Here is a 576716-nt window from a genome sequence, read left to right on the forward strand (position 1 = left end):
CGGGCAGCGCGAGGGCCGGGCCGGGGAGCGGTCGCGGCGGGAGGCGGCGGCGCCCTCCCCAGAGCGGCGGCAGCAGCAGCAGGAGGACGGGAGGGAAGGACGCACTGACAGGTCGGCCGCTGGCGTTCGCTTCATCCTCTTCTCCCCCCGCCGCGCCGCCCCGGGCTGCTGCATGGCGCTGGGCGCCGCCGCATCCAGCGGCGCCCCGTTTCCCGGCGCGGGGGGCTCCCCATCGGGGCGGGGGGGTGGCGGTGGGGGATGCACCGGGAGGGCATAACATGGCGCAACGGTGCCATAATCTCCCACCGGGGAGGCGGCGGGGCGGGCGCTGCGGCGGGGCCGGGGCGCGGCGGCGGCGGCTCCCCCGCGGGCCGGCTTGGGGGCGGGCGCTGCCGGGGCAGGTGTGTGTGAGGGTCCCTTTCCCCCCTCCCGGGGGCTCGTGCGTGATTTGTGTGCAGCCTCCTTTTGCTGCCGTCATTATTTCCCCTTCACCCTCTCCCTGCAGCGTCTAAAACACCCTTCATTTTTGCCCCAGACGGCTTCTAGTGAGGCAAAGGCTTACACAACGGGGCGGGGGGGCTACGCCTCGGGAGGGGCCGGGCTGCCTGAAGGACCATTGTGCGTGTGGCGTGACTCTGTGTGTCCCCGTGTGCCTGTGTCCGTGCGTGTCCCTGCCGTGCTCCCTCCCCCCCCCGCGTCCCCTCGGCCATAAACCCGGAATCTCCCCTTCCCCTCCCGTGTTTTCCGCCTCTGCAGAGCAGGCAGCAGCAGGCACGCCAGTGGAAGATGTCGGGTCAGACGCTGACAGATCGCATCGCAGCTGCTCAGTACAGCGTTACGGGATCAGCCGTAGCCAGAGCCGTCTGCAAAGCCACCACGCATGAAGTGATGGGGCCCAAGAAAAAGCACCTGGACTGTGAGCATCCCTTTTCGTATCCCCAGCGAAGACCGGGGGCTGAGGAGGCAGCCCGCGGGGCTCTTTAGCCTGCCTTTGAGCCATCTGGCTGTCGCGCTTGCTGTAATCCAGTTTGCAAACCGTAAAGGTTATGAGGAATCTCCAGGAGAGGATGAGTTATTATTGCATTTCTTCTCTTACTGCGTAATACTGCTCTTTCGGCCATTTTTTTTCCTCATGACCTCTTGCCTTTTATCCAGGAAGGCAGTGCAAAGCGGGTCTTGCGGAGTAGTAGGGGCTTGGAAAGAGGGGAGGGAACTGGACACAGGGTAAAATGGACACGTGCTTGTCACTACCTGCTTTGGTCAGGATTAAGCTAGGCAGAGACATAAATGCTGCACCAGGAGCTGGCCAAGCACCGGTAGGAGTGTGGCTGTCTCCACAGCAGACTTCTGAAGAGGTTTAGATGGTGGTGTGCTTAAACGGCAAGGCACTTGGATAACACTATGCTGGAGATTGGGACAGCCTTTGGAGAGTTGAAGGGCTGTTGCTGAGGTCCCAAATATCAGAGAGCAACTTCATGAGCTGACTGATGGTTTGCATCATGTTTCATTGAAGATGGCTGGTGGCTTTGTCTCATAGATCTATGATCTATTCTGGACTGGCATTAGCTAGTTAATGCATGAAACAAGGTCGAAGTCAAAACAGTTCTTAAAAAACAATGAGCTAGTGATGTTTCGTCTTGACAATTTTCTTTTTCAACCCACTCAACTGTCAGTCCCTGCTTGGAGACACCAAGGAGTAGAATTGTGAAATAATTTAATTGCATAATGTTAATTGGCCTTGTTTACCAATAGTAACTCAGTCCAGCATTGAACTCAGTAGATTAACAGCAGGTTTTAATGTCTAAAATCCAGTGTTCTGCCCATTTTTATTTTTTTGGACATGGTAAGCAACGCTTTCAAGTAAAGATCAGCAGGTTTTATACCAAGCAGTCTCTTGGCTGCTGGCCATTACTAAGTAATGCTGGTGCAGGTGCATGTAAGTACAATTCTGATGATGCTGTATTTCTTAAAAGGAGGTAGTATTACTTCTGGAAAATAATTCCAGATTTCAGTGCTAATGACTTGATAGCTAATGCTTAAAGTGGCAAACAGCATGTTTGTCTTCCAGTATATCAAAATGCTCTTGTATATATCTCTAGGAGATGCTGACATAAGCAGCATTGATTGAAGACTGACTTGAGTCTAAACCGTTGTTTAAATAGATTGGCTGTCTTGATATCATGTATTCTCTCTTGTTGTCTTGCATGTTTTAAAAAATCATCTTGGTTATTGATGTCTCCTCTCTTGCTTTTTGGTAGCTGTCGACACTTCTTAATCTGTAGGCTGTGTCTGGACAGTCCTACTAATTCTGTTACTAGAAGCCTTAGCTTAAAAAAAAGCCTAGTTCATGTGTTTAAAAGCATCCTATGTCTCTGTGTGTGTATTTTAATATATATACACACACATATATTTATGTGTGTGTATATATAATACATATAAATAAAAGTACTATCTGGAATAGGCAGGATTAAAGTGAGGTAGAAATAATTTACTAGTGCTATATTAAGGTCTGGAAAGGGATTGTGTTTGGATATTGGTGCTAATATTACTACTTCAGAAAATGAGAGTGGGAGAGACTGAAGCTGGTAGCATTCCATGCAATTTCATGCCCACCTGCATGTAAGACACAAAGAAGAAGATAAATGATCGTTTCCTGGGAAGATACATCCCTGATGATTTTTCCTTTGATTTTCCAAGCTGTATGTAACAGCTGAGAGTTTAACTATCTGGTATCATTAAAGACAGAATCTTGTCAGTGGGAGATATGCGCATTCAAAATTGTGGACTATAAATGAAAATCAAGTTCATGTTTTAGAAGAAAAAATATTCTCAGGCTCTTAAACCTGAGGCATCTCCTCAGAACTATGAATTGTTAGGCAATTCCTTGAACTCTGATGTATATCTTGTGAACAACTGTTAAAATCGGCCTTATGTATTGTAATGAGAGAGTAAATTAAAAGTTCATCCTCTGAAAGAGCAATACCCCCATGCATGCAGGAGGTACTGCTAGGTGGAGGTAGATCTGAGCCTTGTGGCTGACTGCATTTCAAGTTGGATAAGTAGCATTTTGAAGACGTGGAGAAGGGAATGAAAGGTAAAACTTGCCAATGCCTTAAGATAAGTTTTGAGTCAAGGTGCGAAGGATTTAGATGATTAAAACTTAATGTACTAGAGAGCGATGGTTGGAATGATGCTTTATGAAGAGCTGTAATTTTTAGTATTGCTGTGGGGGTTCTGTGTCCTTAGGGAACTCCATAATTTTTAGTGTCTTAGTGGCCAGGTGTCATGTCACAGAAGCTATCTTCCACTGCCCTGCTTAGCAGATGGGCTTTGTAAATTAAATGGAGAGATCAACTATTTAACATGAGTTAAGTAGTCCTGTGAGGATGGGACACAATGATGCCTGTCCTCATATGTTTTCTCACAGAAGATATTAGTTCCGGAGGGTTATAGAAAGATGATAGGTGACAAGGTGTGGGGTTTTTTTAGGTTAGGTTTTTTTAGTGAGTACTACTTAGAAGGAATTTGCTCTGAGGAATAAAAAGCATGATTTAGGTATGAGTGCATGTGCGTGAGGAAGGGAGGAGAGAACAGAATTAATGTCTTCTGTGAACAAAAGCTGAGATGCTAAGTGTTTACCCTTGTGTGGTTTTCTGTACTTGCGTAGCTTACAAGTGCAGGCTTTAACATGGATGCTGTGTAGTGGCTGTCCTTGGCATGGATGCTGGGTGCTGCACAGGCTTGTCCTGTAAAGAAGTGCTGAGGTATGATTAGGTTGCTATCATATAATCATTAGTAAGGTTTACCATTTTCTTGAATTCCAGCTGTCATAGTAGTGAATTTCCAGCAACTGTGGGAAGTAGTGCCAGATGGTGTTAAACGCATTTCCCAAGTCCCTGTGGGGAGAAAAGGAATGTAAGTCTAGGATGCTCTGATGGTTTGGGACAAGCCGTTGCAGTTGGCAGGTTAAGAGCCCTGCCCCTTTTGGACTTAACAAACTTGTCGTCTTGAAGCCATAGCATTGTGGTGACTTTATCTCCCTCAGCTAACCATGTTATGTTAAATAAATTACAACTAGATACAGCAAGTGAGGAAAGCATTCCCATGCAGAAGTGGGGATTAGCAACTTGATTTTGCTGCAGTGAGAAGGGCCATTGCAGAGTGGGTGAATGAGATATATGGAGTATGTTAAGGATGTATGAGCTGTGGTAATTCAACTGGGAGGGCAATCCTAGTGCACAGCATAGAAGTTTCATTATCAGAATTGTTCTGAAAGATATGTTAAGGCTTCATTAAGGGTTTAGTTGTGTGGGGCAAGTAAAAACCAGCGTCCAGCCTTGAACAGCGTTGATCCTGACGGTTATCAACAGGCAGAAGCTTTCAGAGAAGGGAAATAATGTTTGAAATGTTAAAACACACAATAGATGAGGGAAAAATAGGTAGATCTGAACTCAGCTCCTTTTATAAAGGATCTTGCTCGGAAACAGACCATCAAGCTTTCATTTAGGGAAGTGAACTGGAAACCAGTGAGATTGTTGAGTCTGCAGTTGGTCATAACAAGTTCCTGTTTCTGAAAATGATCAAAATGGCTGGGATTTTCCTTGACTTATTTTGTTGAGTGAATTGCTTTGCAGCAGGAGGAAGTTCTGGAGTGTGTTGTCTAAAAAGACAATTTGGTGCCTCCTTACTTCTTCAAAATAATTCTTATAGGGTAGAAGGCCCTTCCGGAGGCCTGATCAAGAGCTGGGAAATTTTCATGAAATGTGGAAACAAGGCAGATGAAGATCAGGACTTGATTTTCTGTGGCTGTGGAGATAACATGTAGTAACATCTTTCCATCCCAAGTCTAATTTTGCATATTTGTATGTGGGTGGCAAACAAAGGCTTTTAAAGGAAATTTATAGTTTAATTCATACTGGTAACTGAACTGCAGGGCTGGTGTCAGTATTTTGCTTATACAGACACTTTTGTTCCTGCAGTGTTTTGCCTTTCTTCTGCAAGCTGTGGGGATGACCTAACAAGTTTGCATCACTGGTCTCTAGTGGTGAAACAGGAGTGGCTGTTGACCAAAAGCAATGGGTTAAACTTTTTTCCTGGGCTGAGTAAAGATAAAGGTGCTAGATCCCACAGGTTAGTCTTAGAAACCTCTATCTCATTGCTGAGGAATATGTCTGTCTTTGTTTTTTGGGAGAGGTGGGGGTCAGTGGAGCTATCTTGAGTCACTAGACTTCAGTGACTGTTAACTTGGATGTGTATTTCAGAAGTTGTTTTCTGTTGAAGTGATTTGGGGAGTGTTCCAAGTCTGTTGGCACTTGGGGCCCTTTCCTAGTGGGAGTAGCGCAGATGTACAAGTACTGCATTGCTCTGCAGTCCAGGTGACACTTCGTCTTTATGGCCATGGAAGTACCTTCAGGAAAACTGCCAAGAACAGAGTCCCTGTACAGACAGGGCTTCATCCTTCACACTTTACTAATGAAACTACTTTTGTATGTCTCGCTGTATCTTGTATTGCAGTAATTTGTTACAATTTTCACATACGAGAGAACTGACTTTGTTTAAAAGTTAGCATTGAAGAATAGCTGTTATAGTGTCTTGGTTTTTGTTGTCACAGCTGGGGTGTATTCTAAATTGTGAACTCCTCCTTGTCACCCCAATAAATCTCTTTCACACCCGAAAAGAAAAAAAATCCAAGCAAGCAATTCTTTTCTTTAATTCATTAATGAATATTGGATTAGCACATTTGGGTTTTTTGTGTGTGAACAGCTCTCTCTTCCTGTGGGTTTCTCGCATGTCCTTTCCCAAAACAGTATTGAAGACTCACTTCATTTGGAGGTGTGTGGATCTCTGAATAGGAGTAGAAATGTCTGTCTTGGTTAAGAGGAGCTAATAAGAAGGCTTTTTAGATTAGTTGATCTTGAGTATTTCAATGGCATTAACTTTTAATTCCCCCCCAGCCCCATGCTGTTTTTAAGGCATGTGTAGTACCAAGAGAAGGCTGCACTTTTAATTAAGCTAAGACTCAGTTAACTAATAATTTTTCAAAATATGTTTGAAGCTGGATAGTAGTTTGAATTCATGTTAAGAGACAAAGGTTGAAACATGGGCAGCATCACTTGATCTTGTGCATCTGAACTGCTGTATTTGTGTTCTTATGGTACCATGCCTAAGGAAAGGGAGGATAAGGAAACAGAAGAGTGGGTAGACAGTGTAATATTAAACTTCCTTTCATCCAAACAGTGTAACTTGATAAAGCTAGATTGACTAGTCCTACTCTCCCTCCCCTTGGCTTTTCCTCAGCTGAAGGCATGCATTCTTAGTCTATTTTCAATAGTCATCAAGATTCTTCTGTTAAACATGCTCTGTCAAGGTCATGGATGACAAATTGTGGGACAAGTCAGGTCTTTCTGCTGTACTGACTTCCATTAGTAGACCTTGATAATGAAATAATCATATCTATCTTTGAGGCCACTTGTTCATGAGATGGTCAGTATGACAGTGACCAGTCCATAGTTTTAATCACTTCTATTTAGTAGTTGAATATGTTTCATAATAGTTTCATAGTGTTACTCCCTTAGATCCTGGGTGGCAGCAATTTAACATCTTTTAAACACACACAAAAAAATATCTGCAGTTTGATTTCTTGTGGTTTGATTTGATCTGTGCCTCTGATTTTCCAGCCTGGATCTTAAACCCTCCATCTTCTGGGCGTGCCTTATCTGGTCTTATGCCACTAGTGAGGAATTCTGTGAAGTCTACAAGAAAGTGCTCTGTTGGTGTGCTCAGTCCATGCTTCTGTGTGTCTGCCCTGTGAAGGATCCTCTGAAGTGCTTAAAAGTAGATGGCAGTCAGGATAACTCTGAAGGGCATACAGCATTTTGGACGCTATTCGTCTTCCCTGCTTCTTGCTGGATGGAGAAATTGGTAGCCAAAGACGAGGATTTGCTGACCTCTTAGTCCCCACTTCTGAAGAAATGGTAATATAGCAGAGGCACACCTGCCTCTAGTATTTTCCTGCCTATGTTCAAGATACTTGAAACTACTTCACTCTTCCTACTCTACTTACCTTCTCCCCACGGTGTCCATGGCAAGGTGTTGGCTGCAGGAATGGCCTCTGTATGAAGAGACCAGAGCCTTCTCCATGCCTGACACAGCCGGCTCCAAAATGGACCCACTGCAGGACACAGCTGAACCCATCCACCAAGCTTGTGGCACCTCCAGGAAAATGTATTTAAGAAAAAGCTGAAAACAGTGAACAGGCGGAGGAGGAGGAGGCCGTAAGTGAGAAATGGCAGAGGGACCACCAAGGTCAGAGGTGGAACAGAAGGTACTTCATGGTACTGGAGCAGATATCTCTTGCAGCCTGTGGAAGAGACCCCTATTCTCAGAGATCACAGCTGCAGCATCCTCCCCTGCTACCAAAACCTTGCCACGTGCACCCTATATACCCCCTGGCCCCGAAGTAAAGAAAGGGGGAGACCTTCCTCAGTCAGCCTTGGATGTATGGTATTGCTGAAGGAGCTGGCTCCAGTGTTTCTGGGGGTGGGGAAAAATTGGAGGTGGGGGGCATGACATTATATCCCTTCCCATAGTCTTACTGTAGTCTAAAGATGAATTAGCAGTACCAAAATACGTTGTTAACATGCCTTTTTCCTTTTTGGAGCTTCTTTTCAAGGCACAGGTCAGGATGCAGGTTAAGGGTGGAAAAGCACAAGTTCTGGTGCGTGCCTAGGGGAAATATAGTAGTCTTGCCAACGAGTGTCTCAGAAAACTTGAATCTCCAAACTTCAACACATGGCATGCAGATTAGAAACTATATTCTGCCTGGCTTGGAGAGAGGGATTTCAAATACTGTGAAAACTAAAAAGCAAGGAATAAAGCAAACCAGGAAATTAGGGTCTGAATCTCAGCACAGAACGTCAGGTGTGCTGAAAGAATGGGTCATCTGGCACGGGGCTGAACCCTGTGCTCAAACTAAATGGTATGATAGAAGAAGCCTTCCTAGTAGGTTTGCAGGCAGTGATCTGTAGCACAGGGTTTGCAGCAGTACTTTTGTTCCCCTGAGTCAGCAGTCCCAGTGAGATTGCAGTGTGAAGCTTCATCGGTAAGTTGATATTAGAGTATCCCACCCCATCAGACTTGGCATGGTTGCTTGATTTTCCTACTGGCCAAAAATTTTGCTAGGATGCGTGCTTCGTGGCTTAAATAAAACCTGAATAAACCAGATGTTGGCAATTGCTAGAAGGCAATCGGAATACTTGGCAGAGCCTACCTTGTCACTTTGCAGAGTATGGTTAAGTCTGCTTTTCCTGGAATTTAGCAAACCTCATGCTAGACCCTTAAAACTGTTTTTAATACTTTTAAACTTGCTATTTTGTTTATGTTTACTTCTGCAGAGCTGCTTGAAAACACTGAAAATCAGTACAAAGCAAGGTTTGCAAGGGTGGGCTTAGAGGTATAGTCATAGTTGGTAGCCAGTAATCTGCTTGTGCTCATAAAAAATTCTCCTCTTTTGGTTGTGAAACACATCTGCTGAAGCAGTTGAGAGTTGTAGTCCACTAGGAGAGGAAATATGGAAATATACCAGCAATCTGGACCAGTGCTGCAAATGATATTGGACATCAGCCTTGAAATACCACCGTTGAATGTAGGTGGAATACTAGGACAGTGTTTTCTAGGCTGCTGGAAAATGGTAGCATCCACTGGGCATCTGAGGTTTGCAGCTTAGTCGTAGGCACAGTATGGGAAATGGCAGCGCACTGTATTACCACCGACTTCCGGATGAACCAAGTCTAAATACCCTTCTGTTCCTCCTCCCTGCCCAGGATAATGTGATCTCATGCTTTGTTCTAGATTATATCTGTATCTTAACTTAGTTTAATGAAAGGGATTGGATGCTGAAAAGTCCTGGTATCATGCTGATGTGGTGTATTTATGTAATCTGTACTCTGGCCATTTGAGCTGAGGTAGTATGTCAGTCGGGTGCCTTTCCTAGAGTCTGGTTTTTCTAGCTATTGATAAAACTCAGATGTGTTATGATATTTCTTGTAGAGGAGATTTTGTGAGTACACAGTCATGATCATGCTTGATGGCCACCAAGAAAGCACACCCTGCCTCTCATACGTACTGAGAACTGCAAGTTGCTGACAGGACGTGTCAGCAGCTTGGGTCTGACTCGTGGCAGTCAACTCTTTTCTTGGTCGTAAACCAGTAGGCGAAATTAGCACAGGTAGAATGCAAGTTGGCAGGAACTCCTGTGTTGTAGTTGGGCCACAGAGCTCTAACAAAACAGTTGAGCCATGTGCTTTGCCAAGGTGACTTTATTTTCTCAAAGGAATGAAAAAGAAAGCAATGTTCTTTGCTAGTTGTTTCTAGATATTTAGGAGGCTGGGTTATGGCTGAGATGTGAAACACCGGTAACGGTGGATTGGCGAGTTTGGTGTCCACTTGAGCTAAGGTTGTTCTACCAATATATTTAAAGGACCAAAGAACATGTCTTTTCAAGAAAGTGTCTTAAACTTTGCTGTCCTAAAGAGGTGGGAGTGTTGATCTGCTTGAGGGTAGGAAGGCTCTGCAGAGGGATCTGGACAGGCTGGATCGATGGGCCAAGGCCAACTGTATGAGGTTCAACAAGGCCAAGTGCCGGGTCCTGCAGTTGGGTCACAACAACCCCATGCAACGCTACAGGCTGGGGGACGAGTGGCTGGAAAGCTCCCCTGCAGAAAAGGACCTGGGGGTGTTGATTGACAGCCGGCTGAAGATGAGCCAGCAGTGTGCCCAGGTGGCCAAGAAGGCCAACGACATCCTGGCCTGTATCAGAAATGGTGTGGCCAGCAGGAGTAGGGAGGTGATCATGCCCCTGTACTCGGCTCTGGTGAGGCCGCACCTCGAATACTGTATTCAGTTTTGGGCCCCTCACTACAAGAAGGACATTGAGGTGCTGGAGCGTGTCCAGAGAAGGGCGACGAAGCTGGTGAGGGGTCTGGAGCACAAGTCTTATGAGGAGCGGCTGAGGGAGCTGGGGTTGTTCAGCCTGGAGAAGAGGAGGCTGAGGGGAGACCTCATCGCTCTCTACAACTACCTGAAAGGGGGTTGCAGAGAGGTGGGTGTTGGTCTCTTCTCCCAAGTGACTAGTGATAGGACAAGAGGAAATGGCCTCAAGTTGCGCCAGGGGAGGTTCAGGCTAGATATTAGGAAAAAGTTCTTTACTGAAAGAGTAGTGAAACATTGGAATAGGCTGCCCAGGGAAGTGGTAGAGTCACCCTCCCTGGAGGTATTCAAGGAGCGTGTGGATGTGGCATTGTGGGATGTGGCTTGATGGGCACGGTGCTGTGTGGTGTTGGGTGGGTTGGTTTCTGGTTTTTTTTTTAGGTTGGACTTGATGATCTTACAGGTCTTTTCCAACCTTAGTGATTCTGTGATTCTGTGGGACAAGACTGAAGCTTGACTGCTGACAGAATAGTCGATCACTTCAAACTGACTCTTGACTTGGCACGAGCGCGGATGACACAATGGCAGCGGGTGCTTCCACAGCAGATGGTCAGCAGTTAGCCTGCAGAGCCTGGCAGGCTCCTAGTCCCTCTGGCATAGTTTTGTTATCTCTTAAGTCTTTCTGATAGTTTACAGAATGTTCTAAAATGGTCCTTCGTAGAAGTGAGAGGAAGACATGACTGCTCAAAGCATGAATAAAACATGCTGACTTGTCGCCCACATTCTTAAAATGTATGCAAGTTTACAAGTTTAGAGGAAGGTCCTCAAAAGAAGGCAGTGATTGGTTATCTTGCCACAGTGCAGGACTGCACTAGCTAGAGCATACATCTTTACACATAATTGAAGAGCCCACATAGATGCACTTAAGTGGGAGTTCAAACTGTTTTTAAAAGGACTCTTCCTTTCACTTCTTGTTTCAGAGAGTGTAGGACTTGTATGACAGGGGGAAGCCAGCTGGCCTGTTGCCTGGCTCTGAAGGCTGCTGTTTCTCATTATTTAGAGATCGACTGTAGACGAAAGCTTTAACATACTATTACATCACTTCTTTAGCAACCATGGTTAGGGTCTAGCGACCTAACCTTTTCAAATGGAGACTTGTGTTTGGATCTTGCTGCATGACTCTGGAATTCCAAGTATGCTTATTGTGCCTGTAGTTCTTAATCTAAGTTTTATAGCTTCATTTAAACCTATTTATAGGAGAACGTACATTCTGCTAAGGGGCAGCAAGCCAGAGGAAGTCGGCATATCTAGTGTGCCAGTTTTTTGAAAACGTGTGCATTTTATCATGAGTGATGTTTTGTTACTGGCATCTGAGAATGCTATTTTCATATGTGAGTCTTGCCTGTGACTTTCTGATCTGATCTTTCATTCTAAGCCACGTAGAGTCTTTCTAGTTTTGCTAAGCTTGATTTAAACTTCAAATTGCTCTGTTATTTGTGAATGGCAAGGATGTTAACAGGCAAAGTTTGCTATGTTTGGAAGAGGTGAGTTTAAAGAACTTCCTCTTGTTTATCAGGAATCTGGAAATTGCTTAGGCAGTATTATGACAAGCTACCTTTCAAAACTCATCTCCATATTGTGCTTAGGAGTTTAATTGACATTTCTGGGTGTTCCAGTCTAGAGATTTGACTCTGCGTGAAGCTTTGCTGCTTGGACGTGAGCCTGCAGGATTCCAACTTTCCCACTCATCAATAGCTTGATAGGAGACTTCCACTCCCAGTGGGAAACACATCTTCCAGAGGCATTGTGACTTTGAACTGTTAAATAGCAACTTGCTACTGTCAGGTTTCTTTTAAATGTTAGTAGTCCTAACTGCATCTTCCATCTCTCAGGTTGATGTTCCATTGAATTTAACAGATTTTTTTTTTTGAAACATCAAGAAGTCTGCAGTAAAGGCTACTGGTAGTTGATGTTAGTATTTTTCAAAATTTCTGAGACTTAAACTCACCTGTCTGTGTGGCAGAAGCAAAGGATTCTTGTTTAACTGGTGTAATACAGGGGAATGAACATAAAGGAATTGCATGTTTAGTTTCATATTTTATTTTTTTAGCAAGGAGAGACTAAAGCCCTGTTTCAAGGCACAGCATTCACATATGATGCAGCTGTCTGGTTTTAGGAACTATTACGGTCTTTCTGTTGCTTTATAGATACATAGATGGTGCGGTACTGGAACAGGTTGCCCAGAGAAGTTGTGGATGCCCTATCCCTGGAAGTGTTCAAAGCCAGGTTGGATGGGTCTTTGAGCAACCTCATATAGTGGAAGGTGTCCCTGCCCATAGCAGGGGATTGGAACTAGATGATCTTTAAGGTCCCTTCCAACCCAAACCATTCTATGATTCTATGAAATGGTTGCACCCATGGTATAATGTACTTCCTGTTTAGTTGCAGCTGCTTCAGTATGCCTCTAGGAGGTCATACTGTTGCACCGACTGTATGGCCATTACACTTGGTTTCTTTTTCCTACAGATATGTCCATGTTTTCAACAGGACTGTCTGCATAGTTGTGGGCATTTCATTCCCAATTAAGGATTTCAACCCATGCTAAGCTTCTGGTGGCTTGTTGGCTCAACAGAGTGCATGGGCTCTCTGGCCTTTTTTGGTTATTTTTCAGGCTGACGCTACTGAAGGTTGCATTGTCATGTGGCATCCACTGACAAAATAGCTGGACTCTCAGAAGAATCCTGCTGAGAAGGTGGGAAAAACATGGACTGTGGTCTGGATTTTTAAAGTTAGTGTGTCAGCTGCTCAGCCTGCCTACTCAGCTAGCTCTTCCTAGCATACAGGCTGTAGTTAATTAACATGTCAGTGAAGTCGCTTGCACATTGTCTCATCCCCACCTGCTTTTTTTATGTATTCCCAATGTGTAACAGCTAAGTAGTGCAGCTGAAACATCAGACTGCTTCCAATATATTTGCAATCTCATTCAGATTTGTAGTGGATTACAAATTGCTGTTCTGGGCAGAGTTGATAAGCTAGTGACAGTTTCACTTCTGCAAGTTTTCTTTCATTTCTTTTTTTCATTTTTCATTTCTTCCATTTCTTACAAATGGTTTTCTGAAGAAAGTAGATCATTTTGGGGGTGGAAGCACTAACCAGGGTTCACTCTTTTCAGAATAAAAATGACAGCAGCATGGCAACTCAAATAGCTCGTGTACCATGCCTCGGTTGATTAACACTTTCTGCCAGATGTGATTGGAGTGTAAGATCAGCCCAACATGTAAAGGCTGATTAGAAAAGGCTCTAGTGCAGAGGTTACAGTAAATGACCCCATGCTGCTGTAGCAAACATGAAATCCTTTTCTAGTGTAGCTGTGCTGTTTTGGATAAAAGCTGCAGTTGATCCTGTTACTGATATTCCAGTAAACAGTCAAGTGATAAGAGTTACAAATTGATATAACTATCAGGTAATGTTAGAGGTTGTTCACCTCATGGAAGGATAATTACAGGCCACAGCTGGAATCCTGGTATCCAGTTACATAGTCAATTAACTAGATCTTACTGACTTTTATCCTTTTAAGCAATAATCTTGCAACAATGTACCCCTTTTAAACTTGTTCTGTTGTTTGCAGCAAGAGTTAGGATGCAACAGGACTGTTGTTTTAATGCTTGCATGGATGGAGAGAACAATTCTATCCCTTAGAGGAAATTGAATAAATGCTTTGAACGCTTGGCAGAGGATTGGCTGGTGACAGCAGTCACATATTTCTTCTCTAAATAATGTGTATTTTGCTTAAGGCTTCCAGGTTTGAACTGCTGAAGGAAATGGTTTGTAGAATGAAGTCTGAGATTTGCCATGCAGGATAAAAGTTCCTTTTTGTGCAAAGTTATTGGTCAAATGATTAACACAAATTGTATTTGTAATGTTAATAGGGTTTTTTCCATGTCCCTTCCTCCCCTAGAGTTTGGCATCTAAGATGCCATATTACAATAGGATGGGGAATAGCATTTCTCCAAGACAACTGCTTTTGTATTTTAACCTTATAACCATCAGTTGGTGTCAACCAAATGCAAATGGCTTTTTGTATATCTTAAACTACTGAGAGCTGTGCAAAAAAGGTAGTGCATGATCATTTGTCTCAGCTGCTATTTGCAGTAAATCACTAAAATAGACAAGTGGCACATCTAGCTCCAGAATTACTTGATGTTTCATATCGACATAAGCAGAACTGCTCAATTCTTGTCTTTGACCAGAAAAACAGACGTTTCTGGGCTAGTTGTGGAGCAGGATTTGGGTGGAGAAGGGGTGTGGAATGGGGTCTCTGTGTGAGAGGAAGGGGTCATTAGAGCAGTGATTTCTCCTCTTTCCTCTGCTTTGCTGAAATTGTATTCCTGCCTGAGACACATTCTTTGGTATTCAAAGTGAGTGAATTCTGTACAAATGAGGCTCAAGGCTGAGCTTCTTACTCCTTTGGACGGGGGAAAGAGTCCATGTTTAGGCTAAGGCTAGACTAAGTCTTTTCCTACAGTGAAGCTGCTTGAAAAAGCTGTGGTGGCTGTGGTTAGGAAGAAACCAGGCAGGATTCTTTGACCATGGGGCCTTTTCCGCTTTCCTTAGTGTTCTGGCTTCACGCACATGAGGCTAAAAACCTGCTTTCCTTAGTGTGTTTGTACTAGGGAGTTTGTATAGCCCATCTTTTGGGTGACAGCTCTATTGTTCCAGATATTTAATTCCTGAGTAAAATTGAAGCTTTTATTCTTCTGAATAGTTGGATCATGGGTGTCAGTAAGGTCTCACACTTTGTCCATAAAGCATATTCATCACTAAATTAGTTAGCAGTCTTAAAGACCATACTTAAAACCCCGATGACTGTTGCTTAAACTTGAGCTTCTGCAGCTGGCCTGAATGTCATCTTTCAGTTGTACTACTCTCAATGAGAGAACTCCAATGTAAACATTAAAGGTAACGTGCATTATTCTCCCCCAGAGGCAGTGGAGCTAAAGGTTCTGGGAACTTTTCTTCTAAGTAAAAAGTTAATGGAACTTGAAGGACTTCCTTATGGCAAGAATTTTTTTTTAACATGGTATGATCATACTTTTTCCCTATTATTTGTACTTAGGGAGGCAGCTGTCTTGGTCACACCCTTTCAGATCCAGTAGAAGACCGCCTGACAGTTGGCTTATATTTTTCCCTTTCCAAGACAGCTATACCTGAACCTCTCAGGAGGAAAAGCCATATATAAAAATCATTAAGGACCAAAAGGGACACAAATCCAACATAACTGGTTTAATACTGCTAATGAGCTGGGGTGATTTTTTGCTGATGACTTAAAGCCAAATATCTTGCCTTGATATGATGGGGGTTTCTCTTCTGCAAAACACTTATTACTATGGGTATATGAGTATGCCTATGACTAGGCAGGTGGGAAGAAATGGTGTATAAAAGGTTGTCTTGGTGTGGGATGCAGTTGTGTGGTTCAAAGACTGACTGCCATGACCTCTCAAACTTCAGTATCTGCAGCAAATATTTGTCCTCACAAGAGTCTGAGATATGTTTGGGAAGAAGATAGTCTGTGAAGTAAGGCTGGAGAGAGGAGGTAGCAGTCCCCCTAGTAATTTGTAGTCACAAGGACTATAGCTGCATTACTGGGAAAGGCTTTATAGTACCTGGAGGGCATGCACTCTGTGGAAGTTAGTGTTTAGGTTTGTAGAGTTGGCATAGGCATGAAAGTGCATAGGCAATATCTGGAAGATGCTGGACTTTGATCAAAGATAGGCTTGCTGGGGTCAAGGTGAGATGTAGTAACTCTTGAAGTAGACTTTTGGGGAGGAAGGAGGAGATGGCATGAATTGCTGTTCTGCTTGGGGGAGATTATTGCAAGACAGATTATGATGCATGTTTGTGGAGACACGGCAAGCTGGCGGTGAAAAGAGTAGATGGTAAACTCTAACCCCAGAGATAAATTCCCAACTCTTGTTTGTGGAATTGCTTGGTAGTCAAAGCCGACAGCATTAAAATCATCTAATGTTCTCATGAGCAATTATCATAGAAGCAGAAACCAATAACTTTGTTCTGCTTTCCAGTACTGTTTTGTGGTCAGTCTTCTGTAGACCTGGAAATTCAGCTCTTGCATTGGTTGGCACAACTATGTAGTAGCTTCCTGATACAGTTCTGTGTCTTGCGAGGGAGAACTTGTATTGTTACTTGCCTATTTAACTTTTTTGGTAGAGGCTTGTAAACTCTTACTTTAAGCTACTTTGTTCTTTTCTTGACTAGCCTGAATTTGGAACAATCCTGCATTTCCCTTTCTATAGGTTCAAGGCATTATAAACAATAAAAAACTTGTGAAGACTACTGTACTGTTCAGTGTAATAGTGAGGAAGGTCTGTAAGGGGGTTACTGTCAGAGAGATTTGGCAAAGTTTAGGAACTGAATGTATGACACAACTCAGATGCTGAGGTAGCTTGTGTGTTAATTCAACCTGGAATAACAGCTGCTCTTAAGTTGACACCAATATCCCTCTGAACAGAGGCGTCTTGTGCTCTGCTGCTGTTTCTCTGCATACTGAAATGTGAATTGTGAATAATTAACTTTGAACTGGGGAATCCCATGTTTGTTTATTAAAGAATTGAGTTAAAAAAAAAAGAAAACAAAACAGGAGAAACCCTGCCCAGGTTCAGAATACAATCTGAAAAGGTAAAGGAATAAGAGAGATTCTTTATTGTATAATCTCTCTTATTAAAAAAAATAAAAATCTCAAAACCAGGAAGTAGTTTTTAATGAGACTGAAGATGTCTGAAATTCTGAAGACTTTGAAACTTCCTTGCAGTTCTCTTTTTTTGCCTTATGAGTTTAACAAACACCAAAACTAGTCACAAAACTAGTCTTTTCTTAAAGAAATAGGTCATGAAGAGCTAAGGTGTCTTAACTTAATTCAGTGTTTCTCGCTGAACCCTCTACTGATCTTCCTCAATTTGGCAGGTTTGTCTTTTTATTAATGAAGGTGTTAATCATACTGTAGCTTGCTTCTCTTCTCTAATTAAGTTGCAGATGTCTTAAGACTGGGTCAAAAAGTTGGCTAGTCAAAGAGTTTAAAGACTGGTGCTTAGATTTAAGTTATGGTGTCAAATAATTGACAACCATTTATTTCTTCTATATGCATTGGTTTTGCATCTCAAAACTTAACTAGAAAAAGTATACTGAAGTCCAAATTATAATTTAAACAAGGATCTCTAGACTGAATAAGTGTTCAAAATAGCAGCTACCAAAATGTGGAGAGGAAATAGGAGAAATCATGTACTGTGATTTGGCAATTATAATTTAGTCCCACAGTAAAAAAAGGGATTCAAATGAAAGGTATATAGGTCTTCATTCTCCAAATACTTCATTTCTGTGAAAGTCTTGATGAAAGCACTTGCTGTACAATTCCTGATTTCTTACTCTGCTTGGAATTTGTACTTGAGCTCAGTTTCTGGGTTTGGCAATTAGCTGTCAGTGTACTTGACATGGATGCCTGCAGTAGCAAAACTTCATCAGGACCTTTAATCCTTGTTTGTCCTGCTTGTGTGTACCCCAAACAGAATCAACTTTGTAAGATTGCTTCATATGGCTTCTGATGGGCTGTTCTTCATCTGGTACTTCTTAATATTATCTGTTTGGTATTAACAAGTCCACTTATGACTTGCTTGGAAGACTGAACTTCATGGTCTCTTTTGAAAACTACGTTTCTGTCCCACTAGTAAATGTCTGAACCTGTATCTTTTGAAAACGTGTTTTCTAGATTTTGTTTTCTTGTATGTGTTTTCTTTTTCCTTGTACCTATTCTTCCCTGCCACACTGAAGTCAAACTAATTTTGCCGAGTCTTATTTTTAAAATTTAGTTTTGCCACCAAACTCTGCTGCTCAGAGTTTGTTCAAGTTAGCTATGCTTGTGAGTTGCTCTAGACGCTGATGATTGCTGGTGAAGCTGAGACTCTATGGTATTGGGGAAAAAAACCCAGGAAGCTTGAATTCCTTAACTTTGTGGTGTGATTTAATGGGAAACAGCTCTGCAAGAATTAACCCCCCATCTCCTTCCCGCGCCCCCCCCCCCGATGATGAGTAAAATCTTCATGCATGAATTAATAGTTTTCTGTGCACTGAAAGTAGTAGGCTTAAATTTAATCATACCTCTCTACTCAGCACACTATTACTCATGTCCTAAAATATTCAGAGCTGCAGACTGAGATGCCATACCCTCCAGCAGTTCAGAGAGGAGGCAGAAATGACTGAGTGACATTAGGAGCAGTGCTACAGTAGCGTATAGGAATAGTGCCTTGTAGCCTCCGTTGCCAGCATTGCTGTGGGTGGTCTTCTCTGAGGTTTCATTATCTAACATCCGTTGATTGAATACACAATTTATAGCACCCCTCTTCCATAGTGAGCTACACACTGAAACTTAGGACTGAAAGCTTGCAAATTTGATGCATGTTTCCTTATACTAAGGACAAATGCTGTTGTCTGCAGTAAAACCTCTGAATGGGTTAAACAGTGAACAAGCCACTTGTGACTTGCTTCTAGGCTTTTACAAACCACTGTCTTCTATAATGCATTAATCAGCAGTACAGAATAAAAGATTACTGGCCTGTTTGTACAACAAGATCAAAGAGAATTGTTGGAGCTGTGTGAGTTTGAACTACTGTCATTCAATAGCATGGCTTTACTGCTGTAATACTTTGTCTGCAGAACTGCCTCCTTCAAGGGAAGTATTACTGAGGTTATAGAAGTTAACTTTACATTTCAGAAGGTGTTCTGCAAAAACAACCACCACCCACAACCAAAACAAAAAACACCCTGACAACAAACATTTTAAAATCAAACTTGGCAAACAGATCACATAATTTTTGTCTTCTGTCTCATTACAGAAAATCATTCCACTGACCTGAAACTGAAGTCAACTTGCAGCTTTTATGCCCATACAAAAGACAATTTTAAACACAAGCACTGCAGTTCTCACAGGTTTCTGACTCTGAGCTATAGATTTCTCATACCTTAAATGAGTCTGTTCAATAGAAGTAAAAAAACACATAAAAATCACTTGCCATGAATTAAAAAAAAAATTGCTGGACTTCTGAATGCTTCTGGTACAGCACTGTGGGTTTCTGAACACACCAGGTGGTTCTCAGTAACTGATGTGACTCATTGGTCTGTTTAGACAGACCTGTCCTCTGGACTTTTCCTGCCCTGCAGAGGCAGAATCAGTAGCTCACAGCAGTCTGAACCTTGGCTTTCAGCTCTTAGCAGCATTAATGCCCACCATTATATGGGGTTGTGCTGTGGAGGGAAAGCAAGTCTGTGAAGTGGTGACCCTGCTGCCCAGGCGAACTGAACTCCTGTAGAATGTTTACAGCAGACTCATATAGTTTAGGTGTGCAAGGATCAGTCACACAATAGCCTGTCTGCTTCTAGGGTAGAATATCTGTCATTGTTGAAGAGCTTGAATAGTTGGATGAACGTTTCAGGAGGGGGGGAGGGGGCGGCAGGGAAGAAATATGTGGAAAATAATTAACAATGGTTACTGTCCTCTCAGGGAAAATAAAAGATGAGTATTTTCATTAGTAACACAGATAATGCTTAGTGTAGTAGTTAAACTTTTTAATTTTTAACTTTTTCTACTTATGTCTTCAAACTTTAAGCCTCAACCCTACAATTAGGTCTGTATTCTGTACTCTTTGTGTTGCATGAAGTCTTCTCCTGAAGTCTTGCCAGGGCTGTGTGTGGCATCACATGGGTTTTGGTCATGCAGTTGCAGTATGCAGTTCCCAACTGAGTCTCAAAAACTAGGTGATAGCTTGTAGAAGGTTGTTGTTGGCTGCCTAGCAAGAGTCTGTAGGTAATAGCTGATGTAGTAAATCAAAGATCCTATCAGTAGATGTGGCATAGAGATGCTAGTGGAAAGCTTGCTGCCCTACTGTTTATGATTTAAGTACTTCTCTTAATTTCACGTACTCTCCTGTGCAAGTCCACACCTTCCTAATGTACAGGACACAAAGCTGTATTTTGTTCTTCTTCCCTAAGACAGTCTAATGTCTTATTTCTGCTATGATGTAAGGTGCAGTTGCTTGCAGAAGACTATTATTCTTCAGTGTAAACTAATGTCTATCCTTGCCTTCTTTCCTACTGTTGAAGAGGTCTTAATGCACGCCTGAATGCACTCTTCTGCTGTCTAGGTCTGTAGAGGCTCCAGGAGGTGTGGTGTAGCATGCTGATGAAACTCTAACCTCCGAGATGACTAGAGTATCTGTTTCTGGTGATACCCCTTTTTGCTGATGTGACTGGGTTCAGTGTGCTTGATGTATTACCAGTAAGTGAAGAATTCAATAATACTTACTCATCTAACCCAGAGGTAGTGAACTGTCACCATTAACTTGAAAACCCACAAGCAGCAAAGTCATGTGATGTTGTGCACCCCAAGTTCATCTGGGATAAAGATGGAGAAAGGTTGGTGCATAGCTCAGGACAGAATTGTTGGAAGGCTGGTACTGTTGGACGAAAGAGACATACTAGTATTGTTGTCAGCATGTACTAATATAATCTCAGGTTTTGGATGTTTTTTTGGTTTAAGTGTGGAATGTAAGCACTGAACTTGCTGTTTGTCACAATCATGGCCTGCAGTCTGGTGGGCTGAGAGCTTGGCCATGCTGCAAACTTTTTTGTCTTATTTGTAGCACCTAACACCTTCCTTTTCTCTCTTTTACAGACTTGATCCAAGCAACTAATGAAACAAATGTGAATATTCCTCAGATGGCTGATACGCTTTTTGAGCGAGCAACAAATAGTAGCTGGGTGGTCGTATTCAAAGCCTTAGTTACCACACATCATCTGATGGTTCATGGCAATGAGGTAAGTGTAATCAGCTTTCTGTCGAGTCCACATTGCCACTGAGCAGACTCCAAGCCAAAAACATTAGTAGTGCAAAGGCATCTCTCCTGAACCAGTAAGGACCTGAAGACAAAGGACAAGAATGATTCTTGATGAGGAGCAATCTTACCTTTAGCAACATAGTTGGAGGCATGTCGATTATCTGTCTCTTCATTTGCAAAACCGTAGCGTAAGAACAAGCAGCAGCTTGTTCCGGGATGTTGACAAATTATGTGCTATCTGAAAACAGAGCTATGCAGGATTAAAGACTACCTGGGACTTTCTGACTAGAGTCAAAGTTGATGTTCTGGCACATGTGTACTGCCATCCAAATAGCTGCCTTCTCTACACATGAGCATTAAAATCTTCCTAGAGCTGTAAATTCAACTTGATAGCCTTTTGGATTGTGTCTTCCTTGCCCTTGCTTTTTATTGACCTGTATAGACTGGTATGTCTATATAAAAACAAAAAACATACTTAAATATCTTTAGTATGACTATGAAACAATTTCTCCCTGGCTGTATATAAAGTGTTTTCATGCAATGAAGTTCTCCAATGTCACAGCGTAAATTTTTACTTGTGTCCTATTTTTCTGTTCCAAGTTTTGGCCAATATTCTGATTTGCTTTCTGTGACTGTTTTGGTCTGTTAGTCCCTGTACTTGATGTGGGGGCTGCCTGTTATGAAAACAGGCCCTCGGCTTGGCTGAAACTGGGGACTGCTGGATTGAAAAGTCTGGGACTAGCCTGGATGTGTTGCTTTGTAAGCAGATAAATCTTGTGCTTCCCCAAATCTCTTTGAGAATTAAACATGTTTATTGCTCCTTCCACAATCTGATTTGTATTTTACACAGAATCTATTTTTATGTATACAGTAGGATATTTAATTACATTTAGCCTGAATGTATACTAATCTGAATGGATGAAAAAGGTTTTGAGAAAGGTATTGCAGACTAAGACAAAAAATCTGGGTTTTCATGTGTGCATGCTGGAACTAGACTGGTAATCTTCCTGCTAGGAGGTACAAAGCCTTCAGATACAGCCTGTGATAAGAAAATAACTTTGTGTTGCAGAGATTTATTCAGTACCTGGCATCTAGAAACACATTGTTCAATCTCAGCAATTTTCTGGACAAAAGTGGATCTCATGGTAAGCCTACTCATGTCTATAATCTTAACAAGATTCTAAATAAGATACTATTGTTAATTTGTTCCTTCATTCATAAGATGCAAATAAAATAAAAATGTGCTACTGAAGCCTTTTTTTAAGTACTTAATGAATACAGGAGCTCAAGTGAACTGCTGGATGACTTCAAAACAGGGATTCTCAGTTCGTGCAAAACTTTTACTCAAAACGTGCAAATGTACAATTCCCTTAGAGCTGGTTGAAATCAGGACAGGGTCAGCAATCTCCTTAACTGTTATGGAAGTTAAGGATGAAATGGATAGCTTTGCATTTAGGTTTTTTGGTTTTTTACTCAGTCTTAAATGGTAATTTCGTTGCTTGGGGACACTGCACTTTTTTTCTATAAGTGTTTATTTGGGGGGGAGGCACCAAAAGAACTAGCTGGCTTTGGTTTGAGTGTTGAATTTAGAAAGGTCTAGGCAGAAATTAAGGAGTTTTCTAAAGCTTACAAAGTCTGCTTTTCTACTTTGATTCTGGAATTATTAGTGAATTTTTCTGTTCCTTCACTTAACAGAGGAAAAGCTTGTTTTATGGTAGGTCTGCTGGAGAAGACAGAAAACTAATAATTCTGCAGCTGTCAGAATATTTGTTGACTGTATGCACAATGCAGGAATACTACAATAATGGGCAACATCAAAGCAATGCCATGTTACTCCATCTCTGGATGGAGACGTGACACCGAGACTTGAGCATCTTTTAGAAATGGTAACACAGGGCAGGAACATAGCCAAACAAATATGTGTTTGTCTAAACAAAACATGCTATGCATTGTTCAAAGATACTGGTATTTGGCAACAATGAATTCTGTTAAATGCATGCTTTTGTGTTCTTTGCCACTTTCTTTAAACTTAAATTGCCATTTCATAGATAATACAACAATGTGTCATAGATAATGAGGCATCGGAGTTGGTAGCATTAAGCCTGCGTTGGCAGAGATACTTAATGTTGAGAGATATTAAGGAAAAATAGTCAGTGACAAAGTTGAGGGGTGTGGATTTTAACAAAGGTAGCAAAAAGGGGCTTGTACTGAAAAGGAGGATGAGTTGCCTTTTGCACACATTTCTGTAACTTAGAGGAAGAAACTTTGAAAGAAATACCTGAAGGATAGACTATAATGCTAACTGTTCAGAAGTGTTATAGGCTTGAAGGTCACTGAAGTTTGAGGCTGCTTGTACAGTATCATCTGCCTTGAAGATCTCTGGTGTAAGAGTTCAAAGAAGACACTAATCTCTGAATGCCATCATGATATCTTTGATCTGATAAACCTAGTCAGGGGAATTTTGAAGGTCGATGTAAGAGTTGGAGGGACGGAGGTAGGTAAAATAGTGGGAATGTTTAAGCTGAAATAGATCTTTATCCTGGAAGTCATGTACCAGTTAAGTATTCATAATTAAAAGTTAACTTTTTGTCAAATTGACATTTTTCCCCATTAATAGCAGGGTCACTAATTTTGCCATCAAATAATGTTACCACATAACTGTGTAGGAGCCACTAGCAGGTTTCCCCGGGACCCACACCACTGGTGCACTGGATGAATCTGTTGGAAGCAGAGGACAGTGGTAGATTTTTTTTTTGGTGCAGCACTACTGCTTTTTCTTCAGAAGCTGGAAGATGTCTTGTGATGGCTGTTCTGTATGTGGAGTTGTATAATACAACAGAGATCATATAACCTTAGGGTCTATTGACTGTATATTACATTTACTAAAGAACCTCCAAACAAGCATGAAAATTAAATGTAAAACATGTAACTGTTTTTTGCAGGTTATGACATGTCCACCTTTATAAGGCGTTATAGTAGATACTTGAATGAAAAAGCATTTTCCTACAGACAAATGGCATTTGACTTTGCAAGAGTGAAGAAAGGGTAAGCATAGTTTAGATACCTAAACTGATACGGTTGCCTGACCGATGAAAATCTTGTTTGTGGCATTACGCTTAATTCTAGTGTCTCAGTGACTTAGCTCTTACGTTCTTTGTTTAGCCACAATGAAACACCAAAATGGTTGGATTTCTTAAGTGTTTGTAATGGGTTAAAAATTGCACAAGGAGGAGAGGGAAGACTGTGGGCAGTAAGGCAAATAATGAAGACTAAAGTAAGATGCCTTGCAGAACTGGGAGCTTTTAGTGCTAGGTGTTAAATCTGACTTTTATTAAATTGTGCTGCAGCAAAACTGTGTTTAGGATTTGGAGAAACTCTCTGAAACTATATTTAAGATGTTTCATTACTCTCCAGACCCTTTCCATAAGAAAGATTACGGATTACAAAGAAAAACTGAAGTGAACACCTGAAGTACTTAGCAGGCAACACAGCAAACAGCTATAAACTGAACACAATAAGGTTGTAAACTGCTGGTTTTATTTCCCACAAGGACTGTGTTTAAAAAAAAAAGTTAATCCAGCCTGGAGTAGTATGTTGGTGTTTATCAGAACATTTTTTTGGTCTCTGACTCCTCTAACTGGAACTTTAATGGATCTAGATTCTCTCTTGAAGCACAGACAACATAGCAAGTGGCTTAACACCCACTGAAGGTGCAACTTAATTGATTGCATGCTAAAGATGCTCCTGCTAATCATGAGTTGTGTACAGGATTGTTCTGGCAGTTTTGGTATGTCCTGCAGCTTGGGATTCTGAGCTGTTAATGCAGGCATGATTGCGACTTTTTCCTCTCCTGCTTCTCAAACTGTCATGTAGCTGGATGCCATTCCCACAGTGGGGACCAAAGTAGTTATCTCTTGAATGTATCTGGAATACGAATCGTTAAGAAGTTTTTGACATGAAGACTAGTAGCTAGTTGGATTGATATTTCAGGCAGGCTTTGATCCAGGCTGCTGTAGTGCTAGCATCTTAAGTTCCCTTTTTCACCTAGTGCCTTCACCTTCAAACACTTCATGTTAAATAAATATAAGTTTGAGTTGCTGGGAATCCTCCTATTCCTGCCTTGCTATATGTTCCTGGAAAGGCTTTCTGTGTGTGTTATTTCTGGTGCTCAAAACAAGGTGCTGCCTCAGAGTATAGCACAAAATAAGTAAAAATGGTGGTATGCATTCCTGGAGAGGAGATGCTATACCTGTCAGTGGCCAGAACGGGGCAATACATAATGGTGGGTGTGCACGTTTGTGATATTCGGAGGTAAAAATGGGCATGTATGAAGACTGCTATAGGGGTGACGATTAAGGAATGCTACACATCCATGACTGCTGCGTGATCCTGTTGGAGTAATGGTTCAGGACTGACAAGGCAGGTCAAAGTCAGTGGAAGGGTTATGAAGGAGTAATGGAATTAATTAGTACCCAGGAATACTGAGGAAAGAGTACCCAGGAATATTGAGGAAAGAAGCTCTAAGCAAAGATTGCCCTGATTTAAATCGTCACGGAATTGGCATGCATATATTGTGGCACTTGTTTGGAAAAAACCCAACCTATAGAGTGTTTTGTCTTCAGTGACCACAGATATGTCATTAAAAAGTACTCTTCGCAATGAGTTGTTGTTAGTTATGAATAACAAACTTAACGCACAAAGACTGTTGGTTCTCTAAGTACTTCTGCGACAGTATTTCTTTTAAAGTTATTTAAACTCTCAGTGTTGTCTTTCCATAAAGAGATCAATCTCTTGCATTCATCACTCTAACACAAACCCCTTCTTCACCTGCTGTCAGGGAGGGTGGCTGGATGAAGTAGTTTCCATGCTAGCTGTTGTGATGTTGTGAGAAGCAGGAGAATCAGACAGTGCTCCAAATGTTTGAAAAGGGTTATAGCAGCTTTAAGCTTAAATTTAGACAACAAGTCAGTTTGGGGAGAGGGGAAACATCATGGCTTCTAATTTGTATTCCCTCTTGCAGAGCTGATGGTGTAATGAGAACAATGGCTCCTGAAAAGCTACTGAAGAGTATGCCAATATTACAGGAACAAATTGATGCACTACTTGAATTCGATGTATGTATTGAAGCTGACCCAGCATTAACACTGGGCAGTGACTTATAAATGCTGCATTGTAATTAAAACATTTCACCTTGTAGGTAATGCTTTACGGATTATCCCATTATGTGGGCAAAAAAATCCTCTTTTCAGTATCCCACTGATGTAGAGTGTGGTGAAGGATGGCTCTTTCCTGTATATACCAAATGCGCAGATTCTACTTTTTTTTGTTTGTAGCGGGGGTAGGGGAACAGCATAGGAAATAAGGGATCTTGAGGAATGCTGACTTGGAGCTGGGAGTTTCATCTTCTGCATCAGTGAGGGGAAGAAATGGACAAAGCAAGGAGACTGAAGAATCTTCTTTCTGTCTCTTGGCAATCAACTTCTTTTTGGGGGGAGAGAAAAAGCCATTAAGATATCACATGTACATTGTTTAGCTTCCTCAAAACCTTCATCTGTTTTTTACTGTAAGATGGATTGGATAAGCTTTAATCTAGACTATTCATAGAAATGAGTGTCTACAATATATTTATAATGTAATAATGTTATGAATGTTGGTGGGATTATTTATCTGCCTTGAGGATAAAAACAGGAGTCAGTTGTCGTAGGAGGCACAGTCTAATGTTGCAAAGAGGTCTTTGAAGGAATCCATCTTTAAGTTCTTCTGTTCTTGGTGGGCAGAAGGACACACTCCCAGCTGAAAGGCAGGACCCACCACAGCTTTCAGAGGAGAGCCTTAGAAATACATGTCTCACTAATGTGTTTTCGTTACTTAAATAACATAGGAATTGTGATAATGGTCTTGGAAGAGGAGATATTTTTTAATAAAACAAAGATCTTTTAATAAATAAACATTTATTTTCTGCCCAAGTTAATGTGAGAAATGGAAGGGTCTTGATATCATTAACCCAACGTATTACCTAGTAGACTACTGAGGTTTTGTTCAGCTCTGCTGTGAACTGACATCTTTTGTCCAGTTTCATTAAAGCTTTGTTAATAGCACCCCTGCTTTCCGCCTCTGTGATAGGTGAAGGATTCAAGACTAAGATGTGTACTGTTGATGGAAATACTCCTGTGCTGTAGTGGATTGTTTTGGAGTGGTGAAGAAAGCAATCCTTGATCTGCTAACCAAAACCTTTGTTTGGTTTCTTGGTGTGAAATCTTGTATTCAGTGCTTGATTCTATAACAGTATCAGATACCTGGTGCAAGCTAAAACTTCTGATTGCATTCAGTAAATCTGTTGTAAATAACTGGTATTTTATTTGTAGGTTCATCCAAATGAACTGACAAATGGTGTCATAAATGCTGCATTCATGCTTCTATTTAAAGATCTTATCAAACTTTTTGCTTGCTACAATGATGGGGTTATTAACTTACTAGGTAAGTAACACAGCGTCTATATCTCACATACCATAAGCAAGTGAAAAACAAGTTTCAGATCTGCTTCAGGTTTTTTACTTAATTTTCATTGAAACTTTAATAATTTTTTCTTGACTACTCTATTCTGAAGTGAGAGAAAACTTTAAGCCATAACCTCTTACATAAGTGTTCATCTGAGGCTGGATTGTCATGTGCCCTTAAAATTGTGCAGAAGTCTACTTAAAGGTACTGAGCATTTCTGTGCCTAAAGAAATGTGAGCTTCCATAATATGTCCTGCAAGGTTAGCAAAGCAACTTTTGCTATTTGATTGTGTTTTTAAGATGCCCAGATTCTTCTGTTATATATGCTATGTGATAGCCTTATATGAAGTAATATGCTCCTGAATAACATTCCTGATCTGTCTGAAAGTGTGACTGCCAAAGCTGGATCCCCTCCAAAACCCTACCTACCGTCAGCCTATGAAGTCTATCGGAGGCTGTGAGCATGTTCTAAAGCTCAGACAGCTTGGCGTGATCACAAGTATAACACACCTTAAACTGTCCCTGCAAAAGGCTTTGTTAATGAAGTCTAAAACCAGGAGTTGCCATAAACTGCAGGAAACATAACTGACCCTGTAGAAAATGAGCTTCAACTATTAAAACTTGTGAGCACTTCAGCTGGTCTATAAAGACAGCTAAAAGCTGAGATTGCTTGGCCAGCATGACTGACCTAAAACTGTGGCTGCAACTACAACAGGAAGAAACAGAGGTTGCAGAGATTGAACAGGTAAAAAGATGTTCCTGAGCTGTAAAGCTCTGACAATTTCTTTGTATTCATGTTGCAATGCTTTCTGATGGTTTCATAGAAGTTAAGACCCAGGTGTTTTGACTGAAACTATAGGCATGGGAAGCTTGTGGAGCAGTTACAAATTTGTTGGGCATAACAACTGGATTGAGATTTCTCTGTCTACTGCTTACTTAAAGCGTAAGTTCAGGTTGAAATATGTGGCAGTTGTGCTTGATGATGGACATGAACCAACTTTAGAGAGCTACTCAAGTGGAGAAAGTACTGTTCTTTGGAGTGGAGACAACTTGGGAGAGGACATATATTAATATATAAGTTTATCCTTAATGACTTTGAATTTTAACTTTGGTAGCTACTTCACCTGCTTACTTTTTATCTTAAAAACCTGATTTGCATCACACACAATGCTATGGCTGGTTGGGGTGCAATTTTCCAGTCTATATAATTCCTTAGCAGCTCAGCAAGCCCAGCTTCTAAATTCTACTAAGGACTAGGAACAGCACTAGATTAGTGTCCAAGTAGAAAAATGTTAATGGAGTGCAATATTCTTGAAACGTTATTTTCCTGAAAGTTAGAGTTGCTGATGAATGCAGACCTAATGTAAGATATTTTAACTGAAATTTGCCAAATTGTTTCTCTAGAGAAATTCTTTGAAATGAAAAAGGGACAATGTAAAGATGCTCTCGAAATCTACAAACGATTTCTTACTCGAATGACCAGAGTATCAGAGTTTCTTAAAGTTGCAGAGGTAAGTGACTTCTAGTCTTCTGGAGTCTGGCACTTGAGTACTTTGTGAATTATTTTAGCACATATATAAAATATTAATTGCACTTGTTAGGCATCTGACTCACTGTGTATAAATACGAGGCGGTATAGAAATTCCTGGCTCTGCTTGTTCAGCTTTTCTTGAACTAGTTAAGCCCTGCCTAGGACTTCCACACGTCTCTACTGTGCCACCAGGCTCAACTTTCCTGGTAACATAAAAGGTGACATGACTTCAACTGTACCAATATTTCTTGGAAATGCTGTAATAAATGCATGTTTCTAGGACAGGGTTGAATGTTAGAGGAAGGTACAGCAGCTAGGAATAAAAGCATAATGATTTTGTAAGTCTGCTTTTCAAATCTGCAGCCAACTACAAGTTAACCGGAATGTGAGATTTTCCTGGTTTTGATCCTTGTTATCATACTCTTCTGTGGATAATACTAATATTACACGGTTAATTAACTCTTTTGCTGGACACTCATTCGTGGTAGTTGGCTCCTTGGCACAAGATGCACATTTTCCATGTTTCATGCTTCATTATAATGGACAGCAGTAATGAGCTGAATGAAAAGTTTGTTTCTTTGCTAATTTACTTAACTATTTATGTAGGAGCCTGCGAGACTCCCAAATGGCATGTAATGTCTGACATAAATGTTGAACTTGAGGAGTGAAGTACTTTAGATACCTTTAGGTCAGCTTTGCAGGACAGGGATTATAGTCACTATACTTCACGATTACTGGGTGCAGTGGAGCTTATTCTTCTGCAAAAGCTAAACCAAGAGGCACTTTGAAGAGCCACAGTGAAGCAACAGGACAACTAATAGAAGATTGCAGACTCAGGCCTCATCTTGCTGTATTTGAAATGCTAGGAGAGAAGGGCGAAACAACAAAGGGACTTGAGCTTTAGTGGGTTTTTTAAATGGATATTGAATTTGTAAAAAAAGACTGCTGTAGGTTGTTGAAGGTAACTGCTGGAAAGACAGGCATCTGCACTTGCTGACTTCCTAGTCTTTTTCTAAAGATGAAGTGCATTATAGTTTGAAGAGCGTACCACAGTTCTAGTCAAAATTAATGCCTGCTGCAGTGGAATAATGCACTTACATTTGACTTCTTTTATATCCACAGCAAGTTGGAATTGACAAAGGCGATATCCCTGACCTTACACAGGTAAGCTTCTCTTGTAGTCTTTTTGGATCTGTGTAATAACTAAAAGTTCTGTAATTAGGAATCACACCAGGAATGTAAATGTTGGTAGGAAGTCATACCATCTAACATTTTAAAGCCCTCCCAACTTGCAAATAAGAACTGCCCAAAGCTATTTTTGAAGACTGATATAGCTAAAGTAGTGTCTTTCATGATGACTTCTGACCTATAGTTGAAAGGTAGACTGTTTTGCTCTTTCCTTGCTAAAAGATTTTTGCAGCTTGTAGCTCAAGTTCATTTTTTATGACAGACCGCTTAGTGGCGTGACTTGCTTCATAGGCTCTCCCTGACACAGTCTTGGTCCAGAGATGAAATTCAGAGCAGTACTAGCACTGATGTCTTGGTCTAGGTGCAGTGATTTTGAAACTTAAATGCAGAAGTTATGATTTGATTGCTGAACTTCCTTGTCAGTATGCATCAAAACTTTTAACATCAAAACGTACTTATGCTGTATCTGCTTAAATTCTATTGTGCTGGTCCATTTTCAATATCAGATTGGCCTGGGTGCCTGGCTTTGTGTTTAATGTGAAAAGGATATTTACCTGGAGGAAGAGATCTATGCTGAAGAGTTCACTCGTGGCAGTTTTGATGCCAGTAAAACTGGAACAGAAGAGCAGGCCAAACTGCTCAACAGTTGTAAACCCTAAGTGTTCATAACTTGTGAACGTGTAGTTTTTGAAGACCTCTTGAAAGCCTGGTTTAAATCAGCATCAGAATAGTGGTTCTCCTGGTTAAAAAGCCATTTAAAAAGTCTGAAAGTGAGACAAAATGTGAAGGTGGAGAGTTTTAAGCTTTATGGGTTTCACATGCTGCAAGGCTATGAAGTCTGGCCACTCTTTCAGCACAGGAAAGCTTAGATTTCTAGAAGTGTGTGGAATACCAAACCCAATTCTGAAATAGCTCAAGTAGTATGTTGACCTAATGGTACCTCAGGGGCTCTTTTTTAACAAGGTCCAGTCAGTCATGAACTAAGTCTTTGAACCAGAAGAACTTACCTTAAGCTCAGTTGATGAAATATGCTTTATAAATTCCTGTAGCACTTCTATCTGCTTCTGCTTGTGTTGTGTCAGCCTGCTGGAAAGGCTGCCTGCTGGGACTGTGCAAGCCCTGTTCTGCATCATCAGTCAGTGCTGCACTTAATTGCTCAGTGGCACCTTAGTTACTGCTACTGGAGGGTCCCTTTCACCTCATGAACCAATGCTTTAAAATAGAATATTCATTTGGAAGGAAGGCATCTACAACAATCATCTAGTCCAACTGCCTGACCATTTCAGTAGTTTTCTCAAGTAGTCCCTCATAGCTGTATTCTCCCAAAGGCTGCTTGGGACTCACTTGCTAAGGCTGATCTGCAACATGCTGTAGATTGTGTATAAGACCTAAGCAGTGTAGTTCAGTGAGAAATAAGTAAAAGGTCAATAATAAAACTGAATTTCAGCTAATAAGTAATATACAATTCTATATAATATCAATGGTATACCTAAATTCCTAAAGCAAGCCACGGCAATAGTTAGTAGCATTCCACAAGAAGTTGGCTGTGTTGACATTTGATGTGTGTACATACTCTATAAATCCAAGCAAGTGGTCACAGTACTGAAACACAAGTTGATAGCTGTCATCTTCGGACTTTCTAGTTTGGCTGGAAGGTTTTGGAGGCTGAGGAGGCATCTTGGCAGCTAAAGAGCTTGGCTCATTTTTATTTGTTAGCAGTTCTTAAAGTATGGCAGTTTTGCCCCAGATAGGTAGTGGGGAACCCATATCTAAGGTTCCACCATGATGCTGACTGATAGATTAGTCTAATGTTGAAGCAGTATCTAGAAGAAATTAAGCAATGTTCATGTTGCAAATTGGATACCAGACAATATTTAATTTCCAGATTTTTGCATCTGGGTAGAAATTTTCTGAAGCTTCCTCTGTGAATTCTGTTTGATAGATGAGTTTCATATTACCTTGTTGGCTTTGAAGGTATCTGTGAATAATATATTGGAAAGCTATTTAAAGTGTATAGGGGTAACTGGAACAGGAAATAATGGATTTTTTTTTTGAAACATAGCTTTCTGCTTACATGTTTAAGTATGCACAACTTGTATCTTATGCTAATGCCTTTTTGAATATGTAGAAGTCTGAATCTTTTTTTTTTTTAAGCAAATGAGGTCCTTTGCTCATCTTTTTCTTGCTGCTGGAGAAGTCTTGTAACTAAGTCACTTGTGTTTAACCAAATTCTTTCTTGCGCTCAAATTAGTTGAAAATTAATAAATATGCCTATAAAAGCAGCAATGGTTAAGATGTTTCTGCATTGCGTATGTATGTGGGACATATTTAAATTCAAGCCATCATTTAAGGATTTTTTCAGCATTTTAAATTTCTGCATGTATTAAGTTACCTTCCTGCTCAGTTTTAATGTCAAAATGAATTTACAGACACCGTAAGTACACTTAGCTGTGCATTGGTACTAGCAGGTACTAAGCATCCTGAAACAGCTGATTTAGCCAGCCAGCTGGTTTTCAGCATACTGTACATAGGAACAGTGGATGGTCTGTTTTCAGGCATCGCAAACTGACTTTTTTGATGCATATGTATACCCTGAAATTACAGACATTATTTATGAAAAACACTGTAGGTATTGCTGTCAGGAATTGTGCTTGATCTGAATGAGACTGATAAAGAGAATTTCCCTTTTAAGACTGTACCACTGATGAACCAGTAACCCTGATGAAATACTTGACCATTATATGCTACTGTATCTCTCAAGGGTTTCCTCCTTGCTTGTTGATCTTGTAGGAGTTTACTTATCTGGACTTTGTTTTCATACTGGAGTAGCTAAGCACACTGTCGTTTGCATTTACAACTACTTGTCCTACCATTGTAACAGCAAGTGCACACCTGGGGGTATTGCCTGACCACAAAAAGGTTGCTTAAGATAAAACCTAACATCAAGGAGGCTTGAAAAAGCTTAGGTTTTGTAGATGTCTAAAATAGTAATCTTTCTGAATTTTGATTTAGCTGCTGGGCTCAGTAACCTGTGCCTAAGTACCATTTGGAGAAGAAACAGCTATAAAGCTTTTGTGATGCTGGGAGTCTTGAACAAAAGGTAGCTGCTTTTGGGGCCGTTGGAAAGGACTTTTCATTTGTTTTGTTTAGACTGCAAATATTATCTAACCCTCCGGTCATGAAAGAGGTGTTGGAGGTCTGACTAAAAGCAAAACTGAAAGGATGACTTTGAACCTATTACTCTTAAAATTAACCCTGTGGATGCTGGTGCTGTTAATGTTTAACACTGACTCAAAGCATGACGAGTAGCACATCCTGGATTTAGGCTTCAGGCGCTATTTAGTACAGGTAAATGTTTTCTGTCTGCAAATTTGGACACAGTATTGTCTTTCAGAAGCTGTCTCTGCCTGAGTATTTCCAGCCTGGAAATCCACTATTTTCACAGTGGTGTAAATAAAATGACAGCATGAGCATGCACATGGTGGACTTCAGGGAAGTTGGTGCTGGATTTTGAAGTATCGTTAGGTCAACATATTGTGTTTAGAAGTGTATCTTTCTATTTGCTTTCAAGGCTCCTAGCAGTCTCATGGAGACCCTCGAGCAACATCTAAACTCACTAGAAGGAAAAAAACCTGGCAACAAGTAGGTATATATGTTGTACCATGTAACAGTGTGAGACTAGCTGAAGTTTAGGTTTGCCTCCCCCAACCTCCTTTCGTTACTTAGCTTGAAAATCAGCTGTGATCAGACTAGGCTTTTCCTTTCCCTTACAAAGTCATCTTAATGGCAACTTTTTTTCTTACTGGGGGTGGGGGGAAACAGCACACCGAACAACTGGACACTTTACAAAATGAAGAAAAGTTAACTATGGAGAACTCCTAGAAGGAACTGTTTTTCCTTGCTGCTAGGGCTTTTATCATAAAAATTGATTGGTTTTCTAATGGCTTTGCATCTTCTTACTAGACACTTGTCATGCCTAAGTCTAGGAAGGATTAAGCTAAACCTGTGTTTTCTCTTTTATTGTTGCTTTCCTTGCCATTTAGTGAAGGGTAAGTACATATGTTTACATATCACTTGCATGCAGACAGGGTTATGGGTTTTTTTAAGATGTCTTGAACAATTTGAAATAAATATCTTCTTTAAATTGTACCTAAGCTGTTGCTTGCTTTTGTATATAATCATTAAGTTATTTTTAGTCATTTCTGTCTTAGCTCCAGATCTTCTAATCAGTTCTACAGCTTAGAACTTAACCAATTCAAGTAACCTATAGGATGGGTGCTAGTTCAATACTGGTGCAATTTTAACTTCAGCTTCTCCTTTCATCTCTTAGCTCAAAGCAGCTCTAAAAATACGTAGCGGTGTTTTCGTACCTCAGAATAATGAAAGTAAACAAATGAATTGATGTACATTTTAACTTATGATTAAGGCTCTGTCCGTTAGTGTAATTTTCTTGCATGTGGGAGAACTTTCAGCTTGGACTTTCCAACTAACTGTTTCCATACTTTTAAATATCACTATTTTAAAGTAACTCTGACTTTCTGTAAAAGAACGGTAGACTTTGAAAATTCGCTGACACATCCTCAGAAGACTTATGTTAGATAACTGCTTCCATATTGGTCTTATTCTGCTGCTGTTGCATGATTTTACAATATGGCGATATCTTGCCCCAATAACTCTTTCCTACTGGCTCCTGTAGGCCCTAACCCAAGACACTTGCATGCATCTCTGCCTTCCCTCCATTTAGTAGAGCTTATTTAAAAGGCAGAATAATCCTGTGACACGGATTAGCTTAAAAAATTCATTTAAGCTTTGAAGTAACAATTTGCTATCCTTGTCTAAAGTGACACATGAAAGTTTTGAGAAATGGGGAGGGCATGCGATTGTAGAGATCTTCAGAAAGCTGTCATGCTTTGCTTTTGGTCTTTTCACATGAGTTTTGAAGAACTTGATGAAACATAGTTTCCAAAAATGTACTTTTCTGACCCCCCCCTTTTTTTTTCTTTCTAGATCTGGGGCTCCTTCTCCTCTGAGCAAGGTAAATACTGTCAATTGCTGTGCTAGTTCTTGTTCAGGTGGTATGCTTTAGAACATCTTAAGGGCATAAGGAGTTAAACTTCCATTTCCTAATCTGCTTTATAGATTTTGCCACCTAGGCCCTACCTAGGTGACAAAGTTGCATCTTTAAATGGCCTTGTAAATAATGGCCCCATAAAAGGACTTCGCTGATCTGAAGGGCTGTAATACTTACACCAGTGTGGGATTTGATGGTCACGCTTTGTGAAAACATAAAAAATACCCATAGCTTTGTCTCAACTTTTTTCTTTAATCCTCATGTCAGTGAGAAACTTAATCCATACTATTTCTCCTCCAAATTCTTCACTCCATTTGCAGCTCTTTAGAAGAAAGTGCTGGCTCTTTTAAAACCATATTTATGTGAAAAGCCAAGAAAACTTTCATATGATATACCTAATTTCAGAATTGACCTTTATTAGTGAGACTGCTCACCTTAATCTAAAGCAAGAGTTGCCAGTGAAAACGTCTCAGTTGGAGTGTCGGATAAAGTAATGAGCTTTACGGTGTTACCTGGTATCCCTGAAGCATTGCCAGGTGCCATAGTTCTGTGTCTAATAACAGGTGTTGTGCAGGAAAAACTCAATGAAAACTTCTGAATCTGAGGGAGACAGTTCAATGGTCTATTCTAGTGGAAGCTCTTAAATTTCTTTCCAAAGAGCACTTCTTTAAAAAAACAAACAAAAAACCCTCTTATCCAATACGGTAGCAGTTGGTGAGAACTACATTATGACTCAAACTGTTCTTAATGTTAAATAACCCCTTTTTCCCTGATTCACATGAAGAAATTGGACCAATTTAGTCTCAAACCTTAGTAAAGGCTTGAGGACAATCTAGAAAGCTTGTATCCATCTCCTGCTAGAGTTGTGATAATGGGATGGCAGTAGCAGAACTCAGAAGAAAATTGCTTCAAACTTGCCATTCTTTTTCTTTCTTGGAAGTGGTCAGAATGGCAAACAGTACTAAACATAGGACTTGTTTCATAGGAAAAGGATCTCTCTAGCGAGTGATATGCTGTAACAAAGCTTGTGGTATCTTTTAGAATTAAATTGAGACTCTTCAAGGTAACTTGAGTCTTCAAGTGCACAGAAGAGTTGCAGTATACTCTCCTGGGTGTCTTTCCTTGCCATACTTAAGGTATCTTCATCCAGAATTGGAGGAGGTAATGAAGCAAAATCACAGGCTGAGCTGTCTTTTGTATCTTCCCAAGGACTTAACCATTAGCACTGTTGATGGCTCTTAAAACTCTGCAGTCTGAAGGTTTGCGTAGACGCTTCTAACTTAGTTTCTAACCATTTCTCTTCCATTTCTATGGTTAAGAGTACTAAGGTGCTGTTGTGGACAAACAGGTATTTCATTCCGTGGACAAAATGAAGGGTCTGACAGATGTAGAAACAAATCCACAAAAATAATTAATTCCTGCCGTGTTCAGGATGGTCTAAAACTGAGAGGAGGGAGTTGCTGGAGAGCAAGCTATTTTCTTGGAACTTGCTGAGAATCCTTTGACACATAGGGACTGTTAGTTACCCTAATTGGGATTTTAAAAGATAGGTAAGGCAACTCCAGATCACAAGTCTCTGAGTTAGTTGCATAGATGTTGGGTGAGTCTTGAAGCCAAGGGACTAAAGCTCATATGAGATGGGCCGCTGGTGTCTGCAGGTGCTCTGAATGCATGCAATAGGCATTTCTTCTTGAGCCAGGCATTGCTAGGTGGAGTCACCTTGGAGTTTCTCAACTCCACCACGCTCTGAAAACTTAGTCCAGTCTTCCTTGAATTCTTTCAAAGGGGGGAACAGTTCACAATAAGATGACCTGATGTCAAAATTGGATTTTTGAAGTATGTGAATCTGTGCATGAGTTGTTCATGGAGAAATGCTGGTATATTGAAGGTATATTTAAAATATTTCTCCAGTCTTCTCCAGCCACAACTGTTACATCTCCTAGTTCTACTCCAGCAAAAACTATTGATACATCTCCTCCAGTTGATCTTTTTGCAACTTCATCTACAGCTGCTCCAGTCAGGTAGGTTAAAAATGTAGATGCTTGATGTAGATGCCGAAGTCACACTTGTAACAGGAAGCTTGCCTGCAAGATTTTGCTTACTTTACAGGTAGTGTACATCAGTATTGAATGGGCTACATTAATCTACCAGTATAGATCACAAATGAGCTCTAACGAAAAAAATAAAAATTGTGGCTACTCTGATTTGCTTTCAGTGTAGTAGTAATGTTGTACCATTCCCAACATAAACTTTTAATTGAATAGACTGAAATAATGTGCAAATCCAAAGTAATCTTTGCTGACCTTCATTATTCTGTTTCTAAAACTGCTGAATTAAGATTCCTTTTCTTGCTGTTCAAATCAGTTCATGAAGCACAAAAATAATGAACTTTTGGAGGTAAAAATAAACATTGACCAATGAGAAAAATCTGAACCTTGCTTTCAAGTCAAAACCAGAACAAACTGCTGTTGCTCATTATAATGAGCAGAAATTAAAGAACTCTAGACATGTAAAAGCTCTAAGCTTGAACCAAAAGTCTGAAGACGTGACTAACTTCAGTTAAATGTCACGTGAAGTACTTCACTGAAGAAAGAGCTTCTATTGTTTATTATTCAAATGTTTTAGATGAACAAGACCTTATTTCCTAAGGAAATAACTGGCTGGCTTAAGCCATAGAAGTTTTACGAACTCTGTTCTACCTAATGTGTATTTATTGCTTGCAAATGAGGGTTTCTTGCTTTCTGACATGGCACAATGAAATATTTAAGTAGAATGGAGCTGTTTTCAGTTGCAGCAGTTATTTGCTCTGTTCCTAGCGGCCACCTGGGATTTTGATTTTTGGTTTTGAGGTTTTTGTTTGTTTTTTTGTTTTGTTTGTTTAGGATTGTAAAAGTCTCATAGATCTGTTACAATACAAGTAATGGACATAAGTTAAGGTCCCATGCTGGGGTGTAATGTATACTTGGCACTTAATGCAGTAGAGGCGTTTATAGCCACTGCTCTAATCCTAAGGCCTGAAAAAAATGTGTCTCTCAATGGTTTCATCAGTCATCCAAACTAAGGGTAATTCCTACAATGCAGTCATGATTTTTTTAAAATTTTATTAAAACAGACAAATTCCTCCAGTATTTAATATCTCTCTTCCTTTCCTTGGCAGCTCTTCCAAACCATCCAGTGATCTTCTGGACCTTCAGCCAGATTTTGCTGCTACTGGGCAGGCAGCTCCAGCAGCCCCTGCTGGAGCCACTTCATGGGGAGGTAGAGAAACCTCACTGTCAGCATCTCTTCTTGCAGTCTCCGTCTTCTTGCCTGGCTGAACTGAAACCTGGCTCTTTCTCTGCTAGCACAGGATGTTCCCAGCTCACTCCCAGGCTTCTGCTGACCTGACAGTCAGGCATCCCTTTGCAGCACAAGGCTACTCCTTTTTCCAGGGATATGCATAATAGTATAAGCTGCTTATAAGGGCCTGACTGCAAAGCTGGGGGGAGACAGGATTATGTGACTAAAAGTGAGCAGGAAGGGAATGGCTGAAGGTGAACAGGTAGGGTAGGCACTTTAGAAGAAGTAGAACTGTTCATGTGCTTTTTGGCAAGGTTAGGGCAGAAATCAAGTCGTCTTTTCATAAAGCAAAGCCCACAGACCAAAAATATCTTTTAAAACAAAAATGCATCTAAAGCCAGTGGTGGCAAATTACTTCTGCTGCAAGTGTGATTACCTCTGACAACCCTTAACGTATTTTATTAAAATCTTCCTTGTCTGCTTAGACTAATAATATGAAAATAGAAGTAGAGGGCTTATTGCTTTCAGATAGGAATACCTAACCAGCTCTCTGAAATCTGAGCTCTGTGGTGAACTGAACCTGTTGTTCCAGGCAGCACTAGCAGCTGGTGATCTGAAGAGGACCGCCATAGATGTAGGCAATGTTCATTCCTGTCCTGTGAAGACAAGGAATTAGGCCAGTAAATGTGATTTAACTTGCATAGTTGTAAAGCTACTGTGGTGTAATCTTAAGAGATCTTCATTTGTGTGGCAGCTTAATGAACTCATCAGCCCTCTCATGGCAGAAATGCTACACTGACTCATGCAGACTCTGCTATGAACGCTAATACTGGGTACTAGTGGCTTCTGCATTTGCTATTTCTGTTCTTAGCTTTAGTTCATTAAAGATGACATTGTATCTCAGCCACTTTGTTATGAGAAGATAGCTATGGCTGTCTCATAGACCATGTTTTGCATAATCGTATTTAATCTGTTGAATTGAATATTTTTTTTGCAGAAGTGTCAATTTTATTGACTGAAATGTAATCTTACCCAGAAAGCAAGACCAAAGAGTCATCAATTCTAGGATGTCTGGGACTAATTATTCTGCAATTTTTTGATTGCGTCCTATTTGTCTTGTTTTTTCATGGCCAAGTACTGGAACACAAGCTTTTGAGATGTTCAAAAAAGCTCAGGCCTCTCAGCTAACTTTTTTAAGCAGTTGCTCATTTATGCAGAGTAAATAGCCATTAATATTGTAAAATACTGATTCACATTGCAATTAAAAGCTGATTTATTTGGTTTTTTGCTTTGCTCTTTTGGACAGAGCACCTGTAGTTTGGAACTTAGGTGTTTATACTCTTCTGAATTACTGAAAACTTTAAAATTTACTAGTAATGCATCTGGTCCTCTTATTCCACAATGGAAAAGGACAGCTAACTTTTTGCCTTTGGCCAGGCAAACCTCATCAAGTATACTTCAGTCTTATCTTTCAGAATAGCATTTTGGTAACTTGGTAAGCTTCAAGTTTGTCTGCTTTACTGCTGGCAGGAGTCCAGATATGATGACCTGTTACCACACTGGAATCTTGCTTTTTTCTTTTTTTTCTTTTTTAAACTTTTAAATAATTGCCAAACACCATGTCAGACATGCATAAATTGAGAACTGGAATGGCTTTGTTGTGAAAATGCTGAAATTTCCAGTCATGTTTCATCTAGTAAGGAGAAAACCTTTGAGCCTGTGTTAAGGGTTGCTTTTTTAATTTACTTATTTAAACTAAATCTGCAGGATGAAACCAGTAGTCATTATAAATTCTATGGTCTCATAGGTACTACAGACCCTTCTAATTAGTGCAGGTGAAGGCCACATCAGGAATACTGCATCCAGTTCTGGGCTCTCCTGTTTAAGGGAGAGGGGGTTGGCAGGGGGCTACCAGGACTCCAGGGACCTAGAGCACATCTCTGCAGAGAGAGGTTGAGGGAGCTGGGCCTCTGTCATCATCTGGCAAAGAGGAGGCTAAAGGGGACTCTTAATAGTGGCCTGCAATTACTTGAAGGGGAGTTACAGAGCAGAGCCAAAATTTTCTTGGAATCACAGAGTCACAGAATTCATTGGAAATGACAGTTGATTATAATGAAGGGTAATAACAACAGATTGCAGCTTCAGAGATTGATTGGATGTGAGGAAAAAATTACTTCACTTGGAGAGTAGGGCAGTACTGGAGCAGATCACCAATGTGAGCTAGTGGACTCGCCATTCCTGGAGATTTTTCAAGACCTGACTAGGCAAAGCCATGACTGCCCTGATTTGGTGTTAGGCGTAATGTTGTTCTGAGCAGGAGGCTGGACAAGATGGCCTTCCTTCCACGCAGGACTTCTGGGAAGATGTATAACAGTGTCTCTCTGCTACTTGAGCTTCTTCCTAATCTGTAGAACTCTTCTGGCCCACAGCAAGTTAACATGGCAACTCATGAGAAAGAAGCAGTAGGGGGAGGAAGCTGGAAGAATTGCTGCAGTTCAGAATAGCTAGGAAGATGTGAATATCAAATACTTCAAGATGCAGCATCAAACTGGCACTTTGAATGTCAGATAAACCTCAGGAATACATCACCAACAAATGATCCTGCTTTCTCAGTCTCACTGGCAGCGTGGATTCTATGTATTCTGGCATATACTGTATATTTGGTATTGTACACTGTATATTTAGTGGTATATGCAGTACACTGTGTATTTTGTTGTATACCTAGTATATTCCTGAATACAACATAAGTTATCTAGCAAATGAACTACAACTTGTGAAAATCTACCCTTCTGTGCTAACCGGAGATGATCAAGGTAGGGTAATGAGTTGCCTGCAGCATACCGCAAGGTGAATAGATAGGCATTTGGCAGGCAGACTGGACTGTAGTATTAGAAAAAATACAGTAGGTCAAATTCTGCATCCTTGCAAGGTCTGACTCTTGGCTATGAAAGCAAATTGACTTGAATTTCTGCTCTGAACTACCTTGCAGTGTGCCTTAGAACATGGATTTGCTATTAGTGTTGTTACTTTAATATTACTATACAATAAAGCATTGGTTTTAATCCTTGGCGTATTAAAAGTAAGTGTAGATTGCCATGCTTGATAATTGTAATTTCACTGTATTGTGATCTATGACATAACTGGATAACAAAAATGCATTGAAGAATAAGCTAATAGAAGGTAAAAGTTTGCCAACAGTTGTTTATTTCAAGTCTGGCTGTGAGATGTCCACCTGGTGTGCAGTAATGAGATACCAGAGTGCTGCATTTTTAATATAGTGTTATGCTCTTTCAGAATGGTATTTTGACTTACCTTAGCTTGTGCAGTCAGTCTCAAGTAGAGCTCTCCCAAGGAACCAATTAGGAAAATACCTACATGTGGTTTCTTGGTGCCTTTTGATCAAATGTTTTAAAATAAAGACAAACTTGTGAAGATTGAGCTGTGCTTGCTCAAAGCATTTTGCTTCCTACATACTGACCCACAGTAAAGCATCTGGAGTCTGTGCTTGCTGTTCAGTGTGGATCAGATGAACCCGTGACCCATTACGTGTACGATGAATCTAGGAACAACACTGAGCTACTGGTTAGTAAATAGTAGTTGTTGAGCTCAGACGATTTTAACTGCAGTATAAAAATGTAATAGGCCCAACTGGTTAGTTTTCACAGGTTTTTGTAGCTTATAGTTGGTTATGTAGGCAAAGCTTCCTCTGTCTTTGAGCTCAATCTGACTGATCTCAGAGGACATCAAATTGTAGGAAAGTCTGTCATTAAAGATGCTTCATTGCCTTCCAAAAACAGTTGACTAAGGAACCGAAGTTGGACCAGAGCCAACCTGCTTATGCTGTCAATCATTGATACTCCTCATAGCAAGTGTTAACAGAGGAGGTTGTTTTCTGCAATAGTATGCTTGCTCTATCACAAATGCAGGGAAAACTTTCAAAGAGGAGCTGCTCTCCTATTTATTTATTATTTTCTGGCTAAACAGTTGTCTCCAGTACAAGAACCACAGCCTGTCTGCCTCTCAGAATATACTTGGGACAGTAGGGATGCCACGTATTATACCCTGAAGTAACTTCACGCTGTATTTGCAAGCTGCTCTCTGCTGGAGTACCCTGGCTTTAGTGCCAGTTTTGTGAAGGGTTCTTGGGCAGATGGGTGGATCACAACAGCTCACTTTGGCAGAACAGCAAGCTGAATTCCATCTACTTTTAATGACTGCAATGTTGATTTTGACTGCTTTCTGACTACTTTGGTCGAGAAAATACTTGCAACTAAGCAGAATTATCTTGAGATTCTCTTTGGTATCCGAGTATGTTCTGCTAATAGCTCACTGATTTAAATAAGCTTCAACTGTGCCTGTTTACTGTATTTATATGTGAGCACTGGGGTTCATTCATTGGGGCTCACTCTTTCCATGTACACTTTTACTTGGTGAAAGTCTTGAATCTGTGTGCTGTTAGGCCCAGGAACTTGCATTTAAAATTTTCGGTGTTCTTGGGGGATGTTAGCTGTTCATAAACTTCAAAGAAGTCTACCTACTTCTGGTCTTACTCTCACACTATTGAGCTAAATGCAAGAAAGAACTAGCATGGTGGTGAATTGAGCTTCTAAAGAAGTGGTTCTTGGCTTTACCCTGGGGTAGTGAAAAGGTAGAAGACCTTCTTGTCAACCCTTAAAGCCACTACTCGGTTCTGTCTGTTACAGTTTAAGAAAAGAAAACCAGCTGTATAAAACAGAAGTGATAAATACTACCAATGTTTGAACATCTTGCTGATTAGATATTAAGGAACTTATCAAATACATAAAACTTATGTACTGGTTCTGTTTTGAATAGAGCTATTAAACAGAATGAGCTTTGTCATGTAACAATAACTTCTTGAATTTTGGAAAATCAAGTGCAGAAATTGTTTAACCTAGACATGTCACTTCGAGAATGAACATATGGCTAATGAACATCTTCAATCTGGCAGTTCTACTAATTGGTCTGTTTCTTTATTCTGCTGTCATTTTAATGGACAATCACTAGACCTCTTGGGAGAGGGTGAGTAATATTTTTGATTTCTAAGACTTGAATGTTAAGATTCCTTATGAAAAGCTCCAACTTTCTGGAATTGAGTGATTGTGGTCTCTCTCCCTCTTCCCCTTACTTTTCCTGTTTGATCTTCATTATATGGTTGCATATAGATAATCTGGCTGCACTTTCCGGTGTTACCTCTGAGCCACAGATTTCAGATCCATTTGCCCCAGAGCCTAGTGCAACTACTGCTGCAACTGCTGATACTACAACTACTTCAGCTGCTGCCGCTACAACTACAACTATTACTGCTGCCACTGCTGAAGTGGATCTCTTTGGAGGTTAGTTTGGTTGCTCTAGTGCTCTACGCCAGCTCATAAGGTAGATGAAGCAATATTGAGTTCAGCTATTTTAACAAGGCCTCTAATTTAACTACCTATGCCAGAGGTTCCTGTGTGTTGGATGCTAGATGGAACAGGAAATGTAAACTGTCCAGCTACCTTTGTTTGCTCTGCTTTTAGCTAATAGACTCCTCTGCATATATATGGAAATAGAAAAACTGTATGTACTTAAGACTGAGTTACCCTATGGTTGAGCAGCTAAGAACATTAGTTTTCAGGTCCACACTGGGGTAAGCAGGTATTCTTTCCACATTATTCAATAACTATGCTCTGTACTACAACTTCTGGGAAAAGCACTTGTGCTTTCATAGCTATTGCACTGGAGAGAATGGACGTGGCAGCTTCTTGCCCCTTCATTACATGTCATGCTTGAGCTGTGTTGTGTTTCTTTTGGATCTTTCCTGTAAATATAGTGTTGACCCAGCTGAAATCACTGTATTTCAGTGTTCTTGAGTTTGCATTTTTATTTCACATAGCATTAATAGTAAATTAAAGTGGCAATGAACTTGTACTAAATGCCAACTGTACAACTAATATATAAAAAACACATTCTTGTAGTTTAGTTATGCTCTTTCAGTCTGTAATGTTAGCAGCTAACCTCTTAAGTGAGAATAAAGTCCCCCCTGTATGTTGTCCACTTTCTTGTCACTCTCATGGAGCAGGAGGCTTCCCAACAGCATGTCAGAAATTACCGTTTTTCAACACTATACCAGCCCAGGTTAATGGAGAAATGTTCTGATTTACAAACTAGTAATGTGTTTGAGATCACCTGGCCACTGTATTTTTCTAGTTGTCTCTTCCTCTGATGTATACTTACAGCATGACAGTGGATGTCAGGAATTACTAATAACTTAATTGCTATCAAAACTGAATTCCAGTATATTCTCTGTGGGGCTGTGTTTATCGCTTTCAGTGACAGGAGTGCTGGAGAGGTTTCATGCATAAACAGTTTGACTACAAAGGTGTTTCCTAAAGACTGGAAGTTCCCAGTTAAAAGTTTTTTGTTTAGGACTGACTTCAACAGACAGACAGCTCCAAGATACACCCAATAAAAGTGCTGAGAAGCTGTAAGAAAGGAATACAGCTGCTACCTGCTACTTAACTCCTCCTTTTACAAAGATGGATAACAGTCCAAGTGTCACAAGATCCGGCAGTTCAGAAGCAATTTTAAAATAGTTGTGGGCAGCAGTTCTGCACACCACTAGGAGCAAGAGAGTCTGGTGTTGGTTAGTCTCAGAAGCCTGTTGCAGAAGCCAGGGCCTGTGGTCGTTAACACCTCTGCAGATGCATAGCGTATGAAACTTCTGGTGTGTAGATGTTGGGGTCAAGCCAGTCTTGGATACAGTACTTTGAAATTGCATTATTAATTTAGCATAGATAAGACTTTAAAAAAAAAAATAAGCAATAGTTAAATGGCCAGAAATCACTGTAAATCTGCAACTGGAGTAGAAAAACATCTACACTTGCCTGTTCTTGTACTACAGCAGCAAGGTGTACCCTTCTATTTTTTTCTACCTTTTCCACTATTCTGTGCCTGGAAAAATGGCTGCTGTCAAATCGTGTGTCTACTTCCATCTTTATAAAGTGGCAAAGAGCTGGATGCTTTTAGGTTCTAGAGATTTAACTGATCATTAGATTACTTAGTGGCATATGTTAAGAAGCGGAGTTGCCTTCATCCTCCAATGTGGAAAGGATTTTACTTTTGCAGTATCCAGACTTCTGTGACTTGATCTCTTCTTTGAAAGAATGAATTTTGTTGCTCAAATACTATAAATCTTTAGTGGATTGTATATTAGATGAATACTGATCCTTCCCTAGAGCACTTCAGGAAGAAGCAAGGTTTTATTATTTACAATAGCATCAAATTTCTGGATTTGAAAACCTTTAATTCTCAAGAACAAATATCTCTAAACACACTCAGTAGTGAAGGTACTTTTGCAGTGCCTTCAAGGCACCCACAGGCCCGACCCTTTTAAGATCCTGGAGTCCATATTGAACTTCCACTTCTCTACTTACGGAGGTTTTTTTGTTTCTTTTTTGTTTTTTCTCTGAAACTTCTGCTGTAAGTGATGTCCCATACTAACATTCCTTGTTACTTTAAGACTATGAACAGTGCAAGAAGCACTAGTTTTTGGGCACACGCTATTGCTGTCTAGTTTCTGTGGTGCTAGGCATGCTGACACTTAATAAGCAGGTATTTGACCTTTGAGGTCTGCTAGAGGCACAGTCTTCAGTGTCACCTTAACTTTTTGCAGCTTGCCAGTTCTTAGTTGCTTTACACGGTTCCTTGTGGTGAGGTGCAGTAGGGGAGGGTACAGGAGCAGTGATCTCAGGAGAAGGAATGTAAAGAGTCTGCAGGGAGTGGCTGGGTAGGGAAAGGAAGCTTAAAGCTGCAGGAAAAAGGCAGCCAAGTTGATGGAAGAAGCAGCAGAGACTTTGCAGGAATGACTGTTGACTGTTACTCTCTTGCACTGTAATCACTGCTACTTGAGGAGCCTGCATGCTGCCTATGACGGGGCTTTGTCTTGAGGAGGAAACACAACTCTGTATTATGTCTTCATCTCTAACATGTCTTGGAAAGCAGCTGAGAAATGCAGGATTGATCCAGCATAGCTTTTTTGAAGAATTCAATCAGATTAATGGGCAAGCTTTCAGTTACTTGGGCCAACTTGAAGAATTTATCTTCTTTCTAAGAGAAACAAGAGGAGGCTGTTTTCAAGGTGCAGCTGGAATCTTTTCTGAGAGGGAGAAATCTAAAGGTAGAAGAAAGGCAAAATATCTTGAAATGCCATGTATCTCAATAATAGAATTTGGACACAGTGTTTTGGGACACTAGTGATGTGCTCTTGAGTTACTCTGTTGTGTGATTACACTGTAATGTAATGTTCAAGTAACAAGTCATGGCAGACACTGTGCAAGTGTCAGTTATTAGGTGTTCAGATGACAGAATCATAAGTGGGCAGGAGAACTGTGGTTTTTCCCTTTAAAGAAACTAAAGGCAAAGCGATAAACTTCTTGGCACTTGATGGCTAATGAATAATGTCCCTTATGCTGGAACATGCTGGTATAGCAAACTAATGCTTATTTTGAAAAACAAACAACAAAAAAAATCCCATAATTCTTATGATTCTTTCCTAGCCCTGAGCCTAGTGGAATATTTCTTGTTAGCTCAGGTCATGTTCTCCATGTCAAAAAGTAATGAAGGATGACTGAAGAGGAAGAAAAACTGTGGAAACAGAAAAAAATTGGTTTTACCTGTACACTTTAGTTCTATGATCTTTCCTGTACTTGTGACTGTATGTAGGGTTGTTTCACATGTTGCATAATACATTAAATGATTATAAGTCAGTGAGATCATCATGTGTGAGTAACTTTTGTCATGTATTGATACCATGGCATCAAATAAAGCCTGAATGTATGGAATTAAACAAATCACTCTTCAGGAACACTTATTTTGCTGCTGACAAGATTGAAGCACTACTTCAGTATTCAGATTGAAGCAAGTATTGAAGCACTACTTCAGTATTTCAGAACTTAAAAATGCCTTTGCGCATCATTGCAATAAGAACTATTTTTATTTAACAATTTAAGTGTTATGCAGTACTTAATGCATACCTATCATTCCTAATAGGTGTTCCATGCAGTGTGAACTTGCAAAGGTTTCAGCAACATCTCAGTCATAAGTTACCCAAGTGAGGATCATGTGCTACTTGATTCTAGAAGTCAAAAGCTAGATTAACTTTTGAAGCAGAAGATGATCAAATGCAAGAAAGTGGCATGAACTGAGTAAATATAGTAACTGCTTTAAAGGGAGAAGATCTCCTACGGTGCTGGATATGCAAATGTAGGGTTACTATGCCAATATGGAGAAACAGAAAAGAAACAGTCCAATTTTTACTTTTTTTACTAACAAGATATGAAGTACTTAATTGTATCCATTTCTGCATGTGATGCTAGATTTTAGCAGAGGGCATCTGTGCAAGTGCAGCAGAGCCTTTTGAAAGGCTTCAAGGAACCCCCAAACAAACAAACAAAAACCAAAAAACAAACCACCCTTGATTTGAACTGTGAGTTGTAGGGTCACCTGTTCAGGTTGGTCTCTCTCTGTGCTCATATAGTTTTATTGAACTTCTCAGAGTAACTAATATTTGAAGTTCTTAATATGCCATTTTTCCTTTAGATTCCATTATGAATTTAGGTGTTTATCCCACCTACCATTTAACCCAAGTAGGATGATAAAGAAAATGATAATGCTTAGCTAGAATCTTACTCAGAAGTAGCAATAAATAATAAAGCTGGTGCCAAGGTAGCTAGTGCCAAGCTAGTTGTTCCCTTCCATCTGTAGGCTGGAAAGAATTTGTGCCCCCCTGAATTTCTGCAGCTGTTGCACATGGAACTTCAATACTCTACATCTGGACAGGAATAGGTGTTACTCTAAGGCTGAAGTGGTCCCAACATAGAAATTGAGACGAACTCTATGCATTCTGAAATCCCACTTTATAGGAAATCTGGAGTCTTATCCTTTCATGCTGGGAAGTAATTATAAGTAGTGTTGACCGACTTCTGTGCTGTTTGCCTGTAAGCCTGCGTGGATAGAAATGTGCTCTTTTGAAAGAGCCCAGGGTGACCGTCTGTCTGAAAGCTGGCCCTGTAGAGCAAAAGCCAACACACATGACCATACATGTGGCGTATTCTCAAGTAGTACAACTCAAAACTCTTCAGTCCAGTTCTGTGTTGAATTTCTTCTACACAGTGTATGCCAGTGTCTGGTATACATACAATACTGTGGTGTTTGACTAATTATGATTTTTTTTTTTTACTTGGACAACTGCCATCCAGTTTTGTTGTTGTACCCTGTTACGTGAAAAATAGAATTATATTTGAAATGGCTTATTAGCAGGCCTTTTTTGCTACTAACTCATTTTAATTCTATTGTACAAAACTAATTGGCTTTTATCTCTTCTGTTGAAGTTTCAATGCATGTTCTTATGAGCTTTTTAGATTAACTGGCACAAACTTGGTTTTAAAATGTTTGTTTTCATTTTAAAATTGACACGTTAAAGCATGTTAAGCTTTTTCCTGTACTAGTTTGACAGTGCAATTGCGGTATTCCCCAACAGATTTTTTTAACTTGCTGACTTTGTAGCAGTAGAAATACGGCCTTTATGAGCATCTTGAAGTATTTAATCTTAATTGCGCAGTCTTTTTGTGAAGAAAATGCTTGCCCATGAGGACAGTCCAAATGGCATTGTCCATTAGGACTACTTCATGGAATTAAGAGCTACAGATGGTGGTTTAAGCCTAGGAATAATGCTGTAAAAGTTCAGAGCTTGAAATTTAAATATACCACTTAGCAAGTGGCAAACAAAAAAACAGTCCAAGAAAACTCATGAGCAAGTCATTCCAAAACCCCAAAACAGTTGTTTTCCCCGACTTGACTGGTTGGCCTTAGAGGTGATCCTCAAAGAAGGAGAGACAAACTATGGCTGGCCAGTAGTTAAGATGATCATTCTTGATCTGTTAGAAGCAAGCTGAGTAAATATAACCTATGCATTAGGTTATGGCTTCAGAAACATATGATGAATACTGTTAAGAAACAAGTAAGTTCAATTTCTCAGATGTTGCATGACTTGACTTGGCTCAAAAGCTAGAAATGGTAGATGCAGACTTCTCCCAATGTAATTGGATTGTTATGCATAACAGTGCTTAAATTCGCAAAGCACTATGCAAGTAAATTCACAGTTGCAGATTAATCACATGTATTACAGGCTTTGAGAATGCAAGTTTTTAATATCTTTATTAATGCCAATTTACTACCATACCTTTGCTCTTTCTTCATTAGTTAATTTTGGGTAGTACATGAGCATGCTGCTCTGAACCCTTATACAATGAGAATAACACCTTCTTTTACACTCACTGTACTCCCTGTGGGCAACCCAAGAAGCTCCATCTTCAAACCCTGTCTAGAACCTGCTTGTGGGGGGTTGGGGGAGACAAAGTGTTTTGCGCTGCGTGACTTGGCTTGCTGTCAGAGTAACAACATTCATGTTGTATAAGGGGATCTACCTGTGCAATTTAACTTGGTTCTTTTACTGTATTTTTCTTCTCTTTATCCTTTTTCCTTTTAATTTCTGTTCTTAAACTGCGCCCAAGATGCCTTTGCAGCTTCTCCTGGGGAAGCCCCTGCAGCAGCTGAAGGGGCAGCAGCACCAGCTACCCCAACCCCTGTAGCAGCAGCTCTTGATGCATGTTCAGGAAATGGTGGGTTTTATGTCATTAGATAGTCTCTTGTTTGCTGTTTTTTTTGTTTAAACTACATGGCAGTGTGTTTTTCTGAAATTTTCATAGTGTTTGCAATTGGTCAAAACAAACCTTAGACTGAAGAGCATGCTTAACAAAACTGCCTGTTTCTGAGTGCCAGTAACTTTATGCTTATTCAGTAGTGCTAATAAATGAGTCTGGCAGCGCTGAGTTTTGTGAGCAGTAACCTCTTAAACTGGATATTCTTTCATCATATTTCCTGTCGTCTTTGGCCTTGTCAAACAGCCTCTGAAAGTTCTGCCCTTTAGTAACTAGACTGCGTAGCCTTTTAGATGGTCTTTATTTTGGAAAAACATAAGTAACATGTCTGGATAAGTAGGCTAGATATTAGAGCGATCTCCTCTGTGTGTGCGTGTGTATTTGCAGTATGTGCATTGCCTGTAGTTGCTTCGTTCTTAACTTCCTCCCTCACTGATCCTAAGTATGCATACACATATATTTCCCCTCTCCTTTTTACAAGACCCCTTTGCCCCATCCGAAGGTAGTGCAGAGGCTGCTCCTGAGCTGGACCTCTTTGCTATGAAGCCAACAGAGACTGCTGTTCCTGTAGTTACCCCTACAACTAGTGCAGCCACTCCAGTTCCTGCAACAACTCCTTCTCCAGCTGCTGCTGTTGCTGCTGCTGCTACTGCTACTACGGCTACTGCCACTACCACTACTGCCACCACTTCTGCTACCGCCACCACCTCTGCTCCACCTGCTCTAGATATCTTTGGTGGTAATTTTGTTTTTGACTCTTTGATTCTGGTGGATTGATCTGTCAAAAGTACAGAACAAACAAACTGTTGCATGCATGCTGTGTGCTAGGCTTTCAAACCAGAGAGCCTATTAACTCCAAATATGATGTGCAAAACTTGAAATTTCTGTTTTCAGTCCTGCCTTTCAGAAATGAGTTAAAGATGTGTTATGTTCTTGGCCTTAGATTTATTTGAGTCAGTTCCTGATGTACCTGCAGCACCTAAACCAGATGCTACTCCTAGCATAGATCTCTTTGGTACAGGTAAAGAGAGAATTCTTCCAACATTCTGCTGCTTTGATGCTGTGTAATGGTGTAAACTGACTTGAACAATACGTACTTACCCTTGTTTTTTCTTTCATTTCTGGAAGATGCTTTTTCATCTCCGCCCCATGGAGCTTCTCCTGTGCCTGAGAGTTCTCTCACTGCTGATCTCTTATCTGGTGAGTGCTTGTCTTCACAGGCCATCCTACAGACTTATGGGTGTGGTTTTTTTCCTCAAGGGTAAAAAAAATAAGACGTTGCCAATTTACGTCTTTAATCTGAAATACTAAGTTGTGGGTTTGTTGACACTTTGGTCACAAGATTAGCAGCTGCTGAAGATGCAAACCATGAAGTGGCTGACACTGAAGCTGAGTAAGTAAGGTGGTTGTTGAGAGTAAATCCTCCTCTAAGCATAAGAAAATTCTTAATAAACAATGCTTTCTTTAAAGTACTGTGGTTTTCAGTTGCTGTGTGAGAAATGTAACACTTTCTGTTTGCAGTTCTGAAGACTGTTACCTGAATTTACCGACCCTGTGGTTCTAACTGGTGGAACCCATGTGGCTTTGTAATATTTAGCTATCGTTGTTGCCTTGCTGATACTAAATATTATTTATCCTATGCTTACTGCAGTGGATGCATTTGCAGCCCCCTCTCCTCTACCCACTGCCTCTCCAGCAAAGGTGGATTCTTCAGGTGTGATTGACCTATTTGGTGGTGGGTATTTTTCTTTCCTCACCACTTCAGAGTTGAATCACTTCATTTTAATTACCTTTGCGCTTGGCTAAAGCTGCAGGTTCCCCTTCTCACAGCTTTTCTGTGTAGCATCATGGCTAATACTAGCATGTCCAGTTCTTCGTATTGCACAATAATGAACTGCAAATAAACTGTCGGTGTGGCCATTCTGTTCTCATGACACTTGCCATTCTGTCTTCTGTCAGTGCATGTATGGCTCTTCCTCAGAGGTCCAATGGAAGTTTGTGTGCTTTTTTTTCTTCGCAATTCTCCATGCTCACATTGTTTTCTCTCAGTTCCGTTTCTCAAAGCAGCTGAAGTTTTGAGGGTGTCTTGTCTCAAACTGGATATCTGAATCACAGGATCTTTGTTGGATTTGACAAGGTGGAAATTAGGATGGGCACAACCAACTCTAGAAGTGTTGTAGAACAGGAATGTTGCTTAGAAGTAGTGAATTTTCAAACATCAGTGAAACGTCCCTCTAAAAAGACTTAATGTGAGTCAGTAAATTCTGGCTAGAATTACTCCAGTCTGTCATCCAATGCATTAATCTCCAAAGGGCTTAACCCTCTCACCTAGAATGCTGCAGTTCGTGTGGGTTTTCTGGGAAGAGGCCCAACTAAAAGGACTCACAACCCTCACTGACTTAATACTGGTATCTTCTTCAGTGCTATTCTTCCCTGTAGAAAAATAGATTTCTTTTGAAGTGCTTGTTTGTTGCACCTCCTTTTTTCCACCTGAGCTTTGTGTCCATGGTACTCCTCTGCAATAAAGATGGCCAAGCTCTTTCATTTTCTTCTGGTGAATTAAGTGGTTATCCTTTTTTCGTCTTTTGTTTGAGAGGTGATGGATTGATGCATTTAATATTGAACTCTGTACATTTTTCTTGATGCTTTCTGGAATTCCCTTTAGATGCTTTTGGAAGTAGTGCATCTGAACCCCAGCCCGCAACCCAGGCTGCTTCTAGTTCCTCAGCTTCTGCAGACCTACTTGCTGGTAATAAAGAACTTCTAAAAACTTGTTACTTTAAAGCAAAATTAAGAAATGGTCTTTGAAGTCTTCTATGTTCCTTGGGTGTAAGTGGACTTTTGCAGTGGAATAAAATTCTTGTTCACAAGATTTCTTAGTACTTTAGATGTCTTTAATTAAACCTACAATGATTTATAATGGACGCAGTATACCAAAGTACAAGTTAACTTCCTAGGTTGTCTTCTTCTGATGTTCTCTGTTTTCCTATCTCCTACACAACCCTTATTTTTCTGTACTGTTTACTGAATAGGGGTGTTTATGTAAAGTTTCTTTGTCTGACTGTAGCAGTACTTAAGTTAAGCAGTATTGCTGGCTATGCTACTTACTCCTTACTGCTAATTCATCTTTGTTTCCTGGTGGATTTAATTGAGGCAGGTTACACACTTAAATGTTAAGAGCTTGAGTGAAAGACTTGGTAGCCGTCTTGCATTTTGCCAAGGAGAGTGGGGTGATGAGTGAGAACTTTTCTGAGCACAAGGGCATAGAAGTGATACAGACCCTTTCCTTATACTGGGTGACATGAGGTCTCTGCTAATGCTGAATGTGGCATCACTATCACACCTATTTCAAAGGTTGACTAACTGTATTGTTATAGTCTGTATCCTACAGGTAAGCAGCTTCAGCTGAATTCTGTTTGTACCATTCTACAAAATTCATGCTATACCATGTATTTTAGTGGCTATAATGATTGTGCTAAACAGTTGCGATTCCCCCCCACCCAAGTTTGAAGTTTGTAAAGAATAAGATCCCAGCATGTCGTCTTCAGGTTTAAAGGAAACTAATGCACTTCTGGTTTGAGGAGGACGTGGCTTAGTTTCCCCCATGTTTCTGAAAGGTGAATTTGTCAGTAGAATTGGTTGGTGGGTTATCCTTCATGAACTTCAAAGGTGATTGTTAGCTTCATGTTGTATCTTTGTGGCTTTAATTCTGAGCTGGAGTGATAGTCTGCCCTTTATGCAACTGCTAACCACTCTAGGTACGGTGGGCCCTGACATCAGTTGCTGTCTGTATGTCTGCAGGTCTCTCATGCCAGCTTACACTGTATCAGAAGTCCAACCCTGTGTATGTTTTGCCTTTATATGCTCGTGAGAGGTCCTCCGTTGTATGAGGAATACATAATGTAAGTGAGATACCTCAGTATGTAATCTGCTCTAAGTGCTGTGAGTTGATACAAGTGGGTGCTTGCACGCTGAAGCCATCTCAGAAGAGGACATATTTTCTAGTACCTGCTGTAAGTGTGGGCATCACCTATTTGTGCTGCAGGAAGGTAGAAGTAGTTTAGATAATAATAATGTATATGTCCATTCTCAATCAGTTCCAGTGCTGGCAAGCCAGCTACTTAAAGTGGGACATAATGTGTAAATGCATGCTAGAGCTTTAGTGCAGGCAGCTTCAGGATTTTAAGGTAGAAGACCACCTTTTGTTTTAATATTGCTTCAATAGGTCTTTATTAGTTAGTTTATGGATAACTTAAGGCCAGAGATCAGGCTTTAACTAGTAGATCCTGAAACATACCAGTTATTTGCAGTTTTGTGTGTTATTGGGGGACTAGGTGTAAAGATGTTGTTGGGCAGAAGCTAATTCTGCTTATGTAAACATTACAATACAAAATATTTTGTGTCCTTATCTGTAACTAAGCTTAAATTCCAGTAGGAATTATGCTCCAGATGGCTTAAACTTCAGCAGTGTGCTCTCTGAATCTGATAAGTCACATTAAATCAAAACCTAAGTTATAAAAGGGATGTTATAGGTCTAAATACTCAAGCAGACCTGAAGCAGTTGGGATTAATAGATTTTTTTAAATTTTATTTTATTTTTGCTTTGAATATACATTCAAAAGAGCTCCAAGTAGATTTGAATCTTTTTTTTTGGCAGATATAGAGAGCCTGTAAACATCACAGCATATTGCTAAGCATTTGTTCACCCTAGATAATGGCAGATGTATAGCCTGCAGTGTAATCCAGTTTTAAATTTAAGCGTGTCCAGAATTCATATGGTGGCTGAAGGCTTGTCCTTCATGGTTTATGAGTGTTTGGTTGTGCTGTTTATATGCATAATGTTACGAGTATACTTACTATGCATCATTGTCTTAAGTAAGTGTTCTGCTGTCAAATAAGTTTCTAGTCTCTTCTTGGCTCACTTAGAAAATATGGTAGATTTTTTCATACTTTTCTAAGCCTCTCGGCAGACAAGACTAGAACTATGCTGATAAATACAATAGTCTAGCCATTTTCTCTTCTGGATCTTTCTATCCAATTAAAGTGTGTGCATGTGTATCCCAGTACATACTCTAATAGCATGTTCTTTTAAGACATCTTGCTTGAGTGTGTAAGGAAAAGCAACCTCAAAATCGAGCAGTTGGGAATGTCCAGACAACAAATCCAATTAACTCGGTTGCTGCTGTTTCTGCAGACTCACTCTGGGTCTTGTGCAAGCCCTAGACAACTAGGAACTTAATCTGTTAAAGCATTTTTAAGGCTTCTGTGCCTGATGTTGCTGTTAAATTGCACAAGGTGGAAAGCTACGGAATTAAGACCAATCGTCATGCAAACTTCACCTGAAGCTGGGGAGAACTGTCTTCTGTAGCTGGAGAAACAGACACTTTATGGGGCTTTGCAAAAGCTTACATAACTTTCTAAACAGAATCTTATAAATGGATATTAAGTTGTGCCCTGCTGCCAAGCTCCTTGTTCTCACTCAGGAAATGGAAAGGATCTAACTGAGCACAGGGTCTTTAGATGGCTCCAGTGCGTTAGGAATTGCTGCAGTCAGCTGCCTTTGTCATCCCTGTATCTTGTCAACCTGCTTTTGGTCTGAGTCTTTGGAGATTAGTACTTGTTTGCAGATAGTTGAATGCATGGAGCTGTGCCTTGGGACAGGTGATGAACCAGGAGAGACCTTGTAGGTAAGGATCAGAGGACAGGCCAGCACTGGTGATGTTATAGTAGGTGTCTGCTCAGACCACCTGATCAAGAAGAGGCAGTTAGGCAGCTGGAGAAAGCCTTGCTACCACAGGCTTTGGTGCTCATGGGCAACTTTAGCCACCATAGTATGTGCTGGAAGGACAATATGGCTGGGTGCAGGTAATCTGGGGAACTTCTGGAATGTGTTAGAGAATCTCTTGATGTGGGTGATCAAGACATACCAGAGTGAGTTCAGTGAAGGGCCACTGAGATGGTGATGGGCGCACATGACGTAAAAGGGGAGGCTGAGAACTGGGTCCATTCAGCCTTAAGAGGAGAAGGCAAAAGGTAGGCCTTATAGGTGTCTAAACTACCTCACTGGAGGATACAGAGAAGACTAGCCAGGTTCTTCCTGAAGGTGCACAGTGATAGGAAAAAAGGCAATGGGCGGGGGGGGGAATTCCAGTTAAATACTGTGATTTTTTTTAATTATTATTTTATTTTTACCATGAGGATAGTCAGATACGACAACAGGCTGCCCAGAGAGGTGGTGAAATCTCTCTTCTTGGAGGTGTCTAGGCAAATCTCCGGGCAACCTGATTTGATTAGACCGGCTTTGAGCAGGGTGTTGTGCTGGCTGACCTGCAGAGGTCCCTTCTAATACAAATTATCCCATGACAAACCTGCTTCAAGAACAGACCTTGGAGAGCTGAGGGCAGATCTCTGATCCCAGTGCATTTGTCCAGATTCAGAGTTAGCATCTGTGAGAATGTGACTTGCTATGGGGTAGAATTTGGGTGTTAAAGCCTTCTTGGTGCAAACCCTGCAGTAAGCCTAATGAACACAGGGAAGCTCACAGAGGCTTTTGAAATACTCTTTACTTTGGACTGCAGAAAGCAGGCTCCTCTGCTTCCTGCTCCTGCTTCCCTGGCTTCAGCCAGTGCCCTTGGTTGGCAGCATCTGAAGGCACCAGTTTAAGTTATGGTCTGAGTGTTTTCAGCCATTGCCTGCAATCTGGCAAGCTTCAGCTGAGGGACATAATTTATGAGGTGTTTCTAATCAGGTTGTGTTCTCCTGCACCTGTAGTGCATGGTCAGGTTTGCTGTCCTCTCCCAGCTGTGTCTGGGGCCAATGTATTTGTTCATGTAGACCAGGTGTTCCACAACTAAAGCCTGTCTGCTGGTGGTGCAGCAAGTTGCTGGCTTGGTGCCCAGGACCTGGTGATGGCACACCACTCTCATTTCCCTACTGAGGGTGTTGGTTTGAATATAATTAGCTACTGCTACCTCACTTCTCTTCTAAAATATGCATCTGCCTGACATGTAAATAAGTCTGATGCTTGCATTGAGTGTGTGTGTATAAATTTTTCCTATTCTTTCAACATTTGTTAAGTGTTTGGTGTTCATTCTTACTTTGTTCTCTGAGAAAGCATAGTTTTCAGGGAGACTGTCTGAGATTTCATAGTAACATTTGATATAATTGATGCTCACAATTTGAGCAGAAGTTCTTTATGCTGAGCTCTAGCCTGTCTCGTAGTTAAATGTCTGGCAGATGCTTGATTTCGTAGCTGGGAAATGTGCTGTTGTCACTGTTTGTAAGATGTCTGCATAATGTGCTGTAATCGATATACCCTGTGACCATGGAAAGCAGTTCGGATAAAAAAGTGGCTAGAAAATCTTCAGAATTTTCTTTATTTTCCTATTTTTAATAAGCTAAGCTCCTCACTGAACTGGTAACTAAAGAAAGCTGAAGAAAGAAGAGGAAGAAAGGAATTACTTGACCGCTTAAACAAGAGTGGTACAAACTATCTCGGTGAAAAGACAGACAGTAATGATAAGGGTTTAATGTAAATAGATGATCTCTTCTAAATAGATAAGTTGTATTTGGTACTTAATTTCAGCAATGTGACTGTTGCAGTAGCATGCTTAATTTTTCAGATTTCATTCACATGAAAAGATCTGTATTTACTTTGGATGACATTTACTTAAAATGGTCTCTACAGATTGGAGAAAATTACCTAAAGGAGAAATTTGAAATGAGTAAATGTTCAAGCTTCTGTCCATAGGCAGCAATGATTAGCTGGACAAATGACAGTAGAAGGTAAGGCAGGACATTCCATGAAAAGAAACTAAAGGCAGTGGTGGAGCGCTGGCTCGTCACTGTCTTGTGCTCAGATGTGGCAAAATAATTTGCTTCCTACTTTGATATAGGGGGAAAATGTACAGCCTGCAGGTTGTGCAGGGTGCTCTTCCTGCTGTATTCGCATAGTCACGATTGGAGCACTGAGCTCAGATATGATCCTTTCTTTGCAAGATTAGCTGGGAAAAAACAAGGCTGAGAGACTGAAGATGTACTATAGAGGTCTCTGACATCACTGTCAAGACGAGATTGAATAAGACTTGTAGACTTGTAGAAATAGGCTTGTAGACTAAAGAGAATTGAGAAGGTGTTATATGTCTGTTCTCGTTTTGGCGGAGTCTTTGCATATTTAATCAGTTTCCAGAGTCTGTAGATAATACACGTAAGCTTAAATTGCAAGGGAGATCAAATTATATAATAGGCAAGGGCATGATTTTAAGAACAGTCAAGCATGGGAGTGCATTGCTTGTAGGCTAGAGACTCTCTATGAGTAAGGTTTATTTATAGAAATACAGGGTTTATAATATATACATTAACCTTAATCGTGGAGATTCTTCAGCCTACAAGCGGTTCACTTGTGGATGCTGTTGATTCTGCTTTGGCATGGGAGTGGGGAGGGGCAGCAGCTTGAAGACATCTTGACGAGGGAGACCAGGATGTTTTAAGATGGTGAGAGGTGCCAAACTGGATAAGTAAAACACTGCCTTCTGAACTGAGATTCTAAAGTAGTTGATGGGTCATCATATGCTTTTCTCAAGTTAGTCCTCTGTTTCTCTTTTTTTCTGAACTAATTCTTGTTTGTTGCATTCTGCCTGTGAGATTTCTTACCTAGAACTATAGTGTGTAGTACTGGAAGAATTGTGTTCTCTACTCCATTGGTTTGCCTCTACACAAGTCTAAATAACAAACATTAAAGTTTTTATTGGTGACTCACAAAAGCTTTAATTCCCTGGTTCATACCTGGCATACCAAGGATGCTTGTGTAGTACTGAGTTACTTACAATGATCTAGTAAGAATTGTCGCTATCATTCTGCCTTCTATAGATTGAGCTTTTGTTAAACACTGCCCAACAAGACTGACTCTAATGTCCACACCTCTCTTATGTGGCTTTTTCAAGGCTTTGGCGGTTCTTTTATTGCTCCCTCTCCATCACCATCCCCAGTCACTCCGGCTCAAACCAGCTTACTACAGCCTAACTTTGATGCAGCTTTTGGGACAACAGCTCCAACGACTGGCAGTTCGTTTGATGCATCAGGTGAGCCACAGGGTTTCTTCCTGTGAATTTTCTAATGTGTTTTATGTGTTAGATGAGTTAATGGCACCATATTTAGGCTCTGAGTACAAGCAATATCAGTGATTTCCCTTTTCCTTCTCTACTGGAAGAACTCAGGGTGGCGTTTAGGCTGTTGTGTGCCTAAGAGCTCTCTGTACCCATTTTTTTATTCTATCATGTCAGTAAAAACCAAACTAGTGAGAACATCATCCTTGCATGTGCTTGATTGCATGAATCAGGAATTACTCAAGGAAAACACTGTTCAGTAAACCAAGTATATAGGCAAGTCATCTTGCTGCTGCTGCTGAAGCTGTTCTTGAGCATGCATGGCATCCAAAAGTACACAAAACAGACTGAGGTTGTGTTCTTTGCCTGACTATAAGCTTAAACTTTCATCACTGCTATCATTTTGTTTGTATCTCTTCCATTCTATATTTTCCATGCTGGGTCCTTGCTACAAACTTAAAATTGGTGAGTTCTGCAACTGTACAAGAAAAAAAGGTTGAAGTAGTACTGCTGCGTGGTTATTTGGTTGCTTACCAGTGCACATGCTACCCCTTCCTGTTGACTTAACATTAGCATGTACCTCAAATACAGATCAGAAGATAGAATGCTGGCATGAGATGTACCAGGTGGTTTAACTTCAAGGGATCATCTAACTTCTGAGTTAGATGGCTGGGCTAAGGAGGGTAGCTCTGCCAGTATGGATGGTTGTGGTTCCTTCTGATCTCATAACATGTTAGTAGGTTTTCCTGACTCGCTGCTGCTTGCAAGTGAATAGTAACATCTTGAGACTTTCAATCCTATTGCCGTAAGATGTCAGAGTATAAGACTGCCTTTGCCACAGTAATTCTGACTGGTGTTTGCTGCAAGATGTTAATTTTAAAAGCCTTTAAATTAATACCTCCTGACAAATGTGTGTGCATCTGACATCTCTTTAAGGATGGCTGTAAGAAAAATAGTGTCATGTGGAAGTGGTGCTGTATCTATGTAGGTTCGGCTCTCCAATTAAAGTCCTTTTAGGCATGTCCTGTCATATTAGTTCTCCTTGGTATAGCTCTCTCAGGATTACTGTACATTCAGTGTCTAGTGAAATGAAATGCATGCCCTTGTTGGCATTACTTTTAATGTCAAACAGTGTTTTGGTAAGACTTGTGACATGGTTGCCTGTGCTATATTTGTTGCAGGTAGTGTATTTCTTACCACAGCAGCTGTTTCTAACCCACTTTCCTTTCACTTCCAGTGTTTGACGGCCTAGGTGATCTTCTTATGCCAACTATGGTTCCTTCTGGTCAGTCTATAGCACCTTCAGCCACAGCAACAGTCACTGCTTCAGCTGCAAGCAAAGGCCTTGGAAGTGATCTTGACTCGTCTCTTGCAAACTTAGTAGGCAGTAAGTGACAAATTTTGGTTTTAAGTGGTGTGGCATACAACTATGTTACTCTTCTGTGGAGCCAAGGACCTGTCTATTTTAGCTTGCTTCTTTCAATGTCCTCCTGTTTCCCTGGGGAGATGGGGGAAGGTATGTGTAGGTATAAAGCCTGATTCAGATAGCTGGTAGTCTGGGGTTGTAACTCGTCCCTATTTTTGTGCCCAGGATCTGAGTCAAATAATGGGAGCTGTTTGGTAGGTATGATTTTTAACTTGTGAATGTCCCAGGTACATTCAGAGGCACGTCAAACTCTTAATGGATGTGCCCCTGTGTAATAACAGATGGAAAGGTGAAAATTGTCCAAAGCATCTGACAGCACTGTGGAGTTTAAGCAGAAAAGCTGGTGGACACAAATAGCTGACTTCTTGCCTAATGAGAGGAGGAGTAGCAGTGGGGTGAGGTGTGCACAACAGCCAAGAACAGACCTTCTCTCAGAAAGTGAACTTTCCAAAACATGTCCTTGAAATGCTAAACTAAAAAATGTTCTCTTTCTGAGGTAGGAAAAGGACTAGAGACTTTATAACTGGAGATCAGTAGCTGCAGCCCCCCAAAACAAATTGACAGAGGCCCACCTAGGCTAAGGTATAATACTACTGATGTTGTACTTTGGAGGATTGCATAAAAGGAATACTCTGTTAGTGTATTTAAACACACCGCAGCAAAGATATAACTGATCTTATGATGCGTACTCTTCTGTTAGGTGTGGGGTGAAACTACCATGCTTAGTAGGACTCTTAATCACCTGAAACCTCTTCTGCAAGTCATTTGATTTTCTCCCCCAAACTTAGATATACCAAACTTAGCAATATGTGACTTACAGGACTTGTACTGGTCATGTGAGAAGAGTATTCTTTAAAACTTAGTTTAAAACTTCTTCCAAAGAGTAATTAAGGGAACTGCTTGGACTTCCTGTGTATGATAGAGCAGATAAAACAGTGCAAAACTTCCAGGTAACATTCAGATTTATGTGTATAAAAATAGTTTTATATTTTGTTATGTATAATGAGGAACAGAAACTAGTGCTGTTATTCATGGTAAATAGTTTTGGTGCTCTTAAATAACTTAGCGTTTTGTAGACCTAAATACATTGTTACTTTGGATTGCTTATGGAGCAAAAATGGCTTCCTCAAGTATAAGACATCTGCAGTGTCCCTCAAAAGTTTGTCCTGAAGAAAGGGGTAGATGTGGCTGGTCCTCTGATGCTGTATAAATGAAGACATCCAAAGCTTTTTTACTCTGTATAAGCCCAAGTGCAATGAAATGTGAGCTGTTACTTTGACACACTTCAATAAACACATGACTTTTTTTTTTGTCCTTACAATTTTCAGATCTTGGAATTTCTGGTACCACTTCAAAAAAGTAAGTTCAACTTTGTTTAAAAAAAAAAGTTTTCAAATCCATTGTATAGTCTTACATCTATTTCAGTGTTTATTAATGAATTGGTCATGTGCCCCCTACCCCCTAAAATCAGTTCAGAAAAATTCTGGAGAAAATATTCTGTTCTATCCAGGTTCACTGAATAATTAAGGTTAATTTTTCCTGACATACTTCTTAAACTTGCTGGCTTTAATCTGAGTCTTAAAAAAAATATTTCTGCATAAATCACTGTCTTCATATCAGATAGCTGAATTCCAAACAACTTAAAATAAATGAATAGTCCGGATAATAAATTGTATAGCTGTCCTCAGTAATCTAGGCTAATATGTAATAGTTTTGTTATCTTTTTACAGACGCTGGATGTGCTTATCGTGTAGGCATTGGAATACTTGTAAAATAGAAAAGAAGTTCATTCCATGCAGTGAAAAGCTTCTTTTTGCAAGAAGAAATATTTACAGCATTGCATTTATTTTTGAATGTATCTTCTTAATCTAACTGATAGCTTCTTCTGTGCTGAGTCTTCCTCTGTATGCAAGACCAATTTATGATGCGTGTACTTCAAAATGCGTTGTGCCTCTGTGGAGATGATAGGAGGGATATGTTTAAACATATCATGAGGTTTATCCCCAAAACTTAGCTTCATTCAATCTATCTACTTCATTCAAATGGTGTAGCTTATTCTGGATAGAGTGGCCTCTAACAAAACCTGGTTTTGCAACACCCCTTTTACTCTATGAATGATTTGTTTCTCTTGTATCTATCAACTTTTTCCAGAACTGAATGCTTTCCTCCTTCAGCTGTCTGAGCAAGATTTCCAGCAATGAAATGACCTTTCAAAGACTTCTAGCAGGCAGCTCTACTGCCTGGTCCCAGTAGAATAGGCAGTAGCACTCCCTCTTCCTACTTTGCAAGGGTATATGCAATAATATGTTACCTTTGGTCAATGCTAAGTAAAACTTCTCGTTAATTCTCACCACAAAGGCCATAACTATGTAGCTGATGTCAGTATAGTGTGGTGGTGTCTACCACTAACAACCCTTGAAACCAAGTGGCACTAAACTTGTATCTTTCTGTTAATAACTTAAACTGCATACACCATAAACTAATTTAGCTGCAAGCTTAACGTATGTATACTGCAATTGGTTTTCATTTTCACTGTATGTAAATAATAGCTCTGTCTCTCACCCTCTTTATTAGGGGAGACCTCCAGTGGAACGCTGGAGAGAAAAAGTTAACAGGAGGAGCCAACTGGCAGCCAAAAGTAGCACCTGCAACATGGTCAACTGGTGGTGTCCCAAGTGGTCCATTGGTAGGTGGTTAATCCGTTGATACTGCTGGTTTTGAAACCTCAATATATTATGAGACTACGCAAGCATACGTGTAGGCACTGCTCCTATCTACTTCAGCTAAAGAATTTGCTTCTGTATAAATGATATGATTGTTTCAAGTCACATTTTTAAGACCAGATTTGCAGCTGGCATAAATAAATCATTGAGTTCAGGTCAATGAAAATGCACTAGCATATGTATAAAGATGTTACTCTACATGTACACTTAATACCTGTGGACATTTCCAAGTGTGTGGTTAGCTGTATAGGTCTTGCCAGCACCAGGCCCGGGTCGATTGCCCAGAAGACAACGGTATTGATCCAAAGCTGAAGTACTGGAAGGAGAGAAAATAAATAGGTTTTTCTCAAGCTTTCCTGAATAAAGTAGATCAAAAGACTACACAGTATTCAGACTGATTAGGTGATTGATGTTAGATTAGAAGTGGGTAGCTTGTTTAGCAGAGTAAAGCAGTCTGTTGGAAGAGTTAGGATTGCCCTGTAAAATGTATCAGAAGGCACTAACTTTGAGAGAAGAGGGTTGAATCAAGCTAAAAATCTAAATTTGGCACAAGAGCAACTTGATCATGAGTAAGCTACAAGAGTAATCTGAAGAGGGGTCATACCTCATTTCATCAAAGTCACACAGGGCATAAAGCAGCCTCCATTTGAAAAAAATTGGGTTGGGAAGGAGAGGACTGTCAAGGGGGAGCATGACCAGTTCAATTCCCTGCTGCCACAGCCAGATGTTAGTGTTGCTCTAAGCATGTTCCAGCTTGTTCCTTAACCTTATGGAAGATATAAGAATTCCCTGAACTTGGTACTTCGAATGTATTAGTTGTAACGTCAACTTTTTTTCTTAATAGAAAGGCTGGGCAATACTGTACAGTGTAAGTGATTTTTTTTTGCTCTCTTATTGTACTTACTAAACACTAAGATAACTAACAGCAACTCACCTGCGCTACAGTTGTTACAGCTGGCTTAGAACCAGCTAGAAGCTATCTAACATGGCTCTTCTTGGACTGATTGTCCAGCAGACAATTCTCAGGCAATGTGTTGAATATGGTAGTAGTGGTTAACCATTTCTGTGCTGTAAGCTTGAAAATAATGGCTTCAAACTGTCTTTGCTTTACTTGAATGCGAACTCTCCGATGACTTGTACTACCTGAAATTTCTAACTTCTGTAACATCAGCATGATCTCACAGTGATTTTTATCTCTGATAAGTAACTAGCCTTTCTGGAAAGCTGGGTGGTTTTGATAGCATTACATGAAATGTGTTTTATATATTTCTTCAAAATCATGCACTTAAGTATTTTTTGAAACCAAAGAAAACCAGATCTGCAGGAAAAATAAATGTGGAGACCAAAATGAAGCTTTCCTTCATGTCACTGTTGAACCACTTAAGTTTTGGTCACTTCTTCCCTTCCTTGTGACCTTTCACCTTCTGGATTAAAATCAGCAGAATTTCATAAAAGCCCGTTCCCTTGAGTGACCCTAGTGCTTTGAGGCAAAATCAGATTCAGTTTGTGTGGCCATTTTCTTGGCATCTGCCTAACTGGATTTTGAGCTACAATGTGTTCCTGTGCTGCAGTCAGATCACTGCATCTGATGTCATTAATCTGTGTCTTTCTACTCCTTGTGTTCTGTACCTGAGTGTCCAGATGTTGGCTTTAGTTTGGGGGCAGCTGTGCTGCTAGCGCATTACAGCTTTTGATTGAAACGCTCCTCAGAAAACTTTACAGGCTGGAACAGAGGTTCATAATTATTATCAGAAACTGTAGGGTGTTTGCTGATTAATGAATCTGGAACAGGTTATCTTGACTTGTGTCCAGCTTCCTAAGAAACTAGCGTATTTTAGTCTGGAAGCAGGGCGCAACCAAGGGCACTAAATGCAACATTCACAGAAGTGGACTGTGCAGTGAGTAATTCCCATGTATCTCCAGAGATGTACTGTCCTTTGAACTGAAAGTGTGCAAACTGCTCTCCAAGCATGCTGAGATGTAACTGACTCAAGGTAGGCACTAAGGATGTGGAGGCTCAGTCATGACGGTACAGCTTCTGTAATAGCTTGAGAAATTGTGCCAATATACTTAAGCCATATGCTAGCAGTAATGAGGTTCCTAAAAATCCTACTACCATTTGTAAATCCCTTCCTTAAATGCCTCCTGCCTCTCTTCAGAGCTGTTAATAATTTGGATTGTATGTACTTCTGTGAAAAGGAGAGACTTGGGTGCTTTCAAGGCCATAAGGAGACTCTGTGCATGGGAAGTTACAGACAAGGGAACCAAAAGGGATGATGTGTAGGTTCTGCTGGATAAGTGGGGTGGCCTTGTTCAAAGATGCTGTTGTGCTGTATGTCCAGTCGGACTACTGAACTAACAGTTCTCTCTTCCCAAGTCCAAGTGAAACATCACCTTTTTCTCATTTGTTACTTGAATGAAAATCATAACAGGTTAAGTATATGCATGAAAAGCATAACAAGACAAACGGAACTCTCCTTAGTGAAGTATGTAATGGTTGTGATTGTGGCTTAAGTGTGTGAACTTATTCTTAAATGAATATCACTGCATAAAAATACTATTTTTTTTTTAAACTGGAAACTAATTCTAGCAGTTATTTCCCTTAGCTTTACAATCTGCTTAAGCTTTTACTAAAATACAGTGCTATAACAAGTACAATAGTGTGTTGGCTATCAGTTATGAAATTGAGATGCTTTCTTACATGGTGTAGCAGGAGGAGGCAAGTACATATTTTCTTGGGCCTATTTTGAGTTGTATTCAGTTCAATGGACTCCATTCATGAAGAGAATGGAGTCTGTCAGCCTTGCTTTCTTATGAAAAAGCAAGCTGAGCATTAGCGTAAAGACTCATTCAACTCTCTCATTCTTTGAAGCATTGCAGTTTTGAGGTTAGGTATTATCTGCTGCTTAACAGTCCTACTTTCCAGAACAACTTTGAGAATCCTGGAGACTCTGTGTGGTTTCCAGATACTTGGTGCTACAGAGATTCTTGCATTTTTTAATTTTTTAAAAAAATTTTTTAGACGGGAGCCGTGCCTCCAGCAAGTGCTGTTCCTGCCACAGGAGGTACTCCACCTGTCCCACAGCCAGGAGCAGCATTTGGGATGGTGAGTCTCTCCTGTTACGCGGCTCTCCTTTCTTCATTCAGAACCCTACTCACACTGCGTTAATTCACAGCCCCCAGCAGGCACAGGTGTACCCATGATGCCCCAGCAGCCAGTTATGTATGGGCAGCCTATGATGAGACCACCATTTGGAGCTGCCACTGGCCCTGGTGTACAGGTAAGTGTTACTACTAGATGAATGTTTAATTGTTCTCCATTTCTCTAGAAAGTAGCTTGTGGGTATGCATTATCTCAGTTCAATTCTAGCTGTAGGACTGTAAAAGAGATTTCTTATAGTATCAGCTGCCTGACTTAGAATCAGAGAATCATTCAGGTTGGAAAAGACCTGTAAGATCATCGAGTCCAACCATTAACCCAACACTGCCAAGGCCACCACTAAACCATGTCCGTAAGTGCCACACCTATATGTCTTTTAAATACCTCTAGGGATGGTGACTCAACCACCTCCCTGGGCAGCCTGTTCCAGTGCTTGACAACCCTTTCAGTGGAAGAAGTTTTTCCTAATATCTAATCTAAACCTCCCTGGTGCAACTTGAGGCTGTTTCCTCTCATCCTATCACTTGCTACTTGGGAGAAGAGACCAACACCCACCTCACTACAACCTCCTTTCGGGTAGTTGTAGAGAGCAATAAGGTGTCCCGTCAGCCTCCTTTTCTCCAGACTGAACAACCCCAGCTCCCTCAGCCGTTCCTCATAAGACTTGTGCTCCAGACCCTTCACCAGCTTTGTTGCCCTTCTCTGGACACACTCCAGCACCTCAGTGTCCTTCTTGTAGTGAGGGGCCCAAAACTGAACACAGGATTCAAGGTGCGGCCTCACCAGAGCCGAGTACAGAGGCACGATCACCTCCCTGCTCCTTCTGGCCACACCATTTCTGATACAGGCCAGAGTGCTATTGGCCTTCTTGGCCACCTGGGCACACTGCTGGCTCATATGCAACTGGCTGTTGACCAATACCCCCAGGTCCTTTTCCGACAGGCAGCTTTCCAGCCACTCGTCCCCAAGTCTGTAGCATTGCATGGGTTTGTTATGAGTCAAGTTCAGGACCCGGCACTTGACCTTGTTGAACCTCATACAATTGGCCTCGGCCCATCCATCCAGCCTGTCCAGATCCCTCTGCAGAGCCTTCCTACCCTCAAGCAGATCAACATTCCCGCTGAACTTGGTGTTGTCTGCAAACTTGCTGAGGGTGCACTCAATCCCCTTGTCCAGATGGTTGATAAAGATATTAAACAGAACTGGCCCCAATACTGAGCCCTGGGGAACACCACTTGTGACTGACCACCAGCTGGATTTAACTCCGTTCACCACAACTCTTTGAGCCTGGCCATCCAGACAGTTTTTTACCCAGGGAAGAGTACGCCTGTCCAAGCCAACCGTTGACTTGCAACAGATCACATGAATCACCTTGATTTTTTTCAGTTCCCTTGTACAAAACCAATGGAACAGATTTGAAGTTTCCTACATCTATGTCCAAGATCTGTTTTTGGGGGAGATTTGAGTAAAGCTCAAAGTGGAGCTGATGGGCATTCCTATTGTATTCAGAGCTTGTCAACATTTACTACAGCTGCACTCTGCATCTTCCTTCCCAGCCCACCAAGAGGATTCTTCAGAAAACTGACCTTCTGCTTATGAACAAGCTAAGGTCTCAAGTTCTTGGATGACAGCTGTGTCTCAGTAAACGCAAGTTTAACTGGTTCAGACTGGTAGCTTGCTGGGTTTCTTTCGGTGCAAAACACCCGGTTCCCTGAGTAAGGTGGAGGCAGCAGGGAGTAAGGTCAGGATGGGAGAATCATTTGGCTCCAGAGTGAAAAGGGTTGCATGGAACTTGAAAAACTGACACTTTCTGTGCAATAACTGGTGATTTTTATGCCTACCAGAGGAGGAACAGAGTATAATACAGTCACATCTCCGGTACACTTTGGGCTCGTATTTACACTGCCAATGTAGAACAATTTGTATGTAAATGCTAGTCGCTAGGATTTTCAGATGTACTCTGCAGCATGCACTTTGCTTATTCTACACCTTGGTGTTTAACATCTAACAGTTGCTTAAGTTCTGTCTGGGTTGATGATCCTAACACCATTCTGCCTTACAGGGAGAGAGTGATTTGAAGCTACTCTAATTAGAATATGCAGTTTCTGTAGCAATGTCCATTAAACCAGCCAAACATTGTTAGCCCTGTAGTAAGGATGGAGTCTAAACAATGCTTGAGCAAAATGGCAACACACTGAACTTAAAGGAAATTTAGAACTTTGTATGCTTGCAATGTGCTTGTGTGGGAACCAGCTATACCTACCTAATGCTTGTATATCCTTGTCTGCTTTGTTTTTTTCTGCCTTCCTGGCTGGCATCTGTTAGCTTTCTCCAAGCCCAACTCCTGCTACTCAGAGTCCCAAGAAACCTCCAACAAAGGACCCATTAGCGGATCTTAACATCAAGGATTTCTTGTAAACGATAAGGTATTCTGTGACTGCCTGCCTAAGCATGTTATGCTGTGGTACGTGTCTGGCACACAGATGTTGATTAGGCCAGTAGATTGAATATGACTGATGAAATTGTAGCTGTAGAGATAGGTAGAAACATGCACTGATAATGTGGTTGTTTAAACAGAAACCCAAAGTCTCTGTCCACACTCTTAGTTTTAGCCTGAAAGCTTGTCTTTTGACTACTTTTTTTGCCAAAAGTGACCGCCAGGAAAAGTTATCTTCAATCTATAACTTCTGTTTTTGCCTTGTTTCCATTCATTCCAAGAGTTCATGTTTATTTTTCTTCCCTGAAATTAATACTGAAACAAATAGAATTATAACAGGGTACAAATACTGGGGGCAAAATGGTGCTGAAGAGGCTTGTTCCAGTCTTGTGGGCATGGAAACAGATTTGGTATCATAGGTGTGAAGGGATCAAAAGAGGAAAAACTTAGGTATCCTGATGATCAAGGGTAGGTTGTTTGCATCTCTTAAATGCTGCCAGCTAATGTTCTCCCCCACCATACAATTTTTCAAGGCACTGCTTTTCTGAATGCTAAGGCATGAGGTCCTGAGCAGTACCGTGTAGAACAACAGTGGGGAAGAACAGAGGAGTAAATAAAAAGAAAAAATGGAGGAGAAGCAAAAAAAGGTACTGCAGAATGGAAGGGAAAAAAGGCAAAAACATTACTGTGAGGGTTTTGGAGAAGGATGTGAAAGAGGGCCAAGTAGAAATATCAGATTGAATTGAACACTCAAGCCAATTAAAAAATAATAATGCAGAAGTATGGTAGGCATTTTATAATTAAGACTAGAATAATTTGCTGTTTGAGGAGAGGACAATCATTACATATATTCAAAGCCTTCTTCATAAGTCCTTTTCTTTCTACCTAGAGCATAATTCTAAGACTTGTTCTAAGCCTCCTCTGCACTAGAGTTAGCAGCAGTGGATGGGATCAGCCTGCTCTTAGCAGACACCACCCAGTCTCACTTCCCACTTCTCCAAACTCCAGCCCTGCTGCTTCACTAAAAACTGGTAACTCCATTGAGGTGTGAAGCAATGAGCAGATTCGGTGCTTTTTCTAGAACGTGCTTTATCTAACTCATTATTCCGGTTTGCATCTAATACTTTTCTGTTTTCACAGCTGCATTTTTTCTGACTGGATGATAAAAACATGAGTTTGGAGTCTACAAACAGATGCTCAGAGTTTCAAAGTGAGCCACCAGTACCAAACCCAGCGCTTACTCAGACTTTCTCTTCCTCCTGAAATGTGTAGCACAGCTGTGAAAGTGAACATTAGGAATGTGTACTACCTTAGCTGTTATCCCTACTCTCTCAAAATTTGTGTACTTGGGTTATTTGTGTTTTACAATTTAAACAATGGATGTATGTTTCTGATGCCTTCTAGTGCTTTTCTGAACCTATCCCATGGGGGCAGATTATGCAGCTGTTGTTTGGTGAGCCATTTGGAGCGATGTCTGTGGTTTTTGAAGGTTTCAATGTATATAACTTTTTGAGGACACCTAAAATTTCCCTAAGACTCAATTTCTCCTTTATCTGTTAGGAACATAGTGTGATAATACCAGATAGTAAGGAAAATACTTATGAAATTGTGTGGAATACATTTTTTTTTCTCCAGTCACAGGAATCTCAATTGTCGTGAAAAAATGTTTTATTTTTGTGGCACTGTATATGTTAAGATAACTTAAAGTAATATAAACTTCCATAACAAATACTTTTTCGATGATTTACCAAGAATGAAAAATCATATCTGAAAGAACACCATATTTATTGCTGTTTTTATTTTTAAATCTATTTTAATTATTTAAGGTTTTGCATTTAAAATTGGCATATTTATCAGTTCTTGCTAAATGCACTGAAAATAAGTAAAGGGTCAGTTTCTCTCCGTGTAGTTGGAAAAAGCAACCATAGTCATGCTGGCATTAAGGGATTTCAAATACAAGAGCACTCTTTGGTGTATCCGTAGTCAAAACATTACAAGTGATGTTACTCATCTCTGTTCAGTTCTTATGTACATCTCTTAATTTAGTGCTTACCTGTGTATGCCTTAGGCTAGTGTTTTCTCCATTGCCCCGAATGCGCTGTGAGTAGCTTTTGTACTATTGGTGATTAGATTTAATTCTGATCCAGAGATCCATGCCCTTTACTGTACATACTGTGTTTCTTTAATTTTTATTTGTTCTCATACTGTTTCTGCTGATGGCTTGGCGTAAGATCTTGACTCTTCAATGAGGTCACTGTTGATCAGTGTTACAAGTGGCTTGGCAGTTCTCTGTAAAAGCATATTGGGTTGGAAAGATATTCACCTAAAGTCTTTCAAATTAACTATTTAATCAATGTATGGTACCATTAAAAGTGGTTGTATCTGAATTTGCTGTGGGGATAACATACACCGTAATGGGAAAGTTCTATACAAAGCTAATTTCAAAATGGCTCTTCTTTGTATTTCAGTTTAAAAAAAAAAAAAAACAAAACAAAAACAAACAAACAAAAAACAAAAAACCCCAGTGCATGTGTGCCCTCTGAGATGCAATAAACACCTTGATCAAAGTAAATATCTTGTTGTCAGTCTCATGATCATTGAGATGTTGATCACAATAATACACTTCGAGAGGGGAAAAATGTGTATAGGTCCTGACACTGATTGCTGAGTCTGCTACATTTGGTAATGACTTTTGCTGATCTTTAAGCAGTACAGGAGAGATTCCTACAAAGCCAGACTGAGCACAAAGCCACAAGTAAAGTGGGGAGGGCGAGAGGAGAATTCTCTAGTTTGACCTATAACACCTCAGGAGGCTTCATTAAAGCACTTCCTCTCCTTAAACTAGAATAATATTGGAACTGTGGAAGTTTGTAATACTGGTCCTGATTTCTTTCCTGTGAGGTATCATTCAACAGCTGATTGAGAGCTTGCACAGCTACCATGCTACCGGAACTGCTTGTGCTACGGTTCCTCTTAGGGCAGGATGAAAGGAGGAGAAAACATTTTACACATTTTAGTACATTAAACTCTTTCTGGTATGAGGTGACTAACTAGAGACCTTGATTTAGTAACAAAATAAAGTGATGAAGCAGTACTGAATGCCAAGGGTTGTTTCCAAGTACTTTATAAACAACAAAACACTGAAATGACTTGATACACTCTGGTAAGGTTTGAATCTTGACCTGGATTTCAAAAACATATGAAAGCTGTGCAACCAGTAGCGGAGTGCCATTGCTTAAGAGGTGTTTTGGTTATTCATTTGGGTTCTTTACTTGCTACTACATTGGTATTCTGAATCTATCACATTTGGCATTGGAAAAGTTGATTTTATACTTCAGCCTTAGGCTGAGTGCCCTGTTAAGTCAGGGTGTTCTGGATTAGAAATCTGTAAGGCTCAGCAAATTGCTGTGTTTTCTCACTATTTGAGCACAAAGTCCTGAACAAGGTCAGTAACTGCACCCTCCGTAAGACTCACCATGGTTTTGCCCATCCTTCCTATGTGCTATGTGTTGCCAAATGCAGGGAGCGCTCGGCTTCTTACCGCTGTGTTGTGCATGTCCTCTCAAAGTAAGGACAGCATTTTCAGAGGACAGTCATAACCAAACGTGTAAATGTATTCAGACCAGTTCATCAGTGTCGCATTCAAATTAAGATGATGAACTACTACTCACTGAATTGCAAATGAATGCTTGCAATGTTACATATTTCAAGGGGTGAAACCTCAGCATGAGGGCTTTTTTTCTTTGCCAGGTGCATGCCCCTGCCATGCAGTAATTGCCTTTCTCCATCAGCTTCATCCGTGTCCACAACCCTTGATCCTTGTTCTTGTTAGTCTTCTGTAGATCTCATGGCAAACAGCTCTGTGCAAGCCTGGGGGCTGTGTGTGGTGTTTGATACCCTGTGAGGAAATAGAAGCCTGGACAGAAAGCAAACTTGGTGGAAGAGCAAGAAGCTTGTGCACTGTGGGAAGTAAAACCAGTGTAGTTCCTCAGTATGTTGAGTAAGGCTAACCAAAAGTGACTCTCGTTCTCCCCAGTACAAAGGAGTTATAAAATCTGGCTTGCAAGGAAAACAAGTGGTTGTCTCCTGGCCTGTAGACATGAACATATTATCATCTGAGTTTCATCAGCCAGGCATGAACGCATCTGTGTCCTGCTATGACTAACCACTTCTCAATACAAGCTATAGAAAAGAGTGGGTGGGGAGGAGGGCTCCCATCTGTGGGAGGAAGAAACTGTCTCCTTCCCTTGCATTTTTCATGAGGGGAGGACAGGTTTCAGACAGCAAATATGTCCCTTACCCAAGCTCTTGCTGTTCTGTGTGCTGGCTTCTTTAGAAGCTGGCACCTCTGGCCGCGTGAGACTTCTGTAGCTCCCCCTTAAGTCTTGGGTGCCTTAGGGAGTGGTAAATAACCTGGAGAACATGAACTCAGCTTTCTGTAGAGGTTTGAACAAAAATACCCAACTTCTTCCTCAGAACTGACTCATTTTTTGAATGTTTGGTGTTAGCAGTGCCTCCTGCTCCTCTTCCCCATTCATTTGTCATTAATTTTAATTGGCTTTATTTGAGATTTTTTGCTGTGTTTTATAACGTATGCCTTTCAAAATGTACTGTAGCTTGAGTTGAGGGCTTCTGGATTGATGATGGTGTTTCCCCATGTGAAAGCCTGGATGGTGAAAACTAAATTGCTGTTGCCTTATAAGATCCTGGGAACCACCTTAGCATTTCAGGCTGGTTGCAAAATCAGGCTGCTGCCTGAACTTCTATTCCTAAGATTTAGTAAGGCAGCTGCAAAGGCTAGAGACTTACCTTAAAAACCAAGCAGGAAAGTCTAGAGCAAAAACTGCAGCTGGGGGGGAAGAGGGGAAGATTTGCTTTGTAAATGTATTTGAGACTTTGGTAGTATGAGGTGCTACTTACTGGTGGGTGACAGCATCTAGTTCATCATCCAGTAGCTACAGCTGACATTGTTTTATCTTGTTGGCATGAATCTTTGCTCCTGCTCCTCCCCATCCCTCACCCCAGAATAAAAGCTGTCTGCTCAGGCAACTTATTCTGCGGGATGGGGTGGGGGGAGGAATCCCAATAGCTCTTAATGCCTAGAAAAGCCAACTGAAACTTCCTGTGGTAGAAATAGTGGCAGTGACACAAAGATGATACACTGAGTTACTGATCAGCTCTTCTAGAACATGAAATATATCAGAAATTTTATTAAAAGATAAACCCTTTTTTCCATGTATTGCATACTGCTAGTGCTGCGAGCAGCGTGGGAAGTGGCAGACGCTGAGTGGTAATGAGGGGACGAAATAAGAGTTTCAGAGGTGGGATTACAGAAGGAGAAAGGCTATACGTACATATTTTACAGCAGACAGCACTGCCATTTTTTTCTGTTCCAGCTCTTGGCTCTTAAAGCTTCACCACCTCCTCCCTTTCCCTTAATTAAACTCTGCAAATGATGTGGGTAGCAAAAGCCTGATGCTTGTTCTGTTGCCCAAGACATCTCTGAATGCAATGATAGGTGTAAGAACAGTTGCCTTTAGGAGTTAGCAAAGGTGGTAGAGCAGAAGCAGAAACTGAAGCAAGTGAAGAAATGTGTGTGTGGGTGTGACATCCACTGCAAGGACTGAGGAGAGCAAACCTCTTCTCCGGTGGTGTAGGGGAACCTGTAAAGGGTCTGATGAATGTCTGCCCTGCAACAGCACTGTAAAGCACCTGCATCCAAATGTTCATGGTTGAACATGGTGAAGTTTGACCCATATTTTTGAAATATAGTTTAGTATGATGGAAGAGATTCGTCTGTTTACCTCAATATCATAAATACCTGAAGTAGCCATCTTTTTTGAAGGTCTTGCCAAAGCACTAATCCACCCTGTTGGAAGCAGACATTTCATACCACTAAGCGCAACAGCAGGTACGTTGAAGGCACGTGCTGCATGAAGCCACTGTAAAGATGCAAAGATCCCAGGAACTATGATCTTAGGCGAAAGGGAAAGCTGAGTCAATCTTTCTATGGGCATGCCTTTGGGATAGAGCACACCATTCCTTTTGTGCTTGGAAGAAGAGGTTTCCAGCGGTGTGTTAAAATTACCACTTCCCAGCTTACCTCCACCCCATCATGACAGTATCTCGTGCTTGTCTAGCGTCCCTGCTGCTCAGGGATGAACAAACACACCAGGCCTTGCTCAGCACTGCGTTTTGCGGGACATGAACTGTCCTCATTTTACATGTATGTTCAAATATACAGTCAGATATACATCATTAAATACATATATATAAATTTGCAGGCAGCTAGTGACTTTGCCTTGCTGCCTGCGTCCTGTGCCATCAGCATCGCAGTTCGCTTTGTGTTTCTTCCTGCGAACCTTTGCAGCAGTGTGACTGAAACACTTTCCCATAGCTTGATACAGTGCTCTCATTTCAGAAATAGTATTGATGGAAATCCATCTGCTTACCTCATCATGCTTTCTTGAAGATCTGGTTGTGCAGAATTTGCTTATAGAGCCCTTGGCTCCAAGGCAAGTCATGCTGGAAATTTGCTTCTCTCTCAAAATATTTGACTGCCTGTGATGCCCGTAGGATGGCTAAAATATTTTACTCTCCAAGGGATGGTCTGGGCCCAGACAGGGGGAGAGACAAGGCAGCATTCAATACACTATAGCTAATTCTTAATTGACACAAAAGCTCCATTAACTCCAATGGCACACACATCACCCAGCAGTGCATCTGTTTTTGTGCAGGGGCTGTTTTTAAGCATCCTCCTAAACTTATGTGAAATTAAATTAGGCTAGTTATTTGGCTAATAATTAATTCATTTTTTTTCTCTCTAAAACTTCTCTTTGTATTTTAAAATCCGAGATATACAGATGAAATCACCTTCTTATTACCATAGTCCTCTTACAGACTAGAGTGTTGATTCCCATTTATTAACAAAGAGACCATACAAAAGATACTGTTCTTTTTCAAAGTAATATAAATAAATTACATAGTGACAGTAAGCAGATTTTCTATGTAAATGCTTAGCTGTTGTTTAGGATTGTAAGTAGTAATCATAAAACTAACGTGTGTGTATATAAGTCTGTAATGCTCCACACGCTTGTTAGTCTGAGATACTACTAAGTAAACCTATTTCTCCCAAGCAGCTCTATAACCATGTTACTGGAGGACAGCTAATACTTGCTTCCATGTTTGCTTAAGCCTTCCTGGTTTCTCCAGAACCCGATATATTCAGTTATCTAGAAAAAGTGCACCTTGTGGTTCCTAGAAGTGAAGTATTAATCTTCAAGATTTTAAAACATAGCCTGATAGATTATGTCCTTGATGGTTAGTAAGATGTTACATTAGGTTTTGGTATATACATCTTGCACATATGTAATCAGCACAGTTAAACGTAATTTAGAAAAGTGTTACACTGTTCTGTCCACCCAAAATACAGTATTCTGTATCCAGGATTGATTTCCCGGGGATTTCAGGATCCTGGCAAACATTTATTGTAATAAAGTAGCTTATGCATCTGTTAAAATATTTTGCTTCTTTAGACATTTGGCTTCGTGACTGATCACTAAAATCAACTCTAATCCTACTCTGTCATTTAGCCTGGCTTGTGGATTTTTCAGACAACTCCTTTTTTTTTTGCCAACAGATGTTGAGGGATGGATTTGGGTTGTTTGTGCTTTTGACAGCTTTTAGAAATACCTCAAAGAATTTGCTAACGTATCACTTATAACCTCCATCTCTCTTTAGATGAGGAGTATATACTGAGAAATGGGCAAATCATCTATATTTCATTCAAATGCAAATTTTAGAGGAACAGAGAACTGCAAAGGAATTGCAAGCCCTGGGAGCTGTAGTGATACCTATGCCAGGCTATATCGCACGGACTCTTCTGTATGCCATGGATGCTTTCTGTCGTTAGCAAGGAAAATCCCCCATCTCAAACCCGCAACATTGTCTTTGCTGTACCTTTACCCCTCTGGGGCTAACACAGGAACAGCCCTCACTTACATTTTAAGTAAAACGCTTTTTACATCAATGTAGCATTGCAAGTGGTTGGTCTGGAAATCTTGAAGTAGCGGGTGTCGTGTATGAACTGTTTACAGTCCAGTTCAGCACAGTTTGCACGAAGAGCCTTCGTGGATGTGCTTCTCTGATTTAATGACCTTTAAAATAGCTAGCAGGCTTACAGAATATTATTCTTCTAGTTGTACAGTTCAGCTTGCCAGCCAGGCTTTGCCATTTGAGACTGAAGTTACAGTGGCTGGAAACTTTAACTGATAAGTCCAGTATTTTGATAGATCTGTCAGAGATGGAGGAGAGATGCAACTAAAATGAAATCATTTTCCCTTAGCCAAACTGAAGAGCTAAGCTGATTCAATCTACACTGTACTGGAACAGACTCTTGCGTGAAATATAATATTTTTCTCTTGGCCAAAGCATTTTATTGCCAATATAAAAGTTCTGCATAACTATGCAGGCTGTTTCACTTAAAAGTTGGCTCTCTGCTGCAGATAAACAAGACCAACACAGCTTGCTGCACTCCACTGCAAAGGCAACGCATTCAGAGTATGTGAGGTTTCCACTTTAAGACTGCTGGGCAGGATCATAAGATAGAAATCACAGAAAATAGAGAGCCATCTACTCTATTCCCCTGCTCTAAAGCCAAAATTGTATAATTCCCAACAGATTTTTCTCAAAGACCTCCATCACAGCACAGCCTTTCCAAACACCACTGCAGGACATCACCTCCTTCACCCTGAGAAAGCTGCCGTTACTGTATTACCTGATTCCTCCTCACTGCGCGTTGAACTGTTGGTTTTTCTGTCTGTGAGGATACTCCCTTTGCTCTTTGCAGCAGCAAAGATGATATTTGGACAGTTACCACGGTCATTCTTCTGTCTTATGCCCTCTGTCTCCAATCTTTCCTTGCCAGTCAAGTTTTCTAGATAGCTGATCAGTCTTGGTACTCTCTGCACGCTCTTCCACTCGTCTGCGCCTCCCCTGAAGTGCAGCATCCAAAACGGGACACAACAGCGGAGCGAAGGCACGCCCGTGCTGTGTGTAACAGAAATACCATGTCTCAGGGCTTGTGAGCCAGGCTCCCAGTTACAGATCCAAGTGTGGCATCTGCACTTTCCCCAGCAGGATTGCATTATTGGGCTATGGTCAGCCTACGCTCCTCTATGCTCTTAAAGTCCTTCCTGAAGAGCTGCAATTTAAACAATTGCCCTTCAGTGTACATTTATGCATAGTGTGTAGCCGTTTGGGGGGGTTGGGGGGAGAAAAACAGGAATAAAAATTTAAAAAGGAAATTATTTTTAAAATAAGAAATTTGACAGTTTGAAGAATTTCAGTATGGAGTGTTACTGTTTGGCTCTTTGTGACATTAATAAGACTCAGTACACTGTTAAATTTTTTCAGCAAGGGAAGAAGTTTGGGGAGGAGGTGAGAGGCCGTGGACTGAAATTCTCTCCTTTTCAGTTAGTTGGATCTCTGTGTGCATGGGGAGTCGTCCTGGGAGAATTCACCATATGGCAAAGACCGCAGGGCAGACCAGCTCTGTAGGAGATGGGACTGTCCATCCTCTCTCAGCCCTTTGAATGCAGGATCCTCAAACTCTGTTTCTCCCACATGCGGCTTGCTCAGGCGCCTGGCAGGAAAGACAAAAACGGGAGGCAGCTGCAGGTCTCTAGTGGGTGATGGGAGAGGTGAGGAAGGAGACAGTGTAGTGTGGGGGCATAAGATCGGGGTCTCAGACACTGTGACAGCGTCATTCGCTCCTCTTCAGATACTGCTTGAGTATATCTTATTTACAATCACACTACTATGTATGTATTGTACATAGTAATATATACTTATAGTGTATTCACTGATGTACCATATATATGTATACATACACGTACACATGCTATACTTGATATCTAATTTTAAGCAGGGTCTCCGAAATCTGCAATTGTACGTTCTTTCTAACAAAGCTGCTATGTACAGGTTGGAAAACGTAAAATACCTTGTTTGGTAACCCTAGCTGATTTTTGCCCAGAGTAGTGCTGGTATATCGACAGTTTCTCTCCGTTGCAAGCTTGAGCCTGCCCCTGAGACAAAAGTATATGGAGAAGCGCATTTGGTGTGAGATGCCCCACTGCACGGGCGGGGGTCAGCAGCAGGGTCCTCGCTTCCATGGTGATGAATGTGCCCATCTGGAGGAATCTCCCAATGAATGTAATGATGCAAGTGGCTGGAAATAGCAGAACGGAGAGTTTTAAGTGCCTCTTAAATAAGAACGGTGGTAACATTAACAGATCAAGAGCACAGGTTTCTTTTCCTTGCTAGCTGTGCCGCATTCACATGCGGTGAATGTGTAAGGGGTAATAGGGAGAGGTGGAATACAGCTACCGGCTGTAATCTGGCCGTGATACGCTTCTGAACTGCTCTGCTCTCATAGAAGGTTTTGTGGATTTTAATGGCCATAATATCTGGATGTTGTTTAGATATCCTCCAAAAGACTCTCTCATCAGTAGAAGGCTGATCATCACCACCAACCAGAGCTACTGCCTTTGGATTGCCCCAGGGCACGTAGCAATACCTGCTGAACCCCTAATTCTGTAATTGGTAGAGCTGCCTAAAAAGCCCTCTGCTGAGAGGAGAATGACATTGACATCCCACTAAAATAAAAATGAAACAAAACAACTGCCAAAAAACCCCTAATTGCTTGAAAATTTTCTTTCCATGCCCTTAGTCAATAAGTAGTAGAAAAAATCATGTCAAGTTTTCTTTTTAAGAATGGCTGTGAATCTCGCAGTTATTTTAGTAATTATCTGCTTCACAGGTAACCTGGTTTCCCACCAGTCTTGTGTCTCTGAGCTGTATCATTATCATGTTTCTACCAGGATATACTTGGTTCCATGGAGGCGTCACCAGACAAGCCTAAAAATTTACAGAAAGTTTGCTTTTAAATTAGGAGGAGGGAGCTGGCTTCTAGAACTAGAAATGTGACTTTTTGTATGTCTAAAAATACTTGTCTTGAAGCTTAGCCTTTGCCAAATAAAAAAAAAAGCTGCATTGTGGCCTGGAAAAGTATGTGGCTGCACCCCTCTGTCCCAGGACCGTGTAATTTTGGCTCTGTACGCGGGCTCTGACTGATGTGGCAAGAGAAGAGCACACGAGGGCCAGCATGGGCTGGGCAAACAGGCTGCGCTTACAGCCCTGTCTCCACCTTGCACATTAAAAAAAGGGCTGGTATAGGGATATAATGAAACATGGAGTTTCCCAAGCTCTTTCCAATATTTACGGTGTTCTAAATTTATGCTGTTTAATGGTATTGACGGGGGAAAAAGGCAGGTGCTCTTCACTGTGCATACTGTAATACGAAGGCTTTACCCCTTCTGTAGAGTTGTGATTTTCTCTTTCGCAAATGGTACATAAAGAAATGCTGCAGATAAGACCTATCTACAACTTCTATAGCTTTTCTTTTCCAGGCTTAGTCCTTGGATTTGCTGTAGAAAGCTGTGCTGCTGCAACAAGACATTGCCTTGGCAGCAGTCTTAAATAACTGCTGTGATAAACCTCACCCGCAGCAGGCTACTGAGAAGATTCCTGCCGGATTTCTCCAGGTGCTGAGCAGATGTGGCTCCCACGCAGGCACATCTCCCTGCCGGGCATCACTCGCTTTTCGCTTGAAACTGTTACTCCAGTGGACCTTGCGAGGCTATGGGAGCCGTTTACAGCCCAATTAGTATAATCTGATTAATAGCATCAAATAATTGTTATTTCTGCAGTCAGTTAGATCAGTGAAATTAAATAAAGTTTCCCTGGGAGAGAAGGGTGTGCCTAGGAGATTAAACCCTGTGCTTTCTGCTGGGGTCCAGAGCCAGTGACCTCTCCCTCAGCCAGCATCCGCGGCAGAAGGAGCTGTCAGGGCAGCCCAGAGCTGTTTTGTAAGGGACGTCGCAATATTGCTCCTTCAGCTGGCAGCCTGCGTTTATGTTGACTCAGAGCTTGTGAAAGCATTTCCAAGGCTGGCTCCAGATTCGATGCGTTGTTTTGGAGCTATGCACGCTGGTTTGCTTGCAGTGGTTTTGCCTTTAGTTCTCTGTTTGCAGCTGTTACCTTAATAGCACTTTGAAGGGGTTTCTCTTGGACAGAAAGCCAAATTCCTCCTTGTATAGCACCAATGGTTGGGCATTATTTATTTAATTTTGGTGTTTACGTAGAAAATGAGGTGAAACCCCAAAGCAGGCACAACTAAAAAAAATTAAAAAGTGGAATTAGCAACAGAGAGAACCCAAGATGGGCAGGGAAGCATGAGATGAAGTTGCAAACAGGGCATTAAAAATAGCTGAAGTATGGTGAGGGAGACTAGCCCCGCTCCAAAGGGCAGGACCCCAAGGAAGTGGGGGCACAGTGGGACTGTGAAGATGCTCTGGTCAACCGAGGCGCTGAAAGAGAGTCTAGAGCAAGGGGAGCCAAGGTGAGCCCTACAGGGAGCTCCCCCCCACCACTGGTGCAGCTCCTGCCTGGAGCCCTGGCTGGCACTCCTCTGCTCAGCCAAGGAGCTTCCTTTCCTGGAGGGAGTTTGGGATGGGATGGGATGGGATGGGATGAGATGGGATGGGATGGGATGGGATGGGATGGGATGGGAGGGTACACTGTGGTGGGAGAAGCACGAGATTCACAGGTCAAGGGATGTCTAAGCCTGTACCTCTGTGATGGGGGTATTGGGAGGAGGGGGTCTGGGCCCGCCCTGGCTGTATTTCCTCCAAGGTCTCTGCAGCGGAGCAGGGGACAGGTTCTCCAGTCTCCTTCATCCCTCGGCTGTGTGCATGCCTGATGTAAAGCTGTTTGAAGACTAAGGAAAGCAGTCTGAAGCAGCACACAGAAGTGAACAGAGAATCAATGGAGTGTGTTGCTTGTAGGACTGAGGCACATGTTTCCCAGCTGTCCTGGTGAGGAGCAAGAGCATCAAGTCCATACATTACTGAGTGAGGGAGAGCCAGGACTTTTCCCCACTATAAAAATAGTTCCCATAAGATAAGAGTCAAAGGCATGAAAAACAGTTCCTAGGAATAGGATCAACGTGAAAAAAAGCACATTGGCAAGTTCAGAAGTGTCTTGTATGTAAACTTTCCAATATGCAAAAGAAAAATCAAGAAAAGGTGCTTCATTAGCTTGATGATAAATGGGCAGAGCGTAGGGTGGGGGCAAAGTTGATGTCATTAATGTGAAGGATGCAAAGGTGAAGGCTGAATTGAGAAGAAATACACAAATACTGTATGGCATTTCTTTTACGCTTGTAGCTGGAGATAGCTAACACAATCTCTGCAGAGCCTTCAAGCTGAGGAGGAGTTTAAAGCCCCTCCTTGTGTGTGTGCACCTGCTGTACCATGGATTTATACATCAAAATAACCGATCCAAAGTCATAACCCCATAAAGAAAATTCTCTACCAGTTCAAAGGTAATAAAATATAATTAGTGGTAGCTGTATTTTTTTTTAAGCTTGTGGACACTGTTTTCACAGTATGGACAGAAAACTAACCTCACATTTGTCATTGCACAGATGCCTGATTGTATTTAGTCCCAACCAGTAAGGAAAAAAATCAATAAGCAAGAAGTGAAGGTCTCAAGCACATCAGTCGTATAAGCAGCAGTACTTGATCACAGATCACTGTTGTAACAGGTTAATTTACAAGCAATAAAGTATCATATCGAAATTGAACACTGTCAAAGCTACTTTCCCTTTTGAGTACTGGCTTCCTTTTTATTTCTTTCTAAAAGAAATAATCCTGTTTACAGATCATAAATTCCTAGTGTGTAATGCTTTATAACAAGTAAATACATATAATATGCGGTGAGTCAAATTTCCCTATAAGGTTCACCATTATAAATGAGAGGAGAATGTGATGCAGTGTTTGTTTGGTTACTGGAGCTTAGTGTTTCAATGCACCATTATTAAAAATTACTTCATACATCCTCCATGGATACACAGAGCAAAACGTATAAAGACCTAAAATGTCAGTGGCCACGTGCCTGGAAGCCTCCGTTCATGTCCACCGTTTAAGAAGACCAGGTCTGAGCCCAAACTCACAATAAGCACCAAGAGTTTGGTAGCACAATAAATCTCTTCCCCTGTGGGGAGATGGTGGGATAGACAACCAGCAACTGGTTGTTCTTTCGCCATGTAACTCACCACAGCTCTGGAACGCATCCACGTCCTGCACAGATGAGCATGGAAGAAAAACCCATACGCCACACATATCTGTAAAGTCTCTGTTGCCTTTATGAATACATATTTTTCAGAATATCCCTGTTTTACATAAATAAAAATATGGTGCTTGTCTAACAGATTAGTTTTTAATTTTTTTTCCCTTCATATTACTAGTAAATCCCCTTTGGAGTAACTTGGTGTTCTCTTTTTTTTGCGTGTTGGGAAGGGGAAGCCCTTTCCGGCATTCGAGCGCATGTTGCACCTCCACCACTGAGCGGGTTGGTTTGCTCCTGTACAAGAGCCAGCAATATTTAGCTGATAAGTTAATCATTCAAGAGAAGGCAAAGAAATGTGAAAACTAGGGTTGCCTTTCACTGTAGGAAAAATAGAAATCATGGTTTTTTCCCTTTACTAAGGCACTGTGCTTTTTTGCTGTTGATCACAGTGTTCAACTTTGCCTTCTCTTGTCCTCTTCTCCTTCTGGGGCCTGCCCTGCTTCAAAATGCCCCCAGAGAAGTATGGCCAGAAAGGGTGCTTTGCCATGTGCTCTCTCCTGGCTGCTTCCATCTTTGATTAAGCAAAGCTGAAACCAGCGTTTAATCCATAAAGTAGGAAATTAAACTGGAGGGGAGGGGTGGGAGAGTGCTGCAACTGCAGCCAAAGGGCAGCTGAGTAATTTGCCTGAAAACGAGCCCAACTTGGTTTCATACAATGTTTTCAAACTCTTTCACATGGAAAAGGAGTGGAGCCATAGCAACTGCAATAACTACGGTGCGTACATAATTGCCAAGAGGCACAATCTTTGTAAAATATTTGTGTAGCTTTTCCAGTGTGTCTGATCTTTTTTCTTAGCAGTAACGGCTAAAGGGTAAGCCATTATCAAGGCTTAGAGACATATTCCAAGTAGGAGGAATGAACAATTCGTCAGGACTACCTGCATAATAACCGGCATAAGAAGCTACTTCTTTGGTGGATTTGAGTTGCTGTTATTTGGTGAAGGCCTTTTGAGCATTTGTTAAAGATGATGGGAACTGGAAATATGACAGGAAAATACCTGCACAAGGAACGGGGCTGTATCAGAACATTTTAGGGCTGAATAGATGTTTGGATAGGATGCCAGTTCAAGCCCCCCAGGGCCCATGAGAATGTGAGACCCACAGCACATCTCGGAATGTATCTTCCATCAGAGCGACCACATCCCTGCCAGTGGCTTGGGAGTGGCCTGCAGAGGACACCGTTGTCACCCCTGGGTCTCTGTTCGTCTTCCCTGGATAGGGGCTGAGAAACATTTCTCAGGCGCCAAGACATTCTCCCAAAAGTAGACTCCAGCAACGAAAAGATTTAGATCCTGTTACCAGCCCCAAATGGACTTTGGTCTGGGTGACGAAGCTGTTGATCCAATTTATTCCCCTGTGGCCCTTACTCCTTCCCCATGTAAGGACCACCAGAACTGGTGGGGAAGCCCTTGCCAGAACCCTGTTAAATATTGCTTGTATTAGACACACTGTTAATCACTGCTGTAATAATTTCTAAACTTTCCATTAAATACTTCCAGCAGCTCTTGTCCTTGCCAAAAGTCTCTCCTTTTACTGTCAGTGATCAAATCAGTACCAGTTTCAAGGGCACAGAGTTAGGATAATGCTGAGAACCAAGATTATAATATTTTACGCACTTCTAATTTGGCCTGGTTCAACAGCTCTCTGGGGTAGAAAATACAACAATAGCTAATAGCAGAAACAGAACTAATTACTTATTTCAGAATTAATAAGTTGTGGCATAGTCTGTGAGTAATTTCCTTGCTGAACCAATTTTTTTTTACTCATCGAATTTGCTCATGGAGTAATTATCTTGAAGACAGGAGTAGACAGGGAGGTTTTTTTCGAGAACAAATTTAAAGAGACATTAATATCTTGTAAGACCACGTCCCAGATGATTCACTGATAACCTGTTACAAGCGTTTACAGAATGGAGTTTGTGTAACACCACCACAGCTAACAAACTACATCATGACAGAGGAAAAGAAAAACAATAGAAAATATTTATTGACATAGCATGTGCATCATATAATATCTTAATATAGCAAAGGTTTGCATTTATTTTCCCAAATGAGTTGTCATTTTGTGCAGTTAAAAATACTATAAAAACACATTTTTTGAAGTTTGTCAGTCTTTAAAAAGTTAAGAACTTTAAAGAATCATCAAAGCTACCTCTGGAGGTTTTTAACCTAAATACTATCTCACACTAAGAGCAAAAGGCTGGTGCAACAGGGACTCAAATATACTTCCAAATCCTTTGAGATTAGTGTGCAATTTTAAGCTTTCAATTTAACAATATTATTTTTTTCCCCCATTCATTCTTTAATCCAGGAATTTGTAGATGGAAGCATTTGCAATATTCTGTGCTTTAAAATCAGAAGCACTTTATTACATTTCTACAAAGATACTAAACACAAATGGAAGGCATTTGAAAAATTTTATTGGCTAGAATTTGTAGGCACATGCAAAAAATGGAGCCAACATTTAAATGCTTCAAGTCTGAGATTTTTTGTTTGTTGTTTTTGTTGTTGTTGTTGTTGTTGTTGTTTTTGTTTTTTCCAATGGGGAACAGCCTTTACAGGAATCCCAACAAAATGTCATGTTTGAGAAACTTTCAAGTGAAAGAAACACCCTTCACTCACTACACTCTCGGTGACCGCGTGTGCCGGGAAGTTCACGCTGCCAAGCCTTTTGGCCAGAATACGGATCTGTTGCTTCCCAAGGACCCTAAAAGAGCACAAGCGTAATCCCTGCGATTTTGGGCAGGGATTGTAGATCAGGGTCAAAAACCCCTGCCTGCTAGTGGTTCCTGCCAGAATCTGAGCCTTCTGACAACCCTTTCCTTGGTGCTGTTGGCTGGGAAGAACAGCCTCATCTTTAACAGCGGAAGGAGATTGTTCATGTAACCTGTGACTTTTACATCTTAATTTATACTGTTATGCCTTTACCAGCTGCCTACTCTTTCTTACAATAGGTCCCTCTGCTACCTCACAGCCATTTCATCTGTTACTTTTCACACCTTCCTTATCCCTTGCATACCACCTTCGTCTTCCTGGTCTTCCATACCATCTACTTCCCCTCCTCTCTCTTTCTGTATTAATTGCTGTTTGCTGCCAGGTCATCCTTTATCAGCAGAGTAGGAGGAACTCCCCAACTGCTTTTCTCCTCCACATGTAGATGAATTATTTTTTTTACTTAAGCCATAATCTGTGCTGATTCATACTCTGTACAGACTCATAAATCTACAAAATTTGGGTGGTAAATTATAAACTGAGTCAAGGAGTTTCTTGAAGCAATTTTTAAAGCATCAGGTACTCTACACCTCATATAACAGAAATAATTTTGCTACCTCACATTACATTTTCCTTTTGTTAAGATAATACAAACTTAGACTTAATTTTTCACATTGCAGATAATCCCCTTGAATTCCATCACATGTCTCAGAGCCCCAAATTAAATGCATGCACAAATGCCTTGCAGAAGCTGGTCTGGGTATGTTAATGGTTTGTATATGAGGTTTATCTTTGGCCCAGGAAAAACTTACGTGTTATCTTTACAAACCGGCAATAGCCCCCTAGCAGAAAAGGGATTTGACTGAGTTTGTTTTTTCCTAAAGCCAGGAATACAATTAAAGAAAAAGATCTACTACAGCAACTGTTATGGAAAAGCGTTAGTACTGATGAAAACAAATGATGTACAGCCCGGTACTTGAAAGAGGGAAAAATCCTTTGGGGAAACATCACAAGGGCTCAGTCCCCTTCTGGGCTGGGAACCCAGCCTTGATGCCGGTGTCCTAGACAACAGCAGAGCTGATTTGCTTACTAAGAACACCCCGTCCTTGTATTTTCTCATATTTAACTAGATACAAATGGCAGATTTTAAGGAAATCTGAGATGATCATGGTTCAGAGATTCTTGTTCCTTTTGCAGTGGCTGGTACCAAGCGCTCTGTGCGGGACCTTGACCTCCTGGGGTTGTGTGTAAGTACTCAATTTATGAACTCTTTCAGAAGTTCCTGCAGTAAGCAGTCACAATGCCTCCATAAAGTATTTCCTTCTCTATCAGGCCAAGTGGCAGACTGAAATGTTGCCCAGCATGCAGATACAGCAGGAATAACATTTTGTCCCTGTCTTCTTGTGCCTGCATTCCCTTGCCTGAAGGCGCTGACCCAGTCAAAACAGCACATGCTCTACAAGCCCATATATTTGCATGTGTTTGTGCATGTGTACTCAAACACAGAGGCTTGAATATATATAGTTTTGATTCATTTTTATGTTGCTCTGGCCAGCCTCTTTAATCTCTTAGTACCATAAAATGAGGCACTGAACATCTAATACTCATCCTCTGAGGATAAACGTTTGTTATCAGCCTGGTATGAGAACTTCAGGTCGTGGCTGAGGTATTTATAGTGGATGATTATTATAACAAGACTATTTGAAAGCTGACATCAACATTTTTCATTCTTACCTTGTCTCTGATTCCCAGACTAATAAAGAAATAGATTATATTTCTGCTCCTGAGGAGTACACCTAAATAAGACTCATCAAAACAAGGAATTTACTAAGCCACCTTATCTTGATCAGTTTTGGACACAAATTAACAATGAGAATAATTGTAACAAAATCCATGGACCTAGGTTGACTTCTATTGGATTAACGATGTGGTAACTTATTTGTTACAGTAACTATGGAAAAAGACACTTAAGAAAAACATTACAGAGCCGACTAAAGAATATTGTAGGCCCATTGCATAGAGTGAGAGTATTAAATACTGGACTGAGGTGATTTAAAATTACTGTCAGAGAAGCCATACATCTTAATAGATATGTTAACAACAATAAAAAATAATTAACCTTAAAATCTTAGACATTAATTTCTAAACTTTAAAAATTATTATTAGTTTTCTGCAAACAATCACACAAAATAATAAAAAAAAAAAGAAAAAGAAAAAAGTTAAGTGTTCCCTGGAAAGGCTGACGTTACAAGAAATAGTTTCTTTTAAAGTGAGATCTCTTACAATTAATGAAATATTGTTAGAGTTATGGTATGGAAGCAAGTCTTAATTTTTTATGCTTTGGCAATAATACGACAAAGTAACTTGCCTGCACATTCAAAGTGTCAGGTTTTATACTTTCAATCATCTACAAAAAAGTGGGTTATTAAAAATGATCTTATTTCTCAAAAGATACCACAAGCATATTTTAAAGATACCAACAAACAAACAGTGTTTTAAAATCTTGTAATATTTTTTTCTTCTGCACAGGAAGAATTTTGGTCAGCATAAACTTATGATCAAAAAAATGAAATATTGTGGTGGTAAATAATCTTAAAAGTATGGAAACCCAAAGGATATGATCAGAAATACAGAGTATCATTTTATGTTATTTGATTAACGTAGCACCATAACAATCCTGTGTGCTTCAAAATCTTGATATAAAATAAAAGATACAGACTTGTGTAGGAATCAACAACAATTTTTAAAAAGGTGATTTGTGTCTAAAGGTATTTAAAGGTATGTAAAATTCAAGCTCACTTTGTGTTTTCATTAAATACATGGTTCAGCAAACATACTGAACCAAATTATTTGCTAACTACTGCTGCTACCTAATAAGATATCTGTTATAATGTACAGGATAGTTCTTCTACCATTCAGAAGGTGGTATAATCTAGTTGGAGAATTTTTTAGTTTAACCCTGTAACTCATGTTGAGGTGGAGTCTGAATATGACATAATTAAAACTACCCATTCTGCAAAACTGTATAAAGCCAAACTAAAATATTGCCTGCCAACTTCCAGTCTAATACATACTATCCTATCTATGAAGCTGAACTCTTATAAAAGTAATTTATAAAAACTGCAAAAATGGTTAGCACCCAAAAAATCTATCATCTGTGAAGCCCTAGATGATTGTCGAATAGCCACTTCAGAAGTCAGTGACTTCTCCCAATGGTAAAGCTAAACTTTTGACTAGAAACTAAACCTACAGCTCTCCAAATACTAATTAGAATGCAAATGCATGTGTTTAAGACTTCTATAGCTTCTCAAAGAAGATTTAAAGGCATTAGATTATGTCCTGATGTTTCTTCTTCTTCCAAAAATGGGAACTTCTATGTTCATTAATTTCTTTTTGCTTTTTTTACTGAGCAATGAAGTGAAACTTGTCTTTAAGGTCTAGCCCTCAGCTACAGAAATTTGGGATTTCTGTGGAAGTGTTCCTGCAGCAACCAGAGGAGGAAGCTTTCCAAACTAACAAGCATGAATTAGACTGCTGCTTCTCAACATGGAGCTGTGGTCTTTAGAGAATGCCAAAATAATATCTTAGTCTCATGCAGTTCTCTGGATCATTCTGTACATACAGTAATGTGCTGTATGCACAACTTGCATTTGAAGAATTGGAACAGAACCCTGAGAAAAGCAAATCCATTGGAAAAATAGATATTGTTTAATAATACCAGTTTGAGACATTTCAATCCTTCCCTTGGAAAAAAAAAATGACAGACATGTGCAGTCATTTTTTTTTTTTTGATGTGACTGATTTGAATTTATCACAATTGCAAACATAAATATAGTTTGGGATTTTAAGTGCATATCTAGGGTTGATTACAATTAGAAATATTTTGTTTGACAATTCCGCTCATCCCCCAGCAGTTCAGCATTCCTCAAGTCACCATAACACTACTTGTGAGCTTTGAGTTCAAAAACATCCTGACGTGATGTTCTTCCAGTAACTGCTGCAGCAGACTTTCACTCTATGGTAATATGGGTGCTAAGCGAGTTAGGTTCAGCTCTCTTCAGCCTTGTGTGCAATTCTCATCATTCCCATGTATCCAGAAGCAAATCTGGGCATATTTGAGAGGAGTAATTCTTACTGCTACATTGTAATCCTGCTGTTCACCATTGACATCCACCCACTGATGGCCTGAGTAAACAGCAATGATCTTGCGTTTCCACTTCTTTCTGTTCGGCTCCTTAAGACGGAGATAGATGCCAGATCCAGTGGAGCCAGGCTCAGCATCACAATACTGATAAAAGAGATCATTGGACTCATCAGAAATGCTACAAAATCTATAGACCAGCTGCCCGGATCGATCATTGTCAAAACCTGAGAAGTGGATCATGCTCCCAGGCATCATTTTGATTGTTGGGCTGATTCCTAGCTCCATGTATTTCCTTTTGTGGGGACGCTTGAGCTCAAGAACAGCATAATCATAATCCAGGGCAATATCCCCAGAGACACCCTTAAACCAGCCTTTCGGGATGTGGGTACTCTTCACCCTGGTCCACTGGAAGGAGGGCATGCCATCTGAGGTCTCCTGCTTCCTCCCAGCTCTCCTCTGCTTTCTCCCACCACCTTTGGATCGTCGCCTTAGTTCTGTGGCAACTTCAGGATCCTCTTGGGCCGCAGAAACTTCTCTCCTACTTCTTTTAGCACCTTTGCGTTTCCTGCCATCACCTCTAGATTTTGTCTTCATCAGGCCCACCCTCAGTCTTTTGCTGCCCTTAACATAATCCTTGCCATTGTGTAGACAGTGGGCAGCTGTTAGCACGTGCTTGGGGGAAATCAGGATGCCACTACAGCCAGTGGAGATCTTCACAGCTGTGTTGAATGGAAAGTTGGTCATAAACCGCTTGTCATAGATGCTGAACCTACTGTCTGTTCCATATATCTGCCTCTTCTTTCTCGAAGACCTTTGTGTGGTTGTATTTCCAGCTGGGTCAAGCACTAATCCAAGGACATTCACTTCAGTCAGAGTCCGTGTGCCGTTTTCAAAAACGGTCTCATAGGATAAGAGGTCCTTCAAGTCAGACGAGCTTGGCACTGGCAACTTTCTTTGACATTCAATTCCACACACACTGTTCAGCTCTAATTTAGTTTTTGCTTCAAATTTAGGGCTGTCAAGGAAGAAAGTTCTTTCACTCACAATCTGGGGAATCTTCTTTAAGTGCCAAGTAAAATCTTGTTCAGTTTCCGTTCCATTAGTGAGACCCAATATAGGTATGAAAAACATGAATAGCAGTAACATGTGCTCCATTTTATCTATTTTTTTCTAAAAGAAGAAAGAGAGATTTGAAAATACACATTCGCAATACATACAGTTATCTTAATATCTTCAGAGTATAATCATGCAATATTAGCACCAACATCAGCAGAAGAGAATTTAACGCTCTGCTCAAAATGGAAATCCCTCAGATATTCCCTGTATTGCCTCTGACACTTCCAATGGTCTCTAGCAAGATGGGTGCAGACGAGTCAGCCAGCATCCATGCTGAGCTACCTACTGGAAGGTAGAAACAGCTGAGTTTTACCTGCTTTTCCCCCAGTGGGGCAGTAGTCTGAGTGATTCCACTCTGTACGGCACCCTGGTTTTATTTATCCTGTAGGAATGCAATTATGGTTTACGTTTCTGCTTCTCTTCTCTATAGCTACTGGTTGTAGGTAGAACATGGTTGAAAACCACCAATGTATTCTAAAGTCACATTCAAAAATTGGGATCCAGGCAGAGATGGACAGACAGACTACACTCCTGAGACTTAGGAACCCTTAGGAAACAAGACCAATTGTGCTTTTTATTGTAATTGCCAAAAAGTAGCAGCTTTAAGTGACCTAAAAGTCACCAATGGCTCTGCATTAGCCACCTAGCTAAGACCTGTGAATCTGCCTGCTATGGAAAATGGCGCTTTGCTAATTGCTCTCCCAAGGAACCAACTTAGAAAGATCTCCTTTCCTCTTTCAAAGTTTATGTTGTCCGGATGTGACAGATGGAGCGATGTGGACACCTAAACAAGGTGACAAGTCCCATTTTAAAAGCTTTTGGCTTCTGCTGCTCTGAAAGGCACGTGTCTCCTGCAGATCCTGTGTTGTATCTCCCTGTGTGCTGTGGCCACCAAAACCTCATTGATTTCCTATGTGTGGGTGCCTGAATCTCTCTCACGATGTCAGAGAATTTAAAAATCCATGGTTGGAGGGGACAGATGAGTGAGGGAAGTAGAAGGTTGATGGCCTAGAGGAGTCTCCTGGTTACATACATGCAGTAAAGCCCAGCCAAGTAGAAGGGACAAGGCTGCTGATTCATCACATGCCTTTTTCCTGCAGGATCCCACAATAATGTTCCCTGCAGGAACTGTGCTGTCTGTGCCTTATGGTCACATGTGGAAAGCCCCACCTAGATGGGGTGATGCACCCCACAAAAAGCTAATACTTTAAATGGGAAAGACAAAAAGCGGTATTATTGCTATTTGTAGTTGGGAAACATGCAGAAAGAATGTAGAATTGTTAGAAGTCTGTGGCAGGGCCAGAAACTGAACCCAGAAGTCTTGATTCTGAGCTCAAAATGTTACTGAAAAGACCATTTTTCTCTTTTGGTAGCAGTGATGTCAGTGGCATTAACCAACTACTGGCAGCTGCCATTGGGAAAGCTGCGCTCTGTTCTCATATCCTTCATTCCAAATACATGGAAACCTCAGCTGTGCAGAAAGAAAGGGCCTATGATTAAACTTTAAAAGCCAAGCAATTCAAGGATATGTATGTGGTTAAGCTCTCTGGTTTACATTGTAATGGCAGTGTAAACCAGGGCAAAGATAACTGCTTTCCTTTTCTAGAGCTAGGTTTAGAATAATATGAGTACTGCTATCCAGTGAAACGGCCTGGTTATAAGTTAGCTAAAGGTCTAGCACTAGAAAAGATGAGTATGTGTGCAACATGGAAAAAGTAGTGGTAACATCACTTTAAAAGCTGTATAATGGACCAACGACTCCCAGAATTTTGAGGCATCTTCACCATATAGACATAGTTCTTGTCTGTAAATTATCACTCTTTAGCTAACTAAGTACCACAGTTCAAACACAGCTTGTTGCTTCTGATGCCAAATTCAGAGGGTAGTTTTGTTTTAGCGTAATTTTTGACGCTTTTCACCTTCACCTGCATGGAACACCAACTTTGACCCAGAGTTTACTTACCAGGGTATACATAAAACACATTTTACAATACAGTGTAAAGATACCCACCCTGGTTTTAAAGTAGCTAACTCAGGTTTTGGAGAAGATGTGTGGTCTTTCATGAGACTTCTGGAGATTACAGTCACTTGCAGGCCTAAGTTCTGGGGTGTATTCAGTCATACTAAAAGATACCTGAAGTTTTTGGGAGCGGAGGAGCGTCATCCCAGGTGCAAGATTTTGCAGAGAGACACCAGTTAGCCATAATAGTCTAGGTTATGGGTACAGCAGAAATGCACATATTTAAACTTTAACTTTTATATACGAAGTTACCTTCAAAGTATTGTTTTGGTTTTTGCTCAATTAATACTAAATTTCAAGAGGAATGATGATTTTACATTTCCATGGATAAATGATAAGGTGTCAAAATAAAGAAATACTATGATGAGAACATAAGAATAGCTTTCCTGGCCTGACCAAAGGTCCACCTCACCTAAAATCCTGTTTCTGATACTGGCCAAATGAGGATGCCTAGGGCAGAGCACAAGAATAGGGCAACCATGTATGTCCCTCCTCCCTCATAGTCTCTTAGTTTACAACTAGTTGTACCTCATGGACTTTAAACCAGAGGTAGTTTCCGTAGTGTGAGGAAACCTCAGTGGATTTCTCTTCCACAGTTGCCCATTCTTCCCTTGAACCCATACAAAATTTTGTATCCACAATATTCTGTGCCAGGGAGTTCCACGGCTTAACTACATGTTGCACGAGGAAGCATCTCCTTTTTCTTTATTTTCAGCCTGTCACAAGCTAGCATGGTCTGATGATAAATAACATGATGTTAATGCAGAAAAGCTGGTTTTAAACTGCTTTGCCATAATATAGCTGTTGAACAGATACAAGGTATTAAGAAACACAGTTCTTCTGTCAGGCTCGAGAATGCCTTTTCTATGTTCTTTCCTAGAATACTCCTCCCTTTCTCAGCCCTTCCTCAGGGTCTGGGTATTTGATATTTCTCTGTAGCTGAATTTTGTGAGCCCTAAGGAAAGTTCATTCATTAACTGCTAGTTCATATAGAAAGTCTTAGAGGTGCCTGGGTTGATGTCATTCCACCGCAATGGTTGAAGTTTTCCCAGCTGGACCCATAACTAACTTCGCTTTATAGAGAGACTTTCTGCAAGCAAATGGGTGGAGTCCTATGGCTCCCTCCTGCCACTCTTTAAAAAGAAAGAAACCAAAACACACAACCCTCAATAGATGCACTGGAGCCTCCCATTTGAAATACTATACTCAAGTGCTCACTACTTACTAAGGCAGTCTTGGAAGCCAAGATTTTCATCATTTATAATGAACCACTTGTTGCTCATAATGAACTAACTACACTTCAGTAGAACTGGAAGAAGTCCAAGCTGAGCAACTTAATGAAAATGGTAATTCTCATTACAGACCAGAGCAGTGGTCCTACTCGTCAGCATTGTCATTTACAGCCATGCACTTAAGCTCTGTTTACTAACCCTGTCTCCCACATTTAAGCAAGACCAATTTCAAGCATGGGCAACGTCAGCAGTTGCCGTGGCCTTGTACAGGTTGCCAGCAAGGAGGGAACACAGGGGTTCCTCTTGCCAGACAATGAGGATGGAAATGCGCAGATGGCTGCAAAGACGCCTTTGCAGGGTGAAAGAAGGGGAGAGAGAATACAGCTTCCAGAAGAAGGAGAAAAGGCCCTGAGAAGGCTACAAGCTGGACACAAGAAAAAAGCCTCAACATCTTAGTCACACTTTCTGCCACGCTGTTCTCCACTCTTCCTCCAAACCCCAAGCTGCTCTGCCCTCTCCTTTCCTTTGCTCCTTTCACATACAAATTTTGGGTTGGCTTACAGTAATTAGAAGCCTTCAGTCAGCTCTGTCTTTATGGTAGGATGAATTGCTTCAGAGAAGACAGAAGACGATGGAAACTAGAAAGTGAGAGGCAGATCTGCAGCTCCATGAAAATGTTGAAACTCTTCCTCTGGTTTCCAAACCCAGCTGGTAATGGTGAGGACTCCCTGTTCAGTGGCATTCCAGTTGCCAGGCATAAGTATACAAATAAAAGTATTTTCAGTTCTCACTTCTTGCTTCCAACATCAAATCTTTCTGCGTTCACAGGACAAACCCTACCCGTGTCCTAACTTTTCAGGACATACTTCAAATATTTTGTCAGTATAACCTATTTTACTCCAGCAGAATGCATCTCAAATTCTCAGGGGACGGCTTGTAGTCAAGCAGAACTAGAATGTTTCTCTTCAGGCTGCCTCAGAGTGAATTTACGTGTCAGTATAGCTCAGACAGAAGAAAAGTTGTGTCCAGCTACCTGGCAGCATTTTATCTTCGTCTGTTCAGTGCAGCCTCTGCTCTGTGGTTTCCTTCCTATTGTAGGAAATTCAGCACATTTCAAACTGAGCTTACATAATTTTAAATGCAATTTTCAGACCGTAAAATATTAGAGGCTGCTACACTAACCAGCTCCTTTAACTGCTTTTGGCCTTATTCTTGAAATGGCCTGAAAGTTGGAATTCACAGTTCTACTCTGACAAAGCGAAAGAGAGAACAGATTTTGGAACCCTTACACTCCCTGGAAGAAACCATTACTCTGGCCTTACCCGCCACTGCCCCCTTCACTCCTCTGGGTGTGCTCACTCTGTGCATTGGTGCATAGATGTCATCCTCCACTCTGACTTACGGAGAAACCCCCACTGCCCCTCCTGGCTCTTACAAAATCTAAGCAGTTTCAGTAGGCATAAGAAGAACTAATTTTACACGGCAGGCGTGACAGCCTATTTCTGAAATCACACGGGCAGGGGGAAATAAAGAAGGGGGGGTGAATGGCCATGGGGACAGGGGCTTCACCTCCGACGGGGTTTTCCCGTCCCCGGCCGCCCCCGCCGCGGCCGCGGGGTGGCGCGCCCGGACAGCCGGCGGCCCGGCAGCGGCGGCGGCCCGGCTTAACCCTCCGCCTGCGGTCCCCCGGGTCCCGGGCTGGCCCCACGGCAGCCCCCGCTCCTCGCAGCCCTTCCCGTCGCCGGGCTCTTCTCCCCGCTCCTCCGGGTCGGAGGGAGGCGGCGGGGGGGTGGGGAGGAGGTCGCGTCCCGGCCGCTGCTCGGCCGCTGAGCGGCTCCGGTGGTCGAGCCCTGTCAGCCTCCCGGGACGGGAGCGGGCGGGCACCGGCCGGGAGCCCGCCGGAGGAACGGCGGGGACGGGGGGGCTTTGCTGGGATGGCCGCTTTTCCACTGCCCGCTCCGCTTCTGCCGGCCGCTCCTGTGCATTAGCGTGTTAAAGCCCAGGGTTCTCCTGGAAGAAGCCGAGGGTTTGGAGCGGAAGGCTTTAACTCTGCAGCTCTTTAGCCATCCCCCTGGTCCTGCTTTCCGCGGGAGGCTCTGCTTTTCTGCATCTGATCCAAAGGAGTTCCCTTTCTCCAGAGCCTGCAACTTAAATACCTTGGCACGGCTTTTTTTGCCATTCCAAGATAAACCTGCTTCCAGCAGTGACGAATCTGGATGAAATTAGTGTCAGTTCCAGAAGAGCGCGGGGATGGTAGCGCGAATACTGAGGGGATGAATCAGAATTAAAGGAGAGGTTGTTCGGGAGGGCGAAGAGGCTCCTTGGCTGCTCCCCGCAGAAGACACAGCACAGAGGCAAACCCCCGAAAGCCCAATAAATATGCCCCTTGCTTCCGTCCCGTTAGCCGTCTTGTGAAACCGGCTTCAGATAAAAAAGGACCAAAAAAAGGTGTCCCGTTTTACTTCTATCAAAAATATATCCATCATGCTAAAGAGGCAGGAGTTTTATACAAAACCCTTCAGCTGCCAAGCCCAAGGTACTGACATCGCTCAGCCTCATCGTTTTTTAAAACGACCCGTGTAGGAAGAACGACATCGCAAAAAAAGATCACCTTACGGACGTTACCTCGGTCTGCCCGGTCCCCGTCCCCGGGCTGCCCCGTCCCCGTCCCCGGGCAGCCACCCGCAGCCCCCGTACCCAGCTCCCAGCCTGCCCACCCAGCGCTGCCCCGACCGGGTCTCTCGGGGCAGCCTCTTCCCCCGCGGCCGGCGTCGGGAAGGGTTTCTTTCATACCTGGCACCCCGCAGGACGAACGGAGGGGAAGGCGGCCACAGCCCCGGGGCGCAGGCTCTCCGCTCCGCGCCGCCCGCCCGCCGCCCAGCGCCCGCGGCTACTGAGGACGGGGCGGGGGGAGCGGCCAGGTCTTCCCAGGCGGGGGAGGGGATGGAAAAAGGGAAAAAAAAAGCAAAAGGAGGCGAGAGGGAGGAGGCCGGCAGGGCGAGAGGGGGAGGGCCGAGGGGAGCGGAGGCAGATCCCGGTATCTCCTCGGATGGGAAGGGAAGAAGGGGCTCTGCCTGCGGGGCGGGGAGGCGCATCGCCGCGGGAGAGGCTTCCTCTCGGCGCCGGGCGGAGAGCGGGGGTGACCCGCGCAGGGACGGGGCGGGAGAGGCTGCCGGGCCGGGGGGGGGGGGGGGGGCGGAGACAAGCGGGGAGGCGGAGGGACCCCGTCCCGGGGGGGAACGGCGGGAGGGCACCGTACCGTCCGCACCGCGCCACCTGCCTGGGGCCGGGGCTGCTGGGCACGACGGGGCCGGGCGGCGGCGGCGGTGGCAGCGGGGAGGGCCGCTCCGCCCTGACCCGCCGCAGGGCTCCCGGCGAAGGCGAGGAGCGGCTGCCGGCTCCACAGGAGGCTCCTCGGGCCGGGATGGTGCTTGCGGCTGCGGGGAGCGCCGTTCCCCCGACCCACGGCCTGCCCGCGCCACCCTGCCCTCGCCCCTCAGGGGCGCCCCGGCTTCCTGGCCCCCCTCCTCTGGGGCGCCCCGCTCGTCAGGGACCCTCCTGGCCCCGCTCCCCAGGGGTGCCCGGCTGCTCAGGGACCCTCCTGGCCCCGCTCCCCAGGGGTGCCCGGCTGCTCAGGGACCCTCCTGGCCCCGCTCCCCAGGGGTGCCCGGCTGCTCAGGGACCCTCCTGGCCCTGCTTTTCAGGGGCGTCCTTCTCCTCCCCAGCCCCGCTCCTCAGGACCTCAGAGGCCAGGTGAGAAGCGCCTCCCTCCTTTTCTCATCACTCTTCACCCCTCTCTTTCTGCCTTCCCTTTCCCTTGGTGTCCCTTTTGTCTCCTCTCCCAAGGCAGAAAGCTTTGGGTGGTGGTCTGTGCTCTGTGGCTCAGCCCCTTGCACTACAACAAGGTCCTCCCCAAAGCTTTCCAGTGCTACATAGATGCACAACTTGAAAAGCTCATTCACTAAGCACTTTTGCAAGTACTTAACCTGAGTAGTTTCAATGAGCTCATCTGCTGAAAACTCCATTCACACTAGGTGAGGGCCCACTGATTTGCCAAAACTGGCAGGAAATTTGTGGCATTGCTAGACATCAGGCTGAGATCTCCAGAGTGCGGTTTCATTGTCTTAATCATAGGCACATCCTTCCCTTAAAAGACTTAACTTCTGAAATTTAGTGGAACCAATTATATAAATAGGTTGGAAATAAGGCTTTGGCCAGAAACTGCACCCTGCAGTTTCATTATGAAGGCTGAAGTCTGTATATTTTTTTTTCCAGTTCTGTTTTTGTTGTTGTTTGTGTGCACAACTTAAACCCAAAGCGTAATAATAATTATTCATGTGCCTGAGAAAATGAGCTGAGGCATTCCCAGTTTAATTAACAAGGCAAGACAGAAATGAGTGTAAGGCAGTTCAGTTTTACAAGCAATTTCTTGAATATAAGAGACTCCGTACTGGGTCAGACCAAGGGCTTTGCTGGACCAATATCGTGTTGCATTAGTAAAGGGCAAGGTCATGCAATAGTCCCCTCCAGCACTTTCCCTGCCACCAATATTTCAAATTCAGAGATTTTCTGAGGTAGATGTAGTTTCTATGACCTTAGTCACCTTCACTAGATTTCTCCACCAGGCACTTGCCTGTCTTCCCTTAAACCTACATAAATCTGTAGCATTTACAACCTGCTGTGGTGACAAGTTCCACAGGTCAACCACGTGTTGTGCAAAAACCTGCCTCCTTTTCTGTGTTTCCAACCTGGCTGCTGCTAGCTTCATTTGAGGCTCACTAGTTCTTTATCCTATGTCCTGTAGACTCTCTCACACCCTGAAGGATTCTAGCTAAGTTATCTGTGCTTTACATGAAAGACATTCCTATTTTCTGTCCTACTGCTGACATGCAGGGACCAGAACAGCATCTGAAGGATGATGCAGCCAAACACTTCTTGGCAGTTGGCAAGTAGAAAACAAGGAGCAACAGCTACTTGCATTGGGCAGCTGTGTTAAGCAACAAGAACTGCAGCTTGGGAGGTTCAGACTGGACATCAGGAAAAATTTCCAAAAGGAACATGCAACACTGGAACAAATTGCCCAGACAGGTTGTGGAATCGCTGTCCTTGGTGGTTTCCAACACTCAGCTAGACAAAGCCACAGCTGACCTGATCTAGTATTGGCAATAGTCCTGCTTCAAGTGGAAGGTTGGACTGGGTGACCTGCAGAGGTCCCTCTCAACCAATATTTCTGTGATTCTTTACCTATACAGAAGATGCAAGCAAAATACGGATTTCTGTGGCAGGAAAAAGATATTCTTTGTTTTGTTCTCTACTGATTTCTTAACACTTCCTTGTATTTTTTTATTTTTTGGCAGCTGTTGAGCAGCAGGCTGATGTTCCCATGGAGCCATTTTCGTAACTCCAGGACTCTCTCTCCTGAGAAGTAATGACCAGATCAGAACATGCCTTTTCATACCTGAAGTAAGGACCATTTTTCCCCTTGTTCATCACTTTGCATTTATCTACATTGAACTCCATCTGCCATTTTATTGCTTAGTCACTCCCTTCCATAAACTTGTCTGCAGATCTTCAAGGTTGTCTCATCTTTATTAACCAAAGTAACTCGATAGCCTGATCAGGCTTTGTGACCTGACCACTCATCCCTTTTCCAGATCATTTATGAATATGCTGAATAGTGCAGGGCACAGCAGATTGTTATTGGTAACCTATCATCCCTACAAGAACTGATCCCTATGTCCTATATTTTATTTCCCGTCTTTCAGAAAACTAGGCTGGCAGAGGTTCGTTTCTGTTTATTGAACTCCAGGCGATGGGATCAGTGTGCTTCGGCTGCATCACTCTGCTCGCTCCTGCTTTCAGAATCTGGGCTGAGTCGTCGTTTATTTCATGCTTTCTTTTTTTTACCCAAAAGACTGGCTAATAATAAGAGTTGAGAGCTTTCACACTCCTCTCTCTTCTCAGATGACACTCATTGAAAGCTCTCAAGATAAATGAACATTGTAAAAAATTGTTTTAGAAAAATTAGACTACATCTATGAGCATAACTTATATTTATGTTTTTAAATTATGTGAAACCATTTTTTCTTGAATCCTGTTTCATTTCTAAAATTTTATTTCTTGCAATAATAAGATTATACATTTTGGATAATTCTTCATTAAAATGTAGGAATTTTTTTAAAAAATAATTATCACATTAAAAATTTCCTCAATATATAGTTTGCAAAAGACATGAGGAATATATATTTCAGAGTACTGATTCTTTACAAACACACTGTATAATGTACATGGTAGGGCTGTAAAAATATAATTGTTGGAAAAGTTCCAGCATGCTAATTTTATCCTTCAGAAGTAATTTTATCTCATTAGAAGATTAGTGAGCCCTTTTGGTATTTCTACATGTTCCAAAAATAAGTTTGACATCATATACCAACTGAGAGATGTTCACTTGGAAGCGAGCTTTGAAAAACTGATACCTAAATTTAAAAAAAAGTGTCAGAGAAAAAAATAAAAGCAAATCTGCATTAACATCAAGAATGTACTGACTTCTATCAAAATTCTTCCTGCATATCTACAAAGCAAATAAAGAAAAAAGCGCAAGTTTTTACCATCAGATTTGTACCCTGGATTTGAGTGAATTCACAGAACTGTAGTATTCTTGTCTCAGGGTAGATAATCCAAAAAATGAGCTACAAAATGTTTCCAAACAAGATTCTCCTAGATTTTTTTCAGGTAGAAATTTGAGATAGGAGCTTCAGCTTTCCGTGTGGGTAACTTATGCTTAGCATGGACATACCGTGTCCAGAGAAGGGCGACAAAGCTGGTGAGGGGTCTGGAACACAAGTCTTATGAGGAGCGGCTGAGCGAGCTGGGGTTGTTTAGCCTGGAGAAGAGGAGGCTGAGGGGAGACCTCATCGCTCTCTACAACTACCTGAAAGGGGGTTGCAGAGAGGTGGGTGTTGGTCTCTTCTCCCAAGTGAATAGTGACAGGACTAGAGGAAATGGCCTCAAGTTGCGACAGGGGAGGTTCAGGCTAGACATTAGGAAAAAGTTCTTTACTGAGAGAGTGGTGAGACACTGGAATAGGCTGCCCAGGGAGGTGGTAGAGTCACCCTCCCTGGAGGTATTCAAGGAGCGTGTGGATGTGGCATTGTGGGATGTAGCTTGATGGACATGGTGCTGTGTGGTGTTGGGTGGGTTGTGGCTTGTTATTGTTGTTGTGTGGCGTGGGTTTTGTGGTTGTGTTGTGGTTTTTTTTTTTTTTTTTGTGGGTTTTTTGATGTTGTGTGTTGTGGGTTTCCCCCCCCCCCCCCCCCCCCCCAGGTTGGACTCGATGATCTTACAGGTCTTTTCCAACCGTACTGATTCTGTGATTCTGTGATTCTGTGACATACCAGCCGGGCAGCCGCTCCTGGAATGTCATCTGGCCTTACGACACTGGAGGAACACACTCTGCTCTCATGTGGGTCTTGCACACACGTGAAAAATGTTTGATCTTAGCAAAAATGTGCCTTGTCTGCAATCTCCAAATTGTATTCTATGTGGTGCATTATGCCTCAGCAGGCAGGTATGCCTACCCACAAAATATTCTTTCACATATGACTTATGGGAAGAGAAAACAGGCAGGTACAACTCAGGAAAACCAAACCAAGGTTCATAGATTTCAAAAAGAATGCAAATGCCTATAACCAAATTAAAAGTTCAGTGCATAGTCCTTAGCCATACCCCACAAGTAGTCAGCTTTAATCTCTTCCTTTCTTCTCTTCAGTCCTTCTTCTACTCATGTATACAGGTACACATGTACTTTATTCCAAAATTAGTGATTACATGGATAGTGCAGGTAACTCCCTTTCTTTCACACTTTAATTCTCAAGCTACATCTGGGTACTCTTCCAGCTCAGCTGATATCATATGTTTCACTTTCTTTCTACTTTTCTTGTCCCAGGAAGACTATTCTTTATGAGCTTTAACATTTTTCCAGTCCCCAAACACTAAACTTGGGATAACTCATTGGCTCATGATGAATGGATGTGAGATAATTCCTACTGCTTTCAGAACAAAGGAATGTGAAATACAATGGATCTTTCTTACTAGATCAAGAATGGTCTCCATGGTAGTGTCTCTTCTGTGGCAGCTTGTTGCCACAGAAGCCCTTTTGTTTTGTGGACCAGTTGGGGTTGGTTATTGTGCTGTTCAGAGGTTCCTGTGACACAATGCTGACCGGTTAGACTAAAACACTGAATGAAACAGACCTCTGTTACAGACCCTGGCTTTGAGGACTTGGAAAAGATGCAAGAACTGCAATAAATCGCATCATTTTTCAAGAGCGCGCACAGTGAAGACAAAGAGGACAACATCATCGCTAGCTCAGGAGGATTCTGCATAGACCAATGGACTATTGCAGTACAGGCTGGCGAGGTAGTTATTCATTTTAAATTGGGTGTAGGTGTATGAGGGAATATGGTGCCAGAAACAAAGATATTAGCAATGAGTGCAATGTCATCAACACAAGAACTTGCAGATGACAAAAATAAGAAGGGATGTGAAACTCGAGGCATCTAGTTGTGACCTGATTTTCACAATATGAGTCTATGAACAAGAGATATGGGTAAATAATAGACTTGATAAAAAACACTTTGTAGTAGTACAATCAGATAAAGTCCCATTTCCGAGTTAAAACTATGTCAAGCTTGTGGTCAAATCAAGAGGATGCTTTCTTCAGTGAGGCAAGAAGCAAAAATAAATGTGGATATGTCTAAGCATATGACCCATCAGAGAGAGGCTCTTCTAACTGTGCAGAATGGAAGTGAGTTAGTAGTCCAGCCACCACCCAATTCCTGCCTTTTATCATTTTTGTCTCCCCCTAGAACAGCAGTTGAAAATGAAGGTAGACAGGCTCGTTGTTCTGACATTCATATGTTTAGTAGAAAACAGAGTCGATTGTTCACTCATCATTGCTAAAAGAGCAAAACCTACAATTCTTACCTGATGCGTAGCATCATGGAGATTACAGACATATATAAAGGGAACCTTTTCCTCAAGGAAAATTTCCACAAGGAGAGGTAATTCTGGAGATGTGTCAGATGGCAAACATTTTTATACACGCAATGTGTTGGCAGGTTGCAGGCAGGTACTGTTAAGGAAAAAAAAACCCACACCATTTTTGTGAGCATACTACTTTGCAGGAAACGGTCTCCTCCAACTAGCATTCCCATTGCGCTCAGCACACCAGCAGCTTTACTGGAAAATCAGTGAACTGTAGATGGCAATACAGCATACTACGATATGGATAAATGCCATTTTGATGTGAGGAGAAAAGAAGTGCATGACCAGAGACTCTGAGAAGCTTTGGAAAAAAACCCAGCTTTGCCTGGCTAAAGCTGAATATTCATTCCCTCCCCAAGCCTCTAAATTCCTATAATGGAAACAGCATACCGCAGAGGAAAGTTAATAGTGTGACGTTGACATGTTAGATAAAATAAGATTTTAGCTACCATCAGCATGATTGACCCAACAGAGCAGAAAGAGATTCCAGGGAAAGATGAACTGGCAAGGGACATGGTGCCTAATCTCACTATTCAAACCAGCAGAGGGTCAGTGGCAGTGAAATGCACATCTTAAAAAGTCTGAGAAATCAGAGGAATTAACAGCAATAAGTTACTGGAGAAAATGTGACATTTGGCATAAAACTGAGTGTCTGTGGTACTTCCAAAGAGAATATTGAAACAATCTTCCTCTACAAGTATGGACAAAGTAGGAAAAGGTGCAGTAACAGAAACTGCATTTTCAAGAGCTCAAAAAAAAAAAGGGAGGATGTTGGCCTTAATCCATGGGTAGTAAGGAATATTGTTTTTATTGTCAGTGTTAACTGAAGGTGACCGTAAACCATTTACTGCCATCGCAAACATGCCCAGGAGAGTACAAGATTAATTTTTCAGCTATAGCTGCATGACTTATAAATTGAATGCAAACCTGAGGGAAAAAACACACCTTAAAAGAACCATTTACTCAACCATATTCCAGAATAGTATTGTATCAAAAGGCAAATCTTTTTTGTTTATTCTTAGTAGACTGTAGGTATGAAGTCAGATCCGAAGAAAATCTGGTGATACCGTTTTCAAATTCCATTCACAACCCTGCAATAGCTGGATGTTTCTGCTAAAATTATTAACAATGTAATAGCTACTAATGTTGGAATTTTTAAGGTTTCACTTTAGACTTCAAACCTAATATTCCACTGAAATGAACAGAGGCATTTTATACCTCTCAGAGCCATAATTACTATGAGGAAAACAACGTTATATTTATTGCCAAACCCCATGGTGAATAGAGCATCGAGGTTGCCAAGTATGCCTCGTTGCCGTCCAGAGCGCATTAAGTGTACATTATCTTTGGGTCTCTGAAGCTGGCAGGAGAAACTAGGACCAAACAACATCCAGGACACATTTTTAATGCAGTCTTCCATCTTTTGTTTCTCACCCCACATAGCTCTCTCTGGTGTCTTCTGTTCATATATTCTTACTGACCTCCACTGCATTAGGCAGGACGTGGTCATGCTAGTAACTGAGGGGAAGTAGAGCGGCAGCTAAAGTAAGTAACGGGGGATCTTTTTTTGTGGGTGATACTACGCAGGAGATTGAAGTAAATACTCATAACTATCCTTCTTGGTTCTCAAAGTCTCTGCATATTTCTAATAGTTTTAAAGCTGTCTGTAGGTTTTCAGCTTGCTGCTGGAATCATTTCCACATGCTAACAACCCAGTGAATAGTTCAACAAGGAGAGGGAAGGCAGAAACGCCTCTCCCTAATCAGGCACCCCTTTGCATTTTCTCAGTATTTACTTCGGCAGTATTATTTGCACAGAATCACATCTCCTGTCTACCATTCTGACTGTACTAGTGCCCTAAGGGTTTCTGAAGGAAGGCCTAGTGTTGTTCTCAAGAGGTTACAGGCATAAATGTCCTCAAAGAGAACCCATAGATAAACATGAATAGATATTGAGGGATGATTTAGCTTTTTTTTTAAAAGCCTGACCTAAATTTGACCTTTATCTTAGTAAAGATATGTCCTAAGACTGTCCAGCAACCCATCCTCTTTCACTGTCACTCACTATACTCACAGGTTCAGGCAAGGTGCATCCTCATGCAGTCACAAAGAGACTCACTGGGGCCTCTCTCACAGGAGCAGTACTGTGACAAAGGAAAGACAGAAGGAGCAAGCTACGGCATGCATTTTTCCCCTGTGGCAGGCAATTAACAAAATGTTAATTGCCATGACAAAGAAGAAGATAGAAATTAGAAAACATGTTATTGTTGTCTTTTTCAGATGTTGCTTGGGAAAATTGTAAATTTGGGGATAAGTCTGGAAGGTAGTTGGAAAAACTACCCATGAGGTAACCATGATGTGAGCTGAACTTTTTGGAGAGAAAGTTCTGCTTCTCTTCATTCCTGCTTCAAAACTCTCTAGCAGGTTGTCAAGCTATAACGCTAGCAATGAAACATGCAATGCAAGCAGTGCAGAGAGGGACACTAGTAACACTACGAAGCAGTTTATATCAGACCAGTACTTTCAGAGGTATCATCAACTCAACTGTACCATATCGGTTTATTTATTATCCCAGCATATCCACACTTTTCATTTTGAATGACTTTTTGAATTAAACATACCACAGAGTCCATCTTTGGTGGCATCTTCCACAACTCTGTGGATTATTTGATACCAATGTAATATTCATCCCCATTGATTTATTTGGTCTGCTTGCTGGTACAACTGATAAGGTGTGGGAGAGAAACCCAAAGCCCAAGCAAGATAGTGGAAGGGGTTTTTTCACTTCCCAGGCCTTTGTGTCAGGTCTCAAGAGAAAAAACTGGTGGTGGAGATTCAATGACCACATAGATTCTCTTCCTCTACGCATTACAGTTTTTGCTTCTGATTAACTCTCTAGCCCATAGTCTCCTTGTATAGTATAACTGTATTAAAGCAAAACAGATGTGAGAAGATTAACTTCAGAATGAATTTCATGCAAGTTAAAATAAATGGAAAATTATAGCCCCAATTTATAATGGAAAACTGATACTCATCTTAAGAATTATCACCCATCCACATACCTCTGCTCAGCCAAGATTTTTAAACTAACAACTGCACATGACTCAGTTACCAAATCCTCGTTAACAGTATGTTTTGTCAAAACTCCCTGAGGTGAGGTTTGCCTGCCTTTTGTATTTGTACGAACCTCACCTCATTTTCAGCAGAGGCAAACATTTATACACATTCAGATTATTACCAGAAATTGTGGGACTACTCACTGGATAATCCTTCTCTATCAGAGCAATCATAAGCTATTTGTCTTCTTCTGTGGCTTGTGCTTCCCCATTTCACTTTCATTAAGATACTGCTTATCAGTACAGCGCCAACTCCTATCGCCGCCTATAACATCATCCAGTGTTTTCCACTCATTATGTGTTTGAGCAAACACCATCACGCTTCGCCTGCTTCTGGTGTTGGCTCTCTGCTCTCCATTTCACTTCAAAAGGAGCTGCTCTTTTACTTCATGATGCCCTTTCAAATCCTTCCTTAAAGCTCTCCCCTTCTGTGACACCTAGAGAATACATATTACACTTAGGCTATTGATGGGCAGAAACCAAGCACACAGACCATTATAATTTTATTATCTCTCTGTAGTCTCCTTTCTGACTGTATCCCGTTTACAATATGTATCAGCAGATGACTGTAGAGTCACGGTTTAGGATGGAGGTTTTATAAGCAATAACACCACAAGTAATAAATGAATTTTTGCAGTGTGAGGTGAAATTGAGTTGTGGTGAATGGGGTGAAATCCAGCTGGCGGCTGGTCACAAGCGGAGTCCCCCAGGGCTCAGTTTTGGGGCCAGTCTTGTTTAATGTCTTTATTGATGATCTGGATGAGGGGATAGAGTGCACCCTCAGCAAGTTTGCAGACGACACCAAGTTGGGAGGGAGTGTTGATCTGCTTGAGGGTCGGAAGGCTCTGCAGAGGGATCTGGACAGGCTGGATCGATGGGCCCAGGCCAACCGGATGAAGTTCAATAAGGCCAAGTGCCGGGTTCTACACTTTGGCCACAACAACCCCAGACAACGCTACAGGCTTGGGGACGAGTGGCTGGAAAGCTGCCCCGCAGAAAAGGACCTGGGGGTGTTGATTGACAGCCGGCTGAATATGAGCCAGCAGTGTGCCCAGGTGGCCAAGAAGGCCAACGGCATCCTGGCCTGTATCAGAAATAGTGTGGCCAGCAGGAGTAGGGAGGTGATCGTGCCCCTGTACTCGGCGCTGGTGAGGCCGCACCTCGAATGCTGTGTTCAGTTTTGGGCCCCTCACTACAAGAAGGACATGGAGGTGCTGGAGCGTGTCCAGAGAAGGGCGACGAAGCTGGTGAGGGGTCTGGAGCACAAGTCTTATGAGGAGCGGCTGAGGGAACTGGGGTTGTTTAGCCTGCAGAAGAGGAGGCTGAGGGGAGACCTTATCGCTCTCTACAACTACCTGAAAGGGGGTTGCAGAGAGGTGGGTGTTGGTCTCTTCTCCCAAGTGACTAGCGACAGGACTAGAGGAAATGGCCTCAAGTTGCGCCAGGGGAGGTTCAGGCTGGATATTAGGAAAAAATTCTTTACTGAAATTGTAGTGAAACATTGGAACAGGCTGCCCAGGGAGGTGGTAGAGTCACCCTCCCTGGAGGTATTCAAGGAGCGTGTGGATGTGGCATTGTGGGATGTGGCTTGATGGGTATGGTGCTGTGTGGTGTTGGGTGGGTTGGTTTTTGGTTGTTTTTGTTTGTTTGGTTGGTTTTTTTGTTTGTTTTTGTTTGTTTGTTTGTTTTGTTTTTTTTTGGGGGGGGGTGTTTTTTGGTTTTTTTTTTTTTTGGTTGGACTTGATGATCTTACAGGTCTTTTCCAACCTTAGTGATTCTGTGATTCTGTGATTCTGTGAAATACATGTGCACATACATTACTTCAGTTGCCACAATACTGGTTTTGGAAAAGATCTAAACAGATGCAGTTGCTCTGCTTGTGCCAGTACCTGTTCTGTTTTAATCACAATTACTGACAGCACACTATTGCAGCAACAGCTCTGCATTTCCACTTGAAAAATCTCCGTTTTAGCAATTCATGAACTGCATCTAAAAATATATCCTCATTTGAAAATTGGCATTCAAGCTACAGTCTAGGAGTTCCTGTTTAAACCTATTTAGTAAGTTCAGCAGTTTTATGTAAGAGCACAAAAGATACCTTTGCTGTTCCAGAAAGCATTCTTCCATTTTTCCATGTTCAGAACTGACTTTGATGACATTGTTCTGCATTTCAATTATCTCTAATATGATCTTTAAAAAAAAATTAATTTACCATGTATCAGCTTTGTACTTCTTTGCCCTTTGACAGTCAGTACTGAGTAGCAGTAGGAAGCCACTGGCTGCAGTCACATAGATTAGAGAAAGAATGCCAAAAAGCATATGGAAATGCCCAGTCCTTTGATTTACTTTGGCAAATACATGCTGAAGACTATATGCCTAATTTACAGACTCACTACAGAACAAAATGGCATTGGCCTTCCAAGTTAAACAAGCACCCAGCCAGGAGAAAGGCTTCCCAGTTGCTAACAGCACAATAAAAGGGAGTCCTCTAGGACAATGCAAAACTATTCCAGAGAATGAGGGTCCCAAGTCAATGAGATCCTCTCCCGGTTCATTTGTAATTCCTTGTTCAAGTTTATTACCCTTTTTCTCAACCCTGGGAAGGTCTTACAATGTGTAGACATTTACTCCAGCCTGTGATGGGCTGTACAAACCTCAGAGTGGCTGAGCGAAGATACAGAGCTGTTAGTGTCAACTCTTCTGGACTTTTCCTGCAAGATCTGTCAAATCACAGGGGAGGAATTAAAAAGGAAAGACCCAGGCTGGCTGGCTGGGCTTGGATTTAGCACATGACCAGAGATTGCAATATGCCAAAATTTTCCACGGTTGGATACATTTGGCTGAGGACTAATGTGTTTGCATTGCTACCTGGAACCTGCTGAAGGTCTGAATGGGGATATGGCAGCTAGCAATATTTAGAAAGGGGGCATCTGCCCCCTGTAAACCTCATAAATTTAATCCCCGTTGAGGTTAATTCAGCAATTTATTCAAACTTTCCAAGCTGTGTGGTTACACAGCCCTAGAACAGGACAACCACTGTCCTCATGTTGGCGACACTATACATAGATACGGAGCATTGCACACAATACATACGTGTACATTCGCGAAGAAGGCTAAATATTGCCAGCACATGTTATCTGTAAGAATGTCAAGTGCATAATTTAATTAAGTTGTTTGTTTAATTTAAGTATCCCATGGCACAAAAAAGCATTATGTACTTAATAACATGAGTGATGTAAAACTAGAGCAGCAAATGAAATGTGTCAAATTTCCAGACAAAATTCACGACAACCGTCTGATTATTTTCAAGTTATGTATACAAGCAGAGCCTATCACAAATGCAATTATGTGTGCAAACTGTTTGAGTGGAGGTCACACCAGCTTCTGCAAAGGAAGATTCCACTGGGGATGTAGACTGCTTGTCCAGATGATTCACCCGGCTATAGAAAGCCAAGCTTTTTAAGCAACAGTTGTTACCGATTTAATAATACATGAATATGACTCCGAGGTTAAAAACTAAAGCACAGAAAATAAAATCCAAAGGGAGTGAGATAAGACTAATGGGAAAATCCAATGTCTTTGAATTTTTCTTATGTACATTAGCGCAGTCATGCTTTGTTGACTTCAGCAAATTGCATTCCTGCTTAGTAGCATTATTACCTTAACTCTAAAATATTCAATTAAGATTTTCTTGAATCGGATTCATTAGAAAAATATGATCGTATTCCCAAAATATGATCCTGACTTCATTTTTTGCTTCTTTATTCTTTCACTTGCCAGAAAGAATTGGAAACACTGGATTCAGTTCCACTGACTCAGCTCTTTCTACTAAAACATAACAGAATTGCAACTGGTTAGTCTCATTTATTAATTCAAGAATGGGTCTTTCTTGAGATGACTCCAGAAGAATTTCTCCTGTTATGAAATATTCCTATTTTGCTTCAATAAAAGATTTGTTTTGACTTCTAACATATAATTCTAAAAAGAGATAAGATTAATGAATTAGTGCTGTGAATTACTAAAAGTGTGAAATACTAGTGGATAAAGGTTTTCATTTATAGAGTGGAATAAACTAATGTCCTTCAGCTAATTTACCTATTTTTTATTTTTCAAGCCCATTCTGCTATCCAAAGAATAAACCAGTTCTGCTAATTCTTGCAAAAAGCAAATTCCATTGCTTTGTAATAAGCAAACATTACAAAACTGACAATATCACTAAGACTTAAAGTACTAAAAATGTCAATAGCCTATGGAGGAATTAAGATAATTCTTAAAATCAAGGTTTAAACTGATATTGAATCAGAAGTTCGGTGGGTTAAAAATGCTACATGGATAAGTCATCATTTGGCTAGATCACCCAATTTAGAAAGGAGGCAAAGTTAAAGGAACAAAGAATTATTTCTTATTAACCCTGTATTAGACAATCAAAGAAAATTCAATTGGTTTAATAAAAACCTTCTTATTCCTCTTTCATTCCCAGCACACGACAGTGAAATTGAAATAGTTGGTAGGGGATCTTCCTACCCATGTTGATTTTAGGCCCTAGTTGTAGATATTAACTAAAGCAGTAAAAAACAATTTAGCTAGTCGTAAATAGTTTCTTAAATTTCAGATTCAGTGCTATTAGACAATTGCAAAATTAAGCTTTGTGCTTTGTAATTGTGCAGTTGATCCGATATGTCTTGCAGGATGGAGAACCCGCAACGGAGCACTCTGGGCTTTCAGCCTCCTTCACCACAGGCACCTCTTTGTCTTTCTCAGGTGTTCTACTTGATGAATCTTGTATTGTACTTGATGAAAAGTATGCATGTTTCAGGCATTGGTGATTGATAGAGAGAGTATTTGGGTCCTTATTTATGGGCAAAATAATTTCATAAAGGCCATTTAGAGATTGTCATTTCTCCTGAAGATAGAAAAGTAGTTAGAGAAATTCCTATTGAGGATGACTTTTGTGGGATGGCCACTACTGAAATCATATGGTGAAAAAGGCAAAGGGGGGAGTCTAGGGCTGCCTTTACAGAAAAAGGCCTCTTCTTTTCAATAAATAGGTGACAGCCATATGATCTGCTCTGGGCATTTATGCCTGGTTTGGGCCTTTGCAAGCTCACAAAAATAGCTGCAAGCCTCATTGTTAAGTCTTTCTTTCACCCCAAAAGCATCTTATGTTCCCTGAACATACTGGAAATCAGCTGAACAAACCCACTGTCAATAGCCCCATCACAGCACCAGGCATAAAAGCTAAGGGAGAATACATGGAGCCTCACTAATTTTTACACAGTATGGTTTATACTCAATTACTAAGAAAGAACTAATAGCAAAGATCTGCTTTTACATTTTAACAACGTAAGCTCCGTATAATATAAAATCATTAAAGTATGTGCCAAGGAAAAAATCTCATTTGAGCTATTTCTCTCACAGCCCGTTGTTAGCATAGCTGTCAGTTTTCCAGTGCATTCTTTAGAAATTAAATTGCACATGGATTGACATCATAGTAGTTTTAGCATGAAAGAATAAGAGCCTATAGAATTTATATAGCTACAGTGTGTCATAAATCATAGTTTCCATAAAAACGTTAAAATAACTGAGCCAATACTATCATAATGAGCTTTTTTAAAAAGAATATAAAGAAATAAACTGTGTGTAGTGGCCTTCATTTAAAAATTAATGACACATATCTCTCCCCATTTTGTTGACTGTTTTCATACACTTTAATGCATTCAATGTATCAATATTAGTGTATGGGAATAAGCACTACCAGAATGAGATGCCTCACTAGTATTATTGTTCATTCCAGTCATTGTTCTCAGTCAACTATTTTAGTCCAAACTAAACCTTCAGCTTAACCCTGATAGGTATCCATTTGTTTATTTATTTCAGCTATGACAGGACCACAGTACAAGTAATTACAAACCATTTTCTTCAGTATATTCTAGGTATTCAATCTGGATTTCTTTCTGAGACATAGACATAAGCTACTTCAAGACTGTCAATACCTCTGACACAAACTTTCTATATCTTTCATTAAATTAATCAGCTTCCTCTGGATTTTCTCCAGAAATTGTATTTAGCAATGGAGGAAAAAAGTGACTCAAGCTAAAAGCTCACAATGTTCTGTAGCTTTGTCTGCTCCATCTGTTGTAGGGTGAGATGGTTGTCCATTTTTTCTCTCTAGGAGCTATCAAAGGAAACTTTATGACTAGATTAAAGACAAGGAGAGCTAGTAAGGCATGTGGGACAAAGGAGAGGCATTTACTAAGGCTTCCAAGGGTCAATGCGGAGCAGTTAAGTTTTTTGGCTCTGAATCTGTAGAAAACTATAGAGGGAGCCTAGAAAGATTGTCTTGAATAGCTAAAGTTACCTTTTTGGAATACCTCACAGATGCCAAACTCTTAGGTGGCTAAATTTAGATGAGGTAAATCCCATTCTCAGTATGGTGTCAGTTCAGTAGTATACTTAATCATGAGCTATTTTACAGCAACTGTCTCCCACTGATGAAAATCAGAGAAGAATATGATTTTTTTTCTGGATCAGGGTTATGAATAAGGATAATTCTAAAATGTACTTTCTTAAAAAGAATTATATCAACATTTTAGAATTAGAAGATTCATTAAGGAATAGATATTTTTGATAGATTTAAAGAAAAAAGAAAGCAGCAAGGTTATAGCAATTTTTTAGATTATTGATCTTTTGAGATACTTGTGGTCTTATGGGGAAATGACTGTGAATCCCTAAATAAAGGATTAAAGCCCAAAGATTTTTGGATTAAATTTTGAAGGCTCAGGTTTTGTGCTCCTAATGTCTCCTTTGTTATTTTTTAGGATACTTTAGTCATTAAACATTTCTGGAAATGAGAACTTTAACCCAGATCTTTATGTAAAGTGCAATCTGTCTTGTTCCAGAGTTTTGGCTTTTATGGGAAGACTGGATCCACGTTGTTCTATCTTTTTCAAAATATGTAGCAGAGATTGTATCTTGAGACTAAATCTCTCACAATAAATATACCTGAAACATTCTAATTCTGTTTTCCCATGCCATTGCTTTACATTTATCTTGCTAGTAAGAAAGCACATGTTGAGAGGGGAAAAATTCCAGTACTTAAGAGGTGCTTGTTTATGCAAATTCCTTTCTCCACTATATCAATCACAGAGGAAAGTGAGATATCGGTGTTCTGTGCTGTCACACTCCTTATTGAGCCATGTATCCAAATTCATTGCAAGAACATTGAATTTTGAGCTTTCATATTTGCTAGCTTAGCAGAAATGGCAGGATTTCTTTCTTTCCATCTTTTTTTCCAATATTTCTCATGCTAGCTTTTATTTCTTTTGCTTACTTCTGTTTCCCACTGTTCTGGAATTCCAGTACAAAATAATACTATGCACAAAAGGAAAACAAAAGTAAGACTTTTGTAACTTTTGCAGATGTTACACAGTGAACTGTGAAAGGTCTATATAAACTTCAGAAATGTTGTAATGTCCAGCTGCTAACAAAAAGAAAATGAAACAGCAATTTTTAGTTTATAGGCCTATCCCCTCACCTCATGATTTCAGAGAATGCAAAATATCCACATAAATGTCACTCATGTTTGACCTGTTCTTACAGAAAAGTATAAGGACTAAATAAAGAAATATGCAAGATATCCTACCTCAAATTCTACCCAGGGGAAAGGACTCTTCTTTTTGCCATTTCACCAATACTAAGACTTGACTCTTAACTGTCAGATCTTTGTGCTGTAACAGATACATCGTAGCTGAAAACAAGACACAAAATGAATACCTACAGGGAATTTCGCGAGCTGCTTTAATCACCTAAGTGTTTTACACAGTAACTGCTCCTTCAGCTGTCTGTGTGGGTAAGTATTTCCTGTCAAAATTAGACTGGTAATTTCAGGTTTCAAATGAAAACAACATTGATTTTGATCGGAATTTGAAACATCTTCATATTCTTACTATATGTGGCTATCAAACTCCTTCTCACATAATAATAAATTATTTGAAATTATATAAAATGCTTTCATAATTAAGGGCAAAAGCAGAACACCGTAACATATTTCAACATTTTTAATCTTAATGAACTAACCACAATTCTGTTAATAGCTATAGCAATTCTGGCAGAGACATCAATTATGGGAAAAAATAAAAATACAATGATTAAATAGACAAATTACATCAGCAAATTAAGACCCTTTACACTTTTGCCAAGAAAAACTGTGGCTAGTGAAATTAGATACTGGATCCAGCACTGAATGCAGCACAGCTTGGCAGAAGGGAGCTAGAGAAAACTCATGAGTCTGGGAATCTGCGCCTGAGAACATGGACAGGATTAGTAAAGGCTGAAGCCCATCAGGAGAACCTGTGCCTGCTTGAGAGAAGAGGTCGGAAATTCCCCCTTGGCTCCTGTCCCCAGAAGAAAGAGGACTTATATATATATATAGGAAATCTTTGTCATACTGTTTAGGGTTAGAGGCTTCAGGGCACAATGGACAAGGGACAAAGAGGTGTGACCTTCTCTGTACAAGGTCAGCATTAATTCCATGCCAGCAGGGGAAAGGGCTGAGAAGGCTGATGCAGAGGGTAGGTAGGGAGTCAGGGAACCTGAATGCTGGATGAAGAAGAGAGCACTCCAGCACCCTCATGCCTGCTTGGGAGAGGGTGTCATACCCAAGGCTAACCACTGCATTTTGACATTCATTAAAGAAAACAGCCAAATTCCCATTTAATTTACTGAGAACAAGTTTTAATATATTACCTTTGCCTTTAGCTTTTTGCTTATCTACCCTGAAAATTGCATTCTGCATTCTCAAGTCCAGGCATTTGGGAAAATAAATTATTTGTTTTCTCAGGGAATTTTTTTGAAGTTAGGTCATAAACTTTCCTGGCAATTTAGGTCATGGAGATGATATATGAAGGCTGATGTATTAGGTCTCTCTGACTGCAGAAGAGATCTGATTACCTAGGGAAGAAATGGGAAAGGTTACCACTGGTACCTAAGTGTCCCTCTTGGAGCTTCTGTGGTGTCTTCTGTTTCTAAATGAAGGCAGAGCCCAGCCTGGAAGGGGAAGGAAGGGGAACATTTTCCTCCCACGAGCAGGAGTTTCTTGAAGATTTCCTCTCTCATTACACCCTTTTCTTTCAAACTCCTACAACATAAGCTAGATCTAAGTAAGGTCTTCAGGAACAACGTAGGTACCACAGACAATATTTGCAGGTGTACTAAAAGTAAGTTAGTTACAGAAGTAAATTAAAAATTATGGCCATTTTGAAGAGCTGCAAAAGGATATAATAAGTGTGATGTGATTGATACTCACTGAGTGTGATATTTATGGGAAGACATAATTTCAGCTTAACATATACAGTGGTGGACCCAGAGTAGATGATTACTGTTATGGTCTGAAATCATGCCATATAAATAGTTACTTCTAGGAAAAGATCACCTCAGTGTTGAGCAGTTTTCAAAGCAGACGGAAAGTTAGGAATTATTAAGAAAGAATAGAGCAAAAAAATGGAAAACAGTACTATGCCCCAATAAAACAAATTTAAGATGTCCCCACATCTTGAATACCGTCAGCAGTTCTCTTCATCCATCTCAGAAATGATGTAATAAAACAAGGGAATGGCAACAAAGAGGATGCATAGTATCAAACAGGTTCAATATGAGCAAATGGGAAACTCATTCTGGAAAACAGTTGATCTAGAAGAAAAAGATACAGGTTTATAAGATCCTGTGTAGCATGGAGATAGGAAATAGGGAATGATTTTTCACTGTCTTTTCCAATAGGACCAACACCAAATGAAACCAGCTCTGGGCACTCCAGAAGGACAGGGCACATCTTTTTTCTACAGAAGGCACATTAGCTGATGAGATCTTGTGAATCTTGAAGATGCAGCTCCAACAGAAGATAATGTGCTGCAATTTTTTTTGAATGTGAAAAAAAGCCTTTCTTTTTTTTAACATCTATTATGCCATGAATTCATGGGGAATTGTCTCCTGCCGTTCTGGCTCTTTGCCATCGGTCCTCACAAAGTATGCTTCTCTGAGGGGTGCAGGCTAGCATTTCAGTTGAACACCGGTGCTTATTTCTTGTGCTTCCTTTTGTTCACCTTCATGACCTGCAGGAAACTGTCTCCTCATCGAGTATATAATGTGCTTAGTATGCACATTTGGAGACTGTGTTTAGAGCTAACTGGATCTTTGGTCTGACCCAGTACAGTTATTCTAATACTCTTATTTATTTAAGTGCTCTCCTATGTGATAGGGTCCAGAGTCTTGAATTAAAGGATTTGCTTCTCATGCAATTCCACTTCAACTTAGAAAAAACTAGTGAGCTCACCTAATTTTTGGAGTGATTTTAGATCAAGCCGTGGATGGAAGAATCCTGCCCACTTGAGGTCCGCTTGAGCCCTCTCCTGAGGCACCTGAACTTGAAGGAACACAAAAGTACTCTCTGCCTTCCCTGGACCTAGTTGCAGCACAGTTTCAGTAGCTCCAGCCCAGCTAGTCAAGCACTCTTGTGTGACATGGATGATGTGAAAGACACCATGAAGCCATCAAGCCATAGCAGGCTGAGAAGGGAGGTGAGCCCAAGGCTCCCAATTACTTGGTAGCTGCTGTAACCACTAGAATATTATGTGGATGGGGAGTATTAGCACCCTTCAAAATAGTATCTACAATTGCGTTTAGGTCTCAGACCTGGAGGTCTGAGTGGACTCAGAGGACACAAGCAGAAGAATGGCTCATTGCATGTTCCCAAACTTCCCCCGAACACCCCCAGGGACAGAGAGGTGTAGTTCTGGGAGAGGCCAGAACCGGCCTGTGCCCTTTTTGGTGTCACGGGGAGCTTCTGCCAGTTTAGGCAAAAGCTGAATGTGTGAAGGTGGAGTCAGGCTGCAGTTTAAGACCTTGGCCTCCCTCAATTTATGTCTGCTTTTGATGATGAGCCTTTGATTAGCTGAAGTCCTCTATCATGTTATCTTTTTTAATAATGAGAATTATAAAGCAAAGATTAGGGCAATAAAAATAAATAAATATACATCTCTCAGGGGAAGTTACCTGTCCAGTCTCTAGATATGTTCTTAGCTGGGCACTGCTCTTTTAACAAAAGAGGTATTTCTGCTCCCTTTGGAAACACAGCTCCTGGTAGAGTCAAGGACTGAAAAGGGAAGTATTACCTTCTTTAGGGAGCCATAACAAATACCATCATCAAGCCCCAAGGCCTGCAAGGAGAAGCAGGGATTCAGACCCTGTGTCTGCAGAGTGCATGGTTTCAGTGGAAAAATCATGGGTTGTTTATTTGTCAGACGAGCTGAAGAGTTGATATACTTTCAATTTATATGGCCTTTCCCATAATCTGCATGCTTTCCCATCTGCTAAGAAGATACTTGAAAAAATCCTAGATATAGGGGTAACACCCTCTGTCCTGAAGAAGTCAACAAAGAAGCTATATTGTCCTTAATGGAAGCTAGAAATGATACAATATTGTCGGCTGTAAGGGTTATTATCTGTTTGTTTTCCCACTTCAGTGTGGCCAGCAGCCTAACAACACCATTTCTTCAAAGTTTAGAAGTTTAACTAAAATGCTTAGGACTGCCAAGATAGATAGAACACAAACAATCAATATCTATATGAAGAATGTAACAAACATGGAATATATGAACACTTCATAACACTTGAACTCAACAACCTAAGCTAATGAATATCTACAGATGTAAATCTGCGTAGTTAGACTTTTTGGAATAATTTGTTTCTTTACATTTGCAATGCTGCACATTATGCTGTTGATCCTGTTGACACAGCAATATCATCATCAAATCAAAAGAGACAGCAAGTGGCTTAAATCAGCCACCACTAGGTGTTTCCTACACTACTGTGAAATAACAAATGTTGCCAATATAAACAAATTAGAAAGCATAGTGTTTTAAAAAGCTAGATGTCAACATTACTGTAGTATTATTGACATTAAACTGGAAAATACTAAAAGCTTGGCATTTGCAACCCATCAGTTTCAAACCATCAATTAAGTCCTTAATTCAATCCCTATGTAATATAGAAGTGCAGTAGTCGATATAGGACAAATGCTTATGGCATGAATTTTTTCTTGCACTTCAGAAAGTCAGCATCTCACTTCCTGGTTAACTTTAAACTCTTTTTTCTGTTGCAAAGACTCTTTGTCAAAAATCTGTGAGAATTAAAAATTACCTTTTCAGCTATCCGAGAAATTAATTTTGTTTCAATTTTAAGGGGAAAATCCAGTAAGTTGTTGGAACATGAAGCGCTTTCACACAAGATCTTTTCCTCATGGGTCAGTACCTTAGGTGTTTGCCCTCTCCATCCAAAAGCACCAAACACGGTCAAGGATTTTAGCTGCTATTATAACACAAATTAATTACAATTATGCCCTTATACAAACCCCAGGCTGGATATCACCAAACCATGTCCTAACTCCCAAGTATAGCCTGCCCTTTCATCTTGCTTACCTGTGGGTTCCTTGGGCTGCTGACTATCCCCACCAGGTGAATCACAGGAGGGATGCAGCATGACTGTGGAGTGAGGTGGAAGTCAGCCCCTGCATTCCTAGCAAGCTAGATCTTAGCTATACCTCCTGGCATTGTTTTTACAATTCTCAAATTAATTACTTTCTTCATTGCTTCCACAAAATATATTACGATCCAGGTGCTGCTACATTCTGAAGTGTTTTTGTAAGTAGCTTTACACTCATTTGTCAAATAAATGAACCTGGCACATTCCTTAATACCTTTATTTTTTCTAACTAATTGTAAATCATTCATCCTCAGTCAAATGTAATCCTTAATGCTCTGCTGGACTTTAATCAAATAATAAAACTAGTGATACAGAAACTACAATAGGATTTCAAATCACTACAGATTATCAGGATAACATTACTAATGCTTTCTTGTCACACGCCCAACGATTGCACTTACAAAATGTCATCTTACTGGCTGTGGTGGGTTGACCTTGGCTGGACGCCAGGTACCCACCAAGCCGCTCTATCACTCCCCCTCCTCAGCTGGACAGGGGGAGAGAAAATATGATGAAAGGCTTGTGGGTCGAGATAAGGACAGGGACATCACTCAGCAATTACCACCATGAGCAAAACAGACTCAGTATGGGGAAAATAATCTAATTCATTGCCAATGAATTCAGAGTAGGATAATAAGAAATAAGAACAAATCTAGAAAACACCTTCCTCCCACCCTTCCTTTCTTTCCGGGCCCAACTTCACTCCCAGTTTCCCTACCTCCTCCCCCGGAGTGGTGGAGGGGGACGGGGAATGGGAGTTGCGGTCAGTTCATCCCGTGTTGTTTCTGCCGCTCCTTCCTCCTCACGCTCTTCTAGAGCTCCAGTGTGGGGTCGCACCCATGGGAGGCAGTCCTTCAAGAACTTCTCCAATGTGGGTCCTTCCCACGAGCTGCAGCACTTCAGGAACAGACTGCTCCAGCGTGGATCCCCTGTGGGGCCACCAGTCCTGCCAGGAGCCTGCAGCTCTCCATGGGGTCACAGCCTCCTTTGAGCGCATCCACCTGCTCCAGTGTGGGATCCTCCACGGGCTGCAGGTGGATATCTGCTCCACCGTGGACCTCCACGGGCTGCAGGGGCACAGCCTGCCTCACCATGGTCTTCACCAGGGGCTGCAGGGGAATCTCTGCTCCGGTGCCTGGAGCACCTCCTCCCCCTCCTTCTTCCCTGACCTTGGTGTCTGCAGAGTTGTTTCTCTCACATATTCTCACTCCTCTCCCCTGGCTGCTGTTGTGCAGCAGTTTTTTCCCCTTCTTAAATATGTTACAACAGAGGCACTACCACCATCACTGATGGGCTCAGCTTTGGCCAGCGGCAGGCCCCTCTTGGAGCCATCTGGAACTGGCTCTGTCAAACATGGGGGCAGCTTCTGGCATCTTCTCACAGAAGCCACCCCTGTAGTACCCCCGCTACCAAAACCTTGCTACGCAAACCCTGGCTCTGTACCTTATTTTCCAATTGGATAACCAAAACTAAACTATACATCTCTGAGCTGTCCCACTTAATTTTACCTTGAAAAGATAAAGGGGTCAATGTGTACAAATTTGATTACAGGGTTGGAAGTTTTGGAAAGGAAAAAGTTACCCAAAAACCTACCAAAATCATTTTGCACAGTTCTTAGAGCTGTCTCCCCAAATACTCAACTGGCTTCACCCTACCTCAGCAGGTAAAAAAATAGCAAGTGCAGCATTACCAGGCTTCATTTGTTATTGGATGCAAATAATATAGGACTTCTTCATATTGTACTGGGAAATGTAAGAGGACACAAGAAAACTGAAATGAAAAGTGAAATTAGTTTGTTAGGGGACAAGTGTCATCACCGCAGAATAGTTAGTAAATAACATTTGCAACTACCTGCAAGTCACTTCCTAAGAAACAAAACAATATACAGCTCAATGTTATGCCTTAATAACTTCAGTGGTTTTGAATGTTCTTGCTTTTCATTCCAGCTCCTCTTGCCTGTCTGACTTTCCTCACGTGAGTACTTTACAGACTTAAGAAACATATCTTTGCGATGTGCTGTACAACAAGGGCTTTTCAGACAAAGAAGTGGGACATCCAGTAACTGAATAATCACTCCTGTCCACAGGCAAGTTCTCTGGCAGAAGGTCAAGTCCTTTTCAGAGTCTGAACTACAAAGCTCTTCTACCTAGAAAGGGTCTTTTTAATATTTGTTTTCCATTTACACTGAAAACAAATTTGCAGGTTTCCACTGGTAACTCAGGGGCAAGTACATCACGCAGTTTTTCAGTGCCATTACCAAATTAAGTTATTGCTGGCATTCCCCCCTGCCCCAGCCTTTCTGCGTCACTTCCACATGCTGGTATATAGATCTACGTGATTCATACAAAGTGCAGGTAATTACTTCAGTTAGCAAAAATCCAGTGGAAAATAGTTAATTTTAATCAAATCGAGCTGCTGATCCACTTTACTGTCACCTCCACAAACAGCTATAGCAGCAGAGAGGTGCTGTGGAAGCGCGTGACTAGGGGCAGCACCACTGCACATCAAACCAGTGCTTTATGTCCATCCTTATTTAAGTATATACTTATTATAACAATGTGTACTTACAGAAATAGATCACTTCTAGACATTATCAAGAGGATGTAACGTTCACTCCCTCTCTTGGAGTTTGAGAAAGGACATCAGTGGTTTGTCTTGTAGTAAAAATTTACAAGATGGCATGGGTGTGGAGAAAAAATTCATTCTCTTGAGAGCAGCAGCAGTAATACAATGGGTGCTGGAGTGAAAGCCAAGGTTTTCTGGTCCTCCTTAAGAAAGCACTTAGAGATCCTGACTCCAGAAGAGAACGGAGCACAGATAAGAGGCTCCTCTTCCTCTTCGTAGCTTGCCTGAAATGGTTTGGACTTTAAACCTTTACTTCAGTTGGCTGAAGTGAGGCAACTCTTATGCATTATGTATGGGAGGCCCTTATATATTAATGTTTAAAAAGAGAAGGCCACATTTAAAATTTATTTTCCTTTTTCACACTAAAATGCATTGTAAATATGAGTACCAGTTAGATGATCCAAAACTTTCCCTTTGCTGAAGAACACACCCCCGTACATTTGAAATTGTTTGCTGTTCTCTTCTCAGTTCACGAATTAAGTTGCTGTGCAAGTCTTAACTCAAAGTTGTGCTATCTTCCAAGAAAAGGTTTGCTTTTTATTGTTATGCTAGTAACTATATACGTGAATCAATTTTTTCATTGTTTTTCTTGCAGTCCACATACTTCTATGTTCTTAATTAAAAAATACTGTAGGATTTATTAGCTATGTTTTAGTATACTGGGCCAAATTCCCAGTTTATTATTGCTTGATGAAACAATAATAAAGTTAAAATGTGTTAGATTATTTTAGCTATTAATTTATTTTTGTTATTATTTTAACATTTACACAGGTATACACAGCTTATCAAAATCTTAGCATAATTACAGAGCAAAGCAGATGGAATATGGTAAATTGAGCTAATTTTAGGGTCCTACAGCCTAGTGTAATAGTCTCTCTCCTGCCAGACAAGCAAACCAGGAAGAATAGATTAACTCCTTTATTTAGGACCCATCCTCTGACAGGAGCAAAGAATGAATGATCCTTCTAGGAGCAAAGCTTTATCCTGAAAAGTGTTAGACACTGATCTTAGTCCAGCAGCTAAGTATCTAAAGACTTTGATGAATGAGGGCCAGAGCTCTCAGCACTGGCAGGAGGGAGTTCATAGTGAGGCAGCCTCTGCAAGGGACGGGATCTCTGCTCTTAGAAATAAGCAGGCTGCTGCAATAGGTGGTTCAGTTAACAGGGAAAAAAATGCTGAATATAAAGGCAGATTTAAAGTCTTCACTTCATGCAGAGTCTTTTTAATATATCTTGAATTAAATCTATGGTGCCCAGGAATCTGGATCACCATTTGAGAGAAATTATTTTGAGATATCAAACAAATCTTTAGAAACTACAGGGAAGACTCTTCATGCTACAAATTGGTACGAATGCCACCTATAGGTGTAAAGGAGAAGGAAGGGAAAGGGAGGAAAGGGAGGACTGAGAGCCACTACAAGGCTGGCAACAGCTGTAGAGCGTTCAGGTCTGATTAAGACAACTGCTAACTGCTAACAACTTTAGGACATGAGTAATACCTTCTATGCCAAAGTCACTATGAAGAGATCAGCATCAGTCATCAGAAGTAAATAACTAAAGAAGAAATGTGAGGTTTACAGTTGTAGCATGGAATCCATGGACAAGATAAAGGATATATATACTTCACTCATGGTGTTCTTCATATATAAAACATGACATAGCTTCTTAAAAATATATTACAGTAGGTTCCATGAAAAAAAATGTGGACGAGGGAAACAAATTAGAAACTGAAGCTATGGCTGAGATAGCACTTCCATTTAATTTCTTTTAAACTTCAAAATTAAATTCTAGTATGGACTGTCTCAGGATTGTTTGATCACAAACATGTTTACTTTCTTTAGAAATCCATGACTGAACACAAAAAGTGCTTCCTGGTTATTAAAGAAAGTGGGTCAGTGGTTTCTGCATTCAGATACATTCAAATAATGTGGCTTTTTAAACTTTAAACATGTTTCATTGTATATAACCCTTAGTAAGGAATGTGCACTTTGGTGCATATGAAAATATTGGTTGAGACATCAAGACGTTTGATATACTGCACATGCACCATTCATTAATTTTCTGTGACAATTTATATGCATAGCTGTTGGGTTATCCAAATATAAACTTGCACATACCCTGAGAGCTTGGGAGGTTCACACCCTTTTTAAATGCAGGCAACCTTTCTTCTCCGTGAATTCCCATTAGGCCTCTGTAGTGCACTTGCCAGAAGGCTGAAGCTCCGCAGGTGTGGTCTTTCTGTAAATTTTTCCCAGTGGAAGTTTAATGGGAACCTCTCACACATATAAAAATACAATACTCATGCAAATGTTTGCTGGATCAGGACCTCAGTTTTAAAACTCAGAGGGCCAGGGACTATGTCTTTTAGTATACGCTAGCACATCCTGACTCTAGATCAGGGTCCTACATGCCACAGAAAATTAAGTAACTGAATAGTCATGAAAGTATTCCCTATGAAAGCTGCTAAATAATTTAAAGGCACAGTTCTAGAAAAGCCATAGGCTCATTTTGGAAACCAAAAGAAATTCAGGGTGCTCAGCACTTTGTATGATGGGCACTTACGTACTCGGTATAATGTTTCGCAAATTGAAAGTAAAAAAGTGCAGCTAAATGTTTCCAGATAGGTGACATGAAGATTATTCACTTGGTCTTTACAAAATAGTTTGGAGATTAAATGTTGCGCAAAGGCTACGTGTTACTAAAACGTGCTCTCATTGCATCTTTGCACTGTCATGCTCATTAGGACACAGTAACTATAGTGGTGCTCTTCTGAGATGGAGATTACGTTTCTGACAGCTTCTGTTCTTGACACAACCATCAAATGTCCTTATAGCTAAAACTGAACATACCAACATCTGGCCTGAGAGCAACCACTTTATACCATTTGAATTGAGGTATTATTTAAAAATAAATTAGAATCAACACCTTGTAATACAGGAAAGTTTCAGGTGAACAATTTGTTCAAAGCCCCAAGTCTGGACTCACTGCACGTCCCACATAGTTGATTCTTAGGACAAACAATTCCTTTGGGGATCCAGGTGTAAAATGCACCCTGGATTCTGACTCAGTTGGAATAAATATATTTCTAGCAGGAAAGAAATCAAATTAGCTCAGTTTTGAGGCACACATGATCAGAGAAGTCAAGGCAAATATGTAGTATAACTTCATTACAAGGAAAAGTCTATAGTCAATTACAAGAATAAGAATTAGAGAGAAAGATGCTGCCTACTCAGTTATCGATTTTATGGATGCACTGCATGGACCGTGACCTCCTGCCTTCTGCAAAACTCCTTTCTACACCACCTAAATGTCACTAATTAATGTTTTAACTACATCACACAGTGAAAAAAAATGAAACCTGGGGACTCTTGCACTGGAAGCAATTATTTATTTTTTTTATTAACAGTTATTCTGCAACAAAAGGGAAAAAAGCCCACTACCTTTAGATACCTGTTTTAGGAGGCAAGATCTGTCACCTTATGATGGAGAAGCACTATTTCATGTGTTAAAGAATACTGAAATTTCTCTTTAACATATGTTAATTGTACCACCTATGTCCCTTTTTTGGTTTCCTCATGTCCAAATCCACCACCTGGAGTCTGCATTACAAAGGATAAGTACATACTAAATCTTACGCCCATGGCACCTCAGCTACACTATGATTTCTGGGAACATAGCCCACGTTTATTGTGCCATACTAACTGGACTTGCTTTGGGACTGGTCTGCATTGCACGAAGTCTGTTGCCCTTCCTCATCCTTCATGCAGATAGATGTATTTGAAGGTATTTGTCAAAACCCTTCATGTTCAGTTTTCTATTTGCTTCTTTCAATTTCTACTAGGGTATAATAGTAAACGGTTGTGATCTATTCCTGCTTATAAATTTATGGTGGAATAAGCACCTAGTGAGACCACAACATACAGGTCTTGAAAATGGTAAGTATTTCTTCATGGCGTGCTGGATAGTTGCAAAAAATTCATAACTGCACCTCTGTAGACCAGTGCTTCTAATACAACAGAATTAGCATAATATGGTAGGATCACTGTTATGCTGACTTTAAATGACTAGTTGATTCACAAGTGTCTGAGCAGCTGATCACTGCAGAGGTAAGTTGCCACTGTGCTCCAAAGTATAGCTATGGGCAAACTGTATAGGTCTCCTGCAATCCTGATTAGTGCTGGCCAACCAACCATTAAAACAGGTGCAGCAATGGTGGTTTTGTGGTTTGACCAAAGATTATGGGCATCAGAAATAGGACAAGTTCTGGCTTTCAGAGAATGGGGAGCTCACACATTGTAGGGAACAAGGATAATACTTGTACCCATAATTCAGTTACCGCAAATAATGTCACCTGCAGCATTTGTTCACCATCAGGACAAGTTCGTGAGAACCATTCCAAGAACTACAGAAAAGATGCATGATATCAGGATTTTGAGAAAGTCTTGTCTTTTCTGACTCATCAAAGTATGTCCTTATGTCAGAGAGCTTGGCAAAAGAAAGTCTGACTGTACGCTTACAGCTGCAGGAGGAAAGTGGAGTGAGATGCAGTTTCAAAAGTCCTTGCAATACCAAATGAGTGGGTAATGAAACAGCAGATTATATTTAATCCAAGTATTACACACACACACAAGGGATTACTCTAATTTACTTAAGACCATTTAGGAAAGAGGCCACTGAGTCATTGTAGATAATTCTCTGAGAACTGGCACAGAATTTCAGAGGCAATAAAAAAAGTGAATACAATTTCAGAAACTATTTATACACCGAATCTTAAAACGAAAGACAGACTATGACCGTGATGTTGTATAAAGTCATACGTAGTATACTTGCATCTTGGACACTGTCAGCATTAGTGGTCATCTCAACTCCAAAGAGTTTTAGAAAAAAATGGAAAAAGTATAGAGTGGGCTGAGGTACAAAAGAAAGATTTAAATAGTTTAAGACTTCAGTTTGGAAAATAAATTACTGCAGTGGGAGACAACACAGTTCTCTATTTTGATGGTTGTGAAGAGTATAAATAGGTAACGATTATTTATCATTTCTCATACTACAAATGTAGGGGTCATCCAACAAAATCATCAGACGAGAGCTGAGAACACACACATTTTGAAACAATACATTGTTAATTATGAAACACTTCTCACCAGGATAGTGTATAAACAAAAGCACAGGGGTTTAAAAAAGAATCAGACAAAATCCATGCCTATTAAATTTGGTGGTCTGACTGTAAACTCTGGCTCAGGAAGTCCCTGGTCCGTGCAAGTTATTGCCATGAACTGAGAGGGGATGCCAAGTAATGCTATGTTTCTCATGATCTTTCCCAAAGAAACCACTACCTGTTGCTCTTAAGAACAGGAATCTGTGATAGATGGCCCTTTAGTCAGACCAAGCATGACAGTTCTCATAATTTACGCTTGTACATTAGACAAACTGTATGCAAGATTTTACTGCCCACAGAATAATTTGGATACCGATCACTGTGGTTAATATTGTCCATATGATTGTGGCACACTGAGCCCTATACCTATGCAAGTCTAATTACAAGTCTTTTTGCATGCTGTGGTTCTGTGACTGTAGACCTGATATTACGATCCCAGCTAGGCTGAGCCCAGGCAGTTAATCAGGAAAAGACGCTTTCTGTGCTCACATTCTGGCAACACAGAGTGATGGAAGAGAATAAGATTCTTTCATGTTGGCATATAATGATGTGGGAGCTTAAAAGGTACTCCTAAAGGTACTCTGTTTCAGCAGTACCTCTGCTGTTCTCTTTCCCCTAGCAGTGCCTTCCTTTTGAGACATGTTGCAGCACAGACTGCATGGGCTATAGAGAGCTGGGATTTGCGGAAAGTAAATAACATTCTGTTTTTAATGGAGATTTAGAGGTTTTGGGTAATGACATGTGGGAAATCCATGGTGTGAACATTCCTTAAAGAGTTATGAGGACTCTACAAGCAGTAATGGTAGGATAGAGTAACAAGTAGTCGTATGTAGCTTTATTTAGACATACTGTTCTCTCCTGATACGATTAAAACATTTTAGGGATTTTTAATTTTTTTATTTTATTTTACATAAACACTCTTAAACACATTTTGAGTAAAGTTTTTCTTCAGGAAATCTCTTCTAGCTTCTTACAAGTATGAATCAATACAACAGCTCACAAACTTCAGCAAGAAGACATCTGACTATTTGCCAGGTAAGATATCTAGTGCTGTATAGCGATGTTTTTATCAGTCCACTCCAAGTACTCTACCTAGAATTTCCCATTTACTCATATTTCTTTGTAGAGCTTGTTTATAGGCCAAATTTATTTAATTTTTGAGTAACGTTTCCTGAAATAAATAAACTGTGCCCTTCAACCGTCCCTTGCAGTTAATTATGTTAACTGGGACAGCTATTCTTTGGACATTTTATAAAACACTGAAACTCTCATCTGAACTAGGCCACTAACTAATTGCTATGCACAGGCAACAACACGACATTATTTCTGAAACTCTGTCATCATTGTCCTGTAACTGAAAATCCACAGTAATGGTGAATTATCTTGTGCATGACCACTTTGAAACAGAAAATCTGCTGCTTAAACAAAGTCTCTGTTATTTCCTTTCTTTAGTATGACAGAAAATAATATTAGACATTTTTACAAATTAATTTTGGGAAGAATTAATCTTAACATTGTAAAAGGACATAATGCTATTTGGAAAATATTGTCAAAACTCAAAAGGTTAGTTCATCTTCAAAATATTCAAATACGTCACCCTTTTGGATTTTTTGTATGGCAAGTTATTGTTATTTGTGTAGGAACACAGCTTTGTTTATCTGTGGTAGGCACTTGTTAGCTCCATAGTAAGAATTCAGGGTATGTATAACCATTGAATAAAAGCTATAGTATTCAGACCTCTGAGGGCCTGGATAGAGCTGTATAGAATGGCTCTTTGGATGACAAGGTGAACAGATCTATCAGTGAATAAATTCATGGGACATTGACTGCTACTACCTGAGTAATCACGAGGTTGAGAATGACCTCAAAAGTGGTTGGAGAGAAATGCTCCTCCTTATGCTCTAGTGAAGTGCGAACTGAAAAGAATCATCTCTGGGGACTACTCATGAGCCCTTACTCAAGTGTTCTCTTTTAGGTGCTAAGCTTTCTAAAATGATAAACAATATTATTTTTCCTTTATGTTTTGTACTCATGCTGAAGCTGTCTAGGCCTTTTACAGGTATTTACAAATCAGGCATCATAGCCATCGATGCCTGTGATTCCTTGTACCTAGTCTACAAACTCCTGTTAAAGCAGAGCGATAACAAGTCATTATCTCAAAAACTCTTGCCTCATTCTTCTTCCCTGCTGATTTAACTGATTTTAACTTTTAATTGGTCTTGTCTAAATGATTTGTACATAAAAAAAACTAAGCACGACTGGAATCTCATATGCTAAGCCTCCTGTGCTTTGGCAAGTGAACTGCATGTAACAGACCCCACACAGCTTCCTTTGCATAAGGAAGGGTTTCTGATGAACTAGGAATTGTGCTTGATCTTCTGCCAACATTTTGTCAGAGGTTTGTTTTTAACATTGCTAATGATTTGCAAAACAAACCGGAATTTGTGGGACAATCTCCAAAATATTTATGGTAATTAGCATGTGGAAAAGAAAAAGCCCTTCACAGGCTCTCCAAATCATCTGCCCTTGTACAGGAGAGGAAATAGTTAAAAAAGGAAAAATTCTGAGCATGCTTTGCCAGTTGCTAAACCATTAAAATTACTGTGCTAGACATAACCATGGAAGCAAACAATGGAAGTGCACTCGCTAACACTATTCCAAAATAATCCTAAAGGTGCTGAAGTTGTTTGGAATTATGTCTGTAATTGGCAGAGCTAAAGAATTCACCCCATTTTTATAAAGTGGAAGGAGTCTCGCAGAGTTACCACTCATTGCTGGAACATGCATCTGATACAGTAATTTAGGTAAAAATGCTGTTTGGGGCCTTTTTCTAAATCCTGTTATTCCTAGCAAGACAGTGAACTCCCAGTATTAAAATACAAATCATACCATAAAGTCATAGTAATTTCATTTTGGCATTGAATAATCTTCAGCTCCGAATTCATTGTTAGTGCAACTAAAATGAAGCCAAGAAAAATTTGTTCCAGGACACTTAACCAAACAGTCTAAAAAATTTTAACTCTAGTAATCTGAAACATTCTTCCACATATTATCTCCAAAATATCTGAGATAGAAATACGTGTGCACATCTAAATTTCTAAAACTATGTGTAGTGTTAAATGAAATTGCATTAGTGATGAAAAGATAGCACTATCAAGATTTCACATCTTTCAGATAAGCAGACTTGGGAATCTAGAAATATTTTACATTCCTCATCACCAGCCAATTCAGGAAATTAATTTAAAAAGGATATTTCAAGGAAGATTTGCTTCAAGTGTTTTGTAGAGTTTGAAGAGAAGGAATGTGATTTTCCACGCCTTTATGTAGGTCATTTAAGTCACTCCAGAGTGTCTGTATATTCAAAATAGAAGCATTTTGATCACCTTTTCAAATCTATTATTGCTCACAGTAGATCTGTTCTTGTGTGATTAAGTGACAACTAAAGCAGTGAATAGTTAGGCCTCTACAGTTTGAAATTTTTTTTTTTTTTTAGAAATGGAAAAATTCTTAGGAAACTCTGCACTATTTGGACAAATACTGAAAAAAGTTTGGATGCTTACTTTGAACATTATTTAATCTCCTTGAATCATAAATTGGGCCAGAACATCTTCTGGGAACATGCTGCACTGTAGCATATATATTTTATTTGCCTTGTGCTAGATTTACCATAATAAGAAGGACATGATCTGTAAGTCAAAACAGTAACACTGGGATGTGGGAGAATTAAATTCTCCTTCTACCCCAGGCATACTGTGCAGCACAAATGGCTATATAGGCATGCAATTACTTCTACGTGTTTCTCCCTAATTTACAGCTGTCTAGAGAGCTGATGGAAGTTTTTAATGATACCATGTACGTGTGGATATTCTCTCACGGTGCTTCAACACATCCAACAACATGTGTTGGTCAGGTACATCTTTTTTCCTGTAACGGCTGGACTATGCAATGTCAACTAATAAAAATTGCAACAGGCATTTTTACTGTTTTATTATATTTATATGTATTTTATGTATATGTTATACAAAAATAATTTTAGTATTTCTATGAGTCTGGCATCAGATTCCAAAATTGTGGAGTCCTAAGATATTTACCACCAGCTGTTGAAGTCAAACAGTTTAATTAGATTTAAGGCATGCAGGATAAAACCCTTGCAAGAAAAGGGTGCAGTGTGAGGGGTACGAAGACAGTTCTGGGTAAAAATCCCACTGGCCAAACAGATATATGCGTAAGTAGAAAAAGGAGCGACATCACAGAAAGTTGGTGAATTCACAAGGAGGAACAGTCTTTTGTGGCTGTGATGAAATTCCTGTAGAAATGCCTGCATGTTCAGAGAATTTGTCATTCTCAGCAGTGTACTACCCACAGAATCACATAACCATCCAGGCTGGCACGGATGTCTGAAGTTCTTCTATCCCAATCTCCCGTTCAAAACAAGTTGAACTTCAAAGCCAGACTGGGCTGCTCAGGGCCTTGTCTTGTGAAGTTTTGAAAATCTCCAGGCATGAAACTCCTTGACCTCTCTAGGCAGCCTGCTCCGACGCTCACCACCCTTCTGGTGGAAAACGTCGTGCTTAAGCCCGACTGGACATTCTCCAGGTGCACCTTGCTACTCTTGGCATGGCATTTCTCATCTGTGACAAGAGCCTGCCTCTGCCTTCTCAGTAACTCTCTGCCATGCCAGGGCGCAGTGCGGGCCGGGGGCCTTGGGACTCCCCATGTGGGCCACCACGGCAGGGTCTCGCCAGCCAGGGCCTGTCCCACCACCCCCAGTGAAGGCGGAGGGCAGGCTGGGGGCAGCCCCCCATCCAGGTCTGCTGCAGTGCTGAGGCTGGCCTGAGGTCAAGCTAGGAACGTGACCAGGGTCAGGCCCGGTGAAGGTAATGGGGTCACACACAGCCCCGTGATCGCCGAGTGAGTCCATAGTGACGAGGCTGGCTGAGGCCAGGCTGGGAAGTCAGCCCGCAGGTGGTCAGGGTCCAGGCCAGCGGGGCCCACGGCCAGGCACCGACATGGCTGCAGTTGAGCTGGGGACCAGCACTGCTGCGGCATTGCTGGGGCGCAGGGCTCGAGGGCCCCAGGGGCCTGAAATGGAGCCCTGGGCCATGGGCAGGGTTGGGGGAGCCCTGGAGCGGGGAGGGACAGGCAGGGCTGGCGGTGCCCTCGGGGTGCTGGCACTTTGGGCATTTCAAAACTACCATTAGATTCCTCTCGTAACTTCAGGAAGGCATTATCCTGCAGTAGTAAAATTAAAAAAAAAGTAAAAGTAAAGTAAAAGTAAAATTAAAAAAAAAAATCCACCTTTGTGTTACAAACAACAGTTTTATATTATAAAAATTAAAATTAAAGAATAACCTTTTACTGTTTGTGCTGTTCAATTTTTGCTTCTCCTTCAGCTTAACTAAAAATATGCTTCCCAATGATCAAAAAATTAATTCAGTTTTCAAATTATAAAGCGCAAGTCTGAATTGCTAACACTACTGTAAAATGTTAACATAATAGAGACCTCAGAAATGCTTCAGTTCTATTTTTAAATCATTAAACAATTCACCTTTTTTAAAGCTAACCTCGTGTCTCTGCCAACTTTGACTTGCCAACTCATTCAACCTGCATCTCCGCAGGAAAGGACACGGGGTTATATCAGATCGCAAACCCAGCATGAGTTAACAGCGTTGCACTATTGCAAAAGAAGCAAATATTGAGCTGAGAAATATAAAGGGAATTGCCATCGGTAAAACATGTGAAGTAAAGCTCACAGTTGATTCAGGGCTGGCGAGGTCTCTGCTGGAATACTGTGACCCATAGGGAGCACCCAAGTTACCGCCAGTTGGTAACAGATTGACTACAGATCTTGATGGGGTAAGTCAGACATGAAATACAAGTACCACCCTAAAAAAGTAGTTCATGTGATACTCTCATGAAGATGTAGGAGTTCCCTTTCTTTTCTTCCAAACCGGTAGCCCTGAAGGAAACCTCTCCCCAGTGCCACAGGAGGACTGCAGGATATGGAGATCCCAGACCCCACAGTGTTTCCAACAATCGTTCAAGTGAGTCCAAATCCTCTCATCAGTCCCAGCCTGACACAGGGACACTTCCATTCTTAAATATTTAAACTGAGTCAGTCATCTTGATTAACTTCTTCAGCAACAAGGAAGCTTTTTCTCTCCTTACCGTTGACTTGCCAAAGCAGGTTGTGAAGTCTGATTTACTGGAGCTTTTTAACAATAGGTTGAGATATGAAGGTACACCAGATGACCAATGTTCCTTCTAGTCTTTTTTTCCAGGACTATTTCAAGTAGAGCTTTTCATATACCCATAGTACATCTGAGGAGATCTGAGAGTCACAAGAAGTTACCAGTAAGTTTAAAATTAATTCATTAAACTACAGAGTATGGGAGGGTGGGAAGAAACCCTAAGTACAGGTATTTAAGAAAAATCTTGAGTAGGGGTCTTAAAAGTGTACCATACAGAAACAGAATTAGGTGCCTGCCAGGAGGGAAAAAACACTGTATTTTCTGTCAGAAACAGCTTAACAAAGCTTGGCACTCACTAATCATTTATTTGAATGTGGGCTAACATTTGCAAAAATACCTGTATCACATAATGCAGCCATAACAAAATAACTCCGCCACTTACAAAGGCTTTATTTATGTTCTTGTAACTACAGCTTTATTGTGCAATGCAGTCCTCTTTTGGAATAACCACCTCTGACTGCAGATGTAAGTGCTGAACATTATTCCTTTGACCCACTTTGGAGTGGTTTTGCGGTTCAAATAGCGCGAGGTCCTGCATATGGTCACTTAAGAGTCACTCTAAAATTCATCTTGCTCAAAGATACTCTGCAAAGGTGATACAACTGCATGGCAAAATTTGCAGGAGGTTATAAACACTAGCAAGGAAAGCAATCACTAGCAGCAGACTCGGGCAAGTAAATCCCTACTAATCCCACCTAATGCTAAAATGTCCCAGGCCTCAAGACTTACACAGGTGACACGAGACATCACTTTTTCTTGTTTCTTTGTTTTTTCTTTTGAGCTGAGAAGGTCTGTTGCCATTCTTACAACTCAGGGACACATTTATCCTAACCGACAGTTCCGATTTTGTTTTTTATTAGTGTTTGAAAATAACAAATAGAAATAAATTCTGTTTTTAGGAAGACCAGAAGGACTACATTTGTACTTAAAACACAGTAGTAAACTGTTTCTGAAGTCTGATTACATTAAAAAAAAAATATATCCAAATGGACTTCACCTGAATTAACTGTTTCAGTACATACCTTTTATAACCGGGGCGAGGGCAGTCAGGACAAGTCCTTAGCAGGGGTCAGACCTCAGAACAGGTACTCATAGTGGTTGCAGTGACTTTTGGCATAAATCAAAGAGGGTTTTTTTTATAGACAGCATTGCAACACTAAGATAAAAATTACATCAGTACACATTGCTCGCTCTTGGACAAAAATACCACATTTAGGTTAACATCCTATCAGAATAGTCTCAGGGTACCCACAAAGAAAGGAAAAAGGATGTTTCTACGTTGCTTTTAATTTTTATTATGATTAACAAAGACCTGAAATGCCAGCCTGATATCCCTGCTACCTGGTGAAGGTAAAATTCAGGACTTGGGTAGGTAGATATTCAACTACCCAGACAAATCCACGGAAGGCTGAATAATTAGTCACAAAGACTCCAGGTTCAAAACTTTTTATTAATACTGCTTCCCACAATTCTTTCTGAGATGGCAGAGTGAGGGAGAGGTTTATTTACTGAATTTTCTGCTGACTTGCTAATCAAGTTTTCAGAAATATAGACTTGGAACCCTTCCAACTTTCCTTTGTTAACTAACCCCAAAGGAACTTTTTGGAGCTACTTAACAGGAAATTCAGGAAAAGACAGATTCTGTGGGAGCCTTTTTTTATATAAAATATGAGGTAGTAGAAGGGATACAAGGCTTACAGATTAAATGTAAAGACATGCGTTTAAAAGAGCTACAAAATTTTGATCTGTTTCTTGCTGCTTGGCAACAGATAGCAAACCCCTCTATCCTTGAGTATTTTCATAGCCACACATCTAAAGCTGTGCAATTTCTCTAGCAGGGTTACAGCATCCGTATGGAAATTATTTCTGCTTACATATATGAATTTTGAGGAATAAAGCCACAGTCATACAGTAGACAACGGATTGTATGCAAACAAGTGTCAGGGATAGTGGTACAAATGAGCAGAACACCTGCTCTGCCCTAATACTCTCCACCCCAAGCAGGCGTGACCCCAAAAAGCACAGCTGAAACCAGCCCACTGCTCCCCCCCCAACCCAAAGCTAATTACATCAAACACATGCTGCTCCTGACTGTACAAAGCTATGCAGCCCATCCCCTTCAGGAAATGCTGGACTTCATAATTTAATAATGGAATGAAAGTGAAACTTGGCTGTTATTAAGGCACGCAGGCCCCGCTTCTACCTGCGGCCGAGTCCACGGGATTCGGCTCGGGCACGGGGTCCCACCCGAGCGCCTGCGCCCGGGCCCGCAGGTCCATGAGCTGTATCACAACGTGACGCTTGTCAGCGTGAAGCAGTTGTGTTCCCCGCGCTGGGTAACGCCAGGTCCTGTATATAACGCAGTGCGAGGAGGGAGAAGCGCTGGTGCGATCTCCCCTCGGCAGGTGACTGCAGGCCAGCTTGTTTCTGACGGGCACGGAGCCATCTGGAGGGGCTCTCTGAGGCGGTAACAGGCAGGGCGGTCTGAACCCCTTGCCAACGCCGGGCCGGGCCTAGCCGCACCGCCGGGGACTCCGGGCGCGGGGAGGGCTGCAGGCCCGCACCCCCGTTCGCCCCCCGCGCTTCGCTTCCCCCCCCTCGCACCTGGGCGCCCGCCCGCACGCCGGGGGTGCGCGGAGCTGCCGGTGACTCAGCGGCGGCGCCCCGGTGACCCCCCTCCCGGCGGTGGCGCCTTGCAGCGGCTCTGCCCCCTCCCTCCCGGCAGGATCATCCCACCCCGCCGGGCGGTCACCTCAGCAGGAGGAGCCGCCGCTTTGCCTCCGCTCCCGCAGCGACCTGACGGCAGTGAGCCTCGCCGCGCCATGCAAGCAGGGAAGGCACCCGAGAGCCGGGAGGCCGGCCGGCCCCTGCAGGTCACCATGAAGAGGGGCTACGAGGTGCTCCGCGACCCCCACCTCAACAAGGTAGGGGCGGGCGGGGCAGGTGCGCCGCGGCGGCCCGGGTCGCTGGGCGCCGAGGGTGGGAGCCCCCTCCCTCACCCCGGTCCCCCGCCCGTCCGCGGGGGACGGAGAAACCTGTCGCGGCTGGGCGCTGCCTGTGGAGCCGGAGCCGGGCCCGAGGCGGGGGGGGCGGGGGGGGCCGCCGGGCGGCCTCTGGCCGCCACCTGTCGCGGCGCAGCGCCGCGCCTGCGGAGCGCCCGGCCCCCGCCCCGCGCCGCGGCCGCCGGGCCGGGGACGGCGGTGGGGCGGCGGGCGCAGGGCAGCGGTACTTCCTGTGGGCCGGACGGCGCTTCCTCTTCCTTCGGGGCGGCGGGGGTCCCCGCGGGCGGCACTGAGCGCCGTGCCGGCCCCCGCCCCACCAGCCTCGGCTCCGGGGCGCTGAGCGCGCCGTGGGCAGCGGCGCCATCCCCTCTGTATCTTCCAGAGAAGAGGAGAAGCAGCAGCAGCAGCCTGGGGAGGATGCTGCTAAAAGTTACGCCGCTCTGATGCGAGTTCCCGCTGCCGTGCTTGTGCTTTCCCGGTACCCTCCCGCTTTTCCAGCCTTCTTTTCCATGGGTGCCCCCACCCTTGTTTCCTGCGGGCAAGCCTGGCAGGTGGAAAAGGCATTTTATCACCATTATTCCACTTGCTGCTGTAACATTCAAGCCGTTTGCCCCGTGCTCCTCATCAGCAAAAGCAGTCAGCTTCTAAGTGATGCTGTAGCATAGCAAAACGTTTTTATCATATCTCTAATTTGCTTAAGAATGGTATTTCAGCTTGATAAAGCTTTCTAAACATACTAAATTAATCTGGCCAAAAAAAAAAAGCTGAGTAAGTAAGTGTTTGCACAGCTCTGATAAAGATGCAAAATTCAGATAGTAAAATACTTCATTGGCGTGACAGGCCCCGGATTTGCTGCGAAAATGAAAAATGGGTAAAGTCACAGGTAAATGATAAATGACACCTAGTACATGAAGCTTTGGTTAAGTTCTTAGCCCCAACTTCGTTCTTGCATATTACTTTTAATTGTTAGCTCCGGTGCTCTGACTTGCACCTCCGCATTAGAATGCGTATACAGTCATTTTACTTATTGCTGAGTTGTATAAATTGACAAAAATATGTCTCTAGTTTTACTGGATAGGTTGACTCATCAGTAAAAACTCCATATATTAGCTGGATGAATAGTGCTTTTATTAGTCTTGGTGCTTGACTACAAAGTTTCCTCAGAGGCTGTCTTATGTATCTGTGTGTGTAGGCCTGAGAAGGTCTCCTGAGGTCAGGTGAAAGGAAAACTAACCAAAATGTAAAACTCCCAAGAAGAAACCAATGAGAGACTGTTTTGCTTGGGATTGCTTTTAAGCTGCTGCAGTATTCTCGGAAAAAGTCTGATTCAGAATAACCAGGAAAGCCAACCAAACAAAAATAGGACTTATTCCAAAAATGTGTTGTACAAAGAGCACTCAGAGGCAAAGCAGGCTCACTGCTACTTTTTTCTTCAAACATCATATCTTGCCTCTGAACAGCATACTTGGAGGTGAGGTGCTCAAGAGGAAAGGTGATTTCCTGGCTTAGGCTTTACTCTTCCCTTCCCCCTCACCTGTGGTATAGTGCCTACATACTGTACAGCAGAGAAGCAGGAAAAAGTAGTTGTTCATTACCAGCCACATCTACCCAGCTAATGCAGAGTCTGGTGTTAGAAATGGTCAGCTGAAGTCTCTGGTCTTTATGCCTCTGAGGAGAGTCTGGTCCTGGTGTGGTGAAGAATGGATAAGCCAGTTTTCTGACTGAGACAGGTGATTTTTGGTGGCTGTGGATGTATTATATGCTAGTGTGTGTATATATATACACCCCCCCTATATATATATTTTATTGCCAAACATATATATATATAGAGGCAATAAAGTCAAGTATGTTGAGGACTGCCAATATGGTTGCCAGTTTGATAACTTGTGGCCTGGCTGCATGCATGGAGGCTGGTACTCCCAGTTCACTTTTTATTGCCAAAGCTGTTAAACAAGCATCGGATTGCAGAGAATTCAATTTGAAGTAGATAAAATATCTCCTTTAATGATTCTAAAGTACAGGGATTGTTTGCAGTTCTGCAGAAGCGCCAGAACTTTCTGCTATCTCCTGTCTAAGAGCTGCAGTTGCTCAGTATCAGCACTTTCTTTTGTATATGGTGCCAGTTTTAATAGTCCTATTTGCATATACTTGGCAAAAGTATATTGTAACTACAGAGTAGTGGTATCTAGCAGTGACTCATAGAAAAATAAGACAAATTATGTTTTCAGGGTCTCCTAAGCCAAGACAATTGTCCTGTCAAGCAGGTAAAGCTGAAGTATGCTGCAATATGTGAAAGCTTGGGGCTTGCATCCTCAAATAATGCATGCCTTTTCTCGGACAAGTTTAAAGGAAAATTTTACAGGGAACCATTTATACTTGGACATCTTTTAAAAATAGATGTCAGAAGAAATAAGGAACTAGATTTTTTTTTTTAAATACCTAACTTCATTTACTGCCCTGCTCATCCAACAATAAAGCTGGATTTCTGCACACTCAGTGCATACATCCCTTTTTATACTTAACTTTGATGGCTGGCGAGTGGTGAGAGAAAGGGCTGTGGGAATGCCAGGGTAAACACCCAAATTTTTTTTCTTTTCCACTTGCCCTCTGCTTCTACCTGGGCAGCAAAATTTCCAGAACATGCTAAGCACTGAAGTATGTTGAAGCCCTAGGCAATTCTTAAGTCTTTTATGTTTTACTTTGTAAGTAATTCACGAACATGTACAAACTTCACTGAGGAAAAGCTTAATAAAAATGTTTGGGGTTTTTTTTTTTTTTTTTGCCTCTGCTGGGGCATTTCGCCTACACATGAAACCATTGCTGCTTTTGCAAGGTCACCGAATGGTTTGCCCCATCTCGGCAGTGATGATGCATGAAAAATCATGAGGAACAGTGGACTGTAACACACTGAGCTTAACTACTTGAGGACACATGTCCAAGTCTATGGACAATAATTAAGATTCAGTTTATTGTCTGAGATTTTAGGTCCATAGTGTTTAAAAGTATATTTAGAACCTTCTTGGTAATTGTCTTTTTTCCCCTCAGGCAACTAAACACATTGTAAATAGCAATTACAAGGAAAACAAACACAGTTTCAGTTCTTTTCACTGAAATAGATTGTGTTAGAAACCTTTGGCTGGGAGTTGTACGCTCTTTAAGCTGATGAGTTACAGAAGTGTGAAAGTAATTTGCTCTACTCCTACTATAAATCTCATTTATGCTTTATTCAATGTACAAGTTTGCTATTTTAAAGCACACAAATCATTTAATACTAAACTTTTATCTCATCTTTAATTTTTTTACCTTTTTAATAGTGTTTAAACAAATCATAGTTTCCCATAAGCTGCTTATTTTTGGGACCTCAATGTGAAGATATGCAAACATGTATTTCGGTACCAAACTGGCCTGTATTAGTTCCAGTGGCCTGTATTAGTCGCCAAATCTAAACATTTTCCTGACTGAGAAACTTTGCCATTGGAGGAGTGCTTTGCTTCCAGGCTTCTTTCATATTCGTGCAGAGTGATTCAGTGAGCAGGAAATAAGTGATTCTATTAAATCTAAGTGCTGTCTCCCCTCCCCAGCTGCGTAATTTTAACCCTTCTCCCTGTCTGACTACTATCACCATTACTGAGTGTAGGGTGCTTGTAAACTGCTGGTCCCTCTTTTTTCTTTCCCTTTATTCAAGTTGCACTAAAGCACTGTAGAATTTCAGAACAGACTGTCTGATGGGGCTATCGAATATCGAAGAGTTCCCAATCTCAATCCTACCTGCAACAGGACTGATGTTTTATCCTTACCACCTCCTGTATGTGATGCCCTTGGATCTTAGTGGGTTCTCAACTAAGTAGTAACGTTAGTTGTTGGCTGGGAGTCCATTGACTCACTGCAGGATTTACTACAAAGCAGCCATACTGGAACAGACCAAAGGTCTATTTATCCCAGTGCCTTATTTCTGACAGTAGCCAAACTGGATCCCTCAGGAGGAGTAAAAGAGCGAAGGACGCCTCTAGTGATACTTTCTCGGAATAAGCAGTTCCAGGCTGAGGGAATGAGCAGTTTATTAGGGCATTATTAAGATATGAATGCTTGTCTTTCCTATCAGACAGATTATGCAGACTATGTGTACTAATTTACTAAAAAAAAAATTGTAAACATTTTTTTTTTAAATTCAAGTGAAATCATTATCTAAGCTAAAGAGAGGCATGGACTTCCCATTTTGTCCCTACACTTCAGACTGTGGGAAGAGAATGTTTGGGAAACACATATATTTTGTTCTGTGTACAGCTAGTTCATTTGTTGGTGACCCTGAAATAGGCCTCAGAAAACCCAGACCTCAGTAAAAAATCAGAAGCATTTGAGTTGAGATTTTCTCTATCTGATGGGTAAAAGAGAATAAACATTTAAGAAGCTCCTCTAAAAAAATCTATTCCTTTATCAAATACCAAGCAGTAGAAATCTATTTTCTTTCCATTGGTAATGTTCGTATCTTAAACTTGTGTGCACTTTGGCTGGATCCTCTGCAATGGCCAGTGCTCACTGAGTGTTGCTTTTGCCTTAGCTGTAGATAGATGTTCTGGGAGGAAAACTGATGAACCTGGGGATGGAGGAGGAAAACACTCCTTAAAATGCCGTACCAGAAGTAGCTATATTAATTTGCAAAAAGGTTTTCTGGAGGTTACTTGATATTGCAAGGGATGGTTTCATATTAAGTGGCAGTAGGTGTGATAGAGTCTTTCAGATTAGAAGATGGTCAGCTCCATGTGAAAGTAAAGGTACAATTTGAGGAAACTTTTTTGGGGTGTAGTTGCTGATCACTCTCTCTGTCTTCTACTTCCTTTTTTCCTATAAACTTTTTGCCCTTTACAACTTTGTAGTTTTTAACAGTAATATTTCCTGGTTCTTATCTCCATCAGATCACCTAGCAGAGTAGTTCTGATCTTGATTGGGGTAAGCACATGCTATTTTTCTGGTCTTTGACAAGAGTAAATGGTATAGTGGTTATGCTAGCACAAAAAGCTAGATCAATCTGGTCTTTGTCTGAAACCTTTTAGAGTGAACTTTTATCTATTTTGCCTGTGTGTTTGGTGTGCATTGAATTTTTGATCTATTACGGGGGTCTCCGACACAGGAGCTGCTGTTCTGTGGAAAGGCAACCTAAAATAGGAGGTTCTTCAAGTGTGAGGTTGGTTCATACCAGAGCTGTTTGCTCTTTAACAATCAGGACCATAAGTTGTAGACTGGCAGAACTGCAGCTACCTTGTACGCTTGGGTTTTGGGCAAGGGCGTGAGCTCAGCAGTGTCTCACTGGTGGGTACCATAGGGCTGGGTGAGGAGGTTGTGATATTGCCGGTGTATTCTCCCTTCTTGAAGTCACCTTCCTGAGGTGTGAGGGAGGAGTTGTGATGCAGGATGATTTCTGTATGAGTGCTTTTATTTGCAGTATGTGTGAAGGGGCTTTAAAAATCGATTTGGCACTTTTTTCCACCTTTCTTACTTTAAGGCAGGTTTGTCCTGCATACTATTAATAAAGAAAAAGTCTTGGGAAAAGCAGAAAGTATTTCAATCAGATTATTTTACCATCGTCTTCTATTTTATGTATACAGCCTGCAGCATTCATTGCCTCCTAGTACTTTGTTCCTGACCTAGTAGGTAAGTTGCTGTGGTTGGTGTTATATTCTTCTCTTCCTGTTGGCCTCCAGTTCTTTGCTTGCAGTTATGAAAAAGAGTGCTGAGACAGCGAGTTGGGAACAAAGTACTGTGACTTGAATTAAAAGCAAATAAAGGAGAAGTTATGTAGGAAGCTATATAGCAGTGATAGCAAAAGAACACTGGTATGAGTTGTCACAAGAAGCTGAAACCTCGAATTGTTTTGCTGTGAAGCTGTTTCAGGCATTAAAACACTTTCCAGTTGTGTAATTTTCTTGTGAACTTCAGTAATTGAACACAAAGTTGACCTTTTTTCTTTAGACTGAGGAATCCTATGCCCGCTGGTTATAAATGCTACTTGAATAGAAACATTAATTCTGGCACAGAGCACCTTGCAAACAGGATTTGTGTATTTAGAACGGGTTAAATGTGCTTTTCTACACTAGGTTTTATAGAGATGCTGGAATGGCAGAGAATTTTTTTTTTTTAATTTTATTTTATTGATGGATGCTGACAATAAGTAGGATAAGAGCTTGCTGAGAAATTGTACTTCTATCTAGGTAAAATAAACTGCAGAGAATATTTGTGCTTTCTGCAGAAAGCATATCTCAAAGTACAGAAGTTCTTACTGTGCATTTCTTGCTTTATGTATCCAACTCTGCTGAATCAGTCTCTTGTACCGAGCTGCCTCTGAAAAAGAAAGAAGTTGTGGCTGTAGCAGGCACAAGCTTCTCTCCCCTGGCTCTGCTCCCTTCCTGAGGGGAGGAGGAAGTGAAACGTGTGTGACAGCAATGTTTCTTACTAACCCGTGACCCCAAGTTAAAATGTACCATCTTTGCTTTGGGATGCCTTTCCCTTTCCTTCCTTGCCTGCTCACGTAAGCTGTGTATTCTGTGCGCGACTCGCTTGCGGCTACTGTAGCCCAGGCCTGCAGGGGTTGATACAGCGTTTCATGCTGAAGGTCTCATTGCTCCAGGATCTGATGGCTGTCGCCCACTGCGGTTGTGCTAACTATGTTATTGATGGATGTCCGAAATACAGTATTAATACCCTCCAAGGAGGATTTACCAGTTTATGTCGGAGAATTTTACAGTGGAACAGTTGTTGCGAAGAAGTGTCAAAAGCAGCATTTCCTGGAGGATGTGATTCTGAGATTTCAGCCACAGTAGAGGAGGGTTTGTGCTCCCTGCAAATCTGAAGAGGTCTTGTAAGGTGTCCTTTGTGCTCCCCTGGTTGAAGCAAACGTATGGTGGTTGCCTGATAGCTCTGTGGCCTGTCGTGGCTGGACAAGTACCATGGAAAGGGGCGAAAAGAACAGAAGCAAGAATGTTGTTGGGTTTGTGTGCCTATGTAATGAGATGCACAGGGTATTCTGTTCACTCCTCTATACCTGAAACAACGAAAGAAGAAATTGTCTTCAGTGAGCATTAGTAGGAGTGGGACATTTAACATGTGCTGAAACCGCTAGTGTTATTTTTTTTGTTTTCTTTTTTTTTATGTCTTGTTTTTTTCTCTTAATTATAATGTTGGACAGGATGGGATGCTTTAAAAAAAATTAAAAATGAGCAGAGTGATTCCATTCCCTGTGCGCAGGTGGAGTGTCAGGAAGGACCTGCAACCTGTTAAGTGCCAGCTGGTGAATAATGGATGTGCATTCATCTTCGTGCATTCATCATCTTTGTTCAGCACTGAGTTAAACCTGTCCTGTTGAGACAAGTACCTGTGGACTTCTGACCCAGAGAAGTGTGTACATGCCTATCAACATGGCTTTAGTGCATGGAACTGAATTTGAAGAATTGTGTGTATTTTTCTTTGTGTGGTTGCTGTGATACCACAGTAGCACTAGGATGTTTCAAGCATAAATTAATTAGATTGTAAATGGGTATAAATTAAGAATCCCTTGGATTTCGTGAGTAGTGCTGTGTTTGATCATGCTGATATACACACGTACTCTTCGGTTGAAAAGATGGTGATTTATGAATTTACTTTAAAAAGACTTCTCCAGTGAAGTCTTACAGCTTCTGAGCATAAGGGATCGTCTGTCTTCAGCAGGAGGTTTTGTGAGATCCAAAGCTATCGTGTAACTAGGAGAGGCGCCAGTTTTGCGAACCTATTCTCCGGCCATCCACAGAGTTAGCATCTGTAGAAGTGGGCACAAAGGCTAGATCTCTACTAGTGCAAACCAGATGTGATAACACCTGGCACTGTATGCGTTTGCTGGCTGGTGAGATGCCACGTTGCCGGGGCTCTAGCCGATGCTTCTAGGCCTCTTTATCTTCTCTGAATTTTTCTGGCTTTCTCCTTTGCCATGATTAAAAACAGTAGTACAGTTTGACAGTAGTAGGCCATTAGTTAAGGTTTATTTGAATGTCCTTCTTTTTCATGGAGGGGCTTTCTCTTTATTTTGTGCCAGGGCAGTGCAGGCCAGGCACATGACTGGGTATAGTTTTACAGTAATGATCTCCATTGTCTGCTTTAACACAATGTCAAGGAGCTAAATCTGGTATAGGAAAAAGACAATACAGTGTTGTAGGATTACCAATTTGTAATATATGGTATCCAAATTCTTGTACAGCAATCAAAGCTGCAGACGCACTTGAAACAATAGGCATGTGTCTGCAAAACTGGGATAGATGGGACTTGGAGTAAAATTCCTAATGAACAGGGAGAAGTAGCAAGACTATGCATTAACTTGTCAGAGGTCAGGTGAAGGCTTTGGTCCTTCCAGTATTTTACCTGACATAGGAATTCAAATCTTTATTTAAAGATGTTGAAGGTTTCCAGTCAGCAGATCTAAGGCAGAAGATGAATTTTGCTATACCCTAGAGTAGTCTACCTTATTATTCGTGGAGAAGGGTGTAGTCAGCAACACCACTTCCCAGCAGGACTTGCAGACATGAGAAATCTATCTTATCCAATTGGTATATTAGGACATGAGGGTTTATTGTGGGTGTCCTATTCTCAGTAATTATGAATTGACTTGTGGTTCTGAAATTGCGACTGTGCAGGCTCTCAATGGAATGTGCTGTATGTCCGTTCATCTTCAAAAAAATCAAAGTAATGGCTGAAGTCAAGAAAGGTAGGAGAAACCATCTAATAGTTACTTTAAGAAAGCGTCAAAATACAGGTGAATAATTTTTGTTAATATTCACCGTTTGTAGCCCTCAGATCGAACTTTTATGTCACTCACTCTTTGCTTTGCCTTCCCCTTTTTCCCTCCTCAATACCATTTTTATAAATAGCATTATACCTTTAATTGAGAAGTAAATGGTTGCTGTGTCAAGCATATTGAAAGTCCGTGAATTTACATTTTAGAAATACTTCTTTTTTTTTTTTCAGAGCCAATAGCAGAATAATTATACACTTTCAGAGAGGCAAGAAAATTGCTGTGTAGTTATTACATATTGGGTTATCATTTTGACTAATTTTCATAATTTCATGACATGTAACAAGATAGTAGGAATTTTAAGACTGCCTCAAAGGATTGTCAGGGTTATGCACATTACCAACACCTCCAGGAACCAGGAGTGCTATGACACACAGCTATGGGGAATCTAGGTTGGACCACAAATAAGTTCATGGCTTTTATGAGCGTGATAAATTTGTGTAGGGTGATATTAGAGAAGGACTGAGGACCTGATTCTGATACTGGTTTTAGTAGTGTAAGCTGAGAGTAAATTAATGGTAGAGGGATGCAAGAGGGGAAGCTGCTGCAAAACAGGCATGAAATTAGCACTAATGCATTAATCCTTTTTTTAAAAAAACCCCACCCTTGTCAGAAAACCCTTGTCACTTGGAGAGTTTGAGCTCCTTTAACCTCCACAGACTTCTAAAACCTGATTCCTGTCAGCCCATTTAGAAGGAAACTTTGAAATGTTCGTTCTGTGTGCAAGATAAATGTTTTTGCCTATTCCGACCTTTCTGAGACTATAGTCTAATTTTATCTAAAATTATTGATATTATATTATAGTATGTCATTTTTTGATTGAGTAATTAAGATGACTTTAAATAGTCCAAATCTTTGAGTGATTTCAGAGAAAAAAAATGCTGTGGAGAAAGCTGAATGTGTTTCTGTTAAACAAAGATCTCCAAATTCATTTCGTATTAGAATTCTTTTATGCCTATTCCTCAGCATAGATTTTTTTTTTTAGGAGTTAATTAAAAAAACCTGAATTGCATGCATAAGTAAATAAGTTTTTGTCTTATCAAAGCTTAAGCTTTGGTAATATAATTTGTTGCATAATTCAGGAAGCAAAAATCCTGATTTAGAAGAAGGAGATCACAGGGCACCCTGGAGGCACTTCTTGCAGGCACTGCATACTTTCTGTTGAAATCAGTGTCTGTAGTTTACTTGGATACTCTTAGTGCCTATTCCTGTGTGAAACACAATACTCCGTGCAGGACTTGAGGTTGTTTACAATGTAGAGGAAGCAGAGGAAGTGCAGAGTAAACACTTCATATACATAAAGAATACATAACATAGAACTGGGGGGGGGGGGGGAAGCATCATCATTCTCTTATGCTTTGTATATTTGGGACTTTCAGCCAAAGGTGTAGAAATATGTCAGGATGTACTCATCTGCTATAAGAGTTCAGAAAGCAAATTGATCACTGTTTTGCTCTTAAAATATAAATGAGGCACAGAACAGCAATGCATTTTATCATTGCATGTTTATGCTTAGGTTTTTACTTTATTATTCAAACAGCAACTGTTACCTGTTTCTGGCTTAGGAAAAACTTCTTTTTTCTCTAATAACTAAGTTTAATGTTTAATATTAAAACTAAAGTTACTGTTCTGCCTCTTTTTTTCACGCATTCATAAAATAAATATCCCTACTAGTGGTCTGAAAAATTACAAACACCTTTGATTCAGTGTAACTTAATTTAAATAAACTCAGTCTTCAGTCTTGAGTATGTATTTTAGATCCGTCTGTCTTATTAATGGATTGTGTGTATCTTTGGAATTGCGTAGGTGCTATGAAATATTAAATGATTTTGGCATCCAGTTCAGATGGGTATGACAGTTTAGCTTTCTTCCTCTTGTCCCCTGTGAGTGATACACTTTTTTAAGTTTGCTTTTGGCATGGAGATAGAATAGTACAGAATCACTGCCTTCCAAGATAAGAACAATAATTGTTACAAAATACATCATTCCCTTTCCCACAAAGGCAAAAATAATTTGTGCTTTCACTAATGACTTTAAAAAAAAATAATCTTTGCCTTAAATCTGTCCTGGAGATGAGTGGTGATTATGAAGTATGTTACAATGTTTTCATTAATAGTCTCTAGCTGACTTATCCAATTTCTTCCTCCAGATATCTGACTTTAGAAAGCAGATTTGTGTGTGGAGGTGTATTTACGACAGAGGCAGTAAAGCCTCTTTACCTAAATAGTACAAAGGAGCTAAATAGTTACAGATTGAAGTCAGAATAGGAGAACACTGTATTGCTAAAGTAAAATGAATACCTGAGTCTGAGAAGCGCTGAATGTTGGTTTGGTTTGGCTTGAATCTCTTTAAGCCTTCTGTGATGTTTTTTGTTTTTTTTTTTTTTGAGAGGTGGGACAGAAGCAGTGCACCTGACGTGGAGAAAGCCTCTTTGTATTAGTTGGTAGGTAGATGCCTTTTTGAAGGTATTGATACTCCTGCCTGCATCTTTGCTCCTTACACACATGCTACTCCACTCTGTCTTTGCTTAAGATCTGAAGAGAATACTATCTAGTTAATAAAGTTAGGTTAAAAATATGACGTGTTAAATTGTAGTACTTCACCAGCTGGTGGCTGATTAAGTGTATGGTTCTATAAATCTTAAAAAGGACTTTCCACATTTTTTTAGGACCTTTTTGGAATCATTAAAGGTGTTAAAATTGCAGTTGAGTTTCTTTATGTAAAGTAGAAGAGTATTTTAATAGCTGAAAAAAACCCAAGATTCTTTCACGTACAGAATATTGAAACCTAATGCTGACATATTTAGCAGTTTTAGTCCATGATAAATATATGGAATAAAAACCTCGATGGATTTCAAGATACTCACTATTGAAAGGTAAATTTATCTGCTACTATTTACAGGCAAACTGAAGTTATTATAAAAATATATTTAAAATTCTTGATTTTGTGCTGTAGCAGTAGTTGGAGTAATTCCTTAAGGACATCAGGTTTATGTAGCTTTGGTGTTGCCGAGGCATAAGCCATTGGTAAAAATCTATTATGTCCTAGGAGCAAGTGATGGGGGAAGAATGAAGAGCCTCCTGCCAGGGGACTGGGATTCAGGCTCTTGGACCTTCTGCAGGAAAGAGATCTTGCAGTGGCTCGTTCCTCCCTCTGCCTGGGCTTTTCAGTCTTCCTCAGATCATACATTTTAGATGACTGTTTGACATCTTCATTCCCAAGCTTTCTCTGAAATTCTTACCTTGCTCTTGTCTGGAGCCCAAGTGGGACAGTTGTCTTTCTGATTCCAACACAACTCCGTCTTGGGATGCTTCGAGTTGCCTCTGTTCTGGGAGTGTTTCGAAACTCAGTGATGCCCCCTTTCCACCTTTTTGTCACTGAAGTCCTTGTTTTTTCAGGCTGCTGAGTGTAGATGCCATCTAAAACTTTCAGGCCTGGTGAAGGAGAGCTGGTTCCCTGCTTCCAAGCTTTACCTCTGCACAGGGTATTCACTGAAGTTCTTAGAAAAAATTTACTAGAGTTTGTGTGTAACGAACATCTATTCATTAAGTCAGTGAACTTTGGTCTGTTATTTCTATGCATAACTTACGTGTAACAACAAGCTTCAGGTAACAACTTTTAACAGAGTTCTAGACATGAAGGTATCTGCTGTTTTTCTTTAAGGCATACAAATTTTATACTCTAAGGACAGCATAAAAGCAGTGTGGTTTATCTTTTTTGTGTTGTTGCTTTTTGTTAAGACAAGATTTCATGCCAAATTCTCGGAGGATGTGGCTTACCAATTGCACTGCTTTCTCTAAGCGAAAGCTGGATAAAGCCTTCCTCTTGCTCATGTGACAGGGGATTTGGCATGGCTGTCTATTTATTAGGTCAGTCAAGGGTCAGGTAAAGAGATAAAGAATGGCCCTTAAAATAGCTTGATAATTCTGATTTTTTTTTTTTTTACTCTATATAGAGCATACAAATTCTTTCTTACCTTTAGAACACTGCAGTGGTTGAACTAAATATATGGGTTATAGGTGAGAATAAATATATTCAGTGAGTCTGTGTAAACAGGTATCAGAAAAGGTGTCTTACTCACTGTACTGCTTTTTTTCTGCATCGAAGGTGGCTTTTACTACACGTCCTCAGCAGCTTCTTGAAAGGAACACTTTATCTAAGCTCAGGAAAAGTAGAACATCTCACTTTGCATCTTACCTGGGGAAACATAACCGGTCCAGCTCTGTCTCGTAGCCACTGGCCTTGTGTTTGCCAGAAGAGCAGAAGTGTTCCAGGTCAGGAGTCTGTGTGAAACTGGAGCCTCTGCTCTCCTGCCAGGCTGTTTGAAGTGCCGAGCTCTTGTGCTTCTTGGAGTACATGGATAAACGCAAAGTAGAAAATAAAAAGCAAGTGCTTCCTTCTGAGGTGTAATTCTTAGAGAAACAAAAAATTAAAAAAATGTGTAAGATAAAGAAACACACGCTTCAACATATACTTTTGTTTAGTTTATGGCAAGAAATAACTTTCTTCTGGTTCTAGAGTTACTGTGTCCTCTAAATTTATTCTGCAGTAAGGATGTAGTGGGTAAAACACAGGTAAGAAGAATAGGTGACTATAGGAAAGTACTGTTCAATTGTCAAAATGTTCCATTAGCAATTTAAACAGGGTGTGTGACTAATATCGACCCTATCTGGTTTGCTTTGAGGTACGCTTCACAAATCTTTAAACATATGATTGAAGCTTTCTTTGTCATGCTTCAGGGCTATATAATGAGTATTAGCACACACATTTTTCCCCCCTTTAATTAGTGAGCTCTACTTCAGCAAGAGAGACAAAATATTGTAGTAGATTGGGCACTGGACTGGAAACTAGGTCATGCACTTGTGGTGATTATTAAATGCTAGTCATTTAGTTTTCTCATTTGAAAAGGCAAGCAGCACTTGAGAAAATTTGAGGATGAAAACTAGCATAAAGTACTTGGTCTTGTATAAATAGTCTTTTTAGAGAATGTGTTGCTATGTTGTCTTTGTACTGCTATAATGTAGTTTCTACTTACAATCTTTTTTCCTTGGTGGGGGGAATCATCTAGTTTTTGCAGTAATCAGTCAGCAGGCTGCTATTTCTTTTAAAGTCACGTCCAAGTAGACCCATGTCTAATCTGTATATTCCTGACCTATTTTGTCCGTGTCCTTCTACCTTCTGCCATATTGCAATTACAGGTAGAGAGGGTATTAGTGGATGTGTAGTCTCCTGCACGTACAATTTCCTAGAAAATGAAAATCCATTAGACAGGACTACAAATCGTGGCCACGGCTGAATGCTGGGGGGAAAGGAAGATCTGAATAGGGAGGAAGAAATCATCCATCTGTGTAGCTAAACCTGCTCCTGGCTTCAGGCCATGCTGTGCCACATGCAGATTAGTTCCAATTAGATGAAGTGGTAGCTGACCCTTGGCTGCCTCCTCTAAGCCTCCCGGTCCTGGGCAGCATTGGTAAGAGTTGTTGAGCGGGGAGAAGAGGTGAGAAGGTGTTTGGTATTTATCACCTGAATGCCTGAGAAAGCTCAGGTCAATACTTCCTGCAAGAAAAGGTATTTCAACCTGAAGCTAACCACTACTCGGTAGTTTTTAACTCAGTGAAACTTCATTTCTTCAAGAAACTAGAATTCATGTCTCTAGGACTTAAATTCATGCGATTATGTGAATGAAGGCTGACTTTCTAAGGGTACATTTAGCTATCTGAAGACTTTGTTAGCTATTGGATAGGCAGCGGTGATACAAATTTGAAATAAAACTCTTTTCCCACACTTAGGATTCTGATGTTGATTCCCTAGAGAAAATGTCTTGCACAGAAAATGTCTAAAGGCTGAATAAAACTCCTGCCATACCTTGTGTAGTGGAGCTGACTACTGCCCTCGAAGATATCTTTTTAAAATTTTTCTTTTCTAAGATATGCTAAAAACAGCGCACCTGTACGGCCTCTAAACAAAAGCAGCTGCATACATTTTCTTTACGTATGAATTGTTATGACATTCTTAAAAATTATGCTTCTGTATTGTAAATACCCAGCAAAATAAGATTTTCTTTGAAAGATAACTCGATGAAATTAGCAAAATGAACCTATTTTCATGTCAAAATATGGTATTACATCTTAATCCTCCCATATTTTGTAATAATTTGTTATTTCAAAATAGATTCCTGTTTTCTGTTATGGGATTTCAGCAGTGACCAGAAAGCCTACATGATGAATAAATATCTGTGAACCTAATCCTGAAAATACTTAATTATATAAGTAACTTCAGAAAGGTAATGCTTGTCTGGCTGTGCTCCAAATTGCCAGCAGTGCAACTCTTCAAGTACACAATGATAAGCATTTTTTGGCCCTGAAAATACATACATGCATCTATTTTCTTAAATACATAGAAATAATCTTTCAGATACTATGAGGAAATGTGGCAAAAAGTCATAAAAGCCCCACGTATTTTGTACTGGCTTCTTTCTTACACTTCGTTACTTTACATAGGCAAAGCTGCTCTGTGGAGAACAGAGCAATAACGCAGTAGTTACACAGCTGTAGAAAACTGAAGCTGGATCTGTTGTGGTGAATCTGCTCTGCATTCTTTGAATCTGTTATCCACAGCAAATCTTATTAATAATAATGATAAAAAACCCCTCATTAATCTCATTTTGGTGCTGTGGGTGTTGGAATCCAAGTACTAGCACTATGAGAAATCTAGCTTGGCTTGAAGGTGGTATGAGTTGAACAGAAATTTTCCCTACCTGTCCTGTCCTTTCTTGAGTTGGCAATGTATGTTGTTATAGGCAAATGAATTTCTGTTTACAGCACCAAATACATGTTTGCAGGAGCAGAACCTGTGCTGGCTGGAAACTCTTCTTTTGAGTCATAGCGTGAAGAGAGCCTCAGTCTCTCTAGATCATGTATGCTGCTATTCCACTCTCTGCCTTGAAATGCGTAGTTAAAGGAAAATTCAAGTTAACGATTGAGTGGTTTTGTCAGATGTGACATCTGGGACTGAGGTATTCAAAATAATCACAACAGCATGTCCTGGGTTTTAAAAGAATACCTTCTAAACAAAATTAGCCCTCCTGTAGTTTTCCATGCTAAGGAACTTGCAAAGAGAGTGTTTTTATAAGCCTTTTCCATGACTTAACCTACCCGATTTACTCTGTGCTCTGACATTTTATCTGTCTGGTACGTTTTGTCAAAGCATGTTAGTTTAATTTTGGGGAAAAATTTTTTTGTGTGTATGTTTATTGCAATGCAGTAAACTCAATAAGCCTTTCCAATACTTTGGCCCAGATTCAGCTGGCTTACACAGATGTGTGAAACCAATGTGAGCGTGTATTCATTTTTTTCCCCTGTCTGACTCAGAGTAATATCAGTAACAATAATAATATGAATCAATTGAAATGAAAGTACCTGGCATTCCTCACCATGAAGTTATTTATTCCCAGTGTCTGGTGCTAAAAACTGCAATGCTTCTTGAAATGATCCTTTTTTCCTAAAACTATGAAGATCACTGTCTGAATGCTACTTAGTAGAAGGAGCTTGTAATACCATCATGGGGAATGTGAGTGAAATATTATTATAAAACCATAAGGTAATCTCTGTTGGAAGGGACCTCAGGAGGTCTCTAGTCCAACCTCCTACTCAAAGCAGGGTCAGCTATGGGGTGAGAACAGGTTGCTCAGGGTCTTGAAAACCTCTAAGGATGGAGACTGTACAGCTCCTCTGGGTAACCTCTGTATGCGTTTGTGCTCATGGGGAAATTTTTTTTCCTTATATCCAGCCTGAGCCTCTCTTGTTTCATCTTACGCTTGTTGTCTCTTGCCCTCCTGCTGTGTACTGCTGTGGAGAGCCTAGCTCTGTCTTCTTGATAGCCTCATCATAGGTGCTGGAAAGCTGCTATTAGGTCCCCGCAAAGCCTTCTCTCCTCCAGGCTGAACAAGCTCAGTTTCTTAACAGGGGATATGCTGCAACCTCTTATCATCTTGGCGTGCCTTTACTGAACTTGCTCCAGTTTATTGGTGTCTTTCTTGTACTGGGAACCCAAAGTTGGACTCTATCATAGATGCAGTCTATCCAGTAAAGTGATACGATCATTCGCTCAATCTGTGCTCCTGTTAGTATGCTACGCTGCTGCTGCTATAGCCCAGGATACTGTTGGTTGCCTTTGTTGCCTGTGCATACAGGTGGCTTCTGCTCAGCTTGCCGTCCACCGGCTCCTTTTCGACAGACCTCCTCCTCCTCAGCCAGTCAGTCTGTTGCCAGCCTGCATCCTTGCAGCCTGTACTGTTTCCTTTCCAGGTTGCAGCACTTTGCATTTGTCCTTGTTGAATTTCATACTGTTCTTGTCAGCCCGTTCCTCCAAGCTAAGTTCCTTTGGATGGCAGCTCTGCTCTTGGGTGTATCCACGGTTGCCCCTATTTGGTGTCATCTGCACACCTGATGAGAGTACGCTCCATTGCCTTCTCCAGGTCATTGATGAAAAGATGCTAAACAGGACAGGTACAGACTCCTGCAGCACTCCACTTGTTACTGTCCTGCAGGTGCAGTATAACCCATTAACTGTTGCCTTCTGAGCCCCATCATCCAACAACATGTTTTTTTACCCAGCTGGTTGTCCACCCATCTAGACTGTAATACCCCAATTGGGGTACAAGGATTTTTTGGGAGACAGTTTTGAAAGCCTTGCTTAAGGTGAGATAAATGACATCTCTGTCTCCCCTTGTCCATAAATCCAGTCATTTTACCATACAAGGCAATCAGGTTGATCAGGAATGATTTATCCAATTTATCCTTGGCTTAAGTCCAGTCTATAATGTCCTACTTGTCTTCCTTAATCCCCTTAGGGTCTTGAACTGTACTAGTCCATGGTCACTTCACCCAAGACTGGCATTGATTATTGTATCCGTAGTCAGGTCGGTCTTATTTGTGAAGAGCTGATCCAGCTCTGCATCACCGCTGGCTGGCTCACCCAGTAGTATCTCCTGTATCATCCCTGACACTCTCCAGTAATCTCGTGGATGGTTTGTGTCCTGTCATGTTGGTCTTCCAGCAGAGGTTAAGGAGATTAAAATCTACTGTAAGAACAGGGGCCTGTGATCTGGGGACTTACATTGTAGATACTCAAGGAACAAGAACAGTTTTTCAGCCTGATACTTGGGTACTATTGTTGGTATTTACTGCAGTCAGAGATTTCAGTTATTCAGTTAAACATTTATATTTTCCCTCTATAAATAGCAGGAGGAGGAAGAAATATCTGCATACACATGGCACACGTGCATGACCTCTCTGTCAAACTCGTAAATTCTGTTGAATACAAGTCTCTTGGCAATCTCACACAAGTTTTGGAATACTATAAAAAAAGATAAGCTATTGTGTCTCTGGTTCCTCTGCTGCTATCTCTGGAATTTTCAAAGAGCTATCAACACTTCTGTAAAGGAAATACAGTGCAACTAGAGCAGCTCCTTGAGAAGCTGGGAAATACTTATTCAGGCAAACCCAAGGCAGTGCTTTCTCTTTAGAGCTTCATTTTGCTTGCGTAAGTAGCTGTTGCAGGGGAAAGATGTAGCAGAACCCTGTAGTGCTCATCCCATCCTGCTCTGTCTGGCCTGAGAGAAGCCTATCTGGGGCTGTTTCTAAAGCAAAATTGTTAATATTAATTTCAAGGAATTCTCCTAGTAACTACTAAGTGGACAACCCCATCATCACTAAAGAAATTTAATTCTCAGGTTGAAAACCTTCTGGCTGGGTCAACAGAGCAAATCAGCTGTGATGATTCCCCCCTGTGCCCCCCCCCCCCCCCCATACCCCAGTGTTTTCACTTCCTTCAGCTCATTTAGTTCTCTCAGAGGTTTTTGTGCATGGAAATTAAACTGCAAGCCACAGTCCAAGTGTGCTGCGGAGGAGACATATAAATGAAAGGTTTGAAAAGCCTCCACACCAAGTGCTTCAAGCTGTCATCTGCTCCAGTTGAGTGAATTATTAAAGTAGGTCCTACCTCTGTTACTAAATAAACTAATATGAAAGCTAGCAAAGGCAACTTGAAACTCTACTGGCTAGCTACCTACAGATAGACTGCTGTAGTTGAGAGTTCAAGCTAGGTAGAAAGGATGGACTGTCTTGCTGTCATAACTGTTTTCTCTCGCCTGGAAAAGGGGGCAATTTATACTCATCTTGCTAGATTTCTGTCTCTGATTTTTGGAATCTTTTGTTCTCCTTTTTTTTCCTGTCCATTTTCAGCTGTCAGCTGTTCCAATGCCAGTTACCTTTCTTAAAGTTGTTTTACAGCTTTGAGGTTTGTTTGGATTCTCAGTGGTTTCTGGATGTCCTAGTAGTAGCCTGGAAAAAGACACAGAATCACAAATAATTTAGGTTGGAAGGGACTCCTGCAGCTTATCTGGTCCAGCTTTTTGCTCAAAGCAGGGACAACTTCAAAATACTGCAACGTGTGTGCGTGGAATAAAACCAGATCAAATGGAGTCTGGTGGACCTATAGTTTCTAGGAAATGGGGATGCCTATGTGCTTTTACCTTTGGGTTCCTGAGAAAAGCTTGCCCAATTGCATTGAAACCGTGCTGAATGTGCCATCTATTTCAAAGAAGGTTTAAAGCAACCTCTGTGGATTTGACTGGCTAACTGACAACATTCCTTGTTGTGGTCTCAGCCTGCTCAAACAGGCTGGACCTCTACAGGCTCAGTCATCTTGGCGACTGGAGAAGAAACTCATCTCCTGGAGCTACATTAGCTATGGACCTTACAAGAGATAAGAATAAACCATAAAGTTTGGCTAATGATAAAGAAGACATACTGGGACTGCACTTGACCTGATCAATGATAATGGAGTAGAAATAGCACAAAACATCTTGGTGAGTCAGAATCTCAACTGACCAGGAACCTTTTTTTCCGGAGAAGGCCAAAATCTGCTGCTGTTTCTCCTCTTGGAATTATAGGCTGGTTTTTTTCAATTTGCAGTTTTTCTGAGTCATGTGTAATTCTTTATGACTGCACAATTCAGAAAAATTTAATCATATTATTCTTGCTTATGTTAACGTGTCAGTGGAAATATAACAAGTACACCATAAAAAAGAATGTGACGTTTTTCTTTGCTGTATTCTGTTGAAGTGAAAACAGAGCACTTGCAGTACTTCATGCTCATGTTATAACAGTTTCCACACCAATCTCTTACATCTTAAAGTAATGCGCTTACATATAGAGATTTGCAAACTGTATGCAAGTAGTAAACACTCTGCCCTTTATGGCCTGTGTCTTCAATAGCAAATAGTGTTGATCTGTAGACCAGATGCGCACAGTATGCACTGTCAAGGATTTTTGTAGGAGAGTCTGAGGCTTGGAGCTATTTAAAAATTCATTTTAAATTTGTTTTGGGAGGTGGATTTTTTTATTTTTTCGGGTTTTTTTATCTGGATTTTAATTTTTTGTTTGTTTTGTTTCTTTGGTAGGGAGCAGGAGATTTGGGGTATTTTTTTTTTTTTTTTTAACTTTTGGACTAATTGCAGTCTGATCCTATGGACTGAATGCCTTCTTACAGCTCAGGCATATAGGTGAACTCCTGGAACATATCTTTTAATTACTTTTTATCCAAAAAGAATTCACTTCAAGTGCTCTGAGACTGTTCCACAATATAAGCCAAATACAGTGAGTGGTGACAATCAGGAAACTTCATTTAAAAGCCTGCATCCCATTCAAACAAAAAATCTAATGTGCGTGCACCTAATATATAGAGTTAAGAAATAAGGGCTTCAAAACCTTTAATTATCTGGGCTTAAGCACTTCTATAGGTCCCATCAGCTTTTAGTGCAGTAAAAATGTTTTGTAGGGTGTTTTAAATGTTTATAGATGTATGCTATGCTTTAAATCCATGCAAAAGAAGACAATAGCCTTTATGAGAATTTCACTTCCTTATCAGACCCAATATATGAAGTTGCTGGGGCTCAAAGTTAATGCTGATTTACTGGGTTTTTTTCTGCTTCAGCAACCATCCTTCTCATAACAAAGAAATGAGAGAATTTCCGCTATAAATAAGTAAGAACAGTGAGATTAGACATGTACCACAATGCAGGCAGCACTTTCCTAGGAGTGTCCTGTCATTTCCCTGCCCCTGAAATGTGTATTCAGGTAGAAATATGTTATGCAATAGTGAAAGAGTGAAAAAAATTGCACGTAGACCAGCTTATGTGTAACATGCTTTTCTGTCTTTGCACTGATATATAGAAGTAGCTTAGAGAAAACCTTGGTTGGGAGCAGTGCCTACTCTGTCTGTGTGGATATGAAGACAGGGTCTAGTTCATAAGAGCCATCAGAAAGTTTTGTGCTCTGAGTCAGACCGATGAACTGCAGAACACTGCACTCAGTTTACCTATCCTTCTAAAAATTAAGTGTGGTTCAATGCATAGTTCCATTGAATCCTGAAGATCCAGAACTGTTTTACAGATCGGTGGTGCCAGCAATCCCTCCTATATTTCTTCTCAGCTTCAAGAAAAGCAGAGCTGGCTGTTGTCTTCTCTTTCCTTCCTGACAAAAGTTTTTGTATGCTATGTGTATTAAACCCTTAGCAAGCGTATTTTCAGCTTCCTTTCCTTGGCTTTTATCTAATCACTTTGGATAGATAGTCTTTGGGTCAGTGTGTTTTTGTGTGTTTACTCCAACCATATTTGGAAGGAAAAAAACAAAGTAGAAGTACACAGAGTAACACATAGTAACAAAGCCTAATGCTGAAATTCCTGCAGCTGTTACTAATGCTCGATGGGTACTGCTATCTTCCTGTGTAATGTCTTAATAAAGTACTATTTTATATGATATATTAAAAAGAATAATTTAGCTGACTGCCTTTATGCTGTTAAGCTAGTAGTATCTTGTTGTAAGGTCTTTCTTGCTATTGCTTAGCACCGATTAAGCTGCAAACAGTTGCATCTGAACTAGAGTTCAAATGGGGGAGATTCTCCCATTGCTGACTTGCTGCCAGGATGCTAGCTAGTCTGTCTGCAGCTCTTCATGCTGGCAGGCACATAAATAATTTAAATTCCCAAACTCCATTGGCTTCGAAAAAAGTTTGCAGCTCTTCCCATTTATAAATTTTTCTGCATATTCATTCAAGGCATGAAACCCATAAGCCAAATTAATAGAGGGGTCATTAAAGCTTGTTCTAGCACAGTGTGGAAATGAAGAACAAAGAACCAGTTTGTTTAGGTAAAGCATCTTCTGATAGCCTGTGAGACCATCCACAGGCCAGCTTTTCCTTGAGTTCTCGTAGAAAGTATTGGAAAGAACATGCGATAGTATTTGTATTCATTACTATTGGTGATGTGTCCCTTGATTTTTATTTTGGTTCACTGATGTGTGTATACCTAGGAGAAAACTCCTTCTAGACTTAAAAAATGCTATATAGGAGTATCACCTGGAAAATTGGTTTTGGTTGGTTATGTAAATCTTTCTTATGGCTAGACACTAATCCCTGACAAAATTAAAAAGGTTTGTTTGTAGTTTATAGAGCAGGTCTGGATAGGGGTTTTGAGGTAGATTTCAAAACCAAGGCAGAATACGAATCGTGTACTTCAGCATTCCTAATGTGTCACAGCCTGAAAGGGTTCCAGAAAGTTTTCTTATTGCAGGAGTAGTTATGTTTTCTCTTGTATGTCTACAAGAGAAAGTTGATGAAGTGCATGCAAGAATCACCTCATTCAAGGAGCTGGAATGCTTCAGGTTTTGTAAATATGTTCTACTTGGAAAGTGTCCTGACTGATGATCCGTTTCCCCTTCCCCGCTTCAGAAATGACCTGTGTGACCTTGCTATCTACTCTCCCTCAGCAAGAATAACAAGGCTTTTAATTTCAGTCATGGTACTGCATTAACCAGGGTTATGTATTAGTTTCCATTTCATTTGGTACAAATCTTGTTACGAATGAGCGACCAGACTGAAGTAATTTTTGGTGTGTGTATGTGTTTAAAGGGCTGCTTGCACATGCTGTTCAGCAGAAACAAGCTACACAGACCAAAATTATTTAACCAGACATACTTTTTTTTTTATGGCAATGATGTGAAGAGTTGCTCTTGAAGGCTTTCTCGGGAGGGATGGGTGGTGATTTTGTGCAACAGAGCCTCAGCCGATGCAGCCTTGTCGATAGAGCCCTCTCATGGAGATGGGATGTATGCCTCCAGGAGGAAGTTTCTTGTCAGCGTAGCTTTGCTACTGTCTTGGGCAACATGGACTGATGTACCAAAAGCATTCTTCTGCTGGCATGTACGTCAGGGCTGTTGCTCACATAACTACTTGGCTGGAGTTTGTGACTTCCTCCACGCGATCCAGCCTGACACAACTGTCTCTGTTGGCTTAATGTGCACTGGTCATAGGATGGACAAGAGCATGCACAGAGGTCCTCCAGGTCTTGGTATCTGCAGGGCTCAAGCTGAAACAATGTGAGAGAGAGGGTTCTCTCTCTCCCTCCATTGCTGAAACTTCTTACTGTCTGTAACATTAAAAAAAAAAAAAAAAAAAATTTTTTGTTCTGAATTACTTTTCTGTATGCGGATGAAAATGATCCTTTCTGGAATTAATTTCTTTAGTGTATCTTAGAAATACATTAATCAGGTAACAGATGCTGTAGGGAATTATTGTTGAACTATGAAAAATCCAGCTGTTTAACAACAGCTCTGTTTCTAAATTGCCAAATAGTGTAAGATGAGCAAACACACTAGAAATAATAAGAAAAAAATATTCTTCTGTCTCTAATTATCTGTGCTATGCTGAAACAAAAAAGTCACATTGGTGCTATAAATATTTCTATGATCTAACTTAGAAGCAATATTGACCGTGTTTAGGACAGTCCAAAGAAAAAGAGATGACTATCTTTCAGCCATTAGTCATTCACATTAAAACCCGGATAAAATGACGTTTTTAATCAGAGAAAATGAAGTTGGATTAATCTTCCCACCTTTCATAATCTCAGCTAAAAGTTTCCCATGGAAAACCAGTAGATGCTACTACAAAAAAATGGTCTTAAAATGAAAAAGTTCGGTTCAAGTAAACACAGAGAAGATGCCAGTAGCTTAGCACATATTTATTATGCTTTCTTTTGTTGCAAAGAGTATTCACCCTTTGAACAGGGAAACAAATTAACTGCTAGATTCCTTCCAGAAAATGATGGAGTTAGGAAAGGAAGCGATTATTAGAACCTCTTAGTGATTTTCTAAAATGAAAATGTGAAAATAAATACTTCCAACTGTCTTCAGAGAAATATTTCTGCAACATTTTTGTTTATCTGCCTTTTTGAAGAATTATTGAAAACTGTTCATTTCAAGTTCTAAAAAAACTGTATTTAGGAAAAAACCAAACCCCCAACCAAAAAAACCCACCCCATGATCCAGAAAATACTGTCAAGGATCACAGGACAGTAGAGGTGGAGGGAAGGACAGACCAAGTCCAGGGAAAATAAGGAGAGAAAACAATTCTCAACAAAATGGGAAAAGCGTACAAAGAGAAAGTGAAAATTATTGCTTTTCTCATTTATTGTTAGAGAAAATAAAGAGTAAACAACTAGTTTGGGGACCACATAGATTTTGAGAGACTAAAAGAACGCTAAAAATCCAAAATAAAAAGGAGGACAGAGTTCAGAAGCAGCATTCTAAGTTGGACTGTATAGTAATTTGTATTTCTAAAGATTAAATTACAAATAGTCTAAAATTACTTTGCTGTTGGACGGACAAATGGTTAATACTTATTTTCTAATGCAAGAAAATGTAAGCTACAGCAGTTTCATGTGGTTCCTGGCTGAAAAAATTGTTATACTTGCTCGTGATCCTGGGTAAGACTCTCACTCAGGTATCCCAGTGTAGTAAATTACACATGGCTTGTTTTGGCTTTTACTTGTATGAGGGGAGACTTAGGAGCAATGTTGAGAGGTACTTAGTTCAGACCACTACTTTTATGCTCTGCTTAAATTCAAGTTTTCTGTTTCACTTGAAGTAGAACAAAATTATTGTTTCAATTAATGAAATATTGTGGTTAAAACATAATGGGCTGAACAATTTAGCATCTGTGTTAATAAGCTGTATGATGAGACAGACTACACTACCTGCAAGCCTGAGGACTATACATGTTAGAAGGCTGGCTGCTTTTGGAGTGACCTAGAAATGCTGGAAAAATGGGCTGACAGGATCTCCGTGAGGTTTGACAAAAGCAGATGAGCAGTTGTGTTATTAGGATGGTATAACCCTATGCATCTGGACAGGCTGGATCGATGGGCTGAGGCCAACCGGATGAAGTTCAATAAGGCCAAGTGCCAGGTTCTACACTTCGGCCACAACAACCCCAGGCAACGCTACAGGCTTGGGGACAAGTGGCTGGAAAGCTGCCCCGCAGAAAAGGACCTGGGGGTGTTGATTGACAGCCGGCTGAAGATGAGCCAGCAGTGTGCCCAGGTGGCCAAGAAGGCCAACGGCATCCTGGCCTGTATCAGAAATGGTGTGGCCAGCAGGAGTAGGGAGGTGATCGTGCCTCTGTACTCGGCTCTGGTGAGGCCGCACCTCGAATCCTGTGTTCAGTTTTGGGCCCCTCACTACAAGAAAGACATCGAGGTGCTGGACCGTGTCCAGAGAAGGGCGACGAAGCTGGTGAGGGGTCTGGAGCACAAGTCTTATGAGGAGCGGCTGAGGGAGCTGGGGTTGTTCAGCCTGGAGAAGAGGAGGCTGAGGGGAGACCTTATTGCTCTCTACAATTACCTGAAAGGGGGTTGCAGAGAGGTGGGTGTTGGTCTCTTCTCCCAAGTGACTAGTGACAGGACAGGAGGAAATGGCCTCAAGTTGCGCCAGGGGAGGTTCAGGCTGGATATTAGGAAAAAGTTCTTTACTGAGAGAGTAGTGAAACATTGGGATAGGCTGCCCAGGGAGGTGGTAGAGTCACCCTCCCTGGAGGTATTCAGGGTGCGTGTGGATGTGGCATTGTGGGATGTAGCTTGATGGGCATGGAGCTGTGTGGTGTTGGGTGGGTTGGTTTTTGGTAGTGTGTTCTGGTTTGTTGTTGTTGTGTGGTGTGGTGTTGTGGGTTTTTTGTTTTTTGTTTTTTTTTTTGGTTGGACTTGATGATCTTACAGGTCTTTTCCAACCTTAGTGATTCTGTGATTCTGTGATGCAACAGTACAGGCTGGGAAACAAGTGGAGAGAAATCACCTCTGTAGAAAAAGGCCTGGGTGACCTGGTGAACAAGTTGAAGATGAGTTACTAGTCTGCCGTTGCAGCAAAGGTGGCCAAATGAAAAATGGGCTCGTTAGCAGGAGTGTAGCCAGCGTGTCAAGGCAAGTGCTTCTTCCCCTCCATACAGTGCTTGTGAGACCACATCTGGAGTACTGCATCCAGCTTGGGACTCCCCACGACAAGATGTGCGTATGCTGGAGCTAGTCCAGTGGAGGGCCACCAACATGGTCAGCATGCTGGGGCAGGAGCTGAGAGAAGGCCTGGGGGGACCTTACTGCTGTCTACAAGTACCTAGTGGAATGGTGTAGAGAAAATGCAGACTCATGGTGACAGGGTCAGAGGCAAGGAAGACAAGTTGGAATGTGGGAAATTCCAAATAGATTTGAGAAAAAAAAATTTACCTTGAGGATGTGCAGTGCAGTGGGAGGCTGCCTGGGGAGAAGTGGAATCTCCGTCCTTGGAGAGACTCAGTACTCACCTGGAGATGGCCCTGAGCAGCCTGGCCCAGCTGGACCTGCTCTGAGTAGGGGTTGGGCCAGGGGACCTCCCAAAGTCCTTTCCAACCTGCATGATTTTCTTGTATTTGTGGTTATCGTGAGCTATATGCATATAATAATGGTTTGGATTTGATGGCTAACTAGATTATAAAATTCTGTTCTCTTAAAATAATAGATAGTTAACCTTTTTCCTGTATTTAAAAAAAAAATTGCTCGAAATGCTTCATAGTAGTGACAACTGACATCTAGGGAGCTATGAAAACTGACTTAAATGGCTAAGAACGGTTCAGATGTTAGATACACACTTGCTGGTTTTATGAGTGAGAACACAGGACTGTAAATTATCTGGTTAAAATCAACCTCTCTCTTTTCATTTTCATACAGCCAAAGTGCCATATATATGCAGGGTTAGATGCTACAAGCGGAAATTAACCCCAGAAATGGCATTTTTTTCCTATTAGTTGCCCTGCCTTTCATCTTGACCCAATCGTGTATTTTTGTCTGTTTCTACAAGTGTTACTGACAGGCTAGTTTAAAGTTTTGTCATCCACGGTTTTATGTCTCTTATAGACGTCTTATCAACTTGAGAACAAAAAGTTTTTCTAAATCAAACACTTTAGAAGGGAAGCTTATAATTACTTTACTGTGGACTTAAGCTGCTGGGAAAATATTTAGTGATGTGAGAGTTCATTACAACTACAAAGTTGTAACTAAAACATTTTTTAAGTGCTCTTGTCAAAGGGAGAAACAAGATTTATTTTTTTTTCATCTAATATATATGACTGTAAGAACAAGCGTATGTAGGGCATGTGAACTGTGGCCCCTTAAAACTGTCTAACGTTGCCATGTGGGCTTTTTGGCATCCAATTTTAAAGAAAGCTTGGGATGTATTTTAGTGGTTTCCTCTTTTTTAGCAGGAAAAATAGAAGAAAAACCAAACAATAGAAACCAGTCTAGACCTGCTCCCTCTCCAGTGATAATTATCTATCAAATACTGCTAACCTAAGCAGATATTATCAATTTCTGGTCTGCCATTTCAGCGCCCAGTATGTGGTTGGGTTTGCAGAGCGGTGGGGGGAGAAGGGGACTTCTGTCATCACGTCATTTCTGTTACTTGGATTCTGTTTTATCCAAGCTGCCCGCAGTATTATTTATGGAATTTACCAATCCATTTCTTTATTTAACAAAAACCCCTAAAGTCAGACCATACATCTAAAATCAGTACAAATGCTTGGGAAGCTTATGGAAAGCCAAAAGCAGAAAGAAATAAGCGTTATTTCTTAAACTGAATAAACAATGGTGACTTTTATGGTACTGTTGTGTATTTGTCCAAAGAGAAGTGTGTGAAAAGATACCTAATTGTCTAGATAAAAGTTTTCCTTTAATGGGTTAGAAAGTATGCTGAAATCTTTGGGATTTTGTTGTTGGACTACTGCCAATGCTGTGTATTTTCATGCAATGTTCATCTGAAACAAACAAACAAGTTTTATTTCTGAAAGACTCTGAATTTCCTGTAATGTATAATTCCTCGTAGGAGGAGGTGAGTTGACTGCTTTTTGGTTTTGAATAGGCAGATTTCCTTAACAGTGTAACTGACAGCAAAGAATGAAAGGCATTCAAACTTGACACAGTTGTGAGTACGAGACCCACTGGGAAAGAATATGGGAAAAAGGAGGACAGAGCTACGCAAGCCCGCCCAAGAGGTTCTCTGGACCTACTTTTAGGTAACAGATCTTCAACTTGTCTGTCAGTGACACTTCATAAATGACAGACATTAGATACCATAGTATCATACGTAATAACCCAAATAAAAGCTTCGGAACTTAATTATTTTTACTCTAAAATTGCATTTTCCGTTTGTTGTTTGTACTAGAAGATATTTCTTCTTTGGCAAATTGTGTAGTCTATGGAGGAAGTTACCTAGTTCTTCAAGAGTATGCCTGTATGTGTAACAGGATAAATGTTGTGGATTCTGTGCACACAAATCCAGAATTTTCTAATTATCCATGTTTATTGGAGTTGCATATGTACTTTTCACAACTTGTGTCCCTACTTTAGAACATAAAAGGTCAGAAATCTCTAAATGCTGCTCAGCTCGTTCTCCCACATGTGGGAGAAATTAGAGTATCTAGAAGGGTTTTTTTTTTTATTGTTTTCTATACTACTACTAATAATAGCCTTATTTAAGCCCTTGAACAAAAGCATTCATTTTGCAGAGGACTAGTAAATAGTTCTGGTTCAACACAGTAATTTAAAGATGCCAGCTTTAAAAACTTGCCAAGCTGGGAGATACTTCCCCAGTGGATGATGTGTTTTGGGTACTTGCTTTGTCTGAGAGACCCTCATATTCCCCTCTATGCGTGTGATTTCTAATTCCCTCTGAAAGCCCACTGGGATTCAGGGTTGATCCTTGTGAATTTTCAGTGGGATAGTGCAACACATGAGCATTGTTTCTGTGGTGTCTTTTCAGAAAGTAGTTGCTTTTCCCAAGTTGATAAATCAGGGATGCTGCTCTTGGGCCTGGAATCAGTAGATGTGCTTTGTGCTGCCCAGTGGAAGGGAGGTCATTGAATTGTTTCAGTTCCTTGTGACGGAGAGTCAGCCTGGAAGGGTGCATGCAGGCCTAAAATGAAAGTTGTACACGAATACTTGTTCTGTGAAGATATGTGACAAAAGTTTGGAGATGGTGCTACTGGTGAACCTAGAGCTTAGATCATGATTACTAGGTGGGAACAAATAACTTGGCAAGGCCATTAATTCCAGTACTAGTGAATGTCTGTAACTAGGTGTAATCACTGTAAGCGCTCATTCACCAGGTTATAGATTCTCAGCACGGCTGGAGAGCCCTCCCTCACTTTCCAGTCCTCATCCCTTCCGCTGTTGAGGCTGCCCACCCCTGCCTGGGAAAGGAAATGTTACCTTTTGCAGTGTGATTTAAGCTTTCCATCCAGGCATAATTAGGAGCAAACAGCAAAGCAAGGTGCTCTGTGTGTGTGTGTTGTGTGTGAAGCAGGTTGCAGCAGCCCAAAGTGCTTTTGGCTCAGTTACTTGCAGCACCTATTTTTTCATTCTCGTATTCTTCTGAGCTTGATTTCTTCAGCCTTCATGTTTGCATTCATGCCTGTTCCCTGCTCTTAGTGAATCTATGCACAGGTTGGACTTGCTCTATATTGTCCATGACTCCTACCTTTGAGTTCTCTTTCAGTTATCCAAAGAAAATAAATCCTGTTACTCTTTCACTTGCTTAGCTGGCTTTTCATTCTCCATCTGCTTGGGCCTTCTGCTTAACTTTTCCATTTCCATTGCTTTCAATCATATAATTTCAGTTCTGCACTCTTTCTCTGCTTTCTGTTGTGGTCTTTCAGCAGCTCCCACCAACTCCTTATTGTGTCTTTCCTGTTTTTACTTTTTTCTAGAAAAGTCAGCTACTTCTTTTGGCTCCTGTGAGAGGCAGATAGATATAACTAAATTGGGTTTGTATCCCCAGGAAGGCTAGTGACTTTGCAGTATTAAAGCTTGCTTCCTGTGAGTAGTGAGAAGTGTTTTTTTTTTTTTTTACTATAAGGAAACTAGTTTTTCTCATGAATCTTGTAAATGGATCCTAAAGTTCAATCTGTGTAAATCACATTTCCTACTACAAAAATAAGCTGTCATTGGAAAATTTTGCATATTATAGCTTAGACATATGGTGTTATTTTGAGTGCCAGTACTGATGAAAGAAATCTGTTCCTTTCAAGGATTGCTTTGCTGTGCTGAGAGACTTAAAACTGACACTTCTGTACATCAGAAACTACCTTTGAGACCAGCCCTTTTGGAGAAGGAGAGCCAGACTGGTCCCTCCTGAAACCAGCCACGCTGATTTGGAAGATTGCCACTCCCACTTCACACAGCAAGCAGTGGTACTTTTGGCAAAACAGTCGGGACCAATGGTGAAATAACAAAAGATTTTTAGATTGCCATCAAGCTCTGGGTACCCAGTCATCAGGAGTGATTCTGAACAGCTGAAGGCTCCTGTACCTTCATGTGAAATGGTCTGAATAGTGTCTGGCAATATTACTACAGTATAGGTAGTCAAGGTACAGACAACCACCGTGAATGTGGTCCACTTTTCCATTTAAAGTTTCTACCATAAGCTGTCTAAAGCCCCAAAAAGGCAATTTGGGTGACTGAAGCTAAAGAGCAGGTTTTTCTGCTCTTTGAAACACTTTTGGTTCAATTTGTTTTGCTGTTTGAGTTGAGAAAGTAAGTATATGTATTTTGTTGTTTAATTTTTTGAGCCTTTTTATAATGATCCTTTCATCTTTCAGAGAAAAAGCTTGATACTCGGAAAAGGAAAATTTTGCCTTGATGTCAAAATGTGTCTGTGCTGGGTGTTTCTGTTTCTTTTCATATCGCCCTATTTCTTGTCCTTGAAGACAGTGCAGATCATTAATATACTTGGTGTGGGAGTTCCCATAATAGTGTGAGACAAATACATTTGAAGATTATCTAGTGCCAGACTAGAAATAAGATATAGTCTCAAATATGTGTAGAAATAGTAAAACTAATAAAACAAAATCCCCAGTAATAGCTTCAGCTACATTGCATGCACTAGATGAACTGGAAGTACAGTGTACTTCTGTACTATGCTTTCCTTTTCTTCATCAGCTGGTCTTCTAACCATCGGGTATCTTGTGAGCATTAAATTTTGTTGAATAAGAACGGCAAAGAAGGGGCTGCACTTGTCACGTCAAACAACCAAACCCCCCAAAATTTTTTCATAACAATGTCTGGAAAGGTAATGAGCCCCAAAGGAGGCTTTCCCTTGAGTATTCAGGGAGGTTAAGGATAGAAGTGATGCTTGTTCAAGTCCTTCAGGTCCACTGCGTCATGAATTTCAGCTAGGATTTTGGTGGAGAGGATTGCTTTTCTTATGCAGCCCTCGTTATTTGTGGGCCTTTTTGCATGTTTCCATCTTCCGTAATGAGTAATGAGAATATGCCATTTGAACTTTAGGAACTAATAAAATAAGTTTAGTGTGCTAATTTGTAATGTGGAGGTTAATAAACAGAACACAAATGTCTTTCTGAGTTGGTTTCTTTATTGTATTTTTTGTTCATTTTTGCTTGAAAGGGACTTAATTTAGGTGTTACTGGTCTGGTTCACATTATTGTGGATTGTTGAAATGTTTCAAGAAGTGGATGGACTTTTTTTGTAGTTAACTGGTTATGAAACTGATGAAAATTGATGAATCTTCATCTTTCTTAGCCTGAGGAGATCTCTTACTGTTGCCTAAAATAGGTTGCAAATAGGTATCTTAAGCTTAAGGACCCTGTGTAAGACTTAAAACCCTGTTAGGAATATTTCCTTAGATCTCTCAAAGTCTTATACTTTGCCTTGCATAAATGTTTTTCGTTTTTGTTTTTTTTTTTTTTTAAATGTCTTAGCTGCTAGCCTGAAAACATTGTGTTTTTCCAGTTTATCTCAAAACTACTTCCTCTTCTGTGTTACTGATTGCTCTGTACTATCTTGTGTCGATGCTGTGTTTACAGGTCTGCTAGCTCAGTGTGTCCAGAACAACCTTACATCAAGGGCAATGGTTAATGCCCGCTCCAGATTAATCAGGTTTAAACAAGATATTTTTTCTCATTTTGTACAAGTAATGGATCCGGCATAATAGTTTCTTTCAGAGAAAGTGGCAGTTATGTAGCCAGAAAAAGCTTTTAGTGGGTCTGCATAACTAGATACTAGAAAACATGAAAGGTGGGAACAGAGGGGCAACATTTCCTTCAGGTTCAATCAACTATGCTTGTGTTTAATGTTTAATGCCAGGATATGTTTTTCAATGTCAGCATAGGAAATGGTTTTCTTAAGATAATTTTTTTTTCTGTTTTGTTTTTGTTTTCATGTTGTTTTAGACTTGAGTTTCTGTGAGTGGCACAAATGGATAAAAGGCGAGTAAATCCCTGGTTTGCTTTGAAAACAGTAGCAACTTGAATCAGGTCTACTAGGAGGGTATCCTTGGCATTTTTTCACCTTCACAAATTTTCTGTATTTCAAGTAGAACTCTTGAATGCCTGATAGCAAATTCAGATGGTTTTATATTGGCTGGTTTCCTTAACTACCATTCAGATTTTATTTCCATAATGTTCACTTTTCTTTAATCTAGTATTCGCTTTGATGAGTCTAGCTCTTTTGGAAAGTAGTCAAATAAAAAGAAAAGTGATATACCCTCTTTTATCACAGCTTTTTCCACAATTTATTTCAGTCTGATCTTTTCTATTCAGATTCTAAGCAGGTACAATTAATCTACAGGTTGTATTTTGGCAAAAGCAGAGCTGTGTGAATCCATCAGGTACTGCATTTTTAAATGGAATTATTCTGTCATCAGTAGAAATCTTCCTTCAATCAACTAACTTTTTCCATACTCTGGAAGGCTGTTGCATAACTAACTATAACTGGTTAAATGACAGTTTTAGGTAACAAAATCAGAACTCACACTAAGATTCTGGGCTCACTGTATCTTATTTTTCCTGTTGAGTTTATGTTTTAGGAATTTGCCTTTTTAGTCAATCGGTCCTTGATGTTTTTCCTCACCTGTTAACTAAACGGATAGAACAAAACAATCAGTATTTAGTCTCTGTAGCAAAGTTCAGCTAAGCTTATCATTTTCAGGAAGATGTATAAATATTAACTGTATGACAAAATCGTATTGCAGTCTTCTATCCCTTAGCTGCTAATTCTGATGCTGTGATAATCTTTGCCTGTGGTTCTAGTAATGAGAGTGGCTACTTGAGTGTTTAAGAATTCAAAATGGAGAAACAGACCCTGCCATGAAACAAGTGCTTCATTGCTATGTACTTAGCAAAACTGACAGATGATGTATGTAAAGAATGCTATTGATTGTATGTGCGTTCTTTCACCAGAAAGAAGAATTTCTTGCTTTGAAACAGGATTGTTTCATTTGTGAATGCTTTGATTTATGCATGGTCAGAATCCCGTGAGGCCCTTGATGATGCATCCTTTCAGAGGTGTTAGGAATGGGTCCGTTATCTGAAGAAATTTTTTTTTCTTAATATTTGAGTTCTTGACTACAATAGCCATCTGCTTTCATACTTATCTTATATTCCACTCAGTAAAGGAAAAAGAGTGGTAGGATAGCCCCCAAAATTTCATAAAGCTCTCGAGGACTCAATATTTGGCAAAGGTTTACAGTTCAGGGTTTTCTTGCATTCAACGTGATAAAAACATTCACAATTAATATCCACATAGATTTCTTTTCTACATTCTTGAATAGCCATCTGATATAGTCTGGAAAATAAGGGTTGAGGCCATGGAAATTAAATGACAATTTAGGTAATATAAGTCTGTCTAGCATAGTTTATCAGATAGTAAAGTATAATGACCTAGTAATATAATATTTCACCATATTTTTTTATTAATTCTATATTAAGCCAATTAAGTTGTCTAACATTTCTACTTATTTCATGAAGAAAGCATTGCAATTCATTGGTTGTAGTTATTGGTTATGTGATACTACTTTTAAGAAGAGAGAAAATAATGGCTGCACAACGCTGAGCCAAAAATAGCTGGTTAGATTGTAAGCCCAGAGTTCGTTCTGCAGGTTGCAAGGCCTGGCTGGTTGCTTGGACTTAGGGTAGTCTAAATCAGCTGTGTTAGTAGAGTGGTTCATTACTACAGCTGCATACTATATAATTAATCTCTTACATTCTTTCCAAGATTATTCAGTGTGTCATCATATACTTGTCTCTCATTTCTGCATGTCTTAATTACAACAAGTTTTGTTTCTCTCTTCACAGTAACAATACAAAGCTGTTTTCATATGGGGAGGCCTGAGAAGGAGGGATGAAAATCTTGCTTTCCAGAGTGGCAGCATCAATAAATTCTGGGGACATTGAATGGGGAGGCAAAAGATTGGTGGCTACAGTTTCAAAGAAAGGTCTGAAGCTCTGCATATGCACTTTTGTATTTTTCTGGGGTAGAAACTAGAGTGTTCCTCACAGCTCTCTCCATTTCACAACACTGACAAATATGCGTTGTCAGTAAGGGAAGTACATCATTCTGTGGATGGTTCTTTTAGAGATAAGGATAATTTGGTTACTTAAGAGCTGTTGTCTCTTGTTCCCAGTCTGCAAGGCTGCACTGCTTGCTTACAATTTATTTGCATTTTTAGGGTAACTGATATTATGCTGATGCTTATACCAGAAATCGGTTGTACGTACATTTTTTTAGGTTTTGGTATTTGATGTTAGCTTTCCACATGCATGTCACTGGAGCCAGCCGTTTCTGGTAATAAGTTGCATAGCCTGGGTATGTCCAGGAGACATGTTTCACATGAGGGAAGTTCCAGTGAGAAAATGTCTGTGTTGCACCTAGTTCCATTCAATTCAATACTGGTACTAGTAAAATAAGTCATCTGGGTTATATAGGAAACAGACCTTACTTTAAGAGGCTGGGTACCAGTTTGATGAGACTTTTATAGAAAACCTGGTTACAAAATATGTATTGGGATAATAAAAGTAAAATGTGCATTGGCACTACACAATATTTTTATTGCAAGAATAAATTAGTTTAAAGAAAAGCTGACAACTTTACTTACCTATAAATAGGAATTTGGGGTTGAATATGTTGGGAAGGTTCTTAGTTGAGTCTTGGATCTGTTGTTGACTAGAAATAATGTAGGCTGGGGTTCAGTTTACAGATCAAGACATGTTAACTTTGGTGTATGAATAGGAACTTAGCTACTTAGTCACCCTGTAGATTATAAAGCCGTTTTAGATGTTTTAGGGTGTATCTGAGAAATCTTCATGGAGCTGGCACATGTGACACGGGACCTGTGTTTCTGGAGTGGTGGCTGGAGGCCTGACAGGATACCCTTGTGGCATCTCAAATGTATTGAGGCACTGTCCTCTAGAAGCCTATACTTGAAAGTGAGCTAAATCAGAGTAGTTAGGCTCAATTGATTTTTATTGTCTCAATTGCCTTTGGCTATAATGGATGGGAGCTTAGATACCTTAGATCTTCTGTAGACACCTCAATTTAGGTATCTGAATCTGGGAGCTGAATCTTACCCTTAATATTGGTAACATCAGTTACGTGGAACAAAACTGTTAGAAATGTTGGCTTGTTCTTGTAACATCTTATGTCTATAACCATATGACAGGATAGTTGAGTTATCTAGATTGTACCTCCTTGACTAGTGCTTTTTATTACAGCTAAATGTAAACCATACATCTGAAAGCTCAAGGGAACGTGGAAATTAGGGGAATTGTCTGTAAAAGCTCAATTTTGAGGTGATGGCAAAGGAAGCAGTTATCATCCCTGGAGGCTGGAGAACACTGGATAGAAAGTAATAGTGTTATTTGTATGCAAAATGCCAGTGAGGACATTATCAGAACTCTTCTACCTACAAGGATATCATGACTGAATCTCAAATAATACCTGATTTTCCAAATGTAAGTATTGCATATTGGAGACTGCGTACTTGGAGACTGTACATTTTTTGTAAAATTATTACAGTTAGAGAGTTTTTATTTGGCATTTTATTTTGAGTCATTCTGGTTGGCAATATATTTCACATCACCTGATATTATGCTCATCTAAATTCCCTTCATAAATAGAGATTCCACGTTAGTTATGCCACTGATCGTATCGCAGGCATCCTTAATTAGAATTATACCAGTACTGACTCACAGCATCTGCTATACAAGTGAATTAATTTCTTAAGTAGAATTTCAGGTATGGCCTAGTAAAACTTAGTGATATCTTTAGTTTTAAAAAATCACTATAATGCATAAATTTTAATTCATGTGGCTATAAATTATATAGCTAAACATACAACTGCACATTGATACATCAGTAGAAGACAGACAATATTGACAAAGGCAGTAATTAACAAGATTAATTTTGTTACCATGATTCATCCAGGGGATTAGAGCTCTAAAGTGGCCTACAACCACTGTTTTTAATCTATAGTATAGGTAAGCTGTGTTGAAAATTAACATCTGTCATAAGAACACGCTCAACAAGTTTGAAAACAATGTTGTAAACTGCTGTTGTCTCTTTCCAGAATGGTTCCCATAGCCAGAGCTTTCCTAAGTAGGCATCTTTGAGGGTCAATGCATCCTAAGGGAGTTTTAAACTAATAAAAATGGCTCAGAAGTAGCCAGGGACAAAAAAAGCCCAAACTGAATATTTGTTCAGCTTCTTTGGCTCTGCAGTTTAAGCTGTGTTTCATGCTGCTCTTTGGTCTTGTCTGCTAGCAGCAACCAAGAGAGCTGAGACAGGTCTCTACACTGGTGTGATGTGCCTGCTAGGGGATCAAGTCAAGGGAGACACAGATCACATCCAATATTTGTTAGTAACTAAATTAGTTATTAATTTAGCTGTTACTACTAACAGAATCAAGCTCTTACTGTTAATAGCAGATAACTATGTCCATTGAGCCAGCTCGCAGTTCGCTTATGCACATGTTCATTGTAGCTCCCAGGTGGGCGCAGCAGCGGGGAGGGCAGCCTCCCTCTTTGCCGGGAAGTAGAGGTTTGTACTGACGCACCTTTGAGCTGGGTGTTCAGAAAGTCCCTCAGGGCCCCTTGTTTCATTATGTATCTCTCCACAGTCCTTGTCTGCGCACAGCAGTCACTGCCTTTCTGGATGTTGTCTGAGTTGTGCAACTTGAGGGGAGCGTGTACTGGGGGCCTCATGCAGACCTGGTGTCTCTGGGTGTGACGAGTTTATCAGTTCTCATGGGGTCAGCAGTATGACCAGTCTTTGGAGCTCTGCAGATCTTTGGAGACTTTACATGCTGCCTTTGGGTGGGCACAGTGTCGCCTCCTGTGTTCTGGAAACTATTCCTCCATCCATGGACATGGGGACCCATGGAGCACATTCATACCAGCTCATGCCTGCTAAACTGCAGAATTGTTACTCTCACATGAAAAGTGAGAGGCTGGGCATCTCTGCAGATCTTACTCTAACACAATTCTCCCTGAGCATCTTAATCATTTCAGCTGCAGTTGCTGTAAGACGTACAGGTCTGTGAGTTTGGGAGGTGGGGTGCTGGGCATTTCTGTCCACCTATGTGTCGTACATTATAAATGATTTTTATGGCTTTAAAATTACATGAAATCTGCTTTTAAGACAACCAGCTTTGATTGAAAGCGTACAAATCCAGCTGTAGCAGTTTTTTCGTTGCTTTGAGATTAAAAATTCCTGTAATAATATGAAGGATTCAAGGTAAGATGATTTTTAATGGGACACATAGATTGTAGAGTCAAAAGGATGATCGGGGCTTGATGTAGCAGCCCACGTATAGGCAACTAGTGCCCCTTGGGATACAGAGGAGTATTGTGCCTGGCTTTTACCTGTTGCTGTGCAAGTCTCCTATGCAGTTGATTTATAGTTGATATCATTGCCATAATGAGCTATGCCATGTTGATTTCTCCAATACCTTTGAGCCTCCCAGTTGACAGTAGGTGCTTATGTGTGCAAATGTGAATTTGGTCTATAGTCAATATAGTCATTGGAGCAATTTGGATTACTGACTGCAAGGTGTCTATTCTAGCATGAGCCAGATCTTTCTTTAGGCTTTTTATTTTAATCAATACTGTATATCCTATAATTATCATGGGAGGGTAGGTACCTAGATTGCATATGAACACCTAAATTAGTGTCTAACTAGACTCAGTCCCATCCTACATTATATCACAGCATGCAATATATTTTTATATATTATTATTGTGTTGACTTGTTTTACTGTTCAGCTTGTTATTGTCTGCTGTTTGTGTAACAAACTTAAGGTGAGGAGAGATTATGCAATGCAAAAAGATTTTACTGTGTATATATAAAATAAAACAAATATATACAAAAAGTTTCTTAAAATAGGTTTGCTTGCTTACTTTCAGATAATTGTTTACAGTAGGTTAAAGGAATATTGCTAAAATAAGAATGCTGTGATGTGTCATTTCTAATGTGCTGGTCTGAATCATGCTTGTATGCAGTCACTGTATCAGCTCACTGCAAGGCTGCCAAGCTGCCCACACGTTCCCATGATGAATTTGCCAAGAGAAGTCTGATCTCCTTCTGGCCATCTGCATTTGTTTTGAGTCATAAGTCCCTGGGTGTGTTTATTAGCTACTGTATTTATTTGTGCTTTATTTGTTGGAAGCTGGTTTTGACTTTTGTTTCAGTTTCCCCTATTGACTTGACTTTTTCAGATTGCTTTTGAAAATCCTATGGACTTAGAATTGGGCTGTGAATATACTTCAGGTCTCTCGGCTTTCCTGAAAACTATAAAAAAATTGTGTGTTCAACAGGTTGCAGCAGATCTATCATGACTCTAGAAAAACAATCTTGAAATTATTAATGCCAAATGTCAGGATATAGTTCTTCAACGTAAATACTTGTTGAAAAGCTGTGTTTAAAAAATGTACATAAATCAAAACCTGTGCCTTTTGGCATTTTATAGGTGAAAATGGGACAGTTCCTTTTTTTCTTGTGTGGTCAGTGCTGTGCCCATCAGCTATGGTATATTTTTTTTCATTTCCCTTCAGTATGCTTTGCAGTCTCACAAGTCCTGATGCAAGCCTGTGCACAAGGGCTTATCAAAAGGAGCACAAGTGCTTTATCTAAACTGGGTTCTGCTGTTTACACTTCAGCCCTCCTTTTCTGACTTTCTCCTTCCTCATCCCTGTTGGGATAGTGACCTGTTATGTGGCTGGCTTTTCAAACTCCAGTGCAGGCACTTAGTAGCAGGATTCACTGCTAAGGGGTCTCAGCTGTAGGCCAAGGTACCTGTGTACTAGGTACTGCATACAGACAACAAAACCACAGTTCCTCTGCCAAAGCAGCTCATGCATTGTTAATCACCAGTTTGTATACTGATTTTTAAACCTTAATCCAAAATGCATAATCCAGAGCTAACCAGTGTGCCTCACTAAATGCCCAAATGGGGATCTGAGCATAGTTTTGGGGGAAAATAACTGTACTTTTTTGAAAGATGGCAGTTCTGTCTCATCAGTGACTTTTCTACTTGCAGTCTAATAATACCTTAGATAATGTTTGCATTACAAATGTTTACTGATCTTCTTTGCTTCTGAAAACTCATAGGGCTTTTTTCTGTGTGGGTTGCCAGAGGGTTGCAACAGAAAGTTTGTATTTTCACGTTCATTTCTTAACTCAGTGCTACACATCTTCAAACTGTGGTAATTTTCTGCTGCTGATCATACCCTTTACTCATATCAACTTGTAATTGTATTTGTCACCTTTCTCCCTTGTCTTCGTGAGTACCATTTAAAAGGATTATTTTTTTCCACTAAAATGTTAATAATCCTGATTATTTTTTTTAAATCAAAATTGGATTCTGCTATTCAAGCCCTTCTTTTGCATATAGTTTTTACAACAAATAATTCCTAAGAAGAAATATGGAGCTCTAAGTTAATGTTAATTGACAGTTTGCGGGGCTATTTTTTCCCTCAGGTCCAAAAGAAGACCTCTGATGACAGAAAAGTGTGTGTGAATTTGCACCATTAAAAAAATTATTCCCTCTCCTTACCTACAGGGGTACTTTGTGTGACCAGTCTGGCCTAAAGCGCTGATTGCAGAAGAGACGTTCATCCAGATAGCTGCATTAGTTGCCTGTGCTTGTAATATTTTTTGGCAGTCGTGACAAGAACGGGTAGAGAAGCTAGCACTAACATCTTTAGCCGTATGTAGTGCTCCAACCCCAATGTCTTGCCATGAATCACATTTGTTTTTGGCAGAATGAGTTTATTATGCAGCGTGTGCTCAGATTAGTAATTCTAACTATTTCCTGGGGTATTGTGCCTTGAAATGAGTGTTGGACCTGGAGTAGTCAAAGTATTTATCTAGTTTCTCTGAAGTCATGTTCGGATAATAAAAATGCAAAATGGAGGGGAAATGCTTGTAAAACTTTATTTTTGCCTGTTCGTAAGGTGATTTTTAAAAAAATACAAATTATATAAAATATCTCAAAGGGATTTGCAGATCACTAAACTTAAATGTATCTTAAAACACTTGAAAATTCATGTGTGCCGTCAGAGCGCTCCCCATCCTCTTTTACTCTGCTCAGGGTTACCAAGTACTGCAGAGGGAGGCTGCGAGAGGTGGCGTAGAGCCAGCTATCCTCCTTCCAGCCATGGCAGCAGATGTTGTGCTATCTGAGTCCCTCAGATTGGGTGGTTCTTTCAAGATACCTTTGAAATTGGTTCACTGCACTTTTATGATTTAGATATACAGAGTGAGTTTTTTAATGGAGAGTTTTTATACTTTTTGATGGACTCTGAGATGATGATGAACCTGCTTGTCTGTTGTCCCCAAAATACTTCAGACTGTGATTTTTCTGTGGTAGTATCCTAGATCAGCAATCCAGAGACTTCTTGTGGAATAGATGGTACTTCTAAATATATTTCCTTGCTATACCTTTTAACCGTCCTCTTAATTTCTTCCTTCCCCCCTCCACAGATCCATTCTGCTCAAGTATACGTGCAGTACTTGAGTTTGGATGTTGGTGTGATGGTTGTCTCCTGAGTCCCAGGGATGACCTGAAGTCTTATGGGCCTTGATCTTCTCCTGCAGTATTCTCCTGGAGAAGCTGGTGAATCATCGCTCAGACAGGTGCACTATTCGCTGGGTAAAAAACTGGCTGGACGGCCGAGCCCAGAGACTTGTGGTGAATGGAGCGGAATCCAGTTGGTGGCCAGTCACAAACAGAGTCCCCCAGGGCTCAGTTTTGGGGCCGGTCTTGTTTAATATCTTTATCGATGATCTGGATGAGGGGATCGAGTGCACCCTCAGCAAGTTTGCGGATGACACCAAGTTGGGTGGTGTGTTGATCTGCTTGAGGGTTGGAAAGCTCTGCAGAGGGATCTGGACAGGCTGGATCGATGGGCCAAGGCCAATTGGATGAGGTTCAACAAGGCCAAGTGCCGGGTCCTGCACTTGGGTCACAACAACCCCATGCAACGCTACAGGCTTGGGGACGAGTGGCTGGAAAGCTGCCCCGCAGAAAAGGACCTGGGGGTGTTGGTTGACAGCCGGCTGAAGATGAGCCAGCAGTGTGCCCAGGTGGCCAAGAAGGCCAACGGCATCCTGGCCTGTATCAGAAATAGTGTGGCCAGCAGGAGTAGGGAGGTGATCGTGCCCCTGTACTCGGCTCTGGTGAGGCCGCACCTCGAATCCTGTGTTTGCTTTTGGGTCCCTCACTACAAGAAGGACATTGAGGTGCTGGAGCGTGTCCAGAGAAGGGCGACAAAGCTGGTGAGGGGTCTGGAGCACAAGTCCTGTGAGGAGCGGCTGAGGGAACTGGGATTGTTCAGTCTGGAGAAGAGGAGGCTGAGGGGAGACCTTATTGCTCTCTATGATTACCTGAAAGGGGGTTGCAGAGAGGTGGGTGTTGGTTTCTTCTCCCAAGTGATGAGTGACAGGACAAGAGGAAACGGCCTCAAGCTGTGCCAGGTGAGGTTTAGACTGGATATTAGGAAAAATTTCTTTACTGAGAGAGTGGTGAGACACTGGAATAAGCTGCCCAGGGAGGTGGTGGAGTCACCATCCCTGGAGGTGTCCAAGGAACGTGTGGACGAGGCATTGTGGGACATGGTTTAATGGGCATGGTGGTGTTAGTTGATGGTTGGACTTGATGATCTTGCAGGTCTTTTCCAACCTTAGTGATTCTGTGATTCTGTGATACTAGAGGCTGAGGAAAGAGTCACTGAGTCAGAGAACCTTGGATGTGGACATAGTTTCCTCTTCTAAGCCAGCCTCCTTCTGCATGCTGTGAAACTAATAGCTTTGTGGCATACCTGCAGTGAGGCTGACAGAAGGAAATAAGCTTTTTTTCTAAATGAGTAGGAGTTTCTAAGAATTGAAATTTTGGCCTACTGGAACAAAAGAGGGCTAGGTCTTGAAAGAAATTGGAGGAGGATCCCTGCGTTGAATACTGTTTGGAGATGGTTCTGGCTACCCTTTAGTGAAACTGATTCTCATTAATGCATAGACAGCATGCAAACATTACTTTAGTGCACTCTCTTTTTCTTGAGAAGTTTGTATAAACTTAGCAATTAGAAGAGCTTCAGATCTGCTATCTGAACAAAAATGATGTCAATGCAATCCAATATGTATTAAGAGGTAAGACTTGTCTCTGCTAACTGTGAACAAAGGCTGAGACAGTTCTTGAAATATTTTGAATGTGCTCTCTGTCTTCTCAAGCACTGCTTGAGAAGTCAGTTGAAAGCCAGTGCAAAAAGCTATCTGATACGAGATGTTGTGGTGCTGTTTATTCTGTTTTATAGCTTTTCAGTACTGCTGAACAAGAGAATTGATGTATATGTAATTGCACTAAAACAACCTTGTAGTTGAGGGATTTGGGGAAAAGAAAGAGGCTAGGCGGAGGACATGGGGTTAAGAGCTGAGTTGATAAACCAATAGAGATTAAATAATGAAAGAATACTGAGCAATGTGCAGTAATATAAATCACTTCTACAATTACAAAACTTCACAACATTCATGGAGAGATGAATTCAGAATTAAATGTATTTGCAATGAGTTCAGCTTACTGAAAATGAAAAGGAAGAACCAGACTCAGAGAGCTTTCTGTACAATTGAGAATATGAGAGGGCATTTGTGTCAAGGGAGCAATAAAAAACCCCAACCCAACAGTCCTGCCAAAATGTGAGAAAGGAAGATAATGAGGTGGTTGAAGAACAACTTAGTTTTACCAAAACCACAGCATATAAAGAAGCATATGAAACACAACCCTTGAAGAACTGCAAACTCTTACCTGGGAGGCTTAATGATAACTATACTTTTAATCTCTATGATGTACATGTTATTTTTTGAAGGCAGAAAGCAGTTAATACATCAAAACAAATTAGACAAAGGTTAATACTTATGGTTGCAGTCTGACCCTTGTGTTGCTTGTAGATTGTCACACCGTTGTTCTTCTTGGACAATTTATTTGTAGTACACAGTGCAAAATAAAAATTTCCACATCTTTTATTATAGTTCTGGTGCAGTTTAGATGATGGAAGTCTATCCCATCCAGGTGTGCACAAAATGCAGCTCTCAGGAAGAGAGTGTGTAAACCAAGCTGGACCTAGAGCCCTCTCTGCTGGATGGCTGGGAAACAACACTTCGAGAAGGAAAAAATAAGAATTGTGATGTAAAAAAGAAAATCTGAGAAGCTAGTGCAAGAAATCTAGACATAAACCACAATACTTACGTAGTTGAGCTCTTCCTATTATAAGCAGATGAAATAGCATACACTTATTGCATAAAATGGCCTCTTATTAAACCATTAGGTGTTCTGTTTTACTGGTAATTCTTTTCTTTTCAGCATATACAGTATCTGAGGGGAAAAAAGGAGCTAACATTTGATCTTAGAAATTTGAAAAATTCATAATATCTGTGCCAAAGAAGACTATGAAAGTAAAGAATTTTAAAGCCATGTATAGCATAGGAGGAGTAGATGGGTGCTGTATTTTTGTAGTAATGCCCAAAAGAAATTAACACTTACTGTAGGAGCTGTAGCAATATGTGGAAAATATGCTATTCCAAGACAAAGTACTTTTTTAAAAGGCATTTGGCAAGGTGTATCAACCTTTTATGTGTCTGTTTTAAAATAAAATATATTTTCCAGTAAAAGGGGAAACCCTATCATAGTCATGAAAGTCCATATCTTATTCCTAAAGTGGAGGCAAACACAGACTTTTTGAATTTTTTTTCTTTCAGAATGTTTGACTAATAAAAACAGGGGAAAGGAGAGATGCAGAGGATAACTGGATTGCCACTTTATTGCCGGCACTGAGAGACCCACTAAAGCTATGCAGGTCCCTGAAGTCCAACCATTTGGAACTGATGCTGAAGTGTGTGTGTGTGTGTGTGAGCACACATGCACAGCTTTTATGTGTTTTTTTTAAGCCAAAAAAAGTCTGCTGGAGGTAAGAGGGGTCAACTTTGAATAAACTCGTGAGGAATGTTGACTCTCCCTTCTTTCATGGTCTCTCAAAATGTGATAGCAGCTGAAGACACTCATAACATATCTGGCCACAGAAAATTCATGTAGGGACAAGAAAAAAACAGGGTTTGTGTATGCTTCTGGAAGTTTTTGAAATCTTGCATGCATGGAAAACTACAGCAAAACAATCATTGACCTTTATTAAAGTTGGTTTCCCTCCATTTCTGTGTATGGGAGAAGCATGTTCTGGAAATGTTTGATGTTCTGTAAAGTGTTCGTTAAGAAATTTTTCTTTTCCTTTTTTTGGGTCATCATTTCACTTAAGGGTAGCACCTTGATTAATGGCATTTTAGTGCAGATAGTGTGGTGGGCTTGCCTTAGGGTTTGGGTTTTTTTCAAGCAACAATGGCATAACCACTTGAAAATTACTTGGATTAAAAATGGTGTAAGAATTGTGCAGTAGTAAGAGACAGGAAGATTTTATAGTATATTTTTGTTCTGTAAGAATAAGTCCTGTGAGGTGGGTACTTCTGAAAAAAAACCAGAAGCCTGTCCAGGTAATCTAACTGGTACGAATGTATCACTCACTAGGTGTTACTGCCTTTCGCACAACGGCGTTGTGTAAAGGACTGTGAATTTGTTCTCTTGAAAAGGCAGGAGTAGTGCAAATGTACACTGAAGGATGCCTTTTGTATTTGTGCTCTTGCTTTGTCTGGTTTTTCCCGTCGTTTGTTGACCCAGCTAATTCTAATGGTAGCATGAACAAAGAAATTGTCAAAATGTATTTGTAGAGTTAGTTGTGAAAGTATCTTGGTAGTATTTATTCTCCACAGGAAAGTAAATGGAGAAACATTATATTGCCATTTTTTCCTCTTTCATATCTGCCAAGGTATTTTCTCAAATATTTTTTTCATAAGAAACAGAGTATTTTGTATATAGTTGTACGATAGATGTAGAATATAGGCAACCGTCTGATGGCTTGTTTATGTATGTGTATATACACACACACATATACCTCTTCTTGGTAGAGTAATAAATGCTATCTAACCTCTAGTACATTAACTTTTGAGTGTGTTTAAGCTACATGATAAACATATTGCAAAGATTATAGACATTTTTGATGTTAACCTAAAAGAGACCCCAAAGACATTTGCAGATCTGCCAGTACTCATTTTGGAGTGGAAGCAGTGCAGGAGTGATGCTAAAGGAGAGCTGTAACATGTCTTTGGAGTCACCAACCAGTGGCCATAATGTGAAACAAATGCATAGGTTTCATAGGTCATACAGGGAAGAAACTCCTCTGACATTTCGTTTTATCCCCTAAAACTATCAAAGGTCTGATCCCATCCGTCAGTCCTGCCTGGCTGTAGTTACCACAGCAAAGTGAAACTTCAGCAGTCAGAGTGCTTGATACTAGTGTGCTAAACCTACGGTCATGTTTCTGCTGTAAAGGCATCCTCTTTCTTACAATAGCTTGGGTAATTTCTGAAGATGTTTTAGCAGACAGACCTCATTAAAAAGCAGCTATTTGGCAGTCTCTGCCAATCCACAAGCTGGATTTAAGTGTTAAGCATTCTGTGACTGTCCGTGTAACGTACTAAATACTTTTAAATGTCTTTTCTGGATGCAATAAAGAAATCCAGTAAGTCTGTACAAATTTTTCTTACTGTAACTGAATGTGAATTTAAAAAATGAAGTAAGTTTGCATTGGACTCATTATGGCCATGTTTCTGTTGACTGACTTCACTAGGTGCTGGACCAGACTCTTTGACTATAAAATGACAGCGATGACTTGTACCACAATTTCTGATTGTACCACAGAGTTCTGTAAAAAGTTCACATGAATCGTAGAATCATAGAATGGTTTGGGTTGGAAGGGACCTTAAATATCGCCTAGTTCTAACCCCCTTGCCATGGGCAGGGACACCTTCCACTAGACCAGGTTTCTCAAAGCCCCATCCAACCTGGCCTTGAACACCTCCGGGGTTGAGGGATCCACAACTTCTCTGGGCAGTCGGTTCCAGTGCTTCACCAGCCTCATGGTGAAGAATTTCTTCCTTATATCTAATCTGAATCTATCCTCTTTCAGTTTAAAGCCATTACCCTTCAGATTACATCTGAGATAACCAAGGTCTTGAAAAATTTCCAGATATTAAAAGCATAATGTTTACACTGAAAATAAACATTATCCATGCTTTGTGTTTAGAAGATAGCCAAACAAATGAGTGAGTGAGAATATACTGCTGCTCTCTTCTTCAGCTGTAACTTAATAATTTTGCAGGTAATAGTCTTGCAGTGTCAAAAGACCTTAACTCATTCTGTGCTGGGATGGAGTTATTGTACTGTACAGGCCTGTTCTCTTATGAATCAATAAAAACTTTTTCCAAAATCATTGCATAATTGTTAATTCTGTTTAATATTAAATAGTTTTTCTGATGCTGATTTTACCTGTGCTATATTTTGCTGCAGAATTTTCTTAAAAGGAGTATCTCTCAAGTATATGTATACATGTTTTTTATTTTTCATTTTTCAGGGCATGGCCTTTACTTTGGAGGAGAGGCAACAGTTGAATATTCACGGATTATTGCCACCTTGCTTTCTTGGTCAAGATGCCCAGGTTTTTACTATTCTTAAGAATTTTGAAAGGCTGACATCTGACCTAGACAGGTAAAGTATGGCTATGAACCTTTATCCGTGTTATCAAACCATGAGTCCCTTATTTATTTTTTTTAATGGTAGTACAGATGAAATTTGTGGGGGTTTTTCGAGTTGTGGTGGTTGATGATTGGGAATCATTAAGCTAAACATGTACTTTTGCTAGAATGCTTTCTTCAAAAAATCAACTCCTCATTTCAAATTGTAATATTCCAGTGCTGTTCACATGTACTTATTATTTCAATAACCAAATGATACAAAGGCCATCAGAAGCAAATGAGGGCATGTGAAACTAAAACTCAGTAATGTCTTTACATGAGTATAGATACATATGCATTAAAACAAATACATAAAACTTAATAAAATAGTATACATTTAATATGTAATATAGTGTTGTTGTGTTTGGTTTTTTTTAAGAAAGAAGCTGGGGAGGGCTTTAAATGTTTGTGAATACTCAAAAATTTTTTTCTCAGTCTTTTATAGGCCCTAGAACGAAACACTATTCCTTTATTTTTTCCCCTGTGCCTTGCTTTTTTCTATTGTAGGTTGTCTTGTTATCTGTATGTAATATATGGCTTTTAGATACCTGTCTGTTGGTGGCAAGGCTTTTTTATAATTTAAAGTTGCCACAACCTTTGTTTTTTATGGAGGCGGAATAGGATGAGCACAGCCTCCCTTGTAAGTGAAGAGCTCATGATTGTGGTATCTTTTCTGGGTTAACTATCTTCCAGTGCTCTCAGGAAGCGCATTATCAGTTATCACAGAGTAGTATCTTCCTAGGCTAAAATGTTTTAGTCTGAGTCCCTGCATAGCAAAGTGTAAAATTTCACGGAGAACCCTGCTTCAGCCACTGACCATAGGAGAAGACTTTTCTCTATCCTGTCCCTATCTCCTACTTAACTCTGCCTTGAAGTAGTCCCTTCATGATACAGCTCATTGTTTCATATGTTTCAGGACATTTAAGACTTTAAGGCTGTTTCAATTGTTTGTTTCTACTTGAATTGCTGTAATTTCGATTCACCTGTAACTTAAAAGCAGGAAGAAAAAAGGCCTTTTACCCTGTTTTTGTATGTGTTTCTTAACTAGTGAAGGAATTTTGCTCCTACTTCAGGTCATAGGAGAAAAGCACTTGTGTTTCTCAAAACATCACAGGTTAAAAGTTACAGGTCTAGCTATGTGAAATTGAAGAGGAGAGTAGCAGTACTTCCAAATTGTAATTCTTTATTTTTTTAGCAAAAAATTGTGGGTATTTAAATGGCTTTTCATCAAAATGACAAATTTCTGCAGGAAAGGAAAACAGAAATAATCTAACAGTTTTAAATGACAGAGTATTAAAAGTTTGAATGCTGTGCCATTTGAACCACAATAAAACACCATCAAAACAAGTTTTGATCGCAATGGGAATCATCAAATAAAAATAATTGTCTCCGAGTATTGTGGGAATACTTGGCAGAAAACTTTCTTTATCATGTTAAAAGAAAGAAAAGAAAAATATGTCTGTCTTGGGGGTGAGGGAGGAAAGGAACCTTTTTTTTAAAGTGTACTTAATCCACATATGATAGACACAAATAACACACAAGTATAAATAAATATAAATATGTTTACAAATGAATGTACATAAAGGTTTTCCAGAGCCATTTGCTTCAGATAATTTTTTTCCAAATCTGTCCCTGTTAAGCTTAATGTCTGTATGTAATTGACTAAACAAAAACTCAATATCATTATTTCACACCTATGAGTCTTCTTCTGCATTTTCTCTTTTCCAAATACATAGTTGGGTAAGGAAGAAATGTGTTTCCTGCTCCTGTGACAAGACATTCTTAAAACAGAAGCACATACATTACAATATTACATCCACGTGTCTTGAGCATTAGACTGTAGCTTGCCATTTTATACCATAAAGCCAGTTTTTAGTATAATGCCTTTTTTAGTATAAAGTTTATATTGTACTGTGCAACTTTGCAGTACAAATTTATTGTTGTTAATAAGGTTTTAGTGATGTACTTCAGCTGAGAAAACTAGTAAGTCTTTGGTTCATAGAAATAACTTGAAACTATTAGAAGTTAGTCTTTTTTTCTCACTAACATGATCGTCAAAATACTTCAATTAAGAATTTAGTACTTAACGTACGAAAAATATTTAAAAGCTGTGTTCATTTCCAAGTCTTATTCTGTGGCATGTGGCAGTGGTATTTTCTCAACCATGATTTTTGGTCTAGGTATTTGTATCTTCTCCTTCCCCTTATAGTATGAATAAACAGTGTGGCTCCATTTATAATGCTGGATAAGCTGGGCTGGAGTCTCCATCCTTGGAGATATTCGAAACCTGGCTGAGCATGGTCCTGGGCAACCTGCTTTAGTTGACTCTGACTTGAGCAGGGGATTGGATGAGGCAATCTCCAGAGGTCCCTTCCAATCTCAGCTATTCTACGATTTCATAATGCAGGTCCATAGCAGTTAAGAAATAAACTTTCAGGGTAATCTTGGATCAATGTAAATTTATGTAAATTAAATCAGTTTGGCCCTTACGCACTTAAAATTATATAAATCCACAAGTCCTCCTCAAATGAAATTGTTTCTTTAAGAAATCATATTTGTCTTCTGTGTGAACACCCAGCAGGCCTAAATTGACTATTAATGTCATGCTATGCTTTGATAAAAAATATTTTCCTCTTATATTGGTGGGTCATTATATTGCTGTGGTGTTTTCTCCAGTTTTTAGCAAAATAAAATCATTTGTGTGTTACATGTGTAGGTTTACATTTAAGACCACTGATTGAAAGACTTGGTAACATTTGCATGCAGAAGATACTTCCTTTGAAGACTGTCAGCGATGACATCTTGGGCTCCTTTGCAGAGATATAAAGCTTGTGTGAATTGGGTGTGCAAAAACTTGCACATGCAAAATGTGATTTGCAGCTGTGTGTATAAGACAAGTGTCTGACAATTTTATTGGAGCATGTCAACAGAGATCCTGCTTTGAGAACATGTGCATTACGTGTGTGTGAGCTTAGTCCTTCAGGGCAATCTGCGAACTCTGGTCTCCTGTACTTGTACTTGTATCGAAACATTTTAAAGGGAAGAGTGACTGTGATCCTGCCGCAGTTACTCCTTGAATACCTTCACTGATGGAGAATGCCAGGAGACATTGACTATTTTAACTGGAACTTGAAAGGAAATCTCAAGTGCTCCCTGCCCAGGCAGGTGTTCAAGGACAACCTTGCGTAAGAGCATGCAGCTATTGCCTTCTACTGACTGTAAATGTACTAATTCTAGAAAATTAGTACATTTCTTCCAGTATGCATCTGGCATAGTCTTCGCTCCCATAGGAGCAGTGATTGAAGAGGTAAAGGGAAGCTGTTGTTTTCCTCCTAGAGCTACGATTTGATAGTGGGTTGTGCTGGTTTTGTCTGGGATAGAGTTAATTTCCTTCATAGTAGCTAGTATGGGGCTGTGTTTTGGATTTGTGCTGGAAACAGTGTTGATAAAGCAGGAATGTTTTAGTTACTGCTGAGCAGTGCTTACACAGAGTCAAGGCCTTTTCTGCTTCTCACACCGCCCCACCAGTGAGTAGGCTGGGGGTGCACAAGAAGTTGGGAGGGGACACAGCCGGGACAGCTGACCCCAACTGACCAAAGGGATATTCCATACCATACGACGTTGTGCTCAGCATATAAAGCTGGGGGAAGAAGAAGGAAGGGGGGGACATTTGGAGAGATGGCATTTGTCTTCACAAGTAACCGTTACGCATGATGGAGCCCTGCTTTCTGGAGGTGGCTGAACACCTGCCTGCTGATGGGAAGTGGTGAATGAATTCCTTGCTTTGCTTTGCTTTGCTTGCGTGGCTTTTGCTTTACCTATTAAACTGTCTTTATCTCAACCCATGAATTTTCACACTTTTACTCTTCTGATTCTCTCCCCCATCCCACCAGGGGGGAGTGAGCGAGCGGCTGTGTGGTGCTTAGTTGCCAGCTGGGCTTAAACCACGACATGGGTGTATATCTGTGCGTTTTATTTCCAAATACAAAATATCAGATACAAGCATTTGAATATTGCAGAGGTGGAAGCTGTTAAGTACCTTAGACAGAAGGGTATTGTCTGATGAAACATTAACGCTTGTGTATGACAGCATTTTACACTGGCAGGATTGTAGCTTGCCCTGGTTTTGATCGAAAAGAGGCTGTGTGTAAATTCATAAAGCTAAGCTGATACATGTTTGGCACAGCTGAAACTTCTTTGCTGACTGGCAGCATGGAATTACTGTGCTCTGAAATACCAAGAGTTCATAAACAAAATGAATGTGAAACAGCAGCAAATATATTGCCTGGTATGCTTGGCAAAAAGGAAGCCAATAACAGGAAATAATTCTATTCCTCTAACTTAATTTGGAAAAGCTGCGATGGATTCCGCAAGTAATTTAATCTTTTTTTTCTCCCCTGTATGTTCTTAATTGTCTGTCTTCTTGCTCGGCATTGACACTGAAATCGTTGCCCCTGACACAGCCGCATCTTCTGTCTGGGCTTTTCTTTCTTCAGAGAGTCACACTGGTAAAATGTTATACTGGATGTGTGAACATTAGGAGAGGTACCATCAAATCACTTTTCCTGAGAATGCTGTGTTTTTTTTTTTTCTTAAAGTTCTCTGTCTTTATTTCTATATAGATACTGATGATGCAAAGTAATGGAGCTAAGTATCTTACACAGGCTAAAAATAATAGTGTTTCCTCCCACTTCCCTTTATTCCCTCTCACGTTTTGCAAGATAAGAGCAAACAAACTTTGGGTTTGGTGGTTTGTCTTTTTTACCATTCCATTTTGCCTTGTAAAATGCATGCCAGTGATAGTAGGGCCAATTACCCTAAGAAATCATCAGTAATTTTCTGGTAGTTATATCAGTTTTCTTTTGGGTTTTGGATGATATTTGGTTTATATCCTTTTGTTGCTACTGTATTTCATTCCCTTCGTAACAGCAGACTAGCATGAAAAGTTCTTACGTGAAGTAAAGGCAAGGGGGAAAAGTGACATACTGAAATTTGAATGCTTGGCAATCCCCTCTGTCTTACTTGCCAGGCTTTGGTTTTCATCCTCTGAATGTCTTCCCTGAAATCTTCATTCAAGACTCCTTCTCTGAGGACAGATAATATTTTTCTCCCTTTTTATAGCACAAATGATTGTTCTTGGTGTATTATTGCTTGTTTTCAATATGTTTTCAATTAAATGTGGGCTTCAGTAAAAGATTCCATTAAATACTGCTTTTTAATCATATCTTTTTTTAAAACACAATGCTGAAAACCACTTCATGCTTTTAGTTGTGTAGATTACTTCGATGTTGCTAAAAGATGCATACTTGTTGTCTAATGCATTATAACCAACACCACATTGAGGATGAAGCATTTTTGGTTTTCCCCTTAAGAAAAAATTTTTGAAGTTGATACCCCTAAGCAAGTTACTATGCTGAGAAGGAAGAGATATTTTATACCTGCCACTGAAAAGTAGCCTTCTGATCAAATCTGCACTTCTCCAGAAATATTTTTCGCTTTATAATAATATTTCTTATGCTGATTTGGATATTCCCAAGTATGTAATATTTGAAAATATGACTGGAAGTGGTATGCAGTTGTTATCTTTGAAATTTCTTTAGTATATCCTAAATATAAAAGTGGCATGATAAATGCAAATAAGAAAATAAAACCCCAATTTAATGCTATAAGACAGTAAAAAAAAAAATGGAGAGTTTTAGCAAATAGTTTTTTGATTTGAAGCCCTTGAGGAAGCGTTTTGCTAAACTTTTAATTTCTTTTGTAAAACATTTCTTTACCCCATTTAAAATCCAGGCTTGATCTGAGTAATAAGAAAGGATGATGAAAAGGTATGTTAAAGTCTTAAGTTGCCACATCTCATTTTAAATGAAAGTGATAAGAAGAAAAAAAATGTATTGGCAACTGCTTCGAAACATAGTGACGTAGCTTGCATGAATGCTTGCATGAAGTCTCCGGTATAGAGCAGGCCAGAGTACGTGTGATATTCTCTAACATCACTTTCAAGATCCTCTGGAAACAAAATTAATGTCTTCAAATGTATTCACAGCTATATGTGAATGAGCTTGTATTTCAAGGTAAATGTTAGGATAATCATCCTCAGGAGAAAGATTTTAATAAAGAAAATGCTCCAAGAACTCAAAGACGTTGAAAGATATGCTATAGTATATGCTATATACTGGGAAAATGAAAAGTTAGTATGGGAATGTAATAATATGAAAGAAAATTAGTCTGTATGTATATTTGTAGCTGAGAACTACAAGTGCAGGATATAATTTAACCTTGGAGAACATTTAAAACTGATATGTATGATGGAAGGTGGTTCAGGATGCTGTGTGGTTATGGTATTTAGAGTACATCTTCAACTCTTTGGTTTCTATATCTTTATCTGTTTAGGGTCTAAAGTACCCTTAGTGACACAAGGGGAGGGACACTGTTTTGCCTTATTTCTGTCACCTCATTACAGTCACCAGCTGCCAAACTGGCTGTACTTGCCTTGCTTATAGTGCTTCTTAAAGGTTTATATAGCGGGTTGCAAAAGAAATGCTTTCCTGATATACAGGGATATAAAAGCTAAGCTTGAACGAAACAGATGCAGATTCACTAAACTGTTCTGTGTTAGATAGTTACCTGACCACATTTGTGTCTTTCTAAAGTATGAATTAGATTTTATTGGTGCATGTGATGCATCAGTATGCGGAAGGAAAGTTCATGTGAATATTTAAGCACACAAATGTCCGGGCTTTTGGAATGAATGTGTTGTATAGGTTTCTGCAACACTTGTGTAATAAAATGATAGGCATATTAAACTTTTTGGGTATAAGTAATTAGTAATCCATTGTAAATTAAAAAAAAAAAACAGTCTATATAAATTGTAAACATAAATTAAGTTGAAGTTTTTATGTAAGCCTGTTGTTATAGAAGACTACTTAATTTTTAAAGTAATACTTAACCTTACTAAAACTAGTGAATAGAGAGGTGAGGTTTAGGTTAATTGAATTCCTAAATATTAAGCGTTCGCAAAGTGACCCGAGTCATACCTGTGTGAACTAGTATAACCTGAAGTCACTCATAGATTCATATCATCTGTCATACTCAGCACTGAAATTTGGCTTCCTGGATGGGATCTTGGAGCAGTAGTGGATCTATTCAATATTAGAGTGACAGTAGTCAAAAGTAGATCAAGCTAAGCATGAACTTTTTTTGCTCTCATTTATTTGATACTTTTTTTCATTGTTTTTCTTTTAAAATAAATATAAAACTTCTTCAAATGCGATCAAAAATTGATTTCCATGAGGAGATAAAACATTGCAGATTTCATTACAAACATAGACTTCAGGAATGAAAGGCCATATGTGTATGCTTTGTTTTTGAAAGCTTTGTCCTACAGTATTCAAGTGAAGTATTTATTTTAAGTATTAGTCTAGATTTAAGAGAAATTTCTATTGAGGCAAGAGCAGAAAAACCTAACATTTTTAGTTTCATTTTTTTGGGCAAGAGAGTAAGCTTGTTTAAGTTTTATTTCATGATGGTCTCATTTCAAGTGGAAGATCTGATATGTACGGATTAGGTTCTGACAGGCCAAATACTCAATTTCAGTGCAGTGTTTTATACCTGAGAGGGATTAGCTTCCTGAGTATGTAGAGTCTGTCAGCTCTTTTGAAGGTTTCAGCTTCTCTCTGTCTCAACCAGTTTGTTATCCTTTGTGTCTGAACCATTTGTGCTAAGACAAGGAGGAATTTAAATACTTTCAACAAGAAAGAGGCTGTTACAGAACAAACATAGCTTTAATTAATTATCTAAACATCTTTGTATTTTTAAATTTACTTTATATGTTCATTTGATGTCTCTCTAATGATATGTAATTCTCCACAGATACATTCTACTAATGAGTCTTCAGGATCGAAATGAAAAGCTTTTCTATAAAGTGCTGACTTCTGACATTGAAAGGTTCATGCCTATTGTTTATACTCCCACTGTGGGACTGGCTTGCCAACAATACGGTTTAGCATTTCGGAGGCCAAGGTATGTAAGTTTATACTTCAAATAAAAGTAATTGTATCTTATTTTCTTTTTGGCAGATTTCTGCAGGGGTTTTCTAACATAGCTGAATGTAAGCCAAAACTGCGATAATTGACATAATTCAAACTACACTTTTGGTCTTCATTAAACAATATTTTTTATTGCATTAAGAGGGCAAATGGTTGTTTTAATTGTATTAAAACATGGGTACATTTTTAATCTCATTAACTGACTTTTTTGGAATCCTAGCTGCATGTTACAAGACCAGAGAAGAATGGATCCTTAGTCTTAGATTTCTCTTAGTAACCTGAACAGCATAGACTTTTACCTATATAAATATTTATATTACAGGTATTTTAAACATACATATGTAAAAATAATATACATACAAACTAAGGATGCATTATATATGTACCTACACACATCTTTAAAATAATCATTATTCATCAAAGCACCTGTCTCACTGCTTAATAATTTGTTGTTTCATAGGTTGATTACTGGAGTGCTTTTATTCTGTATACAGTATCTGTATTTATAGAGTGATGAGGAACTGGTATGAAAGAAGGATAGATGCTCCTGTTTCATTCTGCCCCTTGAACAGGACAAGAGGAAAAGGCCTCAAGTTGCGCCAGGGGAGATTCAGACTGGATATTAGGAAAAAGTTCTTTACTGAGAGAGTGGTGACACACTGGAATAAACTGCCCAGGGAAGTGGTGGAGTCACCCTCCCTGGAGGTATTCAAGGAATGTGTGGACGAGGCATTGTGGGACATGGCTGAATGAGCATGGTGGTGTTTTTTTTTGATTGATGGTTGGACTTGATGATCTTACAGATCTTTTCCAACCTTAGTGATTCTGTGATCAGCCCACAGAGTTTGAGATTTATGGTGGTTGCTGTTTGAGAACCTTGTGTATATCACTGCCTTCAAGTGCAATCTGGAACAACATTTTGTCTGTACAATTTTCTGGCAAAGGAAGAGATAAATGAGCTGTATGTTCATAGCTCTGTTAAGAGAAATAGTTTTTTTACAGTCGAGGCATTGTTCAAAAATAAGAAGCTTGCAAGATTAAAGGGAACAAGTGACTGCTCACAAATTGTTCAGCAAGAGGTGTTTGAAGGAGAAGACTTATGGCCTCAAGGTTTTGTTAACGTAGAAATCATTTTGGCCTTGTGACTGACAGGATGAGTCAGGACCATCTGGCCAACTGCAGAAAACAAGTATTCCCACTTCTATACACATTAAAAAGTTCAAAAAGACCTCAAAAATGCTTACTTAAACCTGTTTAACTATCTGTGGCTTTTAGGTGCCTCCCCTAGCAAGAGAAGTCATCTCCTTTTTTCCCCTCAGTATTTACCACTATGGTGATTTTTCTGGCCTTCCAGGAGGTGCTAAATGTGTCTGGAAATTAAGTCTTTGCCTAAGCTGGTCTCATTGTCCCTTGTTTTCATATCCATTGCTGTATAGGATATTGCACAAGGAGCACCTCTGCCCATGCATGTACTTTTCACTTTTTCCCCAGACCTGTGGAGCATCTGTGGAGAAAAAAAACACTGTTAAGTTAGACAACAGTTCAGCTAAGTGTCAGACTGCAACTGGTAAGACACAGCTTGCAACAGCAATTGAAATAACCCACCAGCCCTCTTTAGGGATTTTCAGACTCCTGAACTCCATTCTTCAGTCTGATCCTAAGCACACTCAAAACATGAGGAGAAAACTGATTTGGGAGTTAGAGACAGGGAGAGGAAACATTTCAAGTTTTTGCCTTTTTTTTTTTTTTTTTTTACCTGTAGAGGACTTAGAAAGATGCCCTAAATCTTTCTCCTCTAGATAGTAAGACTAAAATCCTAGTTTACACTGCTGTGTCACTAATAAATTTATGGATCTGTATAGTTAACTTGAAAAAAATTATACTATAGACATGCAGTTAGCACAGATGCACTGGGAAGCAAGAACTTCTGAGTTCTCCACTATGCAACTAAGCCACTCTTTAGCCTCTCCTGTAATGAGAATTGAGTAGACTTTAAAACTTTATGGATTTGTTTGAATCATTAATATATGTCATCACAAGCTTCCTTTTTTTTTTTCCCCCTTTTAGTTTCTTATATGATATAAAAAGCTTTAAAAAGCAAGGCATAATAGCAATAATACATACATTGTGCAGGCTTTGGAATAGCAAGCTGAACTTTCTCAACTCAGCAAATGACTGCAGTATAAAACTACTAGTGTGTATAAATAACATTGTACTAACTTTCTATGTTCCCCATGGATTTTCCTCTGTTCTACTTTAAAAAACTTGTTATTCTGGCACATGGATAGTAAACTTCCATTCTGATGATACATTTAGCTATTCTGAACAGTGACAGTGATGATCCAAGTGCTCATTGAGCATCCTCATATTTCTATGTTTTTTAATAGTATGATTTTATTTACCAATATTGGAACTAAGTCTGATTTTTTTTCCTTCCAAGAAAGTGTTCATTTCCTTATTGAAAATGAGCAATTTCAAGGCAGATTATATTACTTAGATAATTTCTTTCCCTTATCATCTAATTTAAATATATAGCTTTATAGGGCATTCCATAATTTGGTATTTCACACTGTGTTTTCACTGCAGTTGAGCTGCTAATGAATGAATGATGTTTTAAACAATATTAAATCATGTTTTAACTGATGTGCCTTTTGGTATTCAGTTGTATTCTTGAGCTACTGAAGTCAGCCTCAGCTATATTCAGCTGTCTCCTGCTTCCCCAACTACATGTGTGCTTTATATATGTGACTGACTGTCTGGGGAAGTATATGAGAGATTTATAAAAGTCTGTTTTATTTCTAGTTCTGCTGGATTGCCTCACTACTTTCAAATAAGTGTTTTAATAACTCATTTAAGTAAATATGGCTGAAAAACATATACAATCTTCTTCTGCCTAATAAGGCTCTCTTAAATATTTTTTTTTCTTAAGAAGAAAATATCATCTGCCAAGTCTGTTTACTCTTCCGTGTAAAATTCCCAAATGTTATGTTCACTTTATCTCACTACCTGCACTCATCTTCCCACACCACTCAGCTGATGCCAGTGTTCATTAGAGGTCTCGGAGGAAAGGACTGTGAAGAGTTTCCCCTTTGACAGACTCTTTGCTGCTTAAGAAATACCTATACTTTGTGATCTTCCACTGCGCTCTGTTACAGAGATGTGTTTTTTTCTAAGAAAAAACTTTTCTAAAATATTCCAAAATCAAGTGCAAAGCAATCAATTCCATTTGGTTTGAAACTATATTCTAGAGTGTGACTCATTTGGTATTAAGCATTATGTGCTGGCATCCCTTGTAAATGGCACCTTCTGTGAGTTGAACTCACTGGGAAGAAAAAATAAACATTTAATTTAACATTCAGAAGGAGAAAAGGAGTAAAAGATATAAAATTTAGTTCAATCTATACATTCTCATGTTTTTTATTAGTTGATTTTTTTCAGTTGATTTGTTACAGTTCAGGAAAAAGGGATGATCTTACCATACCTTAAAAAAAAGTCTTATCTGCAAGAGCTGTATGTATCTGTTTTATGCTGACTCATATCTAAATGCTGTCTTTAGTGATAAATGGATGGTTTTCTTTCAGAAAGTTTTTTATTTCAGAGTATTTTTATTATTGTCTCTTCCTACAGCTCAGAAAATGTTTGCTATTTCATAGTAAACAAAGATCCTATTAGAAACAGACTTGTTTATACAGGCAAATAAGTTAAAAATTACCCAATTGCTGCAGATCATATTTATCACACTGGAAGTTGCAAGGCAATGTCTTAGTATGCAATTTAAATCTGTGAGGTTTTTTTATATTTAGTTAGATTTCTTTATGTTGTGAAGTGAGTTTGAAGCCCCTGGCTCACAAGTTATGTCTTCAGGCAAGGAATAATGAAAATTAATTTAGAGTTAAAAAATAGGTCTTTTATGGGATCATTAAATGAGATAATCTTCTGTGACTCCCTTAGATGTTTTTAGAAGACTATATGGACTCACATGATGTGCTTACAGTTATAGAAGGACACTGTGGCTCAGGCAAGATGTTTTTCATCCTGAGGCAGTATTTTGCAACTATAGAATAAACATTTATGGCTGACCAGCTGGCTGTCTGATTAAGCAACATTTCTCAAGAGAACCAGATGCAAAGTAACTTGACTCACTAGTTTGAAGCTCATCTGGATAACTGACATTTGTTTGTAAAATTAAAACTCAACATTGCATTACTCACTGTGAATATTCAGCTTAAAATCCACCAGCTTAATGAATAAGAGCGTTATTCTATAAATAAACAGTTACATATCTGTAACATGCACCTACCTACGTCACATAGTTACAGAAACATAATTTAGAAGACCAGTCTCTCTAGTCTTCCTCACAACCATTGAGGAGGATGAGGGAAGAAAGAGGCTCCTCCAGGGGGGAGGTCAGAGAAGGAATTTGGACCTGTACAGATAAAAACTTTAAAGGCTTATGCTGAGAATGTAATGGAGTTGTAGTTTTATTACAGTGATCACGCTATCATTAAGAGCATTGCCTCAGAATCTCTATTAGGTCACTTTTTGGTGCAGAGTTTCTATCCATCATTTAAAATTACATTCCTAAAGTAAAAAATTCTTCAATTACACAAAGCATGTACCTACATATGACAACTTTTGCTTACTTACCAAGAAACAATCTATTTCTATAAATGGATTTCTAAAATATAACAGTTCGTTCAGTTGCTTTATTCATCCAAAAAGAATAAATATGGGAAAGTTCAATGGAAATTTCCTCTAAGAATCCAAAATCAACTTTCTACATCATATAGAGAACATCCAGGAGTTTAAGGTTCTTGTGTAAACTCAGCATTCAGAGACGGGAGGAAAAATTGCCAAGTATTGCTATGCTGAAGACTTTGGATGTTGTTAAAATGTTAGGTGACTGTTTATGTATTTCCATTCCTAGAAGAAAAAGCCATTTCAAACAGAATATGAACAAAGCAAGCCCTGGTAACTATTGCAGCCACACAGGCATGGCAAAGTTCCTCTGAAATAACTTCCCGATGCAGTCACATGCTGTCAGGCTGACTAGGAACCGTTTTTAAAGCAGCTATATTGAAACCGATGCTGCATATTGAAGATACAGGTGCAATCTCTTAAAAGGCAAAGTATGTCAGTCTTAGCTTTGAAGTGATTTTTTTTTTTTTTTTACATATAGAAGCAGATCTTGTCCAGCAAAGTTGTTCTCCCAGAAGTTTTCTTCTGTAATAATTCTTTTAATTCTTTCAACTCTGTCTGTTTCTTTGTTTTCTTTCCTCACAAATCACTAGACATAGCATATCTAGAGGTCTGTTATTCACTCCAAGTCTAAGCAAGATTACATTTTGAATTGACATTTAATAAGCATTTTAGAAATGTGTTTGGTTTAGCTCTTCTAATATTTTTAGAGAGCACTTGGAATGTTATTAGCCGTCTTTAGTACCAACTTTTCAGAAGGCAATTTATCATCCTAAATAATCAGTTTGCAAGTGCTGATATTATACCAGATTGCCTCCTCATTGAAGTGTGTGACTCAGCACATACAAATTTGAGATCGGTTCCTTTCCTCATATTCCTCAAAGGGAATGTATTTGTTTAAATTTATTGTATGTGTTTACATTTACAATGGTTCAGATGCACTGTATTGAATGCAAGTGCTGCAAGTGTGAGTTCTTTTTTTGTTGACATGGTAATGTTTACATATTGAGATTGTCAGCTGCACGATAGCATAATTTTTTTATAAAGAAAATGAATTAGAGAATAGGGAAATATTTATTTCCTGTGACAGAACTTATAAAATGTGAGACCTTGGCAACAGAAGTTGCAGGCTGTTTGCCAGCACAAGGTTGATCCTGCGGTACATTTCATAATTATTTTTTTTGTTTTTTTAATGAGGCTTTCAATGGAGTCTGGATTTTTCTTTTTCTTAATTCCATTAGATGCCTTTGACATCCAAGTCTCTTCAGAAACCAGATTTGCCTTACAGGAGGCCAAAAACTTGTCAAGTACTCCTTGGTCACATGAGCCAAGAAAGTTCAGTTCCTGGTGCTTCTTTGTGACTGTTTGTCTCACTTTCAGATACGTGGTATTTTCTTGATTGAGACCAGAAGCTCTGGATTCATTTGACCTAACTTCTTCACCAGTATAACTGCCCCCTTAGATTTTTTTTCAGCACATCTAGATGTTTTTTCCCAGGCAGAACATATATATATATATATATATTTTTGGAGACTTTATTAATCTGATTGTTACTATGAATAATTATCTTAATATCTTCATTTAGTTAAAACTGATTTTTGTGTAACAAAATTATATTAAAAGATATAACAAAGCAATAGTTTCAGAGTTATTTTTACTAGTTTTTTTTTTCTCCGAAAACTATGCAGAATTTTCATCTGGAAGTGAAAAAAAGAAAGTGTGGGGGCTTTTTAAGCAATCTCTTGTAAAGGCTTGATCGGTAGGGCAGTCTCTAAAATCAAAATGTGTTGCAATAAAGACATAATATATAGCAAAATGCTGCTTTGAAAATAGCCTGTTGGAGTTCCATTCTCCAACAGGCACTGGTGTGGGTTGTGTGTATGAACAACATGGCTCAGGCGGCAAGTTATTCTGTAACATTACGACACAGAATTAGCATAGCTGTAGCATTTCTTCTAATTTTAGACAATCTTTCTCTTACTGACTTCAAAAGCCTGGCAATGATGGCAGTTGCAGCCCCTCAGCAAGCACTTCTGAAATACATGTTGGTTTGTCATTTTCACTTCTGTCTCTTGTGAAGATGACAACGGCTGACACTTTCCAGGCAGCTTTTTGCCTTGTTTTTTGTATAGCCTTTCCATTGAATTCAAGAACTGTGACATCTCATGACACCCAGTAATTCTACTCTTTGGCATGATTCTGATCTGCTCTGTTACCTTCATCAAGCTTAGTGTGCTGTTGCTTCCTCGCTTGAAAGTAAGGCTAATGGATTCTCCTAGCATACCATTTGCCCTGCTCTGAAAAGTTGGAAAAGGAGAATTGGCACAGTGTGGGATTGTTGAATTCTTCTCTTCTCCTAGACTGTCTTCTAGAAACACACTATGCTGGATTGTGCCCAAGGTATATTCAACTTGGTCTGTCAGCAGCCAGTAATGCTGCTGCAGGGGAAGGTATGAAAATCTTGCATAGAAGATGTCAGTTGGCCTCGTTTTGGTGTTAGTGCGCTCTGTAAATGTTAAGCCAATTTCGCATTCTAAGAAATAGTTGAATGAAAAAAAGTTATATCTTGATTTTGAAAACATTAGGATATTCTTTAGCTTACACATATGTAATCATCTGGTCTCTCTTGAACTGTATTAAATTGATGGCTTTTGGTAATATTGTGGCGAAGTTTCACTAGTGTGAATTTTTCTCTTTTTATTAAACTTGCACCTTAGAATAAAATCATGAATGATTAGTCTGTGCTAAACTGAGAATATATAGTCCTGACCTAGCATTATGAAATACAGTGGCCTCCATGTGGTGTTATTTTTTGTATGTACTTGGTGCTTGCACGTGGGTGTTACCTACAGCAATAGTGGAAGGATGGTGTTTACAGAAGTTGTGCTTTGAGCTATTCTTTCATTTAGTCTTGTGTGAGTTTACCTATTGTTAGCCTCTTCCTACTCTCATGAGCTGCATAGATGATTTCTTACACAGGTAATCTTCTAGGGACTTTTCATCATGGTCATAAAAGAAGCTTTGTTCTAAAACTCATCACAAGCATGGAATTTCTGGCTTTCCAACCGAAGTTCTTACCTCTTGATGGTGCATTGCTCTGTTTTTTCTGGAGGGAGTACATCTGGGCTGTGAGCGGGAGGAAATGAGGCCATCCCTACTCAAAACATGACTCTCTCAAAATGTTTGGCAGCAGTCAGTGTTTGGTCATTTTCTTTCCCCTCTTAGCACAGTCTTCTGTGGAAGACTGCTAGCAAGCCTCAGGGCCCTTCTACAACACCATCCTTGGTGGCTTCTGTGCAGGAGTGCCATACAGGCCATACCTGTCTGTTTCCTTCTCCACTTCCTTCACACCATCCTGGATATTTGCAGGGGATCTCTGTCCTTATTTGGTTTATACTGTTATATTTTACACTTTTCCATCATCTCTTGTGTGATATTCCAACAGAAAGTTCTTCCTCTTCCACGGATTTGGAGGACTCAAACTTATCTTTTCAAGGGCATCTGCACTCTGAGCCAATGGGAGCTTACACTTCTATGGGTTTTGGCATATGATGATTATCTTCCTCACTTTGCATCCTGCTGAGAGAGTCTTCTGAAACAAAGACGCTTCTTACTGATGCTTTTCACCACAGGGGATGGAGAGTTTGTGTGACTGTTATTAATGCAGTGCTTATTAGACCCTTCTTGTTTGGTTTGTTAAAACAGTCATCTTGTGGATCTATGTGCAGAAGACTGGGCAGAAAATACATGATCCCAAGTTAAATGTCTACTCTGACTAATCTTTTCTCTTTAGTGCCAATACCACATAAAAGGTAGGCTATATCCTTTTCAACAAATAAACTATATAATTGCCTTTTTTAAAATAGCGATAATCTTTTGGCAAGTTACAGTTTCATATCAATAATTAGGACTTGTACCAATATATAGCCATGTCACTCTTCAATGTTTTCCTTTTTTCCTGAATTCTTAGAGAGATTTTGACTCGATGCCAGCCCACAATACTGCCTTCTGGTTACAAGCTTCCAGATTTCCCAAAGTACTACGTTCCTTAATGAAATGTACTTTAAGGGCAAAGATTTTATTTCATTTTCACACCTCGACTTGGCCAAAAACTTGTGAGCAACACTAAAGTATCAGGTAACATGGTACGTGAGACATCTACTCATTGGCTCTGTCTTACTCTATTGAAACAATATTTATCTACCAAAATTTCCCCCTCATGAAACAGCCTCTGTCAACCTGCCAGATTTATACAGCCCCTTAATTGTCAACATCATTTGGCCCCCGAAGAAATTTAAGAGTCATTTTCTTCAATAAGAGAGAAAGCCATATCTTTCCTTAGTTCAACACCTTTTCTAGGACAGACTATCAAATCCCACGCAATGTCTGCAAATGGATATTACTTCACCTTTACCTCTTGTGCAAAATGATAGATATAGTTGTCTCCTATAGTTGCCTCCCTTCTGGACTGAGGTGCTTTGTACAGTCCTTAAGTTGTGGCCTGCAGTTGACAGTAGTTTGCATATCAGTGGACTGGAATTCCGCACCATCCTAGCACTCATTTAGGACAACACAGACAACTGACAGCTTGTGCCACATGAACAAACAGGATGGTCCAAGATTTTTTCAGGTGTCTCATAAGCCTTTGGAACAGCAGCTTGAATTTTCAGATTCTTTTATCCAGAGATTGTGAATCCCATAGTGGGTGATCCTAGTAATGTCAGATCCTCTAAGACAGTGCTCAGCGTAAAGTGAGACACAGCACTGATACTGGTGGCTTCTGCGTAAAGCAGGTGGTAATTTTATTTTTAAGATCTGAATCCCTTGTCTTGGAGACTTGAACTTTTTTGCCGTTAATGATACTCAGTGTATCGATGTTGGCTTCTCACCAAAGTGTCTCAAACTCTCAGTGTTTGGAATGGCTTTCAGGGAAAGAACAGAGTATTTTTATCTTTAGAAGCATAGTTAGTAATAATAAATATTTTTCTGCCTTCAGTCTCAGTTGTCCCATATATTGCTTCGTGACTCTGGCCACCACATCACTGTCTATGACATATATGCTAGTTTACTCCAAGGCCTCTCTCTAGAGCAATGCAAATGATTTGCTGCAGGAGATGAGGTAAATCTTTCAGGGCAGCCAAATACAGTCAGAATCTGTAAGGTTAGAAACTACTTTATCTGTGGAGAATAACTGATCTGTTTATGGGTGAAAAGAGGTTAGGAAGGGAGGAGAAGCCACAGCATATTTATTGAGCCTGTTGTGCACACCTTCGGTGCCAGGCATGCTTAGCGTTTTAGACTGACAAAAAAAAAAAAGGTCGTTTTAGAAGACTTAAATGTTATCTTGTGGTGTCCTGAGACATCCAAGGGACTCATTTTTTTTATCAAAGAAGGGGGACAACAATTGCACGCATGTTATGAAGTAGTTAAAATGAAATCGCTTTCTGTCAATAAGTGTTCATTGCACAGCTGGAGTCAGCTGATGGTTCTCAACTTAAGTGGCAGCTGTGACTTTTTTGCTGAGCACCTCTATAGTGGACACCAGTACTAATGGCTATTTAACATTTATGTTGAGCTTGCGGTTGCCGAGGAGTTACAGAGTTGGTTTTGCATTTTGGATGGCAGTCCCTCAGTTTTTATGAAGGTGGCTGTTCTGAAACCCTCCTAGAGGAGGTAACATTACCCCCAGGGCAAGCACTGGAGGGATTGTGTAGTAGGGTGCATTTACACATGGAGAAGACCTTAAAGGAAGAAGACCTGCTACTTTTCTGTATCTGTTAGCTGTTCTCAGAGATGTGAAGTGTGGGCACTTACAGGCTATCCTCTTGCCCTTCCGTGTGCTATTTAAACTTGCAATTCATTCCTTGGGAGGTACGAAGGAAAAAGCGTGGGCTTCTTTCTCCCTTCCTAGGGCTATGCTGTGGAAGGGAATGGGTAGGTTTCTAGATATCAAAGGGATAAACAAGAAATGGTATTACTGCATGTGTTTACAAATAGGTATCACCAGCAGTAGGGATGTATGCATAGGCAACATGACCATGTAGCAAGGAACTTTTACAGGTGATGGATAAGCATTAGTGTTTTTTTAATTTAGATTGAGATCTTCTCAGAGATAGAGGAATCCTACTCTCTGCCTCTAAGCAGAGAGCTTTTTCCAAGTCCCCAGTAATTCTCATTGCTATCTCCTGATGTTGCCAAACGAGGTACCAGTAGTATTTCAGATGAGACACCAGTGACTTAGAAACATTACAATGCTTTATTAGCTCATTCTGTATATATCCCAGGCCATGTCCAGAGGATGTTTTCCCTTAGGGGTGTGCTTACACTGGAATTTCTCCAGCTCTCGTTTTCTGTACATTTGTTGCACGTTCTTTGGCGCCACCCAAATCCCCTGCTTACACATTCAGCAGCTTCTCTGTTCAAAGTACTCTCATTACTCAGCAGTCCAACATTGTCTCATTGTTGCATTTCCAATACAAGATATAGTAGCTTTTAAAAAAAAGTAACTGTATTTGGTGAAATCCAAAAGAGGAAGGAAAAACCCCAGCAAAATCACTCTAACTGCAGTGGCTTAGATATTCTAACATCATAGTTTTATGTCTCTGTCTAGAAGCCTTCTAAATAGATAGCGTAAATAGTCAGGTCTTAAAATGGAAAATTGGAAGTGAAGAGAAGGCATAAAGATTTTCAGCCTTTAAGAGCATAACAATGGGATGATTCTGTGTTTTAACATATCTTGTGTTTCTCTATATTTACGGCTAGATGCTTTTAGTCTGGGAGATCCTTACACACTGCTTTTGAGACAGCCATATGCCCCTGCTGATACGAGGCTCCTGGAAAAGGCAAGAGACGAATGTTTTGGGATAGGAATGAACCCTTTTATTTCTTGCATGGCATTTCCATCCTTTTTAGCAAAGTTTTATAGCTTTATACAACTGTTTTCTTATGTGCACTGTTCAATAAAAAATGTCAGTAATGTGAATTATAATACAACAAACATAAAAAGACCAGGTCATAATAACTTTACCAAACCTGACTACTACTCTCTGAGTTAAGTGGTGGCATTACAAGTCAGTTCTGCTTTGTATAAGGACCTTCTTCTGCTAATGAGTATTATATCATTAAACCACATCAGGAAAACCAGTATTTTTTAGGAAACAGCTGTATGTATATGAGAGGCTGGGAGTATAGATCAAATATGTATAAACCGAACAAAGCAAGTAATTCTTGTAAGAAAAGCAGAGACTTCTAGCCAGAGGTAGACATTGATGTGGAAGGCATAAATCAATCGGCAGAAATAAGGGATGGACTCCAGGGAACCATGTACTGAGAAGTATGTAAAAAAAGGAAAGCAAGCTTCAGTTTGTGTTGAATGAGAACCTATACCTTTGGCACAAAGATAGTCAAAAGGTAGTTCTCATTTTTGCCTCTTTATTCCCAGAGCAACTACATTGAACTTGAATTTCTGTTTAGTCTTAAGGAAGAAGGAAATTCAGGAGACCTCATAGCTTTATTTTAGCGTAATCTAGAAAAAGGAAATTAACTACTGTTTTGGGCTTTTTGGTGGAGGAGTGTTCCATCTAAGGAAACAATTTACTGTTGCTGAGATTAAGCTCTAGTGTAGCTTACAGAGACACAGCAGCACATTTCCATTTACGGAAGTTCACCATATTATGGCAGGTTTCTTATATTAGAGGGTATTTTTTTGTTTGTTTTAACTTTTCTCTTGGAGTTCTTTAGATTTATTGTAAGCACATACAAATATACAGGTTTGCTGCACTGTATGGCAGGTTGTTCATGCTCCCTGTTTTAGGCAACAATATGCCTTTGAGAGTTTTCCTTAGCCATCCAGAACAAGCTCCTTAAACATGACGTGTAGATGATTGCTTCTGAAAATGAAAACACAGAACACAGTTTGCTTTCTGTTCAATTAATTTATGGTTTATTCACAAATAGCTAGAATACGAGCATGGGGGATTTGTAATTCTCAAGTAAATGGCATATCTAAAAAGATTTCAATTCTGCCCTCTTTCCATTTGCTGCAAGCAATGTACTTATTTCTATTTTCAGTTTACCACTTCACATAGAATGTAAAATACTTCAGTGCACTCACTGAAATGAGATTCTTCTTGAGCATGGTTGTAACCTCAGTCATTTGATGAGTGGTTGGTACATTACATTCAAGCTTTACAGTGAAACAAATCTCATCTTTGAAAGATGACTGAATGTATAGCCTCTAGACTTTCAATGGTAATGTCCTCAGAAAAGCCTGTGTGTCTTTTTGACATTGGACTTGAGCCTTCAAGTCCCTTGAACAGGTAGGAAGCCCACAACATTTCAGAAAAACTTCTACTGTGGCTGCTAGATGATGCTTTGTGAATACCTCCATCACCCCATAAGACTGCTTCCATGATTTCTCGCTATGTCCTTTCCGTATCCTGTGCTGCTTTGTTTCATGTAGGTATGTAGTAAAGGCTAGCAATAATATTAGCTGTTTGTGTTTTTCCCCAAAATGTTGATACTGATTTTATGAAATGAAAAACTTTACATGGAGTCATGACTGAATTTATACAAAAAGGAGGGAAAGAACAAGACCGTTTGCCTGTAATGGATGAGGTTAATTTTTATGACAGTTGGTCAGATACATTCCAGATGTTTAATGCTTAAAATGTTACCTTGGGGCTCCATCTAGTATTATTTTTTTCTCAAATTCTACAATAAAGGCTTCTAGTAATTTTTAATTCAGTCAGAAAATCACTAGTTTATTCTTAAATATATTCAATTCCCTATAATTAAATACACATTATAGAGACAATATAAATATACATTTCCTCGGTTTTGTTGGTAAAATTTTAATACTAACTTTTTCCATGTGAGAAGAATTTCAGAGAAGAACTGGTATGTCGGAACTTTGTTAATATCAGATAATGTAGTCTTAAAAATAATCATGTATGCCTCTTGGTTTATCTGTCTGAGGTAGAGCTGAACCTGCAGCTTTTTTCCCCATGTTAAAAGCTGTTGTTGGACACAGTCCTAAAAATTTTGTCTGTCTCATACATTCATGCATGTTGTAAATTTAATGGGAAATAAGAGCAGAACTAGTGCTGCTGATCAGGTTGTTTGCATTTTTCTATTTTTAAGGCTTATATTTTTGAAAATGGAAAAAATGGATGTAATATGATGGAAATTATTGTAACTTTGCTATAGGTGCAGTAATTATAACAAATTGGTTAAAATCGAGAGGCCAAAAGAAAACAGTAAAAATTGGGTGTGGGGTGCATGTACAGCAAAACCCTTCTTATGTCAGGGACCTACTACCACAGCACTTTTTTGGAGTTCAAACTCAATTGATCTATATTTTGACCAGTTCTTGTAACATTCCATTGAATTTTCTAAAACATTTTATCTTGATTTGTGTTTAAAAATTATTTAGATTTTATCTAAGACTCTAACCTATGAGATTTCAGTTAGTATATGCTTTTTAAAGATGACTGTCTCAATAAGTCAAATGCTTTTGTTTGGTTTGGAATGTACTCAGGCTTAGTTCTGGTTTTTAGAAAGTTTTTATGGATATGTGTAGCCTAATTAAAACATTATTGTTAAAGCCACTTCAGTTTTTAAGTTTCATAATAAATTTGTCAAATGATGTAATCAAGCTATTGAATGATCCCAACCACTAAAATAACAAAAGGAAAATGGACAAAATGCCAATAAAAAAAATCGTTATTACTAGCTTCTTTTGGTGAGAATAATGTGATATTCCAAATAATTGGAATTTAAGTTTAATACAAAACTAGTCACATTGCCACTAGACAATGATTTATATATTTTGCATGTGAATTTATAAACAATAATCTTATCTTTAAATGTGAGGGGAAAAAAATTGCTAATCTGAGAAGTCAGTTCTGTGATAGGATTACTTGTTAGTGGAGAAACTTTGCGTTGCTGTAAAGCACTTAACTCAGCACTTACCCCATCTGCTATTAAAGGTTCCTGTGTTTCCTAGTAGCCATCAAAGCCCAGCTTGTTGGTCGTGAGAGCAGAACAACAGAATTAATTGTTATGCATAAGTAGAATAGTTTTTGTAGCTAGCGAACATTTAACAAATGTCATTAAATGCCATTTTAAGAGGTGGACACCTTTGGTTTAGGATCAGAAGTAAATTACACCTTTTCTCTCCATGTTGCTGATTACAGTAGAAAGAAGATGCTTGTAGTCAACACAGCACAGTGTTTATTGGAAAATTACATTTGTCACCTTTTTATAACAAATGTTTTGCTGTCAAATGCTCATCATTTGTGCAAACAGCTATCTAAAAGCATCATGCTATACAACTTGCTCAAATTTCCTCTTCTTTATCACAATAAACTGAGAATTCTTATTTTCTTGTGGCCAGAATACAGGTAATGTAGAAGCAGGTGAGCAGCTGGATGAAAGCATGAGGGAGGAGGGTGTGTGTGGATGTGTACGCCCTTACAGCCTTCGAAACGGGTGAGAGTGCCCTGGTGTGCCAGGGCTTGCCCTCTCGGGGAGCGGGAAGCTGAACGGAACAACATCCAGTGGGAGCTCTATTCTCTTTCCTCGAAACCCCATTTTACGATACTTCATAGGTTTCCAGGCCATTCAGCAGTGGCTCAGGTCCAGGACGGCTGAGCCCAGCGTCTTGCGTGAGGATGTGGTTGCAGGCCCAAAACGGGACAGAGGCAGAACAGGAGGCGGATGTGTAAGGACTTGGCTGGGATTGTCCCACTGGCACCCGATCCTGCCATCAGCGCTGCGCTTCAGGCAGTTTGGTTGGCATCAGTGGACTCATCTGTTTAAAATGACACTTGATTTCAGACCCAAGTGGTTTTTGAACACCAGTGCAGGTATGCTCTGTGCCTCCTGCTGCTCTCTTGGGAGTTACCTTTCCTGCGGGTCTCTCTGCACTGCGCTTGCCCTTACCCTGTCTAATGGTGAGTTGAGACACACGTAAGCCAGTCGTATTAATCACTACCACAAATAACTTGCAGGAATATTAAAACCAGCATGGATGTATGAGAATCCAGAATGGATTGTTTTGCATTAGCAAGACTATGCTTCTCCCTCAGATGATGCTCTGAGAGATCACTGATTCACTGTGAGAACCCGAGGGACATGCTGTATGCTCTAGCAGGCAATAAACTCAAGCCCATCTTTTCTTCCTGTTTGAATAAGAAGTCTGTAACTGAGTCAAATATTAAAATTAAAGTTTAAGCAGAAAATTATTTGAATGCAATTTCTGTGAATGATAGGAGAATAGTCTATGAAATAACTGAGGCTGAATAATTGCTTGCCTTTCAACTCAAATTGCATTATTTTTAATCTCTTCTACTATTTTATTAATTGTAGGGCACAATAGTCATGCTCTACTTATATTCAATTCTATTCAAAGTAAAAGTTTCTAAGGAAGAAAATGTTCATTTTGTAAGGATTTAAAAATGGCTCAAATAACTTCTTTGCTGTCTGTTACTTCTCTCGGTCAAAGTAATGCTTGTGATGTGAAAGCTTGTTTGGTTTTGAGTTTATTTTAAAATGAGCAGGTGGTAAATTGAGATCTTAACTTTTTCAGAATGTTATGCCCACCTTTATGTGCTAAAATACAGGAGACTTACTTTCAGTCCCTCTCTGCTGATACGATTTCCACTGAAAGCAGGAGTAGGTTTCTGTGTATGTTTGGAGTGGAGGACCATCCGAAAGCATTTGATCTTAGGAACAGCAAACTCCACTAGAACAACTATTTTCTTTTTACTGCTAACACTCCTTACTAAAAACTAGGGAAAATTCATGGTCCGTACCAAATTTTTACCTCAGAGCAAGCCAAGGCAAAATAACTGCTCTAGCTGACCCCCTTCCTTCTTGGGAACGGGGCTTGGACTGGCTGATAGCTGGTGGTCCTAGCCAACCTCAATGATGCTGTGATCTCTGTGCCCTCGGGATGTGGGTCTCAGAGGTGTTGCTGAATACTGTACGCAGACAGCTCAAGCCTGGGTGAAACAGCTCTGCTCTGTGCCGGGATGCTCAGTGGCAATCTTGTATAACAAGTTTAACCCGGCCGCTTTCACATCATCCTGCCTGCCTTCTGACTTGTTACCTCTTAGCGCTGCAGCTCCTTGCGTTAGGAACTGCTCTATCACTGTGACATGAATTGAGCGGTTTCCCTGGTTCCTTTTCAGCAGATAAGGTCAGCTCTACAAATGGAAGATAGCGTCTCTTTTCAGAAGTGACTTCTTCATTAAAGTGGAAGTTGAGTAGGATATGCTGTAAGAAGAATAAGTCTTCACTTTTGTCCTTGCTAATGGTTATTGAGAGCAAATGATGGTGATTTAAAGGTCAATGAAAACTGGCCTAAAGGACTCTATTGTCTAAATACTGGAAATTTTCCATGTTCCAATGAGCCGGGACAGCACAAGTTGTTGAAGTAAATAGGACAGTGATCTCACTTGTTTGAGTACTTCACAGTTTAAATAACATTTAAAAGGCTTTTTAAAAAAACATCATTAGCATTGCAAGATTCCTAGTAGATACATGGTTGATGTTGTTTGTTGATGGTTCTTTACGCAGTTAATATTAGCATAAAATAATACAAGCATGATAGCTATTGAAGCAGAACAGTGGGTTATTTTTTGTCTTAAAAATGAATGGGTCTGGCTCTGGTAGACCATTCTCTCATTCACAATCTTCAAATAGTTCTATTTGTGTCTATTAGAGTGTAAGTAATTAAGTTATTTATTGAGCAACTGTCAGGAGAATTTAAGTAGCTTCTGGAGCAAAACAGGTCTGGCTCTTAAAACACAGTATTTCTCAAAGTCTGCCTTTTCCTTTTCAAATGAACACATCCCATTGAATTGCTATTATGTGGTTAAGCAACAACACCTAAAAGCTGATTGTCTAGATGAATGATACTTCAGGAATATAGTTAAATCAACAAATTCATGTTTTAAGAAGTGAATATAAAGAAGATGTGATTTCATCTACTCTGTTACTATATGAAAAGGATGCATCATTACAGTCTGAATATTTAGATCACGAAATGCTGTGCTGTTTGCTTTTGTAAGTAAAGGAGGAGAGGCGCTAATTAAAAAACAGTGTCATCTAGATATACAATAATGACTATTTTATATAATTGATGCAAAAAGTCTGCAATGACAAAGTCTGTGAAGTGCTGCTTTTACTATGAAGGATTCTTAATTTTCATCTGAAATACTTAGAGGGGCACATTATGGTTGCCAAAATGAAGTAGAGTCTTTTGGATTATTAGCAAAGTGACAAGCTATAATTGCTTTACGTACCACGTAAAATTGGTTTTAAAGTTTTGCTGTGAAAGGCTTGTAATGTTTTACTCAGATTATTTTAACAATGTAATATTTTTTGTGTTGAATGAGAGCAGTTAAGGAATTACTTCATTGGGTTGCTTTTTACTGTACAAAGGTCTGAGGTTTTTGCCCAGTTCTGGAGCCTGAATTTACCCAGTTGGCATTCTGACAAAGTGAAAGCAGGATGTTTTATGCAAAAAAGGTTCCTTTTGCAAAAGTCTTTATACACTCAAAGTAGCAATATAGAGATTATGCACTTTGGTAGCAAGAGTCAGGCTCTTGGAGGGCTGGGAGAGTCCAGACTTGTTGGAGAAAAGTAATAGAACAGTAGCCCATGTGCACCATTTTTCTCTTTTCCTTTTTCATTTGCCTTCAGTCTGTACTGCTATAGGCAACTTGTCCCTTTTTTTGCTATCACCTGCTCTGCTGTGTTACAATTTATAAAACAGACGTTGTATGCAAGCTTTGGAGCCTGTTTCAGATGCAGAAGGGCAGATGGGGCAATGCCTGTGTGATCTGTCCCCTGCCCGGAGGTGGATCAGGGGAGTTGGGGCTCTCTGTGTTGCAAGTTATTGAACAGCAGCTCCTGGTTCCCCACTTCCCTAATCCTACATGGGGTGGAAGAGGGGATGTGCTGAGACCTGAAGTCGGGTCTCTGGCCAGCCCTGGCTGTATTTGAAAATGCACCCAGTCCAGCTGGGTTGTGACATTTTGTCAACTAAGATTGCTGGAAGGAAAACATGAGGCAAAAGGAATCCATGTGGAAGTTCCTGCAACCCATGGGGTTGTTTGGGCCAGCTCTTCTGACTATAGTGCTACCTGGTTGGGGCTCTTTGAGGCACGCAGTGGCCCTCATCAAAGAGACAAGGCAGAGCCATGGACTCTAGTCAAAGCTCTTGGGCAGGCCTGAGCATAGTACGGATACTGTATTTACTTTCATCCTTGGATGTGCAGCATCTGGAGCTCTGCAGCTTGCTGAGGCTTGCACCAGAAGAAATTATAATCTTAAGAAGCTACCTATCCCAGTTGTCTTTTTTTAAAAAAAAAAAATTATTATTATCATCATAATCATCATTATTATTTATTTTTAAATAATATTTTAATTAACATCTATACTCAAAAATCCCACAGCATCTGAATCTTTGTGTCACTGCAGTTATGTGCCTTTTACTCCTCCAAACCCTATCCTTTCTTTTCCGAAACCTCATTTCCCCAAGGCTGTATTTTCAAATGTCAGGCTTACAACTGCTGTCTTTCAGGTTAGTTTCATCACTTTTCTGGTCTTAAGGCTAATTCACGTTGTAGACTGTACCGTTGTGTAAGTGCCCTGAACTTACTTGTCTCTGCTATGTAGATGTTATTTTTAACTGTAGTATCTGTTAAAGCACTGCACTTGCTAACAGGGATTGATAAGCAGCTTTGATGGACTTGGGCACGTGAAAGAGTGCTACACAGACTGCTGACACTGGATAAAGAGTACCGTGAAACAGCATTTTCAGAAGAGAGTCTTGAAATAAGACTAAATGCTGGTTTGCTCCTATAGCTGAAGATTGACTGTTCAGACCCCTCAACATTAGCATTTCCCATTTACACTGTTTATTAACACTGTATTTTTCTCTATTTTAATTATTTCTCTACACTCCTGTGCCAAATTGGGCTTTTGAGTCACTATAAAAATTTATAATGAGGCTTCCGTTATTCTTTTTAAGTATAGCTAACTGGAGCTGGCAGATGTTAGCATCTATCTTCCAGAATACTTGAAGTCACTTTCTAAAAAATAACTATTTATAATCAATCATTTAGGAAACCATATGCCACGCATGAAATAACACATAATATTTATAAACTTTTATGTCTTTTCTGGGTTAATATCTTACTCTCCTTTGTCTTTCATATGCTGCTAGTACTTACCTGTTTTATGAACTGTATCCTACTCATCTACAGTTCCTGACTTTTAAAGGTGTTAACAGTATGTACTGTTCTCTTATTGCTCCTGTCCTATTTTTGATACTGGTTTTTCATTTAAACTTTCTATTGCTTCTTACAAACTTTTCTGTTTAAATATTGTTTGAGTATGCAATGTCTAGAAAATGTAAAGCTGAGTTTTCTTTCATACTGATGAATTCAGGATGAAGGTCAGTAGCAGTTGCTGCAATTTCATCATCTACTATTTTATCTATTGAAAGAAATACCTGTGCATTGTAAAGTAATGAAATTCACCCTGTACAGAGGGAAAGGTAAAAAAATAAATAAATCTGTGAACAGCTGCATTTCTTAAATCAGCCCATCAGTTGTATTTAATAGGCCTCAGAGATCTTGAAATGAATGTTTCTATGAGCAGGAACCTGGTAAGATAAGATGCAATTAAAAGTTTGAGTACATTTTATATGATGACAGGAGACCGTATTGAATAGTTACAATGAGAAAAGTTGTTATTTCTTGGTGAAGAAAAGAGCAGACCGTTCTTTTGGGGGATATAGGTACTCTTAGTTTCTAGCACAATGTTTGTATTGTACCACTTTTTATAATTTTAACAAAAATAGGAGGGAATTTCAACTGGGACTAGGGAAGTAGTTTATCCCTTTCTTGCAAAGTGCAGGAGTTTGGGAAAGTCCAGGCTCAGAAATAAACTGAGGCTGGTCCCTGAGATTTTTTATCATTATTAATTTTAAGCTTGTTGATTTAGGCTGCCTGGGGAGGTGAAGTCACCTCTATTATAATTCTATGTTCAGTTCATAATTCAAATAACAGTTTTGAACATGTAGGGTTGTGAGAAAACTTTGAACTTTTTATCATTAAAAAATGTTTGGCATTTTCAGAGACATGTTAGAGTGCCTCCTGTTATTGTAAGAAGAGGAAAGAAAGGATTTTTCTGTTACTGTGACACATTTTTCTAAACTGTTCCTTAATAGAAAATAGACAAATACATTGCTGGTGGAACAGTATTTCCTTGAAGCATAATAAACAAATACTCCATTTAATTCTGTTTACTTTGCTCTCATAGATCAGAGTTCTAATAAAACAGAGCCAAATTATGTGATGTAGAATGACCTCCACATAGCTGGTAAAACCTGCTACAGTGTAGCGATCTCAGTGACCCAAAATAGATCCACCCTTTGTTGAGTGGATCCCAATGTCCTGTTGTGGTTTCCCCCCTCACTCTTCAGGGCTCTGGTCTTACCGGTGGTGTGACAAGAAGAAAGGAGGAATAGTTACTTCTTCGCATGATTATTCCTCCACTGTAGTTTCATGTATCATCTGGCTATCTGAAGTGGGCGTGAGTAGAGGTGATCCCTTTGCCTAGACTGGTAAAAACCAGTGCTGAACTGAGGTCTGACTGGGGCCAAAGTGACTGAAGACAAGCCCTTCTCCGTATGTGCTCAGACAAGTTCCATGTAGATCTGCATTGTCCCAGGTTCAAAATGAACACGTCAATTTGAAAACTAATCTGCTGCTGCAAGCTTCAAGTCAGTTTTAAGTCACATTTTTGTTGATTGGCCTTTTAAGCGTCAGCAGGTCTCAATTTGTTCCCTTGCAAGAAAAGGTAATATGTGTACCCAAGATGTTGGTTCAAATAGAAAGGACCATACTGTGTTGTAAAACCTGCAGTTGCTTTTACAGTGAGCTTGCCAACCTGGGCTGCTCTGAAAGTGTGTACAGGAGAAATTAAGCTTACTTCCCCGTGAGATGCTTTTCTTGTTAGATATGTGAATATGTGCACGCTGAAAAACAAGCAGCATGTTTTTCCTTTACAAAACCTTATCTTTAAACATTTTTTTTCTGTATCTTGCTTCTTTCTCCATGTGCTGAACTGTGTTACTTGTCCATCTGCTGTAGCAGCCCCATCCTGAAGTGCTGTGTCAGACAGATGCACATCACACGGGCTGTCTCTTGCTCTGTGTCCTGCAGAGTGGGGTGTGCGTCACTGACGTGACAGTACTTATTATTAACATTACACTCAAATGGATAATTCTGACTTATTTCTGGACTGAAATAATTATATAAATTAATCAAATTTACATTGTGTAGTTTCCAGCCTATAATATTTTGTGGCTGGAAATTGATGCCATGCTCCTTTCTCAATTCTTCTCATGGCTGTGCTATGACAGCCAAAAAATAACTGTAACGTCTGCTAGGTAGACAAATAGTTGGCTACCTTGTCAGCTTGTGTCACCCTATCCCACTTGCAATAACCTTGTGCAGTTGATGGTTTTTCTGGACGTAGCATGATCTCATAGAAAAGACAAAATACGTAGTACTATTATTTTGGTGGTTGCCTGCAGGTAGACTTGCCAGAGAGTTCAATCCCAGTAATGTAGGTTGAACATTCTTGTGGCTGACAGTGTTGCAAGCTGGGGTTCCTCTTGCAAGCTGGTGTAGCTTCTTGCAGAGGACACCTTAAATGAGAAGAAGGCTTTAACTAAAGAAATGAAGGATGTGGAGAACAGATCCAGATAAAAGAATAAAATGTTCTTATCTCTTTTTCTGTGCCGTTAAATCCAGAGGTATCTTCTCAGTCAGCATGATGTGTCCAGAAACATTTTACTAATCTACAGAAAGAATGGAGGGAAGGGGAGAAGGAGGGGAATGAAATGCTTTCGACATGACTATGTTTACACTTCAGCCCCTATTTTCCATTGTTGTTTGAATGTGATCCTGCTTGGACAGATTTCTGAAATACGCTCTCAATACTTATTCAAAGGTCCTTACAAATGTTCTAACAAAATTCCTTCTGGAGTAGCCACCCTGCCTTTATTTTCCTCTGCCGTGGAATTTATTCCATGGAGACCTCTTTCCCTAACTTGCAAGGAAGAGGTCGTTTAACCATGCTGGGCTGGGCTTCGGCTCTTTAGAAAATCAATGCAAAATCTTGCTTCATTTAACATGAAACTACTAGGTCAGTGTAAATTGGAGGGCGAGGAGAAGGAGAGGGGTGGTGCCTCTAGATAGCTTTCCTCCAGCACACTTAATTTTCTTTCGCATGCTCATCTCTCACGATTGACTGTCTCTGAGGCTAACAATTTCGATAAGCTGTATTTTATGATTTAACAGTTTACACAGTGTTTTATAAAATGATTCACTGTCACGATTGACTGTCTCTAAGGCTAACAATTTTGATAAGCTGTATTTTATGATTTAACAGTTTACACAGTGTTTTATAAAATGACTCACTGTACAATACATCAGAAATGAAGCATCTGCATTTATTTTGCTTTGCTGCTTTATGGTGTTTCACTTATGGCCATCTTTTTTCAGGTAGCTGGCTCACAAATAGAAATTCTTGTATGCTGTAAATACCACAACTTGTGAAAAGTGTTGTAAATATTAACCTTCCCGTCCCCGAGGACCATCACTTCCACTGGGGTGGAGGAATTAAGCTGCTGACAGGCGTGGCTTATTAAGAAACAACCGATAGATGTAATCATCCAGCCTGGTGTGTTTGTTCTGAGCATGGGGAATGGAAGCAGAAGGGGAATTAATTGGGAATGCCAGGATCAGAGAATTCACAGTTCTAGGGGAAAATGCATAAAATGAAATCTAAACAATTAAAAATATCTAACCAGAAATGGCTGATTGTTTTTTTCTTTTATACAGTGCATATATATTTTTCTTTTAGAACATGCCAGTTTTTATTTAATTAGCTACTTGAGGTTGTAGTTTCTGTTTCTGATTCATTAGCTTTAAGATTAAGAAATACTTTGCTTAATTGCAATGTGTCTTACACTGCCTTTTGTCCAAAATAATAAACAATTTCAGTTGTATGTTTTTGAAACCAAAGAGCGGAAGAAGACACTTAAATATGAAATTAAATATAAAATTCAATATAAACATATAGATAACATGATAATTTGTATATATGAATATATAATCTAATATGTATGAAATATATAAACACGAAATTAAAGATAAAGTTTGGACTCAGTTTGGTGTCTTGACTAATACCCTTTCTAACAATGCAGGAAATTTTTTGCTTGACTTGGAATACTTGCAGTCATATCTGACAAGCTTTTCCCTGAGTTACTAGTTTTACTTAGACCCACATGGGCATGTATCCACTTCTATGAATATGGCGACGTTGTAGTAGACTTAGATTTAAATTATTTTTCAATACTCTTCTCTAATTTCTACTTTATAATTTTTATAATAGGTGGATGAAATGCTTTAGAATAATTCCAGAAGACAACTCCTTATACTTACTAATGCAAAGTTTAATTACAAGAAGGCATCTTTGGCATATACTTCTTCACTGACGTTTTCTTAATGGTTTTTGAGAGATTGACTTTAGTGGGAGAATTTTTTTCCACTATCTCACATGAGAAAAGTAGATAAGAAATGGAATTAAATTAAGTCTGAGTGAACCTGGATGTATATCTGCGTGCCAAGTAAAATAAATGAAGTATAAAATGCTGAAGAGTAGGATAAGATACTATATCGATTTTGCACCTATAATAAATAAAAAATCAAATGAGAATTACACTTTTCTGTCATTTGGTTTTATACTCTTCTGTATTGGTAGAACTAAAGGCCAATTTACAAATATTCTTCAAAGTAAAAATTCGGTATGCTTAGCACTGTAGGATGTGCTACACGCATTCAAATCAAAGAGATTGTCATATAGAGAAGTTAATTTCCCACTTTTGTAGGTGTCAAAGGGGCAATCTAGTTAAACAGGCAGACTATTTTCTAAACACATGACTGAATGCCCTTGAATTATTTTATGTAATGACAATATATGGCTTATTTGAGGTTTTGTTCATAGAGTAAAACTTTGACCTATTCTTGTCTGTAAACTTTAGGACTGCTGGGGTACTACTGATCGCTGTCATACAGCGAACACGTTTTTTGGTGTGGCACAATTAACGCAACACATCTGAACAGCTCAAATGCTCAGGGAGCTTTAAAATCAAACTTAGCAATTTTCAGAAATTACTCTAACGGGTTCTCACTGCTCAGTGAAGCTTTACTGAATTAAATGTTCTCTGACTTCTACTAAATGCAGACGTATAATTTACTCATTCATACAAAATTGAGCACTTATTGTTGAACTGAATCTATATATGTTGGAAACATATTTGCACAGAGTTAATTTATTATTTAATTGAATTATACGGAAGTATTTAATTGCCTGTTTGTATGAAAAGTATTTTTTTATTTGCAGAGGTCTTTTTATTACTATCCATGACCGTGGACACATCGCTACAATGCTTAAATCCTGGCCAGAAAATATCATCAAAGTAAGTTGATGTTATTTATTTATTTATTTATTTATTTATTCAGTTTTAGTTGCATGACAAAGCTGACACTGGTTTGCACCCAAGGTGACTTGGTTAAGATATTTTTATAAGTTTTTTATCAATTAGATTTCAGTGATTTCTTAGTTCATTTGTAAAATAGAAACAATGCTGTTACAGCCAAAGTTTGAGGCTTTTAAACCCTTACTTGTTTAGCTATAGGCATCCTTTACTGTTTAATTGGTCAATTACATTGAATATTATGCATCAAAAAATCCCTGAATGCTTTTTCTGCATTTCAGGGAATCACAGAGTGATTGAGGTAGGAAGACACCTCTGGAGATCATCTAGTCCATCCTCCTGCTCAAGCAAGGTCAGCCAGGGCAGGTTACTCAGGGCCATGTCCATCCTGTGGGTTTTGAGTATCTCCAAGGGTGTAGACTCCACAAGATCTCTTGGCAACCCATCCTAGAGTTTGAGCTAATAGTTCTTCACATGTGACACCTGATGAGCTCTCTCACAAAAAATATTAAATTTCCAACTAAAATGGCTTGTCACAGAGTGTGACAAGGAAATTACTGTGTTGTCAGCTGCTTGCCATACCTAGAACATCTGTCCTTTACGATGAAAAATCTTCCTTTTTAGTGCAGACAGTTTTGTGGAATTTACTGAGTTCTTGTATTTCTATCCATGAAAACACATACTTCCTCATATGTATAAGTATGATGGAGTGTGTTATTTGCTCAAGGGAAGAAGAAATACATCTTTGAAGGGTAAGAACCAGGTGACTGTAGACAGCCCTGTCAAAGGCGAGCAGGAGTGGCTGGCTCTGGTTCTGCTGAAAAAAGCCATGACAAAACCCAGGAGTCTGGGGTTCTTCTTTTTTTTGGATGACTTCCTTTCCCTTCCTATTCTGTTTTCATACTGTTGACAGAAAAACATAAGAGGGAACAACGCCAGTTCCCTTGTAATGTACTACTAAATTACCTCTCTTGTGTATTCTTAGAAGTTTTATAAGAAAGTCCCATTTACAGTGAAGCAAGGGTCTAAAATAGTGTAACAAAACCATGGTGAATTGCAAGAAAACGATTCTGGGCCTTTGTTGTACTATTGATTTGTTTGTACCTGTTACATGAAAATTAAAAAATTATGTTAAGAAGATAATGGAATACTTATTACGTACAAGCCAAGAAGTGATTTTTTTTTTCAGTGCTTTTATTTCTTCCTCCAGGCTATTGTGGTGACAGATGGAGAACGTATTCTTGGTCTTGGAGACCTTGGCTGTTATGGAATGGGCATCCCAGTTGGTAAACTGGCACTTTATACGGCATGCGGAGGAGTAAAACCTCACGAGTGTCTACCAGTGATGTTGGATGTGGGAACAGATAATGAGGTAAATCCTTTTCTGAGGTATAGTGAATATTAGCTGTTTGAAGGGAACTATACATAGAAGTTGGATTGTAAAAAGTTGTTTTTCTTTGTTATGATACTGGCTTTGATTATGTGCAAACTAAAAAGTCCTATGGAAAAAGTCTCATCCTAATACACAGTGTAGATATACTCATCTTCATGCACAGCATAGACTGTTTTGTAAGGCTCAAGTAATTAAGGACACTGTAAAAATGTGCTGCGTACATTGTACATGTTAAAAAGTGGTATGGGAAATTAGATCTCAAGAAGAGGGGGACTATAGAGTTAAAAATACAGCTTAAGGCAGCATTCTTTCTCCACTTCTGCTGCAGAATTCCTCTGCAGTGATTTCAGATATGAATTCTGACTGTGCCCCTTGATTTGGTGCACAGCTTGAAGCTATAGCCTGATCTGTGCTGGGAATGCACGTGTATGTACTTCAGTTGTACATTGACTTTAGCTATAGAAAGCACTGTAATGCTATGATTTTTCCCAAAATGAGGTCCTAGTGCTTCAAGGAAGTGGACCTTACCCTCTTTAACTTGGCTTCCCATTTGTGTGAAGTGCAGAGATTTAAAGTTGCTGAAAATTGGCTTTATTTCCAGGGCTCCTGGGATTACTAGTTAATTACTTGGCTCCTGTTCTTCCTTTTTTTTCTGAAAGAATACTTGAATTAGTGACTCTGAATGATGTCAAATTAAGTATCACCAGCAGTATCATTAGGCTTTAGCAGAGGTAAACAAATGTTATACTATAAATGATGCAAGTGTTAAACTTTATGCATGATAAATGTGTCAGAGATTTATGTGTATTATAGCTAAATAAAGCATTCCTGTACCAGTAAATTTAGCTGGGACTTCTAGATTGTTGGGTTGGGTGTGTGTGTCTTCAGCTTTATATACACACCTCCACCCCTGCCCCACCGGGATAATTTAGGCAATACATCATGAAAGCATTACTGAACTGAGAAATAGCCTGCTACCCTCTCTATCTATCCTTCTGAAAGTGGACAGACTTACTTGTGAGTTGTGTCTTAACGCTGTAGTGCATAGCCATATCAAATCACATACAAGTCTCATTAGCTAGAAAATGTGTTTATTTGTGGTTTGAGAAGCTGAGCCAGTTATCTAATCTATTATTGAATGTTTCTAGACACTTAATTGCATCAGCTACTTCTGATATGGCAGTATGCTTTACATTTTGCTTTTATGCCTGAGTTTCACTGTCATTTTTCATTTTTCACAGCGTATTATTTTCTTGAAATATATCAAACATATATATATATTTATATGCAAATAGCAAAAAAAGTATACCCATACCAGTAGCTCAATTTTCATGTCGTCGTTGTGACTAAAAAATGTGTTCGACATGTATGAAAGAGTGGCAAACCTAAAGTGTTACGAGATGCATAAAAATTACATGAGCTGGGGGTTGTTGATGCTCTGGATGCCTTTTGTTATTTCACTTTGGAATATGGCTTCTTATTTTAGGACCATGTTATGAACTGCTTCAGTTTAGTCATACAGTGCAATTAGAGGCTGAGCGTGTTTCAGTCCCAGCCAGCACGGTGGTTAACAGTGTAGGACAGGACTGCTTCTGTCGGGGTGCTTTTCTCTCCTGCTTCCGCGTGTATCAAGCTCAGACATGCACGCACTGCCTGGCAGTCTAAAGTCCCCAGCTAAATTTACTGGTGGAAGAGACCTTAAACTAAGTTTGAATCAATGGGAGGTTGGGTAAAGAGTTATTTTTGTCGGGTTTTTTCAGTGCTGTAGCAGATGCAAAGAATTATATTAGCTTACAGATCAGTGCCGTTTATGCTCATCTGGGTTTTTGCAGGGGTGAGGAGAAGTCAGCAGCATGAGAGAAATCAAGGCTGTGAAACACAGTTGGGTTATGGTCAACTCTAGAGGCAGCACAATTGCTCTTTCAGGGTTGTGCTAGACTACATTTCAAAACATAGACGTTTGGTGGCTTGTTCCAGTGGGGGCTGGTTGCTCAGATTTTTAACCGTTTATCTAACAGTTGTAACTGGGAATGAGACCTCTGAATGCTGCTGTTGGGTTATGAACAGGTGGGACTCTATTGATGTACCCCTTGACTGAAGAAACTGCATGGGCCTGGTGATATCTATTAATTGGAGCTTGGGCACAGTTCCCTGGCTACTTTAGTCAAAGTCAGGGATCCTGGGGCACCAGCTCCCTTAATTTCGTCTGTCTAACACCCTCACTTCCCCAGCAGCACATCCCTGTTCCCTCGCTAACGCTGGTGTTCATGTAACCAGGTGGTGAGCCACTGCAGAGAACTGAAATGACCAAAAAGCGATCACATTTTGCTGGCTAAGCTGGTTATGCTAGGTCAAGCTGTTGTGGAATTGTACTGCAATTCCTTATCTTAAAATCTAAACCTCTTGGACAAATAACTGTATTTTTATGCTATATTTTCTTACTCTAGCCAGGATTTTCCATAATAAGACACAATAGAAATCACTCTCATAACTTGAGCACGTATAAATAATAATTATGCTGAACATGTTTTTTGAAATGTGCAGATGTTTTCCATTTAGATTAGTTCCTTTTCCGTTTCTGTGGGGGCCTCAGTGCTTTAAAATAAGCTTTAAAATATGTATTTTTGGCAACTATAATGCAGTTGTGCACAACCTGCAAACTCTCCAGAAAGATTAAATCTTACTCCAAAGCAGATTGCAAGAAAATTTCACAAATTCTCATCCTGTATGTTTTTTTTGTGTACAGAACCTAAAACAGTAACTCTGAGGAGCAACTCACCCAATTTCTGATAATTATTAAAAGCCTTATTACTGTTAGTTTTAGCAGAGGTTATTTTTAACTGGGGTATTATGCTGCTACTCATAAAACCAGGGAAAGAGAAGAGAGGAAAATAAAGCATTTTTATACAATTGCCTAAATCATAAGCAAGAGAAATGGAAACTGCTTACTTATGAGTAAAAATTGACCTAGTAGAAAGACTTGCATGACTGAACTAGTAAATTACTCCATGTAATCAGCATGGGACTGTGTCCAAAAGAAGTGGTGTTGACCACTGCCAAAAATAATATGCCTGTTTTGTAAGTCACTGATAAATTGGAGGCAAGTAATTGCTGATAGGACATTTTTATCCAAAGCATTTAAAACATTATTTGGAGTACTATTAGCTATTTACTACAGACCGTGACAATCTCACTAAAAGTTGTGTCTTACTGAGTAGCCATGTATTTTTCAGGTGTGAGGGTGGTGCTTCTCAGGTGGGATTTCAATCCAAATAAAACATACTCAGGCACTAGTCTCAGTACTGATACATATGTGTTGTTCGAAATCCTGAGGTGATGTGATCTCTGGATTTTGGGCATTCATCTAACGTTATAGAGGTATATGTTAATCACCTTGAAATGGTTAAAGAAACAGACTGCAGAAGAAAAATGAATGGTTGTCAAGGTACAAGCAGCTACAACTTCATGGAGACCTACCTGAAACACACGTACTCAGCACTTACAAGTGGGATGGTTTAAGGATGATGGAAATAATCAAGCTGAATCAAGGGAAAACATTTAAACATTAAAATGTGAATGATGATTGTTTGCTACTTAAAACATGTTATTAAACTCTCACAAAATAAGCAATGTTGAGGCAAGCCTGTTAGGTAAAAATCAGCCTGGCTTACAGGGATGTGGAGACTGACAGTTTAAAAAAAACAAACAGCAAAACCCAATAATAGAAATCAAGTTCAAAAACTGGGTTTAAAGGCAATAAAAAAGCAAAAGACACTGAAGAAAATAAACTTAATTCATATCAATTATGAACAGTAAGAATGAGATTTTCTGTTGTTCCTGATGCTTTACCTTAATGATGGTACTTATGCAAGTATTAGATTGTCAGTATAAATATGGTAGATGTTTTTAAAATGTCAGTTTTATCTATCTTGGCGAGAAGTCTTATTTTCCATTTTATTAACAGCAAATGAATATGTTAAACAAAAGCTTTAAAAATTTGTCAGGATCCTTAAATCAGAATGTCCAGATAATGCTTTGACCAGTGCTTTTTAAAAAAACTCTGGTAAAAGCTTTCTGGACCATGCTGAGCTGGGCGAGGAGGAAGTACTGGGGTTTTTTAATTATATCTGGGATGAATTGAGAAGTGCAGGAAAATTGGATTAAGGTTAAGGCTCTTATTTAAAATACAATGGTCCTGTAACCTGAGATAAAGAATTGAGTAAAATCCAAAAGTTTGACTAATCAAGAACTGAGAGTAAAATAACTATTGCTGATGAGCATGGGCTTATTAAAACGAAATTTAATCTAATGTTAAAGTGAGTTTACAGATTTTGGTTGCTTCTTATATTTTACCTTCAGTAACACATTTGAATTCATAATGTTCCTTCTAAGAAACTGGACCAATGAAAAAACAAAGCAGGCCTCCTGTGTGACTAAAGAAAATGTGGTTTAAAACACATATTTCTGTGAGGAATAATAAAATAGTTGTGGTTTTATGGATTACAGGGGTTTTTTTTTTCAGCTCTGCAATGTTTAATATCTTTATCAATGACTTGGAGACAATATTTTTGATGTCCAAGGGACATAGATGAGACATCGTTTAGTTAAAGTACTGTTATCCAGCCAGAGCAGGAATGAAATCTAGGAAGACTGATGGCTTGGGTTCTATAGAAGTCAAATCAGTGGTGAAAGGGTTTCTTCTGACCATAAATATCTTAATCTAATAATGGATGCTTAACAGAGGAATGAGATGCTGTGTTTATTTGGTACCTTACGAGAGAAGATAAACTGTGATTACAGAGATAAACAGAGATAAACTGTGTTTATCTGGTACCTTACAAGAGAAGCTCTGACAAGTTCAGGGCTGCTAGAGCAGTCTTGGACTGATTGCGTGTGTACATTCAATACTAGCAATGACCAGTTGTGGGAGCTTTGGAAAGATTAATTGTACGTTAGGATTTAAACACAAAACATTTACTATAAATTTCAGCTTAGGTAGAAAGCATTCAACTCTCTTAAACAGTACTTTTACATAACGCGGAAAAGCCAAGACAGCTGGTATTGGAAGAAATTTTTACATAGGCAGTTTCTAGCAGAAGGCGTTTTGGTGCTCTGAGCGCTGGGACAGTGGCCACACGCCAGCCATCAGGATGGCTCAGGTATCAGAAGTCACTCCAGCTGCAGCCATGATGGCTTCAAAGCAGCTGGACCTGCAAACCTTCTCTTGCCCTGGGTAGACAATTCAATAGTTGGCTGGTCATATATATATGCCGTTAATGTACAGATGAATCATGACGGTCAGTTCACTCTTTCCAAATGTGTATCTGAAGCTGTTCTTTATTCGTATAACTGTCAAATACAGACATTTAAGTACTGAACAGTGCACAAGAGAGAGAAACATGCTACTCCTCCTTCATCTGCCACACTTCAGGGATTTGTGGGCTGCTATTTCAAGTGATTTCCTGCATGCTTGCTTTGGAATATTTTTTCCCTTAATTTACTACAAATATTTAAAAGCAGGAATGTGACAGTTCTCACAGTTGCCCTAAATAGGTCAATGAGCATGGCTGGGCTGGCAGTTCTGACTCTTCTGGAGGAATGACAGGCATCCGTGGTGGGAGACTGAGGTGCAAAAACATGAGGTGCAAATTCAAGCTCAGTTCTTCAATTTAGCTTTCTGCATTTCCCCAAATTACTTCCAATTGTTATAAGAGCTGATACCAGCCTTCCAAGATTCATGTTCTTGAAAAATACCTACGTATGAATGTGCAAATGAAAACTGTTGAGAAAACAGAAACAAAATTGCTTTTATTATTCATATTCCAACCAAAATAGAAACCTGGACAGAAGAAAGCTGCAATTTCATATCTTGTCAATCTGAAGATAAAAATCTATCAAACAAATCATGTAAATTGTGTACAGCTGTAAGGATTTCACAATAAAAGACAATCACAATTGGCACTCATATAGATGGGTGGCACTTTTACACCGTTTTTTATGTAGTAAATGTATTATGGAATGGTTATGATCTCTGATTTTAAAAAGGCCCTTTTGCCTTCCCCTTGAATGATGGTGGTTAGAGCTAGAGACAGCATTTCATTGATAGTTTTACTGTAAAATAATAGTAGCATTTCCTGAATTCTATAAATAGAGATTGTTCCTGCCTATGTAAAAAGGATCTATTTTTGTATCTGGTGCATGTATGGGAATCTCATTTCTAGGTTATATTCTCCAGCGTGTTCCCTAGTAGTTCTGAGTATTTCTGAACTACAAATGACACTATGCATGATCAAAACAGGAGGTTTCTAGATACACAGCTTTTCATTTAGCTATGTTAAAATGTCACTGACCAAATTAACCTGGTTGACCGAGAGAGGCTTTTTTCCATGTTCCACAAAACAGTCAGGCCAGGGAAGGTGCTCAAAGGTAATGCCATGGCCTTATGGTGCTGAATTCCAGGCATGAAAATTTGTAAAAACTATTGATGGAGTAAATCTTCTATGGCTTTTTATCATTTGGCTACTGCCTGTCTGTGCCATTCTGGTAGGAAATAATTGCACTCTCCTTCACTAATTAAATTCTATTTTACAAGTGGAATTTTTTTTTCCCCCTTAGATCTTGCTGCTAGATCGTTCTCTGGTAGTACACTGCCAGCACTTGAACAAAGGAGAAAATACATGAATATTCCTTTTTCCTCCCCTTTCCCTGCTTCCAGTTGGCAAGAAAGTATTGTGGTAGGATATAACTTTTCTTACAGTCAATGTCATGAGTCATTTTTTCTTTTCTCTTTTCAGTGTTCAGAAATACTGAAAAGTCAGTCATTTCTGAATTACAATTCTGTCTAGCCCATTGTGCAGAAGAAAAAAAACCCACATTTTTTAAATTTGCGGGAATTGGTAGCATCCTTTTAAATCTATTCAGTTATTTGGAGTGGACTGAATATGCGTTAGAGGAGGGAATGGGCAAGTACAATCTGTTTTTATAGACGCGCCTTCTAAAATTGGGGGGTTTAGAGTCATCTTTCCAGTGTGTTTCCTAAGATTCCACCTCTAAAATAAATATGGCATCGCCCAACGCTCCTAAACGTGCTTTATTTAAACAACAGGAAAACCTGAAACTGTGCCAGCATCCATGTTACACTTGCAGACCTAAAGAATGAGCTGGGGAAGGGATGGTACTTACGAAAGACACCATTTCCCCTCAGTGCAGGGGCTGTTGGGTGATGTGCTTGAGTGGATCACAAATATCCAAGAGCTGATGTTTTTCGGTAATTTTTTGGAGAGCTTTCCTTTTCTTGCTCTTTAATGTTCTATTAGTGAATAGTTACAGTATGTCTAGTAATACATTCACAACTTGAAAGTTTCAAAAGTTATTTTGACTCAGTATTTTAACTCAGATGTGTTAAGAATTTGTAATAATAAATCTAGATTTACCATTTGAATATGTTTCTGCCGTATGCTGCTGATTTGTTATTGACACATATTGAACTCAGTCTTTTGACTGTGTTGTAGCTCACTTTTTCTGTCCAAAAATATTATTTTACGTTAGTCTGTTCTGCAAATTCCTAGCTTTCTATTTCTCAGGTATTGAGTCTCGTAAGCTTGCCAGGTTGGATTGTCAGTAGAGCACACAGAAAGTAATAAAACACATGAGGAAGAGTAAATGAAATCACAGGCTTTAGGCAACAGACAATAAATCATATTAAATAAGCTTGTTTCAAGGGAAACTTGAAATAAATTGTAAAGTAAAGGTTTATGTATGTGATCTTGTGGTGTATTGTATATCCAAAGCAATAGCTTGACAAGCCTAGTCTATTCTTAGAGGGAAATATAGATCAAAATTGTTAAATTTTATCAGAACGAGAGGATAGTTTGCACAGGTTTTTATACATGCTATTGAAGGTACAGTTATTTTAAAATGAGTCTAATACGGTGACAAATGTATTTATCACAAAGCATCTGCTTTTTAATTTAAAAGTTCAATTGCTGCCAAAATCGCTCGAGGTTCTGGGTAATAATTTTTAGGTGGCATATTCAGTGAAGGGCATAGTTAATCATGCAGTCATGAAGTATACATGCTGGAAAAGTAATTAATGAAAAACTGAAGCAAAACAACTGTATTATATTTAAATATTCAAATGGAGTGGCATTTTTATTATTACAGAGGAGTTTTTATTTTATTTTAATTGTTTTTATTATTACAGAGCAGTTTTAGCTAGATATTAGTGCTTTATCTGTTGCACATTAGAAGCATATCATTAGCGAATGCTAACATCCCCCAGGTCTTCTTTGGGCTTTTATACATATCATCATCTTTGTAATTTCTTCATGTGTATTAAAATTTCATGTTGTCCGTTGTAAGCCATACGTTATCACTGCTGTTTTCATAGCCTGAATAGTTTTCTGTTTGTTGTAGACATGAGGTGGGTACTTCACAGGATATGATAAACTTTATTTTATTTTTTCCTTAGAGTAATATGTCAAATATGTTCCCCTGTTACAATCCGCTACAAACTTGACCCCAAACCTCCTGTTCTCCAAGGATTCACATCTATGGGATGTTCTAAAACCACTGATAAATAGTGTGATAGACTGGTTTTGGATTTTACTTTACGTATTTGGTGGAGGGGCTTTATCGTTTAAATTCTAAAGCTGATTCCAACACTTTGCTTGGATGTCTCATGCCTCAGTGTTTTTTCTCTGTGGATCAGGAGTTTCCACCTGCTTGTGCTTCCTACAAAGCTTTGTGGCCTCCGTGTTGTTGAGCTGGTGAGGTACACCCTGGGATGTGTGGACTGGCACGGAGCCTTACATATAGTGAGCAAGCAGAGGCATGGGAATATTTAACAACAGTTACAGTTTTCCCACAGATTTTATTTGGAAATTTAATGTTTCAGAATACATGATTTGCTGTCAACTGAAGTAAGAAAAAAACCCAAACACGCAAATATCCATCAGAATTTCAGCATGTTCCTTCATTTCCAGTGAATAAATAGGGCTGTGTGACATTTTTGTTGACTATTGCTGAAGTTGGCATTAGTTAATACTGAAATTCTTACCACGATGGTAGTGAAAAGTGTGGTTAAGTGAATACTTATCCAAGGTCATCTTCTGTAGCATGTTAGAATCCTTGTTCTGTGTTTTCTTGCATGTACTGATTTTTCTTCACTTTATTTTGACAATACAGATGTGGAAGAAATTGTGATTTTTTTTTTTTTTTTAAATGTGCTTTTCTGAATCCTGTGGACAAAAATTAAACTTGAATTTTGATATATCAGATTATTTTATTCTCATACAGACATTATCATTATTATAAATAATGAATCAGAACAATAAGAGTATCCAAAGGTCTCTCTAATCAGGTCTCAGTCAAAACTCTTTATAATATTTGGTCCCATTATATTGCATCGCACAAAGTTAGGTAGTATTTCTTGAGTTACTTGCTGTTTATAACGTGATGAGAGGAGGAATGAAGTAGCATAGAATTCTGCTGTATTTATTTATTTTTATTTCAATAATCATAGTAAATGCTAGTTAGTCCCATCTCAATCTAACCATAGGAGCATATTCAGACTTTGCATTCGTTTATGTGGAAGTGTTTGTGCACACACAGATATATTCATTACATCATATATAGAGTTAATATATCTGGGCTGTTAGAAAATTCCGTATTTTCACAGGGCCCTGTCATCAACAGAAATGGTAAATTGTTACTGGATAGAGAGGCCTTTATTGCACAGAATATTCCTTATTTTGGAATACTGTGTTTTATCTGGAAACCACATTTACTGTTTTAATCTTGTTGAATGTGTCAGTCTGTATGGTAGCTTGCATCTGACTTTTGTCTGTGCTTTTTTTTCTCCATGTGTTTCTTTACCTTCTGTCCAGATTCATTCTGAGCACTGTGATCAATTTTCACACTCTCTTTTTTTCCCAAACACATCCAATGTGAGGTGTGCAGGCATGCTCACTGACAAGATGCATCAAGCAGTGCTCATGGAGAGTAACAGGTAATAACTGCAAGAAAGAAAAAAAAAGAAAAGGACATAAAAGGTTACTAGCCAAACAGTTGCTGTCTTTAGTCTTTGGAAAGGAAAATGTCTCATTCTTCACTGTTGGCTTTTCTCCTTGAGCCAGTTTGAGCTCAAAGTCCTGCTGAGGTGGACCTTAGCTTTGAGTGAATGTATCTGTTAGGTAGCCTTAAAAATACAATTCAGTAACATTCAAAGAAGACCTCTTGCATCATGATTTTCTTGCAGGAAATCAGAAAGTAGTTTGCTGATGGTGTGTTTTACACAATTATTTTCATTGGTTTTAACAGTGGATGTAGCTATATTTCAGAATTCACTTCTGCAATTAAAAATCTAAGAATCAAATGTTAATTTTTTACTGAATACTCAAATAATAAGTTTTCTAATTTATACTTTCAAGTATATCCTCAAAACTGCACATGGCTTTAGTCAGGAAGGTTTTTTACCCTCTATAGCCTAAAACCCTTGCCTGAAGTGACTGCAGCGTGCTGTTGAGAGGGGGTTCTGGGGAGGGAATCTTCAGAGTCTAAATTTACAGAAGATACTGAGGTTTCCAGTGTGTTTCAGTCTTTTAAAGACTGCCTTTTGAAGAATCTTTGAGTTTGTCTTCTGTTTTGTCCATAGTCTTCTGCAATTTTTTTTTCATTACTATTTCTTCTGTATCTTCTGCCTTATATATTTCCTTGGTTGTATTAAACCTTCAGTAGAAGACTGTGTATAAACATCTCATGCTTCCTAAGGGATGCATTCTACTAATCATGTATTAAGAGAGCTGAAATACAAAACACTGCCTACCCCTTTTATGAAATAATTGTGTACAAAGGGGAACAGCATTTCCCACCATATTTACAGCTGTTAACAGTTTTGACTTATTTGCAAATGTAGAAGATCATTTGCTGTTCTTTACCATGGTGTTCCCAGGGGAATGTATTACATCACCTCCCTTGTTTTCATTTAGATGCTTTTCTCATACTTTCTTAGGCACAGCTCAGCAGCTATGAGTACCAACAGTTTTACCAATAAAACTCAAATATAAATGGCTTTGGCTTTTAAACATCTATTCTCTTTAAATATTTTTCTCAGTTTCATAATATGTACACTACCAGCATTTTGTTTAATGCTGCATTCGCTTGTAATGGGCTTTGTTCTTTACTATAATAGTAGAAAGACATTCTGTGTTTACATTACTACTATTAAAATGCTCGTCTCCTTTTGCCGTAATACAGGGATGAAAAATATCTTGGTCCACATTTCCTTTCAGTAGCAAAAATACTTGCAGTCCTTTTTAAATAAATAAAAAAACAACATAACAAAGTCTTATTTTTTTTTCACCGGTGCTTACTGTTGTCATTGTACAACAAAAGGTTACTGCAATTTTTAAAACTTATCCAATTATTCTATTACAATTAAATTAAAGGAGACTTTCAAGTTCATACTATCTTTTTAATATGCATGTTGTATAAAATAATACATTATTATATATTTCAGTGCCAGACTTAAATCCACTATCATCCTATATTGCCTCTGCTTAATGTCCTCTTATACTTTCATAAAGTACTAGAGATTAGTGTTTGCAATCTTCTTGTAATCATCTAGCCTTTCTATGTTGCCTGTGTACTAAACACAAATCTAGGCTTTTCTGGTCTACCCACTTAGGCAGCAATATTTTCGCCTCTTCTCTTTTATCTTACCCATACTCAAGATTCAATGGAATGGGCAGTTACAATATTGTGTTTGAATTACTGGTCTTGAGAATCACCATCACTAAGCTAGGTAAGCTCAGAATGATTGAGAAAGAGACGCAGAGCTTGAGTCATCTGAACCTGAGCTAATCATCCTAGGCTAATTTTATGAAGAGGAGCAGACGCTTCTTCTTGTAGAGTAGCTGTCTTAAACTGGTCAGCTGAATTGTATTTTAAAACTCTCTGTTTTTGTCTGTTGACTATAAAAAGAGCTTAGACTAGCTTAGATATTGAATATCCAGTGTAGGTCCTTAAGTTAGATAACATGAGTTCATACTCAGTTTGCACTTTGCTTGCCTCTCTCTGCATCTGATGTGTTGTTGCTATGTGGCTCAGGAGGCTTCTACAGAAACTAAAACTTGGTTTTGAACTTTACATCAACCTCTTATTAAACAAACTCTTTGTATCTTTGAGAAATGCTATTCTACTGCTTAGTGCATGAGAAGACCTCAGCAATTGTCTGTTACTTTTGATCCATTGTCATCCTTTAAACGTTGCCATTTTGGCTAGGGGTATATGGTATTCTTTTTCTGAGACTGTTCATTTATTTTTATGAAATATGCTATTTATGAACATTTCTTTTGTGAAAATTCTATTTCATTAGACCATGGAAAATGTGACGAAGCCAGGTGGTGCTTCAGATTTTCACATTTACCAACCAGCATATCGGCAATGATTTTTAAGAGCTGAGAAGTTGAAGAGGGGAGGGCTCTAGCAGAAAGAACATAAAGGGTGACACGAGATTTAAGTCTCAGTTTCAGCTGACATTAGAAAGAACGAACTGTGTACCAATGTTACTGGCAATTTTGTCAGTTCATTTCATTTCTTCTTACTTCATTTTTCAGCACATGGGGATCTATAAAAAAGAGCAGAAATGAATATCTGGAAATGCTTATTTTGGGTAGCATGCATGAATATCCATAGACCAAACTGATGGCAGACTTTATTTCAAGATACATTAGACATTTCCAACTCTTCATACTGAGAAGACAGCAACAGATAGTGTTTGTTTTGGTTGGCTTCTATTCTTTCTGAAATAGTAGTTGCTAGCTATCTGCCTCCTCAGCAATTTGACAGGCAGTGGAGAAGACAAGAGAGGGAATGAGGCTTGGATATAGCTATTATCACAAAACGTGGGGTAAGACGCATCATTTGTGCCTCCACAGAAGTCGGCCTGGTGTCTGGGACAAAACATGTCACCTGTTGACTGTAAAAGTGCTCTTACAAATGCTGGCCTTGCACTAGCAGGTTTACTTTGTACACAGAACTACTTTTCCCTTTTTTCTTCTGGTGCTAGGACAGATATATAGTCAACAGCTGAGATGTCAGTGCTGAAATAGTATCACCAGACTTGTTTAATAATTGCCAGTCAGTCAAAGGGACATTGTTGATGTGACTTGTTTATGTAGGAAGAGGCCCAACCCATTTGGCTCTAGTAAAGAGAATGGCTGAGTGTCAGCACAGGAGACAGGGATGTCACGTTGAAATGTATTTTGGTGAAGGACCATGTGGGAGTAGCTTGTGGAAGGAAATGAAATAAACAGGCATAAGTTTAATAGAACTGAGAAGAGGCTGCAACAAGTGATGGAGATTTATAGTTACATGTGAATGAAAAAAAAAATCAAAACAAAATGCCAGAAATGTTGATATAGAAATGAGATGTACTGACAACACAGAACAAGATTCTCGGTTTTGTAAATGGTGTAACTATCTGCTGATATGTTAAAATTCTGTTCAGTTAACTATGTGATGGCACACTTTGTGTGCTGTCAAAATGTGTGAGCTGATACAATATTAGCAAAATCCTTTTTATTAATAGAATATTAAGGATGAATGAAAATGAGATCTTTAAGACTTTTTTTTAAAGTTTGTTATGTTTGTCATTTACTAGATGAAGGAAAATTATTAAGATGGCATTCCTCTGAATATTATTACTTAATAGCAAAACTTTACTGATGTTATCTTCAAAAGAATAAGTCTTTGCTCTTCTCTGATTCACTTTGTTGGTGGTGGTTTATTGTTTGATTATTTTTTTTTTTCATTTTTGGGTCTGGTTTCGAAAGCTGGAGATGACTCCTTGCATTCAGACATTCCAGCTGTCTGTCCTAAACAAAATTTGGAAATGCAAGTGGATGAAAATAAAGGGAGTGATGTGCGTTTGTTGCTTCGCAAAAATGGTGTAGGACAGTTTGATTTAATCAAAGTGCTTGATTCAAAGTGCTTGAACCACCTCAAGCAGCTATATCTTGTCATATTCTCTTGATTAAGCTGAAGAAGATGATTTATTAAGATACCTACACTCCTATTAATTTTGCAGGAAAAAAAGAAAAGAAAAATATCTCTGGCTTCTATAAAAAGTTTCACTGAGGCTAGACTTGATTTTAGGGTACTATTTTGGCCCTTCTTAAATACTATTTTTTGGCCACCTTCTGTGATTTATTATAAGCACTTACTGCTGGACCCTCAAGCGGGGTCCAGCACATCCTCCCTCATGTTTTTTTGAGAGCAATAAACTTTGAAAGTTTGGTTGTGGTAATCTATTTCTCTACGTTCCAGTTCTCATTATCTATCAGTTGTATTTCAAAATGTAGCAGAGAGGGTATTGTTAAATGTTTCTTGATGTGTGGCAAAACATGCAGATTGAGATTTTAGCCAGGTAGCTGCTGGGGTTCATGAAGAAGAAATGATAGTTGTAAACTGTATGGGGGCTGCTGAAGCTCAGTTGTGTAGAGAGCTTAATGGTTAGTCTGAGCGTTTTCTGGGATTCACTAAAAGCTTTTATAGAATGTAGATGTCAGGGGTTTGAGGAGATTTCTTGTTACATGCTCTGAAAAGTCTATGAATAAAATACAAGATACTTTTCAGATTTCTTTGCTTTCTTATTATTATTATTATGTTAAAATATTAATGACTATATGCAGCATAATCTGCTGAAGTCCTAAACGATGTCGAATTTTTCAGGATTATTGTTTTCTCAATAGGCAAATGATTAAGTTTTTAAAGAAATGCCACTGGCATGTAGACAACCATTTGTTTTCAGTTTTACTGTATAAAAGAGTTATGCATCCTAAAATTGCGTCTGATGAAATGTTGCTCTGAAACCATGGTTCTGAGCGTCTTCCAAGTTCCAACTCAAATTACAGGCATTTGTGGGATTGGCATCGTCCCTATCCCTGCAGACAGATGTTAACATTAGAAGAGTTCTCTGAGACTGTTAAACATAAGGCAGAGTGTTTATCTTGCTGTTTATTTTATTTTTCTTAAAATACACAATGAATTAGGCCTCTCTGATCTCATTACTAACTCTGCTAGATACGGTTCTGGCAGCGGATCATGTGATGCATGCTAGCCTGAATTAGTGCAGCAGTACCGCCTTAGACATTGTGGTGATGCTCTTTTGCTGCAAAATCATTTGGAGCCTCCTAAGAGGAAGAAGCAGAAAGCAATATTCAATGGGACTAATGTGTTATGTCTAAGGAAGAGAGAAAAATTTGTAGGGAGAGGAGCAGGCTGTTGTCTGAGCTCTGTTAGTGGGAAACTGCACTATTCAGGACTTGTCAGAATTGCCCAGAATGGAGTTTTCTCATGGCTGGTTGGGAATTCCAGACTGGTGACTCCTTCGAAGGGCTTCCTCAGCCCCGAGCATCCTTCAGCCACTCTTGACTTTATCCTGTTACGTGAGAGATGAGTTAGGTTTTTTTTCTCTTATTTCATTTATAAATCTCTTTTGAAAGGTGATTGTCAAGCTGAGGAACTGGATGAGTTTTTAGCTTAGTAGCACAATCAGAAAATATGCATTGAAATAACTATTTATGTGCAATGCCATATTTCTGTCTATGGAGAAAAAAACAGGGTATAGCCAGATGATGGCGGTGAGGAAGAAGAGTTAGAAAACCTCTGGTGATCTTTACTTAAATTTATCTAGGGTCCTTCAAACAATAAAAAAGGATAAAATAAAAATTTCAGGGAGGTTTTGTGCTGGCAGTCCCTACAAAACTTTTAGGCATCTGTTGGGAGATGTAAAGTCAGCGTTTTTTAAGAGTTTTGCAGTAAAAAGCAAATTAAATTATTCAAGTGCGTTACCATAGATATGTTGCTCGTTGCCACTTTATGCTCATCCCTGGAATGCAGCTGCTTCTGTATTCCACCCATAGTGACAGTGCCCTGTTTATACAAAGCATGCCATTATTTTCAGATTGGCACAAGTCACACAGAAAGTGGATCATTCTATACTCTTTCTTTTGTACAAATTATGGAAATTCCAAGATTAGAAATTGTTTCCCTTCCCCCTTCCTCCTAGCAATCAAGTGCCTTAGTAATGACCTGCTTGGCATAGCTGCTACTTAGTGTAGAATTTAAATGTAGATTGAAAAGACAGACCTGATGCATCTGTGTGGTGGTGCTACAGAAGCATGGCACTAGGAGAAGAACTCTAGTGCTATAAACAAGGACTTAATGAATTTTAGTTTTGAAGTTAACATTCAGTTCACAGAAGATGTGGGCACAGTTGTATCTTTACAATTGGAAAACTCTTAGTTTTTCATTTTTCTAGTATGAAAAATTGACAAACTATCTTGCTAGCTTTGAAGGCAGGTTTTTTTTTTTTCTTCAATTACAGAACCTTTGTAAACAATATCTAATCCAGTCCGGAGGGAAATGTCTGCTTTTCTCCTTATGAACAGTGCACAGCTTGTGCTGCAGATTCAGTGATGGCAGTTCTACGATATTTGCTTCTAGTAGTTTTTAGATGTTAAGTTGGTTTGAAAGAGTCAATGTAAGCTGTTTTACTTGAAAAAAGTTCCAATGGCACTTAAATTTCGGGGAAAGACCATTATTTCTTTACTTTATCTTTTGTCTAGCAAAGATGTAATCTGGGGTGTGCTTCACTGTTGAGCTGTACTCCCAGGTCCTTCCTAATTTCAAACTGCCGTAAAGGACAAGGTATACAGAACAGTTTTTGCTGGATTCTCCATTAATTTTACTGCAAGAATTTTTTTTAATAGAAGTGGAAATTTGCTGGAAAAGCTCAATCATTTTTCTGTGAAACTCTTGTACTGTGTATTGGAAAGGTGAGCAGGTGGAACAAAAGCCTAATTGCTCTGAAAAATATATAATAAATCTGATGTCTGATATATTATTGCCTTTAAAAAAAATTAATTTTTACTATTCAATATGAAGTACGGCAAAATATACCGTTAGCGTAGCTATACTGTGTGTTACGTGTAATTTTTAGAGCCAATCCAGAAGAGAAGTTCAGGTGGCCCTGTGAATTCCAGGTTGTTGGGAGTGGAAAAGTCAGCCTGGAAGGGAACTTCCGTAGGCATATGCACCATTGATGGCACCTGGCTGTAACTGGTATTGTGAGTTTCAGGTGCTTGGAAATCTTGAATTACACCTAAAAATCATGAGATAGATAAACTTTTGGTTTATAAAAAGTATTTTATAATTTCCAGTATTTTGGAGGAAAGCTAAGAGAGAGACTCAGCTGTACCTAACAGACTCAAACCAGAAGGTATCACTGCTACCCGCCCCTGCACCATCAACAGCCCCTGAGCTTTTCACCCATCACTTGATTCCACAGACTGACCCATGGACACAAACACCAACACATCGCATGACTCAAAGAGCAGACAGCAGAACAGCCTTTTGAAAAATCAGGTGCATCTTGCCTCTTGCTGCAGCAGCTTTTTCTCTTCGGATTTTGTGCTTGATGCTCCCTCGCTAACAATGGCTCACATACCTTGTACTCTTTTGTGTATTTTATGTCTGTTTGTAAATGTTACCCTTAGGGGGCTGAATGGTATTTAGCTTTGCATGCTCATGCAAGGGAATGAGTTTAACTTCCTAGGAGAGCTCTTCTGGTACCCGTGACAAGGGAAGGAGGGATGCAGGCGGAGCGTGACATGAGAGAGGGCCAGAGGGATGGCGCCCGCTCGGCACGCAGCCCACTGTCTGCCTGCAGCCCGCGCACACTGGGTCCTTTATTCGGTGCCACATACATGCGCCGGAAGCAACCCACAGAATGTCCTTGGCACAGTCTGGCTTTGTGCAGTCTCTTGCCTGGGGACAGGCTGTGGTGATTTCATAGCGTGTTACAAGATTCCCTCATGAAGCATTCTTTCCAGCCATTAGAGTGATTTTTATTTTGTTGTTAAATTAAAGTTCTCTGGAGCTGACAATTCTTCAGCTGGATAAAGCTGTCTGCATGCGTGGGAAATAACTATCAGCAACGGGGTTCAGTGTGCAGTCAAAGCCACTACTGGTAATTCCTCTTCAGGTTAAGAAATGAGTAACCTTCCTGAGAAGGTGGCAAGCAAAGGATGTAGAGGTCAAACTGACAGATAAAACACCTTATGAAAGGAAAGAACAAGTTGGATTGGATAAGTCAAGCCAGCCTTTAAGGAGAAATAACTGAAAACGTCTAGTGTAGCTGTGCAAAAGTATAGGATCACTACGCATGTATGGAAGAGAACAAACATATTCTCAATGATTTTTTAGCACAATGTTAAATTATTTTGAACAGAATTTGAAATACTGTAACTTCTTTTCTGTTACATTAGGATATTGCTTCATCAGAGTATTAATAAATATTTATATTTATATTTTGAACTTTCTAAAAAATGCATAATATTCTTTGCTATTAATTTTTTCCCACAGAAATTGGTCCCTTCAAGCACCCTCAAACCCAGTTAGCGTCAGTGTTACTTGCAGTGTACAGCAGAGCCAAAATTCAGTTAGCATTTGGAAACGCAGAATCTGTTACAAGTTTTAAGGGCATCATCCTGTATTTCAGACTTCAAAATAAGCTTATTCAAAGAAAAAAAGGCTTCCTAGTCTAATATAAATTGGAATCTTATACATTCTTCCTAATGCCATAAAAAATACTTTGCAGCTGTAAGCAGTTCTTGCAGGACAGAAAATTGTGATTCAGCATGTTAGTGCTTGCAAACCGAAAATTTAAATGAACACAAATTGATTACTGGGTAATTAGTATTGGTAGAAGCTGAAGTTAAGTCCAAAATATTGATGTTGTTTCTGACTGGCTAACTCTTTTATTGGAAAAAGTTTCACATCGAGTGAAATTTCAATCTTGTGGAACCAAAAAACAAAGTTTGAAATGTTCGATTTTCCTGGAGAACAGAAATTTGCCCTGTGCTCACCAGCCCTTCCCCAACCTGTGAAAACCAAGACAAGAAGTTATTTACAGAAAGAATTTACAGTGTATTAATATAAGAAAATACTACCACTTGCAAAAGCAGCAGCATTCCCTTGGTTTTCTTGGTAACTGTGTGCCCTGTTAAACCAATCATATTCTGAAATGTGTTTCATTTCTGGCATGTGGCATGTCTTTGTCCTAAAGCTTCTGATGTCCCATACAAATGTAGTTCTCCTTTGATTTTATAACTGTGGGTCTAATGCAAATCATTTCCCATTGTAGAACTGCTGAAGGGTTTTGACATTTTAATGGCATGGGGGGAGTTGCTGCTTTGAAGCATTACCGTACACCAAACACTTTCTAGGTGGCACTGAGAGGTCTGGACACTCTCTGCTGCCATCTTTGTGAGTGGAAGGGCTCAGTGTCTTGCAGTTCTTCACCTCCAATTTTCCATGAAGCTGTTCACTAAAATATGCATCTGTTCCAAAGAAATGTCTCGGTGCCGAGTTTGAGAATAGATGACATTTCAGCATGTTTGTTCTCAATGGATGAAATATATAAGTGTGCAATTTTCTGTTTCTCGCTGGTTTGGCTTTTGTAGCTAAATTAGAGCCAGGTGCACAACTCAAGCCTTGCTTGAATTTTGATGGTGTGCTGATCTCTTTACTATAAGTGTGCACAAGTAAGATGGTATAAATGGCTTGCCTTTTTCTTAAAACCCCAAAGGTCATTACGGTTTTAATGCGCTCAGGTGGTGCTTCAAAGAACTCTGTTATTTTACACAGCTAATTCTAGGTAGATCTACATGATATTTCCAGTACCAGAACCTCGATTAAGCCCTTTATTCTTGTAAAACCTTATTTCTATTAAAGCTTGAATGCACCACATTGCTAAACCTGAATGTTTTAGAACTTTTTTGTTTAGCCTTAGAGTAAGCGTGTCTAAAAATAAACCAGCATCAGCTTTTTCAGTATCATTTAGTATGCATAACAAACCTGATAACCTGAAAAAAGCAGAGCTATGTTTTGAAGGAGATTCGATTTCCAAAAGAACAAAACAAAGTTTAAGCTTTGACAACAGGCTGGGGAACAAAAGAAACCCAAGTCATTGAGGAAAAGTACCTAATCATCATGTCAGCTTGACATACTCGATAGTAGGATGAAACTTTCTTTTCGGTAATCTGTTTTGAAAGCCATGAAATAGTTGATAGCAAATGTTAATCTCTCAAGATGTGTGAACCCTCTAAAAAAAACAACCACCGTGGACCCGGTTTGCATGGTGTTGACCTGAATAAGGGGGATAATATGCTTAAGCAGCTTATTCATTCTTCAGTGCCCTTTGGAAAGGGAGCGGTTCCACAATGGTTTGCCACTCAGGGCTCAGACATGACTACTGTTCTTTTCACTTGTTGAATGTTTCATTCTTTTGTCTCCGCCCCGGGTTTCTTCATACGGTGTTCCAAACAGGACTATAAAGGAACTTTTTGGGGCTATTTCTTGTCGAACTGCAACGTTTGTGAAGCAGAATGCACTGAGCTGTAAAGGAATTTTGAACTCTGGGTATATAGCTGGCCAAGCTTTTCATCAGAGATGTGTTGCTGAATTAATTGTCTCTGCTTGTGAGACTTCCCAGGCTGGAAGTTTAAACATACCCCAGAAACATTGTATTAATTGTTTTAAATACTCCACATGAAATTTCGGCATCAAAGATATGTGAATAAATTAATGTGGTGGTCTTATAAATGGAGCTGTTTCAGAGTTCTGAGTTTTAGCGTTGGCTATAGATTTAAATACTCCCAGACATGAAAGATGCAAAAGTGGAAAAAGGAGTAAAAGAACCTATGTTTCAAGGCAGACCCATGGCTTGTTTAGCACTTTTGAAACAGCATAACTGTGAATGCCTGTTTCTCTTGAACTTTCACAGAATCACTGCCCAACTTAAGCTGGCTTCTTGAAGGAATCACCATGACGCAGTCTGTCCATGAAATGTTTTGGAAACATGTCTTCAGAATTTAAAAAATAAAGGGACCAAAGTTATATATATATTTTTTTTTTTCATTTTGAGCATTGTTTTACAAAATGAGAAAACATACATTATTTAATAAAAAGCTTGTGGAAGTATGTTAACAGAGCAAATCAATTTAGGAAGAAGAATTACGGGAGCAGGAAAGGGGGTAAGTTACTTACATTGAATTGGACTGTGGAGCATGCGGTGTGCTTGCACAGGACACAGAGTAGCAGAAGCCTACTGGCATGGGAAGCTGCGGCAATGAGATTTTAGAAATGGGACTGCTGATCCTGAGTCTTACCGTGATGCTCCTGACAGAGGCTCCTGCTGCTCGGCAGTTCTGCTTTCCAACCTTGCATGCTCAGTCTGGTGGGAAGCTCAAGGCAACTCCCATGGGGTTTCCAAACTTGTCTTAAGATTTCACATTGTGAAACAGTTAATTTGCAATTCCTGTGAATTTATCTCCCAGAGAAATAAAATTACCCTTGATTCGTCAAAATTTCCTGAGGTCATTTTAAATAACTAGGCAAACTCAAAACGGAAATGAAAAAATAATTCCAGAAATAGTTCGTGACTACAAAATTGGAAATTATTCTATAAAAAAAGAAGAGCATACAAAAGAGAAAATTACTTTGGAAGGTACCTGACATCAAGCTCTTGCCAGTATCTGGAATAGGTACATAATTATGTTTTTGATTTCGCTGCTACAATACCTAGAGTAATGTAAATACACAGGTAAAATTGTTTCAGCCAAAGAATATGCTACTTAAACATGATTGCTACATAGAATTGGTGAAGGGCACAAATAAAATGCTTACGGTGTAATGACTTCACTTTCATCTACAAAGTAAGTATAATTTTGAGCTTTATTTGTTTGCTGATTCAAACAGTTGAACTAAAAACTTCTGAAAGTCTGTAAGTAATGTATTAGAAATAGTTTGTTTTGAAATGGCAATGAATTTAGCAACAATTTTAGAAAAATCGACCTTTAATCCTGCTGAATTTTTGTCTTGATTTTTTAAATATTCTAATCAGATATCTTCAAGTTATTATGGAAGTGGAGAGAAAAGTGAGGGAGAGGCAAACACCTCTGCCTGTAGGTCTGCATCAGGATACTCGCAGAGTAGGCAGAATACCACCAAAGGTTTTTAGTTTCTTACTGATTCAAATCAGTCTCCAAGTGGGGCTTGTAACCCAAAGGATTTTTCAGTTCTGTAACACAGAAAAGCTGTGAAGGGAATTCAGTCACTTTTCTAAAACACACAAATCAGATTTCTGATTCCCAGCCTGAAGCAGGCTGAGGAAGCTTTCCAGCCTTGTTACTTCATGTTGTACATTGAAGGCTCTCTCCTGGAAGGAGAGGTGGTCTGTATTTTTCTTTATGGTATTTTCCTAATTGAAGCTGGTGTACAAGTTTCTGCGGCCATGTTGGTTTTGCAAAATGTTTTTGGTTGAAAAATGTTTAGTCAAGCTCCTGACTGATCCTGCAAGCTATTTGGGCATGTGTGGGAGGATTGCACACTAGATACAATGGAGAAATAAGCTTATTCATTTTCAGAGGCCTGTGAAAAATAATAGCAAAGAGCGTCTTTATATGAGAGTTCCTGGGAGAGCCAGTGAAAGTGTTGAGGTTGGGGAATTGCTGTAGCTGGAATGACTCAAAAGTGATTGCAAAATACTTTGAACATGTTTAGTAATTTGTAAGTTATAAATTGGAAATATGTACCAGAAGACCTTCTGGTAGCTTGGAAGGAAAAAGTCAAAGGCTTGGTTATGTTTTGGCATATGGAATTTTAGAGAGCAGCATGTTTTCTGAATATCAGCTCATCAACACAGTTGAAATGATGGACTTAGGAGAGATTTGTGAAATGTGATGATAAAAATAAAAAAAATGGCTTTTTAAAAATGTCAGAGCACTGTGAGGATGTAAAGGAAAAAGAGAAAAGTACTAACTAAAGCTTTAAAAGATACTTTTGAAACCTGACTTCCCAGAATAAACTTTCACTTTTTCACTTGGAAACAATACACTTCCTTTGAGACTAGGGTATCCCTTTTCCTTGATACAAAAGGGTGCTTCTTTAATCTCTTTGTTGTGTTTCTTCAGTCTTTATATAGAGGTAGATAAATGGATATGTACATCATATGCTTGGGTTAATCCTTGAACACTGTATTGTTGTTCCCTTTTTATTAACTTAGAGTGTACTAGTGTACTTGCTCATGTAATAGTTCAAACCTTTTTTTTTTAACAGGCACTGCTGAAAGATCCTTTGTATATTGGGCTGAGACACAAGAGAATCAGAGGTCAAGCCTACGATGATCTTCTTGATGAATTCATGGAAGCTGTGACTTCAAGGTATGTGATATATCTGTCCTATTCATTGGTGAATTCCACTGTGAACTTCGTCTTGGGAGAAATAAAGGTCAGTAGCTTATGAAAGGAAGACAGAGTTGTTAGGCTCCTGACCTTTTTTATTTTAAGCATAGTATTGTATAAGTTTATAACTGCCTGAACTACTTGCCTTTAATATTTCAGTTTTATGAATTCACTGCATGAATGGTAAAACTCATCTTGAGATGAGTGAACTAGTTTTTCAAACATTGTTTTCGAGATTTGGATTGTTAAGTATTTGCCTAATAATTTTCTATGCCTCTGTGTTTCTATGCATCTGTGTTTTGACTCCATTTTGGGACCTTACCTGGACATGTACAACCTCTGTTCTTCCTGTCCTGGTTCCTGTGCAAAAGAAACTTGTATTAATTTCCATGCCTGAAGCACATATTCCTTCATGTATTACTATACTCTTCCCCATCACCCCCAGTTGGCTGACACTCCCTTGTTCTTAATCTTGCTATGGAAGTTGCTGGTTTGGCTCTACCCTGTAATGTGTTTGCTCCTCTTCTGAGTATTCCCTTTCAGATAAAATTGATGCATTTTCACCTTTCTAATAGAAGGTTCAGAGCATTAGAAATTGCTCTGTGGACTGCGTTTTGAGAATCTCTAACTTAATGCATTCCCTAACTCACCCTTTCTTTAAAATGAACCACAGTTCTTCATACGGAAGGAAATCATCAGAGTCAAGCAGATTATCTCAATAGTATCTGAAGGTCTGGTTGACATGCTTTTTTTGCTTAAACATCTTTAAAACTCTATAATTTTGAGCAATTTTGAGCAAGTTATGTTTCCTTGACCTTCTGAAAGATTGCTTTGTTCTCAGCTAAATCTGTCATGGTCTACAATGGTGTCATTTATTTCACGTTTAAAGTGGAGCACTTACAAATTATAATTCAAACTTTGCATGGTTTGCTCGTGAACTGTTTTGGCTGTAGTGTGACATCTATATTGATTATGATACTCATTTGCTAAGGTGAAGGGAAAAGTGATGTAGTTAAGTCAAAATCAAGTCCTTTTGCTCAACAATTTCATATTTTCCTAAATTCAAATTTGTGTTTAGCACGCCACTGGCAGACTCAGCACTTGCAGCTGATTCTGTTGTGGTGGGTCTGGCTGTTAAAGATGCAGGTCACGATTTGCTTTATTGTGTATTACTTTCCCTTGCCAGCCGCTGTGGTGATCTACATAATTGTATACTTCAGTTAAATGCTAGTTGTCTTTTCCTTGTGAAAGTTCCTCTTAATGTTTTTCCTCTTTTCACTTTTCTTAGCTTTCTGCTGCCTGTTTCACAGAGGGAGTATTTGCTTCACTAGTCTTAGATGCATGTTTGGTGTGTTACATTTTAGGTTAGTCATATTTATTGTTGGTTATTGTCAAGGTACTCCAGAAGAGGCTTTCTTATTTAGCATTTCCTAGTCAATTCTGAGAATGGGAGAAGTTCTGGGGAAATCTGTTGTTGCGTTTTCAGTACCATGATGTATTCATCTTCAAGACATACATAACCATGAACATAACAAAGCACAAGGCTATCGTGTATTTTTAATAAGCCAAATTTAAAGACAGACTTTTAAGGTGATGACAAATATTTTCAAGAGAAAAGACAGCAAGTTGGAAAACTGTGTAAATACCTATTTTAGATATTTTTCACCCTCATAATTCTCCAGGCAAGCCAAATGCTAATAGAAGTGAGAGCCAGGTTTTAGCAGCACTGCCTGGGAACAAGTAGAAGTAGGCAGCTGTACAGGGCAGTGCACTTTGTACAGGCTTTTCACTGGCTTCCAGGGAATCTTCCTAGACATGCACATCATCTTGATTGATTTTTAGATTTTGAAAATCCAGATTTTTATAAGCTGATGCAGCATCATTTATAGTGTTTCATGTTGAAACATCACCTTTATACAGTAAATGTCGTGATGCATAATAAAGAAAATGCTTTATAAAAAAGCGTGTCACATGAAGGTATAGTTTAATCAGCTACAATACTTTCCTCTTCTCAGCCTCCACTGCTATTCACCCCAACAAGTCCCTGTTATGAAACAAAATTATTTATGAAAGAGTCAGGATTTAAAAAAAAACCCCACAACTTAAACCATCCATTACTAAAAGATTTTGGTACGGTATCCAGTGTGCTATCATGGCAGAATGGAACTAGTACAATGTGATTTTTCCCAGATGTGGGAAGGCAGAAGCATATGGAAAGTATCTGGATTTCTGTTGACATAAATCCAGTGAACAGCTTTTATTTATTTACGTATGTATACATTTATCTGTTTATTTATTTATTAACAGTGCTGGCAGCTGCCCTCTCTGAGGGCAGGTGCTATAATTTCTCTGGACATTACCAGGTGTTTCTTGCTTTTATGTCGGTGCGGTAATTTAGGGGAACAGGAATACTCTAAATGAAAGGAATGTTTTATAACATGAGAAAAAATGGACAGATATCTTCATCACTGAAGAACATAAATCAAACTGGAATTCAGAAATGTTTGTTAAGTTTCTGCCCTATGGAGAAATGGGTCATAAAACATTTTATACAAAGAAGTAAAGTTTCCCAAATGACAAGTTCTTCTTAAATATCTGTTTACAGAGGAAACTGTGAGAGGAGGGATTGCTAAACAAGACTTTGGTAGCTGGGATTGATCCACCAAGGCTTCCTGTGTAATCAGAGGAAATAACTCCATCTTTTTATTCCAGTTCCTATTTCTTCCCTACTTGCCTGTGATGATGCAAAGAGAAATATATCAATGGCCAAGAGGTATTCATGTACAACAGTGAAGGGATTATGGAAGTACTTGAGGGGAAAATATGTAGAATGGAGATGGAACAAGAAATGACGGGAGAGGAAAAAAAGCACCTTTTTAATAACAGGGACTTGAATTTCCTTGTCTGATGCAAAAAATAGATTTAAAGGGTCTGGAAATTTTTTCCTTATTTTGAAGGAGACTTTATTTTCACAAATCTGTTAAAGATAACTCCACCTTGAACCCCTCCAAAAAACGCCAGAGTAGGGAAGAACAGCATCCTACCAGCTTGGTTTCTGCTGCAGACCATCCCTAATGGAAGCCACTGTGCACCGGGGAGGGATAATACTGACTTGCACCTCTGGTCTGTGAACAAATAGGAAACTTTTAGAATATGAAAAGAATACGGTGTAATTCCCGTAGGTTATTTCCTTGCCCACCTACCACAACCCCAAAGAACTGGGCAGAATTATTATTCTGTTATAAGCTAAACCCCATGGATTTGTGATGCGTAAAAGCAACCCTATATCACTGAAATTTTCTTTTTGTGTGTGTGTGATGGTGAGTTTTCAGTTTCACTTCAAGATGCAAATAATAGTGGTGGACCCTTGAAAAGTAATATCATGTGTCATTTATGTTCTCTTCTGTATTCATATTTTAATTAAATCCTTTCCCACTCTTGTTATATGATGTACTTTTCTCAAGTTTGTGAGCTATAAACTAAGCTGCTGACAATTGTAATTTGGTATGTTCTGTCCTAAATTACCACGATATAGTCATTATTCCTCATTTGTCTGATTGCATTATTCGCAGATGGTAGCAGGGTTTCATTTCACATCGTGTGTTACTTTAAAACGGTGTTTTATGGTAAGTATGGTTTATTTAACTTTGAGAACAACTGTAAGAGTAATATATCCACAAAGTAAAAACACACGAATATTTTAATAGATGTTTTCATTTAGTAGATTACATTAGAATATAATTCAATTTGTGAATAACTTAATTAATTCAAACAGCCCTTACTTTTGGCAAGAGAATATACTGGCAAGAAGTCAACATAAAAGGTGCTTATAGCTGTGCATCATTAAGGAAGTGATGGGACCACACAATGGTTCTGACAGTATGTTCAAGCACAGATTGTGAGTACAAGAACATGGGTGCCTCTCTCCTCTTCTGCACTGTAGTGGTGTGAGACCAAGACTTGTATCATGCCTGTACCTTCCCATATTGTTCAAGTTAAAGTGGCTGTCAGAAAGTGTGCAGGAAGAAATACTGCTGCAACAACTCCCTCCTATGGCAGACTTGGTGAAGATCTTACTGTTTAGAGATTTTGTCCCTCAGTGGGACTTAGGCCCTTCGAGGCAATTTTTCAAGTCTATGACTACCTGTTCCTTCCACCGTTCAGTGGACATTACCTTCCTAGTGAAGATTGCTGTGCACAGTGGTGTAGGACAAAGGTGGGTCCTTAGGCATAAGCCCACACACTGCCTTGACTACAGTTGCAATTGCTCTTTGAACCCACCCTCAGTTCCTTCCTGTGGTTACATCTGAGGTTCATTTCCAGTCATTGATGGGTTTGTATTCTTCCTGAAACTGCCTGGTCCCAGGGCTCAGGCTTCCTTGCCCATCTAGACTCCCAGGTGGACTTTGCTTTTATACTGACAGGGTAAAACCATTCAGGAGGATCCTTAGGTTGTTTGCCTATTAAAAAAAGCCCTCAGACTCAAAAACATTGTGGTTTTAAAACAGGGACTATTGCTTTTGATAGTGGAGAGTGATGTGGAAGAGGAAGATTCAAACAGTTTGATAAGCAAGGTTTATTTTTTTATCCTTGTTCAAGCAGCTGTGATGTTTTGCCTGAGGAAAATCTTCAAATTTTGTGATTAACCATGATGACTTGTATCTATTATCACTTGCAACATTTAAATTCTCAACAGATGATGCCACCTCTAAGAAGCTTGCTAAGGAACCCTGAACTCTTCCCCAGGCCGTGGTGCTTAGTGGGGTACCCTGCTTGGAATTGTCCTCACCTGCCTATTTAGGGAAAAAAGAGAAGTAACTTAGCTGTAGTATATTTTTTGAGATGGGATGCTTGTGTGCACATTTGCTGCTCCTTCGGCTGCTAAATCCAGGGAACTCTGAGATGAAGGAAAGACGACTGGGTAGAAGGCATCTACTTCTGTATATTCCATTAGGTAAGGGGGAGCAGGTTAATTAATTCATCCACGGTATGAATATCCTTATAAACAATACATCACAGAAAGAAGAATGTAGGCAAGCAATCTTTCTTTTTGTTATTTGGTGCCTTGTACCCATCTTCTTCCCTTTCCTGTTGGTTCATTTGGTGGTATGGTTTGTAAGATTGGATGGCTGGGCAGTGGTCGTTTGATACTCCTGGAAAAAAACAGCCCACTCTGACCTCCTGCAGCATGAGATCTGAATTCTGTTTCTTTCTTTTAAAACCTCAGTTTAAACCTGTCCTCTGTTTTGCCATAATCTCTATTTCCAGAGTTTTGCGTCCTGCTTTCTCTAACACCAAAATCAACCATGAAATTTTGTGCTGCTTTTTCTCTCTGGACTTAGAACTGCAGAAACATGTGACTCATGACACTAGTTTATCTACCTTCATATTTTTCCTTACAATTCATTTGTGCTTTTGTTAACTGGAACATGAAAACAGACGGCAGGTGTTGCATGATCCATTAAGTTGCCCTAGCTAACTTCTCAATAGCTTCTGTTTCTATTCCATCTCTGGGCCTGTGACTTTTACAGCTTAACACCATGGAAATCAGCTTGATTAAGATTTTTTGTTTGCCTCTATTGTATAAATAGCCAATAACAACATGTCTCTCCTAAAAATAGGACCATCTCTCTTGTCACAGGAGAATCACTCATCATTTCCCAAACACGAATATTCTGAGTCCTCTTCCATCAATGTCCTTGGCAAGGGAAGGGCCTATGCTTTGTCATCTGAAACCACACTCAGCTCTCACAGCGATATACACTTATGATTCACCATTTCCTTTTTTTTTGCATACTCTTGAAAAATGCTGACAGCTTGCCAGAGCAGTAATGAATGAATACAAATATTCCATCCTCTGAGCTTAGGTGACAGTCAAAACAGCAGCAGCAGAGGACACTGCTGGGAATGTTTCAGATAAGATGCGGAAGTGGGATGTGCCGTCCTACTTTGAGGTGGAAAAGGCCTCAATAGCCATTTCAGTTTCTTAATGGGAACGAAGGCCAAGTCACACTAGGATTTTCATTTCATGTGTGATCTGAATCTTCGGTAATGCAATTATAAGGTCTTTCTGAATCTCTTGTAATGCTGTCTTCTGCTGGCAAATAATCTGGTTAGTTGCTCAGATGATACAAGCCTGTACTGTGCTGCCTAATGCCAAAGCTTCAAGCCTTTGGCAATGGAAGGTCAGGGAGATTTGCAGTTGGAAGCATTAGAGGGGTTTTTTTACCTTTAAATAAACAAAAAGTAAAATAAAACTATGCTAGTGAATACTATTACAGTTGTAAAATCTAACATGAAAAAGATAGAAAATCTAAATTTTAGAGCAGTCTTATTTGCATATGGGCTATGCGTTTGTTCATGGTATCATCTTTTACTAGCCTTTGCCTAGAACCTTGTTTAACTCTGTTTCCAGAATGGGCAGAGCAGAAGGAGTAGACTTGGAGTTACATTGGCAGCTGTGCCTCTGACGTATGATCTTTTGGGCATTTTGTGACTGGTAACTTTTGACAGCTTTGAAGACTTCTGCATATTCATTTTGTGATTCATTTGAGAACTTGTTATATCTAGGAAAAAGAAAAATCAGTGCCACAGGCCAAGTTAAATTATATCTGATTGCTGGAAATGGTACAAGTATATGCTTTACAAACTTTTCAAACACAGTAAGTGGCATAAGGAAAAGTGAATCTGTCGGTGAAGGAAAATCACAGCAGGATAGACAGACCCTAATCACATCAAATTTATTTGCAAGAAGAGTCCTATTATTGTTTGTAATGTGAGACCTTAGAGAAGTTCTTAGCAAAGATCAGCAGAGGAGCCTTGAAGAAATAAAACCTTATTCATCTCTTAAAGAAAACAAAAAGTAATGAGGTCCTCAAACACAGTACCGAGGGGGAAGGCTATTGTTTTGGTTTTGTGGGACAAGATAGAGAGAGTGGGGGAATATTTTTAGTATTTTTAATATGCTGCTTGTACCAAAACCGATTGGAGCTCAGAATTGGATGTATCCATATTCTAATAATGCTCAGCTATGTCCCAAACTCGCTGCAGTCATTCAAAACCCAACAAGTGAAGAACACGCTGTTCTCAGGCTTTTCTTCTCCAAACTATTTTAAGAAGGGATTTTTCAAATGGAAAAGGCCTGGGTAATCTCAGTTACTTTCCTTCCCTTTTTATAGCTCCAGCAAATGGTGGGCAGGATTCTCAACGGAAGTTAGCTGGTGCAACTGCGTTGTAAATGGAGTGAATGTTGATTTATTTGAATGATTTGTGCGAATGTAATATTTTAACAAGGTTTATATTGTTGTAACAGAAGTATAGTAGTTTTCCAGGCTGTCAGAAACAGCGGTTTCTTAATTTATTTTTTTCCTTTGGAAACTCTAGTAAAGTAAACTATCCAATTTTTGGCTGCAGTTCACATCAGAATGTAATAAGATATCTGCCCCTCTTATCCCATCTCTGTCTCTCTCCCATTACAAGTCAAGAATTATTTCTATCTAGATTTCAACTCTCAGGAAAACTTTCATTCACTATCAATCTGGCTAGTGGGATTGGGTACCTCAGTGCTTCATCCCTCCCTGGTCCTTTACCCCTACCAGACAGCAACACTGCCGTGCTTTACTCCGAGTATCCCACCTGAACTGCACCTGCTCCCACCTGAGATTCCTGATCTGCAGCAGCGGATCAGCCCATGCCCGTGGGTGCCTCTGCTGCAGCTCACAGCCTGGGGCTGCAGGACACCAACAGCAGTGGGACTTTGGTAGCCTGAGATTTGCTGGTAAAATAAAGCCCTGCTGCAGGAGGGCAGAAGGCAGCAGATACAGCTGAGGCCAGAGTCAGTGGTGCCCTCCTGGACTGACCTAGATGTCCTACCCTGCCCAAACCAATCCTGCCCTGCGTGAGAGGGTCTGGACCCACCGAGGGCCAGGGTCATCTCCCATCTAGGAAAGGCTTAGATCTCTCCTTTCTCTGCACCCTCTGAGGCATATGTGCCAGTTACAAGAAGTTTTTATCATATGACTTGTTGACCACTCTGGGTAGATGACATAGATCAAACAGTTGGTAGTCTGAATTTCCTGATCTCTCGCTTGAGTACAACTTTTAGAGTTAAATCTGCTTGTTACTGTCACGGAATATGTATCACAGGGGTTAGAAGGAAAGTTGGATCTTGCAATCCTGCCCAGCCTTCTGAGACTGCAGATATTTTTCTCCATTGTGCTTCATGATAGAGAAATATTTTAGGCAGTGCAGTTTCTGTAACGCGAAACATTGATGTCAGCGTCTAGGTCAATTCTCCTTTTAAAGGAAACAGCATTTATCAGATAAAATGCAAACTACAGAACACAAAATATTTAAGGGGATATAGGGGATATAGTGGAGTCTTTGCTGTAGACCCAGGGACTCATGAGGCCACTTCATTTTAGTTAAGCACAACGTATCCACTGCTCAGGAGGGTGCATGACTTGACCAGATCCAGAACATCTAGGAGCTTGCCCATGTGTTCGGTGGGACCTAAAAAACGCCACCACCCAAGTGTCAATTGTTGTCTGGAGCAATGTGTAATGTATCATAAGAGTAATTCCCTTGTTTTATGTCTGTGATGGATTATAAACATTGTTGGTGCCGAGTTCCTTACAAATAATAAGCCGTTAGTAAATATTACTGACATAACCTATTCATCATTTGGATGTAACTTGTTTTGCCACTGGCTGATTTAGCAATAAAACAGAATTTTTATTTTCAGTTATTAACACATCACTCTGTTAAATTATTTGACTGGACTAAGCTAAAAATGTAGTAATTCATACACCTGACAGAGAATTTGGAACAAGTGTATGAGTGTGGTAGAGGGAAGTTATTACAGGTAACTGGAAGATTAAATGCTTTAAGGAATTGCGAATTGCATCTTTAGAGTCTCTGTTCATTTGGCCCTCATTCTGAACAGAAATGCTGGAAAACTGTAAATCAGCAGGCATAATTTTGAAAATATATTTTTTATATAATCTGGGCTATTACCTACTTTCTATTTTTTTGTTTAGAATTTACACAGAGATTAGAAATAGACATTGTCCTTAGTTATTTTAAAATGATCCCATATCACTTGCATCTGGAAAAGTACCAGGCCAACAAGGCTCAGCCAGAAAGACTGTCTTGCTTAGTTTGTTCCCAGTAGAGAGTCCGTGATACCTTCTGCCCCAGCCAGACTAGTCACCACACAGCCGCTCACTCACTCCTCTTCCTCAGCTGGACAGGAGAGAGAAAATATGAGGAAAGGCTCATAGGTCGAGACAAGGACATGGGGAGATCACTCACCAATTACCATCATGGGCAAAATAGACTTGACTTGGGGAAATTAGTTTAATTTATTACCAATCAAAATCAGAGTAGGATAATGAGAAATAAAACCAAATCTTAAAAAAACCACCTTCCCCCCACCCTTCCCTTCTTCCCGGGCTCAACTTCACTCCCAATTTTCTCTACCTCTTCCCCCCGAGTGGCGCAGGGGGACGGGGAATGGGGGTTGCGGTCAGTTCATCACACGTTGTTTCTGCCGCTCCTTCCTCCTCACACTCTTCCCCTGCTCCAGCGTGGGGTCCCTCCCACGGCAGACAGTTCTCCACGAACTTCTCCAACGTGGGTTCTTCCCACGGGCTGCAGTTCTTCACGAACTGCTCCAGCGTGGGTCCTTTCCACGGGGTGCGGTCCTTCAGGAACAGACTGCTCCAGCGTGGGTCCCCCATAGGGTTACAAGTCCTGCCAGCAAACCTGCTCCAGTGTGGGCTCCTCTCCCCACGGGTCCACAGGTCCTGCCAGGAGCCTGCTCCAGCATGGGCTTCCCACAGGGTCACAGCCTCTTTTGGGTGTATCCACCTGCTCCAGCGTGGGGTCCTCCACGGGCTGCAGGTGGATATCTGCTCCACCATGGACCTCCATGGGCTGCAGGGGCACAGCCTGCCTCACCATGGTCTTCACCACGGGCTGCAGGGGAATCTCTGCTCCGGCGCCTGGAGCACCTTCTCCCCCTCCTTCTTCACTGACCTTGGTGTCTGCAGAGTTGTTTCTCTCACATATTCTCACTCCTCTCTTCTCCAGCTGCCGTTTCCCAGTTTCCCCCCCCCCTTCTTAAATATGTTATCACAGAGGCGCTACCACTGTTGCTGATGAGCTCGGCCTTAGCCAGTGGCAGATCCGTCTTGGACCTGGCTGGCATTGGCTCTATCAGACATAGGGGAAGCTTCTAGCAGCTTCTCACAGAAGCCACCCCTGTAGTCCCCCCTGCTACCAAAACCTTGCCACGCAAACCCAATAGACCTTCTTAGTTCCTTTGCTGATTTACTGAGTAAACCTGCATCTGTGCTGATGAAATAAATATAGTCACGACCTGCTGTTCACATTAATGGTGGACAACATCAGTGAGTGACCCTAAAGGATTCAGATGATACAAAAGGGGGAAAAAAAGTATTGTAACACTGTAAATGTTTTGATATCAATATGTTACCCACTATTTTTTAAACCTTTTTGACATGGGTTAGGGAGCTGTAATGGGAGACAAGGACCTTTTTTACTAACATCTTGCGTTCCCAGCTATGCTGATTTGGGGCAGGGGGCAATGTCCTTGGGCGTCAAGGACATATTCCCAAGGAACTTCATCCCATGGTAGTGTCTGCATCAGGAGGCGACGCTGAAGGGAACTTCTGTCCCCATGACAGGGGCAGCCCCAACTCAGCACAGGCCTTTCCCTCACTCGTTTCTGTCCTGAGGCTCACAAAAACAGATGATAGTATTGACATCTCATGTTTTTTATATGGTATGCTTTTAGATTTTGGATGCCACTGTGGTGTTTGTGTATCACTTGTTTGTGATTACATATCCTAATGTATAGTGCATCTACGCCCATATCAAATATTTATTTCTGTCTAAGCTGCATTTGTTACCTTACCCCTCATGGCTTACTGTTTGGTATGTCAGATACTTGCAAATTGCTGTATAAGTGTATTTTTATACTGTTTTTCACCATAGTTGTACCCTTTTTTAACAAAATCTAGCATGAGAAAATAATTGCCATGGATCTTCAGTGGATATTCTAGAACTGAAGTAAATTATTTTAGATCTTTTCATACCTGAGTATCAAAAGTTTTTTCTTGTAAGGATTGTCATCATTGTATTAAAAATCGATAGTGACATTACACAATCAACAGTATTCCCAGATTAGACAAACCACAGTATTCCCAGAATTTAATTATCCATGCTCCTTGAGGTTGTTGTGAGACAGAGCACTGGCTAGGATCAAGGGCTCACAAGCAAGTTTTTGTACAGTCTTCCCAGGAAATTGCAATGGAAACTGCAGTGACTTCCCTGTCCACCCTAGAATCTGCAGTAGTAATTCATATGTCCTTACATAGCAATATAGCCTACTGAAGTGTGGACATATAGCAGTCCTGAAAATGGGGATACTTCTCTTTTGGTGCTTAACTGTGGATTTAAGTGCTGACTTGTTAAATGGAAGTATTTAACCGTATCCTGAGATTATGGCCGTATTAGTCTTTCAGCTGTGCAAACCTTGTGATATGAACTGTCTGCCAGTGTTTTGGGACTAGGATCAGAAAAGATATCAGAACTGAATTCTGGAGTTGTATACATTATCAGTATCAGTAAGTATGATCCATTTAAAAATAATATAGAGTACCTTAAATGAAGTATCTTCTATGTCAAGAACATCCTACTAACAGACTTTTTCTGTATCTTTTCAGTATAATAAACATATCCAGTGTCTATTACTGCATTTTCCATCAGTTTGGCCTCTGTATAATCCTTAAAGCTGTTGGAGAGTAAATTTTTTCCCCTTTTATAAATGGGAACTAGGGCATTATATGACAAAACTGGATTTAGATGTCCTCTTGGGCACAATCCAGTTGCCTAAACATAGCGGCCCAGTGTCATATCCTATCTGGCCTGCAGCTGCTGGTCCAGGTACCTTAGTTGTCCCACACATCTTCAATTATATCTGCCAGCTCTGTGCGGGTGCTGTGGATACCCTGCAGTGTCTCAGATGGCACTAGGTTCCTGTGTTTGGGCATCTATATCAAGCCCCAATGTCTATCTGTACCTCTAGGTGCTTGAAGGCTTTCAAACACTGGCTCTGAGTGACCTTCCTAGTGTTGCACAGGAAGACTATATCAAAAAGAGGAGAACCCTAAATATCCTGTGGGGTAGCCTTCCACCTATACAGCTGTCCCTGACCAGCTTCTCATATGGATATGGTTTTGGTAAAATTAGAGGTAGCATACAAATATTGCACTTGACTTCTTTGGAATGCTTAGAACTGCCTCTCTCTTTCTAATCCTGCAGTCTCTCTATACCAGTTTCATGCCAATAAGGCATACTGAGAGTTTGCTTAATTGAAGGGAGGTAAAGACTGCTGCTTTTAATTGCAAAATTGTGCAATTGATTTATTTTACTGATTCATTGTCTTTTTATTTTAATCTAGAGGTAAGGAGACAGTATTTGGTATCCACAGAATTTTTGACACTTTTTGGAAATTCCAGATACACATCTTATTTCTGCATTAGCAATCACTAGTGTTTATACACCACTGTAAAAAATATTAGCCTGGAAATGGCTGAAAAATGCAATACAACACTTCAGACCCCCTACCATATGTAAGTGCGGTTAACTGACACTTCATTGACGCCCACGGTGGTGCCAGTGCTAACAACATCTGAATAAATCGTGTAATCTGTTTAGCTAATGTGTTTGTTTAATTACAAAATTACAGAAGTTCTTTGTGATTTTATAAGTGAGTTTATTTGAATAACTGGATTTCTGGAGTTCCAAAGGATGCTGATTGTGTCCCCAGAAGCAGATAATAGTTATCTGGTAGGTCATTTTTATATAACTGGGGGTGTATATGAGAGAAAAAAGGAACACATTTTGAAAAACAGATGGGGGTTGCAGTGATTCAAAGATCTTTTTCTCCTAATCCCTTACTCTTTTAGATCTTGCTAATAATTAGGGGGAGGAATTCCTACTGCTCTCCCTGCATTGGCTCTTGCAGAAGGAAATTCTTTACTGTTTTATCTCTGGCACAGAGTTACTTTGATATTTCTCCTTCTAAAAATGGGATTTAGCTTAGTACAAAACCAGAAAGTTATCTGTTTCAAACATTATACTTTGGAAACAATGAGAGAAGTATCACTTAATTGGCTAACTTTATTTCAGAATTTGGTGGATTTTAGCATCAAAGTTAATCATTCATCTACTTGCTGGTGTGTAGCAAGCCTAAATGGCTACTGGAAAGAGATTGCTGGCAGGGTTTGCTGAAAATGTACTATGCAGATTTTAATAAAAATTGAGTTAAATACTGGTAGAAAAAGGTAAGCCTTCTTTCTAGAAACATAGAATCATACAAGATACTATTTCTGCAAATTTTTAGTTAAATGATACTATAAAATTAATTGTATTATAATTGCTTTGTGATTAATTCCTACAGCTAAAAGTAAATGCCTTCTTTTTTTTGTTTCCCTTTTTTAAAAGACCTTGATGGAATAGATATTTGGAATCGTTGCTCTTGCTTGGGACAGAGCTCTGATTTAGAAAACATGCACGGGAGTTACTTTTCCTTTTACAAAACATATGAATAGGAGCAAGCTTATTCGTGCCTGTTAGATAAACTGAAATGCTGTAATGATCGTTATTAATATCAGAAGAGTCTGCAAATCTGAAAGCGTATTGAGAAAAAATGCAGGAAAAAATAGTGCTCTTTTAATAAGCTGTTAGCTGCCACATATAATTCAACTTATATCGTATTAATTTTAGGTTCTGTACAAGCTTTGAAAATGTTTAACCAGCTTATTTTTTGCCTATATGTTGTCTGGGTTTGTGGTTCCATACTTAAGGATAGAAAACACTTGTGGTGCAAGTCTCTGAAATACTGTAATTCTCACAGTAATCTCGTATCTCGCATACTTTAACAAACTATGAGAATCTTCAAATTTAGCAATAATATTTAAGTCCACTTGCTTACATATACTTTGGTCCTGCACCATTAAAATGAATGGATTTTTTTTTTTTTTTTTTACCTTCTTTCAGTAGACGCCGAATAGAAAGCCTGCTTTGTTAGAGGTTTTGCATTTGTCAGCCCTGGAGTCATCTGAAAATCTATGGAGTCCATTTCTGTGGCTGGGCATAAAGGTCCAGACATTTAGAGATCTTTTTACAGTATTGAGTTTTTATTAAAAAGGCTTTGGTTAATCTTTTCTTCTGAAAAATTGATGATGATCTGAGCATGTGTTTGACTTCTGTAATACTACATTTCTTCAACTGTGGGACTGCAGTGATTCTACTGAATTTATACTGGACAAAAAGCTAGTTAAATCGTTGATCCTTCACATTTATACCAGCTGATTTAAGAATGTCAACAGTTACAAAGAAGTGCTCTATTAAATTTGTTAATGTTTATAAATTTGTGTAAAAAAAGTGTTTTTTCAGCTTAAACCAGACTATGTAGTGTTAGGCTTTGTTTTCTTTTCTTTGCCAGAAAAGTATAGAAGCTGTGAATTATATATGGAAAATATTTTTAAAGAACAGTATTTTCAGGATAAGAGAACTGAGTGCAGCTGGTTTGGTATATTTTCCAAATCAGATTTCAAAATGGGAACCAGCTGCTCATCTGTTGCTCTTAGCTAAAATGCCAGCATATGCTGGTTGTTGCATGATGGCCATTTTTGAAATAGTATACATGAGGAATACTCGATATGATCTTGATGTCAGATTGAGTTGCAAAGTATCCGCACCTGGTAGCAGCACCACCTTCAAATGCTGCAGACCCCTATCCTGAAGACATTTGAGTGACTTGTTTGCCAAAATCCAAAATTAAACTAATAAGGGAATCATGGCATATAGCATCTGCTGTGTATTTTCAACAAGCTTTCTACCTGAATTAATCAAGTTACTCGCAGCTGTGCTGTTTGATTGCATTAGCAGACACCACCATCTGAGCAGGCGGCTCCTGTGCGTCGCTCTCTGGACATAAGAACTGGCACTACTTTGCTTTTGTCCCAGATGCTTTCTCCTTTGAGCTCTATAGGCAGGTATGCTTTGATGTTGGTCTTTGGCACAGGAAGGAAAACTGAGATGGAGGCAGGAAGAGGCAGGCTACGTGGCTTTGTTGTTGTCGTTGTAATTCGCTGGGAGCGTGGGATACGTGTTTTTCAAATAAGACCTGTCTTTTCATTAGATGTGCTGACAAACAAATTAAGAAATCTAAATTGGACTGTTAATAGAAGTCAAACACAGGGCTGCAGTGAACAGTGTGTTCTTAAGGCCTTTGGTTTAAACTTGGGTCCAAGTTCATTTGGTCTGAATGCAATTTTCCTGTTTAGTAAGTATCACAGGGATTTTGTAGGGCTAAATATTATTTATTTCATATTTTTTCCTTAATATTAAACACAAACTGTAATAAATTGGCAAATTTTAAAAGGTAGCTTTAATCAATATCAAAATATGCTGTAGCATTTTTTACTTGTTTTATTTTAAAAAATATATTAAATACCATGGAGACACACTAAATTTTGTACATGAAGAACAGCAACATTACAGCATATATAAAAGAGGTTTGTTTAGAATAATTCTGAGTTTGCCCAGGTCTCCAGAAAACCCAATTTTGGTTTTTATGTAGACTTACAAATGACTTCTTTTTTTTTTCTACAGGAAAGAAATTGCCATACTCTGTCCTGAAATTACTTTCAACAATATTCCTGTTACAGTGACTTCATAAAAAAAATCTTGTCATACTTTCCTTGGAGTCAATCCCCATATGCCCTCATTGAATTCAAGGAATGTGCTGCAAATATTCAGCACTGGTGGAAAACTTCTTCTTCTTCCACAGGACATGTTGTAGCCATCGTTCTGCGTCTCTGGGCTTTTGTTGTGTTACAAAATGTCAGAATACCAGAGTTTGTAATTGCAGCTATTGGTATAAAAGCATGTTATAGAGAAAACTTGAGAGGAGAAGACAAGGAAATGGCTGTGCTTCTGCTGCACAACATACTTTTGGTTTAGAATTAGGTGCTAAAACAGGTTTTTCTTCTCTGTATTTGGGAGCAGGAGGTCAGATGGTTGAGAATAAGGAGTTAATATGCACTTAAACAGCTGAAAAGGTTATTGGGGCTGTAGTGTTTTCTCAGTTGAGGCTTGTTGGCAGCAGGTTTAGCTTAAGGAGCAGAGGCAATGACAAATAACCACTTCACAGGACATGGGACAAAACAGGTTCTTGACAGAGAACATAGTGCACCAAAGAAAACCACTAAACTAGTTTCAGCTTCAGTAAGTACTCCTATACTGTACTACGTAACAGTTTTTGAATGTTATCTCATTTTTGTCACCTTGCCTTCTTTCTTTGTTAAAAATCCTACTGTGATTGGAAAAAAAAAGAGGAAAATCCAACTTTTTTTGGCTGATAAACATAGTGATATTGCTCATGGGGCTGGGGGTTTTAAGTAACGTTCTGTGCCTTTGTATTTGAGTCATTGAAACGATTGTTTTGCATATAGGTGTTTTAATGGGGTTTCAGGTATATAATTTAATTGTACTGATACCAACTAAGAAAAGCAATAAATATATAATCAAAATTTGAAGAGACTTTTAAACAAATGCCCAGTTCTAGAAGGTAAAACTTGAAAAATGAAGAACAACTAAATTGCACAGGCTTTAGGTGTTTTCTACTGCATGTCTTCTCTGGGGTTACAGAAGTGACTTTGGAGCTGTTGAATCATTCTAAAAGAAATGGCCAAGGCTAACTTGTGCTTTTTGCCAAAGAAAAAAGTGTTTTTTTTAGAGAAGGCATCAAATTCCACTCCCACATCCAATTTTAGAAGTCAAATATGGATGTATAGGTGTTTTTAACATGGGCCCGAAGAAGCTGAGTTGCTGGTGTGTACAAACATTGGTAAATAATTCCTTTGGATAAGAACAGCTGGAATGGAAAGCAATTCCATTTTTCTTGTAATCATGTCAATGAAAAGGGAAAATGCTCTTAATTTTAAGCAGTTTTTTGGTAGTACAATGTTAGGAAAATAAAAGGGACTGACTTCTGGGAGAAGTAGGGGGCAGGAAGCAAGTGCTAGCACGCTACTTACTTGTCAGTTATAAAGCAAGACAGTGCTATGTAGTAATTATGAAGTTTTGAGCAGTGCTGTTGATACCAAAATAGACCTGGCTTAGATTTCTTTTATCATTGTGAAATGTCATTCAGTTTATAGCAGTCATGAACTTAACTACCATCTGTGCTAGGGACACTCTTCATTTACAGCACCTGAGACTTGGATTCAGATTGTGCCTGTGGTTGCAGACTTTATTTAAATATATCACATTCACAAGAATCTGTGTTCTTTCATTTATAATAAGCTTAATGTTTGGGGTTTTTTTTTCTCATTTGTCTCAATTAGGTAATTAAGTCCAGCGTTGTGCTGCTCAGAATTGTCACTTTGAGACTCTAATGTAGGCATGACTGTTATGTCCTCAAAAGGAGGATGTGGTAGGACTAGAGGAGATTGTCCTCTGCTGGGCTAAATATGATGTTTCCTTTTTCTATGCTTTGCTCTTCCATGTGCCGTGTGAGAGGACCACCAGTGGGTTATACGTACTTTTTGTGCTGTTGAATGATAGCTGAGTTTCCTGACTGTAGGGACCACTGTGATTGAACGAACTACACCACCACTAAATGACTGCAACTTCTATCACAGCAATGCTGGGGATTAAGAATAGTGAAGGCATCCAAAAAAAAAAAGAAAAAAAAAAGCGAGATTTTTTGGATTTAAGCATTCCTGATCCGGCAGCTGATGGCCAAATGGCCAATTGCGTATTTTTTCCCCTAATATGGGGAGGTTAGGTTTTGAATGTCATGGAACAATTATTTGTGGCCTGCTTGAATTTTTCCTTCCCTGGGGGGGGAGAAGCTGTTAAAGGCAATAATCTTGTCTGGTGTAATGTGGGTTGGACGTTCTTCGCTTAACATGACAGCACCCTACCTCATCGGTAAATGAGGAATTCTGTAGCAGAGCATCTGCTGCAGCTTGTGAACATGAAATATTGTGCAGCTTTACAGTCTGAGCAGCAGCTGAGCTTTAAGTCAGTGTGGAAGTCAGACCTAAGGGTTCTGAAACGCTTGCTTGCATGTAATAAGTCTGCAACTTTTCATTGACTTACTCATTCCACATTTTTTTGTCTCTTTATGTTTCTGGTTTTGCTTACCTCCTGTAGCTGCCTTCTACCAACGGTTTCTCATCCTGTTTCCTTTTCTTCCTCATTGACTTTTATAAGTTCCAACTCTGCTCCCTCCTTTATTGCCCACTTCTCTCTGGAGAGGTTTGTTCAATCCCAATCCTACCTGTTTTCTTACCCATTTTGTTCTTACCTATAATTATCTCTAAACCTTCTATGTCACGGCTCTTCCTTCCTTCATATCCTTCTGGGTTCATATCCTTCTGGGTTGTTGGTTTGTGATTCTGAGTCTGAGGTTTTCTGAAAGTATTGGTTTTGTTATTTAATTACTTCATTTCATGATCTCTTAACTTCTGCTGTCTCTGTTATGCTCTTCTGGCTGGACCGAAATCATAGCACCAGCATGCTCTGTGGTATGTCCCACAACCTTGGTTCCTTGGCTGGCTCTGTCATAGCACAGCATAGATCCCACCCTTCCCAGTCTTAATAAGGAATAAACAGGTGATAAGCAACAACTACTGCTTTTCAGCTTCTTTACTACTTGCTTGCTATCACTGTCTCCACTAAAAATAAAAAAGGAATGTCATAACATAACTAAATTGTGTTCATTCTTTCTCAAACTAATTTGCTTGTATATTCAGTCTCAGGAAGGGCACAGGACGGTTTCTTTTCTTTGGACCCGTAGCCCTTGAAGGCAGAGATTCTGTCTTCTGTCACTATCTGGCATGGTGGGGCACCAGTTCCTTTTGTCATCCTCAAGAGTATAAATATTTAAATAGTTTTTATAACTGTTTTTATAGATCACTGAAGCATCTCAAATTTTGCTTCTTAAGCTTTGTCCCAAATGGGATGTAAATGAAGTATTTAGTAACCTTGCTAAAGTACTAAGGACTCAGCAAGATATTATCTTTATAGTCTTATTTTAAAGTGATTAATATGTTGTATGTAAGAAATAGGAGACAGAGTTCCTTTCCACAAACATCTGTTTATGATTTAAACTGCAAAATATCCAAAAAAAGATTGTGTGGTGAATACTGACTTAGGACTTTTGCCACGTATCCTACTGTCCCAAGGACTGCTCCTACACTACTATTAATGTTACTGGTATGAATCCAGATCTGTCATACTTAGTTTTAAAATATTTGTAGTCACATACGCTACTACTAAACAAAAATAAAAAGTGAAAACCTGGGGAGCATTTCTATAGTTGATATGTAATATTACTTGAACATTGATGCTGCAACATAAAATTATGGTCAAAAGCATATGGTCATTATCAGTGAGTTGTGCTGTAAATAGATGTGAATGTATTTGAGAAAGCCACGTTTGCTCCACATGCCTTTTTTCCTCTTTTTGTATGTGTAGCTGCTCCTTTCCAGTGACAGATCTCACCTGTTTTCCATATAACAACCATCTGGTCTTAATGTCTGGGATGCAGCCCCCTTTTTCACAGCTTGCTAAGTCTCTCCCAGTTAGGACTGCTGTGGTCAGGTAATGACATGCAGAGTTTGTGTTTAAAGGGATCCAGCTAAACATTAAATTTTGTGAAGCCTTACTTCTGCACTAACGTGCTTCTTTCTATTTCCTAGCTGTTGCTTGGACCAAAGAGAAATACATTGTCAGTGTTTAAGAGGCCTCTGGGCAATGCCCTTAATAATATGCCTTGACTTTTCGTCAGTCCTGAGGTGATCAGCTGGACTAGATGATCATTGTAGGTCCCTTCCAGCTGGGACTGTTCTATTCTCTGTGAACTTTGCCTTTGTTGAGAGAAGTATAGTATATTTTTTTCACCTTGTATGGTGCAATATGGTAAGGAGTTGTTTTCAGTGTTAATGTAAACACAGATTCTATAGTTTGTTTGTAGTGTTGCAGTTTGAAAAATTGTTTTTTTCAGACATCAAGTGTGGTCCAGATAGTCCTGGTTAAGTTATAGCCGGTATTTCTAGGAGAACAATTTGTGTGTCTTTTGGCACAAAGATAAGGCTGTCCCTTACAGCAACACTTACTGGGTTGATGTTCGAATTTGTATCAAGCAAACACTTCAAAAATATCAGGAAAAATATGAGTTTCCAGCATCTAAAAACCACTTTGATCTATTAAGAAGTTCTTTAAAGTACTTTGAAACTACAAAAGGGCAGCAGAGATTTTCTTGGACTAGAGATGAAAGCTGAGAGCTAACGAGGAGATTGTTGTAGGACAGAGTGAAAGACACAGTGTCGCTCTTCCTCACAGAAGGGAGATTCATTTGGAGCTCTCAGGTCATCGCACTATTGCGCATGACTTCAGAAGTCTTCTAGAATTTTTGCTGGAGGCTCAACCAAGCTTTGAAAAAGTTTAGCTGCTGAGTGCTACGCTTAAGAGCCCAATTCTGGGCTCATTAGGCTAGTGCATGATAGCTTTCATGATGCTTCTAGACTCTGTTGATGCTTGAAGGGTAAGAAACAACATCTGGAAGTTGTCAAATGGACTTCCAGAGCTGTTATTTGTAGGGTTTCTCTGTGTGAGGATTGTTAGTCTTTATAATATGCAGTAGCTCATATTTGTAGGGTTTCTCTGTGTGGGGATTGTTAGTCTTTACACTATGCAGTAGCTCGTATTTGCTAGCCATTGTACACTGGCTTTGAGTGCATAAGCCGAGTTCTCTTCACCGTGTTTGAATGCTGTAACTATTTGCACAGCACTATCCATGCTCCCAACCAGGAACTTCATGGAGGAATCCCTCGAGCCACTCTCTTCTCACTCTTCTGAGTTGTTATCCCAGAAATGATATAATATTTATGAATTTGCAAAATTTTAATGCTTTATTTTTTTAATAACTCAAAGTGAAAGAAACTGAAAATATTTTGGACACATCTGTACTTCAAATATTTGGAGATGGGTGGGGACTTGATTATTTAGCTGAATTTTGTCAAGATTTGAAGCACTAGCTGTCTACATTGAATGCCAGGAAATGTAGACATTTTAAAAGATACATGTGTGTATATATGTATAAATTTATAAAACAATAATAATTCCAGAAATATAAAATTGGCTGCAGTCCTAGTTTTTCAGTTAAAAATAATAGTACTGGAGATATTGAGTGGAATCTCATGGCATTAAAACTGTTTTACCAGATCATTGCTAGATGCTTTTCTTATTTAGTAGACTTTAAACATTTCCAAGAGCTCATTATTCCCATCTCTAGGGAAGAGACTCTGCAGACAGCTACAGTTATTGTACATCTTTCCTGGCCTTCTTGAGGGAAGTAGGGGGAGGGAAGCAGTGTAACGGATATGTGTTTCCTGACTAAAAAGCCATCCCAGTGTCAATGTTTTTTGAGCATTTGGATGAAAAATGGAATAAATTCAATTAAAAAAACCCCGATTACAGTAGCTAATGGCTTGGTCCAGATGATCTAGCTTCTTAAATCATATAGGGGAGAGATGTAGAATGAGGGGGGACTTTCTTGTGCTAGCATTGTCAAATTGTGAGAAGTTTACAGAACTAATCTTAGTTCACCATCTGATCCTAATTTTCAGCTGAGTTCAGTTTATCATTGCCTGTCAGAGCCCTGAGACAAATTAAAACAAAAAGAAATTGGCTGGGTTTCTGTGTAAGAGGAAGTTTTCCCGGATACTGGAGGAGTTTCCTTCAGAATCCTGAAGGAGGATGTCCAATAGCGGTGGGGTCCACTACCAACAGCAGTCTCCGTGTTCAGTGGTCGTCCTTTCGCTAAGAGGCTAGAGTCAGATGGCAGCTTTCCCAAACCTTTTGAAAAGTACCTTTTGCAATTTTTCCTTTTCATTAATATAAATATAAATCACATAAATAATAATTTTTGTTGATTATTACAGCTCACAAAAATAAATTACGAAAATCCAAGGTACTTTAATAGTAGGATAGATGGACAGTCTGATATTCCTGACCGTTTGCTCCTATATGAGCTTCCCATTTAATCCATTAAATGGAACGTTGCAATTGTAAGCAAATAGGCAGTTTCAAAGCGTAACACTTATTCTCTCTTGTTCCGTTCTTTGTAGTCAGTCTCTTCTTTCATAGCTTCTTTAAGTAGAAGCAATGTTCTTTGCATTACCTTCTGCATTGCTTGAACACGATTGAATATGATACGTGGTTCTGAAACAGTTTGTGTTTATTTATTGGCAGTGAGTAGAGAGACATTTGCTATTTACTTTTTTATTTTAATGTACAAATTATCTTGCCAGTATGTGCAAATCTCATGATGTAATCACTCTGACTCTTTATATTTTTAGCTGCTAAAGCCTACAAGCAAATAAAAATATTAATCAAACCAAGTTTTAGCTCTGTCTTTAACTCACAGAGATACAGAATTTGGAGACTTAGAGACCAAGGAGAAATACAGATGTCAAGCTCTAAGCTATCTTGTGTAAGAAAAAAATGATCAGTAAGTAATTTTTCATTAAGGGAGTCTAGATGAGCTTCTTTGATAGTATGTGACAGTTTACACAAGAGGAACAGCATTTAATAGCATAATTATATTTAGTATGTTATGGATCATATGCATCCATTGAACTGCAACCAGAGAGTGAGGGGTGGATTTTGGGGCCCACCTCAGATGCCACAGTGAATGTTTAACATGAGCGTTTAAGTATCTGCCCGATACTGTGCAAGTTGGAAGCGTTATTAATTCTATTAAGACATTTCTTCATGAGACTTCTTCCCATGTAAACATTTCTTCCCAAAATGGTCAGGTGCATATGTGTATTTGCTTCTGCATGACTGGAAGAAAAATGATTGTAGCATCTTCCATCTACTTCCTCCCTACTTTTTTTCAAAAATAAGTATTTAGAGAGTTATCCAGTGTTACTGCTGAAGATAGAGTAGGGTGAGCAGGTTCACTCAGTTGCAGGCACTCGTTAGGCTGTTGGGTCACACAGTGCTTTTGTGGGTGTTCTGTGCTTGCCGTCATCCCAACATGTAATGGGTTGATAGCCTTTAAAAAGATCATGTGTATCAGGTGAGTGATGGGGAAAATAACTTTCAGATAGGTAGTTGAAAGAAACAGATAAAATTATTATTATAGAATAAGCGTAATTAAGCTTTGGTTGCTTTTTTAGACTATGTAATCTAATACTGTGAATACGTTATCAGACCTCTTTCATAAAACTCACAGTCATAGAAAGTACGCAGACAATTCAGGTGTTCTGCTTCATACTGCATAATAATAATTGTTGCCATGCTAAGGAAGCTGAAGCTGAATTTATTTATTCTCAAGAAGGCAATACAGGAAGGAAAAAAGTACTTTTACTTTGATTTTCTTTATTATGGGCTTGATTACGTGTTGTAGGCATTGCATAGGAATAGAATACTTTGGCATATTTTTCCCACATCCCCATATTTTTTCTGCAAAACCTATTAAATAAATTTTCCTTACTCCAGAAGTTAAGTTTCTGACTGGCTTGAAGTGGCAGGGCGGTTCATCTATGCAAGCAAAATTCTTTGATTTCTTCTGTGATTTAGGATGCTGCTTTTTGGGATGCAAGGTGGCCTTAGGGGACTGGAGAATCCAATTCTATAGTTCTGTGAATGAGTAACCGTAAAGAAGAGCAAGTTGTGTTAACTGGCATTCTTAAACCATTCCAATATGACCAATCTCAGTAGGTGCTACACTGTCCTGTATATAACTCTGGAGTACTCAAAAGTATTATTGTATGTTGACCAAGTAATTCTAACTATGGATGTGAACATTTTAATGCTGACCAGGACAACAAACAACAGAAGTCAGGTTGTTGACTAGTGAAAAGGAATATTAACTAACCTTAAAAGACAGCAGATCTCTGATCAATAAATCATGAACAGGAGACTTGAACTTACTAAAGTAACTGAGAAGTATTTTTTAAAAGCAATATATCCTGAACATGCCTGTTAAAACAATTCAATTCTCTGAAGTCATGGCAATACATATGTATTAATAACTTTGGATGATTAGTCATAGAATTTACCAGTAATTACAAGTAACAGGAAGATTTTTGCTTCAAACACCAAAATAAGAGAATCTGGAATTAGTGTAAATTTCTTTACTTCACTATTCCCCTCAGTTCTTCCAAAAAGGTGGGGCCTGGGTCTGGTTTCAGAAATACTGTGCATCTTCAACGGTGATTGAATCCAGTAGGAATTCCAGCAGCTCATTTCTGAAAAACCAATTTACCAAGTCCACTAAAACATATATAATTCTTTTTTGTTGGATTAATATTCAGAAATCAAAGGAATAAGTAAAGGGGAGTTAAATGCAAAAAGGCAAATAATATAGATAGAAACAGAATTTAGAAAGAACATAAAAGATATTCTTTTTAACTATTTGGTACATCCTACTTTCTCAGTACCTCGAAGTTGGTACCTGAGCCAGCTAATTTGAAGCGCATGTGTATTCTGCGAAGTCTATATGCTACAGTCATATCCAAAGATCCTAGCGTAGACATATCATTTGTTTCTAAACAGCCTGAAATAAAATCAGAGAAGAAACTGCATCTCATTGGTGTGCTGCCTCTATAATCTAAAATAACATGTTAAGCATCAGTTTCTTACTTCAGTCTGGACCAGAAATTGGGAGACCAATTGGTACATATCTGAGGTTCCCTGAGGAAGACCTAAATAATGCTGTGAAAAGGATAGATAGCATCGGACTTAGCAGAGGATTATAAAGAGTTCTGAGGAGTGTGCAGCCACTTCCTTTTCTCACCTAGTCCCCAATTATAAGAGGTATAATTTTATACATTACTCTTTTGAGATTACTGATGCAATCCCCAGGATTTTGAATATTTGAAGAGACTATGAGGAAGAGCCATCTAAAACTTCTAACCACCTGTTTAAAATGTTAAAATAGAGTTAGAACACTTCTGGGACCTTAATTTAGTCTCTAATTAACCTTTTTTCCAGTCATTGTTAATAAATATTTGAATATAAGTTTACCAGTGAGACAGTTTGGACTGAAAAGTTTGAACTTGCTTCAAAGGCAATTTTTAAGAAAGCTAAATTCATGATAATAAAACGCAACCATAGCCACTAGCACAGGCTGCAATAATATGTCCAGTGTAGGTCAGCTGAAAGCGTTGCCAGTTTTTCAATGTAAAATACAATGTTCATACTTTCCCTTTCTCTCTAGGGATTTCAGAAAGCTCCTGTTTCTGCAATGAAAGCAAGAGCGGCTGTTATTTCTTTATGATGACTTCTGGAAAAAACATTACTCTTATAAATATACCGTTTTATTGAGCTTGAGTATTCCACTTCTATGGCAAAGTTTATAAACATTCCTCCAATTTTTCCCAAGTATAAATCCAATTAGGGGTGATTTTGAAGTTAATACGTGAAGTCTTGACTTCATTTAAATATTAATACTGGTGACAACTTTTGTAGTATCAAAGAGTCGTGAAAAGGGGCCTTGTTAGTCTTTGAGAGTTTACTCTTTGTGTGAAGCTTTGAACATTGTGACATATATAAACAATATTAGTAAAGTTGTATAAAAATGAGTTTAGTTGGTAGTAATAAAATGTGAGTTTCCCTTAAATTCTGGCTAGTATTTTCAAAACAGTTAATTACTTGAGTACTTTGGAAAAGTATTCTCTCAGTTTTGTTTTCTTTCTTACCATTAAACATGTAATACTGAATTTCATTAGGACAAAGTTTTGTTTCAAAATTTGTGATATACTTCTGACCTAATTTTCTGTGGTCATTGGTGTAAGAATGATTTTTTTTTTTTTTTCTTTTTTTTTTTTCCCCTGTGGCCTCCTCCCTTTCCTGGTCCAGAATAACCAGGGTCATCCACCACGTGTGAAATTGGAGAGCAACCAAGCAGTTGCAACCTGGTTTTGTAATGTTGGTGTGATCGGTCATAACACCATGTCTGCTAGAGGACATACAAAACGGTCTATATTTGAGTGAGAAGTGCTCAAGTTTTAGACCAACCATGATGAGTCTAGGAGAATTTTTCTTAAAGGCACTATGTAGTGTCTGTGCAGCCCTTCTGAACTTGTATTAATTTCTCATTACTTTAGCTTGCTGGTGCCACTGCTGCAGATTAAATCAGTATTTATTAACTTGGGTTGCTGTTTCACTCGCGGAGCTGATTTGAAAAGCTTTTTATTAATACAGAATGGTAATCTTCTGGCATGACCCAAAAAGCATCTGGTGCATTTATCTTTAGAGAATCTCCGATCCTCTTACAATAAGGCATGGTATGGAAGCTATAATCCAGATTCTCACTGTTTTATATAGCTGCCCAGCGAAGGGCAGAAAGAAGGAAGGATGCTGTCAGAGGAAAGGCAGGTCACCATTCCCAGGAACTAAAGAGTTTGGCTGAATACATACTTAGATGCATTTTTATGTTTTCTGGTGTGAGGTATCTTCTGTATGATGTGCACTGGTAGAGTTACCTGTTTAATTTCTGCTGAGTCACCTATTGCTTTGACAGCATTGAGCTGGAAAGGTAAATTGCACTAGCAATGCTACTCAAACAGAACCCATCCAGCTTCTGTGAGGGAAGTAACAGTGCTCCATCTCACTAGGATGTGTAAGATGATTCTAATGTCTTTCCCTGGGCATAGTTCTTCTCTGTGCTTATCTTTTATTAGAAAATACTTTGAAACATTTATAGTCTTGGATTATCTCCCTCTTGGATTACAGTAATTTCTGGCCTTCTTGATACACACCTGGTTTCCTTCTAGGTGAGTCCGAATGCTGCTGCCAGACTCTTCTTCCTCTCCTGCGCTTGTTCACGCTTTCTCTTTAGATAATATCCTCATTGGCTGCACAATGCTTTACTACACCAAAATAGTTCTTGTTCTTTCACAGTTCTACACAGCTTTATTTCCACTTCTATCTCACGTCTGCTTTAGTTACACAGCTCTGCTACCCACCACATCTTTTTTTTTTTTTCCACTTTTTTCTTGAGAGGAATTTTTTTTCATCTTTAATGTGGAAAGCCTTCCCCTCTTTACCTCTGCAACACAACTTTTTTTCGCTTCCTTCAGATTGCTACCTTTTGTAAGTCCTTTCAACCATCCCTTAGAGTGCTGAGTGTGTTGACATAATTGAATGGTTGGAAGCATATGTGAGGTTTATTGTATGTTATTTAATCATTCTAGCCACATGCAGTGTACTACCAGTTTATAAAGCCAGAAAGCATTTTTGTAAATTAGTCTGACCTTCTGCATAAAATGGGGCATTTGGTCTGAGTCAATTGTTTTTGATATTTATACAATATTTATATATTGAAATATATCTATATTATAGACATCTGGAATGGTCAGAGTACTACAGCACTGGTTATACTATACCAAATATAAAGGTAAGATTACTCCATCCATATTTGATAATTCCTTATCTGTACAGCCCTGTGGTGGGTTGACCCTGGCTGGACGCCAGGTGCCCACCAAAGCCGCTCTATCACTCCCCTCCTCAGCTGGACAGGGGAGAGAAAATATAACAAAAAGCTCATGGGTAGAGATAAGGACAGGGAAATCCCTCACCATTACCATCACGGGCAAAACAGGCTCGACTTGGGGAGATTAGTTTAATTTATTACCAATCAAAATCAGAGTAGGATAGTGAGAAATAAAACCAAATCTTAAAAGCACCTTCCCCCCACCCCTCCCTTCTTCTCAGGCTCAACTTCACTCCCAATTTTCTCTGCCTCCTTCCCCTGAGTGTCACAGGGGGATGGGGAATGAGGGTTGCGGTCAGTTCACCACATGTTTTTTCTGCCACTCCTTCCTCCTCATGCTCTTCCCCTGCTCCAGTGTGGGGTCCTTCCCACAGGCTACAGTTCTTCATGAACTGTTCCAGTGTGGGTCCCTTCCACAGGGTGCAGTCCTTCAGGAACAGACTGCTCCAGCGTGGGTCCGCCATGGGGTCACAGGTCCTGCCAGCAAACCTGTCCAGTGTGGGCTCCTCTCTCCATGGGTCCACAGGTCCTGCCGGGAGCCTGCTCCAGTGCGGGCTTCCCACGGGGTCACAGCCTCCCTCAGGAATCCGCCTGCTCCAGCGTGGCGTCCTCCACGGGCTGCAGGTGGATATCTGCTGCACCATGGACCTCCACGGACTGCAGGGCACAGCCTGCCTCACCATGGTCTTCACCAGGGGCTGCAGGGGAATCTCTGCTCCGGCGCCTGGAGCACCTCCTCCCCCTCCTTCTTCACTGACCTTGGTGTCTGCAGAGTTGTTCCTCTCACATATTCTCACTCCTCTCTTCTCCAGCTGTCGTTGCACAGTTGTTTTTCCCCTTTTTAAATATGTTATCCCAGAGGCGCTACCACCGTCGCTGACTGGCTCGTCCTTGGCCAGCGGCAGGTCCATCTTGGAGCTGGCTGGCACTGGCTCTATCAGACATAGGGGAAGCTTCTAGCAGCTTCTCACAGAAGCCACCCCTGTAGTCCCCCCTGCTACCAAAACCTTGCCACACAGACCCAATACAGGCCTTTATATGTTAACCAGTTTGGCTGTGATATTTGCTGAGCAATGGTATATGTCCATTACCTATAGCTTTCTTAGAAATACATCTATCCTGAATAGAGTTCTTAACTTTTGGTCCTTGCTTTATAAATTTACATTTGGCCACATTTAAATAAATATATTTCTGTCTTTGCCCAGCTTACAAGAGAGGAACCTATTTTATAATTTATGACAACCCCAATCTTTGTGTCATGCGTAAACTTTAGTTAATTACACTAATTAATTTATTTTTTTCCCAAGTTGTTGTTGTTATAAAATATTGAATAACATTGTGCCTACGCGTGAATTCCTCTAGGACTCGCCAGAGGGATAAATGCTGCTTTCTCTTCCTATTCCTCCCCATCTCCTTTCATTTAGTTGCCCCTGGACCTGTCTTGCCATGATATTTAGATTGTATGTGAGGGAGGGCAGAGATTTAGTTGTATAGTTTAATTGTCTCAATGATCTTAAGAATGCAAATAGAGTGGAATGGAAGAAAGATCAAATGCTTAAGATATATTACAGAAAAATATCCTAGAGCCCATGTAGATGGTGTTCTTGGAAAAGAGTCAAAAGAGAAATTGGAAGTTGGATGTCCTTTGGGCCTGTATCTGACACAAGATTTAGACTACAGAAGAGTTTTGGAACACTGATCTAGTGTTTTCCAGGGTAATGCCATCCCTAAAGACTGTGAGATTGACTTCAGGCAATTGTAAATGTCAAGGTTATTTCTTCATATGTTTCTAACCAGGATGGTGGCAGAAACAGCATCATCACAGCATGATTATGAAGAATTGTAAAATCACACAGGGTAAGTTCAGTTTTTGTCTGGGCACACTTTTTCTAATGCAGTGCTGGGCATAAGCCCCATAAACCATCTTGATACCAATGTAGCAGAAGTTCTGTGCTTCTTTCTTTCTCTTTTGAGTCAGAGTGGAACTGAAGAGTTGCCTAGAATACGTCATCTTCCCTTTCTCTTTAGGATCAGAAAACCTTTAAGGTTCAGTGTGCTCAAGGACATACAACTTCCTGATTTTCTTAGGAAGCCTTGAATCCCATGTTTCTGGGCTCTAGTCTTTGACACTGCTGACCTGCATATGCAGAGATTTTGCCAATTTCCTGAGATTTGGTCCTTCAGTATCTCCTCTAGGCGTGATGACTAGAAGCGGAGGTTGCTCTTCTTTGTAAGACTCTGAGAGGGTATTCTGTTAAGCAGGCATCCTGTAGACTGACTTTGGGAGGAAAGTGACCAGGCTGCCATATTTCTGTCCAAAATACAGAAGTCCATACAACCACAACTAGCATCCGAAGATACTGCTGGTTTTCTCTCCCTGTGTATGGTTGCAAGGGCATTTATTCCACAGTGCCTAAGACTATGGTATACACCCCAGGCATAAGATGCAATTCCGTCCCAGTGTGCTTAAGATGAGGTGTGACACTTCCTTTCAACCCTTGTCCATCTTCTCCTACTGAAATGTCGCTTAGATCTCAATCCATGCATTTAACCATCTAGGAAAATTATTTCATATGCCTGATCCTCTTTCATGAGTCGGCAGTGTTGGTTTTGACTGAAGGGATTCCAAATTAATTTTGAGCTTTTTTTACTTCCCCAGTTTTGAAATGGCTGCATACTAAAATCCATTTCTAGCATAGATTATCATTGCTAGAATATATTGGCTACCAGTGGCTGGATTGGGATATATTACAGTATTCAGTGGTTGCTGGGGCACTCAGAAGTCCCAGCTCTCCTTCCTGGATGCTTGAGATAAATTTCTGTTGTATGCTTCCCTTCCCTCCAAGAAATGCTTAAGAAAAATAAGTGTTGACTTAAGGAATATACTATGCTAGCCAGTTAGGGGCATGGAATAATTTTCACATAGGTAAATGGTGATCATGAATGCTATGAGCTGTTTTGGAAAACATCTCTGGTGTGTCTAAGGTAGACTGCAAGTTTTCATGTTTTTAACTGTAGAAACTTGAAATTAAAATCAGTAATTGTAAAACCTAAAAAAAAATTCTCTTGCAACCTACTTTCTCCCAGTCTTGGGGAAATAAGAGGAGAGACTTAAAGAACTAGTTTCTTTACCATCAAGTACCATGACAGTATGTAGTCCCAAATGGATTCTCAAATATCCTTCTTGAACTCCCAGGATTTTGTCTGATCCTGGCAATTCTCCATTGAATTTGATCTTGGAATAAATGTAATAAAGGTGAATCTTTTCTACACAGTGGAATAATAGCTGCTTTGTGAAGTACAGGGGTTTCTAGTTTGAGGTTTCATACCTAATTGAGATTACAGTGCAAAGGCAGTATAGCACACCGTGTTCACTGTGGAACCATTGTGGAAGAATGAAGTCTGTTCTTCAGATCCAACTCTATGACATGTCAGGTACCTCCAGCTTGAGGCATCTGCAAGATTTAGAAGACTCAACCCCTCACAGTTAGTGCGGTGAAGTTGTTGTAATCCAGAAGGGGGAAAGCTGAAATACGCTTTAGAAATGTAATCGTTCTGGCTTATATGTATACAAAGAAACCCCTTTTATCCCCCTTCAATTAGTGATGTTGAGTAAAGACCAGCATTAAGTCTAGGCATAATGGAGTTACTGATTTTGTGTACAATAAAGGGCTTTCTTCATAATTATAGTATGGATCACCTAGACCTAGTTCTAAAGACATTAATAGAAGTGGATTTGGCACTGAAAAACTAGCCAAATACCATCCTATCCTATTCTCATTTTCATTAAGTCTCATTATTTACATATAAATTATTTGTCACACTGCAAAATTTGTCCTGCCTAATTGGAGAAGAAATAGGTCTTTGTATTATGTCAAATAATTAATGCTCTACACATTAGATGGTTAGTTAGATCTTATCAGCCGTATTCACCTGGAGTGCTGTATCCAGTTCTGGCGTCCCCAGTACAGGAGAGATATACTGGAGAGTGACTAGTAAAGGGCCAGCAAGATGATGGACTGTAGCATCTCTCCCGTGAGGGTAGACTGAGACCTGGGGCTATTTAGCCCAGAGAAGTAGCAGCTCAGAGGGATCTCATCAGTGGAAGGGAAGGTGTAAAGAGGACAGAGCCAGGTGGTTGAGAGGTGGTGCCCGGTGACAGGACAAGAGAAAATAGACACAAGCATTGTGCTTAAATGTAAGAGAAGTTTAATCTTAAGAAAAAAATTTTTTACTCTGAGGGTGACCGAGCAAGCTCTGGCACAGGTTGCCCAGAGAGGTTGTGGAGTCTCTGTCCCTGAGGATATCCAAAATCCATCTGGACATGGGCCTGCACAGCCTGCTTTAGCTGACCCTGCTTGAGCAGGGGGGTGGATGAGATGATCTCCAGAAGTGCCTGTCAGCCTCAACCATCCTGTGATTCTGTGATATTCAGTTGTAATATTAATAGTTCCTCAAGTCAAACAGCATGCTGTCTAAAGAATGCTTTGAAAATAGTAAGCTCCTTTTCCCATAAATTCTACATTCTCCATTTCTTTGGTCTAGCCTCCAATATGCTTCTTTTATCAAATGTGATTTGTGTTGCAGGTACATAAGATATTCTAATGCCTTAAAAACACCATCAAGGATTTGGGGAGGGAGAGGTGTGTTTCATAAATGATCAAACAGTAAAAAGTTTATGGAGTGTATTTACTCTGTCAGAAATACTTTAAGTATTCCTGTTACCAACCCCCCTTTGACATTTCTGAAAGGTCATTACTTCTTTGCCTTTTAACAGTCAAGGTGAAGGCTGTCAGTGGTGGAAGCGAGATTTCCATCTGTTCATTATACCTTAAGTAGAAGGGGAAAAGAGCAGATGTGCTGCCCCAGGCTTTGTACTAATTTGGCTATCCTACTGCATCTTTTATTTTAGGGAAAATATCTATAAACTCATACGAATGTAATGAAATATGTAAGCAAGTGCAGGCATCTTGTTTTAACCTACTAAAGCCACTTAGCAATCTTTTGGGATCTGGCAAAAGGTATAATATCTTTTCCAAAAAGGCATTGCATTTGCTATAAATCACCCAGGCCTGATTCAGTAAGGCATCAAAGTATGCACTTAAGTTAAAGCAAAGGAATAATCCTTTTGACCCAAGCTGAAATTCTCATATGTTTAAGTAAATACCTTAAAAAATCAGCCTTTAATGAAGTAGTATTTTTAAATGCTATTAGATGCAGTTAAATAAATAAAATTGAAAAATTGATTTGAAGCTTTCCCATGTAGAATTATCAGCCAAGGATCTCTCTTTATTTTTGTTGCTGTAATGCAAACCCTCCCCGTTTTTTGGAAAGTGGGGAAAATTAGTGTCTGGGCAGTGAATATATGAAGGTTCATTCTCAAGAAAATAAGATGCAGCTTGTATAAGCAAAATGCCACATTAAAGTAGACACAGTCAATGCAAATCTAATTTGTGCAGCTGAATGGGAACCTTTACCTTTTCCAAGTGCAGCTCTCATTTTAATACAGAAATCTGAGAACTTGCCCAGAGAAGCATTTCATGTCCAGATTTAGGAATCCAGGCTTCTTGGAATAGCTGGTTCCACTAATCACAGTAATTATGGATAGTGATATATATATAACACATAGTATCTTTCGTCCTAGAAGTTCTATAGGGAGCTTCCCTATGACAGCCCTGTGCAATTGTTGACCGCTGTTCAAGTGCCGCTGTACTTATTTCTTTTTGATAACGTTTGTCAAAATTTATAATATCAAAAATCTTATTTGTAAAGTGTGCAGGTGCATGCCAACACTGAGGAAACCTCAGAACTGTGGCTTTCTGATGCTTTTCTTGGCAAAGTAAAATTCTGACAATCTAAAACAGACAGTAATAATCATTGACTTTTTAACACACATTTAAAGATTACAGTCATGAAGTGAGCAGGAAACACCCATTTGAAACCAGATTCAAATGATTTAAGCTGTGTAGGGTGACTTATCATACATTATAATATATTTTATATGCTCTTTTTGATAACAACAGCCACTTTTTGGTTTAGTGTAAAGCCATTTAATTAAAATTAAAAAGTAAGCTTGAAGGGCTTACTGAGGACCACTCTATATTTGGGAGGGCAGCACGTGACACACACCTTTAGCTACATCTAAAGATTCGCAAGGAATAAGGCTGCTATTTCCAGCTGAGATGGATTTCTTTCTTGGTTCTCTGTTTTTCTGATTTAGCCTGCTCAGACACTTGACCAATCCATCTATTCAGTACCCTCCCCTCCCTCAGACAAAAGTGTCATCGTGCCAAATCTAAAGAAGAACTGAAGAGGCAGAAAAGAAAAAAAAACCTCTCAGATCATCTGTCTCAAATCTGCACTCATCTCTTTTAAGTGAATATAAAACCAAAGGTAATTTGAGATTGTTCTTTGGTCTAAGTCACAGTTAAAGTAGCTAAGAGGTAACACTGGAAAAAGCAGTAGAATAGCTAGAAGAGCTAGAGTTACATTTTCAGGCTCCCGGAGTTTTACTTTTGACTTAGGTGGGGTCAGGATCAAGTAACAAGTGAACCAATACAAAGTAATGAGAAAACGTCACAGTAATTCAATTTGGTGTTTACTTCAAATCCACATGGAATGTTTTTTTTAAGGAGGAAAACTACCAAACTTTACAATATAGTTTTCTTCCTCCTCGGATTTAACTTGAGGATTAGCCGAGCCCATATACCTCTGCACTTGTGGAAGTTTGTGTGTTATGTTTTTTCATGGCAGTGATCTAGTCTGCTGGGGCTGATGCTTGTGTATGTCAAGAACTGAGTGTGTGAGAGTTTGGCTCATGGCTGACTTTGTGAAATTTCAAAAGCATAATTTATTTGTATAACATGCATTATACTGTATCTCGGTACTGTATCATCCAGCCACCTTCCTGCTGAGGGGACTTTTTCACAGTGGGGAGCGGGCAACTTGGCAAAGTCCGCCATAGGAAATTCATTTGATAACACTCAGTGAAAGATCTTATGGAAGTTGGTGGTTTTATGTTACAAAATCTCTAAACAAGATGATTTTACTCACAGTCTCACACCTGCTTACTCAAAGCTTCAGGATGTATGTGTCCATGAGGTCTGGCCAGGATTGCTCATGTGCAGCACTGAATGCAAAAGGGCCCTGGCTGTTAAGCCCTCAGTGCGTTTCATGGGCTCCTGGTGATTAGTGGTGACTGATTTTATACGGGTCTTTTATGCCTTTAGGGTCCAAGAGCTATGTCAGTATGGTTCTTTTGCTGTGGGGTTTTGCTTACTTCAGCCTCCATAAATTTTAGGCAAGTCTGCTGTCTGTTTGTCTGTGCATTCTCGTGTTGAATTTCTTTGGGGTGTAATATGACTTCTTGCTGTACCCATAGGATAAAGGCTGGCATATGTGATTTGCTGTGATAGCGCATTGCTATTGTTGCTGTTCTGTTGTCAAGGTGCAGGGTCCTGGTACAAGAGCTGGCCATGCTGTGGCCTTACCAGAGCTCAGGCCTGCTTGTCTTGATGTAAACGAGACATTTTTCAATTTTCCTGCAGTCAACTTTGTCCTTTGTTATCCATGTGTGCCACTGTTTTCACCTTTCTTTTGCGGCTGCTTCTGGTGCTTTTGCGTACATTTGCATTCATCCTTCATTCATGCCAGTCTTCATATTTTTGTTACAAGACTCTATGCACGTGCACTGGAAAAGTCAAGGTTATGACCAAACCCAGTTCCTGACAACATTGTTGTGTGAAATACTTCAGTACAAGTATCTAAATCCAAAATAAAATGTGAAAATTTTTGCTATAAGAAGAAATAAAATATATTTACAACAGTGGTAACTTATGACTCATTATTTCACAGCCTTTATATCATGCAGCCCTGAGACATCTGATAGTTAATTCAATCAGCTATTGAAGTAGAAGGAATCTCCTTCAAGTTCTCTAGTGACTGTCAATATTAATCCTTTAACAGCACTTTGAAAATGCACAAAAAATTAGAGTATGTTTAGAAGTGTTTTCAACTTAATGTTTCAGTAGGGTGGACTTCTAAGTCTTCAATTTAAAGAGCAAGCAGTCCTTGCTACAAAGTGTGATGCAACCAAGCTGATGAAAAATTAAGTTAAAAACCAGACCGTCTTTTTCTTGTAGTAATTGTTTATGTTAGTATACCACAAAAGCTTTCAATTTAATTCCCTTTTTACATCACAGAAGCCCTTTATGTAAATGGTGCCTGACTGTGGATAGAGAAACTGGTTTTGCTTGTCTGTTACAAGCAACAATTTGTAGGACCACCAACCACAAGACCTTCCTAATACAGCACCACTCTGCTCCTATTCCTTGCTGTTCCTAAGGCCTGCGAAGTCCACACATGTAGCAGTGCTGTTGGCTGGGGGAAGAAAAAAGGGGAAATTATGAGCCATGTCCAGCTCATTCTCCTCACTACTCCTGGGATAGAAAGTCCATGGAAATGAACACCATGGAGAAGGAAAGAGCGAGCAGAGCGGTGTTAGAAGCACTGGTACGAAGAAGGGCTGCACTGCAGACACTATAGCACTGTGGTCATGCCAGGGAATACTAAGATGGAAAACTTTTGTAGAATTATATTTCCTTAAGGAGAATGTGAATGCAGCAAGGATCTGCTGCTGGTACTAGGGTGGGTGCTAAATGCTGCCATCTCCCCTACCCCATGCCTAGTTTGCATATGTACTGAGCTCTTCGGGGTAAGGATTGGTTTGGAAACAGAAAATGGCTATGGAAAATACTCCAAAGAAAGTAAATGCTTTCTGTAGATAAAATAAAAGCAATGGCTGCCTGCAGGGGAAAAAAAAAAAAAAGACATTTAAATAGGGTCATTCATGTGGAAAGCAGAGATGCTGACAGTTTCTATTAAGTTCTTTAGAAAACCTCTTCCTGTGAAGAATGTCCTGTCTCCGACTTGCTGGTCCAATTCGGGACAAAGAGAGAAAGTTATCTGTAAGTTAATGATACCTCTTCTGGGAAGGTATTTGCATTGTAGCACTGGCTAGAGCTGAGTACACCTTGGACGGATTTCTGTCCTGTGCAGCTGTAGCACATCAGGCTGTTAGACAGGCAGCATGAGTAGTAACATCTGCTGCAGAGCGGCTGTGGTGCTTGCTGGAGGGTTTCTCATCTTGGCCACCTTTTTCCGCAGAACATATACGTAGCAGTTATAGCGGAAAACTCTATCACCCTTGGTCAAATTTGGTTGAATTTAACCAGGAGGTTAAAATTGTACTGGAAGAGGTGCTAGGATGGATGTGTGACCTCATTGGAGCAGTTTAGTTCCTTTATGAAATGAAGTTAAAGATCGCTTGGGGGAGAGCAGGAAGAGAAGGCATCTACGTCCTAAGAACTGTAAGGAGGGAAGGTGGAAAGGCATCCTTTCATGAAAGCTCTGGCACAAAGAGGAGTTTATAGCAGTGGCCTTTACGCTTTAAATCTGTTTTGAGCAGTGGAATATACGGAAATGAACAAGCTTACAGCGTTTGGAGGGGGGAGCGAGGAGGCGATTTCCACATCGTCCTGGTGCACTATAAATGGTTCTGGCTGGCGGAGTGGCTGCATGACGCATGAGGCAAGGGAGAGAATGCCAATGTTGCTATCATTTTGGTTTTGCTCCTTCTTAGGAATGGGTGGCAGCAACCACTTCTCATGGTTTCTAAGGCTTTTTCAGTTCCAGGCCTATATGAACAAAGAAAATAGTCAAATAGGATTTTGGAAGCTCTAAAAACCTAAAAAGCAACCACTTGTTCCTTTAGGAAGGTTTCCAAAACAATGGCTGGCAGTAAGAACAAATGATCCGAATATATTTCCAGAAAAATTTCTTAGCTGTAGAAGTAAGCATGGATTTTACTGATCATATGGTTTGAGTTCAAAATGATGCCCAAACTTTTGTAGCTCCCACTGGATTCTTGAGGGTTTTCCGTGTTTGAGGTTCTTAAGAGCATCGGGTTGCCAAAATGCTAGTACTGTATATTTGGGATGGTTAAATAGCTGTGGACATTTCTCTCCAGCCTGTTACATAAAGATATAATCTGTAGAATGATTTGAAAGATTAACATTGTTGTCACAGACAGTTGAATATAAATTTATTTATAAATGGGGAAAACTAAGCTAAGACTGTCACACAAAATATGTTGTAAATTGGGAGAAGTATTGGAAACAGTGTTTTCTGGCAACCACACTTTACTCAGTGGGACAGTTCTTTTCAATCCATTGTCCAGCGTTTGCCTCCCATACTTGATGGCAAATCTGATGTTGCATGCTTGCCACCACTCTTGTCCTTTTTTTTGAACTTCTGTCCAGTTGGATCCTGATTCAGACTGCCTGTATGACTTGGAGCAGGAGACTAAGATCCAAGTACACAAAACACGTGGATGACAAAACAAGTTTTACGAGAGGGAACAGTGATTTGGATTATCACTTTCCGGGGATGATTTATGTATGTTTAATCAGCTACCACAGTGACAGATCCCAAACAGGCAGAAGAGAGGAATTCACAGCTACAAAACACGTGCCTGCAAGAATCCAGCAGTCCTAGCTAGGTGACTCAAGCCAAGCTATTGCTGTCAGAGAAGTGTTTACCAAAGCAACAAAATAGTTAAGAATTCACTAGGACATTTGTTATGGTTGCACACTGAGGAGGAATGTCTCCCAGATTTTCATTTATTTTCCTAGTTTTGGTAGTCTAGGACTAGATCCATAATTTCTTCAAGTGTTCTTGTTAAGACAGTAGATGCCCCCTGGATAGGTTCTGTTTATTTGTACCGCCTTTCAAGATGAACATGCATGTTAATTACGTGCTTCTGCATTTTCCCAGTTATCCACTGTGTATGCCTGGGTCAAGAGCAGTGATAGCTGGAGAAATGTTGTCTCTGTTTTGGGCAAGTGATAAGGCATGATATGTTGTATGTGACTCATATTTGCAGCATTGTAACTGCATACAATGTCTGCTTGCTCCCATGACTCTATTGTTGGTGGCACGTTCAAATTAAAAGGATTTTAAGTTACATTTTAAATATGTATGCCTTAAAATTTGAAATAGGAAGGTGAAATTCTCCTAAGGTATACGATGATCAAGTTAAGCAACTTAGATAAGCAGTACACAGGTTAACACACTATAACGATATGTAGTCTACTACTTTTAAAATACGGAGAAATATCTCTTACAGCGTTTTCTATCATGACAGTTCCTTGCAACTTTGCCTCCTAATCTCCTTGTCCTACCTAGAGCTGCTGGCACTCAACTGCAGGCCTTTTGCTTTTAACATGCCCCCTCTAACAGTCAACCACAACTGTTCGATGGTGTTTTTAAATCTGATTATTTTATTTGTAGCAAATCTCAGTTACTTCTTCTGGACCTACCTGATCAGTCACTCTGTGTCATCAGAGGAAACTCAATGAAGTCAATCTGTGCCTTATCTGTGTAAAGTATTGATGATAGATGTTAAGATTGTCACATTTTAGGATAGCCGTACGCTTTGTTTTCTCTTTCCGTAATGTTTGAGAGATAATATGAATTACAGCACTCTAGTGGCCCACAGTTGCTGGAATTCAAGTGGTCTGGAAGACACAACAGGATTTGATGACTGCACATGGGCAAGCAATAAGGTGCTTCCTTCCCTTCTCATCCAGCAGTCATTTGTCTACCATACCCACCTATGAAAAGGTGCAGTTCCAAACAGAAAGTTTGTGATGACAATAGGGTATGATGTGCCAACAGAGGGGACACGTTCTGCTTTCATGGGGGTTGATTCAAACAGTTTCCCTTTATACTGTCAAGGAATCCACAAGCTAAAACTTTCCATTAGAGTGCGATGGGGTGGAAGGTTATTGCGGAGTGATACAGGAAGGAAAGTGGAACTGAGCTGTTGGCTGTGAACATCATTTTAGGTTTTGGCTCAACTTTCTGCTGTAAGTGATTGCGATAGTGAGATGTGGAAGTCACAGAAGAATTGATGGCTGTTTTGATGTGGTCACTGCTTCCAGAACCGTGTGGCACCTTTGTAGCCAATTCATTATTGAAAGGGGATTTTCTGGAATGCCAGAGGTTAACTATTTTGTATTACCTCATCTGTATGTCTCATCTGTTAGTGGTTTTGAGAACGGGAATACTCCAAGCAGAGAAACACTGCATCATTTTCTTGTCTATCATGGGTACACAGTGACTGGATTTGATTAGACTTTTTTGAGGACATAGACCTCAAACTTCATGAATCTTATGAGGTACTACTTACTGGTCATGTAAGTCTCTGAAGTCTCAGGTTTTTACCTGGGTGTCACGTATAACACATGCAATGAATAAGAATGCTGCTTAGAAATTTTTCTGCTATAATACCAAAATCTCAGAGGCCCAGAATTAGACTGCCTGCATTTTTTCCATTTTAATTAAACAGCCATGATATCTTACTCAGAGAATTAGTATGGATAGTGTGCCCAGGATAGGATGTTTTCTACAGGGACACTGATTTAATATAATTCACAGGGAGTTTTGATCCATGTCTACAAAGGCAATGGGTAAGAAAATGGAGAAAAATCAAGTGCAGATGAGAAAATGGAATGTTATAGATGGTAAAATAAAGAAACAGACATTGGCTTAATGACAACCAAGAAACACTTCTAACCAAAGATTCCAGAGTGTTAATCTCATTAGTTTCATATTATTATCCAACTGTCAGTTCCTGGACCCTTATGGAATCACAGAAATTCATGTCAGATACTGAATCAGATTAGAAATTTAAATTAATTATTGAAAAGTAGCTCCAGTTTCTTATTTGAACTCGGTTGTGATTTACTGTACTGAATTACTGACTCGCCAAATTCTCTTCTCAACATTTGCCTGTCATTATGCTGCTGAAGAAGTCCAGGTTTTTCCATAAAACCTGAAGATGTATTTATTTTCAGCAGGGATTACCGTTCCTGCCAGTGGAATCCCAGTAGTTTTGGCTAATTGTAATATGGCTGTAAATATGTGATTTCCATGGAAATTAATTTAGTCACAGGAATTTTTGTCCTTTTTTTTATATTGATGGCTTTGCTTAATGTGGGTGCCAAACACATCTATGGTTTAAAGAAAAATTCAATTAACATTCAGGCGGTTTATTTATACCGAACTGCTTAGTATACATATATATTGCTTTTCTGGATGACGCAGGAACTGCTTGACTGTCTCTCTTGGATTTGTGTTGTTAGCAGATAAGGAAAAACCTCCTTCAGCTCAAACAGGATGTGTGCTGTTGAGATCTTGCCCTTTTAGACCCTGGTGGTAATGATTTCATAGCAACACCTTAATGCAAAATTTTTTAGAAGTTTTAATCAAATGGTTCCTTAGTCTGTGCCAATTGCCATTAAGTTTATTTAAGTTTAAAAACATTTTTTTAAGAGAACTTTTGTTGTAATATTATTCCAGGGTGGGATAATGTTTATGTGATATTTCCAGATCCAAACTTGCACAGACAGGTTTAGTACTAACCCTATATTTTAAACTCTTTATGGTTTACTTCTCCCCCCCCCATATGAGATTGATAGTATTCAAGTTATGTGGTTTTTTTCCTGTTGTCAATGTGCTGTGTGCTTGAATTCAGTCTTTACATAGTTTTTGTCTAGAAATGTCTTTGGTGGGTTTTTTGGGTTTTGTGGGGTTTTTTTTGTTTGTTTGTTTGGGTTTTTTTATGAAAGTATTTGAAAATGCCATGTGGGAATGTTAAGCAAGGAATCCAGAGACAGTACTATTATGAAATGCATCTAAGGACTGGAGGATGCAGAGGAGTAATATTAAATTAATTTAACTTAGTATTAACTTTCATTTTAGGAGTAACCTTATTGGCACACAAGGGCAATTTTTTACTTATTAGCTATTGGCATATGAGTCTAATGCCAGAAGTCTGGAGTTTCCTTATTTTTTTTGAAAAAATACTCCTGTGTTCCTCTCTTCAATCATTTTTAGATGTATTTGAGATGCCTTATGCCTGTTGAAGTCAACATAGGCACCTACCTATAATAGAAAAATGCTGTTGTTTGCACCCTGTTGGTAGTGCACCCTTGATATGCAGTGAGTCCAAGGCAGCAGGGTAACACAGTGAACTGTTTCCAAGAAATGTAGTGATTGGCATTAGCTTTGAGGCTGTTACCACAAACAGTGGTACAACAGTTTATTGTTCATCAGAAGTTACTTACCCTTGCTGTTGAACTGACTTAGATAGTCATATCAACTAAATAACAGAAATTGTTCATTTGTTGCAACTGCATACTATCTTTTCAAAATACAGTATATAGAGATTTCAAAGTACTATAGGAAATGCCAATTTGAATTGTTTCATTAGCTACAAGGGTGAGAAGACATTGAAAAGAATAATAACATTGATTCTTAGCATACTGTTTAAGAGACATCTAGTATTCGTATCAGAAAATCAGTTTTGCCAATCCAGTGAAACAGTAGATGTAAGAAGTGTAGATAACCTCGTTTCTGCGTATACCTAAAGTTTTAGTGTATGTTAGCCAAGTGTAACTTGACTCAAATTTGCAGCTATCACTTTCCTTCCTTAAAGTGTTCTCACATGTTTAACGTTTGTCTAGATTAACCGTGTTTCTGATCAATACCTCTTTTATAATAAGAATGGTCGAGTGTTGCGTTGTGAGTGATGCCATGCTGCTAACCTGCATAATGATAATAAAATAAAATCCATATTCTGAATGTTACCCTTTTACTACCTTTCTTATGGGGCCAATTTTTTTTGCTCACTAGCCAATTGCTCAGCGAAGACTTCTGTTGAGATGTCTGCAGAGACATGAAGGCTTTTTCCCCTGATCTTTTATTCTGAACTTAGAACTGAGTAAAGTGTATTAGTAGTCTAATTATGCCTTCTAGATAATTTATATGAACGTAAAGATAAAGAATATAACAGAAACATGTTAGTAGATGTATAAATCATATTATACTTGTATTCAAAATCTGACTGTAAATGTTAATAGCTTTTTAATATACAATTATGTATTTTTTTAATATAATGCACAATTTTTTGTCTTTCTAGGTATGGCATGAACTGCCTCGTTCAATTCGAGGATTTTGCTAATGCTAATGCATTCCGCCTCCTCCATAAGTACCGTAACAAGTATTGCACTTTCAATGATGACATTCAAGGTAACAGACTCTTTCTCTTCTCTTCACTCTTGAGATGCTCACAAGCCAGAAAAATGAGTCTTAATTGATGTACCAGAGGGAAAAAAAAGTGTCAGCTTTCCTGTGATATTTGAAGATGTTCAGTACAGGTCACATTTTGCCTTGGGTTTCCTCAGCATGGGTTTCTGGTGAGCTGTCTTTGCTCTTAACCTTTCCCCTCTCATTTATGCCTCATGCTTTATTTAGATGTTCACTCTTCAGGGTTTTTTTTAATAGTTTAGTGTGTGAATGGCTTTCCCATAGAAGTTACTGACTTCAGATCTTTGGGCAAATGTCGACAGTCAAGCCTGGACTGTACTTCCCTCAGTTTTCTTGTCGCTGCAGTGACAACTGCTTCATTGTTCCTCCATGCAACAGAGCTTGCTTGATAAACGTCAAACTGTATTTCAGTTCTTAAACTGACAACTCAGTTAAATATCCTTCTAATTTTCCTTGCAGTCTCAGGGCTGCATTCAATTTTAGAGGGCAATTATCCCCCTGACTCTGCTTTCCCATCTGAATCATTTGTAGCAGCTGCCAAAAGGAAAAGATTTAGGATGGGAAACATCAGCAAGGGGCATTCCCCCACTGCTTAATCTAGACGGGCATCTTGTCCTTTCCCTCCCAAGAAGAAAGACAAACAGGGCTGAAGTGGCGGATGCTGCTGCTTGGGTTGCCTTATATCCTGTCAGGAAAAGAGCACTGGAAAATAACTTCCTCTAGGGCAGTAAGTGCACTGGCTCCCATCCTTGTGAGGAGACTCAAGTCAGGCGAACTGCTGGAGAGAGGTACCCAAGGAGGACCCTGGGCACCCAGCTGCCTCTTACTCCCTCATGTTTCCTTGGGTAGATGGAGGTCCTCAGCAGTGACAGGATCAAAAATGGGAGTGTAACTGTCTTCATTTCTAACAGTTTGCAGTGACACTTTAAGCCAAGCATTAGGAGCTTGAGCTTTCCAGGAGTCATTCTTGAGTCATTCTTGGGAGCTAGGTCTTATTTCAGGGACTCAATGCATGATGGTGGATTCAGGGAGCCCTTGTCTTTCTGATCTTAGGGATTTGGCTAGCCACATGAACTATGCTTCTGTTACAAGCCCGACTGAGTTTTACTCCTGCATCTGAAACAAATTATGGAGGACAAACTCCCAGATGGGAAATAAACTAATTGTAAAATGTCACTTCCCTTTGTAAGAAGCATGGTGCTTCTTACCCTGCAGGGTCTGAGTGTAGCCATGGCTACAACAGTCCAATACAGCAGACCAAACAGCATCTGGAAGTTTTCCTAGTTGTTTAGAGACCCAGCTCCCACAGGGAATTCTCTTTCCTTGCAGGACAAAAGTCCTCACCCCAAATCAGAAAGAGACTCAACTAGAATGTAGTTTCAAAGAAATGGAAGGGAAGCTTTTCAGCAAAAGTGTACCAAATATGGGTAAACTAAGCTGAGAAAGTCTTCTGTGTCTCTAGATGCATTTTAAAACCAATGCATTCTCTCTTGTGCATCTTGGAAGGAGGTGTCTTCATGCTCAAAACTGTTGGAAGGTATCCATTTGGCTTTTGGCTGAGCTGCTGTAGCAGCTATCAGTCTTCCTTAGAAGTGCAGCCACATGCAGTCTTCTAATTTACTCAGTTTCTGCAATCTAATTTGTGTTTGTGGGTCTTTTGATATTTTCATAAATGGTATCTGGGACTTTTAAGTGATCTCCATCTTTAATGCTTGTATAGCTTCCAAGAGGTGAAAGCAGATGCGTTTATCCTGCTCGGATCTCTGTCATTTGTCATCATATCCCCATAAATACCTTCAGTATCTTTTTTTTTTGTAAGATGCCATCTTCCCCTATAATGTGGCAGTGGAATAACAACAGCCTAAATATAGATCCAGTGATTTTTTTCTCCCTCATTTTATTCCAGCTTTATAAACCCTAAGGATCTTTCACTTGACAACTTTAATGAGGATAGCTGGTGCTAACTTCTTTAGCAATCCTTAGAGATTTTCAGTTTCTAAATGGCATGATTTTTCCCAGGCTACTTGAGAGAGTTGCCTTCTCTGTATGAAAGTTCTGTTTTCTACCCCTAGAGCGGTAAAGCCGACAAGTAGCATCAGGCCAATAAAAGCAAATAAACACATTACGTGTGATTTGCCATCATCTTCTGAAGATAGTGCTTACATGATATTTTAAACATAGTTCCTCCTAGTCCAAATATTTGTCAAGACAAAGCTACTTTAAGGATAGAAAGAAATCTTTAGTATGTTTCATGGAAGGGCTTGAGGCTTTTTTCACTGTCATAGGATATCCAGACAAAGGATTCCTATATATCTTAGTGATGTAGTGAGGACCTTTAAGTACTTCAAAGCTAAAAAAACCTAATGTACGATCCTGACTCCTGCCAGACACTAGAAAAGATAAAGAAAATATGGCAAGCTGAATACCCATTTGCAAGTAGTAGCTTGGACAAATGCAGTTGCCTTCTGTTAGCTCACAGCTCTTTGCAGTGTGTCAGCATGTCCCTAACTGATGCCATTTCAGAACATTTGGAAAAGTGTCTGCCAAAACATTGATCTTATAAAACCACTAAAGATTGGCCATTAAGGGTCACCTATAGAAATAGTCAAGAATTTCTGGAAACAGTTTTGTCTCCATCTCTGCTACAGCACAGTCACATCCTTTACTTTGGAAAAAGCTTTGTAACTTTTTCTACGTCCCCTCTCCGTGTTCAAGGAATTGGGAACAAGGGTGACTAGGATTCTGACCAGCTGCTATGAATCTGTATTGGAATAATAAAATTGCTTTTATTTTATCATTCTAGAAAGCATATTGGTTTTTGGCTGGGTGGTGAATTTTTCCCCTCTGTGATTATGATAATTTCTTCGTATTTATATTTTCAAAGTATTTTTTTACAAACACTTTATCAATAATGTTGCTTTAGGGAGAAAATGTTCACTTTTTTCCTTGTATTCTTGTTTGTTTTTATTCTAACCACAAATCAGCTCGCTGCTTTTTTTTTTCCCCTCTCTGAAACATATGGAATATGGGTTTTGGAAATGAAAATCAGTGAAAGCCTTGGGTTCAAAACAAATACTTTTATCTGGTTGTCTATAACTATTAGAGAGCATTTTCCAAAATTGGGTTTTTTTTGATCATAATTTCCTATATGGGAGAAATATTAATCAACATTGTAATGTCAAGCTTCACAACATTTAGAAATACCTGAATGAGATCAGATTGCTAGCTTTGCTCATTGCCAATATATTTAGGAAGGAGTCATAAGGACAGGGTGGAATTTTCTTTAAGATATGAGATATGGGGGTTTTCTTCTCTCTAACCCCTGCCTGGAAATGGACCGATGTCAGAAGAAGGACTGGGGCTTCTGTTGCCAAACAAAGCTGTTTATCAGGGTGGGAGATGTTCTTTGCTTGATCACCCCTGGAAGGAGGCAGGGTTGGGATTCACAGTTTAGGAGGCTGAAAATCCCCTTGGAGAAACTAACCTGTTCCCGTCCCTGCTGCAGGGATGTTGAACAAATCTCTTAAGATCAGTTAAAGAAGAAGTCCTAGGTACAACTCCAGGATTGCAGTGCCTGAAATCCTGCTCAGGGGTGAGATCGGCTCGGGCTGTACCTGCCTGCCCCTCGTCAAACCCAGCTGGGGCAGAGCAGGGTGCCGTGGCACTCCCTTTACGCACCCGACTTTGTTTTGGTGTGTCTGTTCAAAGAGTTTGCTATTCGAGCACAGTCAGTGGCTTAAGGCAAGTTTCCACGTCTTAGGAGCCATGCATTTGTTTTACATGGGTCTCTCAAAGCTTATCACGTGGTAGCTGGTGGTAGTCATCGCTGATGTGGCTAAATTTGACATAGTGGCATAATTTTCTCTAGCCTTGCTGCCTCTATGCAGGCCAATTATTTCAATTATTTCAATTGTTTTGATTTTGTCTCCACCCCTGTACTTTAAAATTGTCTCAATGTAAAATGACAAACTTCTGCAATATAAGCCAATCTACATAAATTAAGTGTTTCTCTATGCAGTATAATACTGTAAGTTTTTATTCTAGTGTTATAGCTCTATTTCACTGTGCCCACAGTTGCAATGCTTTCCCCCATTGTGGACACAGAGCCTGTATTTTATGCCAACAAAAATATTTACATGGAGAGATTGCACTGGATTGTAATTAACTTCAGTATCCATCATGACCTTAGATGTCATTAGTTTTTAACAGCTGTGCTGTTTAATTGCATCAAAATTTTATGAAAAGAAACAGACCTAAAATAAAAATGTAGAGCACATATAATTTAAGATTATTATTCTCTCTTACATGTGTGGTTTGACTTAAAATATATGCTAAATGTTCAGCAGACTGCCATTTGAATAATTAGGAAAATTACACCTGGAAGTTATGTTATGACCAATTTAACATTAAGTCAGTGCAGTTCTCAGAAATCAGAATTTCTCTGTCATAAGCGTTCTCCTTTTTAAGATTTAATTCTTTTTAACATTACCATCGGAAATGATACGTTTGGTACCTGGAAATTCCAGTTCTTGAAATGAAATTGTAAAGAAGGTTTGGGGTTTGTTGTTGTGGTTGTGATGGGCATGGGGCTTCCAATTGTTTCTCTGACCAAGAATTTGAAAAATGCAAAGTTGAATGGCATATAATAGGTCATATGTTGATATGGTGTATCTCAAATTCTGATATTATGTGCAAACTGTAGAAAACCTCTTTCATAATATGAAGTGACATTTGCTTCCAGGTGGAACAGACATTGGGATTTTTAAAATAAAATAATAAAAAGTTAGTAAGACACATACTGTAGGGTTATGTGAAGCATATTTTTCTTCCAGTATATTCAGGATATCACCTCTCCGTTACTCAGTGGTAATTTTACACTGAAATCAGTATGCTTTCAAGTAAATCCCCCACTGTAGCTTTTGTATAATTTTCCATGTGTATATACAAGTATGAGTATATACAAGTGCGTGTATGTACAAGTATTCTTCTGTTTCACTTTTGCTCATTATGGATTAAAAAAAGAAATCCATTCTCACCATGTTCCTGGGCAACCGGCTCCAGGTGGCTGTGCTTGAGCAGGGGGGCTGCACCAGATGATCCCCCAGCCTCAGCCACCCTGGGGGTGCTTCTGGGACTCTGTATCCCTTTTCAAATACACCAAATGGTTGCTCTTTTAAAAAGGCTCCATTTCTCCTTCACTAGAGCCTTTCCTCCTCTTTGCATTGCCTGCCTGCTGCAGCTGCAGAGCGGGGCAGCGTGCATTCAAAGCTTTGAAAAGCCAGTTCACGCCAAGGAGGAGGGTCTCTTAAAAGAGGGTCTTTTTGAACTACCCAGAGCCATAGCATTTGCCTCACTAGCAACTGAGATTACACCTTTTGAATAGGATCTTTACTCTCACCTTTTTTCCCAGTAAGTGTAGGAGAGGGGAATTGACTTACTTTTTTTTACGCAGTGTTATTTGGAAGACTGGCCGTGTTAACATGTGATTTCTATTATGCTGTGTATTGAAAAATCTGAATTATACTTTTACTGCTTCCTAATCTTTTAGTCCAGATGAATAGCTCAGATTTTAGGATGTGCTGCAGAAATTCCTCCCCTTTTCTTGTTTGCTAGGTTTTTAAGTAGGGAAAATGACATAAAGGAACTCCTAATACTTGATTACAAGTTTTATTTTGTGAAACGTTAAATAATGGACAAATGCTTCAGTGCTGTAAGCCATTTATTGCTAATTTAAATTAAACTACATCCAATAAAAATGAAGTTCTCGTTCCTCATGTTTTGGGGCTTTTTTCCCCCTTTTTTTCTTTAATTGTTGCATCTGCTGAAAGAAGACTCTGTGCTCCAAAGCACTTATAATGTGCCAACCCCAAAAGGCCATGGTCTCTAGGATTTCCTTTGACATATTCATGCTCATTCGTACAGTTTACAGTAACAAGTAAGGCTAAAGAATCTCAGACAGAAAACAAAGACTTGATAAAGAATAGTGTACTTTGAAATTTCACATCTATCGTATTTTTACAAGATATAACTCACCTTCCTAGAAAACTATAACAAAGTGTTGCTGTCACAGCAGCTGACACTGCTTTAGAAAAACAGCCTTTGTTAATCTTGCTGTGGTTATTCTTCTAGAAATTTGGGGAAAATAGAATCGGTTTTCAAAATCATATCCGTGAACAATGTCTATCTTATTCTGCACACAAGGGATTTAACCTGTGCTCTGTGGGAGAGGGAGGCAAAGCCATTTCTCTCCTTCCTATAGCGATGACAGTCAGAAAAGCAGCAAAATTCTGTTTCTGCTTCGTAACGTTCGCGAGAGGTGGTTAGGCTTTGGCAGATGGATGTGAATTGCATTTTGATTCTTTTCAAAAACTCGAGTCAGTATTCAGGGTGAAATTTAAGGTCATGCTGTTAGTCAGAGCAGTTCCGGTTAAACAGATCGGCTATTCACGCTGACGGTGCCCCCCTTTCAATAGCAAGGGATAAGGGAAGCTGGTGACGAGGAGTGATGACAGCCGCTGCCAGCAGCAGTGATAGTGGGTTCAGCAATCTAATAAACTGGGTTATTATGCTTTTTAGAGTCAAACGGCTGAATAAAACCATTTTAAAATAAAAACTTTAAAAATATTTTTTAGAGCAGTTCTGTGCAAATCGTGATTCGTGAGAAAGGCAATATTTAAGCCTTTATGTATTGCTATTATATATAGCCTTTGTTCTGAACCACCCTCATGATGAACATACAGGTAATGATAACTCACATCCCATGTATATAATCAATGCAAAATGTTACTGACATTCAATGTAGTATTTTACTCATTTCTCTATTCTTTTTCCTTAAAACAGAAGATGGTATTGTAATAGAGTTTGTAAAAGTATCCCAACTTGTAATACTTAATCATAGACCATTTTTCTGGCTAGCAAACTTAGCAACAGTACATTAGCCATGAAGATAAGCAGGATCCCAGCATTTCCATTCATTATAAATTTACAGTGTTTCACTTTGTCTCTGTCACCGGAAAGCAGCTTGAAGAGCAGCTTTCCTGGCTCTCTGAGAAGTCCTCTGATGAGGGCAGGGTGCTACGGTGGCCACAACTTCTGTCTTCAGGGGCTGGAAACAGGACCTTACAGTGCTCCAGCTCAGCTTTCCTTTTCAGGAGACCAGACTGATGGTCTTAGGAATAAGCCGTGTTATGTAGGCTTCCTCCCCCCCTGCAAGCACAGCTGTGTAATATAAAATAGAAGAAAGAATTTGGCATCCAATGAGAGGATGGGATTTTTTTATTGCCGGTTATGAGGATTGTTTGGTAGAGTACCAAGGGAAACTGAGAGTGCGGTCTGACTTTTCTCTTTTGCCATTTTTGGTCTTTGCCAATTTGGCACTCGCTGGAGGAAGACTTAATTTCACCTGGGAAAGAAACAAGCTAGCTCTTGGATACTGTGGGGTGGAAGTGTCTCAGCCTGATGGTTGTTGTTCCCAAAGCCATGCCTCAGAGGAACCATTTTTTAGATTTTTTTATATAGAAATGAGGGAGAAGAGAGTAGATGATCTCAGCTCTCAAAACACGCCATAAAAATTATTAAATAACTAAAAATGACAAATTTGTATGGTCTAAACATTAAGTGGGCTGAGAACAAGGTGTCCTGTATTTCTGATGATTGATGGGAAAAGTCATAATCAAAAGCATGTAACAAACTTTTTAGTTCTAAAGGCACATGTTTTTGAACTGTTCAGGTGGGTTTACTTCCAAAAGTGACTTTCTAAGGGACTTTCCAAGTTTAAAATGTGTTCTTACATTTTACTAAGGGTTACCTTTTATTTTTTTAAAAAGTAACCATTCATGAAACTCAGATGATTCTACTATAAACCACAGATACAAACCCAGCCTTCAACACCCAAATGATGTCTTTTAAGGGGAGGTTTACCCAATACCAAGCTTCTTATTACTTCTGTTGTTTTAGTTCCTTAGCTACATGTATTTGAAACTTGATGGTCTGTGTGCCTGCAGTATGAATACCTGTTTTGAGCATCTCCTTGAGTTTAATGTAGAGGTTACTGCTATCTCAGCTTTAAACTTTGCCTTGCTTATGAGACAGTAGACTTGTGAATAGCAAAAGTACATCCTTTAGGGGAGCTGCACATTGAGGGCAAATGTCCAATGTGCAGATTCTGGGCCAAGTACTTTTGGAGGGCTGGTCATACCTATTTCACACTTCTTCTGAAGGGAAGATGAGTAGCAATGTGAATCCTCCTCTCAAGAGCAACCAGGTGGCTTGTAGACAATTGCAGTTAGGGATGTGGTGATTAGGAACAGAATTGTAGGAGACAGCAGATCTCCTCCTTGCAAGTTCTTGCAGGCTTCTCAAAATCATTTATGGCCTCATCTTTGGTTTCCTTGGGTCAGTCAATGGCAGCCACTGCCTGGAGAAGGAAGAATTCGGTTCCTATTCCCAGAACTGAACAAGGGGGACATCTCAGGGCCTGTGTTCATCTCCCTGTGGTTCAGCTCTCTCTGAATCAGATACACATCATAAATCTTCAAAGACTGTTGAAACCCATTTTTTCACTTTCAATACCTAATCGTTAGTGGCTGATACAGCTTTTTCAGTCCTGCTGAAATCAATGCTGTCCGCTATCGGTTCTTTGGAATCTCCTTTAAAAACACGTCGAGCACAACTTTTCTGCTGGCATCACCTACCTCACTACTGTATCCCTGTCTGCAGGATGTCTTTATGGGTTCTATGAACTTGTTGAAAACTGATGCGATTTGTCAGGTTTTTTTCTGGTATTTAATGGATCCAAGTTCCTTGCAGGAATAAGGAGCCTGACTGTCTTTTTTTGGTCCACCTTGTGCCTGGGCTTTCATGACAATGATCATTTGTGAAAAATACAAGCTTGTTACCTGAAGTCAGTAATCCATGAAAGAAGGCCTTCCCCCTCCAGTAGGCTTTGTTGGGGAGAAGGAGTAACTGGACTTTGGATCAGAAAAGCCAGGTGTCAGGTCCTGGTGACTAAATACAACTTTCTTCAGCATGACAGAATCTGACAGCGAGAGTCGACAGTGCTAATGATTCAGCTGCAGTGTTGTGTATAGATTTGGGTGCTGCAAGTCAAGAAAGATAAGAAACGAATAGATAAAGGCTGGAGGAGAGAAATGAGCGCTAAGTGTTTTAGAAAACGTAACTTTCTGAGAGAGTGGAAGAATTGGGATTGTTTCACATAACAAAAGCAGGTTGGGACACCGTTAGTCTTCAAATATAATACATGTTTCATTGCAAAGAGAAAAGAACAGGTTTTCCAGTGGTAGATAAGAAAAGAGGCCAAAACAGAAGAAGAAAAAAACATTTAGAACAAGAAGAAGAAAAAACAGATTTAGATTTAGATTTAGATTTGAAATTTTCAATAAAAAGTATATCGAAGCAATGGAATAGCTTGCTGAGGAGATCATAGCACTATTTGAAAGAAGATGTTAGGAACAAGTTAGACAAAGATCTGTCAGAAATCGCAGAGGTATGGTTGATCCTTCCATTGTGCACAGGTTTGGGTTAGATGCCTGCTTGAGATCCCTTTATTGCCCTACTTTTTATTAATAGGTGTTTCTCATGATGAGGACCAAAATCTTTCCATTCAAAGACAGACAGGTATCTCATTCTTTGTGGTTCTGATTTGGAGAAGAAAGGGCTCCACAGGCTAAATCATAAAACTAAATGTTAGCCTTTTTCCCTGTGTGGCATAACTCAAAGATAGATTTAAAAGGTACTTCCAATGTTTTAGATGCTAGTAAGCTGGAACCCCTTTCACAATGGACTGGAGTCCTGCGGGCTTTCAGACGCAGTAGGACAGTCAGTGTCTTAAATAAGCTGGTCTTACTCTTTCAGTTAGCTTAGCTTCTCCATAAATGTTCACAGTTTGCTCTTCTACTCTGACAACCTCACCATGAGAAATAAAGTTTTATTTTAGTCTTGTGTTTTAATGTATTTGAAGTGTATCTATCTGAAGAATGAGACCAGTATCTTAATTTTCAGTATCTGGAGTCCTTCAAAACGCTTCTGTCTTGGCTCTCAAACCTTTTCCTTCTGAAAAGGGTCATAACCAGAATATTTCATAATAGTTCGAATGCCCCAACCATTATGCCCATCAAGTAGAATCAATCAATTATATTTTATTTAATGTTACTCTGAAGATATTCTCGCTTACATTTAACTTCCGTAAGAATAAAGTAGAGCAAACTCCAGTTTCACTGAACTTTTTGTTACTACCCTAAGTATTTGTATCTTTTAGCTGAAAGATGCTGTGGAATTATTTAAAATGTAATGCTTTGTAAGTGTTTCCAGAATAACTAAATATATTATTTTTTTTTTTATTTCAGGAACTGCATCTGTGGCTGTTGCAGGTCTTCTTGCAGCTCTGCGTATCACCAAGAACAGGTTATCAGATCACACAGTGTTGTTCCAGGGAGCTGGAGAGGTATGTGTTTTTATACATCAGGAAAAACTGTACTCTGAAGATTTTGCATAATATTTAATCAAGTTATATGTATCCAGTTAAAAAGAAGATTAAATGGGTAGAATGATCACTAACACCTGCTGAAAGTTGGTTCTTAATTAAAATGTAAACTTACAGAAAAATCTCTGATCATCTGGTCAAGCCTCATATTTTTCATAAGACATTTTGCAGAGTTCTGTGCTCTTTTTAAAACCTCAGGTTTTAGCTCTTCAGCTGTAAATTATTGAACTGCTCTCAATATAAACAAACAAAATTTTTTTGAAAGATGAGGAAATATATCAGGCCACCGAAGAGAAATTAAATAAAATGTATTTGCCAGAGTCAGTGTTATGTAGTAAGAAGCAGTGCCCCTTTGATTTTTCCTGTCATTAAATATAGTTTTCCAGTATTCTGCATGTCAAGATCATCCATTTCTGAAGATTTTTGTGCACGTTATTTTTTGATTCTAATCTTTCAGTATAAATTTCTGAGCCACTGATACACAAGTGAAGGTTGCACTTACCTAAAGTGTGGCTAGCTGTCATCTCTTGTATGAAGACTACAACCCCATGGAGGCTTCTGAAAAATATTTTTCGTGGTCACCAAACCCCCCTGTAGGTGCAATATACTAATCCAGCTTTGTGTAGTCCAGATATCTTTAATTTGATTCAATATTTGGTGCTACTGAGATCAGGTCTGTAGTTTTCAGAATGACTTGCATCCATATCTGGCATGTCAATGCCTTTGTACATCAAGACTGTCTGTCTCTCTGAAGTTCCTTCCCTGTTTTTGCTCCACGTTCAACAGACAGATGAATCCATGGTCTAATGTTCATTTTTTTGTTAGTATTGTCAGTGTGCCTGCTGCTAGAAAGAGGTAATTATCCCTGCTGTGAGAGCTCATTCCTAATAAAACTACTTACTTCTTAACTGAAAAAGGGGACTCTCACTTGATTCTCAGTGACACTGAATAATAAAGAATAAGAAACAGAATCAACCCCATAAATATGTATATGAGTTGGTAATCAGAAATACTAATTAGTCTGTTGGCTCATTTTGTTGCCTGTTTTTCAATCTGTACCTGTATGACATTTGATCTGTTGGATGAAACATTATAAAATCCAGTAAGAATGATACATGTTTCAGCAAAATATTGATAAGTGAATTTCTCTCACCCCTGCTTTGACTGGGAGCACAGCCAAGTCTAGAGTTACAAAACACATGAACAGTAGGTAAAAGGAGGCTTACCTTCTTGATGGACATCTTAAAAAAAGATAAAAGCAAAAACCTTTTAGGACTGCATTTTACTTTCTGGCATGAAGTGTGGTTTTCTTTGGTTTAAATTACAAAAAATCTAATAAATGAAATTTCAAAGAAGAAAAAATATTTAGTGTATTCTGAGATGATTATGTGGAATGAATGTTAGTTTTAGCATTTTTCATTAGAGTTTAAACATTTATTATGCTCTCCACACTGTAAATGCCATCTTAATATTTAGCTATACTATGATTTGTATATATAATTTAAGATTTTTCTACACTATTTATCTACATTATTGTTTCTAATTACCAAATGGTAGCAACAGTTCATTAGTGTTTACTTCATGAAAAAATAATTATTCATTTTTATTTTTAAATAAAATCAAGAAACTTATCTAAAATAGTAGGTAGAGGAAACAGGTGAGCAGGGGATTTCTTTCATTTCTAGTTTCATACACTACTTTTCTTCTCTTTACTTCAGGCTGCACTGGGGATAGCAAACCTCATTGTTATGGCTATGGGAAAAGAAGGGGTATCTAAAGATGCAGCTATCAAAAGGATATGGATGGTTGACTCAAAGGGATTAATAGTAAAGGTAATACAATTTTCTCATTCCTTTAAATATCATGATAGTTATTTGCAGTCTGTAGATAAAGGCAAGAGCGTATTCTTTGTGAAAGCAACTACAACAATTTACCTCTCTTGACATAGCAAGCTGGTCTTCTTTTCTAAAGTGTATTAAATGAATGACAGACTCCCATGTTACTTCAGGGGGGAGCATGATTATGCTTGGAGTTCCTGCTCTATTTCTATTAGGGATGAGCACATAAGGAAGAGAATTTTTCAGCAGTTCATTAAAAAACATGTAAGGAAAGAAATGTTCAACTTGTGGGTTTAATTTTTCCCATGTTAATGCGACTACTATTTGTTAGCACAATCCTGCACAAAGACGTATAGATACGTTATTAGGATAGCATTCAAGGATTTATTAAAAGGAACAAAAATATTTTTGAAGAGAATATTTTCCTGGTGTTGCAAGCTTGTCATCCTTCTGCAAGAACTGAGATATATTGCATCAAATAGCTTCTATGCACAGTGATATAGCTCATGTTGCAGATGTTGTGGTCTGCAGTGCTATCAACACTGGTCAGAATTTGAAGCTGCTGAGAGACTTCATCAGTCACCCTTACCTCATTCCTTCCATGTGCCAAAATAAAGAAACATATGAATTCCATGTGCCAGAATAAAGAAACTGGTATGTTTTAAAAGGTGGTTATGTATTTAATAGTTTGTGAGCTACTTAAAAGAAATGGATGAGAGGACAGTTGGCTTTGCTTTGTCGCCTTGCCTGTTGGGTAGCAGTGTTTGGGGTCATCTTTGTTGGTACTGCACTCTTGCGCAGTGTTCTTTAGCTGTCTAATATTTAGCATCTTTTGTAGTTCACTTACCTTTGCATCAGGAGCATGCATTCTGCAGTCAGTATCTGTGTTGGTTTATTGAACAGCATCACAGCACCTTTCACTCATACTGGTAAATGGAAAATGGTAGGATCATAGACATTGAGATGGGAGAGTATTACTCTGGTCGCCTTGGACACCCCTTGCCAGAAAACACGAAAGTAGCCTGATCAGGTACAGAAGAATGCTGGTATTTGCTACTATCTAAGACACAGATTTTTTTCTGGTGATTTTTTGTTTGTTTGTTTTGATGAGTGTTTTTAATCCTTTTGGTTTTCATCTAATAATCTTCAAGTGCTTTTGCTTCCAAACACCGATGACTGAAGGCCTGTGTATCTTCTGCGGCTGTTGAAACCTAGAGGTTGCCTAAGAAGATTGGTGTGTTGCACAATTTCCTCCACCATAGAGACTGGGATTATCAAATAATGCAGTTGAACAAAAATCACCTCCTGGTGGTGTTAAGGAAACAAACTGACAGGGGCAGAAGTATAGGAACTTTACAACCCTGAAGCCGTAAACCAGGTCTTGGCTGTGTGTCCATCCAGCCAAGGTGGTTAACCAGCCTTTCTTCTCTCCTGCTCGTTTCCTCTTCCTGCTTCTTTTACACCTCTCGCTGCTAATTTGCTAGTCAGCCGAGAAGTTGGATTGTTGCTTTTGGTACAGAGCAACTAATTCCTTTCACAGTTTCTAAATTTCTAGTGACTCGGTGACTGTATTCTTTCCTCACCACCTTCTTGCTTCAGTGCTCTCAAGTGGGGCCAAAACCAATCAGTGTCTCACACAGCCTCTAAGTTCCTTTCCTCTGCTTATTCTTCTTGGTGGGGCTTTAATTTGGGTTTTGTCCAAAAAGCAGTCCACTGAATTTCATGTCCTGCCTGGAGTATATTTGTGAACTGTTCATGATAGCCAGACATAACAGCTGTCTGAGATAGATTAGGGCTGAATTTGTGGCCAGATGTTGACGCAAGCAGCAGGAGCTTACGGTGCACATTTCAGGTCGTTACTGGTGTTCCTGGAAGACCTGGGAGCACCAGCCTCCCTGTCTGGCTGTCCTGGGGAGGCCTGAGAACGGGTGGGTGCTTACTGCTGTAGTGTGTTGGAGTGCAGAGCCCATTGGACCCAGAAGCTGGAGATACTTCAGTGCGAGGCTTGAGCTGGGTGTAAAGAAACCCGTCCTTGGTCTAGGGCTTTGCAAGTCCTCTCTTGGCTTTCTTCTGCAGCTAAATGTTGCCCCTAAAAAGTAAAAAAAAATTAAAAATGGTCCCCTTAAATGAATGAAAATACAACATAAGCCTCTTGAACCTTGTGATTTAACTGCTGGGAAGTCATATATACAGCAAGTAAATAGTTAAGCTATTCCTGGTTCCTTTTTCTGGCCTGAGAGATAATGCTGTACTTTAGGTCTGCTTAGGAAATTGTTTTGGCTTTAGCTGGTTGCAGAAAAGTGCTGCAAGACTTGAAGGACTTTCCAAACTCTTAGAAAAGAGATAACAGAGCTAAAATGAGGAAGATTTGTGGGAAAACTGTACAATGGGAAGGACTCTATTATTGGAAACCTTTTCATTATTGCAAAGATAAGATTTGCCAAGCCACAGCGTAGATCACCACTTAACTAACTTTTGCATAAACTAAACTGACTTTTATGTCTTACTACTAAGGAGGTCTATCAACGGAAACCTGTTCAACAAAAGTCCCTTAAAATTTGCCCCGTCAAAAACTGACTGATCAAAAGAGTTTTACTTAAAGCAGGGAGACCTTTTCAGTCACCAAAGAAAAGACCTTTTCACACCAAAGAAAAATAACCTTGGAACTTCTGTTGACCTGACTGCAAACAGTTTCCACCTTTTTCTTCTTCCCCCACCCCCAAAAGCTGCCACGAAGTCACTTATCAGGCTTTTGTAGCTGATTTTTCCTTTGTGGCTTTTTAATTGTTCAAGTGCAGCTGTGTTTTCACTTTCCTGTTAATATTTTTTTTCTTTTCCCTTGGGAACCATCTTTTTTCATTAAACCAAGTTTGATGACCAACTTTTCTGCTATGTTGTGGTGAAAGAGCTGGTGATGAAGGCTATACTTGTTATACTGTCTATAGTTGTGTTCACTACTTCATTCTAAAGACCTTATAATGTTGGTTTGGGGTTGTTGAGGTGGTTTTTAATCTGTTCAGTATGCTTTCACCTTTCAAAACTATTTTTTCTCCAAAGGTGGATGAGGAAGATTTGCAGATCATATTATCATTGGAATTTTGCCACTTTTGAACTGTATGACTTTACTCTTTGAAACACGTATCACTCCTCTTGAAAAGCCTGTGTTAAGTATCCCAGTGCATTCAGATGGAAGTTTCAATGTTTAATTAAAAGACACTTTTAAAATTGCTTTTGCACTCTTGTGTACTTGGAGATTATGCATAAGCAGTTGGGACTCACCTTTAATTCTGAATTTCTGAATTCTGTCACATTGTCACATTCTGTCTGATTAATGAATAGATATTTACCTATATGAGCATACTGATATATAATGTCTCCCACATTCCTTTTCTTTCTCACATTCTCAGTGTTTCCATTTTTTTTTCTGTTAATCACACAAATATACATAAATGTGTGATGTGTGGTGAACAAATTTTGTGTCTTTTTTAAAGCTGCCATAGTGTCATGTTTAGCTATATTAGGGCCAAATCTTCACCCACGAACTTCAAAGACAGTAAATTATTTTGTGTCAAGTAGCTGCTAAGAGGCAGAAAGTGATAAACAGTATTGGGATGTTCATGAGGTTCACCATTGTCTGATCATTTTAGTAATGTGCTGCAAATGCTTCTTTTTTCTTTCTTTTTCTTTTTTTAAGTCAATACCAAGAACAGGGTAGCATGATAGGCAAGATGGTTCTTGGAACTGCCTAGAATATAATGCAAATAATAAGGCATTTTTAATATTTAAAGGGACTCAGTAGAAACCCCCATCCTCTGCCAGGAATGGATGCTCCTCTGCTGAGGATGGATGACAGGCTGATGGGAGGGTTCCTGGCCTGCCAAACATGCTTCTCTTGTGGTGAAGTTTATCTGTAATTTGCAAGACAGCATTAGATTTTTGTATGCCACATAATCTCCAGTGCACAAATGAAGTTCCCTCACATAGGGATGAATGTCATCCTTAATTTTAAGAGTATGTCAACATGGAGCAATGTTGTTTTTGACACTTTTGTACTCTATGCTTTCTAGTCCAGTACAGTAATACTTGTGTCCAGTCGAGTGCTTTGTATTTTAAATGTCCATTAGATGTGTGATCTTAACCCCTGTAAGACTTCAGATCATCTGAGTGAAGTTCAAACTGAATGGCAAGAACACGAACATCAGTTGAGGTCTGATAGTTGAAGGCCTCAGACTATTGATCTTTGTAAGAGAAGGACTGATACAGACCCCAACCGTTTACCAGTTTGTGTGGTCCTAAATAATTAGAATGGAGATACCCAGGTAATCCTGTAGATAATCCTCTAAAATGTTTTAATTTTCCCTCCTCCTTCCCCCATTTGAATATCCCTGGTAATCTTATTTGGAAAAGGTCCTCACAATCAATTAACTGGCAGTGGATATGACCCTGATTAAAGTTCATGATTTGGTCAAAGCTGGATGCATACATAGTTCAATCTTTACTTAGAGAATGATGGAAGAAAAAGGAGGACATTTGGGACTGATAGGAGAATTTCAGTGCCATATAGGTGTGGTCGCTCCTATTACAGTCAGCAAAGCTCGTATAATACATGAAAGAACCTTTAGAGCTCACAATCAGGTATCTTAATATTGAACTGAATCCCATCCTGACTGTCTGTTACTGAATTTTCTTATTTTTTAGCAATAATTGCTCTAAAAAAAAAGTTTTAATTTCATTCTAGATACTAATTTGATAATGGTTTTAATGTTAACTTGTATATACCACACAACATTATGCCTACTTCTGCTAACTTTTAATTATTTCTAGCTTTTATTTTATCAACAGTCAATTATTCTCTTTACTTTTGTCCTTGATCAGTTCATTTATGGCTAGCTGCAACTGGCTGTGACTTTTGGAGCCAAAAAACTACTTTGCATCTTAGCAAAGATGCAACGTCTTGGCTATCTCCAAGGTGCCACAATAACTTAAAGCAGTTTCTGCCTTATTTTACTCATGTACTATCCCAACAAAGCAATCTTTGTTTGCTTTGTCAGTTATTCTGATGTCTGGGGAATTAATCTGTGCAGTATCATCATGCATTTATCTTGTTCTATATGAAGTATAAGTTTTGCAGAAAGGAAACACATTAATTTGTCTTTGAATGCTCATGGCATTACTCATACTCGGGCAGTAATATATGAAAACAAGTGAGGACAAGGCAAAAGGATGATTGGTGGAGTGTGCTCAAGGAATAGCCACAATCTTTTCTCTAGAAGAGACACCACCAAAAATTCAGGTGTTAAATTTGTTAGCATGTAAGAGTTTCCTCTTTGACACTGTGTACATTAGATGTACTGATGAGATGGTGACCTAATTTGGATGGTTTAGGATTTCTTTTGCTCACGCTCTGTTATTGAAATGAATGATTACTTTGCTCCATTTTGTTTCTGTTGTTCTGTGGGTTCCTGACTTTCTCTGCTTCTCGGATCTTCTTGAAATAATTGTCTTTATAAATTTTGTCCTGCTTGTTAACGATGTGTGTTATTTACATGGAACGGGTATTTTATAAATTTTACAGGACTTAAATAAACAGCCCTAATCTTCTAACAATGTGCTTTAAAGTCAACACCAGAATTACATTTCTTACCTAAATCCTATGTTTTACTGCCAACCATTGTGACATTATCTCCTCAAAATGTTGTGCTTTTTCACACAGTTGGCAACAAACTGTTTATTAATCCTGTGTCCAGGTTGCCTCGTCTGGTTTTAATCTGCTCTCTTCACCTTTAGGTGTTAGGTGATGGGCCTGATCAGGAGGCACGATCACTTTATAATTAGGGTCTCAGTATGGGGATTTGGGAGGGCATGTATGTCTCTGCTCTTTGGTTCCTAAACGAGGTAGCACAGGAGTATGTGTCACCAGCAAGCCCTTGGGCTTCAGTAACCCCTGACCGGTGAGTCCGTATCCGTACTTCCACCTTTTTTTTTTTTATTTGGCATTTTGCAGCTCCTCGTAACCGATACTCTCCTGGAGTTCTGGCTGGGGGTGGCCTGGCCTGTCCCCTCCTAGCATGCTCTCTGTGCCTCTCCTGTCCCTTCTCTTTCATGCTTCTGCGGGACTCCCCAGAGAGGTCCCTCAGCTCCCAGCACTGTCTACAGTCCCTGCCTAGAGCCCTCCGGATGGTTCATGATCAACCTTTAGACCATGGATTTACTTGTGATGAAAGAGATAAGAAGCCACGTAGAGATCATCTCCCAACAGGGTGATGTTTCACCACCTTCTCCCATGACTCTTAACCACATCCTTTTTTCCCCCCTTCTTCCTTGATGCTTTAACAACTGCTTTTTTTTTGTTTGTTTGTTTTGCTCTTAACTCTGCAATAGGGAGCTCACAGAAAACATGCAAATAAAACCAAAACATTTTGCAGTTGGAAATACTCAACTTACTAATGGACTGCTTTGCTTTTTGGTCTACAGTTCTTATGTCTTTTGTGGTTATCATGTCTTCAGTGTTTAAGAACCTCAGATGAATTCACTAATTTATCTGTGTACTGATCTCTGTTCTCTTGTTTAAATAAGCTGCAGTTGACACAGTCAAATGGAGGCAAGTGTTTATATAAATAGATTTGTGCCTCCCTGGTTGTGAGACTGGACGAGTGCCAGCACCGCCTCTAATGTGGGACAGTGCAGTCATCAGGGTGCTCTGGCTTATTCTCAGCTGCCTCCCAGCTGATGGAAAGAGCAAATCTTGGAGAGATTCTAACCCTGCCTCTCTCGCCATGCTGATATAAAGCTGCTCTGCTCTTCACCCCTGGTTCATGGGGCAGCCCCGGCAGGACCAGCTCAAACAGGCCATGGCATTAGACTTCACATTGGTGGTATTTGTAAGATTTGCCTCCTGTTTTGTAATATCCCATATAGATTGTCTGCTGTGCAGTCTGATCTCCTGTTTTTACAGCTGTTTTCTATGAATTTTCTCAGGGTTTTATTGATGGGTCATTTTTGTTTGTTATCTGAGCCTCAATTTGGTTCTATAATATGATGATATGAGTAACTTCCTGTGGAAACTGTGATGTACATTTGCCTGAAGCCTGATCCCAGTATCTCCTTTGCTTCTTGTGCTGTTGATCAGCCACTAAACCAAAAAACTTAAGAACCCTCCCTAAAACTAAGAACTGCTTTCAGTTCAAATCCAAAATGCAAGCAGTTTTTCATAAAACTATTAACAACTGAGTCCTGTTACTTCCTTTTGCTCCTTGAATTAAAAGGTCCTGGTGTCCAAGTGACTGTGTTTTACTATTTGTAATAATAATATATAATACCAACGACTCTCATCCATTAGGGAGCATAGACATTTCAGGATTGCCAAGATCTTTCACACGTAATGTCACCATCAGAGAATGCTGCTCTTGTTTCTTTATCTCTGTACTTCATCTGCTGACTTAACACAGTCCACATTGTAAATCGTTTGCTAATAAAGAATTTAGCTCATATTGCTTTCCATCTGAGATACCATGGTGACTTCTAATATAGCAACATATCTGTTTTCAGGTTACTTTGTTCTCTTTTGTTCAAATCCAAAATATCCCATAGGTTTCTTGGTACAAAATGATACTGTGATAGAGGCAATACTTCTCCCCTCTGAAGTAATTTCTGACATTTTCAGTGAGCCTTTGGACTTAAGGTTTGTTAATCTTTCTGAGTGTTTTTTAATATTCTTCATCTTAGGCATTCTAGTGAAGGTGTATTGTATAGTTTATGCAGGCAGCCTGAGTATGCATTAAAGATGCTATGGTTGTCTTCCTGCTACTTTAGTATGTAGTGTTTTTGGGTTTGTTTTTTATTCAAGCAAACTTATTATAATGCCCCTATCAAAGAACTTAATCTATAAAAGATAAGGAAATACTATAAGAATACATAGCATTGCAAAAAGTTATATAATGAAATGTTGGTGCTTTTTTTTATTTCTTTCTTGGGATGCTGAATACATTTGGGAATTTAAAGCAAGAAGGATGTATAGCCTCTTTTTCTAACTTTACCTTCCTCCTTTTATCGAAAGAGTTTGTGAGTTTGTATCTTCTCTGAATAGCTGCAGAAGTATCACGTCAAGTCTGTTAGTTCATCTGTGGATTTCAGTGTGAAAGACTTTCTTTTGGATTTAGGGAGTGTCACTTGACGCAGGAAAGATGCTTGTTATACATCATAGAAAACATTTTACAACAAGACAGCTGCTGTCTGGCCTAGGTGAGCCTTCATACAGCTATTTGAACAACAGTGCAATAACATCCTTTGGTAGGAACCCCTGGAAAAATTCCTCCCCTGTGTGGCAAGCATTGAAGTCCTTCAGTGAAAAGTGAGACTCTACAGAGGCTTGGCATACTGAAAGGGGCACGTCTTTAGATTGCTGATTTTTCTGAGCCCTTTTCATTGAACAAATGAATTTTTAATAATGCTAATAGAGCAAGACAATGGACTTAGAAGACAAATACAAATGTGACTGAAGATGATGTTTCTACTTAAAAGACTCAGAGCTTCATACATAGAACCCCAGAGCTCATTCAAATTCTTTCTTAGTATGGAGTATTTTAAATTTTCCCTTTTCCTGTTAGAAGAAGAAGGGAAATACCAGTGAGCTGTGTGCCTTGTTAGTATCTTAGGATTATGGAGACGCAAGCAGACCTGAGCAGTTCCTGATTTATGCTGCCTTGTGTTGATCCTCTACAGCTCATTTCCTAGCAGCAGATAGCCAGAGTACAAAAGCTAGCTAAGCCAGGGCTGGACATGGAAATGTCAGAAGACGGGCTCTGTGCTTCTGGAAGATCTTTTAGTCAGAGCAGCTCTGCACTGACAGTTCCATGCGCTTTGCATCTCTCCAGTGTCAGGAGGGAGACAAAACAGAAAACCACACAAATCCAAACTTTAGACTTCTGCATTTTGGCTTCACCCTCTTCTCCCTGCTGATTGACAAAAACTCCATGATTTCTTATTCTGGCTATAGACATTCAGGGGCACATGTCTGGAAGCTTGTACTAAATGGACTGGCAACCCCTTAGTTTGAGGTTAAGCATGCACAAAAAGGAATTGTTTCTTCCTTCCTGCAAGTCATTGCTTTCCCTCTTGGCAGGGCACGGAGGAAAGCAAGCCATGCTCTTGCTGCTGCCTCTCTACTTTGTGGAGAGCAGAACTTAAGAATTTGCCAATCTGGGGAGAAAAAAGTACTGTCCTCTAAATTATTGGGGGTTTGTAACCAAATCAGCTGGCTGGTCTTGAAATCTCGGACACAGTTTTTAGAGAGGTGTTATAGAGCTCCTTTAGGATCACTGAATTAACAATTAAAACACATTTTTAACAATCTATTTAAAAATATATATTAAAAAAACCCTAACCATAGAATTTCTTTTATAAGCATTTTCCAAGCAAAAATGTCCATGTATATAGCTGTTGTTATTTTTTGCTAAGCCACAGAATTTAATATTTCAGTCTTAGTTAATGTACTAGAAAAATATTTACTTGGAGACATGATTCATTCTGACTAATGGGATCAAGCTAATTCAGACCAAAGCTGAATAAAGAAATAAATTTAAAATTGTTTGGGGCTTGGTTGTTTGTTGGGTTTTTTTAGAATGGTAGAAAGCCCTGTGTGAAATTAAGGGCAGATAGAAATTAAGATAGGGCAGAAGTGAATCTGACCTAAGCTGACCCATCTGGCTAGCACTAGACTCACTAGCCAGTGGCCCAGAAAGGGTTGCGGTGGACCACATCCAGCTTACTGTTTGAGTACTCCTTTGTAGCTAATTAAATGAGAGATGATCATCAATGTCAGTAGGAGATGGGGCTTTGAATCCTTGGTGTTGTATCAGTAAGTGCTTTAACAGCTCTCTCTAATATTAAAATGTTGAATTACCTCCTCAAAAGCCAATCAAGTGTAAAACTTCATAAAGAAGTAACTCTGTTTCACACAGGATTTTGGTTATTTGTTTTGATTAAAAGTGAAAATGAAAGAATATCAACATTTTTCTCCACTAAGATGTCAGCCTGGCCTCTTAGCCATTATGCACTGTGGAAAAAATCGGAGGTCACGTTTCCTGAGAGATCTGCCCAGATCTGCAGATCCTGGAGGCGCTCAGAGCTACCAGCCAGCCACAGCCTGAAGAATGAGATGGTCATAGCTCTTAGAGGTGATTTCTTTTTTCCTGGTAGCCCAGGGCAGTCTCCTGGAGGCTGGATTTTAAGACCAGATCGAAAACTGGCTTCCTCAATAGCAGCCTGATAAGCTGTTAAGGAACCAACTGAAGAAGCAGCGTGGGATCGGATGGTCGCCCATGGCACCCATTCCTGGCTCCCCAGGAAACCTGCCTCCAAGTCGTGCTCCGTAGAGCATTCAAACATTTCAATTTCAAACAACCATCCAATTAGAATGAAAAATGGCTTTTATTATAGTATTTTGAGTTATTCCTAGCAACAAGCTTTTGGCCTGGAAGTCATAAACGCATTTTTGTTCTTTGGTGACTGAAACCAAAACTTTCTATTTTTCCCCTGAAAATGTTAAGGAAAATTCCTGCTTTAAAATGAGATGCATCTAAGCCGTGTGTGTAGACTGTGGGGACATCTGCTGGGGTGCTGGGAAATGGCAGACTTCAAAATGTGTATTGACGGTGGAATGATTCTAGCGTGAATATGCCAAAAATGTTAATATTGTGGCATTCTCTTGAGGCTGAGAATTTCACATTTTACCCATAAAGGAAACCAGGTGCCCGTATCACAGTATTTTCGTGCTAATCGCTCTAGGAGAACACTTAAGACCTGTATAAGCACATCCAGACATAGTCATGTAAAAAAATCTGTAGAAGAGGAGAAATCTCTGGAAATTCCTTGTAATCACGGGTGAGCCAAGAGAAACTGTCGTCCTGTGAGGCAGACCAGCTCAGTCAGCCCCGACCACATAACAGCCTTCTGCAGCTTCCTGTGGTACCCTTGGGATGGAAATGCTTTTCTTGCAGCTGGAAATGAAAAATGGCCTTCCCTCCTGCCTACCAGCTCTTGCGGTGGCCATCCTGAGGACCAGCAGAGGAGCTTTGGTGATGGGATGGCACAGCCGCACATTGCCACATCACAGCATCATGGTCTGAAATATAGCATTGGATTTCTCGTTTTTGTTAAAATTAAGCAAAAATACCATTAAAAAAACTAATCCCGGCTTGAATCCGATATACATGCAGTACTAAATTGAGCCAGGATTGTCCAATTCATAGACTTTGGTGGAATCGTGGAATGAATTCTGTTCCAATACTTCAGCAGTCTTAATTAACTTGTTAAGATTAAGGAAACTTTCATCTCATCAGTTGGAAAAGATGTGGCTGAGGAGATGATATATATCTGTTCTGGCTATTTGGTCAAAGTGACATCGTGTACTTCCCGATGTATCTGTATAATCTGCTTCTTGCTGTCTGAAATTGTAAGATATTTGAGGGGCTGGCACTGTCTTCTAGATTTGCGTTTGAAAAGTGCCTTTGTAGTGTTGTTTTCTGCAGGCACAAGAATAAAATGAGGGGTGGAGGTGTATGCATTTTAAACTCTCCTGCTGAAATTTTCAGATGCCTGTGTACAGACAGAAGTCCACTTATTTAGACAACTAATACAATTTTCACAAACTCTAGCCCCTTCTTGCCCCGCACTCCACGATACTTACACTGAGCTCAGATCCTGTTTGCATCCCACTCAATGTCAATCATACTCTATAGCCCTCTTTCCTGCATCTGTCATATTCCATTTGGAAACCTTGTTGGGCATCGACGGGTGGAAATTGCCAGTATAGATGAGGGTGAAAGCTGTTTCACAGCTGAGTCAATTGTGTTAATGCAAAAACAGTGCACTAGGCATCTGGTTAGAATTAATTTTATTCCATCTTTAAGAATGAATGACTTAAATCTGAAAAATGTGGAGCAAAATATAGGCTCCTGTATCGTCTGTATACTCCCCCCATATAGTCTCTAAGTTTTTAGACAAGAGCAAAGCTGAAAAATCTAGGAGGAACTATTTTTATTTTGCTGTTTCAAATCCCCCCCACCCTGGTGCATGCGTACTGTTTGCTATATAAATATATTTGTGCTTTATCATTAGTAACTTTAAGCATTTGACTAAATGTTAGCAGGTAAAACAGCTTTAAGAATGCTTCAAAGATGAAATTAGTGATGCTTTCATGTAATTGTTAATACAGTGGTGTTCTACATCTGTTATGAACTTAGAGTAAAAATACTGAATTTAATTTACCTACTCCTTAGGGAAATAGGTTAGTCCTAAATTATCCTAAGTGTGTTAGCTGTACGCAGTGTAACTTTGTTTAATATGGTATTTGGTGATAGATGCAAAAGTAGAAATGAAAACAGGACATGTTAAACCAGTTACTTTGTAAACTGATTATCCCAGGATAGTAGGTTCCATTATACTTACAATAAATATCTTTTTCTCTTTTTCCTTGCTCAGGGTCGTGCCTCATTAACATCTGAGAAACAACATTTTGCCCATGAACATGGTGAAATGAAAAATCTAGAAGATATTGTTAGAGATATAAAACCCTCCGTGCTAATAGGTAATTTCTTTTACTTTAAAGCAATGACCTTATTCTTTGTTGGAAAAAAATGGGGATGTGGCTTTGTCTGAAGACAAGATCAAGTTCCTCTGAACAGAGTTTACCTTTGTGTGTTTTTAGAAAACACTAGGTGCATAATGGACTCTATTAAGCAACTGAACAAATGGTAACTATGCAAGCATGTAACACTGCTTTCACTCCAGGCCATCTATTTTACAGGGGGAATAATCCGAGTTGCTTTAAACATCTGACGGAGAACCTTATCATCTTCCTAAATTACTTCTGATTTAATGTGGGTGGTGTAATACAAATAACCTCAGACTTAGACTGAGAAAACTGAGCTAAGGACATGTAAAACTGTGCGTATATGAGCATGCTGTAGCAGAATCTTCTTTTCCCTCATATTTAGGTGTTTAGCCACCAGTCCTTTGTGCAGACCAAAACACGGATTTTACAAAGACTTTTTTAAAAACTGCAGGATTTGGGATCTCAGTGAAGGATTGCTCAGGTCTCTGCAGTTTGGTTATTATATTTCAGTGACAGTTTCAGGAATGAACTTCAAGTACTCTTAAATCATTTTTTTAATATGTAAGACTTGAAAATTCATCTATCTGGCTAGCAAAATCATTCATCAGATGCTGGAAAATCTGGAATGACACAGTGAAAATTATTCTACATTTTAAGAGCTACCTTTTTGACTATGCCTAGACCACATGGTCCTTGTTCAGTAAAATCTGCTTTTGGCAGTGATCATGAATGAGGGTAATAAAGCTTACCTTTTTCTATTCTCCATAAAGATACGGCTGCAAGACAGAGACCAAGTAGTCTAGAGAATTTATTTAGTAGAATACAAGGCTGAAAAAGCTAGTGGAACGGAAGAAGAGATTGAACGATCTGTGATACTTATCTAGATGAAGGCGTGTGGATGCTTAGGGAATGTTTGCTGTCATGAAATATGGATGTTTACTCTGTGTCACTTTTATATATAAATCTATGTGGCGCTTTCCCTCAAGGTCACTTTCTTTCTTTCAGGCTCTTCCAACAGCAACAGCAATGAAAATTAATATTGGGGGTTTTTTTGGTTTGGAGGACTAGTCATTCAATATCTTCCCCTGGGCAGCAGGAGTTGTGGGGAAATATGTTGATACTCCTTCTCCCAATGTTTTATTTAACTCTGTCTCAGTGCATCCTCATATAGATTTTATCGCCTGCGATGGCTCAAGGAAAAGCCTTAGTTTAGTTTGACCAAATACAAGAAATTGCAATTTTAAAGCAAAAAAAAAACAAAAAAGAAATTAGTCAGTGAGATTCTTCAGAGCATTTTGGTTTAACTTTATATCTGAAGATAGTTGTCATTCTTACTATTGGCTGTGCAGAAGCAGTTTTAGCAGACATTAAACATTTGGCAACTGCAGACTTAACCAGAAGCTAAGGTGTATAACAGGCTCTTACCCAAGTGGGTCAAAATCATGACTGCCATAACTGTTCCTCAAACATACAATGGCCCAGCTGGTCTAGCAGAGCTTTTGCTAGAGCATCTGAGCATCCTTGTGCATTCATAGAAGGTGAAGTACAGAGAGCTCAGATTTGCAAAAAATATTAGTATGTGACATAAACGTTTGAACAAGAGATGTTTACACTTTGAGGGAGGTCACCAATTTGCAATTGAGGAGTTGCCTCTTTTGTTACCAAGGGATCGGAATAATGGAGATTTGGTCAGACGCAAAACCAAATGGGTCTTAGACATTACTGGGCCCACATTAAGCACCTAAACAGCACCTAAAGAGCCTGTCATAGAGTGCTTGGGCTTTCAGTAGGCCTCTGGGGAAAGCTCAATTTAAAACAATTCAGAGAATTTCAGTGGGGCACCCGCCTCTCCCTATTGAGGGCGTAGGCTGTGCTTGAAGATGTCTCTGTGAGATGATACCATGCTTCATGTAGAAGCAGTCAGAAAATACTCTGAGACACCTTTAAGAAATGTTAGTCCTGGAGCTTGTATGACCTTCTAGCCAGCTCTGTGAGGTGAGGACCCCTTTCACCTCCCTCCAAGTACCTTTGTGCTCTCCTTGGGCAGACACCAAGCTGTCCTTTTAGAGTGGGCAATGTTGGGATGCTCATTGCAAGAGTGACAAGAGGTTAGAGTACTGACCCAAGAGAGCCTCTCTCCTGGCCCAGATCCGTTCCTATTCCCCCAAGAAAGGGAACAACAGCATTTTTCCTGCTGTTGAAACTTGGATGCTGTGTGGAAAGCAGAGCAGGGAGCCAGACCCTGGGGGCTCTGAGCAAGGAGGCTACCTTCTCTACAAGCCAACTGATAGTGGTCTTCCTGGACATAAAGATCCTTAGGTTTACTCCAAGGTCTGTTTATCTGTTTTTCACTGAAGGTGTGGAGACCAAGGACCTGGTCCTTGGTTTTCCAACTCTTGTAAGTTAGGCAGAAATACAGGTGTATTGGCATCTCAAAAACATCACACACACGCCTTTTTGGTTGTGAGTACAATATGGAGAATAGAAAAGCATCGCTGGTGGGATGGAAAGGGATGTATTCAAAAAAATTGTTGCTGTCAGGGAAGCCTTAGCCTCAAAATTGGGATTATTCATCAGCTGAGGCTGGAGATGACAGAATGATCACCTGTAGAAGGCAGAGACTCATCACGTCAGAAAAAATTGAAATCTGACACACTGGATTTGGGAGAAACTATCCAGTCTGTTGCATGAGACTTTAGGAGATACGAGTTTTACCTTTCTACTCCTTATTGGACTTACTTGCAGGTTAGGTGATACACTTCTATTTTATATAAAGGGCCTGAGAAAAGCGAAGTGAGAAATTCACCAAGCTGTACAGGGCTGAATAGGTTCTGCCTCATGTAAGGGATAATACTGAAGTTTCACTGTTGCAAAACGTTTTATACAAAACTTTATTTTAACCACATGTTAGGAAAAAGGTTGAACTCCATTTTAAAGAGGGAGGTATGGAGTAAAAGAAGGTCTGTTCTTTTAAAAATGACATGCATGTCTTACCTTGAACTGATTGCATTTGTCTGATTGTTGTGTGTGTGTTTTTCTTGTTTAGGAGTTGCTGCAATTGGTGGTGCTTTTACTAAACAAATTCTTCAGGATATGGCTGCTTTAAACGAACGTCCTATTATTTTTGCTCTCAGCAATCCTACCAGCAAAGCAGAATGCACTGCTGAGCAGTGCTACAAATATACAGAGGTAACCAAAGATTTACACCTCTCCAGTATATGTAGTGAAAAGTAAATCTGAAATTAAATTTAAAATGGGAGGAAGACAGAGGGTGGAGTAGCAAGTACTAATCATGTCTCTGTGTGTAGGTAAAATGAGTTACATTAAATAGCAGGTTTTCCAAATTTTATCAAGACAATTTCACTGAAGTCAATACATGCTTGCAACTTCATAAAAACATTTAATAGCTTTTATTGGTGTCAGACAAGAGTCATAGCCTTTATTATAACTGAAGCATCGGTAAGTGTCAATCATGAAAGCCTTATGCCTGTTTTTGAACTGTACCACTTTGTGTAATATATACACACAGTGGCATGCTTTTCATTTGAGATTGTATAAATACTCTTTAGATTAAGAAAATACTTCCATCAGGAAATAGAATCTTTAAAATAATTCTTTATTAAGCACTGGGGTAATTGACTCTTTTTACAGAGATTTCTATTATGGAAACGTACGTGAAAATTAAGAGAACTGTGCTTGCTTATTTATTATTGTATTATAGAAGTGCTAATAAACACGTTATCCTGTAATTCAGTCTAGAATTTGAAATGTATGAGTACTTGACTATGTGTGTTTCATAGTGGTTTCTGTTTGGATTTCTTGTCAAATACAGGGCAGTTTGAATGACAGTTTCACAGTGTTTCAAAGACAAATTTAGTATGCCCGTTCCCTACTGCACAGTACACAATTACAGCACAATGCAAGAGCCAGGGAAGCAGCCTGCATGAAGGGTTGGTTATAGTGGGTAACGGCATCTGGTAGGCAGAGCAAAAGGCACACTGAAGTATTTGATCTGTCACCAAAACATGTAATAAGCTGGCCATGATAATACTGCATGTCACCAAACCAAACACAATATTCTTCTGAAGAGCTGAATAGCAACAGTGGCATATTTTAAAATGCATGTTTCCAGTTCTCTAAAATAGGCATAGATATTTCTGATACAAAGCGCCTCTGAAGCATTTAACACTGACATTTATCACTTCAGCAGTGCTAGCATAAATAAAGGCTGGCTTCTCTTCGCCACCTAAATTTACTGCTTAAATTCGAGGGTGCTCCCTCCCCAGCAAGGCAAGAGCCAGGGGCCTTTGGGCTGTGGACGTAGAGCCTGTGCAATGTCAGTCCCCTCATTAGTCCAAAACTGCATTGCTTGCTGTAGAAATTACTTCTCTTTCGCTATGTATCAGGAATGATCTGGGGAGAACCTGGATAGTAGTGCTGCAGGCGAGTCACCTCTGAGGTGCCTCTTCTGCCACCCTTGAACAGCACTCGATGGTGCCGACGTCTGTTCATATCGGGGTGTTCCTCATCCCAGGGGAACAGTGAGGCTCCATCAGACTTGCAACTCCCTTACAACCCATCTCTTGGTACTCCAGTGGTATCACGACTCTGAATGTGCATGCTACTGAATGACACCAGACCTAATATTCCTCTTAGCTAATGTTAAGCCGTTAGCAACGTGAGCCCTGTCGCCATGTCTGGGCCACCCCACAGGCTTCTGTTCGTCCCTGCAGCTGCCTGATGTGTGCTGTGTGCCAGTGTGGCGCTACGCCTGTGTTTGGCTCCTAGGCAGAGATCTAGAGGTCCCATGTGAACTACAACATAAAATGAGTTAGAGCCAGTTCCCTTATCCTCAGGACAAGTGATATGGTGTAACTTGTATCTGTACAGCTAAATTCTGTAATTCCCCAAAACAGGCTGGCTCTTCCATACTGCCTGCTGGGACCAGTCTGTGCATGGTGCCTGGGCCCTGGTGGCAACAGTGCTACTTGGCACTACCCAAAAATCTGCTGGGAAACATCCTAGTGGTTTATCAGCATTGGATGATCACACACCGGTGCCTGAGTTGGTGCCCTCACCCTGCTCAGTGTATTACAATGAGGGGAGCCACAAGGTCCCAGAAGAGGAAGTCCCATCACCAACTTGTGCTATAGTTTGCACCGTGGGATGATGTTCCTGGGACAGAGCTTGCACCTCTGTCATTCTGTTGAGCTGTGGGGTGGGCGCAGAGGACTGAAGAGGGAAGACTGGGAGAAACAGAGAGCTCTGCCTGTCCCCACAGCTCCTCAGAAATTGTCACATCTAAAAGTGCAACTAGTGGCCTTAGTGTCATTTTTGTGGATGATCTGCTGTTGGGAAAAAATCCAGCAGTATCACCCCTTGTTACCATGACAGTATTGTCCACTTTGAGTGGACACAGCTCCAGGTGTATACCTTCTTCCTATGTAACCTTCTTCTGGCATGGACACACAAAGTGAATAATGAGTGCTGGTTTTCACTTTCTCCTCCTCTAAATTGTGCTGATAGCTCTTACCTGAATAAGGCAGCTGTTACTCTCTGACATCAGATAGTCACAGAGAATTGTCAGTGATCTCTAGGATCAGCATCCTGATGCTCTTGAGACATATTCAGCTAAGTAGCTCTAACACCCTCTCAGAAGAGATATTAGCTAGATGTAACCCAGCTTCCACAGTGGTAGATTTTTAAAGGGATGTGTGAAATACTTGAAGAGCATCCTCGCAACTAATGTGCTTTCTTTGGCTTTCTTGTTACAATTTAGGGACGTGGCATTTTTGCCAGTGGAAGTCCTTTTGATCCTGTCACTCTTCCAAGCGGACAAACTCTCTATCCTGGACAGGGTAACAATTCCTATGTGTTCCCAGGAGTTGCCCTTGGCGTTATTTCGTGTGGACTGAAACATATTGGCGAGGACGTGTTCCTCACAACTGCTGAGGTATTGTATTAAAAATTATTTAAATTCCTTCATTTAGTAACTTGGTAATAATGAACAGTTAAACAGAAATAGTTAAACATTATCTTTTAAATTGGAAAAATAGTGCTTTCTGTGTAAGGTCTTTATTTGCAAGGTATGTTGTTTTTTATAAGTTCCATTTGAACAATTATTTTTAAAAAGTTAATACTTGATCCAAAGGTCATCTGATGTAAACTTCACCTTCTGTTGGCAAGGAAAAAAGAGAAAGATTTCAGTACTGTATTATCACAAGTGAATGCACATATGTACAGTTTGCATACACGTGCATGTAGGTTTGATTTTAGATTGAAAGGAAGTATACTTTGATGTAGGTAGCTTTGGGGTGACTTTTGTGGGTGTTTTGCTTGCAAAAATTATTTTAATTTCTTTTAGCTTTTTAGCTTTTTGCTATTTTTGAGTAGAGCTATTAGCATCGTTTTTTGTGGACCTCCCTTGTCAACAGCTGGTGAAAGTACTCCATTGCCTTGTGGTTCCTCATACTACAGTTTGACACAATTGATGTGTTATTCTTTCCATTTTCTTTCTTACCCTTTTCTGCATTGGTTCTTTTCTTTCTTCAGGCAATTTTTTATGATCTTTGTTCTGATGTTATCCAACATGTGATCTCTCCTTCTTTATCTCCTCTCAGTGGGCAAGAGATGAACAGAGAGCAAACACTTTTGGTTCTAGTAGTCATTCACCACCTACTTCCAGCGATTGTTCAAAATCTGACATCCACTGTCTTACAGTAGGACATCATAAATGCACAGGATTGTATCTTCAACACGTATGGGAGAAGAATCTGACCTTTATTATTTTAGAATCCCTTATTCAAACAAAATAAATTACTAGCAGTGGTTGAAATCAAATGCTTAACACAATTTTTTTTATATTTTTTTTTTTACAAAACAATAAGTCAATCTTTCTGTAGCTGTTTCTCTCTTAAGAAAATTGTAACTTTCTGTGCTTTTCTTGGTCCAGCATCTTTGCTCCTCATCCACTATAGCATCATAGCACCCTTACCGTTCCTTCCTCTGACCCTTTCCATCTCACCCTCTTCCTGCCCTGTCCTGGAGTTCCTGTCTCCTCCATTGCCTCTGTTGGTTCTGCTCTTGGCTGGTACCAAGAGCAACGTAATGAGCCTCCAGGACTCAGCTTCCTTCTATTGAGTTATGTGATATCCAGGATGCTCAAGCTCCTGGCTACTTTACTCCCAGGAATGTGCTTCCAAGCTCGTCTTGCTCAGAGGGAGCCCTGGCTCAGTACAGTCAGTGATTAGAGAGCCCTAAGCAGTGCATGATAGTCTGATCATGTCCTTGCAAAGTCATTAAAAGCCTGATGCTTTTTGGGTTTTTTTAAAGGGTATGGAAATAAGGAAGAAGGCTAGCCTCAGTTTACCAAGTTAACTCTAATTAACCTAGGTGCACTTCAATGGTAATTTCTACCCAGTCCAGTTCATATAAGTTACAGTCCACAGAACTTCATGAAAGTGCAGTGTCCTAATCGTCAAAGAAGCTGTGTGAGCATGCTTGGAAATACATGGGTAGTGTCGGTAGCACACAGAGAAAGCCTCAAAGCAATGCAATTAGCAACTATTAAGGAACAATAAAAAAGAAAAAGAGAAGAAAAAAAGTTGCCCCAGTTAGCAGAATTGAGAATGCCTGACTCTACTCTTGCAGCTTCTCTAAGGGATATTGCATTCCAGGGTTCTTGCTCCGTGTGTCCTCTTTGTAGATTAAAGGGAAGAAAATGGCCCTTTACTCTCACTCTGAAGCAACTGATAGGCAATGTGATCCTATGACAGGCAGTATGTGGTTGGAAGCTTTCTTAAAGGGTGAGCACTTACACGCTGCCCTTGCTGGATTTCTGAAGGGGTTTTTTAAGGTGCGTACTTTGGCATCTTTAAAAAAGTTTGCCAGCAGCTTACCCTCTATAAGAAAGATATTCACAATTTCCATCTTTAAAATTAGTAAAAAGCCCAGACTGTCTCCACTGGCTTTAACCATCTTAGGAGGGCAATGATCCATCTTGTAAGTCTTTGGATAATTATATCCTCCCTTTAAATCCTTCCCTGTAATTTCAGTTGGATACGGTGATCCTCACTTCCTGGTCTAAACTGCTGTGTTAAACAGTTGTCTTATTTCATTCTAGAAGTTGCTTCATTTTGGTTTGGGTGAAATGGTTCCTATATATAGAGTGCTGGTGGATGAAAGGTGACACACATGTGGATTGAACGATGTTTCAAGTGGCAATCTACTAAGTCAGAAAAAAACCTATTCTGAACAAAGAAACTTAACTGAACAAAGAAACATAACAGTCAGGGGAGTAAAATGGTATCAGAAATTGCGAGGAAGCTTTTAAATTCTTGAGAGAGATGTTCGCTCCTGACTTCTATTTTGGTGAAGGTTTTGCTATGTAATTGCTATCCTCTAGTAAAATCCCTAGAAAAGTTTGACATGTAAAAATGTATTTTTTTTCTTGCATAGGAAGTCTCTGTTGGTGGCAAGATCAATGGGTAGCTACTTGCCCTACGGTTGGAGCTAAGAGCGGTCACATCTGGTCTCCCTACTTGTGTGAGAAGCAGAGTGTGACTGGTGCTTGGGTGAGCTACAGCCAGTTACTGAGCAAGGCGGCAACTGATGGGTTTCAGAGGAATCTTTGCCAGAAGAGGTGTCAGGGGTGTGAAGGCCAGGAGGGCTGCGTAGGCCCTTAGCTGAAATTACAGTGCAAAGCAAAGGCAAAAGTGCTTTTTGTTTTGCTTTCTTGCCTTTTTTAATGGAAGGATAAAATCAAAATAGTTTCATGTGGGTTTTAGAATAGTGGTTAGTATTCTCCATTTGAAATGGAAGCAGCCAAGATGCTGCCAAATTTAAAGGACCAAAACCATGCATTTTAGACAGAGGGACCTTCTCAGATTGTATCAGTAGCTTACCTGAATAAAGAAAGTATTAAAAAAAAGCAGCCCAGGCTGCATGTCTGTACCTCCTGTCTTCTTGCTTTGCCACCTCTCCAGTTAAATCTGATAAAAGTCACAAATAGTTTATTGTAACTACAACAAATTCTACTTTCAGTGTTCTTTCAGTGTTCTTTTCTTCTTTAGCTTTGATTTTGGATGATAAATCTAAGGTACTGTAAGCTGTAATGCCTCTTAATTGCAGGCGATTGCTCTGTGATGACAAAGGACATTACCTATTCTTCCAAGTCCTACCAAACACAACAAAAGGGACAATGAATGATGAACTAATGAAATATTCTTGGCACATACGACCTACAGTTAAGTTACTCCAGAAATAATCCTGTTAAATCCTTTCATTACAGAGTATATGTCCTCCAAATGCCAAGATGCCCCCACTTGCTTTATGCCATTGGTCCTGCCTTGGCTGCCTTTCATTTAGGTTCTGCAATAGGGCTTAGCTAATTTCTCTATTAAAACTTGAATTAATTAACATTTAAAATGTGAAAATAGCCATACGGGGTTGGACCTAAGATCCAAACAGCTCAGTATCTTTCTGTGAAAGTAATCAGTAGCAGAAGCTGAGGAAAAGAGGATAAATAAGGGGAAAATACAGAGTGATCCTTCTGCTCACTTCTCAGCTTCTGGCAGCCTGTACTATACGGCCTTCCTGCGTTGGGAGTTTTATCCCTGTATGGATTTCTGTTTCGTAAATGAGCCTATTGCCTTTTTAAACATGTTTATACATTTGAACATCTTTTGACAATTAGTGTCATAATTTAATTATGAGTTCTGTGGAAAAAGAAACTCTCCTCTTACGATTTCCTGCTGTCTGATGATTTGGGTTCCCTGTAGTGCCATGAGAAATGTTCACCTTCAGTTGCCTTTTGTATTTTCTTTCAGTCTTGCTCTTTTTTTTCTCTCAAGTCTGTTTTATTATTTTTTGTCTCCTTGTACAAAAAATAACCTTTTGATCATCCTTGTTATTCTTTATACCCCTCATGTTTCTATCCCATTCTTGTTTGAAGTAGGTGGAGCAAAAATGCACACAGTTCAAAGCGGTCTTACATTATGAATTTATACATTGCTATAATTACATTTTCTGTGTCACCTCTTATTTTCTTAATAATTCCAGATGTTGATCAATCATTTTTTCCCCTGCCACTGAACTGATGTTCTCAAGGAACGTTTTTCAGAGACCACAAGAAGAAGGTGTCATTCTCTTTGAAAATGCTTGTTTCTGTGTTTTTGCAGTTTTTAATGCTGTTATAGGAGTATGTCAGAAGGAATAACATGGCATCTATATAGTTAAGCTTGCTACCTCTCCCACTCTGAGCACTGCCCAAATGTTTTGTGGCTTGCGTTCTATCAACCCCATCACAAAACAGAAGTAGTCTACTCCCGAACCTTTTTTTTTTTCAGTGACAGCACTAACAGCAACTTGCTGTTGATTTCCTCAGATTTCATCTTTCCTGCAGAGCCCCATTAAACTGTTAACAGCAGAAATCTCATGTTGTAAGCTCCTTTTTACACATTCAGATGCACATCTTATTTTATCAAAGGGCTGCGTATCATTTTTAAATAACCTAGTTGCTATTATGGAAAGCAAAAACTAGATTTTATGTTGTCTTAGCTCCCCCTAGCGGGTTTTTATTTCTGCTGTAGTTCTCAATATCAGATTAAAATGTAAACAAATTTCCTTTACTCATTATACTCAACAGAAGTACAACCTCTTGTTGCTCTTTTTAGCATTTCCACTCCGAATGGAAAAACTTCCTACACCTACCAGCATGCCAGGTAGATTGCAGAAGAGAACATTGTTTCTCTTTGAACCTGGAGTTACTATACTGTTTGATCTTTAATTCAAACTTTTTACCTACTTCTGCCAGAAAGGACAAACTGATGATAGTCAGACATCTCTTCTGATGTGGTCCTAGCTGTTTGCAAATGTACACAAGGTCTGGTTTCCCACGTACAACAGGAACTGTAGGAAGCTGTTTGTGCTCTGTTTCAAGTAATTTCCTAGTATGTTCCCTCAAAAGTGCACTTCTTGCTTTCTTGTTGGGCCATGTTATCAGTTTAATTTCACAGTGTTTCCTGGACTTCCCTGGTGTTTTCAGAACCTCTTGATGGGTCATATGTGGCTCCACCAGACGCTATCCAGACCAGAGTTTTCCTTCCATCCACAGAGTACCCCTACAAGTCACATCACGCAGTACTATCCCCGCACTCCTGGACCAGTCAGTGATTTGGTTCTAACCTTTTGTTATCTACACTGTAATTGCACAAAAATGTATCATTTCTCCTGATGGGAACACTAGGTGTGCCTCTACGTAACTCTTTTATTTTGCATCAGAATGGTCTTCTGGAGCACATCTCCCTGATGTCCCTACATATTCCACCTTGGTCCACAGTGCACCATGGTCTTGGGAGGAGAGGGGGACTGGTTTCCTTTTGGATGAAACTAAACGGAAGGATACACTGCAGGAGCAAGCCTAATGCACTAAATATCAATGGAAACTGCTTATAAACTGTAACAGATGTAAGAAGTATGAGTTTGCACTGTTCTTTGTACAGTGCAAACTCCTTTTCGTGCGACTGTTATGTGTTCCCAGCTGTTCAAAGGGCAAGTGACATCCCCTCCCCAGAGTCTTTTCCTTTCTGTCCCAAAGCAAGAGAAATTTGAGATTTGGATTTTGCTGATGCAAATCTCTCTTAATTTTTTTGAATCATAGAGTCATTTAGGTTGGAAAAGACTCTTGAGATCATCGAGTCCAACCGTAAACTTAACACTGCCAAGTCCACCACTAAACCACATCCCTAAGTGCCACTGTGTCCAAAGAAGAGCAGCAAAGCTGGTGAAGGGTCTAGAGCACAAGTCCTATGAGGAGCAGCTGAGGGAACTGGGGTTGTTTAGCCTGGAGAAAAGGAGGCTCGGGAGAGACCTTATTGCTCTCTACAACTACCTGAAAGGAGGTTGTAGTGAGGTGGGTGTTGGTCTCTTCTCAGCAAGTAACAAGTGACAGGACAAGAGGAGATGGCCCCAAGTTGCGCCAGGGGAGGTTTAGATTGGATATTGGGAAAAATTTCTTCACTGAAAGGGTTGTCAAACATTGGAACAGGCTGCCCAGGGGAGTGGTTGAGTTACCATCCCTGGAGGTATTAACAAGATAATTTGTTTTGAGAATTGCAGTAGAAAATTTTAGTGAAGGTAGCTATTAAAAACTGCATAAAGTCAGACCATTTTAAATATATGAATTTTGTGCTTAATTTGCTTAGAAGATACTTAGATTTGGTTCTAGCTAGCAGGTCCCTAGAGGGTACAAAGGTGGGCAGTTAAAGAAAAGAAACCTTCAAGTCCACCGAAGAGATTACAAAGTAGAAGGCAGGTTAGCGAACTGGCATCAACTGATTCTCGGGCTCAGCAAATCCCAATCTGTATCACCCTGAAATGCTGTTTTCTATTTCAGATCCCCAAATGACAAACAAATTTTAGCTAATGATGGCAGGAATATCATTAGACCCAAAGGCATCCCCAGGACCCTTTACTTCTTAAAAGGTATCTGTTTGTAGGAATAGAGGAAGTTCATGAAGTAAGCCCATAAGCAGACAGTGAAAGCAACATCTCTCCTCACGCTATGGAGAATGTCCTCACACCTCATGGTAACAGAAGGTTTTTCATATGGCCAATGAGGAAACAATAATAAACAACTTCTCCAGCTTGCTGTGCTTTCCTGATCTGTTTGTTGCTGGAGATGACAACAAAACATTTCCTAGGAAATGCTAGGAAGATCAAGCAAGCATATTCAGGCCATAGAGGAGACACTTCTCTCAGATGTGCATCAGAATTTCTGTACTGTTCCTTGTTTCCCCTGGGCAGTCTGGTGAAAAATCAAGCCAAGAGCAAAATAATTTCTTTAGTTATTTGGTATGGTTGAGATGACAGACCCACTGCAGCCTTCAAGTGGAGTGGACAGACTTTTTCTTAGCAGCACTGTTTTTCCTGTCCCAGCAAGCCAGAATTTAGCATTAGACTTTCTATTTCTAAATCTGACTGCAGCGACCGGCAGGGCTTTAAAAGACCCTGGATAGTCTACTTTTATTTTACTTTGTTCTGTGGTTGACCATACTTGCTTTCATGATCTCATACAGGCTAGATGTGCAAGCTGGACACATAAAAGCCTGCTCAGCCACTAGTAATTTTATTCAAAGCATTTTACACTTAAGGGTGTCAGCTCTGTTCTCTGCACAGGGTGACTTGACAACTGTCCGAAGAATAACAGGTGCTTCTTTAATTTCAGAAGTCTTTGACCCAACTCCAACTGATGGCTAGAATTTATATCTCACAGTGAACTATTTGCTAGTTTATGTGTGTCATGGACTTATTCGAGTCTTGAATAAGTGTCTGAGTGAGAAAAGGGTGTAACTCCCTAAATTTCTGGCTGTTGTGTAGCTACTCCTAATGATAAGGCTGGTTGTAAAAAACACTGCCTAGGTGGATTAAGGAGTATCTGCATGATTTGAGAAAGCGGAAGCATTTCTTTGCTTAAGACTAGATCACTGTCTAATAAAGCTACAGCTGCATCTGCATTTCAAGTTAAACATGTCTGCTTTATTTCTAGGTAATATCTCAGCAAGTTTCAGAGGAGAATTTACAGGAAGGTCGTCTGTACCCTCCGTTAGTCACTATTCAGCATGTTTCACTGAAGATTGCTGTGAGGGTAAGTGATTTCAGTCTTTTGTTGCTTCTTTTCTTCCCACACTCTCTACATAATGGAGCATTTGATTTGATCAGCTAACAAACCTTCACACAAGTTGAAGTTGGCTTACATCAATCAATCTTGGACAAGTAGCAATTTCAAAATTAAATTTAAATTCATAAATGTAAATGTAATCCAAATACAAGAAGAAAAGATATGGAACTATAGCAAGGGTTTACGTCTGTAGAGCCCAAACTGTACCGTCCACCAGTTAGGAGCAGGTCCCCAGGTTTACAGTCATGCGAGCTGCACAGCTGAAGGCTTTTGGCCCTTCATGATTATGAGTTGCCTGTCAAGAGAGTAAATGTCACCCTGTGTCTGGGCACTATTCCCTTTTGTTTCTGTCCTTACTCTGGCCCATCGAAATAACTAACTACAGGGGGTGCTTTTTGTTTATGGCTCAGGTTTAGGTCAGAGGTTGTTCTCTTGGTTGATTTTTATTGGCAGATAGAGAGTTAATGCAGATAGATTTTCAGTAATTGACCTAAACCCACAGTTTCCCAAGACATCTGGCTGCCCTGGAGGGAAGAAGAGGAAGCTTTCAAATAATGTATTTACCCCAGTTCCTCCCTCGTTCTGTTTCTTGTAGGGTTTTTTTCCCAGCATTTTTAGGAGGTTATTTCGCTGGTCTTCTGCTACCTTTTTTGCTCCAATTATTGTTTTCTCTTTTGGTCCTCTTACTGGGAATAATTCCACTTACTGCATATTCTTTTGAAAGACTAACAAGGAGTCCTCATGCATGAAACAGTTCCTCTAGCTTCACTCATTCTGCATATTTAAAAAAAAGAAAGTCCTTCTTGCAGTTCACATCATCTTAGGCAAGTAATAACTCTGTTCTGTAGATGTCAAAATGTTACCTAGATTCCTCAGGCAAAATCAAACTGTCCATGCGTTTGGCAGAAACACAGTCATGGAAACTCCTCCTCTACTTGCATGTGTGTTACATAAAATACAAAAACGGAACATGTTACCAAACGATTCTTTCTGTCTCTTCTCTGTTGAAACTTTATTCCTGCAAATACCTAGTGTGGCTCATACAGCCCAAGAGGTTTAGCAATGGCCTCTGCCTTTTCCAGGGGAGGAATAGTCTCAAAATTTTTTGGAATACCAAACGTGGGGTATAAATTCAGACCTCATTCAACCATGATAATTATGCGCACAGACCTGAAGATGAACTCTTACATAAACACCCAAAATGCTTCTCAGTCTAATCAGGTTGAGCTTCAGATTAATCCTAGAAAGGAAGTCTAAATACGGTAATTCTTCCCCTTAGGGTCTCAGCTTCTCACCATGCTAAAACATTTCTGTTTAAAAGGAGAGCAGGAAGGAGACCATCTTCCTTTTATTCAAAGTAGGAGTGCTTGTCTTTTTGCCAAGTACAGTTTGAAGCAGATCTTTCCAAAGAGTGCTGCTGCATAAAACCAGTCTGTCAAACTTCTTTTGTTTCATAGATGAATGTCCAGTATAAAGATGCACATTTCTCAAGTAGGTGTTCTGCAGACGTGAGAGACTACTTTGATGTGTTCAGTGGGCTCCAACCCCTTCTAAACTTCACTTTCGTTGGAGCTATACTTGTGATGCATAATTGGTTCACTTAGGTATGGTCTGGGTGAGGAAAAAGCAAGCAAATATTTGTATTTCCCCCAACCATCTCTGGAATTAAAATTGTGCACTGTGTAGGACTAATTTTTTCTTATGAGTTTACCTTTAAGAAATATGTTATCAAACTATGGCAAATAATAAACGTCTCTAATATGCAGGAAGTGTGGAGGCTTTGAACAAACCACACGTTTCTTATGGTGCTTTGGAGAAAATGGTAAACCAGGGTAACCTGATGATGGAAAAGCAGAAATTGTATCTCAGTGCTTGGGGTTTGTGGAACGTTTTATCCACCGCTGCATAATAAAAGCTAAGATATTACTGGGCGAGGAGGAGCACTGTATTTCTAACAGCAAAGACATGTAATGCTGTTCAAAAGTAGCATGAGTCAGACTCACTTAAATGCAAACATCATCCTGTTCCTAGTCTTACTCGCTGTATACTAGCCCGGATCCAGTGTCAATATAGGTGACTGTCAGCACCGGAGAAGGTGAAGTCTGGTCTTGATTTTGAACTAATTCCTACTTTTAAATCCAGTTAAATGTACTCAAATAGTTCATCAGCACTAATAAGGACTTGAATACATCTTTCTAGATTGCAGAAGAGGCCTACAGGAATAATACTGCCTCCACCTATCCTCAGCCCAAGGACCTAGAAGCCTTCATCCGCTCTCAGGTTTACAGTACCGATTATAACAGCTTTGTGGCCGACTCCTATACCTGGCCTGAAGAAGCCATGAAAGTGAAACTGTAAATATTTAATGAAGCATGAACAAACTAGCAGCAGTTAAAAGGCATTAAAATATTCAGAACATTTCTGCCTAGGAAGCCTAAGAATCGCTAATTTTTTAAGATGCAGAAAACTTTTTCTAAATTGTAATATGTGGTTAGAAACTCAGATCAAGAAATCATATTAATTATACATCAGAAAATAAAAATTAATCTGAGAAACATATCTGTGTTGTTTGATTATTTTGATTGTTATTTTAATTGAGATATCCTATGCTGTAGTTTTAAAGATCTTTTTGTTATCAAAATAAGGGGTTATACCTTGAGTTGAGAGTTTTGTCACAAATGTCAATGAGAACTTACGCAGACAAATGGTACCGTGGAAAATTAAGAAATGCATATGACGACTGTTTAATCCATTACAGGTCACAATGTAATCTGCATAAATTGTCAAGCTATTATTAAAAGAAAAACTTTAAAGAACAGTAAGTTTAGAATATTTTCCTCCAAAGAAAAGCCTCTGTGGAGCAGTGAGAATTTTCTAACGAGAACTGAACCTGCAGAACCTTTTGTTCACATCTAATTAGAATACTTTAAGGTTACTTAGCTAAGCTGAAGTCCTGTAAATGATTAAAGATTTCATTCTGCCAGCAAGGTAACTGCTGTTTTGATACGCTGTAATTGTTTGGCCTAAAGTTCGTGGAAGTGCTTGGACTCCAAGGGTTCTTTTTGACTATTTTCTTACAAACATCAGCTAGTAGTAGTATTTTTATGTATTAAACCTAATAAATTCCTGTAGTATTTGAGGCCAACGTGTTTTTAAAAACACATTGTATGTGATATTCTTTGTAACAAACTTACAAATCACCCATCTGAGGTCTACTAGATGTATAATTATTATAGGGAAAATAGTATATCATTATGGGGGGAACAAACACATTTTATTAATCCTTTGATATTTGCTGAATATTTCTCTTGCTTGCCACTATTTGAATGATCTGGTTAGCTCAATTTCTTCAGTGTGGTCTTTAAAATAGTTTTTACAACTTCCTTGATAATTCAGCATGCTGAGTATGTTCATCTACACACTAATTTCAACTCAAGACATCTTGCTTTTTTTACCCTTTCTCATCTGTCAACCAGTTATCAAAAGTGATACTTAGCAGTGACCCTTATTCTTCTGCAAAAAAAAAGTGATTCCCTCTGCAAACCGCAACGGAAGCATCCAGGGATACTGCTCATGACCTGCATTATTCTGGATTCATAATTAGCATTTCCAGAAATAAAAGTCATGAGTCTGTGCTTTTCCTTAGGAGGATACACGATGGGATTGTACTATCAATGTTTTCCTCCTTTAGAAAAAAATGAACAAAGCAAGCTTGTGCTCAGAATAAAGCTTTAGACAGCTCTAACTCGGAATTGTTTGACCATCCTCCTGCACAGACTTTCCGACCTGTGCCAGTGTTGCCTTTCCCATTTCCTTCTGGCTGAAATCTTGTGGATAAGGCCTATTTCTAAACCGGGTTGTATTGCTACTTTAAAGGAAAAAGTTTATCATTTGGCAACTTCCCAACAGGAATGATTGCAAATTGTTTTATTGTTTCTGAGTCATGATCATGTGGAAGCCGTGCTGATACATCAATGTGCTAAAAAACCACCGAAGAAGTATCAGTTGTTACAGAATTACCACTCCAAGAAAAATGTAATATACTTTCTGGACAGTTCTGGAAACAAAGTGTACTTGAACATTTTTTTCTGCTATCATGCTGTAGAGGTATCTCTGCAAAACCAAATATGAATTTTATTTGTCCAGCCCCTCAGCTCTGCCACAGCTGCAGACTGCAGGCCCTGAATTCACAACGGGGAGGGGCACTTTCTCCCTCATTGCATAATGGGAACCTGTAAACGTTTTTTGCCTTACTGGGCTTTTGGCCAAAGTCATGCTCATACAAACAATATACTTACCACAGTGAAGGAACGTACGTTAATTGTCATTCTGAGCAACCAGAAATACTGCCATCCTCTGTATTTCAATATATTGCTATTATGAAAAAAGTACTAAAAGCATCTCCCTGTGTTTGATTTGAAATAAAGTAGTATCTCTTATTTTTTTAGTCGTCAGCCGAGTGTACCGAAACACAGTCTTTAAACAGCTGCTGTCGAAATGGCCTGAGTTTTAGATTTGAACGGCCAAACCTCTACAGCTCAACAGTAAATCCGCTTTTATTGCTCGGCACCGATTTTCCTATTATGGTGCTCAGTGACAAAGTGGAAGGCGGTAAGCTGGTGGTTCTTTAATGCACAGCTGCTGGAGATTTTTCAGTAGCATTCTTCATCTACATGTTATATTGATGACATTTAAATATGATAATCCATTATAAATTGGAAGACTGAATTGCAATTCACTATCTAAATACACACTCAGCACACTATCCTATAGGAAAGCACTGCCTAATGAGCCATTAGTATCATTTCCTGTTACAAAGCTACCGGAAAATTGTCTCTCAAAACTAATTTGACATAGAAAAGATTGGTTAAGTTATACGTATTTTTATTTAATGCCTAATATATATTTTTTTCATATTTCTATATTTCACATATATTTCCATATGTAACATAGGGGAAAAAAGGGAAAACACCAAACTTTGTCTCATCGTACACATTTTAATTTCCAAGGTGCTTGGCCTAACAATGTTCATATAAAATGCCATGAGGTAAGCAGCTGAAAAATTACTATTAACAGAACCAGACCGTAATGAGGTGATAGGAAGAGTGCTAAAATGGTGGTACTGGCGATGTAATTGTATAGGCACTCCCCAAAGCATACAAGGGATGGGTGATGTGGGCTTCTTCCTCCCCTCCGCCCCTTATTTAAAAGCAAAACTTTGTCCTGTGGCTGGACATAAGACTTTGCATTTCATGGATTAGTTGAATAAAGTGAGAGCAGATGCTTCGTGAAGCAGTAAAAGACACTGCATGCACTAATCCGTGAATGTAGCGGTAAGGTTTCCTTGAGCTGGGTGTGCTTTTGTATTGGAAACCACATTAATCTGTGACTGCAGCTGCTTTGGTAACCAACAACTGTATGTAAAAGTCAACTACAGGTCTGCACCTCAGCTTAGTAACACAGCACAGTATAAATGAGAAGACAGAAGTGTGTAATTCAGGATACTGTGGTGTGGGATTTTTATCACCTTGCAAGCACTCTGAGGTGTGCCTCATGGTGACAAATGCCAATTTTAGGGTCTCAGAAAATAAGTAAAAACCTCTCAAAAATATGTAGCAATTCAGAACAGAAGCTAAGATTAACTACTTGAACCATTCCTCTCATATGTTAAACAGTTTCCCTTTTCACAGTAGGTATAAGGCACAGTATTTCAATGTTAGCATCATCTCTTGCTGTCCAAAATTAGAACTCCGTACACAGTTTCTCTTATTTGTCTGAAAGTTTGCCTTCGACACCAAATAAAATCTGAAAAATATGACCACTTCGATGTTGTTTCAGGAATTCTAGGAACTGGCCAAGATCCATGTGATAGTCATTCCTCAGGCCATAATCACCATGCGCTTGAAACTGTAGGTCTTCAAAAGCACGAAAGAGACGAAGATTATCGATGCTTCCCTCCGTTTCTATATTCTCCACATGCTTGCATGAAATATGCTTCCAGTTGGGATATCTAATTACACGCCAAAACTCTTCACAGTTTTCTTGGAGTCCCTCCACACAGATCACACCAGGTTTCCCTGTTAGGCAGAAGCCAGTCAGATTTAACTTCTTTGCACAGTCAAAAATCTTTTTCCTCAATTCCTGCCTATATATATGATGGCTGTAGATCCACATGCGATGCAATGTTTCTTTAACTACGACTTCTTTTGAAGCACTTTCAGAAGAGATCTTACTGTTTTCCAAGTAAGGCAGGCTGTTTTCTTTCACCCATTGCACAGCTTCATATATACACAGTTCACCTGAATCTAACGAGCTGATGTGAGAACTGAGACCAGTGTTGAGCTGCAACTGTTGCTGTCTGTGCAGTGCATCTGATCTTGCAAAAAGCTGAGGAGCTACATGAGGATACGTATGAGGCAGCAGTACCTGCAATTCCACTTTTACCTTAAAAACAGAACACACACACAAAAAGATTAATTCTGCAGCTACTGAAAGACATGCTAGATTCTTCTTCCCTGTCAAAGGCAGAAAATGAGGAGATGTAATTAAGATTGCGACATCCTAAAGGCTGGAATTACTTCTGCTTTCCTTTCGTCTGCTCCTTTTCTTTTGTTGCACCACGCTGGGACTTTCCCAACATATCTAATGTTTCTGCTGTTTACAGAAATAATGCCATGGCTCGAAAGAAGGCACACAGTTACCCTCTAGGGATATTTATAGTGCAAGTTCTCAGTACATGCTCAGCATTGCTACAGCGATAAACTACCAGCCTGTCAGAGTCAAGGGGCACGTGGCTTTTGAGAATCTCGTCCCTTACCAAATGCACATCTGATCAATGAACTCATCCCAGTTGTTGGATCTACCCCAGGAAAACAAGGCCAAGAGTTATATGAAACAGTGTTTACAATTGTACATACTGTGTATAGAGGCACATGGCAGGGGATTTGGAATGAGATGATCTTTAAGATCCCTTCTAACCCAAACCATTCTATGCATTATTATTATTTTAAGCAAGTATCCACCCTAACAGAGGACGCATTCTCAGGATTATAGGGGATAAAAAGATTTATGTGCATTTTCGGCCAGGGAAACATCTAGATTATCTTGCCTGATCTCCTGCAAACCACAGGCTGCTGAATTTCTCTTGATTATTCCTACAGTGTCTTAAAATGAAGCACATCAGTTCTTTGGAAACTGAACCCTGCCTCTGGTCCAAGAGCAGGAGAGGATTCATGTGTCTTCAGTACTTGAGACTCTTGTATACCTTTAGGGGACTTTCACTGTAGTATACAATCATATCATTAGTCCTGCAGAGAAAATTGAATTGTGAAATAAATGACTAATTACCTTTCCAAGTTTCTTGACAATCTGCCATGGAAAAAAAATTCTCCCTGCAGAAGCCCTCCCTACACAGTTCATGAAACTTCTCACTGAAGTCTGGTGAACGGGTGCATTTCAGAAAGACACCCAGTCTTGTACGTAAGTTTCCAAATAATCATGAGGCCACCTTGTTACCCAGTAAATTGTTCTGATGTTTAATTATCCTCACTGCTAGGAAAATGCATATACTTCCACAATGAGTCTGTCAGTTTTCAATTTCCAGTCATTGTGTTATTATATACCCAGACCTACACTAATGACTGTGTTCTCTGTGCAAGTATTTACATTGCTTAGTTGTCATTCGTAATCTCCTCTTCAATAGAACAAACTATTGGAATTCCTTATACTGTAAGTTTGGGGGTTTGGATCGCAGTTTATAGGCTGGTTTTGGTTTAGTGTTTGTGTGACTCCTTTTCTTAATAGCATTCTGCCATTTGGAATTATTTTTACATTAGTGTATTTCAAACACAGATCAGTGAATGTCAGTACTGATGGCAAGGAGTAGAAGAGAGAAATAATAGGGCAGATTTGCTAGAATGAAGTAAAGTCCAACATATGTATTCCCATGAGGGGAGCATTGCTTTCATAACACACAACTCTGCAAACCAGTAAACTAACAAGCCTCAAAAAAGCACAATCCTGCTAAGCTCTTGTGAATATTGTGTGTGCTGCTGATGTCGGTTGTCTATTCCTATCTGTGATTCTATTAGTCTTTCTTGCTCAAAAGAAGTCAAGTCTCAAATAAATAATTAAAACCAAGAGTTTTTTGTTACTCTTGACTTTTGAAACAGCAAACAGAAATTAGTGTTTTTTTCCCCCCCCCCTTTTCTTCAGTGCAGAGTTTTTAAGTGTCTGCACTGGGAGTAAAGAAAACAACACATGTGAACACAGCTATGTGGAATTTCTCACCTTTGCCTCCCCTACATCAATAGCGATTGAATATTCGAGCTGTGGGGGCAGAGCTCCATCAGTGTTTCTCAGGTAGCGCTGCACGCTGGGCACAGCATCCCCATCCAGATTTATTTCACCTTTTTTTGGAAACATTGAAAGGAGCATTTCCACTTCCAGCAGCTGGAGCTCCAGGCATTCTTGTACTGTGACAGCCATTGCACTGCCATCCGCACCCCTGGAACGAGAGGCCTGGAGTCAAACCCCGGGCTTTAACACACAGTGAGGCTTAGCACCACGCCGTGCAACCGAACGAGCCGGCCTCCGCCGAGAAACCCCGGTGTTTTTTAAGGACGGAATTTGCATTAAATCCAGCTGGCTACAAAACGCTTAGAAGTTAGCTCCTCACAGGCGCGCTCCGCAGCCAAGCTGAAGAGGGGAGGGAGGGCGACGCGGCACCGCGGCCAGCGAGCAGCCGCCGCCAGCGCCGGGCCGCGCATGCGCGCCGGCAGCCTCACCTGGCCTGCACTGGTTTCAACCGCGAGGCAGAGGACAGCGGAGCGGAGCGGAGGGGAGGCGAGGCGAGGCGATACGGCACGGCTGTTCGTGCCGCCTCCCCGGTGGGGGCCGCCGAGGCGAGGAAGCGGCGCGCAACCCTCGACCCAGCGCCGCTACGGCCGCCCTCAGCCCGGAGCGCGGCCGTTGGGCGGAGGCGTCGCGAGCCGCCGGCGGGCAGGAGGGGGCGCGCATGCGCCTTGGGCGAGGCGGGATCGCCGCCGGGAGAGAGGCACAGTCCGGTGCGGACCGGCAGCGAGGGGGCTCGGTGTCTTTGCCAGCTCCGCGTCTCCCTCCCACCGCGTCGTGGGCTCGGGGGGAGCGGGGCTACACACCATGCTCCTTTAGCCACCCGCTCCCTTGTAAATCTCCACAGTCAAGGCGTGAGACGCGAGGGCGGGCGCGGGGCTTGCCTGCCCGAGCTCAGCCCCCTCAGCGGGGCCTCTCCCAAAAGCCCGTCAGGGAAACCGGCTGCCGCGGGGAACGGGGAACGCCGCGGGAGTGGGCAGGGGTGGGCGCCCGGGGGAGGGCGGCGGGCTGCCTGAGGTGAGGAGTAAAATCACGGCAGGCCTCCCTCTGAGGGAGGTGCCCTTCGCTTTCCCTGAGGTACCGTTCGTACCGTTGGGCGTTTGCTGCCCCTGAGGTGGGGCAGGTACCCTGAGGTCGGTGGCACCGCCCGGTGCCCCGCTGACCCAGGCAGAGCCTTACAGGCCGGGCCGGGCCAGTGAGCAGTGCGCACGGGCATGAAAGAGCACAAAATGGGAGACACGACGTTTATGTACGTGGGCAGATGCGGTTGGTGTCTGGGGCGGCAACTTGAAGTCCGTGCGTGACGTCAGTGAAGTTGTGCAAGACTTGGTGTCACTGAGACCTTAATCCGTTACAAAGAAATCTGGTTTCCTCCTGAAGACACTCCTTCCTGACGTTAACGCTGGATTTTCTCTGCGCGACAGCGCTGCGGGACGGCTCTGGGCCGAGCCCCCAACCCCAACCCCGGCCCCAGCTCTGACTGACAAGTGGGCGTGGCCCGGGCGCCACGTGGCGGCTGCGAGCCCGCCCACGGCGCTGCCATTGGGCGGGCGTGGCGTAGGGGCGTGGCCGCGCCGGCTCCGGAAGGGGAGTGAGGTGGCGGCGGCGGCAGGTGAGTGGCGCCGGCTGAGGCGGGGGGGTCCGGTGGGGCTCCTGTCCCTCGCAAGTGGCCTCGGGTGGCGGTGCTGGGCGGGCCCCGAGGCCCTCGGCAGTGCAGGGAGGCGGCTGCTGGAGCCGCTTGTGGTGGCGTGCGTCCGGCGGGCTGGCCCTTCCCGGCCCGACGGCTGTCAGCGCCTCAGGTGCCTGGGGCCGGGTGGAAACCGTGGCGTTGGCGCGGCCGGCGCGGTGGGTCCGTACAGAGCACCTTAGCAGATCCGCGATCCGAGTAAAACATCCAGGTGACACTGCTGGGGGGTTCCCTGTGGCTGCAAGGGCTTGAAGAAGGAGGACGGGCTGCTTTTGAACTCAAAAGTTAATGTATAGAGTCGTGGCCGAGTGCACTGAGTGGCTAATGTTGCAGTGAGAAATGGCCAGCCCTTTGCAATAACTTCGTTAGGATCCCTGGATCCAGCCGATTGAGAATGGTGGCTCTCCTCACCTAAATCCCGTCATCCTTTCATGATCTGGTGAAATGCGGAGCTCTGTTTATGTAGTGCTGTAGTGGGAATGTAGAACCTCCTTCATGGATTGCTCTGGTAATGGTTCCCCTTGCAGTCCCACCGAAGGATTTGTGGGATATGAACGGTATTGTGTTGATGCCGGTTTGAAATACCTGTGGGCTTCAAAATTAAAGTGCAAAATGTGAAGCTAATTACAACGATTTGATTTCTCTCACTTGCATCTGTGTTACTTCCTTCTCTAGAAATGGATTCTGAAGCACTTAAAAAATACTCAGCGTTACATCCTAAACCTGCTGGACTTACTCTTCAGTATGGCACTGCTGGATTTCGCACCAAGGCCAAACAGCTTGATCATGTCATGTTTCGCATGGGCTTGCTGGCTGTTCTCAGGTCCAAAGCCATGGTATCTACTATTGGCATCATGGTTACAGCATCTCACAATCCTGAAGTAAGAACAACCTTTTCTTTAAAAAGAAAATAGATGTGATCCGTCTGGTGGAAACAAAGCTCTTTATGGTTCTGAGAGACCAGATCCTGAAGGCACTTGGACCTACTTAAACCATGTGTTTAGCCTGCTCCCTGTAAACATGATGTCTGTCATGTTTGAAGTTACTTTTCCCTGTACATAGGAGTGCCATTTTCTATCATGTGGAAATGCTGTAACGTAGGTAATTTGTAACATTGCTAAGCTAGGAGTACCCTTGAGAAGAGATGAACCTTTGAGCAAAATCTGCTAGTTTAAAAAATAAAGAGATGCAGCAATTACAAATCAGGCATTTAGACTTCTGCTGCTGTGGAGCATTCCAGGTTATTAGAATCTCCCCTTACGTCATTTTAATGTCAAATTAATTTCATACCAAAATTATAAGGGGGAAAAAGTCAGTTACTTAATAAGCTGGTTACATTACTTTTTTGAGCTTACTAGAGATGTAAATAAACAGCTAAGCTATTGCTTCCCAGAAATGCTCCGCATTTAAAGAAGCAATGTGATTGAACCATGTGTCGGCTGTCTTCAAAAAGATTTTACTGTTTCCCACTTTTAGACTTGGTATCTTTTGTTCTGTTTTCCTCTAAGGAAGATAATGGTGTAAAGCTGGTTGATCCTCTTGGTGAAATGCTGCACCCTTCCTGGGAGGAGTATGCCACACAACTAGCAAATGCAGAGGAGCAAGAATTACAGAAAATAATAACAGAGATCTGCCAAAAAGCAGCAGTGAACCAGCACAAAGATGCTTCAGTTTTTATTGGTAGAGACACCAGGTAATTACAAAATGCTGTAGATGGGTACTGCTATGGAAGTGCCAACGTTTTGTTCATGGGTGCTTTTGGATGTTTAACCCTCCACAGTCAGATTATGCTTTATTTTATGCCTAGTCTGCTACCTGTTAAAGTAATTTATGATGAGAGCAATAAACAAAAGTTTTCCCTTGCTGTTCCTGTAGTAGCTTCCCTGATAGTTACGAGAACTTCCTAGCACTGTTTCCAAATGGGATGCTTTATTGTGGGTTTGGGGTTTCTTTTTGTGGGTACTGTGTGATATCCATGTGTGTTCAGCAGTTTATTTGTCTTTGCAATTCTCTGGGGTGGTGGCTTTTAAACTTTTTTATTGGGAAGCCCCTACCATAGAAAAAGGTATGGATTTCGTCATATTGAATCTAAGTCTGCTGGCAGAAAGCTTGTAGAGTCTTCTTCCACATGTGCTTCCTTCCCAAGTCCATACATAAATGTCTTCTGCAAAGGTTATCAGTTGTATTTGTTGTTTTCCAGGCCAAGCAGCGAGAAACTTTCGCAGTCAGTAATAGATGGTATCTCCGTTCTAGGTGGTCAGTACCATGGTATGTTGTGCTTTTGCAATTCTAGTCTGATTTCAAGTTTTTATGTAAATGTGACTCTGTTATGCAGACCTAAAGCAGTAGCCCAGACACCATTTCCATTTTTGCTTGTGATGATCTTCTTTCAGGACAGTTGTATGGCTTTAATGTGAGGGGCTGGGGGGTTCATCTTTTAGTAACAGAACTTGAAAAATTTAATAAGAGTTTCCTGCACTGCATTTGTGCATTTGTCTGTTTATTGTAGAATAGCAAGTACTGTACAACTTTTAAGGAGGAATTAATGTAGTATTCTATTTCTGAATGTTGTGCCCTTTATTTTATGCTAGATTATGGTCTGGTGACAACACCACAGCTACATTACATGGTCTGCTGTCAAAACACCCAAGGGCAGTATGGGAAAGCAACACTGGAAGGTTATTACGAAAAACTATCCAAAGCTTTTACAGAACTGATAAAACAGGTGAATACTGGGCATTGTCTTCTTCATGCAAATGTACAAAATTAATACCTTCTGTTTGTTAGCCTGTTTGGGTCTGAAGTTTTGAGTTCAGCATGCGTCTAGGTGTGGTTTCACTAGGGCATGAGTTCACTTTGCCCCTTCTTCCCTTGTGCTAAGTCTCCCAGCTCTGGAGAGAGTCAGAGGCACCTGAAGATTGACTGTGCCAATGGAATAGGAGCCCTGAAACTATCAGAAATGGAGCCCTACTTTCCAAAGGAGGTGCTAATTCACCTATATAATGATGGAACCAAGGAGAAGCTCAATCACTTATGTGGTGCAGATTTCGTAAAAGTTCACCAGAAACCACCTAGAGGTACGTTGTCATTAATTCTATATCCTTTTGCCTCCTCCAGCTCTGAAAACACAGGGTCTAGCTATGGTGTATCATCTTCAGATAAGCTGAGCTCTCCTGTTTCGTACTAAGTGACTGCATTAATGGTTCTGCTTGCACAATGGAGGGAGAGAATCCTACAGCTAGTTTTGACACATCCCTAGTTTATGTTAGCCTAAATTGTTTGGAGGAGTACAGTATATCTCTGGCTGAAGTATGTTTGACGATCCTGTCTGAATGTTAAGCTGGTGGAGTCCAAAGGTCAGTCAGGAGTAGCTTACTTTTATTTACTTTACTTCCCTTTTGTGTTATCAAGAAACATCCCAAGGGATCGGGCCCAGCCAGCACGGGTTCATGAAGGGCAGGTCCTGCTTGACCAACCTGATCTCCTTCTATGACCAGGTGAGCCGCCGAGGGGATGAGGGAAAGGCTGTGGATGTTGTCTGCCTGGACTTTAGTAAAGCCTTTGACACCGTTTCCCACAGTATTCTCCTGGAGCAGCTGGTGACTTGTGGCTTAGACAGGTGCACTCTTCGCTGGCTAAAATTGATCGTTCATTGACAGCTGGCTGAATATGAGCCAGCAGTGTGCCCAGGTGGCCAAGAAGGCTAATGGCATCCTGGCCTGTATCAGAAATAGTGTGGCCAGCAGGAGCAAGGAGGTGATCGTGCCCCTGTACTCGGCGCTGTTGAGGCCGCACCTCGAATACTGTGTTTGCTTTTGGGCCCCTCACTACAAGAAGGACACTGAGGTGCTGGAGCGTGTCCAGAGAAGGGTGACGAAGCTGGTGAGGGGTCTGGAGCACAAGTCTTATGAGGAGTGGCTGAGGGAACTGGGGTTGTTCTGTCTGCAGAAGAGGAGGCTGAGGGGAGACCTCATCGCTCTCTATGATTACCTGAAAGGGGGTTGCAGAGAGGTGGGTGTTGGTCTCGTCTCCCAAGTGACTAGCGACAGGACAAGAGGAAATGGCCTCAAGTTGTGCCAGGGGAGATTCAGGCTGGATATTAGGAAAAATTTCTTTACTGAGAGAGTGGTGAGACACTGGAATAAGCTGCCCAGGGAGGTGGTGGAGTCACCCTCACTGGAGGTGTTCAAGGAACGTGTGGATGAGGCATTGTGGGACATGGTTTAATGGGCATGGTGGTGTTAGTTGATGGTTGGACTTGATGATCTTGCAGGTCTTTTCCAACCTTAGTGATTCTGTGATTTACATTGTGGGCTAGGGCTGCAGATACTTTTCTGGGTTCCTGAGGAAGAGCTTGGATAATTAACAGCTTGGTGCCAGCAGACTGACTGATTGACATAAACCATTGAGGAAATAATTTGATCCAATTTCCTGCAAAGTGCATAAAAGAAAACCCCTGAACTGGGGGAGCAGGCTAGTTTGGATATTAGATTATTTAAGGTTAAACTGAGCTCCCTGTTCGACAACGGCACCCTCACTGCAACTGCTAGCTGAATCTGAACGTTGACGTATGGTGTCATTTCCCCCTTGCCACTCTGCTTGTGTGCTGGAGAAATGTAGAAAGGGGAGCAGCACAGTGGCAGCATGTCACATCTGGATCGCAGCTCTAACTGGGACTGAAGGGAGACTTCTTGGTCATTTCCATGCAGGGATGTGCTCTGTAAAGAAAATGTGGTTGCATAACCAGTTGCTGAAATGAACTGATTTCTCTGAAGTGTTAAGCAGTAACAGCTTCCTGTTTAAAGTCATAGGGAGTCTCAACCTGTTAAATGTTGCAGTTGCCATTACCTCATGCTTTAGCTTGAGGATCTCAATGGCAGTGGGACATATTGCCCTGTATCACTGTAAGCATGCAGGAGAATAAACAGGCAAGTTTTGGGGTGTAGTTTCCTGTGCTCTTGAAGGACAAGGTGTCAGCAAAGTGGGCCAGTTTTCCTGTCTGCTTGTGTATTAAAATGTGTTTTTCCAAGAAGGGGTTACAGGATGCAGTGTGTCCTTTCGCGCTCCCTGCTGAGTTCCTGAGGGACTCTGAAATCAGCCTAGGGAATGGCCAGCTGTAGACTTTCTGAGAAATGGATTCTGAGCTTAATGTGAGGAAGGATCTTGGACAGCATCTTAGAGAAATGCAAGAATCCTAGAATTGTTAGGGTTGGAAGGGACCTTTAAAGGTCATCTAGTCCCCCTCTGCAATGAGCGGGGACATCTTTAACTAGATCAGGTTGCTCAGAGCCCTGTCCAACCTGACCTTGAATGTTTCCAGGGATGGGGCATCTACCACCTCTCTAGGCAACCTATTCCAGTGTTTCACCACCCTCATAGTGAAGAACGTCTTCCTTATATCTAGTCTAAATCGATCCTCTTTTGGTTTAAAACCATTACCCCTTATACTATCACAACAGGCCCTGCTAAAAATTTTGTCCCCATCTTTCTTATAAGCCCCCTTTAAGTACTGAAAGGCTGCAATAAGGTCTCCCTGGAGCCTTCTCTTCTCAAGGCTGAACAACCCCAATGCTGTCAGCCTGTCTTCATAGGAGAGGTGTTCCATCCCGCTGATCATTTTCGTGGCCCTCCTCTGGACCAGCTCCAACAGGTCCATGTCTTTCCTGTGCTGAGGACTCCAGAGCTGGACACATTACTCCAGGTGAGGTCTCATGAGAGTGGATAGAGGGGCAGAATCAACTCCCTCGACCTGCTGGCCACACTTCTTTTGATGCAGCTGAATATATGTTTGGCTTTCTGGACTGGCTCATGTCCAGCTTTTCATCCACCAGTACCCCCGAGTCCTTCTCCTCAGGGCTGCTCTCAATCCCTTCATCCCCCAGCCTATATTGATACCGGGGGTTGCCCCGGCCCAGGTGCAGGACCTTGCCCTTGGCCTTGTTGAACCTCATGAGGTTCACATGGGCCCACTTCTTGAGCTTGTCCAGGTCCCTCTGGATGGCATCCTGTCCCTCAGGTGTGTCAACCACACCACTCAGCTTGGTGTTGCCTGCAAACTTGCTTGATACCACTGTCATTGATGAAGATACTGAACAGTACTGGTCCCAGTATGGACCCCTGAGGGGCACCACTTGTCACTGATCTCCATCTGAACATTGAGCCATTGACCACTACCCTCTAGATGCGACCATCCAACCAATTCCTCATCCACTGAACACTCCACCCATCAAATCCATCTCTCTCCAATTTAGGGAGAAGGATGTTGTGGGAGACTGTATCAAAGGCCTTACAGAAGTCCAGATTGACGACATCCGTAGCTCTTCCCTTGTCCACTGCTGTAGTCACTCCATTGTAGAAGGCCACTAGGTTGGTCAGGCAGGACTTGCCCTTGGTGAAGCCATGCTGGCTGTCTCAAATCACCTCCCTGTCCTCCATGTGCCTTAGCATAGCTTCTAGGAAGATCTGTTCTGTGATCTGCCCAGGCAGTGAGGTGAGGTGCTTTAATGTACCTTAATAAAAGAGCAGTTCATTTTTGTGTGGCATTGCTGTGTCAGGTGGTGGCTGCTTCCTAGCTCTTTATCTATTGGCATTAAGCTTAGAAAGTTTTTGAGGCTGGTACTCCTTATGCATTATATACATTGTTGTATAAAATGAATATCAAGCAAACTAAATGTGAGGTATTTTATAGCCAGCAGCTTCACGTATATGTTTTTTGCACAGCTCTGAGAAGTCTCAATGATGGTTGCTTTGGAGTGTGGTTGTTTTTTCAATGGCAGGATTTATGTAACATCTCCTGCTGTAATTGCACTTCGGTGATGGCTTCGCTGGCATGGGGAGGCACGCTTGTCTTGCGTTAGGAGAGCATGTCTCCTGTGTGAAAGGAAGCGAAGGGGAGGTGCAGTCTGTGAAGTGGGAATAGAATAAAATTAAACAGGCCTGAAATACTTCACGAAGAAAAGCATTTTTGATGCAAGGGAAAAATAGTTAATTCCCATGTGTTTTGGAGGGTGAAGTATATAGGAGTGTTATGCCAAGAGTGTGCAGTGGACCCGCCACATTCCAGGAAATGCAGGTGACGTGGCTCTGGAGCCCTCCTCCGCACGACTGCGGTTTGCCTCCACGCCCAGGGGTGCGCGGTGTGCCGCGGCCCTGCTCAGAGGAGCAGTAAGGGAGGGCTGGGCGAGCACCCTGTGTCCAGCCAAGGTCAGCCAGCTGCCGCTCGCTGCTTCGGGCTCCTACCTGGGTGTCAGGCAGGCCCCTGAGTGTCACGCCACAAACGCTGGCTCAGTCTGCTGCGCAGCGGGGGAAGGCAATTCACCTCAGTCTGTGGGTGATGTGTGCGACTCAGTACGTTCTGTGGTGACTGAGTGTGTGAGAAGGGAGTGGGTGTTCTTCTGCTGCAAGGTTTTTGTCCTTGTGCCATAACTGACATTCAGCGCTAATTTCCAAAATTTAGAGATGTGACTACACACAGTAGTTCTGGGAATGATTTTCATACACATCTGGGGAGATGTAGCAGAATAAATATTTAGAGAACCTGCATTTTTTATATTAGTGTTTATAATTTTGATCAGAATATGCACTTTTCAGTTGCCATTCAATACAGCTTCCCTGTTGCAAGCCTCTTGGTAAAAGCAATGTCTGTTTCAGAGCATCAGTTTTGTGTGTGTCTGCACAGAGCTCATTTCCGCATGAGATCCACACTGGGACTAATTTAAACATTTTGTATCTTTTTCTCTCTCTAACTTGCATTTATAACTCTGTGTGCACTAGGACTAGACATGAAGCCCAATGAGAGATGCTGCTCATTTGATGGTGATGCAGATAGAATTGTTTATTACTATAAGGACACAACTGGCCATTTTCACCTAATCGATGGAGATAAAATAGCAACTTTAATTAGTATCTTCCTTAAAGAACTTCTTGCCAAGGTAACTTTGATATATGAAATGAATGCTGACACTTTAATTTGTAAAGTGTAAAATATTCTAAAGAAGTTGTGTTAATTTGTACGTATGTAGTCTCTCTACATCTGCCTGAAGTGAACCCAGTTTTAAAACAGATCAGTTCTGTACCTTGTTGGTATGGCCAAAATGTTATTTTTACAAGGGGGTGACTTGCACACTCCAAATAAAAATCTGAGCACTGATATTTAAACCTGGAACCTTTTCTCAGGGGGAGAGGACTTTTCCTGTTTCAGTGTACAGAGTATTGATATTCCATTGTCTTTGTTTTGGTAACTTTCATTAATTTTTTCATGAATTTTCGGTTCAGTCCTTCCCTCAGCATTTCTGTGAAGTTTTATGAAAGTTGGTCATTCCATTTGCATGAGCACTTGATTGTGGCAGTCAGTGGTTTTGGAACAATGACATACAAACCCCTTGACTGCCACATAGCATCCTCTGCCCACAGCGGATATAGAGAAAAATCTTTTCTTTTTTCAGAAGTCCTCTTAGACTTGGTGTCTGTGATACTAAACCTAGACGAGTTATCCTGGTTTTGTTTCCTTGGAGACCAGATAATTTCTTACACTGTAGCAAAGATGCTGGCCAGTGAGAACTTGTGCTTGCCACCAGCTTTTGCTTGCTTTGCACTGGAAGCTTTGACTGTACTGCTCATGTATATGGCCTGATGTGACACCATGTGTCTGGCTAGTGCGCTGAGCTTGCTGCATCTGAAAAAGGGTTTGGAAAGCCTGCGCAGGTCACTGAATGGAGACCTGCTTCCAGCCAGCCACAAAAACTGTGACATACAAAGACTTGAACAGAATTTGTGTTGTCTTAAGCGTATAGAAGTTCTCTGTGAGCTGGTTTCTTCCTCTGATGCTCAGGTGTTTTAAGTGTCTGTAGGAGAACATATGTTTAATAATTCTGATTATCCTTCCATTTATCCTACTCCTCTGGCCATGTGCCTATCGGACAGTAAAGCACTTTGCTTCTTGGATTGCTCAGGTGGGACAGACTTTAAAGATGGCAGTGGTACAAACAGCATATGCCAATGGGAGTTCAACACGCTACCTTGAAGAAACACTGAAGGTATGCTCCAGTTTTTCTCCTGGTAGTTTTCTGCAAATGTTGTTTACTGCAAATCTGTTTACTTCTAAAATAAATGCTACTGTAACATGATCGCTAGGAAAACCTAACTTAAACTAGGCTAAAATAAATGACTCTTTCAAACCTGCAGTAGCCACTAAATTCTTGGTGGTAAAGGAGACACAAGAGAGCAAAACTGAAAAAGTTCTAGTCAGCTTTTACTAGTTTAAAAAAAAGTTTGGTGAAAGTTAAACAAAATCCTTCGTTACTTCTGAAACAAGTTGAGGAATTTATGGCTTTGCAGCTGAGTGAGTCGGTAAAGGCTCCTTCATATTTTGACACTGGTTGTTTCATTTTCTGTAACAGACTAAATGTTGTTCACTATAGAAATGGGGCTTACAGCTGCTTGGCAAAAATTGAGCTAAGGTATTATTTCAGTTTGGATAGAAATCTGGTATGTTCCCTGAAACCATAAAATGAATTGGGGTTTTCTTGGTTTGTGGGTTTTGGTTTTTTGTTTTTTTTTTTTTTTTCTTTTTTTTTTTTTTTTTAAATCAGCCTTTATTTCCACTTGGAGAAATGAAATCTTTTTAATCAGGCCTGCAGAAGTAGTGGGTAATTTTAGCTCTGGGCAGTCCATAGCTATGAAACACAGGTTGGTTTGTAACAGTCTGCGCGGGTTGGTGCTCAGTTCCTGGCACTTTACCTGCAGTTCCACCTATTGAAGCGAGCCTATAACACTGTTTACAGTCTCTGCATATCCTTGGGCTGCAGGTACCTGTGCACTGTGTCAAAACAGGAGTGAAACACTTGCATCACAAGGCCCAGGAGTTTGATGTTGGTGTTTATTTTGAGGCAAACGGACATGGTACAGTAAGTATGAGCATGTAATGCATAAGATCAGCCAACATGCACAAAATTTTAGCTGGATTAGCCAGAGAAGGAGGTCTTTCCACTCTCTGCTTACATTTATAAACAAGACTTTGCTCTCCTTGTTTGAGAACAGACTTGTTTCCCCCTTCTGTCTTTATCCATAGCATTGCCACCAACTCCTCTGTGTTTTATGTGGGGATGGGAATTCACGGTAGTAAACATTAATGATGGTTATTTAGGCTTGAATGGTAAAAGTTTTTTCCTCATTGATGCATGTATCCCAGTTTGTGATGTGGGCTGATCTTGACAAGCTCTCATCTTTTTATTCTAGGTACTATTTAGTAAAGCTGCTGAAACTAAAATAAGACAACTGGCAAAACAGGAGGAAGATGATGAAAAAAGAGAAGCAGCAAAGATGCTTGAAAACATGATTGACCTGATTAATCAGGTAAAAACTGAGAGAAACGAATCACTGTGGTGACAGTCGTTGGGCTAACCCTGTTTGTGAGTACCTGTCAGGCTACTGCCAGGGACTGCTGGAGCAGGAAGTAGGGAAGAGGCCAAGGAGAAGAAGAAGGCAGGAACAGGCTTCCTTAGAAAGATGTAATACTTTCTCATGAGTGGATGCAGAACGCTTTTATCTCAAGCAGTCTTCTGGCTTCAGCACCCAAAGAGGGAGTGGGATAGCATGGGAACTTAGTGATAGGATGCCACTTGTTCATGATTCAATAGCAAGTAATCTTTCATCTGATGTTTTTCACTAACTTATGGGGTACGGGAGGATGGGGGTGTTCCAGCGCCCATGTCCACACAGCCCTGGACTCCCTGTCTTCGCACAGACATTATTCATCTGGGATAATGCCAAATCACACTGCACAGGCCAGCTGTAAGCATCCTGACCCCAGAGCAAAGGTGAGGTGCCAGTCCTCCTCAGGAGAGGTGGGGGCTAGCAGGTGCCCTGGGCAGAGCTGTACAAGTATGCTGCTGTTCTCCTTACCATAGGGTCAGTATGGCAAGGCAGAAAAAAGAAAACAACATATTCCCCCAAACAAACCAACCAACCACCCACCCTCAGCTACCCAGACTGAGGCAAGTCAGCCTGGCTGCGTTTTCACTCTCTTCAGGTGGAAGCTGACTGATCTTACTGATCAGCTCATGCCTTCATTTTTTCACTGTTGACTGCTCCAAGTATTTCTTCCCTTCCTGTTAACAGACAGTTGGTGATGCTGTCTCAGACATGTTGGTTATTGAAGCAATCCTGGCTTTGAAAGGTCTGACTGTGCAACAGTGGGATGCCATCTACACTGACCTTCCCAATCGGCTACTCAGAGTTCAGGTGAGTTACACATGGCGCTGGCTCAGGTTACAGCAGTCTCGTGGGGCCCTGCTGCAAGCAGCTCTTGCTGGCATATATTTAGATAAGCTTTATTTTAAAGCTGAAACAGCCCAGAGGAGGGACCAGAATTTCACTTGGACTAAAATAAAAATGTGATGAAATAATAGCCAACTATGCTAAATGGAAAAACCCAAACAAAATTGATCAAATTTGAACTTAGAAATTCTGTAACTTTCACATTAGAAAAATACTATTTTTTTCTAAGGCCCTGGCCTGCTGGGCAGCCAGGTTTTTCTTGCTGTGCCACCTTGTAGCATGGTAGCATTCTATTAGACACAGTAAGGGAGCTCTGGCCTCTAAATTAACCAGAGGAGAGAGTGGGAGAAGCTGCAGTTTCAGTTCAGAGGCTGACCAAGGAGGCATGTTCAGCACTGACCCTTTTTCCAAACCAAGCAGCTGAGTCCTGTCAGGACTTGGTTAATATGTGCTGAGCAGGGATCCTAGGGATCCCAAACAGTTTGAGTTAAGCAGGGAACTCCCACATTGAGTGCTTCTTCAGTCAGTGCAATGCATCAAACCCTGAAGTTCTGTCTTACCCATGACCTTTTTCATTCTGCTCTCATGACACAGCTCTGGCACACAAGTAAAAGGTCTGTTTCTGATGTTGCAGGTTGCAGACAGGCAAGTTATTGACACAACGGATGCAGAAAGGCGTGCAGTTACACCTCTGGGACTACAGGAGAAAATTGATGCACTTGTAAAGAAGTACAAATTGTCACGAGCATTTGTCCGTCCATCAGGAACAGAAGATATAGTTAGAATATACGCCGAAGCAGACACACAGGTCAGAGCTTAAACAACTTGTATGTAAGGTGGATTTGTTTATGTTAAACAGTCTTCTGCTTACCATTGGGTGATGGAAGGAGAAGTATGTCTACCTACTGGTCATTTAATCACACTTAAAGGGTGTTAAATTTGGAAAAAACTTAGTGATCACGAAAAGTTTCTTTTATTTATAAAAGTGATGTTTAATGTTCTGAATCTTTATCTTTAAAAGTAAAAGTTAAATGTTTACATTAGATGATTTTGAAAAGAAAATCAGCCTTCTGAGAACTCAGGGTTAAGAAGAAAGTTACCAAAGCAGCCCCTAACTGCATGATTTTGTAAGATGCAAAATAAAAAAAAAATAAACTTTGGCTGCTGTTAAGAATTAGTCAACATGTGAACTTTAAGTTGACAGCAAAAGCAGTGGGTTCTGCTCTTCCCCCTTCACATGCTCCTGCCTGCTTCTTCCTGCCAGCATGACCACAGGGGCAGAAGACACATAGGAAACATATAGCATTTGCAGGAAAACACTTGCCTTGCTATCACATATTTGCTCTAACGCTCTCATGCTGACACCAACATAACTAACTTTTAAAATATTCCATAGGAGAATGCGGATGCCCTCGCCCATGAAGTAAGCCTGGCTGTTTACCACCTCGCTGGTGGAAAAGGAGCACCACCCCAACCTCTATAACGAATGATACAACTGCAGTTAAAGTTCATAACTTGACTTATTTTTTAATACTACTTTCTCTACCATTTGCTAGTGTGGACATACCCAACCCTTCCTGAGAGTAGCAAGGATTAATCAGAACTGAGGGGAGTATTATTCCGCTTATTCTTTACCTCCTAATGAGATGCTCTTGCTGCTGAATATTTTCCCCACCTGCAGAGTTTGTCTAACTTCTGAAGCTGAAGTGACTTAGAGGTGATCCCTTCTTGACAGTCAGTGGCCTGGTCATGCCCAGAAGGAATTCTGCCCCCTTTCCCCCCAGCTTATTTCATAGGTTATTGTCACCTTGTGCCTCAGGAGAGGTGGGGGCAACAGGTGCCCTGGGCAGAGCTGCCCTCAGGGACTTGGGGTAGTTGCTCTGTTGTGACTGCGCTGGCAGTAGCTGCAGCACAGAGCACTGCTATGGAAATGTCATCCTCACCTTCCCACAACAACCAAATCACCTGTGGGCAAACAGCATCAGGTGGAGGCTGTCACTGGGCTTGAGATTCAGTTCACCTCAGTTCAAGGAGGAAACAATATAATGAAAAAGAGCATCTGCAAATAATTAATAACATATTATTGCAACACTATCTTCATTAGATACTTTTATGATACTTTTTATGAAATTAATGCAGTAACAGTGTTCATAATCACTTTCAAGAGGGAAGGGAGAGAGACAAGTTTGTCTTCTGGGGCCTTTACTATTCTTCCCCAGCAGTGTGAAGAGGCAGGGCTAAGAGGATGTAATGCTGTAAATACACAAGTATCCTTCCCCCGTATTTCAGTCCAGGGTATCTACCTCTGACAAACATATTTTTTGTTGTAGTCCTGTATTAACTCCTGGCACAATGCCATTTTCCAGATTGCTAAATAAGCACAAGTTCCAATGCATTAAAAAAAAGACAAATAAACTGGAAACAAATTGAAAAAAATGTGCACCTTGTATTTTTTTTTTTTTTAGGATTTTTGTTAAAGACAGAACTCAAGACAACAAAACATGTACTGTAAATAGTAGGCACCATAATCAATATGAGCCACCAATATTGAAACTTGATTCAGGCCACATCCAGAACTTCTCTCTTATTTACAAATATTTAACTTAAATACAACGTTAAGTTTTTCATTACATACAAAGTAAGAAAAGAATACTATACAACTGGGAAAGATACAGTATTTCATTTAAATAGTTACATTACATATAAGCTGAAGAGTACCAGTTTGGCTCACGTTTTTATGACACCTTCAAGAAAATCCTTCTCAACCATTTCTTCTATCTTTTGTCTTGCTTTGCTGGAGAAGGTCTTGAGGTTCTCCATTTTTATGTCCTTACTTGGAAAACAGTTGGGATAAAGGACAGGGCTCCCTGAGTGTCCAACGCATCTGCTCGTGACTTTGCTGTTAAAGACTTGGCTGAGTACGTTGAAGAAAGGCAAAAGCTGCTCAATGCTACGAACAGTGTAGATGGTTAAAAGCAAGTGACCTGGTTCCCAACTTAGTGTTTTCCCTGAGCTGTCCTCCTCTGGGTTTTTCTGTAAATAAGAAAGAAGTGGGAAATAATACAGGACAATACAGAAAAAGCATAGGTAAAAATAAGACTAATGGCCAATAAAGTATTTTTCCATATTCCAAAAATATTTGTCCTATCAATGAAATACACATATGCTGGAGTGCAGCTTTCAAAGCAGATCTCCTGCTCCTCCCCTCACCACACTTTGTAGCAGCAGCAGCAGCAGCTGGGAGCGTACAGGCTGGCAGCCAGTCGGCTGACACTTAACGGGAAAGCTGCGGTAGGCATTTGAGCTGGCTGTGCCAAAGCAAGGCAGCCCTCGTGCCCTGGCACCCACCGTGCTGCCCGGCAGAGCTGCTACTGGTGCCGCATCCCAATGGCTAACAAACAGCCCAAGCTGGTGACAGCCAGTATTGCAGCTGCTTGGGTAAGTTGTGTGCTACTTCAGCTGCTTTCCAAAGCAGGCTGATCTCTGGTAACACTTGCACTTCACCCTGCTGCCAGCATTAGTGACAATAAACCCCAGAGGAAGTTAAAATAGAAATGAAGCCATTTTCACTTTGAAGCTAGAGTTCAGAGTTTTCAGGAAGAGCAAAAGCAGTGCTGTTTTTAGTATCAGAAATAACACACATGGAGGCTCTGAGCAAGCACTTGGTGTTGTCCTCAAAGGAAAAAGGTTCAGTTACTCATTATCTCTTGGAAGACCTCGGTTATGCACCTTCCATTTCATGGGGGGACTTTCAAGGGTGAGAATTTCAGGAACCCCACCAGCGAAGGCAGCAGTCACACACCAGATGCTCACAGGCAGTGTCAGTACGCTGCTGTAACCCTGTTTAGGGTTGCCTTAAATATCTGCATACTAAAATAGCTAAGCATCAACATCCATCTGCTTATAACGTAATCTTCACTCATTTCCATTTTTTCCTTTGGGTCAAAAAACATATTCTAACCTAGACCATAAGGTACTATCACCACTAGAAATGCCTTGTTTGGACTGTTACTGACAAACCAGTGTGGGAGAGCTTCTACTGTGGAGTTCCAGCAATACTGGTTTTTATTCTGTGAGGAAGGAGAAAAGCAGCACAAAGGCCACAGGAAGGAGAGCCACCTCCTGATCCACCTCTGACCAGCACCTCCCTCCCGCTGCCCTGGCAATGCCTCTGCCGAGGTGGGGGTCCGAGACCCCTGCAGGCTGCCCGGCTCCTGACGAGCAGGCTTTGTAACGAAAGGAGAATGAAGGGGAAAGAACAGCAACAGGAGCTGAGCCTAAGGTAAGCATTACTGATTGCACAGCCTTTGAGCAAACAGATTTCCTTCAAGAGATGATACTTCAGCAAATACAGGTTTTGCCCTTTAAATGAAGCAACTGTCTGGCAATTCAGGAGCCTACAGGACATCTGTTTCACAAAAAACAGTTAGGTTAAAATTAAATATGAATGTATTTAGTATTTTAATCTGATGGTTTGGCTCCCTGTCACAGGAGGTTACTATTCTAGCTCTACAAGTCTCAAAAGAAAGGCTCATAATGAACCAGAACTAAGGGAAGACTGAATTCCAACACAGAAAGTTGTTGATGCCTCCTACTTTTAATGAAGCTACTAGTTTTTAAAGTTTCTCCTTTAAAAACTTCACATTGGATTCACAGAAGAGAGGCTTTTCAGTACTGGTTCTCTACCATGCTTAGTAATACCCAGTGGTGAGCACAGACTCCCTCCAGCAGGTAGCAAGCGTCGGTGTTACACAGCAGCCAACCAAATGTGGTGCACGTGCAAATACTAATTCTCTCTCTGAGCAACGAAATACAATCTGTCCAAGCCATTTCCTCACAGCAGTATCTGCTAAGCAAAAACCACTAACACCTCAGACACTTAAAACAACAGTTAATTTGACAGAGACCAATTAAGGATTGTGTGTTTCACACCTGCTGTTTGGCAAAAATTATTATTTAATTTTATAATGATTTGTGATCATAAATCTTTGAACTAACACTAACTTTTTGTAATCTATTTCATGTAGGAAACCAACTTAAAAATAAATTATCTATAAAAATAAGGGCCCTCATGATTCTTTCACTTCAAAAATCTCTCAACTTCATCCTCTAACAAGACTGATCTCTCTCAGTTCTTACTGAAAGCTAAATACTGCCCAGGGCCTTGAGGTGATGGTATTATTACGGCGAGCTTGTTTCACAACTCAAGCATCAAAGGCCACCCTCACCTGATGCTTGGCCATCTCCACTCCCTCCAAAACCACCGTCTTAAAGTCCTCCTGTTTGTCCTGTGGAAGGAAAGAGAACTTTCAGACTGAATTTCATATATCAAAATAATACTTTGCCATGAGGGCCGTGCAGTTGCTTGGTTGGGTGCTGCGCTTCAGCTAGAAAAATCAGCCACCCCAAGGAGTCCATTGTCCAGAAACAGCAGGCTCCGGGGCTAGCGTGGCCAAGACACTATTAGACAATAACAGCACTGCCAGGTTGTTCTTCTGTTTATTGCTAGTAGGGACAAAGGAGGTTTTTAAGCACAGTTCCTTCAGACAGAGCCTGAGCAACACCATACTACATGAATCTGAGCATTAGTCAGGGTGCCCTGAAGGAAAATTAAGATCCACCGGAACATTTTGCTCAGAAACAGTTATTTTCTAAGAAAAACCCGCAGCTATATGCAACAGTATTCTCCTCTGCACGAAGAAGAAATGGCCTGGAAGTCAATGTTCATTACCTCATGTTTATCTCATCATCATACCCCTAGCTATGGTTCACAGTGTGCAACTGCTGCCATGACTAAGGGGTTCCAGAAATTCTAGGAAGTTTTCTATATTCTTGAAGCATACTGTGGAAGTCCTGACTTCAGGCATCTATCTCAACATACAGTACTTACCAGCATGCATATTTTATACATCATACATAATTTATAATTCATGCAGAGAGATTATTTGGAGTGTGACAACTTTCTAACAGGTATAGCACACTACATTGAACATCAGGGTTAGAGGCTATGCCTGATTAGCAGTCAGGTAAAACTGATTATTCCTTACACATGCGAGAAGAGAAATGTAGTCTCATCTTCATGGTTCAAAAACAATAAAATGAAGAATGCAGATGTGCTTCAGATACTTGTTTTATCCCCTATAGTTGTGAGCCTTGCTTGAATACTTCAGATCTGCCTGCAACTAAGTTATCCCTAAATTTTATGTAGCCGCTTGTATATCAGCAGTAGTTTCTTTACTCAGCAAAAACATTCATTAGAGATTGTAAATGCAGTAGCTGCAGCAAGCTGCCAGTGTTACAGTCCTGACAGTGCCATCTGTTGGAGGGAAACGCAAGAATTGACACTTCAAAGCTTTCTCCCCTATGACTTCGAGCTTCCTGCCTGTTTCCCGGGCTCACCCAGCAACCTTTCCCAGTGAAATGCCTGCCCAGAGGGGCTCTGTGCTCACAGCAGGAGCAGCAAAGTGTCTGACAGCCATTTTCTTACTTTGTGGCAGCAGAAGGGAACTCCCTGGGGCAGGGCTTGGCCAGCTCCCATCAGCGTCCTTAGCAGACCAGGCCCCCACCCCACCCAAACTGGGGTTTTAATATACTTCGTGCACCAACATAGTAACAACCCTAATTCTACTCCCACTCTCCAAACTGTGCAGACAAGATTTCCCCAGAACTGTTTCTACTGCTCTCTGCCTTCTCCCATTCATCGTAACCACTTCGGGGAAGAAACCCAGGCCTCCCTGGCTCCACACAGTCTCAAAAGTTTTTGTTCTGTCATTTTTAGGAATGCAACAGTTTTCTAAATATTTAAATGTGATTATTATTAACAAAAATGCTTTTCTACTTCCAAAGGTAGTTTGTTTTACTAGTAACTACATATATGACTGTCTCTCTGAAAGTGATTTTATGTTAAAATATATTAGACACTGAAGCATATTTTTACTCAAATAATACTTTTTACTCAAATAATATTTTTAATGAGAAACTCCAAAGTCATAGCAGGCTTGGGTTTTTTTTGTTGTTTGGTGTGGTGGGGTTTGTTTTGGGTTTTGGTTTTATTTTTGTTTGTGGGTTTTTTTCTAGTATACCTACATGTGGTTTTTGCCTGATGCGGACTTGAGATTATGCCAGTGGGAATCTCCTACACCAGATAAACTCCTTTCCATTCTTCATTGTTAAAAAAAATAAAATATCCAAACCGAAACAGTGCTGTAAGTTACTCTAAGTTTTCGGTGAAAAGCAAAACTGGAAGAGACATACCTTTGCTTTTTTTCGCAGCAGTTTTGCTAGACGCACCACGTATGGTTTGAATTCCCTCTGATGTGTACCCTGTCTTCGTACTTCCAAGCCTGAATCATCTGATGCTTCTGGAATAAAAGCCCAACGATACCTGTCATGAGTTAACACAAACAAATGTTACCCTTACTGAACGTGCAGGCTTTTCTGCTAGATCTAAAAATATGAGTGGATGAGGAAATCTAGTTAAGTATCAAAGAAAGAGGGGGGAAAATAAACCAAAACCAACCCCCACAAAAAACATCAGTCTTTGACAAGTAAGAACAGGAAAGGCACATTCTGAAAAGCAGGAGGTAACATAGCTGAGAATGTAGCATTGCCTTTTTCCTTTAGGGTTTCTTAAAGTATTTAAGGATGCCAAGAGCAAGATAAGGCAGAGAAGCTAAAAACAGTAGTATTCACATCTTCATTGTGTGCAAGAGAACTGAAAGCAATTCTGAATTATAAAATACGTAAGTTCCTTAAAACATTTTGCTGCACATTTGCAATGCTTACTATAACACACAAAATATTCTCAATATACCATTTTGATAACAGAAACTCATTTATTTTACCTATTCATAGGCCAACGAGACCAAGTGGAACCATTCCCCCTGCACCTTGCTGCACTGCAAGGACTGGCTACTTGCATTATAAACTATAAAGGAAATCAAAGTTTCTGTCCTTAAAACCTCACTCTGAGCCTCCATGGGAATGCCATAAAAGTCAGTGTGATTCAGCATGACTATTGTCTTTCCAGAAATGCACAGTAATGACCTAAACAAAACTAGGTTGGCTAATAATGGGGATTAGGACATCTTGGAGAACTGAACAAGAGTTATGAGCCAAATCCCCAGAAAATAAAATAAATGAAGGAACCTTCAAGATTAGCTTTAGATTTAGAAATACTACAGGGCACAAACTGACACAGTGTGTGTAAGTCCTTCCACCTTCTAGCCCACACGAGCATCTTTTAAATAACAAGATAATCAGAGGTGACCAAATGTCTACAGAGCTGTGCCAGGGCAGCAGCTCTCACACCTTCACCACTGTGCAGCGTAACGGAAGAGACAAGGTACTTTCTTTTGTCCTTGGTGGCCTCTCATTTCAGCAAATGCCAGTTGTTTGGTATTCATTTTTTTTCCAACAGGATTACAGAGGCACTGAGGAAGCAGTTTGCACACATGAATACTACCGACCAAGAAAAAACTATGGGGTCCCCTTCACAAGCAGGTTTGTTACAACATCTTCCGGACAGATCACACAGGAGTAATTTAAGTGAGTCATGCTGAGACGACATAATAGTTGTCTGATCTCATGCATTAGTCACTGAGACATGTGGGTGTATTTTGAATTCTTCGGCATTACTGCAACTAAATACTTTAAAAATAAAATACTTGAATAAATCACTATTACTGATTAGCTCACAAGTGTGGAGAATCTCTTGCCACAGGCTAAATCAAAGCAGCTTGAACTCATTTGGTGTGTAGCATTATTTGCTCTGGGGGCCACTGACACTGGGAAGGAATGAACTGCAGGCTGCTCTGGGTGAAGGCCAGAAAGGGAAAGGAAATAGGAAAACAAAGATTTTTGTACACTAGAATTTTACCAAGAGGCATGGACAAACATCCAAAAACCTAAATGACAGTGTCTTCTACTCACATCTGAAACTGAGGCAGGTTTTCAGACGGTAAAGCTAGGGCCAAGTCTAGAAATTTGCAAGCGGACAAGTACAGGTTCAACCATCTCTGGCTATTGTAAGACGTAGAGAAACCATTGCCGCCTGTGTACGTCGTCTCCAGACCAGCAACAGATGGGCCAGAAGTTCTAAAATAAATTATAGCAGGCAGGTGAGTCATAACAGCCTTCTGCCACTATGGGAACATCATCTTTCTTACTTGCCTTTACAAACACACAACTCTATTTACCAACTTAATCCTGAATCCATAAATCAAACCAGAACATTGCAAGTCTGTGCTATGGGTGGAGTTTTGTATGTTTTTGTACATATATATGAGATAAAATGTTACTATATAACAAACGTTAAAATGTGTTATGCTGTATCTCATTCCCATCAGACATCCAAATTAAGAGAAATTTTAAAATTGCCAGTCATGTTGATATTACTTTATTTTAGGGAAAAATTCTTCAAAAGACTGAAGAGAATCTAGGGGAAAAAAAGTGAAGAACAAGACTTCGGCAAATAATTTCTCCTGTTCTTTTGAGAAATCTGCCTCTGCTGCTAGCATTGACTGAAATTGGATCACACTGTGCAGAAGGTAGATGGGATAGAAATGGACAACGAACCCAGAAAAATTCTCTACCTCACCTTTATGTCTTAACACTAGAAGAAACCACATTTTTATTTAGATTTTAAAAAGTGCGTAAGTCTTATTCAGAGTAAGTGTATGATACAGAAAAGCTGTGAAGTCATGCCATGCATATTTTAATTGCAGAAGCAGTGTCGTTTTAGCCAGGAAGACACTGGAAGAACTAACATCCTTGTATTGCATAATTTACCTTAGTGGTTTATGAGCAATCTGACAGCGGGATTTTTTTTTCTTTTGTCCTGAACAGTATGTCCCTGGTACTGCAGTCAGGCTGAACGACCCTTGCCTTGTCCTTCTCATTTGAGCTTGACAATTTTTTCTAAGACAAATTATTCTAAAGAATGACTCAACTGCCCATTAGCATGCCAGGAAACCAAGTGGGAAGTTCATAAGTTTACCTGGAAATGTCTTCATCAGCAGTGAGCTCCTGTTCCATCAGTAAAAACACTTGCACCTGAAGATCAAATGCTACATTTTAATACCACTTTTTATGGACTGTGACTCAGGAAAATGCTGTAGGTAGGCCTGAGTAATAAGCCTTAGAGGAACTGTTTGGAGCTTTAATTCCATTCCTGGATGATGAAATAACCACCTGAACTATGAGTGGACACTGGCACCCTGAAGCTCTCTCATCCTTTATTTATAGCCTGAGTAGCACAAGTGCCATAAGAAACTGGCTCTTTTATGGCCAGGAAAGCTCTCAGAGGCTAATCTCCTCCACTACTTAGAAAGAAAGCAAGACCTAAAGGAAATGAGAATAAAGAATCACCTAACAGAGCAGTCAAGCTCAGCTGTGAATTCCCAGAAGTAACACAGACCTGTCCACTGAAAGTAGTTTCAGGACTGTGGTAACTTGTGTAAAGGCCAGGGGACAGCACAGGAATCAGAGGGCCACACTGAGTAGAATGGGTTCCCTAGTATTTATACTATCGACAGACTCAAAATTAAATGCATCTATTGCTAAAACAATGCACTTGATCTTTAAAATACTTCGTATAGCTTTTCTCCTTCTGTTGCTTAGATCTGTGGTTAACTAAGGGCTAGGTTAGGTGCCTACAGATTAAAAAAAACCAAAAAAATAAAAAAAATCACAGCAGTGTTTCTGATTTGCTATCTGTGTTAGCCAGCCCCCTGGGAACTCCTTGGCTAATAAGCTAAACGGACCACAGGATGGACCAACCACTCTCCTCCATTCCCACTGCCAAAGCTGAAACCCAAAAGAGTGTGTCAAACAGCCAACACTGGAGACTCTACAGGTAGCAGCTCTGAAAACACATTTATCCTGTCTTGTTATGCAGAGTAAAACAAGAGGAAGAAGAAAGCTGACTTGAGCCTTGTATAAATGTAGTTACAAAATTTCAGCCACAATGTGATCTGAATGACCATCAACTGCCAATACAACATGCAATCTGACTCCTCCTTTATGTGGCTTCTCACCCTCATTGCTGGAGGAAGAGGGCGGAATGACCAGGAAAGTAGAAACAAGGAACACTGAGCAGAGCACCAGCGGGAAATGGTGGAGAGGGTACACATACGCAGGCAGAAATTGAAGTAGGAGTCAGCAGGGAACAATGAGGGCAAACGTAAATTTCATTCAGGAGACATCTGAACACCTTTAAATAGCACAAGACAACAGATATTCTATTTGGTTGCAAAAAATAGACATCAGGACTATGAAAATAAGTCAGCTTTCAATTTGTGTCCATCGTACATTTACATGCACGATATCTAGAAGAGATTGTCTTAAAAATGTTGAGAAGGAATGAGGTTGTCTCTCAGATTTGGACCAGTCTTCCAAATCATGAATGCTAACTGCAACTCACCAGTTCAGTGATCATGGTCGGCCAAAGCGAGGTAAGGTGCTGTGGAGACATTCTTAAAAGCAATACTCTGAAAAACAGGAACACTTGGGAATGAAGGGTGGGCACCTGTGGCAAACGGAGACTTTCTACTAGCCTTTCTGAAACAAAAAGCCAAGAAGGTTTCCTCAGTTCAGAATAATTCCAACTAGCATTTTCTCCTCCCCTCATTTACTCTCAATTTTTACTTTTTTTAAAGTATCTGCCACGTTACTCTTTCAGCACTTTGCTACAGTTTTATTGTGTTAACATAAAAAATAACCACTTTCACGAAGCAACGAACAAAAGCAAGAAACCTCAAAACAGTGAAGCTGCATATTTTGACAAAAGTTCTCCACATAAATGCAAAAGTGCATCTGGGAGTTTTGCTCATCTTATGCAGAGTTTCACCCATTACAAAAAGAGGAGTTAGCAGATTTCAAACAATGCAACAGCCTGAACAGCTAGGATATATTATTATTATTATTATTATTATTATTATTAAAAGGCTGCATCATCATAGTACATGGGATATTACATAGGGACGATACGCTCTTATTTAGCCATAACCATCTCTAAGCGTTCAACATATACAGAAGGAAATTTTTCAGTCAAACCAAACACATGCACTTTGCAGGTCAGACCAGTAAAATCACCTGATATCTTGAACATAGTAAACCCAGCTACTGACTTGACTGGGGAAAAAAACTAAAAAACTAAAACACTTCAAAGAATAAATTCTGGAACAAATGAAACAAGAAAGATGACGCAACTGACTTTCCATATGGAGGAAGAGACCGAAGTGTCTACCTTGTTAGCACTAAAAGACAATATATCTAGAAGCTGCTGCTGTAACTACGTGCATCATCTTAGAATAAAACCAAGCAGCTCCCATTCCGAATCACTTAATGTAAAAGTTCACTGGAAGAGATGTTCTTCAGTGATAAATAGGACAGATAAAAAGAACAGCAGAAAAAACAGCTAGAGAAGTCAAGAATTCAAAACGTCAGGGTAGGTCTTTCTATTTATCCCTAGTTGATAAGTGTTCATGTCAAAAAGCACACTGCAGGTACCCAAGGACATTGACCAAGGTATAAAATGGCAGAGCAATGAAATAATCTGGATAAAGTCAACTGGTAATCACAAAGTCTGTGTAATTTGTAATCATTTAAGACTGAAAACGTTCTAACCAAAACCTGCAGAAACTTTGCATCCAGCCACGGAAATGGTACTGCACACTGATATTCCAGGGGATAAATTTACCTACTGTTTACCTGTCATACAAATATTCCTCAGTTAACATCAGAGTCCGGAAGTCCACTAAATTATACATTTTTACTGACCTTGTATGTCTGGAAGGTATTTCTGGTATTGGTCTATCTCACTACTAAAAATTGCGAAAGCCAGTCTCTTCAGGAGCATGGCACGTTGTTCCAGCTCTACATCTCGATTAGCAAACAGATTGAGTGAACTGCTCTGAGCCACAGCCACTCGTGCTGAAAAAGAAAATGCATAATGCAGAGACAAACTTCAAAATTTCCCTTCTGTTTCACTTTAAGGCACAAATAGCTCTTACTTTCATTGCATTAATGTAGTTCAAAAGCAGATGTTAAGAAGATGCACGTTCTGCAATTTGTATTTTTAACCACAGTGATTTAAAATACATGTTGAAAGAAAACTTTTAAGTATACACAACAGTGCCTAGGTTTAGGGCCTTTTGGGAGGGCCATTTTTAGCCTTTTTTCTTTAAAAAGAATTCGCAAGTATAGATGCTCAGAAGTTTGGAATGTGCAGAATCCATTTTTCCTTAGGCAGAGTTAGTGTCAGATCTTAAAAAAGAAAACCCCAACAAAACAAACCAAAAAATAACAAAACCCACCCCCACCTGCTCTGCTTAATCAGCTTTGCCATATAGGCAAAATTCACTGTGTGCCAGGATGGTCTCAAATTCTCTTACTTCAAGTTATCTTATTTATGGATCTCCAGAAACAAGTAATTGAAGAAAACATGAAAACAGTGAATAAATCAAACAGATTGGAATAAATATTGAAAAAATGTCTTCAAGATACTTGTTTTCCCTTTTTTCCCCTTTTTTTCTTTTTGTGTTTCCCTTGGAGAAAAGTCGCTACTACATCAGTAAATACTTACTCATCAAATCTCTGAATGTTGTTTTGTCATGTGTCATCAAATTATCCATAATAGCTCTCCAACTAAAAGAGGAAGATTGTACAGAAATCAGAAAAGCAAGAAAAAAAAGCAGAAATTTACAGGCATATTTACAGAGCTTTTTCTGCTCTTTTAATTCAGGCTAAGGCTTCCAATCCAAGCTCTCTGCTATATAGGTACCATTTACTTGGTGCGATTTGATCTGAAACTATAACTGTATTTCCCCAAACCCCTTCTCAAAGAAAATACGGGACACCATCCAGAGGGACTTTGACTGGCTAGAGAGGTGGGCCCGTGTGAATCTCATGAAGTTCAAAAGGACCAAGTACAAGGTCCTGCACATGAGTCAGAGCAATCCCAAACATGGATACGGACTGGGTGGTGAGTGGATTGAGAGCAGCCCTGAGGAGAAAGACTTGGGGGTATCGGCAGATGAAAAACTGAGTATGAGCTGGCAATGTGCACTCACAGCCCAGAAAGCCAATCGTATCCTGGGCTGCATCAAAAGAATTGTGGCCAGCAGGTCAAGGGAGGTGATTCTTCCTCTCTACTCCGCTCTAGTGAGACCCCATCTGGAGTACTGTGTTCAGCTCTGGGGCCCCTAGCGTAAGACAGACATGGACCTGCTGGAGAGGGTCCAGAGGAAGGCCACAAAGATGATCAGGGGGCTGGAGCACCTCCCCTATGAGAACAGGCTGAGAGAGTTAAGGTTGTTCAGCCTGGAGAAGAGAAGGCTCTGGGGAGACCTTATAGCAGCCTTCCAGTACTTAAAAGGGGGCCTACTAGAAAGATGGGATGGGGAATGTAGTGATAGGATGAGGGGTAATGGTTTTAAAGTGAAAGAGGATAGATTTAGATGAGATATTAGGAAGAAATTCTTCACCATGAGGGTGGTGAGGCACTGGAACCGATTGCCCAGAGAAGTTGTGGATGCCCCCTTTCCTGGAAGTGTTCAAGGCCAGTCTGGATGGGGCTTTGAGCAACCTGGTCTAGTGGAAGGTGTCCCTGCCCATAGCAGGGGATTGGAACTAAATGATCTTTAAGGTCCCTTCCAACCCAAACCATTCTATGATTCTATAAAATGTTAACCACTTTTTCCTCATAGAAAAAATAAATAAAAAAATATAATCTTGACATTGGAAAAAAATAGACTTGGGCATAGAAATGTACCTTAGGTAAGCGAGTTTCATATTTCCCATGTTAATCTAAAACACAGAACATCCCTCTATTTCTCTCAACAGAGATCTGTTGGGAAATTTTGGTCCACATTATACGTACTCTTGTGTAATGGTATACAGAAAATTTGTAACAGCCATCAATATAAGCAGGAAAAAGAAAGTCTTACTGGTTAACACATGAAGCATCCATCTGGAAGAAACTGGAATCCATAAAGAGGTCAAATGCTTCCTTTTTCCATGCTCTCCTTGTATACTGATACCCACTAAGACTGCTTAATAACTGGACACAGGCTCGATAGCTGGATGCGTTGTGAGCACTAAACAAAAAAAAAGTCAATATGAGACAATTTTGAATTGTTGCTTTATAGAAAGTTTGATAGACATCTAATCCTAATCATGCCTGTTCCAACTTAAGCGTCACCCACCAAATTTCAACTGGCTGTAGAGATCTACGTCAATTCAATAAATTGTAAAGATACCTGTGATTACGGAGGTAGGGAACAACATAGTGCATAATATTTACAAGCAAAGGAATAACCCTCTCTTTTTCATCACTGTAGAAAACCATATCCAAGAGATGAGCTAAAACCTATAAAAGGAGAGGAAGATATGTTATCAACCACTCTCAAATTGCTTTTTATCTACTATTCAGCAGTTTTTTATATAATGTCCGTTACTGAACATTCAAACTTATGATAGAAGTGATCATATTTCAGGCACTATACAAAATCCAGAGTATCAAGATCCCATCATTTTTAAAACAAACTAAGGTAAAACCACAAAAGCACAAGCTCTTGGGCAAAGCATTCTACAGAATAAGCTACAAACAAAAACAAATTTCAAATACTGACTGCGATTATCAGCAGTAAATAACGCATACCATTAATAACGCACAAAGTTTGCCACCAAAAAAAGTCTCCTACACCGCACATTTGAAAGGCCATCCTTTACACCGCAGCCATCTCACTGAATCTTTATAACTGGGTTAGTGACAAAGTTTTATATATTGTTACATGACAGGACCCAGAATCCATTCATATCAGTGTTTCCCATCAAATCTCTTTCCCCAGGCTTCTAGTCCAAAGCTTTTCACAACATAAAAGTTTATTATAAGACAGTATTTATTACATCTGAGGAGACATTTACCTCAGAAAGTAAGGTCAATGCATGGACACTATAAACAGATGGAGTTATGTTTGAAGTTTCCATTGCTGGAGACAACATATCTAAATGAAGACAACAACAAAAAAATGTTCAAAATTAATTTTCTTAAGCCGTTATTTACCTTACAAGCATATTTTAATAGCATATATTTTGAAGATGTACAGACTTTGTCAGATGCGCCATGTAAGATACTAATCCCTGAACAACACTAAAGCATTTTTAATGTATTAAAGTACAGTAAAGCTGTCCTCTTTGTTCATTTTGGCCTGATAATTAATGTTTTGTTTAAAACAAAGATGAAAATGAAACTACCTTCAACGTCTGATTCTAAGTTGTTTCCATCAACCATAATCTTGGGGGAAGGCTTAACCTCTAAGTTTCGTCTTAGCCAAGTAGTCTGTTCCAAGGAAGAACCAGCGATTGCCCCAATGGCATCCACTATCTTGTGCGTTACATCCTGATTGAAAAAAAACCCAAGCATTTTAAGAACTTTGTGCAGAAGGGCTGTGTTTGTTGTCCTGACATGTTTTTGTAGAAAATCTATATAACTAATTAAGCATAGAATTGCTTTCAAATCACTTTTGTTCTATATTATCAGTGATTAATAACTCCACAGAAAATGAGATCTTTTTCAACAGATTATAAATAGTACTAAGTAGAAGATACTAGAGAGTCATTTCAGACTACAGAACTGATATATCGGATAATTCTAGTACATTGAAGCATTTATTGTTCAATATTTTCAAGAGAGACATACATACAACAAATTTCTTACCTGGAGATCTCTTTGATCTTTCTTATTCTCCAGGCTTGGGTTTTTCATAATGAACTCATTAAGAACACTGAAAAAATACAGAAGTAGATATGGATTTTCTTCTCATGAAACATTCAGTAATTTTAAGAGCTAGGACAAATCTGAAGAAATTTACATGCACAATACTTACTTACTAAACCTTCAGTCATTGCTACTTATCAATATTCTAGAAAACATCCTTTCAAATTTCTTAAGTTGATTTTGATCATACCATAATAGTTTATCAAGAACACGTTTTAATAGGCTATACACAAAAGAATCTTCAGAAACAGTTTACTAGGGAAGATTAATTCCAAAAATCCGAGAAAATGGTCCTTGAAGTTTTACACAGAAAATCATAGTTAACATTTTATTTCTAACACTCCACAAACAGCTTTCATGGTGGGAAGGAATCCCTTCTAGTGGGCTGCAAATCTACACATACCTAAGAAATTGTAATTGAAGTTATTTTCTAAGAAAAATCAGAAACTTCAACCTACTGTTTAAGGAGCCTGAATAGCTCAAATAATCAGTAAGAGAAGATTGTTGCTTATATCATATTATAATATAAAATTTAATATCTGTAACCGTTCCTCAGAGAAGAAACTGATTTGATAAAACCCACAGAACTCGGGCAATAGCTCTACCACTCAAAAATATGTGATAGACATTTGAAAACAGTAACACTTCAGTATGATTTCACACACTTATATTTGAACTTGTTTGGAAACTGCAAATATCAAGAGCACTTACCCAAGTATGAGGAATTGTCCCGGAGCCGGAAGACCAACCTGGATGGAATCTTTTAACAGAAGCAGCAGTGCTGCCCAGCTATCTACTAAGCTGGTCACTGGAATCCTAAGACAGAGAGCAGCAATGGCAATGAAAACAGCATCATCTCTGTCGGGTATTCACCATTTTCTACCTCACAATTCTCCTGTCAGATATTGTGAATAAATATTCATAGAGATTCTTTGGTTTTTCATTTAATATTAGGTGGTTACATCAAGTCATTAAGAACAGGGGGAAGGCAGAAGAACAGTGTACCCGGAAGACATTCTTTTCAGTCCAAGGTTGGAGTGGTACCAATGAGTTACAGCACAATTAAGATCAGTTTTCCTTGGGCAGGAGGCAGATTTCCTGCAGGATTTTTAGGTGGGGGAAGAAAGGTGATGCAGAACTAGGGAACTCACAAAATAAATCCTTTCCTTTTTTTATGACACCTACAGCTCATAAATCATGAAGAAAGAATGGTTTTATTACACAGGCTATTTCTCATCCTAGGGATTATAAAAATATGTAAAATATTCAAATTGTCCATCTGCTTCTTGATGACAGAAGTAATATTTAACTTCTTGTCTTACCTTTGAGTATAAGCATAGAAAAACTGCAACATGCAGACTTCCAGTGAAAGATGTTTCTAGAAAAAGATACAAAACCTGTATCATCAGGAAGAAGAAAGTAACTTTTTTTTCCCTCACTTACCAAGGCAAAACCGACAATGCTATAATGTTACTGCAGTGTTTGAAGATATAGCTTAATTCATTAACAGGATATTATAAATGTCTGCTTAGGCATCTCTCTATAAAGTTATTTTTCTCTCTTTTTTTTATTCCCTCTTTTCCCCACTTCCCTTTCCCACCTGAAAAAAAAAAAGTCAATCTGATGCTAGGGTATGCATCTGTTGCCCTAATGTAAGTAGCCTATCCCTACAAAACACAGTCTTATACAGAAGCAGTAAATAGGATTCTGGAGTTGTTCAGTAAATGGCAATAACTTAAGGAGGTATGACTTCCCTCCAAAAGTTCATCCACCTATTAGATATTGTGAAAATTTTCACACTGTACTGCTTAGCTCTGTGAATGAAGTATCCATATCATCAGTGTTCTAAGCTTCAGTAAGAGGACATATATAAATCAATAGCATCTCTACAGTTTTCATACCTTGTCCTTTGCTATGGCTGGAGGCTGCTTCAAAACTTCTTTCACCGTTTGTATAACAGTCTCCGTTCTCATAACACTGATAGAGCGAACTAGCTCAACCAGTAGAAGTTGTTCGTCACCTGCTGTAGGAATAACCTAAAAGAATCAAATGTATGTCACAGATTATCATCACAGAAAATGCCTATGCCAAAATAAAGGCAGCTGGCCTCATGGGATTGAAATCTTAGTAACTAACAGTTCATCTAGAGACTTGGAATCACTTATTCTTTTTCTGAAGAATTCAGGAAGATTATCCCATTCTAAAATAAACTGGTAGCTCCCTGACAGTACAGTTGCTAATTAGAAATATAATATAAATATTCTCCATATTTCATACTATGTAATTTTTCACTGGAACATCTAAATTTTCTCCTTACTGCTTCTAAATCACTTAAAGGTATTACTACTATTTGAAGTGAACACTGTAGTATAAACATACCTTTGTCCTAGAAGTATTTTTATTTTGCCTCCTTTCATTCCATACAAAAGCAATAGCAGCCATGAAATGAACACCATGATTCATTGAAATTGGACCCAGAAGTTCGAGAATCTGCTGCCTCAAATTCTGAAATGTGGAAGCAGAACACATACACCTTTAGATAAGCACCTCAGCATTATGTTCAAAACAGTTAGCTATAAAGCCATACTTGGATGGCAACTATGATGGAAGGATGCACTCAGAGAGTTCATAAAGCTCTATTCTACATGTGGTATTCTTCAATCATTTTATTCATGACTAAGACAAGGGAAGATAAAATACACTTGTTAAATTTGCAAATAGTAATGAAGTGGGAAGCAACTGATAGAAAGGTACAGAACTAAAAATGATCTGACAAACTCAAAAAGCATCCTGAAAAAAGATAAACTGCAATAAAGGCTTGATCTTTGCATGCAAAGGTAGGGATAAACAACTTTAGCAATTCAGGATGAGAAACTATTTAGATAGCAGTTCTACAAAAAAAAAGTCTTGAGATTATAGTAGATCACAAACTCAGAATAACAACTTCGCAAGAAAAGGGAAAAGAGCATTCATAAATAGCAGCACTTCATGAAAGACACGAAATATTTCCCCTGAAAGAAGATATCACGCACCACATCCAGTTTTGGACACCTGTGCTGGTTTTGGTTGGGGTAGAGTTAATTTTCTTCATAGTAGCTAGTATGGGGCTGTGTTTTGGATTTGTCCTGGAAACAGGGTTGATAATACAGGGATGTTTTAGTTATTGCTGAGCACTGCTTACACAGAGTCAAGGCCTTTTTTGCTTCTCATACCCCCCATCAGCGAGTAGGCTGGGGGTGCACAAGAAGTTGGGAGGGGAGACAGCTGGGACAGCTGATGCCAACTGACCAAAGGGATATTCCGTACCATATGATGTCATGCTCAGCCATAAAACTGGGGGAAGGTTGGCGGCGGAGGGTGGGTGGGGTGCTGCTGCTTGGGGACTGGCTGGGTGTCGGTTGGTTGGTGGTGAGCAATTTCATTTGCATCACTTGTCTTTCTTGGGTTTTATTTCTCTCTGTAATTTTCCTTTTCATTACAATTTATTATTATTTTCATTATTATTAAACTGTTTTTATCTCAACCCATGAGTTTTCTCACTTTTACCCTTCCAATTGTCTTCCCCCATCCTGCTGGGGGGCGGAGTGAGCGAGTGGCTCTGTGGTGCTTAGTTGCTGGCTGGGGTTAAACCACGACAACAACTTCAAGAAACGTACCACAAGCTGACAGCACTCAAACTATACAGACTAGTGATATGGAATATGACCCACAAGAAGGGGTGGAAATGGGTTTATATAGTCAGGAGAATAGCATGTGAGTGGAGATATAGCAGTTACCAAATATATACAAGGTAATTAGGAAGAAGAAAGGAAGATGATGTTCATGCTGGCCACAAATAGTGATGGACTTGCTTTGTAACAAGTGAGATAAAGATTAAGAAGCAGAGGTGGTGGGGAAATCCTAAAAGGAAAGAACACACTACTCTGGGAGACTGAAATATTCACTGTTGAAACTCTTAATAATGTGTTTTTTAAGCATGTCAGAAGTTATGAAGCACACTTGGGTTAGGAAATTTACTTCCTGAGCTGTCGTCTTGTCCTGTTCTCTATGACAGGAAGATTTCAGAGAAAAATCACTTTCTACCTGTTTTCTGAAAGCCATTTTTACCTTGGTCACAGGTGTTTCAGAAGGAATTGTCTAAGCTTGCAGGAAACTGCTATATACAATCCCAGAGCTTGACTATACATTTTATGCACTTGCCAAGAGTGTGGTTGCCAAAGCAACCTAGTTGTACTGAAGCTTAAAAAGCTTGCTTATACTTTAGACACACAATTCTGTTCCACAGTTTTCTGTGTTATTAACCACATCCAGCAACTCCAAGGCAGCTACAAAAGCATTACCCAAAAGCAATGAGATGAAAAAGCAAAATAACCTATCCTGATACTACACCGACCAAGCTGAATTCAAACAGGACCTTTTCCATATACAGGACATGTTGAATGCTCCTTTGAATACTACAGATTTGGCAAATTAAAGAAAAGCTGGGCTGTACAGAAGAGTTAACATTTAATCAAAGTACAAAAGCTTCTTTTTTCACCAAGCAGCATAATATTATAGACCATCAACAAGCATGGACCCCCTTCCCTTTCAGTGAGTAGGAAGCCCTATGGGCAGCACAAATATGACCATGGATGCTGTCTGTGCAAAGACATGGAGTGTTAGAGAAGTTATTTTATTCCTTCAATCTGAATGACAAAGGTTGAAAAGTATGTAACACAGCATCATCACAAACAGTATCTGATAGTATTCAAATTAACTGAGGAAATCTTACTTTAAAAGATTTCAAATTTAAATGACAATTTCCTATTTAATAATCTGAAGTATAAGTAATTTGAACTGCTTCCAATAAGAGGGCTAGGCAGTGTTCTCAGTATAGCCCTATTTGACCCCTTCTCAGATTCTCTTCTTTATGATTACTAACTCACCATCTGCTATGACATTTCCCTGTGCAGTGACATCAATGTATGGAAACTGAAAGAATAAAGAACTAGTTCATAAGAGTCTGAGCACTAGATGTTTTAAGAGGAGAGTTCTCTTTTGTTAAGATTTTACATGAATATTTTATATCTTTTGAGGCATAAAAGGGTGGCTTACATTTTTTCAGGACGGATTTAATTTTCTTTATAGAAGGCAAACAGGTGAGACGTTGTCTTGAGTTGATACTCTCAAGTTTACAAGCAGATTCAATACCTATTTATAAAAGCCCTGTTTCTAAGGTGGATGAGTAGATGAGGACAAAGATATTAAAACTCAATTTACATTTGAGGGAATGGAATTGGATTTAGTTTGACAAAGGTATTAATGAACAAGTTAAACGATTTTATCACTGATATTCTGACCTTTGTTGACCCAAGATTAATAGTGGTAATGGATGCAGCAGCAGCAGCAGTTTTCTCTGAAGAATCTGCAAGGTGAAGGATGCTCCACAGCAAAGTCACAGAAGACATGATCATATGCAAGATAGATAGGATCCCATTGCGTGCTTCAATCAAGTGCTTCTGATCTACATTAACCAAAAGCTAGTGGATTTGAAGGAGAGAGAGGAGGAAGAGCATTAAATATCTACATAAACAGCATAAGTGAGACTTAATGGACATGGAAGCTTTCAACCTTAATTCTTTTTCAAAATAATTTTTCAGTAATTCTTATAGTATATACAGGTTTTGAGTCTATTAAAATAATAATTAAAGAATCTTTTGACTGACTTGTACAATATCAAATGTATTCTGAACACGTGAGACATCATGTCAATTTTGTATCATCTGCCTATACCTTCGCAAAAAAATTAGTTCAGAATTTTAAGTGTAACTAACACTCTAGGCAAAATTATTTACTTGCACAAACAATAAACACTTTTCAGTTACTTTTAAATGAATGGAAGGCAAAGGTGTATAGGAACAAAAAAAAAAAAAAAAAGGAAAACCAAGACTGCAGAGAGAGCAGGGCAAAAATTTTCTTCCAGAATCTGGGCCAAATTCTTAACAGAGACTATGCTCAGAATATCATATCTAAAAATACCGCTTCACTAAAAAGACAAATTGTGAATATACACAAGGAGCAGGAAGAGAATGTTTTGACATATTGCAAGATGAACACAGTCCAGCCAGGAAGTAACAGGATAAGCATCAGTCTGGGAAGTTCCACAAACGAAGCCAGCTCTAAAAAGTGGCATTTCAGAGGTCTGAAAGTTAAGGAGTTCCTACTTTAGTTATTTCAGGGGAACAGAAAAAAAAAAATTCCCCCAAACCAAACCAAAACAAACACACACAAAAGCTAAGACCATTCTCCTAAAAGTATCATTAGTAGAAAATGGTTTTTCTGTTTCAGATGTATATATTATCAACAAAAAACAGCTAAGAATGTATTTGGTATTTTTCCCAATCAGATCTTCAATTCTGCTAATATAATCACAGTCCTTAATTTGACATGTACTGCATAGGAACCTCTTCGACACCCAGATAAGTTTACCTGATGATATTGCGTAGATGGATCCAGGAGGCAGTAATGAATTATTGTTGTGATCCCTTCTAATAAAGTAAGAATCATATCTGGGGGAGTGACTGATGCCATCCAGAGAGGCCTAAAATAAGAGATTAATTTTTTTTTTTTAAATGGGTTAATCTCATTGTAAAGTAATTTAACGTAATCTAATCTGCTTAAAAAGATCATACACCTCTACATACACATACCTATTATCAGATAATCCTGTTTCATATTTATACTGCTGAATTAAATTATCCAAGTTCCTGCAGAGCTGAAGAGTCACTGAAACAACCACCCTTTGAAGAACTTTTCCCATGTAAGGCAACGTAGAAGTGATAAGGCCAATCCACTGGGGATGCATTTTACAGGCACAGTGCTGGTGTAAAGCCCGTATCACTGCGCAGAGAAACATGCCTTGGCAGGTTATTGGCTGGGAATGTAAATACTGAAGAGAAGTCATCGGCTGCTGGGGACCAATGTGCTCCAAGTCCGTTATGACAAAGTCAAAGCCTGTTTCATTTTCCTCAGGCACAGTCATTACCCTGTGTTCCAGCACAATCAGCCGTTGAAGTACTTTTAAAAGCTGTGACTGCAGAGTACTACCATTGTCAAATTCATCTTCAGAAAAATTTATAAGGCTGTCTTCAGAGAAACCTTCTTCTACAGCCACTATGTTTTTTCCAGCCATCTTTTCACTGTGCCATTTCTGTGCACTGAAGATAGAAGATAGCAGACAATGCAGGATCACTTTCTGAACCTTGCACTTGGACAACATGTCTGAAATAAAACTAGGAAAGCCTTTTGCAGAGCTTTCTATCACTTTTGCCAACTCCGCAAAGAGAAGTGTCAGAATTTCTATACTCATCATTTGCATATTACGGTTTCCTATTAGATCTTGTGAGGTTACTTTAACATGAGTTGGATAGTGGCTCCGCATATAGTATAAACACAAGGAGATAAGAATTTCTATGTACATAGAGCTCCGAAAGTTATGGTTAGAATCAACTGGGATGTGACTATAAAAATCCTTGCCCATAACAGATATTCGATGCCTGGCTAGAAGATTCTGGAGCAACGAAAGCTGAGGAGTGTATGCATTGTTGACACTAGTAGTGGAGATAGCACTTACAAAAGCTGAAGGATTTGTTTTCAGAATTGCTTTAATTGCAGAAAAAGCATACAGTGTCCTTGAAGAGTCATACAGCTGGAGATAAAGCAGCACATGTTGATACAATGGATGGATATTAAAGTTGGGAGATTTTCGCATTCCTGGGGACCCCACATCACTTTCTATTTCTGAAATTTCTCCTTCTCCACAACTGTACCAGTTTTCTAAATCCAGACCATCACTAAAGAAGACGTTTGTTTGTTTAAGCTTTTCTGTTTGTGCTTTCTTCTTCTCTTCCTCTTTCTTTTTGGCTATTTTCACCTTAGGTTTTGCACCTGGTTGCTTACCAGCCTCTTTAACAATTGTTTCTTTTTCTGACATTTTTTCTGGTAGCTTTCCTTTAAAGCTGAACTGAATACTACTGTGGCTTCGTTGTCTGGACTTTGATTCACTGGAAGCAAGAGTGAGATCGGAGAGGGATTGCTGGCTTTCTGCAATACAGGGTGAAGAGTTATTTCTTGAAATTTCATCTCTTAAGCTCTCAAGTCCAGTCTCAGTTGAGGCCGATAGCAATTGGGAGCTGTCATTACTATGCAAACTACTCTGACTACTTTGAATATTTTGATCTTCACATTTTGTCACCTCTAAAGAGTTATCCAAAGCACTGAATTTACATGAAGTATCCTCCGAGTGTAGACTATGTTTAACTGGTTCAGCATCTTCTCCAAGACCGCTTACAACTTTGCATATAAGATCTGTAACCACTTGTTGCACAATTTCATCAGGTGAGTCTTCCCTCAGAGTCTGAGAGCTATCTTGAGCACTCAGGCTTTCTGTTTCCACTTCATAACTGATGTTGTCTCCAGTAGATGACTGAGAACAGCCAGAGTCAGAACTCTGCAGTATTTCAACTTGATGGTCAGGAAGGTCAAAATCAGACACAACCATTGGTATGGTCTCACTGCTGGTACTTAACAAGGAAAGCCTGTCACTCAGAGGGTTGACAGTCAGGCTGAAGTTCTCCATCTCATCCATAGCGAGTTGTTTTTCATTGCCTTCTTTAGGTATAATAAGTTCTCCTTGGCTTACAGGCACATGGGAAAATGCTTAAAGAAAAAGAAAAATTTTATACACGTGATACCTTGTTCTTCAGAATAAGAATTTAGAATTAAAATTTAGAATTTAAACTATTTTCAAGACTCCAAATTATAAAGGCATGGTAAATAGTGTCTTTCTACTTTACAGCAGAAAAAAATAATGTTGATATGCAAGCAAATCCACATTCACATAACCAAAGCAAGATTACTTTAGCAGTAGACCTTCGCAAAACATCATTCTCCCATGAAACCTTATGCAGTCTTATCTGCTTGTGTTTTCGTAAAAAAGAATTATTAGTCTGTTACTAAAATTACACAATACATGCAAACATCTTCAAACCTTATCCGTATGTTTTCAGCCAGCCCCACACCAGTGGTCCTAATTAACTAAAGCATTTCCATTTCTTGGTTAAGCTTCAAGCCATACTCTCAAATTCTACTGAAGTTCAGTAAGACATGAGAAAATGCTCTGCACTAAAATACTTGCATATCATCTTAATTTGAGAACAGTAAAACTTCAACGATACTTGAGACACCCAAACTTGAATTAGAAAAAGCATGCACAAATGCACATATAAGCAGTAGCTATTCCAGCACTTTGTTTTGCGACTTACTACTATGATTTTAATGTTGCATGCAAATAACTAAGAAAAAAATTAAATAACTTCCTACAGCTGTCTTGTATACATACCATCAGCACAGCTAAACTTCTGCATAAAGTGCTTTTCATTTTCTTCTTCAGGGTGATAGGGAGATTTAGTCCAGTAACATTCAGCCTGTACTCGCTGAACAGAAACCCGCTGAGTTTTTGGATGGAGAAGCAGTAGGAGCAAAGGTTCAAGAACCCTTGCAATATCATGTCTTTGAAGCACTTGATTTAACCAGGCTTGTCCCACTGACCATGTAGAACCATCCAAGCTATTAAGGCTGTCCAGCATGATAAATAAAGATCTAGAATAGAAAAGAAGAATGAACCTAGCACAAATTCTACACTTCTCACAGAATAATCCCATTTTAATCTGATACATGATACATTTCAACGTCAGTAAATACTCCAGTGTCTTCTCCATATAAAACAGTATTTTCTTTGGAATTCAAACTTTGCAACCTGAAGTTTTATATTTTAGTCTAGCCTAATGAAAAAATGACCAGGAAGAGATAGTAATAAAGTCAGTTAAGATAGCTGCTCTAATAGTAGCAGTTGTATAGTCAGTTCAAGTATTTGTACAGCTACTAGCATAACAATGCAGTACAGAAAGATGAAACTTTAAAAGCCAATTCACACAGATGCATGAAAAACAGAAGATAACTTATTCAAAGATCTTTTCTTCAAGAACGGAAAGGAGAAATATACTTGAGAATTGAGCACTTCCTACTGTCACTATTTTCTTCTTCTAATAGTTTTAGCCTGTAGAATCCTTTCCAGACTTAGGGAAAAACAATATATATGTTGGACTCTGAATTTTACCAACTGTTTCACATCCTCCAGTAGTACACATTCATAAGCTTTTAGCTGTATGTGCAGAATTTATCACCACTGCTGCAATGAGTGACAGTATCAAGCCAAAGAAATAATAACCTTTTTACTCTGCTTCCTACAGTTAAGTACACATTAGGAAATTTAAATAAGCACTTTTCCACAATATTTGTGCTAGCTGAGGAAGACAAGACTAGCTCAGAATCTGGATCATTCAGGTTTTTTTCTAAGAAGGTATTCTGATACCAGAATGTAAACCAGAAATCCTCTGCTGCTTGCCATAAATGACATCTTACACAAAAGACACAGATTAAACAAAAGAACCTTCATATCTTAGTTCTTACTTGCAATTTTGTTCTTAAGTTTTCTTCACTTTACTGTTACTTTCCATTTTCATATAATTCACTTCTGGGTTGACTTCTCTTTCCTGCTTTTGTTTTTACCAAATCACAGCAAGATCTCAGATACTATGTTCAATATGCACACATATTTTAACCACAGTGATAGTCAATGAATCATGTGACCACTCCTGTCCTACTCTTTACAGATACCAGAAAAATTTACAGCTTACATAATTATCATTGTGAAAACAATTTTGTCTAACATGAATTAATTTCTTGTCCTCCTTCCTTGCTTTCACAGCTACACTGTAGTTCTCCAATTTCTAAACACTCTATGCTGCCAGTATAATGTAGTTAAAGATTTTGAAGCAAAATTATTTCAACTGAATCATGCTTGTAATCACCAACCTGTCAAAGGTACGGCCAAAGGAAGAAGACTTGTTAATATGAAGGTCACGGGTGAGATGCCATAGCACTGCAAACTTTGCATGAGCTTCCATTCTTACTTTCTGTGGACCAAATTATAAGTTAGATCTATCAGAACACAACAGCCTCTGATAAGAACTGGAAAAAGAAAAAGCAGTATACAGTAGCTTAAAAGATATGATGAAATCATTAAAATTACCTTTTTTGATTGTGCGTTCAAATGCTATTTTCTAACATTAAAAACAGTAATAGGCAACAATAGGTGTCTGCGAACAATTTGGTAGCATGAAAGGATTCTCCCCCAACTTGATCTTGGCTGCCTTAGTTTCAAAGTTTAGCTTGAAAAAGTTTTAAATAATGTGATAGCTTGAACAATACTTATTTTACTCTCACAAGTTGCACAGCTCTGTTTTCAGTGAGTTTACCTATATGTATCAAGGCACTAGAAGAGATCATGAAGAGAGAGCAGGAAGAAACATGCAAGCTTTTCAATATGAAAACTCAAGCATACAGAGGCAGAGACAAGAGGCAAAGAAAAAGGAGAAATTTTTAGAGATAGTTTCTGGAATGATGGGATTAACCACAGTATCCATGGAAATAAGGGAATGAAAATAAGTTGGCTAGAAAGAGATATAAGAATTTTCTAGCTAGATACAACATAGACAGAGTTCATCACTAACATGCCAAATTTAGCTCTGGAACTTAAGAGTTTTATTTGGACAAATAGGACATGCCTACTGCCCACAGGACTTCTAATGACTAGTAATAATATGCAGAATACTTAATGTTGAAATAGTATTAAAGTAACAATTTTTATGCCTTTCTCCCTTCACTGTGGCCGATCAAGGCAAAGAGTTGTGCCAGCAAGGCTGTAAACAACAGTAAATGCCATGCTATAATATTAAAAACAGCTTTACCCAAGAGACAAGGAAGCTACTAAGCAGTTGTAGGGGTGAACAAACAAAGCACAGTAATCAGGACGGTTATACTGAATAAAACATCAAAATTACTTTCAAATACAATCAGGGCTTAAACTAAATTACTAGACGATAAGCAGAGGCAAGAGAACAAAGATTTTTATTTGTTTGTTCTTAAAATATATACTTATAGGGAATGAACAGGAGGTATATTTACTTCTAATCAAAATGAGACCAGACTAAAACCTGTTAATATCACTGCACAAAGACCTCAACTCAAATGTCAAATTGACAGCTTCTATGTGAAACAAATTTCTAGGGGAGAAAGAAAAAAAAATAAGATAGAGTACCTGTCATGACAAGTAGAACTCCTACGAATAATAGTAAAAACTAAGCATGTGCTTTATCTATTGGGAAACAGAGCATAACTTCTGATAAGAGATAAAGTCTCCTACATAAGCCTGTTGCTGAATGCTGAAAAGCCCCCTTTGTCTAGCATGAAGCTACAGAGGCTCATCACAGACCTAAAAGAAACACTGTTTGTCAACAATTTGAATATCTGCCAGCTTCAAAAGATTTTGAAAATACTACTTCACTTGCATTAGCTAAACTGAGAGCAAAACAGAAGTAATCAATAGGATAGCCACAGTCACTTCTAGAAAACAGCCAGCAGTGAGGTAAGAAACCTTTGAGCAGCAATAAAGAATGGGAGAAATCCACCAAGTTGGGTCATGAGCCAACATTATAACCTGTGGTAGCAGAACAGGAGACAGGACAAGTGACTAAGTAATAACAAGAAACCAAACAGAGTTATCGGAGGCAAAGCAGCAGCTCTCTGATCACTTGAGAGGTTCTGCTCAAATTAGTCCATGGCTTTTGACATGAGACAGAGATGGAAAGTAAAGACCTTCAAGGAAAGAGTAGCCTCAGCAGCATACTGCAAAGAAATGCAAACAACTCGCAACCCAGCTGCCATGTCAGTCAGAGCAGAGTAAGCAAGCACTGGCAATTACTGTTAGAGCAGTTTATTAGTTGCCTTCTACAACTGGCAAACATGGCAGAAACAGTCAGAATTCAAATCTTTTAAGAACAAATAACTAGAGAAGAGAGGGGCCGCATGAGATTGGAGAAGAATTGTACAGAAGCCTCTTCATCGAAAGTATCTAGTTATTGCAATTCCTCTGCTTCCCAATAGGGAAAAAGAATCTCACAGAAACACTTTAGCTGGAAATAATTAACCAAGACAAGTGTCATAAGATGGAGCTCATAAATATATAGCACAGCTCTTGGGACCTGGAAATAAAATAAAATCTTATTAGTCCAAGCCGCTTTTTTATCTTATATTTACATTAACTCCTACAAAAAGAGCTAGAATCGGATAATATATATAAATGGTCAGAAAGACAAAAAAACCCCCAATTCACTGCTGCTTAAAAGAGAAAGGGAATTAAGGCTGAAGCAGCAAATTAATAATATCCAATGCTGCCAACTCATGAGGATGTGTCTCACAGAAAGGGAAAGGAATTGAAAACAAATCTCAAACTGTAAAAAGAAGGTGATGACATGAAGAGAAAGGCAGTAAGGACACCTCAGCTGAGAAAGAGAGAGAAAAGAGAAAGCAAAAGGATAGAAAGATAAAGGGGACCACACATGACTGTCTTAAGAAAGAAGCAATACAACCCCACTGTCAAGAAAAGCAACAGAGACATGGTGATGACAAGAACCTGTCTGTTGCTCCTTCTCCAAGGAGCAAAGGAAGAAGAAAGTCTAGATGCTATCTATATTAGGACAAATTATTAGACATGATGCAAGAATTAGATGAAACAGGAGGGAACACACTAGAGGACTGAACTACAGTTGGTTAGGACACAGCAAAAGAAATTGTGCTTAAATTTGATGGAGCTGTACAGGGAAAGAAGAGTGGTTAGGACAACTGGAATGGAACCTAGAAAATCTATATTCAATTACTACTATTACAAACGCTTTTCATAGGTTTGTAAAACACCAAGACATCATGAAAAGGAGGCTCAACTACTACAGACATAAGGTTAAGGTTTCTTGTGAGTGGAAATATAGGAAAGAGGATGGCAATGTCAGAGGGTGGACAAAACTGATGTTCTGCATGCAAGTAAAAGATAAGTGTATTTTTAATGTTTGAAACAATCAACGCAAGGCAACATTTTTTCAATATTGAAGTTATTTATGCCCTCCTCTGAGGCACCAAGTCCTTTTTGTAAATACATTTCTATAGTTGTATACTTAACTCATCTTTTAGTAAATATATGAACAACTTGCCTTGTCTCTGTGAGTCAGCTGCTGACTAATAACATCTTCACAAATGCTAGAAGATGGAACAAGGTTGTGCAGCTGGTAGAAGAGCTCCACACTCTTCTGATGATGCTGAGGAGTTCCATCACCCAACTGGTCCCAAAGAGTTAAAGCTATATGCTTTGTACATGAAAATAAAAGTTGCAAGAGATACAAGTGAATGAGTATCATGCCTTGTTTTGCTCTAGACTACGTTAAGCTCTATGTAATGATGGGAGACATTACATCTGATGACACCATATGACCAACAAGCAATCCATAAAACTGTTCCTTCTTTGTTCATATGAACATAAAGAACTGTTTGAAATATTGCAATAACTTACTACATAAAAGATTCCTGTTAGGAGTCAGAACTCACAGGCATCTCCAGAAATAAATTTTAATTGAAATATAATTAACTACATAATATACACTGCTGAAGATTATCTTTTGTAAATGACTTCTTACATAAATTACACAAGTACAGAGATTGTGGTTTACCAGAGTCCTATTTATACACATCTCAGTTTCATACCTTTGCTAATTAATGATGCTATTCAATCAGGTTGATTCAAACACGAATTTTCACCCAAGCAGTACGACAATCACAGTGTGAAAATTTACTATGTATTTTCATTTACAGTCTAACACAGGTTACAACTGTTATCAAAATACTCAGCAAGAAAATTTGGTTTACCATACCAAGGATGGTAAAGCAGCCAAGACTGCCAGCCTTCACCAGCCAGGAAAAGAAGTTTAAAGAAAACAGCAATGACATACTGCATTGTACCTTGAAGAAATCTGTCTTTTCAGCCATATATCTCAGATTGCCTTGAGTAAGAGGAGGTCTGATGACCACAGCCACTCTTCCCTGGTTAGGGCTAAGAGGTTGAGCAGTTTCCACACTGTTCAGATTTTCTCCAGTGACGAGAGCAACAGATTGCGTCAATCCAACCAAGTCCATCACAAGGGAAATAGTAACACCCTGAACACTGAAATCGCTTGCTTGCTTGCAAGCATTCATTAAAGTCTGTAGCCACAGTGGAGGCTGTACTTGTTCACAGTCTGAAATAAAAATCACAGAAGATACATTCATTTAACAATTTTAAATATTACGAATTTTTCCTCTTATATCCCATAACCATATGCATAATTGTCTTTCGTATCTTTCATATTTCAACCTGCCCCTTGTATGAGTTTAGGAAAAATGTACGCAGGAGAATAATACTTCCTGACGTATTTTTATCTTTAAAATAATCTAATTAAGAATGCAATACTGTATCACTTCAAACATTTAGTAACCAAAAATAAATAGGAAAATTTGAAAAAGGAAGAGAAAAGTAATTTTTATGGAAACGCGTCCACACTATTTGATGTTTCAGACAAAACTGGACTTCTAGTAGTTTGCACATCCTTTCATCCACTTTCCTCCTTCAGGAAATTCATTGTAGCTTGTAGTCTGGAATAATTCTGTAGTATTTTATATATATAAAATAATATTATATCTTTTATATGTCATATTATATAGCTATTACAACATACATACATACATAGAGAATTATTTACATATATTATTTTTATATATATAAACTAAGTTCAAACTAACAAAAAATACAGAGATTTTCCTGGCAACACTTTAAAACTATCTGTGAAAATTGATGTTTTGGGTAGCAGAAACTTGATCCTATTAGATCATACTCTGCTTTCACTGTAGGTGGTTGTTTTCCCCTTCTTACCATCCCCTCACTTAATACCATACACTGGCCTGATAATGCAAGTGTATTTCTCTGATGTTCACAGTCAACTCTCCAAGTGAATAATGCACCCTTTTATTTTAGAGGTACCAAAGTAATTTTTCTTAAAAGGTCAAAAGGACTCTATTGATCATGTTCCTAAAATAGGCAAATGCTTCTAGAATCAGACAAGTGAAGAAGTGTTATTTAATAGGCACAATACAGGACCTATTCAGAATCAAAAGAAGGACGATGCAATTTCTAATTTATATCCACAATAGTTAATTTTGCAATGTAAATTGGAGCCTAAATATACCTAACAATTCCACATAATGTTCTAGAGTTTACAGATATAAACATTATTCTGAGCTTCACTCAGTTCCCTTTTTAATTTCTTCAATTAAAAATAGCACACATTTATCTGAGAAATTAAGCATACAGCAAAATTTAAGCACAGTTATGTTCTATCAATATCAGATTAATTTGGCTCCTTCAAATAAACAGACTGATAACTCTCACTGTTGATTGAAGGCAATTGGATCACATCACTAATGCAACCCATCAAAAACATGTTCCAAATTTAGCAACCCTTCTGCAACCTCTTCTGCAGTAGAAAAACATATCAATACATGAAGAAAAGGCTGGTATGCGAATTATGGTAACTACCTTCTCCCATTCCCCATTCTCTGTTCCACTGGCATTCTCTGTTACTGGGAGCAGGACTCCCGGTACTGCTATGCAGCCCCATTCCCATCACTATTGCCATCCACCCTGCCATTCTATACAACAGATGTTTACATCTGAAACAAAATCCTTCCTCTTGATTTCAACCACCTACAATTTATGCTTATTCCTCAAAGTCACACTGTTTAATGGAGCGCAAATGCAACATCACAAACGGGAAAGCTGAGATGATCAATGAGCAACGCAAATCCAAGACTTAAAAAAGTGACAAGGATTCTTAGAATCACTGCCTTCATACAAGGCACATACTACTCAAGCTCTACAGGCCTTCTGCTTTAGAGTTTACACAGCATCAATAATCAAAAGTGTTATATACACAGAAAAGGAATAAGCAAACAGCTGATTTTTAAAATATTTTTAGTCTTCTGCCACAACACTCATTTGTAGCCTACTAGCTTTTGGAGAAAAAAAAAAAAATCTCTAAAAAAAAAAAAAAATCACATTTTTCAGAGTCATGATATAGAAGTACAAATATCCTGTGCTAGATCTTTTACAAAAGGGAGCACCCCTTTAGCACTGCAGTACCCTTTATTAATAAACAGCTGTAACCAAGCTGCCTTCAACTGACATAAATATTTGGTATGTCTGGATCTCACAGAGTCAAAGATATGCTCTGCTCCTGTCTGTATAATCAAGACATACGCAACACATCTTAAAGACTACAGGAATAGAAGAAGCAGTATGTTAAATTAATGTGCTTGTTTCTAAAAGCCAAAAAACTATTCACCTCCAAGCAGTGCCCACCGCTTAGCCGTTAATAGATTTTGAAAGTTATAAGTAAGAACAAAAAGCTGAGACCATGAAGTTTCCTAGGAAAAATAAAATCACAGAAGACAACTGTGACAGTAGTCAAAATTGTTATATTTCTTGCACCCTCCAACCATATCCATCGTGATACCATTTTAAGGCAGCAACTCTCAAGCTGCAGACCAGAAGTGGAACCAGAATTAGAACTGCAACTTGAAGAATTTACAAACTGTAAAAAGGATTATCCATCTAAAATGTCACATTTTACAGTAATCCAGAACTCTCAACATTTTAATCCCATTTCTGTATCTGTAGCTGATGTGTTCACCTATCTGTGAACACATTCACACTTGACAAAACCCACCATTTTTATTTTGTTTTCTAATGCAACTGAGTTGTTTGCAAGAATTGTTTGCAAGAACTGTTCCTTTAATAGGAGCAAAGTAAAATTAATTAATTACTTATCTGGTATGATTTTTATTGGGCAGAAGCTTATAATTTCCATGTATTGCACAAAGTGATCAATGTGCACATCAATCTAAAATTGCTAAAATTAAGCTAAAAAACATACTTGATGTTAGCTGTGGCTATTACAAAATATGCCAGAAGAAAACATCATGGATCCATACAGTAAAGAGGAACATCTGAAAATCTAGATTCTACTCTCAGGCTTCAGTTTGTATAATTTATATTTGTCACCCCAATATTAATTAGTGTCAAATCCTATGCCAGCAATATTCTTAAAACCTATGAGAAAATAGCTTAGTTTCCAAAAAGCAAACCAATTGATACAGAAGGAAACATACATTTCTGAGAGGAACAGCAACACACACAAAGCATGAATACTATTACTTTAAAAAAATTCTGAAAAAAAAAGATTTTAAAAGCAAAGAACAAAGAAGAGTGCAGCTTACCAACTTCAGGCTTCCCAGGATGTAATTCTGAAGTACGGTTTCCTTCAGCAATGTAAACGGGAAAGCTTGAACATTCAAGATACAGCTGACAAGCAGCAATAAAGGCAGGAAGGTATTCTTTCGGTGTTTTTTTCTTGTTTGTTTTCTTCACCTTAGCATCAACTTGTGATTCTCTGTCCCATTTTGTGGTCTGTCCTTGCTCTCTAGTGGGGTCTACTGGAAGCTCTGCCCCTAAGGACTGAGACAAGGAATTACTCTGAATGATATACAGGTTGATAAATCTGGTTAAAAACTGTTGGACATACTCCAAACAGCACTGCATTGCAGTCTTTTGCATCGTTTTCCCACTTCGAGTTGCTGTCCCCTGTGTCATTATGGAAGGAGGCTGTACAACGGTTTCCTCAGATCCCACAGTTGATGCTGTCTCAGTCTCCGAGGATGTGCTACCAATAATAGGAATGCCAGGCGCACCATGACCTTCATTCAGTGCTCTATCAATGTCATCAGTTGTATCTGCCTGATATTGTACAAACTCAGTGAATCCACTTTCTGATGATCGACTGCTTGGAGGATTTTCTCCATCTTCAAAAACATCATTAGGATTTTCAAGTGAAACTGATGGCACCTGAGTGAAATAAAAGTTTAATGATTTTTCAAAATGGGTTATTTAGGTCCTAGTGAGAAAATATTTATTTGTGTCTCCATTTGAAAGCAACAATCTTATTCCATAGTTTTAAATCTATTAATATAAATATATTTTATGCAGAATGATGTTTGGTGTGTCAGTAAGCTTGCCAGACCAAGCTAACTATAAAAAAAAGCATTGTTTATCAAGTAAAATACTTTAAATATTATTGCTTTTAACATTTTCTTCATATCATAACTATGTCTAATTTTTATTAAATAACGGTGGAATGCATAGGCACAGGTATTATTAATTTATACAGCATCATAAACCAAAATATTCATACGTCAAAGAAAACCTCTCACTTCCAGCAAGAAGCAGGACATTGAACTGTGTTGCTTATGGTCACTTTAGCTAGCAAGATTCTTTTAATACTTTAGATTTTAGCATGTTCTACAACAGGACAAGATATTTATCTGTTAATCAGAAACTGCTACAGTCATAAAGGAGTAAAAAGATGCCTGCAGGCAAAGGAGACAAAAAGGAGATATCAGCCAAGAAGAATGGGAAGACTTGAGAGAGTAGGAAAAAGTACATACTTCTCTGATCACACTTTTGAAGTTCCCACTGCACAAGTAAATAACCACATTAGATATTAAATTATTTTAACCTAATAACTGTCTGGATATACTACTGATAGTAGAACCACAACTATTAAAGTTTTAGGAAGGCAGGATCAGTGTCATTTAATATTACAACTATAAGTTGTCAAAATACCTTGAAAAAGTGAGCTGTGGAGCTGTAAATGAAGAATAAAATCTTTCATAACCTAAAAAACATTTTTCCCACTTCCACATTTATACTAATAAAGCCAGCTCAATTTCTCAATAAAATATATGCTCTTTGACTTGTCTCTTAAACAAAAAAAAAGGTCTATTAAACATGGATGGAATCTTAATTCTTAGATGTATATATGGCACAACTTTAACTAACTAGCATCTTCCTTTTTATATACTGATCTTGAGGTTTGGAAGTTGGGGATTTCTTTCAGATACAAAGTTTTATAATTATAAAAGAAGAAACAGACTTTAATTTAAAAACTACTAATCATTTGCAACTAGGAAGAAAAAAAATCATCTCCTAGAAACAAAAAAGAAGAGTTGCTCCAGCAACAACAGTTCTTCATGACTCATTGTGCACCTTAATTCCTCATCAGTTCAGAATATGCACAAATCTGATGCATGATTTCTACTCAAAAAGAACCCATAGCGGCTTTCTGGGCTGCTCTACCCCTCTGTAGTCTTGTTGGTAACTGGTAGCACAGTCTTTGCTTCCTGGTGAGAATGTGCAGTGAATAGGGAAACAACTTAAAGAGACATGCATGGAACAGTGGGAGTAAATGCAGGTAAAGAAGATGTCTACATACTTCTCATCTAGTATCTTACTGGTGATCATGGATGTTGCCCGAGATCTAACAGGCCCAAAAGTTGTCTTGCTGTCTGACATTCTAATCACTAGCTGTCTTAAATACAGAATTTGAGCATAATCTAGAAATCTGAATAACTTTTTCATGAATAAATAAAAACAGAGATGTCATTATATCTGGTGAATTACATCTTGCTTTAGCAGAGATGGAGTAAGAATGAAAATGATAACTTGTTTGAGATAGCTTTCACTGTCTCCTGTGTTAATATGTACTGAAAAGTTAGAAAGACATAAAGGGTGACCCTGTCTTATAAAATGCAATGTAAAAGAGATCAGAAACACGGTAATTAATTTCACTCTATCTCTTAACAGAAGCCATGGCCACATATGAGTCAGTTGTAATTGAAAGAAAAAGGCCACTGAAGGTTCAAAGGGCAACATCATTCAAACAGAACAGGATTAAAAAAAAAAAAAAAAAGGCAAAAGAACAAAACCAGGCAGGTATCAGCTGGCTAGAAAGAATAAGGATAGGATCCTGAATAAAGGATGCTGAAGTCCTAATGGACAAGCTGAACGCGAGAAAGCAGTGGACCCTTCTGGTGAAGAAGGCTAACCACATACTGGACTGTATTAGCAAAAGTATAGCCAGCAAGTCAAGGGAAGTGATTAGTCCCCTCTGCTCAGCAGTTTTAAGACCACATCTGGAATACTTTGTCCAAGTTTGCACTCATTAGTACAAAACAGACATTGATGTACTGATTAAGTCCAATGGAGGGCTACCACAGGAGCACATGACATGGAAGGAAAGCTCAGAGAGCTGCATTTGCTCAGTCTTAAAAAGATTGCTAAGAGTTGTGTAGGGGGAGAAAGTGTCTTTATTGCTGTCTGCGACTTCCTATTAGGTAGTTGAAAAGATGGAGACATGCTCAGAAATCTACACTGAAAGAACAAGAGGCAACAAACACAAGCTGCAACAATGGAAATTCTGATTAAATAACAGTGCAAATGAACAAGCTGTACAGAGAAGTCGTGGAATCTTCATCCTTGGAGATGTTCAAAACTAAGCTGGATATGATCCTGAGTGACTTGACCTAGCTTTAAAGTAGAATCTAACTTTGAAATCAGCCCTGCTTTGAGCAGTGACCTGCAACTGTCACTTCCAACCTAAATTATTCTATGACGTTCCTCGAGTTTCTTCAGATGGATCTATGAGAGAACAAGGATTTCAGGGCATGTCACTTAACATACCTTACAGAGCCATGGTTGCGTAGACCAAACTACACAATGTTAAGAAAGACAGACCTGCTGGCTGGTTTGTTTCTTCTATTTCTTTATTAAATGATTCTAAGAACTTAACAGTGACAGCAAAATAACTGAGGGGTATTAATCTGTTGCTCATAAATTGGGTGAGAGGAGAATTTACATATCACAGAAGCACAGAATCACTAAGGTTGGAAAAGACCTGTAAGATCATCAGGTCCAACCATCAACCCATCACCACCATGCCCATTAAACCATGTCCCACAATGCCTCGTCCACACGTTCCTTGAACACCTCCAGGGATGGTGACTCCACCACCTCCCTGGGCAGCCTGTTCCAGTGTCTCACCACTCTCTCAGTAAAGAAATTTTTCCTAATATCCAGCCTAAAACTCCCCTGGCGCAACTTGAGGCCATTTCCTCTTGTCCTGTTGCTAGTCACTTGGGAGAAGAGACCAACACCCACCTCTCTGCAACCCCCTTTCAGGTAGTTGTAGAGAGCAATAAGGTCTCCCCTCAGCCTCCTCTTCTGCAGACAGAACAACCCCAGTTCCCTCAGCCACTCCTCATAAGACTTGTGCTCCAGACCCCTCACCAGCTTCGTCGCCCTTCTCTGGACATGCTCCAGCACCTCAATGTCCTTCTTGTAGTGAGAGTATATATGCCTGATATGTAACCAAAATGGAGAATTCTTTTCGGTCCTGTTATTCTACATCAGAGTCCTTTATTTTACATTACAACTTTAAACTTTAGTTGATTAGTTAATTCTTAGGCCCTGATTCTGAAGTGATTTATACATGTATAATATTAAATCTAGATAAAAACCCTTAAGAATCAAGTGTTCTACCCTTCTACCACAGTGAAGTGCACAATTATAATTTCTTTTGATGATCTAAGTTTCATGTGTGTTGTTGTATATTAAACTAAATCTAATCAAGACTTGTAGGTGGTTCAGCACAGACTTAGAAAGCCCGCTTTTCCTTTCCACACAAGAAGTATTTTCCCAAGATGTTGCAAAACATAATCATTTACCTTTTTATTTTCCCATTCCTTGATGGAGCTGCTATGTCCACTAGGAAGCTGCAGGATACCATATGCACCAGCAGATAGCAATGGAGGTTGAACCTTACTAAGGATCTTTGAGCAGAGTCTGAGAGAATCACTAAGCTCGGACAAGTGCAAAGTATGAAGATGGCTCGTCAACGCAGAAATCATCCTGAGCAACAGCTGAGGCAAGTGTTCTGTCTGTATTTCAATGTAAGTCTCCTAACAAAGTAATAGTAAAACTCATTAATTGTAACACAAATTCCACCCTGAAAGTTATTTTCTATAACAGTGGTACCTATCATTTGCTTAATTGTGTTCTAAGTGTATGGAACACGGAAAAAGGAAAATCAAAACTTTAATATCCAAGAATAAGTACATGCTTTACTTAAGAAAATTTACAAAATTAACTTACAGTTGGGTAACCAACTAACAGAAATATATCTAGCTCTTTTTCAGAATTTTACATCTTGTTCATTACACAAACACATTACAAAACATAACAATAAGGCTAAAGAATGCTACTACTATTATTTTAATAATCTTAGTGTAAAAGTTTAAGAATGAAAAATAAACAAGTTAAGAACTAGAGGAAAAATGGGCTGATTGCCATACCTGACACAGCACTCTCATACTTCTAGTAGGCTTTGAAATGAGAAAGCAAAGAATTGAGGAAAGACAGGTATAGAAAAAACAGTTCCAATAGTCTTTGCTACATTAAGCAATGTCAACAGAAAAAGAAGATACATCTTATCATGACATTTAAAAGACCCTTAAAAGAAAGTTGTACATCTAAACTAGCACATCAAACTACACAAGAGTATACTTGTAACAAATACAGTGTAGTTTTAGAGAAAAGAAATTGAGGACAGACAAAAATTTTCAGGTATAAGCATCATAAAAACCACTCATAAAAACCACTTTGTATAATTCTTGATGGACTGGTTGGACATAACCAATGAAACCAAAAATGTCTTCTAAAGGTGTCCACCAGTTTATGGCAATATATTTTCAGAAAAAACAATTAATAAAGCAGATATAGTATTTCTGTAGACTATAAATATACAGAATCCCAGTATTAGCAACGAATAAAGCAATTCTTACCAAAGAAACTATATCCAACAAAAAATCCACTAACACGCAGAAATTTGTCAGGGGTAACTCAGATTGCTCACTACCACTTCCAGGCCCAGTTTGAAGTCTGGCATGTAATGTCCTCCTGCAAAATTCAAATAGGGTTTCACGATACTTTTCCCTCCCCCTTACATTGACCATGTTTCTCTAACTTAATGCAAAGCTGTACACATCAGGGATAATCCTCAAAGAAATAAATAATCTCTCATTTTACTGTTAATTAGCTCATTTGACACCACTGCATGCTTTCAGAAAAAGCGGCAACTAGCCTTTCACTGTAAACTACTCTTCATTCATAAAATAAGGAAATTCAGGCTACAGAAAATTGCATTTGTGACTCCACTATATATGGCAATATTTTCTAGTATACCATGGGCACCAATAATAGAATTAAGGGATAGTGTTACTGGAAGCACAGTGATTTTGAAGATATATAAACCCAAGGCATTAAGCACTTGAGATAAGACAACCAAAAGTGAAATAAAAGGCCCAGGAAGCTTTAAAGTTGTGCAAGAGGAAACCAAAACAAGCTCATCTGAATGCCCACTTCAACTTCAGCTGACCACATTGTTTTACTATTGACAAGAATTCATGACCTGATGAGTTTTATTGCTGAGTAAGTAAGATGGAACACAAATCCCCTGTGAAATCATGTTGCAATCTGACAGTATTATAAGCAAAGGATATGAACAAAGGAATAATATTTTGTTTCTCCAATTCATTTATTCTGCTGGGGGTGGTGGTGAGGGCAGTGTCACATTTTCAGCAGTAGTTATTTATGCTAATCCTTTCCCTCTGTTTTGGAAGGGTTCATGAACATATAAGCCAGGACTAAAAAAAAGATTTATTTGAAATAATAGAAGCATTACAGAAACCAAGTCTGAAACAGTGACAGTAAGTATTTATCAAAAGATTTTAAAAATCATATTTAAATTGCATTCTGTCACTAATCTGCATTTGAAAAGTAGCACTCTACTTAACCCACATCTCCATTGGGTTACTGTATCTCTAGAACAACAGATAATTCTTCATAAAACTAGTAGCCTGTTTTACAGTTCAGTGAAATGGTTCCTTTGTGTAAGTCATAACACAAATTCTTTTTCACATTCTGTGCTGCTACCCTGAAAGAGCTACTATTTCATAAATTTCTCACAGATTTGTTCAACTGTAATACCCCAAAAAGGATCACTTGAATTCAACTCACTGAACCCCTTATAAAAATAGCTTTGAGAGAAGGCTCAACAGCAGTGAGCAACACTTAGATGGGAGAAAACACTAGATACAAGAAATCCTATTTTTAATTTTTAGTGGGGGAATATCATAAGAAAAAGCCTAAGACAAATTCAGAGGGATATCTAAATTGCTTTAAAAATAGTAACTGTGATTTAGCAAATCAGACGAGATGATATAAAGATAACTTACAAATTTACAGTTTAAAATCAACTGGATATGTTTTCACTTAATGGTGTATCTTTTTAAACAGGAAGACAATAACTTACCTAACACAGCAGCTCATTTAAAAAAACCAAGACAAACCACAGAAAACATTCTCCAGATTCCATTTATTTATCAACGAGGCAATCTGGTATCCATGCTTACAGTAACATGTACTTATATGTAGAGAAATTCTCACCTGCTTGTTAGTTGGTTGTAGCTTGCGTTCTTTAGTTTAAGCAATTCAGTCCAATACACACAAAAAATTAAGTCACAGACATGTTGGAAGGGATTCATCTAGTCCAACCTCTCACACTGAGCAGGACTGCTAACAACGCTAGATAAATTCACCCACAGTTTTGTCTTGTAGAGTCCTGGAAATCTCCCAAGGAAGCTCCACAGCCTTCCTTGGGTAACCTGTTCCACTGCTGCACTATGTTCCTAGCAAAGCTTTTCCAAAAGTCCAACCTGAACCCCTGAGCCAACACTTGTTGTTGCTGTCCCTTCTTTTACTATCAGCCATTACTGAAAGTATGGCTGTATCAACTTTGTAAATGCCCTTCAGGAAGTCATAGGCTGCTATTCAAGCCTCCTCTTTGTCAGGCTAAACCAAAGTCACCTACCTCAACCTCCCATGCAGTGTCCTATGGCTCTGACTATCTTAGCAGTCCTCTGCTAGAGCCTCTTCAGTTTCTCAACATTCCTCCTTAACTGGGGTGCCCAGCGCTGGACACCATATTCCACATGTGACCTTAGAAACACTAAGTGAAAGGACAAATAACTCCCTTTCACCTGTTGACCACAGTCCCCCTAATGTAGCCCAAGATACAGTTTTCTTTCCTTATGACAGCAAACTGTTGGATCATAGACAACTTAGTGTCCAAATATCTTAATACATTATTAAGCTATTCCATAAGCAACAAAAAAAAAAAAATGTTTTCTACAAATTTAATTTGAAATCCCTACACCATCTATCCCTTGCCACTGCAACAACCCCTGGTCTCCTCTGGTCCCTTGGTCCCCCGTCTTCATGTTCATATTTTCAGTTCTCCCTTATTTACTATGTTCCCTGCCATAGCCCTCCTTGCCATGTACAGGACTCTCATACTTTCTTTCCTAAAAGAGCAGGGCAAAAGATAACACATTCCACAAGTCACTCTTGGTAAAGCTGATGGGTTGGCTAGATACCCAATGAATAATCCTGTACTGGACACAGAGAACAAAACAAACTAGCTTTGAGATCACTCTAGAGTCTTCCCTTCAGCAGAGGTGCTAATGCTGTCTCTTGATTTTATCCAGACGCTGAGTTTGTAAGAACTCACATAGCTGACACCACCACATCTGATTGAAATTGGCCAAAAGATCAAAGTTAAAGGGATAGGGAAGGAAAAGGCTTACAGACTAAATGATCACATTAGACTAACTACTTTGAATGAAAAAGCTTATAAAACAAAAGTCAACTTCAATTTTACACATACAGAGTTTAAGTATTATAACCTACCTACAACATTCTTCAAACCAACGAGCAATATAATCCCACATATAATAAGGCTCAAAGGAATTAAAGAGAAGATTGGCGGTTTTAATCAATTCTGCTGTTTTCTTGTTTTCTCTCAGTTTGCTGAAATAAAATAAAAAAACCACTTTATATTTTTACACTTCATTTCCAAGTTATGTAACCACACATCGCTGTGAGTTTACCCACTGCCAGTTAACACTGACAAATTTTCCTCCCCTCATCCCTACAGTGGTTGTCGCTCTCGGGCAGTATATTGGCAGGCTCCTCATATCAATGTCTTTTCACGGTTGCCAGGTTTCTTCTCTATACTTTACTATTTGTCTTCTAACCATGTTTTTAATAGATCTGTTTTCCTATGATTATTCCTACAGTTGTACCTCATGCCCCCCCCAGCTTTGAACTTCCCTCTTCTCTCCACCTTTTAAGATATTAATCTCAAATCTTGAAATTCTTTTTATTCCCCTCTCTGGCTGTCTTGTAGCACTCGTCATTTTTTACTCTACAAGAAAGCTCATCAGCCCACTTTTTTTTGAAGAACACTGATGTAAAGAATGCCACAACTAATCTGTACCATTGACATACTGACTTCCAGCTGTATCATGCAAGCATTTTTGTCATGGATAAAGAGTAAAACATGTTAAATATTTTAAAAATAATAACAATAAAGCCATAGCCCTTCAGACCTTTACACTGAACACAGAAGTTGCAATTAATGTCAATTGTTCCTGTATCGTGAAGAAACCAGGTCACAGTCCCACAGGCTTCACAGTCATGGTTTCAGCAACAAAAAGATACATTATTTAATAGAAAATACATTATATTCATTATTCACCTGCTTAGCTGTGTGTGATCTTTGTTGAAAGACGGTTCTGCCTGAAGCTCCAGTTCTGCTCTGCACTGTGTATATAATGTTCGAAACACTTCAATCAATACATCCTCTAGGATGGCAGGGCCTAGGGAGAAATACCAGCAGTCGCGGTCTTATGCATTATAGCACCACTAACAGTCCACATCTGAAAACTATCCAAATCATTAGCTAACTTTGGTCACTGAAACCATAAAATTCCTTCTGTTCAATTTCATAAACTCCCTCAATTTCAGAAGTTTTTTTGCATTCCATAAATACACAGGCAATTGTAATACCTGGGAGTATACAAAGCACAAGTAGAGTTCTTTGCCCATACAATGTGTGTACAGTGATGGCTGAATACAAACACCTAGTTCAAAAGCTATGCAGACACATCAGTATAGTCCATGGTCAAGCCAACACACCCTCTTTGAGGGATTATTAGCTCAACTCAGTAACATGTAAATGTGACTACATGGATTCCTGTTGAAAGGTAGCTATCAACCAAACAGTTTCAAATACCCACCCATAAGCTAGCTCATGCTGTTATCATATGGAAAATATACTCAAATATTTAAATCAAATACAAGGTAAAATATTTTGAGCATCTTCCTTCCTTTTAATTTGAGGCAGGTTTTCTTTAATTCTGGATATAGCCTGCAGGATGCTTTTTGAAATAGTGCCTCCTTCAGATTTGAGCTAAATCTCGTTTGGAAAAAAAAACCAAACAAAAACCCCCAAAAAACTTATTTTGAAAGGAGTTCAAAGTGATCCTGCTTGAAACATCCTTTGCTTTTTCATGCTTTCTCCTAGCCTCATTGAGCTGCCTTCTGTGAGATTGCACTCACTGAGTTAAGCAGAAATAGTATTAGCTTCTCCCATCTCAGTTTGCTGAAAGAATCCTCATAGCTCTGCTTACTTCATGAAATCTTAATGTACACATTGCCAGTGAAAATTTAAACTGACCCCCAGAAATCACAAATTACCAGGAAGATGACAAATTCTTGTCAGACATTTTGTTCTTTGCGGTCTGTCTTAATCACTTCCTTTCAAGTTGTACTCTTCAATTGTTGTATTTTTACGCTTTTATTATCCTGCCCCCAAATCTTAGGGTAGATGTCAAAAATTATTTTGATTTTTTCAGTCACCTCCAAAACTGTTATTCCACAGAAAAAGGCAAGACATCCAACACTTAATTGTTGTAAATACTTTTGCCTTATCTACTTTTGTCCCATAGTCCTCTGCACTCACCTGCTAAAAAGTGCATTTCAACACTTTAAACAGGGGAAAGGAAAATTAAAAAAAAAAAAAAAAAACACAACAAAAAAACCTGAGACAAAACACCCAAAAAACCAAAAAAATACTTGCTTCCTCTGGATAAATTCTTCTGACAAAAATAATTGTCTTCTTGTTAATATCTCTCATCTCTATGTGTATATTACAAGATTATTCCCAAAAGCAACAGCTGAGATTTAAAATAGTGAAAGTCACTGTTTGATTAAAGAAATGGAAAAGATACAGTCTGCATTTCTTCCAACATGCAGTCAGTTCTCACTATGACTTTAACTTACTATTTCCTGTGTTCAAAGTAGAAGAAATTGCATTTGGTAAAAGGTAAATCTAACGAATACATTAAATTATTAGCTTGGAAGACCTAAGAAATCTAGGTAACCTGCCAATCCTAAGAACACAGCTTTTTCAATCTGACCAACAGGAGAGAAAAATTCTCAAAGCAAAATCATGTAAAACAAGTTACAGACTAGAAGTAATACTAAGTAATGTGAAAATTACCTAGTTCAGGCTTATCCAGCAAACTGATAAGAATTCGAAAAGGCTTTAAGTCTTGCATTAATGTGCTTTCTTCTCCATGCCCATTGACTTGTAATATTCCAACCATTGCCTACAAAGAGCAAAAGCGTATCAGGAAAAGAAAAACAAAACCAGAAAACAGTTTTTGAAAGAAAGATGTAATAAAAGCTGCATATAAAGGGAAAATTCTCAGTAGTGGAGACCACTATTTCATCTCACTGCAGCTCATTCTTTCCATGCTTGAGTATTCTCTCAACTTTGCCTATGAGAATATTTCTGTGGAACAGAACTTGGTAACCTGTACATACTTAAAGTCAAAATAAAATATTATAAACAGATACCTACTCACAGTTTCATAAGAATAAAAGAGTAGATGTGAAAAGTCATAAAGAAATTGTTTGAGAAGGTAAGACATGTAGATATTAAGGGCTTAATAAATAATAATCTGCCCATCTAGGATACATGCACCTATGTGGCAAAAAACTGTCTTGACTAAGTTGACTAGATAGCAATTACAACTTCAAACCAAATGGGAAAACTGAGTTTCTATACTGAAGCAGTTTAGGGAACAAGCTGCAGGATTAAAAAATGCCCAAAGGAACTGCCACAATTTTTGCTTAGTTTTCTCTCTGTGGCTGGCTTCACTGTCTGAGTTGAAACTAGTTCGTTTCTTTTACAGCTTCTAAAAAAGGAGAAGAAAGAAGAGAAAGAAGAGAGGCGGGAAAACAGGTTTGACCTTGCTGTCTGCTATAAACCAAGTATTATCATCCAGTATCCTGAAAGAAAAATCTTGTGTACTTGAATATGCCTTCAGAAGGTCAGCATTTTCAGTACATTGTATCAATGAATAAGGTGGGGGTGGACTGGATAAAAACACACAAAGAGACTGCTAGGGAAGAAGGCAGAAAGGAGCAGTGCTTTTGAAGTCTTTCAAAAGACAGCAGATGGTTTTAGAAGGCATATGCAATTTGTATTATATAGAGCAAGCCACTGATTTTAGTGTCCATAAAAAATTTTAAAGCAAAAAACAAGTGAACTATCCTCATTATAAAAAACGGACACTCTCCATTCTACTGTAGCAGTAGTGCCTGCTACCAAAAAAAAAAGGAAAAAAAAAATAATCAAATGGACTGTATCAACTCTACACTGTTTTGAGTCTTTTCAGACAGAAAAGCTTTAATGAAACTGATTAAGCTAGAAAGATGGACAGATTTAAAAGGAAGACCACAACCTATTAACAAATGCCTAAATGTTGCTAAAAGCTCACCACATTTTGTATAGAAGGTACATGTGAAATTGTATCTCATTCAGGCCTCTCCTCTACACTTTGATAATTTCTGAATCACCTGCCATGGGTGGCAGAAAGTTGACAAGAGAAGGGTGAGAGAGTACCAGTGAGGTCCTTGCTGCTCTGGAATTCTGGGGTCTCTTTCTCAACAGTAGAACAGCAGATCTCATTACCTTCAGATAAAACTGAAAGTGCTAGCTCTGTGCTAGATATCAGTTTTAAGTTGTAATGAGCTGAATATTCTTGTGTCAGCTACTAATACTGGAATCCCCACTCTCATTCCCATATATAGCACCACAATTCTGACTGAATATCAGAAAAATCCTGACCTTATCAATTTGCCTTAATGATAAAATGTCTTCCTGATTTCAAGATCAGACTCACAGCATCTTGAAAGACATCTGTATACTTTAATTACTGTGAGAGAAGGAGCACAGTTCTTGAGGCCAGGTGATCTCAGCCCACTTAGCAAGGCTTTAAGGGTCAAATAGTATGACTGCCAATTTCCTCAACTATTCCTCCCTACCAACAAACAGCAGAAAAGACCTTCCTCTTGCCTAGAGGGGAGGAGACCCTTCTTACTCAGACCTTTTGAGTACTATCTGATCAAATTTTTCCGATTCCCAAGACACAGAGGAGTTTCCTTATCTACAGAAGTAGAAGAGAATTCTCCAATTCCGTTTTGTGAAAGAACAGGCTCCCGCGTGCTGGGTTCATAATCAAATATCTTCCATGTATGCTACGCTCATTGTGGAAGAGGAGAGATAGAAATCTAATATTTGTCCTGATCTTACTGTTATTCTAAGGCAACACATTGTTCCATGTCTTCGTTTTTCTGCTGACAAGGTTTTAGAAGAGTAGGACACAATACCACAAAAAGACAGAAATTACATGGTCACATTGAAATGGCAAGTCAAAAGATAAAGATACAGCAACTTTGATCAGCATCCATTTATGAAGATATATGCCACAATAAAGCATCATATAGCTACCTGGACTAACATCTCCTTAGAGAAGGTGTTGAAATAGTAAGTGGCATGCTCTTCGGGATTGCTGTGCCTTGTACTTCTGGGTCCTATAAGGGCACCATTGTTATCAAAACCTTCAAGCAAACAAAAGACAAGGCAAATAAGTATTTGTCTGTTAAGAGAATATTTTGACAATTTCTTTAATCTAGAAGTCAACACACTAGCACTGATAACTTACCAAGATGAAGTCCAAGTAATGTTGGCAAGAGAAAGATGATTTTATAGAGTTTAATACAGGAAACTAAGTGATAGTTCCATGCAAGCAGTTTGCACACAAATTACAAACTTTGGTTTTATGCAACATTATCAATGAAATTACTTTTTGTACAAAAGAAACAAATGTTCACAAACACTGCACGAACCAAATAGTCCTAGAGTCTCTTCAAAATCCTGTCCCACAAAAATATTTCAATGTTAATATTATTATGAGAACACAAAATTCAGTATTTTAATCATAAAGAGATGATCACCAAAAACACACTGATATGACTAAGGCACTTAGAGAGAATATCAGTCATATTACACAAAATCAACTTTGTTATTCAAAATTACATGAAGGAGATAGACCTTTGTTTTGTAAGTTTCTATCTTCTCTTTTACCAAGTAAATTTTTTATTCTAAAAAAAAAAAGGCTTAAGAAAATAAAATAAAAAAAAAATCAAAAATCAATAAGTCAGTCAGGATATCACCCCATTCCACAGAAGCGTTTTCCACAGTTTTTGTCCTGAAGTGACAAAAACAGAAGGAAAGCTTAAGACACATGTCCTTTAGCAGCAACTTAAAACAACCACCGTTACCAATGGTTAAGCTAACCTGGATTTAAAGATATGTAACATGATTTTTATATCTAGCTAATGTTAATAGACCACTCCCAGCTATAAAACAATAGAAAGGAATAGCTAACAGTGGAATTAAATAATGTCATAAAGAACATCAGACTTCAGAGAGTCTTCCGGTATAACTGATGTCCCCCCTCCCCGCAATGTCTTATATTAGGAGTAGAGTATCATGGTATATAAAAGCAGCACACTGTCAAAGGAAAAAACAAGCAAACAAGCTATATTGCCAGGAAGTCTGTTCAAATATATAGCAAATGGAGACAGTAGCTATTCAAAAAACAGGACCAGGAATAGTCACTGTAAAACTATCTTCTGAAGTTGTATTATGTTTCAGTGGAGACTATGCTCATGAAATAGCTATAGAAGAAGGTTCCGCAACTAAAAGAAGCGGCATGATATTTTAAACACATAAAATATCTTTTCCAATGACAGCAAAAAGACATAACTAATACACTGAATTTAGATGAAACATTAGCGCAGTGTTTAATCTGGAAATTATTTTTTCCCTAAATTGGAAAACATATGTACGGAGCATGACAGTGCGTTTCATTGTCTTTCTTTAAAATATGAGCAATTTGCAAGTCACTGTCTTGAAAAATTACTAACTAAAGAAGCCAGGATTTTTTCATATTTATCCTCTAAATCCCTGCGACCTCTACAGCAACAAAACCAATCCTCTCATGCAAAACACTGTTGCTGACTTCATCCCTCCCTTGGTAACATCAGTTCTCTCTTATGTCCCTTGACTACTTATTTCCTTGTTTCCCAATCACCCACAGGCTACCTGTCTCTGATGCCTTAATATCAGCTGGGAAAGATGCAAGAGCTGCTGGGAAGGGTTTTAGGTAGCCTGAGAAGCACATATATGCTTGCTGGTGAGCTGGGAAGCCAAACAAAAAAGGTAACAGCAGACAATAAAACAGTCTTCTCCTCAAGTAGAGAAGCCACTTTATGTCTCTCCATTCCGTCTCCAGTTTCTGTGACACTCTTAGGAACTTCCACGTCAGAGATCCTGACCTCTCTCAAAGTGGGCTGAAAGTGGTTTTAAAGAGTAACAGGCCAGTTTCATGTGACCACAGGCTTCATTTCCTTAAAATAACAAGGCTGAATAAATGTTTTCTAAAATTTTCTAATCTCTAGTTTTTTAAAGATTTCCTAAGTAGTTAGAGTCTTCTAAATAGCTATTATTCTCTGCTACCCTCTTCTGATTACACGCTGGTTTTATATAAAAAAATTAAATGGGTATTGTATCGATATCCTGCCATTTGGTAGACGTAAAGTGTGCATCCCATCATTGATCAATTTTTACCCCAAAAAGGTGTTGAAATAATGTTCTAGGTGCATGGAGAACATAAGTGATTGGCGATTTGTTAATTCAACCATGCAAATATTCAATGAAGCTTAAAGTTTGCATACTCAAGCCTCCATCAATATAATACCAACATTTTTCAACATACTTTTATATTCACCCTTTTTATGCCATTGTTTTCCAACTGCCATTTACACTCTACAATGCCTGTTCTCTGTTTTTTCCATTTTATGTTTTTAGGGAGACAAAAGTTGCCTTTCGGTGTCTATTTACGCATGCCTAGTGCACCAGGCTCTACCCCTGAACGTGGCCCACAATTGCTGCTATAGGAAAATGTACCAATAATTTATATAACAGGAAAGAGTTCCAGCATGACATTCTTCATCTTTTATGTCCATGGAGAGAGATAGTGCCTTTCTTCCTTATGATAAAAATTAAGCATTTCATTTTTCCAAGAATCTTTCTCCACAATATGGCAAAATACTGCTAATGAACATACGATCCTTCCTCCACTTTCAGTCAACAATGAAATGAAATACAAACCTACCTAGAAGCCATGCATAAAGCCTTCGGTTGAGTGACATATCCCTGCGCAGTACTACATGAAGGGCTGCTGACAAAATTCTGATCATGTCTGGACGTGTTGCCTGAAGAAGTTAGAAACATGATTAAATTTAACTATGAAAAGTAACACTTTTTCTACACTAGCAGCTTAATGTGCACTAAAACATAGCTAATTTCATGTTCTGACATTTCTGATTTCAGAACAGTACAAGAAAACATAATATTGCTCTTAGGAAACCAAAATATTATTACCATTTGGAACAGACACTTTGTAATAGTATGCACCCTTTATGAACAGTAAAAATACTTGACTCCATTAACAGCTCGTTTTTGTTACAAGATATTTTGTTTTATTAGGCAAAAGCCTTGGAAGCAAATTCAACTAAAATCCAGATTAAAAAAAAAAGAAAGTCACTGAAGAATTTTAAATACCTTTCAACCTCTTACTACTTTAAATATTTGTGTAAGTCTTAATATTAGAAAAAATGCTGTATTGATAATTTAACCATTCTAGCACCTAAACAGAAACCCTCTAAATATTCCTACAGTAACTGATAAATGTGAATGAACCACTTCCACAAGCAATAACACAGTTCTTTTTACAGGAAAGTGCAGGTCTTCCATCATTTCTAACAAGGTGAGAATCAACCTTGCGGAAAGTTTCCTCCAGAAATAAAATAAACCATGGATCATTTAAAAAACAGGAAGTGACTAACAATAAATGCAGTCCAAAAAAAAAATTACCTAGAAGTTGTAAGGTCTGTCTCCCACTACTGCTAGGGCTAACTACTCACCCAAAACCAATAATGTTTTTCAATTCTCTAGTGTTCCGAATCAGTTATGCCAAGAGGATTAACTTTTGCTGCTTTTGAACACTGAGAATTGGAAACTTGCATATGAACAGATAATTTGTTTTCTGATCAAATTAGAGCAAATTAAAAGCTTCTGCATAGACTAAACATCATAATTTACATCGGGTTTTCATATACTGAAGTTAAAGTTAACTGCAAAGTTAGCACATCAAGTTAAAAAGCAAGAGGGCAGAGATTACAACGTGAGACTAGCCAAACCTATCAGAGAAACTCTTACATTTGACTCTGTTCAAGCTTGGAGAAAATCATTAACAAAGACCAACTAAATACTGCTACAGACTTAAGAAGTGGAGTACATTTAGGAATTTGCCAATTCATCTCTCTTATGTTAATAACCTACCTGGCTCATGTGGAAAGGAAAACAAAAAAGGATAAGGTCCAACGTGCTCCTCTGTACTAAAACGCTGGTATCTTGCACTGATGTGCTTACTGCTTCCACCTGAAGTAACGGCAGACCCCCCAAAATAGTTGTTTACTGTGTTATTTTAAGAAGGTAGATATAAGAGAACACTCATAAAATAAGAACAGTTGTTTATAAATAGGAATATGTATGAAATGAAGTTATTTTAAAATTTTGAATAATGAAACAAGATAAAACAGGAAAATAAAAAGTTTCACCACTGAGGAAGCATAGAATCAACATAGATTCCCTGAACTATACAAATATTAAAATTTTGCTTTTTTATATTACCAATGAATATCTTAAGTTTAAAAAGACAAAATACTACTCTATATATTTTTCAAAAAATACAACAAAACTCAACCACACTTAACTGAAGGCTGTCATAAATGGAAAGTTTTATACAAAACCTAAGCAGTTCTGAAACATTAACTGAGCTTTGCAACGCTTACATTGTGCACAAAACCATCAGCTTAACTGGAGCTACAATAAACATGCATTTTTATCTCTTCAAAGGCTTTGTTCAAAGCTGGAGAAGACATCTAAAGCCCCCAGAAGTATATTATTACGTAAGTAACACCAATGTCTCCATTGTTCCAACAAAACATTACCATTAATTCAATGTCACTGCCAATTATGTAGAGTTGATCCTCCATTGAAAGCTTCCTGTTCAAATGGGAGAGGACATAGGTGATCCCAGGCAAGCGAACTGCAGGGCTTGTGAGGAGGCTACCCCAGAGAGCACTGTAGAATGCTGACTGATCCACAGCTGAGGCAACCTTCTCCAACAGCGTGTTCGTTCTGCAGAATAAAATCAAGTCAGCTGAATCAGGGCATGCATCACAGCCCTTGTCCCTACCCCCAATTCTAATTAATATATAAATAAATCATTACAGTAAGGTCAAAACTTTCTTTTGAGAGGCCAAGAGAAGCCCAAATTATACACTGAACCTTATAATGCAGCCTGAACAGAGTGATCCAATTAGCAAGTGTGTGAGCCAATCTGTCTTGCAAAAAGCTTCTGCCGGCCTACAGCTTCTCCTTATGTACTCCTTATGTTCAAAGAGCCAAATAACTTCTTCATCTGCTACTTAAAGCCAACTGTTGCTACAGAGAGAGGTTGCAGAGAGACAAGAGGAAAGCATAGCTACTGAAGAAAAGAATCAAGCAAATGGCTTTTGCTCTCTTATTCCTCTCACTGAGCACTTCTGGCAATAACAGGGCATAAAAATACCACAACAATTCTCAATTCTTTGAGCACAAGCAATCCCCTCCCCTGTCCTCATTTCTCTCCACTCATGTGGCAGCACCTCTACACCCTATGGCAGGGCCCGGGAGGCAAGGTGCATAGCCCTTGGGGAGTACACAGCAAGGAGTAGCCCTTGTTGCCTGTAGTACTTATGCCAACTACACTATGTTCATCTACCTACACAGAAATAGAAAAAGTCAATGTTAAATTGCTCTTCACATACAAGTCATGAAAATTCTAGCTTCTGAAGTTGGAAATATCAAGTATATGTAAGCGTGTGAACAATTCCAAGAACTCAAAGCCTTGAAGCTTAACTTCATCCTTTAATATGTCAAGCTTCTACCCCAGCACCCCAGACACTACAGTCAGGATAACTCAACTGGGGATTAGGCTTGCTGGATAAGAAGAGCTATTACCTCCAGGCCACTCTGCTAGAAATAGGGTAATAACCTGTAACAATAGGTGGATTATTGCTGTCTCTTACATAGGTGGCTTAATGACAATTTAGATATCATAATGAGTAAAGCTTAATGATGGAATCTTTGTTTCTTATCTTGAATTCAGTTAAGGTATGTATTTTAGACCACGAACAATATGGCAGTACTACCTTAATGGAAACCCATGGAAAAGAAACAAGCAGCATGTTCCTAACATGTTACATATCCCAATCCATAACAAGAATCACAAATCATTCAGGTTGGAAAAGACCTGTAAGATCATCGAGTCCAACCGTTAATCTAATACTGCCAAGTCCACCACTAAGCCATGTCCCCAGCTGCCACATCTACATGTCTTTTAAATACCTCTAGGGATGGTGACTCAACCGCTTTGCTGGGGAGCCTGTTCCAATGCCTGACAACCCTTTTGGTGAAGAAATTTTTCCTAATATCCAATCTAAACCTCCCCTGTGCAACTTGAGGCCATTTTCTCTTGTCCTATCACTTGTCACTTGGGAGAAGAGACTGACATATAACACTAAGTCTACTTAATGTCAATTCCCTTTCAATAACAGGAACAGTTAATTTATCATAAAAAATGTTAAAATATGACTAGATTAAATTAAATACCACCTATCTCAAAAAAAAAAAGATCACATACAAGTATTTAATGACAAGTTGCAGCAAAAAAACCCAAACCACCAAATCAAGCGTATCACCTTATTAACATATCTATCCTTACCTTTCATAATACTCTGACCCCTCCTCTAACCCAGGCAGAATCCCAGTTAACAGTCCCTGCAGTCCTGGTTTCAATGTTTTCCCCAAAGGGAGGTAATAAATCTCATACAGACTCAATAATGTTGGCTTGACAGACATAGCGGCATTGGCAAGGAGTGGAAATAGTCCGGAACTGTGAAGAATAAAATTTATCTTTTTTTAGGAAGCTTCTCATGCGAGATGATTTCATTTATATCTTAAGACTGTCACAAGCATGTCTGGTGTTGTTATAAGTATCAGGTTTTTATCTTAGAATTTTGCACAGGCATAGACCACCACACAATATGACTGCCTTCCACATTGACAGGTTGGTATGTCAAAATTAATATAATGAGCTTTATTAGTATTGTGATAGCAAGAACTGAAGGCCCAGAGATGACTCTGTCTTTCACCAGTAAAACAAATATGATAAACGAGAAGCATCTCTGCAAAACAAAATGTTAATTTTGCCCATGCTGAACTACATCACAATGGAAAATGTATTTAAAAATACACTGTCTTTGCACTTACTATGAAAAAACAAAAATAGGAAGAGAACGTTTAAGGAAATACTTTCCAGTAAGAAAAGAAAAATAATGATGCTTTACTTCACAGAGTAATCTAAAGACAAATTTTATGACATTTATACTGTTAAGTAGCAACAAAGTATATATTTACTTCAGAAATCAGTCTGAAAACAGATTCTCAAACTAACAATAAATCCACTGTTCATGACATAGCATTTAAAGGACTGAAAACACTGGAAGTATGTTTTGAGTTTACTATGAATGTAAGTGTAAGTTCATGAAAGTTACAAATGTGATCAGCTAAGGAGAAGTTACCTACATACTAAAAACATTTTTGCTATTGCTACTAAATATCATAAATTATTACAAACAGTACTGATCATCAAAGACATGTGAACACAACTACAATTTTCAAAATCACTGAGGACTCAGGTCAGAAGACACATAAAGACACATGAAGAAGAAAATTAAAGAACAGTTGTGCTGGTTTTGTCTGGGATAGAGTTAATTTCCTTCATAGTAGCTAGTATGGGGCTATGTTTTGGATTTGTGCTGGAAATAGTGTTGATAATACAGGGATATTTTAGCTACTGCTGAGCAGTGCTTACACAGAGTCAAGGCCTTTTCTGCTTCTCACACCGCCCCACCAGCGAGCAGGCTGAGGGTGCACAAAAAGTTGGGAGGGGACGCAGCTAGGACAGCTGACCCCAACTGACCAAAGGGATATTCCATACCATATGACATCATGCTCAGCATATAAAGCTGGGGGAAGAAGAAGGAAGGGGGGGACGCTCTGAGTGATGGCATTTGTCTTCCCAAGTAACCATTATGCATAATAAAGCCCTGCTTTCCTGGAGATGACTGAACACCTGCCTGCCAATGGGAAGTAGTGAATGAATTCCTTGTTTTGCTTTGCTTGCCTGCGCAGCTTTTGCTTGACTTATTAAACTGTCTTTATCTCAACCCATGAGCTTTCTCACTTTTACTCTTCTGATTCTCTCCCCCATCCCACCAGGGGGGAGTGAGCGAGCAGCTGTGTGGTGCTTGGTTGCTGGCTGGGACTAAATAGCGACAACAGTAAAAAAGGTAAGTTTGTGACAAGTGTCTTAAAATATACACCTACAAATCTACTATTTAAAAAAAAAAAAGACATGTGGCTACAATGTTTTCCATGTTACAGAAAAAAAGATATCTCTAAAGCACAAAAATGTTTGTAAAAATTATTTTTGCCTTTACCTATCTAGAAGAACTACTGTTTTGCCATTGTCAATTGTTGTTTGTTTTTTTTTTCTGCAGAAAATGTCTTTTTGTTCAATAACCAGCACACTACCCCACAGTCTTTCTTTGTAAGGCTACTACTCATCCTTCAAGATTTGATGTTCAGACACTGTCATTCTGCTTTCATGAAAAATACTGGAATCTTTGATAATGCCTTAATGTGAATGTCAGTCTTCTCCCAAGCATCAGTAACAATGGCTTTTAGTTACATTACACAAGGTAGCATTTTCTACTATCTTAGAACTTATTGTTAACAAGATATTGCAGCTACTGAATCATTGCACAAGCAAAAAACGTGAGATATGAGTTCACAGAATCTTTAAAAAAATGTGGAAACACAGAACTGAGACACTCCCCCCCCTCACCAAATGTGACTATATATAAACATCTTGACAGTGCAAGACAGAACAGCTGATGTTAAGGCATACAATTTATTTCCAGGCATTAATATACACCTTTGCTACTGAAACAGAATTCTATTTTATTTCACTTTTTCTCAAACTGATGAAATTTTAATCTCCAGGGATAGCTACAGATTAAGAACCATGTGTGACTGTGTGTATACACATGTGCACACATCCCTCTATTATATAATAAATAGCTTAATGCCTTTCCCGTCCCAGCCAACCAAGAACCTATTGGAGGTTTAAGAATCCGTATATTTTCACTACACTTTTCAAGGTTATCCTTCCTTTTCACTATCACCAGCTCTAGAGACTGACAGTGAGAGAAATTTTGTTCTTGTCTCCCATTCTAAAAACACCAGACAATCTTTCCGTTCTGTTGACTTGATTGCTTGGAAGAGAAAGTTTTTTGCAATAAACTATACTCAAATTCTTTTCCAATACCACTTGAATTACAATAGAAAAATGTAATGTGAATACATTGAAATAAGCGTTAACACTTGAATTACTTTACATACTATACATGCATGCACAAAACTATTATTTCTTCATTGAAATAAACAAATTCCAGGTTTTCTAGCACTAAAGTTGGTTCCTAGCAAAAGTTTAGGTGATTAGGTGTTTATCTTTTGATATACAATATTCGGGAGAAGAGTACTACACAAGCACCAGTAACATGAGGGAAAGAAATTGATTGATTCTTGCTATATAACAAAGCAATTTTATTAATATAAAATGGAGGAAACCAAAAGCATCTCAACTATGCATTTGGAATGGAGTTGTTTAAACTACTGTACCTGTAGAGGAAAAGATCTTTGGCCAAACGCTTGGGTCCAATGATTTTGAAAATGATCTCATATGTTTCAAGTGCCTTCCGATGAACCCCTCCTGGCAAAGCTGGATGGAGACATTGTGCTAAGCGCTTACCGATAGTCAGCTTTTTCGGTACTACCTGGTACTTCGCGTTGTTCTGTAGTACCTTATAAATTAACACATTAAGAAAAACAGCACAAAACAAGTTAATCATCAAATGCACATTTTATAAATGAGTTCCTGAACAAGGTCAGTAAGTCACAACACATACCTAGGTTACAACACAAGGAAAAAAAAAAAAAAACCTTTCAAGATGTACCATGGAGCTTTTTCTTTGCAATGCCTTTCACTTGTACACCTGCTATAGATGGAATTGCCAAGGCATTTAAACCTTCACTTGCAACGGGCTCCTCACTTACAGCTTGTCCACTTCATTTTACTCATCCTTTTGAGGACGAAAATTACTATCTCAATTTGTTAAAAATCAATTGCCAGTAGCTCAAAGAGGACTATTAAACTGTGGGTGGTGAGTTTGGGAGAACTTTAAGAAACCGTCATAGAGTGAGACAACAATCAAAACTTTACCACTGCCCAAAATTATATAATCACTTCAGGACTGGAACACACAGTTGCATTTGCATCTTTAGATTTTTCTTTCCCAATATCATAGCCTTCACTTTGTATATACATGCAGCAAGAACTGTTACAATGAAATGGGAGTTTATACAAAGAAATTATGCCATTGGCATTGCCAACTGTACTGTCATTCTTGACTTTCTGCAAATGTTAAAGGGTAGAATGAAAATGCTTCAGACCTGTAATTTTCTATGCCAAATTCTGCAAAGTTTCACGTTGGTAAAATATGTGTGTGTAAAGGGAACTCTATGACCCTGACTGGAGATCCATAGAAACATATAGGACTGATCAGAACAAGATTTTTTACAGATATCAGGATCTGTATTGATTTCTAAACTGCTATTAAAGATCATGATGATATTACACATTCAACTTATTAACTGTTAAAATGAATCAGAACGATAACATTCTCTGGTCAATGAATAATTAGAGCCCCATTTTATAACCCATGCTTCATAAAAATATTGCTGATATTTATACTGGCTACTATTTCTCACACTATTTCAATAACATCAAGTGACGTTAAATGTTAGTAATAAAAAAGATGTTGCATTTATTTCCACTAGAAATGTAAATAATTTTTGCCTTTACTTACAATTACAAAGGGTTCAACTGGAAGTCTTAGAAAGACATTTGTTTGCTCCTTGCACACATCCAACATTTGGCTCAGACTGCTAAAATATTTGCAAGAATATTAAACTGCTAGAACCTTGCACTTCTGTATTTTTACACCAGTATCCTTTGTAAGTTCCTGAATCTTTTCCAAGAGCACCTGCCAGGCATACCTTGTTTAGCTTTCCAAGTGCCGATATTAAATCTGCCCATTCACTGGAATATTCAAAGTTCTTCAGTGCTTTGTCAACAGCTGCTACATAGTTTCTGTACTTGGAATCAGTCAGTAGCTCCAGCTCCTCCGTGTTCATCCTCCCACAGTGTCCCCACTAGATACTAGCTTGCAATTCATGTACAGACATTACCTGTTCAAAAATAAAAAAAAACCTGCAACCATTGTTTCCAGAGACTTATTATTAAAACAATTTTTATATAAAAGAGCACTACATTTTCCTCAAAGGCATCATGAAATATCAATCTGAAATCAGTTTACAGCAAATCCTAAACAAAAGCTAACATATTGCATACAAGTATTTAACACATGTCCAAAAAAGCGTATTTGTAATCAAGTCCTATTTAAAAAAAAAAAACAACAACAAACCCCTCCCCAAAAACGTACAAAACCCCCTAGAAAATTAATGCCCTGCACCTCCCAAAAAGTACTGTTTATTCTAAACAATGCAACAAAGGGATTTTTTGTTTTCATTTTTTCCTCCTCTGGGTCCATCACCAGAAAAACCCACCTTTCCACAAATAAGCCCTTCTGAAAACAGAAGATGCCAATCTTTCTGAATCACTTCCAGGTAGAAAACAAGAATGAAGGACACAAAGTGTCACACACTATTCAAGACTACTTTCATGCATCAACACTTCCTTTTACAAGACCTGGTATTCTAATTCAGCGATGCAACTCTGTTTTTATATTATCATCATCCAGACACAACAAAAGTATATGTTTACTAGTGTTCTTTTGCAATTTGCTCTATATATATTTTCATCACATGGTAGCCTACACCAAGTAATTAAGATATTCTAGTTCCAGAAATACCACCTCATACTTTCATTGGCCATACACTATTTATTTCATGAAATTCAATCACTATTAAAAAGAAATATGTTTTTAAAGCTACTTTAACCCCAAGCAATTACAACTCATAATGGGAAATCCTATCACAGCATGTCTGTGAAAAAGGCAGCTTTCATGCCCCTTTTAATTGGAGTCTTTTGGGAGTTCTCTTTGATACTCAGCTTCAGAAGAGACTTCACACTCAGCAGATGTTGCTCTCTTCTGTCTTGATTAAAGGAAAATGAGAAGAAAATTGTGTGCAGAAGTGCAGGCTGAAGCATGGTAGACCAAAAAAAAACCCCATGGAACACGTATAGAGAAGCTGTATTCATCAGGCTGTCTACCAGGTACTATAAATAGAGTCACGCTGAAAACAGCAGCTTCAGTGAGCCCTTCCAGAACGACTGGAGAACATGCCTCGTTGGTCCCTATTCCCAGTGAGCAGCAATATGACAAAATAGCAGGACTATCTGAAATGAAAAATGCCTATGAAATAATAAAGCAGAAGAATTACCAGAAATAAAAAGTGAAATTCTGGTTTCTGGTGGTTCTATAGTTGATGAAGGTAATAAAAACACTTATCTTTAAATTCTGCTCAGGAGAAAATTTAAGTGTTTTTAGACCAATCAAAAAAGACAAACAATTCAACTTTTATTACTTCATGTAATAAACACACTCCAGTTGTGCAAGATGCATCAAAACCATGAACACTTTTCTGCATTTTATCATAAACGATCAATTTAAAATGTTTTATATGGACACATAAAAATCTTTATTTGATTTGTACTATATCCATCCCTCCCTTCAAATAGTGTTCTCCCCAAAATGGCTACGAAGCTGCTATTTAATAACTTTGTCAACAGTTCTCGTAAGGAGTTACCACGGACTGAACAACATACAACCTATGGTTGTATGTAGGATTGGTTACCTAATATTTTTCAGCTATCTGAAGGCCAACTCCTTGCCGTGTTCTTGGCACAACCCCAAAACCTACAAACTATGCCACTATTAGTACTGTTTTACCTTTTCAGCGCTTCAAAAGGTAAAATGAAAAAAGCTGTATTCTGACATCTCCAAATTAAGACAGTAGTAAATCAGGCTCGAAATTTCATGATCGTAATCTCGTCAAGTTTATCACAAAGTGCCTTGGCAGATTTTTGCTCCCTCCTTTTTGTTCTTTTAATTAGCAGGTGCTTCTGAAGATAAATTGGTAAGAACCCAGCTGTAATCCTCCCAAGCTTCATTTTTTTAAGTGCTAGAAGAACATTAAAAAAGCATGGCTTCAGTCAGAGACAGTACACCACCACTCTCGGTGGCAGAGAGGGACCTTCGAGAACCCTCTCACCCCTAACCTTTCATACATGGACAGATGTAAGGTGCCAGATAAGCCTCTCTTCTGCCATCATCACATTTATCTTTTCTTCTAAAGAACAACGAAATTCTGCATTAATAATTTCTTTATCCTTATTACTATCTTTCTCCTCATATTGCTCATCTCCTGGTTTCTCAGAATTATAAGGAAAGTTGCAAGAAAGAAGAAAATCAAGAAAGGGACGGACAAAAGGAAGAAAAAGAGCTGGGATAGCAGGAGTGAATAAAAAGGCCAAGAATTACAAACTTTTTTCACTCTTGATTCTGATGGCAGACTAATAATGACAGATTGTCTCCAAGGCAGAACAGAAATGCAAACCATTACTTAAACCCCACATTCTGGGTGCCAAATTGATAGATTCCACGATACCCCACTGGCATAAAGCACTCAGATCTCACTTTTTATTTAAAAAAAAGTATTTAATGTGTTTCATTTTATAATAACCATTTTTGTTTGGATTAAGTCCAGAAAAAGATCAGGTTTGCTTTGAAAAAGCTGTAGAATGCCAACAGATTTCTCAAAGAGACAGTTGCACAAAACCAATAATGTCTGATCTCCAAAAGTGAAATAAAGTATTAACACTAAAAAAAAAAAAGAAAGGACCAACATACAAAAGCAGCACAATTCTCATTTTTCTAGGCACAAAGGATGAAGAAAGAACTTGACACAGCAAATAATGCTTTCTGAGTGAAGAAAGCATCAGCATCCTTTTTTTATCCAGCTAAAGCATAAATGTAACCACTTAGAGCTGAGTGGAAAACCAGGCTTTGTCTTCCTCAAATGCTTGAAAAACTCAAAAGCTGAGAGTGGACCAGCAGGAACACAGTGTTAAACAGGTAGCTTTTTTCCAAACTTACTAACTGATCAGGATATTATCTTCCTTTTAAAAACAAAAAATGTTAACAACTTTGACTGAATAACCTATACTTTTAGACAAGTGTATCATGCACTGGCTGATACTAATGAACTTAGTCTAGTCACGTAATTGATATTTATATTTATCCATGCTATCAGTGAATTTAATCATTATGAAGTTTTGTATAGAGAAGAAAAAACATATTCTGTTTTCTTACCATGCTATGGCTATGGTCTCATTTTTCTTTCTTAAAAAAAAGTTTTATATAGTTTGAGGTTACAGGGAGAGAAAGAATTTCTTGCATATTTTTTCCCCCACAATGAAGAGTCTCTATTTTAAACAATATATCTTCCAAATCATATCAGGAGCCATAATAAGCCAAGGATGCAGAGAAGATACTATGTAAATATTATGTATTATTTTTATAAACCTGGCACTATTTTTATTCCAAGATCATTGAAACTACAGGAATGCCCATTTTTATTAGCTCTCATACATAAAAATATACTTCTTCTACAAGGTTTACTTTTTGTTTAGACTGAAGATATTCCAAAATATAGTTTTTAATCTTTTCTTGTTTCTATCATGTATTCTTACTGATACTTTTGTGTTCTCTTCATCTATAATAATACTGCAGATTTAACAATATTGAAATACCAGTGCTGTAAAATTAAATACAACGTTAAAGCTTAGTAACATCTATCTCCTTATAAGTATCACACCCTTATTCTTTCATGGTTTACTACTTTGAAAAAATGAGATAAATAATAAAATTTGATAGATCACAATCATTGAAAAAGAAGTAGTTTCTGCCACACCATCAAACAGCCCAAAGGATAAACCATTTATCTTGCCATGCCACAATCACCATTTCGCACGAAGGCCAGATTTCCTTGGAATGTTCTTTATTTATTTCTTTTTAAACAAAGGTATGAAGAGCACCATCCTTTGCTTTTGTTGGTTTTTTTCCCCTTTTGGCATACCTAATGAGATGAGACAAGCTTCTCAGATTGAAGGTTCAGCCACTCTCATGAGTCTGGACATAGGTAATCATTGACCTGTTAGATGACCATGCCTCTTTTTAATGGATGACAAAAAGCAAGTGGGGGTGTCCAAGCAGAAGGCTTATTATCAATGAGGAAGAAACTACCCAAGAAGCACTACACACTTTCAAACTATTTCATAAAACCATATTTAAATCATAAGCGATTGCAGAAGTAGGTCTTGACACTTACTACCTTCCACTTCACATTCTCATAGTGATTAAAAAAACAGACACAGCACAATTCCAGATATACCTGGACGCCTGCAGAGTCTTTGAGTATGACTTTAATAAGGAAAGCAGTTACTTGGAGCTGTGGATCTCCTTTTGCTGGGGGTTGTGTACATTGTGTTCACAGAGCAACCTTCAATTCCCTTCATCAATGAGGTGGTATTGGTTTTCTTCTGAGTCATGTTAAGATGATACTGCTACAGCTGTGTTTTCCACAGCAAATGCTCATCCTTCACGACTCATGTGCATAAAAGCCTTCTGTCTCACACCAACGCAATTAACCTGTTTAAGAGGCTTTAAATGGTTTTCACTGAAGCTAAAGAAACTCGATTGAGAAGAACAATAGCTTCGTCAACACTTTATTGAATAAAAGCAGTTTTCACCTAGATTCTGTCTCAGTTTAAATCACAAGATTCTAAGACTTCCCAACAATTCATAAGCTCTCCACTGTCTGTTGTACCCCAAAGCTCCTCTTCAGGTTTGATTTGCTACTGTTCCACTCTTACATTTTTCAAGCCTCACAGAACTGCTCTATTTGTCTGCTTCACACCAATCTACAATACTGAAATGGTTGCTTCCTGGTACAGGTCAAGGAGCTGATCGCTGTGGAGCACAAATCTGCATAAATCATGTCACTTCAAGAATTCAAGATTTGTCCCAAGTACTGTAAAAACCTGAGCTCACAAACTTGCTTCCTTTGAACTCCTCAGAGTTTCAGCTTTGCAATATTTCAAGGCTCTTCTAAAATTGTTTACTGTTTCAAGCGTGGCTATGGGACATACAGTAAAAGAACTAATAGATAATTAAAAAGCAAATGAGAAAAATTTCAAATTTCACAGTACTGAGCTATTGCTTTTTAAGCTGTGTACAGTGCCCACATACCAAGCTGGTAACTGCAGAAACACATTTTTATTTAAATGGACTTAATACCAACACAGATTTGAATACATGGAAAACAGAAGCCTTGTCATTTGGTAATTTGTTATGCTTTGCTTCCCCTCAGAAGCATTTAAAAGCATGAACAGCAAAATAAATACTGCAAAACCCAGGCTAGTCTCTTAAGATAAAAAGAAAATGTTGGAAATCATACATTCTTCTATCACCAAAGATAAAGATTTTCCAATTACAGCTAATTACTCTATTTCTAAATTGACTTTCTACAGAGTCCTCTAATTTCAGAATTTTTCAAAGAGGGATCTCTAATGTCTTCTGAAGAATAAGTACCATTTGAGCTTGTTATTTTGGCCAATTGCTATTCAGTACAATAATGAAAAATGCAAAAAAAGACTATTACCCAAATAAACAAAAAACCCTAGACTGTATAATTAACTACAATTAGCCGTGATCTCATCAGTATCCTGTAACAGCATAGAGCACTTAATAAGATTTAATATTGTGATTAATAACTTCCCAATACACTTTTCTACCAAGTCAAAATTCACATGTGGAAACAGCTTATTACGTTTTTCTACAGAAAAAACAACACTGCTTTGGGTGTTCGAATTCCTTTCCATGACAAAATTAAATTAAACCACCATAACAATCTGGGCATAACCCATACTGGCAACTTCTAAATCAATGCTAGATGTTTTCCTGAGGGTGATTCTCACTCAAACAAGAATTAAATGAGAGAAAACCTATGGCTTGTACTACAGAGGTTAGATTAGGTACCCACCTGGATGTGCTCTCTCCTGGCTTTAGAATCTACAAACCATATTTATTATTTATTATGTTTATTATTACACAGAAAACAAATTGTCAGTAAAAAGAAACTAAGTACACTTTTTCTTCTTTTGCAAATACAGGAAGTCACAGAAGAAAGATGACTAGAATAAAACTGTAAGTCTACCACTGAGCATAGCAGGATAGAAATACCTAAGGTATGTAAAATGTTCTTTCTGCTATTGCTGTTTTATGGTATTCCAAAGTCTGACTTACACCAGACATAAAGTTCATAAAGAGGAACAAGTAACAAGCTTAAAAATGCATAAGAAAAGTACAAGCCTTCTCAGTAATCAACTTCTCTATTCACTTTTTAAGAAAACAAATTTATAATTATGAACAATCTCTGAAGTGAATGTATTTGCTTTAGAACCTAATTTTTCAGAAGTAACAAAGTATCAAATCTATGTCTCTGTTTATTGGAGGGGAGAAGAAAGTGACCAAAGACTTCTCACTGGTAAATACACATCTCTTCCAATTGCCTCTCAAAAACAGAGTTTAGGGTAACATTTTAATCCCTCTACTTACTTCTATTTTATTACAGATTGTCAATATATAATAGGTGAACTACAAAACAGTATGATATACTAGACTAGAAATTTTTATTTTGATTCCAGACCCACCAACAGAACACTACTGATTCCTTTTCTTCCAGCCCTTGTGCACTGTGCCTGCATGCTACTCAGGACTGTCTTACTGTTTGTGGCAACTTACCAGGAAAAAACCATCCCTGTCGCTACAGGGATCTCCAAGCACCGATGTAATAAAGCAATAAAAGGTTTCCTCTGTTAAAATAATCTTTGACTTAATGCCAAGTAATTATTTTAACGACATCTAACAGTTAAAAAATAATTAAAAAAATCTGAATAAAGCAAACTAAATACATATTAGCCACTGAAAGCATTGTAGTGGCATACAACAGATGCTCCAGTGACAATGTGGTACTGGGTATAACAAACATCATCTTTTCTAGAGATAAGTCCTCTTGCACTACACGAATGCTGGAATCTTACTTACACTGAAGTTTCTACTTTTAAAATATCATATTCTTCTTGAAATCAAATCAAACATTTATATTTCACAGATCTGAACTTATGTCACTCAGTAAATGAAAGATGATGATTTGCATCTTCTTTGTTATAACTCAGGTCAACCATTGGGGTGTTGATTGACAGCCGGCTGAAGATGAGCCAGCAGTGTGCCCAGGTGGCCAAGAAGGCCAACGGCATCCTGGCCTGTATCAGAAATGGTGTGGCCAGCAGGAGCAGGGAGGTGATCATGCCTCTGTACTCGGCGCTGGTGAGGCCGCACCTCGAATGCTGTGTTCAGTTTTGGGCCCCTCACTACAAGAAGGACATTGAGGTGCTGGAGCGTGTCCAGAGAAGGGCGACGAAGCTGGTGAGGGGTCTGGAGCACAAGTCTTATGAGGAGCGGCTGAGGGAGCTGGGGTTGTTTAGCCTGGAGAAGAGGAGGCTGAGGGGAGACCTTATCGCTCTCTACAATTACCTGAAAGGGGGTTGCAAAGAGGTGGGTGTTGGTCTCTTCTCCCAAGTGACAAGGGATAGGACTAGAGGAAATGGCCTCAAGTTGTGCCAGGGGAGGTTCAGGCTAGATACTAGGAAAAAGTTCTTTACTGAGAGAGTAGTGAAACATTGGAATAGGCTGCCCAGGGAGGTGGTAGAGTCACCCTCCCTGGAGGTATTCAAGGAGTGTGTGGATGTGGCATTGTGGGATGTGGCTTGATGGGCATGGTGCTGTGTGGTGTTGGGTGGGTTGGTTTTTGGTGTGTTGTGGTTTGTTTTTTGTGGTTTGGGTTTGGTTTTGGTTTTTTTTTTTTTTTTTAAAGGTTGGACTTGATGATCTTACAGGTCTTTTCCAACCTTAGTGATTCTGTGATTAACTGAAAATGTTTTCTTCTTCCGAAAATATTTTCCCATGTTCTTTTACTTTCTAGCAACAAATGATTCTCAAGTTATCTACTATATTATAACTTAATCAGCATGCATTTTACATTTCAAATCAACAAAACTCCAGATATCCACGCTTCTTATTTTAAATTATGCAAAATATCAAACACGTCTTACTAAAAAAAACAGGTGGCAATTTAAGTCAGAATAACAGAACATAAAGAAAAATGGGGAAATGCTTCCTTGAATTTGTGGTTATCCTTCAATGCTCACTTACAAGTACTCCTCCCTTTGTTGACCACTATAATTGAACCACCAATATTTCAACCTAGATCTAGGACTGGTCACTATTTCCCTCTCATTCAATTACACATTTGAAGGCAAGAAAAACAAAACAAACCCCTAGAATTTAACCTGCACTCTTTACATGTTCCTCCTTAAACTTCATTTAATCTCAGCTCACAGAGTTACCATCTTTATAGCCAATTTAAATTATAGCAGCAACACATCCCTCAAAGAATTGTAAACAATCTGAGTAAAGGCATTTTTTTACATATACATAATCTTCATTTTAGTCTCCAGGCTAACATCCCAACAATTCCAAATGCAGAATGTAACATTTAAAGTTTTGTTGTTTTGATTTTTTTTTTTTTTTAATATATGAAATGTAACCTCCTGGAGTCAGCCAATCACTTTGACAATGCCAAGCCAAACAGAAACACAAAATCCTTACTCAGAAATTAAGTATAACATTGTATACAGCGTCTCACCTATTGCTCCATAGACCAAAACAAACTGTTGCCATGCTGAAAAAGGTTAGCTTGCGCCCTGGGTTGGTAGGGCCTTTTTCAGCTATCCACAATCAAACCTGCAACATCGCGCAGTTAGCAGTTTCCCCACCTTCATAAAAAGGTCCTGAGACTACGTATTAGAAATAAGGCTGTTTGGATTACTCTAAACAGAACATGAAAGGTATTTACCTGACATAGCTAAATCCATGGTAACCACACAAGTTTGGTGGGTTGGAAAGATCATTAGCAAAGAGAAAAATGAGCATGTTCTGGTGTGAGTGCAACTGCACCCTCCCCATGGCTCCTGTACCACCTGTCAGCACCATGAGCTTTGTGCTTTTCCTGTCCCACAGTGGAAGTGCCCAGCTCTCACACACACCAACTAGGCTTTGGGGCTACTGCCCTCTCTGTTGAGCAATGATTAGTAAGTACATGATTTCAAAGTTACCTTCTCTCCAGGTGTCTGAGTGCAGAAACAAGACAAGCTTTCTAAAATAAACTGCAATTTATTTTCACTTTTACATGTTTCAGCCTCATTCCTTCAAATGGTCACTATACCCTCTCTGAAAAGAATTCCTTTTTAACTAGTAGCTCTCCTCTTCCAATCTTTTCCAAACATTTACTGATGGAAGACTTATCTTGAAGTATTCTTGTTATTTCTTGCTTATTTTTTACTCTCAGCGAACTAGTAAATCCAACTAATATAGTAATACAGTTAAAATAAAGTAACAAACAAACAAAAAAAGCCATAGCAAACATAACAATGAAAAACAACTCAAACCAGTATGACTACATTTAAACCTAGGTTTGTACTACACTTTGTTTTAAAGAACAGTTTGCCAACTTCCAGATACTTTTCAGCTTGGTAGACAAAAAAAGGACTTAGATGAGTATCACTGTCTTAGACTATGCTTGCAGCGCTCTCCTCTACTGAGAGAGAAGCCTTGCTTCCAGGGTAACTCTGTGCCTTCACATCTTGACACCTCTTTAAATATTCTGATGCATGGTTTAACAAAAAGTCTACCAACTTAACAAAACCAAAAAAGGTGGTCTGGTAATTTATTCAGTTATTCTTTGCTCACAATAACTTTAAATTTTTAGATTTAGACGAACCTTTTATTCATCCATACCCATCGTTCTAATAATATGTAGCTTCAGGCAAGTTTAACATTCTGTCTCCAAACAACCCTGATATTTTTCACCAAAACATGTCAGAAGTTCTTACAGCCTTATCATTGCCTTACTCTGGTAACCTTTTAATACAATGCATTTTGGCAAGACTTTGTCCAACTTCCTTTTTTATTATATCCTGAGGTCCTAAGATATTACTAATTCATTAATTTCAAATTTCAACTCCTTCCTATCATTTTATTCTGATTTTAATTCTGAAATAGTGTCATATGCCACATGCATACCTACATATGATCTAGATTGTGGTTATATTTTGCAATGCATCTGATTTCACATATTTTGCAGATGGATTTCAAAGGAGTTTATAAAGTAGAATCCTTTTCTGGCTGTTCTGAAAACAGTGGCTGGTCCAAAAGTTGTTTGCTCTCCTTATCCTCAGAAGTAAGCCAGAAAATACATAAATATAAGGTTAAATTCCCTTTGATTTTTGAAAATGATACTAGAAATCAAATTAGGCAAAGCACCATTCCTCGGCTTTACATAATTTTTCATGCTCATATTGAAGTACAAGTTTCTGACAAAAATAGGGATATGTTGACTAGTGAAATCATTTACTGAGTCTCTTTGGTGCTTTCTTCTCATTTCTTGTTTCAGTTACTGTGGAAAAATAGTTGATCCTGCAGTGTTCCTTCTCCCCAAACTCTCAGAAGGAAATGTATTGCTTACTGTTTCTATTTGTCATTCAACTTCTTTTCAGCTACAAGTCAGGGCAACATGATTATTAATCTGAAAGACAATTTATGTGCATACAAATAAATTAATTCCATTTTTCTATTTCATGCTTTAGCAGGTATCATTTGGTTTAGTCTCTTTTATCTCCTATTTTTCTCAACAATTTTCAAAACAGGTGTTTTTACAACATACTTCATACTTCTTCTTGGTTCACTTCTACACCCTGCATATTTAATATAATATACTCCACCAAAGTAAAAAAGGAAAAGAAAAAGTAGAATAGCAATAAGCATTTTCAGTCAGCCCAGACCAAGCAGTTGTTCCCAGCTAAGCAAGAAGACACTAAAGGTGGACAGCAGTAACTCTGGTCAAAAGAACTAAGCCAGCGATGAACACATGGAAGCTTCCTCCCCTTATTCAAATGGAGAACAATGGCAGAAGAATACAGGCTGAGCCTATTTACACCAGACAGACTGCATTCTTACCTTTGTAGCTTGCTGTGCGTGTGATGAGTATGTCTAGCGGTCAGTGTAGCATGCCAGTATTTTGACACACACAAAAAAAGCACTACCAGTATAAACATGGCCTAACTTGTGAACATAACCATCCCCTCGAACGCACAGCCAATCCACTAATGGAAGACATAGGATAACTTGTCTCTGCAAGATGCTGTTTAAACATCTACTGTCACAGGTGCTACCAACAAGTTTGGAAAGTAAAACATACAGTAAGTCAGAAATGCAGCCTCTGCTTTCCCATCTCTCATTTACAGGTTGCTGAGTTTCCAAAAGTGCCTATTCTCATTTCAATTAAAACAAAACCAGGAATTATACTGTTGATGTTCTGCTTGTTTCCAAACTGTCGTTCCTCCACATGACATTCATCCGTGTTACATTAAAAATGACTGTACCTTTTGGATAATCACAATATTTAGACATCACGCTATTATTAGACCTGCAAAAGGTATATTATATTTCAGCGTGTTTTTGAAAAGTTACCAATATTTCAAACCAAAAATAAGCAAATCTGACAGCCAGGCCAGCATAAGTATTTAACACAGACCAAGGCTTGGCAACAAAATGAAAGACTACGATCTTCAACCTTACCTTATGCCCCTTTATTTCCTGCAAGAATCTAGCCCTTTACTATTTAGATAGAGTCTTCCCAGCACTTCACACTCCTATAGCTGGAATTCAGGTATCACATTATGTAGTTAACCCGAGAACCATAACACATTCACTATTACTGCATATAGAGAGAAGATCCAGGAGTGCAAGGGTTCTTGCTAATCAGCAATGAAAATACAAGGGTTGAGTCACCCAGAACAAGCTCATCAAAACCTGCACCCCATATCCAGCATTTTAGGATACTTAAAGCGATCAATTGTTTAGGCTTTTCTGGTTATTATCACAGGTATACAAATCTTAGTTCTAAAAAACATTTAACACCAGAAGCTGTCACATATTTATGCTTTTCAAGTGAGCATCACAAGATTTAAGGCCATCCCTGCATCAACAGATGAAATTTAACCCTGTGCTACACAAACTACAGACAGCCATATGCCCCATGTATCCTTCTAAACATCACATGCAACAACTCAAGCAGCCCAGCCAGCCAGCCAGGAATCTGACCCAAAAGAGGCCCTCAGCCCTTATACGCTCAAGGTCAAAGCAGGACGGCTCTGGCAGCCCAACGCCGAGCTTGTTTCCAGACGGGAAGAGGTCCCTGAGGAAGCCCCTCCACGAAGGGCGAAACCAGGCCCCGCCAGCAGCGCCCGCGGCAGGAGCCGGGATGGAGAGCGGGGGGAGAGGCTCTGCAGCCACGAAACCCCCCCAGGCCCGCTTTGCGCTATGAGGGACAGCACCGGAGAGCGGAGGGCTGACCACGGAGCGGCATACGGGCGAGCCAGGTGCCACAGGTTAATTGTCGCAGGGCAATTAACAGGCTAACCGGTCTCCCCAGACTCCTCCGCACCTGCCCCCGGCCCCCAGGCCAGCTCGGACCCCCCCCCCCCGGCCCTCTCTCTCCCCGACGGTGCCCGCGGCCCAGCACGGGGAGGGGAGGGGAGGCGAGGCGAGAGGGCCAGCTCAGCTGCAGGGGCGGACCCCGCTCGGATGCGGCGCCCTCCCCAACACAGGTGCGGCGAAGGGGAGGGAGCAGCGGAGCGGCTGCCGCCAGGCCCCGCAGCCTACCCGCGCCGGCAGGAGGAGGAGGAGGAGGGAGAGGAGGGGGCGCTGGGGCGAGCGGCGTTACCTGAGCGACCCGAGCCGGAAGAGCCCGACCGCCACCGGCACCCCCGCGCCGCCCTGACAGCTCCCAGCATGCACTGCGGCGCGCCTTCCCGCCCCTCCGCCCCGCCCCACGCCGCCGCCCCGCGCCCCCTGGCGGGCCGCGGCTGGAAAGGCGCGCGCAGGCGGGCGGGAGGCGCGCGGGCGCGGAGCGGGCCGTGTGTGGCTGCGTGAGCGCTCAGCAAGAAAGCGCCCTCATTGCGGTGGCGGAAAGCAGTGAGTAACAGGTGGGTGGTTGGGGCAGGTGAGTTGTTAGCGCTGGTGTGCGCATGTGCGCAGCGGTGAGTGTGCGTACGCACTTGTGCCGGTGCGGGAGTCGCCTGTCCGCTCGTAATTGCACGTTGTGCGGAGGGAGAGGCGGCTCTACGTGTGGGCTGCGAATTTCCCCGAGGGCGCTTTTTGAGCTTCGTTGTTGCTGTCGTCGTCGTGCCGCACGTGGGGAGAGTGTGCAAGTGGGCATGTGTGCGCTGATGGAAATAAAAATAAGGGGTTTATATAAGTATGTGTACTTTTTTGCCTAATCTTTACATAGTCCACCAAATATAGTGCATGTAAAAATGGAAGGCAGGTGGTACTTTAGAAAATACTATTGGTTAGTGGTAGTTGTATTTAGGATTTCCTAAAATTTGTTGTGATGAGTGTGCTCGAGTCCTTATTACACAGGAAGGTGTGTGGGGTGCCCACATGGATGATATTGCAAGGAATTTTTTGCTGCAAGACCAGTTCCACAGTATGAAGGGTATGGTTCTTAGACTGCAATCCCTTAGTTTCAAAGTCATCATTATGGTTCTCAAATTTAAGCAGGCTTCATAATAGCAAACAGTTATTATGCTTATAAATTACTTAAGTAACTGCAAAAAACCAAACTGTATTCAGCTTATAAAAGAAATCTTTTAGACTTTGAAGACAAGTAAATATTTCTAAAATATTGCCAGGGGAAAATCTCATAGTGTTTATAAATCTTCTACTCAGTGACTTATGTTATCAGCCAGCATTTTATGAAGTCTAATTTTATTCTCCAGACTTGGGATAATATTAAAGAGGAAATGCAATTCCTTTTCTCATTAAACTACTCCAGGATTCAGTAGGTGAGAAACAGTTACTTTTTGGAAAGCTAACAATTCCCACTGGTTTTCTGAGGCATTGAGTATGACTCTACAGGTCATGTATTTCCAATTAAAATGGGGCATTTACATTTATTTTTATTTCAAGTTACTTACAAATGCATTTGAGGTTTAATTCTTAAGTAGTGTTGGTGGTGCTTTTGGAGCTATATAAAAGCGGCGATCTTCACAGAGGCGATGGGACTTTCAATAACTAACTACATGCCTTCACATGCTCTTGCGCTGTAAAGCAGTTCGATTTCTAAGCTTCCCTTTTGCTGAATTTAGTAGTAGTGGTTACAACTCAGAGCTCTCGAACAGTTCTCTGAAATTGTCTCATCAACTTTATGTGCAGTGGCAATGAAAAAACCCCCACAAAACATTGTACGTTATCGGGAAGAATATTGAGAACAAGATAGAGGGAGTCGTTTGACTGCTATATAAAACGCTGACGCAGCCTCAGATTGATTACTGCATCAATTCATGTCTTCGTGGCTCAAGAAGGATGTAGAGGAGTTAGGGAAGGCATAGAGGAGGGATGGTGCTGCTGCCTTCCAGCGAGAGCGCTAACAGCTGGGACTGTTCGATACGGAGAGGGAAGGCGGGGGAGAGGATTGATCACGGCTTACAAAATCATGAAAGGTACAAAGTTGTTGTTAACCAAATCCCACAGTGTGAGAATGAGGAGGCACCTCATGAAAACAGTGGAAGATCATTTCTGAGACATGTAAAGAAAATGCTTTTCTGCAAAGCAGACTGTGAACTTCCAGAACGTATTGCCACCAGAGGTTGAGGACTTGGACACTATCCATAAGTTCAAGGAGGCATTATTCATATTGATGGCAAACACGTCCATAAGTGGACACGGAAGGAAATAGGCAGGGATGTACCCTCCAGCATCCCTAATACAACTAGAGATGCAGGGGGAGTACCAGGAACTGAACACACTAAGGAGCTCTTCCTAAATAGTATCTCCTTTTACTGACGTTAAAGTCAAAATACTGGGCTAGATGCACCACTGACGCTAGGTGCACTTGCTCTGTAGGACATTTACCTTCCTTTCTGTGTAATTATTTCACTGCAGAGATGCTGAGAAACCTGTAATAGACAATTTTGAATAAATGAAGCTCACTCCCAGTGAATACTTAAGATTATTCGTAACTTTGTAGCCTTGTGTAAGCCTTTGTAAAGTCAGGGCCCAAGGCCCTTTTACTAATACTAGGAGTCGATTCTCCTATAATTATGTGGATTTTATGTTTGACGTGTGACCTGCTTGCTCAGAGCAATTTAACCTGCAATATGTACATTGGTTTGTGAAGTAATTGGAAATGAAAGCCAGGATGTGGAGTAAATATTTTTCTTCCTTAAAAAAGCAAGCAAACAACAACAACAAAATCCCAAAATACCACCCTCAGAACAGCATGTAGAGACTGTAGTCTGCATCTTAGAATGCTTGAATAAATTCATGCTTTAAAAAAAAAAAAGAAAAAAACAAACCCAAAACTTGGTTGAGACAGTTTAGCTAACTGTTGTCTGCCATATTTTTCCCCCCAAATCTAACCTTACTCCATCTACTTCTTTGAGACTCTAAGACACCTTGGTTTTGCCGACTCCAAGGACTAAGGTTACTTCAAAGTAATGTTTTAGTAAATTGCGATGAAATTAACATGTGCAAATCTGCCTTTTTGTTTGAAGCTTTGCATATCATGTTTTCAAATAACTCTCTGCAATCGCAGAAGGTCTTGTGACTTTCATAGAAAGTAAACACGTAACATTGCAAAAGACTGTTTTTTTCCAAAGCAACAGCTTCTTTCCTTGGTGTCCTCGAATACAGACCATCAACAGTCTCTTACATACTGTGAGGGTGGTGTGCTGGACGGAGCGTGCAGTGGTGACAGTGCTTATGAGCTAAGGGACAGTGACACAGGGGTGTCAAGGTGGGCTTACAGCCTCTTTATAAAAGACGTTGTGAGAGGCACTAGGAAGCCTTATCCCAGAGCAGCAGATGCCTGTGCCAAGGGTGTGTTTGGTGTGAGTGCAACGTCACAGCATTCAAGAGCTCAGTGAACGTGGATTGGGAGGAATTTGGGCAGACTTGTAATGTTGCAAGAAAGGGTGGAGAGAGGGTTGTTTACAAGGCAGGGGGTGGGTTGTGGTGCAGTGACATGCCACAGGACACAGCCCCCAGCACTGTCTGGGGAGCCTGCCCCTGGCTCAGCAGGGGCCTCTGCTCAGACAGAGCTTCAGGAGCATGGTGGGTTGACCCCAGCCAGCTGCTAGCTCACTGCTCCATGGGGGAAAACCAGAAGAGCAAAAGCAAGAAAAGTTGCGGGTCAAGATAATGATGGTTTAGTAAGTGAAGGAAGGAGGAGGAAAAAACCCCATACAAAGACAATCACTCACCACCTCCCACAAGCAGACTGCTGATGCCCAGCCAGTCTCTGAGCAATGGCTACTTTGGAAAGACTACACCCCCAGTTTTTATTGCTGAGCATGATGTTATATGCTATGGAACATCCCTCTGGTCAATTTGAGTCAACTGTCCTACCTCTCCCCCGCCCCAGACTCTTCCCTACTTCCAGCCTACTCGCTGTGAGAAGCAGAGTGAGACACTGAGAAGGCCTTGACGGTGTGCAAACACTGTTCAGCAGTAGCTAAAATATTGGTGTGTTATCAACACTGTTTGGTCACAAATCCGAAGCACAGCATTGTACAGGCTGCTGTGAGGAAACTCCATCCCAGCCAGACCTAGTACAGGGGGCTGCAGCTTCAGAGGCCTGGGGCTGCAGGGCCCGCCCTGCAGAGGTGGTGCCCTTGCTTGCTGGTTGTGTGCAGTGGTGAGGAGTCATTGCCAATCTAAGGAGCTTGAGTAGGAGTCCAGCAGACTGTGCAGTACCAGGGAGGATGAAAAAGTGTTTGACAGGGTCTTCCCAGAGACCCTGCAGATGTGAGAGCCCAAACTGCACAGAAGGAGGGGCAGCTAGAGATTGTGGTCAAATGTAGAGAAATGGGTGTTTCTCACAATGGGGAAGGCTGGAAGCTTGTGACTTCTAGCAGCAGGAGGATAGTTCCTTCACCACGTGCAGGTCTGCAACTGGAGTATAGGTTCCAAGCCCTGGTAGCAGATGATGGGGAGAAAGGCTTATCTGGGGAAGCACCACAGTTGGCCAAGCCTGAACCATACAGCAGCACCACCAGGAGAAAGCGGTGGATGAGAGCAGTGGGTGACTCCCTGCTCTGAGGGATGGAGGACCCCATCTGCCAACCTGACTTGCTGTCTGGGGAGGTTTTTTGCTTGCTGGGGGCTTGGATCCAATATGTTGGAAGGACACTTCCAAGGCTTGCCTGTCCCTCAGCCTACTACCCCGAACTGCTTATCCACATGAGCACCAATGATACTGCCCTCTCTGTGAAGCAGCATCTTGGGTATGTGGAGCTCTTGTATGGGCTGGACAAGGGGCTGGGTCTGAGCTTGTACGTCAGGATCAGAAGAGAAGTCAGTGAGGGTGACACATTAGTGGCAGCATGTTACAGACCACCTGATCAGGATAAGGAAGTGGATGAAGTCTTTTGATACAACCCAAGGAAAACTCTGTCACAAAGTCTGGTTATCGTGGGGGACTGCTGCCCCTGGGAAGCACGAGCCCTAAGCACCAGTAGGGACCCGGAGTGCCTGGCTGCGGAGCAGCTCTCTGGAGAAGGCCCAGGTAGGCAGTGAGCTGAGCTGGCCACGGCAGCAACAAGGGCCAACAGCATCTTGGAGCAGAGCCTGTAGATCAAGGAGACTGATTAACCCTCATTACCTGGCACTTGATAGACTACGTCAGGGGGATAGTGCCCAGTCCTACCCCATGCCCCTTGCAGGGAAGGCATCCGTAAACAGAACCAAGTTTGTTGGATGCCACCTGGATGGTTGGGGCTAGAGCACTGTGAGGTGAGATGGCTTCGTGGGGGACCCAATTACAGCCCCCAGTGCCTGTGGGGAGGTGCTTGAGAAGGCAGACCCAGGCTCCTCAGCGGTGTGTGGCAGGAGGACAGAAGACGATGGGAAGATGTTGACAACACGAGAGGTTCAGGCTGGGCATAAGAAAACCCCGTGAGGCCAGTCGAACCCCGGGGCGGCTGCCTGGACAGGTTGTGCAGGCCCCGACCTGGGGGCTTCAGGACCCGACGGGACCCAGCTCTGGGCACCCAGGCCTGACCCCGCAGCCGAACGCGGGGCGAGCAGTGGGTGGGCGGCAACCACGCCAGGGCGCCTTCCCGCCGCTGCCATCCAGGGCGCCGCGGGCATCGAGCTGTAGGGGGCGCTGCGGGGGGCGGCTGCAGCCCGCTGCGCCGGAAGAGCCGTCGCTTCCTGCGCGGGTCGCCGGAGCTGTTCCCCTCCCGGCATGGCGGGAGGGTTTCTGCTGGAGATCAGGCGGGGGACGCAGAGCGCGTTGCTGATTATCCGGTAGTGCGGGGGCGCTGCCTGCCCTCCGCCGTTCAGGCCGAGCGGGGCCGGGGCCGGGGCCGTGCGGAGCGGGCGGGGGAGGCGCAGGACGCGGCGGGTCTGTCTTTTAGCGTCCTTAGCCTTAAACGGGGGGAGAAGCGGGTTACGTACCCGCGCCTCCCCCTGGCCTTCCCCTCTTGTGCGACTCGGAAAAGCGAGTTACTGTGCAAATAAATGCTTCCTGAGAACGGTGCTTTCTTTCTCTCGATTGCTCCTCACCCCCACAGGAGACCCCGGTTTACCGCGTGGGTCCCGGGGCGCGACTCGGGCCGCGGGGGAGCTGCGGGCCGACCCCGGGCTTGGTCCACCCAGGCTGCGGGCGAGGCTTCCCGCGCCCCCTCAGGCCGCCTTCGCCTGGCGTTTCCACCTGAGGCTGAGCCTTCGCTGTGTTGCGCGAACCGCAGCCCGGCTCCGGTGGCCTTAGCGCTGAGGTCGTTCTCGCCCGTCTTGGCCCGCGTGTGTAAGGTCGCAGCTCGTCCTGACCGCCCCTTTCTGAGGTAAACCCGTTACTTTGCGTCCCCAGCGAAGCGGGCCTGCCGAGCTCGCCGGTGGATGTTACAGTGGCCGCCGACTGTCTGGAAGTGAGAAGCGGCGGGAGCTGCGAGGCGGCGGCGCTGCCGGCAGAGGTCAGGCTGGCCCCGTCCTCCTGCCGCGGCCTGCGCCGCGTCCCTGGCGACGGCCTGCACCTGCGCATGCGCCTGCGCCGCCCGCCGCCGAGCGCCGGTAAGGCTGGGGCGGGGCTCGCGCTGCCCGCCGGCGGAGCGCTGAGCGGGAGGGGGGTGCCTGGCCCCTTGCTTAAAAACAGGGTGCTTTGCCCAGGGTTACCTGAAACCTTCCTGGTTTAAGTGACGAGCCGACAGAGGCTTTAAAGTATAGATTCTGCAGCACGAAAACAAAGCCCAAACCAACTGGAGCTCGTGGTTTGCGTCGTGCATACGCTGTTGCTTTTTCTAAAAGGCTTTCTTTAGCTTTGAAATGAAGATTTAAACAGGAACTGGTAAAATTTGATAAAGTTGCCGGTTTTCAGAATCAAAAGTGCAAAAAGTGGCGTAATGGAAGGAGAACATGGTTGCTGAGTAAGTTTTGTGTAGGAGTTTGAGAACTGCTCTCAGTTCTTCCCCCGCGCTTTCCCGTATTACTTCAAAATTATTTTCTTTCCCTCCTATTTCATGGTCGGTAGCTGAAAGTGCAGTAATGTGATTCATCCAGGCTATTGCACTAAGGTTGTCACCGGCCACTTAATCACAAAGGGTTGTGATTTTGTGCTGGGGCTGCTCGTTCTCACAGCCTCAGTTTGCAGAGGTTAATGTCACAACTGGTAACAACTGCGAAGTTGCCGTCTTTATTTCCGTGATGCTCATTGAGGTCTAGGATGTGATTGCAGAAATAGGAAGCATGGTAGTATAGCTGGTGCTTTCTTTCATTCTAGCATCCAAGCTCAATATGTTTAGATTCATTTAATAGGATGTGACACAGAAAGATACATTAAATAACATGAAATTGCCATTCTGTGCTGTTGAAGTAGAAATGACCAATGAAGTATGTGATGTACAATAATGGTTCCAGCACCAGAAGCACACTGGAATACTCTGTTGATTTGATGGTATGCTAAGGTTGCTTCTGTACGTTAATCTGTAATTATGATGTGCTTTGACAATCCAATTATACAAAAAATATTTAGTGTGTCTTACTAATGAGGCATGCTTTTAAAAATCGAAGATGAAATTTTAAAAATTTACCTTTGAAAGTCATACCAGTGAAAAACATGTATGTGAACAAGATGGCAATCAACATGTATATTGGGTAACCTTAGTTAGCCTTTAATGTTTTAGATTAGTATGCAAAACTAGTTGTCTCTTATATGAAATTCTGGAACCTTTTCAAGTCCTTTTCGTTTGTGGTTGCAACCTAAATCTTAAATACTGAATGCCAGTGCTGAGGAGATACTTTGATTCTTAAGTCTGAGAAAGTGGGCAATGCAAAACATATTCATACATAAAGCTAGGCTTACAGTTTTACTTTTCTGCCACCTAATGTTATATGATAATTTGTGGAGGCTTTTATAGCTCCTTTTTTGATTTGGAAAAGTTGTCTGAGCTGGCTTTTGTGAGACTGTTTTTGCTTTGCTGGCCTGCAGAGGGTATTGCTTGCTATCAATTCCTTGAGTGGTACCACAGTGGCTGGTATCTTACCTGCCCAAAAATTTAAAACTAAACTAACTGCCCTTCCTCCCCTCCCCCAACTATTTTGTGTTACGTATTGGGATGTACCCTCATATTGCAGAGACACTGATTAGCAGAAATATCATTACAAAGGAGTGGCATTGAATTTTAATTTATACAATCTCTGTAATGATATCAATATCTCAGCTCCCCCTGTGGAGAGGATTTGCACCTTTAAAATAGTTATTCACATATACAATTCCTACTCAGCAATATGGGGCATGAGGTGGAGATGGCAAGTTTTTCCTAAATCCAAGTACTTGCTTCTACAGGTAAATAAATGTCAGCATTTTGCTTGGTTTGTTAGATTCTTATCTTTTTTTTTTGGTTTGAGATATTTGGCAGGATTTTTCTGTACAAGTGACTGAAAATTTTACACAGTTTTGACGATTGATATGTCTTCTTCTATCTATAGATTTGGGTTTTACTTTGAGGGAAAGCCTGAAACCCCAGAAGAATTACATCTTTTACTGTCAAACCTGTGGTGACATCATAGTAAAAGACCGGTGAGTACTCCAGTGTCTTGTATTTATAGCAATAAATGCCATAGTGATTGGTATTCATGTTATGTAGTGTACTTAGAGAGACAACTAAAAGGTATTTATTTTGAAACTGATAGATGAGAACACTTTTGAAGCACTACAGATGACTAAAAGCAAAATAATCTGAAACAGTTTTTCACCGTTTATTCATTTTCTTCTTGATTTCATTCTGGCTGGAATGTACCTTAACAAAGGGAGTTTGGTGCATTGCCCTGGAAGCTGGGCAATCTGGATTCTTTTCCTGCTTGTCTGCTATATTTTAGCAAGACACTTCCTTTTGTAGCTGGACTTCCGTTTGTGTAAAATTTCTGCTTTGAGATCTATGCTTTTTGTTCATACAGAATCTCTTTGTGCTTATAATAATAGCTTCTGGTTTTGCTGTACAAACAAAAAGCTGTAACATTTTGGCCTGGAAACATTGCAAATGTTCATACTTTACATTGGTTTTAAAAATACTCATAGTTTATTAATAGCTGACGTCTTTGCTATGTTGAAGGGAATAAAACTGAAAATTTGAGCCTAGATTTCTTTCCTCCTCTGCACTTCAGGGATTCTCTTCAGTTCTGCTTAGTCTCTTATAAAATCCTTTAAACCATCGTGCTGTAGTTATAGAGTGGCTGCTCATAATGGGGATGTTGACCACAGCTCTCTTCTATCTGTTAAGCAACGTCAACCTCCACATAGTTCAGGGATGCTGAATTTGGGAAACACAGGAGCTGTTTCTTAGTGGTGTGACTCTACCTTACCTCTGTTCCTTACAAAGTCTGCAAAGTGAATGAGAACTTTAATAAAAAACTGCTGCATTTTCTGGCTCTTCTGATGAACAATTTTGACAGCTTCAGCTGGATATATAAGAATTGTTAGAGATGCACTTGCAGCCTGTTATGATCTGTGTCACTCCTAATACTCAAAATGGTAATACAAAAAAAAAAAAAGGTATACATTCTGTAAACTCCTGTTACTCTCTTGTCATACATATGGATTTATGGCTGGCTTGAATGTAACTGAATGAGTATTTCCTGGCTTTCTCTTCTGAAATGTCTCATCAGAAAATCTAGTAATAACTCTTATTTTGATACCTTTGTAGAGTAATGAAACTTCTAATTTCTAGCCAGTAACATTTGCTTTCAAAAGATACTGCACTTTTGTATTTTCGTCTCTGAGTGGGAGTTTTCCTGAATTTCAGCGCAGCAAATTCATATGCATGGAGTTTACATCTTTTGGTTCTGCATCCTATAAGACGACGCGATCAGAATTTCTGAGAAAGGAAAAAGAAGGCGTGTTCATGGCTCTTTGTTTGGCGTTTCTCCTTGCAGGGAACCTCTGAGCCCCTTGAATATTATCACTAAAAAATACTGATTAAGACAAGGTTAGAAGAGTGGAGCTGCCCGTGTATCCCCTTCTGCCAGTGTAACCCCTTCTGTTCCAGCACTTCCAAAAGGAAGATGATAGTGTACTCAGTACTTTTAGCTACAGCATTCGTTTGTTGGTCTCTCCAGGGACAGTGAGTATGACAATGGCAGCGGAGACGGTGGGATCGAAGGGAAGTTACAGAACTGTGTGAGGGGGAACTTATTAAAGTGTGAATTACTAGGAAAGGGTGTGTAATAAGAAAAACCTGAGAGATAGAAAATCATACCTTTGAGAAGAAATTGAAATAAATGGGATTTAGTTTAGATAAGGCTGTGGAGAAGACATAAGACTCCTCCAATGTGTAAGAAGTTGCTGCAAACAAGGTGGCAGTAGTCTTCAGTTGATGCAAGAGAAATCCAAACGTATTCTAAAGCTTATTTTTTACTGTTAGAGACTGCATAGGAAGCCATCATTTTAAAGACTAAGTTAGAGAAATTTGTTAGGAATGGTTTAGCTGTAAGTGAGCCTTCCTTGATGCAAGAAAATGGACTCTACATTTTCTGAAATCCCCTGGCTTAGTCTGTTTCCTTCCATGAATCTGATAGCTCTTCAGAGGTTAGGTTTATGCTCTTTGATTCTTCTCCATTACCCTCACATTACCCTCATTAGAGGAAGTGATTAGATTTTTTTTTTCTTCCATGATTTAAGAACTGCAAAGAATTTGTGATACTTTCTTTTTTCTTTCTCTCCTTCCAGTTAGACTAAGTATAGCTCATATATAAAATAATTCTTTAAGGCTTTATTTCTGTCATGAATAAATTCTTAAAGGCTGGATGTTGTGAAAAATAAATTTCATGAATTGACTATTAAGCAATAAACCTTTTCCTTAGTCCAAACAGTAAGAATTTGTACTACCTAGTATTCTGTTGAAAAACTGATGGCAGGGGAAATCTTCTAATTACACTTTTCCTACATAAATAGCTTTAAGCATGACAATTAACTGTCAAGCTGGGCTGTCCAAGATTTTTTAGTACATAAATAAGGAAGACTGCTGTTAAAGAAATGCAGTTGGATCTTTTTTCTTTCTCTCTTTCTCTGATGGAACAGAAGCGTTATATGTTTAAAAGTCTGAAGTCCATTTTACTTCCAGTTTTTGGAATTTTCAATAGATAGGATGATATTACTGGGTTCTTGGATATTAGTTAATAATGATGTTAGATATTATTTTTCTTAGTCCAGTCTCATAAGGATCTCTATGGTCAAATACATACCCTAGCATGGAAGCCCACCTAAGAATTACATCCTTATTTCAGGACTCTTTCAGACTATGTTATTTTGTGCCTGACTATAGCCTGACTATATTAGACACTTTCAGAAGGAGAAAGTTTCTCTTGAAGGTCCCAACCTAAGAATTGTTTGTCGCTCTCTGAGTATGAAGGCAGCCTAGGTGGCTATCTTAAAGTAGAAACTCAGTTGTTATTAGGAGCAAGTCTGGGGAGATGAGTCCCCCTGTTAGCTAGGTTTTATCACTGTATTTAGCAGCCTAAAGTTAGTCAGCACTCAGTAAACTTCAGGTTTCTTTTTTTTGCTGTTTTTCTGGAAAGCTACATTTGTATTAGTGTTACATTTTTCCAGTTCTAGTGATCCAGAATATGGCTTCCCACCTATGAATGGCAAAAGCCTAAAATAGTGGAAATGCTGTATTTTCTGTATAGCTCAAAGTTAGGAGGAGTCTGTTCAGGAAACTCCTACTGGTAGGAGCAACTGTTTTTGCTGGGCAAGAATTCAAGATCTTGATGCTCTAGACTGTGAGGGTAAAGAAAGAGTAATGTAATGAAACTGGACAGCATTAGTCTGCAGCTTAAGGTAATCTCTGTCTTTTTTCCCCCTGTATGTAACACTTGAAAAAATATTGCTGAGCAATACCAGCTTTTTGTTGCTGTAAAGAGCAATACATAGGAATGAAGACTTTTTTTCAGTGTGAGTCTATGCATTGGAACTAATTGTACAAGGCTGACAAATAATCAGTCATTAGGCCAATGCCAGAATTAAGGTCCCACCATGGCAGAATTGTGGTTGTCTCTCAGGCAATATATAAGAGCACAGGGAGTGAAGACAGTGATGGGTAGTGCCAAGAGGTGATCTTATTTAGTTATGGTAAAGCTGGGTCAAAGGACGAGTTATTCCAGCTTTCATCTGCAGGTGGGGCAAGCACAGTATAAAATGTTATTGTCAATCTAGAAAGAAGGAAGTTTTTATAAAAGATTTTTCTTTCACCCACCCAACAATACAAACGAGACAAGAAACTACAATGGGAAGAACTGTCATCTTCAGAAAAGAATAGTCAGTGAACTGCAAGAAAGGGAGGGTGTTTAACTGTTTGCTTAGCAGCTGTGTGTTTATTTGCAAAGTAGCACCATAAGCGAAGTTGTATTTGCAAGTTTTAAGTAAGGAATAGAATCAAGAAACTCTGTGTAAAGGTTTCAGGCAACAGCAGAAGAAATAAGGGAACAAAAGGAAAGCATTCAAGGAAACCAGGCAGAGAGCAGAAAGTACAGCTCTGCAACAAACACATCTAGAAAACTGTTGGAGAGGTGCATACCGTTAAAGCCATTGCCCATTGTTTTGGTAAAGGGGCAGAATAGCACAATAGTTTTCTAGAAAACACAGATTAAAGAAAGTGTAAATATGTGGACAGTATCCATCAATACTTCTACATTCTTAATAAAATTGCATGTGGTGGGACCAAGGAATGGCTATAGGAACTGTAAAGTGTTGACGACTGACTCTTAATGACCAAGCTGGTGTTTATATAGCCACTTATATATATTCTAGCTTTAAGAGTATATTTTACAACTTAAAGCAGTGGTTCCAAACTGTGCTGGTTTTGGCTGGGATAGAGTTAATTTTCTTCATAGTAGCTCATATGGGGCTACATTTTGGATTTGTGCTAAAAACAGTGTTGATACACAGGAATGTTTTAGCTATTGCTGAGCAGTACTTACACAGAGTCAAGGCCTTTTCTGCTTCTCACCCCACCCCACCAGCGAGTAGGCTGGGGGTGCACAAGAAGTTGGGAGGGGACACAGCCGGGACAGCTGACCCCAACTGACCAAAGGGATATCCCATACCATATGATGTCATGCTCAGGATATAAACTAGGGGGAAAGCTGGCCGGGGGACCGCTGCTTGGGCTGGGCATCGGTCGGAGGGTGGTGAGCAATTGTTTTCATTTGCATCACTTGCCTTTCTTGTTTGTTGTTGTTATTTTCCTTTACATTACAATTTTTATTATTATTATAATTATTATTTTTATTTTATTTCATTTCACTTATTAAACTGTTCTTATCTCAACCCACGAGCTTTCTCACTTTCACTTTTCTGATTGTCTCCCCCATCCCGCTGGGGCAGGGGGGGAGTGAGCGAGTGGCTGTGTGGTGCTTAGTTGCCAGCTGGGCTTAAACCACGACACAAACCTTGGCTTATAAAATCCTCTGGCACTGTGTGTAGCCAAAGAAAGTACGTTAAAAACACTGTTAATGAAAGCAAAGTCTGGTATTGCCTGGAGCAACCTCATTGGTCCATATAGCTGCCCCGGAGAAAGGGATTTAGGTTTTTTGGTATGTGACTTCTGAAAGTTGAATCTGAATCTAAATTAAGATTGCATTATCCTTTTCTTTTCCTTTCCTTTTCCTTCTTTTTTTCTTTTTTTTTTTTTTTTTAATTGAAAATACACTGTGGTATTTTTGTCAGGATTTAGCTTTTTCAGTCTGGTATCTGACTTTGAGGGGCTTCAAAGGACATGCTCTCCCTTGCTGTGGCAGCAGTCTGTTTCTGTTGTTTTTATATCAACATTTGGTGCAAGGGAACTTTACAAGAAGTAATAATAAATGTAATTGCAAAATGCCCTTTGTTATATTTTTCATGACTGGGTAGAACTGTTTTATTTTTACCATGTGATTCGTTTCAAGCGAGGATTATGCCAAGTTCTGCCTTGTAATCATTGGAGATTCACCCTTGGGAAATGCTTCATCACAAACTTGGCAGGAAAAACTCAGCCACTGCTTTCTCAGAATTCATCTGAAGAAAGTGCCTTTGACTGAAAGGAGAGTCAATCACTTCATTTTGGAGAAAATGCCATGCTTAGCCCCCTTTGTGTAAAGAATCTAAGCTCTCTTTTAGTGTCTTAGGAAATAATATAATATGTTGAAATACTTTTTTCTTCTTCCCTCCTAGGAAATTTCTCAGAGTTCTTCCTCTACCAAGTGGAAACTGGAGTGCTTTAGTTGAAGAGTGGTGTTGTCACCCAGACCCGTTTGCCAGAAGCACTTTGCACCCTCAGCATGATGACTGTTTTCTCGGAGACACTTTTTTTCTGTTGAGTTCAGGAAATGAATCACATGTGCCTGAATCTTCCATGTGCTGCTCAGAGTCTGGACACTATGCTTCTCAGAGTGGCTCCAACTTGGTAAAGTGTTTTGCTTGAGTAGTTTTTAAGTGAATGTATTTGGACTTTTTTCCTTGTAAAATGCTTTTTTGTCACTGTTTTACTTAACTTGTATGTATTACAGAGGTGTTTTGAAGGTCATAGGGAGTTGTTGACATTTAGTTGTACTGAAGCCAGAAAATATTCTAAGCTATGATTTACATTTTCTAAAGCATGCACCATGGTCTTGATATTGACCTAGATATGCAAGAGGAGCTTCTTCCTATAAACTGAATTAGAAACTATTTAATTATGTAGTTCTAAACCCAGATGTTTCCCCGAAAAAATATCTGGAGTGAAGGACATCAGCATTTAGTAAGATAATAACTGTAATGGATTAGGTGTTTGTCAAAGGGTAGTGGAGTGAATAATGAGGAGGAAAATGGAGTAATAATGCTTTTTCTTCTCAAACTATGACTGGATGCATAGCGATAAATACGATCAAAGGAAGGTATGAAATTTTTTTAAATTTTTTTTTTTAGCTTTAGAAAGACTCGGAAAAATCAAAATGTGTTTTGGGTTCAGATGTGGCTGTCTTACACTCTTAGAATATAGTAAGGAAATTGAGTTTGTCTGATTGCTTTCTGTCTAGTGAAAGGGACCTACCACCCCAGGTTATAACTGTTCCTGTTGATGTTTCTGAGGTGTTCCAGGAGGGGATTTATCCATCAGCTGAGTCTCTAGGAAGAGGGCTATCATTTGGCTTAGAAACATCAAAATTTGTTGTTGCCCAGGAAAAAAACATCAGGGATACTGATGTCTCAAAGGTGGGATAAAACCCATGAAGAAAGAAAATTCAGTGCTTTACTCATCTTGGAAATCTAGCACTTGTATGAAAGTTCAGGCAATAATCTTTTCTTCTTCTACCAGAAGAACATCCAGGAGCCTACCTTTACATAAAGCCTTTTCTGTTAATCTACTGCTTGTCTGTATTTGCGCTGACAAAGGTTGGGCCTGCAGATACCATCTTTTCTTCCAATGCCATTAGGTATTAAACCTAATCACTGAAATCCTTCTACAGTTATGGGAACCATTGCTGCCTTGGCAACTTGTGTCTGTAACAGCTGATGATTTTGCTATCTACAGATTCCCTACATGAAACTTTTAATCTGTTGAGAAGTAACACCAGAGGCCCTGATTCCTGTCTGCTGCTGCTGCTTATCATCATTAGGGATTTGTATTATCCCCAGTTAAATCACTGGGATTCTCACAGTTCAATGGTAGCTGGTGCAATGCATCCAAGCAAGCCATCTGCTTGGGGAACAGTTCTGCCCTACGGTCCACATCTGCAAGTCTTGCAACTGTGGTCCCTTTGGTTTCTTGTTCCATTGTTCTTTGAAAAGCAGAATATGAGGAGAGGAAAATAAGAACTGATCCCCTGAAAGGCAGAATATGGGGAGGGGAAAATAAGAACCGATCCCCTGAAAGGATATCAGCATGGGAGAAGCAGATTAATTTGGATTAACGCTGTGGCAATTTGAGTTATTTCTTCTACGTATCCTTAAGAAGGAGGCTGAGCAGAAGATTCCGAACTTCCAAGAAGACAACGCATTTGCCAAAGGTCCCTAAAATGAATTACCTCACATTTCAGTAGTCTCAATAGAGATCTTAGAACAATGGGAACAAAGATGAGAAGAGGCAGGGTGCATGGAGTTCATATTGCAGCCCAAAGACAGGGGAGCAGTCTGCCTAACACACTTCAATCAAAGAGAATGTTTGACAGAAAAGGGTTGTTTTTGAGGCAGAAACATGACAGAAGGATGTGGGACAAAGATGTTACTGAGATGTGGGTCAAACCAGGATAACAGCAGAACTTTTGAATCAGGGAGGAGGCTATTTTCTGTCAGAGGCATACAATAGTAGTTTAATGTGATGAATCTTCATGTTTGCTTCCTTAAACTTGCATTGAAGTTGAGAATTCTTTCCTGGTTTATGTCAAATCCCTCTTTCCACATCTTTCACACTTGCAATGAGTTCTCATTTCTGTGTTTACTTATTTCCAGCATCACTCGGTTGTCAAGCAAATGAGCAAAACTGTAAGATACAGCAGAAAATGGACTAATAAGGAAGAAAACCCCTCATACTGAAACAGAAAATTCTTCCATAATATGAGTAATAGAAAGTTACAGCAAGATAAATTGCTATTGGCATAAATGTTCTCATTTCAGAGAATATTGTTGCAGTCTGCCCCAGTATGAAAGTTCTTTTTTAATTACACTGCAGTTCTTTGGAAAGTGTTTGCCTATGACCGAAATAGTAGCAGGAATGTACCAGAGATACTTAAACAATCTTTTCCAGCCTCCAGTGGGACCAAGACAGCATCAGTCCATTGCAAACATATTTCTCACATCTATTAGTCTTCCAATGTAACATAGTTTTTAAATGTCACGTGGTCTTGCAGCATCCTAATAGTATCTCTTGGGGATAATATTTTCCCTGACACCTTATCAGGGATCCTTAGGAATAGAAACAGAAAATATTAGGCTGGTGATCTACCTCCATCCGCAGATTGCCAGCAGCTGTAAGTTGTCAAATAGATATATTGATTTAATTAGTCTAGCTAAAACTATAGCTTTTTCTGTTGAAGCATGATACAACGAGTTAGCAGTGTTTTTTAGGTACCGTACTGCACAATTCTTAGCTAGCACCTGTAACTGTAGTCGGAAAAAAACATTCAAATTGTACCTTTCAAGGAAGTACTGTATATTATATACTTGTACTGTGCAATATTTCTATCAACCTCAAATACTGGTTTTCACAAAACCCTGTCTACTTATCCTTGCTCTTCATGTTGAGCAAGTTATTTTACTGTATGTTTGAGAGGAGTAGCAAGGTAGAAATTGGGGAAGGGGATAACTGCATATATATGAACCAGATGTTTTTTCTGATCTCCATAACAAGGAGGCTGTACTTCCAACATAGTCAGCTCTCTGAAGCTTTAACAGAGGCTGTCAGGCTTTCCCTAGGGCTTTCAGTTTGATTCCTGGTTTGTGAGGAACAAGCTGGACTCTCTTATCGTAAGTTCAGATTCCACGTGGGACGCTTTCTGTTTTTTGTGGAGCTAGAGTGGTTCTTTCTGTTCATTTTATTATTTGCATACTACAGATCAGAGAACTCTGTTAGGTATTTCCAGCATCAAATCCATCAGTTCTGTCTGAGCTATAGCTTTGAGAAAGACATCCAGAATTGATTTAATGCTTCAAATGATGAAAGCTTTATCACATTCCTTGGTAAGCTGTTTAAGTGGTTAATCATCCTGACTCTTTGCTGCCTTCTTTTTAAATTAAGCACACTAAGAATTGCAGTTCTGTATCTCTTTTTCTCTAAAGTGTATTTATTTTCTAGAAATTATTTTTTTAGCAGTTTTCCAAATTTTAACATACTTCATAGATCCATTTTTGTAGTAATCATCTCACTAATTCTGAAGATGTTGTATTTTTCTGTTTATCCGTATCAACTATTCAGTTGTTCATGCATTCAGAGATCATGTTTGCCCTTTCTTCTGTAGCATCTCATTAGTAACTCTGGTTTCGTCAGCTACCATCATCTAAATGATTTTGATTTTTGCTGTCTTCCACTATGTATTCCTTTATTTTATCATCACTAGCTTTGTTGTTCCTGAATATATGATCTGGCATTTGGCTGTATTTTACTGCAAATTATTAGACTAAGTACAACCTACTTAATGATCCAGACTGGTGTGTATAACTCCTCTATCTCCCGTGTTTACCCCTTCCCTGTCGTTGCAGCGGGAAGTACTTATCCTTTTCCATAGAGTAACTGAAAAAAATGGCCCAGTGTGTCTATTGGACTTGTCTATAATCTCTTTCATCACCAGTCTAATCACAGACCACGTGTCCTTCAAGGCACCTGAATTAGAATAAATCAATTAACAAAGCATTATTCAATTTTTTGATTAGGATAGATGTGCTTGGAAATCTGCGTAGTCTGAAAGTCCACAATCCAGGTTCTGAAGACAGCCTGTAATGGACATACCTCAAAACTTACCTTTGTAAGATGAAGAGTGTACTTGACATAGCTAGGACCATTGGATTTACTTCGTGCTGCTCTTTTTTTTTTTTTTAATAATTTTGTGATGTGATAGGCTACAGAGCACCACTTTTTGTTCTGGACATCAGTCTGACACATCATCATCACACATTTTAAAATTTGAATACTAAGGAGTATGATAGTGGTGATGAATAAAAACTGTGCTCCCCAAAGAGCACATGTGTGTTCACTCCATTTGGAATCCATGGAAACCGTCGCCATCTTTTACAAAGGTTACAGAAAAAGACAAATTTGGAGTTTTTTCCCCTCAACTAGTTTAATTTATGCTAAATTTAGATATTATTTTTGTAGGCATGGGGTGCAATATAATTTCTCAAGTTAATAGTGACTTGTTTGGACTTACAAACCAAGCCAATAAAACAGTAGTTGTTTAATTACACATGGGTATTTTTATGCACTACATACTGTATTAACCATTATAAAGGTGATTATAAAAAGACCGCATGTAAAAATCCAGTTTACATGTCTTCTCATTACATTCTCAGGATTTCTAGCTCCAGTAGGGTTTATTAACTAAGGAGCATCACGGTGGTTGTATGTATATACTGCTTCCAGACCTGAGCTGTACTGCGCTACACCCAGGTTAATAAGCCCACACAGAACCAGTTCTAGAGTTTAGACTTTGGATTAAAGTAGGAGTTGTGCTTACTTGTATCTTTATATGGATACTGAATTTAAATATTAACACTGGAATTAGTAGGAGTGTTACCAGGGCAGATCACAGCTTCATCCAGAAATGAGATCTTTTTCACTGGGCAGTCATGGATGCATAAGCGTAAGTATTGAGTGATGTTTTGGCTACTGTGGAGACTTCATGAACTAGATGTTGTTATCCACACTTTTTGTTTTTAAAAAGCCCTTGATGAACGTTGCTTCCCCTGAATTTCTGAAGACTTTTTGAACTTACGTATACTTTTGAGATGAAAAATATTTTCCTGTAGTGAGTACCAAACTATATTATGCATTGTGTGACAAATACCTTCCTTTTCTTTGATAGAAACCGGGTTACAATTTTATCGCATGAGCTATGAGAGTAAATGTTTTTTCCCTCTTCAGCTTTTCTTAAACATTCGTGATTTTATATATCTCAATGATACCCCTCAGTTTTCTGTCTTTCATGCTTTCTCCCATTATATGTGGTTTTTTGCCACATATGGAAACTATTTTGCACCTCTGACAATTATTCTTTTTCTTTGGCAATACCTTTTCTGTCTCTGCTTGAATTGAGGGAGAGGGGTTGTTCAAGAACAGAATCCACCACACCTTTCTGGAATATCATGCTATGTTGTGTTCTTCAGCGGTTTCCTAGTAATTCAAAATACTCTGTGGACATTTTCTACTCTCTGCTGAACATTGAACTGGTATTCCTATAAAAACTGTCCACAGCGGCTAGAACTTTTTACTGAATGATGGTAGTCACATTGTAGCATAATATTTTATGTACATATTTGGAACACTTCTTTTCCTGTGCATTATTTTCCCCTTATCAAAATCGAATTTACCTTGTCACTTTATTGTCCAGTCACTCAGTATTACAAGATTCTCCTGTTAGCTATTACAGGTTTTGCTGTGTGATCAGTATATATTGCCTCATTTTAAAACTAGTATGAAACTTGCAAGCAAGTCAAAGTGTAGAAAGCTGAAATAGTGAATGCAAATCTGTGTATATGTAAACATAAAGGGAACAGAAACAAGTACAAAGTTCACTATATACTCTGGAGAGTGTGTTAAAATTATACATTCCTTTTTCAGAATCCTGAAGTGACATTTTCAGAAACTGAGTGACATTTAAATGACATTTCTTTGTCCTACAGAAATCAAAGGAAAATACCAGAGTAATTTGTAAGCGCTGCAAGACCATGCTGGGAGAAACAGTATCATCAGGTATGGGATGTACAAACCAAACTTGACTTCACTGCATCAGCCATTGAGCACTGGAGGTTAAAAACTCTGGAGGAAAGTAGTTTATCAGTAAGGTACAGGGCTGATTCCTGTGTATTTGTCTCATTCCCTTCTGGAACAGATGAGGTTGTTGCTTCCACTTTTAAACCTTGAAAATTGCTTAGGACAGGGATTTTTCTCATCTTTGTTTCTGTGGCATATTTGGCTAATTCCAGAGCTTTGGAAGACTCAGTGCATGATTCCAGTTTACTAGGAACCCCAGTAAAAAAGGAGACCTGAGAAATTACAGGTTGTTTATTTTGCTGTCAGTCCTACTGAATAATGGAAAGGATAATTCAGAACTTGATCAACATAGAACTAGAAGCTAAAGATATTGCTAACAGCCAGCCTGGTTTCATGGAAAGGAAGCCTTGTCAAAGAAACAGGTTATCTCTCATCATCATGTGATGATGAGATGATGAGATTATTGGTTTGAAAGCCATCATTATATTGAATCAGCAGGGCTTACCTGAAGTAGTGTAAAGATGAGTCTCTGGTGGTTTTTAAAATACAGTTATTAACAGGAGAGAAGCAATGATAAGACTGTTACTAGCAGGGTTCATTCTTTCATTCTCCCTCTACTCCACTGCATCAGTCAGTGTAAGCCTGGCTCATTTCAGAATATAAAAACTTCTCAGAAAATGCAAAGCCTGTTTAAGAAATAAGTCATGAGGAGATGCAAGACAGAAGGCCTTCTGTTACAGAAGGTTCCGATTGTCCTGTACAGGGATATGAACAGTACAGGTTTTAATAAAACCAAATTTAAGGTAAGATGTTTGAAAGCCCACAAAGCAGGTTGTGACTTTGGGAAAGCAGTGGTTGGAAAAGCGCTTCACAGATCATCATGAATAATGGATGTCTTAATCTAAGCCTTCAGATGGTTGTAGCAACCAGTAATTAACGTGATCAGTGGGTATGGGAAAAGGCGAATACTGTGTAGGTGTGCAGGGATTTGGCCTGGACTCTGTACGTGGCTGAAGTTAGATAGCATGTCTGTTGTTTTGACCATGTTTCTTCAGTACAGTAGGAAATTTATGTAGAGTTCAAAGAACACACAAAAAAACTAACGAGAGACGTATGGTATTAAGTCTAGGCAGAACCATCTCTGTGAAAAGAGACTAGAGAGCGGACTTGACTGTCATGTTTTGGTGCTTCCTCATGAGCAGGTATTAGTGCCTTGAAGATAAAGCTGGATTAGAGTGGTGTACCTGTGGAGACCAGATCTGGCTTTGAAACTCCCCTGTCGGCTATTCCTTCCCCCAACTCTATTCCCATATACTCGTATGCTTTTTTCCCTTCGGAAATCCCACCTTCTATCTCTCTGCAAGCAAACATCTCCTTAATTCCTAATGCCCTTGAAGCAGTAGCACCAATTCCTGACTCAGGGTAACAGCTGGGGAGCTAGAGTGACTGAACTGGCTTCTTTTCCTCCTGTCTCCCAGGACTAGGCACAGAGTGGAGCAGACTAAAATTAAACTTAGAGGTAAAATATGATTTCCTAACAGTGAAGATAATTAAAAAAGTGTAGTACTTATCTGGAGAAGGCATGGGATTACCAAGCCTTTTGAATCTTTAAAACAGATGAAGTGTCTTTCTGAAATGCTTGCTTTCATCCTCTTCTAATGGTGTGTGTGGACAGAGATCAGATGAGACAATCCCTTCCACCCTTAAAATTTATGGAACTGATTAATCTTTACTGTTGTTCACATGCTAAGGCTTAGTGGAATGAATTTATTACTCTATATGCTTAACCTGTTCTGCTGGCCCTCTGGTTAGGCTGTGTTTGTCGCATAGACCCAGAGCTTCAATATGATCATCTTTGACCTGACTTTATTGATGAGGATTACATTCTGTACTCAAACACTTCCATTTAGTGTTAAAGGCTGTCTTAGGGGAACAGTTACATTGAAACTCGGAATGTATGCAGTATTAGTGTTGAGTTAGTGCGATTTTTGGAAAGTAGTTCTATTCTGCTCTTTGAGCAAAGAAGAAAGTTATTCCCTTGTGTGTGCTGTTATTAAAACTGTCTCTTGTGATTCACTGCAGCGTTACTGAGCAGCAGAGGGTACTAAAATACTTATGTAAGCTATGCTGATCTCAGTGCTTTAGGAAAGTTCTTTCAATTCATCTTTCAGGTTTGGCTTGAGCTCTTGCTTGCTTTGTTTCAAGATGATTGTTCCCAGTGTTGAACAAGGATCAATATGAATGACAAATTGCTGGTCATGTAATTAGCTCAGAGTAGTTTTCTTCTGGCAATGTATGTTGCTTCTCCTCCCACAAACCAAAGCAGAATTTGACCATCTGCTGCACCTCTTAATTGAGTGCTGAACAGAAGTTTAATTAGTATATTGATACAGTAACTTACAATCTATTCTTAACAAGTCTGTTGTGCTTGAAAAATGTTTATGTCATTGTAGATACCATTAAATACTATGTCACCGAGGTGATTATTCGGCCGTCTGAGGGACGTTTCAGCATAACACCAAGGTAAAAAAATAAAAGAAATCAGGTAGTGTGCTCAGGCTTATGTTTTGGAAAAGATGCTAGAAATGTAGCAAAATTTTAGTTTCTTGAATAATTACTTATAACAACAAAGTGCAGTCAAATTGCATGTAATCATCACAGAGTTATGCACTGTAAAGGTAATGTAGTCTGAATTCACTCATGCACAATTTTGTTTGCTTGTTTTTGTGTGTGCTTGTGTGTGTGTGCATGATGCATAAGGAGAGAGATTGCGTATAATTTGTCACAGTGTCTCACTATTCAGATGATAAGCCAAAATACAATACTTATTTTGAACTATTTAAGTCTGCATGATGTCTGGTAACGAATTATGGAAATGGAAAGATACATTATATAAATTTAAATTAAGTAAAGCTTGAAATGTTTAATTTGCAGTGAGATTTTTGACTTTTCAAGTAATTCAATTCATAGTTGAGACTAAGATGAAACAGAACCTGATCTAGCTATCTTGTGTTATGTACTATGTATCAGTCACGGTTCTTTACTTTTGTGGATTATACTTGAAATATGTGCATCATTCTGAACTTTGTGTTCATACCTGTAAAATATAATGGCGAAGAGCTTTTATTCAGCATTTGACATTTGGTGTTGGTCAAAATAAAGGATGTGGAGCAATTTAGACTGCTGATCTATTAAAAAATTCCTGTTACAGGAAATAGTCATCTGGTTTTGGGCGAGAGAGAGATACATAGAGAAGCCCCGTCGCCCAATAAAAAGTGGTTGTAGGATGTGGTGGAAATGACAGTATGGAGGTGTTCATACACTTGTACTGCATCAATATGAATGACTTTGCCCATGTAGTTGTTATGAAGACATATAATACGTGGTTAATTCTTAAACAGGTCTCAATTCGTACAGAGCATGATTGCTCAGTGTCTTGTGGAATTGTCCTCTGCTAAAAGCACGTTTAGATTCACCATAAAAGGGGATAATGGAAAAATCTATATTCTGGTAAGTGTTTTTTATCTTGAAAAAGTTTGAACTATGAATCCCAGCTCCTAAAATGTATTGTTTGTGCTGATTATGACTGTATGTGTAAAAAAAAAAAAAAAAAAAAAAAAAAAAAAATCCTTCTGTTGAAGTAGTTCTGAATGGTTCTGCTTAAGTAAGAAATTTCCCCCCATTTTTTATTCTAAGTAGATGCACATATAGAAATTTTCTCTATTAATACAGTAATGAAAGTACTACGAATGCACCACAAGTACTGCAGAAATAACACTGTGTTTTCTATTCAGAAAATATGGAAAGCTTAAGTTTTGACTTTGTAATATATATCTCATCTTCTCGCTCCAGTGCTTATCTTTAGTCACCAGAAGTTCATCAAATTGTATAGCATCTTTCACAAATATTGTCTTAAGTCAGCAGAGACTACTAATGTAGTCAGTACATTGCACTGCAAAGTGAAGTGCAAACAAAAATAAAATTGCCTATTATACTTAATGTTCTAATGCTGTTAAACTTGGTTAAGCTCGATATTTAAATAGTGACAGCTAAATTGCTCAAACTTTTAAGATTGATAGAAATTTGGGTCTGGAATTATCTTAATACTATACACTTGGTATAACCAGGGATGTTTTCTTTTATTCATGAACTAAATATAGGCACAAAATTTGTAATTTTGCAGTTTATATAAGTAATTAGTGGACACAAAGATAAAGAAATACATGACTGTAGATTCCTGCGCTAGATAAACTTACAGATATGCTTTGTTGAGGTAGGCAATCTACTTAAGTAAACTGTTTTATATATACATTTTCCAAGTTCTGTAATTTCCAAACATCCAGATTCTGAGGTAAGTGTATATCTGTTGCTTTTAAATAAATTTGAGTGCCAAGATAACATTTACGCAACCACTGAGAAATACTTCTGTGATGATAAAATAAGGTCTCATGAGCAGACCTGTAATTGTCACTATGTATAATCTAATTGAGGAGTCATTAAAAATTGTGATTTTTTTTTTTTCCTTGTAGCTTATGTGTTTCCAAATTACCTAACATTCTGATTCTTAAGTCTAGTAGCATATATAGAACGAACTGGTATTTTCTAACAGAAAAATCACCCTATTTAGCAGATTACCATTGCTCTTAGCTCTGAGTTGTGTTTTTGCCAATGTGTTTATTAGAGGAGCAGGCTGAATTAGCATAGAGGCTGTCTTCTGATTGGCATCCCTTCCTTTTTATTAGTGCGTTATTAGTATTTTTTTGTGTTTAACATCAGGAAGCCCTGACTCATGTCTAGGGAGAGGTTCTAGGTACTGTATACACACCAACAGGTGTTCTGGAGTCATGGGTTAAGTCTTAGGACTCAGAGGCCTTGTGGACACAAGCGTAATGTAAGCACTGTTTATATTAATGATTGCGAACAGCTAAACAGTAAAAAATGTAGGTGCCTGAGGCTGTGAGTACACAGCCAAGTTAGACAAGTGGTCTCATCACTGATGCATCATGGACCAGCTGTCCCACTTGTTTGTTTTGACAGTGAGCCAAAGATTCTCATTCACAGTGTTTGTGCTTACATATGTGAATGCACACAGCTTAGGCGGTGTATGTGATAATTAAGGTTAAGGTCTCTCACAAGTCTTTTTTAATTTTTTTTTTTTTTTAAACCACAAATATTGTGTATACTCATTTTCCTTATTTCTTCTGCATGTATCACTTAACGTTATGTTATTTGCGGATATCATAATATGAGTTTCTGTTGTTTAAGTTGGTGATAACCAAGTTCCTGAAAGCTGTATACTACTTAAGTTTTTGGGTTTTTTTAAAGGATGACAATAAATAGAAGTTCTTTGTCTCAGGAAAAAAAAAAAGTGGTGTATACAGATTTCCTTATTTATCCTAACTATATCTCTGCCCTCTTCACATTCTCTAAAAGATGAATCACCTCCTCTCTTTGCCTCACTGTTGAAGGGTTCCCTACCTTGAGGTTGCATGACTTACAAGCTAAGAATAAGATGAGGACAGCAAATGGATAGTGAGATAGGAGAACACAAGCAAAATGGTACATTATTGGTCAGCATAGCAGCATCTTAACAGATGTGATTTTTTTCCTGTACGATAAAAAGGATATGTTTGAAAGAGGTAAATTAGTAGTTTTGTGGATAGATACAGGGAATTCATCCCATGGATGGGATCAACCTGATAAAACCTAAAAAGAGACACCTGTGAAAATCAGAAGATGTGTGGTAGAGTTTGGAGTGTTTGAATACTAACTCCAGTCTTTCAGTACAGAATGAAAGATGGTTTTTGGAGTGGGATTAGGCTGTAAAGTGCTTTGAAAGTAAGGCAGCTTGTATTTCAGGAGTGAGTAGGGAGGGAGTGGAAAGATGTCCTAAGAAAATAAATATGTAACAAAATGGGAGAAACCTGTCAATCAGATACTGATTCTTGGACCATGTCTTGGAGGGCATGAGCAGAACAAGTTTGCATTTGTCAAAGTTGGAGAGGGGGACATTGCAGTGATCAAGATGTGAGACAATGAGTACCTTGTTGAGACTTAGCTACCCAGCTCTCTTAGAGAGCTTTATTCTTTGTGAAGTATGAAGAAACCACATATTTATCTGAACAGTCTGAATGTGAGGACAAAGGAACTGTAATGAAAGATGTTTGCATTACTGACCTGTGTGATGACAAAAGTAATGGTAACATCTGCAATAACTAAGAAAGAACTAGCAAGGAAGAAGAACAGCTTTTTTTAGCCCTGTTAAATTCTAATTGATGCCTAATTGTCCACAAAGTGATGCTGAAGACACAGGTTGAGATTTTAGGAAACTGATCACAGAATGTAGATCGCTGTATTTCACCTATTTGGATCAAGTCCCATGTAGCATAACAGATTTGTTGCAGCTTTGCTCCTAAGAACATCTTTGAAGCCTATTAACAAGGTGATTTAAAAAACAAAACCCAACAAAAAACCCACCAAGAAAAATCCAAAACTTTCTCCTGATGCTGTCATTTCAGAAAAGGTCATCAATCTGCACTATGAGTAAATTCTAAACCTTATCTATTTATCTTTCTGTAAAGGTTCTTTTCTTACTGGAGTTAACATGAAAGGAATTCAGTTGTGCAGGCTCTGCTGTACAAAGTGGTAGAGAGGAAGGAAAGATTGTACATTGTGAGTAACATAGTTGAAAGCACAGATCAAAATTTGAAACTATGTTAGCCAGAAATAACCTGTATAAACTGCTTTGAGTCAACACACTGAATCTTGGTGAGTGATTGTTCATTCAGACCAAAAGCAAGATCAAAAAATAATTCATACATGAGGAAAAGAAGGAAATTCTTGCCTAAAGAAGCAAATGTAGTTCAGAAGTTGATTTTCTCATAGCCAAGTGGCCTTCCACCCGCAAAGATACATTTGCTTTCTCTGTATTGTGTGCTAAATTATTATTACAGATCTGTTGTATTGCTGTTGAGAAAAAGACATGCTCTGAACAAGTGGTAGAACGTTATTGTCAGATGCCACATATCAAGACTTGTGGTAGAAACAAGTACTTTTCAGATGGACCGTGTTGCAAATGAAATGGTTTGGTTGCTTTCTCTAAAGCAAGTTGCAGAAGGATTCTGAAAGGAGCAGACAGCTATTTCTGCATTGTTCCATAGACTAGTTTAAAGGATCTTCACCTTCTGAAAAGCATCCCAGGAGGCTCCTTCACAGGGAAGTGTTAATAGTTTCAAAACGAAGGAACTGTAGTTAAAGCTAAGCATGTTGTCAGTGGCCTGTGTGTATAGGACACTTCTCTTTTCTCCTCATTTTCTCCAACAAATCTTTAACACTCAGCTTAAAGCACTGTGTGTAATGGTCCTAGCTAATGAGGTATATTTTGCAGTTTAGGCTATGAACGTGTACTGTGAGTTACCAGAGCAAAACTGATGAACAGCCACTTGCTAAGTCAAGTGCAGTTGCTTGTCATCATTTATGTCCATATGCTAAAGTGATTCTCCTCCTCCCATCCCCTCCCAAGACATCTTTATCAATACATCTCATTCCTTCTTTATGGAGCTTCCACTGTAATGTTCTGAGCCTTGGGCTCTGATAAATTGTGACTGTCACATTCAGTTATGACGTATACTATGTGTCCTGTTAACAGTAGCTTTCTCCCTCCACAGGGGATATCATATGTCTGCTACCTAACATCACGTAACTTGTTTTACTTGAAGCTGATTAGGTCATGAGAAGCAGAAGATTAGTGAGCAGCACTGCATAAATCATGTTTTCTATGATAAATATTTCATATATAAACATTTCATACAGGCTCAGGACTTGTAAAAATTTATTTCCATTGGTAACTTGGATCACTTCACTACTGCAGGCTGTGAGTAAAGGAAAAGCCTGACTTTTCTGTACAGTGCTTAGCATGAAAGCCCTGAACCCAGGTTGGAACACTGATGCACAATCACACAAAGATTAAATAAGATCCATAATGTGATGCAAAAAGTTCAGATTTCTCAAAACTCTCCCCAGTAAATATCCCATGAATTGCTGAGAGCAAGTAGTGCTGAAGAATGCCAGTTCCATTATCAAATTTCATAAAGATTTATTTTCCAAGTAAGGGGCTGTTACAGCCATTTGTAAATCCCAGCCTTCCTTTGAGACCAGATTAATTGCTTTCTTTTTCCTTGCATGTCTTAGCTCCATCCAGTCATAATTATCACACTTTTTCTAAAAATCCTTAATGTTTGGCACTTCCAGTGGGCAGTCTTTCAGTTCCCTGTCTTTAGTCCTCAGTTGTTCAACACCATATGCTCGACTAATTCCTAAAAAACTATGAAATTGAAGAAATAATCCATTTGGTACTGAAAGAGATGACTTGGGACTATTTCTTTTGTTACTATCAAAGGGCATGTGCTGCAGCCACAAAAAGAGGCAACTTCACAGAAATAATGATCTTAAGAGTGACTGTGATAAATCCGGCATCAGTTTATTGTATTAACCCATTTTTTTCTCCACTAGAGGCTGTGCAGACTGTGCTGAATAATAAAATGTCAATTTATGTCTGTTAACACTTTGTTAGAAACGTTGTAAGAATGTGGCTTTAATATCAGCTGATTTAGGATCAGAGTAAAGGAACAAATTGAAATTTATGTCATCTTCAGTAAAATAAATGATTTCTTCATTTATAGATATGGCTTTTAAATTCTGACACATTGCTCGTGGAGTCTTTAGGAAGTCCTTCCTCCCACAGTGTTTTTACACTATTTGGAGATAATTTCATACCTAGCTCTGGACCAGTGGAGACCTGGAATGCTGTCAAAGTCCTTTACCAGCCGTGCATTAAAAGCCGGAATAAGGAGTAAGTATAGGCTTTTCTGACCTCAGGTTCTGATCTTTGATTTGTTTTGCTTTTCAGGGCAGCAATATTTCTTTGAGGTTCTTTGGACAGTCCATTAATGTTAGAGGTGTATCTTTTTGAAATTGCATACAATTTTTAATTTTTTAATTTTTTTTTTAGCAAAATGCCAGAGGAATAGTATTTTGTTTCTGTTACAGCCAGAGAGAATCTGGTGGTTAAATTTTTGCACTGTAATATTAAGATGTAGACCAATGTTGTTTATAGGGGTACTTTATATGTATTTAGGTATATAATACAAATAGAAGTTGTCTCTGTTACACAGGAGAGTAATGTGCTTTTTCATTTATGCATTTTTTTCCCCATGTTAACTCACTGCACTTTTAGAGCTTGGTCATTTTTCTGGCTCTCTTGGCAGAAGCTGGAAGGATGGTGGTGCTGTGAATTCCAAAGAGGGGCAGTGAGTTCTGTCCGTACGGTCTCAGAACATACTTCTCTGCAGCTGTAGCTCCAGGTGGTGTAATTCAGGGAGGAGGAAAAATTGCAGGGAGATAAGGAGCATGGGCTGATGCCTGAATGATGCATTAAGTTTAGCCAAGTCCCCCTCTTTGTCTTCAATTTCTGTGTTTTGTGTGAAAAACTGATCTCAGCTGTCAAGTTACTTATGGGAGTAACCCTCTCTGCACTCCCACAGTACAGAATTTGGACCTCTTTGGTACATCTGAAACCAAGAGGGTAGAGGTGGGTAGTTATTAGTTTAGCAAATTATATGTACCTGTTCCAGCTTCAGTCTTGACCTTTTTTGCCTTAAAATTGTGCTTTGTTTCGCAAGAGATAGAGCTGTTCACAGGACTGGAATTTGCCTGTTTAAGCCAAGTTATCTTCAGTACTACAGGTGTTGTCTGGTGGGTCGCAATAAATTACCGTAATGATCATATCTGTATACACAGACAATGCATCTAACAGTGTCGCTGTTAAAAGATACTTGTGTGTGTAGCCTAGCAGAATAATATGAGTAATGCTATATCAGTGTAGCATACTCTCAGCATATAGCATATTCTCAAAAGGCAAGTCCTTTTTAGATATGATGTAGAAGTTCATTGAGTTATCAAATTAGTTTCTATGTGTAATTTGCTTTCAGCCCAGTGGTGGCATTATTTCAAAAAGGAATGGGGCCCTGAGAGAAGGGAAAAGAGAAGAGGTGAGGAAGGCGGTTGAGTACAATGCCACATAAATGTTTTTCTTGGATATGTTCAAGACTACTGGAACCTTCATAAAGGAAACATTTGATTTCAGCAAGCTTTGAAGTCTACGTTATGAAAAACATACACTGCCTAACATGTTAAGGCCTTTATCTGTTGGAGAGCAAAGATAAGAGAATATTGATGCAGTGGCTCCAGTGTTTGCAGGTGATCGAATATGATTTTAGCGTAATTTTCTGGTTGTGTTTCTGCAGTGATAGAGGATAAAGCATTCATTTTGTATAGGACACACTTAAGTAGGGGTTTGGTTTTGTTGTTTTTCCTTTAAACTCTTGGAAACTAGATGACAGATTTAAAGAGGTACAGATGTATTTAAAATTTAGAAGACATTCCCTCCAGTCTCAGTAAGTACACAACTGATTTACTGGAACAGGCTGCCCGGGGAAGTGGTGGAGTCACCATCACTGGAGGTGTTCAAGGAACGTGTGGACGTTGGCATTGCGGGACATTGTTTAGTGGGCATGGTGGTGTTGGGTTGATGGTTGGACTTGATGATCGTACAGGTCTTTTCCAACCTTAGTGATTCTGTGACTTGTAGCCCAAGACCACATAAAAGTACTACAAAAATGTTGTCTCCCACAGACAAGCAAACGTGTGCATACAAATTTAAGTATTTTTGTAGAAGAAATATACGCCTTACAAGAATGTGTGATTCATCATAGTGTTTACACTGAATGTTGTCACGTGTATCCTTTTTATTTTTCAAACAGATCCAATATTGAATAGCTGAAATAAACTCTGACATAGGGGAGCAAAACCAAAATTCTAATATTTAGAGAAAAGGTCATGCTACATTATTAATGTTACTCACGTAAGAGAAAAAATTGCCATTATTAATGTAGTAGCCTCAGAAGTTGTCATTGAAAAACCTCTGTGATCTAAATGTTATTTAGTGATCCAAAATACTTCTTAAAGTATTATCATTTAAACTGCTTATTCTTAGAATGGGAGATATTGCAAGAACCACTACCTGTTCTAAAATGAAAGATACTTCATTTACCACTCTTTAAGTCTTACAGAAGTGTAACTTACAGTTTTGCTTTTCAAGTTTCAACTCTTTATCACTAAGATTGAATTACCTCAACACACATTCAGATACTTTGACATGTTATTGAGATAAAAGTCATATCTACTTAGTCACTTACCCAGCATTCACAAATGCTTTTCTTGAATGGAGTTCTCAGCAGCAGAATTTTACTGTGAGATTATATTCTGTTCTTTCATTTCCCCAGGCAGACTTGTTACAAATCACTTGTTTCTGAAGATTACTTTGTATTTATCTTTGGGATTTTGCAGTGAGCAGAAGGCACAACTGAAGTTTTAATTCTCTTCTGACAGTAATTGACATATTCCCTGTCCGGTCCCTGGACAAATGCAAAAACCAAAGAGAAAGAACAGAGGGTTCTTTTTAAGGTTCAGAAACCAAAGTGACTACTGGTTTAGTATTTTTTTCCTATTTTTATATTTCTAGGAAAGAACAGTAAAAAGGACATTAGCACTTCAGTCTGTTTCCACTAACTCATTTATCAGTTGGCTTGAAGTTCTGCCTGGATGAGTGCAATAAGGCTGAAGTCTTTCTGTATTGAACAGGAATGTAAACATAGCAGAAGCAAAAATATCAAAACCGGTAGAACTTACTTAATGCCATGTGTTTGCATTTAGATCTCAAGTATTATTTCAAGAATGCTGAACAAAGTGTCTGATATCTTGAATAGTGCAAGTTCCAAATGTTTTAGATGTCCACATTCCAATAATTATTATAATACTTACCTTGTTTATTTCTGCACACACACCTGCCTTTGAAATAATGCAAAGGTTTCAGAGTCCATGGTCTGCTCCCCATGAGTGGGGAGTAAGCAAGGATACCTCCTGGCTCAGAAGCAGTCAGCAGGAGGTCTGCTTGTGACCTGGACCCCAACGTTTGCAAGGGATAGGCGTGCACCCTAATGTCCTGTGGTATGCCAGAGAGCCTCTTCAGTTGTTGTGAGTCACTGGGTACACTTGGGTCCTGTCCGATTCCCGCAGTACGAGAATCTGATCTGTGAAATGGGAGGGGAAGCACCTTTCTTACCTGTGGACACTGCAGAGTGTGCTGGGTAGCTGTCCCGGAGGTTAAGACAGATTAAGGTAAACTAGAAATAAAAGCATTTATTTGTAATATCTAAATATAATAACATAATCACACATTCATAAAACATGGGTGAAGAAATGAAAGAAAATCTGTACTTACTCTACTTACACAAGCATAAATCTACTTACTCTGATATAAATACATGGTTCCGTGGTAGCAGTCGAGGTCTCGGGCTTTGTGAAATTCTCCCCTGGCAAGCTGCCTCTGCTAGAGAGAGCCTAACTGGGATTGCCTAATAATTCACATTCAGGCAACCCCTTTTTGAAGTAACCCCTATGTTCATATTCCTTCGGATGCACTTGAATATTTCTCTTGGGGGGAGCATAGTAGCTTTTATACATGATCTTTCTTCTCAAGACTTCTAGGATGCCAGGAGAAATTTACGGTCTCACTCCAAAACTCATTTTATTCCTTCTTTATTCAGAGCACAGTTTTGCATTTCTTCATAATTAACATGATGTTTATTTGTCTTCCTCAGATACGGAAATGTTTTTTTCTCCTTAAACTAGGAATTATGTCCTGTGAACACCACCGTGCTTCTGTGAGCAACAGAACTCTCTCGTTCCTCCAGTAAACCACTGGCATATCTATCACCGTACCTTACATTCAGTATTACTCTAAATGTTAACAAGGCAAAGGAAACGAACATTTAAGAAGGATAAATGATCATGGTTCATTAGTGGCTGCTGAGTAATACCAGCTGCAATGATAATTAACCCATTTGGAGTGATCAGCTGGGGTGGCTGATCCCAAAGCCTGCTGTAACAAAACTGTGTTCTGAGTTAGGCTGAACGTTGCTGAGAAGGTGATTACTCCTTGTGTGGTGTCTACCATTTTTATTGACAACATGCGGATACATGTTCAATTTGTTGATCTGTGTTGACCATCAGGTCCTTTCCAATAGACTGCAGTCTAATAAGCAGCCTTCCTCTCTGTTTTTGTGCAGTTGTCCTTTGTCAAGTTACATCCTAATTTTGTTCAGAAGCTTTTTCCCTGTTGCTCATGGCCATTTTGATTTCCAGCATGCAGCATACTGATGGCCCTTCCCAGCTTCATATCATCTGTGAATGAAAGAAGCTTCTTTCTTGTTCCAGTCTCTGGGAAAGCTACTGAGAAATGGAATTGGACCAAACTAAGAATATGTCATATGGAGCCTCTCTCCATATATCTTTGTTTTGTCAATGAATTATTAACAGTTGTGCTCTGGGTATTCTCTGTATGTTAGACTGCATTGCTTAAGAACGTTCAGTAGCTTTTAAGGCATTGTGAAGTTAAGACATGATTAGGTATATCCAGACATGCTATTTATAATGTAGCTCTTGGCATTTCTCCTTACATAGTCCTGTTCCTCTGATCTTCCTGAGGGTAGCCTTAAATGTTGTTTTGATTTGTATTTTTATCCTTCAGCTGTTAATCAGGGCTAGAAACACTTGGGTGTGTCTTACATGTGATAGCACGAGTTCTGGGTAGGTCTGTCTACAGTTAGGCTTACAGCCCTTGTGGGAGCTTTGTGAGCAATCCTTCTACAATAAATCAGTTGAAATTATACGCTGTCATCTCTTCTTGTCACCTGTGAAAAAAGTATGTTATGAGTGTAGTTGAGTCCCATTAGAGAAGGATACCTCATGCATTTTCTGCTCCATTCTTACTTAGATATTTATGGATGATGTGTATGTGATTCTCAGCAAGGCTCCTTTTCTCCACCTACAAATCTGCTGTGCAGACAGAAGAGGTCTTCCTTTCAAGTAACAGGTTCTTGGCAAATAACACCACCTTATGCAAACAACCTTGACTGCTGGGAGTGATAATGGTAAATACTGCTGAAGTGAGAGTGTTGTAAAAATGTATGAAGAAAATTAAAAATATGTTTACATGGCAATTTGACCATAACATGATCTCAGAAAATATATGTGAAGGTACAGTTAGAGGAAAATTACATTTTTCCCTTTATATTAGTGCGCTAGGCAACGCTTTGTCAAAACGTCATTGATAACTTTTTATTTCTCTTATGCATCTAGAGTCTCTCTGAATGGTTTACAGCTTTTGCAGAAGGCTTCTGCTGTGTAAGAATTTGCTGCTTATCATCTGACAGTTGGAAAATGACTTCCAGAAATTGTTCATTTTATTAGCTTTAGAGGGACAGAATAAGCTAGAAAACTGAGTTTGTGGCTGAAAACCTGGAGTTTTTGAGTCCCAATGCTTTTATTACAGTCCATGTATAGTGAGCTGTTATGAAGCTGTTACTGATGTATTCCAAAATGTTGTTTATTTGTCCCAAGAATGGCTTTCATTCTGTATATGACTCTAGAGTAATTCAGCTCTCATGAAAGCACCAAACTGTCCTATTTCACTGATTTTTGTATGTCTGAAATAGAATGCCTTTTCCTAGTGTTTCAGTAACTCTTGCTTGTAGAAAACACATGGGAGCACACAGACCAAGGGTTGGCTGACTGAGGAGTGACCAATGTTTCACTCTTCTGTGCTCTCTTTAAGGTGATTTCTGTAGTATAATAAACTTCTTGTGCTATATCTGGAATGATTAAATGAGCGGGTGTGATTGTAAATGGAGTGTGAAGGACCTGTTTTGTTTCAGATAATTTTTTTTCTGTTCCCTTCTTGAATTCTTTCATGGTATCAAGTTAAGAGAACTGACAGCACAGGTGGGGTGGGTTGCTTTCGAAGAGCTGACTGAGCAGTCAGGCAAAGCTTTTTGAAAGAGGCAGTCTGATGCCAGTCAGTGTTTTGGGACAGGAGGAAAAAAAAATGCTTTTCAGAGTTTGATGGACATGTGGAAGCTGTAAGCCTCCTGAACTTTGAATGCTTGGGCTGAAGCTTGGAGGAAGAGATGAAAGCTCCATCTAAGAACTATTATTTTTAGCTAGAGATTGTTCTTCGTAAGAAAGAACTGTTCTTCAGTACTGGTAACATACTTTCCAGTAGATGTCTGCAACTTTTAAGTATGACTTTCAGGAGAAATATCCTGACTTTCTTGTTTATTGAAACTAGACCTGCCATGTGCAGCATCCTTTTATGGTAGTAACTTAAGAACTTCATTCTTGTTCCTAACACGGGTCTGATATATCTTTCCAACTCTTCAGAGTTGTCGTATTTTGGTATCTAATCTTTCCAATTTTAAATAGTCTTAGAAGTACTAACTGAAGTAGAGAAAAATGTTGGAATAAACCCTTTGTCTACCAAATAAGGTCTCGTATTTTTGCTCATAAATTTTGCTCATGTTATCATTCCAGCTGAGCTTGTTGCTTAGGTTGCCTTTTTTGCTCATCTTTTGAAATTTAGCATTGAAGTCAGAGGAAGTAGTGTTCTGACTGTTCTTTTAAAAGTGGATTTGCAATCCCAAATCACTTAGCCATTTGTTAATAACCTGACTAACAGCCTGCCTTCTTGTGTAGCATGAAAGATGCTGATGTGTCACTACTCATTTTGCAGGGTACTGCTGTTGTACTCTGCATTAGAAGTGTTAAATGCTGTAGACATCGTAATTGGCAATGTAAAAATAAGAAATTGACTGTAAGTGCTATTGATTAGCTACTTCTTATGTTCTAGTTTTTTAGAAAAGATAGATAAATACGCTATTTAAATCTCTGATCACATTTAATACACTTTTGAATCAGGATTTGTGATTCTGTAGTATGGTAGAACAAAAAATACAATTCAGGCTTGTATATTTTTTCCGTATTATTCTTCATATTTATTTTGTGAAACACTGTAATTCAGGTAAGCACAATTTTGGTAGTTCTCATGTCTCTCTGGTTCATATTGCTGTAGCTCAGCTCTTTTGGGAACCTCAGGATTGGCAATGAAATGTCAAGTTGGATGGGAAAAAATGTGAATTAAAAGCAGCAAGACTATCTGAAACTAATTTAAAGCGTATAGTCTGAAACAACTGCATTGCCAGGTGGTTAATTCCACTTTTATAGGATGATAAGAATGCAAGAAATGCCATGCTGGACTAGAGCAGTGTACCATCTAGCCCAGTATCCTCCCTCTGACATCCAGAGGTGTTCTTCAGAGTAGCATGTGAGCCTCAGCACTTGCTTGTACTGCTCAGCTCTGTAGTTGTATTAAGGATGTTAGAGGCTATAGCCCTGCCTATATCCTTTACTGTCTGTTCATGCATCTTTTGACCATCTATTTGAATAAACATTTTTTTACTTTACTGATGCTGTCTGCCTCCACAATCTCTTATAACAGCAAGTTCCAGAAGTTCACTGGTGCTGTGTAGTACTCTTTTAACCTCTTCTAAACTGATCTCGTGCTAGTTTCAGTGAGTTGCCTCTAGACCTAGGATTGGGGGATTTAGTGAACAACAATTCTGCATTCATACTGGCAAAATGGACGTGGGGATCCTAAACTTTACACTGGGATTACAGCATGTGGTGTTCTTGCTGATTACATTTAGGAGTTAGATTTGCTGGCCAGTTTGCTGGAGGAACAGCAATGTCATATCTATTCAAGTCTTACTATAAGACATGTGTATATCTCTATTATAGTCATTTTGCTTTCCTTGTAACACTGCTTTTTTGAAAGCCGGATAGCCTAAATGCGATAATGATGATCCGTTGAGGATAATTTTCTAATTGTACATCAAACTATAGCAGCTTTCCACTTAGAGGCTTACAGTTTGTTTCTTATAGACTTATAAAGACTGTTGGGTTCACTTGGGTACTCTAAGTACTCAACTCCTATAATGCCTTTTAAATGACAGGATTCATTTGAGCGGGCAGGAATCCTATAATGAGCCAACAGTGAAAAAATAAAACTTATAAAAGCCTGTTGGACAGATTGTTGACAGGAACTGCTTAAACCGCAAAACTTGATTTACTGATTTCTAGGATCTTAGGCTATTTTAAATTAATTAGCATTTGTTGTTTCTATTGTATTTCTCCATGACAGGCTGTGTAAACTAAAAATACTTAGATGAACAAAATTATTTAGGCTGCTAATTTTACTTGCAATACTTTTTAAATCAGTAAGGCTAAAGCAAATTGGGAGCGTATGACTTGAGACCAAGGAAGGCTAATTTGTGAAGTTGTTCAGGGTATTTCCATCTGTGTGTGGCAACAATAGGATATTGCTGTTGGTTGCTTATTTTGAATGCTATAGCATCAAAACAGAACAAGCAGTTCTCATGCTGGCTCCTAAGCTATAAATGAAATAATTTGCATAACTAATAGGCATGGTAAGTGATACCTATGTGGATATGAATATTCAAGGAAGAAGAGGAGGAGATCAGAATGGAAAGGTGGAAGGTGTTGTTCCAGGGAATGAAATTGCTGTAGGATTTTAGAATTTCAGTCAAATAATTGCTGAAGGCAGGACTATTAGATCTACTCAGAAGTGAGCTGTTGGACTGACCGTGCCAATTTTCCCTCTGTGTATGGTTAAAAGAGTATTAAATTTGGTTTACATTCTTCCCAGAGTGCACACATTACCATAATACCTGTTAAGCCTTCAGATTTTTCCTTACTTCACAGCAACACTGACTGGATTCTCATGTTATGGAGTTCTCCGTAGTCCCAGAGGCAGGAATGCAGAAATCACTCGAGTGCTCCTGTGAGCCCTGATTTTGCTGGCTTTCCTGGAGAAAGCAAAATTGTACAATGTCTCATTGAAGATGGTTCTTCAGGGAAATGACTGCAGCCATGTGTGTCAGCTGGATGTCCATGTCTCCGATGCTGCAGCTGGGACTTTTCAGCTGGTACTGATGGGCAGCTGCATAGTATCAGTAGCAGAACTGGTTAGAAGTTGGATTTTAAACTAAGCACAATTTTTCTTTCCCCTGTAGACATTGATTTTTCTGAACCCCTCAAAAATGTTTTATTTTAGTATGGAAATGTTGTTGAGGTAGCTGCACTTTTGTACGTACTTCTTTTTCCTTGTTGACTGGCTTTGCAACTGTCCTGTGTCTCTCACGAAGCAACATTGTTGAGCAATATAATGTGTTTCCTCATTTTTGTCCGAAGTTGATATCTTGTGACAGAAACAATTGTATGCCCTACAGAGAACACTGCTGAAGCATTTCTAAGTATTTTTTTCACTAACTTTTTTCCCAGATTTTAAACTTCCTCCAGAAGTTGGGGAATATTTTTTAATGGGGGAAAAAAAAAAAAATAATCCAGCATAGCTTTGACCAGCTGGAATTAATGCTGGTAATGCACAGAATCATCTTCTGAAAAAGGAACTTAAAGGGGCTCTAACAAGAGCCATCAGATATTTAATTATTTAGTGCATTTTGAATCTAATATCATTACCAAATGTGAGCTTTACTGCTTGTAGTCATACCTAGAAAATTTGTCCATCAATATTCTCTACTTCCTGTTTTCAGCTATTTGCATATTATTTCTGCAAACTCCTGTTAAGCTGTTGTATTTCAAACAGAAATGCCTACATGTCAGTAATATTAGGGCCTCTAATTTTTCAAGCATGTCATGATGATTAAGAAATACAGACTCTTGTCTGAGTTGAGATATTTTGTTGAAAACTATATTTTGTTTTTCTGAAACTGATGAAACTCTCACTGGCTACTGCAAGAAGAAATCGGTTACTGAGAAGCTGTTTTTTGCCCCCCAACATAGCAATTCTGCAGACACTTTTAGCACCTCTGCAGCTCTCCTTTACGTGTAGGACCATTGAATTGTAACACAGTTGTCCAGGTGAGTTTCTTGTATCACCAGTTATGTCTGATGCAAGTCTAACTCAGCAAATTGCTTCAAGAACATAGTGTGGTAGTGGGTACCAGATAACTGTAATATTCATTGATTGTCTTCAGTAGAAATTGGAGAGAACATACAGATGATTATAAAGAAGTTTAGACTGGAGATTGGAAGCTTTCTAATATCAGAGCAGTGAGGTTCCCGCAGAGCCTTCTAATGGGAATAATATTGTCAAGAAGCAGAATTGCTTGTAAGATGAAGCATCATAAAATTGCAAAAAGGAATGCTTCGACACAGTGCCTGTTCTTGCAGGGAGATGAGCTTTTTGGCTGGGAGATGCCTTCTGGTTCAGTTTTCCAGCGCTGTCACTAACCTGCCAAAAGACTTTCAAGTTCACCTTCACCATATCTCTTTCGGTCTCTGGAAGCTCTTCAGAGTGACGAGTTTGCATGTGTGTGGAGAGCCACACTGGTACCATGGTCTTGATTGGGCAGCTATTCGACAATTTAGTAATTATCAAGTGTGGCAATATTTCTTTACCTGTGGTGTGTTCTCCTACATCTGAAGTCCATTCTAATTAACTTTATTTGCAAAGGATTTATAGGGCCTTATCTGTAGCTGTCTTACTTTCAGCTGTTGCATCTCCACTTTGAACGAGGTCATCTACTCAAAGGCTTCTCTTCTCACTGAGCTGGTGGCTGTGACTCAGTCTTTCCGTGCCTACTTTACTTCCTTTCGTCAAAGCTGCATTTTAGTCTGTCTGTAACATCAACTCCTTCATCAGCATTGACTTAACTTGGCTAAACCTAGTTTTAATCTTCCATCTAAATCGCCTCTCTCTTCCTTTTTTCTTCTGCTCTTGCTGATATCCAGAACTCAGCTGCCAGGCTGTATGTCTCCCCTTCCTGTTCCTCATGCTTCTAAGCTGAGACTCGGTTTCCCTGTCTCTTGATCCATAAAATTTTAAGAAAGCTCATAAAACTAAATTAAAGAGCCAAAATAATTTGCATTCACTGATCTGACTGTGTCAAGGTATGTGTGTGTGCGCAGTGCAGCCCCCACAGTGCTATCTCAGAAGGGTGGCTGATGGCCTGTGTGATTCTTCCAGCTCTGCTTTGTGTCTGCAGCAGGACAGCAGGACTCTGGACAGCTGCCTAAGTGCTGGAGAGGGCTCCGTCAGCGTTAGCATGGATTATACAGACACTGTTAAATCTCTGTGGTAACAGAAGGGGAAAGCTTCAGAATAGTTAAAAGGGAGGACTAGGGAATTAGCTCTGAGAGGAGGTGTTAAAACTAGGGACAGTTTTGTGAAGGATGGAGGGTTTACTTATGGAAGAGTATTCCCATGCACAGAGGAAACCTGACAGACATGTGAGGACACATACTGATTGAGGATGGAAAAGGGGCTAGTGAAAAGTTGATCTTTCCAGATTGACAATTAGTCTGCTATGAGTTTTCGAACTGGACTATGGCATATAGTAAAATCAGGTAGTTTGGGCATTTGTGACCTGTGTCAAGAATGTTGCTATGCCAGTTTATGTTTTTGAATTAACCTTAAGGTTATTTTTAGGAAAGGAAGCTGTGTTCTCAACCATGGGTTTTATTTATTTATTTATTTATTTAGGATTTAATTGCATGTTAAATTTGACTTGTAGCCACACCTGATATTTTAATGTCAGTGTTGTGTCTTGCCTGCCTAGAGTGAGCATCTGTACAAATTTTGCCACAATCATATCAGTGAAGAGGGAAAATGATGATAAAAATAAACTGTTCCAGGAAAGTTATGGTTTCAGTGGGAAAGGGAAAATATGGCATATGTGAAGTTCTAACTTCAGTAATTAGGCTTTTGTTTGGCAATGGTTTGGATTGAATGAGTGGAAATAATAAATTTTGCTGTCAGCAAATTCTCAGGATAAACCAATTCTGTGATTTGTGGTGTTCCTTACTTTGCTGCTGGTTCATGTAATTGTATCTTGAAATACTGAATTTCCTTCTCTTCTGAAGTCAGTACATCATAAAAAAAAACCAAAAAAACTTTAAAGCAGCAAGCTGAGAGTTTTTTGTGAACAGTGCTTACAGCTTTTATTTGTACAGCAGGATAACTTCTCCCTTTGGATTCAGGCATAATGTTCTGGAGTGCCTGGTATTTGTGAATACTTCCATATGGAATATCAACAGCATTGTGGAAGTGATTTAGTTTTACCCAAAGGTTTAAAAATCAGAGGCCAGAAAACATTTTCATCTTTATATTGTTCTGAAAATCCATTTCAACTTCAGAAATGGCCTCCCGCTTGATATAATAGGTGTTAAAAGGGGAATTAAGGTTTATGGAGCATATGCAAATCTTCATGTGGCACAGCTGGTAGGAATAACCTGCAAAAGAACATCCAGGGAAGTGTTTTACGCTGTGGCTGGGGAACCCAGGGCTTTAGGTGCAGGGCAAGAGCAGCGCTGTGCCATCACGGATCATACAGACCGTTGGTTCATTCAACTTTGATTTCATTTGATCTTTTTTTGAAATAATTTTTCTTCACCGCTTGCCTGGTTGATACTACTGAGGAAATAAGTGTTAGTATTTATTGCTAGCCTAGGGCCCTGAATGCACACCTATTTCAATATTGTTAGGACAGGGTATCAAAGACACCATCCCTCTGGTACTAGGTGCCGGTGTTGAGGCTGCTGGTTGATGCAACAGTAGTGGTGAGGAGCACCAGGAGGTAGGCAGTCAGAGAGACCTGGTGGGAAGATATTGGCATCTAACATGAGTACAGTTCACATCATTTGCCTAGAGGTTTCAACAGGCACCTCGGTCCTAATAAGTGATAAATCAGCCGTGAGCTCTGTGGTTATAGGCCATATTTTCTACATAGCACCTAATGCTGTGCTCCCTTGGTTTGTGGTTAGAGCCTTTACTGAAGACTGTGATGTGACCACTAGTAACAAGGCAAGGGGATACCACATTGCTTACTGGGTTTGCTGCCTGCCCATGGGGCATAACACCTCTCTGCTGCTCTTCCTGCACTGCCTAGATGAGGAACTTAGATTGTCTCGCTTAAGCCAACGCTGCTTTTCAGTCACGGTCTTAGCTGAAGTTACTGTACCAACTGTTCGCCCTGCTTTTGCAGCACAGATGTCTGAGCCACTTGACTGTCAAGTCCTCAACTACTGCAATTTAGAGCATATGGTTGAAGGTAAATTGTTGCCAATTTTGGATTGCTTAAAGACACTGCACCGTGAACCGTGGCAGTTTAGGAAATGAGCGATGAGCAGTTCAGATGTCCAGGCAGGGTCAACAGCTGGGACCACTATCTTCATGAGTTATCTCATCCCTGCTCATCAATCAGGTCACTGAATACCTAAAACTGAGTGATGCGAATACCTCCCAGTGTGCTCACAGTGCATAGAACCAACAGGTCACACCAGCTTTACAGCATTTAAGCATTGGTTCTGCATGTGTTCTATTTTCAGCTGTAACTACTGATTTTTAAAAAAAAAAATTAATCATTACTTAATAAACCTATGCTGATTTTTCATAATTGCATCTATAAATCCATTTCTAATAGCTAGGCGCATGAATTTCAACAGGCCTTTCCCTAAGGCCACATTAGTCAGATGAGCTCAGACTGATATGTAGACAATTTTTTTTTTTTTCCAAACTCATAAGGAAGTGTAAAAATTTTATGATGTTGCTTTAACAAGGCCCACTGGGATTTGGGATTATTTATCTAAGCCCTTATTAAAGACAAAACCTTTTCTCTGTTTAGCCATGCAGAACAAAGCTGCTCTTCAGTCAGTCCAGTGCACTTTAAAAATGAAGAGAATTTGATAAACATAGAACTGAAATCATGGAGAAGTATGAAGGATCTTTTTCCTCTGTACCCCTTTACCCCAACACCAAAGTTACTATTAATCACTAAGATAAAAGAAAAATGGAGTGACAGCACCTCTTGAATTTTAAGGTCATTTCACTATACTAGGAACCAGCAGTGGAAAACTTTTATCATTGTTAGAAGGAAACTACTTGCGACACTGAAGAAAAAACCAGAAGATGAAAAAGATCTGCCTCATTCCCTAGCAGGGGGATTAATTCTCCTGTACAATTAAGCTGATTTCTTAACCTCATTCTTCAGCACCCAAATCTCTATTCTTTCTCTGTGAGGTAATTTTTACTCGTGTATACCTCTGTTGGGACCTCAGTTTAGCATCCCTCTACTGCCTTCTCGCAGGAAGCTCTAGAAGGAGAATTACATGGAATGTATTTCATGAGATACTTTATGTTCAATTCCCTCTTCTCTTCTTTCAGTAATTAGAAAATGAAAGTGTTTCTAAGGGCTTGGAAATGAAAAATCTGATGTAAAATTAGACTTTAATTAAATTATAAAAATTGAACTTAATATTTTTAGGAAAAATATTTTCCAAAAGGCCATAGTGTGGTTGGTAGAAAGTTTTAAGTTACACACTTTCAAAGCAACAGAGTTGCTTTAGACATTTTCACTCCTTTTGTAAATCTGAGCAATCTGTGTATCCAGAAACTTAAACGCATTTTTTTTCTCTCTCAAGAAATTAGCCATTCCTCCTTTTGTAAGAGTTATACATCGATAAATACCTACACTATTTCATTCAGTCTTCCTTTGGGTAAATTTCTGCCATTTTCATTTTCAATGTTTGCTGTTTTGAATTGAGCTTTGCTTCTGTCTTCCTTTTACCAAATCTGTAAGAGTGCTCCTCTGCCAGCGTTTCAGAGTTACTATGTGATTTCCATTCTGTAGATCATTCAGAAGCATCAGACAGAATGATGTTGCAATCTCATGAAACTGAGTTCACCGTTTCTGCAGGCATGTCCAGATCCTATTGTATAGGGTATTCTGTCCTCAGACTTAAATTCCCACACACCGCAAGAAAAATCCATAACACTGCGTATTTGCTGTAATGCCTTAAGCGCGTAGGTTACTCTAGTAAAGGTGAATTTTATGTCGCCAGTGTCAGAAACCTTATTTGGAACTGTGACTGGGAAAATACACTTCCTCTTCTTTGCAAAGGGTCCCCATTCATCAAGGCTTTCTGATAACTAGCTCTGAAAAGCTGTTCAGTGAGGTTCCTCTGAAAGAGTTTACATTCACTGGCAGTCCATACAGGGCAGTCTGCAGGTAAGTGGGCTACACAATTCCCAAAAAGCATTGAAGGAAAAACACAAGCCTGCATGTAGCTGGGGCTGGTATTACCATTTTTACAACCAGTGACACTGAATATTGTATGAAAGGTTACAGATGCATAGATGTTCTAGATTATTGATTAAGCTACAGGTGCTGACCTTTAAGCAGCATGTGCATGTATTTTTACACTGTGTAGATACAGCAGGAATATGTAATCTCTCCTATGCCCCAGATAATAATTAGGTTTTGTTTCAATAAGTAATGGGAACATTGTCTTGGAACGTCATTGTGTTCACCTTGCTTAATGTAAAATGATTTAGTCTGGATACAAAATTCTGTTTTTTTGTATACAGAATTGGTAAAATAATCTTTAAATCTGATGAAGCCCCAAACCATTATCTTTCATCTCTTGAATTTTTTTTTTCTGCAGCATCTGTGAGATTTGAGATTTTGTCAATAATGGGTATTGAAACTGGGTACACATGACACAGTTGCTGCTACTCTGTAGATATGTTAATCAGATTTATCAATTTGGAAATCATCTGGTAGCTGTTTTGGGCGAGTGAACCAGGTATTTTTGGACTGACTTCAGTAATGTTTCGGTGAGCAAAGGAGGACTTCAAACAGATGAAACCGGAAAACAAGTCAATCACAGTTGAAACTAGGAGCTGCAATAACTTAAAGTAATTCTTGAACTTGCATTTGTTATGATTAGAATTATTACAAGAGGTCGAGAATGGTAAGTATAGGTGTTGTCTTTAAGTCTTGGACATTGTATACTAGTTTCCTTTGAAATGAATATACTAATAAAATTCCTTGCTAAGGTGGTGCAGCTTGGTTCACTGCCCCGGTTTTCATTATAAGAAGTTCTACTCCTCTTTGAAAGCTAAGTTATTTTTACTGTCTCCAGCTTTAAACTTTTCTAATGCATTTCCTCTTTGAATAATTTGCTCATCTGAGAATTAATTGGGTGAAGTGAATTAAATGCCATTTCAAATGAGATGGGTCTTCTCTTTCTTAAGCATCTGACTCTCAACGAGTCTAGGCAGACTGCTTGTGAGGTTTTTGGAACGTTTCGTACTGAACTAGTTCAAAAATTTAACTTTTGTATTTGATCTGCCTTGCCACTGTTTTGAATTATTTATTGGGCTTTTTGATTGCCTGTTTATTAACCTTTCACATTTTACATGGTGCGAAATAATTCTCAGATACTGAATGTAGCATTTGTACATAGGGAAACTTTCTGTTGAGGTAAAGGGCCCATGTATTTGTGACAGGGTACTTGACACCATGTGTTTTATGTTCTGCAATATAACATCTCATTTTGATGCTTTTTAAATTAAGGTTATAGTTTCATGAAGAGTTGTAAAGGCACCTCAGGAGAGTAGTGCTATCGATAGCATCTGGATGTTCAAAACTCAAGACATGCCAATATTGATAAATATGTTTTCCTTCTCAATCTTCCTCCTATATTTTGATTGGCGTTTCCAACCTGTGGGAGAGAAAGGAGGGAGGAAAGAGTCCGTAAAATCATTCCTGTGTGAGAGTTTGGTGGAGGTGTAGCCCAGGAGAGAGCAGAGGCATTTTGTGTTTTCTTTGGGGATTCTGCTTAGTGTCGTGATGCCTGGAGGGGCTGAGAGACAGCCTGTTGTCTCAGCCTCCAGGTGGGAAGGTAGGCTGCATACAGGAGATGCTGGCTAGTGTGCACACAAGTAGGAGGAGTTCCCCTGCATTTACGGTGCATCGCTAGAGGGTGAGGGTGAAGAGAGGTAACCAGCAGAGTTGTCCTTTGATAAGATTCTGTAAGTTCTTGAGGTTGGTTTATGGAAAAAATACACTGAGGCAAATATGTTTTATTTCTCTGGGGAAATGAAGTGTGTGTGACAGTACTTTGTCTGCCTTGCCAGCTACCCCCACCCTCCTTCTTCTGCCCCTGACTTTTAAACGCATTGGGCAATTTTGGAGGTAAATGATCTGAATGATACTTTTCCCACCATGTCTGTAAAACAGGTGGCTATATAGAGGAGAGCATCCTTACGTCCTCCCTTAAAATGCTGCTGATGAGAAAAAACTATAGGTTGAAAACAACAGTTACAAGAAGAGTCTGCTGAGGAAGGCAGCCGGTCCACCAGATATCACTAGTCCCATGAGCAGGTGGAAATGCTTCCTTAAAATTACATGAATGTTTTAAGGATGAGCTATCTGGAATTACTTTGCATTTACTATGGGGTAATCATATTGATGTCAGCAGTTGCTGTGAAGGAGCTTTTACATAGTACTTTGTTTTTCTACAGCCCTACCTGCACACTTCTACGCTTCAGGAAATGAGAGTTACTAGAGGAGGCTTACTCCCATTTGCCAGGGCAGTGGCCCTTATTTTTCTACATGCCTGAAATGTTGGAAGGTAAAAAACAAAACAAAATATTTAACATCAAAATTTGAGTACTTGGTTGATACATGCTGGGAAGGGAGGCTTTTTAGGTCAGTGGTGCTGCTGCTCACATTTGATATTCCCTGCAAGTTAGATGGCACCAGTCAGGCTTTTAGCAATAGGTCAATAGCATGCTGCTCTGTGTCCTCTGCATCCATCCCGAGCACAGTAGTCTACAGTTATTGCCATACATTAGGGAAATTATGAGCCATCTGTTCTAATTTAGAGTAAGATGTATCCAGGAGGGAATCAAGAGGTGCTAAAGGTGAAGAAAAGTGTTTTAAGGAGCAGGCAAAGCTATCCCTTCATTCTGAGCTGTAGGCGTATCCAAGAAAACTGCAGTCTAGAGTCATAGTAGAACTGTTACTAGTCTAGATGGTGATGACCGTCAGCAGTGCCATCCTCCACTATGGTGAATTATCAGCAGTGATCTGGCTGCAGCAATCTGATCTTTATTGTTTTCAGAAAAATTACTTGAATTCTTTAACCTGGGATGCAGTAAGACGTTCACAAACGGCAGCTTAAAGCCTTAACACAACCATTAAAGTGAAGAAGCGCATTCTAAAGCGTTGGCCATGCAGTTTTTACGAGAGTAATTTGCTTCTCCTTTTAGTGGGACCACGTTGCTTTGCTGCTGAGAAGTCTGCAATTACATTGTACTTTGGAGCTGCGCCAGCAATTCTGCATAGCGTGGATGTTTAAGAGCAGTCGCAGCAGACTTTAGGCAATGCCCAGCAAGAGCTAAGCTCCTGTACTTTTCTTGGTTTTATAGGAGAACTTCTAAATTAACGTGTGAGTTCTGCTCTTGCACCCAGCTAGGCAAAAATGATGTACGGAAATTTAAAAAGTAGTTTCAAGGAAATACATTGTGAATCTGTTGAATTCTGTCTGCCGTGTTTTCTTCCTATTATGTCTATGTACGTTTGAGCATCACAAGCCCAGCAGGAGCTGGTTTCTCCATGAGCTTGTATTCCTCAGTCAGATGCTCTAAAGCAGAGCTGCATTGTAACTGATGAAAATTTGCTGCAGTTTTCTGCTTTTACAGCTTCAGCTTTTGCCACACACTCTTGATCTTGCAGATGAATGAAGAAAGAATTTCTCTCCCCATAGGCTGTTACTATTATGTGTTGGCTCTGTGGATATAGCTGCTGCTGCTGTACCTTTATGCACTGCGGTTTTGCAGGTAGGACATATCCTGGGAAGTACCTGGCAGGCTTGGGTTTTTATATCCAAGGTCAGTTCCTGCAAAATTAAAATTCCTTTTTCTTTTTGTTCTATGATCAGTCTATTTTTGCTTACCTGGTGCTGAAACTAAATAAAGATGATAATGTCTTAGTTATACTCACTGACCATCTGTGCATGGTTTGAGTACTGTCATGAATTTCAAGTTTAGTACATTTGCAAGCGTTCGTGGTCCCACGCATCTAGGTGTCCCACTGAACATAAGTCTGCTTTAGATGTTTTCGCTTGATTTAGCTTTCCATATTTTAGATATTATGAATCTTCAGCTTAAAGGTTGCAGAATAGATGAACACCTGCTAATCCTTCCCTGTGATGTTTAAGCTTTGTTTCCGTGATTCCTGCAGCTGAAATTCTGTTTTGTCTTCTGCAGAGACTATACAGTCGGTGCTGTTTTGCAGTGGAATGAAAATATTTTATGGGTGATAGAGTTTGCAACTTAAAATTAATGCTTTTGAAATTGCCTGGCAGACAGCTGGAGGAGGGAAGGCAATATAGAAAAGCAGTTGGTGAATACCCAAAAATCTCTAGTCTGGAGAAGTATGTTGAGTGTTACTTTGAAATTACGCGCTCCAAGGTGAAGTTACTCCTGGGCAGGATTAAAATATCAAGATTTATTTCCATGCAAAAAGTTGCATTATGTTGAGATAGCTTTCTGTGCTTGAGAGGAATAATCTACTTGTAAACAACTTTGTCTGTCTTGGCACAATATACTATCACAGTTGTTTGGTTTTCTGGTTTTGCTCTTTACCACATTGAGAAAAAAAGAATTGAATTCTGTGGGCTATATACAGGCATTATTTGTGCTAATAGCATTTTTTTAATAACTGTACTAAAACCAATGTACTTACATTTAAGTTAGTATAGGACAATTGAGTCTAACAAAAATGTTGGTTGGTGTGAAACAGAAAGAAAGAGAATTTGGCCTGTACTTTACAGGTTGAGATAGGCAGCTTTCACTTCTTTCTCTGACTTCCTTTAAATTGTTTAAATAATCAAAGCATGTAGAGAAGTAGTAAAATAATTTAAAATACATAAATAAAATGAATGTATTTGAGATTCATATGCAGTTGTCTAATGCAAACAAAATCATTTAATCCACTGTCTTTCAACGTACCTTTTAGCATGAGTTATTTAATCTGTGCTCAATATTTGAGTTAGAAATGAGAACACTGCATGTGGAATACCTATTTTAAATCACAAAAGCATTCTTTAGAGTAAATAGCATAATTTTACTTAAAAGGCCCTTTGAAATATTACAAGAACATTTGATACTTCTTATGTCAGCCCTTCTGAAAAATATTATGGTGATGGGCAGAGGTGAGGTTAAATTTGAATTTTCATTATAAGCCTTTCTTATTAGTATTAAATAACTTGTCCTTTTCAAACGGTGACACACTGAAAGTTCAAGAAGAACTTACATTTTGTAGGATAAGGTATTTTAAACCTGCTGAATTGTTTTTGTAGTGGATTTCTAGATAACTTCTTTTTGACCAGACTCCAGAAGTGCATAGTTTTTCCATTCGAAATATGCATTACTTAGAAAAAAGACAGAAGAATGTTAATAATGGTTGTGGGTTTGTGTATACAAATATATCTATTTATATTAATTTATATAAATATGAGTAATTGTATAATAATATGATTACTATATAATTAATAAATAATCATATATGCTGTATTAAAGTATATGTAGTATATACTATATATAATGTAACTTTATTATAAGGATTATATATCAGTAACTTCCTTGTAAGACTGCTTTACAGGTGAGAGTGTTTAAGACTACTTGAAAGTATAGAGGTTCAGTTAAATAAACCTTCATCCTGTCTCTGTAGTCATGCACTGAAAAAAATTAAGGTCTAAAACTTAGAGATGGAGCTTCTGTTGTTGGCCACTGTAGTCCATTGCAATAACTCTAAAAAAGCACCTCCTCACATGGGTCCCTGGATCACTGCTCTCTGTCTTCTTACTTCCCTTGAAATGATCCTCTTCCCTTGCTTATTTCCTTGCAAGGACACCAGTGGGTTAAATTTCCATACTTCACTTGTTGTCTCTTATGACAGATTTAATACCTGTTGGTTTGGGATACCATGTGACTAGTAAAGATCCCAAGGAAGATTTGCTCAGGAACCACACTTAACACTCCCAGCTACTGAGGATGAATAATGAATGACATTAGAACAAGACTCCAGATGTTTGTTTTAGGAGGGAAGCAGCGATTCTATAAAGACAGGTTTTTTTCCAAAGGATTTTGTTGTGGAAGCGCTGCACTTCTTAGTGTTCCATACTATTTAAATTTTGGCAAGAGTTTAGCAGCTAATGAGCATGCATTGATTTTTATGTCATTTTTAGATCACTGCAAGGATAATTAAAAGTATAAATAACTTAGCCTCCTGGTATATTAAGTATACAGACGGATCATCAACCATAATTTAGAATTCTTTTTAGATTAAATCATTTTTACAAATAGTTATTTAATTTAGCAAGTTTGTCCTTTGGTTCAGTAAAGTCATCTGTCATTTATATCAGAGCTTTAGCTCGTGGAAAGGGCAGCTTTAACAACATTCAGTGAACTCTGAGAGTCAGGGCTGAGTTTCTGTCAGCTTCTATATTGAATTCTTCAGTACAACCTTGATTCAGCAAAACGCTGAAGCCATAGCTAACAAATTAATCTCCTTCAAGGGGTTCACAGTATTTGGAGTCCTAAATGCAGAGCACATTTACCTAGATCATAGCTAATCAAGTCAAGTTAATCCAGTGCCTTTGTAGCAACACTGAGTAGTGCTCTGAGTAAGAGCTTTTTCATTTTCCAGCTTTGATCTCTGAAGACTACCCTAGGTTAATGTATTTCTAGAAGTAGCCTGGTAAATCAGAGGTGGTGATGGGGGTGGTCTGGAAAGGAGAAAAGGGTTTACCTGTTCCTCTTCAAAGGCAGACTTATTTCATCTGTTGCTGAGACAGTTGCATTTTGAAGTGAATCTCATGCATGATGGAGGGCCATTACTACTGATAAATGGCCTTGGCATTGATGGAAGAGGCTTCTTTTGAAAGAAATGCAATCTAGTGAGAAGTCTGGTCCAGATTTTCAAAATCTTGTGAGAATCCTTATCATTTTTTCCTGGTTTTGAAATACAAAGATTTGTCTTGCTTTACTAACATGCCATGAATATTGCATTTTTTGCGAAGACTTAGGACATTATGGGTGGGTTCCACAATCTGGTGGACGACTGTGTGTGTTTGTTAGAATTTGTATCAAGGAATCATGAAATAAATGTATTTCATTATTTTGGTGTCTTAAACCTTGCTTTTAAGGACACAATTTTCAAATGTTACTCTGACTTATGTAGGCATTTTAGCAATTCATTAGGATCAATTCCATAATGAGCAGTGGAGAAATACAATTCTCTGATGCACGATGAATCAAATGTGCTTATCTGAAAACAGAATCTTCTGCTGGAGAAATAATTGTCTTATCTTTAGTCTTATCTGAGTATTTGTTTTCAAGTTTTGCTCATCTCTGCTTTCAGAATTAATTGGTTGAATTTCAGATAACATTTGCTGATTATTTTTTTTAAAGAAATCCAAATTTCCCTGGATTTCCCATTATTATCAGCTAAACAGCTTTGAAAATACCATTTCATTTTTTAAAACATCTTTCACATGTTACTGTAGGAATTTTACTTTCCTAGCTGTATTTCTTTGACTGGTTACGGGAACGTGACAATCATATCATGCTCTAAATTTCTCCTTCAAACAGCCTGTTCCTTAGAGAAAGCATTGAGAAGGACAAGGGGAAAGATAGTCTCAGCCTTTCACCTTTGTTTCTTACTTGTTTTGAATGCTCCATTCTGACAGTTTAGCACATAGCACGTAGTTATTTCGTATCAGCACCTAGCACAGTAGCCAAGTATCTTCTCCCTTGAGTAGAATTTTACTCTGTTCACTTTCTGTACTACTTTAGTTCAGTTCTGAAATGTATGCCAGAAATATATTAAACAGTTTGATTAGCATTCATCATATGTGGTTCTGTGTTTCTCAAAATGAAGGTTTTAATTATATATTTTAATCTTATGTCTGTTTATTGTGTTTTCATTTATGAGACTAATGTATATCTTGTAGATGGAATAGAAGGGGTGAGTTTGAGGTGTTATCTTTACCTGCAGAGGCTGCGTCTCAAGTTTGGTTAACACTGGGAAGAGCTCTGACTCTTGCTTTTACTAGGGATCAGTTCCATTATCATCAACGCTTCTTCCTGCCCCAAAACTTAAGAGGTTTTCTTTTCCAGTTGTCCTGAACCCATAAAATTGAGTGCACTTAAGTAAAAGCACCAAGTCTCTCAATTTGGCTCACTCATTAGGGAGTATGGTAGGCTGCGAAGAACACGTTTACTTTGCTTATAGTAGTTAGTTTTGCTAGACAGAAATGTCATATTGTTGAATTTCTGCTAATATTGTCCCAGGTAAACGTCATTTGATTATCCGGTATATATGTTGCTGAGCTCCAACATTAGCTTTTCTCTGTGGAGTAACTAATGTGGATTTCTCCTCACTACTCAGACACTGATTTTCAGGAAAACATGAAACTTCCCCATACCTAATATGTATGAGATCTTTTCTTAAGAAAATTGTGTTGAAATAGGCTAAGAGGTTTGAAAGTTCTGGGGAAGGGTGGGATAAAGAAAAGAGGGAGAAAATGGGAAGGATGGAGCAACAAACAGGATGCTTGGAATGATTTGTTTTTTCCTGTTGGTGAGATCACTGGCGGGCAAAACTAGACTATGATGATAGACAGAGGTGGATTTAATGTCCTGTGAAAAAATTCACTCTGACATGTCTTTTTCTTAACTCAGAGCATGCTCCTAGTTTGGACCATTTTACTGAGTATGTTTTACTACATGTTATTGTTTTTAAGACTGGTTTCTAAAGCTGACTGACACCTCTCCAAACACTACCAAGGTCAGTATGTAGTGGTGAGATTTTACCTGTCGTAAAGTCAGTCTGAACTAGATGCAGTCTTGTGCCCTGCGATGACTAAAGGAATCTGTGTAGAATTAATGAATTTTATTTGATATTGAGGATTATAATTTTTTTTAGTCAGACCAAGAAGTCCAGAATCTCAAGGCTTCTTTGCAGTGTAGAAAAGTTGAATGTTTGCAGAAGGAAGAACATAAAATAGCATTATTTCTCTTGTTAACCTCACCTGCCTCCAGCTAATCTCTCTTACCTGCCCCTTACTCCTTTCAGCCAGGACAGCAAGCTGTGCAGTGCTTTCTGGGAATTATGCTGGCTTTTGCCTTTACTCATAAAAGGAGCAGGCTTGGCCCAGCCTGCTTTTTCTCAAGGGAAGCTTAGAAGCAGGAATTCATTTCTGAGTAAAGGTATTAGGGAGAAGGGGAGGAGAGAACATGCATGCCAAGTCCTGTCTGTCTACATCCAAAGTTACCATGTGCACATCTGAGTCCTACTGGTTTCTTTCCCGTCTTCTTCCTCAGCCCTTCCAAAAACTACTTCTAACAATTTGCTCTATCTTAATGTCAAATTGAAATATTCTTTATTTTAAGATCAGGTAAGCAAAATGTAGTTTTGTTTGCATGGCTGAGGAACTCTTAGCCACCTCAGACTGTTGGCATTTGGGATTGGTCTGGGAGGAAGCACTGAGCTGATGGGCTGAGTTGTCCTCTGTGGGTGCTCACTCTCCTGAGGAGCACCATCAGCCAATCTGCCTCTTTCAGCAAGCAGAAAGCATTCTCCTCTCCTGTACTGGAAGTGAGACAACTCTCCGTATACAGAAAGGTTCTGTGAAACTAAGGTGAAAAAACAGGGGTTTTTTGTGTTTTGTTTTGCTTTCATTTTAAGCATAGATGTTTTTCTCCTTCCTCTACAATGAAGATTATGGAAAAATACTCCCAAGAGTAATAGGGGTAAAGAAGAACAAAGAGACATGATCTAATAAAACAGTGACTTCCGACAAGCAATTTGCTGCGAAAGGACAAGTTGTAAAGACTAATTCCTAAAATGAGTGTTCCTGGAGCTGTAAGTGCTAGGACACACATGGTTTGTTTGTAATAAAGGAAAAAACTGGAATTGTTTCAGGAAATACTAATAACTGAGCCATTAATAAACAAGAATTGCAACATAATTAGGCTAGATGTCTTTATGCAAACAGTCTTTCCCCCAGATAAACCAACAGCCACAAAAAAAATAAAAGCCCTAGTGCAGTGTCAGGACTGTAAGAGCTGGACTTCAAAATGAGGAGGCAGCTCCAAAAAATCCTCAAGTCAAAACACAAGAATAGAATCAGGGTACTGAAGTAAGTTGTGATGTTTTGAATATTGCTTGGAGTTCTGAAAAGTTTGCAGAGAGGGTGTTGATCTGTGGAAACACCTCCCCAAGACCCAGAACCTCAGCATATCACCTCCAGTCTCCAAACTCTCTAGCTCTGAAGGTGCCTGCACAGTGCTTTGTTTAGACTTGATGATTTCTGAAAAATTGAAAGCCCCAATTTTGCTAGCTTCACCTAAATTTGCCTGTATCACCAGACAAGATTGTAAAAAATGTAGAATAAAGACCTAGTAAGGAACATATAAAGGTAAGTTTCTAATCATGTGTGGAAATGATGTTACTAAATTATAATGAAATATGAAACTCAATTCTGGATTGCGATTAGCAAGACTCCTTGGTTGCTGGCTGCTCAGTGCTCATCATCTAGAGCTAGGTACTCCTCCTGGAGCATTTACAGAATCTGTGGACCAGTCAGGGCTGCCTCTCCTGGGCTTGGCCACTCGCACAGTCTTTTAATACAGACAAAGTATTTGGGGCTTAACTAGAGGCTTGTACCTTTCAACAGTGAAAATACTCCAGGGTGTCTTCTGAACTGCTCACCTTCCTGTCTGAGCAGACAGGGTTTTTTTGTGGTAGCTTTAAACAGCTTTTCCAGATCGGTCTGGTGCAGTATAAGTGTCCAATGACATACTGCCTATAATGAAAGCTGTTAATGTGTGGCAGGTTTTGGCCTCTATCCTTTCGTATGGTCTCAGCCACGTGTGGAGACCTTAAGTGATGCACTGCTATTAGGAATGCCAGAGGGTGCCTAGCCCAGCCAGCCTTCCTCCTTCTCCTTACCATGTACAGTTTAGAGCTCCTTATGTCAAACTGACCCACTCACTTTGGTGAGGGTTGAGAAAAGACATTAGAAGTGATAGAATTCTCTTTGTCTTTTATTTTGGATTAAAAAAAAAAAGTGAGAGAAAGCACTCCTGTTTTTTTAAGGAGATGGAAGCCCCTCTCACCTTGTGTGCATTATGGGTCTTGCTTTTGCATATGGAACCAAAAGTGCATTCTTACATACTCATACATAAACAAGAAAGGAGGAGAAAATTTAAAGGTTAGGAAAGAAAAAAACAGTTAAAATTGAAGAGGCTAGTTTAAGACAATTGGAGGTAAGAAAGTGAAAATACACCCACTCTTTGAAGAAAAATGTGTGTATTATGCTAAGTAGAACAACTTCTAGAAGAGCTAAGAGGGTGATAAGTAGAGTTAACAATAGAAACAGATGTACAAAAAGTACATATGCAAGCTTATACCTAAGAAGCAGGACTTCACAGAGAATCGGTGAGTTTGGGAAACTTGAGAGAATGAGAATCATCCAGAAGGACACAGATATTGTGAAGAGACTATTTGCTCCGTTTTCACCATGGTGAATGTTGGGGTCATGCCTACTCTTTTAGGTGCTTAAAAAAATGCAGTTGTTTCTAGATAGGACATTAAAACAAGCTGATATGTTCACGAGCAGCAGTTCAGTCAGGGTAGTCTATTTCCAGAAGAGCTGGAGGAATTAAAAAGTGAAAGCTGATGCTAAAATTATTTATTGAAATCATGAAGTCTTGGACATGGAAGGGTAGCAAACATTGTCTTCCAAAGTGATGCTCTCAGATCTGCTGAGAATAATTGGCGTCCGTCTTGCTCTGGAGTATCTGATACTAGCTGCTCAGATGAAATTATTAAACTAACTGGATCACTGGTCAGTCTGACAGTTTGTGCATTAAGGAAGAAACAAGCCTGAACAATAGGAAGTGGAACGTTCTTGTGTTTTGAGTTAATCTTGTTGAACTAATCTTGTTCTTCAGCATGTGGTAGCAGGAACAGTTTATAGGAATTTGCTTTTAGAACGTTGTTTTTACTGACTAGCACTAGAAATCTTAATTCTTTTAAGATCATCTAAAGCAGAAAGCTGTATAAAATGAACTGGGATGGAGTTTTTGCTTGGTATAGACTGTTAGTAAGGTTCCAGCGAGAGCATCATAAATACCAACTTTGAAAATCACACCTGACCTCCTGTCTTTTCCGAAGCGAAAGGACATTTTTTCTTACTAGAAACAAAATAAAATGGGGAGGCATTATGTTCTATGTAGAATACTCTATATGTAAAAACACTATATGATGGGAAATTGCCAATGGCAGTTGCGATTTGGTTCAGAAATACTCAGACTTTTAATTAGAAACATGAGCGGATTGCTGTAATGTATGCTAGGTATTCTTATTCACCTTATATTTCTGGTAAAACACACTTATCTGTGACTTTTACAGGGAAAATGTGAAGAGAATCTTTTATCACAATACTATGACACATTCTAATATTTCTTTGAAACTTGGGGTTTAGATACATTTTTAAGAGAATTAATTTTTTTTTTTTTTTAACTTTATAGCCTTGCTGATGCATGGGAAAATGATATTGGAGTTCATCCTTTAAAGTTTCCATCAGAAACATGTTTGGAATTACTGCTGATACTGGGTTTGAGTACTGCCTCTCTGCCACCTTCACTTCGATGCATGAACTCTTTTCAGGTAAGGAGCAGCTGCTATTTCAGTAAAAAGGTGTTATTTCTAGGAAAAAAAGAGATTGCTTGGGCCCATAAACCCTTTCAGAATAAAGGTTTATCCTCTGTAGTTGCATGACTCTCCATTATATTAAATATAGCAATGGAGAACTTGTAGTGCTCAGTTTCTTTCAATTGTATTGAAGGCAGGCAATATCACTGGATTTTTAAACAGTGAATCACTGTTTAAATTACATTAGATGTTTAAAGAATTTTCATCAAACTTAGACTGGAGTAGCGCTAGAATCATTGTATAAAACCTTCTTGGCTTCAAAAGAAAAATAAAATCCTCAGCTAAAAATAAAGATTTCCAGTGGTGAAAACCTGTAAAATTAGGAGTGAAGCATTCACAGTTTTGTCCAGTCTTCTTCTGTATGTTGCTGCTAAAGTTCTCAGCTGTCACAGAAATTTTCCTAAGAAAACATTGTTGCAGGCATGTTAAATTGTGATTTGTATTTATCATGTGTCTGAAGGCGTACTATTTTTACAAATGAAATACACAAATGTTTCAATTTGCGATGATACGATGTCAACTCAACCTTTTTACAATGCTTCTGTCTTCCTTTGTAGTTATGTAGTCCATCAGTTGTGTATTGATGCAAATCTAAAGTAACCAGCTGTTGAGCAGAAAGCATACCTGAATCTGTGTTTGGTTTGACAGCTATAGAAGAATCATTATCTTAGTGGGACTGAGTGTCCTAAACAGTTTATAGCATGAAATCTGGTAGCTTCTATCTGTCCATACTCCCAGTTTGTAGTTAAGGTGCATTTAATTAGTGTTCCTGAGTTATGTTTATGGAAAAATAATCTTATTGTATAATTTTGGAGCCAGAAAGAACATAGTCATGAACCAAAATCAGGTAATTTATTTTAATAGAGTTACAGTGATGTACAACTGCTGAAAACCCATCTAGATGTTAGAAAATAAGTATGCATGTGCATTGCCTGCTCCCTTTGCATCTTCTGAGCTTGGTAATGGAATCTGTGTACAGGGAACTCTCGGTTACAGCAGCAGACATCCATTGTTTCAACATGATATTTTAATACCCAAGGTCAGAATTGTTACTGGGTTGTACATTTGGAGGCCATAAAATTGAAGAATCTCCTGGGTGCCGGCAGAGTGAGATCGTAAAAATTACAAGTTTCAAGGATTGGCCAGTACTAGTTACCCATTAAGAGTGAACATTTTGGTTGTCTAATCCAAGAGGATGTATTCCTTGTCCACTATGTTGCCAGTAATCTGTGGTAAAGTCTTCTCTGCTTTACCTGTGATAGGTTAAATAGGAGTCTCTTCTTGTATGCTGAGGCTGCATGTCCTGTCTTGTTTCCGTGCATACTCCGTCCCAGGTTGTGCATTTAGGATTTCCCTTGATTTGTATACCTGGGTAGAGATAGGAAGTGGTAAACGGCTGTCAACTGGTGCAGACACGAATAAGTAAACTCAGGAAGGGTTTTTACCTCCGAGTACACAAAACACCAGACTTCTCGTTGTCAGACTCTCCGTGATTGTGCTTGGTTGCTCCTGGGTCACTGTAGCTTTGTGAGGCTGTCTCTGGAAATGAACTGTTGCCCTAGAGGCATGCCATGGATGGCCTGGAAGCAAGTCAGGGGTAGGGTTATGTCAGCCGTGGGGTGGGAAGGCCCCGTGCATCCCCTGGAGACCTTCTGACTGTGGCCTTTCAAACTCAAAGTTCGGTGGAACCCCTGAAAGCAAACATCGCAGCGCTTTGCTGAACTGAAGTATTGTGGGGGACGGCATCTTCCGGCACTGGCCTGCGCAGATACCAGTTCGCCTGCCTGTGTGCACAGTAGGTGATGTGACAACATCCAGTCTTGGTTGTGAACACAGTTTCAGGCTGAAGATACTATATTTTGAGCTGATTCCCAGTGTCTGTGCTTTCATAGCAACACAAAAGGCAAAAATGCATAGTTTTTGAAAAGCCCAGGTTCTGAAACCTGCTCTGCTAAGATAATGTTCTATTTTGCCAAGTGGGAGGAAAGGAAAATGGCTGTTCTGATAAACTTACGGCTCCAGCTTTCACTCTCCTTACCAGACAGTCAGTATCACCAAGTGGTTGTCCTGGAGGGCAAACACTGTCCAGGAAAATACTGTTTTGTTTATTTTTGTCCTTGCGAACCTTGTTTGGATCTCAGTTTGTGAATCCATGAAGCAGAAGGAAAGTTTGCCCAAGCTTTTCACTGATGCTTTACAATGGGCTGTCAGCCTTATCAGGTTTTTTTCTGGCTTGCTTCTTTGTACTCATGTTCACTTTCTCTACAGCAAATATTAGAATTATATGTCCTAGTTTTTCGGTATTTTTCTTGGAAAAAGTTGGCAAGATCTGCGGAAAGGCTGAATAATTATGTTAAATTGTGCTATTGCCTGAGTGTAAGATCCCTCTGCATCCAAAATACTGAGGACTGTGAGTCAAACAGGGAATAATAAAAGGACACTAATTGAAGACGGGTATTTCATGTGTCTTAATGGAGCAATGGCAGAATGACAAAAATTAGTTTTGTTTTCTTTTGTGGTAGACCTGCAGTGGTCTAGAAAAAAAAAATTAATTCTACATTACATTAATCCTTGTATTTGAACTGAAAACAATCGCAGAATTTCCTGTTATCCACACGTGGCAGTCTTGTTCTACAGCAGGCCAGGGTCTCGCAGCAGAATGCTGGCATCTGAGTGCTGGGGGAGTTAGAAGGGGAAACAACCCCAGAAAGTGCCAGAGTTTTCTCCCTTTGTAAGTGATCCCACTGTTGGGATCTAAACTGTGGAGGTAGATCTAAGTGATCCCACTGTGGCGCTAAATGGACCGCCAGTTTCGACTGGTGCATTTTTATGTTCCGATACAGTATTTTAAAATGCATCTAACAGGCAGCTGTATATGTAGTGATCTAAAAGTTACAGTTTAACTCCCGCGATCATATCAGTATAGCTTTAAAACATCTAATTGTTTGTAATTAGGTAGACAAAAATTATCTCAGCCATACCTCTGCGTTGCTTGAGACTGTATTTACCCTCTCTCTATTATATTACAACATTGCAGTGTTGACAAGCCAAAATTTTAGTTGGTATACGTATGCATTGGATGATGTTTAGGCTGTAAAAAGCACATGAAGGAAATATGATTAGTTGCTAATCATCTCTGTAATAAACTCTGTTCTGCTTTGCGCTCTAGAAGTGCTCCCTGGGACTAGCTTAGCAGACTCCGTATCTGTGCTGAGACATAAATTACATTTTCTTTTCCAACGGTGTGCTACTGCTTAGTAACATAATATTTGAAACCACTTTTCAATTCTGTTTTGACCCTGTGAAGATCTTTCAGTGTGATTTACATCGCTGGAGCAGCCTGGAGGAGAGGAGCAGCAGCGGACTATGTGATATAGCTCTCTGCTGAGTTTAAGAGGGTTGGTGCTCAGTGCAGCCAGCTTTTAAGCTTCCCAGGCTGTGGATCCTAGTTGCTAGATTGTCCTTGGCTCATCTCTAATTTTACCTGTGCAGTTACACTGATATTGTTCTGGTGGACTGTAGAGAGTTAAATCTTAGCAAGCCTGAGCCTGGAAGCTCTTGAGAGACCTAAGTGGATAGACAAATTCTTGCTGGTTGGTGGCTGCCTCCAGGTTTGCTGGAGAACATGGATTTGCAGCCCTGACTTGCACCTTCCCAGGCTTGTAATCCCTCACCCATACTGAGGATGTCTTGCATCAAGGGAATAGAATTGACTGAGGCGCTTGATATTTATCCTAGAACGATGCAGAAAGCAGTAAGAAGGGAGAGAGGAGTTGGCTACTAGAAAAGATTAAAAAATTTCTTATCTTGCTTTTGCTCTGAGCATTGTTTTGCCGCTCTGTTCAGCTCCGTTACACTGTACAGAAAGTTGTGTTACCTTATTACGCTCTTGATCTGTCTGGCTCTCTGCCCACCTGAGCTGTCAGCCCTTTGCTTTAGGAACAGTTGGGCTTGACTTTGTGTAATATTCTTAATACTTGCAAGCACTTGTAGCTAGCACCCACTTGAGTTATCGTGTACTTTATCACTGAACTGTTCAGCTGCTACTTCTCAGCGCAGTCTGGGAGGATGTGTTGGTACTTTAGAGCCTACAACACAGAACAGTTAACGTGGGGAGATGCTTTAAAGTGACAAGTAATCTCTGCTGTGTTTTGCTAACCTTATCTCATCTTTCTCTGAATTCAAACACTGTGAACAGAAAACGTCCTGGATATTGAATTCTTATGATGATATATGGGGCTGTTCAGCACATTCTCTCTCACTGCTGTTATTGTGGGAAACCAGGCATTTTACTTCCCGTATCAAGGCACTATTCATAAGGCCACAGGCTGTAACAGGAGTTCTCAGAGTTAAATAGATCACGGTTTTAGTTTTATTTTTACAGTTGCATGAAATTGAAAGAAGATTGTGATTAAGAACTGCCAAGCAGTTTCAAAATTTCATTTGAAATAGCCCTTGATATTCCTTGGTGCTGCACCCAATGCCACTGGTAGCTTATCAGCACACTGTCTGCTTTGGTTAAGAGAAGTAGAGCCAGTGTTTAAGAAAAAACAGAAAGTATTCATTCTGTTGTTGCAGTCAGCATTCCTAGAGGTGTCTTTGAACGAAAAAGTCATTTGCAGTTACTTTGCTTCCAAAAAAAGGAAAAAAAAAGTTTCTCATAGAGCAGCCTTCAAGTTCTCTATTGTTTAGTCTTTTAATAAAGTGCAGGTTTAGAGATATAAAGTATCAAGTTGCTGAGAAAACATAAGAATTCATTATACATACATACAGTGTTCATTATAGATTAATGTCTCTAGTACATGAGTATCAAAAGTACTCCAAAGACTCATGGAAGGCAAAATACAAAATTACTGCTGTCTCTCAGGTCTACACATGGTCTGAAGTAAAGCGTGTCTTGATATTCAGTGTTTTTTAATATTGATACTTTTTTGTGTGTGTGTACACCTATATAAAGCACTTTTAAACTTGTTTATTGCAAAAAGAAGTCAGCTGAAGGTAGAGGACACTTGCAGATGCACCTGTGTTTTCTGACAATCCTTTCTGAAGCAAATAGCTGAGTAAAATTTAGAAAAATCTGCTCAGCTCAGCTCCTCCTTTTGTTCTGTTCCGGGCATTTGGAGCTGGAGAAGTTGCACAGATTCTTTTAAGTTGGACTCCACTCCTTCGGAGCACTGTCAAAACAGCAGCAAAGACAGAACAAAGAACTACTCTGGTTCAAAATGATTTGGGAAATGGTGATACAAGAAATGAAAATATCAGGAGGGAAGGAATGACTTTCAAAATACTGTGTCTTTTGTTAAACTATCCCAGACAGGAAAAATAAGTAAGTCCATTTATGCAGTAAAATAGCTTATTATCTTTTTAAACATTTTTTAAAATTTGTATTACTTGCTTACTGAGGATCTTCCACAAAATGAATTATAGATTTGAATATGTATATTCTGTAATATTTTGCAGACAACTGATGAGTTCATATATACTGTAGGATTCTTTTTGACAATTAGGCTTTTTTTACTACTTCTCTGAAGCTTGCGGGCTGCTTAGGTCTCTGAAACTTCTGAATGAACGTCGACAGTAATATGGAGAAACCACTGCAAGTACATTGGCGTCTCTGTTGAAATACAGTCATTTTTGTTTCCCTTAACTGACCGGTTTTACAAAATGTAAACTACAGTGAGGAAATCAAGTGTAGTTAGTGTCAGCCTCTTTAGGCTGCTCTTATTTCCCCTAAACTAAAGGTGTTTTGATTTTTATTTTTTTGCAGATTAGGATAAAAGTGCCTGCTATGTGCTTTTTCTAGTTTTGACTAACTCAGGTTGCCAGGATGACATAGGATGGATTAATTTTCTGTTTTATTGTGTTGATTATGTGGGAGTTTTTAAGTTTGATTTCAAACAATTTGTTTTAAATAGCAAGTAAGTACCCAAGCCTTATGTAGTCCTTGGAAAGCAGATGTAGCTTTTTAAAATATGCATACAAATATTTTCACTGACTTTAAAATAAAAGAAGTTATAAGGTGTGTATGTATATTTGGGAGTTTTGTTTGTGTTTGTCTGCATTTACTAAAAGCCATAATAAATCTGTTGAAATACTACAGAATAATTAGGAAAGAAGTTATAAAACGGTATTGAGCAAATGCTGACAACAGCAAGCGATATTAAGAGAGTGTTTCAAAGACAAATCTGAATACTTCTTTGCAGAATGATTTCTAGGTTCTATTAAGAGGCTATTGCCTTGTTTTTCTTGTCTGCTACAGAATTATCCTTCATTAAGTTGATTTTTATTATGCCACTCAGGTTATCTTACTCAGTGTTCACTGTAAGCTATCTTTTTTTAAAGTATCTCTAGAGTGTTCAGTTGTATTTCTTGAACATTAAGACTACTCACTTCTTTTAATGTTAGCTCTCAGGACTTTAAGCTGAAATGGAACAGTTTTTTCTTGAACTATAATTAGTATTTTGAAGTCTTTGTTGAACCTGTACCAAAAATGTTTCATACTACTGATTGTGCATAAATTATATTAAAACATAACGTCTCCTAGCTGAGAACTGTTTGGCTCTGCATATGCAGGAGCATATTGAGCAATGTCCTATACCTCCTTATGTGTCCCATATATGACTCATCCATATCTGCAGTACAGCCTCTCATTTCTAGGCTATGGTTTTGTGGTATCTGGTGCTGCTTTGGAGACGCTGATGGGAAGGTATTATCTCACTTATCTAATATGTGGCATGGCTACATTTCCTCTAACGGAAAGGAGCTGCCCATTTTAATATTGGCCTGAAACAGAACAAAATCTAGCACATGTAAACCTAAACGGAATCTATGAATGGGAAAAATGCAGGCTGAGCTTATTTGTGGAAGCACAAAATTTTATGATTACTTCAGTGCTCAGTGTTGGTGAGTCAGGAACTTGACAGCAGTGGTCCTGAACTGAGATTCAAAATTTGTCATCAGTTTCTCAGAAGAGTTAAATGCTTCTTTTCTTCCAAGACAGTTCTCCAATAGAGAAGAAATCAGAGAGAGTGAACCTGGGCATATCCTAAACAGAATTAGATTTAATTACAAAAAACCACATGAGCTCCCAGTGAGAAGCAGCGTACATATAGCACACAGGCAAGTGCCTCCTCTGGAAATACAGTCCCCTGCTGCTTGAGAGGGAAGATCTGCTAGAGGAATCAACTCACTTGCGTGCAATTCCCTCTGCCTAGAATCTGGCAACAGCCACCTGTAACATCAGCATCTGGTAATACATTTCATAGCAGTTTTCTTAGAAAACATGCTCAAATATATCACTTACCATTTAGACATGAATGTACAATTGATTGCAGAAATCCAGTTTAGATAGTCTGGTATAGCCCAAGTTATCAACCGCTTGAAAGGGGTGAAGACAGAACTAATTAGGAATGAAAATGCCTGATTGATACCACTCGTTTTATTTCCTGTTTGCTTCTATTGTGAACATTCTGCTTTTCCCAAGTCATTTTGAAATCTAAAAGTGTAGCTGTTACATCCTAATTATCCAGTACTTGTGTCTGCAACGTACTATTAAACACAAACTGAGAGTTTGTGTTCTTTATCAACAGGCACCACACTGTGAGTGTGTTATGGAAACAGACCAGACAAATACACGTATTTTATGTACCTGAATATATACGTAAAGAAGAGTCTTATGGGAGGCCTGATACACTTTTAGAACATCTGTTTCTGTGTATTAACTGAGGCTGTTGCCTTTGTGACTGAGAAACAGGCTCTGCTCAAAAGAAATATTTAGCCCTATGCACAACCAAATAATGCTGTACCTGTTTGACATGGTGTGTAGGTAATTTATCTCTTTAGGGCTACTTCCCTCCAAAACCTTGGTTACTTTAAGTTAATCTTTGCTCCATCCAGGTCATAATTAATAGATTGACTTATGTGAGGAGTAAGTTTCAATCTCCTAGTCAAGAAGGTACAGAAATGTGGTTTTCAGCTTCATAGAGCTAGATAGCCAGCTGTTGCTTTGAAAATAATACTGAGTCATTGGATAGCAATGATTCTATAATGGAAATTTTTCCTTAAAGTTTCATGTTGTTATGCTGTGTGCTTTGTGAATGGGTGTTGTTATGGAAAGCTACAGAATCATGGAATCACAGAATCATTAAGGTTGGAAAAGACCTTTAAGATCATCAAGTCCAACCATCAACGCAACACCACCATGCCCACTAAACCATGTCCCGAAGTGCCACATCTACACATTTTTTGAACACAAAATACGATGCTGTTCATTTCCATTAAGAGTCTGGATGGAAGCTTTGAAGCTGCTTATGAAGTCCAGAAAGCTCTGCAGAAAAAACATGTATTTATATTAGTGGGTTTACAGGTGCTTTAAAAATAGATGGATTCAACCCTATTAGATTTCAGCTGTAGGCTGGAATAGGTATGATGTTATCACAGATTACAAAATTTTGAGGGATCCTGAAGGAGGCTGTCACTGAATTCTAGCATTGTATTAGCAGATGGGGCAGCTTGCCAAGGCACTCAGAGCAGCTCAAGAGTGTTATGTGTTAAGGAGTTGGAAACGGTAATGATGTCTTCAAGGAGACAAATGGACAAATATACAGAAGTCTGCAAAGCCAGAGCATAATTGAATCAATGACTTGACTATGATAAAGTACACGGTGGACAAAGAGGAAGAGGGTTCTTAAGTTCTCCTTTTTTTATTGTCAGTTGAAAATGAGTCTGGAATGGATCTTTTGGTGAAGTAATGCCTCCAGTGAGAAACATACAGTTTGCCTTCCCTAAGAAGTAGAAGTCCATCATTCTGTTGCAATGTCAGTGAAGAGAGCAGTGTGCTCTAAATCTCTGTGCTTGAATCACAGGCCTTTGATCTGGGGGTGGTAGCTGATGGCAAAGGGTAGTTCTTGAAAGTGCTTGCTTGTTAAGGAAGAAAACTTTGGGTTTGGATTTTACGAAAGCTTGAATGGGCAGAAACATGATGTGGGGAAACAGGTCAGATCACTGTCTGTCCAGAGGCAGTGAAAGACCTGAAGGGAAGTGTAAGAGACAAGATGGACCAGCTACTCTTTCAGTAGGCTGGTGCTGTTCCCATTGACATACACCAGCACAGTTCTGACTGACCATAAAGAGGGCAGGATTATTTTCCATTGTCTCTAAGTTGCTTGCTGCTTTGACCAGTAAAAAAGATCAGTTGTATGAATGTTCGTTTGTACTATAGCTCCACTACTTTTGAATTAAAGGAAGCTGTTCTACACATGGATGTGTGAGGAGGTATCTCAGCATACGCATTTTATAGTGCTCCTAAAATAAGGTTTAGAATACGAAAGAGAAGGGCGAAAGGGCACGTAAGCATTAACACAACCTACTGAAATAAGGAGACCCTTTAGCCTTCAACAGAAAGCTGTTATGCCTTGAGGTTGAAACCTGACAACCATTTAACAGTATGTAGAAAAACTTGCAGGAATCTGAAGATGCCGTAGCGGAGTGAGATCACAGGGAGTATTGGGTGGGCAGAATGTGATTGTTATTTGGACTTCTGCCAGGTGTTCTGGTTAATGTTTCTTTATCTGTCTCCTGGCAGCTTGACAAGTAGAATATGAAGTGATTCTGCCTTATGGAAAAAAAAATATTATTCCCATATCACTAATGTAAACTATAAAAGCATAGTCTATAGAGAAAGACTATTTTAAAATGCCAGTTCCCAGTTTTCATTATTTTTGTGAGCTGTGGCATTGTGAATTGATGAAACAGATCAGGGAGCTATATTCCTTCTGTTGCTTTTAGTGAGCTTGAATTTTATAAGGAAAACAGAAGGAAAAATTGGTATTAAGCACCTTGGCTACATGAAAAAGGATCTTTCCTGAAAACTTGTACAAGTGAAGAAGTTATTTTAATCTTACTGACTATTTTGGCTGCTCAGTCCACTTCCAAGTTCTTTCACAACGCCTGGCATTCCTAAATATGATCATGAAAATGACTGAGCATTGTACTGTTCAGATGTTCTCACTTTCTGTGACTAGTACCACTGACCCTAGTTGTGGTTCTCATCAATAATTATTTGCCTGCATAATTCAGTTCTAGATAGAAGTTTTTCTTGCTGTTGATGCTCCAGTCTTTAACACATTTTCTATTTTCATATGTAGATGTCCCACTGAATCAAAAAAAATGCCTATCATGCTGTAATGGGGGTTGACTAGCTAAGACATTTCTTTTTTAACTCACCAGAGAGCTTGCTGCTTACTCTTTCATGTTTTCTTACAAAGTCTATTCCATTCATCATCTGCCAGCTTTTCAGAAATTAAATTCTAGGACTGCCTTGTTTTCTTATTTGTTGACCACTTTGGGTTTTCTGCACTGATGAGTTTCCATGTTACTTTCTCATTTCTATTAGATATGAATTTACTTTGCTTCTGTACCATTTATGAGCAGACAGCCTTGAATTCTCTTACGCCTTTTCACTGGTTAGAAACTAACTTTTAGTACTTACAGTTATCTAATTGTATTTGCCTCTTTTCAGGTAAGGTGGAAAAACTGAAGCTGGGAGGGGAACAGCAGTGCTTTACATCCTTCTATTAATCAGAAGTGTCTATTCTGCATGGTTATCCTGGGGATGTATTCCATTAAGTGACTGCTTTTTCTATTTTAAGGTGATATTTAAAATGTGACTAAATACTGTCTGTAAAACTTACTGTATTCTGTTCTGTAAGCTTTTACTTGCCTCTTCTACTCTTTATTTTCTACCTGTCATTGCCCTCTCGTGTAGTGTTCTTTCTAAAAACTGGACTTAATCCTGGTACCGATGAACAAGGTTAAGAATTTTTCTTTGGTTTGAAATGTTCACCCTAGAATTCTTTGAGAAGAAATTCAACAACAAGTAAAATTAAATCCATGTGACATCCCAAATAGCTAATAAATCCTCAGGGACTGAAATTTAACTGTATAAGTAAATACAAATTTCAGATAAAGTTTTCTCTGCTCAAGTGCTGATGCTATTGGAGAACTGGAATTTGAGAAGTACTCCACTGCTCCAGTAGTGTACTGCTGCTCTGAACTCTCCTAGGAGGAGCGAGGATACTGATGAGGCCAAAATTTGACAAGATTTGAAACGAAATGGAATTTTGATGTATGCGAATAAGAAATGGTGAGCTATATGGCTTAATGCTAACATCGATTTTGAAAGAACTACTGAATCTTGTTCTACATCTTTTTTTTAGCCACTCCTGTGTGAGGAGTTTGCGAGGAGACCATTCTCCCATTTGCCTGGTTTTTGGACCATCTTCTGAGGGCTGTAGCAACAAGGTTGTAAACACAACACCCGACTTAGATGAAGCAGAGCTCCAATTCCACCTGGAAATTACTGTGCTCCTGTGATTTAGTTAAAATGAACTGTCAGAAGTGAGATGCTGTTTACATATTTTTAAGTGTAGCCGAGAAGCTGAAGAAAACCCTCATGACACTTATTAGCTGATCATTTTATGTCAGCCTTTCCTGTCAAGGCAAAGCATGCATTCCTAATACAAAACAAAGCAGAAGTTAAGTGCAGCTCTTTTACAACAGTACTGATACTGGTTAAAGTACTGATACTTACTAAAGGGCAAATCCTAACACCTGAAAATGTCACTGTTGGATTATACTCCTTTCCCAACCTACATTCAGATAATTTACAAAACAGCTGAGTGCTTGATTAAATCTTCTAAAATAATTCTCAAAACAATCCATAGTATTTTTTTACAACAAGATAATCATCTTGAAGAAGATGCAAGTCACAGGAAAGAGAATTTCATGTAAAGACATTATCTTAGTCTCACATGCTGCTCTGTTTATGCAAAAGTGACTTGCCAGTCCGTTTTTGGCCATTCCAATAAAAATTGCCGGTACTTTCAATTACCTAGAGTTCTCATTCCAATGAACAAATACTGAGTGGTTTTGAAAGTCAGTCAATCTACTTAGGGTATCCACCTGAAGATTTAGGAGCCTGTTTCTCATCCTGTAAGCTTAAAAATGCTAGAGGGGGTCCCTTAGTAGTTGCAGCTTTAATTAGTTTGTGTCTTATTATAGAAATGCACCTGAAGCATTTGTGATGATAGCTCAACATTGTAGGCAAGGACCTGAACCTATTGAAGTTAATGTCAAAACTCTCTTTGGCTTCAGTGGTGCAGAACTGGACTGCAAATGAATAAACCAGCCAGCTGGATATATTGTACAGAAATAATTATTGCAGACTCTGAATGTTCCTCATTAACAGTATTGCATGTGAACTTTGCAAGCAAATGCTTGGAGCTAGTCTCTGATAGCTATTTGTCAGACAAGTGAATTAATAACTGTGGCGGCTGGTTCATGCAGAGGGTTTTCTGTTATTTTTTGTCATTTCTTTGAAGACTTCAAACAGTATAAATGATTTAAAGGCTTCACTCCACTAGATGGGGAAAAAGATGCTTATAGTGTAGTACTTGCTTACACTCTGCAGTTATTGATATGATGTAATATTTTTACGCTTGGGTAAGTATAGATTTTGAATAAAAGAATTTAATTAACACTGAGTAAATGTTCCTCATAAGGGGAGAATGCTCTAGTTCTATTTCATTAATGCTTCATGCTTCTAGCAGTTAGCTAATTTAATTTTACTCCTGGTGTTCAAGGTCTGTACTTTTCTTTCCTTCTGTCTTTTAGTCTGTCTGTCTTCTAAAGAGACAGAGAGAAGATCAACCAGAGAAACAAAACAAAGGGAACAGTGCAAAGCATTTTTTTTTCTTTACTTGGACTTTGTGTAACAGTGGATATGTATCTATGACTGCGTAAAACGTACATAATGTGAAAAATGAGGTGTTTGGAATGATGTCTGAGATTTAAAGACTAGAAAGCCTATTTTAAAAAGTCAGCTAAAGGAAAATTAATTATTTTAAATAATTAAAGGTAGGTAGGATCAGTCACATTATAAAAGTAATCCTTGCACATGCAAACAACCATGCTCATTTAATTTGGCTTACTAAGGAATATAAAGGTTTTGGGGATCAAAATCCATTTAGGGATTAGTCTTTTTTGAGTTTATTTGTCTATGCAGTACAATAGGATTTTGTATAAAATGCTTAAATTCAGGATACAAAATGAGTGAAATGTGGCAAATGTTCAAAGTGAATAAAAAATATCTGTTCAAATTGTCTGTCAAACTGTAAGGGTTTTAGTGTGAAAAGCCCAGGAGAAGATTGTTTTTAAAGACTGAGGCAAACATTTTTTCAGTTTTCTTTTTTTCACTAACTCAGGACAATTGAATTAAAGGTTTTCATGCAGAAATGTTAAGTGCCTGGTTTCAGTCTTTGCTAGTTCTTGCTGTTTGTCTTACAAAGCTGATAAAATTTTGAGCAACTTCAGGTTATTTCTTTCAGACCTTAAGGTCATGCTATAATCCTCAGATCTGGATCTTGCACATTTCTAACTATGTTCTTGATTATCATCTGTCTACATTTCTACTAATGTATGCTCTTTTTCATTAATTGAATTTTGTGAAGTGCTAAATTTTTTTTTTATAATGCAGGTAATTAGGTTTTAACAGCGTATTTTTTTAGTGGCCTTGCTCTAAGGAAGGAGTTTTGAACAGTATTTTGGAAGTCTTGGAGCAGACCAATGCACTGTAATAATTATACTTCAATAATTCAGAATGATACCTCAAGGGAGCTATGACTCCAGTGTCTAATTTGCTCATATATACTTGTCCTTGATGGTAAAATTGGATTAAAAAAAATAAGAAAAAGAATAGAAAGAAAGAAGCCAGAAAATTTATTGTCCTTGAAGGTCATTAATGTTTTCTAAAAAGAAGATAAAACAGGAACATGAAAATCTCATTGTTAAAGAAATTGTGCTAGCTTTGTTTTGAATAATAAGATTTTTATCAGTACAAGAAAAGGTCTCATAATAGTAAAACCTAATTGTTATTTTCATCTGAAACTGGAAAGTATTCAATGGCTGCAAAACAGCCAAAGAAAAAGAGGGGGAAAAAAGAATCTTGAAGAGAATAATATGGATTGCGTGAAATTATGCGCTGAGGGACAGATTCATACTATATTGTAATATAAAGAAAAGAGGGTGTGAAGGAGGAGGGGAGGAGAAGGCAAGTCAACCAAAACTGCAAGATAATCTTTAATTCAGAAATATTTTCTGTCCACTATTTGACTGAAGTATCTTTCAAGTGAATGAAAGAAGTTGATATATAAAAGGAAGCTTAGGGAACAAACTGAAGAGAGAAATTGAAATTTGCACTGCATCTAAATCCCCCAAAAAAGACCAGAGTGGAAAAAGTCTGGTTTGAAGGTTTTACAAAACTTTGGAACTATTTGTCTTGAAGGATGCCTTAACGACCAATCTTTGTAAATGAGTTTGTTCACTTCAAAAATGCATGCAACAGAAGTGTATTTACAGAGTCACAGAGTCATGGAGGTTGGAAGTGTCTTCTTGGTATCATCTCGTCCTAAAGCACTGTCAGCTAGAGCAGGTTGCCTGGGACCACGTCCAGTTGGGTTTTAAATATCTCTGAGGATGGAGACTCCACAACCTCCCTGGGTAACTTGTGCCAGTGTTCTACCATCCTTATAGTAAAAAAGTATTTTCCTGTGTTCGGAAGGAATTTCACACTCTTTAATTTGTGTTCATTGCCTCTTGTCCTGTTAGCGGGCACTACTAGGAAGAGTCTGGCTCTCTCATCTTCACTCACTCCCATCAGGTGTTCATACACATTGATATGATCCCCCTGGCCCTTCTCTTCTCCAGGCTGAACAGTCCCAGCTTTCACCCTCTCCTCATATGAAAGATGCTCCAATGCCTCAGTCATCTTCATGGCCCCTTGTTAGCCCTTTGTTAGCCCTTACTTCGCTTCAGTAAGTCCATATCTTTCTTGTACTGGGGAGCCCAGACCTGGACCCAGCACTCCAGATGTGACCTTACCAGTGCTGAGCTGAGGTGAAGGATCACCTCCCTCAACTAGCAAGCAACACTTTTCCTGATGCGCATGTGTGTCCACTTCAAGTGTTCCATAACCTGGTCCTCCTTCAGCAAGGGTAAGTCTTCTTGTTCTAGACTTGCCCACTGCTCTCAGGAGCCTGCGATTCCTGCAGGCTGGTCATACCACCAAAGACTGAGGCAAAGAGGGCATTGAGTACCTTGGCCTTTCCGTGTCCTTTGTCAGCAGGGCCCCTGGCGACGTACAGGCTAATGCTGCGCTACTTACTGCTTGTGTCTCACTGAGAATCTGGAGAGAACCACCTCCTGGCTCACTTGGTTCTCATCCTCTGCTAAAAGAGTTCGCTGCTCGTGATTATGACTGTCATTGCAGTTAATCATTTAATTAGAGTGAGTAGGGACCCAAAGAAGCCATCTCCATTCCTGCAATGTAGGGTTCACTGTACCTGTTAGATGTTGCTTTAGATCTCTTCAGTGAGGGTTAGGTTAGGAGTGCAAATACTTGTCATGAATACAGCAAGACTTTTTGCTGTTGCTGTAATACAGTTAGTAACAAAATGCATGGACTTTGTGTTACCTGTATTCTGAGGCAGTAGTCTCTAAATAATCTCGTTATCCCAGCCCACTGAGACAAGCAGTCCCTAAATATCCCATACATGTACGCATATAGGTGTAATTGTGGTTAATGTCTTTTACTGGCACCCATCTTTTAACATTTTATTTTTAAATGGGTCTCATTTCAGCCAGTTAGCCAGAGTGTTGCCAAAGCCCACGTGTGAGCTGTGCTTTGCAGTGATAAATGAGTACAACTTGTCTCAAAATACGTTTGTTTTTTTGCTTGGATCCCTTTTCAGAATATGATGGGTGCCCTACTTTTGTGGCGATGAAAAATTATTTTCCTGTTCCTTTGTGACATTATGGGTCTTGTAAACTGTTGCACAGTCTTTTGGAGTACGTGGCATTATTAGGATGGATATTAATTATTTTCAGGCTGCTGATACATCACCTCTGCATGGCCTATATTTGTCTCTTGAATGTTCCTCATCTCTTGCTAATTATAGGTGGTCTTGAGGAAACTGGCTTCCTAAGTTAAACAGACTAGTGTAACACACCGAGTGTTTTTGAAGTGTCTTCAAGTGTACTTGCATGTTCGCAACCCCCAGATTTTTTCACAGTTCTGGGGTGGGCATATGCTAATGCTGCTACCCACCCTCCCATTTGGGAGCAAGCTTCCCACATCCCCTTGCCATGAAAGCATGTAAATTCCTTTCTCTTTGGTTTCCAGGCTTGTTGAGCAAACTGATTATTTTGTTTCTGCTTTAAGAAACATCAATTTTTTGTGTCTTTTTGCTGTCCATTAATATTTTTTTTCTGTTCTATCCATTACATGTTTTTAAAACCAGATTTAAGCTCTTCAGCAGATTTTGCGATTACTGTTACATCAGTCATCTGAAGCTGAGAAGAGAAAGAGCTCGTGCAGGTTTTTTTCTGGTTGTCTATTTTGCTTATCTAAAAAAGACTCTCTCCATCTTTTTTTCCTTCCTTTCTCTTCTCTTCTCTTCCCCCTCACCTGCCAGCCCCCGAAAATTGGAAACTCAAGAGGCCTTGTCTGAGCATCGAATTAAGAGCCAGGAAATCCAGACTCCTTTCATGACTCATTGTTTGTGTCCTTGGGCAATCTGTTACTATTACAGACAAAAGCTGTGCATACCACTTGGCTGAAAAATTAAAAGCACGGTGCATGATCCAAGGAGATTATTTTCAAATTTGAATCAAAGCATGGCAAAAGTGGACAGGAAAGAGAGGCTGCAGAAGATGAATACTGGAGGAGCGGTTCATTTGTGAGCTGCATAATTTGTCTGTGAAGGGAGATGGCTATTGCTTACAGTAATTTCTTTCTTGTTGAGGCCTTTGGTTCCATCACAATGCAAGTATATGCTGTGGTAGATGATGGACACACAGCCCTAAGTTTCAGAGCTGTTACGTTCTTACTTGATAATAAATAAGAGTGATGGAAGAAGAGAGGGTGCACCATTGCATAGATGAACCTGCACTGAACTTCGTAAATCCAACCCTCTGAGGGTTTTCTTGGGAGATGGGTTTGGAGGTTGTGATTAAATGTATGTAAATGCTTGAGGTTTTTCTGGGTTTTTTGCTTTTCTTTTTTGACATTTCACATCTTGAAGGATGTGAACTCTTCCTCACAGTTTAGAAGAAATAACAGAGATCTTTGGAGAGAGCAAAGGTCCAGGATTTCTAGGCAGTGTCACTTGGAGATCAGGAAAGACAAATGGGATCATTTACCCATATTTTCCATGATAAATCAGACATGAAAATAACTTCCAAAAGTAACAGAATATGATATAATAGAGAAAGCTGCCTTCTGTGTTGCTTATGTGACTTCTTTGGATAAGCCTGAATGACATGAAAAGCTTCTACAGGACACACGGCATTCAGAGTGTATTTCCAGACATTTTAGTACCGTGTCTGTTCAGTGTTCATTCACGTGACATTGCCTATAGCTTTATTTTGACTATTTTAATGGCCTGTACATTAGCTGCCATTGCTGTGGTATCGAGGGTGGTAGTTTTATATTCAGCAGCAACCTATTTGATCTGGTTTAATGTAGCCCTTCCATCTCCCCTGGCCTCTTGTTCATGTCACCTTGTCTCTTCCCTCTGCTCCTTCTGCATCATCCAGTGACTATGCAGTTGTGCCAACACAGCAGGGGGGGAAGTTTGCAAGAGCATTTGCTTGTTGCTTAAACTGCCACCAAAGAAATGCATACTTCTCTGGGGAAATACATTAGTGAAGACTACTAGGGTCTTTGTATAATCTTTGACATTTCATCTGGTGAGAAAACAAGGGTGTGCTTGGAATGAGGGGTTTGGTTTTGAATTACTTAAATGCCTAATTTTTTTTTCCTGTTTCTGATAGTGGTAGTTTACTGAGAGGAGGAACGTCAGGGTTCTGAGACTCAGAATCTTCTGGTGATGCTAGGTCAGTCATGCCCCTGCAGTGGAGGTTACCATCCCGGTGCCAGAGAGAGTGGGGTGCATCTGACCTCTGCTTGCAGAGCATTAACTTCCATTTCCCACTGTTGCTGCTCTGTTGACAGGCTGGGATGGGAATCTGTTGAAAAGACTCTTTCAGAAAGGGTTTAGCTCTGGATTCTGTGCTGTCAGATGTTTGTCCTAGCTTTTGTAATCAGTTTTTACCCCACAGACTTGCAGTAATTGGTGCTGGATGAGGGGATCGAGTTCACCCTCAGCAAGTTTGCAGATGACACCAAGTTGGGAGGGAGTGTTGATCTGCTCGAGGGTCGGAAGGCTCTGCAGAGGGATCTGGACAGGCTGGATCGATGGGCCCAGGCCAATTGTATGAGGTTCAACACGGCCAAGTGCCGGGTCCTGCACTTGGGTCACAACAACCCCATGCAACACTATGGGCTTGGGGACAAGTGGCTGGAAAGCTCCGCCGCAGAAAAGGACCTGGGGGTGTTGATTGACAGCCGGCTGAAGGTGAGCCAGCAGTGTGCCCAGGTGGCCAAGAAGGCGAACGGCATCCTGGCCTGTATCAGAAATAGTGTGGCCAGCAGGAGTAGGGAGGTGATCGTGCCCCTGTACTCAGCACTGGTGAGGCCGCACCTCGAATGCTGTGTTCAGTTTTGGGCCCCTCACTACAAGAAGGACATGGAGGTGCTGGAGCGTGTCCAGAGAAGGGCGACGAAGCTGGTGAGGGGTCTGGAGCACAAGTCTTATGAGGAGCGGCTGAGGGAACTGGGGTTGTTCAGTCTGGAGAAGAGGAGGCTGAGGGGAGACCTCATCGCTCTCTACAATTACCTGAAAGGGGGTTGCAGAGAGGTGGGTGTTGGTCTCTTCTCCCAAGTGATGAGTGACGGGACAAGAGGAAATGGCCTCAAGTTGTGCCAGGGGAGGTTTAGGTTCGATATTAGGAAAAAGTTCTTTACTGAGAGACTGGTGAAGCACTGGAACAGGCTGCCCAGGGAGGTGGTGGAGTCACCATCACTGGAGGTGTTCAAGGAACGTGTGGATGAGGCATTGTGGGACATGGTTTAGTGGGCATGGTGGTGTTAGTTGATGGTTGGACTTGATGATCTTACAGGGCTTTTCCAACCTTAGTGATTCTGTGATTTGTAGCTAGGACCACGTGGAATGTGTTTCATTAAATTTAGTCCCCTGATATGGCAGATAACATGTCATGTGTCATCAATTAGTCAGGCTCCATCTTAAAATCTCTTTGGTTCCTTGTACAACTCTTGCTTTTGGAAGGCCAATTTGTTTTCTTCCAGTGACTTCAGAAATTACCATTAACTGATGCATTCATCAAAATTTTCCAATTCTGTCCCAATAGGGAGTAAGTATTTAGAGCTGTCTGATGCCTGTCAGGGGCAGGAATCCATAAGCTATTTATGAGTCCAGATTTGAGTCCCATAAGCACTTCGCCACATGAATAATTGCCTCTCTTGGACAACTGAGTTAAATGGAGCTGCTCAGAGCTGTTCAAAAGTGTGTGCAGAATCAATGATACAGGGCCAAGTTCAGCTTCTGAATAACCATGTACTTGTTGATGAAGTCATTAGAATCAAAAGGACATGTGAATTTGTCTCAGGTCAAAACTGTTTTCTTCAATATTATTTTCAAAGAGATAGTCCTCTGTCGTCAGTCATTTTAAAACCTTCCTTACTGTCTTGCTGATTTAATAGACTGATTCTCTCATGGGTGACTACTGACAAGAAACACTTAGAAAGGATGCACCTTAAATGTATTGAAGTCAAAGATAATGGTATTAAAACTTCTTAAAATGCAAAAATAATTTAATACAAGCAAAATAGACATCTAGCTTGCAGAAATTACATTACTACATTCTTCAGTCAGTTGTTCCACAGGCCACAGGAAAGCTTTTTCATAGTAAAAGACATAAGGGACTTCAATATATTTCAGACAACCGTTTTAGTTTCTTACAATATTCTCAGCCTAACTTTTGACTTTTGAGAGTCAACTGTGCTGGGAGTTCCCACAGCTGAGGACCCATGCTACGCACGGAGAGTCTTGCCTGTATCTCTGTAGTTAAATTTTATTTAGTTTGTACATTATGTCCTACTCTTATAAGAAAGCATCATGGAATATGGCAATAAACAAAGTAATAATAAACACCATACATCTTGCAAAACCTTCCCCCCCATAAACCTTTGCTTTTAAAAATCATTGCTTTATTTACTTTTACTATTGTATGAAATTAATAGTACATCTTGATGCGAACAGGTTTAACTTTCAGGATTGGAGTTTGAGCACAGTCTGCTTTCAAAAAAACATTTGAAAGCTTTTATCTTCAATTATCCTATTGTCGAGGGAAAGATACTCTAAAAATGGTGAATATTGTATTTTTTTATGAAGCCTCAAGCTCAGTAACTCTTCTTTTTGCTGAGAAAACATCTGTTTTCATGAGTTTGAGCTTTGAAACGGCTGGTTTCTGACTGCAGCTGGCAAAATGTGCTTGATCCCTAGAAATAAAAATCAGTTTGATGTAGGCTGTAGGTATCTTAGAGGTCAAATCTCACTGATACTGGCCTTAAACTCCTACATCCTTTTGAGGCTTTGAAAATTTTTTATTACCCAACCAGCATTAAGTAGTGAAACTGTTGTTTATTGAATGCCTGGCCTTTTAGCAGGCATCATGAGATTGTACAAGAACAAGATGACCTGGGACCAAAGGTCAGCCCTGCTCAGACTGTCCCCCTGGGAATGAATCACAGTAGGCAAAGACGTTTTCCTAAATATCCCTTAGTTGTTGTGATTTTGCGTTTTCTTTTGTGTGTCTCTCTATTTCACATGAATGCCACATTTAAATTATTTTTCCCTTCATCTTCTTGGTTAGCGCTTTTATTACAGCCATATCATCTTCCGAACACCTGTTTCCATTTTAACTCAATCCTAATCTCTTGCCAAAAGCTGAACTCTGGTAGGAATGCAGTAGTCCCAATAAGGTGTTAAAAATAAAATAGTAGTTGATACTTAAATACCCGTTCATATACACAAAAAAAAATCAATCCTCATCACTTATGCAGGTAGGCATTTATTCTCATTCCAGTTCTAACTGCCAGGAAGGAAAGAGAGAATTTAAGCAGCTAATTTTTCAAACTTGCTTTTTTCCATAAAGTTTTCAAAAGATAACCCAATGAAGACACCTGTTCAAACTATCTCGTTTCAAAGTGTTACTTAACAGTGCCACATTCTCCTTTAACCTCCTCTATCTCATTCTTTTGAGTTACAGTAGATCGACTGTTTGGACCATATTAATTGCATATAAATGTGAGCACGTAACCAAACACCTCTCATTAAAAGATACCATTTATTTCTGTTGTTCTGTAATGCATCCATTCTGTGTCATGCTCCCTCTGCCACCTCCCCACATCTTCTTGGTATTTCAAAAGGTACTTCAGGTACTTCAGGGTTTGGTATATTCAAAAGGTACTTCAGGTACTTCAGGGTTTGGTATATTCAGAAATGGATGCGCACACAGGACATGGCCATGTCTTACACTGTGGCAACATTGCGTTTGTGACAAGATATCGCAGCAGTTTCAACATGATGTCACCGTGTGCTCTGCTTGTATAGCATTTGCTAAGGGAGGCTCTTACAAACCCAGTTTACATCTGTGTACCAGTTTCTGTGGCATCACTAACTCTAAAACATTGCAGGAAATGAAGACAATAAACCATTTCTTAGCTTTCAGTTTTTGACAGATTTTCTTTTTGAATATAAATGAAACACAGTTTGGAGACAAAAGCAAAAATAAACTGGAACTTCTCCTGCCAGACCATCAGCAGGTAGCGTGGTTGGCTTGTTTCTTTGTTGCCTCTTTGGTTTTAAAGCACTTCACCACAATAGTTTTTAATACAGCTTTTCCTGACAGTGAGTTTGAAGACAGAGCAGGTGACCTCTGGTGCTGCTCTGTAGTATCTCGTGTCACTTTTACCTGTCTGTTGGGTTTTCTATAGCATCTTGGTGTAAGAGATGTGAAGGTTATCTTCGACTGGCCTCGAACAGACTCTTAACAGGTAGCTAAATTTGGACAAAGAGAGAAAGATTGATTTTCATTAAATTAAAATTCAAAAATGCATTGACCTACAACATTAATATCGAATGGCTCTGGTGTCTTGCCAGTGCTGAATCCTGCAGATAACTGTATTGCTATTACACTGAGAGTTGTGGAGAGCATGGGGGAAACCCGAATCATTTTTTTAGTTGGTACTTGTATGATAGCCTTGATAATGCACCACACCAATTATGTATCTGTTTTATTTAGTGTGAATGCTTGTCTACGCTTCAGTTTCTAGCAAGAGATACTGCTTTCTCCTCCTTCCTCCTTATGTTTCCATTTCAGTTCCTTGTTCTTTCTAGCTTTCCACCGTGTTGCTTCTAAAATTGAAATAATCTTAGCCTGCTATTTTTTCCTCCAATTAAGGGAGGGGGAGGGGGCGGGGGAGACAACGAAACACAAGCAAGAAACAGGCATCTCCAGCCAGGCCCTGAAGGGGATTCTGGCTTGCAGATTTTACCTGCTGATGCAGCTGGGAAACAAATAATTATTTTTGTATTAATCTTGCTTTTCCTAGGGAAACAGTGAGAGCAAGACTGTGTGGGGACTTTGTCTTCTACTGTAGTATATGAGCCATAGCACAGGCTGGAGGTAAATCATGACTGAAGGTGTATTGTGTGGGTTTAGGGGAGAAGGATTGATTGGTGTAAGGAGAAAAATGTTAGGGGTAGTGGTTAAAAATAGGAGAAAGAAGATTTCAGTTAATGTGGTGAATGGCTCAATATTAGGGAATAATAGAGAAAACGTTAGTTTATGGTGAAGGGATCATTTAGGCTGGAAAAATAAGCTGGTAATAGAAGACTGTATTATTCATTTTTCTGGTTTATATGATGCAGCACTTGAAAGTCACCTTCCTGTTTTAGAGTTTGCTGCAATACTTCATGGCTAAAGGGACAGGAGAAGGAGAGGAAGGAAGGAGACACTTGCCAGCTTAGAATCCAGCTGAGCACATTATTGTGTAGTAAAGACCTAAACCCAGTGCTTCTCTTTCATACTTGTTAGTGCTTCCCTCTCTTTAAGTCATAATAGGATTGGAATACACTAACAGGGTATTTTGCTGAGATAGGACGCTTCATAAATTATGTTGCAGAGAATACCACCAAAGAGCATCTAATTGAGAGCAGCAGACATGCAAATGACCAGAACATTGCACATCTGGGTAAGCCAGTGTCTCATCAAAAAAAATAAGTGCATAGTGTGCTGACTGATCTCTGATCTCACACCTGACATGCACCATACCTTATCAGCTTACGTTTGAGAGCAGTGATTTGATGATAACTGTTGAAGAGAGATTATGTTGCCGCTTAGTTGGCCCCATTTATTCCCTCTGGTACTAGGTACCGCTTACTTGCTTCATGGTCAACAAAATAAATCCATATATCTCTATCTAGACCTTTCTTCTAAAAGACACCAGACTATACATAGTGCCTGGTTCAGGGCTTTTTTCATTCTTTTCCTCATTGCTAAAATAATGGGAGAGGTACAGTTGCTGGATACTACAGCAGAAGCAGTGAGTCACTCCTTCCCCTTTCTGGGGAAGATACATTCGTGCTTGGGTATTGTTTGATGCTGGTCAGTTGAAACAGATTCCCAAGAGTGCAAAGAAAAGAAATCTAGTGGTAGGAGAACTGCAAAAACACAACAGAGCCTCAGACTGACATGACTTTCAGGAGATCAGCCCGAAGCAAATCCTGCTGTGACAGCAGGCTGTGTGTGTCGAAGTGTGAAACGGCGAGCTGTGCGTTGGAGTGCAGGTCTTTGAAAGGGTGGCAAACATGAGCTTCTCTAATTCAGCCTTGTGCAACACCTTTCGGCAAGGCTAAAAAGTTTTTAGGAGCTGCATCATACGTTCCAGTTTGGTGTGCCAAGGATTAATTTCTTCATGTGTCTCTAGCTTTAGGATGTAGCTAGCATGCTGTAAATTGACACAGCAGCTTGCAGTGCCTTGTTTGTTTTAGGTTAACCTGTGTCCCCCAACTGCTCATATATGTATGTGCTTAAACAAATGTCTTTTCTACAGCAGTTTAAAACCACTTGATGTAGAAAAATATGTGCTGCTTGGATTGCCTGATCAGTGTGCAGTTCGGTGTGGTAATTACTACAGTAAAAACCAAACATCAGCTGGTGTTGGCTAAGAAAATCCTGAATTCTATGGGTTTTGTAGCCTGGTTTGCTTTGGATCAGTAATTGCAATGCAACATTAGTGCTAAGTTCCATCCCCCACTGTGGTTTGCATTCAAGAGAGAAACTGTATTTAAGACTAACAAAGGTAAATAATACTGCTGTTTCTGTGCTTGTCTTAATGATGGGTACCACAAGAAGTAACGTCTGCAGTGGAAATAAAAGTAGTATAGGTTAATGAAGAAGGCTTGGCAAAAGACAAAATAAAGCCATGAAGTTTTGGGCCTTCTTGTATCTAGATGTAAAGAAACAAAAGATTAATAGCATTCTCAACTTAACCTGAAAAAAAACAACCCAAAAAAAGGTTTTCCTTTTTTCACACAAAGAACTACTTGATCTAAAATAAAAAAAAAAAAAATTGGTTGTCTTCATATAAAATAAAAACATGCAGAGATTTATTTTCTACTGTTTTTGCAGCTGCTTATAGTTTTCCCTCTAAAGCTTGGGCAAGCTTCAGCATGCAACTGTTAACTTAGCAAAGAGATAGCTTGCGGTGCATGTGCACAGCCTGGGACTTCGGAGGAATGTCTTGCTTTTTCTCATTTATCTCTGTCACATTTCAAACCCAGCTTCATTCTTATAAGAAATTAATACTTTTAGGAAGGATTAGTTGAAAGAATGCATGATGATTTATAGATGGGTTTATTTTGTAAACACTGAAGGGGCATTACCAGATCGAGAAATCATATTTAAAAAAATAAATCATTGCTTTGGTTACAATTAATTCCACTAGCAACTGAATGAAAGGAATCTAATTCTCTTTCTGCTTGGTTGTTTTGGTTATATTTTATATCTTCCCTAGCTTGGACAGAAGAAGAAAGGGATTTATCAGAGTGACGTTCTCCTAGTAAGTTTCTTCCTGCAATGAAGACTGGAAAGCCCACAGATCTACAGCATCTTTCACACTGTACAGGAGAGGACTTGCCTTTCCCCAGCCCTCTCCTAGAAGTGCTGGGGAATTTTGCTGTTTAGATGATAGGTCTACTGAAGCCAAGTTCTCCCCAGCTTTTGTTGCCACCTGTGTTCCTCTGCTTCTGTGATAGTGTAGCATTGACCAAAAACATGTTTCCTGTAAGACCTTAGAGCAGCTTGAAACAACTTCTCTTTGAGATGGGAAATTCCTTGCAGATACATATGCTAAAGATGACTTTGACCTCCTGTGGAGTGAATGAGGTAAGAGTCCTTTGCAAAATGTCCTCTCCTCCACACCCAAATCTGAGGCCATAGGGGTTAGTGGGTCAGATTGCAAAGCCGCCATTCCACATATCCTTATTCATCAACCCAATTTGCAGGGTTTTAGCTTGTCAGGCTAACATAGTTCCACAATCTGTGCTTCTGTTGAGTTCATTATTGCCGTCACCATACAGTCCTGTGCAGCACAGTGCTGCCGTGTTTGGCTGTGAGAGTATTCCAGATATGTTTTAGTTTCTGTCTCCATTGGAATTCAAGCATGATAGTGATAGTCATGAAGGCTCTTATACAGACCCTAGATTTTAGCTTCTTATTTGATTAAATATTTGAAACTTGTCATGTCCAACTGTATCTGTTCAGTCAATCTGTAATATAGTAGTATTGTTTTAGTGACCTTTTCAAGGGACTCGTATCCTCTAGTGACATTTTTGTTTGAAATGGTTTGTTTTCCGTAGTAAAGTATTTAAGACTTACCAGCCTAGTGGTGTGAAGTTCTGCTGCTATGAGCACAGGCTAGTGGTTCCTTGGTTTGCTTAGTCCAAAAATGCCAAGGAATGGTAATTATATAAACCACTTTTTCATGTTCTGATGCGTACTCAAAACCAGGCTTCTCCCTGCATGGCATTTAAAGCATGTTGGGAAACTTTCCCCATCTGAGAGAACCTAAACCAATTGACATATTGTGATAAGCGGCTGCCATTGATTGGCTGTGGAGGGGATATTAGAGCAGCCAAGTCTACTTACGTGGCCTCTGTGGCATAGGGGAGACAGGCACGCAGTGGTGTAACATTCAGCTATCATCCCAAGAGCCTGGAGTGTAGAAAAAAGAGAATTAAACATCAGTGTAACAGAGGGCAACTTTGCAGCTGGTGTACAGCCAGGGATTTTGCAGGCTACCAGGAGGCCATCTTAAGGCAAGTAAATCCTACACTGCCAAGGTAGGGACATCTCTGGCTCCTCTCATTCTTCTAGTAGTGAATATGCTGCCTTCCTCTCCAATTTCCTCTAAAAATGCCTTTGCTTCCCAGGAGCAGCCTCAGAGATGTAGGGGTAATATGCAACAGCTTGGTAGCATTCAGTCTGGAAAAGACAGCTGCTTTTTTATGGGTCTGTGGATTCAGTGGGGGCAAGTGTAAATATAGCAGTTAATGTTCTCTCACGTCTCTGCTCATCTAATGCCATCTGCTTTGTGTCCGTTCATTCACACTGGTGCCAAAACATATTTCTGGAACAGGTTATTTGTGCATCAGCAGACTTGGTCCCTGACTGTTAGGTGAGAGCGAATATGTAAACTGTGTGGTATGGTTAGGTAGGTGAACTCTTAAGTTGTAATGTGGCTATTTATAATCAGCCATTGCCAATAGCTGCTAATCCACAGGGTAATGGTAACAGGTATAAGATGTTGCTGCTTCTGGTGGTGGTGCAGGAATGGAAAGAGCACTGTTGCGCCTCAGAGGAGGCAGTATTCCTTTGGCTTCTCCATCCCTCGTCAGCAGCTGTGGGAACACCAAACTTCGAACAGAGTTTAACAGAAAGCAGATATTTATAGAGCTGGGCCCTAGAAATGGTGCAGATGCTTTAATCCTCTCACTCCTTGATCTGTTTTTATTTTATGGGGAGTGAGAAACGTATCAGGCAGGATTATGACCCTCTCTATGTGTTTATGCCCATTGTTGCTGTAGTTGTACCAGTGCATTATTAAATACAGGGAGAGGTTTACATGTAGGCTCAGTTAACTCACACAAACATGTATATATCGCTTTCTCTGATTCTTTTTTCAAGGTAGAGGTGTATTCTATGTACAGGGCATCTTGATTGCACTATAATTGCAACAACCCAAGCTGTACTAGCTGTAATTACTAAGGCTTAAACCATAACACTTAGCACTAGCCATAGCTTTTGTGGCAATACAAAACTGTATGTGAATTAGACTTTGGTCTGAGGCTTTGAGTATACATTATCTTCCAAATCTAGCTGTACATGTGGAAAAAAATGCCATTCTCAGTTTTCGTTCTTGTTTCCACCAGAGCTTAGTCTCTCTCCTGTGATCTCTCAGCAGAATTGTTTGTGCAAGCCCTCCTTTTCTTGTTTCTGGGATAAATCAATCTGGTTAGCGCAGACCAGAATTTACCATACCAGTCTGATTTCACCAGACACTAGGTAGAAAGCTTGAAATGGCATTTTGTGGGGAGAAAGGAACAGTAACAGAGAGAGGAACAGTAAAAATTGGTCTAATGTTCAAAGAAGACAACAGTAAAATGTCTTTTATGCATTGAAGCTTCAGTTTTGAGCCTAGTGATGGAGTTTTGTTCTTTGTTGTGCAATGGAAAAGCAAAACCAGAGCAGTCATATTTCAGGAAGCGTTTGTAGGTTTAATAGGTTCATTTTCTTCTGCTGAAACCAGAGCATATGTAACGGCTTTCAACCCACTATTTTCCTTTATAATTATGCAGGAGTAAACAGAAGTACAATTCCCTCTCTAATACTGAAGAGAAATTCTGTAGTATATCTTCTACCTACTTTTGTCTAGCTCTTGGGAGAGACGTAGGTATTAGAAATTCTGTATCCTCAGCTTTGAGAGACGTACACAGAGATCTTTATTTATGCATGATTCACTTGGTCTCCTTTAAAGAGACTACAAGCATAAGAACAGTTTAAAAGTTTGTGTTAGAGCATGGGAATGCATCTTTTGGCATACGGGTTGTTTTCCTGTTTTGTTAAAATAAGGATCTGTCTTCTTTTCTGGTTCTTGCAGCTGACTGAAAGATTGAACTGCCTTTTCTTTGCTTAGCTGAGAAAATAATTTTCTCTTAATGCTGCGTTTCCTCTGTTTGTTGTCAGCTCCACAAGACAGATTGTATGCACTGGATTTGCAGATTGCATTTCTTTAAAATATATTGTTTAGCTGCCTCTAGTCATGCTTCTGCTTATCTTACAGCAGTCATCCGCTCTGCCTGCTCACCCAGTGTTACCGCTTGGGTAGAAGAGATTTCTTTCCAGCAGCTTCTGCCATCTGGAACCTCCTTCTTTTATCTCCCTACTTCATTAGGTCTCCATAGCTGAAAATATTTTCTGAAATTACAACTTTTTCCTTTCACCTGTTACTCTTCAGTGTTTGACTCTGTGACTGGATGCTTAATTCAGTAGGAAATGCCCTTACCCCACTGTTTTCCATGGGATTTTTATCATACGAAGTCAGGAAAATGCTTTGAGGCACAGCTTGATGAAACACTCTATAAAATAAAATGTTATTAGAAAGTTTCAGAAAGACTGAAACCTATAACCCCATAACTACCTTCTCCCTACTGAGGAAAGAATATTGCCAGCCTCTGGTTTTGTAGCTTATAGTAAAAGAGTTTCCGCCAGCATAGTGCTGCTGTTTCACTCGCCTGTGTGCGTGTGTTCATACAAAATTGACACAGAGTCGCAGAATGGCTGAGGCTGGAGGGCACCTCTGGAGACTGCCCTGTCCAGCCCCACCGCTCAAGCAGAGTCAGCCAGAGCAGGGTGCCTCGGGTTGTCTCCAGTCGGGTTTGGAATATGCAAAAGACAGATGGAGATTGCACAATTTGTCTGGGCAACCTGTTGCGAAGTTTGACCACGTAAGTACACTCTCTGTCAGGACGCTTTTCTCAATCCTCAGTACCATTCCAATGTAGTCTGGAGTATGCTTAACAGTTTGACATTTTGCGTTTTCCCATTTTCCTGGGAAAGCTGAGAGAGCACAGCTTCTAGAATTGAACATCACAACCTGGATTTCTTAACTTGCCCAGGCTCCGAAAGCTTTTAACCAAGTTGTTGCTGCTTTATTGTTTACAGAAAAAGCGATTTTGTAAGATACGTCATTTGTGTGTCTGTGGTGCTCTGCTGCTCCCTCCATATTGGTATCTCTTAAAATGCTTGAAAATGTGGAGTTCATGTTTGTTCATTATCCAGAGGTCTTAGCAGCTTCTGGCTCTGTGGAAACTAATGGGGTAGAGTGCTGATATCCGCTTGATACTCTGAGATAGAATAAGATTATCATCTTCAGAAATAATTGAGAGAAAATGAAAAAACAATGTCTCCTCTCATAGAAGTAAGGATGCTAGAGTACAAAAATCAGTTCTTAACGATGGATTAATATTAGCTATCCTGAGTGCTTTAAGAAAGGGACAACGTGCTGAGGTAAGGTCAATAAAAAATCCTTGAATAAACTGATTTAGAGAACTGACTTTTATTCTGAATTTAGTGATAAACCTTACTTTGTAGATCAGATAGCTGTTCAGCACATTATTTTTCTTTCAAAGTGCACTAGTGGCGGTGAAATACTGGATTTGCAGACTGCTGAAAGAGTTGCTACTAGACCTGGAATTTGTCTATCTTGCAGAGAAAGTATCCTAATAGATGAAGAACTGGGGGAGAACCACTTAGTCCTACTTTCCCAACCTATAGTAATTCATTTATTATGTAGAACATATAGTTTACTGCTGTTTAGAGGTCCAAGAGCATCTACAGTAACAGTTATGATAAAGAAATATTTTATGTGCTTCGTATTGAACTTTGGATAAGGTGGAACTTCGTAAGTGGTTTAGTTTCAGTTGGTTTTGTTCTCAAACACCTTCATGTGTTGCAGGTGTTTTGTAAACAGCTTATGATTTCCATGTGTTATCCCTTTTTTTGTTGGCTATGTCAACTGTAGGGATGATCTAATGTGCTCTTTTCATTCACATTGGTAGTAAATATAAATACAGGCAGTGATAAATGATTCCTTTTGACGTTTTTCAATTTATTGGGCAGTAAGGGAGCCTGGCAGTCTAGGAAAACATTATGTTGCAAATAATCCTCTCAAAGGAGTCAAAAAGTGTATTTCATGCATTATAAAATACAGCAAATAGTCAAATTAAACAACTATATCCACTCCAATGATGCCTCAAAACTCTGTATCAAAGGAGCCTGCAATCTTGGGTAGAAAAATCTGCTTAAAATTTTGAATCTTTTGTATTGAGATGGTTATTGCTTTTCTTGATTTTTCTTTTTCTTCCTTGCAATGCAAGGACAAATTTCTCACCTTCTTATAGTCAATATGTGAGTTTTGTCTTTGACTTAATTGGTGCCCAGATTTCATCCCTCGCCTGTGTTACTTATGACTCTTTTGCATAGGTAAGATTTTACATTTGCTACTAATTATGTGTCTGTCTTTATTCATCTGAGCAACTAAATCATGGGAAAGGTGACAAGCATATTGATTTTCCTTTCATTTTATGTCTTTGAGGGTGGGAGTCTTTGGCCTAGTGGACAAATTTCCCTACATGATGAGTACTCTCTAGCTTTTACAATGCCCCTTGGTTGAGCTGACAGAAACATTTTTGATGTAGCACCTTACTGTTAGTAAATGCTGATTGAGCTGAGTGAAAACACTCAGTGGGAATATGTCAGTGTGATGAGATTTTCATGGGAAAGCAGGCAGACTTCCACCCTGGCCAGCTGGCTATTTGCTGGCCAGCTTTGCCTACAGACGTTTCTGAAAATTTATGTTCTACATGAAAATTCTTGTTTCTGAATTTTAGTTCCAGGTTGGATGAAGAAAAGAATGATTCAGAAACGTGGACGCTTTTGGGGATGTCAGTTGTCTTACCTGTACAAACACTCCCACGTAGTAACATTGCAGCTTTCTAATAGGTTACTGCTGTTAGCGTTGGAGTCACAATAGAGATGTTCAGGACGTGAGATCACTTGATTTTTTTTTCCATTCTTAACCAAGAATTGCTGTTGTCATGTCCCATTCATGCCTCGTAGTCGTGTTATTTTAGACATGAATCCTTTGTATGAATGATTTTCTGAGAAGCCTCTTAGATATGTTAAAACTTGCTTACTTTTTTACATCCTCTATAGCAGACATATAACTCTCTCTTAAACAGTCTTTGGGCATAGGATCCAAAATAAATGTTTTTACTCTGTTTTGCCCTCTGTTCTGAACACTCAGTGATATTTTATGCTTTAATTCAATTCCTTCTATTTGATCATGCTTCATGCATTCTTTAGTCACAGTATCAAGTAGAGTGGTGATTGAGGGTCAGCTCTGAAAATCCAAAGTGGCAGTTGATGCTAGTTTGAATCTTCACTGAAGTGGCTGTTGAAAGGTCTTGGAGAGAAAAAAGGGGAAGCGTGTGTCTCAAATGTGTTTTTCTTGTGTGTTTTTCAGGAGGTAAGAGAAACAGCTTATATTTTCAGAAGACTGTTGTGTAACCTGGAAGCCTTGGTTTTGTTGTTTTTTTTTTTTTTTGTCCTTTTGTGGTGGCAGCTGTCCATCTTTTCTTCTGTCCTTGTGATGAGCAAAGTTCCCAATTGAATATCTGAAGCAGTCTCCTTGGCAGTTGAGAATCTGGACATGTGTTTGTGTTTCCAGTCAGCTAACTTAACTTTCTGAGTTATCCTGCAGGTTCTGAAGAAGGCTAAACAAAACCAAAACCATGCAGGGGAAGCTGCTGCATGAATGTGACCAAGAACAAATGAGTTGGGACACCAGAAATCCTATAGGTCTCTTGTATTTGATAGATCGCCTTCCCTCTAAATAGCTGTTAGACATGACAGTCCACTTCATGCACTAGAAAGAAGAGGAACATCATTTGCTATCTTCTGATCATGTACAAGTATTTGTCTTCTCCCCTAGGGTAGGATTTTGGTTCCTGGTCATTTTAAAATGTAAGGCATTTTTTCTTTATGACTTTGGACTTTCCATCAGGACTTTCATCCTGACTTTGGAATAAAGATTTCACTTATAGCCACGGCACTGTTCAAACAAGCTAATATTTGGGCAAAACAGGGAATGTTATCAAAGATTTAATCTAAGCTAGTTTCAAAATACTATCAAATAGCCTTTTAACTTAGACAAGATGAACACCTTGTGCTTTGTTATTCTGGGAAGAAAAAAGGTTTTGATAATGTAGTTCAGCAACAGGTGTAGTGCAGTGCTTGAGCAAAAAGATTAAGCTTGGGAATTTCCAGGAGACATATATTAGGTAGAAAAGTGGTGGAAAAGTAACTCTGCTCTCAAATATAGCCTCTGCTCTCTCATTATGTTAGTGTGTTATTTTTTTTTAAGTGAAAAGGTGATTACGATATGTAATTTCAGTTAATACAATGAAACATCTGCAGTGTTGAGACTAATCACAGTATTGGTTTTGCTTCCTTTTACAGGTTGCCTTTTTGAAGATGTGAAGAACGCAGATACATTTTGAAAACTATTCTGAAATTCATTTTCAGCAGAAATGTACAGATAACTTCCAGTGGTGTGACTTCGAGGACAAAATCTACTGGCAATAAAAAACAAAATGGGGGTGTGGTGTGTTATTTTTCATATCTGGATGTGTTTCAAAACCAAAGACGGAGTTAACTTTTGCATCCGGTGCATTCTTAGATGTCATTCTAAGAGTGACTTACCTGTTACTCCTGTCACATCCAGCTGGGATGACTGTTATGATCTCTTCATTGCCAAAAATAAATTATCTATGTATCTTAGTACTACCTTTATCAGATAGTGTTTGATAGTGACATCTGTGTCCTTAGGAAAATTCACAACTGGTAGGAAAGAGAGGTTTTAGAATATTTAATGTCATGGATACTAACGTGTGTGAAGGCTGGCCTTGCAGAAACTGCTGGAGGTGAAAGATACTTGTAGCAAGTCAGTACACCTACTCTAAATTGTCGTTCTCTATTGTGGATGCTCACCTGCCTTCCACAGGAGCAATAGCACGTTTCCGTGGAACACAGAAGCTGTTACCATTTTCAGTTTCGGAGTGGATTGCTCATTTAGTTGACAGCAATTTTTGTCTTCCCTTGTCCAGGGAAACAGGATGGTATAAGCGCATAGGCTAAGGAGCAGAAAAGATGCCTTCTGACATTTTTGCCTCAACTCCTGCTTTTTGGGATGGACTGCTCTTGAGCTAGAAGGTACTGGAATGGTTCATCTGACCTAGTGTGACAATTCTTGTGTTCTCAAAATGTATGCAAAAAGGTATCCGAACAGAAAAAAAAGAGGGAGCCTGTTTATGTAGGCTGGCTTTTTCAAGGTCCGTATTTAAACTCTTAAAATAAGAAGATGCTACCTTGTTGGAAAACTTATATTTTGGGAGAGTGGATTCTAGAGGGAATATTGTTGTTAGAGGAGTTCTTTTAAAATTCCTGACTTTCAAGGAAAATTAACATGCCCTTTGCTCATGAAATGATCATAATGTAGGAAGTGACTCTGCAAAGTGTTGGACACCTTCTCTGAGTTTCACTCATCCAAAGGCAAGTAGCTGAGACCTCCCAGCACCCAGTCTGGGTATCATCTTATTTTTCTGTTATTATTTCAGTTTTTAGTATTGAAGGAAGAACAAAAATATTCTGAGCTTTGTATTCAGGGACTAAATTATCTAGCTCAAAGGTATTTTGTCTATGCACAAATGTTTAGTCCTTTTATGAATAAAATATATTTTCTAAATCAGTTCACTGTTTGTTCTGCTTAATTTCTGTGACAGTTTCAGCTTCTCAGAATATGACTGAGCAGTTTGTAGATGGAAGACATTTGTATCACACAGAAATACTCAAACTTGAAAATCTTTTCCAACCTATTTAAATGACCCCTGTTACGGTTTTGCATGTATGGAGCAATCTTAGGTCAGAGAATAGTTACGCTTTTGAGGTTCAATCTCTGCCATGCACTGCCTTATTTGGTATTGTGGCCATAAAGAGTTAATCTGCCTCTGGTAACATACATGGTTCCAGAATGATGAGTGCAGACATTTCACTGGGAGTATTTTGGGGGAAAAAAACCCCTTCCAAAGATGAAAGACAAATCAACCCCATCCTGCCCAGTCTATCGCTTACCTGTAGGAGCTAATGGCTCCAGTCACGCTACTGCGATATCAGTGCTGCAGCTGGCTCAGGAAGCAAATCCTCAGAGAGTGCTAAGCCCAGCGTGTACACTTAAAACATTAAACTTTTTAGGAGCTTGCCCTCTGCCTACGTATGCTTAAAGCTCTTCCTTGTTCTTTTTTGCCCTCTACGTTGGTGAACTGGCTGGGGTGGAGCTAACATTCTTCATAGCAGCCTGTATGGTGCTATGGTTTGGATTTGTGGCTCCAACAGTGCTGGTAGCACTCCAGTGTTTTGACTATAGCTGAACCTTCTGTTTTATTTCCCACTCTGCCCCCACCTCCCTCCAGTGAATAGGCTGAGGGTAGGCAAGAAGTTAGGAGGGGGGGACACAGCAGGACAGCTGATGTGAATTGGCCAAAGGGATGTTCTGTACCATACAGCATCATGCACAGCAGTAAAAACTGGGGGTAGAGGAAGAAAAGGGGAGAGGGGTGTCTTCCAAGGTGGTGGTTGCTCAGAGAACAGCTGCTTGTGGGAGGTGACGAGTTACTGCCTTTGCATCACAGGGTTTCACGTTGGTTTTTTTTTTCTCTTTCCTTCACTTATTAAACTGTCTTTCTCTCAGCCCACAAGTTTTCTTGCTTTTGCTCTTTCTGTTCTCTGCCCCATCATGCTGGTGGAGGAATGGGGTAGGGGCGAGGGTGTGAGTGAGCAGCTGCGTGCATGCTTAGCTGCTGGCCAGCGTCAACGCACCACAATTGGAAGCAGAAGTTGTGAAGTCCTCAGAAGAAAAAGAATAAATCTTTCTGTTCCAGCTGCTCTCTGTTTGAGGACATTTTCCTTCCCCAGGTTTCCAATGGCCACAATTGCCTGTCTGTGTCTATAGGAGGGGCAGAGCAATTCACAGAATCACTAAGGTTGGAAAAGACCTGTAAGATCATCAAGTCCAACCATCAGCCCAACACCACCATGCCCATTAAACCATGTCCCACACTTAGTCTCATGTTTCCCTTTCCTTGGTTCTAGCTTTGAGACCTCCATTAACATTTAACCATTGACATTATCTGGAAAATATCAGACCACATACCATAATATATAAATGCCTCGCACAGGTTTCCATTTGAAAATAGATTTCTTTGGCCATGTTCAGAAAAAAAATGGTTTTGATACTTTCCCAGGTACCAGGTACCATGCAATACATTATGCAGAACTTCTGTTTCTGAAGACAACGTTTTTGGCTTTTTTTTTTCCCCTTCTATTTCTTATGTGATCTTTCCTACTGAGCCAGTAGTGGATTTGAGGTGTGACAGCTTCTTTTGACACTTTCTTGCATTCTAGCTGCTTTATAAAAGCAAAACTTGGCCATTTTTTCAGGGTTATCTTATCAGTGAACCATGGGCTCTCATAAACAATGGACTTGGGTTCAGAAAACCTGTTGAGTTCCCTTCAAGGCTCCTTCCTTGACCTTTGCCAATCACTGCTCTTGCCTCCATTTCTCTTGTCTGTTGCATAGCATGATGCCGTTTGCTTGTTGACATCAGCTTTTTGAAACGTGTAAGTACAAAGTACGATTACTTACTGTGCTATTTTCTTAGCATCCAGAGTTAGTGGTACATTTTGGTCTAGTCTAAATACCATGTTTGGATACATCCATAACAGCAAGCTTGTTTTGTTTTGAAGTGTGCAGACAGTATCTCCATGCAGATGGAAAAGCATGCATGAAGATGGGAGCTGGCCTAGAAGCTGTGTTCTTAGAAAATATTTGGTCCTTGTCACTTGCCCTCTCTCCCCAGCATTTTTTATCTGTTACAGTCTGCATTTTTCACTGCAGAAAGTGTCTTAATTTTTGCTTTCTGTAATACCAAGCACAGTGTTCGTCTTAAAGTAATAATAATAAATCAGCAATGACATTAAGAAGTCCCCAACTCACATTAACTGAGATAGGTGTGCATCCTTTCCTAATGTGCAGCTTCCAAATAATGTTTGGCAACAAGAAGGTATTAAAAATGTCAGCTTTAATTCTAATATGCTATAGGATTATAAAGATGGCTATTGGTGTGGTGCAGAAAACATGCCTGTCAGACCGGTACTGTTCTCTCCGTTAGCAACAACAGACAACAATATTGCTCCTATCATTAATGGGTCACAGGGTGATTATATGAGTGTAGGGCTTGTTACTTCTTTTAAACAAGTTTGAACATTTAACGGGGGTAGTTAAATTGGCATACCAGATTGAGTCCCAATGGGGTTATTTTAATTCCAAAATTAGGGTGCCTTTCTAGCTTAGTTTAAAACCCTGCTAGAGTAGGTTAAGATAAACTGAATAATAATAACAACTGGGTTTATCAGGGAGCTATGCTGGTATTACCCTGTGAGTTGAAGGGCAAGTTCTAGCTCACCTCTGTTTTACTTTTCTGTGTAGAGAAACTTTTTTATATAAGGAGCAACTTTAATTAAAATTTACAATAGATGTTTCTGCACTCAAACATTTTGGGTTTAAATGCAGATGCTTTTCAGTAATACTCTTTCTGTTTTGCTGCCTTCATTTTCATTCCTCCAGAACATCGCTTTGTGGTTTCAATTTTAGACTTTGCGTCCTTTCATTTCTCTGCCAGCCAACTGTGCTCCATTCTAAATGACAGGTAACTCATTTGAGGTGCTGCATTAGCTCATCAGCCTCATTCTTTTGGTTTTCCTCCACAGGTTTTCTTGCTACCGTTGTATCACTGTCATAGAAGTACTGCAAAATCTGCAGATGGACAAATTACTGAAACATTGAGCAACTCTGTCTTTACTAGACTTCCTCGGTTTATTCTTTCAGAGCGGGCTGAATTGCGTCATAGCAGATGCCGTGGAGCATTAGGCAACGTTCACAGAATATCAGGAATTTTGCAGGTCCTCATGCTAACGACTCAGTAGCAACATATATGTCTTCTGATATCTGACTGTGACATTAAAGCGTGGCGTTTTTCTTACTGTGGACAGTAATTGCTGTGTTCAGATCCTGTGGTTCTGTGGTTCAGTATGTTCAGATGGTGTTCCTGAAACATGACAGAAATGTTATTGTCTCACTGCTGTATTGTGTCCACTGGCACATGCTTTATTCCCATCTGATCGTCTTACACATGGATTGTGCAGGTCTGTGTACTGCGTCCTTAGTGATAGATGCTTCCTCTACCTGCTTTTATTCAGTGATGATATAAATGTGCATCAATTTATCATTGTAAACAATAGAAAACTGTTCATTTCAAAATACAAAATGTCATTTTAACTTAGGTGCCTTTAATCACTTCCTCAAGATTGCAAAGCATTTTATTTCCTTATTTATCTTTTTTTTGCAATAACTGGGTTTTCTGCAGTGCAGGCAAGAAGGTGGAGCTGCAGATGGGCTCTGCCATGTGTTTGTGTCACTGGCAGCTCCACCAGCTAGGGACTGGTGAAACAGACTTTACACCTTCATTAATGACACCGGTTAATTACAATCCCATTGGCTGGCCATCTTGTCTTTTACCTACATGTGTTTCCTCACTTTTAAAACTATGACTGTCTCATAAGGGTCGTGACTCTCCTATCAGTGACAAGGTCATTTGCTCAGCAGTGCAGCTGGGAAAAAAGTCCCTGTGTGGCCATAAACTGAGTTACACAGACGAGGGGCAGACTGTCACGTATGATAAAGGTACCGTATCTGTCCTGACTTTAATGGAGCCGTTGCCAATTTACATCAGCCGACAATGTGCAGTGTGGACAGGAGGGAGATGAAGTCCCTTGTCTTCCCCTGTCAGTCCCACTTCAGAATACAGAATTGAGTTGGCTCACATATAGAAATGGGGCTGGCTATGTCTGAGAAAGGCCTGAGACCACGTCTTGACAGACATGGAGTGAGTCAGTTGTCATCATTGTGCCATCATAACAGGAGGGCTCAGGACAGCTCACAAGTGAAAATGCAGTAGAAGGACATTGGCTATAAAACAAGAAGAGGGGAGAAAGAAATTCAGTCAGTGCTCTATCAGCTCTGCATGATGTAGTCCTAGCTTAATAGGCTTATTGAGTATATCCATGATGCAATGGCTCTGCTTTCAACTTCTTGGTAAACTTTGTCAAAAGTTTCCGTCTGTGACTAATGGGAAGCATGACATGTAACGATCCAATTGTATAGTTAGTGTAGGCTGTTTTCTCAGATTACTAGATTTGCCCTTTACCAGGCTTTGATTTATGTGGACCTAATAAGAGAAGGACAAGAACAGTCCTTTGTCTGAGCTTTGAAAGAAAATGGCAGTATGGGACAATTTACAGCTTGTGCTTTGTTGCTGAAAAAGGGTTTTGTAAAATTGTTGGAATAAATATTCTCAAACACGTGAAGTGAGATGAAAATGCACTAAATTAAGAGTCCCTTTTAAATTAATGCCTATTGAGAAGAAGATATGAGCTGTTGTTTTAGTTGATTCGCGGTAATTATTAAGATCATATTTTGTGGTTGATATGCACAAACACGGCTTGACTGTTGCAACCTCTTATCTTGAGAGTACAAAGAGCAGTGTCTGTTCCGATCCAGCAAATACAGCTCTGGCAGCTCTGGCAGTTCTCCGCATAGGTAAGTAAACAAGGCATGAGCAAGCCCAGCAGAAGACAGGGAGCATAGCGTGACAGAGGGCTCTGTAAGATGCTTAGAGGGAAAATATATTGACAACATGCCTGAAGGGTATTTTTTCCTGTCCTTAAAAGTGCTTTTTAGATTGCCACAGCATCTTGGGGGGTTGGGGATTTTGGAATTGGGGTCATAATTTGCAAATGAAAACGTATTTCCTAGCCTATTGGGTTTTTTCAATGACCACGTGAACTCAAAAGAACATCTTGTCATATAGTAATGCTGATTTATTTTACAAATACTTATAATGACCTGTGGATTTACTAGAGTATGCATTACAATCTGTACCTTCCTTCTCTTCTAGATTTTGACACTTGTTCAGTAAGGGTCACCATTTCCACAAGAGCATATTAGCTTTCACCAAATTTAGAAAATTTTTATTTAAAGTAGAAACTAGTGGCAATTTGTCATTATAGTTACCAGAAAACTAATAAGTTAAAAAGACCTCACATGGGCTATTTGTTTTGTTTTGTACCATTTCACATTCTAAAGGGGATTTTTGTCTCTTACTCTACTAGGCAAATGTTCCATTATTAGTATTAATAATTTTTATTTTGTCCATAGAACATAGTTTTAAAACATTTTCGAAAGAGCTGGAATTCAGAACCTGTAAGAATTTTCCATCCCTTAAACCTAATCTCCTGTTACAGCTGGCAGTCTTCCACATGGTTCTGTCTCATATGACTCCTTTCATATCCTGATCCGCCCTAAATTTAATCAGGTTTTTTTTTTTTTTTGTCCCATTGTCCTTACTGGAAACCTGGCCTAGAGCCTCACTCTTCTGATAGGAATCTTCTGATTTCTGGGGTAAGTGTATCCCTGGCTAATTTACACCCATTTGTTGTTGTGCCAACAGCATTCTTTAATGTAGGTAGTTAGTTTTCTTCCTGGATTCTTAAACCTCATTCTGTGTTTAGGGAACAATCCTATCTCCTCGGTGTTCATTTTATTAATGTTTTCTTTCCCAAAGATAGACTTTGCGTTCTATCAAATTCTGTGTCTGTCCCACTTTGAATTAATCTCCCTTGTGCAGGATGAGCAAATTGTGCACAAGGTGTGCATCTTAGCAAAGTGGCATTAATGCTTCCTTATTTCTTTTGGGAACACCTCACTTCACGCATTAGTGAGTGCTTCTCTTTTTTTCACGTCTGCAGCACACTGGCGGTTCATAGCAAACACCCCACAGCTCTTCTATCTGGGGAACTACAGGCCTGTCAGCCTGACCTCCGTGCCAGGGAAGATTATGGAGCAGATCACCTTGAGGGCGCTCACAGGGCGCGTGCAGGATAACCAAGGGATCAGGCCCAGCCAGCACGGGTTCATGAAGGGCAGGTCCTGCTTGACCAACCTGATCTCCTTCTATGACCAGGTGACCCGCCTAGGGGATGAGGGGAAGGCTGTCGACGTTGTTTGCCTGGACTTTAGTAAAGCCTTCGACACTGTCCCCCACAGTATTCTCCTGGAGAAGCTGGCGACTCGTGGCTCGGACAGGTGCACTCTTGGCTGGGTAAAAAACTGTCTGGATGGCCGAGCACAGAGAGTTGTGGTGAATGGAGTGAAATCCAGCTGGCGGCCGGTCACAAGCGGAGTCCCCCAGGGCTCAGTTTTGGGGCCGGTCTTGTTTAATATCTTTATTGATTATCTGGATGAGGGGATTGAGTGCACCCTCAGCAAGTTTGCAGATGACACCAAGTTGGGAGAGAGTGTTGATCTGCTCGAGGGTCGGAAGGCTCTGCAGAGGGATCTGGACAGGCTGGATTGATGGGCCGAGGCCAATTGTATGAAGTTCAACAAGGCCAAGTGCCGGGTCCTGCACTTGGGTCACAACAACCCCATGCAACGCTACAGGCTTGGGGACGAGTGGCTGGAAAGCTGCCCCGCAGAAAAGGACCTGGGGGTGTTGATTGACAGCCGGCTGAATATGAGCCAGCAGTGTGCCCAGGTGGCCAAGAAGGCCAACGGCATCCTGGCCTGTATCAGAAATGGTGTGGCCAGCAGGAGTAGGGAGGTGATCGTGCCCCTGTACTCGGCGCTGGTGAGGCCGCACCTCGAATGCTGTGTTCAGTTTTGGGCCCCTCACTACAAGAAGGACATTGAGGTGCTGGAGCGTGTCCAGAGAAGGGCGACGAAGCTGGTGAGGGGTCTGGAGCACAAGTCTTATGAGGAGCGGCTGAGGGAACTGGGGTTGTTCAGTCTGGAGAAGAGGAGGCTGAGGGGAGACCTCATCGGTCTCTACAATTACCTGAAAGGGGGTTGTAGAGAGGTGGGTGTTGGTCTCCTCTCCCAAGTGACTAGCAACAGCACAGGAGGAAATGGCCTTAAATTGTGCCAGGGGAGGTTCAGGCTGGATATTAGGAAAAATTTCTTTACTGACAGAGTGGTGAAACAGTGGAACAAGCTGCCCAGGGAAGTGGTAGAGTGACCCTCACTGGAGGTGTTCAAGGAACGTGTGGATGAGGCATTGTGGGACATGGTTTAATGGGCATGGTGGTGTTAGTTGATGGTTGGACTTGATGATCTTACAGGTCTTTTCCAACCTTAGTGATTCTGTGATTCTGTGATTCTTCCCTTCCATTTCTAGCTGTGGAGATCCAAAGAATGCCATTATTCTCTGGCAGAAATATCTGATCATTTCATAAGTGCATGACCTTGTGCTTTTGGACATTTGATCCTTTCCTTAGTTTTCCTGATCCTCATCTTTATTTATGATGCTTCTGACTGTCACATCAGCAAATGTTCTTAAAACATTTCTAGTGGACCATGTCACTGTGCTGTGGTCACTAGTGAAAATGTTTAATAAGATTGGCTCATAGGCAGAACTGCTATTCCCTCTGGCCAGTTACTTCTCTTTCTGTTTTGCACTGAGAGGTTGAACCTTGGGTATTCAATTCAGTCCTCAGCAGGAGTCAGGATCTCAATGCCGTCATCCCGAGCCCTGTGCCAGTCCTGATCTACCAAGCAGAATCAGCCCTTCAGCTGTCTTTGACACTCACTGGACCCTATATGTTCCTGACCATACATGTCAGCCGAATGCTCTAGTGAATGGAGTCCCCCCACCTGCAGTAGACAGGTTTTTCTGTATTATATATTTCAGCTATTAGGTAAAAATTGCAGATTATCTTGTTATTTAGCACTGTGTTGCTGGTCCATTCAATTTTTTTTTATTTTTTATTTTTGTCCATACTGAATTCTGGAGCAGTTTGGTAATTTTAATGTTTGGTACAAAAAGAATGTCATTCCAGTGACCAAATGCTCCTGTAAAAACACAGTGTTATGTTCTGTTCCTTCTGCTGTGAATATCAAACACAGCCTGATGATAAATTGAGACCAAAGTATAGTAGTGGGAGCAAGACACCGGTCAAATTCCAGTAGTTGTCGATGGAAAGTGTTGCTGCTCTGAGCTTGGATGCTTGATGTTTTAGCCTTGATAGCTTTGTGGCTGTAGACAGGACCTGGGAGATTCATGCTTTTCCTGACTGAGTGTATAAACTTTCAAAGAGGTGTTTGACAGACCTCTGACAGATCTATGCTTTAGTTTTTCCGTATGTAATGTTATTTATATCCCAGGCTAATAATAATGCACTATATCCTATATAAGTGTTTTTAACTACGAACTCTTTGGATCCAGCATTCTGCATGGTGTGAGTTTGTCATCTCTGTAGTGTCGGAACAGCTTTGTGCATTCCATAACACAGGTAGCACCTCTCAAGTGTGACTTACCCTTCCCCTCTGCAGAGGGAAGGTGCAACATGCCTGTTGCTTTGATCTGGTGGGGGTGAGCAGAGAGCGGTCGCTTGGTTGTTTTAAACGTATGCCCCGCTTGGTGTACGTGTTACAAAAGGCAAGTGTCGGAAGCGTGCCTTGGAGGGGAAGGTGACCTTTGGGTTTTCCATGGTCCAGAGTTTCTGTGTGAGGTCCCTCCATAACTCAAGAGGCCACTGTGAAAAGTTTTTCTCTTGTGGGAAGTGTGACAGCTATCCTCAGCCCAGGTATTCAGGTATCATGAAGAGAGGACTTTGGGATCATGGACTTGATTCAAAACTCCATAAGACTGCAGCACGGACAGCAGGTGCTAGATCATTGACATATTTTATCGAAACTTTGTTGGACGGAACATTTTTGTCATCAAGCTATGTTTAAAAATGTTATCCATTGAGTATACGTTGCACGATTTTCACCCTGTCACTGTTTCTAAAATGAGTCTACATTGATCAGCCAAAGGCTGCTTGGTCTGTCACCATGATGTTCTGCATTCCTCTGCCTACCACCACCGACCAGAAGTGTTTTGTCTCGCTTAAGTCTGTTTCAATAACAATTCATGTCAAGCTAGTGTTGTTCAAACATAAGGCCACTAATGGTAGTGGCCTGGTGTTATGAGGGGAAAGATGGATGAATGAGTAGAGTTTCTGTGGGAATCTTTGTCTGATTAGCTGTGTGTTTTGTATATTAAAACATATCATGGTCTTTATTACCCTAATGCACACACAACAAATGAACAGGAACGCCATATGTCCAGCTGCAGAAGATAACCCAGGCTATTATTAGTTATTAATTTAATATGATCCTCTAATCGAAGATGATACAGTAATACACAAGAGGACACACACAAATTTACATTTGGTATTTTCTGCCTTGAAGTTTTTTGTCACATAATCTAAGCATGGGTTTAAGTTTCTGATGACGTGTATGAAAAGGCTTTTGATTATTTGGAGGAAAGCATTAAGGAATTCTGAGCTTGTTGCAGGGACCGGGCTTGCTACTTCAAATAACAATCTCTTGTGCATCTGATTTCATGAAGAATTCAAGATTAAAGGTCACATATGAGCAGTTTTGATACTGAGACAGTTTGTTGATAATAAAGCACAATTCTGACTTCTTATCCTTCTAATGAAATGGCGTTGCACACATTGCAAAACTCTGGTAATTTCATTTTACTGTAACTCATAAAAAGAATAATAGGCAAGCAACAATGCACTGGGGTGTTTTATTAGGAAATTGAGGGCCATCTTCACTAGTTTTTCCAGATAGCTTTTCTCCTTTCCTCTGTGTTGTTGTTTTTCAGAATTGCATTGCTTTGGTGCTATCTCACTTCTGCAAAAGGCAATTTTGTTAAGTGTATTCCCGAATGCACTGATGAAGTTATAACTGTTTGGCAAAGGCTTGGAGACAAAGATGCTGCCGTGAAAAATGAGCCTTGTCAACAGAAAACTGATTTGTGATCACAAAATGTGGACAACGTGGTCGATGTTGTATTATCTGTTTGTCTCCCACCTTCAGGTGTATCCACTATCCTGAGGGAGTTGTTACATGTCAGGAGCATCTACGGACTCTGTCAACCCTTCTTCACTGGCAAATTATATCAGAGCAGAGACTTTAAGCGCTATGGCTTTTGCCCAGTGTAATGGGATATCCTGGGGCTTTGTGGCTGGCACGCTGGGATTTGGGCACCTAGTTCTTTTTTGTGCATCTGTACTCGTCTCTAGCTATGTCTCTCACCTGCGCTTATAAAATGGGAGAAACACACAGTCTAGTCTTGAAAGAGATGTTATGAGGAGAAATGTGTTAAAGACTGAGTTTTGTGGTAAGCAGTCAAGGATTTAATAGATAAGATACGAATTTGCCACAGACTGTAAAAGTAGGTGTATCTGGTTCCATATTTATAGTTGCATGGCATTTCGGCATGTATGTAAAAAGCTGTTGCTCCTAGTGTATGCTAGGAGATCATATTATTTCCTTCTCTTAACTCGTAATGCATTTACCGTGCCTGTGATTTATGTAGCCAGGAACAAGAACTGAAGCACTTACACAGGGGAGAGGATGGGTTCCTTGTATGCCAGAACTGTTAAAAGCTAAATCTTCAGGTCTTTAACCCATAGGATAGTGTTTCTAAAGGGGACACCTTAAACCTGTTTGTATTTATTTATTAGTTTCGCTACTGTGTTATTTCTACACTGTTTAACGGCAGCTGATGTCTTCCCATATTTTTCAAGATCCCAGGGTGTTTATTGTAGTTGCAATTGTTCTTTCATTGAGATCAGCAGAGTAGCTGGGCTTCTACAGCAAACAAAGACTGCAGATCTATTTTAGCCAATGAGTCATTAGTTTATGCTAGTCTAGGAAATTCTGCTTTCTGTTAAACTGCAGCATCTTCCTTACACTCTCACAGAGCTGGCATTAATATAGTATCCAGTCTTCTTAAAATGTGCGCTGCTTGTTTTGTTCTAATCAATCTGTTTGAAAAACAAAAAATTAAATGGGTTAGGCAGTATGTGTTGCTTTGATGACAGATTTGGAATTTCCTGCCTCAGATAGAAGAGCAAGGATTAGCCTTAAAGATGTTATTGCACCTCTGCCATCCAGATCTAACACTTGCCTTGCGAAAGGGGGAACAATCCTGTCTTTGCAAGGGATTCTAGGAGACTCCTTTTCCAAAGTGGAAAAGCTGAAAAGCTGCACTCCAGATGCTCAGATGAATTGTCAGGGGTGTCCCTTCTTTTACAGGCAGCTGCTAAGACCTAGGAAGGATGCTGTCTATCCTTGTTGCCACTGACTGAAGAGTAAGAGATGACTTCTCAGGTGTGTGCTATTTTTTTATAATCTGAGTTTCATTGTATTATCTGGGCTGAACATCCTAAAGGTCATTAGGAAGGGTATGTAGTATACCAAGGTTTAACAGAGGTCCAGGCAAGGAAATGCCCTGTCCCTCCTATAGAGAGTATCAAACAAAATTTCACATATTTGCTGATGTTCCCTTGCTACTTCAGTACCTTGGTAGAAAAAGAACACTTGAGGAGTAAGGCAGGGAACTAAAGTAAATATTACATTAAACAGGCTAGAAAGCTAAACGCTGAACTCTTCCAGTGAGCCCTGATAACTGCCTGCATTCTCACTCAAACCCCACTAGCCAGGCTTTTTCCTTTCATGCTATTAATGCACCATGCAAATCCTCCTATGTCTGTGCAACCTGTATCTCTTATGCAAGTAGGAACATAGCCCTCTAACCTCTGAGAGTAACACCAGGTTCCCTGGGCAATTACTTTGGCCATTTTGTGCTAGAAATGGTCCTTTAGTACTGTGCTAACTTTAAAAAAATATGTTTTAAATTACCCTGAAGGTAACAAGCAGGGGTGAAGGGGACAAGGAGAGAAGAAATAGAAGAACTATATTAAGACTTCAGCTCTCTGTGTTCTGCACGTAACAGAGCCAAAACAACATAAACCCCCCTTCTCTCTGTAACACAAAACATCCTTCAGACTGGCTCTCCTGTGCAGCCACTGTAAAGCAAGTTTAAATATAGCAGAAATAGACTTACTGAAAAAGTTGTGAGTGGGCTCTAATTTCCAACATCCTTGTTCAACTCTGAGGCATCCGAAATGCGCGCAAGCAGAAGGCATTGCAGCCAAGTCTGAACCCGTTGTTGATTGTCACTTGTGTAGGTGTTGGTGCTGAACACTTTCCCACCCCCTGAAACGCAGGATGGCTTTTGCTTTGCAAAGTTTTGTGTTGTTGCAGTCTATCTGAGATTCCTCTGGTCGAGGGTTCATGCGATCGGGGGCGAAGCTATGCTTCCAGGCCAGCACATAGAGGGTGTGGAAGGTGTGTGTTGCTGGGGGATGCCTTTCTAATTGTCCCTTGTGGGAAGGTGGATGAGGAAATTAATAAACATGGGACCTATTATGCCTTTTATTAAATAGGAGTTTCAAACAAAGAAATACACGCTTAGGAAAGCATAAGAGCTCCATGCACCGCCTAAAAGCTGAAACAAACATAAACACTTGCAAAACACTTTTCACAAGCTTTTAAGTCAGAAAATGAAAAAGAAAATGGCATTAAAAACTTAATTTAAAAAAAAAGTTAAGAATTTCACACTAAGGTAAGGAAATTCCAGTTAGAAAGATACCCAGTGTCAGAGGGGCAGCACTGAAAGCTGTAGGATATCTGAGACCACAGCTGACAAAGAGTTTCTAATTTAGGGCCAAATTAAGCTTTCGTTTATACCTGTGTGTATCCCCAGGAACTATCTTTTCACTTTTCCAGGGTACTTGAGTCTTACCTCTATGTAGATGAGACCATAGATGAGTCCTTAAGAAGCTTTTTGCTACTGAGAATTCTTTCAGAGCCTTATCATTATTTAAGTTCTTTCCTGAATAATGAACAGGCAGAGGCAGTAGGGAGAAAAAGCTGGCAGGCATGAACCTGCCATTATAAAACAATAAGATGTCCTGAAACCTGAGGATTCCAACTTTGTTACAGATACCACTATTTAAGTAAGTCCCTATTGTTTACCTCTGATGTTTAAATCCACTAAACATTGGGAATCCAGAAACTCCAGATAATTAACAGGACAAATGGACCTGATTATAACTTATAGCACTGTGTTATTCATATGGAGGCTTTTCAAAATTGTCTTTCAATAACTTCTTTCCAAGTCTAAGTAAAATAGATCTCTACAGCTGGACATTTGTGTAGCATAGCAGGTATGTTACATATGACTGTGACCTTCAAACACTGGCTTTTATGGGCATGTCTCTTGTGGTTAGCATGATAAATGATGTTATGCTGGCTAATTAAATCAATACATCTCATTAATGTCTTGCAGTTTCTGAATTTCTTGTCACTCTTTAATTCCATGGATCACCTTCGGTATCTGCTTTTCTCAGATAAACGTGCAATTTTTTGCTTCTTCTTTCTTCGCAGAGATACAGCAATTCCAGTACTCTCCGTCTGAAAGTATGTTTGAGAAGTATATTTAGTACATCTAATAAGAGAATGGTTGAAAGGGAACCAGTAGCACCTCCCGCTTCCCCATTAGATTTATGTTCACCATTTCACAAATGGAGGCCCTTCTGCATCTTTTAGGTTTAAATTATAAACTAAACAATGAAAATAACTTTTTTTTTTAGGTTGAAAGTGTTGTGAATTGTGTTAATGCAGGGAGAGAACGAGTGCTGAGAGATGTTATATGAAAGAATGTAAAGAATCCTACAAGGATTTTCACTCTCTTGCAGCACTGACAAGGATCTGAGTTAGGAATATGGCAAACAATATTGTCCCTATGCCTATTGTGTGTCTGTCTCTATGCTTCCACAAAATAGAAAGACTTTTTCTGTTCCCTTCTTGACTTCTGCCATATATTAAATACTTAATAAAAGAGGTTTAAAACCTTTCCACAAAAAACATTTTGTCCACAAAGATAATAGCCTAAATATCTCTTGGCATATGTTAATTTTCTTGGGTATTTTTCACTTTTTTTCCCAGTAAATTGTGTTTTCAATGCCACCTCAGAATAGAAACAAAAATGTTGTTGTTTTGGGGTTTTGTGTGCTTTTTTAAAAAACTTTTTTTCTTTATCTTCTTTTAAATCCATCTTATTTACAAGCTTTTTCACAAGCAAAGAAAGGGAAGGTGAGGGACGATATTTCTCCACAGTTAAGCATTTCTCTGGAAAAACTTGGAAGAAACAGGTTTCTACAACAGCTAACCAAGCAAGATGAGACAAAAAAGAGCAAGTGCCAATGTTTTAGGCAAGCCTAGCAACAGCCCATGCCTGGACAGCTTGTTATGATGCATGGTATGTTTTAATGGGGGAAAAACAATGTTGGTTTGAATGCACTGAATACCAGTAATTCCCAAACAGAGAACTTCCTGGCTGTAGGCAAACACCACCTCTGACTTAGACTCTGTGGTGTAAATGCATTTGATCATGCCATACTAATGTCTTTACACGTGGACCTGCCCCCATCCCTGCAGCATGCCAGGACGTAGGAACAGAGCCTGGCTCCTCCGTGGGACTCCTGTCTTGCCTTTCCTGCTTTGTAATGAGAAAAAAGAAAGATCCTGGAGCAGAAACTGAGACAGCAACTCTCTCTGCACCCCTACAAGCCGCTAACTCTGGTTCCCTGAGCTGTGATGCAAGTGGGAAGGGAAAGGCGAGGAGTAAACAACCTGACCTGTAGGCATGTTAGGATGGAGTACTGCCAGGGGAAAACATTGGGATGATTACACCCACAGCATCTTGTTCAAAGGCTTGTCTGGGAAGCCTTTTGCAGGCAACTGAAATCTACTTTTTGCTGAGCCTACAGCTCTTATGCAGGACTTTGCCTGCCTTCTTTGCACTATATATAGTAGGTATGTTAGTAAAGGCCCTGGATATAAAAGAAGTCCTCAGGTTGTGTTGCTTCATCAACTACTGACCTGTCACATCATGGCTTGTCCTGAAAGAATCTGGGTTGCAGTCAGAAATTCAGCTCATTATCCAGAGGTGATACAAAGAAGTGTTCGCCCGTCCTGTTTCTGCAGCTAATAGAGCTGTCAGCTCTGCTGTCATTCTCTTGTCATCCTGTCCAGAAACGTATAGAAAGCCTTAAAGGAAACAGGTCATCCCAAGAGCAGACTCTTGAAATCAAATTGACCCTTATTCAAATGTACATGCAAAATAGCTTAGACTTTTCCCTTTGATTGTTATTTGTACTGGATTTGCCTTTCGTTCCGTACAGAGTTAATATGGGTTGAAAACATGACATTTTTCAGAAAAATATCTGTTACAGATGACAAAGGCTGTTCTGTTGTCAATGCTTTGTGATATTTTCATGGCATACTTGGAAGAAAGGTTTTCACCTCTGTCTCCTTCAGTTGTCTTAAGCCCAGCGTTACCATCTCATTCAAGGGATGATAATGATTGTGTTCACTTGTTGGATTAGATGTTTGTGCCAAGGGTGTTTATGAATGCTCTAGCTGGTTTTAAATACAAACTTCAGCGCCTGGAGACACCTTCACATTGAAAGCAATTGAGTCACCACTGCAGGGAAGGAGAGGTTCAGCAGGTAAAGTGGCACTCAGACAAAAAGGTGCTTGTTGGCTAGTAAAGTACAGGGGATGACAGCTGGTCTGACAAAGTGACATTTGCAGCTCCAGAGAAGTGAGACTTTCTTAATGTAACTGGAGAAGTGTCAAGATCATCTGCTGAGTAAGTTAGAAAGAAGTTTCGGATGGAAAGAAAGAAAGTTTCAACAGGAAAAATTAAACCTGCTCAGAGCCCCTGGAAAGGAGATTAGTTATAGATGTTGGTGTGGAGGAAAGGTTTTTCTCTAACAAGTGCAGCCTGCGACACATGACACACAGGGAGACAGCATCCCTGACATGTCAGGAGAGTACCTGCAGCAAATGAGTGGGATACTGAATAAAAAGGACCTTTCATACTTCCTGTTGTAAGCAGGCTGAGTATAGCCTTCTTTCTTATGCCTTAAAACCTCTTTGTTACAGTGGCGTCTATTTTAGATGCTGTAAATAAATGCTCCCTCTTGGATTTTGCTTTATCCCAGCTGGAGTTAAAGTACTTGGTTAAAAACAAGACGTTCCTTGCCGAAGGCTGCCGCAGCCCTAATAGGCAAGCTGGGAGGTGGTCTCCTAGGGGTGAGGAGGGGAAGTCACCTCTTCCCGCAGTGAGGGATCGCTACTGAGGCTCTTTAGCAGGATGCTGGTGAGCATACTAAATCTCAGCGGTCCTGGGGGAATTTGTCACCGGTGCACTTGAGTCATGTTGTGTATTCATTCCTCTCTGAAAGAGAGAACCTCTGTGTTAAGGGTAAGGTTATCTTTCTCCATTTTTTCCTTTGTTCATGAGCAGCTCCTGGTTTGCTGGGGATGCAAGTAGTTTACCAACAATCAAGTCAGAACATTTGTTAGCGTCATACTCCCACTTTTAAGCCATAAAGCAGCAAAGGGAATTATTGCTGCCATCTCTTAAGCAAGGCAACAAAGGCGTTAGATGGAATAACGCACACCCTTAAGTATTTACCCAGTTCTTTTCACATTCCTCTTTTTGTTTTCCCAAGCAAAAAGCAGCACTCCCTAGCAACCATTTGAGGGCTGAGGGCATGCTGAAAGCAAGCTTGACAAATGAAAGTGAGATGCTGCAGCATGTGGGACCGATGGAGCAGCCCGGTAGAATTATCAACCCCACGTTGTGCACAGCCACACCGGGATGCCTCCCCAGGGGCCGCAGGGACGGGAAAAATGCAAGCAGCCACCTAAGCTAACAAGCAGGAGGTGCTCAGGAGACAGGCTCCTGCGTCTTAACAACTCTGAACCCTTTCCCGGAGTTAAGCGCTATACCCTTTTTTTTGGAAAAAGAAAAAAAAAGGAGCAGTGAATATCAGGCTTCCTTGTTAACAGGAGAGGAGAAGTGAAAGTCCCATTTTTAAATGCTGACCCAGGGGCAGAGCACTTACCTGGGATGTAGAAGGCTCAGATTCAGATCCCTTTGCCTGAGGAGATGTGACCATCGCTGTGGGATGAATAGATTAATCACCAGGACACGGGGTGTCTAGGACAGTGTTCTTTCCAGATATGGGGCTGGCTCAGCGGTATCATCTAATGGCTCAGTGACAGCTGTGGCTCTGCTGTGCCAGCTGTGTAGTCCTGCCCTCTTCTCTGTGCCAGCTCTGATGGCTTCCTGACCACACAGCACACTGCTACGATTCACTAAGCAGAAGACATTCACCTTGGTTTTGTTGATTTAGTTTCTCCTGGAAAGGGAGAAAAGAGGAGGACAAAGGTGCTGAAGAGCAGGACCTCCTTCCTTGAGCATCAATGACTGATTGGACTGACCTAGCTGTACCACTTACAATCCTGCCTGTTAAAGCTGCTCAGCATCTCACGGAACTGTAACATATTCCCTGAGCTTGAGAAAGACTATTCAGCCCATAGTAGAGATGCTCATCTAAGAAAGATGAGACATGGAATTTCTTCTCTTGCTATGTATTTCCCACTGTAATTTTTTTTCCATTTGAAATCATACTGAGCTCATTTCAGTTGCATACCTGTCGTACACAGTAAGACTGGGATTCTGCAGTCTAAGAGAAGTGGGGAATTGGCTAGGTCTCTCAAGAAGAGAAATGGAGGATTGATTGTATTTTGATTCACATTGTGTAATCTTCAGTTAGTAAGTAAACTAGGAAAGCTGGATGTTCCCCTCCAAACTCAATAACACATACAATTTTCAGGGACTTCAGCAAATGTCCTGGTTACCTGCCTCTGGCGTGGCTCCCTGTATCGCTTATGAGTATTGAGCTGGATAACTGGAAATCTTCATATTCTCATCTGTCACTTAGTGCTCCAATGGGTTCTGCTTGCAACAAATGCTACTGAAATGAGTCAGCCCCTGGAGGAAATGCACAGGAAAATAATAAGGCGAGGTAGGTGTCAAGTGTCTAGCCAAGAAGATTTTACTACCAATCCCCACTAAATAAAGTGTCAAACCTGTCAGCGTGACCATCAGGCAGAGAAGTTAAAAGGTAACAAAGCAATCAGTGCAGCTGACTTTTAGGTATATCTTCCAGTTCTTATAAAAAATGGTTGTCATCATTCTTGGGCTTCTTTATAGCAAAAAATGAAGAGGCTATATAAATGCTGGAATTTTTCTCCAGAGACTTTTCTGTGCCACTGAAAACTTGCTGTTGCCCAGATCCATTAGTGCTGGTAGAGGCTGTGCATTTGAGAACCATATTCTGTCCATCCCCCCATGCACTGTTCAGAAACTTAATGAGTGATTCAGAGCATCCACTGTCTGGGGTCCGTGGTCATGTCTTATTAGACAGGAAATGACTAGAATAATTTCAGTGTCCATGACAGGCATCCATAGCAGGATGTTTGAACTCAGCCCTAAATATCTTTGGTAGCTTTGTAATCTTTTCAGGATGTCCAATTTGTCACTTTTATGGATGGGGAAATTTTTTTTTTTTTTTAAGTTTTATGCAAATACAAATATGATAGAAGGGACATCTTTTTGCTTTCTGGTCACAGAGCCCAAAAATATTAATATGCACAAGGGTAATAAATGCTACCAAGATACTTTACTCTGAAGATGGTCACTGAGCCTGTTGAGAGTTTAGTCCTCTTGATTCCAGTTACCCTGTTTCTTATACTTACTGGACTTATTCCTACCATGTTTGTCCAAAATGACATGGTAGCACCCGGATATTTCCCTTTTTTCTTAACCACAGCTGCCTATTCTCCATCAAGGCACAGTCCTGTTTTGTTATTAAATCAATGCTTATTCTATTTCCTCATTGTTTGTTCTGTTTCTTTTAAGGTTCTGCAGTCGAAACAATAATACTTCATTAGCGCTGGCATTAAGGGGAAATTGCCAGATCTAAAATTATCAGTTATTGAAGCAGTACGAACTCTCCTGCTTCAGGACATTTATCTTGGGTTTGAGAAAATAAATTGCTCTGTAACAGCCAAATTTAGGATTTGGGGAATTTCCTTTTGAAGCAGCTTGCTCTGGCTACTGTTGGAAACAAAACAGATGGCAGTTGTCATGCAACATAGGAAAGTTTGTGTTCCTTACCAAAAAGAAAGAGCTCACCCTCCAAAATAAACATTTGCCAAGTAAACTTAGGGACTCTGTGTATTTCTGCTCTTGCTTCACTGTAGCTTAGCATATATAAAACTACGCATGAGGTACATAGTAGGTTTCATTCATATTAGATGGTGAGACTTCAGCTGATACTGCCTGTATATTTAGGTTTAAAATATGTGTTAGAAGTACAGACAGTCTGGAGCATAATAGAGTCAAGTTCTGTTTATTTTTGGTAAGGTGACTCCAATTCGTGTTAGGAGCTGGGGAAACATCATCAGTTCCTGAGGCAGTCACAATAACGATAGCTTTATCAGCACTCATTCACCATTTTAAAGAACAAAGGTTAATAAACAGGAGATAGAATATTTATTCTTATATGAGTCCCGGGGGTACTAAGTCATCTTTAATGAGAAATGAGGTAATTACCAGTTCTGTCACCTTTTGTCTCTCAAATACACTTGAAACTGTTTAATATGAGTCCTGTGTTGTTCGATGGAAAATAAAGACTTAGAAATTATTGTAAAGCCCCGCAATATCGCTATATTAATGCAAAGGCAGTGAAGCCTGAATATTGAAGTATATACTTAAAGGTGATTTGAACATTTTTCTTAAATCAGAATTTGATGAGATGTCAGGACAAAAAAATACATCAGTTGTCCTGGTGTGTCATCACCCTAATCATTACAGACTATTCAGCTCCTCAAATTAGAGATATTTTAGGATTGAAATGGAAAACATAGTGAAAGAATTGGACTGTGACAAATTGAGGAAGGACAAATTTCTAAATTTGCATCACCTGCCTTACGTCCAGAAAGCTTGTGGAGAGTAATATGAGATCAGCTAGGATGAAAAAAAAATAAATCACAAAGGTAATGCGCATGAAGAAAGAACAAGGAACTGCTGCAGCAATTCAAGAAGATACACGCGGTCAGACTTCTGGAAGACTGTAAGCCTCGTTTTCCTTTGCTTTGCTGTTATTTGCTGGATCAAAGATTCTTGAAGTGGATTTAACTGCCTGTCCCTTTTTGCAATGTCAGAGCGTTGGAAAGGAGATGCAATGTAGATGAGAACCACGTTCTGCAGAATTAGGTTACGGAAAGATAATTACACAAACAGCCTTCATCCACATGCTGCACAGTGCAGGCAGGATTTAAAGGGTTCAAATTACACAGGGCAAAATAAATAGTCGCTATCAGGTCACTGGTGGGCCAGGGACACGGCCTTCTGGAGGACAGTTTCTTTCAGCCATCTCTGCCCCAGGAGTCGCTTGGAGAGAGCCTGAGCAGCAGTGAGGGACGGGTTTGCTGGCAACTGGCTGCTCCCCATGGCAGAGCTGGGAGTGGAGCTCTGGGCTGGACCCAGCTTTGGCTGCAGTCATGGGCTTCCCCTGGAGGTGAGGTGGGTTGGGGCGATGAAGGTGACACAAAACTTGGGGGAGTGGCTGATATGCAAGATGTTTGTGCTGCCATTTGGGGGGACCTGGACAGGCTGGAGAAATGAGCTGACAGGAACCTCATCAAGTTCAACACAGGGAAGTGCAAAGTCCTGCACCTGGGGAGGAGCAACCCCATGCAACCAGCTAGACCACCCAGCTAGAAAGCAGCTTGGCAGAAAGGGACCTGGGGGTCCTGGCGGACACCAGGTTGACCATGAGCCACCAATGTGCCCTTGCCACCAAGAAGGCTAATGGTGTCCTGGGCTACATTAGGAAGGGCATTGCCAGCAGGTCGAGGGAGGTGACTCAGCACTGGTGAGGCCACACCTGCAGTGTGTGTCCAGTTCAAGGCTCCCCAGCACAAGAGAGACGTGGAGCTACTGGAGAGAGTCCAGCAAAGGGCCACAAAGATGGTGAAGGGACCAGAGCATCTCACCAGAGCTGGGAATGTTCAGCCTGGAGAAGAGCAGGCTCAGGGGGGATCTTATCAGTGTACATAAACACTTGCAGGGAGGGTGCAAAGAGGACAGAGCCAGGCTCTTTCCAGTGGTGCCCAGTGAGAGGACAAGAGGCAGTGGGCACAAACTGAAACACAGAAGGTTCTGTCTGAATGTACTTCCTTACTGTGAGGGTGACCGAGCACTGGCACAGATTGCCCAGGGAGGTTGTGGAGATATTCAGAAGCTGTCTGGACACCGTCCTGGGCAACTGATTCTAGGATGAGATGACCTCCAAAGGTCCGTTCCACCCTCAACTGCTCTGTGATTCTGTGAGGACAGCCCATTGCTGTTAGAGTAACAGCATTGTTGGCATTTGCTTCCCAGGCAAAGCCAGGAGAACTCTTCGCCTTGAAGACATTATGCTCAACAGGACAAACCCTTTGTGGCTATGTTTGCTCAGACTGTAAAATGCCAAGGGCAGAGAGGCCCAAAGCGGGGTGGCAAGGGTGCTGGTGGGACGGCCAAGAGGTGCAGAGGGCTGAAGAGGAGAGGGAGAAACAGGACAAATAACATCGAGATGAGGAAGGGCTGAGTTCAAGTGGCAGTTTGGCTAAAGATTTGGGGAAAAAGCAACTAGTAGGCTCCTGTCTTTGGAAGACAACTAAACTAACTGTGTCATTGTGCATTCCTTTCCCCTCTATCCTGGGCCACTCTAGGATCTCAGAAATTCCAGCTAGGCCCTGACCTTTGTGTAAGGAGTTGGGCTGTTAAGCTTCCCTTGACCTTTCCAGGAACTCTTACATACTTAAGGCAGGGAACGGCACTGACTGTACCAGGCACTCCTGTTACCTGGCTGAAGTGGGTAATGAGAGCAAGAAGAACGGGATGATCCATCATTCCCTAACAGCCCTGGAGCACTCCTTATCAGGATCATAACCCAAGTGGAATGACACCATGGTTACCAAAATTCTGTCATTTTACTGATGATTAAGGCCAATCATCTTGCCAACCTATAAGGAGCAGTCCCAGGCAAGACCCTTTGAGCTCTCCTGGACTGCAGCAGGCTGCCATCAGCATCTCCTTCTGAGTGGGAAGTCTCTCAGAGTTTTTCACAAACTCTCTAGTTGGTGAAATTTTGGAGGACCGTGACCTGGGCTAAACTCTCTCCTCCCTGAGACTCAACCCTGGCCCGTTGAGGAATGCTGAGACATTTGAAGTGAGTATTTTCACAGTACTCGAGGGGAATTTTTAGCAGGTATACCTTTGTGTATATATACATAGCTTTATGTCTGTGTGCGTGTGTGTGTGAATCAATCTGTAATCAAGCTATTGTTGTGATTAGCTTGCTTTGTAAATCTTAAAACTAATCCATGATTAAGTACTGCTAAAATCTTATTATTTACCTCAAACCATGAATGAACCTCAAATTGCTGCTAAATGCACATAATCCTTTAGATAAAACCTGTTGACCAAGTCTGGGACTAGGATTAGACCTAGCTGCACCTAGACTCCTCTCTGAGAGGGAGTTTAGAAGGCAAGGGGATCTGTTCTGAACCTCGTGACTCAACAGGAGAATTTATTTATTCCTTGTACCCTCTCTTTTCCTTTAGATATAAACAGTTGACCAAGTCTGAGACTAAGCCTGGGTTCAGCCGCACCTAAACTCCTCTTTGAGAAGTTTAGAAAGCAAGGGAGTCCATTCTGAACCTCGTGACTCAATGGAAGGGTCTTCCCTATTCTTTACCCCTTTTTTTCCTCCAGTATCTCTGCATAAATCATTCCAATTTGATTCTAATTTTATTTTTCATTCTATGTTTTAGTAAGTAATAGGGTGGACCCTGCCATCATATTCTGTTAAGCCGTATTTTTATAAACTTCTATTAAAATCGCTTTTACCAATACCCTTGATGGTGATTCTTTAAATTGCCTAAGCCACTCATTCGCAACACTATGACAAGAAGCTGTGAAAATGTCTTGGGTGGCAACAGCAGGAGAAAGGTCTGGTGACCCTGCTGTAGCCTGTCACTGGTCGTCACTGCCCCTTTTGCAAAGGCATCATGGGGACTGGTGGTTTTCCAGACCCTCATGTCTACTTCTGACACCAGGCTTGCAAAGGGAGCAATGGGGACAGAGAGCACTCTTTGAAAATTCAGACGTATGTTCAAAAAGAAGTTGTGTGCATTTCCACCATCCCCTGCTTTTCTCCATGTAAACATTTATTTAGCTTTAAAAAATCACTGGCAAATGGCTGATGGTGTTGTTCCCAGGTTATAGTTGCTAAAGCAGCTCCAGGCTTGGTTCATTACAGAGTAATGATGGCTTTGCATCTTTTTGTTTGCTATTCAATAACTGTCCTCTTGACTGAAAGTGCCTATTGACCTGAAAAAAAAATATAAATGTGTCTCCCTTCAACTTTCAATTTTTTAAAAGCATTTCTCCGTTGAACTGGCTTTCTCCAATAATGATTGTATTTGTTATAGATTTCCCTGGCAACATAACAGTATGGAAATAAGCATTTGTACTAATCCTTTCTGCTTCAGTTCTAATATGCAATAGTCATTTTTACATCAACAGCCAGTGTCTAGCTTTCCCTTCGGTGTAAAGGTGAAAAAGCTCCTCAGCATCACTAGTGCAAATGGTGTGTCTCCCAGCTTCTCTCTGTCACAACTTCTCAGTAGCTCCTTGTTCCCATTTACTAAACAGGGATAAATAGCATCTCCCTTCCTCTGCAGGTGCTGAAGCATATGCAATGGGTTGGCACCTACTTTCGGTCTCATCCATGAAGACAGTTTTCAGAAGTGCCAGCACCGGTAAATCCACTTAAAGACACCAAGAACTTGCAGCCTTTAAGAAATTGACCCACTTTTCTTTCTTATTTGAAGGTTTGGAAAGCTCCCAAACCATGGAAAGTTTAGGAGTGTATTGCTCCTTCCCTCCTCGTGGTGCACTAGCTAGGGAGTAATTGGGAAATGCCACAGCAAACTCTCAGGTAACTTCTTGATTTGATAGCTTCTCCATACTGAAAGATCAGCAGGTTTATTTAAAATTGCACAGTACAGTTCTGCACAACCAACTACTGTTATCTGTGGCTTTGATCCCTTGCAAAAACTGCATATAGCACTTCTGAGTGTAATTTGATGTGGTGGGTTTATTACCTTAATAGGCAGGAGAAAATTTTCAAGACCACTCTATGCAAAATTAGCTGGTTTGTTACATTTAATTAATTCAGGTTAATGTGATTTTAGTACAACATAAACAGTTAGATCTTGAGAAATGGAGAACATACATAAAAATAAAATTAAAATCAATTTTTTCTCCAAAGCCAATTATTCACGTTTTGTTTAAAAAACTAGAAATGGCTTCTGCTAAGAACAACGAGTTACTGACTAAGCTAACAGCACAGCATAGGGTCAAAATATTTTTTAAAATGTGCAGTATGTTGACTTGGTGCAGGAACTTAAACATTTAGTTTAAAATTCCAGCATATGCTTGTTCCACATGAAAGGCCACTGTAAACAGTCCCAATTACTGCTAATTGATTTAAACGTCAGAACTCAATAGGAAATCACAGATGTTAACTGCTCAGCGATGCGCTAAAACTTCCTGAGTTTGTCACAAAAGATTCGGTGTAATTGCAAGATACCTTTTTGAGGCCCAGGGATTATATAAATCTGTTCCAGTGAGAGCTGTTCCATGGAAAGCATTGATGTTAGGCTTGTAAGGCTGTTAAGGAAATAACTTTATATTTGTTTCGGGACCTTCATCCTGTAGAAGACTGAAGAAAATGTCTAATGTGTTTGTACTGCAAAGAAGAGAGAGAATCCCTCTTTTTTGGACTCCCATGAAGGATTTCAGAACCCTTTAAAAAGAAAGCTGACTGTTTTCTTGAAAAGCTGAAGGAAGATGTGGCAGAAAGACTTGAAAAAATCCAGTCAGCAGAGAATAGGTCTCCTGAACTCATAGGCAACACTGAAGCTTAAGCTATAGGACAGAGAATATAGGGAAAATGTTCCAGAAGTCTTTGGTTAAAAAAGCATAAAAGTTGTCTATCTGGAAGACTGAAGTTGAAGCATGGACATTAGTGCATAAGCAGGATGCAATAACCACTTAAATGTAAATGAAGACAAGCTTCAGCAACCAGATTGCGTCTAGAATTAAAATGACCCTGTTCCCCTCCCCATCCATAGAAACTACCTACAGACGCTATCTGCTGGCTAATCCTCATCTTTTCCTTTTCTGTGGCAGTTATGATGATGTTCTTTCTAGCAGAAGTGATTTTTCTGAAAGTTAACATTTTTTTCTAAAAAACATAGAGATAGTAATATAAATTCTTTAATATCATTAGGAATTCAGTAATATCCCAAGCTGATGGTGAATCTTGCAGCAAGATGAAATGTTGCAGATCACTTACTGGCAGGTTTCCCAGCAGGTGAGTCAGGGGCTCAGCTTGTGTGGTTTAAAGCCCGAGGGCATCTCTAGGCTGCAGATGATTTTTTGCTGGGGATCCTGGACCTCAAGGGTTGGTGGCTCTGGCACAGCGCAGACTAAGAGCAACAGCTTGCTGAAGAAAGTGAGTTGGATAAAACTATGAATTAGAAATCAGGAGAATTGGGTTCTGTTACGTGACTGCCATTTTCCCATGCCTCTGCATGCTGTTTGTAAAATAAAAGCATTATTTGCCCCCTGCGAAGCCTTTTGAAATCCCATTAGAAAGTGATGTATGTCAGGAACATGGTGTTCTCAGTGCTGCTGTGGGTCCCAGGCATGGCTCCCAACCCAAAAGATGACAGAGGGAGAATCCCTTTCCTAGAGAGTGCTCTTTGAGATAGTAATACCAGCACAAAGAGAATGAAAATGGCCACTCCTCTGCAGCTGAGATTATATTTATCTCAGTGTAAGCCAGTATGTCTGACAAAGGCCAGAAATGTATGGCTCAACAGGCAGAACAACCATGTGAAAAAGGCACTCTGACCTTATGTGAAGAGGGCACTGCCCAGTTATGCTGGCACGATTAGGGGATCCCCTCTGCCTACAACTACCCACCAGCCCATTCCAGGACACATAGCTTACCCTGCCTCTTCTTCCCACCCTATCGTCTCCAAAACCCAGTAACAAAACATCAGTTAGTGATCATCATCCTAGGCCTACAGGGCCACAAAGGTTGGAGAGCACATTTGGGGTCACCCAGCTCCAAGACGCCACTCAAGACTGGGTCAGCATCCACCAGGTCCCTCAGCCTGGCTGGGGGACAGCCTTTGTACAGTGGGAGCACAGGCAAGGGCCATTAGCGATGTTCGCATCCTCCTCTGGCTTGCTCCTCACCATTTGCTCCTTCTTGACAAGTCTGCTAGTGTTTTGGGCAAGGCCCCTGTTTACTCTGCAGCCTTTTCCAAAGGTGTTGCCTGGACTGGAAGACTCCCTCAACCTCCATCTGTACTGTGCTCCAGTATTTGTGTATGTTTTATATTGTGTCCTTCTTATAGTATAGTTTTAAGTATGCAAGCTGAAAGAGATCTGTTGTGTGTGTGGTCCTATCCATCCTCTTAAAAATACAGGTGAGAAACCAAAGATAGACAATATTTACGGTGGGAATAACAGCCCGAGAATCAGGAGTAACATATTTCCCTGTGTTGTTATGTGTACACTTTGGAAATGTTATCCTGCTGTTCATTTAATGAGATTGTACTGAGGAAAAAAGGAGAAGGATGCAGGCGTGGCAAATGTGTCTAGCAAATCTTTAAATGCCTGAGTGGTGATGATAATGTGAGCATGGGTTTATTGCTCTGCATTTTAGAAATACATTTTTAAAACTTCCAATTTTGCTAGGCATTTGTTTGCATACAGGCAGTTCTGCCTCTCCTTTCTGTAATTTTATTGCAACTGTAATAGAGATTTTGGAAATCAAATGCATTCCACTATATTTCAAGGCTCTGCCTGTGCTGCTGGGTAATATCTGATTTATGAAAAGAAAAGGCATTATTTGCCCCACCCTCTGTGTATCTGATGGAAAAATACAGTAAATTAAGATTAATATATCCATTCCTTGTGCATGTGGGTGGATATAAAGGAGATGCAGATTTCAATCTCATAGATGTTTCTCTTCTCACCTTAAGTAAACTTGAAACATATTATTGTGTTTTTTTCATCTCTACTCCTCCAGTCTCGTGCTGGATGCTGCTAATGGGACAGTAGGTTTATTAGCCATTGAGACTTCCTCGAGATTGTTCCAATTGTGTCTTAGTCCTTTGAACTTGTCTATCATTCCTGCCTTCTTCAAATTAAACAGTGGATGGGAAGGGAGGAGTTAGCCTCTCGTTCTCCACTGAATTGGCTACTATCATTACATTGCTTTATTTCGGACTCCCCGCCAGTGCTGGCATCTGTTTTTTAGAAAATGACTTTTCACTCAGTATCCTTTCACTAACTGGAGGTATTACTCTTAGGAGCAACTCAGATCCCACTATTTTTGTAAGTTATATGTCAATTTTAATTTCAAAGTGGCACTTGAGGTTGGATTTCCCCCCCTTCCCCAGCCCTCACTGCCTGTATTGGAGGTATTGAGATGGTCTCTATGGAAAATCATTGGCGTTCTGGATTTAAATTGGTGTATGACGAGGGAGGGCTTTTGTTCTCTGTCCTTGCCAGCCTCCTCTGGAGGCAGCAATACTTGGTGCTGACCAGGACCCTAAGAGATGATTATTTTCTCAATCTATTTTTGGTTACCAGACAGTATTGGCTATAATTTTATTAGCCATTTCACCTGAATTCAAACTGATTACCTGATTTGAAATGTTATTGTGTGGTTTCTGAAATGGTTATTTTTATCAAATCATATTTAAGCATATTAAGTAAAGCTGAACAAGCTGCAAAGAGAATATTATGTTGCTAAGAACTTAAGAAGGGTGTTGATTGAAGATAAGGTCTCATAGAAAACTGGATAGACTAAAAAATAACCTTGCTACATCTGGGTACTGGTTTTGTCATGGCATTAGATAACCATTATGGAACTGTATGCTGTCTTCCCTGCTGTGAAACAAGAGGTGAAAGAAACAAATTTTTAGCCATTTTTACATTTCATTAACAAATGGTCTTACTTGAAAATGCAGTTCTCTAGATCTTGGCAGTAGTGAGATGCCTGTAGGCAGAAGCATAAGTCTCCTCTCAGTGATTTGTGGGGCTGGATATTAAACCTGCAAAATTCTAAATGTACCTGGCCATGTACTGTAGGATGAGAGCACTGGTAATGTTGTTGGTCAAAATACCCTCCGTGAGACCCATACATTTCTATGGTTGTGTAGCAAACTGCACCCTCCTATCGTCAGACTTGTTTACTGTCTTCCAGATGAGACCCATACTCAAGAAAAAGTAATATCTAGTTTATTTTCAAGCTGCTGTAGACCCTTAGGCCTTGCAACAGTAAATAAATATTATTCTCAACCCCAAGAATAATTTTAATCTACCCTTAAGATGTCAGCAGCTAAAAGTAATCATGTAAACGTTATTATACACCTTTCCTTCTTCCAAATTACTTGTGAAGAATGCAGTTATTGCAAGGAGGGAGTGAGTGCCGGGTCGTTCACGTCCCCTGGTGCACAACCCCAGGTGGGCCAGTGCCGTGTCCCGGGTGCTGCTGCCTGCTGCTGGGTGGCACGTGGCACGTGAGGAACACGCCCATGGATGCTGCTCTTCTGAAGACATTTCCAATATTAGATTTGTGTTATTGATCTCTGCTCTCCCTGGAGCCAGGAAAAAACCTACTGAAAGAAGTCAACGAGGAAAGTAAGGCAAAAATGTAAAGAACTGACTTGTTTGTTGTTAAAGAGCGTTGTGAAATGCTTGCTGCACGGCTTAGATCATCCACGGGAGAGTGATGAAAATCACACTGGCATGGGCGTTTTGCAGCATTTATGTCTCTGTTTTGCTCTTACAATGAGCAAATTGGGGTTATAGAGAAATATATGCGATTCTGAGGCATTGTGCTAACTGAATTTCTCCCCAGATATGTACAAGTATAATGGAATAGATCCCTCAGGCAAACTTGCATCATCCAGTGATGAAAAGGCCAAGGAAAGTTCAGACGCTTGCTACCAATCCAAAAGCAGAAGTCCATGAAAGGCCACTGAATGCAGGGATGGTGTTTACTTAAAACATGGTAATTAAACGTTAAAAGTTACATTTTAGGCTTGGGTAACTGCAGCGGGTTCACTTATTGCCACTGGCCCTGCATCAGCACACTGCCACATGTAACAACGTGGTCAAGCAAGTGTGCAATAAAACCACAATGGAAGCCTGCAAGACCTCAACCTGAGCCGTGTAGTTCAGTACCTCCAGCCTTGAGGCCACAGTGTGAGGATGCAGAGGACATCATAGCTCACGTTTCTGTCCAGGCTGTTAAGTCCCTGCTGTTGTTGCTGGTTACATACAGACAGGGCTGCGTGCAACACTGATACTGCATAACGTACATCAGAAATCTTGGTTGTTTTAGCGCTAATATATCAGAAACCTCCTTAACTTTTGACTAAGCTTTGGTTGGTGTTGATTTAATTAGGCTGGAGTCAACAGATAGCACCCTCCCTAAAAAGTTCAGGCATGAGTGAAGTAACCTTTCTGGGACTGTGAAGGGACTTGCTTGGACTTTGGGTCCAAGTCTGTGGTTGCATGGCACAGTAAGTCTGGCTGTATGGCTCCTGATAGTGGACCCAAAATGATGCAGTGAGTTGACGCAGTATGAACTCACCCTGATGTTTCAGATTTGTTCCAGAAAACTTGGACGGGCTGACTTTGTACTGAGAAGCTTTAACTGAGATCAGGTTTCCTCTGTCCTCTGCAGCCAGTGCTTCTGATTGCATAAAGCTGGAGTAAATTCCCCGCTGGTCATGGAGGTTATTCAACAGAAATATGACCATCTGCCTGTGCCTGCTCTGGATCATATTAGTACTGCTGAGTAACCTGATAGCATATTGATAAGCACCAGTGATCACAGGACTATGGTCTCAGAGGTATGAGCCTGAGATTAAAAAACATCTTGAAAGGGTTAGTTTTTTCTCTTAGCAGTAGCTTTACTACCTATTGTTTCAGATATCCACTTGCTAAAGGACAGGGGGTGGGGAGGAGCATTAAAAACTAAAAGGAAGGAGTCGACCCAACTTTCTGCTGCATGATTATCTTGTATATTTGTGAGAAAATGATGCTTTGTACCTTCCTCTCTTCTCCTTAATACAGAGCTGAATCATTAAGACTCTGCTGATAAAAGTCCATTTGGGTTGTCTGCACAATTTCCTATGCATTTAACAAAGGAATAAATTCAATCAAGCGTCCACTGGTTAGCTGACCAATGTCAACTGGAAACGATGATGTTCTTCCCAAAAGCAACCATGGATTTTAATCCATCACTGAAAGTACAGTATTTTACAGTGCTCTTTTATCTGTCCTCTACCAAAGGCATCTTTAACAAGAGCCATACAAACACTTGTCACAGTCCTGCTGTCTGTTACCTACCTCTAATTCTTACAGAACACTGAAATTTATAATGCTGCATTAAGCTTGATTCATTACCACTCTCCTTAGTTCACTCACAGCAGTCTGTTTGTGTTAACAAAACTTCATGAAAAGCATTGCCTGTTACCCCGAGGGGGACTGATAGCTGTGTTCCTTGTACCATGGCCCTGTTATTCTAAATAAGATTTTATCTACAGCTATTTCCGTTTTCTTTCTGCTCCTTTATGCTGATTTAAGTTTAAAATTGTAATAAGAACTTTTCAGTAGCTTTTTCTGTTAGGGTTGTTACTAGGACAAAGATAAAATATTCGTGGGTCTTTTTCTAATGAATATTCCAGGTTTGCAAATCTTTATGATGTGCTTTACCTAATGCCAAGGGGAGGAAAAGGAACACCAGACGACGTGACGCTGCAAAGCTCAGTCTAATTTAGCGGGCCAAGCAAGGGACTGGCTCTGCCAGAAACAGCTTTTCACGCACTCAGACACCCCCATCAACTGAGACCTGCCCCTCTCATCTCTCCAAAGAGTTAGTGACGCTTGTTCCAGCTGGTCCCAGCGGCTTTGGGCAGTGGCTTGGCTCCAGCGCGTGACGGTGCCAGCTCAGATGCTACGTGGTGTCGGACATCCGTGTGACAGCGCTGCCCTCATGACCAGCCCTAAGGGTCATTATAGCCACGTGTCAGCACTGGCCACAGTCCCTCTGGCCATGATGACATCCCACTACATGTCCCCGGTGGTTTCGGGTATGCTCTCCTGTCAGGCATTGGTCCATGGCTCACATAAGGCTCATGCCACAGTTTGCATTGCACAGCTGCGGCTCGCCAGGCTCAGCCTGTTTGTGCCATGCCCCAGCTCTTGGCCCAGGTGAGGCCATGATATTCCCATGTCACCTAAAATTGTGGAGAGGAGCTTCCTGCAGTTAAGCTTTGCATCTTTTGGGAATCTGAGCCTAAATCTCCCCTTTCTGATTAAATACAGAACTGATGAAACATATATGTATATGTTACTGGCTGTTGAATTACAGACCAGACCAGAAGACTCACTAATAATGAAGACAAGTAAATAACTCCTTTTTCGTTCTCTCTGACAGACTGCCATTTCATTTCCTTGTCTCAGTTGCAGGGCCCCCTTCTGCTCGACTGGATGAGCGCAAGGGTCTCACAGTTTCTGGGGCAGGGACCCATACTCCAGCGACCATCCTACACAGACTTTGGCTCAGCTGTCCAGGTGGAGGCCAGGGCATGACTGGCCACCTGGGTCCTCATGGGCACGTCCCTGGCATCCACTGAAAGTGCTTCTAAACTCAGAAACTTGTGATGGCCGGTCCTGGGAGTCCATCAGACTGCTCTGTCTGTTGACCTAAAAGAGAAAGCACATGAATTATGCTTGTTTAAAAAAATAGAAAAGGAGAAACAACTGAGAAAGAGCTTCAGAAACAAATCCCTTTTCTCTAGTGTGTTTGAGGAGCAGCTGGCTGCAAATTATAATTGTCCTCTATTTAGGAACAATAAATTAAAGCAGAGTGAAATAAAGGGAGTGATATTCCCAAAGACCTAGCTGATAATTTATAAGGGCTTGTAATCACTGTAATTAAATGTGTATTAGTGATCTATAACTACAATATGAAGCTGATTTAAAATGACAGTTACTTTCTTGCATCATGTACCTCTTCCTAATGATGACTTGCATTTGACAAAGTCAAATTAACAATGTTTGTATTAAAATGTACTCAGTGCAAGCTTGCTACATGAACCTGTCAGATTTGGAAATGACATCCTTTCAATAATATCTCCAGACCTTAAAAAGACACTGGGGCTTCTGAGTTAGGAAAATACTGAGCAAATTAATGTACTACACTGTAAAACGTGGCGGGTCCAGGATTGTTCACAGCAGAAGCAGATAAGGAAATAAAAATTTTCGTTATCCCTGTGTGCCTGCAATGCTAAAGAGCAACTTTCTGAGTTTTAGAGTGAGGGTCATCACGTTCCCTTTAAGAAGTCGCTGCTGTCACATGGCACACTCCCTTCAAAATTTTATAACATAGAAAAGCCTTACTTCCATTAATGAGATGCCTAATTAATTGCAGAGTACTGTATTGAATTAAAACCTACAATGTTTCAGAACTAAGGGCCCCAAACTGGAAAGCTGGGAGCCCAGATCCCATAGAACAGCAGCAGTCGCTGAAAGCGCAGAAGTAGAATTTCTTGCTCATAAAAACTAGTCTTAAATCTTCCAATAAATGGTTCCAATTAGCAGCTGTTCAATGGTTAATTATGTCTCACTGTAGGTTTCTCCTGTTTCTGTGTGTGTGTGTGTGTCTGAGCGCCTGCCTTCCTCCTTGCTTCACAGATACCCGGAGAAGATCTGGGAGGACAGTAAGACAGATAACACTGCCGTCCCAGTGCCCTGTGTCTCACTGCGTGTGTCCCCTGGCATCTGCCTAGTTAGGGTATGGAGGAGAAGTGGGGAAGTTACACTCCCTGAACACCCCGAGAGCCAAATTAGTCCTCATACCTCAAATATCTCAAATGTACTGCCAAATTCACGTGTGTTGTAGCAGCTGATTACAGCTGCCAGCGAGCCTAGCCCGTCCCTTACTCTGTCTTTTGTGATGTGCTCTAAATGGTCTTCTTTCACCTGAAGATAAAGATGTATTGCAAATGTGAATTTGGAATGCAGGTAGTTTTTTGACTTGCAACTTTTAATTCCTCAAAATGTGGTACTATGCTGTGTGATGGGAAAAGAATGGGCTCTGTCTTACGTAAGTCCGAATTTTTTGCAATGCTTGGATCAGAAGGAATGTGCTGGGTTAAATGTGCTATGAGTTTGTTAAACAGGCCAGTTTAATGCTCTGAGGAAAAAAGCTAAGTAAGAATAATGTGGTGCACTTCTGGAGGCCTTCCAGCAACTGGCAGAAAGAAGACTGAATCAGTATTTCATCTGTGAAAATGAAGAAGGTTTCTAATCACTAATGCCTAAATCCTGCTCAAGTGCTGTGCTTAATAACAACTGTGTTAAAACTTAAAACACACCTAAATGGTTTGCTGACATGCTTGACTGAACTGGAATAAGAGGAGAGCAGAGGTCAGGCAGGGCTTGAGTCTCGTTTCTGAAATTTTGGGCTTGATGGAAAGAATCTTAGGTCTGAGAGATTTAGAACACAAACATCCAAACAAAATCTTTTTGCAGAGGCTTAGCCATGGCTAACAGCCAAACTCCCACCCAGCTGCTCACTTCACCCCCTCCAGAGGCATGGGGGAAGAAAACAGGAAAAAAATATGAACAAGAGAGCTCAGGGATTGAGATAAAGACGGGAGATTGCCTACCAATTGCTGCTTTGGGCGAAACAGACTTGACTCAGAGAAAATTAATTTTAATCTCTCACCAGTTGAAATAGATTAGTGAGAAACGAAACAGCAAATGGCAAAACACCGTCTTTTCTCTCCCCATTTTCCATATTCAACTTCACTCCTTTGCTCCCGATCCTCTACCCCCCAAACAGTGCAGGGGGGTGGGGAATGGGGGGTTGCAGTCTGTCCATAACCGCTCCTCTCTGCTTCTCCTTTCTCCAGCTGGAAACGTCTGTGCCCGTCATGGGGCAGCCCCTGGCCATTTCTCACAGGGGTCACCCTTGCAGCCCCCCAACATCTTGACACCTGCAGCCAATGTAATGCCTTTGCAGTGAAAGGGCAATTTTTGTGCTTTATTGAACTGAGACCAAGGCCAGAAGTCAGCACTGGTTTTGGTCTCTCATCTCATGCTGGGTGGTCGCCCAGAAAATTAATGGAAACCCTTGGAAAATGAAAGGTTCGCTGTGCGTGGTTAAATAAGATCAGAAATGCCAGCAAATTTCTGATGTCTTACTTCCTGACAGAGGAAAACAATTAGTATTGAAACACATATGAAAATGCCAGTGGATATGAAAGAAATGTAAACATGAATATAAGCAAGCCAGCAAGGGCAAGGGTGAAAGTGCAGTGCAGTTAGCAAATGGGAATTTCATGTGAGAAATGGGACAAAGAAGAACTTCTGTGATTGCGTTATTTCAACTAGCCTGTATTATGCCATCACAATGTGCTGGCATTTCTGAATAGCATTTTGCCAGATAGTTGCATATTGCAAGTACTAAGTATATTTACCTCAATTACATAATTATACCATTATACAAGTCAAATAACTGCATTAGAATTGACAAAATTCTATATATGTGCTCTCTTTCTAATGTAATGCTATCAGAGTAACCTGAACACCCACTGAAATACAGGAATAGGCACATATGGGAATATTTTCCTCCATGTATCCATATGCTTCTATATTTAAATCAGTGCTAATTATGTATATGTATGTAAAATATTGCTGTGAACAAACAGGAAGAGTTCTGTTCATTTTTCAGGAGAAAAAAAAAGGAAAAAACCATCAGAATGAAGTGTTTATAGTATTTTCATACAGCTGAATAAAGAAAATATTAGTAAGGATCTGTCAAGATTTATATTTGATGTTTCTCATTTAAACTTGTAATTTTAAAATATGAAGATTCCTAGAAGTGCAATGGTACAGGTGTGACCTAATGCTCTTTTCACTCCTTCTGCCATTTCAGTGCAAATGATGACTGTACTGAGGGCACAGATGACTCTGAAGACACGCAGCCCTTCTCAGTCTCTCTTTGGGGAGAAGTTTTAATAAAATCTGGATAAATCTGGGGATGGATGAGGAGTGGGGGCAGGGAGAGAACTGCTTTCCTTCCCTTTCCTAAGACTTGCTTGTGAAACAAATCTGTGCTCTTGCTCTTCGGGTGCAGGTCTAAGAGCAAGTCCAGAGGGGGGCTGTTCCAGTTCTCCAGCTTCTGCCCTCCTGCAGCCGAAGGGGCAGCAGTAGCCATTGCGGAGAGCAAGACCCATGGCCCCTGCGACAAGGTAGGGAGCAGGATGCCCTCCACTCCTGCTGGAGAGAGAGGAAGCGTGGTACCCAGGCAGGCACATGGTGCAATGGGAAATGCAGCAGGTGACTTCTAGGCAAGCCGGTGAGGTCAAGAAAATCCCTTGCAGGTGCCTGTCCTGTGCCACGGAGGGCAGCGCAACCATTTCAGGACACAGGTGTCCTGTCTGAATGAGGAATTTGGAATTTGAGCCAGAGCAGATGAGCCTGACGCGGAGCCAGTCCATGAAACACCGAAACAGTCCTTACCTCAATCACTCCAAAGTGGTTTGACGGTGAATACAAACTTGGAAAATGTGAAACAGGAGAGGAAAGGGAGAAGATGAGGGGAGGACTGTGCCCTCTGCACTTGTTGGATTCGATCAGAGCAGATGCAGCTGGTGGAGCCACAGCAAGTGGTCACCAAGAAGGCAGAAAGCAGAGCGCAGCAAGCCTCCCCTACTGACACCGACATTAAACAAGCAGGCAAGACTGGTAACACAGCCTTTGAGCTAACAAGAAGTACCTTCTACCCCATTGCATGTTTAAAGACTGAGCTGCTAAAAATATACATTTCCATGTCTGCAAAATTCAAGGCAAAATCAATTCAGATATCACTTCAGTGAGGGTGATTATTAACATGGACATTAATATTTTTTGAAGCTTTAACAGTCAAAGCATAAACTAAAATTTTATTTTATTTTAAAATTTAATTTCCTCTTAAATAGCTTGCATGCAGTAACATGTATTACTATCTATATTCTCTGTGTGGAGAGTAGGTTTTTTTTAAAACACCTTGGTGTCATAGAAAAATTGCAGGTCGTAAGAGCTGCATAAACCATTTGCTAAAGTCTCTCCTGTTTACTGCAGTGGAGAGAAAATCAGAAGCAGAAATCAAAGAATGATGAGACCAGCTGGAGAATCTGAGCGCGAGTGAGTCAGTCAAAGGCGATACAAACACAGCACAGGAGCAAGGCAATTTCCTCACCTCCGTTTTCACCAGAAGATGCCAGAAAGAGGCTTGCGCAGTCTTTTTCCTTATGGAAAGAAGAACTGACTCACTGTTAGAGATTAAAGATGTCAAGAGAAGATGTGCTTGTCAAACCATTGAATTTGACATACACTTCCTGTCCGTTTTCTAGACTGTGCTAATCCAAGCTTTAAGAGTTTTCCTAGCAAGTTGGTAGAGGCTTTAATATTACACCCCACGGGACTGTCAAATGCCGAATAATTATTCATTTAAAAAGAAAGCTCAAACAAAAATCCCCAATACTAATGGCTTTGGGAATTATGGACCAGTAATTCTTTATTTAGGAAATTACAAAAATGTTTGAAACAGTGAGAAATTTCATGGACTGCTTTCCTATGTAAAAATAGGAGAGTGACAACTCTCAAAGAAGGAGGATTTTCAAAAGGCCTGAGACAGAGCCACGTACCAAGCGAGGCACATCATAGAAGAGCGGTGCACAGTCTTGCATGCCTGTACCAGCCAATTTCCCTTTAAACACATGATTAGTGGAATATGTTTGTGGGGAGTGCAGGATAGGGAGGACGATGCTGCCCTGCCATCCCTCCCTTCTGTGCAAGGCCATACCCATGGATCAGCACTTTTCCTCCTTTACACATTGCTCCCAGAGAGTGATAAGGACAGACACCAGCAGTGCAAATTCATCAGCGTTTCTGCATGTGGAAAGATGAAGGCATCTCTAAGGAGTCATTCAAAGAGTCTGAACAAGTGCTGAGCCAGCACCTTGATCCGGATACCTTACCCTATCCTTGATATGAACTGCAGAAACTGTCTGAGTTACCTTTAATAAATGGGTCTTAAGAACTTCTTATATGGCAGAAAAAATTTAATAGATGATTTCTTGACTGTTTCAAGAAAATACAATGGACTGATCTTTTTTTAAATGCTGTGTGTCCTGAATTTACTTTCACATATATGATCAAAGTACTGTAAATAAAGACACTTCTAACAGTGGATCAAAGGAATAACAGAATAACTCTGCTTCACAACCATTTATTATCTGCATAATTAAATCAAGGCTGTAGATAGAAGTTTGTTGAAAAAGACATCATTTGGGGATGTGCAATTAGAAAGGAATGTAAAATAACCCCTAACCTAAGTACAATTCTGTCTCTTCTTTAGGAGATGGCTGATTAAAACTTGCTGTAAAAATCTTGCTATTTCCTAGGTCAGTCTGATGACTTTGACTAAATGTATTTCAAACTTTTTAAGGTCATTGTGAAAGAGACTGATGGAAATTTAAAGCTTAGATTGTGTTTGCCAATGTCCACAACATGAGCTGTTCTGTTTGCCTGTAACTCTTATCTATACTCCTACCTATATGTATCTACTACTGCAATAATGCAAGAGACAGGAAACCAGTTTCAATAAAACAATCTCTATCATAGCACATATACAACACTCCCCAAAAAAAAGAGAAAAATAAAAGATTCCCCTCAAACACTTGGAAAATCTTGAGAACTTTCCATATTTAAAATTACTCTGCTTGGAGAATTGCATTATAAAAGCCAAATTTCACATGTCAGGCAGTATTTATTCACTTTCTGTTTTGAAGAGTGGTTCATGTTGATGCATGATGTCAAATCATTGCCATGCTTTAATCCCATTAGTGCATGTGAGCTCTCATGGCTAAAGGACACTTTAGTTTCTGCAGCATCTAGACATGGCTCATAAGGGAGAGTGACTTCCCTAATCCTTGTGAAAAGCATCAAGATGCCTGGATGGAGCTGGTGGGGAGGAGAGGAGAGAAGGGCAAGGTAGCCTCTGCTGGTGGAGCAGCTCCTAGAAGTGTTTCCCCTCAACACAAAATTCTCATTCTCTGCCCAAAGAAGATACAGTCAATTCAAAGCAGATTAGATAAGTAATCTTTGCAGTTTTATTAAAATGGAACATCCCCTAATTTCGTGGAAAACACATTTCTTATAAATCTCTAAGATTCCTTGGACTTTATGAGATCAGTCTCAACACGTGTTTCATTTTAAAGACCTAATATATAAGGTAGCTTTGAGAAAAAAACTGTTCTAAGAATCAAAATTTTTAAAAGTGTGTTTACTCTATGCTATGGAAATTTTTTTCTTGTGGTGGCATGTTACACCAGTGGATTGGTTAATTCTTTAGATTCTGCTGGTAAGCAAAAGCTTTGTTTAAGTAGCTCCTAACCATTTTTGCTGCACAGTCAAAATTCAACCCTCTTGCTATAGTGGAAAGCTGTGTGACAATAGAAATTTAAAAATAATGATGGAAGTCTGGAATATATTTCTATTCTTTTGTTCATTTAGGGTGTACATGAGTGCTTTGGTCTATGCATAGCAAATATTCTGGTGTATGGACTGCTTTTTCATATAATGCTTACAAAAAACCACCTTCATGATGAACTTCTAAGCCACAGCTGTGGCATGTCAGTACTACAGTAACACTATTTCTAGCAATCCCTGATGATATCATAGCCCATCTGCTAATGACCTTTATCAACATTCCAGTGTTCAGACTGCTTTAGCTGCTCAGTGAGAATTGTGTGTGTTTGGGAAATAGGTGTTTGTGCTTCTGGGATTCCCTTTCAGCAAACTGTGATCCAAAGCTCTGCTGCAACGTGAGAGATTTGTATAATTACGATTCAACTGCAGGCTTTCCGTTTCCACGTACATTTGAGGTATCTTTCGCACCCGTCACACTAGACTCCATGAAGATTAGCTTTTCCCTCCTTTTAAACACACTTTGCAAGAGGCAGTGCTCTGGTCCCATGTCCTCCTGCCAGGGATGTTCCTCTCTCCCAGAGGTTTGTATACTTCAACTCCTGCTTGGCAGCATCAAAACACTATCCTGCACTTGGAGTCTGGAGCTGATGGGCTGCGTATCACACCAGCCTAAACTCAGATTGCATGCTAGAGGCAGGAGTGAAACTTGACCTTCCTTCCCAATTTCTGAGTCAGTTCTGGTCTACTTGCTCCTTCCCCAGTCGCTCAGGTGCTTTTGTTCCACTTCAAATACTAGGCCATGGATTACTGCAATGTAATAAAGGAAAAGCAGAAAAAAACCTCCACACCAGCTTTTGCTTGAGAAATTGCTCCAATCCAAAATCCAAGGCAGGCATTGATTTTACTGGGCTCTGGAGTAGTGGCTCAGACCTCGTTTCAGCAGGATTGCAAGCGTGCCTTCCTGCTTCTCTCATTGAAGTTGTGAGCCAGAGCAGCTTACTGAATCCAAGCTTAAATTAATATGGCAGGCAAGAAAGTGGAAGGGTTGAATAAAGTCAGCCTTGCCTTTGGACCTTCATGGCTGCCACGAAGAACCACTCTCCAGGAAACCTAAGTGAAGACAGACCTGCTTCATGCAGGTTGTGGGTGACTCCTGGTGCACGAAGGAGATGCTAATGTACAATGATCTTTCCAGGCTCTCATGTGATGCTGACAGTATAGGCGAGCTTTTCATACAGTGTTTTCAGCTTCCCTTTTAGCACAAATGTAATAGAATATACATGATGGGTCTGTTTCTCAACATTTACATTGGGTTATGATTCCTGTTCATTAGAATGATTACACTTGTTACGCGTTCAGAGATCAGCAGTGTTTGTTTTCTCATGCACATAAAACATCAGAATGATGCTTAGATGCTGCATCCTAAATACCAAGTTACTTAGATCTCAAGTTCTCACAGAAAGTTGTCACTTTCTTGATCTAATAAATACTTAATATTTTTACAAGTTTGAAAAATCACAGTGCAGAATGTTAGATTTACCAGCACGGGTAGATGATACTTAAAGCAGAAATATTTATAAAACCAGAACATGTGGGAAACAGCAAATAACAGCTATTTCACTTGGTGCCGTTTGCTTATTTTTACATTTTCTAGTCCAGTCTCCTTCCTGAGTAATCCCAAGGTCACCACCTCACAACTTTGAGCAGCAGGTCATTTAACCTGCTTACTGCTATCAGAGATAAAAAGTGATTTTTTTCATGCTTACTTTAAATTTATGTTTCTTTAACTTCCATTTGTGTTCTCCTTATCCAATCTTCTGCACTGAAGCTAAAAAAGAAGCTTCTGTTATCTCAGTTATTTATGGTTTTGGTCACTTCTATTAAATCCCTACTTATGAACATAGTTTTCTAAGTTGTTCTCATAAGTAATTTCTTTTAATCTTGGGATTACTACTCCCCTTCTTGGTCCTTTCTAATTTTTTTCCAAGAGCCGCACTTGCAATGGTTTCTTGTTGGGGGGGGGGGGTGTGTGGTTCTAATTTAGGGTTGGGTGTGTTTGTTTTTTGGCGTTTTTTTTCATAAAATGCTTGCAAGAAAGAAAAGGAAGCCATAGGAAGTGGTTTGACCAAAAATAATGCCCAGCATAGTGTCCATCCATATTTTGCTTTCTATTAACTGAACAGAAAGATCATGGGGGAGGAAACTTCTTTGGAACATGCAGTCTAAATATTCCATTTTTTCAGATCAATTACCACTTGTGTTATACTTGTCTTTTTATAGGAAAGCCAGTAGTAATCCTATATTTAGGGTGAGCATTATGTGCTATTATAAAAATTCTTGAAGTCTTTATATAAGTAAGTCTAACACCCTCCATTGTTTGTGTCAGGCTTTTGAGTTTTTCAGCTGAAGACAAGTGCTTGGGGTAGATAATGCTTTTTCCTCTCCACTTCTGCCCATGAAAACTCATTTATACTTAGCTGAGATACAGTTTATTAAACTGTTGTTCCTTTCTTTCACTGGTACTCTTCTGGAAAGCCTTGGCATCACATCAAATTAATAACAGAAGGTCCTTCTGTGCTGCTGATGCCACCAACATCACCAGTAACTGGGCAGCCATGAGAGAGGCAGGCGAGAGCAAACTCAGGAGCTTCCATCTCTGCTGACCTGACCTGGGCCCCCCCGCAAAGACCTCCCTCCTTGTCTGGCTGTGGAGGAGAGACAATCCAGTCTGATTTGGCATGGGAAGCTTCCTAGACCCTCTCGGACCCATGGTAAAGTTACCCTGATGGCCAGCTGCTGTCTGCAGGGCAGCAGGCATCGGCGAAGGGCCAAATGCTGCTGATTGCAGAGGGTGGGTTTAGAAATGCAGATAACAGTCTTTCATCACCCCTTCCTTATGAAGGAAAAAACCATGTTCATCATGTTCATCAACCTGTCGTGATGATAGATAAAAAGCCTTTGGTGGCTTGTGGAAGGTAAAACCCTGCTTGCCTCATCTGGCAAGGCTGAGGAGGATGCCATGAGTCCACTTGCCCACTCCTGGTCACTAGAAAAGGGTCTCCTAATTTAGAGGAGAACCTTTTCTCTAAAGGAGCTCCAGTTTCTCTTTGTGGGCAGTTTGTTTTATTCCATCCCGTTACAGCTTTTTGTCTTTTCCTCACCCACCGTGATTTGTAGGGTGTTTGGGTCTCTCCCTCCTAATATCTCACAACCTCCAGCCTTCAAACCCTTCGCCCTTTCCTGGCTGGTGGTTGTAGGAGAACCTGCCTTACAATGAGCCACTTTGTGCTGCACAGCCATGAAAAATAGCCAGCTTTTTAGTCCCAAGGAGGGATGTGTCACATGAACATTGTCAAGGAAATCAGCAAATAGCTTCATCGTTTTTTCTCACAAGCACTGAGTTAAAGTGTGTATGAGTAGTATTTGAATTTATGTTCTGCAGCAGCAGATGGGTTTTAATTTTTGAGGGCTTACTGTTTTAAATATATTTATTCTTAAATCCATACTTGATCTCATCCACTTTTAAAATGCCGCCAGGAAGAATTCTCGACAATTCCCTCCAGAAACAGAAGGGAGAGGGAAGGAGGCTGTCTGCAACATCTCCAGCTGTTTGGATGGGCTTGATGTGCTAAGAGGAGTAATGCTGGGCTGGCAGGCTGCAGTTCTTCACCCTGTACCAAGACGATGCTTAAACCCTGCCATGTGTAGACACAGCCCTTGTAGTGTAGCTAACAGCCTACATATATCTTTCTTGCATGTAATATTTCTGAGTGTTAATGGAGCTGATGTACAGCATTAACCTCATGTCTGGGTTAGACTTTGACTCCCCTCGAGCCGTTTTTGCTAATGTCAGTTTGAACTCAGAGCAGTATTGAGCAGTGCATAAATCACACGGTAAGATACTGAGACACCCATTTCTTCATTTGTCTTGTTGTGGCTGGAGATAAGAAAAAACAGAGTTTTTCCAGCCTGTGTGGTTCGACATGCTTGTCTCTTTTCCAGCTCTTTCAAAGGAGATGAATATTGGGATGACAGGGAAAATGCACTGTCAAAGGGGGAAATCCTAAAGGCTTTTCATGTCCCTCACTAGACTTCAATCCCCGTAACTTTTTCCTGCATTACAGTTGTAGAGGACCCCACCTTACAACCAGTGATGCTGATGAAAACATGATTTTGATTGATCAGGATGACTTTTTAATACATATGACCTTGGTTGCTTGGGACCTTGGTGGTCTGGTCAGGAATGGAACTATCTGAAATAACTGAAATAATATGAAATAACTTTCTCAGCATATGAGAACATTTCTTGGTTTCTGAACTTTATTTACATTTTTACTTCAAACAGAATATTTTTTTACAACTTAGGATATCTCCTCTTCTTCACCTTTTTTGCATTCAGGCTGCCAATTTTCCTTTGATAATATTTTTCTAAAACCTTCAGCTTTTCAAAGGAAGGCCTATACAAGCAGCTTCACCAAGCCTTTTGCCAGAGAAAAATGCTTAAGAAGTCCCTTGTAATAAGCCTTATTCCCTCTCTTCTAAGATGTCAGTGGGGCTAGCGCCTGAATACTCTGGTGACTAGTGCTCTATAAATACCTTTGATAGACAAATTACAAACTGCTACATACTAGAGGTTTTACTTGTGCTGTGCAGTCAAGGGCAAGGGCAAGGGAACTAACCAAAATAAGCACAGGCTTGCTGGTGGAATGGAATATATCATGAGGACTTGGGTTGCCAACTATTGTCACAGCTATTTTCTTTACCTAAGCACAGGGATAGAAATATAGTGATTATCGTTGGTAAATGCCACTTCATACCGCTGACTGCTGTACTTTCCAAGGACTCTCATTACTATATAATCATTGCCAGTCTTGACAAATAGCATTTGATTAATGAAGTCTGTATTTCTGAAGCAGCTGTACATCCTGGGAAGTCACCTCCTCAGGTAGGGGAGGAGAAGGCTGAAGGGGGATCTGTCTGGGGTTTTTCAGAAGTGTGGAGATGTCAGGTGTGTTGCCTGTGGTATTGATAGTCATCAAATATCCCAAACAGGGGCACTGACTGAAACAAGCGGAACAGTTTAAAACAGATGTAAGAAAGGCTGCTCTGAAAGCAGGTGGTGAGCTTCTGGAGCTTGGTGCCACTTGACGTGCTTGAGGACATGTGAGCAGGTTGAAAAAGGGATTAAACACATTTAAGGCCAACAAGTATATAAACAGATACTAGCAGGAATACGCAGCAATCTAATAAAAGAAAAGTATGAGAAAGTGTTGAGGTTCATGTGCTCCCATAAATAGTTTCTTCTATTGTTACCACTGAGACAGAATACTGGGCAGGAGGGTCCGTTGGTCTAACCCAGCAGCACATTTTGTTCTTAAAATATGGAAAACACAAAGCTGCTGCTTCTGCCATAGATGCCAGCACAGAAAGCTTTGGTATGTCACCATGGAGCACTGGGTGGAGGGAACGGGACAACTGGCATTAGGGCTGAGATTTTAAACAAGTCTGAAAGTACACATGGTAGAAAAGCGCACTTCCAAAAATGCAGGGGGTTACTCTGAAGTTTGACTGTTTACTTGTATGCATTATTTTGTACATATATGTTTCTATGGCTGTGAATTACAGAATAGAGTTCTTTTCTTAAATTCTTTTTTTGTTGTTTTTGTTTTGCCTATATCTTCACATGTTTGGTGAATATGGCTAGTTAAGAAACCCAGTGTGGCAGTTTGAACTTAGGTGCCCAAATTTGCCTGCATTATCTTTTAGCTGCCTTCATCCATATCGAGATCTGTTTCTCTCTCTTCTCTTTCTTAGAAGTCTTTGGAGATTCAACAGTGGCCAGAAGACACAAATAAAATTGCAAGAACCCACTTTGTTTACAGCTCCCCTCCACTTTGAGCTGTTCTCAGTGGGAAGTTTAATCTAGTTACCACTTTTTGCGGAGGAAAGCACATTTTTAGGTTTTGCTTTAATTTTAAAGTAAGTTTATGTCCTCTCCTTGCTGAATTTACAACACAGTCTTTGTTCCTTCCTTGTCATTCATCACAACCTTAACGGGGAGAGACCGAAGACAGGTTCCGCTGGGAGACATCTGTGCAAAAATTACTGGCACATTTCTATCCATCAGGTTTTAGTCTGGACCCCTGCCTTTTTCATTTTTCCTTCAGTCCTGTGCTTCTCACAGCCTGTGCAGCAAGCTCTGATTTCTTTATTTATACTCATCATAAACTGCCCAGAAGCCACCATCATTGACCGAGACCCCACTGTGTGAGAGGAAAGAGACAACTGCTGTCTCCAAAGTTGCATTTTGTGGGTGTATTTGAAAGCACTTTTACCTTCAAAACCCTAAGAAAAAAACAATATGCTGTATACAGCAGTCCAATTAATAAATAGCATTTCAAGTTAAGTTAGAGCTCATCACAGAAAGTAGTTGCTGAGGTGGAAATGTGGAACTCTCCTCTCTCATTATAGGAAAAGGGGTTAAGTCCAACCAGCTGTCTATGCTCCATCTAGAAAGCGCGGTGTTTTCAGTATTTTATTTAGTATCTAACTTAATTTAATATTGATAATACAGTAGAGTTTAGAGGAAGAAGCAAGGAGTAGGCCTTACTGTGTTAGTCTTGTCTGTCAAAAACCCAACCTTTAGAGACGATGACTGTCTTCAGAAATACCCAGGCTTTTTGTGGCAATGTACAAGTGTTGAATTTTGTGGATGACAAATTGAAAGCTGTATTATTAAGTGCTTGGATTATGAGAAGCATTGATTCCCACAATTTACATTAACTTCACAAGGAATTTCAACATCTTTCTGAAAAAAATGAGGACGCTAGTTAGATGTCTAACTTGTCATCCAAATTCATGGACCAAATTCCCAGCAACTCCTGAAATGACTTCTACAGCACACAGCTCTAGCCAGTTTCTATTGAGAACTTTTTCTCTCCTCTTGCTGACAGTGGCTTTACGATTCTGATTTATTCTGAGCTTTATTCTCTGTACTTTTTAGTCTTTAATAGAGTCTTATATTGTAATCACAGCTGAAATCTGCAGATTATGCTGCCACAATAAATTATTCAGATGTGCTACTTAGACTTCATTTTACTAAAATGGTTCCATCTCTATTAGTGATTGACAGTTATTTCTGACTATTATTTAGCCTTTCACATTACAAATCAGGGCTCCTGCCTATTGCCAGCTCCAGCTTCTAGTGCCAGATTCCCATCTGGCATTGTAACAGGGAATATTTGAGTAGGCCACACTGCCTTTTTTTAGTATCAAATCCATAAGGCTCACAAAGGAAAAACAGCTTCTTTTATCTGCTGATCTCAAACTTACGTATTCTGTAAATCATCTTAACTTCTCAAATGTCGAGATGACTTTAATAGCCCTAATTGAACAGAAAACTGAGCTGAAACTCAGATGTGGAGTTGGAATCAAGATGAGGTACAAACCATCTTTTTTAATAACCCCTCTATCAGAAAAAGAAAGTTAAGCACTATGTTATGTAGATATTTCTATCATGTTACTCCCGGCACAGTAATTAGTTCTGCTCCTGCCTTGCCATCCAGCTGGGGCTCTAGGGAATCACAGAGATTTTTCAGCGTGGCGTGAGGACCCACACCAGCCACCAGCATCCGTGATGCCCTACCAAGCCCTCCTGACAGTTGCAGGCTCTCCTGACCTGTCAAGTCTTTAATGTGGAGCACAGTGTCCACCCACGTGTCTCCCTCCTCTTGCCTCCCATGCAAGGGGTTGCCTACTGTGCTGGCCAGGTCCATGGCCAGGGCTTCTTTGTAGCCTGACTGTGAGGTTCCCCAGGTGAGAACTTCATTGTGCCCTTGTCTGGTGGCTTGTTCGCAGCATATGCCTCATGCAAAGCAGCTGCTGGGCCAAGGCAGTGGATGCTGGAGAGGTCTGTGGGATGTGCTTTGGGCTGTATGGGAAGGGTATGTCTGAGCAGGGGTTCTTGCATCTCAAGTCTAGGCTTAGTGCACTAAGTCCCAAATCCCTCGGCCTTCATTGTTATCACGCATATAACAATAAAAAACGAAAGGAGGCAATCTCAAGAAGTATTAGAGGATCAGAAACTTGATGTTAATTTAAAAGCTATTGCCTAACAAACAAACAAAAAAATCTCTAAGATGGTCCCTCTGTGCCCAGTTTTTTACTAACCCAGATTTTATTTTTCATGATTGACAGAAGTCACTTTGGCTCATCAATGACATTTTTTTGCTTGCTATCACAAAATTATCTCCCAGAAAATCTCCCTCCCTCTTCATACTGAAGTGTTTGACCAGGCTTTTCATCCCTTGAGGGAGGTTTGTTTGATTAAAAAAGCCCTGAATGCAACTGAACTTGAGTAGGTCACTTTCTGAACGGGTGAAGGTCAAACTAACTCTGACTTTACTGACTAGGGTACTAGTAGACTTCACCAACTGGTTTCCAGTGGCTGGTACAACAGTTCATACAAGATAAGGCTTATGCCCAAGATCAGAAAGTCAGAAATTTTAGGAAGAGATAATTGGTGTTTTTCAAGGCAATTGTTTGTCTTGGGTCAAGGCAATAGTGAAGTGTCAGATTTTCAGAGGTAGGTGTCAGAAGCAGAAAAGTTTGAGTCAATAGAATTTAACTCTAACTGCTAGTGTGGATACACTGCCTCCTTCTGACTTCCAAAAACTCATTAGAAAACTTAATACATTAAGGTATCAGGGATTCCAAATCAATAATGTAAGGTGTGGGCTCTATAGTAAGTCTCAAGTGGGAAGGAGGGTGTAAAATGTGAAATCCAATGTACCATGTGAAATCCAAAACCATGGTACCATGGATGTACCATGTGAAATCTAATGGTTTGGGATGGATGAGTTTTCCAGTTTAAATGTGATGAAAGGCTGCAGAGGTTGCTGTTGACTGTAGAGATGACCTTGGTAATGACTAAAAGGTCTAACAAATTGTGACTGGAATGGAGAATTGAATAAGCAACTATTACTCAATATTTCTTGTGATGCAGATTAGCAGGGAGCAAAAAGGAGGAGGCAATTGCATGCAGGATAGAGCTGTCAGTAGTGACTGAACACAACTCCCACTTGCAACCTCCAGGCCACGTTGCCTGTAAGTCACTGCCTGCTAGAGCGGGGAAGGATATATATGTTCCAGTTTTAGGCATTGTTCCTGTCCACAGCCATTGTCAGAGGGGAGGTTATTGGGCTAGATGGTCCTTGATCTGACTTGCTATGGTCTTTTTGTGTTCATGAATCAACAATATGTCATTCTACATACAAGTTTTGGTATTGGCTCTCTCATATACATCTGACCTACTAAGGTAGGGTCAGTCCTGGCAGCGGTGAGAGGTCTACCACACTCTGTCCCACCAGCCCAACCCTGCTCCTCAGGCCCCAGGATATAATGTGCCACAGTGCACAACTCCTAATGCAGCACAGTGCTCACGCTTTTCTGAAATGGGCTGTTAATGGTACCATCATCTCTTCAGATTTACCAAAGAGGATCACCTTTCCAGAAGAGGGATTACTAATTCACATTCATTATAACATGATTTTTACTTTCGTTTACCAAGTATTACAACTTTTTTGGCAGAACTCAGTTGGGTGCCAAATTAATTTGTCTATATTCATAGTTTAAACTTCTGTTTCCTAATCAGAAGGAAAAAAGCTGTGAAATGATGAATGATGTATTTTTTTTTAATCTTTGACTCAGAAAATGTCATATTCAGTTTTTTTCCTCCCTCCCCCCATTTTTTTCCAAAATGGAATGAGGTTTGGGTTTTTTACATTTAATTATATCGATGAATGGAGAAAAAATATCCCTCAAGCATGGTGTAGTTACTAACTAACACATTATGACTACCTGTCATATATTAACAAGTACCTAGGAAAAGCCAGAAGTTGTTCTGAATATTTAATATTCATGATACTGAGCAAACACTAGCCTTGAACAACATGCATTTCTGCGTATTTAGCAGTGGAAGCAGCAGTTGACAGAGAGCTGGAATCCTAAGGATTAAGGCATCTAAATATATTTATACACAAAGCATAGCTTACATACTTAAGTGGTATATAAGCAGGATTTGACAGAAAGCTAGAATGATGAGCAAGGAGGAGGAGTGGAAGGAAAACTTCTATACACACAGGTGGCATCCCAACTATCTGCTGACTGGTGCTTCTATAAAGTATAGATGTATACATGCGTGTGTGTATGTGTACAGGTATATAATGCTTTCTACTGCTTGTTCTTAGGTGTTAGAAGGATATGATATAGCTCACTGGAAGGAACCCTGACTTGTTCTACACAGAGTAAATATCTAATGTAATACAATTTATTAAAATGAACTATATTGCCAACTCCACCATCGCAAGTTCTGCAATAACTTCATTGTCTGGTTCTTGCCAAGTGAGAACAGCATAGTTGTTTTGTCATATTGTATTCCATTCATTCTGTAGCCTGGCATAAACAAGTTCATGTTCAACTTTATCCCAAGCAGACCACAGATTTGCCCTTTGTTTGACCCAGTCTGTTATGTTTGCAGTTCCTAGAGAACAAATTCTAATTATAGGATGCAAGGCTTCGTGGATGTAGCCTTAAATGGCTGGAATAAGAGACCTTATTCTATTGAAAGAGATTTTCAATTTTCAGATTTAAAGCTGTATCAGATCTCTGACCTAAAACTGTATCGTTATAAAAGTCACTGAATGAACTGATCACTTAGTGTTGTGCCCAGGACTTCGTTAAGTGGTGTGTTTTACCTGATTCTGCAAGAGGGATACTGAGGCACTACACAGCGAGAGGATAACGAGGGGCCTGATTCTTATTCATATTAGGCCCAACTAATCTGTGGAGGAGCATACAGATAATAAGAGAATGAAATTATATTTGGAGTTTCTAGAAAAGTAAGATGTGTCATGGTAGACCCATTTTTTGCCTAAGCACAAGTTAAAGTCTTTGCAAATCAAGTTGCTTCTTTCAGAGTTCGGAAACGGAAAAACAAGTTTATTTTAGACTATGGTGCTTTTCCTTACTATTTGACAGCATATTCTTATTGCCATCTAGAATTTGTACTAATTAGTCGTGAATATTTCAGTGCCCTTGTTAAGCTAATCAGATGTTGGCATTTTATTTTCTACACTAACTACAGTCTATTCCTGGTTGTTGTGACTCCTGTGAGTAGGGGCCATACAGTGCAAACAAGCCCTTTCTAATGAAAGCTGCCTGAGGAGTGCTGTCACGGGGATGGCTTCCACATCTGAGAACACCTCCAGAACTTGCATCTGCACAGCCAGCCAGCACTGCCTTGCCTTCTGCCTGTAGCTCCTATCCCGCATAAAATATGATTTGGGAACTGTTTAGACAAGAAATGTTTTTCAGTGGGTGAGCCGAGTCAGGTGTGTAGCTGATGGTAAAGACCTCCTGTTCTTGGCTCACCTTTGTTATTGGCAATATCAATGAGCCACCCTCCTCCCTCCCCACGTATCGCCTGGCTGTAGGTACACAGGAAAAGGACTCCCTTAATCACTCCCAACCCAAGAGGGCTGGTGTAGAAATCTACTGGAATATGGTACTGTCTTTGCTGAGTGGTTTCCTAGGGAAAGGTTAGTACTAATAGGTATGTTTCCACGTTTTTTTAAAGCAATGATCAGGCTTAAACATTTTCTGGCCATCAGGAGATGTGAAGATAAAACTCTGCTGCCATGGTCAAGGCAGGCAGTAAAAGTATCAGCCACACACCAAACTCACCGAGCCTTCAACGATGGCAAAAACTAAAATAACCAGCACAATCTTATCTGTAAGATTCTTGCAGTTTTTATCAAAGATGCTAGAGATGTAGTTTTATACACTGACTTGTTAGTGGTGGCCTTTTTATTCATGGATTACTCAAACTGGAACAATCCAGCACAGAGGGAGCACAAAAAATATTGTTAGAACTGACTTTTTCAATAAAACTGGCCCTTTGGGAGCTGTGGATTGAGGGGCTAAAGGCCCCTATGTTTTTTCAGCAGATGGGCTCTGAATTAAAAAAATCAATGAGTAACGGATATAATACGCAGAGTAAGAAAGGCTGGACAGGCAAAGAGAAGCAAATGGGGGAATTTCTATGCAAGATGTGATCCAGATTTCACCAAGCCAAGTACAACCAGCATAAGTTGTATTGTATACATGGGGCCTTATGTGATAGAAAAGAAACGGCGCTGGAGGAAAGATGATGCCTTGAGAAAAGTGGGCTGCTTATTTCAACAAATCTTTGAAAACATCCAGAATATGAAGGGACTGGCTTTTAATTTGCTTTTTGATGCCATGTGGCTTAAAGTTTGTGATTCTCCATTCTTTAATTGCTGGTGACAACAAATGATGTCAACCTCCCGTCCTGCCATTCCCAAAGGGGTGGTCCCAGTGGTGATGCTGGCTGCCTCCCTCAGCAAAGCGGAGCCCCGGTTGCTCTGAGGCTCACCTTGATTTTCGACAGGAGCAAAAGGAATACTGGTGCCAGTGATGTGGGGAATAAACTCCCGTGAGGGCTGATGATGGCAGTATGGAATTCAGTGGGGTTCTTTCTGGGTGAAAACCAGAAAAACGTCCTTTCAGTGAGTGCTACTTAGCTGGGCTTGAGCTGCAAAGCACCCTTGGTGCTGGAGCTTTCCTAGAGCCTCACCATGAATGAAATGGGTGCGTGGTGAGTTCAGGGGATTTGTTCTTTACGGTCCATCTTGATTTGTTTAGCCTACATACAAGGAAGAAACACATATGCATGGCCAACAAGGAAAGTAGGTCCGGATAAAAATTGGCATAAGTTCTTAAAAATTCAGAAGTTAAGAACTCTTACTCCTTCTCTGTCTATACCCCCAGGGAAATGGCAGTGCTCCAACCGAACACAGCTGCCCCTTACGCTCATGGCGCATCTCTGACACATATGAATATCATCTTTGGCCACTGCCGGAGCCGCACATTAGTCAATATAGGACTGTCGTGTTGTATGGTGCTTATGGGAAACAGGTTGTTTTTATGCCTGTATCATTATATTGTCATGTCTGCAAGTTAAAAATTATTCTGTCTTGAGTTAAACACCATCTGCTGATGGCATAGAGAGAATGGCAAAGATCTGAGAAAAAGAAAGTGTTTTTTTTCTGGTGACTTATATCTTGTTTAACGATTTATGGGAATGAAGCATGAAGAAAAGGTTACAAATCAGAGCAGTAGCTACCTACCCTCAACTTCCAGTTTTATATACATCTGCGTGGCACCTTGTGTGTGTGGGATGCCTCAATGGCACACATATTTTTTGAAAATTGGTAATATGTTACTGAACCTTTCAGACGGCATTCAGATATTGAAGCAGATTCCATCTCTTAAATAGATGAGATGGGAAAAACAGGGAAGCTACAAAAGCTGCTCAAGATCTTCGTGAAGAAAGAAAAGAAAGAATATAAAACTTTCCAATGCATTTATTACAGACCTGAGATTTTTATAAGGCTAATTATTCTGTTCTAATTTTTCCTGATACCAAGAGGCAGCATTAAAAATTTCACTCTTACAACACAATAAAGGAATCCAAAAAGTAAAGCACCTCACATAAAGTACTCCAGGTACCTCTGAAAAGCAAGAAAAGGTGATTTAATTACATATTTTAAAACTAATTTGCTGTGAATTACCATAATATTCTGCAGACAGTTCTCTTTAGTTGGTTGCTTTTGCAGTTGGAAACTTATGTCCCAGCATTGTTCATTTTTTCTTAAAAAACCCCAACCACTCCTGTTTTTGCTGATGTTTTATACTCCTTTTTTTTTCTTTATGTAGTTTATTTTAACACAAAATAAATGGAAAATGTCACACCTTTCCAATAGAGTACTTTGTCATAACAGAACTCTTCTGGGAATTACTCTGGAGAAGACGAGGACAGCAGTGAATTGATTATTTGGTGAGATGCTTAGTCTCACAAAATGTATAGTTTAGGTTAGAATCAGTGTTTCTGGAACATTTTATCATCTGATCCCACCTTGTCCAATCAGAAACTTCCTCACAAACAGTAACCTGAAATAAAGTCAGCATATATTCTGTTACTGCTTTTTAAGTTTTTCCACCTGTCATTAGTCAGAATACTTAAGACACTTGAGAAATGAAGTGACTGATGAATTCTACTTTTCATAAACATACTTAATCTGTTTTTCTTATACAGACCAAAACAGTCTTAGTAATTGGTTACATTATTTAAATTAAATTCACAGAATCACAGAATGGTTGAGGTTGGAAGGGACCTCTGCAGGTCATCTGGTCCAGCCCCCTGCTCACCTCAGAGGTGACCCCCATGGTCACCTAGAGTAGCCTGCCCAGGACCATGTCCAGATGGCTTTTGAATACCTCCAAGGATGGAGACTCCACGACCTCTCTGGACAGCCTGTGCCAGTGCTTGGTCACCCTCACAGCGAAAAAGTGTTTCCTGATGTCCAGAGGGCACCTCTTGTGTTTCAGCTTGTGTCCATTGCCTCTGGTCCTGGAACTGGGCACCACTGAAAAGAGCCTGGCTCCATCTTCTTTCTACCCTCACCTCAGGTATGTGTATAGACTGTTAAGATTCCGCCCCAAATCTTCTCTTCTCCAGTCTCAGCTCTTTCAGCCTTTCCTTATAGGAGAGATGGTCCAGTCCCTTCGTCATCTCTGTGGCCCTTTGGTGGATTCTCTCCAGCAGCTCCATGTCTCTCTTGTGCTGGGGAGCCCAGCATTATTATTATTAGTTACTAAAGTTACTGTAACTGTGCACTTGAAGGAACCAAGCCCCCATATTTTCTGGGAAACATGCACAGCAAAAGCTACTCGAACATGTGTGAAAAGAAAACATCCATGCTGTTGAGGAGCATTCTACTCCTTGAAGTGCAGCTTGTCTTCGCTGTACTGTCCAGGTACATCTAACATTATATCCCAAAGCTGCACTCTGACTAAATCTGGTCACTGATTGGTGATATCCACTGACCTCAGTCTACAGCCCTGTGGTTACAGTAGATAAATAGATTCACTGTGTAGTATTGAAAAATCCTGGCATAATAAATTAGTTTTTTCTGGCACTGGAGCATCCACACAAATATGTTCAGGTTAGCTCTTAAGGAACAATAGACCCCCAAGTGCCTTGGTCTGAAGGCAAGAGGATGAAATATAACAGAGTAAGGAGATGGACCAAGAGCAGTGGTAGAAGCACCAGAAAATACTGGTGAGTATATGGAAAAAGTAACTTCTTGGGGGCATCTATGTTCTGGATCTATTTCCTCATTATGCAGGCCTGGAGCTTTCTGCCAGGGTCTTTACCTTCTAACCCACATATGGGCTTTTGTATCATGTTTGTTGTAAATGAAAGATAAAAACTTTTTTTCCCCCACAAACATTAAGGTTCTGCCTCATTATACTCAGCACATCCAAATGACAGATGATGTAGAGAGGACTGGAACACGGTGTTTTGTTTGTCCTGGCGTTAATGAGCGTTTGAAATGCTGATGTGTAGGCAAATCTATTTTTGTTTTCATATTTTGCATATATATTACAGTATAATGCCTTGTGGGGGGAATAAAAATTTAACATCTAGCTATTTTAATATTCAACAAATAGTGGTATGTACAAAATAGAAGGAGGAATGATTTTTCCCCTTAAAACACAGCAGTGTATGTTAGTTTGACTTCATGCAAGCTATTATAATGTTTGTACTAATTTCTCCTTCTAATTTAGGGTTGATAGATGTTAATTATTGTCCTCAGGAAATACACAGCTCTTTGCTTGTTCTTTTCATTTAGGAGGCCACCTCATCGTAGTCTAAAATGGTGGCAGAATCTGGGGGTTTTGTATCCCTTCAGTTTGGCAGTCAAAAGTTTCACAAATGCTTTGAGCTGAATCAGCACAAACTCCAAGTGGAAATAAGATGCTTGTTTTTAACATGCTGTAGTCAACCAGAGGTATACGGCATCCTTAACTGCTGTGGATTGCCACGGCCTGAAGTCTTTAATCAAGCCTGTGTGTCCCTCTGGAAGACACATACTGGCATTGTCTCATGACATTGATAATAGCGACCCAGCAATAACTGGATTATGTTCCGCATCCTCATTATGAAGACCAGAATACATAATCACAGAGGTCCCTTCTGCCTTAAAGTATATCAATTAATTAATTTACTGGTTTACTTAATTTGATTTAGATAAATTATAAAGATATTTCCATATTCTGAGAGTGGGAGGGAAGGAGTGAGGGAGGTTTATGGCCAAGTGAGAAACAGTAATCTATCAACTGCTGCTATACTAATTTTTTTTGCCCTTAGCGTGTAGTGGTGTGAATATGACATCATTTTCATTGGGCTTTGTCATCCACTGAAGTTAACTGAAAGACTTTCATTGAATCTGAGGGGCAATGGCTGAGACCCCAGGAGTGTGGAATAAGCACTCCTGTCCTGGTGAGCAGTCATACAAGGTTTTCATGGGCACAACGGCATTCAGTAGGAATTTTGCTGGCGTGAAGTCAGACAGAGTAGCCAGTTGATACAGAGCTCCTCAACCTGAGAGTGTGAATTATATACCCAGAATTACAAATAACTAATGCAAGATGCTGCCACCATATGCCATCTATATATAAAGGGTGCCAAAAAGCAAGGTTTCCACCTAGCTCTGTGACTACTGCAAAGAGCGATGCATATATGGATAGATCTCTTTCAGCTAAATTATATGGATGAAATTGTTTCACAGGTTACAAAAGATTTTTAAAGTATACAAGATGTGTTTTTATCTTGCGAGGATTTAAAACACAATACACACCAAGCTCTTCCTGGATTTACTTGCTTTGCTTCTCGCTCATTCTCTCTTATGTTGGAGCAACAATTTATCATGCAGTCTGCTTACCTTCCTCAATAAAGAGCTTTCAGTTTAACTCATTGTTACCCTCACACCAGTACATTTTTCTCATAATAGCTCTTGATTCATGTAATCCCTTCCTAGAAAGCTGAATCATTGGGATTGGTAAGGGGAATAACATTTATTTATGATGTTGCAATGATTTTTTTCCTCTAAGTTGATTTAAATCAACACAATTCAATTAACTTCTTTCTTACGTATCCATCAGTTGTATTGAACAGATATTCTGATTTTGCAATAGGGTCTATAATGTTTTCTACTGTCTTGGCATGGGAGTTACTGGCTGAAATGTTGCAGCTTGCACCCTGTGCAGGGAGAATCTCCCTTCTACTGCAAAAGCCAGTCTGTTCCAGCTACTGACTCTCATGCCTCAGATTTATGCTTGGGCTTTTTGTGTATACTGCTAGTTTCAAATGTAATAGTACTCTCACTTCAATATTTGTAGACACCTCCAGTTTTCATTTGGAGTATTTTGGTAAACTGGAACCTGTTTTGACATCTGCTTTAGCAGGTGGTTGGATTACAAGATTATTCATTTAGAAGTAGACTTGCCTTTAAAATGTAATGATTTGAGTGGAATATAAAGACAAGCAAACGTGGAGTTGTATGAAATATAACAGCTCCAAGATGGAGGTATAGTGGCCGTGCATACCCACTTATTTCCCTTTTTTTTCCTTTTTTTTCCCCAAATTGATGTTTTTATGACTCTTTTGTTCCTTTTGGGACTTCTTTTCACAAAATCCAAATTAAAAGTAACAATTCAACGATGACTTCAGAATATTTGTTTCTGTTTATGCCTTCTACTGGGATATAGTTCTCTAGAGCATTGGAAGCTCATTCAAAAAGGAAAGCATAACTTTCTGAACAATTTTAGAATAGTTTTTATTGTTTAAATTATTTCCAGGTGATACTTTTCACCAGATCTTTTAAAATCAATATTATTTTAATTTCTCTCCATCGCAGCCTACACAACTCCCAACTGCATGCACATTTTTTTCAGAGTGCAATAAAATTAATTATATTCAGATGTATTTTCCTCTTTTTTTCTTATTGTCTTTTTCACTTCTTAACTTTTCAAGATTTCTTCCACTTCCGGAATGTCTTAGAGGAAGAAAGGGAAAAATTAAAGATGGATTAATTGCCATTTTAGCACACTTAAAACTGATACTCAAGCTTGAGAAAGTTTTCAGAATTTCAGAGAAACTGAAAAAAAGGAGTAAAATTAGAAAACAACAGGCATTTGATGATAGAGAAAGAAAACAGGAAAAGAATAAAGAGAAAATAACAACACCCCCCCGCAAACTTCATGTTTGGTTTTCGATACCTAATATTGGATGAAAATAAAACTGTGACATTAAATGAATTGGAAATGTCTGGTTTGTTTTAAATACTATTGGGGAAAACACCTGATAAATATAAAAATGGAGCTAAAACAACCTAAATCACCCCGGTTTGGGAGTTGGTTTACAATTCACACGTTACTTGCAGACATGATTATGGCAAGATGCTTGTCTGCCTTCTGGAAAATGCCTTAACAGCTGAATCACATAACCTATAAGAAGGACTGAACCTATGTCTTCATCCAGATACTCCCTCTGTATCCTGAGCACGGCACCTTTTCAAACTCTGTGGGCATCTGGAGTGCCACATATCTGCAAACACAGTTAGTTGAGGGACAGGTTAGGAGAAGCAGATGTGAGCAATCGAAACTTAGCCTATTAGTTAGGGTAAGCAAACAGCTACACGTAAAATGTACAAGCGTTAACATTAGACCATGAAGAGCGGCAAAAAAAGAGGCAGGAGTGACTGTAAGCTGGTGGTCACCCAGCACAGTGCAACTTGGCTCCTCGTTGCCTGGAAAGACTTCTCATAACAGAAAGCTCCAAGTTAGCAGGCCAAGGCATAAAATGAGTAGACACAACACCTGGATAACTTCAGACTAGAAATGAGGTGCAGGAATGTACCTGACTGGTCAAATGCCCTTAAGTATGTGGTGGATTTTGTACCACTCTTTAAGTCAAGACTGCACCCCATGGAGAGAAATATTCTGTGTGTGGGAGAAATCCTCAGACTGCTCCATCCAGATCCTGCTGCTTTGAGTTGCTTGTCATATAAGCCCAAAGTGACCTCAGCAGATCTGAGCACTGGAACTGTTATAGCTAATAATGAGTACAATTGCTGTGAATAAGGACTTTGTTTTATTGCTTTGGTTTTGAGCTCTCTCCCCAATACTCACTGTACGTGACCAGCCAGAAGCTATTCAGGGCAACATCTCATACATTCTTAGACCTGCTGTATGGATTCATGGTTTCTTCCACCCCCATGGTTTCTTCCGCCCCCATGGTTTCTTCATAGTGCTCTACCGTGCAGAAAAGCAGAGGCATAGTGCTGCTGGTGATATTCTGAAAGAGATTAGATATGAGGGAGCTGTTAAAAACGTCCTGAGGTCTTTCATATAGCGTGTATATTATCGCAAGAGCTTTGCAGAAGATGCAAAATTTGGGATGTAAACAAGGAGATCTAGTGCAGCATTAGGACAGGATGGAGTCCAGGGCCAGAGAAACTTAGAAGCTACTTGTTTTGTGATGGGCTGTGAGGTGGCAAGAAATTCTGCTATGGTTGTGAAGATTTGAAAGATCGAGAATAAACCTTACTGGTTTAATACACCTTTTCCTACCCTTGCTAAAGAAAAAAAAAAGGTGCTTGGATCAGCCTTAATGTTTACTTGAATAAATTCCTAGCAGAGTGCAAAGTATTTCTGAGAAATGAGAAAAGGGCAGAATGGCAATTTTGAAAACAGAATTGCAAAAAACGGTAATATAAAAGTAATGTACAATATGGTAATAGTGTGCTAAGTAAGTTATTAGAATGCAAGAGTTGGGGGGAAACTAGATGTATTCTCAGGTCTATTCAGTTTAAAAAGAAACACAAAGGTTCTGTAAAAAGCGTTAATGTGTTGCATGTATTATCTTCTACCTGAAATCAGAATGCTAACGATTTACAAAGAAAGTTGTTGTGAGACTAATTTATTTAAAAGAGCTTTTTGAAGCTGGTACTGGGGCTGACTTGGAGCTTGATTTAGGGTAAGCAAACCAGGCACCAAAGGCAACAGAGGAGCTTTGCAAGGTTAAAATGGGGAACAGGAAAAGATGATGTGTGCATGGCTAAAGACCATATGGCCATAACTTAGCCTCTGCATACAGACTGTGCAAGTCTAATGTCAGATGTGAGCAAACTCACACCGTTTCTTCTGTTCTGGAATGAAAAACTGTGTTGTTTGGGTTTTTTTTTTTAATTGTATCATAACAGTTTTTAAAAATAAGGAATATTTCACGAGGGCGAAACTTTCATCAGGAAAGAGAGACCATGGAAAGCCTGAAGATGGTACATAATCAAGGAGAGAGCCAACTCGGAAAAACGGGCTGAGGCTAGTAATATAAAATTAATCACATGCCATTATTTCACATAATAAAGCCTTTGATTCAAACGAGTTCAGGGCCATGACAGGTTGACACAGGAGGCCCAGTGGGAGAGTGATGGAGGAATTGTCACAAAGACTTCTGAAAATCTCCTTGGAGAGGGAATGAGCAGCTTTGAAAAGGGTTTAAAGGGTAAAAATAAAGGCATGGATGCTCTCCTTCAGCAAAACATGGTGTCTGAATCCTTGGAGCTCTTGTGAGCAAACATATGCCATGGTGGCAGTAGCTGGGAAGGGAAAATGCCTCTACTCTGCCTCTCTTCAGCTTGAGGGTTTTTCTTTATTCAGGCAGGCAATGGAGTTATGTGAGTGTGGGCTATTGGGAGGTTTGTATTTGCCTCCTTTCTCCTCTTCCATATGCAGCTCAGAGCTCAGAAGTTGATGCTCCAGGTGTTTCTACCCTGCAGTTACCACTGTGCCTGTGGTAGCCACACCAGATGAAAGCTCTTGCCAGCAATCCCATGCCAGTCCTGATCACACCCGCTTCTCCAGGTTGCTGTACACCTTGTGCACATGTAAAGTTCTGCCTTGTATTATCTTGCTTGTTATAATCATGTTCTTTTCTTTATAAATAAAAGAAAATTCTTCTCATTCATTGGAATAAAAATGCAGTTTGTATATATAAATGTTTGCTCGATCCTGCTCTTCATTCCTTAAAGCTGTAATATTAGACACTGTAATTGTTCCTTTTGTAACCAGCCTGATGAGCCCAAAAGAATTATGACATTAGGTAGCTTAAGTAGAAGGCTCAAAGCAAACATCTTTAATAAATTTATCTTCACTGATAAAAAGAAAATCAAAGTAGCTCAGAGTTTTCCTTGAGACTGCTTCATGGATTTCAGACTTAGGTGATTTTTTAAATTTTTTTTTTTACTTTGAACAGTAGTTCTCTAAACACGAAGCTTCGAAACATGATTTAACCACTGGCCATTTCTTGCACATTACAAGCCATCTATGACTCAGAGTGCTTGGACCAACTTTGCTTCGGTCACTCCTTGTACTTTGGTGGATCACAGTTGAAGATTTTCATTATATTCCCTCATGTCAGCTATACTGAAACTGAGGCTCCAGATTCCCCTCCCTGGCAGATGATCTGGTGCCCCGGGCCAGCGGGAAGGTGGCAGCCGAGGGAGGAGGTGAGTGGGAACACTGTTCTGAATGAAGGGCTCAGGTGGGCGATGAAACCTGATGTGAAAGGGCTAGATGAGATGGCCACATCCACACCTGCAAACTGAATAGGGCCGACACCCAATGGTCTGTACAGATGTCCTGTGTCTATTTAATTTAGGGGTACGATTCCTTTATCACACCACTGAAAATTTCATGACCAGCTTGATTACTCCAGGTCCCCTTCTCTCTTGAACCCAAATGCACTTGGAAATTTGCTGTTCAGAAAAAGCATCTGAGGCTTTGCAAGCACAACCTGATAGAAACCCAGGGAAAAACTGTATGTTTTGGTGATATGTTAGCTTTACACTTTCTAACAGGCATTTACCAACAACTGCAATACTGTTGTTAACTTTCTAAATCTTCTGCAGCCAACGCTGGCAAAGAAAACATACTGAAACCCTAGAAAGAGATGCTGCACTCCCAAGTAACTGCAGTGCCCCTGAACTAGCATATGTCTTGAAAACAGAACTGAGCTCAGCTTACTCCTGAGATAGCTGTCCATGCTGAGGTATTAAGTTGCACAGATGGGTAAAACTAAAGTGGAAGCTTGCAAAATGAGATTTCAAATACATAAACAGGTTTCTGTCGATGGCAACCTAATAAGGGAGGTAATTCTCTAAACATATTGTTCCCATTTTGTTTCTAATTACGGTGAACTACAAGGTTAGTTCTGCTCTTTAGGTGCACTTTAATTACTCTCTCAATGTTGACTTTCTGCATTATGATTCCTTTTACACGCCATAGGAAACAGACATTTAATTAACCAGATGTCACTCAATAAATCTTAACTTCTACTCTCTGAATCAGAAAAGCCAATGTTAACGGGTGTAAAAGGGCCAGGATTTTAGAAATAATTTACTTTTTATGTTCCTTTAGGTCTTTGTTATAGTGAAGAAAATGTCTGTAATGAAGGAAAATTAAACTGATGTTTGTAAGCATTTAATTTAATGAAAAATAGCTCCACAAAGTACAAACAAGATTCTAACATTATGTGAGTGTTGATGTGTCATCACATGTAGGAAAGTCAATTGACAACGGTTAGGTTAGCAGTGTGGTATGACTCCAGCCTGATGTGTTGGCTCACTTGTGCTTCACATCATCTTGTCTACACCCATTTAATATCTTTGGCTTTTTGAGGTTGTTTTTTGCATGTAGCTCTATAAGCTCATAGTCCCTGGTCATGCCATCATAGTACTCCAGAAACGTCAGCTGTAACAGTAATACACAGGACGTGTAGCAAAGGCAGAGTGAGACAGGTTCCCAACGTGACAGCTGAGAGCATCTCCTGGCTCTGGAGGAGGAGGGCAGAGTTTGGCCTCCTGAAACTGCTGACCCTCCCAGCAGACCTATATAGCGACCTGGTCTGTGCCGGAGAGCTTCCATCATAATATCAGTACACTGCATCCCAGTGCACCTGTTAATCCTCCACTTGGAGGTTTCTGAACATTTCCAGAAGCCTTAAGGTCAAATGAACACAGCCAGGTACTCAAGTCGGTGGCAGCCTGAAATAAGTGTTTCAATAGCTGGGTGTTCTCTTCAAATGTATTACTCTGGTGTATCTAGAAAAGTTGCTGGGGCTTTCCACAGTAACTTGCAGCAGCAGAATCCCCTTTCCTGACCTTCTCTCCTTAGGTCAATGTCTTGTCAGAGACTTCCTCACATCTGACCTCAACCCTAGTCTCATTTCTTAAGTATTCTTTTTTTAAATTATAGGAGCTTCTTTACTACAGCCACTTAATTCTTCCTCTCTCCATTCCTCCTGCGTTGACAGTACTTTTCGCCTTCTTTTGCAATGTCACTGAATATGGCCAGAATCCCATAAAAGAATACAACAGGGCACATTCTTCCATTAATAACTGCAGTGCAAAGCTCCTATTAAAATTAATGGGCACTCCATGTGCACTGGAGTGTAAAAATAACCCCCCCTATTCTCACATGCTATTTTAGTCTCTTCATTCTTTCTAACTAACGTTTCCACTTCCATTACACCTGATGAATGCTGTGGGAATGCAATTCTGCCCCCCGAGGTTAGTGGCATCAAAGTTGTCCCTCACTCTAAGATTCACACTATGGCTGTCCAGAGTCTGTTCTTCAAAATGGAACCAGGCACATGTTCTGCAGCTGTGGTGAGACTGTGTTTTAGCATTTTCCAGGAGTGATAATGTATGATAATACTGAATCTTTTCAGAAACCAACTCAAAAGCAAAGGTAGTGACTTCAGGGAATATGCTGTTCCTGAAAGGTAACTGTCAAGGATTAATTGCTTTTCCAGCCTTGGTTTTTGCCTACTTTTCTGGCAGAACAAGGACAGCTTTTTAAGGTTGGCTTCTCAGCTGCAAGGTCTTTTTCTGCTAAGCTGGTAAACCAACTGCCAGTTGTCTTCTTGCACCTCCAGAACAGATTTTTCTATATGTTCTCTGTGTCCTGATTGGAAATAGCAGCAGTCAATACATTTTATAGACAGTATGATTCCATCCAAGTGACATAAAAAAAGAAATTAAGAAGCAACAGAAAGTTAATTTTGTATGTGGATCCTTAAAGCTAGTAAGTTTGAGAAAGCTTCCAAAAACCAGTGAGAAAATATTGCATAAATATCTCTTTCAAAATATGATTGGTTGTCCTCAAAATATTTCACATGGGCATCCACAGCCTTAAACAGACCATTTAGAAGACGAAAACCCGTGCTTCAAAAAATCTTTAATAAAGATTGTTCTTAATTGAAGAGAGCATGTTATAAACACTCCCATGCCTATGCATTTGTTAGCATAGAAGACATGAAACTTCTTGTGTGATCTCCCTTGCTCTGAGTTGTCTGAAGGCAGCAGTGACTGTGGTGAGGGCTTGGTGAGAGCTACTCCCAGGAGAGCCTGCAAACCAGTGCTGCAGAGCTGGGAGGTTGTGGCTGCTGGTGCAGGGAGAGCTAATGCAGTGCGACAATGGCTTTGCTGGCTGACAGTGAAACGTCAGATGATTGAAAACAGAGAAAGAAATCACAGGAGCACTCTTAGAGCTATTTTTCTGGCCTCACGCAGAAGGATGAATTTCCCTGTCCTATGGCTGCAACCATGGCGTAGCTGTGGGCATGCACAGCCAGAGCACATGGCCGTAGTTCCCTGCATGTTCCCAGCTACTTGTCTGTGCAGGGGAGACAATGGGCTGGTTTGGGACAATGGACCAATGTTGAGGCAGGATGAGCGTCTGAACTCCCACCCCCCTTCACAACAGTGTAGTTCAGTAATGGTCAGGAGCTCTCCTGGTGGGACTTTTGGACAGTCCAGAAGACCACCCAAGCAGCTCCCTCCGTGCCTAGAAGAGTGGGTAGGCTGGGTGCCCAAACCTGTGCTCTGCTAGGTGGAGGCTGGTCTTGCCTCTGAAGATTACATTGAAACTTTCTTTTCATTTTCAGCATATAAAAACAAATTACTCCCAACTGATCAGAGTTCCCTGTTAAACTCCAGATCAGCAATACAATTTCTGGGCTGGAACTTCCTACCCAAACCATGTTTCTTACTTCCACCTGTGCCTAAGCTCTCCTAAAGGAAATAACTCTTTAGTTGCTTAATTGAGCTCTGAGTTTAGGAAGGCATTACCCATTCAGAAAGCCTCCAGTGAATTCCCATTTGTGCTAAATCGACCAGGTGACTCATCACCACCTTTTTAAGATAAAAATTCCCATAACAGTACTACGGTAATACCTTTAACCAATTAAAGTGAACAGTATCAGGCAAAATAGCCATTTGGTGATGAAATGGCATTTCCCAAAGGATAATTTTTGGGGACCACACAATACCCTCTTTGTATGAGGATCCATCTTATGGCTGTGCCTTGACTTGTCTCTTGAGAGCTGGACTTTTAGTAGGGTTTCCCACGTGGCTGGTTATGCTGCTATATAACTTAATAATGTATTCCACCTCTCCCATCTCAGAATATGTGATGTGCCTTATAATTACTCCATAATTATTTACTCTCCTCACTGAAATCTAGTAAGCCTATCCACAAAACAAAATTTTTAAAGCAGCTGAGCTTTTGTAGCACCCCTTTTATCCAGTAAATTTCCTACCTCCGAGTGGGACCTCCACTTTTCAAGAGTGCTCTGTCAGGTGCCAGAGAAAAGGAAAGGAGATGGCCACCCCAAAGGAACAAACAAAAGCTTTTGGTCCTGGAACAAACAGAAAAACCTGAGATTTTCGGTTCCCCACAGTTGTGTTTCTTTGGTAAACAGCAATCATGCAAGCCACAAGCAGATTTCTAGGTAACATTTGCTTCCTTGAGAGTATTCAGGTTGGTTCATTGGTTGGATGGAGACCTGCACTTGCTCGACTTATTGAAAATAGCTCTGCCCATTTTATAAAATGGTTTATACATTTCAGCAGAAGTTAAATAAATAAGAACTAATGAATCCAAAGAAGAAAAACCCCTTCACTGAACTTGGGAACTGTGCTAAAGTTGTGCCTGATAAATGGAAGTGTGGAGCCAGAAATGAATAAATGCGGTGTTAACCAGTGAATCAAACACAAAGGAGAAACTCATCCTGCCTGAGCTGACCCCAAAAAGGAGTGAGCAGGGACATCATGGTTGCTTGGTCAGCCATGTCATGGGGTCTCCCCTCCCTTCTGAAAGCCTGTTTAGGAGATGGCTTTGAGCCAGAGAAGGATCTAGGTGACAGTCACCAAGTTGGGCGTGAAAGCTTCAAGATAGTTTATCAAACGAGACTCCAGTTCCTTTTGTTATCCAAGACCCAACTCTCCTCCTCTTTTTTTGTTTTTTTTTTTCAAAAGGTGTATCTGACCAGTCTGGTATCTTTTGCAATACTGCAGAGAACCTCATGACTAGGGCAGATGCTAAAAACAAAGTCTTCTTACATGTCCTAGGGCTGACATGAGCTCGCCTGGGCTCAGAAGGGATGGCAGGCTGAATCCTGGGCTTGTCTTCCTCCAGCAGTGAGCCTTCCTCTGGTAAGAGGAACCATCCAATATGGAGATGTGCTTTTCTGTCTTTAATGTTGATTTTTGTGTTCTCTTTTTGTGGGCTTTTGTCTTACTTCATCTTCAAAGAAACAGAACCCATCACAAATGACATGAATAACAGCAGCTTCTGCGTGTCTCAGCTGTTTCCCTTTATCCCCAAAGGAACCTTCCCCCATCTTTGATAACATCTAAAAGACTGGCAGTTTTGGTCTTTAAGTGTTCTCTGCTTTGATTGTGTTTTTTTTTTTTTTCAAAAAACCACCTCACCATATGGCGGACTTCATGGATGAGGATGTGATCTCATCTGAAATACACACGATATTTTGATTACTGCCTAGTATTTATTCATCAGTCAGTTCTTTTCCAGTGGCCTCTCCTAATCACATCACTTAGACTGAGTCTGAAAAGCACTCCTTTGCTCCAGTAGACAATAAACTAGTAGAAGATTTACCCATATGCAATTTCTTCAAAATTGAACAAGAAAATAATACTGTCTTGTGTTGTGTTTTGTTTAAAAAGGGGCTAGTACTGTTGCATATTTGAAATAGCTTCCTGAGTTGCCCAGGCAGGTGCAGAAGATGGGGAGAGCACCTGGTCGGAGGAGATAGCAGCAGTAATTGGAATTGCAGTTATCGAGTCTTCCGTGTGTTGCCAGATGGGAATGAATTTGCCAAGAAGCACAGAGTCATTCACCTTTTTCACCAAGACCAACTGCAGAAACATCAGCAGTAGTGGCATTGCACCCGTCTGTGTTCCTGAATGACCATGGCTGTCATTTTCACATTCAAATAATTAATTATCAGTTGCAATTTCAGTCATGATGGGTAGGAAGCGGCAGCTATAATTAGTGGCAAATTTTTAATTAACAAGTTCAGTACTTATTAACAGTTGTTTGAGAAATAAGCCAAGATTATTTAATGGGTCACTTGGATCTATGAAATATTAGACTTACATTCTCTGTCTTATTGTGAATGCTGCCACCATATCTATGCACTTGTCTACAACTCTGTATCTCCATGAAACATATAAGGTCTTGTTATATATATTGACACTAAGAGTAGGATTTGTAAGTAAGTGTTTGAGTCATATGAATCATCCCATACATAATTTAATTATTGAACTCCTGTATTTTAGTACTGGAAGCTTAGGAGCTGTTTGACCTAAAAGAAATTTATGAAGGCTTGGAGGGACAAGAAATAAAGGAGTCAGGTGTGTTTTAGCATAGAAATATACCATTTGTCACTGAGGAATTAATGTAGTTTAACTTTCTTGTTGATTATTGCATTTATATAACCTAAAAAAATCAGAAAATTATTTTTCTACAGATAATTCTTGTTTTTTTCTTATATAGAGTATATAATGTCATGTTGCATGTCTGGGGTGTCAGCATGGTCCAAGGATCATTCCGAACAGGAAGGTTAGATACACCCACCTAGTTCAGAAGTGACAGCATAGATGTAGGCGATGCTGTGCCAGAGGACATCAAGAGCTGGAAAATGGCACACTGTATTTGTTAGCAAAAATACAGCTTTACTTTCCAAGTCTAAGTATATTTCTTAGCAATTATTTTTATTGATAGACTTTCTCTGAGAACTTTCCAAACCTATACTGATTTTTTTATTTACTTGAAAAACAACTGGCAAATCCATTGCTGTACTCAGAATGTACTTTTCCTTTGCTAACGGACATTTGAGACCTTAAAGTTATTGTATGTCTCATCTTGCTCTCTTCAAGAAAGGCTGATGAGTAACTACAATGTACATATTATCCATTTGAACACCGAGATATTTAAAATGGCTGCTGAGAAATGTCTGTGCAACTTATGTATGTGTACATAACTCAAGATAACTCTATTTCCCTGTTACCCATTCAAGCACCTCTTGTCTCCTTTAATTGAAGACACGCTTTCCAATGGAAAGTGAACAGACACTTCTGGAAAGCCCTGTCTTCTCACGTTTCACAGAAAATGGAAAAAAATTCACCCTCATGTCCCACCAAAGTACTGCTTATACCCTCAAGTAGGTCTCAAGTGAGATTCATGACATTTGCCATAGGTGAAGGTACCTTCCCTGCTGTATCTACAGCTTTCCTGAAACTGATACTTAAGGTCATGTCTTTTGCCAGTGGAGGAACAAAAGACATGACAAGACATCAGCTTTGCTCTGAAGCTGATTCATGACATGCAAGAGGGCAAATTGTGTCTGTGGACTACTGCAGCAGTTGGTGACACTTTGAGATAAAACATTCAGAGGGACAGAGGTCACGGGGGTGAGCTAAAGGTCCCCCTGCTCTTGGGCTCATTACACATTGTGTTTGCATCCGGGGGCTGAAATGGGACTTGAGAAAAATGGTCTGTTTGTAAGTATTGATATGTATGAGATAAAACACGGCATGCCATTCTTCTAGCCCATATTTTAGTGTCCATAAATACTAATCAACATTTTTACAGAGCTAATATAGTATATTTAATACACTAATTACAGCCACTCTTTCTGTATTAAAAGAAGGCTAAAATGGATATCAAAATGAGCAGGACTGAAAAAAACAGTTTTCCTTTCAAGATGGCTTTGAATTGGTAAGACCTCCCTGAGTCCTGCGCTTACCGGGTGTGCCATCCAGATGATATGACCATTCAGGCAGTCGTGGGTTTCTTCAGCCTTCCCAGTCTCCTCCTCTTCTGCTCCTGCCAAAATTCTTCACTCACCTCACATCTATGCACTTATGAATGTGAAACACGCTGTTGCCTCTCTCTGAAAACCGAATGCTCCTTCTTAGTGCTGGTAAGGCCCTAACTGAACTCCAAACCCCATGACAGCATGCTAGTAGATAATATCCATTATTTTTATGTCCATGCCTTAAGGACATTCTTTGTCTTGAACAGGACATTTTTCTGATGATCCAGGTAGAAGTTATTCTAATTGTGAACAAGTTTTGACAAGTGTCATCCTCTCAATCCAGTAAATCAAATCAGCCTGTAGGCAGTCACCTATTGTGTGGAAATATTGTTTACATCTCCTCTTCATGCACCAATATCCCATTGTTTGACATATTATTAGTTGCAGGACCTGGAAAATACTATAGGGCCAATTGTGTTCAACAGGTCATGCTTGTCTGTTTTTATCAGTATCACAATTAAGGGTGAGCAGATGTTTCCAACCAAACTAAAAATAGAGTGAGAGCCTTGCCCTCTTCTCAGATGAAGCCTGTCTTGAATTTTGGCAAGATTTAGTCAACTTTTTCTCATCCATTTTACTGTTTTGTTTTTCTGCATGCCCTCGTTATGGGCAAGAAAGGCAAGTAAAAAGCATTAAAACATTTCTCAAGTGGTATGAGGAAAGTATTTGTAGTCTGGACAGAAAAGTACTAAAAAAAATGGGAAAAGGGAGCTTGTTCCTTGAAGATGTAAACTGAGTTAGATGGTTGGCTGATGGAAACAGAGACCCTCTGCTATTCAATGGACACTGCCTTAGGTTTTGGCTCCTTTTATGTAGTTTTTATTTAATCTCGCCAAATTCTTGCCTCTGTTGCTCTTTCCAGGGGTTCATTGTGCTTGTGGATACCATTCAAGTACTGAATTTCAGAACTGTACAGCTTGTGTGCACAGTCCCAGCTCACCCCAAGCTGTGCATGCCTGCACACATGGCCCCAGCCGACCTCAAACTCTGTGTACCTGCACACACGGCCCCAGCTCGCACCATTCTTTTCCTGCTTTAGTTCCCTGTGCTTTTAGCTCTGTGCATGGTTTATAATTTTTTATCTTGCTTGCTTTAAGCTATCTAATTTTTTTCCCAGGTAGATTTCATTTGGTTAATATTTATGTTCTTTGTGGTCCTCATTATGTCATCATCTCAGTGTTGCATTGTTTTGATAGCCTCTCATCTTAGCACTACCTATACACGTAATGCATTTTCTGGATCACCAATGAAAATTCTTTACAAGGCATTGGTAATATTTACAGAGGTTTCTGAGTGACCTAGGAAATTAAACTGACTTTCTGATTAGTTTTAAACTCCTACATTTTCTTTGTCAGAACAGCTCTGATGCCATTGGATTTGAAATGTGATTATTATGCCTAAAGATTCCAAGGTGTCTCCTGAGATTTTCTTTGGATTTGCTCCCAAAAGATGATAAAAATCTAGACTTCTAAAGAACTCATACTTTCTTGGAAATATTGTCATACCTAACAGTA

At 39.8% G+C, this 576716-nt stretch overlaps 7 protein-coding genes across 38 annotated transcripts; 4 read left to right on the forward strand and 3 right to left on the reverse strand.

Moving 5' to 3' along the window:
• Positions 1-786: 786 nt before the first annotated feature.
• Positions 787-68937, forward strand: SNAP91 (synaptosome associated protein 91). 27 transcript variants are annotated; one of them, XM_059833619.1, is made up of 28 exons: positions 787-916; positions 20663-20805; positions 21895-21970; positions 23768-23870; positions 25846-25939; positions 27191-27302; positions 28728-28834; positions 29977-30018; positions 33614-33684; positions 34086-34091; positions 35050-35077; positions 37025-37134; positions 38271-38371; positions 43418-43432; positions 43576-43746; positions 49960-50067; positions 50588-50845; positions 51050-51127; positions 51235-51306; positions 51758-51841; positions 52772-52855; positions 59049-59186; positions 60448-60597; positions 61965-61995; positions 63211-63322; positions 66382-66465; positions 66536-66640; positions 68845-68937. In XM_059833619.1, exons 1-28 carry the CDS (start codon positions 787-789, stop codon positions 68935-68937), a joined length of 2706 nt encoding a protein of 901 aa, XP_059689602.1. The 27 variants fall into 27 exon arrangements, with proteins under 27 accessions (XP_059689602.1, XP_059689642.1, XP_059689669.1 ...); XM_059833659.1 differs by having other exon boundaries at positions 60463-60597; XM_059833686.1 differs by lacking the exon at positions 34086-34091 and having other exon boundaries at positions 59049-59198; positions 60508-60597.
• Positions 68938-89907: 20970 nt separating this feature from the next.
• Positions 89908-91225, reverse strand: PRSS35 (serine protease 35). The gene has a single exon (XM_009818471.2). It carries the CDS (start codon positions 91214-91216, stop codon positions 89975-89977), a length of 1242 nt encoding a protein of 413 aa, XP_009816773.2. The 5' UTR covers positions 91217-91225; the 3' UTR covers positions 89908-89974.
• Positions 91226-135978: 44753 nt separating this feature from the next.
• ME1 (malic enzyme 1) lies at positions 135979-325296 on the forward strand. The gene is made up of 14 exons (XM_059831294.1): positions 135979-136080; positions 183182-183315; positions 191214-191363; positions 216581-216656; positions 217885-218046; positions 241252-241355; positions 284036-284145; positions 294528-294625; positions 296383-296496; positions 308983-309088; positions 312162-312304; positions 314895-315068; positions 322662-322760; positions 324993-325296. The coding sequence occupies exons 1-14, from the start codon at positions 135979-135981 to the stop codon at positions 325149-325151; spliced, it is 1731 nt and encodes a 576-aa protein (XP_059687277.1). The 3' UTR covers positions 325152-325296.
• A 2465-nt stretch (positions 325297-327761) lies between these two features.
• On the reverse strand, positions 327762-331641 carry RWDD2A (RWD domain containing 2A). The gene is made up of 3 exons (XM_059835479.1): positions 331580-331641; positions 331083-331299; positions 327762-329237 (listed from the first exon to the last, which is right to left on the reverse strand). The coding sequence occupies exons 2-3, from the start codon at positions 331278-331280 to the stop codon at positions 328560-328562; spliced, it is 876 nt and encodes a 291-aa protein (XP_059691462.1). The 5' UTR covers positions 331281-331299; positions 331580-331641; the 3' UTR covers positions 327762-328559.
• A 1853-nt stretch (positions 331642-333494) lies between these two features.
• Positions 333495-345593, forward strand: PGM3 (phosphoglucomutase 3). Of its 2 annotated transcripts, XM_059835399.1 has the most exons (12): positions 333495-333713; positions 334341-334525; positions 335033-335100; positions 335424-335557; positions 335714-335909; positions 340606-340763; positions 341784-341867; positions 342639-342737; positions 343069-343185; positions 343951-344073; positions 344744-344917; positions 345506-345593. In XM_059835399.1, exons 1-12 carry the CDS (start codon positions 333510-333512, stop codon positions 345590-345592), a joined length of 1629 nt encoding a protein of 542 aa, XP_059691382.1. In that variant the 5' UTR covers positions 333495-333509; the 3' UTR covers position 345593. The 2 variants fall into 2 exon arrangements, with proteins under 2 accessions (XP_059691382.1, XP_059691381.1); XM_059835398.1 differs by lacking the exon at positions 343951-344073 and having other exon boundaries at positions 333510-333713.
• Positions 345594-346829: 1236 nt separating this feature from the next.
• Positions 346830-403632, reverse strand: DOP1A (DOP1 leucine zipper like protein A). 4 transcript variants are annotated; one of them, XM_059835393.1, is made up of 38 exons: positions 403468-403632; positions 402031-402212; positions 399008-399178; positions 397191-397380; positions 396520-396618; positions 395291-395390; positions 392560-392642; positions 390262-390370; positions 388456-388576; positions 387606-387725; positions 384641-384755; positions 384152-384181; positions 383525-383758; positions 379184-379808; positions 375836-376110; positions 375034-375186; positions 371804-371904; positions 370265-370528; positions 367579-369564; positions 367358-367469; positions 366229-366408; positions 363269-363394; positions 362791-362925; positions 362212-362267; positions 361601-361705; positions 360830-360896; positions 360367-360511; positions 360037-360116; positions 359370-359479; positions 359058-359207; positions 357695-357756; positions 356890-357042; positions 355532-355668; positions 354107-354162; positions 353041-353205; positions 351364-351493; positions 349338-349397; positions 346830-347142 (listed from the first exon to the last, which is right to left on the reverse strand). In XM_059835393.1, the coding sequence occupies exons 1-38, from the start codon at positions 403603-403605 to the stop codon at positions 346837-346839; spliced, it is 7431 nt and encodes a 2476-aa protein (XP_059691376.1). In that variant the 5' UTR covers positions 403606-403632; the 3' UTR covers positions 346830-346836. The 4 variants fall into 4 exon arrangements, with proteins under 4 accessions (XP_059691376.1, XP_059691379.1, XP_059691377.1 ...); XM_059835396.1 differs by lacking the exon at positions 349338-349397; XM_059835394.1 differs by lacking the exon at positions 349338-349397 and having other exon boundaries at positions 392560-392669.
• An 18291-nt stretch (positions 403633-421923) lies between these two features.
• UBE3D (ubiquitin protein ligase E3D) lies at positions 421924-521655 on the forward strand. 2 transcript variants are annotated; one of them, XM_059835505.1, is made up of 11 exons: positions 421924-421988; positions 422548-422747; positions 424662-424752; positions 430378-430609; positions 436513-436582; positions 439057-439126; positions 440005-440113; positions 445285-445454; positions 473049-473187; positions 504807-504822; positions 521558-521655. In XM_059835505.1, exons 1-11 carry the CDS (start codon positions 421924-421926, stop codon positions 521653-521655), a joined length of 1260 nt encoding a protein of 419 aa, XP_059691488.1. The 2 variants fall into 2 exon arrangements, with proteins under 2 accessions (XP_059691488.1, XP_059691489.1); XM_059835506.1 differs by lacking the exons at positions 504807-504822; positions 521558-521655 and adding an exon at positions 505855-506083.
• Positions 521656-576716: the final 55061 nt, after the last annotated feature.

This window comes from Gavia stellata, chromosome 2 (assembly GCF_030936135.1).
Source record: "Gavia stellata isolate bGavSte3 chromosome 2, bGavSte3.hap2, whole genome shotgun sequence".
Classification (NCBI taxonomy): Eukaryota; Metazoa; Chordata; class Aves; order Gaviiformes; family Gaviidae; genus Gavia; species Gavia stellata.

Excerpts from the sequence above, each read along its gene's own strand:
- SNAP91 (XM_059833619.1), top strand. The coding sequence starts at position 787 with ATGTCGGGTCAGACGCTGACAGATCGCATCGCAGCTGCTCAGTACAGC. Across the intron at positions 51,128-51,234 it reads CATAGATCTCTTTGGTACAG|ATGCTTTTTCATCTCCGCCC; the intron begins GTAAAGAGAGAA and ends CATTTCTGGAAG. Across the intron at positions 59,187-60,447 it reads CAGTTCGTTTGATGCATCAG|TGTTTGACGGCCTAGGTGAT; the intron begins GTGAGCCACAGG and ends TTTCACTTCCAG.
- PRSS35 (XM_009818471.2), bottom strand. The coding sequence starts at position 91,216 with ATGGAGCACATGTTACTGCTATTCATGTTTTTCATACCTATATTGGGT.
- ME1 (XM_059831294.1), top strand. The coding sequence starts at position 135,979 with ATGCAAGCAGGGAAGGCACCCGAGAGCCGGGAGGCCGGCCGGCCCCTG. Across the intron at positions 183,316-191,213 it reads CTGACATCTGACCTAGACAG|ATACATTCTACTAATGAGTC; the intron begins GTAAAGTATGGC and ends AATTCTCCACAG. Across the intron at positions 241,356-284,035 it reads ATGGAAGCTGTGACTTCAAG|GTATGGCATGAACTGCCTCG; the intron begins GTATGTGATATA and ends TTGTCTTTCTAG.
- RWDD2A (XM_059835479.1), bottom strand. The coding sequence starts at position 331,280 with ATGGCTGTCACAGTACAAGAATGCCTGGAGCTCCAGCTGCTGGAAGTG. Across the intron at positions 329,238-331,082 it reads TTGATGTAGGGGAGGCAAAG|GTAAAAGTGGAATTGCAGGT; the intron begins GTGAGAAATTCC and ends TCTGTTTTTAAG.
- PGM3 (XM_059835399.1), top strand. The coding sequence starts at position 333,510 with ATGGATTCTGAAGCACTTAAAAAATACTCAGCGTTACATCCTAAACCT. Across the intron at positions 333,714-334,340 it reads CAGCATCTCACAATCCTGAA|GAAGATAATGGTGTAAAGCT; the intron begins GTAAGAACAACC and ends TTTTCCTCTAAG. Across the intron at positions 335,101-335,423 it reads TCTAGGTGGTCAGTACCATG|ATTATGGTCTGGTGACAACA; the intron begins GTATGTTGTGCT and ends ATTTTATGCTAG.
- DOP1A (XM_059835393.1), bottom strand. The coding sequence starts at position 403,605 with ATGAACACGGAGGAGCTGGAGCTACTGACTGATTCCAAGTACAGAAAC. Across the intron at positions 402,213-403,467 it reads CACTTGGAAAGCTAAACAAG|GTACTACAGAACAACGCGAA; the intron begins GTATGCCTGGCA and ends TTAATTTATAAG. Across the intron at positions 376,111-379,183 it reads TCCTGGGAAGCCTGAAGTTG|ACTGTGAACAAGTACAGCCT; the intron begins GTAAGCTGCACT and ends TTTTTATTTCAG.
- UBE3D (XM_059835505.1), top strand. The coding sequence starts at position 421,924 with ATGGCGGGAGGGTTTCTGCTGGAGATCAGGCGGGGGACGCAGAGCGCG. Across the intron at positions 430,610-436,512 it reads CTCAGAGTGGCTCCAACTTG|AAATCAAAGGAAAATACCAG; the intron begins GTAAAGTGTTTT and ends TTTGTCCTACAG. Across the intron at positions 439,127-440,004 it reads CGTTTCAGCATAACACCAAG|GTCTCAATTCGTACAGAGCA; the intron begins GTAAAAAAATAA and ends ATTCTTAAACAG.